At 37.6% G+C, this 576716-nt stretch overlaps 1 protein-coding gene, 2 non-coding genes and 2 pseudogenes across 4 annotated transcripts; 2 read left to right on the top strand and 3 right to left on the bottom strand.

Annotated features, from left to right (window-relative positions):
* Positions 1-67109: 67109 nt before the first annotated feature.
* Positions 67110-67633, top strand: LOC100408356 (c-myc binding protein pseudogene; annotated as a pseudogene).
* Positions 67634-196009: 128376 nt separating this feature from the next.
* On the bottom strand, positions 196010-196144 carry LOC118151758 (U4 spliceosomal RNA). The gene has a single exon (XR_004740171.2). It is a non-coding gene; the product is annotated as a U4 spliceosomal RNA (small nuclear RNA).
* Positions 196145-277084: 80940 nt separating this feature from the next.
* On the bottom strand, positions 277085-568334 carry EFNA5 (ephrin A5). Of its 2 annotated transcripts, XM_002744672.7 has the most exons (5): positions 566329-568334; positions 327415-327707; positions 288323-288388; positions 287848-287928; positions 277085-281541 (listed from the first exon to the last, which is right to left on the bottom strand). In XM_002744672.7, the coding sequence occupies exons 1-5, from the start codon at positions 566451-566453 to the stop codon at positions 281420-281422; spliced, it is 687 nt and encodes a 228-aa protein (XP_002744718.1). In that variant the 5' UTR covers positions 566454-568334; the 3' UTR covers positions 277085-281419. The 2 variants fall into 2 exon arrangements, with proteins under 2 accessions (XP_002744718.1, XP_008989968.1); XM_008991720.5 differs by lacking the exon at positions 287848-287928.
* On the bottom strand, positions 523698-523838 carry LOC118151735 (U4 spliceosomal RNA). Its single transcript, XR_004740152.1, has one exon. It is a non-coding gene; the product is annotated as a U4 spliceosomal RNA (small nuclear RNA).
* A 5438-nt stretch (positions 568335-573772) lies between the features above and the next one.
* Positions 573773-574555, top strand: LOC144581413 (actin, cytoplasmic 1 pseudogene; annotated as a pseudogene).
* Positions 574556-576716: the final 2161 nt, after the last annotated feature.

Genomic DNA, 576716 nt, shown 5'->3' with positions numbered 1-576716 from the left:
ATTATTTTCTCCATCTGTATTTAGCCAAGACCATTATATTTTGCTAATTACCAATTTGTCACACTATTTACATTTTTAAATATAGATTTTAATATTGAGTTTTAACTGGTTTCCTCAGTTCACACATCTCATGTCTTACTTGAAAGAAGTTACGTGAACTTTAGCTGAGGCGTTTCACATATTCTCATCTCAAGTGCAGTGTCTGCAGGGAATAATTTCCTGTGGGAAGTAATCGTAGGAGTATCTCTCTTTGCTGTTCTATGGAAAAGTAAGAACAGCTGCAAATTTTTAAAGAATAACCTATATAAAAATATGTCATACTAGGGGCATTTCTACCTTTCCCCTGAGTAAACACAGCCGTCGTTCTTTAAGCATTCACTAAAAGGGAATTTGTTAAGCCAACCAACGTCCAAAACCAGGCCAGATATCACTAAACACAAATTTAATAGTCTCTTTCTCAGGACTATGAAAAAAACAAACACCATTTATCATGTCTGAGTTAAAATAATTAATTAAACATATATTTCCTTTTTCTTTGCTTCTTTCTCTCTCTTTCCCTTCTCTCTTTAAGTCAATAATCACATACTGAAGTTACAATACCTTGCTGGTTTCTTGCACAGCAAAATTATGTGAAAAGAGATGTCCCACTGTGCTGAATAGAAACAATTTTTAATATGCTATAGATACATTCATATTATGGTTATTTTACATGTAAGGTTATAAATACATATTTATTTAATATACACATGTAATTCTTGAATTCTCATTTGATAGTTATTCATATGAAAATGAAAAAGGTAATTTGTTAAATATCTACCTAACTATAAAATTGTTTTTAAGACAACTTTTTAGTTCCTTTGTTCTTAACATTGAAACATGTGGTAGGGGCAATGTCTGTTTAGGCAAGAGTTGCTCTCTGCTTGGTAAATTGTCAACTAGCACCTAAATTATACTCCTGGGAATTTCTCAACTGTACTTAGAATTTTGAGTACTCTATTAGGAGAACATCTGATACATGTGCTCACTTGCAAACATATGGGTATGTTGCAATTCATACTGCTATTTCGATATGACCCCGGAATACTTTTTAAAAATCATTTTGAAATCAGACAGCATAGCAAGGATGTAAATGTCAAAATTAGACACAAATCGAGATGAAGTCATTACTTACACACTAACTTTTTTAAAAATGTATTTATTTTACTTTAGGTGCACACTATATCTGGCATTTCTCCCCAGGTTATCCCTCCCCACCCTCCACTCCCTCCCCAAACCCACGCCCCCACTCTCTCTCCCCTACCCCAGCAAATGCCCCCAGACACACTAACTTTTAAAAATTACTTTGGGTCCTTTTTGTTGGGGCCAGGTATATGATGTCATTTGCTTTTGAAATATGGAAAAACAGATTATTTTCAGTGTTGTGCTGTGTATTCACAGCGTTGTCAGAGGCAAGGCAAGAATTTCATTTCTACAGAATACGCTATAATGCTCCATATTTTCTCTGGAAAGAATAAAAAAGTGAAAAATTATGTCAATGTTATAGTAAGATTTAAAAGTCTTACATAATTTTAAAAACAAAATCTTAGGAAAATACCGGAAAATAATCTGAAAGACAGTGTATAATTCACTGATTTCTATCTGTCCACTTCACCATGTCTCTAACCTCAATGAACAAAGCAGAATCATTTCTTTTTGAAAGTAAACCACAAAAAGTTTATTAGACACATGAAGAAGATGCTATAGAAATTATTAAGTTTTGACTAGTATGTTTATAAAGAAGAAAAGAAACAATTGAAGGATGTCTGAAAATAACAAAAAAAAATTTGGAGAAACAACATATTCAAAGTTTAAATGTGAACACTGCACGTAATCAAAGAGAACAGCAATTAGGAAACTAAGTATTTATAGAAGAATCACAGTATATTAAAGGAGAGCCAAAATTTTGCCCCATTTTACTTGTGGAGAATGTCAAGAAAACTGGAGAAGTGATTGGAGCTTGTGACTGGTCACATAAAACTTCATTACAAACCCCACTGGAAGGGTTCTGTTGGTCTTCCTAGGACCTAAATTAAAGACTATCAGCAAATTAGTCCAAAGAAAGGGTTATTAATACCTTCAGTAGCCTAATGGTGCTACTTTTGCTATCACTAAACTGTGGATTAAATTTAGGAAACATGTATCAATGTCTTTTCTGGGTTCCTCATAGAACTTAGGGCTGGGCAAACAGAAGATACTCAAACACTTCTTGACTCACTGCTGTTCAACACATAGGAGTGCTTCAGACACAGAAAGAAAAGACCGAGTAGACTCTGGGTAAACATTCCATGATGTGATCACAAATTTGAAGCCAATATGACAATGTTTGGGAAAAAGCACCTCACAAAAAATAATTGTAATGGCAAAAAAGTAACTGAGAAGTTAATATCAAGATGGAAAATACCGTAAAATAGTTTACTATGCCTAGAAGAAATCTTTCACTTGAAAATTTTACTTGAATATTTGAGTGCTGTTGAAACTTCAAAATGGCATGTGTCTAAACTAAACTGAAAAATCTGTAACCAGGTACTAGGAATTTTAAACGGTATTTTACTGATAATAACTTATATAAAATATCTAACATTAAAGGAGAAATAAAAAAGATGAGGTGAAGTAGGACAAGAAAAAGAAAATAAATTGGTTCTGTATAATTTTTGAGAAAGATAATTCAAAGGAGGACCCTTTGTTTGTATCGGAAGTTTGATAATTTTTTGCTTCAACATTCTCATAACTGGTCATAATATTTTCTTTACATCTACCTAATAATTGAATAAATGTAGATCAATACTAATGCAAGGACTAATCTCTTTTTCATGTTTAAAGATAAGGTAAATGCTAGATGAGGCAAAGAAAAATATACTTGAGCAATATTGAATAAGTTATCTTTTTATCCAATCTTCATAAATGTAGTATACCTAAAATTATTTGCAATTGATAAAAAGATTTAGAAAATATTTTAAATAGAATTCACTAAAAAAGAACCATATTGATCCACTCAGAAACATTCTTGGCAAAAATCATTTCTCAAGAAATCCTCAGCTGTAGGGATATATTCAGAGCCCCCAACCAATGCTATTGAAGTTGTACTGTTTTCTTCATTAAAAAAAAAAGCTGCACAAAGAGAACTGGTGACTGCCAAATGATGAAATATTTTTTATTTCATGTGCTTAGTAAAACTTAAAAGTGTTTCATTCATAACCTCAAAACCTATACCATTACACGAGTACCCACAGAGTCAGGAAATAAAGCCATATAACTTTAAAGTATTTTAAAGAAAGTGCCAAAAAGGTTAATCCAATTCCACACTAAAGCATTCCCTCAGGTCTCCAAAGTAAAGTTTAAAATGTATAATCTAGTCTCCTGTGTCTGTTAATCCTTTGCACTTATGATCAGTTCCTGTTTATGTTAGCAAATAAAAAAGATTTAATGTAGGTCAAAGGTTCTCTGAGCTTGTTTCTTTTTAAAAAAAAAAATCAATATCTCAAGGAAACCTAACATAGCTTTTATAGGAACTGATTGTCTCATAATAATAATAATAATAACATAGCAAATTCCCTACTTGAATCAACTGGATTAGTCACAAACTCAAATAAAATCAAAGTTAGCAGCAGTTTGCAAGGGTTAAACAAATTAAGCTTTCTTTGAAATTTGAACCAGCATCTGAATCTAGTAACTAGGCCTCTTAATTGAAAATTAAGAACTGTCACTCAAGTGTGAGGAAAACAGTGATGATTATGTAATAGCTTTCTATTGAGATTATTCTTGGCTAACATATGGACTGTTTCACCTCACACTTCACAAGTTTTGATACTTCTGACATCTTAATCTAACGTAGATACTGTGTAAAATCCTGTGATCACTAAAGTGCTCTAAAATATGAGCTATTTAAATATGTATTTCCTGGCAATTAATGCTCACTGGTGACAGTGACCAAATGTTTTATTACACAATGGTAAATGAAAAGAAGCCGTAGCTGAAGAGGAACATATGAGCATTAACCTGGACATTTTTCCCCTATAACCTTTTATATTGTCACAGAATAAACAGATTTAACACAGTAGTACTTTAATCATCCTTAAAAGCATGATGATGGGAAATTCCCTATGTCAAAAATAAGGTTTTGAATATAGTTATTAATCAAATTAAATATACTATTTAGGAATTGCGTGAAAGATTGTCAAATTTACAGAAAAGAGGTCAAGGTAGCTTACATAGTGTGGGTAAATTACTTTCTCATCTGACTACATCATTTTTTTCGGCATGGATATTGCTTATGAAAACAGAACATTGAATCAGAAAGGATGAATCTTAACTCATTGGGTCTGGAAAGAAAAGTACTAATTCACTGAATTAAAGCTATGTGTATTTTAATTACTCAAAAAATAATAAGCTGGTAACAAACACAACATGTGCATACAGCAATATTACAACCACATAAACTAAGAATTTAAACTTGGAAAAATAAGAATAGAAGAAAATGCACCAAATCCTTAACTGTGTGTTTGAATAATGAAAATACCAGTGATTTTGATTCTCTTCCTTTGCTTTACTCCCCACTGTCTTAATAAATGTGAAGTGTTTTAAAGAACAAGTATTTTACTATAAGAACAAGTATTGATGTTTCTTACATACAATGTAATTCTAATTTTTACTGATACTTTTCAAGAAATGTGTGAAACATCTGAAGCTGATGTTCTGTTTCAATGGTTGTTTCTGCAGAAAAAAAAATGCAAGTGTTTAACAAGTGCAATTTAGTAGGATAGACAATTCTTCACAGATACTCCCTTAATTTAGGCGTTCTAAGGTTCAAATCACAAATTAAATAGCTTCCAGAAACATATTTAATATACACAAGATTAATTCGGTGTTTCAATTTACTTCTCCAAGTATGTTATCTTTTCAGTGGTAAATGTTGGCCTCTTTTCAGTAAACAGTGCATTTGGCAAGAACTGAAGCATTTTCTCTGCTATGCAAGTGATGATTAATGATTCAGTGCTCAGCAGCATCATAATCATTTTCATTGGTTCCCTGGTTGAAATTATACATATATATATAATTTAATTTAATTTATATATATATACACACACACATACATAGATAAAGCTTATATTTTTCTTCTGTAAATTCATATATATAAAAGAAAGATTCAGACTGCATCATACGGCATACAGTTACTGAATACATTTAAATGCAAATATCTCATCATCCAGAATCAACTCTACTTCTCCCACTCCCCTCAATTTGTGAAAAGTCCAATATTACATTAATATATTATAATGCATGGAAGTTCTTTAAGTAGCTAAAAAAATAAGAATAGGCCTTCCTTTGATATAAATGATGCTCATGTGCATACCCGTAGCAGCGATAATCTTCCATGACACCGACACATTCTAAGAAAGTGAACACGTGAGAATATGGAAATATATAAAATAATAACAGTTGCTATCATTTATTGAGTGGTTACCAAGTATTGGGAAATGGGCCAGGTACTTATAGATACAGTTCATTGAGGCTATTCTAAATCTCTGAGAATAGGAGTCACTGCACACTCACTTTATAGATGAAGAAACTGAGGCTCCAGAACTTTACAAATGTTACAGCTCCTCAGAAGTAGCACTGGGATTTGAAATGTATTCTGCTTGATTTCAGGCCCTGGCGATTTCTGCTAAGGCTATGCTGTGGTACAGCCTTCATGTTGCTGAAAGGGGCTACTCCTGGCCTGGATTAAGTGGCAGGCCATGAGAACCTTCGAACAACCTCATCATCATAACTGAGATGTTCATTTGTTCTATGGTGCAGCAAATCTGAAGAGAAAAATCTTCCAAACTAGAAGAAAATGAAATGCATGTCAGTGGGGAGAGGTAGAATAAATGAGTTATACCCTGCAGGTTGACTTACAGAGATTTCTTCAAGAGATTTTTAAGACAAAAAAGTAAATTTCCTCCCCTAGCTTTGATTTATCATAGGTTCTCTCTTCTGCAGGCTGAGCCATGTCAGGTAAGCCTCAGATCTAGGGAAAGGGAGTTAATGAGAATTATTTGGTCTTCTTTTTGTATTAAGATCAGCTTTTAGGAAAGAGCTTAAGATAGTATTGTTTAATTATTTCCCCCTCTCTGCCATTTAAAACATTTGACTTTCAAAGGAAAAATAGACCATTAAAGGGGGAAAACATGTTTGCAAAAGACATATTTCTCACAAGCACATATACATATTTTTTTTAATTGATTGCTTAATAGGGAGATTGGTTTAGTACTCTGGTGTTTGGTTTGTCAATAAATTGAAGATTTTTTTAAAAAGATTTTTGTTGAGGTAAAATACACATATATAATTTACTATCTTTACAATTTTTAAGCGTATAATTCACTAATAAAAATACATTTTTTTTCCTACTTCATCCTCTACCCTCTTTTCCACCCTCTGAGAATCTACTCTCTATCTTCATGAGATCCACATTTTTAGCTCCCACATATGAGTAAGAACATGTGATATTTGTCTTTCTGTGCTTGGCTTATTTCACTTAACAGATTGGAGATTTTTATTATCCCTAAGAGCCAGGAAGAAATTCATTTTAAGCATTTAGTTTTCACAATGATTACAGTTTGATTATTTTTTCTTGATATTTAAAAAAAATCAAATAGTATAAATGAGATAAGAAAGACAAATAATAAATAAGACTGAAAGAAAGTAAAACATACCTTGTAATTAATTCTACTAGTCCACAATAACCATCATTAACACTCTGGTGACTAAACTTACTTGCATTACTTTATGCATAAAAACAGATAAGTAGGAAGGTAGGCAGGTAGGTAGAGAGATGACAGAGAGACAGACAGAGTTTTACATAAATCAAATCATACAACATTCAGTAGTTTTGTTTTTATAATCAATATTTAGTTTTGTTAACTTCCCACTTACATTCACATACCTGCCACTCACAGCCACCTCTAGATAAGTCATATTAGAACTTATTTATCTTCTCCACATTGTTCCCATTCTTAGATATCATTTGCAATGATATATGGGGATTTTGCAATTGTTTGTTTCACAAGATTTAGATATTTCTTTTCCCCTTAAAAATACCTTGAGGAGGGCCAGGTGCAGCAGCTCACACTTGTAATCCCAGCACTTTGGTAGGCCGAGGCAAGTGGATCACCTGAGGTCGGGAGTTCGAGAGCAGCCTGACCAACATGGAGAAACTTCGCCTCTACTAAAACGACAAAATTAGTCTGGTGTGGTGGCAGATGCCTGTAATCCCAACTACTAGGGAGGCTGAGGCAGTAGACTCACTTGAACCCAGGAGGCAGAGGTTGCGGTGAGCCAAGATCCCACCATTGCACTCCAGCCTGAATGACAGAGCGAAACTCTGTCTCAGAAAAAAAAAATCTTGAGGGAACCTTTTCAAGTGAGTTGACTTAAACACAATTCATGTTTTTAATAACTGAATAATGTGCCATTTCATTAGAAGCATAATGTGTTATTTCCCAATGATGATCACTTCACGTATTTCTATATTTTACAAACAGAATTTAAAGAATATCCTTAGACATATATGTCTTAGATATATGAGGCCTTTCGTTTTTTTTAATATAAATCTTGTGTACATTTAAGGCATACAACATCATGTTATAAATGCATATATGTAGCAAAATGGTTACTACAATAAAATAAATTAACATAGCCATCATCTTACATAGTTACTCATTTCCCCCTGCCTCTGTGTTAAGATCTCTACCCATTTAGGAAATCACAAATACAATACAATTTATTATTAACTATAAATCCAACTGTTGTAGGTTGGATCTTTTGGTTTGTTCATCCTATCCATTGGCTACTTTGTATTCCTTGACCAACATGTCCCCATGTCCCCATTTTTCTACCCCAACCCCTGACCCTGATAACCACTATTTTATTCTACATCCTTATATGTTTGACTTTTAATTTTTTTAGATTCCACATATAAATGAGAACATGCCAATTTTTTTGCTGTGTCTGATTTATTTCACTGTGCATGTCCTCTAAGTTTATCCATGTTGTGACAACGTATACATACCACAGTTTATCCATTTGTCCATTGTTGGACACCTAGATTTTTTTCTGTATCTTCACTATTGTGAATAGTGCTGCAGTGAACATGGGAGCAAACATATCTTTATGAGGAGGTGATTTCATTTTCTTGAGATAATCTAGAAGAGAGATTGCTTTGGTCATAGTGTAGTTCTAATTTTAATATCTTTAGGAATTTCAAAACTATTTTCCATAACGGCTGCACCAATCTACATTCCCACCAACAATATATAAAGGTTTCCTTTTCTGTACACCTTGCCAACATTTATCATCTCTTGTCTCTTGATAATAATGATTCTAATAGGTATAAGGTGGTATCACATAATGACTTTTATTTGCCTTTTCCTGATGATTAGTGATGTTGAGTACCTTTTCATGTACCTGTAGGCCATTTTTATGTCATATATGGAAAAATATCATCTCAGCTCCTTTGGTCATTATGTTGACTTGGTCCTATTTATTTATTTTTGTTTCTATACCCTGAGATTTTGGTGTGATATCCAAAAAGTCATTGTCAAGATCAATGTCAAAGAGCTTTTCCCCTATGTTTTCTTCTAGGAATTTTACGGTTTGAGGTCTTACATTTAGGTCTTTCATTCAATTTGAGTTGATTTTTGTATAAGGTGTAAGGTAAGAGTTCAATTTCATTCTTTTACTTGTGGAAATCTAGTTTTCCCAATACCATTTATTGAAGAGACCATCCTTTTGCCATTATGACTTTTTGGTGCCCTTGCTAAAAACTGGTTGACCATATATGTTCGACTTTATCTCTGTGCTCTTTATTCTGTTTCACTGGTCTATATATTTTCATACCACTGACATCCTGTTTTGATTACTATAGCTTTGTAATATAATTTCAAATCAAGAATTGTTATGCCTCCACATTGTTTTGAATATTCCTTCCCCTAGGTCTTATTTTATGGGCTAGATCTTCAGATGTGGAGTACAAGGTCAAAACATATATGTATATGTTAATTAAACTACATACTACCAGATAGAATTTTTAAAGGCTGTAAGAAGCTCCATTTAACATGGATATGTTAAGTGACAATGAAATATATACTGTGTTTCTGTTATAGTAAGTAAGGGATATTTAAAATTTCTCTTTCATTCCTTCTTTTGTTCAATCATATATTTACTGAGCACCTAGATGCCAGGTACAAAGCCAGTCTATCCCTTTACTTAGAATAACCAGAAATTAAAATTAAAATAGCTAGATCTAAGAATCTTCCCCACAGTTTTAACTACTTTGCAATGACTCTCAAAAATTTCCCCCAGGGAAGCATTTGAGAATCACCTCTTTCATGTGGGATGGTTGTTTGACCACCCATTCAGTAGGCTGATTTTCAGTCTATCAACTTCTTAAACTCACAGAATCATCATTACCTTGAGCCCCTATTATTGATAGGAGTGCACTTTATTCTTTAGGTGTGTTACGTCCGAAAAAAAAGATTAAAAATTAACACTGTTGCCACTAACCTAACGAAATTCACTGCAAGTTATTATCTGATTGCAAAAGCTACAGAGCAGTTTTGTCCCCAAAATCACGTGAGTGGACTTTCTGTCTACCTGCATATACCATTATTTTAGAAATTTTTACTAAATTTAGCTAATCAGGTTGCTGAAATAAACCAATTTTTAAAAATTGATAAATTCCTTTAAAGCAAAAATGTATCATTTTAACTACACATAACAGATTCGATAAGGTACCTTAAATAGAAGCTAAAGATAGTTGCACCTCAGAATTCAACAAAGAAAAATTGTAGAATCCACATAACTTACACATGGCTTTGTGTCTGATCATATCATATAAAGCTATTTTGAATTTTATTTTTAACTGACACAGAGGAGAAAATGCTTTATTAATTGAGGAAATAAATCTTTGAGCAGGAATAGCATTGACTTTTAAATTATTGGCCTTATCTTGCTCTTTTATGTATGCTGAAAATAGTGACAGCATTTTCAACAGTGTTCCAAAAACCGTTTAGCTTACAAGGTGGAATTATTGTGATATAGAACACTTAATGCATTTCTTCTGCATAGCATCTTATTTCATAAAAATCAATTGGATTTTATGCCTTGCATAGAAGGGCTTTCTTCCACAATGAAGTCAAAGTTATGGGTAAGCTGGCCAGATATCATCAAATGCACTAGAACCTTTCTATAGTATTTATTGTTGTATAGAATGCAGTGTAAGGCACTCCACCACAGCACAATAAGTAGCACTTTCTCTAGCACATCCATTGTAGGAACTCTTTATAGGAAGCTATTAACATTAGAAAGGTAGGCAAGAATGTCTTGAAGTTTTTCAAAAGAGCACTTTACTAAAGTAACAGAAAAGCTGCCCTAATACAAGTTCACACACAGATTGTACCTAGCACAGTGCCTAGCCTATGGTAGGCATTCATGAGATAGTTGTTGAATAAATGAGTGAAAGCAGTTCTCTGGCATGCGCAGTGATGACCCATGTACAAGAGCAAGATGCCAATAGACACAAGTAAAGGACTCATGCTCCATTGACATAGATAAGAAAATAATACTGGACTTGCATACAGCTAAATAATCAGAGCAGGGGGACCAGGAGCATATTTTAAATTGAAGGACAAACTTCAGTGCTTTTTGGAACCCAGTTGTCAATAAGATCTCAGATTAAAATTTCATCTGGTTCTTCTGAAAGCTTGGTTTTTGTTGTTGTTGTTGTTGGTTTTGGTTTTCTTATATATATATTCTAAAGGGACTTATAATTTCCTGGCTTCTTTTAATTCTTGTAGAGACTCAGTCTATGTGCTTGCCTGCTTATCAACTGCCAATGGCTGGTAACAACCATATTGTATTACTGACCATTTACTGAATACAGGAATACAAGGAACTGTTCTTCAATTTATATCTCCAGTCATTAATAGTCCTGGGCTTCAAGACATTTTGAAGCTGATTCCTACATCATGAATCAGCAAAGTTTCAGTATATGCTCATTTCCTTTAAATATACATAAAAGTAAATACAATATTTTTAAAGACATTTCCTCCAAACCAATAATAAAAAATAAATGCAAGCATACTTTGGAGATATTGCAGATTTGGTTCTAGACCACCACAATAAAATGAATATAACAATAAAGGAAGTCACACAAATTTATATTCATACTGTAACATAGTATATTAAGTGTTACTATATTCTTCTTTTAGACATAATGAAATAACATCATCTCTTAAAAAATACACATAAAACTACTTTATTGGCTGGGCATGGTGGCTCACACCTGTAATCCTAGCACTTTGGGAGGCCGAAGCAGGTAGATCACTTGCATTCAAGAGTTCAAGACCAGCCTGACCTACATGGTAAAACCTAAGTCTGCTAAAATACAAAAATTTGCTGGATGTGGTGGCACACACCTATAATCCCAGCTACTTGGGAGGCTGAGGAAGGAGAATTGCTTGAACTTGAGAGGCAGAGGTTGCAGTGAGCTGAGATCACAACACTGCACTCCAGCCTGGACGACAAAAGCAAAACACATTCTTAAAAAAAAAAAAAAAAAACTAGGTTCTTGCTAAAAATTAATAACAATAATCTGAGCTTTCAGAGAGTCATAATCTTTTTGCTGAGGAGGGTCTTGCCTCAATGGCTGCTGTTGATGGCTTAATATAAGCCAACAATAAAGTTGGCCACATCGATTGACTCTTCATTTCACAAAAGATTTCACTGAAGTCTACAGTGCTGTTTGGGAGCATTTTACATGCTCTCAGTTGCACATTTTTCAAAATCAGAATCAATCTTCTCCAAATGTGCCACTGCTTCATCAACTAACTTTATATAGTATTCTTTGTTATCATGTCAACAACATTTATAGCATCTTTGCCAGGAGTAGATTCCATCTCAGGAAACCACATCCAGGAGAAGCAACAACTCATCTGTTCAAGATTTATCATGACATTGTAGCAATTCAGTCACATCTTCAGCCTTCACTTCTAACTCTAGTTCCCTTGCTATTTCTACCTCATCTGTAGTTACTTCCTCCACTATAGTCTTGAACCTCACAAAGTCATGCAGGAGGGATGGAATCAATATCTTCCAAACTCCTTAAAATGTGGATAGTTTTACCTCCTCCCATAAATCACAGATGTTCTTAATGACATTTAGAATGCTGAATTCTTGCCAGAGGGTTTTCAATTTTATCTGCAAGTCACTTTCTGACAGCTATAGTTTTAAAAAAATGTATTTTTTAAAGAGTAAGACTAGAAAGTTAAAATTACTCCTTTATCCACAGGCTTAAGAACAGATGTTGTGTTAGCAGGCATGAAAATGCATTAATCTCCTTGGGCATCTCCATCAGAGCTTTTCAATGATGTGGTGTATTGTCAAGGAGCAGTTATACTTTGAATCATGTCTTCTTTCTGAGTAGTAGGTCTCAACAGTGGGCTTAAAATATTCAGTAAACTATACTGTAAACAGATGTGCTGTCATGAAGGTTTTGTTATTCCACTTATACAGCACAGACAGAAGAGATTTAGCATAACTCTTAAGGGCCCTAAGATTTTTTGGAATGGTAAATGAGCATTGGCTTCAACTGAAAGTCACCAGCTGCATTAGCCCCTAGCAGGAGAGTCACCTTGTCCTTTGAAGCTTTCAAGCCAGGCGTTGACTTCTCTCTAGCTATTAAAGTCCTAAATGGCATCTTGTTAAAGAAAGACTATTTTGTCTACATTGCAAATCTGCTGTGTAGTCTTGCCACATTCATCATGATCTTAGCTAATTCTTCTGGATAACTTGCTGCAACTTCTACATCATCTTTTGCTGCTTCATCTTGCACTTTTATGTTATGGAAGTGATATAAACCTTAACCTTAAACCTACTGAACCAACCACTTCTAGCTTTAAACTTTTCTTCTGCAGCTTCCTTACCTTTGTCAGCCATAGAATTAAAAAGAATTAGGGCCTTGCTCTGAATTAGGCTTTGGCTTAAGAAAACGTTGTGGCTAATTTGATCTATCTAGATCACTAAAACTTTCTCCATATGAACAATAATGCTGTTTTGCTTTCTTATCATTTATGTATTCACTGAACTAGCATTTTCAATTTCCTTAAAAAATTTTCTTTTGCTTTTACAACGTGGCTTACTGTTTGGAGCGAGAGGCCTAGCCCTCAGCCTATCTTGGCTTTTTACATGTTTTCCTTATTGAACTTAATCATTTCCAGATTTTGATTTAAAGTGAGAGACATGCAACTCTTCCTTTCACTTGTACGCTTAGAGGTCATTGTAAAGTTATTAATTGGCTTAATTTCAATATTGTTGTTTCTCGGGGAATAAGAAGACCAGAGGAGAGTAAAAAGAAATGGGGGAAAGGCTGGATGCAGAGATTGTGGAGCAGTCAGAACACACACATTTATCAATTAAGTTCTCCCTCTGATATGAGGACAGTTTATGGTGCCCCAGCTGTGATATCACAGATCACTGTTACAGATAACATTGAAAAAGTTAGAAATATTGCAACAAATTACCAAAACGTGACACAGAGACATGAAGGGAGCATGTGTTCCTGGAAAAATTATACCAATAGACTTGCTCTATGCATGGTTGCCACAAACCTGCAATTTTTAAGAAAATGCAGTATCTATAAAGCACAAAACAGTGAAGTGCAGTAATAAAATTTATGCCTATATTGTATATCTATGTAGTTCTATATAGTCAGCAATATCCATCTTTCTTTTCAAAATTCCTTATTTTCTTATTTGGGTTAAAAGCTTTCCTTTCTTTTCCCCATATTTCTGAGACAAAATATTTTCCCTACATTTTTCACAAGGTTCTAATTGTTCTTTATATTTCATTATATTGAAGTTTTTACCCCAGATATAAGATGGTATAAGATGGAGATCCTACTTTATTTTATTGCCTTCCAGATAGATGGTAACTCAGCAAGAAATACCCTTTTTATCCTGAGTTGAAATGCCATTATGTCTTATTAAATTTTTATATACATTGGGATCTTTTTATGGATTCATTATTATTTTATAGAGCAAGTCTCTCTTTATTATTGTTTTCTGTCATAATTTTCTTGATTATCTTACAGCATCTCTTCTTCCATGTAAACTTTAATCTATCCAGTTTAAACAATCTTTTGAGATTATAATTTGTAATTTGTTAAATTTATTTTTTATATCAGATTATTTCCACCCAACTGAATAATCTCTTTATGGAGATATTCTGCATGTCCTGCATATTTCCAATATGATTTCATGGTTTTCCTCTTATAAGTCTAATTTCTTTTTTGTTAAATTATTTCCTAAGAGTTGTATGTTTTTCACATTGTTGTTAATAACATTTTGTTATATCCATTTCCAGGATCTTATTGCTAATATGGAAAACACTCATAATTTTTTTATATTTTTCTTTTATCCAAATAATTTACCACATATCCTCATTAATTCTATTGGGGTGTGTGTGTGTGTGTGTGTGTGTGTGTGTTTTACTAGAGTTTATTAAATGTATCAATGTTTATTTCTGCTTTAAATGCTTACATCAATTATTTAATTTTATTATCTTAAAGTTTTATCGAGAACTTTCAAGACCCTGATTAATATTATCAATGATGACCTCTTCTTAATTTTATTGCAATGGTTTTTGCCACTTTAAAACATATAGATTTTTATTTTTCATAAGTAGCCTTTGTTAAGTAGGTTTCCTTTATTATTCAATCCTAGAGGTTTTTAAAAAACTGACTGCCAAATTTAAGCAATTTTTAAAATTATTTTTTATTTCAAAGTTTTGGGGTACAAGTGATTTTCTGTTACATAAATGTGTTCTTTAGGGCGAATTCTGAGATTTTAGCACACCCATCATCTAAGCAGTGTGCACTGTGCCACCTCCCAAACTCCTCCCTTGAGTCCCCAAAGTCCATTACATCACTCTGCATGCCTTTGCATCCTCATAGCTTACCTCTCTTTTATAAGTGAGAACACATGATATTCATTTTTCCATTCCTGAGTCACTTCACTTAGAATAATGGCCTCCAGCTTCATCCAAGCTGCTACAAAAGACAGTATTTTATTCCATTTTATGGCCAAGTAGTATTCTATGGTATATATAAAACACACTTTCTTTATCCACTTGTTGGTCAGTGGGCACTTAGGTTGGTTCCATACCTTCACAATTGCAAATTGTGCTGCTATAAACGTGTGTGCATGTGTCTTTTTCATAAAACTTTTCCTTTACTCAGTAGTGGTGTTGCTGGATTAAATAGTAGATCAACTTTTAGTCCTTTAAGGAAACTCTATACTATTTTCCATAGTGTTTGTACTTTTACATTCCCACTAGCAGTGTAAAAGTGTTCCCTTTTTACCATATATTGTTTTATAACTTTTTAATTATGGCCATTCTTTCAGGAGTAAGATGTTCTCTAATTGTGGTTTTAATTTGCATTTCCATGACTAGGGATATTGAGCATTGTTTCATATGTTTGTTGGCCATCTGTATATCTTCTCTTGAGAATTGTCTAATCATGACTTTTGCCTATTTTTTGATGGGATTTTTTTTTTCTTTGCTGATTCATTTCAGATCCTTGTAGATTCTGGATACCAATTGGAGGCATGATTTGCAATTTTTTCCCCCATTTTGTGGGTTTTCTGTTTGCTGATTACTTCCTTTGCTGTGCAGAAGCTTTTTAGTTTAATTAGGTCCCATTTATTTATTTTTATTTTTGTTGCACTTGTTTTTGTGGTCTTCATCATGAATTCTTTGCCTAAGCCAATGTCCAGAAGAGTTTTTCCAGTGTTATCTTCTAATACTTTTTATGCTTTCAGGTCTTAACTTTAAGTTGTTGATCCATCTTCAATTGGTTTTTTATAAGGTGAAAGGTGGGGATCCAGTTTTATTTTTTTTTTTTCTTTTTTTTTTATTGCATTTTAGGTTTTGGGGTACATGTGCAGAGCATGCAATACAGTTGCATAGGTACACACAGGGCAGTGTGTTTTGTTTGCTTTCACCCCTTCACCCACATTTGGTATTTCTCCCCTGGCAATCCCTCCCCACCTCCCCCTCCCACTGGCCCTCCCCTTTTCCCCCTATAGACCCCAGTGTTTAGTACTCCCCTCTCTGTGTCCATGTGTCCTCATTTTTCATCACCCGCCTATGAGTGAGAATATGCAGTGTTTCATTTTCTGTTCTTGTGTCAGTTTGCTGAGAATGATGTTCTCCAGATTCATCCATGTCCCTATAAATGACACGAACTCATCATTTCTGATTGCTGCATAATATTCCATGGTGTATATGTGCCACATTTTCCCAATCCAGTCTATCATCGATGGGCATTTGGGTTGATTCCAGGTCTTTGCTATTGTAAACAGTGCTGCAATGAACATTCGTGTGCATGTGTCCTTGTAGTAGAACGATTTATAGTCCTTTGGATATATACCCAGTAATGGGATTGCTGGGTCAAATGGGATTTCTATTTCTAAGGCCTTGAGGAATCGCCACACCATCTTCCACAATGGTTGGACTAATTTACACTCCCACCAACAGTGTAAAAGTGTTCCTTTTTCTCCACATCCTCTCCAGCACCTGTTGTCTCCAGATTTTTTAATGATCGCCATTCTAACTGGCGTGAGATGGTATGTCAATGTGGTTTTGATTTGCATCTCTCTGATGACCAGTGACGATGAGCATTTTTTCATATGATTGTTGGCCTCATATATGTCTTCTTTCGTAAAGTGTCTGTTCATATCCTTTGACCACTTTTGAATGGGCTTGTTTGTTTTTTTCCTGTAAATCTGTTTGAGTTCTTTGTAAATTCTGGATATCAGCCCTTTGTCAGATGGGTAAACTGCAAAAATTTTTTCCCATTCTGTTGGTTGCCGATTCACACTGGAGACTGTTTCTTTTGCTGTGCAGAAGCTGTGGAGTTTGATTAGGTCCCATTTGTCTATTTTGGCTTTTGTTGCCAATGCTTTTGGTGTTTTGTTCATGAAGTCCTTGCCTACTCCTATGTCCTGGATGGTTTTGCCTAGATTTCCTTCTAGGGTTTTTATGGTGCCGGGTCTTATGTTTAAGTCTTTAATCCATCTGGAGTTAATTTTAGTGTAAGGTGTCAGGAAGGGGTCCAGTTTCCGCTTTCTACACATGGCTAGCCAGTTTTCCCAACACCATTTGTTGAACAGGGAGTCCTTTCCCCATTGCTTGTTTTTGTCAGGTTTATCAAAGATTGTATGGTTGTACATATGTTATGTTGCCTCTGATGCCTCTGTTTTGTTCCATTGGTCTACATCTCTGTTTTGGTACCAGTACCATGCTGTTTTGATTACTGTAGCCTTGTAGTATAGTTTGAAATCCGGTAGTGTGATGCCCCCCGCTGTGTTCTTTTTGCTTAGAATTGACTTGGCTATGCGGGCTCTCTTTTGGTTCCATATGAAGTTCATGGTGGTGTTTTCCAGTTCTGTGAAGAAAGTCAGTGGTAGCTTGATGGGGATAGCGTTGATTCTGTAAATTACTTTGGGCAGTATAGCCATTTTCACGATATTAATTCTTCCTAACCATGAACATGGAATGTTTCTCCATCTGTTTGTGTCCTCTCTGATTTCGTTGAGCAGTGGTTTGTAGTTTTCCCTGAAGAGGTCCCTTACGTTCCTTGTGAGTTGTATTCCAAGGTATTTTATTCTTTTTGTAGCAATTGTGAATGGCAGTTCATTCTTGATTTGGCTCTCTTTAAGTCTGTTATTGGTGTAGAGGAAGGCTTGTGATTTTTGCACATTGATTTTATATCCTGAGACTTTGCTGAAGTTGCTTATCAGTTTCAGGAGTTTTTGGGCTGAGGCGATGGGGTCTTCTAGGTATATTATCATGTCGTCTGCAAATAGAGACAATTTGGCTTCCACCTTTCCTATTTGAATACCCTTTATTTCTTTTTCTTGCCTGATTGCTCTGGCTAGAACTTCCAGTACTATATTGAATAGGAGTGGTGACAGAGGGCATCCTTGTCTAGTGCCGGATTTCAAAGGGAATGCTTCCAGTTTTTGCCCATTCAGTATGATATTGGCTGTTGGTTTGTCATAAATAGCTTTTATTACTTTGAGATACGTTCCATCGATACCGAGTTTATTGAGGGTTTTTAGCATAAAGGGCTGTTGAATTTTGTCAAATGCCTTCTCTGCGTCAATTGAGATAATCATGTGGTTTTTGTTTTTGGTTCTGTTTATGTGGTGAATTACGTTGATAGACTTGCGTATGTTGAACCAGCCTTGCATCCCTGGGATGAATCCTACTTGATCATGATGAATAAGTTTTTTGATTTGCTGTTGCAATCGGCTTGCCAATATTTTATTGAAGATTTTTGCATCTATGTTCATCATGGATATTGGCCAGAAGTTTTCTTTTCTTGTTGGGTCTCTGCCGAGTTTTGGTATAAGGATGATATTGGTCTCGTAGAATGATTTGGGTAGGATTCCTTCTTTTTGGATTATTTGGAATAGTTTCAGAAGAAATGGTACCAGCTCCTCTTTGTGTGTCTGGTAGAATTCAGCTGTGAACCCATCTGGACCTGGGCTTTTTTTGTGTGGTAGGCTCTTAATTGCTGCCTCGACTTCTGCCCTTGTTATTGGTCTATTCATAGTTTCAGCTTCCTCCTGGTTTAAGCTTGGGAGGACACAGGAGTCCAGGAATTTATCCATTTCTTCCAGGTTTACTAGTTTATGTGCATAGAGTTGTTTGTAATATTCTCTGATGATGGTTTGAATTTCTGTGGAATCTGTGGTGATTTCCCCTTTATCCCAGTTTTATTCTTCTACATGTGGCTTGCCAGTTTTCTCAGCACTATTTATTAAATAGACTATCCTTTCCTCAATTTATGTTTCGTATGCTTTGTTGAAGTTCAGTTGGCTGTAATTATTTGGCTTTGTTTCTGGGTCCTTTATTGTGTTCTCTCTTCAGATCTCAGTGCCTATTTTTATCCAAGTATCAAGCTGCTTTGGTTACTATAGCTTTGTAATATAATTTGAAGTCAGGTAACATGATGCCTCCAGATTTATTCCATTTTCTTAGTACTTAAGCACATTATATTTAATTTCTGTGATCATATTGTTTCATTTGCTGTTGTAAAATATTGTGCTGTTACATTCTAACAATTAATCACTTTTCATTTCTGGAACAAACTCTGTCCCATCTAGATGCATTATTCATTTTCCATTCTGGATTCTCTTTACCAATATTTAATTTAGCAAATGTATGTCTCCATTTTGAAGTGAGATTATTCTGTGTATTTTTTCCATATAATCTTTATCAAGTTTATTACTAAAGTTATACCAGCTCCAAAAAATTATTAAGAATGTTTTCTTCTTATTTTTAATGATATGAAACTGTCTAAATAGAATGAGAAAGTTAAATTGCTAAAGGTTAGACAGAATTCATCTACAAATCTTTCTGATACTGGTGTTTTTCAAAGATATCTCCATGATCTCCTACACAAGGTCTATTCAAGACCTATGTTAAGTAGTTGATCTCAATAGTCCTCTTAAATTGCTTTTACTAATTGGTATTTTTATAGAAAGACATTTGTTTACTATAAGTTTTCAAAGTTTTTATCAAAAATTGCAGTTCTTTCTATAATTATTTTCAACTTTCCTGTCATTCTATTAGTTTCCCACAGGGAATTTTGTTTGTTTTTCCTCCATTTCTTTTTTCTTTATCAGTTTCATATATGACACTTTTAGCTGATTTCTTCAATTATAAAACCACCTGTTTTGATGAATTTTATCACTACTAGTTTATTCAACAATTTTAAATTCATCTGTTTTCTCTCTACATCTTTTTCATGAAATTTTTATTCTTTTGCCAATTTCTTAAGATGAATACTGGTTTCTTTATTGTTGATGTTTATTATTATCATTTAAAAATGGATTTCATAAAGGATACACATTTTCTTGTATCATAGGCAGTGAGGTGAAGTTGTATACTCTCTGCTTTCTGGAGTAGTAATGTCAGTTTTAATTTCCTCTTTGGCATAAGAATAATCTAGGAATGTATTTCTTAACTCCCAAATAGTTAAATTGAGTTTTTGCATTTATTGTTGAACTAATTTGCACTCCCACCAACAGTGTAAAAGTGCTCCTATTTCTCCACATCCTCTCCAGCATCTGTTATCTCCAGATTTTTTAATGATCACCACTCTAACTGCTGTGAGATGGTATTTCAATGTGGTTTTGATTTCCATTTCTCTAATGACCAGTGATGATGAGCATTTTTTCATAGGTTTGTTGGCCTCATATATGTCTTCTTTTGTAAAGTGTCTGTTCATATCCTTCACCCACTTTTGGATGGGTTTGCTTGTTTTTTCTTGTAAATCTGTTTCAGTTTTTTGTAGATTCTGGATACTAGCCCTTTATCAGATGGGTAGATTGCAAAAAAATTTTTCCATTCTGTTGGTTGCTGGTTCATTCTAATGATTGTTTCCTTTGTTGTACAGAAGCTCTGAAGTTCAATTAAAACCCATTTGTCTATTTTGGCTTTTGTTGCCACTGCTTTTGGTGTTTTAGTCATGAAGTCCTTGCCTATGCCTATGTACTTAATGCTTTTGCCTAGGTTTTCTTCTAGGGTTTTTATGGTGTTAGGTCTTATGTTTAAATCTTTATTCCATCTGGAGTTAATTTTAGTGTAAGGTGTGCAGAAGGGTCCAGTTTCTGCTTTCTGCACATTACTAGCCAATTTTTCCAACAACGTTTCCCCATTGCTTGTTTTTATCAGGTTTGTCAAAGATCAGATGGTTTTAGATGTGTGGTGTTCCTTCTGAGGCCTCTGTTCTGTTCCATTGGTCTATGGCTCTGTTTTGGTACCAGTACCATGTTCTTTGATTAATGTAGCCTTGTAGTATAGTTTGAAGTCAGGCAGTATGATGCCTCCAGCTTTGTTCTTTTTGCTTAGGATTGTCTTGGCTATGCAGGCTCTCTTTTGGTTCCATATGAAGTCAATTTTAGATGTTTCCTCACTTCTCATGTGGGCATTTATTGCTATAAATTTCCCTCTAGACACTGCCTTGAATGTGTCCCAGAGATTCTGGTATGTTGTGTCCTCATTCTCACTGGTTTCAAAGAACATCTTTATTTCTGCCTTCATTTCATTGTTTATCCAGTCAACATTCAGGAGCCAGTTGTTCAATTTCCATGAAGTTATGTGGTTTTGAGTTAGTTCCTTAATCCTGAGTTCTAATTTGATTGCACTGTGGTCTGAGAGACTGTTTCCTATGATTTCTGTTCTTTTGCATTTCCTGAGAAGTAATGTACTTCCAATTATATGGTCAATTTTAGAGTAAGTACGATGTGGTGCTGAGAATAATGTATATTCTGTGGCTTTGGGGTGGAGAGTTTGTAGATGTTTATTAGGCCCACTTGTTCTAGGTCTGTGTTCAAGCTCTGGATATCCTTGTTGGTTTTCTGTCTCATTGATCTGTCTAATATTGACAGTGGTGTGTTAAAATCTCCCACTATTATTGTGCAGGAGTCTAAGTTTTTTGTAGATCATTAAGAACTTCCTTTATGTATCTGGTGCTCCTGTATTGGGTGCATATATATTTAGAATAGTTAGGTCTTCTTGCTGGATTGATCCTTTTACCATTATGTAATGCCCTTCGTCTCTTGTGATCTTCGTTGGTTTAAAGTCCATTTTATCCGAGACTAGGATTGCAAACCCAGCTTTTTTGCTCTCCAGTTGCTTGGTGGATCTTCTTCCATCCCTTTATCATGAGTCGATGTATGTCTGTGCATGTGAGATGGGTCTCCTGATTACAACACTCTGATTGGGTCTTGACTTTTTATCCAGTTTGCCAGTCTGTGCCTTTTGATTGGGGCATTTAGGTCATTTACATTTATGGTTAATATTGTTATGTCTGAATTTGATTCTGCCATTTTGTTATTGGTTGTTGGTTTTGCCTGTTGGTCGACACAGTTTCTTCATTACATCGTTGGTCTATACCATTTGGTTCGTGTTTGGAGTGGCTTGTACTGGTTGTTCCTTTCCGTGCTTAGTGCCTCCTTCAGGTTTGGTGGTGACAAAATCTCTCAGTGATTGCTTGTCCATAAAGTATTTAATTTCTCCTTCTCTTATGAAGCTTATTTTGGCTGGATATAAAATTCTGAGTTGAAAGTTCTTTTCCTTAAGGATGTTGAATACTGACCCCTACTCTCTTCTGGCTTGCAGGGTTTCTGCCAAGAGATCCGCTGTGAGTCTGATGTGCTTCCCTTTGTGGGTGACCTAAGCTTTCTCTCTGGCTGCCCTTAGCATTTTTTCCTTCATTTCAACCCTGGCAAATCTGACAATTAAGTGCCCTGGGGTTGCTCTTCATGAGGAATATCTTTGTGGTGTTCTCTGTATTTTCTGTATTTGAATGTTGGCCTGCTTTGCTAGGTTGGGGAAGTTTTCCTGGATAATATCCTGAAGAGTGTTTTCCAGTTTGTATTAATTCTCCCCATCCTCATCAGGTACACCTATCTAACATAGGTTAGGTCTTTTCATATATTCCCATATTCTTGGAGGCTTTGTTCTTTTCACTCTTTTTTCTCTTTTCTTGCCTTCTTGTTTTATTTCATTGAGTTGATCTTTGATCTCTGATATCCCTTCTTCTGCTTAATCATTTCGACTACTGAAACTTGTATATGCTTTGTGAAGTTCTTGTGCTGTGTTTTTCAGCTCTGTCAAGTCATTTATGTTCTTCTCTAAGCTGGTTATTCTAGTTAGCATTTCTTCTAAACATTTTTTAAGGTTCTTAGTTTCTTTGCATTGGGTTAGAACATGAACTTTTAGCTCAGAGAAGTTTGTTATTACCCACTTCTGAAGCCTGCTTCTCTTGGATTATTAAATTCATTCTCCAACCTGTTTTGTTCCCTTGCTGGTGAGGAGTTGTGATCTCTCACGGGAGGAGAGGCATTCTGGACTTTGAGATATTCATCCTTTTAGTACTGGTTTCTTCCCTTCTTTGTGGCTTTATCTATCTTTGATCTTTTGAAGTTGGTGATTTCGGATGGGATCTCTGAGTGGATGTCCTTTCTGTTAAAGTCGGGGTTATTTCACCTGTATGAAGCTTTATTTTTCAGACGGGGGTCAGTGTGCTGCTTAAGACAGTCTGTCTCTTGTCTGCCTGTGGAGGCGCTGCTGGGCTGCCTCAGTTTCAGTCAGGCTGCTGTTTATTCTTCCCCTGGTTTCTACTTATACAGGTGAGATTAGTCCCACCTACCCAATGGCAAGCATCTTTCCATCTGCTGAGCCCGCTTGTCCCAGATGGAGCTCAGTCTGATGTGTTAACTGTGAAACTCTCCCGTGAGAGGACTTCTGCTTGCTGGATCTTGTGGAGGTGAGGCCTGTCTAGCCATACCATCCAACTCCCTGCTTTCAACTCTCCCTCATTCTGTGGATGGGCAGTTCCATCTGCAAGCCTTCTTGGTGTTAGTCAAAGTCTCTGCCTAGGTCTGCACCAAGAACAAGTGACAGGAGGTCGGCGGCCGGGGCTGTCACATTAACAAATTGGAGTGGTTCTCAGCCAGGCGGCATTTTCCTGGACTGTGGACTGCAGAAGTCACAGAGTGAAGCACAGTATCTGAATCCAAGTACTGAGGGAGTGAGGCCCCCAATCTTCCATGCCAGATGCACTTCCCAGGTTTGGGAAAGCCCTGCCTTGCCTCAGCTTGCCTTCTTTGGGCTACTCTTGCTGCCTTTTTTTTTTTTTTTTTTTATGAGTTAATTCTTCTATTCATCTAGTCCCTTTGAAATGAACCTGGTACCTCGTTCGCAAACGCAGAGATCACTCTTGTTCTCTGCCTCATTAGCTGGGAGCTGCACTCCAGAAAAGCTCCCTTTTGTCCATCTTGTAGGAAGTCCCACAAATTCCCTATATCTTTCTATAGTTTTGTCTAATGTATCTGTTTAGTTTTGAAAGCAGTATTTTATTACATCATATCTATTCTTAGTCTATTTAAATTATAGTCCCTTAATTTTCAACTTATCACTTCTATATTGTTTTATGTATATTTGCATGGTATTTTTTAAAACATGTCTCTTTATTTTCTACCTTTATTTAATTATTTTAAGAGTTTTTCTTATGGGGCTTTCTTTTAAAACTAATATTAGAGTCACCACTTTTCATAAGAGCATTTAGATTTCACATTTAATAAAACAATAATTACACTTGATTTAATTCTACCTTTCAATACTTTAATTGTTATTTTTTTCTGGAATGTATGTTATAATGTGTATCTCCCCACTATTAAGAAAAAAGGAGATATGAATTATATTTCCTGCCAAATAATTCTATTTCTCTGTACAAATACTTTCCCTGATTGTCAAGAAGATGACCATAGAATACTCTTATTCTTGAATCAAAACAAATATCTCTTTTACTTCAAAAATTAAATGCTATTTTGGGTAGGTATAAGATCTTGAGAGTTAAAGTTCTTTGCTGCTATAGCAATGCCTATGAAGATTGTAATTTGAGGACATTACAGTAAGTGAAATAAGCCAGGAACAGAAATTTAAACACCAGGTGTTCTCACTCATATGTGGAAACTTTAAAAAACTCTATCTCATAAACGTAAGGACAAATGATACTGAAGGATGAGAAGGGTAGGAAGAAGGAAGAGAAAGATTTGTTAAAGGAAAAAAAGTTATAGTTAAATAGGAGGAAAACATTTTTAGTGTTTTACACCATTGTAGAATGACTATTGTTAACAATATATACAGTTCCAAATAGCAGGGAGGAGAATATTAAATGTTCCCAATCCAAAGACATAATAAATGCTTAAGACAGTAGATAAGCTAATTACCCTGATTTTATCACTGTACATATTTTTCAAAATATCTATGTACTCAATACATTTATACAATTATTACATGTCAACTTAAAAACTAGAATATAAAAAGCATATTTTGTTTAGCTTTTTTTTCAGACAACCTGTTTTTTATTTGAGGCAACTTAAAAATTATTTTTACTTTATTGCTAGATTTTGGACATTTTATTAGGATATACCTATATAAGTTTTTTCTCGTCAAATATTGCTGAAGCCAGTGTGCCTTTTCAACATGTGATCGCCTGTCCCTCTTTAGCCTTAAGAAAAGTCGTATGTTATTTATTATTATCTCTCTTGATTTCTTTGGACTTTCTAAGATTAACACATTAGATATTCAGTATGTATCCTCCAAATCTATTATCTCGTTTTCTTATGCTTTTATTTCTTTATATTTCTGTTCCATGCTTTAAAATATTTTTTATTTGTCATCTAGGTGATTAATTAAGGTCTCAGTAGTCACTAAATTTATCTTCAATTTATCTATTAACTTTCATTTTGATTTGAAAATGAGTCATTTTGGCTGGGCATGGTGGCTCACTCCTATCATCCCAACACTTTGGGAGGCCGAGGTGGGTGTGTCATGAGGTCAGCAGTTCAAGACAAGCCTGGCCAATATAGTGAAACCCCATCTCTACTACAAATACAAAAATTAGCCAGGCGTGGTGGCAGCACCTGTAGTCATAGCTACTTGGGAGGCTGAAGCAGGAGAATTGTTTGAACCCAGGAGGCAGAAGATGCAGTGAGCTGAGTCCATGCCATTGCACTCCAGACTGGGTGACAGAGTGAGACTCCATCTCAGAAAAAAAAAAAAAAAAAAAAAACGAAAGAAAAAAAAAGAAAATTAGTGCTTTCATTTCCAGAAAGTCTTTTATGCTGTATACACATCTTCATAAGTATTATCAATTTTTGTTGTGCAAGTGTTTTCCATTTGGTACTTCCTTTGCTTATCTTCTCTGGGATTTCTAGGCAGCATTTTCTAGCTCACACTGTGACTCAGGAATGGCTAGTTCATATTTTAAATCACAGCAATCCCAAAAGAAATGGAAGTAAACCATTATCTACCACCATGGGCAGGTTGGGGAACAGCAGGCTGGTTGTCATTCTTTCACTAAAGCTCTGGGATTACATCTCCTCCATCTCCAGTTTCCTCATGTATTTCTGTCTTCATAAATAGAGTGATAACAGCTTCACCACTCAGCAACTTGTCGGATTCTTGTTGACCAACAAGACCAGGCCAGCTCCTGTGGTCTGTTGAGTCTTCTGGACTCTCTGAAGGCCATGCTCTTCCCAGCATCTACTATATATCAGTTCTTGACTGGAGGCCTTCTCTTCTAGTCTCCAGGTTGTTGGCTGGCCACAGGAGTACAAGTTATGTTCTTCTCCTCCACACTGAGTCTCCTATGGCTGACTCATACTCAGTTGTACACTCCCAGGAAACACTTGTTTCAGGAGATACACACAGATTGGAACTGGGCAAGAAAGAGAGGTGAGATGTATTCAGGCAGCTATATTCCCAGACCCTTTTCAGTAGTCAACATAGAAAGTAGCTTTATTCTGTCTTGATTTCATCATATAATATTAGAAATAAATCATTAAGGCCAGGTGCGGTGGCTCACGCCTGTAATCCCAGCACTTTGGGAGGCCGAGGTGGGTGGATCACGAGGTCAAGAGATCGAGACCATCCTGGTCAACATGGTGAAACCCCATCTCTACTAAAAATACAAAAAATTAGCTGGGCATGGTGGCGCGTGCCTGTAATCCCAACTACTGAGGAGGCTGAGGTAGGAGAATTGCCTGAACCCAGGAGGCAGAGGTTGTGGTGAGCCAAGATCGCGCCATTGAACTCCATCCTGGGTAACAAGAGCGAAACTCTGTCTCAAAAAAAAAAAAAGAAAGAAATCATTAAAAATATGGTAATAAATCTTTCCTTCTTGTCTTTTCTACTTGGTAAAATTCTCTCAAAACAAATTCACCTGACTTCCTCTTCATTTTTCCTGAAATTCCTCATCACTCCTTTCTCAATACAACCATGAAATCCAGGAAACATCTCAATTTCTGTAGTATGTCTCATGTTATCATAATGAACTAGGCACATATCTGCCTTTGAGGAAGAGGAAAGTGTCATTCATCCCTAAATCCAAAGCAGTTACTGCAGCACTTATAGTAAGTGTACACACACAAAAAAAATCATTGAATTAGTTATATTTGCTATGAAGGATTCATTAAAATCTAGTTTTGAAAAATATTGTTTTATAAAGTTTACACTTTAGCTTTCAAAACTGTTCCATATTGTGTTAAAAAATCACATTTGAGATGGCAAGCACATTTTCTATAAAGAGACCACTCAATGTTATTACTCCATATCAAGAAGAACATATCAAGAACAGTACTTCGATTAATTTTTCCTTTATTTAGAGCAATGGCCTGGTTTAAATTACAAAACTTTGCTTTTTAAACAGATAGCTAATAAACTAAATCACCAATTTCAATGTGTGATTGGAAATGTTTTTCCAGAAATAGGATTCTTATATCCTCAACTTCATCACCAGGGTATGTATTCTTAAAACAAATGGTTACTGCCACGACCTCCACTATAGTCATAGGAAACGTTTTCCTGATAGACTTTGGAATCCCTCAGCAGAGGGCTCACATCTGATTTTTCCATTACTAGTAATGTGGATTTGAGAAAGTTATACAATTGTCTGAATTTCAGTTTCCTTATATATAAAATGAGATTCAGACTAACCACCGTACAAGGTTCTCATAAGAATTAAATGTGAAGTCAATTAAAGCATTTGATGCTGATTATTTATCTGTTGCTTGTTTTTACCCTAATACTAATATTATTGTATTAATTAACCAATATTCTATATGGGGTAAAAACCAATATGTAGAGCCAATAACTGTATTAGAAATAATTCCTAGATAGTAAAAAATAGCAATATGCTTTACTGAAACAGCATTTTAAATAAAACAACAGTAATCTATTGTGCTAAATTTTCATGACAAGCACACACAGATTTTACTAATTATTAAGGGAATTATCTGGAGAAAATGAGTCAGGGTATATTGTTTATATGTAATTAAGTGATCTAGGATCACCGATATATCTTAACGTTCACAGCTTTATAGAGATTAAAAAATTTCCACCACTTCTCTGACTGCATTTAAATCTCAATCAGACATTAAAGATTGCAACTATAACAAAAAAACCTGAATAGAATTTTTTATATCTGATGAAGGTTTTCTTCCTAAACACACAGACATTCTTACTCCATCAATTGCCTTCTCTAAAAAATAAGCTTGTCTATCTTCTCACAAAACTGAATAATTTTTAAAACACAAATAGTTGAAAATATGAAGAGAATCTTTTACAACTGTCCAACTCATTTGTAAAGTAGGTAATCAAGAAGAATAATTTAAATGCTGGAAAGCTATTCAATTCTATTTATTAAGTACCCACTTCATCTAAGCAGTGAAAAATGGTTCATGAACTATAAAACAAATCCTCAAATACGTTCACTTCAATGTTTTTCCAAGATGATATGATTTCAGTATTGTTCAAAGAAGTGTTATCCAAATATATTTACATTTGCTTTTGTAGCATACATTTTTAATAAGCTTATTACAAACACAAATGAAATATTATGTATATTTTTAAAGTATTATAAATATGTGTTTTAAAGGATGAAATAAAATAACTATAAATAAAACTAACATTTCCCTGTACTTCAATGATCCATCTTCTGTTCTCCAGGCTGTAGAAGCCAGATGTCTTGATAAAAGAAAAAAGACTAAGTGAACAGCTGGTATCCTTTCTGGTCAGAGGGTTCTAGGTATGTCCTTCTGCCTTTAAGAGCATTTGCCACAATTGTTTTAAGTTGTCATCTCCCAGTGATAGAATGCACCGACACTAAACATCACAGCAAAAAAGAAGCTTAATGTTCTATCCAGATTTTACAAGTCAAATGTAGTATATTAGCCAGTACTCTTATATGCTGGCAAATATGGTTGGTTATTACTTGATAGCAAATATGACGATACCAAAATTATAAAAATTATTCTAACATAACATACTTCAATGTAAATATCTTAAATAAATTATATGCCACCTGAAACATACTGTTAGTTCCTAAACGTAAAAGAATATGAGTTTTGTGAATTCTGCTTAACACTGACTATTTCTGTAGTGCTTAAAGTGAATGCTTTTAAAATATATAGAAGATACTAAATTACATTGCACAAAATGCAGCAAAGAATTATTTATAGTCTCTAAACCACTATGCTAGGCTTCAAGGTCAAGAGCTTTAGAACATATTTCAAGGTTCTGTGATTTTATTTTGTTTGTTTGTGTCATTTGAGCTGGCTGCAGGCTCAACCAGAGGATGAGATGTTCATCGGTTTGCAGCATAAAAGTTTATCTTCACAAGCAAAAGGACTTTAACTAAAACCTCTTACTGCCTTTAAGTGCAAGCTTAGGAAATACAGCAAAATCTGTGGATTGAAGCTGCATAAGATTTTGTAGATCTGTATTTCCCTATAGTCATAGATTTAGCATATACTATCATGAGACAGAGGTAGAATTTCTCCAACTTGGAATTTTCCATATCGATTCTCCAAAACACCTTTAAAACAGTGTATAAACATTTCTAGTTAGCAGTTAAAAATAGTCCAAAATAACTCTTGGAATCACATCTTAAGTGATTCCTACTCACCAAGATCAAAAGTCAGTGTTAATCAGACAGTGAGGAGAGGGCTTCCAGAGTAATTCTTTTCAGTCATTTGATAGAAAGAATGCTGACCAAAGAGAATCAAAAATGTTACTTATATATGTAATTTCTGAAGAAAAAAAAAACTGAAAGGGAAAACAGTTCTGCACTATTGTAGAAAGACTTCCCTCTCAACCAGAAGTTTGGAGAAAGAGCTACAGTCTGCAAGTGGGTGCTCCAGGAAAATTATTTCTCTAACAGATTTGACACATCTTGCAATGGATTCACACTGCCTTGGCAAGCAAATGGATTAGCTTTGATGGCGTTGCCAATAAAGCCACAGTCTTTTGTTGCTGCACAAACACATTTCTGTCTTTCTTTATATGGCCTCCAGCAAACTACACATGTTACTTTTGTTTGGGTAATTTACTGTCTTGGAAAAGGAAGTATGAAACTACTTTTCAGAGAAAACCATTGAAACTTCTTGGCTAGCAGCATCAGGATCACTGGCTTCAAATATATCACCACAAAGCTTTCTTCGATCAAATGGAAATACTTGGGGTGGGGGAAGGGGAAACTAACTTCTTAAGTCCAATCAGCAAAATCCCCCCAAAACCTTCCTTCGTAAAGCTTGATTTTTTACAATCCATCAGTTTCCAAACAGACTTTTTTGCCTTAAATATCTCTCCTCATGTTGCTTCCAACCATGTTCCCCATTATTTACTTACAAGATTAATAAAGATCCCTGAAATTAGGACATTAACTCACTTCATGGTCTTTTTAAAAATTATCTCTTCTTGTTTAAAAAAATAAAGTTAAAAAATTCCTACTTCTCTTTTTGTGGCATTTATTGATACTGAATTCAACTATTGCTTTCGTTAATATCATCATTTGCTTGTTTGATGGCTTGTTTGCCTTTGGTGTTCACATTTTCTTCACATTTTTGAGTACTTTTTTACCTAATGAAAATCTGCTGCTCACATAATTTGGAAATAGAATAGTAAACTAGCAATTCACCGGGTATAGAAAATATTTTTCCATAGTTTCAATCAAAGGAGCAGTTCTGATGCTTTTTTATACAGTAATTGTAATTAAACTTTTTAATTTAATATTCAGTTATTTTTAACAACATTCCTTTAAAACATAAACTAAATCAAATTAAAGGATTTTAAAAGAAAATTTAACTGTTTGACTCTAGTAAATTAATTTCTTTTCAGATGCTCAGCACCAATCATTAGGGAAATAAAAATCAAAACCGCAATGAGCTATCCCTTCACACCCATTAGAAGGATGTCTAGAAAGAAAGAGAGAGAGAGAGAGAAGGTGGGAGGGAAGGAAGAAGGGAGGTAGGGAGAAAATAACCAGATGGCCATATATGGAGACTGGAATCCTTGTGTATTGCTGGTGGGAATGTTCAATGGTACAGCCTCTATGGACTGCAGCCTCTATGTGGCAGTTCCCCAAAAAATTAAAGATAAAATTGCTATATGAATTACCATCTAATCAAGCAATTCCATTTCTGATTATATACACAAAAAGAATTGAAGGCAGGGACTTGAATAGATATTTGTGCATGAATGTTCATAATAACATTATTCCCAATAACCAAAAGGTGGAAATAGTTCAATGTCTATTGACAAATGAATAGTTAAACAAAATGTGGTATAGTCATACAAATATCATTATACAGCCCTAAAAAGCATGAAATTCTGACACGGGCTCTAACATGGATGAAACTTGAAAACAGTGCTCTAAGTGAAATTAGCCAGACACAAAAGGACAAATATTTTATGATTCTGTTTATATGAAGTACCTATAGTAGTCAAATTCATAGTAAGAGAAAGTAGAATCGTGGTTACCAGGGGCTGGGGAGAGGGAGAAATGACTTGTTTAATGAGTACAAAATTTCAGTTTGGGAAGATAAAACGTTCTGAGATGAACTGGTGGTGATGGTTGCACAAACACATGAATGTACTTGAGGCCACTGAAATGTACATTTTTAAAAATGGTTAAAATGGTAAATGTTATATATATTTTACCAGAATGATTTTTTTCAAAAAAAGATGTATTTCTTGTTGGTTTTTTTTTTTTTTTTTGAGATGGAGTTTCGCTCTTGTTACCCAGGCTGGAGTGCAATGGCGTGATCTCGGCTCACCACAACCTCCACCTCCTGGGTTCAGGCAATTCTCCTGCCTCAGCCTCCTGAGTAGCTGGGATTACAGGCACGCGCCACCATGCCCAGCTAATTTTTTGTATTTTTAGTAGAGACGGGGTTTCACCATGTTGACCAGGATGGTCTCCATCTCTTGACCTCATGATCCACCCACCTCGGCCTCCTAAAGTGCGGGGATTACAAAAAAGATGTATTTCTTAATAAAGACTGAGTTAAATGAAATCACATATTATCATTATTTTGAGATTAATTTTCCCATTTAACACAAGAAGTTTATTAACCTCATAATCTGGGATACTAACAAAATTCCATTGTTCTATTCTGGGCTTAAAAGCATCAATGGATATTTTGGACCTAATAAATCTGAACTTTATCTGATGCCTATGCCAGAGAAGCAATCTTTAAAGCCCTTAATGACTTAGTAACTCCAAAGACAGCTCAGAAAACCTGATATCAAAACTCCCTTTAGGATCTAGTATAATTATCTCCATCGAGGATAGATAAATAATATGCTTATCTTCATGTCTGGAGAAAGACTGGGGAATTATTGTTGACGCCTTGAGGGTCACTTACAGGGATTAGAGAAGAACTAAGGACTCTGTTATCCAGTGAAGTAGGCACCCCACCAAACTAAGCTATTTTAGAAACTTCTGTTGAATGTGCACGCAGCCTACTCCAATTTCCAGAATACATTTGTGTGACTGATGTGAACCACGTAACTCAGACACCAAATCATTACGCGTAGTTTATTTACTTCTCTTAACCACTTTTGATTCTCCTCTTTGTTTTTCTTTTATGCCTTTGTTTATGTTTGGTTTTCTTTTGCTTTGGTTGTTTTGCTTTGGTTGGGGAAGAATTTAGGAAACCGTAATATTAAGTGGATTTTAAAATGATCTCATAATAATAAGTTCTACCACTTCAAACCATGTTTAAACTTGTTTGAATGTTCAGGAGTTTTCAGTTATTCGTAATGAATTGATAGTCATCAGCCACAAAAATAAACAGTATCTAAGCTATTTTTAAATGACCACATGTTCCAGGGTGTTTTTTGGCTCTGTTTGTAGTGCTGATAAATTGCTGTTGTTAATATAAGAAAGAAATTCATTTTCATTACCACTAAATATTCCTTAGATTAACTATGTAAAAGAAGGAAAGGGAATTTTTTTTCTTACTTCATCTTCTTAGAATGTAAACAACTAAGAAACTTGAAATGTATATTGTGCACATTTTTTTCTAGAGAAATGTACAATAGAAGATAAATTTATAAGTGATGGGAAGGCAAATACCATGCAGACACCATTCTATTGTTTTTCAGTGCCTTGGGTAGCATTTTGTTAGGTACACAGACACACACACACACACGTATGCGCATATGCACTTTTGAATTTATTATCCTTGTTTTAAGCATTGTACATGTATCTTAAGAAAATCATCCTTGAATTCTGACAGTGCTGTGAAGTTTCAGTAAATCAAGAAATACACTTTTTCCCATATTTTGTTTTCACATATGTATGGCTATTCATTGCTGCGAATATTTTCTCTGTTCATAATGCTTGAACAGAGAAAATCCAGTTTTGTGGACTCAAATAACTCAATTACCAGATAGTTTTATATTTATCTGAATGACATATTTTCAATTCTTTTCTTATTTTTTCACTCTGTAATAACTCTATGAATTTTGGTTTCCTGATAATTAAGAACAATCAAGCTATAATTTTAATGTTATCTAGATATTTTCAAGGCTATCTCTTCTACAAATCCACCTGTAGGCACAATTTCATCAGAGCCATGCCAGGCAGATGTCTCTTTATTTCACTTGTAACCTGGTGAAAAGCCTTGTTTCTCTGGCCTGCAAAAGGCATTCTATATCAAATGCCATCTTCTGAGAGCTATGCTCACCACTTACTCAAGGGGAACCCCACCCAAGGATAGGACTGCTTCAAATTTTTACTCTGTTAAACTTGGGGCCATTCTTTTTGGTGACCATTTCAACAAGTTTCTGCTCTGAACAGTGTGGATTGTTCTAGGCTTTTGTTTGCAGACTGGGAGATTGTTTTGAAGTCTTCTGTATAGGTGCACAGTCCTCACTTCTACTGATTTTCACTGCCAATGTGAAATTTATTCATTATACTTTTCTGCTGCTATCACCCACATTTGATAGCCAGGTCTCATATGAATGTATTATTATTTTACTATGTCTTCTATCATTTTAACAGAATTCAGGGAAAGAGGAGAGAAGACATGAAGCCATTTTAAATAACAGCCTATATCAGTCAGTGTCCAGGCAAAAAAGAGAGGACAAGTTCAAACTGGGTGATCGAGGAAGGCTATTCACAAACAGGTGAACACAGGTAATGAGGGATGATTCAACACACTGGGGCTAGCAAGAGGACAGGCTGTCACCTCCCAGGCTGAAATGGTAAAGGAGAAAGAAGCTGTAGCTGAGAGATCTAAGAAAGGAGCCATGGCTTTCAGCAGAAGAACCCCGTCAATCAGCAACATCGCAACAGAAATGGAGTGGGGAAATAAATATCTTGACCTCATTCTTCTTAATCTTTCCCATCTCTAGTTGGTGTCTCCCTGCTGGCAAATCAGACCCAGAAGCCAGAAGGCAGTTTATGGGAAGTTTGTGCCACTGTAGAGGTCAGCCTCCTGGGGCACAGAGAGGACAGAAAGGGGTGCAGGAGGACGGAGAGGGTTCTTAGCGGGCAAGCATAAATTATTCAGCCTTTGGAGCTTCTCTTCTATATGCCTCATCCAATTTTGATAGTATTTTTATGAATGAGTGTGTTTGTGAGTGTGCCAAAAGACAAGGAGAGAACTGAGGTAGAGGCACACAACAAGCTTGTGTGGCAAGATGTATATCTGGTATGTTGCCAGGCATGGTTTGAAGTACTTTTAATATATCAACTCACTTGTTCCCCACAGCAACACCATGAGGCAGATATTATTATAATTTCATTTTCCAGATGAGAAAACTGAAGCACAGAGAGTTTAAGTAACTTGCCCAAACAGTAATCAGAAGAGAAGGGACATGCCACTACTGGTCAATCTATGGAGCCAGAGAGTTGCGTGTATGTGTCTGGCATGTGCATCACACAAAAAGAGATGTGTACATCTCAATTATTAATTCCAAACACGTGTGCTTCACCTACCCTACTTCCCTTATGTACATTACTTGTTTATACGTTCAAAGAAATGTGAATTTGAGACTAGAGACACTTGAATCTAATAGAAACAGTGGACTGAGCAAACCTAAGATGCATTGTTTCTCTCCTTAGCCAGGCCTTTTGCTGGACAAAACTTGTTGGGGGTTGTAGATTCTCCTCCCTCAGCAAATATCTCAAGTGCAACTATTCCATGCGGCAAATTTTAAATAAGACATGTCCCTTAGAAGATAGCTTAACTGCCTTGCAAAGTTCCTGACACAAAATATCTTACTTTTTCAGTCAGTTCAAAGGCAACTCAAGACAATGTTGGAATTGAGTCTTCTTAGCTACTTTTGTCTTCACCTGGCATCTCCTACTTCCAAAAAGAGCGCACTAAAGAGCAGGCCTATTTTCTGCATAGAAGAAACAGAGAATTGAGAAACTGGCTTCATGATATAAAAAGAATTGGAATTTCCTTCATATGTTTCTAAAAACAAGAAGGGAACTTCTATTTCAAACATATTCAGTTTATAGAGTTAAACTGAGCCAAAATAAAAAGAATTTTTAAATGTTGTAACCAACTTGCCCTCATCTATGAATTCCTGAAGGATCTGAAAAACAAAATATTATCTTTAGTTTTATGTAAGGAGTATGGATGGCCTTATGTTCCAATAATTTAAGTTAAGCCAAAGAAATAAAATTTCCTATTGTTTAGTTCTGTTGGTCCCATTTCTTTCCTTAATTTTGCATAGTATGTTTTGTTTGCCTTTAATATGTACTCTAGGGAGCTGAACAGTGGGTGGTACTTGGTTTTATACTGTATACAATATTATTGAGCATTAATAAATGTTTTATTATTTTCACATGAAGTAGTAAAAAATTATTTAAACCAAATGCACAGCAGAGTTGAAGATAACAATTCAGTTTTTCATAGGAAATTCCCACTGAAATAAATTATGTCTGGATTGTAATCCATCGCAGACATGAGGCAAAGTAACCACAGTGGAACAAGGTGGGTTATATGATAAATCAATTAGTATAATTGCTGGGGAAGGTAAGATAATGATATTAGAATTATAGATTTTTATTATTAGTATTATGAAACACACTGCCTCATAGAGTTGTTTTCCCTGTTGTGACTATTGAAAAAATTTAGGTATATTCCTAAACTTATCAAAAAGAAAGACTTTTATCAACATACAATCAAAATTTTAACTACCACCTGTTCTAGCTGAAACCATGTATTCCCTCCTATGATAGTCTATCATTACAGACACTTACTGAAAGCAATTGACAGCACAGTCGTAAGAAAACTATCTCCCATAGGGCTTCTACAAATCCACATAGGAAATCAATTTCTATAGAGACAGGAGAGAAAAACACAGACCTCCAGACTGGGAAACTATTCTGCTGTGGCTTTGCCTCATACATCTCAAGAGTGGTGTAAATATTAAAATGATAAATTTATTTTACAAACAATCTTATTATCAACCCAATGAGATGTATTCACCTCAAGGTAACAAGAAAATCAATTTGAATCCCTTTGGGGAAAAATTAAAAGCATAATAAAGAACAAGTTTATCCATTTGGGAGAAACATTTTTTATGGGATTAAGGTTGGAAGTTGCAATGTTAGGGTTTCGGGGAGGGAACAGAAATAAACGTAGCAAGACTAAAACAGTTTTCTTCTTCTTTTTTTAATGATGAGGGATATGGTTTTTAACCCATGATTCCTTTGTTTGTGCACCCACCCATGTAACATTGTACCTCGAGGGGAATTGCAAAGGCACAGATATTGATTTGCTCCCTTTAAAAGAAAGGATGATGTGCATCTTTGCATTTAGGCAAAAAGAGAAGGGAAATTATTGTAAATGTATTCTATTCTGCTCTAACATTTTTTAATTAAGCTACTTTTCCTTTTATGGTTACAGTACTTAGATTAATCAAGACTGAAACAGCTGCAGCAAAGAATCTATGGGTTCTTTATTCCAGCAGAAAAAGTAAGCCTCCAAAAATAGGAGACTATGTAACATGTTCTTTTAAGAAAAAGCCTTTGATAATTACTCTCAATAGTTAAACATTTCTTTCAACCTTTTACTCTATTAATCGGGATGTCATATTTCTACCTTTAATAATAATTTCGGTTACTCATTTGCAAGTGTACCTCCTCAGATTCAGATAATTCTTCATCCCTATTTGACTTATTACCGTCTGCTTCTTCCGCTAAAGATAGACCATGTTTAATGACAATATTATGTAAAATACCACCCGGCAGAAATTTCTTGCCTATTTTATGAGGGCAGAGATATAATGTTTCACCAGATTTGCCTAGACATCAAAACCTCAATTTCAGGATAATATCCAGAGTTATCTCAATAACCATTTTGGAAAAAAAGTATATATGTTCCTTTTTTTTTCAGTGACAGAGGTATTCAAAACAAAACTAAAAAGAAGCAGTAACCTGAAAACAAACAATCTGAAGCCCATAATCGTGTTTCAAGAAAAAAAAGTTAAAATTATAAACAGCATTTCATAGAATTACTCAAAAGCCAGATTCTTCCAATTTATAAAAAGCCTTGCATTTCTGAAGCAGTCTGTCTTAAGATGAATGAATCATGACATGATCCTGGGTACTTAGCTATGACATCTGTTAGGTGGTAAATTGCATCGCGCACCACATGCATAATGAAGGAGAGAACAGTTTTTAGTTCCTAGAGTGTTCCTCATGTGGAGATGTGCAAATTGAGGTAGCGAAAGTCAGGCCAGATGGAAGAGCAGTGATGCTGGAGACTGCGTTTAACTTACTGGTGGTGCTAGGTGTCTCTTAAAAAATGTATAACTTGATGAGGTCTCCAGGGAAATGTATTTATAAGCTACTCAATATTCCAAATGATGACAAACAAATGTATTTTGTGAGACATCTGCTGTTACCACGAAGAGTTGGTGTCAAAACATACAACACCCATGTCACCTTGTTAATGCATTATCTTTCATTATTTGCAATAAGAAAACATTTCACAGGTTAATATACAAATAATAAATATGCATCTGCATAGAATAATAAATTAATTAACATAGCAAACTGTTTGGAAGACTAAAGACATTGTATATTCTAAATGAGCAAGTACTGTATTTCCTAATTTGTTTAATTAATAGCTATTGAGAAATTTGATATGTTGGTGCAGGAAGTAACCCACCTCGTTCCACTATTTAACAAGTTAAATATAATCCTTAAACTTACTGTGTAGCATGCCTTACATGTCATCTATATGTGTACACATATGCATTTTTGTAACTAATATACATAGATTTATATGCTCATACACATTTCCATTTAGTTTATTGGTGAATCTCTATACTGACTCATGATTCAGGTCTGCTACAGTCTGTTCAAAGAGGCCAAGACTTTGATCTGCAGGGAGATCCTTTTCATAGATGACAAAAAGGTGTATTGGTAAATCTTTAGAAAGCACATCTACTCCTATCTTGAGCTGTTCCCAAGGGAAGTTTGCTGTCCGTCATACTGTCATCCACATTCCCAAATTTTAATTTGACTAACTCAGTGGTCATAAGATAGAAAAAATTTAAACACTTCAGTGTAACCCCGTAGTTTGAAAAATCTAAAAGACCTGAAAATCACTTAGTGGGAATTTTGAGTATCAATTTTCTCTTGACTACCCTATCCTACCCTACAGTGGGCAACTTATTTAACACCTCAATTTTCTTATCTGTTCCCTTCAATGGGGCACAGTACTTGGCAGTTTGCCAGCCTTAGTGATAGATTCTCTGCAAATTCAAAGCACTGAGCCTGATTTACAATCTCAAAAATGTGAAAAATGGAGGCGCTTACACAGTTTCAAGTGGCGTGGGTGGGGTTGTCACTGTTTGTTCTCAAACTTGGCACTTATACAATACAGACACAGAACAGAATTCATCTTTCTCAAATAGGATGGAGCGGAATGCTTTGAGGACTGTCTGGGCAATACTGAAAATCCTTTGGGGCAAAATTAATGACACAGAGACTACTTTTTCCAAGTACATAATTCTTCGCTCAACTAATGCGTGAATTCCTATCATATGGAACATAAAAAAAAGCCTAGAATCTCGAGGTTAAAATTCATTTCTCTAAAGCCATAAAAGAAGAAAAAAGGTGAATTTTTACTAGACAAAACAAAAAATTTTTCATTTCATGGAATTATAGTTTTAAAATATTTGTTTCACCACAAAAGTTGTACATTCTAACTAAAGAACATTTCAAATATATAGAAATATATATATTTAAAATAAATACCATGAGACTCACCAGCCAAACATAACCCCTATAAATATTTTGATATATTTCCTTTTCATAAAATCTACCAGTAAGTATTTCTCCCCAAAGCTCTAATCACAATGGTCATTGGAATTTTTACTTATTATATAATAATTATTTCCTTTTTATTACTTACTTCTCTTAAGCAATGCTAAATTCTGCATAATAATCTATCACATAAGTATATTCATGAGAATCTACATTTGTATTATTGAATATACAGGTAGTGTATAAAAGTTTGCATTCATAAATATTGTTGCAATTAATAATTTTAATGATTGAATTTTTATTTCATATATACACTATTTGGAGCAGTAATATAATTTATATGTGGATTAAAAGATAATAACATCTATAAATGTGGCATGTTTTACTATATTGCTTTCTAAAGTTGCTACCAGCGATATATAAAAATGTTCATTTCAGTCTTTGAAATGAACTATACAGTTTTCTCAGTATCTTTTGAAGGGTATTTTTCAGTTGATAGATTAAATGTGGTAAACCATTTTAATTTATTGTTTTTCTAGTAAAATTGAGCATTATTATGCTAGATATGTTTATGTCTCTTTAACCTAGTTTTTTATGCTTGGGTCCATTTTGTTAAGTCATAACAATGTTCTGTTTAGTTTAATAATACCATTTTTATTACATTAGTATATTTGATTTGATATGTTCTCACCAGTATTAACTTTTTTTATATTTCTCATATGCCTTCTCAAAGATTAAGTCTTTAACATTTGTTATTTTATGCAAAAATATTCATCTTTTCAAAAAGTTACCAGCTTTCTCTGCCTTTTGTACCTTTTGAAAGTTTTTTATTTTTAGGATTATAGTCAAGTGTTCATTTCTAGATTGGTTATTTTTGTTGCTGCTACTGCTGTGATAATATTCAGCCTTTTGATTGTTTGATTTTTACTATTTAACAGTCAAATTCATTTGAAGTTATTTTAAGTGATAATGGTGTATATATAAATTGGCCTTTGTCTAAACAGCTAATCAATTGCCATAGCTATATCATGCAATTAAATTCTAAATGCTTACATATAGGTTTGACTTATATTTATTTCAAAATGAAATTTCAGGGGTGGGGCCAAAATGGCAAGCCGTGGTGATTGGAGGCTCCCAGTGGATAAAAAGATAACAAGCATGTGAATCCTTCACTGGCAAGCAGGTTGTCTCATCAAAATTGACTAGAAGGGTTGGCATGTCTCAAGAAGAAAAGGAAGAACAGTGTGATGCAGTGCCCCACCTGAGAGCCACACAGGGAAAGGGAACTCCAGCCCAGCAAGGGAGGTGGTGAGTGAGCATGCTACCCAGCAAAGGAAACTGTGCTTTTTCCATGGAACTGTGCCACCCATGGATTGGAAGATCCCACTGGCAGACCCATGCCACCAGGGCCTTGTGTCCCAAGCCCAGAATGTGCAGATTTTTATGGCCTCACAGCTAGAATCTGCTTAAGCTTACTGAACTCCCAGGGAAAGGGGTGACCAGCACCTGCTGTCTGCTGTCTAAGCCATTTGAGCTCTTTGCAGGAGGGACAGCAGCCAACACTGGGACTGGTAACTGCCTAACATGCTAAGCTTTTTGGTGGGGGAGGGAGGCAGCACCCATTTCCATAGCTCTAGGATGTGCTTTTCCCCTGCTGGAACTAGAGAGGCTGGACGACTTGGTCCCCAAGACTTGTCCCTACAGCTCAACATACCAGCTGTGGCAGTCTATGGCCAGAGTGTCTCTTCAGGCCTAATTCCCATCCATCAGTGGGTAGGACTCCCCTACAGGATCTCCAATAACTCCAGCCAGAGGCTCAGGGACAGAATGCAGATCTCCCTGGGCCTGAGCCTCTGAGGGAGGGGGTTGCCAGTCTCTGCAGACCAGCAGACTTAGCCTCTCCTCCTGGTAGGTCTGAGTAATCCAGGCAGCCCAGATAAGTTGGTTTTCCCCCAGCAAAACATACCCTCTCCACCAAGGGAGAAAGTATTTCATTAAATGGGTCCTGTCCCCATGCCACCCAACTGGGTAAGATACTCCAACAGGAGTTGTCAGACACCCTATACAGGAATGGTTCTATTGGCATCAGGTTGGTACCCCTCAAGGTCAGAGGTTCCAGAACAAGGAACAAGCTATTCTGCAGCCTCCTTGAGTGACATCTCCAGGCATGGGAGTGAATCAGGTGAATAGGCCCTGAAGTGAACCCCCAGCAAACTGCAGCAGCCCTACAGAAGAGGGACCAAACTATTAAAAAAAAAAAAAAAAAAGCAGAAAGTGATGATAACAGCATTAACAACAACAACAAAAGTCTGCCACATTCAAGGGTCAGCAATCTCAAAGACCTAAACTAGACAAACTCATGAAGATAAGAAAGAGTCACTGAAAAAAACACTAAAAACCCAAAAGGCCACAGTGCCTCTTCTCCCCAGATGATCTCTCCATCAAGTGTACAGAACTGGGCAGAAGATAAGAGGAATTAATTGACAGAAGTAGGCTTCAGAAGATGGGTAATAAAAAACTCCTCTGAGCTAAAGGAGCATGTGCTAACCCAATGCAAAGAAGCTAAGAACCTTGATTCGAGGCTAGAAGAATTGTTAACTAGAATAACCAGTTTAGAGAGGAACATAAACAACCTGATGGAACTGAAAAACACAAGACGAGAACTTCATGAAGCATACAGAAGTATCAATAACTGAATTGACAAAGCAAAAGAAAGGATATCAGAGTTTGAAGACCACCTTACTAAAATAAGACATGGAGACAAGAATAGAGAAAAAAGAATGAATGCAAAGAAAAGGACAAAGCCTCCAAGAAATATGGAACTTCACAAAAAGACTGACTTTACGATTGATTGGAGTACCAAAAGGTGACAGGGAAAATGGAAACAAGCTGGAAAACACACTTCAGGATACTATCCAGAAGAACTTCCCCAACCTAGCAAGACAGGCCAATGTGCAAATTCAGGAAATACAGAGAACACAATTAAGATACTCCACAAGAAGATCAGCCCCAGGACACATAATCCTCAGAGTCTCCAAGGTTGAAATAAAGGAGAAACTGTTAAGGGCAACCAGAGAAAAAGGCCAGGTCACCTGCAAAGGGAAGCCCATCAGACTAACAGTGGACCTCTCAGCAGAAACTCTACACGCCAGAAAAGACTGGGGGCCAATATTCAATATTCTTAAAGAAAAGAATTTTCCACCCAAAACTTCATATCCAGCCAAACTAAGCTTCACAAGCGAAAGAGAAATAAAATCCTTTCCAGACAAGCAAATGTGGAGGGATTTCATAACCAACAGGCCTGCCCTGCAAGAGCTCCTAAAAGAAGCACTAAATATGGAAAGGAAAAACTGATACCAGCCACTACAAAACACAACAAAACATAAAGACCAATGACACTGTGAAGAAACTGCATCATCTAATGTGCAAAATGACCAAATAGCACCACGAGGACAGGATCAAATTCACACATAACAATACTAATCTTAAATCTAGTTGGGTTAAATGCCCCGATTAAAAGACACAGACTGGAAAATTGGATAAGGAATCAAGACTCATTGGTGTGCTGTATTCAGGAGACCCATCATACATGCAAAGACACACACAGGCTCAAAATAAAGAGATGGAGGAAAATTTACAAAGCAAATGGAAAGCAGAATTATATGTATATATAGCAGGGGTTGCAATCTCAGTCTCTCACAAAACATCTTTAAACCAACAAAGATCAAAACAGACAGAGAAGGGCATTACATAACAGTAAAGGGAACAATTCAACAAGAAGAGCTAACTATTCTAAATATATATGTACCCAATACAGGAACACCCAGATTCATAAAACAAGTTATTAGAGACCTGCAAAGACACTTAGACTCCCACACAATAATAGTGAGAGACTTTAACACTCCACTGTCAGCATTAGACAAGATCAATGAGACAGAAAATTAACCAGGATATCAAGACTTGAACTCAGCTCTGGATCAAGTGAACCTAGTAGATGTCTACAGAACTCTCTACTCTAAATCAACAGACTATACATTTTTCTCAGTGCTACATGGCACTTATTATACATTTGATCACATAATTGGAAGTAAAACACTCCTTGGCAGATGCAAAAGAACTGAAATAATAACAAACAGTCTCTCAGACCACAATGCAATCAAATTAGAGCTCAAGATTAAGAAACTCACTCAAAGCCACACAATTTCAGGTAAATTGAACAACCTCCTCCTGAACAACCTTCAGTGAAATTGAACAGCCTGCTCCTGGGTAAATCATGAAATTAAGGCAGAAATTAAGAACTTCTTTGAAACTAATGAGAACAAAGAGACAATGTACCAGAATCTCTGGGGCACAGCTAAAGCAGTGTTAAGAGAGAAATGTATAGCATGAAATGCCCACATCAGAAAGTTAGAAAGACCTCAAATTGACACCCTAGCATCACAATTAAAAATGCTATTGAGGCAAGAGCAAACTAATCCAAAAGTTAGCAGAAGACAAGAAATAACTAAGATCAGAAAAGAATTGATGGAGACAGAGACATGAAAAACCCTCCAAAAAATCAATGAATCCAAGGAGGTGGTTTTTTGAAAAAATTAATAAAATAGGTAGATTGCTAGCTAGACTAATAAAGTAGCAAGAGAAGAATCAAATGGATACAATAAAAAATGATAAAGGGGATATGACCATTGACCCCATAGAAATACAAACTACCATCATAGAATACTATAAACACCTCTAAGCAAATAAACTAGAAAATCTAGAATAAATGAGTAAACTCCAGATGCATACACCCTCCCAAGACTAAACCAGGAAGAAGTTAAATCCCTGCATAGACCAATAACAAGCTCTGAAATTGAGGCCATAATTGGTACCAACCAAAAAAAGCCCAAGACCAGATGGAGTCACAGCTGAATTCTACCAGAAATACAAAGAGGAGTTGGTACCACTCCTTCCAAAACTACTCCAAACAATTAAAAGGAGAGACTCCTCCCTAACTCATTTTATAAACCCAGCATCATCCTGATACCAAAACCGGGAAGAGACACAATAAAAAAAAAAAGGAAACTTCAGGTCAGTATCCCTGATGATCATTGATGGGAAAATCCTCAACAAATACTGGCAAACTGAATCCAGCAGCACATCACAAATCTTATCCATGACGATCAAGTTGGCTTCATCCCTGGGATGGGAAGCTGGTTCCAAATATGCAAATCAGTAAACATAATACATCACATAAACAAAACCAAAGACAAAAACCACATGATTATCTCAATAGATGCAAAAAAGACCTTTGATAAAATTCGACATCCTTTCATGTTAAAAACTCTCAATAAACTAGGTATTGATGGAACATATCTCAAAATAATAAGGGATTTTTATGACAAACCCACAGCCAATATCATATTAAATGGGCAAAAGCTAGAAGCATTCCCTTTGAAAACTGGTATAAGACAAGGATGCCTGCCCTCACCACTCTTATTCAACATAGTATTGGAAGTTCCAGCCACAGCCATCAGGCAAGAGAAAGAAAGAAAGGGTATTCAAATAGGAAGAGAGGAAGTCAAGTTGTCTCTGTTTGTAGAGGATATAATTTTATATTTAGAAAACCCCATTATCTCAGCCCAAAAAATTCTTGAACTGATAAGCAACTTCAGCAAAGTCTCTGAATACAAAATCAATGTACAAAAATTACAAGAATTTCTATATACCAACAGTAGACAAGCAGAGAGCCAAATCATGAATGAACTCCCATTCACAATTGCTACAAAGAGAATATAATACCTAGGAATACAGCTAACAGGGATGTGAAGAACCTCTTGGGGGAGAACTAAAAACCACTCCTCAAGGAAATAAGAGAGGACACAAACAGATGGAAAACATTCCATCCTCATGGATAGGAAGAATCAATATTGTGAAAATGGCCATACTGCTCAAAGTACTTTATAGATTCAATGCTATTCACATCAAATTACCATTGACATTCATCACAGAATTAGAAAGAAACTACTTTAAATTTCGTATGGAATGAAAGAAGACCCAGTGGAGTCAGACAATTCTAAGCAAAAAGAACAAAGCTGGAGGCATCATGCTACCTGACTTCAAACTGTACTACAAGACTACAGTAACCAAAACACCATGGTACTGATACCAGAATAGAGTTATAGACCAATGGAACAGAACAGAGGCCTCAGAAATAACACCACACATCTGATCTTTGACAAACCTGATAAAAACAAGCAATGGAGAAAGGATCTCCTATTCAGTAAATGGTGTTGGGAAAACTGGCTAGCCATATGCAGAAGACTGAGACTGGACCCCTTCCTTACACCTTATACTAAAAATAACTCAAGATGGATTAAAAACTTAAATGTAAAACCCAAAACCATAAAAACCCTAGAAGAAAACCTAAGCAATACCATTCACGACATAGACGTGAGCAAAGACTTCATGACAAAAATGCCAAAAGCAATTGCAACAAAAGCCAAAATTGACAAATTGGATCTAATTAAATTAAGAGTTTCTGTAAAGCAAAATAAACTATCACTAGAGTGAACAGGCAATCTACAGGAGAAAATTTTTGCAATCTATCCATCTGACAAAGGTCTAATATCTAGAATTTATAAGGAACTTAAACATATTTATAAGAAAAAAACAACCTCATCAAAAAGTAGACAAGGGATATTAAAAGACAATTCTCAAAAGAAGACATTTATGTGACCAACAAACATGAAAAAAAGCTCAACATCACTGATCATCAGTGAAATGCAAATCAAAACCACAATAAGATGCCATCTCATGCCAGTTAGAATGGCAATTATTGAAACATCAGGAAGCAAAAGATGCTGGCAAGGCTGTGGAGAAATAGGAAGGTTTTTACACTGTTGGTGGGAATGTAAACTAGTTCAACCATTGTGGAAGACAGTATGGCAATTCCTCAAGTATCTAGAACCAGAAATACTATTTAACCCATCAATCCTATTACTGGGTATATACCCAAAGGATTATCAATCATTCTACTATAAGAACATGTGCACACATATGTTTACTACACCACTGTTTACAATAGAAAAGACATGGAACCAACCCAAATGCCCATCAATAATAGACGGGTTAAAGAAAATGTGCCACACATACAAGCCATTGAATACTATGCAGCCATAAAAAGAAATGAGATCAGGTCCTTTGCAGGGACATAGATGAAGCTGGAAGCCATCATCCTCAGAAAACTAACACAGGAAGAGAAAACCAAACACCACATGTTCTCACTAACAAGTGGGAGGTGATCACTGAGAACACACGGACACAGAGAAGGGAACCACACACATCAGGCCTGTGGGGAGTAAGAACTTAGAGAATGGGTCAATAGGTGCAGCAAACCACCATGGCACATGTATACCTATGCAACAAACATGCACGTTCTGTAAATGTATCCTGTTTTTCATTGTTTTTAAGAAGTAAAAAAACAAAACAAAACAAAAAAAAGTATTTCAGATTGAAGAGTTTAACACATCACATATAAAGTTTCTGCCTTGATTTGGGCATTCATGGAGCCAGAACGTATAGTCACACAGGTATGCCTGGGCTTTGTGCCTATGAAGACTCCCCCAACCCAGTTCTGGCACCAATCAAAACTTAGTTCTCTCTGACTTGTGTCAGTCACTATTCTGATTTTACACAAATAAATCAGTTTACATAACAACCACTCAACTTAAGAGTAACCTTTAACAAAACTCATGTAGCATTAATAAGAAGGTAACTTTTGGCAAAGCATTTTGGTGATGTCTATTAAATGCAAGGATGCATATATTTTTGACCCAGAAATTCATCTGTTGAAATGCATCCTGTTGATGTCCATACATAAGAGTACACTGGGGGCTACCAGTCTGGCAGAGCTTGTTACCACTGTGGGAAAAACAAAAAAAAGAATACACTGGGCTTGGTGGGGGTAGCTCATGCCTATAAGCCTGACACTTTGGGAGGCAGAGGTGGGCAGATCACCTGAGGTCAGAAGTTTGAGACCAGCCTGGCCAACATGGTGAAACCCCATCTCTACTAAAAATACAAAATTTAGCTGGGTATGGTGGATTATGTGCCTGTAATCCCAGCTACATAGGAGGCTGAGGCAGGAAAATCACTTGAATATGTGAGGCAGAGGTTGCAGTGAGCCGAGATCATGCCACTGCACTCCAGCCTTGGAACTAGAGTAAAAAAACAAAAAAGTACACTAATGAAGAGACAAGGATATTCCCTGGAGCACTTTTGGTAATGACAATAATCAAAATAGAAATAAACTAGATGTCCATAACAATGGGAAAAAATCCATAAGGATTTTTTTTTTCCAAAAATTGAAGTGACAGTTGATCCTCAGGTTGTATAAGAATGTTTGTTCCTGTTCCCACATATAAGGGAAAAATACGGAGGTGTAAGGGTCTATCTCCTTGAGTCTGATTCCCATGTGCTCTAATGTACATCCATTTTCTAAGTCAGACCCCTCTGGACAAAATATTAACTTTTCCAGCCCAAAGCAATACATAAAACTAAGCATGAAGAAATAAAGAAAAAATCTGATTAAAATATCATCAGAACACTCAGGTGTTTAATCAATTTGTGTATAGACCCACGAGAAAGCCCATCAGAGTATTCTCTACTCTCTCTCTCTCTGTCACTCTCTCTCTGTCTTTCCCTCTCTCTCCCTTAGAGACAGACACTTATGCATATGTATTTTCTTCATGTACAAAACAGATGAGCTATGAACAACTTCTTAAAAAATGTCATCTCTTTCACATAAAGACCTACTGAACAGAAATAAATGTTACCAATAAGTAAAATCCCACCAATACCATCAAAATGAGTCTACTATTTTGGACCATTTAAACCACAAAGAGCAAGCTGGTTGTAGCAAGTAATTATGCAGGCAGCTGAAGTAGAAAGTCAGAAGGCGGGAGGATAGAAGAAGCATTTCCAGAATTCATTGAATTGAAGCTTCCAAAAACACCAAGTGGCCAGTTGAAGAACCCGGCAGCTGCATACCTATTAGCCATTTTCATGTAAATTATGAATCCAGCAAGCAAGTCAAAAATAGTGACAAACACTTAAGCTGGAGTTATAGTCACTAATCAAAGGCTTGCCTTCACCTGTGCTCAGTGGGAACTGGGCTTTATTCTTTTATTGGCCTTTACTTTCAAACTAACAGAACACAATTAACCAAGAAGAAGCGCAATTAACCAAGAAAAGTCATCCAACAATAAGTTATTCAGGAAAATGCCATGCCAATGTATTTCATTCTTGGCTTCCTCTATAGCAGATGATTTCATAGCCTTTTTATTAAAAAGAATAAGGATATACAACACTCCTCTTTCTTTCTCTCCACATTTCTGCCTCTCCTCATGCCGCTCTGAACCCTCTTTGAATTTCTTTTCTGATTTCTGTCCCTCTGCTAACCAATTAAATGTGGATAAAACTCAAGTATAGTCAGTGTGTCCCTTATGCATGTAGAATAAGATCTGAACTGCTCCTCCTAGTATTCAAAGTCTTTCACAAATCAGCCGCTTTGGGTCTCTTCACTAATCTCCCAACATCATGAATGGCTGCATGAAGATGAAATACTCAGGGAAATGTAGGGACAAACAAAAGGGTGTTTTCAAGTGAATAGTGGGGCAGGTCTTTCATGCATCCTGAATATACTATCAAAATATCAGAAAGTTGCTTCATGAAATCCCATGCATGAATTTTAACACCTTGTCATTTCAGCTACTAATTTTTAGCAGAAACATGATTAAGAAAAGCTTTAGGCAGCCTTAACTCCCAGGCCTTCAGGAAACAGCTATATTTCCTGCTCACCAGTATGACATTTGTAACAAAACAGAATATGTTGGAATCAAAAGCTCATCTTAAATCACTCTCTATTTGATTTAAAACATATTCTTCACCAAAGAACTCAAGCTTACTTCTTAATCTTCATCACTTTAAAAATACAAGATAACAGGTTTTCATCAGTAGCATTTATTTTATCTACATTCTTGTCATAGCTCCCCCCAAGATGTCTCAAATTTCTTTTATTAAGACCCTCCTAGGCCTTTCTGTAATATGCAATAAGGGTATATTTACTTCACACTCCCACTGCACAAATCAGTACAACATAAGTAAATTATTCCAAAAACTTTCTCAGAGTCTGGCTCCTTGGCTAAAAACCATGTGTATCACAGTTTTTACAAAAACACATACCACTTCCTCAATAGAATAGGGTGGCTCCATCTGTGTGATTCCATTCAACTATTGTACAGCATGGGAACACATATTTATGAATCATTTGTCCAACAGACCTCATTGGATCCCTAACACCTGCTGTGTAAAACATATCTTCAGGCATATGATAAAAATATTTCAAAACTCATGAGAAGCCAAAACAAAACAGCTCTTTCTAAGTTTGACATAGCAAAATAATAATAGTTAAAGTATATTTCTGAGTTAGACTTGAAAGAAGGTGAATACCACTTTTAAAAATGATGATGAAGAGACCTTAATAAGACTAAAAGGGGTAAATATGAGTGATACTCAGGCCCCAAAGCAATCCCAATCATCTGTCTGCTGCAAAGTAACCACTCTAGTCAAGCACCCTCTTTCTTCTGACATCTGCCTTCCCATTCATTTTCAAACCCATGCTTATACGTTTAAGGAATTCTTGCCTCTTTTGTCTTTGCCTTTTCACTCCCTTCAATTGACTGTTTATTCTAAAAGTGATTCAAAATGTATATAACAGTGAAGGGTGGTGCTGATACCAAAAAAACTGTTAAAATTCTAGTGTCATGCTATTTTTGTTATGAGTAGGTGGCTGGTCCAAATAGCGTCTCTCAACGCAACCGTCTTGTGACCTGAATTGCTTTGATTCATTCACATCTCCGCTTTTCTCTCTGCAGCATTACCCACTCAACACTGAAATAGCTAATCATTTCACAGACAGCTATCTGACTGATTTGTAGATAGTGTACTAAACAACTGGGCCTGCTACTTCCCCCTGCATTTTCCCCTGCATTGATCAAATAATCCTGAATCACTGTGCCGCAGCCTTCTTTCTCACCTATTGACTCCATACTCATTTTTCTTCTCTACAGACTCTATTTCATTTCCTCTTTATCTGACTTAGCCTCATTTTTACTTTATCATAGGTAGTAAGTCAATTTCTAGTCACTGGGTTATCAGTAAAGATGATCAGAATGGACATCTGTCCTTCACACGAAAAGAAAAACAGTGCTTGATGACTAGATAGATGTACAGAGAATTGCACACATGCACGCACGCATACACATGTGCAAGTGCACTCCCACCTAAACAAATCTGTCAGCTGTCATTCTGAGCCCTTGCTAGCATTTCACCTTGAATACTAAGTGGTCTCCAGGTCAAAGGGTACAAAGCAGAGAAACAGGGAAAAGTAATAAGTTCTTCTGACAAGGGAGTGTTTATCACCAACAGTAGTGTGGTCATTAAATACACAGAATAATCAAATCTTAATTCTTCTTACTCTACAGAAAGAACACTTTAAAACATTTAAACCTCTTAGGCAGAATATTGTATTTTCTTTGAAGGAAGATAAAGAAGAAAACAGAATTAGCTCACCCTTGTTATTTGGGATTTAAAGTAGTTTCAGACTGCTAAAGTTCTGTAAAGTGTTTACTGCTGATGTTTGAAATGGAAACAGAATGGCATGATACTCCAGTCTTGAAAATGGTAAATGTTTATATGTAGCCCATGACTACATTCCCATAATGATAAAAGTTCAGTGGTAAATGAAATGAGATCTTATGTTGCTATTTCCTGTACTTGGAATTAATGTTAATATCTCTATGAATTATCTAAAGGAGGCATTACAAATGAAATTCTCAGTTTGAAAATGAAACAGCTATTTTTAAAAGTAAAATCCCATGCAAATGGAGATAGTCTAATGGAGTGATTTTCATCTGGGGATAATTTTGCCCTCAGGAGATATTTGGCAATCTCTAGAGACATTTTGGTCATTACAATTTGGTGGATACTGCTAGTATCTTGTGGTGCCAGGGATGCTGCTGACTATTCCTGGCCCCACTTACCATGAACAAGACAGTCCCCATCCCTGGAACAAAAAATGACCAGCCCCAAATGTCAGTTGTGCCAAGATTGAAGAGCACCACTATACTAAGAAAGCACCCAAGGCCCAAGGAGGTGCCTTCGTTTAAAAATGAACAAAGGTAGTATGAGAAAATAAAAAGCCCACAAAACTATCTATAGTAAGATGAGTTCTGAGATACCAATTGTTATTTAGGAAAGAGCAATATCTTAGAACTTTAGAGCTGGAAGGAACAGGAAAGATTATTTAATCCAAACTTCATTTTTGAAAGCTTGGCACCAATGAGGAGGCACTATGTGCTTCCCTGCAGCCTGCAAACTCTTGGCTGACAGTGGAGCATAGGCAAGAAGTGGGTGGACTTGATTTTGTAGTGGTAGACACAGTCCTAGAATCTCATGGAGCCATTAAGAACTGGTTAAGAACCGTTAAGAAGCCATTAAGAACCTGTTGTCTGAAATGGTCAGTTTAATGAGATCAGGATGGTTCAATCTGGATGGCAAAGAGTAAGAAGGAATATCACTGAGGTTAATAGCATAATTAAGGAAAACAGGTCAACATATATCTCATGTTATTGTGTTACCAAAATACCAAGGATTTAATCTAGGCCCTGTTGCTCACCACACAGAAAGCCAATCACTGAGACAGCAAGTATTACCAGGGAAAAAGCCTTTATTCGTGTGGTACATCCAAAGAGACAGGAGATCAGTCTTCAATCCATCCCCTCAACTGACCAAAATTAGGAGTTTAATTATATAGTGGGGAAAAAAATGTAAATATATGTGGGAAAAATTATATAGCAGGGAAGAAATGTAAACATATGTGGATTAGGGAGGGTAGGGAAGAGGATTTGGTCAATAGGAAGCAGGTGGTCAATTAGGCAATAAGGAGAGGTAAGGGGTCTGGCATCTCATTGTTCAAATGTGGTGATCTGGTAAGTTTCAGTTCCTTGATACTATCTGGGAAGACTGCTGGTTGGTTTACTGAGAAAGGAACTCAGATAAGACAAATATAACTTTTCAAGTTTTAAGATTATTCAAAAGAAACCACAAACATTATTTCTATTGGACACTTGGGCCAGTTTCAACTGTATAAGAATTAAGATAAACCTTTGGAACCTGAAAGTAATAAATTTGTGGAAAAATAGCCCACATATCTTTTATACATTTGCTAAATTTATGAAATTTGACACTCTTGAGAGGAGGTTTAGATTTAAAAGATTAATAGCTTCCAAAGATGTTACACAAATTTATGGGCAAGAAAATCATAGCAAGATAAAAAAAATGCTATTTGGAAGTTGTATTGGACAGAGTTGTACTGGCTCTGGTTGTATAAGCCAAAATAGAGTCTAGTAAGAGGATGCTATGTGGTTCACAGAAATATTAAAAATAATAAAGAACCAGGCTAAAGACTATTCTGGAAAGAGCCCAAAACCATGCTGCAAGACTGAATGGATAAGATTGTTAGCCCAACACTGATCAGCTCTGTTGCCACTTTCACACTGAGGGCACTGCTGTGGTAGCCCAAGATAAGGCATGATGACTGAGATTGTTCACTTGCTTATAGGAGCAGCCCCTAGTGTAGTGGCATGTGCCAGAAGTCTCAGCACTTCAGGATGCCAAGGTGGGAGGATCACTTGAGGCCAGGAGGTCAAGACCACCCTCACAACATAGTGAGACCCTATGTTCACAGCTACTCAGGAGGCTGAGGCAGGAGGATCACTTGAAGCTAGGACTTCAAGACCACCCTGGGCAATATAGCAAGACTTCATATATTTTTTTTTTAAGTGGAGCAAAAGATGCTTCTCACTGACACCACTTGCTCACCACAGATTGCAGCCAACTCTGTGCTTTATTATCCCAACTCTGGGTCCCAGGCTAATAGAAGCCAGTATCTGGAATTTTACTGTTCACTGAGGCAGAAGGAAAAAGTTCCAAAGAAAAAAGTTCCAAAGAATCTCACACCAGTTATTGAACACTCTGAGCCAGAAATAACACCATCACTTTCACTCACTATGTATTAGTCAGGACTTCACCTGTCCCCACCCAAAAACAAGGAGGCCAGAAAGTATAATACTACTGTGTGTCTCAAAGGCAGAACACTAATGAACTCAACAACTATCCGTACTACCACTCTGATGTCCCTCTGCCTCTGGAAGCCCATTCAGCCTACACCATGTGAGTTCTCCCTCCATTTGTCTTATGACACTAACTCTCAGTCTGGCACAGGTGGGTCTGTTTGACAGAGTCCAGGTAAAATGCCTGTGCTGTAGCATTTTCAGCTCCCATAAGCTAAGGGGCTCCCTTAAAGTAGAGCCATTCCTAACCATAAGAATTCCGCAAAAATTTAGATGCTAGATGTCCAAAAATATAATGAATTTCAACCCAGGAAAGTAACTTTTGAGTCATTCATGTTCTCACCATATATGTCCCTTCAAGCTACTGCTTAAGTATTGTCTTGATAGGTCAGATCAATAAGTCTTAGCCTATTCTCCTTGATTTCCAATCAAAGATGCCCAGCACGGCAAAGATATGGAGAAAATAAAGTGCATTGGAAGGAAGCATTGGCTTAGAAAACACCAAGAAGAATACAGGAAAAGAGTGCCTAAACTGACTCTGTCAAATTGATATTGGGTCTCCTAAGAGCAGAGCACAAGAGAGAGGGCTCAGAGCAAAGATGAGAAAATTGTACAAGGCCAGTTTATATTTGTGGAAATGATCTCTGCAATAACCAGAGGCAATCTGCAACCAGCACCTTGGTGCTGGTCAGGAATATTGAAAGCTGCCCAGGGGCTGAACTAAATTGTACTCTTGACACACCCAGAAGCAGCCATTCCTGTCATCAATCTAGACAATTTTATTCTCTCTGACTACAGGTTTGGTTCCCCCCTCCCCTGTTTCTTTTCTTTACTTTATCCACTTTTGTAATAGGAAAGAGAATGCAAAAATGAGGAGATGAAAGCTGAAATTTTTAAAAGTCTATTAGATTAGCTCAAGAAATAAATTACATACGGTCAAATACTTCATATTACCTAAGTGAATGTATTTTGTCTTTGAAGTTTTTTGCTGAAAGTGGTTCTTCTAATTACAGAACTTCCTAACAGTAATAAGAAAGTTATATTTTATTTTATGAAACTTTCATAAGTATATATATTATAACTAACTGACATGACTGTAGTTCTCCCTCTTATTCAAATATGGAATTAATAGTCTTTTAAAACCATGAACTCCTTTCCATTGATATAACATTTATCTTATATACTCCAATATGTACATTAGAAAAATCTTACACACCTGGAATATTTTTAATTCACTTGGTTAGAGAATGTTTTGAGAGTCATTTGTTCTTTTAAAATAAAGTGTCTGCACTTATAAAAGAGGTGATTTAAGTTAGAAAAAAATTACTTGTTTCCTACCATGAAGACATGCTTTCTTTTCATTTTAAGCATATGTGTATATGTAGGCTTACAAATGTATATATGTATGTGTTTGCTTATGTGTATATATATGGAAGGATATATCATGTAGCCATATTGGATATAAATATATATGAATATATACATGTATAAATATTTGTAATTTTACCTCAGATGGATTATATTAGTCCATTTTCATGCTGCTGATAAAGACATACCCAAGATTGGACAATTTACAAAGGAAAGAGGTTTAATGGACTTACAGTTCCACATGGCTGGGAAAGCCTCAAAATCATGGCAGAAGGCAAAGAGGGACAAGTCACATCTTACATGGATGGCAGCAGGCAAAGAGAGAGATTCGGCAGAATAACTCCCTCTTATGATACCATCAGATCTCATGAGACTTACTCACTATCACAAGAACAGCACAGAAAAGACCTGCCCCTGTTATTTAATTACCTCCCACTGTGTCCCTCCCACAACACATGGGAATTCAAGATGCCAGCTGGGTGGGGACACAGCCAAACTATCTCACGGATTTACAATGCCTTATTTTTATATGAGATTGGGTAGCCATGTGCTACCCAGATCCCTCTTACAGGTCTGAGGCACTTATCTCCTCAAATCCTAGGGGAGATGGCAGGTAGTACCCTCACCTGAGGCACTCTCAGAGAACTGCTCCCAGACAAAGAGAGCTAGCTCTCCCCTTCCTCTCCTGTCACAACCCTTCACTGATGACTGTTTAAGACAAAGGTGTAAAGGTCCAGTCAGCTTACTTCAATTTAAGACAATTCTGAAGGATCAATCCAGCTCCAGAGCTCCATGCAGGGTCTGCTGAGACTTTCTTTGTAATCACATCACATATTAATCTTAAGTCTCCTCTCATCCCAACCCCTACTGCCTCTGTTTTCCCTCTTGTGTTGACCTCCAAGGCACCCATCTTACTCCAGATTTTCTAAATCCCTTTCCTGAGGAACCTGAACTAACACAAAATAAGTACTTTTGCATATCATTATACACTTTTCACTGGGCAAGTTACTCAACTTCTTGATGCTTTAGTTTTCTCACCTATAAAATGAAGAAAAATAAAAGTGCCTATCTCACTAAATTATTCTGATAATGAGGCGATAATACTAAAGATCTTGAAATAGCATGTAGCATGAAATAACAGTACTCGATAAAATATTAAACATTATTATTTTGATGGATAGTTAAACATCTTTCATATGAATGAGCCATATTATACTTTGTGAATAATCATTTTTCACATTTGAAGTCATTTTTAGAAAACACTTATAGAGGTAAAATTAATGGATTAAAGGTTATACATATTTTTAAATAATACCTATAATTATAAAGCCAATAAATGTCTATTATAGAAATGTTTTAACTTACAAAAAAGTGGGAATAAAGAAAAAACTGATATTCTATAGTTTTTTGATATTTAAATTGAAATATTTGGTACAGTGTACCTCTACATACTGATAAGATATGACCATCAACTTATTTTAAGTTTTGTATGATAGAAGCAAACTGGATAAAATTGTATATTGAGTATATAAGTGTCTGTATTTTTTAAGAGGTTACAGTATGCAGACTCAAGCTTGTATATACATAGAATATCTCTGGAATTATTCACAGGAAAGGGATAACCATGATTGCTTCTAAAGAAAGAGACCTACTTTTTACTATACACTCTATTAAATTATTTTTTGAAGTCAAAAAACAATTTTAAACCATTTTATGATGTTGGTTTCAGGGGAAAATTATGGTAAAACAGAAAATAAATTTTATGGATATTACATTGCAACCAAAAACTCATGGAAACACTAACATTTCTGAATTCTTACAAGCATCCAGTATTCATAAGTTATCAATATTTGCAAATTTTATAGGCAAAACAGTATTGTATTAATATTTTAATTATTTTTTAATAGTATAATTAAACTATTTTAAAAATACAGGCTAAGCAATTATATTTAACAAATTTTTTGACTAGGACTTCTGGCTATGGTAACATGAAGTAGTCAGTGAATTCTCCTCGCCAAAAAAAAATAAAATAAAATAAAACTGGGCAATGTTTTAGAAAACAACCTTTTTAGAAACTTCTGAAAAATGATCAACCAACCAAGAGATACTTATTCATCAATAATTGCTGAAACTGTATGTAAGAATAGTAGGCGTCTCTAACTGCTCCATTTCCCCCAGAAGATGTAGCCCATTGCAGAATTGAAATGACAAGAAAAATTCAGTGAACTTGAAGAAAAATCAATAGAAAGTACCCGATGTGAAGAAGAGAGAGAAGAAAGATTAAAGAAAAATGAACAGTTATTGAGAAAACTCTGGGCCAACATCAAGGATACCAACACATGAACAATAAACATCCCAGAAGGAGAGAGAGGAAAAGGCAAGGGAAAAAAATCATCAAAGAAATAATAATCTAAACATCCCAAATTTGATAAAGAACATTAAGAAACAGAATCAAGAAGCTTAAAAAACTCTAAGTAGGATAAACACAAAGAGGTCTATACCTAAATATACCACAGTTTAATTGCTAAAAGCCAAAAATTACATTTACTGTGAATGGATTAAGTACTTCAGTCAAAAGGCAGAAATTTTGACTGAAAGAGAGCAAGATCCAACTTTATGCTACCTACAAGTGACACATTTCAATTTCAAATGTACAAAATAGATAAAAGGAAAAAGATTTTAAAAATCTACTATGCAAACAGAAACCATAAAATAGCTGGTATAGTTACATTAATACCAGACAATAATGGACATTAAGGCCAAAAAATTATTAGAAATAAAGGGAGGCTGTGTACAGTAGGGCGAAGGTGGAGATGAACAGAGGTTGATTAATAAGTACAAATACACTTTTAGATAAAAGAAATAAGACCTGGTATTTGACAGATCAGTAGAGTGACCACAGTTAACATTAATAGATTGCACATTTCAAAATATCTAAAAGAGAGTATTTCAAATATACCTAGTAGAAAGAAAAAATAAGTACTTAAAATGATTGATATCCCAATTACCTGATTTGATTATATGAATACATCAAATTATCACGTTCTGCAAAAATATATTACATATCAATATAAATAAATAAGCTTTGAAAAGAGATGCTTTATGTCAAAGGGATCAATGAATCAGAAAGAAAAAATAATTATAAATGTAAACACATCTATAGAAAAGGTCCCCAGAAGTACATGAAGCCAAAACTGACAGAATTGAAAGGAAAATAGACAGTTCAACAATTATATTTGGATATTTCCATAGTACACACTCAGTCATTAATAAAACTACCAAATATAAAATCAGTAACACCTGAACAACTTGAACAGCCTAACCAATACTAAAAGCACCACATCTAACAACAGCAGAACATAGATTGTTTCTAATATACATAAAACATTTTCCAGGGCAGATTGTAAAACAATTCCCAATAAATTTGTTTGTGAATGATCTATTCATATCTTTGACCCATTTAGCAAATGTTATTATAGCATTTGCCAATTTAAGTAAACTCTTTTAATTTTTAATTTTTGTGGTTTATAGGAGGTATATATATAAGTAAATTCTTTATGTAATAAGTATACTATAGTTCTGACTTCTCATTTTTGTTGCATATGTTTTTCCAATTCGATTTGATTTTATATTTTGGTATGGGTTTTTTGTGTGTGCTTTTCAGACCTACTGATATTTTCTCTCACTAATTCTATCCTTTACATGCTTAGAAATTATCTCTTATTTTAGAGGGTTGATAAAATTAACTTCTATTATTTTCCAACTTTTTTCTTGAAAGACATGTTTTTATTATTTAAATATTTAATTTACCTGGAATACATGAACATTTGAAGTGAAGATCTAAGATTTTTCAAAGTTTTTTCTAAATTTTCTAATTAGTTTAATTCCAATAAGCCTATATTTATGCATTGATTTCAGAGATTTTTATTGGATACTATGTTCTTACAACATGTCAAATTATAAGACTATAAATTATTGATAATTATTATTTAATATATAAGCTTAATGCAAGTTCACTCATGAACCTTTTGTGATTTTTTTAAAGAAAACTTGACAAAATGATTATACATGTTCAAGAGATAAATAAATTTTGAAGGAAAAATTTTAAACGGTTTCAGGGGAGATATTCTCTTACATAATTGAATATATGTCTTTGATGTATAAAAATCAGAATAAATATTAAAGTTCAGTTGACTATACACATATATATCAAATGATACAGAGCATTTATGAGGAATTCTATTTGATAAACCAAACTATGACCACTAAAACCAGAGCAGCTCCAAAAAATGGGGTGAGAATTAAAGAGAATAAAACATAATAAAGATAAACTTTAAGCAGAAAAAGAGTAGATTTTTATATGTAGAGAGTTTTAAAAGTCATCAGCAGAATAATAGCCTGTCAAATAGTAAAACTAATTGATCTATCTTTGGGAATGCTTGAAGATCAAAGAAAGAATTACAGAATGTCTTCAGAGAATGACTACATCAGCTATTTTTCAAACATCAGATAAATGTTTTCAAATTCAGAGGCATACAAGGCACAAATTATTTACAAACTTGAATTCCAATTATATACTTGTCAGTAAAAGCAAAAATGCAACTATGACTATATGCTTGTTTTTTTCTTTTTTAATCCACATTAGGTAAGCAAGGAAATAAAGAGAGAAAATACTATACCTTGTGTGGTAATCACTCACTAGACATGACATTTAATTGAATGCAATCAATTCGCACATTCTACTTACTAGATTTAGAATTGAAAACTGTAAGTTTAGGTTCAGGGTGATAAATTTTTACTACTTAAAAATTACATTCTTCCAAGAATACCACATCAGACATGGTATAGCATTACAAAAGAAACCATTTGTGGGAAATCTTTTGAAGCATGTAGGTAATATCTTAGACTTTCAGATTCACATGTCTTATTTGAAACATAAAATGAAAACAAGAATCATTTCAATGCATAAAGAACGGTGTTAAAAGTAGGTCACTCCCCAGGAGGAAATGGAATAAAGATCCTGGCTGGCCTGCCAGTTTTATCACAGCTCTCATATGATGGACTGAATGCTTGTGTCCCCCAAAATTCATATGTTGGAATCCTAACTCCCAGTTTGATGGTATTAGAAGATAGGGGCTCCAAGAGGTAATTAGGTGATGAGAATGCCACTTTCATTAGTGCCCTTATAAAAGGGAACCCAGAGACCTCTTTGGCCCTCTTTGTACCATGTGAGAATACAGCAAGAAGTCAGCAGTCTGTAACCTGGGAGAGGGCCTTCACCAGAACCAAACTATGTTGGCACCCTGATCTTAAATCTGTAGATTCTACTTATTAGGTTTAGAATTGAAAACTGTAAGTTTAGGTTCAGGATGATAAATTTTTACTATCATCTTTTCTTGTTTGTAAGCCACCTACTCAAAATATTCTGTTATAATAGCCCTACTGACTAAGACACCTCACTTAGATCAACATCACTATAATCAAGATCCACATATGAATCTTTTATATTGACACTTTTCAAAGTTCAACTTCAAATAAATATTTCTTAAATGTGTCTTTGGACTTATCCTCTGGATAGAATGTTTTGTTAAAGCAGAAAAGAGTAAATATGCTTAGAACTATGTCAACTACACTACCATAAAAAATGACCCACAACTATGGGACAATAATGTCTTCTCCCATTACTCATTCTCTCTTCCTGCCATCATCCTGTCCAAAGCCTACTCTAGAGATCCATTCTGCTGTTCGTGCTCTGAGTATACAAGGACATTACTTCAGACTTTGTCATTATTGAATATTACTGCCATTTGTATACATTTAACAATATCCTTAAAAATAAATAATGAAAAATGGCTGGTGGGAACAGTATATTTAAACAGTGACATTATCATTAAGTAATTATAGCTATATATATTGAATTTGAAAAGTTTTAAAAGTATGTCGATTTTATATTACTAGATGCTGGAAAGATGCCTTTTCAAAGTTAATTAATACTTTACTCAGCTGGAAGTGTTTTCACATCTTCCTTTCCTCAGGGCACACTGAAATCATCCTGGCCAAGGAATTTATATTAAATTCTTCTAAAGTTAAACTGCACTGAGGAATAATATAACTGCAATAGTTGATATATCACAAAACATGCAAATGATTATTAAAGAAGAGAAAATATTTAAATGCATAAAACTGTTAGCTCAGACATGTTGATTTTTTTTATCGCCTTCAATTATTTTAAAGTCTATCTTGGACGATTCTGCCTAAGGAGTCAGTTGCAAACAAAGAACCCAAGTAAGTTTGTAAATTCTACAAGACATATTAAATGACCCCTTAACCCTTATGTGTGAATAGTTGTATTAGTTCATTCTTGCAATGCTATAAAGAAACACCTGAGACTGGCTACTCTATAAAGAAAAGAAGTTTAATCTGCTTCTGGGGCGGACTCAGGGAACTTTCACTCATGATGGAAGGCAAAGCAAGAAGAGGTGCCTTACATGGCAGGAGCAGAGGGAACAGGGGTGCTACACACTTTTAAACAACTAGATCTCATGACAACTCACTATTACCATGACAATATCAAGAGTGATGGTGTTAAACCAAGAGAATCCTCCCACATGATCCAATCACCTCCCACCAGGCCCCACCTCCAATACTAGGGATTATAATTCCACATGAGATTTGGGCAGGGACACAGAGCTAACCCATATCAATAGTGTAGCTATGACACTTACATAAGACTTCCCTACTACATTTAAACTACAGACATTAATGTGCTATTAAAATATCCTAACATCTAAGAAAGATTTCTCCAAGTTTAGGCCTAAAAACAAATTATTTACTGTAAATCCTGGCCCAGGATTCTCATGTCTTCTCCACCAGCTATGAAACTCTAGTAGACTATGTTGTTAGCTTGAAAGTATGATAAAATTTCAGTCTTCACAGGTCTTGCCATTTGCACAGTCAGAATTAAGTAACTAGAACAATTAACTTTAAAATTCTACTGAAAAGTATAAGTGCATGTATTAATCCATTTTCACATTGCTGACAAAGGCACACCTGAGACTGAAAAATTTACAAAAGAAAGATGTTTAATTGGACTTATAGTTCCACATGGCTGGGGAAGCCTCACAATCATGGTGGAAGGCAAGGAAGAGTAAATCACATCTTACATAGATGGCAGCAGGCAAAAAGAGAGAGCTTGTGCAGGGAAACTCCTCCTTTTAAAACCATCAGATGTTGTGAGACTATTCACTATCACAAGAACAGCACTAGAAAGACTTGTCCCCATGATTCAATTACTTCCCACTGGGTCCCTACCATAACACATGGGAATTCAACATGAGATCTGGGTGAAGACATGGCCAAATCATATCACTGCATTATAAAAAATTCTCATACTCTAGGTTTTTTGAATCCTAACTTTGCTCCAGTTTTAGGTTATTAGGACTAAGAGTGCTACAATGTAAGCATCATGGAGATGTAAGTCTTGATGCAGAACTAAACAAATTGACTTAAAATAATAGCTTCGCCATTTACAAGTTGCGTGATCTTGGGGAAATTACATTTTTACATCTCAGTTCTCTAAAATGCAAAACAGGGCTAGTAATCACCTTTTAAGGTAATTGTGAAGATTACAATCATGAAGGTAAAGTGCCTAGACCACAGTAACCATAAATAACTTTTCTCAACAAATATATGTTAAGCATCTTCTTCACTAGGCACTTCTCTGGGAATATATAAGTAAACATAAAACAAACCATCTGCCCTCATGAATCTGATAATTTGATTAAAAGTTGACAAAATAAACAAGATAAGTTAAACATAGTAACAATTGGTTATAATTATAAAAAGAATGTAATAATAATATTGAATAATAATAGTTAAGGAGGAAAAATAAAGAGGTGAGAGGATAGAAAGTGTTGCTGAGGTGAGAGGATAGAAAGTGTTGCTGAGGTGAGGTTGCAATTTCCAATAAGATGATCAGGATAGACTTTACTGAAATGGTGACTTTTGTGACAAGACCTAAGAGAAGTGAGCAAGAGAGACCTGTGGCTATCATGGGGAGAGTATTCTAGGCAAAAGAGTTTACTTGGAATATGGCTAGAACATTCAAGGGATAACAGGGAGATTTGTGATCACTGTAGCCAAGTGATAAAGTTAAGATATATTATTGAGGAATAATATAACTGCAATAGTTGATGCATCACGAAACTATAGTAAGAAGAAAAGAATAGTAATAAATGAGACCAAAGAGGAAAGAGAGGGCATGGAGGTCAGAGTATACTAGCTTTATAAGTCATACAAACAGTTTTGGTTTTTATTATCAGTGATCTGGGAAGCTATAGGAGTATTTTGGTAGACGAGTAACAAGAAGTGAAACATCTTTTAACATGATCACTCAGGCTGCAAGAGGGGAGAAAGGGTAGAAGCAAGGAGACCACTTAGGAGATTACTTCAATAATCTAGGCAAAAACTGATGCAATTTAGTCTATGGTGGTGACAGCAGGAAGGCTGGGTTCCAGACAGAAAGTAGAGTCAAGAGGATTTGTAATTGGTTGGACTTCGGATATAAGAGAAAGAGCTGTTAGTGCTGTTAATGTTTGAGAATACAAAGTGAAGAATACTGTAGGAAGTGCAGATTTGGGCAAGGGGGAATATGATGGGGAGTTCATTTTGGACATGTAAATTTTGAATATGTAAAGTTAGATATACATATGGGGTATACTGCGGAATATGTGAGTTTGGAGTTGAGGGCCAGTATTTTAATATTTAACTTGATAAGTTCTCATCGGTTGCTCAATATCATCTCAATTATGTAGTCATCTTGGAGTAATGGCCAGTATCAACCTCTTATTGACAGACACTGCCACAAAAGTTACTAGGTGCTAAAATATTATGTTTTAAATAAATGTAATGTGATTTGAAAAACTACCAGGTTATTTTAAGCTAGCTTCTCAAGGTGGCTGAACTTGGTTAAAGCCACTATAACCTGGAAATTGGTCATCAGTCTGGAAGTTTTGATAGACTTCCTAGGATAAATCAGACCATGTTGGCAACTGGATGAGATACTTCCTATGAAGACTGCACAAATAACTAATCGTGATTGTTTTTCTTAATCTTTTATTAAATCCAGTTTAAGGTATAAAAATTGTTTGACTTGTCTCTAAATTCTGGGAATCATCCAAGTACTATACTATGTAATTTAATAATTTCTGTTTCAAGAAACTTATAACAATGAGTTCAAAAATAATTATAATTTGTAGAAATCCCCATTACAGTAGGTTTCATTTACATTTTGCTATATTATTTAGCTGGTTGAATTTTCATTCAAATTTTAACACCTATAGAAGTTTTCTAAAGCTCAAAAACAAATGAAATCTATATTTATATATCAAATGTATATATCAAAAAGTTTAAATTGTGGAAAAAAGCAAGATTTAGGTATGGACTAGGGAAGATAAATGCAATGACTAAAACAGAGCTACAAGGAAATGGATAGCATGCATAGGTGGCTAAAACTTTAAGACTATTCACCATAAAACAAAAACCCATTGATCATCTATCACATGTTCAATGTAACCAATAATCTCATGAGTTATTCCAAAATTAAATGTTTCCTAAATCTTCTGAACAATAGGGACAATTAGGTATATAAAATCCTTCCCAAGCTCAAATTCTCCTTATATGAAAATCAAACAAGTATATGTGAATCATGAGTCATTTTTCCTGGAGAGAATTTGAAAGGGAGGGAACGGGGTGGAGGAGAAAAGTAGGATGTAAAAATGAGTGGAAGATCATGCTGAATATAGGAAAAGCTGTTCCCAGCTCTGGCAATAATGAGTCACTCCAGCTTCCTGAGGCCACAGGTGACTTGAACAAGGAGTCAGTCAGCCTTGGCCATAGTCATAAAGGTCGATAAGCCATTTGCATGAAGCTTTAAACATAAAAAGAAACACTCCTAGTGTGCATATTAACAGGAATAGAGGAATACACAATTACAAATGATCTGTTTAAAGAAGAGAAGGAGTGACTGTACTGTTTTTAGCAAACAAATTATTTATGAATATTAATGGTACAGGACATCTGTTGGTACGATACAAGAAAACATGACATCTTTATTGCTTTACTTTGGTAAAAAGTAAAAAAAAAAAAAAAAAATCATGTGAGCCTTCATAGTTTCACTCAAAACATATGACTCTCAAAGTTTACCATGACCTGAGGAATAAGGCCTGAAGAATTTCTACTGGATCTCCAGTAGAAAGGCCTGAAGAATTTCTACTGGATCTCTAGCCACAGAGATTTTTGGAATCATAAGTCTCAAGGCTGGGGGAGGGGGATTGGTTCAGCAGATAATTTCACAAGACACAGAAATAGAAAGATATTTTTTTAAAGGGAGATGCCAAGTAACATATTTAACCTAAAGGCAAAACTTTTTCATGTATAATACTAGGCAAAAGAAAAGAGACTTTGTACTCTCCATTATGTATCAAACACAATAAGAAGAAAATATGTGGAAACATTTTGAAGGAATGGAGTGTGTGAGGGGAAAAAAACCCAGAAACTTTAGGAGTGGCAGCTAAAGAAGAACAGAACTCTTGAATCTGTAGGATTACCAAAAGAGGATGGGACACAGCTGCTTCAGTGTTCACTTGAGATCAAATGAGGAAACATGGGCTTTGTTATTTTCAAAAATAGCCACTGTGATCCATGCCAATTCCTTTGTAAAATTCTATGTTTAACACATGTCTATTTCTCTTTGTTAATTATACACCTACTACTATGAAATATATTTAGCATTGAAAGTCTCCAATTAGGTAATACTAAATCTAAAAGTTAGAAACTCACAAAAGAAAAAAAGAAAATTTTAAATTCTCATATTAATTTGAACAAATACTTTCAACTATTATTCATACTGTGAAATGTGATATGTTTTAAAGTCTAGTAATTTTTGGTTATATCACATGACAATATTAGCTGTTTTTAAGTCTCCTATTATATGTTGAAATATATGTTATTTTATTCCATGTAGTTTTTAACCCTTAATGTTTTCATAAAAAGAAAAACAATTAAAATTACAGATTTGTGATTTGATTGTAGCTCCTCACTGCTGCATTTTGTATTTACATCCTATAGCCAACAAAATGAGACAATAGATATCAAGTTGAGGACCAGTTTTGAGGAAAATACATATCCATGGTGCCAAAATAGAAGATATGCTATTTCTCCTTGTACCTTTATCTGAGGAAAGTGAAGTGTCATTATTTAGTTGTTTTAAGGGCTGCAACACTGATGAGCAACATATATGATGTTGTACATCCCCTTGTATAAGGTTGGAATCACAACATTTCAGTTCTGGATTTCACAGAATGGGAGGGTATTCTCTTTTTATAAATAAAACAGTGTGGACTTCCACTTTCAAATATGAAGGACTAACCTCTATTGATCTGCCCATATATGATAAACAACTATAAATTTGCACAAAATATATGTATGACTATTAACTGTCACGGGACAATTGGTAGTATAGGACAGTTATCTCTGAATGAAGGGAAACACAAGAGGTGAGTTTCATCACCTAGGCTTTCTACCTATAGGTGATTTCTTAATGCAGTATATGGAATTGGAGACCAGTAGAAACAAGGCAGACCCACTTAGCTGAGAAAGCAAAGTCCACAGTTTAGAGCTGCAGAAATTTAAAGAATGAGATTTTAGAGAGAATAGAGCTTAGAAGAAGAGTGGTCTCAAAAATCTTGGTAGAGTCATTGGATCCAGGGCTGTACTGTACATATGGTGATAAGAAATATGCTATATTATGAGATATAACAGAGAATGGTGCTTGCGGGATTGAGACTGAAACAAAAAATTACAGAAGTTTCATAGTAGGGGGAGACACTTAACTAAAACACTAGAAAATCTGTATCTCAGGCGTATGGAATATGCCTTAGCAAACACTAAGCCAAACCTTGATAGGATATAGGAGCATCTTGGCAACTCACTAAATCGCCAAAGCAAAATGCTGTTTAAGAGAGATTATAGCCAGGAGCGGTGGCTCACGCCTGTAATCCCAGCACTTTGGGAGGCTGAGGCGGGTGGATCACGAGGTCAAGAGATCGAGACCATCCTGGTCAACATGATGAAACCCCGTCTCTACTAAAAATACAAAAATTAGCTGGGCGTGGTGGTGCGTGCCTGTAATCCCAGCTACTCAGGAGGCTGAGGCAGGAGAATTGCTTGAACCCAGGAGGCAGAGGTTGCAGTGAGCCGAGATCGTGCCATTGCACTCTAGCCTGGGTAACAACAGCGAAACTCCATCTGAAAAAAAAAAGAGAGAGATTGAGTCGCGGTCTCCGGCGCCAGCTACGCCGTTGCCGCTGTCACTATGGCCCATTACAAAGCCGCCGACTCAAAGCGTGAGCAGTTCCGGAGGTACTTGGAGAAGTCTGGGGTGCTGGACACACTGACCAAGGTGTTGGTAGCCTTATATGAAGAACCAGAGAAACCTAACAGTGCTTTGGATTTTTTAAAGCATCACTTAGGAGCTGCTACCCCAGAAAATCCAGAAATAGAGCTGCTTCGCCTAGAACTGGCTGAAATGAAAGAGAAATATGAAGCTATTATAGAAGAAAATAAAAAACTGAAAGCAAAGCTTGCTCAGTATGAACCACCTCAGGAGGAGAAGCGTGCTGAATAGGATTCTTCTCAGTTGAAAGACAATGAAAAATGGTTTTGTATGACTTGAATAGTTTGTATAGTATATAATCTTTTCTGAACAGATGCTATAGAACTCTTTTAATATGTTTAATTCACCTGTCACATTCTGTTAAAAACACATAGAATCATCAATAAAAACTCAATATAACTTTCAAAAAAAAAAAAAAGAGAGAGATTATATAACCCATATTACTTATGATATCACCCACAGTGGTCCAAAATTAATCCAAATGTTTTTAAATGTATAAATAGAAGAATATGTTCCATCATATAGCAATAAAGCAGTGAATGAAAAAAAAAAACTCCAGGATGATCCAAATATTAGATATAACAGATAACGACTTTACAATATCTGGTACAAAGGTATTTAAAGACTTAAAAGAAAATACAGTCATAATGAGTGAAGATATAGGAAAACTCAGAAGAGAAAGGAAATGAAGACAGCATCTAGTACAAAGACGTTCAAAGACTTAAAACAAAATAGTCATGAGTGGGCCAGGTGTGGTGTAATCCCAGCACTTTGGGAGTCTCAGATGGGTAAATAATCTGAGGTCTGAAGTTTCAGACCAGACTGACCAACATGATGAAACCCTGTCTCTACTAAAAAATACAAAAAATTAGCCAGGCATGGTGGCAGGTACCTTTAATCCCAGCTACTGAGGAGGCTGAGGCAGGAGAATTGCTTAAACATGGCAGGTGGTTCAAGTAAGTCAAGATTGTACCATTGCACTTCAGCCTGAGTGAAAAAGCAGGATTCCATCTCAAATGTGTGTGTGTGTGTGTGTGTGTGTGTGTGTGCACGTGCGCGCACAGTCATGAGTGAAGATATGGGAAAATTTAGAAGAGAAAGAAAATAAAGAAGACTCAGTAGGAGGAGGAGGAGGAGGAGGAAGAGTAAAGGAGAGAAGGAGCATCAAACTGAAATCTGGAATTTAAAAGTACAATGAAAATCTCACTTTCATGAGTTTGACAGCAGATTGGAGATTGTAGAAGAAAGGGTCAGTAAATTTGATTAGAGTTTGATTGAAATAAACCAATCTGAGTAACAGAGGAAAAAACAGAAGAAAAATGAACAGTCTTTAACAACCTATGGGGAAACATCAACTAGTCAAATATATCTACAGGTAGAGTCCTAGAAAAAGAGGAGAGATATAAAATGTCATGAAATACATATTTGAATATATAATGGTAGAAGTATTTCCAGTTTGATGGGGAAAAAAATGTCGAAATACAGATACAAGAAGCTTCTTAAACCCAGAATAAATACAAAAAAAAACTTAGAAATAAATATATCATAGTAAAACTGTTGTAAACCAAAGATAAAGATGGCAGACAAATAGAACAATACATGGTAAATAGAGGACAAAAAATACAAATAATAACTGACTTCTCATCAGAAAATACTGGAGCCAGAAGACACTAAATATGTGAATAAATATAAATCATTACTTCCTTTTCCTTTTCTCTTATTTCTCTTAAAAAGTAAGCAAATCATTAAAGCAAAAGTAATAAAATTGTAAAGTCCTTTTTAACCAATATAAAATTGGTAATGTATTCACTAACATAAAATATTTGATAAATTGGCACAAAGACAAAGATAATAAATGTACTATTGTAAGAGTCCTATATTTGTGGTATGTAATATACAAATTGTGGATGATAAAATATTATTTCTAAGTAGACTATAAAAAGTGCAAGGTAGACAGTATATTCAGTATAGCAATAACTAAAAAGAATAACATGAATACAGCTAAAAAAACTATGAGAGAAAAACAAATGAAGCACTTAAAATATTTAACTAAACCAAAGTAGACATCAAAACACAAAGAAAAAAACAAATGATACAAACAAAAAGCTGGGTTGCGAAAACAGACTTAAATCAAACTGTGTCAGTAATTTTACATTGAAAGTACATGACCTGAACACTCAAATTAAAAGGTAGATATTGTATGATTGGTTCTAAAAAGCAAAATCTAACTATATGCTCTCAAAAATACACACGCATTAAAAATAGACACAAAGGCATTAAAAGTAAAAAGTCAGAAAATATATACCATGCAAGTAGTAAGACTAAAAGAAACTGGCATGGCTGTGTTAACATGAGACAAGCTATTACGCAAGACGAGTATTATGAAAAATACAGGGAAGCATTGTAATAATAATAAAAGGGTCAATTCAGCAGAATACCTAACAAGCTAAAATATGCACTCAACAAAAAGGCAGTGAAATACAGAAAGCAAAATCTGAGGAAACTTAAGAGAGAAACAGACAAATCCACCATCGTAACTTGAGAGTTTAATATCCTTTTCATAATTACTGATAAAACAAGTTTCCAAAATATATAAATACAGAAGATGTGAAAAATATTATCAGCCATTCTGATCTAACTGACATTAACACAAGACTAAAAAAATTATATTTTTGTCAAGCCAAATGGTACATTCACCAAGATGAAGCATTACTGGACCATAAAATAAATCTTAATATATTTCAAAAAAATTGAAATCTTATACAGTATGTTCTCTGACCACAAAAATATCAATTAGGTATTAAATTTTTAAAGGTTTTTAGAAAATTCTAAAATATTTTGAAATTAAAACAACATATTTCTAAATAATCAATGGTTAGAAAAAATGACAAAGGAGTTTTGAACTGAATAATACTGTAAGCAAATCATGTCAAAATGTGTAGGCTACAGCTAAAAGAGTTCTCAGAGGGAAATTTGTAGCTTTCAATGCCCATATCAGAAAAGAATAAAAACATCAAATGAATTAACTTTTCAGCTTAAAAAAGTTTGAAAAAGAGCAATTACATCCAAAGCACGGAGCAAAAAGCAACAAAATGTAGAAATCTATGATTAACCAAGAGAAAATTAGCAAATCCAAAAGTTGACTTTTAAAAGATTAATAAGACTGACTCCTTACAAAAATTGATAAGAAAAAAATAAAATTAGCAATAGCAGGAATGAAATAGTGGCTGTTATTGCAGGACATTCAGACAATAAAGGAATATTATAAATGACTTAATGCTAGTAAACTAAATGTTTTTTAAAGAAAATTGACAATAGAAAAATCTGGAAAGCTTTGCATGTATTGTTTTTAAAACTTAATTTATAATAAAAAAAATCTTTCCAATAAAATACAGGCTTATATAGTTCAACTGGTAATTTCTACCAAGTATTTGAGAAAGACAAAATATCGCTCTTATACAAAATACTGCAGGAAAAAGAGAGGAAGGCACACTTACCAATTTATTTTGTGAGAATAATCTAGCCCTGATACTAAAGTGTAACAAGGATATCATAAAGATAGAAAACTCGAATTTCTAGTTTCACCTCAAACAGGAAAGAGCTTGAAAGTCCTCACTTCTATCCTTAACCAACAACAAAAAGTTGAACAAACTGAAAATTAATATATTATCTTGGACTCATCAGAGAAGTGAGGTAACGAATTGCCATCCCACTATCTGCAAAGAGGACAAATGCAGAGTCACAGCTGAAGTCAGTTTACATAGAGCAGAAGCCACTGGAGCCCAAAGTGGTAGAAACACTTAAATGATAATTTTGACAAATCTCTGGAGCCTGAGGAGGGAGTAGTTTGAGAAACTCCTTGGAGTCGCAGCCTTAGGAAAGGGCCTCAAACTTTTATTCCAGGAAACCCACCAGATTTTTGTTGTCAAGAGCCCAGAAATGTATCCTCTTGGCTCTGGCAGGGGATAGGGATAAAGTAATAATTGTGAAATGTGCCTAAGGTGTTCTCTATAACAAATGCTTACTCTCTCGTAGAAAATATTTTCCAGAAACTTATTACACATAAGGAAAAGACGTTTATTTGACTCTAGCACTGAGATGAGAAGTCTAAGAAACAATCAAAAAGAAATGCTAGAAATCAAAAGCTCTGTAACTGAAATAAAAAATGCCTTTGACTGACTCATGAGTAGACTAGGCACAGTTACGAAAATAAATCAATAAAACTCCCCAAACCAAGTACAAAGAAAACGCAGAATTTAAAAAAGAGGGAGAAACCAGAATAGAACATCCAAGAACTATGGAAGAATTAAAATGATGTAGGCTTTGTAGATTTCAAATACCAAAAAAAAGAAGAATGAAGCAGAAGAAATATTTTACTTTTGGCCAGAAGTTTTCCCAAAATAATAAAATATACCAAATCATATACTCAGGAAGCTCAGAGATATTAAAGCAGGATAAACACCAGAAAATCTGTAGTTAGGCACATCATATTCAAATTACAGGAAATTAAAGACAGACCATCTTGAAAGAAGTCAGAGGGTGAAAAATCATCTGTCCTATTAAAATATATAAATAAATAAGAAATACAGCAGACTTCTCATCAGAAAGCATGCAAGCAGCAAGGGAGAGGAGAGAGAGAAAGTGTTGAAGAAAAACGGTAACTAATTATCCTTGAAAGGATAATTTTGTTCTTAGATGAACAAAATGAAGGAATTCATTCTCAGCAGACACACCCTGCAAGAAATGTTAAAAGTTATTCCAGAAGAACAAAACTTACATAGGTCAGAAATGTGGATCTACGTTTAAAAAGAAAGAGCATCAGAGAAGAAAACATGAGGGCAAAATAAAATATTTGATGTTTTCTTATTCTCAAGTATTCTAAAAGACAACAATTTATTTAAAGTAATGCAATGTATTGCATGATTAAAGCATATGGATAAATGAAATGAATGACAGCAATGTCACAAGGCATGGAATGGGGGAATTGAAAATATTCTATTATAAGATATCTGCATTACTTGTAAACTGGCATAGTGGTATTTGCTTGTAGACCTGCAAACTCTAGGGCAACTAAATTTTTAAAGTAGAATTATTATGCAGAAAGAAGAGATGAAATAAAATAAAATGCTCAATAAAAACAAGAAAAGGCAGATAAACAAAAAACCATGACAGAACAATATCTTTCATAAAAATAGACTCAAATTTTAACAAAATTATGGTAAATAATATCCAACAATATATAAAACAATAATCTGTCATAATTAACTGAGGTTTATTTAAAAACTAAACACTGTTTCAACATCTGAAAATTAATCAATTTACCAAATTAACAACATAAAAAAAGTCATATAATCTCTCGTTAGGTGCAGAAAAAAGCATGTGACAAATTTAAACAGCTATTCATAATAAAAATTCATAGCAAATAGGAACTTCTTTAATAAGTGCATCTACCAAAAAATACTATATATTTCCTCAAGCTAAACAATGATATATGAAATGCTTTCTTTCTAAGAGTGTCAAGAGGCAAAGGTTTCTGCCCTCACCAGTTTATTCAATATTGTACTAGGTGGAGCAGGGCATGGTGGCTCACACGTATAATCCCAGCACAGGTGTGAGCCACCTCACAGGCATGAGAGGCTGAGGCAGGTGGATCACAAGGTCAGGAGATTGAGACCATCCTGGCTAACATGGTGAAACCCTGTTTCTACTAAAAATACAGAAATTAGCTAGGGGTGATGGTGCGCACCTGTAGTCCCAGCTACTCAGGAGTCTGAGGCAGGGTAATTGCTTGAACCCAGGAGCTGGAGGTTGCAGTGAGCCAAGATCATGCAACTGCACTCCAGCCTGGGCAACAGGGTGAGATTCCATTTCAAAAAAAAATAAAGAAAAAAGTATAGAAAATAAAATATATTTATATATACAATAAGCTATTAAAAATTAAAATGAGTACTGAATTATACCATTCACAAAAATTCAAAATGGATCATAAACATAAAAGCAAAAGCTAAGACTATAAATCGTCTAGAAGAAAGGAAGGGGCAAACTTTTATGACCTTGGGTTAGGCAAAGGATTTACAAACAAAACAGGAAAACACAAAGCATAAAGTGAAGTATTGTTAAACTGCATTTTATCAACATTAAAACCTATTCTTCAAAACCCCCTTTAAGAAAATGAGAAGTCAAGCCATAGATTAGGAGAAAACATTTGTAATACATGTATCTGATAAAAGACTGATTCTGAATATTTAAAGGACTCTTAGAACTCAGCAAGAAAATTAAAAATATATGCTTTTTAAAAAATAGTAAAAGATTTAGACACATAAAACAAGATATACTTACAGACACTAAGCATAAGGAAAGATACTAAATTTATTAATCACCATGGAAATTCAAATTAAAATCACAATGTAGTGCTACTTTATTCCAACAAGAATGGCTAATATCAAAGAACAGGTAAAAGCAAGTGTTGATGAGGATGTAGAGTAAGAGGAACTCAGCAGTATTGCTACTGTGGACGTCATATGGTACAACAAATTTGGAGTATAATTGGGCATTTCTTATAAAGTTAAACATACATATAACTCAGCAATTCCACTCCTAGATAGTTATGTAAGAAAACTGAAAATATTTTTTTAGAAAAAGAAAGATGTGTACATGAATATTCAGAGCAGCTTTAGTCATAATAGGCCAAAATAGCTCAAATGTCCACAAGCAGCTAAGTGGATAAATTGTGGTACAGTCTCATAATGGGATACTGAAAGAAACTTTCTGAGACATACAACGAAGGTGAATTATGTCAAGTAAAACAAGGCAGAAACAGAAGGATGTTGGAACACTTTCTGAGTCCATTTATATGAGATTCCAAGAGACAAAACTAGTCAATGGGTTATAAGTCAGATCTTCAGCTGTCTGATGGAGGCAGTGTGGAGATAAACTGCAGACAAGCAGGAGAGAACTTTCTAGAGTGACAGAAATGTTATATGCATTTATTTGAGGGTAAGTCATATGTATGTACATATTTGTGACCTTTACTAGAATTTCTTTTAAAACCTGTAAATTTTTTGTTTAAAATTGTATCTTAATAAGATTGACTTTTAAAAAACACTCATATTATAAATTATCAGTAAATTCAAGATATTTGTACAAACATGTATTGAGTGTACATGAAAAGAAGTAGAAATCAAATCTTCAGTAAAGACATTTGAAACACAAATACAAATAAATAAGTGATGACAAAAAATGCATACATCAATATCTAAAATGGAAATTCACATATCAACAAGACAACTGAAAAGTCTTTTTTAGTTATTAACTATAAATTGTTAAAAAAAAAAAACAAATAACAAAATGAAGAAGTAAACACAGCCTTCATATCTGCTTTCATTCTTAAGTCCAGTCTGATTCAAGAGAAAATTAAGCCAAGCAACATCTCAATACAATTGGAGTGGATTTATAACCCATGTGTATTTTCTGCCTTCCTTTATAAGTTTACTATAAAAACTGAAATTATATTAAAAATACTATCTAAGTTGTAAAAGTAAAAATAGTAATACTAAAACTATCAGAAATGATAGAAGTATTACAACTGGGGAGAAAGTGAATATTTCCTGATTCTTCCATGACTTACAGATTAAATTATGAATTATTATTAAATGCAATGGAATATCCTGGGAATAGAGTGAAATCACAAATTCTCCTCTTATATTTGCACCAATTTATTTCATTTATTTGGGTAAATCATATAACTTTTAGGCTTCTTGATCTAATTCATGCAAAGAATTTTTCTAATCATGCAGACTTAACAGAAAAGATCTAACACTATTAACTATGTACTGGGCCTGCAATATAAAAGCTTATTTTCCAAGATTTTAAAAAATGGTAGTAAGCTTTATTACTCTATGTCACGTAAATGACTAGGCTTCATATAGACTATAAACTTAGAGGGCTTAAGGATGCTCCATAAGATCATGAAACACTGAACTCTAGTTTTGAACTGGTTTAAATTAAGATACTTTTGACATACTTTATGCCATTTGGCACTTTGTGTATTTCAAAATACCTCACCTTTAAGTTTCAGAAGACTTTAACATGAAAGTCTTCTAGAAAGCTAGGCTTTATAAAAATAATTCCCAGCATATCGATTTGGAATCAACAAAAATAGTTTACAAATAACTTCACTTCAAGGCCAACCCAGTTTATAGATTCTTCCTATCTGAGAGCTGTTGAAGCAAAAATGAATTCTGAACTATGATGCTGTCATGGAACTGTGTGCAAAGGCTAGTTCATAGTCTCTATTCTATAACTGGTATTTATAAATTAAATAATTGTAACAACATTAAATAGTCTGTATTATAAGGTAAAATAAGTTCCTCTAATATATTCACTAACTACTCTGGTTAAGTTAACTTTATTTTCCAAAGCTAATTAACAAAGCTCAAATGACTAACTCAGCTCAGGTTATGTAAATGCATGCCTTGGTATAGTTTGCATACATTAAAAACAGCGGGACATTGTTTCCTCACTAAATTTAGAAAAAACTTAAACTATGTAAAATAAAGACAGGTAATCTGATTTGACATATCTTGAGAAACCTGGAGGCTACAGGAACCCTGCTGGGCCGATAGATGATTAGTTAATAAAGGGAAAGCAGCCTGACACCAAGGTAAGCAATAATTAAACCTGTAGTGAAATTCTCTGATAGAATTCAATAAAGTGGCACATTGTTAGCAGAACAATGTTTCTTTAAATGGCATTGATGGGTAAGCCTGAAAGTGAGCAGAGATTCTGTTTGAGAAAAACTGCAGACACTCATTTTATGAATTTACTGCTCCCTGGATCATGTTCTTACAGATAATGTAAAGTACACTCAGTGTATTGGACTTCTACTACTTCCCACAATTGGTGCAAAGAGGCGCTGGGGATTGTGTTTTTAACTCATTCATTTATTTATTTCAATAGTCTGTTGTTTGGTTTTGTTTGAGGCATAAAGTGCTTAAAAGCTAGAAATCCAAGGATAAATAAAACAAAAGGGCTGCCATGAAGGAATCTGTAGTGTCATAGGCAAGCCAATAGTATAAAGAGGTAAATGCATATCAAAGTGTAAAGGACGGCAGGCAGAAAATCCTAACTCAGCCTGAGAGAGTCAAGAACATATAGAAGAGATGACATTGAGGAGGAATCTTGGAGGATTACTAGATTTTTGTCAAATGAGGAAAGATTTCAGAAAGAAAGAACTTACTGTAAAAACATATGGTTATGAAAATGACTAACAATTCGTGATGTCATAAGACCAGTAGCTTGGCCTTTGGGCAGTGGTATATAAGGGAAATGATAAGTCAACTAGAGAGGTAAGTAAGGATTAAATTGGGAATAACTTTGACTGTTGATGTAGACTTTTCCCTGTGGACAATAAAAGCATTATTCTTCCACTGAGCAGAAAGGACATGACAGGGTTTTATGGCTCCTAGGAGGCAGTGAACTACGTTTTTCAGACTCACACATATTTCCAAGCTGCCTAAACACCAGTAGAGAGAGTAAAATATATGTCAATATTCCATAATCTCAAAATATAGACATTATTACTGTGCTCTATGTTAAGTATAATGGTCCTTCTCCCCAACAAGAGGGAGAGGAAAGCACCAGAAATATTTATATAAATGCTGAAGACAGAGACGTGGGGTGAGACGAGAAGCTGAGAAACCAGATAAAACTGCCCAATCTAGTTGAGATCAAATAAAGGCCAGCGCAAGCAAAGGCGGTAAAAACAGAGCAAAAAGGAGTGGAGAGATTTGCAATGGAACCAACACATGCTGGTGATAAATTCGAGGGAGAAGGGGAAGAGGTAATCATCGAGGATGGCAGCTAGGGGAGAAATGTGTCATGGTGTTATCAGGCATTCCTGAGAATATAAAAGGAAGAGCAGCATTGCACTGAGGGAGTGCACAGAGGAGAAGTCTGGACAGAAGCTTCCCAGAAGCCATTCTTAAAAGGAAAGAGAGCCCCTTCCTCCTGATTGTTTTGTCTTGTTTTGTTTTATTTCACTAGTCATCTATTTCCAGATAGCACTCGACAATTTCCTTCAGGAATTCTCTTGGTCATCCATCTCCTCTTCTTCCAAATATATCCATCTATTTTCCCAGAATTCATATCTTTCGATAACTTTACATTGACTTTACTAGAATAGAAAGCAGGGAAAGTTAAACAAGCTTGTTCGCTATGATCATCCATTACAGCCAGCAGTAAAATACCAAAATTGGCATGAGATTACTGAGTTACTTTACCCTCAAAAAAGAGAGAAAAAAAAAAAGATATACCCTCACGCTCTCATGTTTTCAGGAAGTGTGGGCTCAAAGAGTTGCAAGATTATCCTCTGAAGTGGAAATAAATTCGGAGGCATTCCACCCTGGAAGCCCCAGGTGAAACCAGAGACAGTTTCTGCCTCCCAAGAGGCTCTTCTCCAATGCTAACAGGTGTTGGAATAGGAGGTAGGGGATAGTATGACCCAGGGGTGTGCTCTGCTGCCCTCTAGAGAAAGTTCTGTTATGCACCCTCACACCTACCCTCCATGCCTCTCAAGCATTATGAAGGTACAGAATCTATTTGGAAAGGCTTCTTATTTTGACTGAATTAAAGGGCTCAATCTTAATTGCAATGTAAGAGTGAAAGTATATACTTGGCCCTATGATGTTTTTTTCATGTGCTGATATAATGACAATGATGTAAGATCATCTGGAATAAAGACAAAAGTTACATCAAGCTTGAAAATTATATTCCTAAACCATACTTAGGATAACAGGTTCAAGCAAGTTCTTAATTCTCATTAGCAGTGCTTGAGCTAATAAGGATTCTTAGGCGTGTCAGCAAACGCCATGCGTCTTACTAAGTAGCTCACTCCCATTCCTATGCTCAGGCCCCAGGCTCTCACACAGAGGATTCCTAATGGCCTGCAGCCCAATCTTAAACTCACCACATCGCTGCAGTATGTCATATTCCATCAGGAGCTACTGTGCAAATAACATATTTCCATTTTTAAAGTCTGAAAAATGTCACAAAAAGCTTTTGGCATTTACATGACTCAGACTTACACCCTCTAATTCTCTCTGCAGCTAATTTCTTATGTTCGATACATATCCACCACAGGAAACCAGGAATAACGATTACAGGAAAAGCTGAAGTTCGACAGCCTGGCCATTAGCATTCACAAGTCTAAAGAGTAGCGATTTAAATGGCACTATCGACAGTTATTTCTTACATAACAAAAATCAGGACTGTCAACATGTGAGACATTAAAAAATATTCAGTAGTTTTAGTTATAGCCTGTAGGGTTTTTTAATGCATTCCTGAGAACTAGCAAAAATCTACAAAGATGGGCACCAAGAGGGCCTAATAGATCAGAAGAGTGAAGTTATATTCAATGTGGGTAAAACAGCTTGCTGTATGCTCTCCAACTACTGATCTTATCTCTCATAATCATGCCCCATGCTTCGTTTAATGTTGGACCACACTCACTATGAGAGGAAATTCACGCTTGCATTTTATGAGCCTCAGCATGCAAAATCCACATGCTATGTTTCCATTTCTTCTGTCTCACTTTACATAGATTGGGCTTTTATCTTTCTGCTGAATAACATTTGTTGTTTTATTTTCCACTGCTTAATATAAAAGGGCTTACCAACAGAAATGGAAAGACCAGGGACAGGTCTATCATAGCCCCAGGAAAAGATTCAAGTACACTGTGAAAATCTGTTCATTTAAATTTAGTTGAATTGTATGCCTCAAATGGGGAAGATGTGCGTGATTCATAACTGCTCATGTCTGAAGTGTCCAATGTGAGGCAAAATGGCACAAAGTCCCAAATAATATAATATGGTATGTATGCAACACACTAACAGAAACTAAGTAACAAATAACATTTATTTTCCTTTTAAAAGAACAGCAGTGGTCACAGCTGTCTGCAAACTTAGATCCCTAATTCATTGGCTGATTTTCACACAACTGATTAGCTAATTAATTATTATCAAAATGTGCAAGTGAATCAACAATTTGGCCTGCATCTTTTGATTTTTGTCTCCAAACTATTTAGCTAACTGAACTCATCTACAGAACAATTAGCCAGTCTTCTGCTGATGATATTCTTGTAAAACTAAAGAGCTGGTCATGAGCACAGCAGATGTCTATTCCAGAGGAAGTAAATTTATATGCCCTGTTTGGTCAACTAAGACGGAGTTCTTGGGTCACACATTACACCAGATGGTTAATTTAACCATTACCTTATTTCCAAATTAATTCAGTTTCCTAGTTAGCATCAGGTTCTTGTAAAGTAGTTTTCTAGAAGACTCAGGACAGGACTCAGGTAGAAAAATTTCCCTAACATAATGAATGGATTAGACATTTTCAATATAAATAAAAGTATTTTAAATAACTGTATGTGCATTTATAAAAATATCAGTTGGATAGAGTACTGCAAGATGGCTTATATATTCAAATTTATACTGACTTTTTTTCTGAAAAAAATTACTTTATAACCACTAGACCTTGTATAAGGTATTGCCCCAATAGTATCTACTCAATTGTGACATCGAAGCTTTTACAAAGTTGTTTAAATCAGAAGAAGCTCTTAGAGAAATGTTCAAAGCATCAGGAAAAGCAATGAATACACTTCTATCACATATATACACCCACACAATACAAAATATATATTTGATAATTTTATTTTAATTTTATCTGTATATTTAATAATTTTTATTAATTTTAATTGAATTTTAGGCTCAGAGAGAATTTAAGGACCAATTTTATCCCAGTGAGAAATGACTTAAAGAGGATAGGCTCTGAGAACGTTCTATTTGCCCTTTCCTAACTCTTCAAAGAGTAACTCCCCCTCATTGGTTGACATTCATTTCCCATTTAATAAATATGCACCAAACATCTTTCATCTTCACATCCCTTGCTAGGAGAAGAGTGGTTTGTAAGGATACTTAAGGCTTCATTAAGAATACCATTTTCATAGTCATTCACTTATCCATTCATGCATTCAGCAAACATTTATTATGTTTGAGGTACATAGTATGTGATGCTGATAAAGTAATAAAAAGAAGACTCTCCCATATGGACTGCACATTGTAACTTAGGAGACCAACATACAAATATTTAGTACACACTATAAAAGTGCTAATTATGCCATTTGCCAGATGCCTGTGCAACATAAAACGAAAATGGATTCTCGCACAAGGAAAGGAAGTAGTGGAGAAATCGCTTGGAAGGGGAGAAAGGGCCTAGGAAACTTTAGAGAGAGGGTGACATTTAAACAAGGCCATCAAAAGTGAGCAGTTCTTAAGGTGGAGAAGTCACTACGGGTACCCAGAGAAAATGAAACATCACAAAGAAGGGCTGAGTGTTGGACATGCATTTTGAGGAGTGTGGGTGCTCCAGTTTCTTGAACTTGGTGGTAAAAATATGTGAATTATATTCATTACAACTTCTTTCCTTCAGTTCAAAGTAGAGGTCACAAACTTATGTCCCTTGGAACATTTTTGGCCCTGGACATGTCCTTAATATAGGTGATGTTTGAATTCATGGACAATATTTCAACATGGGAACAATTTACAAAAATTCAGATTTCAAGCTGCTTTTGGAAAAATCAGCGTTTAGCAGATCTGGGCCAGAATGTATATGCAAAATAATTTCCTGGAGACAAGCAATGATTGCCCATTTCTAGCAGCCTGAACTTTGTGTTTTACTACAATCTTCACTTGGCCACCTTTACTTATTAATGTTACCTGACAGGCCCAAGATGGTATTTTATTGAGATGCTGATTTAAACTTTTAATGCTTCTGAAGAGGCAATCAACTCTGGAAGGAAAAAAAGTGGAATGTAGCTCTGAACTGTTCATCAGTCATTTGTCATTAATACTTCAGGTGTGAATGAAAGACTGGAGAGCAACATGGACTCGAGGAATGGAAAACAGAGCACAAGGTCATTAAGAACTAGGGTGTTTGTTTTTGTGGAGAATGTGGCAGACTTGGAAAGAAAAAAAAATAAAAGAAGCATAACTTCACAATTTTATGTTTTTACCAAGATCAATCAAAAATAAATATTCACACCAAACTAAAAACCCACTGTAACTCAAACATGGAACTAAAACACTGACCTTTTCTGAATTATTGATTATGTTGATTAAGTTCTTCTTTCCAGGTTTGCAAGCATGTGAGTTTAGTGGTTCGTTCTAGCCTACTCTCAGGGTTCTCCTGAAAACTTATTGGCCCTATGCCCACTCACTGAATTCTAACCATGGACATTATCCCCAGGTAATTAAAATGTTCACTTAAAAAAAAAAAGCCAACTATCACATAGCATTGTTAACCTTCTTCTCAAATAACGTACGAGATGTCAGAATTATCTGTAATGCCTTGGGGCTTTTCTGAAGAGTGAATATCTTTGCACACACTGTCAGCATACACCATGTAGGAATAATTATCATCATTAACCTGAGTCTTATTAAGCTTCCTGCTTATTAATATGTATTGCCATTCACTATAAGTGCTAAGTTGTGGCAGGAAAACAAAGAGGTAGCTGAATAAAGATTGCATACCAGGCTTCAGTAACATTATTAAAATATTTAGAAAATGAAGCTAATGAATTCACCTTTCTTCTCAAAACATATACATCCCAAATGCTCCTAACCTTTGAAAAGAACATGTCAGCTAAATAAGATTATTATATATAAAAGGAAGGAAGAGGGATATTTGAAAAAGAGCCAGACATCATGCATTGTTCATTCACAGAAGACAATGGATAAAATTAATGATTTGATGAAAATGCTTGCGAATGACTGAATTCCATTTTTCCAAATGTTACATTTGGAAACCATGTGCTCAGAACTCACAAACCAAAAGCAGATGAAATGTCTGCAATAGCTTTCTAGCAGATCTTTAAAGAGTTTCCCAAGCTCTAGGGGGCAAATCTTACAGAAGAAAGTGCTGGGCCTTAACAACTGTGGGGGATTACAGCTAAAAATTAGAACCAACCACGGAGCTGGACCTTGGAAGGGAAGGCTGGCATCATCAGTGGGTTGAGCAGCATGAGTACGGGTCCTGAGTGTTGCGAGTTCTGAGCCATGGAAGAATCAAGACTCTACAAGACAGTAAGAAACATAAACCTGCTCCAATAAAGAATATAGAAAATTAACAAAAATTCTCCAAAACTAAAAATGTTTTATGGCAAATTGAGGCATATTTCAAAGAGCCAGATTTCAAAGGAAAAAGTTACACTTGGCCTCTATGAACTACACTGGCTTCCATTTATTGGCTTTCAGATGCATTTGGAGGTACCAACTCTCATCACAAAGCTGTGCATGGACCTCATATTTTCACTGTATCTCCTGAGAAAGAGTGGATAACCACAGCAAAATGAACTGATGAAGACATAGCTTCCCCTCATCGTGACCCTCTCACTCCTTACACTTTGCACCCCTAATCCCGGCCTATGCACATCTATACTTCTAAATTCAGTTACGATGGTGGAGTCAGGTTTTGTGTAGCCTCAACTGTGTATAATTTGGGGAGTTTTCTTTCAGGAAAACGTTACAACATAATGAATACAATATTAGGAATGAATGTGAATATTTGCTTGGGATGAGAAGAGAAATCACAACAAAATCAAATCTAAAAGAGCTGAAAAAATCGCAAATATGATAAAATCCAGAAAAGTAATATATAAGAACTCAATGTTACTTAATAAACTCTGACCCACTCCTATAATACTTTTCCTCCATTTTGGCTATATTTTTTTTCATTACTTTTCTTATGACAACAATTTTGTAATGTGATTTTTTTATAAAAAGAATACAAAGATAATACAACTGTCCAAGATAGTTGTTACTGTTTGTTTTTATTAATTGCAGTTCAGATGCAGAAAACATAAAACTTCAACACAGACATAATCACTATTTGCAGAAACATTAGAAGTTTGTGTACTATAACAAAAATTCTCATAAATTCTATTTTGCAAATTTTCCATCAAAAATAAAAATTATGTAGAATATATCTTGAGTGTTATAAGATACATTGCTGAGTATATTCATGATAGGTGAGAAATTCCATTTTCACTGTATATTGATATCAATTGAATCTTCCACTTATAATTTAAACAGCTGATGACTGGAAGTATTTTCTACAAACTGGCTTCTGCATTTATATTCTTCAAGCCTTGTTTCTCATCCTCTAACCATGTATTTCTGGTACTTAATGGTGTAAGATACATTTATATTGTGCTTGATAAGGCCTCTGGGCCTACACACCTGGGTGAATTGGCCCAACGGGTACCTGGAGTATTCCACCTATACTTGGATAGCTAGTAACTTAACAGAAGATTGAAACCATGTAAACATCCACCACTAAACCCAAGTTTAGGGTATCAACAACTCAGCTTCCCCTGGCTTGATCTAAGACAGGCCCCGTTCCACTCCAGGGCTATCTAACCAAAAAAAAAAAAAGAAGAAGAAGACGAAGTTGTAAATGAAGAGAAGTGATAGTGCATAGACATATCAATATTAACCTATTGCAATTAAAATGTATTACTTTAGCAAACAGTATGACTGACCCTGTGGATATGTTGCTGCGGCCTTTCATATTACCTTAGATGTATCTAGAGTTTCATTAGCTTCAAGGTACAGTCCTAAGTCAAAATACCTAGTTAATTGTGTGAGTGACCTAAAGGTGAGTGAAGCTATCTATTTATTTTTTTTTTTTTTTTTTTTTTTTTTTTGAGACGGAGTTTCGCTCTTGTTACCCAGGCTGGAGTGCAATGGCACGATCTCGGCTCACCGCAATTTCCACCTCCTGGGTTCAGGCAATTCTCCTTCCTCAGCCTCCCGAGCAGCTGGGATTACAGGCACGCACCACCGTGCCCAGCTAATTTTTTGTAATTTTGGTAGAGACGGGGTTTCACCATGTTGACCAAGATGGTCTCGATCTGTTGACCTTGTGATCCACCCGCCTCGGCCTCCCAAAGTGCTGGGATTACAGGCTTGAGCGAAGCTATCTATTTATAACAACTAAAAACTATTGCAGTTGATCACCTTATCCAAATAATACAATATTATTACCAAGCCAAAAGAAATATTTAAAAAGCTAAAAATCTCAGGAGATTATTTAATTCAACACAACATAACCAATATTGGTGTTAAAACCTCTGTGACCTAGGTTTAGAAGACATTTATTTATTTTTCATTAATTCACTTGTTAGACATATCTTATTCACATTTTATTTATTTATTTATTTTTTTTTTTTTTTTTTTTTTTTTTTTTTTTTTTTGAGATGGAGTTTCGCTGTTGTTACCCAGACTGGAGTGCAATGGCGTGATCTCAGCTCACAGCAACCTCCACATCCTGGGTTCAGGCAATTCTCCTACCTCAGCCTCCTGAGTAGCTGGGACTACAGGCACGCGCCACCATGCCCAGATAATTTTTTTATATTTTTAGTAGAGACGGGGTTTCACCTTGTTGACCAGGATGGTCTTGATCTCTTGACCTCGTGATCCACCCGCCTCGGCCTCCCAAAGTGCTGGGATTACAGGCATGAGCCACCGCAACCGGCCCACATTTTATTTATTTACTCAACCTGTTTAGGCACATATTTATTAAATGCCTACTATATAGCCAGCATTGCTCTAGGAGATAACTGAATTATCTAAGTGAACAAAACTAACAAAATTCTTTGCCCTCATTTCTACATTATACCTAAACATCCTAGGTGTATCATGAAAATTTTACATTTAAAAACAGGAAGCTGTTGGACATCAAGTCATTTGTTTAATCAGATATTAGATGCAAAAAACCTTAATGCTTATGTCTGGCAAATCTATGTAAACAATGTATGGACAACCAATGTAAAGGAAGCAAAATGCATTACTTTTTTAAGGCCAATAAAAGATTTTCATGAGTAATTTTGACAATAAGCAATTTTCCAATTCTTCTGTTAGTGGTTGACTTAAGTACCCTTTGGGAAATATTACACTCTCCTGTAACTTGGGTACTAGAAACAAGGAATTAAGTTTACAAGCTCTTCCAAAATAGAGTTACTTAGGCATTGAGCAAATAGCTCTCATTGTTTTGAAGAATCAATATGCTATTTACCGAGTACTAAACGTGTAGGGCAAGATTTAATTCCAGAATTGATACTAAAGGACATTCACAAGGTGACATCTATGATTCTGAATCATATTAATTTAGATTATCTATTTTAATAAGTATTTATATATGTTAAAAACTCCCAAAATTCTATTGTATAGTTTGCATATCACCTAAGTAGCTTTGATAACAACTACTCATAATTAGACTAGATACATTATGAATTTTACATTTAAACTGATCTTTATTTTAATATACTCCAAAATAAAATTTATGATTACTCTGTAATAAATACCTTATATTATTATTCATATCCAAAATTCAAAGAATGTTAGTAGCTAAAATTCAACAGTCGTTCAAGTAGTGGAAAATTAGATTTATTTCATTTTCTTAATATTTTAAACAAATCAACCACTGAAGTTTTCTAAAGCCAAGCTTAGAGGGCAGTTTTCAAAATTCTTATTTTTAAAAATTCCTAACAAACATTATTTGTGTAATGTTGAATATTAGCAAGAGTCCTAGGAAATTCTTACAGAAACATAAATCCAGGTGTATAAGCTCATGAAGTATACATTAGATTTAATCATTTACCCAGGATTATTAAGGGCTTCATTTGATATTAATGAAGCCATAATATCTTCCTGCTCTGTTACTTCATCTAGAAAAGGACTAAAATTTTACCTACCTCCAAGAAATTGGCATTGATAAGTGAGAAAACCACCCAAGCCTCCCATGGAAAGCATTATACCCTGGAAATAAATTAAGCACATCTGGAAGCAACGTTAAAACTCTTTCAGGCCACTGGGGTAAAGCTGCAATCATTTGTTAGTAAACGATACTCTAGCAGCATGGATGAATGCACATTTAAGAACCCATTTTACTCCCAAAGAGAAACTGAAACCTTGGGAGATTCCCACTGAATATGTAAAATATAATGAGATTTAAATCACATTTGAAACAGTCCTTTCTTTTCTCACTTTCTGGTTCCATATTGATACATTGATTTTTTTTGTGCCTCAGCTCAACTTGGATTGTCTTCAGAAATCAGGAAATTATTCTCTATGTTCATGCCCTTTAACACCCAACATCAGAAGCTGTATGATCTCTCACTATTTGCTATTCCTGTTGGTTTTATGGTAATTATAAATTCAGATAGTCTGAGCCATTTTCAGATTCCTCAAAAAATTTTTTAGATTGTTTGCACTGCTAATATTTCAGTCTCTCCATTTGAAGCCAGAGGATGCCCACTTAATTTGTCACAATTTTAAACATAATAACTGGAAAGTCAAAGGAGTCACATCATTTAAATTATTTTCATTACATTGACAAATGGACTACTAAAGGAACTGAGAAGATGTCTGGGCAGTTTCCTGTTCCTGTTGTGTTCTGTAGCAGCAACAGTCCTGGGTGTCTATGAAATCTACCAGTAAAGAAAGTGAGTGGGGAGTCCGGTAGATCCCATTTCAGAACACTGATACCTTGAAATGCTTCAAGCTTACCCTTAGGTATTCCTCCATTTTTTAAAGTCTGATCACAATACCAAAGATAAAGTAGGTAAAAAGACAAAAAATAATCCCAGGAAAGATATTCCAACTGTAGAGAAGACAATGACCCAGTTACAACATTTTCTTTTTTTAGTAAGAGGTAGTCAAGTTATTTGGTAGTTATGGCATGCCACTTCTTACAAGCACACCTTATTAAAGCATATATTATTCTGTATGTTTTTGACAATGTTGCATTTAGAAAAAATAATGACAATTAGCTGCAGAAAATTATCACCTGTTCGAGAGTACCCATTGCCATTGTTGATTTTGCCTGTCACTGGACTTTTAACTGAAAACATATCATGCCCTGTGAATGACAGGTTTTAAATTAACAACACCTTCATGTTATTCAGAAAAGAGTGTAGGAAGAGAAACACACCAGCATGCTTCTCACTGGGAAGCTGGATCATGTTTTCATTCAAGAGAGAGAACTATGTAACTTGCATGCCCTGCAGGCCTCAAGAAATATGCCATTTTTCACTTTCTGAGCCTTCATTGCTATAACTCATAAACTAACGCAAGACACTCACAGGCTTCTACACATGAAATCTGGCACGATTGCCTAAAATATTGGGTTTGTCTATTTTGTGCTGTCAACCTGCTGAAGACCAAAATACCTCTCAGAGCCCAAAATATAAAGAGTATCAATATATTTTTCTTTAACTCTCATGACTTTGGCCTCTGACAGAACCTTAATTTATTATAACTACTACAAGGAGCTACATTTTAACATCAAGTACTGAAGTCAGCTCCAGACACACAAGCCTGCCAACTCTAATTTATTTGAAATGAGGTGAGATTCGATCATTTATTTTCCCACTGAGAAGATTTGTGCTGCCTTTTAAAGTGAAAGAACTTGGTATACCTTCAAAAGCTATTTAGGGCTTGTTGAAATTTTGTTAATAATCATGTTTTGAGGAATAAGTGAATATGGCATAAGCTATAATCAGATATAGCCAAAACAGACCCAAAAGCATCTTTTATTCCTTTGGTAAGTACCTTAATGACTCACTCAATGACCTAGAAAAGATGACCATTAAAAGAGTCCAACCAAAATGTCCTGGGAGAGGGGAGAAGGTGCTGGGGAGGTAGAGTTGTTTCCAAGTAAAAGACGAAATGAAAAATACAATTTTTAAGAATGATGGTGAAAAGATATTTTGAATTTTCCCAGAATACTTACATTACCAAATTAAGCATTATTTAATGGTAACATTTTTATTAATAAAAGTCAATCAAAACCTAAATATCTATTGAGTTTCTTAAAAATGTAAAACAAAGCTCTGTACTAACAAATTTGAGTAAAAGAGTTTATAATATATTTGTTGAAGACATGAGAAGCACAAAATAACACTCCAAACAATAATAGAAAACATTAAAATTATGTATAAATAATAAATGAATTCAATAGTTAATAATTGTAGGAGAGACTAAGGAAGGAAAGAAAGCTATAAAATATAAGAAGGAAAAACAGCTTTAGAATTTAAAGAAAAGCAAAAATAATTATATATATATATATATATATATATATATATATATGTAAAGTTTAGGTGAATACCTTTTAAAAAAAAAAGTGTTTCCAAAGTTCGAAGACCACAACTTTTACCATATTTCTCCTTATTTTATTTATTTTATGTATTTATCTATTTTTGAGACACAATTTCACTCTTGTCACCCAGGCTGGAGTGCAATGGCTTGATCTCATCTCACTGCAAACTCCATCTCCATGTTCAAGCAATTCTCCTGCCTCAGCCTCCCAAGTAGCTGGGATTACAGGTGCCCACCACCACACCCAGCTAATTTTTGTATTTTTAGTAGAGGCGGGGTTTCACCATGTTGGTCAGGCTAGTCTTGAACTCCTGGCCTTAGGTGATCCACCTTCCTCAGCCTCCCAAAGTGCTGGGATAACAGGCATGAACCACCTCACCTGACCACATCTTTCCGTTTATGAAGTATTAAAAAGTAATCTACAGAAGATACTTTTTTATTGGATCAAGTTCATAGAGATCAGATTGCTAGCAAAATAAAGTGGAAACAATCACTGGTAAACATAGATGCAAAAATCTAACACAAAATTTTAGCAAAATAAATCCTTCAGAGTTTGAAAAACCATAGGTTATGCCTACTCTGGTTTATTTCAGGAATTCAGAGATGTTTTAACATAGGAAACTGTATCAGTAAAATTTATACATGCTCACAATTTATATCTGAAAATCATGTCTTCATCTTATACTTGATCTTAGCCAAACGGCCAAGAAGCAATCAACCATGTGTTCATCTTAAATGATGCAGAAAATTATTTCATAAAATTCAACAGTGATTCATTTAAAAAAACCTCCTATTAATGGAGCATCCAATAGGACAAAATGTAGCTAACAAAAATGTGCAGCAAATATCATAATTAATTGTAAAACGTTAGCAAAATTTTTATTAAATTTAAGAATGAGGCAAGAATGCCCTTTATCAGTATTTCAATTTAACACTGTATTTAGAGGGCATAATCAGGAAATATGACAAGAGAAAAAGTAGAAGGACAAGGGCTCAGAAGGGAGAAATTAATGTTCAATATTCAGATATTACATGATTATCATTTAGACTGTGTCAAGTTTAATAAAACAATTTATTAATTGTTGAATGTATTAGATCACTGGATATAAGGTTAATAAACAAAAAGTTAATTCTTCCATACTAGCTTCAAACAGAAAGTGTAATTTTTTTTAAGGTACTACTTATAATTGCCACAAAAAAATAAAGATGTATAGGACTAAATCTGACAAAATACATGTCTCCAGTTTATGGAATAAGTTATGAAACTATTTAAATAAAGTAGAAAAGAAATTAATAAATCAAAAGACAGATTGATAAAATTATCATAGATAGCAATAATAAGATATCATTAAGGTGACAAATTCTTCACAAATTGACCAATAAATTTAATGTGATTCCAATCAAAATCCCAAAATCTTTTTTTGGAACTTAAAAGTGTAATTATACAATATGTATGTATAAATAAAAGTTCAAGAGTAGCCAGAACAGAGTTAGTGATTGCCTTTCTAGGTATCTAGGCATATTAGGAAGCTATAGAAATTAAGACACTCCAGTTTTTTATGCAGAAATAGGGCAAAAAAAAGGATAGAAAATATAAAAACAGATTTTTAAGCCTGCAGAAACTCAAAATACAACAGAGATGATATTTTGCATCAGTGGCAAGAAAAAAAAATTAATACATAGTGCTGAGAGAATTGGTTATCCATATGTAATTTTTAATAGTAGATCTACTTAAAAACATGCATGGTCAAAATTAACAAAGAGACAGGTAAAAGGAAAACTTGAAAAAATGTACAATAAGTAGAAAAATAGGGCATAAGGTAGTATCCTTTTACCAAGATGCATATATAAATGGACAAAGAAAATATTATAAAGTCTTCCATTTATCAAAGGATACTATTAAATATATTTTGGTCAATTGATTTTTGATAATAGTGTCACAACAATTCAATAGAGAAAAAAGTCTTTTCCATAAACAGTGTTGGGACATCTGGATATCCACATGCCACAGAATTACTTTAGACCCCTATGTGACATCTTATACAAAAATTACTGAAAATGGATCAAAGGCAAAAATGTACGAGGTACAACTATAAAACTCTTAGAAGAAAACGTAGGCATAAATCTGTGAATTAGATATAGCTTCTTAGATATGAGAAAAAAATAGGTAAATGGTATGTCAAAATGATTCTTTGAAAGACATCATGAAGAAAATGAAAAAAGAACCCATACAATGAGATTAACAACAAGCTTCTGTCCACCATATCCCCAGTCAGGAACTTTTATTGAAGCTATATGATGAACACCTAAAACTCAACAATAAGAAGACCAACAACCCAACTAAAAATTGACCAAAAGATCTGAATAAATTTTTATCTAAAGACAATAATACAAATTGGCCAAAAGGCACATATGAATATGCTAAACAATATTAATAAACAGAGAGATGCAATTCAAAACCACTAGGAGACACCACTTTATACCCACTAAGATGGCTATAATCAAGAAGACAGAAAATAGCAAGTACTGGCAAGAATGTGGAGAAACTGCAACCCTCATACATGGCAGACAGGGATGTCAAATGGTACAGTGACTATGGAAAACAGTTTTTACAGTTTCTCCAAAAGTTAAACATAGAGTTACCATATAATCTAATGATTCCACTCCCAACCATACATGCAAGATAACCAAATACATACATTTACACAAAAAAATTGTACATAATGGAAAAAAGTGGAAAGAACCCAAATGTTCATACAAATATAGTATGTGTATACAATAGAATATTAGCCACACAAAGGAATTAAGTACAAGTTCCAACGTAAACTTTAAAAATATTATGCTAAGTGAAAAAAAAACAGACACAAAGGCCACATCTCATATAATTTCTTTTATATAAAATGTCCAGAACAGGCAAATCCAGAGACAGAAAGTAGATAGATTAGTGGTTGTCAGGGGCTAAAGGATGGGGGAGCTGGAGTGTGGCTGCTAATGGTCTGGAGATTTACTTCAAGGTGATAAATTTTTCTGGAGTTAAATAGTGGTGATGGTTGTATGACTTTGTTGATACATTGAAAACCACTAAATTGTACTCTACTTTTAATCTTTTTAATTAACAGATAAAATTGTCTTAAATAGTACACTTTAAAATGGTGACTTTTCTATATATCAATTCAATCTCAATTATAAAAAATTAAACTCACATGCAAATAGACATAGCAATCTCACTTTTGAGAATTTATTAATTTTCAGAAATAACAGTAACAGAAATCAATGATCTGTATGTGAGAATGCCTGAGGCAACACTATTAGCATTATCAAAAAACCGGAGAACCACCTTAAGAGAAAAAGAAGGGCCAAATAAGTATGATGTGTCTTTACAAAGAAATGTAATGCTTTCTTTTAATTAAAAAGATTATATTCTTCTTTCTATAATCAAACAGTATATGTTTATAGTATAGAATTAGGAAATACAAATAAGATTTTTAGAGAAACAATTGTTAATTCCAGCACTCAGAGATATCATTTTAGTGTATATCATGTCAAGTGTTTTATTCTGTATGTGTGTGTATGAATGCACACCTGCATGCATACATATGTGTGTGAATACACACATACTTGTTTTGTATATATATATATATATATATACTTGTATATAAACATACATACACTTGTTCTTCAACTAAAAAGGGATTTATTTTTAAAAATAGCATTAAAATCTTGAAATAATGAGACACAGATTAGGAGAGGATACAGGCAACACATATAACAAGTGATTAGCATCTGTAAGTTTAAAAACATTTTACTCGTCAACTTACGGAGTACTAGTGTCATTTTGTTACATGTATTGATCGCATAGTTGTTGAGTCGGGGCTTTTAGGGTACTGGTCACCTGAATAATGCACACCATACACATTGTTTTTCATCATTTTATAAATTAATAGGAAAAATATAAATACCACAAAGAAAAATGAGCAAAAAGTATGACATATCCAATTCACCTAAAAGGAAATATAAATAATCATTACATTAAAATAAATCAGTACATAAAGAATAGGCTTATTCTATTATGGAATGTTGGAAATACCGCTTAGATCATCAGTGAAATCTCACTTCACACTAATCAGATTGAGGAAAAAAATCTTACAATATTAAAAGTTGGTAAGGATATAGAAAAGTGGCAACTCGTTCACAGCTAAAAAGGATGTAAATCAATACAATCAATTTGTAAAACAATTTGACAAAGTTGAAGGTGGAAAAACTTATCGCTCAGTAATTCCACTTCTAATTATATATCCTAGAAAAAAAATTGTGAATGATAAAGGGTACTAACCAAAGACTGCTTATGACAGCATTTTTTACCATACTGAAAAGTTAAAATAGTGTATATTGATATGCAGAAGAGATGAATGATAGCACATTTATCCAATGCACCGCAAATGAATAAAGTACAGTTACATATACCAACATAGATACATTTCAAACATTTATATGAAGACAGGGAAGCAATGAGCAGAAGTATACATCCGATTCATACACATAAAACTTAAGCCATATTTACGATGTAAAATTTTAGAGAAGTACATGGAAATTTTAAATACGAATTTAGAAGAGTGGTTCCTCAGATAAAAATCGAGGTTGAGGTAAGTGGAATCAGTGGGAAAACTTTGTAACTTTAATTGTTTAGATAATGCATTATTTCTTAAATTGTATGGTAGGTGCACTGAGTATACTGATTTTTATTTATGTATGAATGTCTTAAATGTTTTAAATAAAATAAAATACATAGAAGTGGGTTCTTCTGATTTTGATATAAATCTCAAATCTAGAGATTCAGACTCCTTAGCCACACCATTTTCTATGGTGTATGTAAAAATAATTTTAGAATAGGATTAAAATCTCTTAGCATTTGACTGCAGTACAATCAGATGGCAAATTGGAAATTTTATTGTGTTATTGTAAACACATTTTTATTGTTGTTATAAACATGGCATCACGTTATGATCATTATTCAATATAATCACTGTTTTGTGCAGTTCTCCCTGGTTGAAAAATTCTTATTCAAATTCTTCAGTAGACCAAAGACATTTAGAGAAATGCTACTAAGACCTTGAAGCTCCTAGTCAGAGTTAAATATCCTATGAATAAAGAATAGAGACTAAAAGAACTTAGGTATAATGGGCAGAGGATTTTCAACTGAACTATTGAGCTAATATCTGTTATTAACATAGAATAATAAGAGGTCCTTAACACTCCCATGCCTTAAATGCACAGACTGAGGTCATCACTATTCAAGGTTCTAGCCATCATCCTTATTACCAAGTTCTCAAGTTTCTTTAGAAATATGAGAGTGTTACCACACTAAATTTCTCCACTAAAAAATGTTAAATAAATCACTGTTTTTGTTTACCCTTTGAGTACATTCATGTGCATGATATGGTCAAGAACATAACATAACAGTATTCTGATATCAGAAGACAAAATCTTATGGAAGGACACAAAAAATAATTTAAAAAACAGGTTTCTAGTAAAAACAAAAGAGCTGAGCAGAAGGTTCTAGTAATCTGTTAGTAGAAAAGACAGATTCACAAACCATGTTTATACATGGCCACTGGGTTGTCTGAATATCTTAATGCATTTTCAAAAAATACTTTATATTAGTTTGATGACATAAGACATTTGGGGGTTATAGAAATTGACAAAGAAATATATACAGCAATTCCACTTGTATGTAAAATTAAAAAATAGATCATTGCTTTTGTAAATCATGTCCATAGTCCTTTCATCAATCCTTAATTATCTTTTTTCTGACATAATATTGCATAGAACCTAGGCTAAACTATCTCATATAGTTAGAATCAGAGTCAGATGAATGGCAGAACAATGGCAGGGAACTTTTCCATTCAATCTGTTCATGAAATTGTTCATTGTGCCTGGAAGAGTTACACGGTGTGCCAAATCAGGATTAAAGTACTGTTAGAATTTCTCTGCCTGTAGTATGCATATTTTTTTCAATTGCCCTGCCTCTTCTCCAGGGACAGAAAGAGACACATTTACATAACTTCTATTTTTCTGTCCACTCCCAGGACAGATATTATTTATGTGCAAATCAGCTGAAAGGCATGATCAGCTTTACACATTCTTATTTTCCTTTGAACAAAATTTGGATGAATTATGTCTCAACAAAACTGAGTACTGAGTCTTTAAGAACACACACGCAACACACACACACACACACACACACACACACACACACACACATATACCTAAAGACACAAGCCTTTTCCAGTTCCATTTCATCAAGTTTGCTGACATCCAGGCTGAACACTTGAAAAGGGGGTAACCACCTTATACTGTTGTCAAAGATTTCTCTACCATTCATAAAGTTATGTGGAAATATTTTTATTTTAATCTTCTTGGCAGCTGAATAAAGTATCACTCTTTAGTTAGTGAGTGTGATCTTTACACCTCATTACTCTTACTCCAATATAATTTTTGTACAATAATGAGTAAATGACTCATATGCTCAATATTTCAAGTAAATGCAACCATTTTTGAATCTCACAAAGAACTACCTTATTGGTTATTGACATTAAGCACTCATGACAATTCATTAGAAATAGAAATATACCCAAGAAATCTTCACAACGTTAGTGACTCACAGCCCTGATCCATTTGAAATTTTAAAGTAACTGGTTTTAATTTTTCCTGAAGTATCAACATCACAGATTTTTGTTGTTTCCATTTTTGACCCTTATCATAATATGTCACCAATCATTTTTCCCCAAATATATTTTTTCTACATAAGGAAATTAAAGTGGAAAACTGAGATAATTATCCAAGTCATTCAAGCCAAAAATTGCTTTTGCATAAAATATACACGAATACCAAAATAACGGACTCTAGATCTATAATTATGTATCATCCAGCTATTAGAGGCCAGACTGCCTAATATCGGTCATGTCTCTCTCACCTTTTTCATTGAAATAATCATTTACTAACCAGAGGGGCTTTGCTCTAAATCACTTGATCCATGTCCCAGGTTTCAAGCTAGAGCATACACAAAAAAAGTTATTAAATGCAGAGGTCAAAGAGACTAGTTGAAGTAGTAAATTGATAAACAGATTTTAGCATTAATTATCCCAACAGTCTACACGTAGAAGCCTGGGCACTCATGGGCAAACTGACACTGCCAATTCATACCCTGAATTTTTTTCTTTCACTCACAAGAGAGAAATAATTCTTAAAATAAGTAAATTAATTAAAAGGTGCAATCACACTAAAAGAGATAAGCGGCCAGGCGCGGTGGCTCAAGCCTGTAATCCCAGCACTTTGGGAGGCCGAGGCGGGTGGATCATGAGGTCAAGAGATCGAGACCATCCTGGCCAATATGGTGAAACCCCGTCTCTACTAAAAATATTTTAAAAATTAGCTGGGCATGATGGCGTGTGCCTGTAATCCAAGCTACGCGGGAGGCTGAGGCAGGAGAATTGCCTGAACCCAGGAGGCGGAGGTTGCGGTGAGCCGAGATCGCGCCATTGCACTCCAGCCTGGGTAACAAGAGCAAAACTCCGTCTCAAAAAAAAAAAAAAAAAAGAGATAAGCATTCATGCACCAAAAACAGGTTCAGAAGAAGAAGCTGAATCTATCAGACTGCTCAGTTTCAAGTAGAGAAACAAGGAGATGCATCATTAAGCTGGGATGCTGGCCAGTGAAGGATGCTGACAGAGAGATCCATTGCCTGAGGCTACACTTCAATAAAGCTGTGAACTTCCAGAGGTTGGAAGACCAAAGGACTTCTCCCGGTCAGCACCTGGGTTGTGCTGCTCACCAGCTTCGTGTTGGCATCTGGGTCAACATCCCAGGGCAGGGAAAGCTACCAGCTCTATACTAATGCAGGATGACTGTAGTTAGCAATTATATCTTACATAGTTTGAAATAGCTAGAAGGATGATATTGAACATTCCCAGAACGAAGAAATTATAAATGTTTGAGATGATGGTATGATAATTACCCTGATCTGATCACTATACATTACATATATTGAAACATCACTATGTACTCCAGGAATATGTAAAATTCTTACTTGTTCATTTTTAAAAAACAACATTTTTTAAAAAGCAGCATGTGCAGTAATAAGTGTCAAGAGGAAGGGAAGGTAGGCAGGCAGGATAATTGCTCAAGATAAATTTAGGAAGGATCATTCCAAAGCCCCTAAGAATCAGCACTATGAAAGAGAGCAGCATTGTTGAGAGACTCATTCACTACCAAAAAAATAATGTTTTAAAAAAACGAAATTAATATAAGAAAAGCATTTGAGCTCCTTACAAAAATAGTTCTAGCCTTAAAAAGTAAAAAGCTTTTTAAACCAAAATAGAAGCAAATCAAGAACAGATAAATTTAAAAATAGAACCAATTAAAAATGTAAGAGAAACTATATATTTACTAAATTTTTAAACCTCCATATTAATACAAACAAACAGGAATTCAATAAATTAGAAGACAGGACTAACCAATCCATGCAGAACACAGCAGTAGATTAATATGGTCTGCCAGTTGGGAATGGAAGATATGAAAAGACAATAGCTGAGAAAATTCCAGGATTTGAAATACAAAAAATGTATACACAAAAATAGTTCCAACCAAGACACAGTATAGTGAAATGGTCAAAACAACTAGGATAAAGAGAAATCTTAACAGCTCAACAAGAAAAGACATACTTTTTAAAAAGAATTCTCAGCAAACTGACACAAGAACAGAAAACCAAACACCACATGTTCTCACTCATAAGTGGGTGTTGAACATTGAGAACACATGGACACGTTGTGCAGGAACATCACACACTGGGGCCTGTTGGGGGTTGGTGTGGTAGGGGAGGGATAGCAAGGGGTGGAAGGGATAACATTAAGAGAAATACCTAATGTAGATGACGGAGGGATGGATGCAGCAAACCACCATGGCATATGTATATCGATGTAACAATCTTACACGATCTGCACATGTCCCCCAGAACTTAAAGTATAATTTTAAAAATTAACATACACCTTACTTGAACAAGTATTTAGATATTTAAATATTCATTTCAGTTTTTCTGGTTAATTTTTATGCATCCTTCAGACAATTGATATGTTAATAAAGCTAGTTTTGTTTCTACTTTATAACCAATAATCATAAGTAAGAATAGCTTGGTATTTTTACAGAAATTAATAACCAAAAATCAAGATGTCAGCTTAGGAAAAAATTAACAACGAACATTTTACAACAGCTGTAATAAGTTAGTGTTGAATAAAGAATGTTAAATACATTTCATCAGGGTTAGTAATATTTTAAATCTATACCTGGCCTCTACGGTCATTACACTCAAAATACACAAAATGCAACTCTCAAAATACAACAGCCTGTAAGGTACAGTAGTCTGCAGATGAGCTTCTGTGATACAAAGTTAATAATCTTTTTGTTAACTGTGAGCCAGTGCTTTACTAATACAAGCCCAGCCATGGACTTATACTACAGTCTAGTAACAGCATAGTTAGAAATGAGAAAACATTTACAATCAAAGCCTGAATATACAGATGTGTATAATATTTATATGAAAACCTGTTCTGTTTTAAAGTTTCCTTTGAAAAAACATATCTTTCTTCTTCAGTTCTAGACCCTGTAACTATGAACAACCATATTCTTCAATAGATAATAAATGCTTCATAATTTTTCCCTAGGATAGGATAACCATGATTAAATTTCTTCTTTTGAAAAAAACCACTATGCAGCAAATAATTAATAGTTTTTTAATATGATTATTATTAAAGTAACTTTATAGGGGAGAAGAAAAAGGATTTATTGTTTAATGGATACAAAGTTTCAGGTTGAAGTGATGAAAGAAGTTCTGGAGATAGTTGACAATGATGGTTGTACAACAATGTGAATCTCCTTAAACTGTTAAAATGGCCAATTTTATGCTATGTGTATTACAACAAAATTAATATGCATATTTTTAAAATAATTTTTAACTCTAGGTAAAAAAGTAATTTTATAATTTTTTTTTTTCTTTTGAGATGGAGTCTCCCTGTGTCCCTCAGGCTGGAGTGCAATGGCAGGATCTCAGCTCACTGCAACCTCTGCCTTCCAGGTTCAAACAATTCTCCTGCCTCAGCCTTCTAAGTAGCTGGGATTAAAGGTGCATACCACCACGACTGGCTAATTTTTGTATTTTTAGTAGAGACAGGGTTTCACCATGTAGGTCAGGCTGGTCTCAAACACCTGACCTCATGATCCGCTTACCTCAGCCTCCCAAAGTGCTGGGATTACAGGTGTGAGCCACTGCACCTGGTCTTATAAATGTTTCTAAAGCAAAAGGTAATCTGTGGTTTCTATTGTATTCAAAGAAATGACTGTTCATCCTCGTTCATGAAATTTAGGATGAGACACTGTCTTACAATTTCCTGGTTTCTGACTATCCTGATTGATGCTTTCAGTCATGCCTCTTTTTCACAGTCCACGTGGCACTTCTGCAACAAGAAATTTACCTCAGATCAGTTCATGTCACCAGTCCTCCTGTAGCTCTAGCTTCTCTGCTCCAATTTAACTGAAAACTGCCCTGTCATTTCTTTTAACCTTTGAGTTTGAGGCAATTCTGAGAACTTCTCTCCCAGCAATTGCTTGTTCCTCCTGGGCATCCTGCTATAACTAGGTTTAATCATAGAATTCTAGGGTTGAGGAACCTTGAAAAGCACTGTGACCTCTCCAACACTGGCCGTAGCCACTCACAAACCATCCTCACAAACTGTAGAGGTTGTGTTGCCTTTTAAAGCTCCCTCTCAGAATTCTATGCTTCAGGATTTTCTCCTCCTAAAAACACCAACTACAAATCTAAACCTATCAATCTTTGTGCTAAGGCACACTTCCCCTTGTTCTTGCTAAAGTGGACTAGGGCAGAAAATTGATCACTTTCTGTACTAACTTTTTACATCCATTTTTTGAAGGCCATTACTAAATCCAAGTCAGATCTCAGCTGTCTCCTTCAGAGCAAAATAACCCTTATTCCTGAAACTTCCCCACATAAGGTTAGCTTTCCATTCTTTTAATAAAGTTTGTGACCATTTTTTTATTCTCTGTTAAGCTCCTTACATTTCCCTTGAGTTATGGAGTGCAGAATATTCAAATAAGGTATTTTATTAACTTTTGCAAATTTTTACATTCTAGAACCATGCTATCTTTTTTATGAAAGATTCTGCTATAGACAAATTAAAATTCAATGTGTCTCTAAGATTACCCTACTGTGTTTATTGTAAATATTTACATTTCTCAGTTAGAATAGTTTGGTTTGTTTTACCCCTCCAAATCTCATGTTGAAATTTGATTCCTAGTGTTGGAGGTAAGGCAAGAATGGGAGGTGTTCTTGTCATGGGGCAGAACCCTCATGAATGAATGGTTCGGTGCCATCCTCACAGTGATGAGTGAGTTCTCTCTCTAATAGTTTCCATGACAGCTGATGGTTAAAAGGAGCTAGGGAAGTCTCTCCTCTTTCTCTCTTGCCTCCTCTCTCACCATGTAATCTGGACATGTCTGCTCCCCTTAGCCTTCCACCACAAGTAGAAGCAGCCAGGGGCCCTCACACCAGAAGCAGATGCTGGTGCTAGGCATCTTGTACAGCCTGCAGAACTGTGAGCCACTTAAACCTTTTTTTATAATTACCCAGCTTTAGGTATTCCTTTACAGCAACACAAATGGACTAAGACATCAGTCATTCCTCCTATTTGTATTAATTATATTCAGCCTAATTTCCCTGAGTTTACCTTTTAGAAGTATCTTTTTCCAGCTAATACCAACAAATGTAAATATAACACTGATCTCAAAGAAGCTGTTATCAGTAACAATTATTAAACACACATCCATGTCAGGGTAGCTTTTTAAAAAAGAAAAATGCTGATCCTTTAAATAACTTTTAAAAGCAACACACTGCCAGTAATTATCCAAAATAATGTATACTTTCAATATATGTTTTTCTGCATATCAACTTGCTGCTCATATTTTAAAAATCAGTTTACTAAGTAAAGATACTTTGGGTATGTATTATACATAAAGATATTACTATAGTTCAAAGATATTACTATGGTTCAACATCTATTATATTAAGCCCCTTTACTTCCTTAAGAGGAAAAAGTTATGCAGGCGTCGAAACTCCCATTATGCAAGTAGTGTGAAATGCACCCTATAGTTCCATCAAATTATAGAGGATCAGTCGTGTGCATCCAGGAGTAGGAATGGTTTGCTGAGGCATTCAGGCCCAGCTAAAGGGGGCAAAGCATGATGATCATCATAATAGTGACAATTTTAATAGTGGAAATGCTTTTAAAATTGGTGTTTTACAGCAGGCACAACCTGCAGCTCCACAACCTGCAGCTTATACATAATCTCTGACCTGTTCTGGGCTCCAGACACCCTCAGTTAGGAACAGCACACAGTGCCAAGCAAGACCGACAAGATTCCTAAGCTATGATAAATGCAAGGAAAGGAGAGAATAGGGCACCCTTGCCATGGCAAACCTGTTCTTCCCAGTCCCCCAAGGTGATGAAATGTGTGACTGTCACAAGACTCAGTAATACTGTTATAATTGGGATGTACAGGGAATGGATGCCAGCTGCAGAAACAGTATGTGCTTTGACAAGGAGTGTGTTGGAAGCGACTGCCAGCCTGTGCCTGCTGCCAACTCTACTCAGCTACAAATAGAAATGACGATGCACAGTGGGCCACAGCTCTCATAGTAGCCTTCACCAACCACTGCTTCAGGACCAAGCAGGATCTAGAATTTGAAGTGGTCATCGCAGTCTTCAAATTAGTTACACATCACAGAGCGGTACTATTCAAAGGATAGCCACAGTACAACTGCACTGACATCAACAAAAAAGCTTGTTAAAAAAATGCAGCTTCATCCTCTACCAAGACCTATTGAATCAGAATCTCTAAAGGTGAGGCTCAGGAATCTGCATGTTTAAATTTCCTCTGGTGTCTCTTAGGAATGTAGGTTTGAGAGCTAATGTCAAGCAAGCCAACTAAGAGATGCCAAAATGAAAAACACAAAACTATGTAAAGTTGGGGAAAGTAATATTATCTTACATGTTTATCATGCTTTGCAATTTACCAAGTCCTCTTATATGTAACCTCATTTCTGCACAACTATATTTTATAGAAAATACAATACCTAGGATATCTGAGTTAGAAATATACTTTTTTTTTTTTTGAGACAGAGTTTCACTCTTGTTACCCAGGCTGGAGTGCAATGGTGCGATCTCGGCTCACCTCAACCTCCGCCTCCTGGGTTCGGGCAATTCTCCTGCCTCAGCCTCCTGAGTAGCTGGGATTACAGGCACGTGCCACCATGCCCAGCTAAATTTTTTGTATCTTTAGTAGAGACGGGGTTTCACCATGTTGACCAGGATGGTCTCGATCTCTTGACCTCATGATCCACCCGCCTTGGCCTCCCAAAGTGCTGGGATTACAGGCTTGAGCCACCACGCCTGGCCAGAAATATACTTTTAATACTTAAAAGCATATATATATACTTAAGTATTAAAAGTATATATATATATATATATATGCAGCTTCATCCTCTACCAAGGATATATATATATATCAGGAATAGAGCAAAGGTAGTTTAATGATGTCTAGAGCTCTTTCCACTCTATTGTTATGACTCACAGTCATAATCATTATGACATGAATAACAATAAAAGGAATAAAAATGATAGCAGCCCTTCCTATGTTCCAAACATTGTACTAACAGTTCACATTTGTTACCACTTTTAATCTGTGTAACAATACATAAGATATTATACCTCCAGTTTTACAATTGAGGGAATTAAGATGCCAAGAAATTAGATTGCCTAAGATCATAGAACAAGTAATTATTTGTGCCCAGATCCAAACATGTTCTGCCTGACTCTGAAGCACATACATAACCTCTCTTTTTTACAGCCTCCTTAGTGTGATTCATTCAAGCTACATACAAAGTTACAGCATTGTTCAAAGATTAAATGTGGCCTCGCTTTCTCACAATAAGCAGCATGGTCAGATGATGAAGTAAATGAATTTCTCAATGACTCCTTCACTGCTGGTTCCCCATATGTTCTTTCATCATCAATGTATTGACTACCCATTCAATGTCATGCATTGTGCTTGGTGATTGGAATATAAGAATGAATGAAATGAAGTTGCAGTTTCTGCCTTCATGGAATTTACACTGTGGTATAAATCTAGGATTATGCCATTTTACACCAGGTCCTATTTTCCCTGACCGGCACCCTGACCTAGAGATGTTCCCATTTCCCTGTCTTTCTAAAATATAGTGATTCTCCTATTTTCTTGGCCTTGGCCAATCTCACTCCTGCTGAATTTTAGCAAACCAGATCCCTACATTGCTTATAGCACCTAGTGGGATCAGGTACGACATTTGCAATGGACTAAGATAATTACATCAGTCAGGATTTTGTCCACAGCATTACATTTGGGCTTGGCTCAGATATGCACTCTATAGTAGTGTGACTTTGGAAAAGTTATTTAACTTTTTTGTAAAATAGAGATGGTAAAACAGAACTATCTCCTAAAGTTGTAATGAGAATTAAGTGAGCACAGTGGAAGGGAACACTTAGCCTAGTGGCTGCCCCGTAATTGGTATGACGAACTATTATAAGTATTTGAGAAGCATTCTTGGTAGTACTTAGCAAACAACTTTGTAGTAGACTTGTTTGGAGCAACCACTGAATTATGCCAAAAATTAGAGTTTGCCTTCTATTATGATTATCCAAATACTTTTCTTAATATTTCTTCTATGTGGTAAGAACTTAAGGTCAGAAAAAGCATCCATTTCTGTATCTTCCACCACACAGAAGCTAGCATTCTGTAAATTATCTGTTAATTTACATTTTAAAAAGTTTCTTTACAATAAACAGAGTGAAGAGACACCTGTAGAATGGAAGAAAATATTTGCAAACTGTTGATTATGACTAACATCCAGAAAATAAAAAGAACTCAAACAATTCAACAGCAAAAATACAAATAATCCCATTAAATAGTGGGCAAAGGATCTGAATACATGCCTCAGAAAAAGACATAAAAATGGCTGATAAATATATAAAAAAACAATGCTCAACATCACTAATCGACAGGAAAATGCAAATCAAAATTACAGTGAGATATAATCTCACCCTGGTTAGAATAGCTATGTCAAAAAGACAAAAATGACAACTGCTAGTGAGGATGAAAAGAAAAGAGAACTCATATGCTATTTGTGGAAATGTAAATGAGAACAGCCACTATGGAAGACGGTGTAAATTTTCTCAAAAACTAAAAATAGAACTACCATACAATCTAGTAATCTCACTACTGTCTTTTTATCCAAAGGAAAGGAAATCATCACACCAAAGGCATACCTGCACTTCTATGTTTATCACAGCACTATTCACAGTAGCAAAGATATGGAATCAAGCTAAATGTCTACCAAAAGATGAATGAAAAAAGAAAATGTGGTATATATGCATTATGAAATATCAGTCAGCCTTAGGAAAAAATGAAATCCCCTCATTCATGGCAACATGAATGAGCCTGGAGAACATTATGTTAAACAAAATAAGTCAAGTACAAAAAGATAAATATGTGTTCTCACATGTGAAAGCTAAAAACAAAAATCTGAGTTTATGGAAGTAGTTAATTGGTTAATGGATATAAAAATTATAGCTAGATAGAAAATAATTAATTGGTTAATGGATACAAAACTACAGCAACATAGAAAAAATGAGTTCTGGTGTTGTATGGGACTGGAGGTAGATATGGTTAACTATAATATACTGTATAAACAAAAAGCAGGAGTTGCAATTCTCACATTTGATAAAATAGATTTCAAAGCAACAAAGATACAGTGGTAAAAGGATCAATGCAACAATAAGAGATCTTAATGCCCAGATACATAAGACCCATAACGAGACAGAAAATTAATAAGGATATCCAGGACTTCAACTCAGATCTGGAACAAGTAAACTCAATAAATATTTATAGAGTTCTCCATTTTAAATACACAAAATATTGATCGGCCATTATTAATACCCATTTTTAGAATGAAGCAATATTCCTGTTCTCTCTCCCTTTCTTCCTCTTTCTTCCTCTCCTTCTCTCCTTTTTTTACTTTTCAACATCCTAGTTCCTCACCTCTACTCAATACATTCCTCTGAACACCTGATTCCTTGTGATGCTCCCATCCCACTGAAACCTCCAATCCATTAAAAAAAAAAAAAAAAGAAGAAGAAGAAGTGCCTGGCATGTCCTTCCCTCTCTCTTCTCTCTCTTACCATGTGATGCCTGCCATTTTGCCTTCCACCACGAGTGGAGCTCCCTGAATCCCTCACCAAAAGCAGATGCTGGCACCATGCTTGTACAGCCTGCAGGAACATGAGCCAAATAAACCTCTTTTCTTTATAAATTAAAAAAAAAATGCAGTTCCTCATTCACTCAAGCCACATTATAGTGCTCAGTAGCCACATGTGGCTCATGGTTACTGTATTGGGCAGAACAGATAAATAACATTTTTATCATCACACAAAGCTGTATTGGAAAAAAAAACTATAATATATTGTCTATTACTAAAATCTAGAAGAGATGATTTTGTTTCTTTCGTTTGTTGGTTGGTTTGCCTTTTTTATTATACTTTAAGTTCTGGGATACATGTGCAGAATGTGCAGGTTTGTTACATAGGTATACATGTGCCATGGTGGTTTGCTGCATCCATCAACTCAACATCTACAATAGGTATTTGTCCTAATGCTGTCCCTTCCCTATCCCCCACCCAACAATGGGCTCCAAGGTATGATGATCCCCTCCCTGCATCCATGTGTTCTCATCCTTCAACTTCCACTTATGAGTGAGAACATCTGGTGTTTGGTTTTCTGTTCCTTTGTTAGTTTGCTGAAAATGATTGTTTCTAGCTTTATCCATGTCACTGCAAAGAACATGAACTCATCCATTTTTATGGCTGCAGAGTATTCTATGGTGTATATGTGCCATATTTTCTTTATCAAGTCTATCATTCATGGGCATGTGAGTTGATTCCAAGTCGTTGCTATTGTGAATAGTGCTGCAAAAAACATACATGTGCATGTGTCTTTACATTAGAATGATTTGTAATCCTCTGGGTATATATCCAGTAATGGGATTACTGGGTCAAATGGTATTTCTGGTTCTAGATCCTTGAGGAATCACCACATTGTCTTCCACAATGGTTGAACTAATTTACACTCCCACCAACAGTGTAAAAGTGTTTCTATTTCTCCACATCCTCCCCAGTATCTGTTGTTTCTTGACTTTTAAATAATTGCCATTTGAAATGGCATCAGATGGTATCTCATTGTGGTTTTGATTTGCATTTCTCTAATGACCAGTAATGATGAGCCTATTTTCATGTTTTGTGGTTGCATAAATGTCTTTTCTTGAGAAGTGACTGTTCCTATCCTTTGCCCCATTTTGATGGTGTTGTTTGTTTCTTCTTGTTAATTTGTTTAAGTTTCTCATAGATTCTGGATATTAGCCCTTTGTCAGATAGATTGCAAAAGTTTTTTCTCATTCTGTAGGTGGCCTTTTCACTGATGATACTTTCTATTGCTGTGCAGAAACTCTTTAGTTTAATTAGGTCCCATTTGTCAATTTTGGCTTTTGTTGCAATTGCTTTTGGTGTTTTAGACATGAAGTCTTTGCTCATGACTATGTCCTGAATGTTTATTGTGTAGGTTTTCTTCTAGGGTTTTTATGGTTTTTGGTCTTATGTTTAAATCTTTTATCTATCTTGAGTTAATTTTTGGATAAGGTGTAAGGAAAGGGCGCAGTTTCAGTTTTCTTCGCATGGCTAGTCAGCTTTCCCAACATCATTTATTAAATAGGGAATCCTTTCTCCATTGCTTGTTCTTGTGAGGTTTGTCAAAGATCAGATGATTGTAGATGTGTGGTGTTATTTCTGAGGTTTCTGTCCTGTTCCATTGGTTTATATATCTGTTTTGGTAACAGTAACACACTATGTAGCCTTGTAGTGTAGTATGAAGTCAGGTAGCGTGAGGCCTCCAGCTTTGTTCTTTTTGCTTAGGATTGTCTTGGCTATACAGGCTCTTTTTTGGTTCCATATGAAATTTAAAGTAGTTTTTTCTAATTTTGTGAAGAAAGTCAATGGTAGCTTGATGGGAATAGCATTGAATCTATAAATTACTTTGAGCAGTATTTTCACAACATTGATCTTTCCTATACATGAGCATGGAATGTTTTTCCATCTTTTGTGTCCTCTCTTATTTCCTTGAGCAGTGGTTTGTAGTTCTCCTTGAAGAGGTCCTTCACATCCCTTGCAAGTTGTATTCCTAGGTATTTTATCCCCTTTGTAGCAATTGTGAATGGAAGTTCACTCATGATTTGGCTCTCTGTGTGTCAATTATTGCTATATAGAAATGCTTATGATTTTTTAACATTGATTTTGTATGCTGACACTTTACTGAAGTTGCCTTAACAGCTTAAGGAGATTTGGGACTGAGATGATGGGGTCTTCTAAATATACAATCATGTTGTCTGCAATCAGAGACTGTTTGACTTCCTGTTTTCCTATTTGAATACCTTTATTTCTTTCTCTTGCCTGATTACCCTGGCCTTAACTTCCAATACTATGTTGAAAAGGAGTGGTGAGAGCAGGCATCCTTGTCTTGTGCCATTTTTGAAAGGGAATGATTCCAGCTTTTGCCCAGTCAGTATGATATTGGCTGTGGGTTTCTTATTATTTTGAGATACATTCCACAGTACCTAGTTTATTGAGAGTTTTTAGCATAAAGCGCTGTTGAATTTTATCAAAGGCCTTTTTTGCATCTATTGAGATAATCATGTGGCCTTTGTCATTGGTTCTGTTTATGTGGATTATGTCTATTGATTTGCATATGGTGAACCAGCCTTGCATCCCAGGGATGAAACCAACTTGATCATGATGGATAAGCGTTTTGATGTAATGCTGGATTTGGTTTGCCAGTATTTTATTGAGGATTTTTGCATAGATGTTCATCAGGGATATGGGCCTGAAATTTTCTTTTTTAAGAAAAATCAGTGTCTCTGCCAGACTTTGGTATGTGGATAATGTTGGCCTCATAAAATGCATCAGGGAGAATGCCCTCTTTTTGTACTGTTTGGAATAGTTTCAGAAGTAATGGTCCCAGTTCCTCTTTGTACCTTTGGTAGAAATCAGCTATAAGTCCATCTAGTCCAGGGCATTTTTTGTTGGTAGGCTATTAATCACTGCCTGAATTTCAGAATTTGTTATCAATCTATACAGGGATTCTACTTCTTCCTGGCTTAGTCTTGCAAGGGTATGTGTCCAGGAATATCCATTTCATCTAGATTTTCTAGTTTATTTGCACAGAGCTGTTTATAGTATTCTTTGATGGTAGTTTGTATATATGTGGGATCATGGGTGATCTCCCCTTTATCATTTTTTATTGGATCTATTTGATTCCTCTCTCTTTTCTTCATTAGTCTGGTAGTGGCCTATCTATTTTGTTAATTTTCTCAAAAAACCAGCTCCTGGGTTCATTGATTTTTTTAAGGGTTTTCATGTCTCTATCTCCTTCAGTTCTGCTCTGATCTTAGTTATTTCTTGTCTTCTACTAGCTTTTGAATTTGTTTGCTCTTGCTTCTCTAGTTCTTTTAATTGTGATGTTAGGGTACTAATTTTAGATCTTTCCCAATTCTTCCTGTGGGCATTAAGTGCTATAAATTTCCCTCTAAACACTGCTTTAGCTGTGTCCCAGAGATCTGGTACATCGTGTCTTTATTTTAATTGGTTTCAAAGAACTTATTTATTTCTTACTTAACTGTGTTATTTACCCAGTTGTCATTCAGGAGCAGGTTGTTCAGTTTCCCTGTAGTTATGTGGTTTTGAGTGAGTTTATTAATCCTGAGCTCTAATTTGATGGCACTGTGGTCTGGGAGACTGTTTGTTATGATTTCCATTCTTTTGCATTTGCTGAGGAGTGTTTTACTTCCAATTATGTGGTCAATTTTAGAATAAGTGTGATGTGGGGAAAGGGGCGGCTGTGTGCACAGCTTCGGCAGACTTAAACGTTTCTGCCTGCCAGCTCTGAAGAGAGCAGCAAATCTCCCAGCACCACACTCAAGCTCTGCTAAGGGACAGACTGCCTATGCAAGTGGATTCCTGACCCCTGTGCCTCCTGAATGGGAGACACCTTCCACAGGGGTCGACAGACACCTAATAAAGGAGAGTGGGTGCCCTTTTGGGACAAAGCTTAAAGAGGAAAGAACGAGCAGAAATCTTTGCTGTTCTGCGTCCTCCACTGGTGATACCCAGGCAATCAGGGTTTGGAATGGACCTCCGGCAAACACCAGCAGACCTGCAAAAGAAGGGCCTCACTGTTAGAAGGGAAACTAACAAACAGAAAGGAGTAGCATCAACATCAACAAAAAGGATGTCCACATAGAAACCCCATGTGAAGGTCACTAACATCAAAGAACATAGATAGATAAATCCATGAAGATGAGGAAAACCCAGCACAAAAAGTCTGAAAATTCCAAAAACCAAATGCCTCTTTTCCTCCAAAGCATTACAACTCCTCTCCAGCAAGGGAACAAAACTGGATCGAGTTTGATGAATTGACAGAAGTATGTTTCAGAAGGTGGGTAATAAAAAACTCCTCTGAGCTAAAGGAGTATGTTCTTCTCAAATGCAAGAATGCTAAGAAGCTTGAAAAAGGTTGGAGGAATTGCTAACTAAAATAATCGGATTAGAAAAGAATATAAATGACCTGATGGAGCTGAAAAACACAGCACGAGAACTTCGTGAAGCATACATCAGTATCAGTATCAATAGCCAAATCAATCAAGCAGAAGAAAGGATATCAGAGATTCAAGATCAACTTAATGAAATAAAGCATGAAGACAAGATTAGAGAAAAAAGCAATAAAATGAAATGAACAAAGCCTCCAGAAATATGGGATTGTGTGAAAAGACCAAACCTACATTGGATTGGTGTACCTGAAAATGATGGGGAGAATAGAACCAAGTTGGAAAACACTCTTCAGGATATTATCCCTGAGAACTTCCCCAACCTAGCAGGCCAGTTCAACATTCAAATTCAGGAAATACAGAGAACATCACCAAGGTACTCCTCGAGAAGAGCAAACCCAAGACACATAATCGTCAGATTCACCAAGGTTGAAATGAAGGAAAAGAAATGTTAAGGCCAGCCAGAGAGAAAGGTAGGGTTGCCCACAAAGGGAAGCCCATCAGACTAACAGCAGATCTCTCTGTAGAAATCCTACAAGCCAGAAGATAGTGGTGGGAATAAATATTCAACATTCTTAAAGAAAAAAATTTTCAACCCAGAATTTCATATCCAGCCAAACTAAGCTTCATAAGTAAAGAAGAAATAAAATCCTTTCCAGACAAACAAATGCTGAGAGATTTGCCACTACCAGGCCTACCTTACAAGAGCTCCTGAAGGGAGCACTAAATATGGAAAGAAAAAACTGCTATCAGCCACGGCAAAAACATACCAAATTATAAAGACCATCTACACTATGAAGAAACTGCACCAACTAACAGGCAAAATGACCAGCTAGCATCATAATGACAAAATCAAAGTCACACATAACAATATTAACCTTAAATGTAAATGGCCTAAATGCCTCAATTAAAAGACACAGACTTGCAAATTGGATAGAGTCAGGACTCATTCGCGTGCTGTATTCAGTGACCCATCTCATGTGCAAAGACACACATAGGCTCAAAATAAAGGGTTGGAGGAATATTGGCCAAGCAAATGGAAAGCAAAAAAAAAAAAGCAAGGGTTGCAATTTTAGTCTCTGATAAAACAGACTTTAAACCAACAAAGATCAAAAACACAAAGAGGGGAGTTACATAACAGTAAAGGGTTCAATGCAACATAAAGAGCTAACTATTGTAAATATATAACTATAATAAATATGTATGTACCCAATACAGGAGCACCCAGATTCGTAAAGCAAGTTCTTAGAGACCTACAAAGAGACTTAAACCTCCACACAATAATAGTGGGGACTTTAACTCTCCACTGTCAATATTAGGCAGATAAACAAGACAGAAAATTAACAAGGATATTCAGACTTGAACTCAGCTCTAGACCCAAGCAGACCTAATCGACATTCACAGAACTCTTCACCCCAAATCAACAGAATATACATTCTTCTCAGAAGAGATCATTTTGAATGTTCACAACACAAAGCAATGATAAAAATTTGAGGTGGTGGGTGTGCTAATTATGCTGATTTTAGCATTACACATTGTATACATATATAGAAATACCACTCTGAATTCCATAAATAAAAACAATCATGCACCAACTAAAAAGAAAAGAAAAATATTTCAATTCAATTTTTGCTGTTGAATGAATGAATAAATAAGTAAATATATTAAAATGGGCAAATGAACTCATACCAAATTGTCTTTCCTTCTGGTTCCCTACATTTTCTGGACAAAAAAATTAATTAATATAAAAGAACTACCCCTCACTGCTATGAATAGATTTCCAAATGTTATTTCTAGAAAACACAAAGCTTTACTTCTAAAAAAAAATAATTGATTGATGGAATTTCAAGAACAAGGACAATCAGGAAAAGGAAATATTCTGGATCAGTGAACACTCTTGGCTGCCCTAAAATCAGCCAGCATAATTTGTCTTTTCACATGAGCAAACTCAGAGACCACTCCTGAGTTTGCTCTTCAAAGCACCCTTTAAGCAAAACTTGATGCCTGTGAGTACTTGATTCCCCTCAAATCCCACCATACTGGCTAACTACTACAGCACATATGCTTAGGGGCAGCTCTTGTCTCTATTAGACAGCTTTCTACATTTACCTCCAAAACTGTACAAATGGGAATGAAAATAGTTTTCTAGAATAACATCTGAGGTACCATGTGATTAGTGACATGCTGCAGAATGGCCACAGATGACCACCTGGGGACAACCATACGACTGCATAGACTTCTGCAGTGAGCAATATGTGCAGGCTAGTGGAGCCAAAGTTTCCATCTATGTTCCCACCCTGGAGCCGCATAACTTGTGGCACTGCCAGAGCTTCCTGAGGAGGGAGGAGATTGAGCAGGTGTCCATTTTCAAAATGTTCCTCCCCTTCTATGACAAAGAGATTAAGACCTAGCTCCACGCAACAACAGCTATGTGAGGCTCTCTCATCATTTCAACACAGCACTGCAGGGAAATCTTTCCTCCAGTCTCTGTGATTTTCTGTCTACTACCATATACCCTCTGTGCTTAACAGGTTAATGGAGTTTCATTCCTTGCAATGCCATAAGAAATACAATGTTATCATAATAAATTTCACCAAAAGGCACATTCTAGCTTGGGTTCTTAGAAATCATTCCCTTAATAGAGTTTACTGAAGGATTGATCATAAGCTTGATGCCTTGGAAACCTGAACCTCTGGGAGGGTCAGTCCCTGTCTATGGAGTCACAGCTAGATCTTGCTCCCATAAAATGAGTGCAGACATTGCAAAGTTTACAAAATTGTTTTAAATATGTTTGTGTTGTCAAAATACATATAAAATTAGTAATCATACACCTCCTCACAAGTTTTCTTTTCTGTGTCATCAAATATCTTTTCAATATTCTAGACACTATGAGTAAATATTTTTATCTACTTTCTTGTTTCTGGTACTGATTATTTAAAAATTAATGCTCTTAAACTGTATTTATTGTAACATTTAATTCTCTTTTTTTTAATTCATTTTTTAAAAAATCTATTTCCAGCTTAAGTTTACAGTATATCTGGGATATTTACCTAGATGGAATGATAATTTCTCAATTTGCCTTGATTAGATGAATAAAATACGTCATGATTTTTGTTCATCAAATTTATCTGTATTATCACCTGTTGAATTCTTAAAATATTAAGAAAACAAAAATAATTATATATATAATATTAAGGTATCTTTAAAGCACTATTATTTTTAACTAGCTTTACAGTTTTCAAAAGCAAAAATTATTCAAGATCTTTTCTCTTTAATATTCATTTTATATGCTGGCTGTTTAAAGGCTGTAGGAAACCTGAAAGTATACTTCTTGACATTTTAAGCTATCTGAATAGAGTCAGATGGATAACGTTTAACCTCATATTTTTATGAGGGTTACCAGTCACCTAACACCAAGCCATAATTTCAGGTTTAAAATGCAATTCTGAAATACTTTTTAACAATTCCTTTATGCATTAAAGCCACAATTTCTATAGGTAGGTGTAACACAATTTATATGCAGAAAGGGAAGATAATATTTATCCATTGGAATTTCAGGGCATTCCTTGGATATTTCTTTAATAATGTTAGATTTATCCCAAGGAATAAAATGCAAAATAATGACACATAATTTGCTTTTGAAGTACCGATGTGAATCACAAAGATTCCCATGTTAATTGGAGTGTGCTTGTTCAGCACCTTATATGCCAATGCAGCTTCTCTGAGTTCATTACATTGTTGCATAAGTTTTGAAAGCATTATTAATATTACACAAGTCAACTCTTGTCCAACAGTGATGACAACTATAGAAAAAACATACCAAGAAGAGATTGCTCCATTGGGCATGGTATACCTATTATGTCACATCAATTAAGTCATTTCTGAAACACGAGGTATTTGAACTAAAATGGGTGTTATTCTTAATTGGCCCTGTGAGTTCTGAACCTGAATGTTGCAGTGAGCAATTTCTTACAATAGCTAAAAGGATGGAAAAGTGTTTGTGTGTCACTAGAGAATCTGTGCCTGGTACTATTATAAAAAGTCTCTTCTTACAAAGTTTAGAGTGCTTTAAGGGAGGGCTACTTCAAACTGTTTATCTTAAGCCATCACTTGTGTTCAGGTCTATTTTAATGCATATATCCTATTTCATTGCGGAAATTAAAAGAAAACTAACAATATTATCACAGCAATATAAACTATGCATATTTTAAAAGTGAAAAGGAAGAAACAAAAGTGTATCATGACCACAGTTATTATAGTTGATTTACTTTTCTTGTTTTACTTTTTAAATTTCTAGTAATATGAAAATTAGAATTTAGAATTTTTTAAATATAGGAAAGAATTCAGAACAAAAAGTTAATGGGGAACTACCATTGCAATAAAAAATAAAATAGGAGTTCTGACATCCAATTAATAGTGTCTAGTGAAAAGGAAAATATCACCCATGACATACTCAAATTTAGTGGTTCTTATAACAAAACATAGCAAAAATAACACCTCATTATTTTTGATGGCATCTATAGTTTGGTAGCACTGAAAGCAAATCAATTGAAAAAGAATATATTAAACTCAATTTAAAGAAAAATATTCATCAAAAACCAAGCATTCAGTGTACACTACTATATTTTGTCTGTCTTTCCTTTAAAATGTTTCAGAAAGTAATAGCATTTACAAAATTATCTTCAAGGACAATTTACAGTCCTATTCTAATTTTATATAGTGTTAAACTAGTATTTGGAATTTGAAATTTGAGTGATAAAGTACCTATCATGTATTCCAGCTAAACATATTTCACACAGGGTAGTGATTGAAGTATAAAAAGAGGAAAAGAAAAAGAAAGAAATAGCTCAAGGAAAAATTGTATAATAAAATCCTTCCCCCAAATAATTGTCATCTAGTTAGACAAATTCACAAAGGTGAGTTGGAGATAACTAGTCTCCAGTGCTTCCTGCCCTTCATTTACCCCTTCTGGCAAACACACCAATTATTATAATGACAGAGGACTTCTGGTACTCTAATCTTAGTTCCTGAAGCTTTCCTGACTGCCTACTGTTCTGTTTATAAATCTGCTTAATGTCACTCATAACAACTTAGTCACTTACTAGCTTTATGCCACTTAAAAGCTGCTTAACTTGCTCTTTGTTGGTTTTCTCATTTATAAGATAGGCATAATAATAGTGTCATCTCAGGGCTGTTGTGAGATCTAAATGAATTGCTATAGTGGCTGGACAGGTAAATGTGCAATTGATATCAGCTACTATTATTTTTATCTATAAGGATGGTGGATAGCATGTCATTCCTAGATAAATTTTGAAATAATCAAAACTTCTCTAAAACTTTTCAACTTTTCTATTTATTTCTTTTCTTCAAATTTCATGCCTTACCTTCCATGCTATGTGCCCGACCAGAGTTGGCAATGGACTCTATTCCACGAAACCAGAGACTCAGGTTGGGAAATGTAGGCAAGCAGATGTAATATTGGGAGCATCAATATGCTTGCCACAGTCTGCATTCTGAGCTCCAAACAGTCCTTGCTCCCATCTTTCCACACATTCATTCCATACAAGCCCTTCTCAAGGGAAAATATCAAAAGCCCATCTGCTTGTCATCCTTATCAAAGCCTATTATCCATGAGGGATGCAGAACTGTCTCTAAATCACTTGCAAACATGAATCCATCTGCCCTAAACTCACTCAATGCACAGTAATGGAACAGTGGCTACAGTAAAAGTCCTACTGAAAATATGATGGCTACATATTAGACTTTTGTCAGATGCACACTTTCCAAATATTTTCTCCCATTCTGTAGGTTGCCTGTGTACTCCATTGATAGTATCTTTTGCTGCACAGAAGCTCTTTCATCCCATTTGTCAATTTTTGCTTTTCTTGCAATTGCTCTTGGGGTCTTTGTCATGAAATCTTTACCCATTTCTATGTCCAGAATGGTATGGCCTAAGTTGTCTTCCAGGGTTTTTTATAGTTTTGGGTTGAATTTTAAGTCCTTAATCCATCTTGGGTTGATTTTTGTATATGGTATAAGGAAGGGGTACAGTTTCTATCTTCTGTACATGGCTAACCAGTTATCCCAGCACCACATATTGAATAGGAGTCTTTTCCCTATTCATTGGTTTTGGCAGTTTTATCAAAGATCAGATGATTTTAAGTGTGGGTCCTTATTTCTAGTCTCTTTGTTCTGTTTCATTGGTCTATGTGCCTGTTTTTGTACCAGTGCCATGCTGTTTTGGTTACTGTAGCTTTGTAGTATAGTTTGAGGTCAGGTAATGTGATGCCTTCAGCTGTGGTCTTTTCACCTTGGCTTTCAGGCTCTTTTTTGGCTCCATATGAATTTTAAAATAGTTTTTTCTAGATCTGTGAAGAATATTGTTGATAGTTTGATAGAAATAGCACTGAATCTGTAAATTTCTTTGGACAGTATGGTCATTTTAATGATATTGGTTCTTCCTATCCATGAGCATGAGATGTTTTTCCATTTGTTTTTGTCTTCTCTAACTGCTTTGATCAGGGTTTTATAACTCGCACTGCAGAGATCTTTCACTTCCCTGATTAGCTATATTCCTACGTATTTTATTCTTTTTGTGGCAATTGTGAATGGGATCATGTTTCTAATTTGGCTCTTGGCTTGGCTATGATTGGTGTATAGGAACACTAGTAATTTTTATATACTGATTTTGTATTCTGAGACTTTGTTGAAGTTGTTTATCAGCTGAAGGAGTTTTGGGCCAAGACCATGGGGTTTTCTAGATATAGAATCATGTCTTCTGTACACAGGGCCAGTTTGACTTCTTCTCTTTCTATTTTGATGCCTTTATTTCTTTATCTTGCTGAATTGCTCTGGCTAGGACTTTTAATACTATGTTGAGTAAGGGAGGGTATCCTTGTCTTATGTCAGTTTTCAAGAGTAGCTAAATGGTGAGAACCCACAAACACAAAGATGGAAACAACAGACACTGAGGCCAACTTGAGGGTGGAGGGTGGAAGGAGAGAGAAGAGCAGAAAAAAAAATAACTCTTGGGAACTAGGTTTAGTACCTGGGTGATAAAATAATCTGTACAACAAACTCCAAACCCCTGTGACTTAAGTTTACCTAAATAAAAAACTTGCTCATGCATCCCCAAACATCAAACGTCAAAAAAAGAAAAAGAAAATAGAATAGTTAGAAGACACATAAAACCCACTGGCTTATAATCATTCTGAAATCCCGCTGGGAAGACATTATGAGGTGTTCAAGTCATGGGTATGGGATATTTCCTGATTAGGCCCTAATTCCACACTCAAGGGAGATCTTCCTAGCTCCATCCTCTAAGATATTTTTTTTCATTCTTTGTATCCTCTTTTGCGGCAACTGAAGTGATCATTAGAAAAGTCCCACAGGAGTTGCACAGATTTCTCATACACCGCCACATGAGAAGAATGGAGTCTCAAGATTTGTTTTAAATCTTGAGCAATCACAGGCCTTCAGTACAGGTTCATGAATTTATTTAAAAAAAAAAAGACTGATAGGTTTCTTTGATGAAATGCCCACAGTTCATTTCAAGACACAGTCTCCAATTGCTTTTCTCCTTTTTTCTTCTCAACTCCCTGCCTGTACTCACCCTCCCTGCCTGTACTCTCTGCCTGTACTCATTCCCTACAACTCCCTGCCTGTACTCACCCTCCCCAGTCATGCCCCATCACACATGCCATATTTCTCTTCCAATTTAAGGGACACTCCTTGAGACTTCCAACCACATACCTGGTCTGATATTCTCTCAGAGGCAGTTTAATCAGTTGAAAGATTTTATTGGGAATTTGCTCATTGTAGGCTGGATGGAGAGTATTCTCATATCCCATTGGATTATGGATCCAGAAGATAACAGATCTTTGAATCATCATATGGGAAAAAGCTGTCTGTGTATCAGAAAGACCTGCATCAAGCTTTTCTATGAGTAAGAATTAATTCCTTTTATATTTAGTCATTGAAATGTAGGGGTTTATCTCTTACTGCAGTTAGCAATTCCTCAACTTATACAATAAATTATTCAGGAACAATCTAGAAATATTATTTTATTGATATAACAAGCAAAACTATTTTCATGTGTATAAAGTGCAATTGACAGCAACTGAGGTAGTATTTTTGCAGACTATATATAAGGCATTCACTAATGAACGAAATGAAAAATAATTATATGTGGGCTTGCCAAGATATGAAATGTATTTGCTGTTCACTTAATTTTCTGTTGATCAAATAAAAAATGGAATCATAATAGACATTCCCAAAATAAAGCAAATTTGATAGTACATAACATATAAAATTTAATTGCTAAAATTGGTTTAAACCGTATACAAAACAAAAAACGTCACATAAAGGAAATATCAATGTATGCTTTCCAAGTTTGACTGATCAGTATGTAAAGACTGAACATAATGATTTTTTAAAATAGCAATGATTTCCACTAGGCTCTGTTTGTAGCCTTTGAATTACTGATGACACAGGGGTCTGGATATACAGCATTTTGTGTGTGTGTGTGTGTGTGTGTGTGTGTGTGTGTGTGTTACCAACTCGTTGAGTATAGATGTAACAATTTATTGCTAGATGTGAACTTAAAAGGAAGAAATTCAAATTAGCTTTTAACTGCAGTATATAACAATCAATATTGATAGATTCTAGGTTTACCACTAGGAAAATGATAGGAAAAGTTGTTTTCCCTTATTTCCTATTTAACTCATTTTCAAATTGCTAAACAAAATTTCCAGTTTTGTTTTATTTAGTTATAAATAGTTTGTGCAAATGTTGCTATATGGATCTTTGTATTCTTATACATGCATAGAAAGCTGTCTGGAAACATATCTTGAAATATTTTAAAAAGTGTTAGCCCTGGGACATTAGATACAAACAAATGATAAGATGAGGAGAAGTCTTTATTTTCTACTTTTTGTAACAGCACATTGTGCAATTTTTGGAACTCTGTGAATGATTCACTCTTGTAAATGTATTTAATAGAAAAAGTTGTGAGAACTGAATGATAGAATCTGGAATGGCTTCATTTGCATTAAGTGCCTAGAACAGTACCCTGCCTGAGGTAGGCTCTTAGTAAACAGTCATTACAGGAAAAAATCAAGCTATTACATTCAGAACATATTAGCACATCGATGAGGGAGGAGTTACTAATGTTGGATTTCACCCACAAATAGTGACAGCTGACAGTTGCTTTCCAGGAACAAATCATAAGAAAGCTTTGTTCGTATTGTTCTTGAAAAGCTAATAATAAAATTAAATTAGCTATTACCAAAATAGGTTTAATTATATATTTAATCATTGGGGAGGGATTTTTTTCATTCCTTTAAAAACATTAAAAGTCTTAAGGTTTTAAAATGGAGAATATGCAGCCCCATTCCATTTGACATATAAAAGGTTTGAATCTACCATTTTGTTCTTAATATCTTTGAAATAAATTGTCAAAGAAAAAGCAGTGTGCTGCTAAACAAAAAAGCTTCTTGTGATTATCGTCACTGTGAAGAACAAGATCCTATGTTATGTTGGAAATGCATGTTGGTGGCGTTCATATATAGCACAAGGTAAGAGTCACATTCCAGACACCTTAGGTAGAATTTTAATAAAGATTTTTTAAAACCATATAAAACATTCAGCAATCATAAAATGAGCCCATGGAGTATTGAAATGAGCTCCAACTTCACGTCCTATCAATTTTTACTTTAACAAAGTCTTTTCTAGAAACTATCAACACTTGGAAATGTTAAGAATCAGAAAACAATATCCTAAAATGAAGGCCTCAAAAACAGCTCTCTGACCTTCTCCTGCCCTTCTGTCTCTGGCACTGCATTCTTCCCTGAGGCTAGGCATAGAAACTAGAATCCCTCTTTCCCAAGGCAGTTCATAGAAACCAGAAACCATTTTTCCCAAAGCCAGCCATAAAACTTAAAAATAATACTCCAAAAATATTTTTCCCCACCTTTCTGTGTAAACCGGCCATAAAGAAGTTATTGGGCCAAACTTGTTTAATTGTAGGCGATAAGACCCCCATTCCAGAGAGGGTCCTGTCCCATACCAGAATGTTGCACAGAGAGAACAAGAAGAATCTGAACAGACAGGACTTGTTGGGTTTCCCCGACTCAGCCTCTTAGCATTACATCATATCCTTTTTGTCCAGTCAAATGTCTACATGACTACCCATACTTCGTTAAATCTAACCATAAAAATGAACGGTTTCCTTTGTACCTTTTGGTCTTCATTCTAAAGATTCCCATATCACATAAAATTGTAAATAAATTAATTTTTATGTCTTTTATCCTATTAATTTGCCTTTTGTCAGTTGATTTGCAGCAATCCTTTGTAGGGGGAAGAAGTTTTCTTCTTCTGCCCCCTACAGAAACAAATTATTTGAAAAGTAAATACCCATTTTAGGCCTACCAATGATGTGTCCACTCAGGAAACATAAATTTTGGAGAATAAGCAGTATCAAGTAAGAAATACATGTTCAATTCATGTCAATAAATACTAACACTACTCACAGTCCCTTCTTGTGAACCTAGTTATCATCTTCCTTACCCATTAGTTACATACACAGGCGTATACATCCTCGTATATCCATTGTTCCTAATGGAGAATCTTAGAAGTTGTAATCTCTCAGAAGTTTTCTTGCTGTTTAATTTGATTATGTACATCTTAATTGGTAATATACTGAATTTCAATTGTATTTAACAAATCTTTTGGGCTTGTTTTTACTTGTTTCTAAGCTCTAGCCCTTTATTTATCAGCATGAAACTACCTCTATGCCAGTGTCTCTCAAAGTGCATTTTACCAACCATCTGCAGTCAGCAGCTTGTTCAAAATGCAAATTCCTGCAACCCAGTTAGGCCTGCAGAATCATTCCTTCTGGAAGGTGAACCCTAGCAATCTGTATTTTGAAAAAGATGCCTCAGGTACACTTAAGCCTAAGAAGCACTGCATTTGTAGTGGTGCATATGCAAAGGAATCTTAGCTCAGGGGATCAGGGAGAACTAGGAGAGAGGGAAAAGCAGTGGAAAAGAGGGAAATTGGAGCACTTATTCTGCCCTCAGGCAAGCCTTGGGAGCATAGAAATTTTTTCCACCACACCCTCTTTGTAGCAGGACTCCTTCTTTCACATTTGAAGTCACTGGAAGCACAAGCTGCTAGGTGCAGTCTCTTCTGCCCCAGCCTGATGTGGGTGCAGTGTGAGAAAGCTAGCAGGCCAGATCAGAAGCTAGGTGTCAGCCAGTGGAAAGAAAAGACCAGAAATCAGCTTTACAATACCAAAATGTTAGGCCTTTCCTCTGGAAATTTAAGTATCCCATTTTACAACCCACCGGCAAGTGAATGAAGTTTAGTTTTGCCCCCAGTGTCTCACAGACTTGAAAACAATAATCACTAGGATTTTGAAATATTTGGGCCTCTTTGAAAAATGTATAAATTTTCTCTTTTGTTTTCATAAGCCTAGAATAACTCATAATAAATTGTAAATCATTAAAAAATTACCCTATGTTGGTGAAAGAATAGACAAATAAATCAATGCACCAGAATAGAGAGCCCAGAAATAAACCTATATATATATAATCAACTGATTCTTTAAAAAGGAGCAAAGATGGCGGGGGGCGGTGACTCACGCCTGTAATCCCAGCAATTTGGGAGGCCGAGGCGGGTGGATCACGAGGTCAAGAGATGGAGACCATCCTGGTCAACATGGTGAAACCCCGTCTCTACTAAAAATACAAAAAATTAGCTGGGCATGGTGGCACGTGCCTGTAATCCCAGCTACTCCGGAGGCTGAGGCAGGAGAATTACCTGAACCCAGGAGGCAGAGGTTGCGGTGAGCCGAGATCGCGCCATTGCACTCCAGCCTGGGTAACAAGAGTGAAACTCCGTCTCAAAAAAAAATAAAGGGAGCAAAGGAAATACAATGAAGAAAGACAGTCTTCTCAATAAATGGTGTTAGAACAACTGAACATCCACATGCAAAAAAATGAATCTAGACACAAACTTTATGCCCTTCACAAAAATTCACTCAAAATGGATCATAGACCTAACTGTGTAACCCAAAATCATAAAACTCCTAGAAGATAATATAGGAGTAAAATCTACATGACCTTGGGTATGGCAAAAATAACTGATAAGCTAGACTTTATTAAAATTTAAAATTTCTGCTCTGTGAAAAACTATGTGAAGAGAATGAGAAGACAAGCCAAGCCATGGAATGGAAGAAAATATTTATAAAAGGACATATCCGATAAAGGACTGTTATGCAAAATATGCAAAAACTCAACAATAAGAAAGCAAAAAAGCCAATTAAAAACTGGGCAAAAGACCTGAACAAGCACCTTATCAAAAAAGATATACAGATGAAAAATAATCATTTGAAAAGATGTTCAATATATGTCATCAGGGAATTGCAAATTAAAACAATGACTTACACCACACACCTATTAAAATGGCCAAAATCCAAAGCACTAACATCAAATGCTTGGAAAAATGTGGAGCAAGAACACTCATACATTGTTAATAGCAATGCAAAATGCTACAGCCACTTTAAGGAACAGTTTGGTGGTTTTTTAGAAAGTTAAACATACTCTTACCATACAATCCAGCAACCATTCTCCTTGGTATTTACCAAGAAACTGAAAATGTATGTCCACACCAAAACTAGCACACAGATGTTTATACCAGGTTTATTCATAATTTCCAAAACCTGGAAGCAACCAAAATATCCTTCAGTAGGCACTTGGCTAAATAAACTGAGGTACACCCAGACAATGGAATGTCATTCAGCACTAACAAGAAATAAGCTAGCAAATCATGAAAAGACATGGAGGAAACTTAAATACATACTGTTAAGTGAAAGACGTCAATCTGAAAACCCTACATACTGTGATTCTAAGTATATGACATTCTAGAAAAGATAAAACTATGGAAACAGTAAGAAGGTTAGTGGTTGTCAGGGCATAGATGAATTCTCAGGGCACATTAGATTTTTGGTGACAGTGAAACTATTCTGTATGATACTACAGTGGTAAATATATATCATTATACATTTGTCCAAACCCACAGAAGGTGCAACACGAAGAGTGAACCCTAATGCCAACTATTGGATTTGGGTGATAATGCTGTGTCAATGGAGGTTCAGCAATCATAACAAATGCAATTCTAGTGGGAGATATGAATAGTAGCAGAGGCTGTGTGTGTTGGGGGACCAGGAGTATATGGAAAATCTCTATACTCAGCTCAATTTTGCTGTGAGCCTAAAACTTCTCTAAAAACTAAAGTCTATTTTAAAAAATGGATGGAGGTTTAAACTAGGGACTGATTATGTGAAGAAAAAAACAGAATCCTCTTTAAATATTTTCTGAAACCCTTAAAATAAGGCACTTGAGTCATTCAAACACAGGACTTTCTAAGTATTTGGATTAACATGGATTAATCAGTTAGCTCTTTCTCAGCTTAGACTAAATTCCTATTATCAAATCGACAGAAACCAGATTAGAAGGGACCTAAATCAAGTGATTAAAACATTATTTTTACTCAAAAGAAAATTCCATTCTTCCTTCTCAGGAGTTAAAGTTTGGCTCCATTAAAACGTTTTCAAGCTTCACCTAAATCAGCCTGACAGGATTGTATAAAAACTATTCGGCCATTCTTAAATTCAAATTTCCTCACTGAGGATCCCACCCCCCAACAATTTTTCTTCGTCTAAACTCTGATGGTGCTTATGTTAGCTAAAACATAATTAAATGCTATCAAGTACAACACTTTGGGGTAAGAATTCCGGGGAACTCATGCTTTCTATTCTGAGACAAAGAAGGGTCTCCGTTAGCTAAGGACTGAGTTCACTGTCTGTTACTACAGAAATCCAATAGGCCCTCAGGGAGTTGCCACACGTGTTTGTTATACAGGCTGAGTTCAGCACAGCAACCTCCTGGTACTTTCATTCATTTGCTAAGTAGAATGTACTTGGTATGTTTTAATGGGTCTCAGACATTCTAGCATGATGAGCTGAGAGATTTTTATCAAGTGTAAAATAGCTTTTGGAGGTTTGTAAAAAGCAGAATACCTTTGTAAACTTAATTATATTTAAGAGGAAATTGTTACAAAAAATGGTAGATTGTAACTGTATTTTAAAGTATTTTTCTATTCACTTCATTAATATCTATCCATTTTCAATTCCAGAATTAAGCATTTATAATCTGTGTAATTTTGTACGAAGAAGTGGAGAAGTGAAAGAAACTCCAAAGATGGTACTAACTCTATTTTTAACTTGCCGATGACTTTTTCTTGAAAAGCCAATTATGCATTCAGTTCTTTTTTCTTTTTAGTTCCCACTTACTGCAAAGGACATTGTAATCATTCAGATTCTCTTCATCACACAGTACTTTAACTTCCTTGGAAGAAAATCCCTACCAATATAAAGTTTTAGTTTTAATTACAGTATAGTTTATGTTTTCCATCTTTGTAGAGAACCATTAAAAATAGTTGTCATTTTAAGAAATTAGAATAAAATATGAAATTTCTCCCATTTGCTTTCTCAATTTGAGGATTGAAAGCCACTCTGTTAAAATTCCCCCACTACCTTCACCCCACAAACATCTCTCCCCTATTGAAACACTAACCATCCCACCGCAAAACAGTTCCCGACAAAACTTTCTGGATAGGCCCCAACCAGATGTGCTCTCACCCTTCCTTGAACCCCATGGTACTTTTTACTTTTTCTATGGCACTTCTCTTGTTCTGTCTCATATTAACACTGTTGCCATATTGCCTATTCCTTGTAATAAGACCTTCCTTGAAAGCTAGGGCACACTTACATCTAGGGCCATCTTTTGCTTCATTTGCCTAGTGCTTTGTAAATATTAAGTATACATCAAATATGTATTCGGCCAATTTGATCTTTTAGGTTTTGTGGGGAGGAGCCATTTAAATATAATAGTCTTGAAATACTTCAAACTCTTAATGATATGCATCAAAATTTTTCTGTTTTTCATTATCTTGTCAACCATGGCACAGTACATGATACTTCTCCCTGGAAGAGACATTCATTTCTGATGACCCCAGCTACTAGATATAAACCGGTTACTTCCAAATCTTTAATTTTGACCTCTAATGGCTGCCTTGCAACTACCTATTGAATAAATGTATCAGAGAAAAGTTAATTTGCATTCATATTCATCTTTAAGAGAAATATTAATGAAATATAGATACACACACACACACACACACACACACACATTAAAACATTTCATTGTTTTTCCTAGAAAAAATTCTAGACTTTCTGGAAGAAATGAGTTGATTAACAGATAATAAGCCTAAAATAGAATTGAGAAAACTAGAATTTAGCTCTGTCACAGCTCTTTTTATGAGACCCTGTATGAGTTATTTAATTGTCTACAAACCTCCTCTCCAAATAGGAATTGTTGTCCTCCCTTCTGCTTTACAGCACTGAGAGGCTGAAATGAGATCAAGTGTGCAGCAGTGTGGCAGAGACTGTACAGTACTGGGCAAAACAAAAGGTGAGTGGTTAGGGGCAGAGGCCCTGGGATCAGACTTCCTGGGTTTGACTACTCCTTGCTACCTGTGAGTGCCTGTCCCTAAGAACTCATCTGTAAAACGGGAAGCTCATAGACCATATCTCAAGCTCTTTGGAGGAGCAAATGAGAAAACCATTGAAAGGCAGTATGTCTATTATTACTCTAACAATGTGGTTTCAATAATGAATTTGTTAAGATCTTTTAATTTCTCAAAGAACTTTAAGCTATTTCACATGGTTCAGGCAAACAATTAATATATGCATTTTCTGGAAGGACATAAATACTTAACACTTTTATAGAAAAAGCTTTTTCTGTGTATATTTAACTGTTACCTAATATGCCCACAATCGCTTCAAATAATGTTAAATGTGAAAAAAGTATAACTATCCTCAATACTCAAACATAATATATGCCATTCAAAAACAAATATGATTTCCAGCCCCATGAGTGGAACTTGACTTTCAACCTATTTCTGTGTTCCAATTTATAAAACAACTACCCTCTAGATCCCCAATCCATTGATTTCAAAGAGGGCTTAACTTTCTTATCACATGTTAATTGCTCAGCCTCTGTGTACATTTACCAAGAGAGAACAGCCTGGATATATAATGCAAAGCACTGTACATTTTTGGTTAGAAAACTCCAGAGGAAAAAAAATCTTCTGGTAGCCTATTTTGACAATTCTTATAATTTGCGGTGATGTTTTCATTACAGTGTGTCACACAGGAAGCCACAAAAGGATTAGATATAGACCAACTCATCCACATTTCTTCCAGCCAGTAATCACATTGCTGCCCGCCAACGTTCTTAACTTCCTTAGTGCCAACTCTTTCATTTACAGTATAGAATGGCCCCTAAATTCGTTAAGAAATAGATGCACCACATAGGCAAAAATGCCATTATCTGCATTTTATTAGGCTCTGTGATCTGTCAGAAGTATCTGAGCCCACAACATGATGAATGTCAGGTATGACAAAAATATGCAAGGGGATTTTAAAAACCACAGAGATTCTACAGGAAATATTAGTAAAGAAGAGGGCAAGAAAACAGTGACCTAGGGAAAAAAGATAGATTCTATAAAATTGGATCCATGTTACACCTTCCTTATGGTCTTATAGGGTATATTTTAAATACAGAAATCATGTGCACTTTGTGCAACCCTGAATTTAAAAAAAAAACCTAGCTTTATTGGACTAATAAAAACCAGGTAATATGCCTGCTAACACAATGGAAAGGCCACATTGGAAACTTTATACTTGATGTTTTTTCCTCCTTTAGTTCCTGAATTACTTTTTTGTACGTATAGAGGTACCAAATACTCTTTAGGTTAACAAATCCATTTTAAAACTTTGAGTCCTCTCACTAATTAAAGAGGCTATTTGCAACATTTCCTTTTATTAACAACATCTTGTATTTCAGTCATTTTATGTAATGTTATGAAGCATTTGACAGAGCTGAAAATTTTTTTCTTAAAATTTTCCTTTCTTGACATTCAAAATGGGTGTTCCGGTTCAAGTCCAGACTCCCTAGATATTTTTCCACCATTTCCCTGTCCCAGGCTTCTCTTCCTCCACATACCCTTTAATGGAAAATTTCATTTTACCCTCTTCTTGCTGTATACTCTGAGCAATCTCATTCATTTCCATGGCTTTAGCTATCACCTCTAAAATGCTACTTTTTAGTCCTAACCTCTATTCTGAATCACAAATTCAAATTTTTAACTGTTGCACTTATAAAAATCTACAAAGATGCCACATCATTCATTAATTCAGTTGTCAATTTAACATACACGTTCATTAATTCAGCTGTCAATTTTGTGAACAAACACATATGCATATAATAATTTATTATCTTTAATATATCTTTAATTCATATTGTCTTTCACTAATCAAATTTTATATGCATAACATGTAATAACAAAATAAAACCACACATATATACAAATGCATAATAACATGAATATTGCTTTTTCCCCTCACATGCTGGTTTTTCAAAGCAATATCCTATATCTTGCAAATAGGCTTCTATAATTGGATATTTTCTGCTCTTTGCTTTCCACAGCACTTTTTGTATAACTCTACCATATTTTTATACAGTAAAGCAATTATTCATCTACCTGTCTGTGTCCCCATTACAAAGATCATTTTAAGTGCAATGAGCATTTTTAAAAATTAATCTTGCATCACTACATCCAGAAGAGTGCCTAGTACAAAGGAAGAATTCAATGAATATTGACAAATGGATGACTCAATCAGGTAATTCATAAGACTGATTTTATTATCTTCACCCTTTTCACTGTTACAATTCTTTAGTTCAAAAGGTACACAAGTATAGGCTGGGTATGGTGGCTCACACCTATAATCCTAACACTGTGGGAGGCCGAGGCAAGCAGATCACCTGAGGTCAAAGTTTCAAGACCAGTCTGGCCAACATGGTGAAACCGCATCTCTACTAAAAATACAAAAATTAGCTGAGCATGTTGGTGTATACCTATAATCCAAGCTACTTGGGAGACTGAAGCAGAAGAATCACTTGAACCTGGTAGTGGAGGTTGCAGTGAGCCAAGAACGTGACACTGCACTCCAGCCTGGGTGACAGTGAGACTCCATCTCAAGATAAATCATAAAAATTAAAAATGTGACATTTAGATGAAGGTCTGAACAATGTAAGGGAGTAAACTATGCAGATATCTAAATGAGTATTCTCAACCAAGAGAAAAGCAAGTGCAAAGGACCAGAGATGTATGCCTGGTGTATTCTAGGAAATGCATGGAAGCCAATGAAGCTGGAGCTAAAAGAGACAGGTGGCAGATGATGGAGTTGGATTCGGGTAGATGGGTGAGGAAAACAGGGGGCATGACAGATTGAGTAGTCTCTTGTTGGTTGTGTGAGAGTTTTGGCTTTACTCTGAGAAAGTTGGAAAGCTATCAAAAGATACTCAGAAAAGGAGAGGCTTTTCCTTATGTTTTAGCAGAAAAATGTTGGCTGCTGCATTGCAAATTGATTACAGAAAGGTAATGTGGAAGCAGGAAAACTAGAGGGCATTGAAATAATCCAGGCAAGAGAGGCCAGTGGCTTGGTCTAGAGTCATAGAGAGGAAGGGATGAGAAGCAGTTGGGTTTGGGGTATTCCTTAAGGGTAAAGGCAATTTTTTCCCCAGATTAAATGCCATGTATAATAGTCTGGATATATAAAACCAAACCCCATACCCAAACATCTACAATGATATAATCAATTTCAAGCAGCATTTTTGAAGCTTTCTTAAAGCTCCCACTCATTTCTACAACATTCAACATTTTCCAATTCTAAAACATTTCCAGATCTGCTCCTTCCTCACATGATGACCACTCTACTTAATGACCCTCATTATTTCTTCCCTGACAATTGTTATAGTTTTTTAATGGGTTTCTGGTTTCCAGTTTCTCCCATCTCTAATCCATCCTCCTCTAGCCTATCAGACTGCATTGCCAAATCACAGACCTACCTGTGTCCCTCCTTTGTTTATATCTTCATTGAAGTTGCACGGCTACAGAACAAGTTCCATAGCTCTACCTCGTCAGTCTCAGCACCCAGAAACCCAAGCACATCTATCCCACAAATCTTCCACATCCAAGTATGTGTTTGCCTTTGCTTATTCTGTACCCTTATTTGAATTCATTTTGCTTTCATATCTCTGTCTCCCTAACCCATCCACTCAGGCCTGAAAAAAAAAACTGTTAAATCTAGCCCTATAGCCTCATGACACCATTATAAGCACATTGGGCAGCTATGACTCTATATTATAGATAGAGGTCTGATATGGCTTGGCTGTGATCCCACCCAAGTCACATACTGAACTGTAGTTCTCATCATCTTCATGTGTTGCGGGAGGGTCCCAGAGGGAGATAATTAAATCATGGGGACAGTTCCCCCATGCTGTTCTCGTGATAGTGAGGGAGTTCTCATGAGATCTGATGGTTTTATGAGGGTCTTTTTCCCGTTTTCTTCAGCACTTCTCTTTGCTGCTGGCATGTGAAGAAGGGAATGTTTGCTTCCCCTTCGGCCATGATTGATAGTAAGTTTCCTGAGGCCTCCTCAGCCATGCTGAACTGTGAGTCAATTAAACCTCTTTCCTTTATGAATTATATAGTCTTGGGCACGTCTTTATTAGCAGTGTAAGAATGGACCAATACAGGAAATTGGCACTGGTAAAGTGGGATGCTGCTATAAAGATACCCAAAATGTAAAAGCGACTTTGAAACTGAGTAATAGGCAGAAGCTGGAACAGTTTGGAGGGCTTAGAAGAAGACAGGGAAATGTGGGAATGTTTGGAACTTTCTAGAGACTTAGAGGGCTCAGAAGACTTGTTGAATGGCTTTGACTAGAACGCTGATATGGACAATGAAGTCCATGATAATGTGGTCTCAGAAGGAGATGAAGAATTTCTTGGGAACTGGAGCAAAGGTGACTCTTGCTATGCAAAGAAACTGGTGGCATGTTACCCTGCCCTAGAGATCTATGGAACTTTAAACTTGAGAGAGACAATTTAGGTTATCTGGCAGAAGAAATTTCTAAGTGGCAAATCATCCAAGAGGAAAGAGAGCATAAAAATTTGGAAAATTTGCAGCCTGATGATGTGATAGAAAAGAAACCCCGTTTTCTGGGGAGAAATTCAAGCTGTCTATAAAAATTTGCATAAGCAATGGGAAGCTGAATGCTAATTACCAAAACAATGGGAAAAATGTCTCCAGGGCATGTCAGAGACCTTGGTGGCAGCCCCTCCCATCACAGGCCCAGAGGCCTAGAAGGAAAAATAGTTTCTTAGGCTGGACCCAGGGCCCTCCTGCTGTGTACAGCCCCTAGGGACTTGGTGCCCTGAGTCCCAGCTATTCCAGCCATGGTTAAAAAGGGCCAAGTTACAGCTCAGGCCATTGCTTCAAAGGGTGCAAGCTCCAAGCCTTGGCAGCTCCTACATGGTGTTGAGCCTATGGGTCCACAGAAGTCAAGAATTGAGATTTGGGAACCTCTGCCTAGATTTCAGAGGACATATGAAAATTACTGGATGTCTAGACAGAATTCTGCTGCAGGGGCAGAGCCCTCATGGAGAACCTCTGCTAGGGCAGAGCAGGAGAGAGATATGGGCTCAGGGTCTCCATGCAGAGTCCCAACTGGGGCCCTGCCTAGAGGAGCTATGAGAGGATGGCCACTGTCTTTTAGACTCCAGAATGGAAGATCCACCAATGGGTTGCCCTGTGTGCCTGGAAAAGCTGCAGGCACTCACTGCTAACCCAGAAGCAGTCAGGAGTGGGGCTGTAACCTGCAATGCTGCAGGAGTGGAGCTGCCCAAGGCTGTGGTAGTCCACATCTTGTATCAGTGTGCCCTGGATGTAAGACATGGAGTCAAAGGAGATTCATTTTAAAACTTTAAGGTTTAATGACTGCCTTATTGGATTTCAGACTTTCCTGGGGCCTGTGGCCCCTTTGTTTTGGCCAATTTCTCCCATTTGAAGCAGGTGTATTTGCCCAATGCCTGTACTCCCCATTATACCTAGGAAGTAACTAACTTGCTTTTGATTTTGCAGGTTCATTGGCAGAAGGAACTTACCTTGTCTCACATGAGACCTTGGACTTGGATTTTTGGGTTAATGCAGGAATAAGTTGACACTTTGGGGACTGTTGGAAAGGCATTATTGTGTTTTGAAATGTGAGGACATGAGATTTGGGAGGGGCCAAGAGTGGAATAATATGGTTTGGCTGTGTGTCCCTATTCAAATCTCATATTGAATTGTAGTTCACATAATACCTGGGAGGGGACCCGCTAGGAGGTAATTAAATCATGGGGGGCAGTTTCCCACATGCTATTCTCATGATAGTGAGTGAGTTCTCATGAGATCTGATGGTTTTATAAGGGGCTTTTTTCCCTTTTGCTCAGCACTTCTCCTTGATGCTGTCATGTGAAGAAGGTTGTGTTTGTTTCCCCTTCTGCCATGATTGCAAGTTTCCTGAGGTCTCCCCAGCCATGCTGAACTGTGAGTCAATTGAACCTCTTCCCTTTATAAATTACCTAGTCTCAGGTATGTCTTTATGAGAAGTGTGAGAACAGACTAATATGTGGTCTGACCATCTCCCATTCTGTTCACTGTAGATAATGCCTGGTACGGAAAAAATGCTTCAACAAATATGACAGAGTCAAAACCTATGGTAAATACAAAATGTGTCTTATACTTTTCCAAGCTTCCTTTGTCCTGGGCTTACACTAGAGCAGCCCAATGACAACCCCTTACAAATTATATTATAGCAATATCTACCTATAAAAATCTACTACAGAGAGATTCCCCCAGGAAGAAGCCTAAAATTGACTAAACAAATAGCGTTTTCTCATTCCTCACCATTTGGGATAATGTGAATTATTTGTCAGTCTTAAACAAATTACTTAACGAACTCCATTCTCTAGACTGCCTCCATATTTTTATTTCTTTTTGTCTAGTGGTTATTTTTCTGCCTTCTTTGCTAATTCCTATTTTTCTCTCAATATTAGAATCCTCATACATGTTTCATCATACTTTTCATCTGCCACTATTATTGGTTTCTTTGCAGATGTTAATTACTCATAAACCTGAAGCTATACCCTGACCTTTCACCTAATCTCCCATCCTGCATTTCCAGATTCCTATATTGCTCAGATGCCAAACAACACTCCCTGCATCTTCATTACCCACTTCAGGTCTTCTCTCCAATTATCCCTTTTTGTCTCAGGTAACTACTATTTCAATTTCTCAGCTTAAAATATTGAGATTATTTTTGTATCTTTTAATTTATGCTATATATGTTCATTCACATGTAATCTAAATAAGTATTTTTTCAAAATTTTTTGTGTTCTTTATTGTGTCAATTCTGGACTCAGCTGTCATTAGTTTATCTGTGCAAGAGCAGCTCAACTGGCCCTATCCACTGTAGAATTTTCCTTTTCCTCTTCCTCTTGCTGATGCCTGAAAGACTAATTAGGTATATAATATAAGTTGTTGTCTGCAGGTTAATTCTAAAATCACAATGGCTTAACACAACCACACACACCCAGGTTATACTTCAGTGCAGGTGTTTCTAGTCATGCAGTCTCCATTCAGCAATTCAAGATCTTTCTACCTTGAGGATCCACCTACCTCTAGGTCCTCCAAATGCCTCCATTCAGCCATCAAGTAGGGAGGACATGCCCTCTTCTTAACCACTTCGGCAGTGAGGTGACACACGTACATCCCTTCCACCCACTTTCACTGGCCAAAACCCAATCACATAGCCTCACATAACGAAAATAAAGACTGGGACGTTAGTCATGTTCTCAGGAAGAACAGAAAATGAATATTAATAAATGCAAAGCAGTCTCTCTCTGCCACATCCATCTTTCTAAATCAGGACCCAGACCCTTTCCCAATGACAAAGTTTTAAAAGAATTAAGTCCAAGGCCCAGTCTCAATGTCAAGGCCTTCATAATATGATGCCGCTGGTGTCTGGGAGGAGGATACATTACCTGGAGTCTTACACAGTTATGCAGTGAAGAGAGATGACTTTTCTATCTATTTTTAAATTGAACTCTGAAGAATGACATGTTAGTCCATTTGTATTGCTATAAAGGAATACCCAAGGCTAGGTAATTTATAAAGAAAAGAGATTTATTTGATTTATGGTTCTGCAGGCTATACATAAAGCATGGCACTGACATCTGCTTCTAGTGAGAACCTCAGGAGGCTTACTATCATGGTGGATGGCAAAGGGGAACCAGTATGTGTCACATGGCAAGAGAAGGAATGAGAGAGAGAGAGAGAGAGAGAGAGAGAGAGAGGGAGAGAGGCTCTTTTAAACAACCAGATCTCATGTGATCTCATAGAGTAAGAACTCACTCATTACTACAAGGATAGCACCCAGCCATTCATGAGGGATCTGTTACCCATAACCCAAACACCTGTCACCAGGCCCCACCTTCAACATTGGGGATCACACTGCAACATGAGGGAATGATGTGAGCAAACATTTGAAGGCAAAGAAATATCCAAACCATATCAAATAAGTCTTTCTAATTTTAAGAGATTGCTAAACTAACAAAAGCAGCTATACTACTATCTGGGTCTGTGGCAATGTAGATATTTCACTTAACATCACAGGAAACTTGAGAAAAAATGCGCTCAAGCCTGTAATCCCAGCACTTTGGGAGGCTGAGGCAGTTGGATCACGAGGTCAAGAGATCGAGACCTTCCTGGTCAACATGGTGAAACCCTGTCTACTAAAAATACAAAAAATTACCTGGGCATGGTGGTGCATGCCTGTAATCCCAGCTACTCAGGAGGCTGAGGCAGAAGAATTGCCTGAACACAGAAGGCGGAGATTGCGGTGAGCCAAGATCGCGCCATTGCACTCCAGCCTGGGTAACAAGAGCGAAACGCCGTCTCAGAAAAAAAAAAAGCCATGCAAAATGCCGCTAAGGAAAAGAGCAGTTCATTGACTATTACCTGTGGCCAATTAACCAGACCACCTCATTTCCAAGCTCATCATTGTGGCAGTCTCGACACTCAGTAACATTAAATGAGACCAACTGCTGCCACATCAGCCATGCATCCATGTTATCTGCACTCTGTAAGATAACAGAGGCAATCAGGTTAGCACAGTCATAGTTTTATTATTTCCATTCAACTAGTTAATGTAAGGAATATTATTAAAGACTTTTAAGACTAGATGAATCCTGCTCAGACAGACTTCATGAGACTACTTTTCCTTTTATAGAAGAACAAAAGCACAAATTCCAACTACCTGTCACTTATTTATAAAAAAGAAAAGAAAGAGGAATTATATCACTATTAGCCAAAGATACATACAGTGCAGCAGGAGATGTGCCCCAGCTGGCAGATGCTTCAACTGTCAGTGCTCTCTACCTCACCCTACCCTCTCCTTGCAGCATCAACTTTAGAATGCAGCCAAAGCAATAGAAGTTGAGAGAAAAAGTATTCTGAAGGTTGAGTGACATACGGCCACACAATCATTCAATTGAATAAACAATGTTACAGTTTTTGCAAACCGGAAGGCTGTCACTCAGAGTGACACCTGGCCTTTTGCTCATTGGACAGTCCATGCATGTAATATAATAGCTCCTCCTTGTTAGCAAGAAAAGAGAAGGTGGTGATGGCTGCTATTGCCTGAATTCCAACTAGCAGAAGTATTTCAGTGCTGAGTTCTGTGGTCTGCAGTGCTAGGGGTGTCACAAGTGAAAAGGAAAAGAAAACAATTACAATTACCAAAGAGAAGAAAAACAAATGCATTTCAACTTCTTACCTTTGTTGAGGCATTCGCCATTATTTTTTGGTTGAAGGTGGGAGATAAGAACCAAATTTATTTCCCTAACTACACATCCCAGAAGGAAATGTTACCCTGAACATTTAGGATGACAGAGGCCAAGATCCAGGTAGGTAATGTATACACTTACACATTCCAAATATTTGAAAGTAGCCTGGCAAATGCACTGACATTCATTCACAGCTTGCAGTCATACCTATTAACTAAAGCTCCCCAAGACTGTAGTAAATGAGGAAAGTACCAAAAGCACTAACTCTAACTCATAAAGAATAAATCATTTATTCACCAAGTGCTTACTGTATGTCCATCACATCAGTCAGGGGCAGTTTTTACCATTTACCCAACCAGGTACTGTTCTAGCACAAGAAAGATAGCAGTGGTCATAACAGCAAGATTGCTGTCCTAATGGAGCTTAAATACTCAAGTTGTGGAAGCAGACAATAGACAGAATATATAAAATATAGCATGTATTAATAAATGATAATTACTCTGCAGAAACATAATTCCTTCAAATTAGTCCAGCTCAACTCAATGTAGGAAGAGAGTATAAAGGGTTACAGTTATAAAAAGGATGTTCGAATACTTTAAAGTGAAGGGTGAATGTTATGAATATTTAAAAGCAAAGTCATCCAGGAAGAGAGAAAAGCCAGTGCAAATGTCCTGAGAAATGAGTATGCCTGATATACTCAAGGAAAAGCCAAGAAGGCAGTGAAATGGAGAAAGAGTGAGCAACGAGAGAAATCAAAAAGTATGGGGCTAGGCATGGTGGCTCATGCCTGTAATCCTAGCACTTTGGGAGGCCGAGGCTGGTGTATCACCTGAAGTCAGTAGTTTGAGACCAGCCTGGCCAACATGATGAAACCCTGTCTCTACTAAAAATATAAAAATTAGCCAGGTGTGGTGGCATGTGCTTGTAACCCCAGCTATGTGGGAGACTGAGGCAGGAGAATTGCTTGAACCAGGAGGCAGAGGTTGCAGCTAGCTGAGATCGCTCCACTGCATTCCAGCCTGAGCAACAAAGCAAGACTACATCTCAAAAAATAAAAAAGGTATGGGGGAAAGTGGTCAAGATTGTGCAGAGTTTTGTAGGCAATTTTTTTTTAATTGGCTTTGGTCCAAGTGAGATGGGGGCCACTGGATGTGAACAGAGGTGTGACAGGATCTAAGTTATGTTTTAAGTGGATCAGCCTGAGTGCTGTGTTGAGAATAGACTGAAGGGGGCAAAAGTGGGGGTAGTAACACCAGTTAGGAAGCAGTTGCAAGAATGAAGATGAGAGATGATGTTAGGTTGGACCAGGATGGTATCGGAGGAAGCAGGCAGGAGTGATAACATTCTGGGAATACACTGAAGATGAAACGAACAGGATTTTCCAATGGAAAGGATGTGGCAAACAAGGAAAAAGAAGAAACAAGAATGATTTCAGGTTTTCCAGCAGTTTTTTTGTTACTTGTTTTGGTTTTTCTTTTTGCTTTGGGGTAATTGAAAATAGGGAAGATTGTGGGTAGAGAAAGTTTTAGAAGAAAAAAATAACTGCTCAGTTTTTAGCATAATTTGTTCATATGTCTATTAGGCATCTAAGTGGAAGTGTTAATAGGCAATTGAATATATGGATCTACAATTGAGCTCTGGTTTGGAGATATATATTTGGGAGTGGTCAATGTAAATGTCCACTAATATTGGTGGGCATTTAATATTGGATATTGATATCCCAAGAGAGTGAGTACAGATAAAGAAGACGAGAGTTCCAAGAACTATGCCTTGGGATGCTTCAGTAGTAAGAGCATGAAAAGATGAATAGACATTAGAAATAAATATAAACAGAAATGGCCAGTAATGTAGGAGGAATATTGGAATCCAGGAGAAAAACTTATTTCTAAAAAGGAGAGTTATCTATAAGTCCAATACAGTTAATAGCTATTAATAATATGCTACTATGGTCAAATTACTTTGTATCCAGTCTAACTTGATGTATTGTGGATTCAGAGTAAAGCTGATATTAGCAACCAGAAAATAGAAGTGCTAATAAAAATACCAATAACAGTATGTCACATTATATTCTTATTATGTGCCAGGCATTTATCAAGCATTTCAAAGTCATCTCATTTAATACTCTCAAAAACCCTAGTAAATAAAGATTTTCCCTTTCTTATAGAAGATATTCTGAGGCTCAGGATTCTTGTGAATTCCCTGAGTTAGCACAACTCTTAAGATGAGGAACTCACCAAAACAGCTTAACACCACAGCCTGTGCTTTAATCACTACACCATAGTCAAGACATCTCACCGTACCGTAGTCTTCATTATTCTGAATTTCCAACATTTAAAGAGTGTTAGTAACTTTGAGGAAAGATCTTATGTAAAAGTCAAGAAAAAATAACAAATGCATAGCTAATAATAACATTTATTCAAAATTATACCACCTATCGTAACCAAATATAACTGTTCGCCCTCATGAACCATTTTTGACACAGTGTTGAATTCAAAGATATAAAAGTTTCGGGGATCCCAAGATGGCCGAAAAAGAGACAGCTCCGGAAAGCAGCTCCGAGCAAGAGACACACAAAAGCCCAGTGGTCTCCACAATTCCAAACAAGGTACCAGGTTCATTTTGTGGACCTGGTTGGACAGTGGGTATAAACCAAATAGGGCAAGTTGAGGCAAGGCAGGGCACTGCCCCATCGAGGAGGTGCATGCAACCAACCGGAGGACTAGGGGATCTCCCACTCTGGGACTTCGGTTCAGACACAGTGCTCCAGCCAAGCTCTCTACAACCCACAGAACAGGAGACCTCTGCTGGGATGAAAAGCCTCAGCCAGCTGCCTGAACAGGGCAGAAGAGCAACTTCGGCGGGAGCAGGGGCTGTCAGCATAGATCCAGGTGGAAGCACTGGCTGACATCGAGAAAACCAAAAAGTTGGCTGGACGTAGCTACCCGCCCCCAAGTAAGAAGAGGAACGGAACGCAGGGAAACAGCCCAAATGGCAGGATGGGTCCTCCCCAACCCCTACACAAAACCCAGCAGGCCAAAAAACTCTCACTCCGGAGTTACACACCCAGAATATTAGTTAGAGAGAGGGAAGTCGCCATTGCAGAAACTAGACTAATTTTCCTGAGTAAATAAAAGACGCAGCAGCTGCACTTAATCTGTGGCAGCCCAGCAGCACCTCCGCAGGCAGACAGAGGAAAGGCTGCCTCCCCAAGCAGCTACCTGAGATCAAAACTACATAAATCCAAGAGATTGGAAGAAACCAGCACAAGAAGAATGAAACCATCCAAAACTAGAATGTCTCTCCCCAACCACGAGATCACAACTCCTCACCAATAAGGGAACAAAGCAGGACGGAGAACAAATTTGATGAACTGACAGAAGCAGGCTTCAGAAGGTGGGTAATAACAAACTTCCCTGAGTTAAAGGAACATGTTCTATCCCAATGCAAAGAAACTAAAAACCTTGAAAAAAGGTTAGATGAAATGCTAACTAGAATAACCAGCTTAGAGAAGAACATAAACGACTCAATGGAGCTGAAAAACACAGTGCAAGAACTTCATGAAGCATACACAAGTTTGAATAGCAGAATAGATCAAGCAGAAGAAAGGCTATCAGAGACTGAAGATCAAATCAATGAAATAAAATGAAAAGGCAAGAAAAGAGAACAAAGAGTGAGAATAAATGAACAAAGCCTTCAAGAAATCTGGGATTATGTGAAAAGACCTAATCTACACCTCATCGGTGTATCAGAAGATGACAGGGAGAATGAATCCAAGCTGGAAAACACTCTTCAGGATATTATCTAAGAGAACTTCCCCAGCCTAGCAAGGCAGGCCAACATTCAAATACAAGAAATGCAGAGAACACAACAATGATACTCCTCTAGAAGAGCAACCCTAAGGCATAATCATCAGGTTCACCAGGGTTGAAACAAAGGAAAAAATACTAAGGGCAGCCAGAAAGAAAGGTCGGGTTACCCACAAAGGGAAGCAATCAGACTCACAGCAGATCTCTTGGCAGAAACCCTACAAGCTAGAAGAGAGTGGGGCCAATATTCAACATCCTTAAAGAAAAGAACTTTCAACCCAGAATTTCATATCCAGCCAAACTAAGATTCATACGTGAGGAGAAATGAATCCTTTATGGTGATGGAGAATGAAATCCTTTATGGACAAGCAATTGCTGAGAGATTTTGTCACTACCAGACCTGCCCTGTAAGAGCTCCTGAAGGAAGAACTAAACACAGAAAGGAAAAACCAGTGCCAGCCACTGCAAAAAAAGAACCAAATGGTAAAGACCAATGATGCAATGAAGAAATTATGTCAACAAAAGGGCAAAACAACCAACAAGTAATAAAATGGCAGGATCAAATTCACACATAACAATATTAACATTAGATGTTAACCGTCTAAATGCCCCAGTCAAAAGACATAGACTGGCAAATTGGATAAAAGCCAAGAACCATCAGTGTGCTGTATTCAGGAGACCCATCTCATGTGCAAAGACACAGATAGACTCAAAATAAAGGGATGGAGGAATATTTGCCAAGCAAATGGAGAGCAAAAAAGCAGGGGTGGCATTCCTAGTCTCTGATAAAATGGACTTTAAACCAACAAAAATCAAAAGAAACAAAGAAGGGCATTACATAATGGTAAAAGGATCAAGGCAATACAAGGAGCTAACTATTCTAAATATATGTGCACCTAATATAGGAGCACCCAGAGACATAAAGCAAGTTCTTAACAACCTGCAAAGAGACTTGGACTCCCACACAATAATAGTGGGAGACTTTAACACTCCACTGTCAATATGAGACAGAAAATCGACAAGGAAATCCAGGACTTGAATGCAGATCTGGACCAAGCAAACTTAATAGACATTTACAGAACACTTAACCACAAATCAACAGAAAATACATTCTTCTCAGCACCACATCACACTTACTCTAAAATTGACCACATAATTGGAAGTAACTCACTCCTCAGCAAATGCAAAAGAACGGAAATCATAGCAAACAGTCTTTCAGACCACAGTGCGATCAAATTAGACCTCAGGATTAAGAAACTAACTCAAAACCACACAACTTCATGGAAAATGAACAACTGGCTCCTGAATGTAGTCTGGATAAAATATAAAATGAAGGCAGAAATAAAGAAGTTCTTCAAAACCATGGAGAATGAAGACACAACGTACCAGAATCTCTGGGACACATTTAAAGCAGTGTCTAGGAAGAAATTCATAGCAATAAGTGCCCACATGAGAAGTAAGGAAAGGTCTAAAATCAACACCCTATCATCAAAATTGAGAGAGTTAGAGGAGCAAGACCAAAAATACTCAAAAGCTACCAGAAGACAAGAAATAACTAAGATCAGAGCAGAAATGAAGGAAATAGAGACACAAAAAAAACCTTCAAAAAATCAACAAATCCAGGAGCTGGTTTTTTGAAAAGATCAACAAAATAGATAGACTATTAGCCAGACTAATGAAAAAGAAAAGAGAGAAGAATCAAACAGATTCAATAAAAAAGGGTAAAGGGGACATCACCACTGGTTCCACAGAAATACAAACTACCATCAGAGATTACTACAAACAACTCTATGCACACAAACCAGTAAATCTGGAAGAAATGAATATATTCCCGGACACTTGCACTCTCCCAAGACTAAACCAGGAAGAAGTTGAATCCCTGAATAAACCAATAACAAGGGCTGAAGTTGAGGCAGCAATTAATAGCCTACCAACTAAAGAAAGCCCAGGTCCAGACAGGTTTACAGCCGAATTCTACCAGACATACAAAGAGGAGCTGGTACCATTCCTTCTGAAACTATTCCAAACAATACAAAAAGAAGGAATCTTCCACAACTCATTTTATGAGACCAACATCCTGATACCTGGCAGAGATGCAATTACAAAAGAAAACTTCAGGTCAATATCCATGATGAACATTAACACAAAAATCTTCAATAAAATACTTGCAAACAGAATTCAACAGCAATCAAAAAGCTTATTCATCATGATCAAGTAGGATTAATCCTGGAGATGCAAGGCTGGTTCAACACACACAAGTCTATAAATGTAATCCATCACATAAACAGAACCAAATACAAAAACCACATGATTATCTTAATAGATGCAGAAAAGACCTTCAACAAAATTCAACAGCGCTTTATGCTAAAAACCCTCAATAAACTAGGTATCAATGGTATGTATCACAAAATAATAAAAGCTATTTACGACAAACACTCAGCCAATATCATACTGAATGGACAAAAACTGGAAGCATTCCCTTTGAAATATGGCACAAAACAAGGATGTCCTCTCTCACCACTCCTATTCAATATACTATTGGAAGTTCCAGCCAGATAATTCAGGCAAGAAAAAGAAATAAACTGTATTCAATTAGGAAAAGAGGAAGCCAAATTGTCCCTATTTGCAGATGACATGATTGTATATTTAGAAGCCCCCATCATCTCAGCCCAAAATCTCCTGAAACTGATAAGCAACTTTAGCAGTCTCAGGATACAAAATCAATGTGCAGAAATCACAAACATTTCTATACACCAATAACAGACAAATGGAGAGCCGAATCAAAATTGAACTCCCATTCACAATTGCTCCAAAGAGAATAAAATACCTAGGAATACAATTAACAAAGGATGTAAAGGACTTCTTCAAGGGGAACCACAAACCACTGCTCAGTGAAATAAGAGAGGACACAAACAGATGGAAAAAGATTCCATGTTCATGGCTGGGAAAAATCAACATCGTGAAAATGGCCATACTGCCCAAAGTAATGTGTAGATTCAATGCTATCCCCATCAAGCTTCCAATGAACTTCTTCACATAACTGGAAAAAATCACTTCAAACTTCATATGGAACCAAAAGAGAGCCCAAATAGTCAAAATAATCCTAAGCAAAAAGAACAAAGCTGGAGGCATCATGCCGTGTAATTTCAAACTATACTATAAGGTCACAGTAATCAAACAGCATGGTACTGGTACCAAAACAGAGACATAGACCAATGGAACAGAACAGAGGCCTCAGAAGGAATGCCACACATCTACAATCATCTGATCTTTGACAAATTTGAGGAAAACAAGCAATGGGGAAAGGATTCCCTGTTTGATAAATGGTGTTGGGAAAACCAGCTAGCCATGTGTAGAAAGCAGAAACTGGACCCCTTCCTGACATCTTACACTAAAATTAACTCCAGATGGATTAAAGATCTAAACATAAAACCTAACACCATAAAAACCCTAGAAGAAAATTTAGGTAAAACCATTCAGGACATAGGCATAGGCAAGGACTTTATGACTAAAACATCAAAAGCAATGGCAACAAGAGCCAAAGTAGACAAATGGGAACTAATTAAACTCCAGAGCTTCTGCACAGCAAAAGAAACAGTCATTAGAGTGAACCAGCAACCAACAGAATGGGAAAAAACTTCTGCAATCTACCCATCTGACAAAGGGCTAATATCCAGAATCTACAAAGAACTCAAACAGATTTACAAGAAAAAAACAAACAAACCCATTCAAAAGTGGGTGAAGGATATGAACAAACACTTTACAAAAGAAGACATACATGAGGCCAACAAACATATGAAAAAATGCTCATCATCACTGGTCATTAGAGAGATGCAAATCAAAACTACATTGAGATACCATCCCACACCAGTTAGAATGGCGATCATTAAAAAATCTAGAGACAACAGATGCTGGAAAGGATGTGGAGAAATAGGAACACTTTTACATTGTTGGTGGGAGTGTGAATTAGTTCAACCATTGTGGAAGACTGTGTGGCTATTCCTTGAGGATCTAGAACCAGAAATACCATTTGACCCAGCAATCCCATTACTGAGTATACCCGAAGAATTATAAATTGTTTTATTATAAAGACACATTCACACATATGTTCATTGCGGCACTGTTTACAATAGCAAAGACTTGGAATCAACCCAAATGCCTATCAGTGATAGACTGGATAAAGAAAATGTAGCACATATACACCATGGAATACTACACAGCCATAAAAAATGATGAATATGGTCCTTCATAGGGACATGGATGAATCTGGAAACCATCTTTCTCAGCAAACTGACACAAGAACAGAAAACCAAACACTGCATGTTATCACTCACAGGCGGGTGTTGAACAATTAGAACACAGGGACACAGGGAGGGGAGCAACACATACTGGGGTCAGTGGGGGGGTTGCTAGAGGAGGGACAGCAAGGGGTGGGGAGGGTGGGGAGAGATAACGAAGTGAGAAATATCAGATATAGGTGATGGGAGAGATGAAGGCAGCAAACCACCTGGCCATGTATGTAGCTATGCAAGAATCCTGCATGATCTGTACATGTACCCCAGAACCTAAAGTACAATTTTAAAAAAAAGATATAAAAGTTCAACTCCAGAAATCTTGAAGAACAATATAGATCTTTACTTATAATTTCTTAAAAATAAAGTATGCATTGTCAGGGACAAGGAATACACAGCATTTAACAAAAAATACTTTCTAAATATTTGATACGATGGATTTCCCTTATCCCCAAATTTATGACTGCGTTTCTCATAATTATTATATCTGGTACTCTGTCCCCTAAAACCCTGCTGAATAAAATCATCTGCTTCATTTGTGAAGCAGAATAGCACAGATAAAATTAAAACTCAGTGCCAAGCTGTGTTACCCAGCCCTACCATGGGACTCCAACCACTTGGAGCTTCTGTTTTCTCACTTATAAAATGCAATAATGATAATATCTCACTCTGAGATTATTGTATGGATTAAATAAATCATTCTATTTAGGCATTGAGTACAATGCCTGATACATGGCAGGTGCAAAGTAAGTGTTAGCTATTCTGTATGGTGACAGTATCTTGGTAATATTCCACAAAGACTAGCACATCTCTGTATATGCTTCCCATGCACTGCTCCTACTCACACTATGGTATCTCACACTCAGTTTTCTTCCCATCCTTGCTGAGCTGAGGATGATTCCTCTCAGTCACTATGACTCTTGAAGCTCCCCTTGGAAAGTCCTGGAGCGAAGTCATCATATTTCTGACATGATACTAGTCTCTGTCTCTGATGATATCAGTGAAAGGGGGCATTCACTTAATTCTTTCCCTCAAGGGGCTGACAACCACTAGAAATCCCTTGCTAAAACAACTAAAACAAATGTGGGTTTATCTCTTATCCCCCACAAATTCCTGAGCAGCCTAGTGTCCTAAGGTCTGCAAAACATGGAGAAATGGCGAGGGGCGGGGGACACAGAATCAAAGCAACTTTGCTTATGATTGGCGAGCCACTTTAAAAAAAAATAATAAAGCAAAATCTCCAACTTGATTATAACCAGGCTCTTCAAGGGTTTGCAACCTGGAGACCTTATTTATTGAGGGTTCAGATTCCGTGAAACTGAAGCATACTCAAATCACTGGAGCCGCCGAAATCATGCCATTATCTCAGGCTTTAGTGGTTTGTGTGCCTGAAGGTTTGTTAGGCTTGTCTCTTCTTCCTCTCCCAAAAATCATGGTGGTTTCTTGGTTTGGAAATAAAATCCAAAACGTTGCCTATAAATAGTAAATCGGCTCTAAGTTCTGATTGACCATGCTTCAATCTACTGCCCCCTAGTGGATGGACCACAGTTGGAACTGCACCTCTCAATTCACAGTTGCCAATTCAAAGCTATAAGCTATTCTCCATGGCAGTTCCTGATGACTTAGAATCCATGAATGACCTGAATCCCTGTAGACCCTCACTTCGTTGGTGGCATTTCCCTGCTCTGAGGCTATTTATCTTTGTTCCATTTCAGTGGCATTTCTAACTGCTTTTAGAAACCTTTATTCCAGTCCCTGACATAAAATGTCCTACTAATTTCTCCAGTTTCTAGGCAAGCTGGCTTCTACCCTTGGGCTCAAAGCCTGCTTAATTCCAGTCCCACAGTTGCAGCCAAGTCCCCAGAGATGTGTTCTCATCCAGTGAAATAAAGCAAAACCACTGAACAAGCCTAAACATGGCTGTCACTGACCTCTTCTCCCTTTCCAAGAACAACTCCAATTTCCTCAGTAAATGGGTGTCCATGGAGTCTATTAAAAATCAATTTTCAACCCATTTGTTCACAAGGGAATTTTTAAGCCTTCCTCTGTTGACCCTCGGCCATTAATCTCAAACAAACCAACATTATTCTACAGAATACAAACTGATAAGATGAGATCTACCCAACCAGAGAACTGTTCCCTAGCAAGTCAGATGCAGCTACTATCTCCCTATAGTAAGAAATTATTGCCATCACAAGGACTACCTTAGCTCTATCTCACCTGAGAGCCTTGTCTTTAGAAGCAAACCTTAACTATTTATACTCTGGTCAAGGACCAGTGGCACAAGGGGTGATCTGACTTATACACAATGCAATGAAATGGTTTTTTCTGTCTCCCTCCCATGTCTCATCTTCAGTTGTCCACCAGCAACTCATTGCTCTATCCTCATGACCTTAACTCCTTCTGACTTATCATTTTCTTATTGATGTCTCATGACCTTCTTACTATGATAGGTGATATCATCCAGAGGCTTGATTTTGTAGGAGAAAAAAGATTGAGTCCATTTAGTCAGCTCCTCTTCTTGGCTAATCAACCATCTAATGGTTGACTCTAAGTTCTGCCTCTACATTGTTTGTGAACATTGATACTGATCATTTCTTCCTGATTTTGATTTGGTTCTAGAATTATATGGCTTACCCGTAAATCTCTGCTAAATTTCTACACCTATTCTTCCCTACTGTAGATACATCCTATGGATACATTCATATATAATACAGGGAACACTCCTCTATGTTTATATTTTATAAAATTACAGAATATTCTGTTTCTTCAGTTTAAATAACCATGCAGTATAAACTTCATAATACTAATTTTATATAATTCCAAAACATAGATGATCATAGCAAAGGTACACTTTTAGTTTAGGTCTAGGGTCATAATTCGAACCCAAAATCCCACATGTGCTTCCCCACACTTATTCCAAATATAGCTGACTCTCACTTGGACCAGTCTTTATACAACATTGCATTCAACTAAACAGCAGTCTAACCACAGAAGGCCTGAAATATTATGTATGTCTTGTGATTGTGAATTGCTTTTAATGGATAATATGGAGAATTTACACAAAGCATCACAGAAATCTTTCTAAAAATTATTTCTGACCATTTCTCATTCATCCCAGTTCTCTCTCTCATAGATGCTGCCTCTTACTGTCTCCATGCTGACTTCCTGCCTTGTTTCTCTGTCTCCCTTTCCATCTGGTGTGGCTTCCACACCCAGAGCTACTGACAGTGTGACAGGTGAATCTGCACGCCATCTGCAGCCCTCAAAGGAGCAGAGTTTGTCTTCTGCTCAGAATGCTTTTCTCAAAACAATCAGCTCTCAAAGGAATTCGGTTGAACACAAATACAAATTCTCCACCTTGTTAAACTTCACATATTTAAAGTATACAATAATTCACCTACCACACAACCACTGAAATTGTTCTGCAAATAGAAATTATTTTCAATGACTTCCTCTGGACATCTCTTTATGATTTCAAGCTACAAAATCAATTTAAGATGGCCCTAAATGGGGGGAAATCATAACAAATAGTTGGTAACAAGAATATTTATATCATTGGAAATATAAATGAATGCAAAAGCTATTTTAGATGCATAGACAATATTGGAGGATGATAAGTATAACTTGCGTAGGGCATATGTGTGTGTGAGTATTTTACCAGTGTGGATATTCTCTTGCTTTATTGGTATCCGTATTACTATTTGTCCACTTACATCTACAGATTTGGGAATACCTATACCTGGTGCTGCATTCCTGAGTTTCTAGAAGACTTCATGGCCCTAAGGGCCAATTTTCAGAGACCAATACATCTTGTTGGACTAGGTCTGAGAGATTTGGGTCTGAGAAGAATACTAAGGACTTTGACGGATTATCACTAAAACTGAACTTTGCTGAAAAGTTATAAATCATCAGCTTTCTTCAGGCTTAGATGGGACTGATACTAGAAAGATCATTAAAGTCACCAAGCTGTCCTCAGGCCTAAAAAGTACATTAAAAAGGATATAGTCTACTAAAAATGTAAACGAGTGTAATACACATTCCAGACATTTGAAGTTCAGGCACTAATCACCTCAAATAAATGATAAACAAATGATGAGTTACGTGTACATCAACAGTGTTGTCAAAACATTGCCCTTGTAATCCCAGATAAATGATGAAGTTTATAAAAGGAGATTTCTGGGGGTCATGGAAGATTGTTTAAACATACATGGAGAGTGGTTTAAGTGCTAATCCATTGCCATTTATGTAAACTGCATTTCTATCATTGGTCTTTGCTGCATAAAATTGCCTCATCATTTTATAAATCCATAGACCTAGTTGAAACTAGTCCCTGCTGGAAACAAATTTTTCACATTAAGCTTGAAAGTTTTAAACTCTCCTCTACATACACAGTTTTGAAAACCTCCGCTTGAGACGTGACAAAGTTTAAAGCGCTTCACAACTTTCATGGAGTGTCACTTTCTATCCAATTCTAAAAGATCTAACGATACAGAAATGCTTCCACATCAAGATGTTTCAAAAGGTACTTTATAAATGAATCTGGATTCTACTGAAAGCTGTTACACATCTGCTTTGCTTTACCAATGAAGAACACAAACATGTTGATGGTTTCAGTCCAAACCCTTTTTGCAAGCAAGAAGGAAATGCAGAATGTTCAGCTAATTGCTAAGAGGAAATCCATATGTGTTATTTGATTTCCATGAAAGGACAGGTCCTCTTGCTATTTAATTGATGAAATGTTGTATACAAAACTGACAGTGATTAATACCATTCTAAGATGCCATTTTAAGAGCTGTAAGTGTAATACTTTGCAATATATTCTTTGACATTTACATTGCTATTTGCTAGGTAAAAAATCTAGTTCTTGCCTTAAGCATTTATATTGGGGGGAAAATGTTAAGTAATTTCAAATGGCAATATCTTCCCGGGGAGCCAATCATTAAAAAGCCAGGAACCGATTACTTGTGCCCCAGATTTCCTTGTTCAAAACAAACAAACAGTGTGCTACAAATTCATCTAGAAATATTTATTAAGCACTCAGAGGCTATTTTGTGTGGTTTCCCCTTGATGTGCCTCTTCACACAAAGAGACTAGATGGGCATAGAATGCTCCCAAATTCGAGGCACACATAGTAAAATGAATGAATTCTTAGCCAGATCTTCCATCCATGGTCCTATTCCCACAAACTCACAGAGAACTCAGCTGGGAAGTCTGTCCTCCAGCGAGCTCCAAGACAACACATAATGGCTCTTACACTTCCTTCTTTGATGCAGTCTCAAAAGGCGGTAGGGTTCAAGCCTGAGTTTTCTTTTGTAATTTCCAACACAGGGACGGATATAAAGAGCGTGTTTTCTTCTTCAAAGAATTCACAGTTCATTATACTTAAGCTTTCCACAGCCCTGTGACCGCTCAGACTCTCCCCCAACGCTCATGTATTATTGCCACTGGAATCACTTATGTCTAACAGAAAAAACAAAGTTTCTCTTTTGCATCTACCATAGTCATTATTCCTGACACCACAAGTATTCAGACACCAGAATTTTACATAAACAAACCACACAAAATAAATCCAGCAGGCCCTATTGCCTGAGTTCCTCGATGAGAGAACAATCTGGCTTTCTGACTGACATTCCTGTACTTCACATAGAATTGCAGGCTGGCAACACAAATGCAAACATCCTAAGGCATCAGGCAGGTAACTACAATGGGCGAAGGAAGCAAGATGGCATGGGCACAATGTTAATGGTTCCTAAGGCTGCTATTAAGAAAGCAAACTTGCAAATATGATGAGTGGCAACTGACACTGGGCTCAGTGCCTTGGAGCCTGTGGTGAACTTGCCCTATCTAAAAGCACCGGTAGTTAGTAAGCCCCATGCATGCGTTTGCATGCACAAATAAAAGTCCTGAATTGCCAGGCCTTACAAATTCTTTAAGAGCTGGAAACCGAGATTTTCATGGGATTCTCCTGACATTTAAGTTTTTAAGTGATAGCAATTAAGTCATCTGAAACAAAAAGCTAGCCATTTGGTGGGCTATGTGCATTCAGGATGAACAAAACCCAATCTGTGGACCAGATCAGAGCCAAAGGTTGACAGTTCGCACCTTTAGTCTTGGCAATGCTCATTAGAGGTGTGTCTTATTTTTCTGATTTTAATTTAAGCACAAGCTGAGAAGTTTCAGGAAGCTAAATCTGGAGTTCTGCTATTCAAGCCTTCTCTGACATCTCTTGTCAAAGCCAGACCCCATACAAGTCTAAAGGAAGCAAATTCTCTTGACAGGCCTCATTTATCCTGAACACTGGAGGACGGAGTCCATGATACCCAATGTAAATATCAATAACCAGCTGCAGATTAATGAATGCAGCTGCCATCCATTCATCTCTTCAATCATCAGGAGGTTCTTCAAAACAGAGAACAAACCATAAAGAAAAATGAAAGATAGTTGAGTTGCAATTATAATAAAAATTTTAAATGGTATTAAAGGCCTAGTAAGTACTTTGAACACTGGAGGAACAGAAGGATTAATTTAGGGGCAATGAAAAGCAGTGATATGGTGGCAATTTAAGCAGTTGAACAAGTGCATAGCATGTATGGAATTCCAGTGCTTTTATGGGCCACCAACCAACAGAAACTTCCTCCTCCTCTTGATGGTGAGGCATATATGACTCTGTTTATGAACCACAGCATGTTTGTGTTTCCTACTCTAGCCTGCTTTACTGCCCTGGAGTCCCTGGTGCCAACATATACACACACTCTGAGTTCAGGGACTGAGCAATCAGCCTTTCAAAAGCCATCAGAAGTATTCTACGCCAGTCTCGGTTCTTCTCTGAAGATGCTGACCAGGGGAAAAAATAAAATCCTCCATTCGAATTCTATCCTTGCTAATAGGAGGGCCATGGGTTGCCAGCTGTCTTGTGCCAGCCCCTTTATGGTTTTTCTCTGACAGATCAGTATCAAACCAAATAGCTATAGGCCAACCAATTTAAAAAAAAAAAAAAAAAAAAAACAGAAACCAAAAGACTCATGCCTGCTGGTGAAAACTTAAGCAGGCATGTGGGTAACATGAGTAGGACAAGTTGGCAGCCCACAGTCTTTTTGAAGTGAAGAGCAAACAAGTTGAGGATTTTTATAATGGAGGCTTTGTCCAGTAATTCAGTCAGAAGCTTTACTAATACAGCTGCTTCCAAAAACTAAAACACATGGGGCCGAAAGCATTGCAACTTAAAGCAAACAAGATTCACAGCCAGGACCAGCATTCCCAACAGCTGAAGAATAGACACGCTCTGCCACTAAAAATAAAGTGGTGGACCAATTCCGAATGTCTCCCAGACAGACCAAAAGTAAATGATGTTGGACAATTATAAGCTGTAAAAAGACCAACTTTTTAGAGACTACGATCAGTGTTTGAAGCTAAAGCTACAAAGAGCTGTCTTTTGGGATGGAATGCCAGAGTCAGAAAAGGAAGCTGGGTAAGAGATGTCAGTTACGAAAATACTGCTCAAAAGAAAATAATAAAGAGCTTACAATCATTTTCCTGTGAAATATGTAGCACCTATTACCCTTTATCCTTATCCTCCAAATTAGGGTGTGTGTGTGTGTGTGTGTGCGTGTGTGTGTAGCTCTTCACACATTTCTCTCTCCAGCCGCTTTTCAACAGGTCACATGCCCTCATTGCATATCATGCTTCAGCCCAACTGAATTTAAACCTTCAGTGACACAAGCAGCAAAAGCAGCCCTATCGTTTCCGTTGAAGAGAATATGTTCCTGTCATAACACTAGATCACAAACATCACAAATACATAAATCAACACATTCTCAAATGTTATGTTGTGATTATCCAAAGCCCAAAATACTAGAGAAAACTAGGCGAAGAGACTACTTGATCTCCTCCTGCAAAACAGATCAGTATTCTTTCTCATCAAAAGGAGAAACTCCTCACTTTTGAGCTTTCAACAGGTGGCCCGAAAAAGCCTTCACTCTACTGGGCAACTAATGGCGCATGCTAAAGGGGTAGGTAGATGAGGAGGGTGTGAGGGGCTATTTCAGCCCCGAGTACATTCTTCCAGCTGGGGCTGTTATTTATGTTCCTACATCTATATGATAGATTCCCTGTTACAGTAATTATTATGAATTATAGATAAGCACTCTGTGTGTAATGTTCTGCTCTCCATTTCCTACAAATCAAATTACTGAGGGTTATATTGGATTGTGGACATATTTAGAAAATCCTTTTACTGTTGTTTGTTAACTTTCCTTCTGCCAAAAGGCTCCAATCTCTGCTTTGACCAGATGGCCCTAGAGCTCCTGTCTTGTAAAGGAGTATGTATGACTGAGGGGGCTGGCACAGGGCAGGGCACTGACAGAGCCCTGGAGTCACCATGCAGACCAGGAAAGGCCAATGAAGCCAAGCTGGCCAAGAAATGGTTGAGGCACCCAAAGCTTGGGCACATGGTATGTGTTTGGGAATGATCTACTGAATTCCACACTGGTATGATCCCAAGGAGGAGAAAAATAACTTCTACAGCTAGGCTTCTAAGCTGGACCCTAGACTGTTATAACTTCCTGACTCAGGTGCTTGATAACAGGGATAATGGTACCATTTTGGGTAGAGGAGAGGGATGGATCTATAAATTAGGTTATATCTAAACACTGTTCCTATTATGAAGAATTAATCTCTAAATATTTTGACTCTTTGATCAGCTTCTCAAACCTGAGTCTGGGTATCTTCTAGACCCTGTAGGCCAAAAAGATGGGTTGGGTGCATGAGTGAAGGTTGGAAGACTGCCCATAATGTGTAAAATCTTCAAGTCTAAGGAGTTGCAAAGACCAAAGAGAAAACTCTAGGCTCCTACCCACCATTCCCTACCTTCCCTATAAACTCTGTACTTTAGATATAAGTTACCCCCATCAAAAATTCCCTTCTCCCAGGACTATTCCATAGGTGGGAGCTAGTTGTCACATGAAATAAATCTTGCTATAATGTTAATGACTAGCAAAGATGCCCTACAATTTTTAAGAAGCTAGCACTTACTAAACACTTACTCTGTGCCAGGGACTGCTGTACATGTGTTATTTCATCTTCTCAACAACCCAATGAGGTAAGTAGTACTATGTATCATTCCAATCTGACAAGTATGGAAATTCAGGCAGGGAGACTGAATACCAACCTTCTCTAATTTGCCCTTAAGAAGTATGTACAAATCCTTAACCACCTTCTACATAACAACTGACACAGTGTTGTCTATAAACAGACACCATCTGCATTGTTCTCTAAATATCCTTATCTTGGGACACTGGCTCTTGGATTCTTCATGTCCCTCATCTGTAAAACTAAGGGGTTAAATGCCCTCAGTGGTCTTCAAGATTTGTCAAGCTCTGTTTGACCTGTTTGGTGTAGAAGTAGAGGATGAGAGTAGCAAGGCTCTGTGTATTCACCCCAATTTCAACCCCAATACTTCTGCTTCTGTCCTCATATGTGTTCTATTTAGGCATTGAATTTCTTTTGCAGGAAGTTTCTGAATCTTTGAACATTTTGAAATCTACTGATCGAGATCAGATCGTAAAGTGCTGACCCGTGGTCCGAACACAGCCTGTGGATGTTTTTTGGTTTGGCCCCAAGGAGTTTTTTGTTTTGTTTTGCTTTGCTTTAATTTGATTACACACCAATATTTAAAATTGAGAATCATTTACATAAAAATTGAGCCCCTTTTTAAAAATTAGCTATGTAAGCACTGGGCAGGCCTTCCCACATAGCAACCATTGTGTGAGTAGTTCTCTAGATGGCCCATGCATTCTGCAGCTCACCAGCGCAGCTACCCAGCCCACTTCATTCAGCACTCACCTTGCCTGAGCCTTGTAGATATTTGAGTTTGCAATCCCTGGTCTAGATTATCTTTAAAGCCCTTCTTAGTCTTGGCCAGGCATAGTGGCTACCACATGTGATCTCAACACTTTGGGAAACCCAAGCAGGAGGATTGCTTGAGGCAAGAAGTTTGAAGCCAGCTGGGGCAACATAGTGAGACCCTCTCTCTACAGAAAAAAAAAAGTTTAAAAATTACGGCCAGTTGCAGCATCTCACGCCTGTAATCCCAGCACTTTGGGAGGCCAAGGCAGGCAGATCACAAGGTCAGGAGTTTGAGACCAGCCTGGCCAATGTAATGAAACTCCAGCTCTACTAAAAAATACAAAAACATTAGGTGGATATGATGGTGCATGCTTATAGTCCCAGCTACTTGGGATGCTGGGGCAGGAGAATTCCTTCAACCCAGGAGGTGGAGGTTGCAGTGAGCCAAGATTGTACCACTGAACTCCAGCTTGGGAGACAGAGCGAGATTCTGTCTCAAAATAAAAAACAAAAAATTAGCTAGGTACAATGGCACATGCCTATAGTCTAAGCTACTTAGGAGACTGTGGCAGGAAGATTGCTTGGACCCATGAGTTTGAAGCTGCAGTGAGCTATGATGATACCACTGCATTCCAGCCTGGCTAGCAGACCAAGAACCTGTATCTCAAAAATATATATATGTATTTTTTCCTAGTCCCAAATATACCCCCAACTGAAGTGTAAACTTCTAAAGACTTTGCTTTAACATATTCAACATTCCTCAGAGCTTCCTACGTTTTCCCCCATCATCTCTACCCCATCCTAGCATGTCCACACACACACACACACACATAGACACACACGAAAAATGTTCAATACATAAAGAGGTTCAATAGCTGCTCTTTATGTTGGAAAATGGCTTTCTGCATCACACCACTTACATTATTTACATTTTATTGAAAAACCTTGAGCCCCCAGTTTCTCGGCCCAAAAGAATGCATTTCTAAGGATATGTTTCATCTTGCAATGTGTCAAGCAAGCCTGGGAGAAATTTGAGAGTAGAAGGATTCTGTTAGTAAAACAATCTGTTCTCAATAAATAAAGACTCACTCTAGTTCCCTTGATTAATTAGAGCTTATTATGAGGATATTCAAGAACAAAAGAAACAGGAGTGCCATGGGACACCTTTTACCCCTCAGAGACTTGTATATTTGGGAATAAGAAAAATCCACCACGGCGCCAGTGACCACTAACCTTATGGGCATGTTATTAGGAGGACTCCGTTGATCTCTTGCCTTTATAGTGAGTGAGCTCCTCTCTGATTGCATCTATTCCTCCCACTAGATCCAGTAGCCACCTTACCCTCTGCTCGCTGCCATTCCATTTCTGTTTCAGTTTCTTCTTATCATAAAGCCTGTTTACTTATCCAGTTTATTCATCTTTCTTGCTGCCACAAGGCCTCCCCTTGTGGTTCTTTTGAACTTATACTCTTTCCCAAAACCAACTAATTGATCCCTCTCCAGTTGCCCTAGTTCTAATTCCTGAGTGAGAACATCTGACCCAGCTAATCACCATTTTACCTGTTTGGGAAGTTTTTCATGCCAAACCATCTCATAGGACACTGGCCAGTCTAGAGATCGGTTAGGGATAGGACCACCCCAGTCCAGTGAGATAGGTCTGGAAGAAAGGGACTCATGGCCACCAAGGGAAGCTCCCACAGCTCACATATGGGTAGGCACTTTCCCTAATATAGAGACTTCTGGCGTGGCAGGAGATGTGATGGACCTGCCCAATAGGATCCTCAGACTTCAGTTCAAATCATGTCAGTGTCTCTGTCTTTCAGGATCATATCTCTCTGAAACGTTCATGTGGGCCTCTAAGCAGGAGACATCAAAGGACCTCTGTGGTTTTTTCATGACCTTGAATTACAATTTACTCTAATTCAGTTTACTCTAATCCTTCATATACCTGGATCTCAATTGTTTTAGGGACATCTGAACCAAACATTTTTATACATTGTTACCTAGGCATAAGTTCCAATAAATTATACAGACCCCCAACCTCTTCATCAATTTATTCTCATGACTTCAAAAACAACATGTTGGCCAGGTGCAGTGGCTCATGCCTGTAATCCTAGCACTTTAGGAGTCTGAGGCAGGCAGATCACCTGTGGTCAGGAGGTTGAGACTAGCCTGGCCAACATGACAAAACCCCATCTCTACTAAAAACATAGATATTAACTGGACATGGTGGCATGCCTGTTGTCCCAGCCACCTGGGAGGCTGAGGCACAAGAATCACTTGAACCCAGGAGGTGGAGGTTGTGATAAGCCTAAATTGTGCCACTACACTCGATCTTAAAAAAAAAAATACCATATGTTAAGGAATTTCAACAGCATAAACTCAGCCCAGCTCTTTTTCTCCTGAGTTCCATGTCCATATTACCCACCTTCACCTAAGTATCCCATAATCATTTTATATGACTTCTATGTCACCAAAATTCTGTATTAGTCTGTTTTCACACTACTATAGAGATACTACTCAAACCTCGGTAATTTATAAAGGAAAGAGTTTCATTGACTCACAGTTCCACATGGCTGGGGAGGCCTCAGAAAACTTACAATCATGGTGGAAGGGGAAGCAGGCACATCTTACATGGTGGCAGGCAAGACAGAGTGAAACTGCCATTTATAAAACCATCAGATCTCATGAGAACTCCATCACTATGATGAGAACAACATGGCAGAAATGGTCCCCATGATCCAGTCACCTCACATCAGGTCTCTCCCTCAATACCTGGGGATTACAATTCAAGATGAGATTTGGGTGGAGACACAAAGCATAACCATGTCATTTTGCCCTGGCCCCTCCCATCTTTTAGGTCCTCACATTTCAAAACTAATCATGCCTACCCAACAGCCCCCCAAAACCTTAACTCATTTCAGTATTAACTGAAAAGTCCAAGTCCAAAGACTCATCTGAGACAAGGCAAGCCCCTTCCACCTAGGAACCTATAAATTCAAAAGCAAGTTAGTTGCTTCCAAGATACAATGGAAATACAGGTATGAGATAAATAGTCCAATTCCAAATGGGAGAAATTGGCCAAAACAAAGAAGCTACAGGCCCCATGTAAGTCCAAAATCCAAAAAGGCATTCATTAAATCTTAAAGCTTCAAAATGATCTCCTTTAATTCCATGTCTCATATCCAAGTCACTTTGATGCAAGAGGTGGGCTCCCATGATCTTGGGCAGCTCTGCCCTTATGTCTTTGCAGGATGCAGTCCTCCTCCTGGCTGCTTTCATGGGCTGGCATTGAGTATCTGCAGTTTTTTCAGGTGCATGGTGTAAGCTGTTGGTGGATCTACCATTTATAGAATCTGGAAGATGGTGGTCCTCTTCTCACAGCTCCAATAGGTAGTGCCCCAGTGAGGACTATGTGGCAGGGGGTGGGCTCCAACTCCATATTTACCTTCTGCACTGCTCTAGCAAAGGTTTTCCAGCAGACTTCTGCCTGGACTTCCAGGCATTTCCATACATCCTCTGAAATCCAGGTGGAAGTTTTCAAACCTCAGTTCTTGACTTCTGTGCACTTGCATCCCAAAACCACATAGAACCTGCCAAGGCTTGGGGCTTGCACCCTCCAAAGCAATAGCCCATGCTGTACCTTGGCTTAGCCACAACTGGAGCTGGAGCAGCTAGGACACAGGGCACCATGTCCTGAGGCTGGACAGGTATTCAGGGAAACCTGGGCCCAGCCATGAAACTATTTTTCCTCCAAGGCTTCTGGGCCTGTGACAGGAGGGGTTGCTGCCAAGATCTCTGACATGCCCTGAAGACATTGTCCCCATTGTCTTGGTCATTAACAATTCAGCTCCTCATGACTTACGCAAATTTCTGCAGCTTCAGCAAGCTTGAATTTTTCCCTAGAAAATGGGTTTTTCTTTTCTATCATATTATTAGGCTACAAATTTTCAAAACTTGTATGCTGTGCTTCTGTTCTAAACATAAGTTCTAATTTCAAACCATCTCTTTGTGAATGCATAATACTGAATGCTTTCAGAATAATCCAGGCCATGTCTTGAATGCTTTGCTGCTTAGAAATGTCTTCTGCCAGATAAACTAAATCATCTCTCTCTCAAATTCAAAGTTTCACAAATCTCCATGGCAGGGGCAAAATGCCATCAGTCTCTTTGCTAAAGCATAGCAAACGTGACCTTTACTCCAGTTCCCAACAAGTTCCTGTCTTTACGAGAAACCACCTCAACCTGAACTTCATTGTTCACATCACTATCAGCATGTTGGTGAAAACCATTCAATAAGTCTCTAGGAAGCTCCAAACGTTTTCCGCCTGTCTTCTTCTGAGTCCTCCAAACTCTTCCAACCTCTGCCTATTACTCCATTCCAAAGTCACTTCCACATTGTTTAGTATCTTTATGGCAGTACCTCACTCTATCAGTACCACTTTCCTGCATAGTCCCATTTTCACACTGCTATAAAGATCCTACCTGAGACTGGGTAATTTATAAACAAAAGAGGCTTAATTGACTCACAGTTCCATATAGTTGAGGAAGCCTCAGGAAACTTACAATTATGGTAGAAAGGGAAGCAGGCACAACTTACATGGAGGAAGGTGAGAGAGTGAAAAGTCCAAGGGAAGCTGCCACCTATAAAGCCAACAGATTTCATGAGAACTCCCTTACTATCAGGAGAACAACATGGGAGAAATGGCCCCCATAATCCAATCACCTCCCACCAGGTCTCCCCCTCAACACCTGGGGGATTACAATTCAAGACGAGATTTGATTTGAGACACAAGCTTGACTATATCCATGTCCAAACTACTTTACCTGCCTTCTCCCAGTTAACTAACTGTTCCCCAACCACCCATTTGCTCAAATAATAAATTTGGGAGTAGCCCTTTACTTTGACCTCTCCAAGGCTCATATCCAATCAAAAATTGCCATTCCTATTGAATATAATTTCTCAAGTAACTCTTAACTTTGTCTCTATTGCTCCATCTCCATTGTCAGAGTGAATTATTATTAATTCCTATCAGTTATCTCTGGTCTTTTATATAACAAAGCCATTCCCTCAGACTAAAACTTCTGTTCATAAGCCCCTGTTCAAACTCTAAATGCCTTTTGTCTGGCTATTTCCTATGCATCCCTCAAGTCTCACATTAGGGCCACTTCCATGACCCAACAATTCTGTGGCAGGTACTCCTTCTATGTGTCTCAACTCTTCCATCCTATCTTTTACCCTGTGGTGTTGTAATTGCCTGTTTGCTTCTCTGTATCCCCCACTGAACTATTTGCTCCCTGTGACAGGAACCACATCTTCCTTGTTTAAATCTGTGTTTCGTGTGCCCAACACAGTAACTTACACATAGCAGTTACTTGACAAATATTTGTTAAAGAAATAAATGCCTTACTCTGCAAGACCTATACACTTTTCATATATTTTTCTTTAAAACACACCCAGAGAATAAAGTTGTGATTCTGATAAAATTTTAAAAACAATTGGAAAAGGGCAAAGACATGCATAACCCCAAATACAAAACCTAATGAAAAACATACAAATTAAATAAAAAGATGCAAAACAAAAGGCTCACTCCTGTAATCCCAACACTTTGGGAGGTAACAGTGGGCAGATCACTTGAGATCAGGAGTTCAAGACAGGCTGGCCAACATGGTGAAACCCCGCCTCTACCAAAAATACAAAATTAGTCAGGCATGGTGGCAGGCACCTGTAATCTCAGCTACTCAGAAGGCTAGGCAGGAGAATCACTTGAACCTGGCAGGTGGAGGTTGCAGTGAGCCAAGATGACGGCACTGCACTCCCGCCTGGGTGACAGAGTGAGACACCATCTCAAAAGCAAAACAAAACAAAACAAAAAAAAAACACACTAAATGAAGATGCAAGTCACAGAGTCATGTAAATCACTAATATAAGCAGAATATAAATTCTACACTTACATGTGTTTCCCAACTCATGTTTCTAAGGACAGTAGCACACCATGCCCTGAGAATTACAGCATATCTTTTTTTCTATTGTTCATACACTAATTCATACTTCTGAAACTCAGATATTCAGATAACAAATAACCAAGTATTGGAAGGAAAGTTACAAATTATAGTCATATGTCACAGTCTGAGCAAATGGCAGCCACATTTTCCTGTATAAATTGCAGAATTCTCTGATGATTTCACAAGATGTATTGAAAAGAAAAACACTAAAAAGAAAAATTCATTTTTTACTCAGCTAATATAGTATATGGGTAAAGCTTCATGTTTAAACTGTTACAGATGAGTGAGTTTTTCCAGAAATGCAATTTTAACAAAGCATAATGCCACTGAGATATTAAAACTAAATTTAAATTTTTTTAAATTAGGTTAACACCCTCAGAGCAAATCATGCTAATATCAGATGGCTTAAATAATGTTTCTTAGCTAGTAACAAGAAAACAGATTTCAAAAGAAGACAATGGAAGAATAGTACCTGTCAAAGGAATCTTTAAAACCAAAATGAGTTTTAATTACTAGACCTATAAACTAATACTAAAGTATTGTGTGGGTGTTTTGGATGATTTTGTTGTGATGACTATTACTGTTAATTATCAGTGAATTTGAAGTTATCACTTGGAGAGTGAGACACAACAGTGAACCCATGCTGTTCAGGTCAGACTGATACATTTTATTGCTGAGGATGCATATAATATTCAAGGTCAAAACTGTGTTTATTTTAAAAGTGACAATTAATTATTGCTAATGTTCATCATCCTTAGAACATTTTTACTTAAGAGAACACTCAAAGTCAAATGCTGATGGGGACCTGCTCAAAGGCAAGATAGAGCTAAAAATCTGCAGCCTGAGGCTTCTCTGAAAGAGGAGTAGGTAAACAAGACAGTTTTGCCTTTGGCCAATTCAAGGGTAATTATTTGTCAGTAGGTGAGGTTTGGGACTTTCTTTTCACCCCCTCTCTCTACCCTGGCCCTCTTCCCCCAGGGCAGGTACAGCCTCTGGCGCTGACGCAATCTAAGTCCCAAGCACCCAATTTCTCAGCCTCTTAACAAACAAATCCTCCAGTAGCTCCTACTTAACTGCTACATGTATTCTGATCATTCAAGGATGTGGGTTTTGTCATTTGCATATGGTTTTGCCCTGATCTCAAGTTCAAAAAAATAAAGCGTATTTTGCCGCAGCCTGATGTAGAAACTCTAAACGCTCCCAGAATAAAAATAAACTTGTTCTGGAGAGGCCATTTGGGGATTATTAGTTGGCATCTTTTGGCTGTAGTCAGAAATAAGCAAGCATCCATTTGTAGCGATTCTTATAACATTATCTCTGTTTGGATTGTTATTATGCTTATAAGTGCTTTTGGAATCCATGCTAGTCTTTTTTTAAGAGATCTAGGGTCTCTTTTTACTTATTTTTTTTTTTCCTAAATCAAGGAAATCAAAATTTCAAAAGCAATATGTTTCCATAGACTATATGAGAGACATGAAAAAAAATTCAAGTATAAGTCCTGGGAAATGTATTTGTGATCAGTGGAATTAGACCTCTTCCTAGTGTTCTAGTGACTGTCAAAACAGATGTGCGATATCTGCGTCTGTCAGGTACCTTTTTAAAACCTTACGTGGTTGGCTTGTCCTTGCTCAGCTCAGAGTCATTTAAAAAATACTTTGAGAGCTAGCCATGAGAATTACAAATCATTTTTCAAAGGTATGTACAGCTCTGCAAATTACAATGAGTTTACAGGTGCAGTCTTATTCTGTGTAACCTACAGATGAAAGAGTTATCAAGGACACTGATGTTCATTGCTGCATCGATGAAATCTTCATGAATTCAAAAATTGTAGCAATAATCTCTTTTATGGAAATAGATCTATGAGGTTGTCAAGCGGATGGCATCTGATTTCCTTCTAAGTGAGGAGGCCTTGTAAAGTAGTATAAAGGTTCCAAAAGCAGTGGTCAGTAGGAGCAGAAAACAGAGGCAAAGATCTTCACCCTCTTGGTGACCTGCTGGAACTCAGAGTAATAAAATGTGGCAGACACTCTGCTGGTAACTTCCTCATACATTGGCTCATTGAAAGCACACAGCCACCTAAGAAGACACCATTTTTCTTCCTCTAACTTAAAGCTAAGGATGCTTCAATACAGAAAGATTAAGGGACTTGACCAAGATCACCAAGCTCACAAAGGTCATAGTAAAAATGAACTAAGAATGAAGAGGTGCTTACCACAACTGTCACAAATCTCTCTCTTTCTCTCTCTCCCCCTCTCCCTCTCATACACACACATACACACACACACACACACACACACACACACTCTTCAATCATATACAGTTAGCACGTTAGCAGGGCTCAAAGTCTTATTATCAGCCCATTCTTTCCATCTGCCTGCACTTTTAAGCCCACATGCTATCCTATTTTGGTAACTGCCATTGTTTTTTTAACTGTTCGAAGCTTTCCTAAATGTTCATATGAACTGAATTTTCCCATTAAACAATTGCCCTGCATTAGTTAGTGGTTTTCCAGAGCTGACCCTGGTAGAGGACAGTAGGCTTGTGTTGTGTTTCTCGTTCTCTTTAACTCCTTCCTCCTTCAACTTCTCCTTTCTCTTGCAAGCATCATTGTCCACACTTCTTCTACCCCATGCTGATGCAGCTAAGCACTGTTAATGAAAATCCAGGAACCCAGCTGACCTGGTCTAATAAATTCTGTATTGTCACACCGCTCTGCTTACTGCAAAGCAACGTAACTACTCCTCCCTGACCACAGATGCTCTCAGATCAATATCTCAGGTCTTGACCCCTCAGCCTCTTTCTAATGACATATTTCAAGCTGTCTACAAAATAACTCTCCTTGGTGATCTGCCAAGATCTAAAACTAATTATGATGACACTGAGCCCAGTGTCCTCTCCCTCAAACCCTTGCCCCATTTCAACTTGTCTACTCTGGTCAGAGGCACTGCTATCCATCTGAGCACCCAGCAATACAACTGTGGGGTCATCTGCAGTCCCTCCTCCTCACCCATGCCCAAGGTCCAACACCACTTCTACTAGTTCATCTTTCCTCATTTGGGGTCCATGTGTTCACATATCCTCTTTGTTCCTGCAACTAAACCACACTGACCAACAGTAATAGTGGAAGTATACAAATAAATGCCTCTCTTTCCAGATTCTCCTGATGTCATACCCACAGAACTACTGCTTTCCTAAACAACCGCTACATCCTCATACACAAAATCTTCAGTATGATCAAGAGACCCTTCATTTTCTGGCCCCGCCTACTTCTCCAGACTCAACTCATGCCACTCATCCATTAATTCACTATCTGTTTTTTTTCCTTTTCCTTGATCTTTCTTTTTTTTTTTTTTTGGAGAGAAGGAAAGAAAGAAAAAAAGGAGTTTTTTTTTCCTTTTATATCTGCTTACTTGGCATGCTCTTTCTACCTCATAGCCTTTGAATATTTAGTCACTTTTCCTGGAATATTCTCTATGCCACACTGGCTAATACCAACTCAGCAGCTTCCTCCAGCCTTCATTTTAGTAAAATTCCCTTATTGCACCCTGCACTTTTCCTTCATCTACCAGGACAGCTTTCCACTGAAACCACTGGATTCCAGTTCATTTTTTCGTACTTCCCATGAGCAGATAGATATAAAAGTTCTTGATCAGAGTTCCACATTGCCCAATCACTAATTAATGAACCTTTCTATCTGACTGGCACATAGAGGTTGTCAAAAAATATTTGTTGGCAAAGAATGATATTAATAGGAACTGACCATGTGTTTGGGCCTTTTAAAACAACCACACCAGGATTCTTTTTTCTTCAGCTAATGATGAAATTTGAATTCAGAGAAAGTCAAAGAAGTTGGTTAACCTGCTCGAGTCATATAGCTAGGAAGTAACAAAGTGAGAATTTGAAAACAAATCAGAAATTAAACTCCAAGCAAGATTTTCAGTATTGGCAAAGTGAGCTTATTGCTCCAACACATTAAGGAAATACACTGAACAAAAGAACATCAAAGTTTAGAAAGATAGAAGCCTCTCATACTCCCATTTTTTAGCTACTCAGCATCCATCAATGTAGCCACAGATAACGTCAGAGTTTTCATGCAACCTACATTACACTATAGAAATAATTCCTCTAAGCCCCTTCCCTCCACAGAAGTTGTTCTATACAAGTATACATGAAGCTAACCAGTTAAATAAAACTGTAAAGTCAGCCCAGATCAGTGAATCAGATTTCAATTTTCCATCTGTTTCAAGTGAGTCACATCCTACAGATTCAGGGTCAACCTTATGGGAGTGCACAGTAAGCAATTTCCTATCCTAGATGGCTTTAATTAAAAACGAACATCATAAAAATATCTTCCGCCATCAGTTCTACTGAGTGCTCCATGCCCAGGTAGTCTTTCAAGGCAAAACATCTTCATAGAGGAACTATTTCATTAAGTTTCTAATCAGTTAAAATACATATGTTTTACCAAGTTACTTTCCTATGAGTTAAAGGAGGGACACAGCAGCATCCACCATGTGGATTATGGTGTCTTGATTCACAAAAACATGTCCTGGTTAAGAAAGTTGACTTGCTAGACAGGCCATTCAACTGCCACTTTACTGCCTACCAGTGCTGAGAACTTTGTAAGTTACTTAATCTCTGTGAACTTCAATTTTCTCACTTGTACAATTAGCAAAATACTAAACTTCTATTTCATATGAATTGGTGATAATTATTATTTCATCATAACTTATGGCAAAATCTATTTATACTTCCCCATATGCACAGTGAAAAGTGAAATGCATTTCATAATGATATTTGATGTTTATTTTTAAGAAAGAAAATATCTACAAAAGTAGAAAACACTGATATAAAAAGACAGAAAAAAAAGGAAACATAGCTTTCTCTCAGCAAATAAGTGGTACTTTTTATGTGTGTCAGTGATGAGTACAACAAGATAGAGATATATATTCTGAATTAGCAGTGTCAGGATTTTATACATATAACACTTCCGTTTTTAATGTTATGAGCCCTCTTACAGGTTGTCAAAAAATTCACTACCAAAATACTAGTCTTCCAGAATGCAGAAACTTTTAAAGAAGACTTTAATACCAAAATCTTTACCTCATATTAATTTCCGAGGGCTGCCATAATGAATTACCACAAACCATGAGCCTTAAAATAACAGAAATGTATTCTCTTGCAGCTCCTGAGGCCAACAGTACAACGGCCAGGTGCCAGTGGAGCCACGCTCCTGCTGCAGCCTCTAGAGGAGAATCCTCCTTTGCTTCCACCTTCGGGTGGTTTTTGCCATTCCTCGTGGCTGCATCACCCCAGTCTCTGCCTCCATTTTCACATGGCCTTTCCTCTGTCTGTCAGTCTTTTCGTCTGTCTCAAAAATTTGTCTTTGGGCTTAGGACAATCTGCACAATCCAGGAAATGTTATTTCAAGTGTCCTAGTTACATCTGCAAAGACCCTTATTTCAAATAGTCAAATTCATAAGTTCTGAGAGTTAGGCCATGGACATATGTCTTTGGATACCACCATGCAACTCACTGCGACCACTAACAAATCATTCTATAATCTTTTAATTTTAATAATAAAAAATATTTAAAAGTAACAGCTCTTTTCTATTAAGTCTATATTCATTCTTTCAACTATTTAGTAGTGACCAAATGCCCTCTTCAAGCAGAAAATGTTAGGGAATGGACATACCATGGTGAATCAGGCAGCCATGGTTCTACCTTCACAGAAGTACTTTGTACTCGGAAAAAAAAAATCTCTTGTCTTATTTTTAATAAGCACTGAATTTCAAAATCCAGAAGCAAAAACTGTAAAGCTTCCATTCTTTAGCAAATTAAGCCATTTAATTTGTTGGCTCCAGCTATAGCATGCATTTATATTTTTATTAAAATTTTTAATGAGTATAAATACTTCTCTCCCAGAGAATTTTAAAAATTAATGTTTATATTATGCTTCAGAATCATTAGACAAAAGGTGCTGCATAAATGCAATGCATTATTATTACGTGTTATTAAAGTAAATTGAATGCAATGCATGTAATAAAAATTTCCCTGTGACAAAAGTCTGAGGTCTGTATATGGTTCCACAGTGCTTAGACCATATTTAACTGTGAAAGTACCAACATTAACATGAAATGTTTTTGCTGCAGTTTGGAAGCAACAATGAATATGTGCTGTTGGCATTCCGTTTTTAATTACATATTTCATACTAGATGTTGAAATTACACGCCACAAAATTTTATATTACTTAATAGGTGCCAACATTACAAAAATTAAAATTTTTTATTTCATAGAACTCATGTGGCTGAAGTTTCATTTGCTAACGGTAATATTAAGGACATATTGATGGAAATGAAATTTTTAAATTTTAAACAACCATGAAACTTCCAGGTCTACCCTTGTATTTTCAATCAGTTCCTAGTTATTAACATTAGAAGTACGTAATAGAAAGCATCTGTCAGCCTGGGTCTCAGGTATTTCAAATTACAACAATCAAGAGATTAGTTAGTGAGATACAAGTCAGAGGAAAAAGGAGGGTATCCCTAGAGATTATATCTGTCTAAATAATAGAGAGGATAGGGAGGGAAGAGGAAAAAGCCAAAGTGAAGGTGAGGAGGGAGTTTAGAATTTATGATGTGAAATGTTCAATAACAACTTTAGGAAGAACTGGAGAATTTAGGAAGGACTTGTGAGAAACCTAACCCAGAAACTCCCTTTAATGCACTATGAAGGAGGTAGGTAGACATTAGAATTCACTTTTAATTGTATTTGCTGGCTGAACACTTTTTTCTTTTTTGAATATAATTCTCTCTGGAAATTGTTCTACCTGCAGCTCTAAGATTCATTTGGGTTACAAAGGAATGTAATTAACCAAAAAACAAATGAGTTATAAGCTTTTTACTTTGTCAACTATAGGTCCTTTCCTTTTTGCTATACAAGTCAAGGGTAAATAGCCTCCTGTTTTGAAAGCTTGAATCTAACATTAGCGTACAAAACCATATTGCCAAATTGAATTAATTGTTAGAATTAATCAACATTGGGGAAAACATAGATGCAGTTAGGCAGCCATTTTTTGAATCATGTGATTTATCCCTTAAGCTGTAAAAAAATCCTTCAATAATGCATGTTTCTTTAGTGTTTTTTAATTCCTCAAATATAGTTAATATTTTTTTAAAAATCAGTAAAACAATATAAATTATATATACACCAGAAGTCAATTTCAAAAAGGAGCAAATTAATTGTCTTAAAACGTGATGAGGTTAAGACAGGGATTTTAAACTTTGTTATATGTTAGAATCATCTGGATCCCTTATTGCAAATGTAGATTCCAGGATTCAGTACAACCATGAAAAGTCTAATTCAGAAGGTCTGACATGGAACCCAGTCATCTGGCAAAGTGATTCTAAAGCAGAAGATTCATAAACCACAGTTTGAGAAAAGTTGAATTAAAGTTTGATTCCAAATAGCTGGAGAAAGTTTGGGGTGCACAAAGCTATATATGATATTTATCAGCAATTTCTTACTATATCCTAAAAGATTAGTCATTGCAAGCCTGTCCCTAAATCCACATACATGATTCAGAACCACTCAAAATTTCAATGCAAACTTTGTCCAGCCCATTCTTAAACTTGGCTCTGCATTTTTTAACTGCAGAAGCCAATGTCCATGTGAACTGTTTTTATAGCACATTTTTATTATAGCAAATTACTGGCATAGCATTGAATAATAAAACTGAGTTTATGAGACAAAAAAGTAGTTATTTACATTAGAAGAGTTGAAACTCATTTTCCCCTGCCTCTTCAACATTTTCTCACTGGTTTGTTTGCATGAATTAAACGAATGAAAATTTATGTAATTATTCTGTGAATCTGAGTAATGGACCCTTGAGTCTGAGTAAGTAAACCTCAGATTTACTTTAACAACGTCTTTTCCCTCTAAATTGTCGGGATAATTTCCTTGATTCTCCAATTTATGTGACCTAAATGCAAACAACCATTATGTTGTTTATTGCTTACTAAACTCCTGTGTCAGAGAAAAATAAGACCAGAATTATAAATTTCTGTTAAAAAAAAATGACCACAAATGTGGTTTAACTGCAATTCAAAAATTTAAATCTCAAAGCACTTAATAAGCATTTTTATACAAAACATTACATAGGTTGCTCTTTTATTAATTGGTTCAAATGTTTGGTCTTATCTCAACTGGAAAACCAAGCTCTGAGTACCACTTACCCTGGAATCTGGTCCTATATATTGCTGAATCCCAGTGCCTAGAATAATTCTGACAAGTAGTAGGAGTTCAACATGTATTTATAGAAGAAAGCACTATTTTGGTAAAAATCTGTAGATCAAGGTCAAAGATCATGTACTGTTTGGGAAAGTCAAGTGGATTTCTTCATCTATGTGCAAAGGTATGCCAATCAGTGGTTCATCAACAGATGATGGCAAATAATAATGTCAAGATATTATGTAATATCACGGCCAGGCATGGTGGCTCACACCTGTAATCCCAGCACTTTGGGAGACCAAGGTGAGTGGATCACAAGGTCAGGAGTTTGAGACCAGCCTGGCCAACACAGTGAAACCCCATTTCTACTAAAGATACAAAAATTAGCTGGATGTGGTGGCATGTGTCTGTAGTCCCAGCTACTCAGGAGGCTGATCAAGGAGAATTGCTTGAACCTGGGAGGCTGAGGTTGCAGTGAGCTGAGATTGCACCACTGAACTCCAGCCTGGGCAACAGAGCAAGATCCTGTCTAAAAAAAAAAAAAGATATGTAATATTATGGTCACTCATCTTTGGGCTTTCATTGCATAGGTGACATAAAGCAGATTAATAATAAGTTGAAGTCTTCATCAAAGCGTAACAGCAAACTATACGACAGTCAAATCTATGAACAAAAGCCTCTTTGTAGGTTACTCATAAGGAATGTAGGAGTTTCACATCTTGTTGACTTAGTGTACATATAACCTCCACAGGATTTTAGAATTTAAAACATTTCTGTCTCTCTCATCCTCCCAGGTTCAGACATTGGATAAAGCCATGGAAGCCAAAACACATTATTACTTTCCAATATGTTCCCTTAAGGAAGGTGTGAGTCAGACCGTGGATGAGCTTAGCAAGAGATACGGTGAGCTCCAGATGCTACGAATCAGTCAGAACCAATCCAGCATCTCTCTTGAGCATGGAATCAGTAACAAGAAAGACGTTGGCAAGTGATAAAACAAGACGGGAAGTTGGGAACTTTCCAAATCAGATTTCAGAATGTGGTTGGTTTTTTCTTTTTTTTCAATCATTTGAATGGAAATAGTTTAAACTCCCCAACATGTCAAATGCCTGGATTAAATAAAGAAGTAGAGCAAAACAAAATGTAAATGATTTGCAATTTACTATCTTTGTCAATGTTCCCCTTGATTAGCATAAATAATTCAGACTTTTAAAAACTATTTGTACTCCAATTGTTCAGATTGAAAAATAATTGAATACATTATGTGGCTATGCTTGAATTTTCTTCTTTTTGTTGTACTATGTATTTAAGTAAACCAGATATACATCTGGAAGAACACTGTTTGACTGGAGTTAGTCTCTTGTGTTTATTAGTACACATATTAGTTTGCTAGGATGTCAAAATACACTTCTACTCATAGACTTGATCACATTTATACATCCTGTAAAAGTTTAGTATCAGCAAAAATTCTGCTGTTCTTTTTAAAAAATCATCTTGGGAAATTCACTAAAATGGCACTGTTAAGTCATACATGAACAACACTTTGCCAATCCAAACACATAAAAATAATAGATAAAATATTAAAAACAGACTTAAAATGATAATATAAAATAGAAGGTTTAAAAATTTAGGCTCAGCTCATCACAAGGTAATCATCTCTCTGGACTAGAAGCACAAACAATTCTGTGGGGTACAGGCAGCAGTCTTGCTGGGTTCTATGTCTAGAAGTAGGCAGAGGCAACCAGGAGTTTGATACCCACACAATAATGGGGACTAACTTTATATGTGTAGGGGCAAAAGCTCGCTCACTGCTTGAAAACAGGGTCAGGATAGCATTCCTTAACCATGAAAAATAGCTGAAAGGAGCTGCAATTAAACATTTTCTAAGGTTACAGCTTATAGGACACTTAATGCCTGTGGTGGGCTGAATGCATCCCCCCTAAATTCAACCCCCTCTAAATGTTGAAGTCCTACCCCCGGTACAGAATGTTTTTTGGAGATCAGGTCTTTAAGAGGTAATGAAGGTTAAATTGAGGACCTTTGCATGGTCCTAATCCAAATTACTGGTGTCCCTACAAGAAGAGGAGATTAGGACACAGATAAACACTCACAGAAGGAAGACTATGTAAAAACACTTAGAGAAGATGGCCATTTACAAGCCAAGGAGAGAGACCTTTGGAAGACTTCCAGCCCTGCCAATACCTTCATCTTGAAGTTCCAGCTTCTACAACTATGAGGAAATAAGTCTCTGTTGCTTATGCCACCCACTTTGTGGTACTTTTTTATGACAGCCTTAGCAAATTAATACAATGCCTATAGAGGCAAAATGATGCAAACATAGCCACACTGTCAGGCCCTGAGTCAAGCTGCCCATTAGTCAGTCACTTAAACATATACTATTCCTAATATTTCCATGGAACCAGAACCCCAAGGTGAAACTCTAAGATGAGGTTCTTAGCTGGGGTGAAAGTTTTCCTAGGAAGCTAGTTGGATACAACCAGGAAATCATAAAACAGGAAAAGGAATGTCCAGGGAGAAAAGGGAGAAGGGGGAAATTCCACTCTGGATGAGTCTGCATACTAAATTTGCAAAACACATAACAAAAACTGATACCAAAAAAGAAAGCTAATCAAATAACCAATTGGATGAGGAATTCAGTCAATAGCAGACTAAAACAATAGGGCAATCTGAAAATAATCTTAAAAATGCTTTAAAATCCCAAAGAGATGAAGGAACACTCCTCCCAAAAAAAATAATAAGAAATTATGAAAAAGGACAAATGGATATTTAAAAAACAAATAAAAGTTCCTGGAAATGAAAATTTATAGTTATAAGAAATTCAATAGACTAGATATATTCTAGAATGGATAGTGTCAAAAACCAAGTGAATTCCAAAAGAGTACTGAGGAATTCACCCAGAATGTAGCAAAACAAGAAAAAGAGCAGTTAAGAGCTATGGAGAAAAAGTTGAAAATCTAAAAATCATCTGATGCAAGTTCTATAGGATAAGAAGAGAGAGCATGATGAAAAAGCAGCATTCAAAAATAGAATAACTAAAAATTTTCCTTATTTAAATCAATCTGGAGCCCATTAAAAGCATCAGTTTTTAAAATACGAATTATGAAAATTTCTTTCCAAGGGCAAAAAGCAGAACTGCATGCTTTTTCACTGTGAATCTTAATAAACAAGTTAAACTCTAAAGAAAGCACAGACTTTAGAAAACACACTAACATCAAACAATCATACCTCGGTAGATGGGAGATTCCCCTTAAGCAAATGGATACACCTACCCTGGCAACCATCCTAAGATTACAATTAATCCTAGGTCAGTAAACAGGGCAGGCCATGGGGCTGGGGGAAAAAGAGATTTCTTCCTATCTTGGGCTCTAGATGCCAAGGAATAGAACTCTAACAGTACTAGTGATAGCAGCAGCAAAGAGTCATTTTGTGAATTAAGCCTCTAAATAAGTTCGAATCCTATTGGTATCCTGAACATAGATGGTCTGTGTTCCCACCCTAAGAACCAAGGGCATGTCAGGAGCAGGCATAACTGATGTCTAGTGCTAAATGCTCACATAGGAGATAGAAACATGAAAAACCCTTCAAAAAAATCAGTGAATCCAGGAGCTGGGTCTTTAAAAAGATTAATAAAAGAGATAGACTGCTAGCCAGACTAATAAAGAATAAAAGAGAGAAGACTCAAATAGACATGATAAAAAAATGAGAAAGGGGATATTACCACTGATCCCACAGAAATACAAACTACCATCAGAAAATACTATAAACACTTCTATACAAGTAAACTAGAAAATCTAGAAGAAATAGATAAATTATTGGACACATACACCCTCCCAAGACTAAACCAAAAAGAAGTCAAATCCCTAAATAGGCCAATAACAAGTTCTCGAATGGAGGCAGTAGTTAATAGCCTACCAACCAAAAAAAGTCCAGGACCAGATGAATTCACAGCCGAATTCTACCAGAGGTATAAAAAGGAACTGGTACCAATCTTTATGAAACTATGCCAAACAATAGAAAAAGAGAGACTCCTCCCTAATTCATTTTATGAACCCAGCATCACCCTGATATCAAAATCTGGCAGAGACACAATGAAAAAAGAAAATTTTAGGTCAATATCCCTGATGAACATCAATGTGAGAATCCTCAATACTGGCAAACCAAATCCAGCAGCACATCAAAAAGCTTATCCACCATGATCAAATCAGCTTGATCCCTGGGATACAAGGCTGGTTCCACATAGGCAAATCAATAAACATAATCCATCACATAAACAGAACCAAAGGCAAAAACCACATGATTAAATAGATGCAGAAAAGTCCTTTAATAAAATTCAACACGCCTACATGCTAAAAACTCTCAATAAACTAGGTGTCGATGCAACATTATCTCAAAATAATATGACAAACCCACAGCCAATATCATACTGAATGGGCAAAAGCTGGAAGCATTCCCTTTGAAAACAGGCACAAGACAAGGATGTCTTCTCTCACTACTCCTATTCAACATAGTATTGGAAGTTCTGCCCAGGGCAGTCAGGCAGGAGAAAGAAATAAAGAGCATTTAAATAGGAAGAGAGGAGGTCAAATTGTCTCTGTTGGCAGATGATATGATTGCGTATCTAGAAAACCCCATCGTCTCAGGCCAAAATCTCCTTAAGCTGATAAGCAACTTCAGCAAAGTCTCAGGATACAAAATCAATGTGCAAAAATCACAAGCATTCCTATACACTAATAACAGACTAATAGAGAGCCAAATCATGAGTGAACCTCCATTCATAATAGCCACTAAGGGAATAAAATACCTACTAATACAACATACAAGGGATGTGAAGAACTTCTTCAAGGAGAACTACAAACCACTGCTCAAGAAAATAAGAGAGGACACCAACAAATGGGAAAACATTCCATGCTCGTGGATAGGAAGAATCAATATCATGAAAATGGCCGTACTGTCCAAAGTAATTTATAGATTTAATGCTATTCCCATCAAGCTGTCATTGACTTTCTTTACAGAATTATAAAAAAACTACTTTAAATTTCATATGGAAACAAAATAGAGCCTGTATAGCCAAGACAATCCTAAGCAAAAAGAACAAAGCTGGAGACATCTTGCTACCTGACTTCAAACTATACAAGTCTACAGTAACCAAAGCAGCATGGTACCAAAGCCGAGATAGAGACCAATGGAACAGAACAGAAGCTTCAGAAATAACACCACACACCTACAACCATCTGAACTTTGACAAACCTGATAGAAACAAGTGATGGGGAAAGGATTCCCTATTCAATAAATAGTGTTGGGAAAACTAGCTGGCCATATGCAGAAAACTGAAATGGGATCCCTTCCTTACATCTTATTAAAAAAATTAACTCAAGATGGATTAAAGACTTAAACATAAGACCTAAACCCATAAAAGCCCTTAAAGAAAACCTAGGCAACCCCATTCAGGACATAAGCATGAGCAAAGACTTCATGACTAAAGCACCAAAAGCAATGGTAACAAAAGCCAAAATTGACAAATGGGATCTAATTAAACTAAAGAACTTCTGCACAGCAAAAGAAGTTATCATCAGGGTGAACAGGTAACCTACAAAATGAGCGAAAATTTTTCCAATCTACCATCTGACAAAAGTCTAATATCCCGAATCTACAAAGAACTTAAACAAATTGACACACTTCTCAAAAGAAGACATTTATGTGGCCAACAAACATATGAAAAAAGGCTCATCATCACTGGTCATTAGAAAAATACAAATCAGAACCACAATGAGATATCATCTCATGCCAGTTGGAAGGGCAATCATTAAAAAATCAGGAGACAACAGATGCTAAAGAGGATGCGGAGAAATAGGAACACTTTTACACTGTTGGTGGGAGTGTAAATTAGTTCAACCATTGTGAAAGACAGTGTGGCAATTCCTCAAGGATCTAGAATCAGAAATACCATTTGACCCAGCAATCTCATTACTGGGTATATACCCAGAGGAGTATAAATCATTCTAGTATAAAGACAAATGCACAAGTATGTTTATTGCAGCACTGTTCACAATAGCAAGACTTGGAAGCAACCCAAATGCCCATCAATGATAGACTGGATAGAGAAAATGTGGCACATATACACTACAGAATACTTTACAGCCATAAAAATGGATGAGTTCATGTTCATTGCAGGGACATGGATAAATCTAGAAACCATCATTCCCAGCAAAGTAGCAGGAACAGAAAATCAAACACTGCATGTTCTCACTCATAAGTGGGAGTTGAACAATGAGAACACATGGAGGGGAACATCACACACTGGGACCTGTGAGGGGTTGGGGGTTAGGGGAGGGATAGCATTAGGAGAAATACCTAATGCAGATGACAGGTTGATGGACGCAGCAAACCACCATGGCATGTGTATACCTATGTAACAACCTGCAGTTCTGCATGTGTATCCCAGAACTTAAATTATAATTTATTTTAAAAAGCTTTCATATGTACCTTGCAAAATTTATTTACCTGCGTGAAGTAAAATAGCTAACAGTAAAACTGTAACACTCAGGGCCTAGTGTTTTCTACCCAAAGACAACGTAGTACACCTCTTTATTCCTGTAGGTGCCATCAAACCCTTGGTGAATTGGCCCACATTGGCATCCAAGCTGATGGAGGCATAAAGATACAGATGTATTTGTTTGGTAGGACTGCCATAACAAAGTACCATAGACTGCAGAGCTTAAACACTACAAATGTATTTCCTTACAACTCTCAGGGCTAGAAGTCAAAGATCTAGGTCTCAGTAGGGTTGGCTTTGTTCTGAGGTCTTTCTTCTTGGCTTGCAGACGGCCATCTTCTCCCTTTGTCTTCACATAGTCTTCCTTTGTGTAAGTCTGTGTCCTAATCCCCTCTTCTCATGAGAACATGAGTCATTTCGGATTAGGGCCCACCCATATCATCTCATTTTGCTTTATTAATCTCTTTAAAGGTCCTATCTCCAAATATAGTCACATTCTCAGGGTTAGAAGAGTAATGGGAGTTAAAGCTTCAACAAATGAATTTGGGGAAACACAGCCCATAATACCAGGTTTTTCTTTAAATGTCAGACCATCAAAGACCAAGTCCTAGCAATGACAACAGGACTTTCTTGTAGTGACAGCAGCAAGGAGGTTCTGGAAAAGACAGACAAGAGTAGAGAACAGGCTGTTCAACATTCAGCAGCTGCAGAAATCTGACCCTACTGCATGGAATAAAGGCATGGAGCCCTTACTCACGGACTTGTTTAAGCTGCTCTTGAGAAAACTTTGGGAAGATGATTACAAGAGAAACTTTTGATTTCCTGCTAACTAGAGCAGATGGAAGCTCAAAGTGAATACCAAAGAAAATGACACTTTTTACCCCGAGAGGAGAAAGTGAGGCATTCCAATCATCATCTCAGAAGATGAGTGAAGCTTGTATTGCTAGAGGGGAAAAAAAAGTGAGAATGAGAGGTGGTGAATCTGAGAGGGCAAGAAAAATGAGGTTTAAGCAATGTGGGTCTGCTGCTCGCTGGACACCGCTTAGCAACTTTGTGCTGCAGATTCCACTTATGTCTGAAGGTAACCTACTAAATGCAGTACACGAGAGGAATGTTAAAAACAAATATTTGTTTTAATGCACTACCCATATTTTGGTTTTTAAATCCCATATAATATTTAAGAATTTAAAAATAAATCTAAGCAAAAGGAACATGAAAAAGTTCTACTTACGACCTTCCTTCTGAGATACATTTAACCATGGGGAGACTGCCATCACTCACAGAGCTGCTGCCCGATAACTGATCAGCACTCTAAGTCAAGGGTTCAAACACAGCCAACGAGGAAGTGTCAAACATTTGTCTGTTCATTCAGCAAATACCAATAAAAATAATAGGAAATGACTGAGATGAGGTCCCTACTCTCACACTGTTTCCATTTATACCAAATAAGAATAATCTAAGAACGGTTTGATAAAGGACTACTTACAAAATCACAGTCAAAATGAAAACAAGCTACAACATACAGTGCAACACAGGGGCTGAACTATCATAAGCCTGAAAGAGGAAGAAAAGGGGCAGTTACAGGAACCAGGAAGAAGAGTCATGTGGAGAGGGCCATCTTAACAGAAGCTGTGACTCAGTCAAGAACGGCTAGCCAAAGTGTACTGTTAGGAAGGAAACTAGAAGAATTAAAACCCCAATTCTCTCACACCTCCCTCCCTGTGTCTCCTGCCAGGGGATACTACGGACCAAATTCAACCTGGGCCAGAATGAGGGAGCCCTCAACTGCAGCCCATGCAGGTCAGCTGCCAGGGCTGAGAGCAGGGTAACCAATTGTGATATCCTGTTCCAGATGGGAGAAAGGAAGATGCCTGGCCTGCACCCCTATCACTCCATTCCATCTCCTTGAGTCCAGTGCACAGAGCAGCTTGCTCTCTTTCACAAACACGATGTTGGACCCGCCTCAATAAACGGCCTTTCCAAATATTTGATGTTTTATAGTAATGGCAAAGAACTTCACCCTCAAAGAATTTGGACTCTTATGAGATCAACACTTACAAATTTCAAAGCATTTGCTTAAAACATTCCCAAAGGGTTGGTGATAGAGCATGAAAGGCTGGGAGTTCTTTCTGGCAAGGGTTGGTGATAATAGCAGCTTAGTAAGTGGTGGCTCCCACAGCCTGTGCCTGGGTAAGAAGATTTCAAAAACCTATATTCTGAGTTGAAACGTGGCTCCCACAAGAAGAGAAAGCCCTTAAAAATTATCAGGGGCAGTAAAATGAGCTAATATAAACTGGTTTTGTGTTGTTTCTCCAAGCATCTATGGAAAACACGGCAACATCATCATCCCCCGAACCACCATCTCCTTTCTTCTTGATTGTCTCAATATTGTATCTCCTTGTTTTGAGCCAATTATTGAAATGTTTTCAAGAATATCCCTCCCTCCCCTTCATGTATTTTAAATGTTTTGAAAACCCTTTTATCCATAGGTCTCCAATCATTTTATAAACATTAATTTTTCCCAATGAATATATATGAGGTCAAAACATAAATATCCCTTTCTTCCCATTTGTTTAAATACAAGATACACAGAAACAATAAGAAATCATATCACTGGTCTCAGAACGATCCATTGCAGACTAGAATTCAACTCCCCACTTCCTAGCAATCTTCTCAGCCCTTGTATCACTAGAAAAAAATACTTCAGTCTTTTGTTTTTTTATTATCCTATTCTAATAATTGAGGAGACTCTTAAGGAAATAGATGATTGTTGAGCACCTAATATGTGTCAGACACTGTGCTTTTTTTCCAACTTTTATTTTAGGCTTGGGGGTACACTGGGTGTCATGGGGGGATTGGTGTACAGATTATTTTGTCACCCGGGTTATAAGTATAGTACCCAACAAGAAATTTTTTGATTCTCATCCTCTTCCCACCCTCTATCCTCAAGTAGTCCCCACTGTTTATTGATCCTATTCTCATGTTTATGGGTAGTCAGTGTTTAGCTCCCACTTATAAGTAAAAATATGCAATATTTGGTTTTACGTTTCCACATTAATTCACTTAGGATAATGGCCTCCAGCTCCATCCACGTTGCTGCAAAGGACATGATCTCAATCTTTTTATGGTTGTGTGGTATTCCATGGTGTATATGTGCCACATTTTCTATATCTAGTCCACCATTAATGGGCATTGACATTTACTCCATGTCTTTGCTATTGTGAATAGTACTGTAATGAACACACAGGTGCATGTGTCTTTATGGTAGAATGATTGATATTCCTTTGAGAATATACCCAGTAATGAGATTGCTGGGCCAAATGGTAGTACAAAGTTCTTTGAGAAATCTCCAAACTAATAATTTATATTCCCACCAGAACCATATAAGCAATCTTTTGTCTGCACACCTCTTCAGCATGTTATTTTTTGATTTTGTAAGAATAGCCCTTCTGGTTGGTGTGAGATGGTATTGCATAGTGGTTTTGATTTGCATTTCTCTAACTATTAGTGATATTGAGCATTTTTTCATATGTTTGTTAGCTGTGTGTATATCTTCTTTTGAGAGGTGTCTGTTCATGTCCTTTGCCCATTTTTTAATAGGGCTGGTTGGTTTTGCTAATTTTTTTGTTGAAGTTCCTTACAGATTCTGGATATTAGACTTTTGTTGGTTCAATGCACAGTTTGCAAATATTTTCTCCCATTCTGTAGGCTGTTCACTCTGTTGACAGTTTCTTTGGCTGAGACACTGTGCTTTAAAACAGTGACTCTCAAACTTCACAGCACATTCAAAGTATCTAGAAAACTTAAAAAGAAATCATCATGCCCAGGATACACCCCATGCCAATTAAATCAGGAGCCCAGATGTGGGGCACAGGAACCAGTATTTTTTAAAACTCCTCAGACAATTTTAATGTGTGGTCAAATTTTGAACCAGTGTTTGAAATTCTCGTCACTCAAGTGTGATATACAGACCAATAGCATCAACATCATCTAGGAGTTTCTGGAACATGCAGAATTTCATATACCACACAAGATCCACTGAGACAATATTCATTTTAATAAGCTCCCAAGTGATTAATATGCACACTGAAGTTTGAGAAACTGCTTTAAATAATCCAATGATCAAATGAGACCAGTGGCACTATCCTCACTTTAAAAATAAAGAAACACGTTCAGAAAAGTAATACTCAGAGATTCTAACATGGGACTGATTGACTTAAAAGTTCATGCTCTTCTGACCACATCAGTTATAAAACTGAAGGAAGTGATTCACAGATTCTTTTGGAAAGCTGAGCAGAAGCCTTTAAAATCTTGCTTAAGAATTAATGCAAATATGCCCCAAATTTTGAATGTACTTTGAAGGATTTATTATCCCAGAAGACCTCCATACAAACCTCCAGGCCCAAGGACCTCAGGTTGTCGATACTCCAACCCCCTTTTTCCTGTAACTACTCCATGACCTACATATGAAGATTTAATTTTTTTGTTATAAAATGAGATATATTAAGAAAATAAACAGGCTGAGCACAGTGGCTCATGCCTATAATCCCAACGCTTTGGGAGGCCGAGGCAAGCAAATCATATGAGGCCAGGAGTTTAAGCCCAGCCTACAATATGACAAAACCCCATCTCTACTAAAAAATAATAAAAAATAAAAAATTAGGCAGACATGGTGGTGAATGTCTGTAATCCCAGCCACTCAAGTAGCTGAGGCACAAGAATTGCTTGAACCTGGGAGGCAGAGGTTGCAGTGAGACAAGATAGTGCCACTGCACCCCAGCCTGGGCAATAGAGTGAGACCCTGTCTCAAAGACACGAGAAAATAAACTTTACCTCGGATGGATATATTTTGTATGGAGATATATATATATATATGGGTATGGGGTGGGCACACACACACACACACACACACACACAATTTTCTTCAAATACTACAAATGCCTTGGGAATTCTACAACCAAAAGTCCTTTCAGAATACACAAGGTAATATTGGCAAAAGGTAATATTTCACGTGGGCTCTTCTCCACACCTGTTAGCAATTGAACCTAATTGTTCAGCAGCTGGGACTGATTTGGGATTCTTTCACTATACCTCATTATTCCTTTTTCACGATTTTTTTTCTGGTTTGGAGCTGCTGCTGCTGCTGCTGCTGCTGCTTCTGCAGGATGTATATATTTTTGAAACTAAAAAGACATACTTTGAAATGTCTCTGGAGAGAGACATTAAAGTAATTTTTTATATACCATTTTGCAGTTGAATTTATTTAAACTGATGGTGGTGATTATTAGGTGTGGAAAATCTAAGGGTAAGAAAAATTTTAACTAGTTGGCCATTTTTCATTGTCTTAGATCTCTTTCTGTTCTTTAGGTAGTTTGGCTAAACTCATAAAGGATTGTGATTTGCACATACATGTGAACTGGATGCCAAGGAATATTGTCATTTACAGGTAGAGAAAGAAAGCTGGAAACCATCTGGAGCAGAAGAACACATGAACAGAGCATTAGCTGAATTGCATCATGGAACCAAGGTGCCCTTGATGAAACATTGGATGGAATAAACCATTTTCAAAAGAAACATGAGGAAGATAATAAAGGCAAGGATTTAAGATGCATAGAAAAAGAGTAGTAGTTGCACACATATACATACACATATACATAGGAAAATACAAAAATGCATGTAAGATGATCATGTATCAAGTGACTATTTAAGAGTGTTTACTTGCAAGTCCAGTGTGTCCTTCTCTGAATGTGCTTATCCAGCATTTAGAACAATGGCTACCTAGATGATACAGTACTTTTCCCCTTACTCTCGTGATTTGGGAAAAAAATATTAATTCTTTGAGTCAGATAGTGCAATAAAACATGTATTTGAAATCAACACTTCAAGCCAGGGTGCTCACATCTGTAATCCCAGGAGTTTGGGAGGCTGAGGTGGGTGGATTGCTTGAGCCCAGGAGTTCAAGACCACCTGGGCAACATAGTGATACCCTGACTCTACAAAAAAATTTTTTTTTATTAGCTGGGCCTGGTGGCATGTACCTGTGGTCTCAGCTACTCAATAGGCTAAGGCAGGAAGATTACTTTAGCCTGGGATGTCGAGACTGCAGTTAGCCATGATTACGCCAGAATCCTCTAGCCTGGGAGGCAGAATAAAACCTTGCCTCTGAAAATATATACAAAAATAAACAAACACCTCACAGCCTAACTGTGGCACTGGAGTTAAGTAAAAATCAGACTTGTATTCATCTCCATCTAAATTAATTTTGATATTTAAGGACCACAGAGACCTAATAATGAGGCAATCTTATTTATCAAACAGGATCTCCAAGGAGAGCTATAAAGTAGAGACATTAGTGGGAAAAAATACTTTGTAATGATTTAGATTCCTTAAATCATTGAATGGCAAAGTTCACTAAGATCACATACTTTTATTGCATTGACTCACATTCACTTCCACCTACATAGAATTCCTTCTCCCTTCAGACCTGTACAGAATGTTAATTAATCATGCTGCCATGATACATTTTTTCGGTTTCTCCATGCCTGAACTATTATCCAGTATTAAGTTTTAATCTCCTTCACTCTTCACCAAACGACCTGTGCTCCTCAGATCCCAGCAGATAGTCTTACAAGTACTACTCAGGCTGATGAAGAAGACTATGGGTCAATGGCATTGAAAGTTGTTGAAAAATATTTAAACCCTCTGTCCTTAAATCTCTAGTTGGTAGTACACATTTCTTCTTAGAAAATGAGAGCAGATGTGTTGCTAGAGTTTATATGTTTAACCGAAATCAGAATATTCACCCTGTTGATAGTTTGCTTTCTGTCATCAAGTCAACATATACATCATGTTCTTTTGTACACATATTTAGGACATGCAGAGTCTGTATTCATTATAACAGACAATTTGCATGAATATTTATAACCCTGAGTTGAATAGTTAGAATTACACTAATTTGCATCACTATTGATGGAGTTAGGTTTGGATTTACCTATTAATGTTCTTATAAATCTCATTAATAGATGTAATAGAGGTCCTCTTACCAATGTGCCCTCAGTAATTCTGCAACCATAGCAATAGAAAGCATTAAAGTGTCTTGAGACAATTTTCTTTAAAATAGTGTCTCTGTGGCTTGCCAGATATTTACTGCAACACAGTGTTTTATGTCTTTATCTTTCTTAATGCAGAATTAGCATTGATATTGGCTTGGGAAGGGAGTTACTGTTCAGAAAGAATGCCTAAATGATAAAGAAAGAACATATTTACGCTTATTAAGGTAAGTTGTACATTTGTAATGACTTCACAGAGTAAATATATGCTGACTTGAAGATTATGATCTTCAGTAGAATTAGGTAAACACTAACTACAAGTTTATAAAATTGTATTTTTGGTGGACTCAAGCTGTTGCTAGTTCAGAGGAGCATATATTTTCAAAGATTGGATGCAAACAAAAGATCAATGGCATAAACTATAAATTCAAATTCATACTTCCTTAATTCATCAGTTACAGCACTTTCTTCTCTCAAATCAAATATTTGAATGATGATTAACTTGACCCCAACAACGAGTTAGCAAAGTGTAGTGGGAACAGTTTGGCTGGGTGTGGTGGCTCATGCCTATAATCCCAGCACTTTGGGAGGATAAGGCAGGTGGATTGCCTGAGGTCAGGAGTTGAGACCAGCCTGGTCAACATGGTGAAACCCTGTCTCTACTGAAAATACAAAAATTAGACTGGCATGGTGGTATGTGCCTGTAATCCCAGCTACTCAGGAGGCTGAGGCAGGAGAATCACTTGAACCCTGGAGATGGAGGTTGCATTGAGCCAGGATAGCACTACTGTACTCCAGCCTGGGTGATAGGAGCAAAACTCCATTACACACACACACACACACACACACACACACACACACACACAGAAAAGAAACAGTTTGAGTCAGACTAGATTTGGGGTTCTGATCCTGCCTCTGCCACAATCTAGTTGTATAACCTTGGACAGGAAACTTAGCATTTGGGGAATTCTGTTTCCTTAGAGGAAATATGGCTTGCAGAACAAGATGATCTTTTCAGTCCCTTCCAGCTCTGTCCTTCAAGACATCAGCAGTTTTGGAAAGTATTAAGATAAAAGAACCAGGCAATAGCCATTCTGCTCTGCTTCTCACCTCATCAGTTATTGCATAGTTCGTGTGACGCAAGATATGTTAAAATTCTTGGAAATGAAAGAGTATGAAGCAAAACAATGGGAGAGGAAGGCAGGGGTGGCATTCCATAGTGAATCGTCTCTCACCTACCACATTTAAGTCTTAGTGTCCTGCTCCTTTTAATTTGCATTTTTTCCCATATTTTACTTATCTTTACTGCATTGACCCACACTCAGAGAGTCTCAACCTCAACCCAAAGGTTTTCACTTCTAATTTTATAAAAGTTAAACCCTTTTTAACTTTATAAAATTTCAAGGGATAGCACATTATGTTTGTAATCTCTCAATCTTTTGGTTTACAATACCACCTTAATCAGCATTTAACAAACCTTCTTCTAGTACCCAGGAATTAATGGAATAAAAACAGATTCACAGAACCTACATTCTAGTGGGGAAAAATATGTAATAAAATAATTACACAGGCCAAAGTAAAATGTGAAATGGCAAAGAGACACAATGAATTTAGCAACTTTAATTAGGTTTGTATTTTAGTAATCACAACAGCTCCTATACACATTAAAAACTAATAGCATATCCTTTGTTCAGACTACGCTTGATGTATTATTGTAGGCCCTTTACAATACCACAAATCCATACCCAACATGTTAGGAATTTCTATGTTGTATGGCCATTGTGCCCTTAGCTAGAATTTATGTTAATTGAAGGCAAAGATCTTGCTTATTAATTAAATTGTCATTAAATATATTAACATAAATAACTGTTAGCTTCTGTCTCAGAAAAACCCCAGATTTATTTCTCACTTCTGATACTTTCACAATGCCAAATGCTGATTAAAGGCAGGGTAAAGAAGGAAAGAAAATGTGTTCCACAGAAGTCAAACTAACAGACTCTCTACCTCCTTACAGTTGCACTCCCTAGAATACATAGCTTCTGAGGCTGCCAGATAAGGACAGCACAGATGTGAAGGAAGTATTCCAGTGTTAACTACCTCAACCCAGAACTTTACCACCACAAAATGATGTAATTACTCCATGGCACAGTCTTCCCTACCACCTAGGACTGTATCACTAATGCCTTGTATAGTGCCCCCTCAATGAGAGTTTATTGAGTGAAATAATGTAATGTGAAATAAAATGTTCTCTACCATCAAGCATTGCAAAATGATTTTTTTTACCCCTTTCTACCATGACACAACAGAATCTATAGCCCTGGCACAAAAGAAAAAGAAACATTTGGTATCAGCCATCACCTGCAAAAATTGCAAACATGACTCAGAACTTCACATCAGTTGTCTGTGAAGTGTTCCCATGACTCTGCAGGAATGAGAGATCGCTGGTAGGGATCCAGTGGCTGCTGCCTCGTTGTGTCCATCACACTGAGCCTCTCTAATAAAATTCAGTCCTGTTCTTGCTTCTTTGAAGGGATAAGAGAGGCTGGCTACTTCCCACCAGCACTGAGCTTATCTCCTGCCAGTTTCAAAGCAAGGGTAACAGAAGTGCTTTCCACAGAGTAAAATATGCACACAAACTCCCAACACCCACCAAAGAAGGAAACACTAATTTCTGTAAGATAAATATTTCTGTTACTGGTCAAAATTCTAGGTTTTTAAATATAAAAACTGCCTTATTCTCAGAGGTCTTTGAGTTCTTAAAGCAGTTTTGCATTAGCAATCTCATTTGATCCTCAAAATAACATTATGCCATAGGTAGGGAAGGAGCTTTTGTCACTATTTTAAAGGTGTGGAAATATCTATAGGATTCGGTGGCCTGCCCAAAGGTCACACGGGGGAGGAAAAGCTGGCACTAGGCACAGACCCAGGCCCTCTGACTCCCGACACAGTACTCTTTGAACATCACATCATGACTCATCTCCAAATGGATGATGATCCCTTTGACCGTGGGTTGTGGTTTTGGCAGTCACGCCCACCTTTGTGATTGCTGCCAAACTTGGCTGTCTCAGATGCTTGCTATTCAAAATGACCACAGAAGGTTAAATCCAAAGGGTAGCAGTTAATAAAGAAACAGCTGAGACACCTCTAGGTCTCTAGGTTGCCTCCAGTGAAGTCAAAAGTAATGTCAGACAGCACTCAGATGTCTAGCCCTTTCAAGATGCAATAATAAGCCCCTTATAAAACAAACAACCTGATCAGTTTTCGGGGAAAACAATTTCTTTCTACATTTTCTGTTTTTTTTAAAGATAGAGTCTCACGTCTCACTCTGCTGCCCAGGCTGGAGTGCAGTAATTCCATCTCAGCTCACTGCAACCTCCACTTCCCGTGTTCAAGGGATTCTTCTGTCTCAGCCTCCCCAGTAGCTGAGATTACAGGCACCTGCCACCATGCGTGGCTAATTTTTGAATTTTTAGTAAAGATAGGGTTTCACCATATTGGCCAGGCTGGTCTCGAACTCCTGACCTCAAGAGATCCATCTTCCTTGGCCTCCCAAAGTGCTGGTATTACAAGAGTGAGCCACCATGCCTGGCCTCTACATTACATTTTCTAAACTTTTTATCTACCACATGGCTATTCTGAAGATGGTCTTAATTTTCAATGTTTATTTTACAAAAACTTAAGCTTACTTACCCTGCTTCTTTTCATACCAAAACATTTACATAAAACTCAAGAAATCCGTAACTCAGCATAATTAGTACATGGCATTCTCCCTGTTCTTCCTAAAATGACTGTCCGTACATGATAGAACCATAAAATATTTTGGTTTTATTTTTTCAGTTCCTGTGAAAAGAACTTACAATTATAAATGGTTAACAGAAATTAATCGCATTTGCCTTGCATTTAAATCAAGCTGTTTATGCATACTCGTTATGCACCAGCACAGCTCATTGCTTATATAGGTGTTCAATAAATATTTGTTAAATGATTGACGGAATGAATGATGCAATGGCCTACGAAAATACAATGTCTTTGTCCTGCTGTATAAATTTTGCTAGAAAATTAAAGTAGAGAGTTAAAAAGAAGAGAAAGCAAGGCCTTTGAAGACAAAGATCCTAGTCATTAATACTAAATAACTAAATGACTTAGGACAAACTATGTGAGTCACCAGGCCTTTAGGTTTCTTAACAATGGAATAAGAGTATGGATAAGAATTGAGATGGTCTCTAAGACTTTCAGCCACAAGTATTTTGTAATTCTAGATTGAAAAGTATCAGCCAGAGAAAAATATCACTCTCACCAGAAAATAAGTATGAATGAAGGGTGATCCCAGACCAAGGCCTAGCTTTTCAAGTTTAAACGTGCCTGGGGGGTTTTAAGATTCTTAAAGAGTCTAATTGAAGACAATGAGGACTTCCCAAAGTCTAATAGAGATTGCTTTTAGCACATTATCGTCTATTACAAGCCCTATAAAGGGACTGCAGTCGAGGGAGTATAGAAGCGGGCTCTGAGGAAAAAGGAAGGGCACTGACGAAAGCTAAAGTTTCTTCTCCTATTATTTTTTCTTTAACAAAGCAGATGAGGGAAAGCAAATACCTGTCATGAACTGCTCTGAAGTCCCTGAACATGAGGAATTATTATTAAAAGTCTCTTGGAGTACAAAAGGAAAGAAACTTAGAGGAAATAGAATTTATGGAAACAGAACCCAGAGCAAAACTCCTAATTTCTGAAGAAACTGGCGGCTCAAAACAGAGTTTCAACCAGACACCGAAAAGGGGTTGATCTGCCAATGGCAGCTGAAAAAAAGTACCTCAGCCTCTGAGGAGAGGACAGGAGCCACGTGAGCATTGCTGACAGGAACCCTAACCAGGAGGGGCTTGGAAGAGGAAGCAGTGACCACCTCAGAGGAACTAAACCTATAGTCCATGCCAGGTGAGGCTTCATCTGCCTCAGTCAATAATCCTGACAGCCCAGAAGTTTCTTCTTCTATCGTACAACACTTGAAACAACAAGGCAACTGTGTGTGTATGTGTGAGAATTCTGCTGGCCAGGCTATGGCGGGAGAATACGAAGCAGGGAAGAGTGTGACTCCAAACTAAGACCTTTAAGGGAGAAATTATCTTTCTTCCCCCTCCTCCCACCACAATGCTTCTCCTTTCTTTGCTTCCTCAAGGATAGCAGAGCAAATTTCACCCAATATAACCTAACACACAGGCTAGAGACCACTTAGGCCTGCCAGCAAACCCCTCAGCTCTGCCTCTGGACGGGGGTATCATATCAACCAATAAAGTTGCCCATAAGGAAAAGCATAGACCCCTCCAGAACACTGACTATGCACCCATTATATGTAAAGCCGGGTTTTTCAGAAAGTAAAAAGAAAGGCAAGACACTGTAGCTGCTCTAAAAGGCTTCCAATCCAGTGGGGGAAATAAAATACTGAAAACCAAGACAAAGTAAACAATGTGCCAAATGTGAAGCTGAAACAAAAACCTAGTGTTGGAAGAGTCAGGATCACTTCCGGCATGGCTAATAGGGTTGGTTCGCAAGGAAAAGCTTCAGAGACGAGCCTGGAAGGACCATCTGTTTCTCTCTGTCCTCTTCCACCACCCTCTTCTAAGCTATACTCTTATCTTCTCTTGCCTGGAATACTAAAGATGCCCCACTTTTATTTCTACCTCCTCTTACCAATTCTCTACTCAGGGACAGAGTGACTAATTGAAAAAGCAAACCTTGGACAGGCACAGTGGCTCATGCCTATAATCCCAGCACTTTGGGAGGCCCAGGCGGGTGGATCACAAGGTCAAGAGATCGAGACCATCCTGGTCAACATGATGAAACCCCGTCTCTACTAAAAATACAAAAATTCGCTGGGCATGGTGGCTCATGCCTGTAGTCCCAGCTACTCAGGATGCTGAGGCAGGAGAATTGCTTGAACACAAGAGGTGGAGGTTGCTGTGAGACAATATCGCGCCATTGCACTCCAGCTTGGGTAATAAGAGTGAAACACCGTCTAAAAAAAGAAAAAAAAAAAAAGCAAACCTCATGCCACTCCACTATTTTCAAATCCTTTAACTGTACTTATAATACAGATTAAGGTTAAAGGTTTCACCTAATCTGGCCTCCCTCTACATCTGTAGCATCATCTTAAGCCTCCCTTTCCCAGTGCAGTTTCTCCCAACGTTGTTGGTCTTCATTCATTTCTTTTCATACACTTCTTTGGGGTATTTATATTGGCCATTTCCTCTGCCCTAAATGCTCCTCTCTCTCCTCCCCTTTGCTTAATTAACTTTTGCACTATGCCTCCTCCCTCCCCATATCCCTCTCCCTTGTTCCCACTAGGTTAGTATCTCTGTTGTCTGTTCCTGTGGCCCTCTGTGCTTCTCTTTCACAGCAGTTGTAACAGTTGATAAATGTGTTATTTGTGGAATTCTTCATTGACAGTTGACACTCCCATATATTGTAAGCTCCAGTCAGAGACCGTGTTTATATTCTCACCCTTGCATCCACAACATCTAGCTCACAGCCACAAAAAGGAGGCACTCATTAGCTACTTCTTCAATGACTAATGGATATTAGAGATCAATCATCAGCTCTTTTTCAAAAGAGGGAACTGAGGCTCAGAAAGGCAAACAGACTTACTCAACACCCCAGGTTGCTGAACCTGAAAAAATATTCTTGTCTCCAGACTTTGAATCCCATAGTTCTCATCCAGTTCTACCACGTGGCCTGAAAGCTTGTTCATAGGCCAAGTCACAGGTTCTAACTCTATTGCTGGGACAAAAGGTGATTGAGAGGAGAGACAAAAGGAATTATTCATTGGGTCATATGAGCAGTTGAACATAAGTGAGAAACTGAGAAATGAAAGACTGAAACTCACACGAAACGTTGATGAGTGGGTGGTGTGGTTAAGGTATTGACACACAGATGAGAGATTGATCTGGTTGACTGATCTGAGACGTACACACATACAGCACAGGCGACCAGACTCCACAAAGACAGCACATATACCTAGCCAGCACCCAATTAAGAGAAAAGTTCAGTGGAACATGTGAGTGTTCTGGAAAATACAACAGGATCAGTTGTGTTCAATTGATTCTGGATCATAAATTCCTCCTGGGGGATGGAGAGGTGGGGGTGTTATGCGGATGGGGATGTGGGTGAATGTAGAAAATAGGCAATCTATTGATGTTTTTATATTTGAGGAATTGTACTTTTTAAGCAATATGTATACTATTGAGTCTAAAAATGCCAAGTTCAAAAAAATAATAATAATGGAAGTAATGAAAGCCAAAGAAATGGTCTGATGAAGTGATGGGGGTTAGACATGAGAGAGGGGCTCCATGCTGGCACCACACCCTTCTGTTCAGCCAGATCACATCTTGGCGATGATCCTTCCTTTCAACCAGTGCCAGTCACAAGGAGGAGGTGTGAATCCAGGGCCAAGGCTGAAGCACAAGGTTGATGAGCCACAAAGGGTAGGGCTGCCTCAGCCTAGGCTGAGAAGGCAAGGGCTCTTTTATATTTCCTCTGAAAGCAGCATGTTTTAACTCAAACCTGGAGGGCTATTAGTTTCCAGATTTCACCACCCGAAAAAAAAGGTCTCAAATGTGGGATTCCACATAATAGGACTGCTTTTGAACTCCCCAGCCCTCAACATCTGCAGCCATTTCTATCCTCCAAGCGTTGCCAATTTCTGCTTTCAGGACTGGTATCTCCACACACACATGGGTTCTGGCAGACTCTGTTCAGAACAACGGGCTGCGGGAAGCCAAGTCAGCAAGGAAAAGGGTGAGAGATTCTTTGCACATGGCTCTAACTTTAGTTCGTCACTAAATCTCTGCCTACAGAAAAACTTCAGAATATACAAAGTGCATTGAGGCACTTGTGTGAAAATGCCTCCAGGCTTATAAAAGGGTAATTAAATATATATACATACACTCTCAGAGTATCCAGGTAATATACTTTCAGATTTTAGAATGGTGATATTACATTTTTAAATTAATTTTTACACAGAGAAGATGCCTCAGTATGGCATAGTGGAAAGATTGCAGGCTTTGGACTCACGCCAGGTTTTGAATCCTTAAGCATGAAAAAGTGCTAACCCTCTCTGTGGCTCAGTTTTCCTACTTTTCCCACTATAAAAGAACTGTAGCAACCACTTTGGAGTTCTGGGGAAGAATTGGAGATAATATCTGAAACCACACATGCAAAGCCTGGAATGTTAACAGGCGCTCATTAAATGGCAGGCAGCTACATTCACACATAATGATGAAAGAAAACAAGGCAGTATTTTTCTTTGTTGGTGTTTTTAACAGTCATTAATGAGATTGTGAAACTTGAGTTGGTAAAAATCAACTCAGCTCCAGTATACTGAGTGAGTCACTGACAGGCCGTTCTTTATCAGGTTTCTGATTGTAATTATCAACTAATTGTTCAATATGCTTTCATTCATACAGGGGCAGTGAGGAGGGGCTTCCTATTCTTAAAAAAACATGAGAGGTTGTCTATGGTACAATTTTGGTCACAGCATAGGTAAGCATTCCTTAAAACTTTTGCATCACCACTTGACTTCCTTAGCCTACCTGCTTGCATTTACAGTTGCTTAAAAATCTAATGCAAGAGAAGAACATATTAATAGTGCAAGCCTTCCAATCCAGTTTAAGTACCAACTGTTGCATATCATTAGCTATCACTTCTCTGAAGAGTCCCCAAACTGCATCTCCCTCCAACGTGGTGCCACCGCATAGCTTTAGCATCCCAAAAGACAGCCCTTTCAGCCCACCTTGTAGGCTTTTAGCCTTATACAACTAATGGAAAATTACAAAGTACTTAGAAACTATATAATTCCATGGATAGTCTACAGTGCCTGGGTGTCCAATCTTTTGGCTTCCCTGAGCCACAGTGGAAAAGGAAGAATTGTCTTGGGCCACACATAAAATACACTAACACTAATGATAGCTGATGCACTTTTTAAAAAATGCAAAAAACAACTCAATATTTTTAGAAAGTTTACAAATTTAAAAATCTCACAATGTTTTAAGAAAGTGTACAGATTTGTGTTGAGTCACATCCAAAGGTATCCTGGGCTGCATGCAGCCCGTGGGCTGCGGGTTGGACAAGCTTGACCTACACATTGCTGTGATTTTACTAAAGAGTGTCCAGTACACCACTCCAGTCACAGATTTACTCATTTTTGGTGAACACATGGTGATCATCCCTCCTTGTAACTTTCCCCATGGGCTTCCAATTCAAATGCTTTTACTTATCCTTTCTCTACATCAATCCTTAAACCTCAACTGACACCCAGAGTCAGTTCCATTTACAGTGGCCTCCAAGACTTTGCTGCTACTCCAACCCCACTGTGAACTCATTCAAAAGTATTTCTTGAATACCTCCAATATGCCAGGCCAGGCCCACAGCATTCACTCTCATTTGACATTTAATTATCTACCGTACTGCTTTGGAACAGTTCTGTCATTATTTACCTCCAGTTATCTAAAGGGTCATTGTGTCTCTTGTCAGTTTGTTAAATTTTAAATATACTTCCATTTCCCATAATTCCAGAATAGTTTAGTATTACAGAAAAGATCCTTATTAAGATTTTGAATAGGCCAGGTGCGGTGGTTCATGCCTGTAATCCCAATTCTTCGGGAGGCCGTGGTCAGGAGATCAAGACCATCCTGGTTAATGTAGTGAAACCCAGTCTCTATGAAAACCATAAAAAATTAGCTGGGCATGGTGGCGTGCATCTGTAGTCCTAGGTACTTGAAAGACTGAGGCAGGAGAATTGCTAGAACCCAGGAGGCAGAGGTTGCAGTGAGCCAAGATTGTACCACTGCACTCCAGCCTGGGCAACACAGTGAGACTCAATCTCAGGAAGAAAAGAAAAAAAGATTTTGAATTAAAAAAAAAAAATGAACTTACCAGCAGATACTGCTGCAATAAGTCATTGTTTATTCTTTTGCACTAAGTTTTGCATACTTTAATCAATATGATTTTCACCAGGCAGCGTAAAAGATTCAGAACTAGAGTGGTTGTAATGCATTGGATCATGAAAATGTGGTACATATACACCATGGAATACTACTCAGCCATAAAAAAGAACAAGATTATATCTTTTGCAGCAACATGGATGCAACTGGAGGCCATAATCCTAAGTGAATTAATGCAAAAACAAAAAACCAAGTATCACATGTTCTCACTTATAAGTGAGATTGGGTACTCACAGGCGTAAAGATGAGAACAATAGACAGTGTGGACTACTAGAGGGAGGAGTGAGGGTGTGTGGGTTTAAAAATTACCTATTGGGTACTATGCCCACTATCTGGGTGATGGGCTCCATACCCCAAACCTAAGCACCACACAATATACCCATGTAACAAACTTGCACATGTACCCTCTGTATCTAAAATAAAAGGTGAAACCATTTTAAAACGTGAAATGTTTAAATTTTTTTAAAAAGAAAAGAGAACAAGAGTAGCTGGAAGCTGAATACTTCTCTTTGCCTATCCTCACTCTGGCTCATGACGATGCTGGCTCCATCTTCCCATCCCCTCAGCCAGGTGAGCCTCACATTTGTCATGTATGTCAAGTTCCTTTCACTTGAGAAATTTCTACAGTCTGTTCTCTACTCTTGCAAATGTTTAAAGCAATTTAAAGTATTTATGCTCTCCTCTTATTCCAACTTAACGGAGGTTTTGTATTAAAGCTAGAGATATAATTTGAGACTCTATATAAATAAAATTGGAATCTTTCCACATAGACACAGGGGAAACAGAATGTCTGTGGAGTGAACAACATAAAGCCGTGAGCAAGGAGGTTGGGGTCTCACAAACAGGAAGATAATTGTGAAGGAGCTTCATATAAACATCTTCACATGCTTATGAAGGTAAACCAAGAGGCAACTTGGCTCCTCTTCTTTTCAAAAAAAAGTTTATAAAAAAGAGAGTTGTTTATAGTCATTCAAAACTCCGTGTCCATAAAACAGGATAAGGAATGTCTCAACACTGTAGATAAAAGTCATTTGGAGAGAGAACACTCCCTTTAATCCAAGGAATGCATGCTGATTAGATGAAGAGGGTGAACAAGAGCCATCCAACACCTATTATTAGTAATAATAAAATGACTTTGAACTTCTCCAGCCCCTTTCATCTAGGAATTTCAATTTGCTTATTAAACCTCACTTTTACTTTATCACCCCTTGTAAGGAAATAAAACTGTAATACTTAGACTTTATACATTCTGTTGTAGTTTTAAATACTTTATAATCATTCATTTGTTGTTCAAGGCTATAACTTACTGAGTAAGCTAGGGTAATTACCCCCTTTTATACAGATAGGGAAACTGAGACATAACAACCTCTTGCCAAGACCACACAGTGAGGCCGCTGCAGAGCCAGAATCAAGGCTAACACTTGAATTTATGCAGGGCTTCTTGGTGGGAAAACTAAATCAGTTCCCACGCTTCTTCCTGAATGCACAGGTAGCCTTAGAAGAAGGAACTTCAGAATTTTAAAAAATCAACTCAGAAGAAGCAGAATGTTAAATATTCTACACACTTCAAACTTAGAAGGACTAAAGAAAGGCTAACTGACAACTCAGAATAGAATAGTAAGAGAAAAAGAGGAAGTGGGCAAAATTCATTGCTTTTCCAAAGATTCATCCCTAACTTTCACAATGGGTAACTGAAGACGCTAAATAACAACATATAACTTGCACTTATGTATGCATTGGCATTATTTGATTGCAGCTCAAATTGCCTTTAACCCACTATTCTCTGCCCACCCTCCAAGCACTGGGGAAGAGGCTGGCAATATCCTAAATGTATTACATTTCAAATCCTCCCTTCAGTTGCAGTGACAGCAACATTGGTGACAACTCTTAGACAGTACGGAGCATTTTTAGCCCTTAGAACCTACTCATTTGAAGTTAGTGAACTTCTGAAGAATAATTGCCTTAAATATCATATTTTAAAATTCAAATATTATGCTGAAAAAAAGCAAATACTTCATCAGGCATTTGTGGTCACTTGACCTTTTCCAAACCTAGAATGTTAGCCTTATTAAAATCCACAGCTTTTCTGCCTCTTTCCATTGGGAAAGGGAGGAGGGAAAGACCTAACCCTTACACAAGTATGTTATTTAACTTCAGAGGCCACCGAAGTATTTTATTTCCTTTGTGAACTTTCCAAGTGCCTTCTGCCCTAGGCAACAAGCAAAGAGTGAATGTAAGGAGTGGTGAAACCAAAAGTGGCTTGGCTGCTCCTGTCAAAAAATAAAAATCAACAACATGTCCAGCAATTGAGATAAATACCCTCCAAACGTGCATCTTGTACATGAAACAGGGTCAGATCAGGCCGGGCCAGGTCATTGTCCCCAGTGGTAGTTATCGATGGAAAACAATGTCACAGGCAAAGAACCATGGACCAAAGAATTCCCCCTACCTCCCATATCCCCATACCCTAAAGACAGATCATGCACTTTGGCCATGTATAGAAAAGCAAAAGTAAATAAAACATCCCTTGATTACTAATCTCAAACTTCAGGCAATGTGTGAATGAGATGACCTGGAGTACAAGCAGAACTCCACATTCCTCAGCAGAAACCTAGCACCATGCGTATTTTCGTCAATGTAATACATTAGATTGCATTTAATTCAGAAGCCAGACTCTGATTTTCTGTAAAGTATTTTCTATTCTTCCATTAGCCCACCCTGTAAAACAACAACAATTAAAAAACAGAAAAAAGAACCTCTAGACCTTTCATTTTGTTTTCCAGAAATATTGCCAATTTTGCCAGGTTAAAGCCAAGATTCACCACCGCCTGTTCCCCACCAACCACACCAAAATCTGAGCAAAACTATAGTTTCAGACGTGACAAACACATTGCAAGAAGAGTCAGAACAAGCAAGTTATGGAAACAGGAAAGTATTTAAAACCTTGAATAAAATATCCTTGAAGCACTTAAAACACACACACACACACACAAATTTCCAAGTCAAAGGGCACATCAGAAGTCCTCTTAAGGAAATATAATTTGACAACGGACTGCCCAGTAGAAATTTACACATTTATACCATTGGTAAAAGCTGTTCACTAGGTGCAGAACAGCTAGACTCCAAGTTCATGGAAGAAACCACCTCTTCAAATCTCAATAGAAGGTTAGAAGGCAGTTGCCTGTAGGCTTGGCTTTAAATCTGCCAAGCTGGCTTGAAGGGCAGCTCATTTTTTTTATACAAGTCTTCATTCAAATACAAAATGAGACCCAACTGTCCCTTGCAATTACATTTCAGTGGCTTGAGCTGGGTGTTTGTGTTTTTTCTAGGTGATTAATAGTGCTCACATTTAAATGGTCACAGTCAGCCTCAGCAGTCATTAACACCCCATTAAGATGGATGAGAAGAACTTTGCACCTTTTGTTTCAGTCTGCTGGGCCCTGGACTTAACAAAACAGCGAGGCACTGATTTAGGAAGGGAAGATTATCTGTATAACCAGACAAGCTAAAACTTCCTTTAAAAACAAACAAATTTTCAAAATCCCTTATAAAACCTTATTTTTGGAAACACTCCTCAAATATCATCTTAAGACCATTAAGCCCAAAGTTTCCCTGTACCTGAATTTATGCATATATTTGGCATGGTTCTTCGGTAATGTTTACAGAGCTCTGGGTTTCTTCATGACTGTTGCCTTTGCTCAAAGCCTGTAATTATGATCGGGAGACTTCTGTTTCTAAGGAAAAGCAATAGTAACATGAGTATCAAGTTGCCTTTGAGGAAAAATACATTAGTGAAACTCTATGTGTGACAATCAAAACACTGGCTCCATTCCTCCCAAATGGTAGTAGGAACCTCTTGTATTTGGAAAATTGAAGTAAGAGTTAATTGGTTCTATTTAAAGGAAAACAATGAAGAAGCTAAAAGTCTACAGCAGTATGCTGCCCAAGATTTTGTTTAACCACCAGAGTGGTCACTGACACTTGGTATTTTTAATTTCTCCTCAAAAAGCATTCTCTCACGTGCATCCAGTATGGTGACAGTGGTGAATTTGTAGCAAAACCACTTGTTCACAAACTTGCAACACAGAGTACTTCACCTTTTTGTGTTGAAGTCCTCACAGAGACAGTACGATATGCCTTTAATTGATAGGTCTGTTCTTGAACAGGTGGTCAGTCAATCAACATGGTATAACCATTGTTACCATTTTGACTTATCAATTAAGAAAGTTAATTTATTGGACTAAAAGTTATTTATGCTATTGCCTGTTATCTTCCATTGAAGCAGGTATTTTTCAAATCATACAGAAAAGTATATTTTTAAAGCAATGACAGCATGCATATCTTAACCCAGTCACATAAAAGTTCAGAATCCATGTGCATCTCACATCCTTCACCTGAGTATTACACATACACACACGCCTGATATTTTCTTGTTATACTTTTATGTATTATAGGAAAAGTTTTTCCCAAGGAGCAAATGTAGCAGTGTAACTTCAACATTTTAACAAGTTATTTACACCCAATTTCTACAGAAGGCAAAAGTTCTTTCTTCTAGCCATTTGAAGATCCCAATAGTTTTAAAAATTATTAAATTCCGATTCATCCCAACTTTTAAAATTATAGTTAACCATTTTTTTCTTCTCTCGTATTTGAAGGACTGTCCTGCTATCAAGGACCAATCCCTCTACTAATGTTGTAAAATTCATCCTCCTCATCCTCTCTAGGATTTCATACCCTTTTTACTGCATCATCAATTTCTTTCTCTCGATTGGATCTTTCCCATCAGTACACAAGCCTGCTGTAGCAAGAATGCCCTCACCAGATATCAGATCTGCTGGCACCTTAATCTTGGACTTCCCAGCCTCCAAAACTGTAAGAAATAAATGTGTGTTACTTAAACCCATTTATGGTGTTCTGTTCTGGCAGTCTGAATTAAGACAGATCTCATATCGCCCACCAATTGTCACTCCATTTCTCTGCTGCAATTCACAGGAAAAATTTTCAAAATAAATTCTCACATTCTAATCTGCCATTTTTATTTCTCCTCCCTCCAGCCCCATTTGTTTTCTGTCCCCACCACTGCACTGATATTGTCATTGTCACAGCACAACCAGTAAGCTCCATATTATTAGTTCTCTAATTTCTTCTGTGACCTCATCCTAACTGGGTTCTCAGTAGTGTTTCACATGCTGTCTAATTTTCTGTTTCTGGAAACACTCCCTGCTCTCCACCCTGTGTGATTTTCCTACTTCCCTGGTCAGTACTTCTCAGACTCCTTTATTGGTTCTTCAACATCCACCTGACATCTCATTTTACAAAGGTCCAAGGCTTAGCCCTGTGCTTTTTATCATCTTTTAGATGGAATGATAGATAATAATACTTGAGGTGAACAAGGAAAATCTTCCTTGAGAAAGAAACCATTCTGCTCATTCTCCATCTTCTTTGGCTGAGGAACCAAACACAGAAGCCAAGGTAGCTTACTGTGGCAGGAAGAAAATCTGTAGGGTATGGTATTTAGAAAGTGGACGTGAGCAACAGTGCTAAATGCAACCAGCAATGAAGTAAAATGAGCATTGAGGTGTGTCAATTGAATTTTTCAACATGGATTATTAACAACCTTAGAGAGAATTCTTTGGGGCAATGGGACAGAAGGCAGCTGAGAGTGGATAGAGCTGCAAGTGAGAACAGAGCAGAAATAAGGATAAGAGACAATTGTTCAATGACTAAGTAGTCACATGCTTTAAAATTCTTTGGAATAAGCAGTATGATTCATATGTGTATGTAAGTTAACTTTAATCAGACCTCAGTAGGAGGTTAGTTAGCACTTAGAGGAATATCATCAGGAATCCAGTCTTACGGAGGCACTAAGACAAGTGCTTCAAATACTATCTCAATCAACCCCAGATAGTTAATTACCTTAATGGATGTTGGAAATAAATTTTCTTTTGTGAAATGTTCATGATATTTGGGAACAGAAGAGATTGTGTGGGTTCTAACTTCTCCATCTGAAAGAAATTAAAGAACCTAGCAAATCTAAGAGCCTAACACCTTCTAACCACAGCCTAGGTCTGCAACCCCTGTGTCCTCCACACATACGGGGCTCTGATGCCCCATCCAGTTAGAAGTCCCACAGAATATCAGATGTCACTTTAGAGTAATTATTTTATGCAAATCCCAAAGGACAGCAATTAAAGTCTTCATTGATTTTATAGGAACTGGTTTTATACATTTTGTGTCTATTTTCTATTAGCAATAATCGCACCTCGGATAAACCTCATTGGCTACAATACTGCCACTGTGCAAAGCTATTTTTGTGTCTATTTTCTAACAGATATTGGTATAAGTAGCAGATTTCAAACTGAGACTTGCATCCATTGTAACACACTACCTGAAAGCACAATTACAAGGAGGAGCCATAAATCCTTCTCTACCTCTAAGGATCAGAAAATACCAATGTTTACCAAAATACCCTGTTTTCGAACTGCAAATTTAGCTTGAGGTCATGTGGTAGCAACTCTTTAGAAAAGTGTAGCTGTGAAAGGAAAAAGAAAGGCAGGTAGTAGATAGATGAAGGGAGAGCCAACTAGAATAAAGAAAGTGGTTTTGGAGGGCACAGTGGCTCAGGCCTGTAATCCCAGCACTTTGGTAGTCCAAGGTGGGAGGATCACTTGAACCCAGGAGTTTGAGGCCAGCCTGGGCAACAAAGTGATACCCCTTCTCAAAAAATAAATAAATAAATAAAAGGAAGAAAGAAAATATCAGCCAGCGGTGGTCCCAGCACACCCTGTGGTCGCAGCTACTCAGTAGGTGGGAAGATCCTTGTGCCCAGAAGTTCAAGACGGCAGTGAGCCACTAGACTCCTGCATGTGCTATAGGACAGGGCAAGCCCCTGTCTCAAAAAAAAAGAAGAGGAGGAAAGAAAAAGGCTTTTGTGTTCATTTTTGTTTAGTTGTTGTGTTTCTAAATGGAAGAAAAGGAAGAGAAGATCAGAGACTTAAGACACAGGAATAAAATGAGAAAGAATAGTGAGTGGCAGCCAAGAAGCAGAGGAAGAAGGGACTTAAACAGAGGGAATGATAGGCTTTAGAAACATCAGGCTCCCTCCCACAGTAAACAGAGGGAAGGAAATGAGGACAAGGCAGTGGTGGGTAGCTTTGCAGATTTTATAGCAGAGATTTGAAGATCTTACCTATTTCTCCCTGAGGTGAAATACAGGTAAAATCATTCTTTGAGGATAAGTGGAGAGGTAGATAATCTACAGATTTTAAATTCTCCAAATATAGAATTGATCAATGGAACTCAAGTTTAATATCTAGAGTTTATGGTGCCGGTTATTCTGAAGCTATCAAGATTGTGCTTGTATAAGAATATAAAGGCCAAAAAAAATCTGAATTCACCGTGAAATTTTATTTTGCTTTTTCCTAGAGTTTCCTTATTTCCAGTGCTCAAAATGGAGAAGGTGATTTAATCAGTTCATCTGAGAACTGGATCACTGCCTAGTAAAAGGGAGTATGATGTCCATTACAACATAAATACCTCAGTAAAAGGCTGTAGTCACTCCTGTAGCCGCATCCGTATTTCAAGGGAGTTAGGGGAAAGAAGGTTGATATAAAGAGTATTAAACTCAACTTTTTTCTTTTTGCTTTGCTTGCCTTATTTCTTAAGTAAAGTAATTTGGGAACAGGGACCTGCTTTCATTTACCTGGTTTTGCATTTGTTTCAAACCAGCTTTTGGGTTATTGTTTGTTTTGCAGCTGTCATTCTAACTTCTCTTATTCCATTTCAAAACCAACATTTTAAGTCATTATCTTTTAGATGCCAGTCTTATGGGAAAGTACCTGCTATAAATTGCCAGAGAGCAAAATTTTAGTTTCTATACTACTATTTTCATATTAAATGGAAATACTGGTTAGTATACCAAAAAAAATTCTTTTTCTGTTTTCTTCTTAACTTTGTATTCTATATGAAGCTCCAGAAAACCAGTGTTTGACAGAGAGGTTATACACAAAATGCAAAGGTTAGAAAGTATGTGGATTCCCACTACATATGGTCTGGGGTTTGGGTATTATTGAGACTTAGAAATCTGGAGTATTTCGTCTTGATCCTAAAGTCCCGTGGAATGCTTTGGGTGTCTCACCACATGGTGGAAGAGATGGGAGAAAACTGGCAGAGGCGCTCCCTTCTCCCCAGTTTAACTGATTGAGACAGGGCAATTTTGCTGGAAGAGTCTGTTGGCAATCTGTAGGTCTCAGCTTGCTCCTCTATGCCTTGCTGCGAGAAAGAGCTGTTGGAAGAGAATCAAGGCATGAAACTTTTGCTGCTCTGGTTTAAAGCTTATGAAAGCAAATGATCTCCAGGGCACTAATCCTTTCACCTTAGTAAACATGCAACAAATCTACACGAAAGGAAAGCTGAAAGACATCCCATTTCTCCTCCTGCAGCAACTCAGGCTCCAGACTGACTAATAGGTGTCTCATGAGTCTCTGCAGGAGGAGAAACGTCGTAAGAAAACAAAAAAGACAGAAGTTGGAGGGTAAAAAAAAATCACGAATTCCCATAAAGCCCAAAGTTGCTCTGACTAGAAGCCATGTGTTATTCCTCCTTGTCCTTACTGCACAGATAAAGATAGTTTGACAGAAATCAACATGGGTTGCTAATAGTCATTTTGCTTTATTTTTAAACTCACAACAGGATGTCAGGTTTTGTGTTGTTTTACTTTTTAATCAACCCCATTCTTTCCTATTTACTGGCACAAACTCCCTCGGCAACTTGCTGTGTCAGGGAATGACTTTGAGAGGCAATCTATTAAACTCAAACTGAAGGATTTTTTTCCCCTGTAGATCTGTTTACCAATTTTAATTATTGATTGAAAATTGTTTGCAATGGATAAAAATACACACTGAAGGTAGGGGGTGAAAACAAAAACACACACCCAAACCCAAAGATATTTTTCCCCTTAGTCATACATTTCTTTTAAAATATTGGTATAGATTGTCAGTGTATTTGAGGACATTTGGCAATCCCTACCAGTGCTTTCATCTCCGGAAATTGAATATCAGGTCAAACTAGTGGTTTTATCAGGCCCTTATCAGCAAACAAGAGGATGAAAAATAGCATTTGATATATAGTCCCTAGAGAAAGTGGTAAGGCAACCTGGTACCAAATTACAGGAAAACTCCAATTATGGATGTTATACCAAGATTTTAATCAATAAAGCTGTGACTTTTCCCCACCAGGGACACATTACTTGGTGAAATACCTGAGCTTGCTTTAAAACTGGTCTCTGGGCAGTGTGAGAGGAAGAGACGGGAGGAATGAAGAGGGTCACACTACATCTAATCCAAACACCTTTAAAGAGAAGAAGAGAAATCCATGTTAGAACAAATCTAGGCAACCATCAAATGAAGATGTCCTTCCTGAATAATAGAAAGGAAAGTCGCCCCACCCCAGCATGGGGATTTTGCCAAAGAGCAAATCACGGATTTATGTTCCTCTTTCAGTCTCTTCCCTCCAGTGTAATGATGAGAAATTCTGTGAAAATTTCAGCTATCACCCATTATAAACCATTAACAGAGGTCTTACAATGACTGGGGATTTTCAGCCATCTGCCAATGAGACAAACACAGCTGGAGAACTGAAATTTTCCCCTTGCTGGTCCAGAGACAGACTGGGACACTGAGGGCCCCAGATTGAGAACATCAAGAAGTCTTTTTTTTTGAGTCAGAGTTTCGCTCTTGTTACCCAGGCTGGAGTGCAATGGCACGATCTCGGCTCACCGCAGCCTCCACCTTCTGGGTTCAAGCAATTCTCCTGCCTCAGCCTCCCGAGTAGCTGGGACTACAGGCGCGCACCACCATGCCCAGCTAATTTTTGTACTTTTAGTAGAGACAGGGTTTCACCTTGTTGACCAGGATGGTCTCGATCTCTTGACCTCGTGATCCACTTGCCTCGGCCTCCCAAAGTGCTGGGATTACAGGCTTAAGCCACCGCGCCCAGCCCATCAAGAAGTCATTAGAGGTCATCATTTCAAAGCCATAGGAATGGGTCTTTATATTACAGAAGGGAAGGGAGTGAGGATAGGGAGAAAGATGAGATCTGAAGTCAGACCAAACTTTATAGCTACAGTGTATGATTGCCTGAACCTGGTGGTGCGACCAGCATACACGCACCCATCATACATATATCCACCACGACATACAGGGTGGATATAAAGCACCTGACTTTACCAAAAGACCAAAAGAGAGGTGAGTTTGCAAACTGACTGCATCAATAAGATGATCTCTATGAGGGACCATAGGAAATATTAAACATTAGCTGCAAATTTCCCCTTACTGCGTGGTCACTGCCTTAAGTGAACCCAGCCCATCTTAATATCAGTTATATCTACTCCTTGAGTGGCAATGCTGAAGGAACAAATGGACAGGATAGTTAAGGGACCTGTAGCCTTCCATAGCCAGGCTCTGTTGGCCAAGAGTAGGATACATGTCATCTGCTGTTAGCCACAGTTTCACCTGCCTGGTTTCAGTTACCTGTAATCAACCATGGTCCAAACATATTAAATGAAACAGCAGATAATCCTCACTTCATAAGGTCTATTAACCTAACTCTTCATCACAATGCCTGCATTATTCATCTCATCATGTAGGCGTTTTATCCTCTCATGTCATCAGAGGAAACAGCACGATAAAATATTTTAAGAAATGGACCACATTCACATAACTTTATGACAATATATTGTTATTCTATTATCTGCTTTTGTTGTTAATTACTTACTTGCCTCACTTATAAATAAGACTTCATCATACTATGTAAGTACACAAAAACCAGTATACATAGGGTTTAGGGCCACCTGAGATTTCGGGCCTCCACTGGGGTTCTTAGAATGTGTCTTCCGTTCATGTCATCATTCAGCCATGTTGCAGAAGTTCAAGAGGATGACTGCAGCAAAGGAAAGAGGAGTGACAGAGAGCTGCCTATGGTGCTGGGGAGGAGAACAGTGAGCTACAAGGCAAAACCACCATTTCCCCATTATATGTAAATATGTGATCATGGAAGGGAATGCTGGGAGGCAGGTGCTTGGGTTGCCTGCACTGTATTTTGTCTTATCCGGTTACCTAAAAATCAGAGATGTCTTCACTACAGACTTTTGATAGAATCTTCCAAGTTACTTGGTTTCTAACCAAAATGTTTATTCCTGGAGGTTTTCTAACATAGTGATTCAGCCAGTGGTATAAGTGCCATCAGTGGAAACCCCCCAAAAAAAGCCTAACATTGAAAAACACTTCCCTCACCAAAACCTGGGTATTTCTCCCGTTCCTTCTCACTGCTCATCCGTTTAACAAATACTTCTAACAAGACTGGAATGCAGCAAAATCATTATTTCAAATATTTATGTTTTCCTTTCTGAACTTCCTGTGACATCCCCCCTAGTCAGCCAGAGGCAAGCACATAGCCTTGAGGAGAAGTCAATTTGGGATATTTGTTTTTAATTTCTAAAACAGTCTCTAGAGAATCAAAAGAGAAGGCCTGAGGGGAGCAAATGGTCAAGTTCAGGTCATAAAAATAGAGCAGGTAAAAAAACAGAGGAACAGACAAATGTGCAGGGAAAGGCTGAGGGTGGTCGGGGCTAGGAGCCTCAGAAAGGAGAGGTCACAGTGGACGGTGGAGAGTGGGGGGTCTCAGGGGAAGGAATCCACCTCTCAGGACTCCAGGAGCAGAGCCCAGAGGGGTGAAGAAACACCTCAGGAAACATTTTCTGTGATGCGGAGAGAGAGGGGCCTTCTATTCCAGAGGCCTATGCATAGCCCTGAATCCTCTGCAGAGAGAATTCCCATCCCCAGGGAACTTTTTAGGCTCATCTGAGATGATTTGAATGAATTACTCTCCTCCCTCTTTACTGAAACTCCTAACAATCAGAAGCCCTCAAAATATAAAGCAGGGCATCAGCACTCAGGCAGCAGTGGTGGCTTCAACGTCCTGTGGAGAGGACAACTGCAGAGGGACACAGAGAAGGAGGCGCTACAACTTCACGCAGCGTTTGTGCCAGGCCCTTTGCTACCCAGGACTCAAATAATGTAAGATGGAGTCACAGCTGTCAGGCAGAATGTAAGAGGTTTGAAAGAGGAGGAGGAGGAAAAGGAGGAAGGGAGGAAGGGAAGGAAGGAGAGAGAGAGAGAGGAGAAAGGAGAGAGGACAGAGGAGAGAGGAAGGGGAGAGAGAGGGGAGAGGAGAGAGGGAGAGAAGGAGAAAGTGAGAGAGAGAACATAGATATCCATAGTAAAATAAAAAGAATACTGAGTTCACCATAGGAACATGGAAAAGAATCTCTTAAACCAGAATCGTTTCAGCTGAGTATTAAATGATTAATGGCATTTAGCCACAGGGAAGGTGTATTAGTTTCCTATTGCTGCTGTATAAAATTACCGCAAATTTAGTGGCGTAAAACAGGAAACATTCATTATTTTACATTTCTGGGGGTTAGAAAGCTGAAATGGGTTTTACCAGGCTAAAATCAAGGTGCCAGCTGAGCAGCATTCTTTCTGGAGGTACTAAGGGAGATGCTGTTTCTTCTAGAAGTTGCAGCATTCCTTGGTTTGTGGCCCACCTCAAGCAATGACATCACTCTGACCATCACTTCTAACAATCTCAGTGCATCACCTTCTCTGATTCTGACCCTTCCTCCTATAAGGACCCTGTGGTTATGTAATAATAGATCATCTGATTCTGACCCTTCCTCCTATAAGGACCCTGTGGTTATGTAATAATAGATAATCTAGGTTAATCTCTGCATCTCTATACCCTTAGCTTAATCACATCTGTAAGGTCACTTTTGCCATTTAAGGTAACATATTTCGGGAATTAGCACACAGCCATCTCAGGAGAAGGGAAGGGCATTGTCCTACCTATCACAAGAAAGTTTCAAGCAAAGGCAACAACTAACATATATCCCAGAAGTCAGAGAGAGTAGCACATGTGAGTAAAACCCCAGGTCAATAAAGCTGAAAAAAAAATGAGGTGGGAGACTAGGCAGGAGTGAGGAGAGAGTATTTAGCAGCATGGGCAGGGACTCGGTCAGGAAGAGCTCTGTGTTCCAGTTTAAGAGACTGGATTTTATGAGGACAGCAATAAATAGCCATTTGTAAATTATAAACAGGGGCCTAACATCATCATATTTACACCCTAGAAAAATCATTCCGGCTCATATTTAGTATAGTGTACAAAAGCCCAGGGAAGCCCAGGGAAGGGTTGGAAGGGAAGGAAACAAAGGGGGAGGCCATTTTTATGATCCAGGCAAAAAGTGAGTAGAGCCTGAGCTAAGGCAGAGTGTCCATCTGCAGGATGCGGTCACAGGCTCCAATAGGAAATCAAGAAGAGTCACGGGGATAACCAGGCTTTTGTGTCAGGTGACAGCATACACGGTGATGCCTCTTCTTAGTACCTTTCACTGAGCTCACAAATAAGGGGGCATGGATCAAGTTTCAGAGGGACATGGATACAATAATCAATTTCATTTCAGTCCCAATACCCTGTTCCTTCATTCCTGCATTCAGATCTCAACATCTACCCATAAGATGCCCAATTACTGGGATTATCAGAATGCTCAATAATCTCCCAAATTCAAAATGCTACTTGTTTGTATATTATTTTGGCTTCAACCAGTCCAGTTTATGTGTGTGTGTCTTACTTATTTTTTTCAGATGGTGAATTTTCCTGGGAAAATTTACATGATTTGGAGTTGGTGTAATGGATCTTTGGTGTACCACCAAGACCCTGCACTCAAGAGTTAGGCACTAGCTCCCCCAGCTACCTGGAGGGTTGCTTAATGAACTCATAGCTTAGCTCCATGTCAGGAATTGCCCTGAGCATGAGGAAACTGCCTCTCCCAAGGTTACCTCCACTCCTCAGAGGCATCGCACACCCAGTCAAGAATACAGAGGCCCAGCCCTCTGACTTCATTTTGAGACAGCTCTAAAGATCCATACTAGCTGCACAGCTTCCTGTGGGGTGTGCTGAAGGCTCTGTTACAGCTGAGTCACATTTCAAAGGTTCCCTCTACCCAACCCTGCTTTCCATATCCACTTAGAGATCATCTAGCACTGTTACACCAGTCCTGTGGCTGCATGGGGGATTGAGTGTACCCTTATGACCCACTGATGAAGGAGAAAATCATGGATAGTTTAGACTGATATGAAAATACAAAACAAAAATGAGCTACTGCACGCTTTTAGGGTAGCTCTGAAAAACACCAGTGAGGAAATCCTCCCAAAGGAGCTTCAGGTGGTGTTCCTAGTCATCTACTCAGTGTAGAAAAATAAGTGACCTGAGCCCTATTACAGGCAGTAACAAATGGCTTGCTTTGTTGGTCAGGAGCTTGAATGGAGAAAGATTGAAAGATCAAGGACAATAAGGCAAAGAGATGTGTGAATATGGGACTGGACACAAAGTCTGAAGATCTTTGTATCATCTATTAATGCCCACTAGAGATCATCCAGCAGCCAAGAATAGGTACTAATTAACAAAGTAGACCAGATGACTTGGATAGAAGACACTACACAGCCTAAGTCATCAGCCACCCCAATGCTAAAAAGAGTAGCCACATTGGCAGGGATGGAGAGAGGATATGTTGGGCCAAACAGGACGGCTCTCCACTCACTAAAGCTTAGATGGCTATTCTGCTCATGAATGGACAATATGGTAGCAACAATGACCAAAACCAAGCCCCGTGTGGCATATCTCTTATACAGATCAAACATCACAAGGTGGCAAGTCAATTCCATTGGAGCCCTTCAATACTGGAAGAGGTAATACAACAGAGTTGACTCCAGGATATTAGAAGTCCAATGTAATGGACTTGCCACTGAAGAATATTTTGTCTTCTCAAGGGATGGTGCCATACCAGGAGTGCAGTGTTGGTCTCTGTTGCTGGTAGCAATTCATCTTGCGCAAAACTGACTGAAATAGAATGTCTCCACGAATGGAGATAGAAAGATACTGCATAATCACTTTGGGCTCCTTGAACCAAGTGACCAGCTTGTAAGGAAAAGCATCATTTATCTTAATGATGCAGGCCTTCATTTGAAAATTAATGGGCAAGTGTACCAGCTATGACCTGAGAAGAGCATGGAGACCCCTTAGGGGTAATCTGTGAGTGATCCTACCAGGCAAGCCTCCTAGACTAACAGAGGTACCAGTTGAGGCTAAGGGGAATCTAGAAGGGATCGTACGTAAATAATGAGATATCAGTTGCAGCCTTAAGATCAAGAGCCATGGCGGGGGCTGTAGTTCCTCCGCAAACCTTACTGTAGTAGTTGGAATCCTGAAGGAATCATGTTCAGATCGAATGAAGCTATTATACAAGGCAGTGGATCTGAGCAACACCCCCTTTCAGGACTAAGGCACTCACTTACCAGCTGGTGAGGATGTTTTCTGATGACAGCCCAAGGATGGAGCTCTACTGCAAGAAGCTGTTTTACCCAAAATTAAATCACTAGTCAGAGAGGGCTTACAAAATCCTGGACCCCTTGCCTCAGTTAAAGACATCTCAAAAAGGCCATCCCAGCTTGAGACCTCCACAGGGGAATGGCTGAGGGCCCTGTTGCAAATACACTGAAGCTCAACATTTGCTCTACAAAATCTGGCTTCCTTCCCTCTTCCCATTAAAAGTGTCATCTTCTTAGTCCACTTCCAATAAACCACCCACACACAAATCTCAATTGCAAACTCTGCTTTACATGGAACCCAAATGATTACAACTGGCTTCTTTTGTAGTTTTGCGCACTTGAATCTATTATACAGCTTGCTTTATCTCATTTCTATCACCACTGAGATCTCTGCTTAAATGTGTCACAGGATTTTCTCAAAGCTATCACAGTGAACACAGAAGTCTTGACTTCTCTTCCCCTCTGCCAACAAAGTGATTCTTCTTCAATCTCAGAAAGTAGCATCACCATTCACCTTGTTGATGAAGTCAAACCTCTATCTGATAATTTCTCTTTTCCCCACTCCAAAAATCCATCAGCAAGTTCTGGCACCTTTTTCTCCAAATAAAATTGTATATTTTTAAAAAAAGCTCCATTTGTATAATATGAATACTTCATACTTCTGGTATTGTTAACAAGATTGGATTACTCAGCCGTGTGGTTATTATTCCTAAGGAAGTCTAAATCTACTTACATACTAACATATATAATATGCCTGCAAAAACTAAAAAGATTATGGTATATTCTGTCTGCCTAATATGCTTCAGAAATAACTTATGTGCATCCTGTATTCTTGCAAATATTCGCCAAGGTAGAATCTATTTAAATTTGTGTCCATCATTCTTTCCCTATCTTGGATTCAGTGCTTGAAATACCCTTTGGTCTGCAGACAGTAGCTCAAATGCTATTATTACAGAAAGGAATCTTTTTCTCTGTAAGTTTCTACTGGTATGTTATAAACATTTCTTAAAATCCATCTTTAAAATGTGTCTTACTATATAATGCTCCACAGTGGAGAATGATATTCCTGATTGAACTATTATTAAAGAAAAGAATTGAAAGACCAGATACGGTAGTTTTCCAGAATCCACTTGCTAAATAATTCTGAGTCTCAATAACCTGTTTCTTCATTTTAAATACCTCATATTCTCAAAGTTACCTAAAACTAACATTTTCATGTTATCAGCTTGCTTTATCTTGTTTCTGTCACTACTGAGATCTCTGTTTAAATGTGTCATAGGATTTTCTCAAAGCTATCACAGTGAACACAAAAGTCTTGATTTCTCTTCCCCTCTGCCAACAAAGTGATTCTTCCTCAATCTCAGAAAGTAACATCACCATTCACCTTGTTGATGAAGTCAAACCTCTATTTGATCATTTCTCTTTTCTCCACTCCATAAAACAATCTTGATAGATTGGTTCGGCACCTCTTTCTCCAGTACATAACCTGAATCTGCCCATTGCTACCCATCATCACTGCTCTCACCCTTGGCAAGCCATGCTTGGCAAGTTCTTCTATCCTGCAATAACCGCCTCACTGGTCTTCCCACCTCCATTCCTACCACCTTCAGGACACACACATAACAACAGAAAAATACGGTTTAATGTAAAGCAAAATGCATTATGATCCTGCTTAGTCTCTAATGCTTTCCATTGATCACAGAGTTAGATAGAAACTCCTTACTGTAGCCCAGAAAGCCCTTACCATCTCTACCCTTCCTACCTACTGAGCTTATGGCGTGTCACCTCCTCTTCATTGTTTACCTCCAGACACTTTGGCTTTAGTTGTTATTGTATGATTGTGCAAATATGCCAATTTTGTTTCCACTTAGGGACCCCTGTTCTGTTTCTTCCCTCTTTTTATTTATTTTTGAGACAGAATCTCACTGTCACCCAGGCTGGGGTGTAGTACTGCAATCATACCTCACTGCAGCCTTGACCTCCTGGCCTCAGGCAATCCTCCTACATCAGCCTCCTGAGAAGCTGGGACTACAGGCATGCACCACCATACCTGGAAATTTTTTTTTATCTATTGTACAGATAGCGTCTCACTATATTACCCAGGCTAATTTCAAATTCCTGGGCTCAAGTGATTCTTCTGCCTCAGCCACCTAAAATGCTGAGATTACAGGCATGAGCCAGAGTGCCCTGCCTCTCTGTTCCACCTTCCTGGAACATTCTGCCCCATGGTTTCATGTTGCTTGCTGCATCTCATCACCAGGGTCTTAGCTCAACTGTAGCCTTCTCAGAAGTTTCCCTCATCAACTCTAAAATAGACTACTCATATTCTGAGACATTCATGAACAGATTGCCCTGTTCTACTTTTGTGACCTTTTTCACTATCATTAATTTTAATTTTATATTTCCTGTTTCTCCCTTACTGGTACATGAAAACTAGAAATTTACCTGACTTCTTGCTGTTGAATATTTTTACCACACCTAGACAGTACTTGGGGCTCAGCAGATACTTGTTGAATGAATATATAAGTGATATAAATAAATAACATAAATGTATATCTTATGTAGTAACTATATAAATATATTTGTAAAAATACATTACGTACAATATATACAAATAATATGATAAATATATAAATGAATATTTCAGTACATAAAACAATTTATTCTCATACAGATCTAATAAAATATGTATTAAATTGAAGATGAAAATATGCTTAATATCACCAATCACCAAGGAAATGCAAATCAAAATTACATTCTAACCTCACACCTGTCAGAACAACTACTATAAAAAAGACAAAATACAACAAGTGATGGTGAGGATGTAAACGGGTACAGCCACTATGGAAAACTGTATGAAGCTTCCTCAAAAAATTAAAAATAAAATTACTGTATCATCCAGTAAACTCACTTCTGAGTTTATATCCAAAGGAAATAAGAGCAGTATTCCCAAGAGATACCTGCACTCCCATTCTCATTGCAACATTATTCACAGTAGCTAAGATATGAAATCCACCTAAGTGTTCATTGACACAAAAACAAGGTGTGGTGTACACACACCACACACACGTGCACACGTATGCACAATGGAGTATTATTCAGCCTTAAAAAAAGGAAGTTCTATCATTTGCAACATCATAGATGATGGGGGACATTATACTAAGTGAAAGAAACCAGGCTTCAAAATACTAATACTGCATGATCTCACTTGCATGTGAAATTTAAAAAATTTACACCTGATCATGGTTGCCAGAGCTGCGGGTGTGGGGGAAATAGAAAGATATGGTCAAAGGGTACAAAGTTTCAGTTATATGGGATACACTCTGGAGACCTAATATACAGCATGCCATGCTGACTATAGTTAATAATAGTGTATTGTAGATCTTAAATTTGCTGAGAGTAGATCTTAATATTCTCACCTTATAAAAATGATAAGTGAGGTAATGGATATATTAAATAGCTTGATTTAATCATTTTACAACATATACATATATCAAAACATCGCTTTGTATACCTTAAATACATACAACTTTCATTCATCAATTATGTCTCAATACAGCTTAAAAAGATGTCAACATCAAAGGCACGAAGTCATGCTTCTGCTCGTTTGTTCATAGTGGTAAGGTGTTAAACCTCAAACCATATCTCCTAATTCTAAGACAAACATCTTTTTTCACATGTTCAAGTTCCTATACATATTGTAATCCATGGGTTTTGAATTCATAATGTTTGTTCTATTCTTAATATTAAAGTGATGGTGAATTCTATCATCAATCATGTCTTAAAGAAATAATAGTAATACAAGTTTAATAAATACTGTTGAATAGAATGCAAGATGTAATCCCCTACCTCATAAACAAGTGAACATGAGTACGTGACGGAAAACTAGAGTCACTGTAGAGTGTGGTATTGAAGAAAAGGCTTCGCTGCATTTATCTGACTGTGACAGGAAGACAAGGGACTAACCCCTAACTACAATCTCATTAATGCCAAGTTCCAACCAACCGATTTAAATGATACCTGGATCAAAAAGAGAAAAATAGGTGACAGCAACTTCAACATTTAAAATGAAAAATCTCACCAAATTGTAAAGAGCGTTAAGACTTACAAATAATTATAGCTTTCTCCTGTGAATGTTGGGATAATCTTACCAGTGTCTCTGAAATTTGCTGTATATACATAATTTATTTTGTTCTATTTTAAAAAAAATAAGAGGAACCACTAGTGCTTAATTTTCATATTTACATAATCTTACATAATGTTAACACCTAAGGAGTTTAGAGTGAAGGCAAGTTCACATCTCTTTGCTGCTATTAGGTGAAGAATATTTAATTAAAGCAGTAATATTTAATAATTTCTAATAGTTCTCTTATCTGTGCTCTGAACAAACCTTACCCTCTGAAACATAAAACTAAGACCCATTGTATGAGAAGAAATCAGAAAAAGATTTCTTGTTTCCCTGATCCTCCTCACTTCTGAGTGGCCACTGGAAGATAGGAACAGATAAGTCTCCAGATGAACACAGAAAAGAAAGAAATTTCATACGTTCATATGTTCATACAAGAACCAATACATTCCCTGGATCTTAGAAGAGTGATGGGTTTTTCCTTGCATGCATACCCTGATTGGTGTTATCATCCTGCAACACTGGTTTGAGAAGGATTTCTAAAATCCAGCCAGGTTTAGGAAGAGCATTATCATCAATCAACAAATAGAAGCAAGGTACTTGGACTATAGTGATCAGAACTGCAAAATTCCAGGCATAATTAAACTCAATATTTAACTATGATGTTATGTACTTAGAGATGTGGGGATAAAGAATAAAGCAGAAAAGTTGACTCTCTAATTTCTGTCATTAATATAATCTTTTTAAAGAAGTTCACTTTCAATGCTTTAATCAACATTAGTTTTTGAGTTTCAAAAATGAGCCCAATACAGTTCTAGGTACTAAGAACTGGTCGGTAAACAACAGTGAAATGCTGTCCTCTTGGAGCTTATATTCTAATGAAAAAATAGAAAATCAAAACACCAAATATTTATGTAGTGCTTCTCATGTGCCAGCGTGTTCTACGTGAATTATACACACGTTAGCTCAGTTACTATTCACAAGACCCCTTACCACATGGACCCTGTAGTTTCCCCAGATCATGCAGGTGACAGGACTGACACCTCAGGTTGCTGAGCTCCAGAGGCTGCTGCTCTACAGAACTGCTACAATGTGCTGCTTCTTTTAAGCACTGGGCTACAATGGTAATAAGCCAGAAAATGTTCCTGTGCTCACCAAACTCACATTCTGCAGGAAAGAGACTGACTATAAACAAATAATAAAATAATTTGAGCTACACATCAGCCAGAGTGGCTGCAGAGGAGGGTGCTATTATATAGAACAATCAGGAGAACTGAATGACAGAAGGAATTAGGGGGAAGTCATTTGGAACAGTGGGAGCAGTAAGCGCAAAAGGCCTTGAGGTAAGGAATCAGTTCAGACTATCTGTGGAAGGCCAGTGTGCTGGAAGCCAGAGAGAATGGGGAAGGACAGCATGAGATCAGATCAGAGAGGACACTGGTCTGTTCTCTGATGTGACCCATGGCCAGATCATGGAGAACTTCACAGATCATAAGAAGAGATGCAGATTTCATTCTCCAAGGAACGGAAAGGCACTAGAGGGTTTTCTATCATTAAAGACACAATTTAAGTGTTTTGAAGATTCTAGGTGAAAGGAAAAAAAATGGAAATTCCTAACCCAGGATATTTGGCATTTTCCATAATTTGCTCATTAATTAATTTTCATTTTCTCATGTTTACATCTTCCAAAATAAGCTTAAAAGTGAGCGGGTTGTTATCATTGTACCCACACATTTCCTGAATATGCTCATTAGCAGAAATGCTCCACCATGGAATTTTAGAGCAATTGCTGTAAATCCTATGAAGGAATATAAACAGAACCAGTTCCAAAAGTGGAGGAGGGAAGAAATGAGGAAGGATAAACTACATCACATCCAACACTGAAACTGTTCTTGAAGAAGCATGGGGATCTGAAGGCCACCTGGTTTCATGCAGCGAGTGGGGGTCATTTTCATCCATTTTGACTGCGGTCATTGTCCTGAGAATTTGGGGTTTTGGTCTTCAACTAATGTGCTGAAATGGCATTTCACTAGCTCTCTGTCAGGGTGACATTCAAAAAATTCCAGAACCAGAAGCATACAGCCACCAGCCAATCAGAACAGATACTATCTACGGTGCTGGAGCAAAGACTTGGGTCTCTGACAGGAATTACCCCTTGAGTTGTTGACCTTAGAGAGGGTTAGGGGTCAGGAAGGAGTGACGATGGCCAGGGGCTGTGGGTGAGGAAGGCTACTCAGGACTCTGGCTATTTATCAACTGGTACAGAAGTAACTCTATAATTTAACAACACTTATAGCCATACTGATATTCCTGTCTGCATTACCCTTTCTCCCAAACCCTCTATAATTTAGCCAAGTGCATTCTGAACCCAGTGAGTCCAGCAGAAACAGGGAGGAGCTGGTTTCATATAAAGTTATGTCAGTTCTCCCATTCTTATTCTTGGGCTGTTTACACAAGAACAATGAAATGCATTGGCTAGAAAATTCCCCTCACTGTGAAAGAACAGACTGATTCCCATAACACAGTTTTGTTGGAATAGCTGGCAGGGCCAAACCAGCTCTGTTAGGAAAACACCACCCACCTCAGTCTGGTCTGGTCTGGTCAACCCTGAACCAGACTGTTGTCCTCATGCAGACACCAGGTTATTGTACAATAGAGGGTAGTTTGCCAGTGAATGTCAGTTTGTTGGCCAACGATTTAGTAATAAGGGCATTGTATTAGACATACTCATGATTATTATTCTTGAACGTCGAGCAGCATAGCATCACCTTGCATAGCACATGAGAAGAACATTTCTTTCTCTCAAGGAGAGATATTTATTTTTATAAATATCCACACCCCCATTGAAAATAGTTGTAACCAAATTTTTGATAAAAGTCAAAGACATCTTGATTTGTGAAATCCTTCAACCTTATAACTTTACAATTGGCCTTAACTGGTTACCTTATAACTCATATAAACAGACATATAAAAATACAGGGAAACATGTAGATCCATAGAACAGAAAGTAGATTGGTGCATTATTAACTCATTTTCATGATGTATTTGAACACATGTTTGCTGGAAATGCTCCATACATCAGTGCAATATCTAGCTCTGGGGTTTCTTCAAAGAATTTTTTTTTCGCTCCAAAATGCTTTTTTTTTTTTTTTTTTTTGCAAAGGAAGAACTGGGAAAAGCCATTTACATTAGCCTAATGTTAAGAATTTTTAAGACAGTTTATCTGCTACCTAATACTTTTACATTAAGGATATTTTTCTCTCTAAGGAAAAGGAATATAGTAAAACCCAATTTGTTTTTGAATAGTGTAGAAAATTTGGCACCATATATTCTTTCTTTGTATTCATTATATTTTATGTAAATGTAAGTGTAGTTACTTTTAAAATTATAATTTAAAAAATCTATAGCCACTAAAGTCAGTTTCCATAAGGATTGCAGCCATAAAAATATGTCTACAGTTTTTGTTTTTATTTAAATCATGATTCCTTTTTTAGCTTTCAAGCCCAGTTTTTAATGCAATTTAATTATCTGCCTCTTATGACTTTAACACTATAGCACAACTTTAAAAATAAAAACATGGTAAAAGATCAAAGTCAATTTTAATGTCTTAATGACTTCAAAAATGATTTTAAACATTTCAAGATATATTTAAATGAAAAGTACAATTAGCAAACCAGTTGCTTTTCAGGCAAGAAGCATTCATAGAAGCTCATCTAAATTAGCCTTTCAATTTTGTGACTAGCTTCAATCCAAATTTTGAAATGAAAGACAAGCTGGCCATATCATAGCCATTGCCTTATTCAAACAAACGTAAAGCCATCTCAAGCTTAAACACCTGAAAATTAAGAAAGAGTATAGCTGTATTAACTCAAGGTACATCATATCCTAGCACTTGCCAAGAATAAAATCTGTCTTTCCATTCCATATAACTTCCTTTTACTTAGCTCAACATATAATCACGGCAAAGGTATTTTAGGCAATTGTACGAGATGCATTAACCTTGCATGGGTTTTTGGTATTTGCCTTGCCTCAAATTTCATTTGGACTTGTACCCCTCCCTCAATCTCTAAACCGCTTTAAGACAGTCAGCCCAACATCCTTCCCTGGCCACAAGGATTGGTTCAAGGGTGAGATGTGAGCAGAAGTCCCAAATCACTGAATTTTAGACCTGGTGTGGGAGGTACTAGATAGAGCTCACTCTTTATTACTGCCTTTATCTCAGAGGTTGGAGACCCCGGAGTTAGTGCAGGCTTTTTCAGCCACCAGGACTGAAAAAAGAGGCAGAATTGAAAAAAGCAGAGCCAGGAGAGGGGAAGAAACTGCTGGCATGATTTGAGCTCAAGTCTGTCATTTGCCCCTGTGCAAGCTGGTTTCAGTTGGTTCTGTCCCACTTGCAACAGAAAATGCCCTACTGACACAGTCTGTTTAAATCACTCTATATTTCTGACTGATCAGAAACTAATAAGATTCACAAATTAAGTATGAATCTTTTTAAAATGTCTCTTAGGGCCAGGAGTGGTGGCTCACACCTTTAATCTCACCACTTTGGGAAGCTGAGGTGGGTGGATCACCTGAGGTCAGGAGTTTGAGACCAGCCTGGACAACATGGTGAAAACCGGTCTCTACTAATAATACAAAAAAATTAGCAGGGCCTGATGGCACACGCCTATAATCCCAGCTACTTGGGAGGCTGAGGCGGGAGAATCACTTGAACTGGGAAGGTGATGGTTGCAGGAACCTGAGATCACACTATTGCACACCAGCCTGGGCAACAAGAGTGAAACTCCATCGCCAAAAAAATAGAAAGTATCTCTGAAAACCCTATAATTGTCATTAAATCTGAGGCCTTGGGATCACCGCCACCATGTGACCAACTAGTTACTCCTTCTCTCTTTGTACTCTCCAGTTAACCTAAGCCTCAATCTCCTAATTTGTCAAAATGCCAAGTAGTGCTTGAAGCCAATTAGTGGATTTCAGCACAAAATAAGCAGTTCTATCATAAACTAGGGGCTTTCCATCTCAGCCCACAATATTCTTGTAATTTTTAAAGCAATCATTTATTTGTGCTTCAATCCCTTAATCCCTCACCACAGTGATTATATGAAACATTTTTGGACTTTTCTCAGGCTCCCGCTCATCACCATCACCCTCATCCTGATCCAACCCTATGTGAACCTCTTCAGGTTCCTTCTTCCATGCCCCTGATCTACAAATCTACAAACTTGTACAGCTACCTATATGTACTCTGGGTGTGTGTGTGTGTGTGTGTGTGTAACTATAGTTATGCTATATATATATAAATTCACGTCCTGTGTATCTGGAACTAATTTCATCCTTTTCTAAATATTATATATTTCAAGCATTCATTGGGGTGACCTAGATGGCAGACTTTATGGTAATCATCATAACAATCTCAGTTTACATTTATTGAGTGTTTACTATGTGCTAGGCATTATCCCAACTGCTTCATGTTTATTAACTCGTATAATTCTCTTAACAACATAGGAAGTAATACTATTATCCTTACTTTACGGGTAAGGAAACAGAGGTACGCAGAGGTCAAGGTAACATCTCAGTAGGTGGTAGAGCTGAGATTTAAGCTGAGATTCAAGAATCAGTCTGACTCAGAACCCATGCCAATAAATGCTATGCTGTAGTGTCTCTCAAAGGCTCCAGGGAGATATTGTCCAGAAATAAATTATTACATTTGTGTATATAACATCACGGTGTACAAACTGCTTTCATGTTAAAATGCCCTATTAAATTAATGGTTAAGTTACTCTTATTCATATTTTACAAATGCAGAAAAATTCAAAGATTAATGAGCTTATTTATCCAAGGTCATTAAACTAATGAATGGTGAATCCACATCTCCTTCCACGCAAAGGAAATTTAGATCAGAAAATTGCTTTACCATGGGCTATTTCTATAGAGATAAATGTTTGAAACTTTGATAAAAATAGCTGGTCAAACTTGTTCTCTGTAACTTTATAACACTGAATGGAAGCCTCTGGGCTACCTGGGGGACATCACCATTAATGATCAATTAATATTATAATTTATTTTATTTTCACTCCTTAAATTGATACCATTGCCTCTTCGGAAATTGTTTCCTTCTTCTTTAAATGTACTTTGACTTTCAATATTATTGCTTCTGAGTCTGACTCTACAATCAGATGAGTGAGAATAAGAGAAGGTTACCGTGCAATGAAAAGGTCAAGATGGAAAGTGCATCCCAGTTTCTCAACTAAACTCTACATTTCCTTTTCAAATAACAACTAATGGAGAAATAAAGCTAGTCTTGACTGCTTTTATCTGGGAAAACAAAAGTCTGGCTTTACTTGACTCTTGATTCTATAAAATTGATATCCTCTCCCAAAATAAACAAATAAAACAAAATACCTCCCTGTTATAGGTTTTACTGTGTCTCCCCAAAAGATGTATGGAAGTCCTAATCCCTAGTATCTCAGAATGTGACTGTATTTGGAAAATAGAGCAGTTGCAGATGCAATTCGTTAGATTAAGATGAGGTCAGATTGGCATAGCATGGGTCCTTAATCTAATCTAACTCCTGTCTGTATAAAGAGGAGGAGAGACACAAAAAGGAAGATGGCCATGTGAAGACTGAGGCAGAGACTGGATTATGCCACCACAAACCCAGGAACACCTGGGGCTTACAAGAATCTAGAAGAGGCAGGGATGGAGGGATCTTTCCTAAAAGCTTCAAAATGAACATGGGGCTGAGTGTAGGGGCTCACACCTCACATCTGTAATCCCAGCACTTTGGGAGACCAAGGGGGAGAACTGTTTGAGCCCAGGAATTTGAGACCAGCCTGAGCAACATAGTGAGACCCCATCTCTACAAGAAACAAACAAACAAAAATAATTCGCTAGATGTGGTGGTAGATGCCTATGGTCTTAGCTAATTAGGAGACTGAGATGGGAGGATCGCTCAAGCCCAGGAAGTCAAGGCTACAGTGAGCTGTGATGGCACCACTGCCCTCCAGCCTGAGTGTGAGTGAGACCCTGTCAGAAAGAAAGAGAGAAAAGAAAAGAAAGGCAGAAAGGAAGAAAAGAGAGAGAGAGAGAGAGAGACAGGAAGGAAGGAAGGAAGGAAGGAAGGAAGGAAGGAAGGAAGGAAGGAAGGAAGGAAGAAAGGAAGGAAGGAGAAAAGAAAAAAAAGAGAAAAGGGAAGGAGAGGGGAGGGAGGGAAGTGGAGGGGAGGGGAGAAAGGAAGCATGTCTCTGCCATTACCTGGATTTCAGACTTCTAGCCTCTAGAACTGTGAAAGAACACATTTTTACTATTTAAAGCTATCCAACTTGAAGTACTTTGTTATGGCAGCTCTAGGAAACTAACGCACTCATCTTTCCTTGTCTTTCCTTCTCTCATTTCCACATTCAAATTTTTTTCAGTATATAGTATATAAGTATATAAAATAAATATAAATGTTTAGGTAGTATATAAATTTCACATTTTATAAAAATATATATAAGATTTTGTTGAGAAAATGAAATCAGGCATAGAGAAAAAAATAAAGATGTGGAGACATGGTTATTTATAACTTGACTTTCGACAGAATTAATAGAAGCATAAATCTTTATTTAAATTCACACAACTGTCTCTATGTTTTATATAATTGATGGACCTCCCCAGATGGAAGCCAAGGACAGTATCCAAGACAAAGCATTTGATAAATTCCTAAAAGACTCCACTTCTGTCCCCAAACTATTCTCAGTTCTTTCTTTTGTTGTTGTTGTTGTTGTTGAGAGAGTTTTTTTGCTCTGTCATCCAGGCTGGAGTGTAGTGTTACAATCTTGGCTCACTGCAATCTCTGCCTTCCAGGTTCAAGCGATTCTCCTGCCTCAGCCTCCCAAGTAACTGGGTGCACACCACCACGCATGGCTAATATTTGTATTTTTAGTAGAACTGGGGTTTTGCCATGTTGGCCAGGCTGGTCTTGAACTCCTGACCTTAGGTGATCCATCTGCCTCAGAATTGTCAACTTTTACAAATGGACACTTCGTATATTCTGAATTTCAACTGCTTGACTTCTTGGACATGCTTTATAAACTCTAAGCTGCAAGTTAATTTCCAGTGCTATTATTCAGTTTTCAACTTGCAATATCTTAACCCAGTCCTCCTGTTGATCACCCATCCCCCTTCAGACTATAGAACAAACCAACCCACGACTACAACATATGGTACAGCTATTCAAGAAACAAGCTGTATTCCCTCTTGCTATAGCAAACAGAATGCCAAATATCCTTCTTTACAGTCGCCAAACAGTTGAATATTCTCTGACAATAAAACAAATAAAGGTCTTAAGCATTGGACTCATCAGTTCATAAATTCAAAGAGATCACTTGATCTCATTTCCATCAAAATTGGTAACATCTGGTAGTCTTCCACTAACATTTAAATGGACATTTTAAAATAATACTATTCAACAGATTTAGGTATGGCATGTGTATTTTGCAGCTAACGCTTCTTGGCAGGGCTATCAGACGCATTTTTACTTTCTACAGGTAGCATAAACATTTCTCTGGCTAATTCAAAAAGAGTATGCTCTATGGTTGCAATAGGTAGGCACTAGGAAGAAGTGGAGAACAGATTTGCCCTATCTTCAAGCGTTATAGCTGCCCATTATAGCTGTCTGGTTGGGTGAGAACACAAGTTGAGCTTTCATAACAGAACAATTGTGTCTCATTCCCATCTATCAGTTTGTGGTTCAGAATAGTATCCCAAAGTTGACAATAATCCGGGCCTGCTTAAAGCAACTAGAATTTGAGAGAGACTGTCTAGGAGTATTGAAAGCACTTCCTTCTTCTGGATTCTCCCAGTTCTATCCCTGTATTAAGCCAGATCTTCAACAAGTAGAATACCTAGACTTTTATAATCCAAGCACTTCTAAGGGTTGCTTTTACTGAGTTATGGTTTAATATCATATCCTCAACCTTCAAAGAGGACTGATTCAAAAAGGGTCCATTTGAACAATCTTTCTATAAGACAAAGCTGGCATTGAAAACACTGTCTGCTTTGTTATTAAAAGTCCCTTATCCAAGGATCCACATTAAAAATTTCTCTTTGAATTTACATTCTGAAATAAGTTGTTCTCCACTAACACATATAATTGCTTTCAGGTTAGACAATGAAGATTGTGTAACCAGTGTATTTCCCGTTTGCCGTAGGTGCCAAAAATTTCAAGTCAATCCAGTTCAGTGACCAACTAAATAATTTGCTTATCTACCATACCCAGTGACATAATATCCCTGTTCCTTTTGATATGTGTTTTATATAGCTGTTTATATTTGCCTTATCATATGTTATGATTCCATTTCACTCATATTATGGGTCCATTTTAGGGACTTCAAACATTTTGGATGTGGAATAGTAATTACTCCTAAAAACTAAAATGCTTCTATATAATTTTATTTTTTTCCTCAAAAAGAAGTTCAAAAAAACCCTTCAAGGGACACAAGTAATAGTCTTTCTTTGAAGTACAATGACAATGCAGAACAAAAATTATAACACTACCTATTACACTAGCAAAATAACAATGATCAGACCTAATATCCCACCTTTTAAAAAAAATTTACTTTTTTGGTTTTGTTGATTCCCAGAAGTATACAAAATTCAAAACAAAAACTGAAGATAAATGCATGCTTTTGCTCTCTTCCACAGAGAATTAATAGCTTTTAGAATTGGAATTGTTTTATTAACTTGATTAGGCTGAAGGAAAAATCCAGGACTCTTATGAATAATTCAGGTTTCTGTCAGATCCTAGAAAGCCTTATGGAAACTACTGTTATACCTCAAAATGCCCTCACAGTAGACCAGACATTTAATTTCCAATAACGTTGATTTATAGTTTTATAAAGAAAAATAATAAATATAATGAATTACCCCCATATTTCCTGTTCTCAGTCACTATAAAATAACTGCTGTAGTTTTACATTTCCAGTGTGAAATATTAAATGCATAAATCAAAACAAAATTATTTTTCATCTAGAGAGAGAGACAGGTTCCCGAGACTGACAAATTCATTTTATTTTAAAATTAATGTTTTAAGAAAAAAATTCATTGAATCCCTATCAGCTTAAAAAAAAAAAAAGAGTTTGCACTGTAAAATTTTGCCTATAATGTCTACTAAACATATACTGTTTGTAAAATTATTAAGAGCCCAAAAACTCCAAACTTACTGGGAGTCAAATTATAATTCCTGCCACGAATCATTTTCCCTTCCCACTTCCTTTCTCATGGCATCTCCTTTTTACATAATTGTTTTACCTTCAGTTGCCACCCAAAGATAAGCTTTGCCCACAATATATTTCTCGAATGCCGCCAGACTGGCATTGTTGTAATTCAAATATTCTCTTACAGCTACAACTAAGTAATCACGTAATGAGAACATTATCAAATAAGAACAATTCAAGAGAGATACAGATTTTCAAATAGGCAGAAACAGATGCATTTACTTTTATATTTTCTCAGCTTCATCTCCTAAATTTCATTGAGAACAAGAAAGAGTATTTTGCATCCTTGATTAAAAAGAGTAAATCTAATTATAAGAATTCATTTTCACATTTAAATACCTCTCAGCTTTTGTGAGTGTTCAACATTCAACCACAAGAATCTTTCAGAAGGAGTGATGAAGGCTGAATACTAAAATGTGTCAAACCCTTGAACAAATGGGTAACTCTGAGTTAATAGACCAAGAAAAAAAAATTAAATCACCTAACAACCGTGATATTGGAAACCTGGAAACAACCATGAGTTCAATATTGTCTCTAAGACTCAGTTATATGCTAAAAACAGATGAATTTAAAGTAGTTTTTTTTTTCTTTTAAAGATTAAGGGCTTACATGACTTCTAAAATTATCACATGCATTTTTATCAATTACAAATACATTAATTCATAATTATTATGAATCATTACTTATAAAACCAAATAAGCTTATAGGCAAATATTTTAATAAAAAAATTCTGTTTGTCACGTGGCTAAACACAAACTAACTTCTATTAGAAAAGAATTAATGTGAATAAGACAAAGAATCAGTACCTTTATTTTAATATTTACAATAACTCAGTATAGTTTTAAGGTGGTGTGTTTTCTGGAAGACTTTCATAAAGAAAAGGAAGAATCTCTGGAGCCCTGAAATAACCGTCTGGTGAAGATCTGCACAGGCCTCTCTAAAAATAACAATGGACTGTAGACTTCATAAACATTTTTAGAAATTAAATAGCTGCTAACTTGTTCCATATGGAAGCAAATTCACAGAGTCCAACATGTTGTTCATTGAGATCATCATAACACATATACCAAAGAAAGAGGCAAAGTCATCCACAAAGTCATTCACGAGAAGCCAGAGGAAACAGATGATCTTGAAACCTCCTAAAAAAATAAAACATGCAAAGCAAAGAGCTCTGAAAACCACATGATACTCTTGCTCTAAGATTCCCTGGGGCTCTTTAGGTCAAGTAACCTTTGAAGATCCCCAAATAGTAATAATTACTTATTAAATAAGGGCAATAACAAAATTATTAAAAAATGATGGACAATTGTTATAAAGGCCAAATTATAAATTAATTTAAATTTTTTAGTTTGTTCAAAAGGACAGTATTTCATAAATCTACTTCCATCGTACACTTAAAACATAAAGAAGCATAGAGATTTTTATATTTTAGAAATGCTGACTTATATATTCAGTTATTCAAAATGGCCCAGCTGTCCATTTACTCAGAACTTTAAGTAGTCCCAAGCAATTGTCCCAACCTCTGTTTTTTTGTTTTTGTTTTTGTTTTTCTATTCTCCTCATATAATAAAAGAGAATGAGAAGGCAGACAACTCACAGCACCCTCTCCCATCTGTTAGTCTGTTTACCAACGTTTCAATGTCAGCTCATTCACACCGCGGGTTTATGCAGCCCAACTTTATGTATGTTAGTAAATTGGAGAAATTGGTTTCCTCTGGTAAAAAACACTTCTACTTCAAAGTATTTTCCCTATACTCATACTTCTGATTTTCTTTTTTTGATCTCTACATCTGCTGTTGGATAGATTCAAAAGCCCTGAAATTCGTACCTCCCCTCTGACAATCCCAAACACATGGTTACTATTTGACATCCAGAAGTTCATTTTTATTTTTTAATACTTACAATTTTGAATGAAACTGTCACAAGAAATGAACTTTAAAGAAAAGATAATATCAAATACATCTCTAAGACAAATGTATTCAGGATTTTATAATTCAAATCAAATTGATTTTTCTAAATAAAAGGGGGGTGTTAAACTTTTGGGAGCTGTTGCCATAGAGAAAAGTAAGAGGAAAATCTGCAGGAAAGAAGCTGAGGAAGGGTGCAGCTGCTTGCATTCACACTGGTGAAACACAGCAGGGCTGTGGTATTATTACCTGTGTATTCACTATTGCATGTTTGTTCTTGCATACCAGCAAAAGGATAGGAAATTTGAGAAGGGATAAGATAAATACGTAAACCTTTGTCACAAAGATTACAATTTCTCGGAATTAAAATCTGCTATGAGTTAATAGTTGGATGTTTCTCTCAGCAACTAAGAGTTTTAAGTTAACCTATTTTAATCTGATACTATGGATATCAAATGATTGGTCTTCAGTTGGGGAGGGCAGAATTGCAAAACTTCTCAATGTTTATTTCTAAATTTCAGGATCATTTTATAAATAGCTGAAATAGATGGCCATTTATAGTCTGTCACTTGAAGAAAATATTATCTGTCTTAAAATTTTATTTCCCCATCAGCTGTTAGTACTTAAAATTTAATCATTAAAGATTACATTTACATAAGAGCCTAGTAAAAGTGGCTAGATGGAGGAGGTAAAGGAGGTGATACAGAATATAAACAAATTCTCCCCAGTGTGTATTATTTTTGTTTGAACCATGTGACTGTATTACCATGTACTGCTTATTAAAAATACAAATTTTGAGGTAAAAAAAGATTTTCTTGAAATTTTAGAGCTCCTCTGGATGTTCCTATTGAAATGCAAATGAAATATAAATGCTTCTGGAAAAAATAAGCATATTTTTGCAAGAATTAGCTGTTAGCCAGCTGGGAATGAGTGCAACCCTTGACCAAGAATGATCTTTCCCTTGACTAGCCAGCCCAATTCATCAAAGCAACCCTGGCTATCCTTAGAATTATGGATGTCACAAATAGCTCAACTTTGAATGTGAAAAAAGAAAGGATCAGTAGCAGCAGAAAGGAAGGAGAAGAAGGGGTCACTGCAAGGCGAGCCATACAGTAGAAGGCTGCCTGCTCTACTGCACCACATATGGCTGGCACCACCTGTGTCCTCCTCATGTATACAGATACTGTGGGGACACCTACATGCACACACACTGAAATCGCTTATATAGTACTATAGAATCCAGTTCAGAACCAAGAGTCACTTCCAGGAAGAAATATATGGTCTCTTTTCAACACTCTCTGATTTATTTCAGAAGTAACAACCCCCACCCCCTGCTAATGCTCACTGATGCCCATCATGATCTAGCCACCTCCATCAAAAGACAGTCTAAGCAGACCTTTGATAGAATAGAAGAATGAATATAATAATACATATGTTTCTATGCATCTTCATGAGTTATGCTAGCAGCTATAACAAATAATTCCAAAATCTCAGTGGCTTCAAAACTTCAAGGTTTATGTGTTGTTCACACCACAGTCCAAAAAGGTTAGGGACCTTCCCTTGGCAGGTGTCCTCCAAAGTAGTGGCTCCAGAATCACAGTTCCTTCCATCTTTGCTATGTCACCCTATTCCACAGATGGCATCCATTTCACCAAGGAAAGGGAAGAGAAGACATGGATGATAATACAGAAGATGCTATGGCCAGAGTTAGGAGTTATGGACATCATTCATGCCCACTTTTGATGGCCCCTTAATAACTGCAAGGGAGGTTTCAAATGTATTTTTCTTTTGAGCACAGGACAATGAAACAGGATGAATGACCATATAATCAGTCTTTTATACAATTCCCCCTTCTGGCCATCAAATACTCATTTTAATCTTCCTTTCACAATATCTTCTGGTCACTGCATCAAGTTCAAAATCCTGTATCTCTGGGAAAGCACAGTTGTAGCCCCGCACACGCTGAATATGACTCATCTAGTTCCTCCCACAGGTGTACTGAAAAGACATGTTTTCTGTCCCCACATGCATATTCCCTATACATTGGTGGAATAGAGGCAGAATAACTGCAATAAACACTCCCATTTAGAAAGAGGAAGAATATGGCTCACACAATAAACAATGGTCTGTTCCAATTCTGAAGTTCTATTAGATAGATGGAGGCAATTCTTTATTTGACTTTTATTCTACTCTCTGGAAGGGGCTCCCTGTCAACTGTTCTCCACGGCCCCTGGCTCTACCTCTGTATGCTCTTTGCCAATTATCCTCATGAGTCATATCTGTTGGAGATGTTTCAGAGCATGGCCTTCTTGGAGGCTGCAGAGCATTTGAAGCCCCGCCTGCTGTTCATGGAAGGTAGCAACCTGTCTTAGTACATGTTCCCTAAAAATCAGATTCTTGTACAAAGACTCAGGTGCAAGAACTTTATCTGGGAAGCGATCTCAAGAAGCACTATGAACAGTGGAGAAGTAATACATGGGAAGCAGGAAACCCAGTAAGGGTTTCATGAATAGGTTATCACTTAGAGAAACTGGAGTTGAAAACCTCTGGAGATGCTCCAGGATACTATATGAAAAATGATTTCCCTGAGAAGATACAGAAGCCAAGGTATTAATATACCCAAAATCTCCTGTCTCTTACTAGTTTAAAGTCACTCCTGGGATACTAGCTCCGAGTTAGTCCTGTAGCCAGCAAAGTCTACCAGAGCAGAGACATAGACATGTGTCTGTTGAATCCTAGGATAGGCAGCAGAATATAGATGGCGCAATGACATCTGCTACAAGGCCCAAGAGTTACTTAAGATCAAAAGTCAAAGACTGCTTTAGTCTGGATTTAGTGTTTCTTTGGCAACAGAATTCCCTCAGTGACTTAATAGACTTCCAATATATTTGCTATGAGCTGGTAAATACTTCCAACTTTCTGAGATATATTTCTTAAATCAGCTTTATTACTTTGCTTTCTCACCCCATACCTCTCTGGCAATTTAACATAGAGAATAGGGAAATCTTCCTTATCAATAAACAATCAGCATGAATTAGGTAATGGTCAGCTAAGGAAAGATGACACTTAATCTAATCTTTCCCCTGAGCTACTGTACTTACTAACAATTTTTTAAACACAACTGTTGCTGATTAGGATTACAAAACAGCTTACCAAAGAAACATTTCTGTACTCCATCGATTCCCTTTCATTTATGCTTATAAATCAGCCAATTCTTTCCTGAGCCCACCTCTTTAGGTAGTACCTTGAAAAATACAGCCTGTAATAGTCAACACTAATGCTCTAATTCATTTCAACCATCTCTTCTTGGAGCTGCAGGCTGAAGAGGGACCAGTTCTGACCACCAGTTTATTGAAGGTGACAGTGTTACTATTTGCCACTGGATTACATGGACAGCCCATTTTTTCTGACTCTAATGTCAGTCTTCTCACTACTACTTAACCTTTCAACAGTTAAGTCAACATTGCCCAATTTAGATTTTTAATCGCAGTGCTCCCCTTCTGATATAAATGCCTGCATTAGTACAGATAACTTTAGCTACTCTAACAAACAACTGTGAAATCCCAAATGTTTAACACTAAAAAGTATGTGTGTCATTTATACATAGTCTATTGTGAATGCGCAGCTCTCCTTGGGGGCTCTACTTTCAGTGAGGACTCAAGGATTCAAATCCCTTCCCTTGTGTGATGGTGCTGTCTCTAACATAACTTTTTCAACTCCAAGGTTAAAAAAAAAAAAAACAGAACTTGGAAGACCAAGCAAGAGAGTTTAAGTCCAGGCCTGGAAGTGGTATGTATTCTTCCACTGACATTTCCTTAGCCTCACTCTAACACAACAGAGGTTGCTAATGTAATTTACATGTACCCAGAAAGGAGAAACAAGGGTTTATCCAATTTGACTCCAGCATTATGACTGTTGATTCTAATTTGTTACCACTCCCAAGGAGGACCAGCTTTGAAACAAAGAAATTAATGCCTTACAATAATTCCACACTGAATGAGACTAGATATGGAGGGCAAGGGTTTCCTTGGTATTCTCTGAATCACATCACTTGGCTTCTCACTCCATATTTAAGACTGCTCCTATATTAACTGTATTTCCCTGGGAAGTAAACAACCCAGAAGAACTGAGCAGAGATGCTCACTCATTTTGGCAATCTATCTTGAAGTGACGGCAGATATTGCTTTGTTTCACTAATCTCCTAACATGGAAACCTTGCCAGTCGCCTTAGTAAAAGACATGTATACAAGAATGTCTTTTTTTACTTTCCTACAGGCACCTTTGTTAAAACTGATACACAACTGTATATAATATTGAAAACCTTGGAGAACAAAGTATCCACCTCTGACATAACCTTTTAACAAATACCTTTCTCCTAAAAACAAATGTTAGTCTTTATGTGTCAATATGTATGAGAAAGTATGTGGGCTAAGGAAAAATAGTAGAACATGCACCCCAGAAAATAAGAGCCCAGGACCCAACCAGGATTTTAAGAAACACATAATAGATGCATTTAACTTAAGTGAATTTAATGATTCATGTTCGACATTCGGTTTAGAATATTACAAAATGCTGTAAAATTATATTTTGCATATGTACTATTTTAATATACTATTTAATGTTTTCTTATATTAGGCATATGCCACATGGTGCTGTACGCACAAAACCATCTATATTATACTTCGTGAGGAATAAGAGATTGTTTAAGCATCATTTTGATGATGCAATTTTTGCCAGTGCTATCTTGTGAATCAAATATCCTAGTAGATATTAATAAAACCTTGTAGTAATCTCATTTCTGCACATGACCCATCATCTGACTCAGCCTCCCTGCATTCTGAGCACATTTCCTCTTTGCTGGTTCATATTCTGTCACGATCCTTCTGCCTCTTGGTAACAAGCATCACTTTTTGGATAATCCTTTTGTTTGACAGCCTGGTTTTGACTTCTGTAAAACAATATACTAGCAGACACTTGAACTTTGCCAAATGTTTTCTAAGACAGCAATTTCCTATGAAATAAGATCTCATTTAAGCAGAGATCTTGATTTGCACACCAGACACAGTTCCAGAATTCATAAGCAATCATGACAATCAGCTCAGCCCAGTACTGATAGAAGCGCAACCATTCCTTTGCTACTGCTACACAGTTTTCCTCAGCCACTCAGCTCGCATCCATTTTGGTTGCTGCCACAATGTTGTATGTCCCCAGGATATCTTAACACAACCTTCCCTTGCTAGAAGTAGCCTGTTTCTCAGCAATAATGCATTTGACCCAAGAATTTCAGCTCCAGTTACAGCTTCACTGGGGAGTTTGAAGGGCTTGTCCTTTTTGAATCAAGAAATACTCACAATCATGATAACAATAGCCACCATTTATTGAGTGATTACTATGTGCCAGACACTATGCTGAGCTTCTTGTATATTAACTCACTTAATCATCACAACAATCCCATTAATGTATTGTTGTATTGTATTGTTGAGGTAAGTATTATTATTATTATCTCTATTTTATGAAGGGGACATCAAAGAAGTTCAATAATTTGCCCAAGGACGTGTTCGCTGTAGGAGCGAAGCTGGGATTTGAACCCAAACAGTTTGGCTCCAGAGCCTGTTTTCTTACACATTTCCTCCCTTATAGAAGATTCTAATTTTATCTGTCAATAAACAATGTCTTGTTTGTAGTAGCCATAGGATTGCTGTCAGCAATGACAAAATAGAAGGAAATCAGCATTTTACCTGGAAAAAAAACACCTTTTTTTCAAGATTGATACTTTCTACATTTTTAGACCTGAATAAGTCCTAGGATGTTTTCACATTGATTAACTGAGGATGATCACTTAGTCCAGCATTATTATTTCAAAAATTACTTACAGCTATTTACTCTGGCAGAAAATCAGTAGGAGTTGTCATTACTTAAATCTTGTTGCTGGAGCACTGCACTCACGGAGCTGTTTCCTGAGTGGGTGCTCAATGAGAGAAGACAGCTATTCAATCACCTGGACCCCAGAAAACAGAAGTGAAAAATGCAAAGTTGTGTAAGACTAGGTCACAATAGATATGCAATTAACTTTGGACATCAATCCCTTGAATTACTTTGTGTCTGTACAATGCCAGAAAAAAAATCTGTTAATTTTCTCATTGAAATCAGTCAAAAACTCAAAGTATAAAATTACTGACATGTGATTTATTTAGTAGCATATAAATATAATACCATGTGCATATATATTGTGTGTATATATATATATACACACACGCTCAACAAAAATGTTTATTAACTAGACTTTGCAACCATTTATTGGGATGTTTGATGAGCTAAAGAATTCTAGCATAAATTGCAATAGGCAGCTTCATGTGTCATTGTTACATCTATGCATGCATGGGTCTCTTCATTCACATCATTTGTTGGTAGACGGAAACATCTCACAAACCAGAAGTTTTATAAAAAGAAGTATCAAATTATGGAGAAAGTAAAGTCAAAACAACACAAGGACCATGACCTGACTTTAAGCTCTTACTATTTAGGAGGCAATTATGAGGGTATACTGTATTTAGGCATCTGGTCTCCTCTTCCTGAAACCTGCCCTTGGGACAGTATTGGAACTCCCACCAGCAGGATTCAAAGTCAGGGAACAGTAGGCGGTTGGCTGTGTAATAGAACCTGAAGGATATGACAGGTGCACTTGCCCCAAGATATCTGCCCTACTTTTCACCCCAACCCTCCTTATCATGTAATTTCCACTTCTTGCCTTCTTTTTTCTTTTTGTAGTCAAAGTCATGACTGAAGATGGACTCTATTAAAATAAATGTGTTACTTGTAAGACATTACATTTTAACTCAGTAATGGTCACTTACACAGTGACCCACTATTTCCTTAGCAGACCAGCTAACAAGTTTCCTGGTACAGCTCAGGGCTCTGAGGGAATGCAACAATAGGCAGGTCTATTTTACTAGGGAGAGGAGGGGAGAAAGAACAGAGCAGGTGATAGGAGTCATCCCGAATGTACAATGCTGAGCATGGGCATTGCTGTGGAAAGAGGGTAGTGAGGATTTAGAAGACAGCTCCAAACAGAGCCATTGGAAGCCACTCAGCTAATTAGGGAGGGGTGAGGGAGGATCTTGCTTCTGTCTGCCAAATCACAGAGGAAGAAAGAAGAAAACATGAATCAATATATAATTTGTGAAACTAATTTAAAAGCTTTATTGGGAAAGAGATCACAATATAAAAGCCAAAAATGGTCAAAATTCATTATCTTCAGATCCTCTATTATTTTCATCTTCATGAATGTATTCGTTTCCTAGGGCTGCCATAAAAAATTACCACAAATTGAGTGTCTTAAAACAACAGACATTTATTCTCACAGTCCTGGAGGACAAAGGTCCAAAATCAAGATGTCAGGAGATTAATATTTTCTCTGGGGAACAATCTGTTCCATGCCTTTCTCTTACCTTTTGGTGTTGCAATCCTTGGCATTCCTTGGCTTGCAGTCCAATTATGTACTCCAATCTCCACGTCCATCATCACATGACATTCTTCTTGTGTGTTCCTCTCTCTGTCTCTTCTCTCCTTATGAAGACACTAGTCATTAGAATAGGGCTCACCCTAATCCAGTACTACAACATCTTCACTTGATTATATCTTTACAGACGCTGTTTTCATATAAGGTCACATTCACAGGTACTGAGGGTTAGGACATCAACACATCTTTTTGGAAGACATAACCCACAACAATACTGTTTTTGCACAGAGAAACAAGACTTCAAGCTTAGTGCTCATTCTTCTCAGGGCCTTCCCACAGTTCAACCGGGATCATTCCCTGAAGGAATGGTGACCGCTCAACAGAAGGAGGCAAGTGAGGAAAGCTCTATCACTGCGACTAGGAGACTAAGCAGCTCCTAAAAATTTAAGATCATATTCTTATTACATTCTTCCACTTGGAGCTTTACCAGCATCAGCATTTCCATGAAGTTTTCAGAGTTTCGCCCTTGGCAACAGTCCAATATATGAGCACAACACTAAGGCATTGGCAATAGGAAATAAAGGACTATTGTTAGGATGCGGAGTAACAGCTCAGGAATAAGGAGGAAAGAGAGGAGCTAATCTCAGGGGCAAAGTAAATTGCACACAAAATCAGTGATATCCGTAATACTAAACAACGAGAGGCTTAAAAGACGGGTTATTGATTTTTGTTTTTCTTTATAAAAAGACAGGTCTGAACAGGATCACAACCTGGGATAGCAACTAGATATAATTAATATGTAAACATAGTTTTGATTCTGTAATTTGTCCTGTCTCCAGCATTTACTACACACACACCCAAATTCCAAGCAAGGCAAGGAAGCTAATTAATAGACCCATCACTGAATAAATGAAACTCAAGTTATCCATGGCATCCACTGAAAATGGGCCAGCACTCATACATCCACGTATCCAAGCCAACCACAATTAGCAGAGATGAATCAGAGTCTCCCATCCCCCAACGTTTAGGATATCAGCTATTAATAATGGAAGTTTCAGGATAATGCGCTTAAATGAAACTGAGACACTATTAAAATCAAGATTGGCTGTTAACAATGCAGTTTCATCACACCCAAATTAGAATATTTGAGAAACTTCAGAGGTCTTAGGACTAAGAATAGTCTCTCAACTCTAAAATTGAATAGAAAATGACTTGGGGCTTTAATATCTGAAACTATATTAAATGATAATACTGCATAAATTTGTACTGGTCCCTCACTTTCAATAAAGCTGACCTTGAAACTTTTTATTTACAAATTCATCTAAGCTAAGACCACGGGAATTAAGTCTTGATCTGTTTTTTATAATGGCATTGTCAAAAAGACAGCAAAAGGTATTAAATAGCTACTACAGGCCACACAGTGTTCTAGAAGCTGGTGATTCAAAAGGAAAGAAGGCAATGTCCGCACTCCATGGAGATTACAAAGTAGCAGGGACAGACAGACCAGTGCTCCTCCGTTCAGAAACAGGTGTCTAGTGGGTATAAAGAGATTTTGGGGTTTTGGCTTTTTTTCTACTACATAAGTATTTTAATATAACAGCTACTTTTAGTAACTAGGACGTTTTTCTGCATTTAAGCATCCTTTTATAGACACCATAGAGATAAGTATAAAGATGTTACAATGTATTTTACAAACTATCCTGGAAGGCCTGAAAACTTTTCTTGTGATAAGGTAATATATTTTGAGATGTATTTTCCAAAATTTATTATTTACTTTATTTATTTATTTTTCAAACAAAATCTTGCTTATTGCCCAGGCTCCAGTGGTGCGATCTTGGCTCACTGCAACCTCTGCCGCCCGGGTTCAGGCAATTCTCCTGCCTCAGCTTCCTGAGTAGCTGGGATTACAGGCACCAGCCACCACGCCTGGCTAATTTTTGTATTTTTAGTAGAGACAGGGTTTCATCATGTTGGCCAGGCTGGTCTTGAACTCCTGATCTCGTGATCTATCCGTCTTGGCCTCCCAAAGTGCTGGGATTACAGGAGTGAGCCACTGTACCCAGCCTATTTACTTTATTTAATAAGAAAAAAATTAGCAGTGTGCAAAGTGGGGAGAGTCATAAGCTATGAGAAAAAGCAGACCTGTGGATAGCCCTAGACCCTCCTAGAGCTTTCCAAGTTCTGTCACTTGGCTTTATTTTAATAATCTGTGACATTGGGCATTAATTTTATCTATCATTTTTAATGCATTATTCAGATATTACTGAATTCCTCTGAGTAGCTTTGTATCTTCCAAAAGTTTAGTTGAAATTTTAATTTTTTAAATAATTTTAAAACTATTTTTAAAATATAATAAAGCAAAAACCACAGTCAAATGATATAGCCCATTGGAAAGTACCAACAGAATAATTTATGCATGTAGGTTAACATATATTTGCACAGGCCTCTTAATGATCTCTGGGCGCATATTTGAGTTTCTCGAAATTGGATTATTGATAAGAAAGGTTGTACCTCTGACCTGTCCTTTCAATAAATTTGTTACTGCCTATATGCACTTTGTGAAGAATGATTTGAGGACATTCAATTACTTCAACTATGCAGTTTGAGGAAGTTCAGCTACTTTAACACAGGCTGCTGGGCTTTATTAATGGCAGCTTAGACTTAGCCAGGTCCATTTAGTGTGTATTCTATTCAAAATCAGTATAACAGTCAGCTATGCAGTAACAAATAAGCCTAACACATTTTATGATACCATAATGTAAATGGTTTTAACATTTTTCTCTACCTTTTGAAAGTTTATTGACTTCCTTTTATGTCCATGATGAAGAATGCAGATATGTTAAGAGATTTATAAGAATTCAAATTTTTAAAGAAAATTAACCGTTGTTTCACTTTCAAGTTTCTAGGTCAGTTTATTTGAAGAAAATCCTGAGGTTTCAAGATGAGCTGTTAAAATCATTTACCATTTGCACCTATTTATTGGTGTGAATTAGGATTTTTTTCAATATCATGCAAGCAATGCAAAACACAAAAATATAACTGAAGATTGAGACTGCATTTATCATCAATAACCCAGAGTTCACATTTTTGTACTCATTAAAACAGTGTCATTTTTCTCATTAATTCAGCTTTAGAGAAAGTAAATGTTACAAATATGAACTACTAAAATGTTACAAATATAAACTTCTAAAACAGTTACACTGTTCTCATCTCTTTTATATAAAGAGTTTTTGCAATATTGATTTAGAAAGAAGTTGGTCCTTTTATGAAAATGTTTTACAATTCTTCTTGTCAGGGGTTGTTTCTTTTCAAGAAAAAAACCTACCCAAGCTAGCTCAAAGTAAATTTTCACAATTTTCAGACTAATATTGGAAAACAAAAGCAATTCACTTGCTGAAAATGTCCTTAGCACAACCTTCAAGGCCCTACCTAATATCCCCACTACATCTCTCTCTGACCTGAAGTTTCACCAAGCTCCTCCTGGCTTCCGTTTTTGTTTGTTTGTTTGTTTGTTTTAATGGAGCCTAGCTCTTGTCGCCCAGGCTAGAGTACAGTGGCATGATCTCAGCTCATTGCAACCTCCACCTCCCGGGTTCAAGCAATTCTCTTGCCTCAGCCTCCCAAATTGCTGGCATTACAGGTGCCCGCCACTGTGCCCAGCTAATTTTTGTGTTTTTAGTAGAGATGGGGTTTCACCATGTTGACCAGGCTGGTCTCAAATTCCTGACTTTGTGATCCACCTGCCTCAGCTTCCCAAAGAGCTAGAATTACAGGCATGAGCCACAGCGCCGGGCCTCCTTCCAGCTTCTTGTGCACTAGCCACAGTGATCTTCTTGCTGTACCACGGCACCACCCTTGTTTCTCTTGGCATTTCCTGTTGTCTTTACTTGGAACTCTCCTTCTCCAACTATCACAGTAGCCCATCTCCTCACTGCCTTCAACTGCCAACTACCAACTTACAGACACAAACCTTGACGAGCCAATAAGAACCCACCACTCTCACATACATTTCTTGGCCACTCTCTAACTTTTTAGCCTTCTGTAGTTTTCTTCAAACCACTTCTAATATTCTCTCTCTCCCTTTCTCTCCATATATTACTTTATTTTTCCTTACTTCTTCTCTATTTTCCTTTCTTCTTTATGTCATTTTCCTCTTCCAAATTATAAGCTCCATGACAGAGGCAGGAACTTTACCACAGTATCTACAGAACCTAGAATAGTGTTGACACAGAGTAGTAACTCAGTGATTGTTTTCTGAATGAACAAATAAATGAATGAATAAATGGAGAGCTAGGACACTCCAAGTTACAGAATAAACAGAAAGTCAGAAACTTAAATGACTTCTTTCATCTATTGTAAGGTCTAAGTCTCTCCCCCTACCTCTCCTCACTTCTCACCTCTCTCACTTCTCTCTCTTCTTTCTCTCTCTCAGCTTGTCAACTGAAGTTTCCTGTTTCCTTCTCCAGGCTTGCCTTTTCTGTTAGTCAATGTGCACACCACTGAAAATTACCACTAGATTCAGCATGACCTGCAGTTCAAGTGATCATCTTTTTCTTGCTATAATTTTGTCTTCTAGTTCAAATTCTCAAATGAGATAAAGCATGTGGCTCAGCTCAACCCTAGATTGACTGACTCTTTGTTGCAGGGACTTGATATCACATGAAACCAATATAGCCTTCTAGGCCCACCACTTCAGCAGGTGCTGTAAAAGATATTGACAACTCAAAAGGAGTGGAGGAAGCTTCTGCTAGACTCAAATAGTGTCTCCTTAGAAAACAAAACAAAAAACACTGAGCAAGGTGAAAAATGATTTCAGATAGTCCCATCTCACTTTAGTATCTGCATATCATGATAGAGAAGTTAAATATATAAGAAGTTTATCACTTTGTTTCCTTTTTACTTTTTATTTTTAGGATTCTTTGAATTGCAAGTCACTGAAACTCCAATCCAAATTTTATTTAAGAAAAATAAAATCTACTGACTCACACAAACAAGACAGAGATATTTTGGATTCAAGCAAGAATTGATACAGAACTTATATGATTTTACCCAAGAGTTTCTGGTTTTGTTTTATTTTTGTCCTTACCATTTCTCAACTGGATGTCCTCAGTGTTTTCATGGTCTCAGACTGGCTGCCAGATCCAAGTAGTCCTCAAAAGTGCTGATTGACTTGGCTCACATTGAATTAACTACAGGTGTTCAAGGAACGTGGCATGTTGATTGGTGTAGGATTGGTCACATGTTCTACCCCTAGAATTAGGAATACAATCAACTCTACGAAGTTTACATGAGCAAAGATGAAGAAAGGAGATTCTACCCCCAGAAAACCTGGAGGCTAAACACCACAACCAATTCCTACCATCCTTGATGTAGTACTCAACTTAGTGAGACTGGAAATAATTTCACACATGGTGAAAGCTTTTTTCTTCAATTTTAATTTAATTTCCATTTTATCTCTGCTAACTTTACGTAAATAGATATGGATTTTTAAACCCAAATCATTTTTTCAATAGTCTGTAGATAAAACATCATTACACTTCATATTTATGCTATATTCTTTACTTTTGGGTGAACGGCCAATTCTACCAATCTACCCTCAGTAAAGTACCCACAAGGCCCTATTCTCTAGACACATACATCAGGAGGGGAAGTGAACATTTAATCAATTAATATTTGCTGGCTAATGCCTTGACATTTACAAAGTCTGGGGCACATCTGCCTGAAACTCTAAAATAAAATTGGGAAAGTGATTAAGTATAAGATAATGAAAAGAAGCCAATAGGATTTAAGAAATATATGCATTTCTTAGCCATTATGAGATTTGAAATGATGGTTGTTGTCTTCTCAGTTAGGAAAAACATTTTGTCAGGTCATTCTATCCACCATCAACAAAACAGACAGATGCACTTCATGGATTCAAGATCAAGTGACTGGTGAAATAGTTCAAAGTTCAATAGATTGCCTAGGCTTTTTGTGCAACTATGCCTAAACAAATCAAAAATTCGAACTCCAACTTATTTTGTGTTATGACTATTTTTAAATTTAAATAGCTCTTTTCCAAGAGCAGTCAGCAATTGTTATGTACAGGGAAAATATGCCATAAAAGTTGAAAACTTGGGCTCTGGTGTCAGACTACCTGAGTTCAAGTCTTAAATCTGTACTTATTATTATCCCTCAATTTCTTTATCAGAAAAAGATAAAAATACTGCTATTAGCTAATAAGGGCTTTCGTAAGGATTAATGAGTCAATCCATATGAAGCCTTTAGAAGTTTCTGGAAAGCAAAGTCCAAGGAGTGCTAGTTATTATTGCTATTCTCCACTTTTTCCCTCTCTCTTTTTTTCTCTCTCTCTCTTCACACTTTCCTTTCTTCATCACATTAATAAATGCTATTAAATTATTTTATGGATATCTCATTTCTCTATAATGCAGATCACAAACTGGTCCAGCCGTGATTGAGATATAATCACCAAAGAAATGCCTGTGACAGAGATGGAGTAGCTGACAAGCTGCTAAACACAATGTTAAATTGTTTGTTATTGTTGAGGAGTGGAAAGCTTCTCTTTTAAAAGACTCCCAAGTTTAAAGCCAACATGATTAATATTCAGAGCAGACAGACTAGTTTATATAGCCAGAGACACTGAGGTCAGCCTGGATAATGGAAGAGCATGCTCATTCCTGAGCCTGTAGTGACACATACTTACATCCCTACCGAGTCCAGACACCTCAGGCTTGTCAAAAAGAGGTGTGTCCATAAGGTTGTAAAGATTTGAACCTTACAAATGAGTATCATGTAGTCATAAGAATTTGGATGAGTCACAGATTATTTTATGGGTGTAGCTCATCTTCAAAGGAAGATTGAACTGACCATAAACATCAGATCATGGAACATAAGCTTTTCCAAAGACTCCTCATAAAAAATACAATAAAAATAAATACAGCCATTGCCCAAAATTCAAAGTCTCACACAGATTTATTGTTAATCGGACGCATCATTGCTCATCTTCTTTTTTTCGGATGATATCTATACTACTGAACTGAGTTTCTTTCCAAAATGTTGATAAAGCTATTTGTGTTAATGTATATAATCGGTTACAGAAGACAACCTCAATACAGCATGGAATAGGAGACAATTTGAAAACATCTGCATTTTAACTGTCTTCTAGTTTTCGTCAGGAATCTTGTTGGCCCCGCAACATGTAATCTGACATGACCTAAATAATACCCACATTTGGAGTGGCCAAAATGCTAAAAGATTTCAAGATATTACAAAAACAAAAATATCCAAAGTTCAAATATATTTTTTACATGTGTGGTCCACAACCCTAAATTTTCTGAAACTAAACATGAAGATCATCTTCGTGAAAATAATAAATTATGTTTTTGCTAGCTTCCATTTATATGAAATCAGTTAACACATACTATTTTAGCATACCAGTTACTTTTCCAGCACAATCTTGGTTCTGCAGGAAATTTAGAACAAACACAAGAGCCAGTTTCTGCACTCTTACATTTCAGCAGGAAGATTATATTGTGTACACGTAACATCAAACATCATAAGGCAGGCAACAATTTAGGGGTGTCTTTTGGTAGAAATCAACCATTGTTGAAGGTTAGAGAAGAGGAATAGCAAGGTCATAAATCTGGCAAAATTGCATGAAAAAATGTCTTGAACTGAACCTGAACATATTAATAAAACCCAGAGTAAAGGTGAACGATGAATTAAGTCAAATAACAATAATATAATCAAAAGATGAGTAAAGAATAACAAGTCAGTTCTTAGACAAAATCCAGGTTTCATTAGTAAAACAGATGTATAAGTCACAGGTAGCTCCAGAATTTCAAACTTGGGAAACCTAGAGAAGATCTTTATCAAAGACGAGAAACTTAAAAAAAAACAGAGCTCAAAGGCAAGAGAAATTTTATTTAAGAGATATGACAGTCGAAGTAACAGTAAGATTTCTCATTATGGATGTCTGGTACACAATAGGGGGTAATACTGGAGAGTAGAGTTTGGGAGAGAGATCTGGGGTTGAAGGGTAAAAATTTTAATATCACTTAAATTTTCCCTAAGCGGTTTATTCAATAGTATCTAATATCTTGTTCCCCTAGCACAAAATTACAGGGCCCCTTTATTGTGAGATTCATCCTACTCTGGCATCATTACCCTATTGTCTACATCAAAAATTATTCAACTCAAATGGCTCATAGCCAGTTGCGCGATATTTTCTAAATGATCCTTCATCCCAGTACCCATGGAGTTAACCAGTATTATGCAGATATGCCAGATTTTATTTTATTTTTTTCGGTAATGTGGGGAATACTGCTAGGTCAGGCTGACCTAGTGTGAGTTTAAAAGCATTAATATTTTACATACACTATTATTCCATGTAAATGCATTAAAGCATAAGAAAGTCCTAATGGTTGTAGATTTTTTTCCTTTATCTAAGTCTTAGTAGTTACGCTATGCTATTTTATAACACCCTTGTTATGAAAGTCTTGAAAGTATTTTGTGTTTTCCAATGCTTATTTGGTCTTTCATTAGCTGTCCACAAGAATAAGAGATTGATGCCCTAAGTGAATAAAAGCAAGAGTTGGAGATTTAATGGATGAGCAGCAAGGAATAAGAGGAAGACTGTTTTATATGTGAACTATAAGTTAAGCATTTTGGCTTAACTCCCCACACACTTTATGGTGGATCCTCAGACCTCTGAATTGAAGGGTACCTTAGAGCTCCTCTAGGCTCACATTTCTTAGGAACGATTAGGGCTGGGGCAGACGCAGAAGGATTTTGAGTGGACTCTCTTGCACTGTTCTGCTCCCACTTAGGGCAGAAATTTGGGCTTTGTATTTGAGTATTTGTTAAAGATAATATTTTGAAATGACCATAAGTGACCTGGTCACTAAGCTTGACCCCTCTTTTCCCTAAAGAAACTCTGAAGGATTTTTTTTTTTTTTTTTTTTGAGATGGAGTCTTGCTCTGTCACCAGGCTGGAGTGCAGTGGTGCAGTCTCAGCTCACTGCAACCTCTGCCTCCCGGGTTCAAGTGATTCTTCCGCCTCAGCCTCCCAAGTAGCTGGGACCACAAGCGCGTGCCAGCATGCCCAGCTAATTTTTTTGTACTTTTAGTAGAGACGGGGTTTCGCCGTGTTGGCCAGGATGGTCTCGATCTCATGACCTCGTGATCCACCCGCCTCGGCCTCCCAAAGTGCTGGGATTACAGGTGTGAGCCACCGCGCCCAGCCATGGATTTTTTTTTTTAATAACAAAACTAACAACAGAATCCTAACATCATTTTTACCTTTTATGCTAATACTCCTAGATGGCCTTTGAAGGTCTCTAGTTATAAATCGATAAATGGAGGCCAGCTCCATCTCTAACGATCTACCAGCTTAACCTCACTAGGCCTATCTCCCTTTCTGTTGAGTTAGATGACCTTAAATTCATTTATTTCCAGCCCCATTAATCTGTAATTCCACACATATTCTGAGATAGTCTCATGAAGCCTATCCAAAGGGTCCATGATGGCAGATTCCTAATTCAACTTGCAACCAAGATTACCATTTGGTAATTTTATAGGAATGTGAGTTATTGTTAATGGCTTGATGATAACTCTCCTTAGAGAAACTGCTATGCAAAGTGTTTATTTAACATTCGGTTTATTTAACATTTGGTTAATACAACAATCCATGAGAACAATGTGAACATTAATTTTTCAGAGTGAAAAAATAAAGTAGGAAAAAGTGAAGTGTATTTATTAACCTACAAATTTGATCGATAGTGTAGACCTAGAAGAAACTTTTAAAAATGTATTTTAATTTAACCCTAGATTAAGCAATTTGCTTCGATAATCCATGACCATGTTACTTACTATAGCTTCCAGGTTTCCAGGCTATTTGTTTGCATTTATGAAAGAAACAAAACTGGGAACATATACAATATACAGTTTCAAAAAGATTTTTTTCAGAGCTAAAAACATGTTGTAATCATTAAATAAATCCCTTTCTCCCTTGATTTATACAATATTTACATATTGTTGGAAAATTATAGACATGATTCTTAATATGTCTTTAGACACATTAATATGTTTTTAAACATATTAAATAATCTTTAGAGGTTTTGTTTACTTTATTACTTAAGAAACCAGATTGCCAAATTAGAGCATGGAAATGTATTCTTATCTGTGTCAGACCAAATCAACCTCTGAAAACGAGACTGTATTTTCCTCTCATTGATGGTCCCTAATGGCAAAGATCCCATCTCCAGCTTTTGATCATTTTTCATTTCAATGGAGCATGCTGGGTGGCAGCTAAGCCTGTGGAAATGGCCATGAGTTATGGGAGTAAGGGAAGCCCTGTGTCAGCACATGCTGAAAGCAGCAGCTGAAGTCCTGTCCACACTGGTAACAAGACTAACTGCTGGAAACGTGTTTTGCCACACCCTGAGAGTTGCCCTGCTCTTAAGTGATGTGGTCAGTTTCTGCCTGTTTATACTCTAACCCACAAGGCATGCTGCATCCAAGTTGCTGTTTCCTTCTTGATGAATTCCCCTTGGATTCTGAAGGACTCCTTGGATTCTGCAGCACATCTTCACTAGGATAGTTCAAAAAGGCTGCAAGTACCATCCTTCCAAATCAGATTTTAGTTAAGTTCAGGAAGTCACTTTCCACATCTTTAGGACTGCTTTCTTTTCACTTACTGAGGTTTTTCAATTATTAAGATCCTTTATCTATCCACATCTAAGTTAGGAACGGTGGGTTTAAATGATGAGCATTTCCCCAACAAAATAATCTTTTAATGTTGAGCAAGAACTTGAAAAGTGGATGGCACATTCAGGCTCGGAACCAATGTCTGACAAGGACAAGCTTGCTCCAGCTTGGCCTGAATGATGATAAACTTGGTCTTCAACATTTCAGACTTGTGAATCTGGGAAACAACTCAGTGGAAATTTATATACGGTACGTAATGTGAGGCTTGGCTAAAAGCAAAGCTGCCCTTGGAAGAAGATAGATGGTTTTAAACGAGGCTAATTTAAAAACCTGAATCAAAGATAAATCAGCTTTCTGAACTTAGAGGGGCAGCCTCCACAGCAGAGGTCCCACTCAGCCCACCCAGCGGAGGAGTCTCCCTCCCGCCCTGCCAAGAACAGAGGCCTGGGGCTGCAGGAAGAATCCCTTTGTGAGCCCTCTCTAGATGGGGAAAAGCAGGCTGGGGCCCTTGAAAAAGGCATTAATCACATTTGGTTCCTCGTACCTGAGAAAAAATAGCTATCTATGGGATCTGATTTTTTTGTGTTTCAAACTGGAGCAAGCTTTTATGATGTCTCTTGATGAAATATAACCACCCTCTCATTCTAAGCAGCCTTTAAATTCTCAAATGTGTGTAAATGGAAAACATGCTGTGGGTCTTTATTCCACTGAGCAGCAAGAAATAAATCAGAACTCTCCCTCCACACCCCCCATTCTGCCTCTCCCCTGATACCTCACAGATGTGCAGCGTTAGAGGGAAGAGCAGAAATGCTTTATAAAATTAATATGTGGAAGCTGCTTTATTTACCATAAATGCCTAGCCCGGGGCTTTCGCTACAGTGCCCCGTCAAGATATTAAGCTGAGTTCTTGCCTTCTGCCTACCAAAAAGTCCTCTTTCATTTCTGTCAGATGGGAGGATCTCCATTTTCTGCACAGGAGAGGCAGTTGGCGGTGGCGTGGTATTTACCGTCAAAAGTGAGATGACTGCACGTTAGTGGTAAACAAAACATTTTATCCGTAATGTATAAAATGTGTAAATCACTTTAGGATCCTGCTGGGTTCAGAGTCCTATATAAATATCCTTCATTAATATAATTGATATTAAACTGGATGCTAGAGAACCCAATAGATGAATACAAATGCTAGAACTCGCCTCTGTAGCTCATTCATATCTAAAAATATGTAGAAGATAGACCACAGAGCTCATGAAAGACTTTTAACTGATTTTAATAGCAGTCATTACATTAGAAAATGAGACTTCCCCTTGTAAGAGAGATGAACTGGGAAGAAACAAAGGAGGAGAGGTAACTAGTGCAGCGCCCCAGTGCCCTGCCAGAATTACTGCTCATCATTCTTGCTTTCAGCAGTTAGCCGGCTCCTTTTGTCAAAGACTACCACCATCTAATGAAACAATTAGGGCTTGACAGTTTAAATATGCTATTTTGTTCTTTTCAAGCGTAAGTGCCAGCCACTAAGACAAACTATACCCACTACCTTCCTATCAGCAGAGCCATTGTTATCCCAGATAGAATGCCCTAAAAATAAAATCCATTTTGTATGTGAAGCTTCATCAAGTCAGGTCATGTCTGCTCCTCAGGGCAGACTGCAGTGTACTAATTTCATTATGCTATTTTTAAATGTGGCCTCCTTGGATCTTTTAGTATGTCCTACATAGCTCAACAAGGCCCTGAGTTAATGTTCAGGGCTTTCTTGCTAATCACCTCTGCCCACCCTGCCCTCCACCCTAACCTCCACAACCTCTCCAAGGCCTGGATAGTTAACAGGAAATAAGCACACTAATGATAGGTGTGTTCACACGTAGATGAACATCACCTACCGGGCATTGGCCAACGCATGAGCTATGAGAAGACCAAATTGGCATCAGTTTCTTGAATTCATCATTAAAGTTACTCCAGTTTTAAAAACAAAAATCCCCAAAAAGAGAGAATGCCTTTCTAAGATATCATCTTGAATTATTTTTGAGTCTCTGTACCTATTTCTGTTTTGTCTCTTGTAGATAGTTTTTTTTAGTTATAAAATGAACACAGACTCATAGGTAAATAAAAATTGTAGAGAAAATATCATTATTCATTCCTCTTTCACTGTGACTAACAGAAACCCAACTCAGATTTGATATGCAAAAAGGGACATATTGTTCATTTAATCAGAATTGGATTAGCATTGGTCACAGAGGGATTCACAGGCTTAAATAATGCCGTTGGGACAAGGTTTCTGTCTCTTGATCTCTCAGTTCTATTTTTTCCTATGTTATCCTCCATTTCAGGGGCTCACTCCTCCTGGTAGCCCACAACACCCTCAGCATTACATCTTACCTTAGTAACCCTGATGAATGTCATCTCCTAGGGGTAGGGAGGATGAGGAGATGATGGCCAAAGCGTAGAAAATCGCATAGAGAAGGAATAATATTTTTTACTTTGGAGACCTGTTACACAGTGTAGTGTCTGTAGTTAATAATAGTACATTTCAAATATGCTGAGAGTAAATTTCACATGTTCTTACCACAAAAAGAGTATTTGAGGCTATGAATAGATTAATTAGCTTTATTTAATTATTTCACATTGTATTTATAAATCATAACATCACTTTGTACCCAATAAATACATATAACTATAAATTTTCCATTTACAATAATTTTTCTTAATAAAAGAAATGTTTTCTTCTTCAAAATTATTCTAACCACGCTCCCTAAATTGAGTCTCATCAGTATGGCATGGGTTATTGTTCATCCCTTAACCTATCAGTATGGACAGAGTAATGAGTATCTCTGACTGAGTCCATTTGTGTCATATGCTCACATAGAGTCAGAAGTTTAGATCAGTCCCGGATAAGCCACATGGACTGAGAAGAAGGAAGGCATGGTTTCCCAAAATGTCACCAAGGTATACCATCTTGCAAAGAAGGAATAGATGTAGAGAAAGCAAAAGCAGCAGATGTCCAACAAAGATGTTTATTCTTTGAAAACTTTTATCTCATTTATTCAGATGAGAATCAAAGATATATATTTAATCCTAGAGGAGATGAAAGGTTCAAAACTATTTTAGAAAATTTTGATGAATCTGTTCTAATTGGAAGAGTAAAATATTTTCCTCTCCAAGATTCAGAAACTGTCAGGAGATACCAATGTGGGGAATAATGAGGAAATTGGATAGGATAAAGAGAGAAAAACAATAAGTGTCAGGAAGTAATTGGAGAATCATGTTCACAAAGTCCAGTCCCCAGTTGCACACTCACATTTTCAATACATTGTCCTGCTGCCTTCTTACCTCTGTTGTTTCTGATGAGAAGTTAACTCTTTATCTTACTGGAATTCCCTTGTGCATTATGAGTCATTTTTTGTTACTGCTTTCAAGCTTTTCTATTTGTTTTTGGCTTTCAACCTTCTGATTATGACATGTCTATAGATTTGTGTTTGCCCTACTTGGAGTTGGTTGAGCTTCCTGAGTGTATAGATTAATGGGTATCATTAAATTTGGATGTTTTCAGGCATTATTTTTTTTCTTTTTTTGAGGCAGAGTCTTGCCCTGTTACCCAGACTGGAGTACAGTGGTACCATCTTGGCTCACTGCAACCACTGCCTCACAGGTTCAAGCAATTCTCCTGCCTCAGCCTCCCCAATAACTGAGACCACAGATGCTCACCACCACACCCAGCTAATGTTTTCATTTTTAGCATTTTTAGTAGAGATGGGGTTTCACCATGTTTGCCAGGCTGTTCTTGAACTTCTGACCTTAAGTGATTCACTCACCTCCGCCTCCCAAAGTGCTGAGATTACAGACATGAGCCACCGCATCTGGCCAATTTCCTCAAATACTTTTCTTGCTTCTTTTTTTCTCTCTTCTCTTTTGGGTACTCCCACTATACATATGTTCCTTGGTTAATGGTGTAGCACTGTTTCTCTGGGATACTGGTGTTTGGGCTTTTTTGTTGTTGTTGTTCTTTTTTTCTCCGTGCTGTTAATCTCAGAGGAGATGGAAGGTCCTCTCTATTGAACCAATTTTAAGTTTACTGATTCTTCTCCCAGCTCATTTTGAGCACCTCTAGTGAATTTTTCATTTTAGTTATAGTACTTTTCAACTTCATAATTTCCATTTGGTTATTCTTTTTAAGCCTTTCTATCTCTCCATTGATATTCTCTATTTGATAAAACATTGTCATCAGGATTTCCTTTAATCCTTTAGATATTATTTTCTTTAGTTCTTTGTACATATTTTTAATAAATCCTTTGAAGTCTCTGTCTACTATATCCAACATATTGGTCCCTTAAAGGCAGTTTCTATTGCCTACTGTTTTTCCTGTGTATGTCATTCTTTTCTGCTTCTGTGCATGTCTCACAATTTTTTTGTTGAAAACTGGACATTTCAGACAATATATTGAAGGAAACTGGGATACGAATATTCCCTGGAGGAAGGATGTCATTGTTTGCCTGATCATTTGTTTCGTGATTTGGCTGAACTAATTCTGTGAGGCCTATTTTCCCTGTAATGTGTAACCTCTCATGTTTCAGCTCAGATTATTTTCCCCTTGGTTTTTACCTTTTAGCCTGATCTCCTAGGGGTTGCCTCTGAGTCAGCATAAGCTACTTATTGGTCAAAAGCAGCTACTAATTAGTCAAAATTAAGCTCTATTACACTTTTACCCTTCACATTGGATGTATTTGTGTGTAGTTTAGGAGAGGCTATTACAATTCAGAGGGGTGGTAGTTTTGCCCACAATCAGCCCAGCGACTAGTAGCTTTGAAGTTCTTGCCTCTGATTGCCCCTGAGCGGGCACCACCTTGGATATGCACACTATCTTCCAAACTGCCAGGGATGCATGTACTTTTATTTTTAACCTTGAATTCCTGGGAATTATTTTTTGGCCAGAGTAGCTTATTGCTTAGCCAGTGTTCAGGAAGAAGTGTGCTTAAACCCCTTGTGCCAGTAATCATCTGCTCTATGTTGATGATAGATATGTGTGTGATTTGAGGAGTGATTTCAAGTCTGTTCAAGTCCTCTTCTGATTGCTTCTGAGTAGGTCCCTAACACTTATGCACAGCCTTTCTGAACATAGAGTTGACTGTGAATCCAGAGAAGTATTCTTGGCTGTTTTTTTCTATGGTTCTTTCTATTAGACTTCTGGATGTTTTGCTTTTTAACTTCTTGCTACCAGTATCGTGGAGCTACCAATATACTCATAATTGCTCTCCACCAAGATTTCCATTGTTTTCAACTCCCTTAGACATGGAATTCCCATTTTCTGTTCCAGATAAATTCAGTTCTCTCCAGCTGAGCTGTTTACAGCCTGCCTCTCCCACTTTGTACAATCTCAGAGCCTAGGAGCTGGGAGCAGGGATGGTAGTTTACCTCTCCTGGATTGACACACTTGCCCTACAGGTGGGTGCTGGAATAGAAGGTGGTAGCCTCTGATCTCAGCTTACCCATCTAAGCACAGAACTTCCACATTGCTAGGGCATGAGCAATAGGGGCACATATATTCTCAGCCTGCCCCACATATATTCTCAGCCTGCCCCACCTGGATAAGAGCGTCTGCCCTGGGAGTAGGGGCTGGTGGTGGATGGGAGCCTTAGTCCTTTCAGCCACTCATGCCCTGATTAGCACTTTTGCAACAAAGGGCCCAGAGGGTGGGCAGGGTGAAAATATAGCCCTGGACTGGGAGCCTAGGTATGAGGGACCCCTTCTCCTATCTACTGTCACTTTTCCTTCATCTCGTTGTCTACACCTGCACAGAGTAGGACGCCCAGAAAGAGTTTCCTAAACACAAAGCTGGGCTAGAGGCAAAGGTTATGACTCAAATGGCAGACTCACTGTTCTTACTGCTCAACAGATTTTCTTAAATATTTCTCCATTTGCTGGGTGACCTTATGGCAATTTCCAGAGATTTTTAAATGGCTTTTTAAAATAATTTTTATCAGTTAAATAGTTGTTTTACTGAGAAGAGAGTTCTCTGGCTTCTCACTCACCATTTGGGAAGTCCCTCTACACTCATATTTAACTTTCATTCTGTAAGTTACAAATCCATGAGTCATAAGCCATTCAAGAGCTTAAAGAGTTATCTAGTCTATTCCATCTGCCTTTGGGTAGGATAATACCTTAGCCAGCCCAGATAGATGAAAATCTATACTGGCTTTGAAAACCTTCAGAGAAAAAAAATTCACAGCCTTTCTTAATAACCTAAATCAATGCTTAACAACTCTCACTGCCAGGAATTCTTCTTTGCTCATAACCTAAAACCCACATGCTACAGTTCCCTTTAAAAGCCTTTCCTCTTCATCTGTCCTGGAGGAGATAAAGAACAGCTGGTTACCATACAACATACTTCCTCGCTGTGAGGAACCATTGCCAACATCTTTAAAAAAAAAAATCCTCTTTTGACCCTGTCATTAGAATAAATAATCTTGTTGTTTCCTCATTCTTGTTTAATTTTAATTTTTGTGGGTACACAATAGTATCTGTATGGGATACATGAGATATTTTGATACAGGCCACAAGGCGTAACAATCGCATCAGAGTGAATGGAGAATCCACCACCTCAAGCATTTATCCTTTCTTTGTGTTACAAAAATATCCAATTTTATTCTTTTAGTTATCTTAAAAGATACAGTAATTATTGTTGACTGTAGAAACCCTGCTGTGCTATCAAATACTAGATCTTATTCAATCTGTCTATATTTTTGTGCTTTTTTTTTTTTTTTTTTTGAAACAGAATTTTGCTCTTGTTGCCCAGGCTGGAGTGCAATGGTGCGATCTCGGCTCACTGCAACCTCTGCCTCCTGGGTTCAAGTGATTCTCCTGCCTCCGCCTCCCAAGTAGCTGGGTTACAGGCATGCACCACCATGCCTGGCTGATTTTGTATTTTTAGTAGAGATGGAATTTCTCCATGTTGGTCAGGCTGGTCTCGAACTCCTGACCTCAGGTGATCTGCCTGCCTTGGCCTCCCAAATAGCTGGGATTACAGGAGATAGCCACTGTGCCCAGCCTATTTTTGTACTCATTAACCAGCCCCACCTCCCCCCTAACCCCACTACCTTTCCCAGCCTGCAGTAACCATCATTCTACTCTATCTCTGCAAATTCAAATGTTTTAACTTTTTAGCTCCCACAAATAAGTGAAAAGTGGTAAAATTTGCCTCTCTGTGCCTGGTTTATTTCACATAACATAATCACCTCCAGTTCTATCCATGTTGTTGTATGACAATATCTCATTCATTTCTATGGCTGATAGTACTCCATTGTATATGTGTATCATATTTTTTGTATCCATTCATCTATTGATGGACACTTAGGTTGTTTCCAAATCTTGGCTATCATGAATAGTGCTGGAATAAACATGAAAGTGCAGCTATCTCTTCAATATACTGAGATTTCCTTTCTTTTGGGGTATATACCTAGCCGTTGGAATTGCTGAATCCCCTAGTCATTCATTTTCTGCTTTTTGAGGAACCTCCAAACTGTTTTCCATGGTGGTTGTACTAATTTACATTCCTACCAACAGAAGAGTTCCCTTTTCTCCACATCCTCACCAGCATTTGTTGTTGCCTTTCTCTTGGATACAAGTAATTTTAAATGGGGTAAGAAGATATTTCATTGGAGTTTTAATTTGGATTTCTCTGATTATCAGTGATGTTGAACACCTTTTCATATACCTGTTTGACATTTACATGTCTTCTTTTAAGAAATGTCTTCAGATCTTTTGCCCATTTTAAAATCAAATTAGTAAACTTTTTTTCTATTGAATTGTTTGAGCATTTTTATTATTCAGGTTATAAATTGCTTGTCAAATGGATAGTGTGCAGATATTTTCTCCCATTCTATCGGTTGTCTTTTCACTTTGTTGATTGTTTCTATTGTTGTGCAAAAGCTTTTTAACTTGATGTGATCTCATTTGTCTTATTTTTGCTTTGGTTGCCTGTGATGGGGTATTACTCAAGAAATCTTTGCCCAGTCAAATGTCCTAGAGTTTCCCCAATGTTCTCTGTTAGTTTCATAGTTTTAAGTTTTAGATTTAAGTCTTTAATCCATTTTTATTTGATTTTTGTATCTAGAGAGATTGGGATCTAGTTTCATTCTTCTACATCATATAAATATCCAGTTTTCCAAGTATAATTTACTAAAGGCACTGTTGTTTCCCAAATATATGTTCTTGGATCTTTGTCAAAATGAGTTCATTAAAGATGTATGGATTTATTTCTGGGTTATCTATTCTGTTTCATTGGTCTATGTGTCTGTTTTTATGCCAGTACCATGTTGTTTTGGTTACTATTTCTCTGTGGTATAATTTGAATTCCAGTAATGTGATTTCCCCAGTTTTGTTCTCTTTGTTCAGAATAGCTTTGGCTATTCTGGGTCTTTTCTGGTTCCATATAAGTTTTGGATTTTTTTTCTAATTCTGTGAAGAATGTCATTGATATTTGGAGAAAGATTGCATTGAATCTGTAGGTCGCTTTGGACAGTATGCACATTTTAACAATATTGATTCTTCTAATCCATGAACATGGAATATCTTTCCATTTGTTTTGTGTCTTCTTTAATTTCTTGTATCAAAGTTTTATAGTTCTCATCTTAGAGATCTTTCACTTCTTCAGTTAAGATTACTCCTAGGTAGTTTATTTTCTTTGCAGCTATTGTAAACAGGATTGTTTTTTGAATTTCAAGGCAATTCTATAGATGTTGTAAGAATATTTCACTCTTTTCTATCCTTTTTTTCTTTTGTTTCCTCTGACTGTGTATTTTCAAATAGGCTGTCTTCAAGTTTACTAATTCTTTCCTCTGCTTATCAATTCTGCTGTTAGGAGACTGATACATTCTTCAGTATGTGAACTGCATTTTTCAGCTCCAAAATTTCTGCTTGATTATTTTAAATTATTTCAATTTCTTTGTTAAGGGCAACTGATAGGATTCTGAATTCCTTGGGGTAAGTTGAATTTCATTGAGCTTCCTCAAAACAGCTATTTAGAATTCTCTGTCTGAAAGATCACATATCTTTGTCTCTCCAGGATTAGTTACTGGTACATTATTTAGTTTATTTGGTGAGGTCATGTTTTCCTGGATGGTCCTGATAATTGTGGATGTTCATCAATTTCTGGGCATTGAAGAGTTAACTATTTATTGTAGACTTTTCATTCTAAGCTTGTTTGTGCCCAACCTTCTTAGGAGGGCTTTCCAGGTATTCCTTTCCAGGAATTCTACGTTTTTGGTCTCTATAGCCCCATCCGCTTTAGATGGTACCCCATGCCCAGTAATGCTTTGGCTCTTGCAGATTCATAGAGATACCCACCTTTGTGATCTTAGGTGAGATCCAGAAAAAGTCCCTGGATTACCAGGCAGAGACTCTTGTTCTCTTCCCTTACATTCCCCCAAACAAATGGAGTCTCTCTCTATGTGCTGAGCCACCTGGAGCTGGGGGAGGGGTGACAGAAGCACCACTGTCACCACTACCACTGGAACTGTGCTGGGTCAGACCTGAAGCCAGCACAGCAATGGCCTGTAGTGACCACTGCCTGGCTGCCACCAGTGTTCACTCAAGGCCCAAGGACCTGTGTCTTTCCCTTCAGAGTGGCAAGTTCCCCCCAACCCCTGGTGGCTTTGGAGATCCTGTCCATGAGCCAAGGCCTGGAGTTGAAATCCTTATGAATCCACCAGGTACTCTATTCTACTGTGGCTGAGCTGGCATCCAAGCAGCAAGACAAAGTCCTTTCTGTGCTTCTCACCCCTTTCCTCAAGCAGAGTCTCTCCCCATGTCACCACCACCCCAGGCCAGTGGCAAGTTCTGCCTGGCTACTGCCAATGTTCACTCCAGGCCCAAGGACTCTTCAGTAAACTTGTGATGAATGCTGCCAGGCCTGAGTCTCTCCCTTTAGGGTAGTGAGATCTTCTCTGGGCCAGGTCAGGTCCAAAAATACTATCAAGGAGCCAAGGCCTAGATCTGGGAACCACTCAAGACTGCTTGTTGCTCTACCCTATTGTGGCTGAGCTGGTACCTAAGCTTCAAGATAGTCTCTTTACTCTTCCCTCTATTTTTCTTAAGCAAAAGGATTCTCTCCTCATAGCCACCATAGCTGCCAATGTGCTGGGTCACACCTGAAGCTAGCACAGCTCTGAGTTTCAACCAAGGCTGTACCACTGCTGATTATTCAGAGCCTAAGGGCTCTTTAGTCAGCAAGCGATAAATCCTGCCAGGACTGGGTCCTTTCCTTCAAGATAGCAGGTTCCCTTCCTCTCCTTTCCTTCAAGGTAGCAGGTTCCCTTCCAGTTTAGAAATGTTATCCGGGAGCTGGGGCTTGGAATGGGGAGCCTCAGAATTCTGCCTGATGCCCTGTTCAGCTGTGGCTAAGTTGGTATACAGGTTGTGAGACAAATTCCTCTTTACTCTCCCCTCTCCTCTCCTCAAGCAGAGGAAAGGAGTCTCTTCCAGAGCTACAAGCTAAGCTGCCTGGATTTGGGAGAGGGAGGACACAAGCACTTCCTTGGCTGTTCCACCTGGTATTTCACAGGTTGTGTGCATCCCAAATCCACTGGCTTGAAGCGCAGCACAGCACCAAGATCCACCCAGGAATTCCTGTCTTTGTGACCTAGACTGCCTTTCACGTTTATTTAGGACCCCAGAACTCTTTAGAGCAAGGTAGCAGGGCTTGCCAGAATGGATGATTCCCCTCTGGCTAAGGCTGATCTAGGTGCTCCTTCTTGGGTGCCAGCTGAGGGAGTCCCATGTTGCTTTCTGCTGTGACAGGGAGGCACTGAGTTCCAGTGCAAAGTCCCACAGTCACTGAGCTCTCCCTTCCCAAAACACATAGATTCTCTCTCCATGCCATGCAGCCACTGCCAGGGATAGGGAAGGAGTGGTGATTGGAGGTGATTGGAGACTGCCTTTCTTACCCTCTTCAGCACCTCTTTACTTAATATGAAGTGATAACCAGCTACTGTGATCATTCACCTGATTTTTGGTTTTTTGAAGGTGCTTTTGGTGTGGATAGTTGTTTGGCACTTCCATAGCAGGGAAACAATCAATGGAGGCTTCTGTATTCAGCCATCTTGTTCAGGCTCCCTCCCTTCATACTATTTTTCAATTCCTGAGCAACATTTGCGCTCTCTTCCAAAATCTTTTCACTGTTGCGATTAACCTCTTAAGATTTGAAATGTTTCTCAAGGCAAGGTCCAACAACTTTATGCATGATTCTCTTAAAGTGCCTGTTAAATACACAGATTCCTGTGACCAGCTCTGGACTTAGTGACTCATAATCCTGGTTATAAATCTGGGAATCAGCATGCCTAACAAATTCACCAGGTGCTTCTGATGCACTGATGTATAAGATCCTCTAGGCTAGACTGTAGTCTGTTTTTGCTGGATTATAGATGGCAACACCTTGCCTGCATAATAAAATTACATGGGAATTTTTATAAATTCTGAAATCCAGGCTGCACCCCAGTCTAATTAAATCAGAGTCTCTGGGGGTGACATTAGGGTCAGCAGACTTTTTAAAGCTCCCCAGGTGAATTATAAGTAAATCCATTGGAGACAGCCGGTTCTCCAAGGCAAGAAGATATAAGCATTTGTATCTCAGCACCTATCAGCAAAAAGCCTAATACAGAGAATGTTAGTGCCCAATTAGGTGACTAAGTAAATTAGACTTAAGTTTTATTTCTAGGTCCATGTTCATTGGATGTCCCATTTTCTTTTAGCTATATCATGGGATATTTAGTATAGTTGTAAGAGTGAACTGTTCTTCCTCACAATAAAGATAAGTCTTTTTGTTACTATTTGTTGTTTTAGAGGAGAGTTGACTTTGAGGAGCAGAAGGCAAATATTTCAGTTCAGAAACACTGAAGACTGAAGATGCTGAGTGATCTCTCAGTGAAGAAACATTAAGATTGGAGATGCTGTGTAAAGATTTCTCATAGGCTTTGTTAAGGCTAGAAATATGGATAACGAGTGTTGAAACCTTCACACTGAATGATGTCAGGACTCCTTTCATGTACCACCTCAGACACACTTCATCTATTATGACTCTTGCTCTGTCATCCCACTGGGGGACAACCTGCAAGTTCTGCGGGCACCACCTGACACTATCACTTTATGCCTACTCCATATCCACTTTTCTCCCTCTGACACTTCCCTAGTGACACAAAGAAAAGGAATAAGGCAGACTCCCAAGGTGCTCACAAATGGGCAACCCCAAAGTGTGAGGAAGTTAATACTCCAAGGAGCAAATCAATGGAAGATAACAGTTGGTAGATAAATTTGTTGCCCTTTCTCTATAAATTCTGAAGCTCCACCATGTATTGTCCTGAAACATAGACTATAAAATTTCTAAGGGAGAGTTCTAAAGGATCTGGCAGGCATTTGCAACTTGGTGTTGGCCAACTGAATGAGATTCTTTGGCTTGCTCTCCCTCCTTCCCCAGTTCGCTGCCCTATGTTTCTCATTTCTAATCCCAGGGATCACAAATAAGAATGGCATATAAGACACATAAGCCCTTTGCCTCAGACATCGATTTCTGGGGGAACCCAAATTAAGCAGATGGTGTTAGGGGCATGTCACTCATCTTCTTATCCTTACATGTCAATCACAGTGCCTGGCACAAATGAAGTGCCCAGTAAACATATACTGACTGAAATAGAGGAGAAAGTTGAGTAGAGGAAGGATTGTCTCAATACACAATACAATACATGATGAGAGAATGTTTTGGTGAGAAAATAGCCAAAAGATTGTGACTTAGTCCCATTTATTAGTCATGAGACAATGAACAAACCAGCAACCTCTTGGATACTCAACTTCTTTACCTTATAAAATGAGATTCCAAACTACGTCGGAACCTCTTGAGACTCAAATGAGACAATATGTATGGCAGTGTTCTAAAAATTATAAACCAAAGTGTGAAGTTATTGTTTGACATCATAAACTTATATGACAGCTCTTTTTCTTCCATTTAGATTGTGAGGGTAGTTGACTATATTAGCAATTAACACATTTCTGAAAGAATTTCTCATAGCTGTGTGAGAATAGGATAACCATAATTAAGAATTGAGTGTGATCATCTGAGATAAACATTTTTATTTCTGTTTTATATAGATAAGTGTTTTATGATATATATTATATAATATATACTATAATATATAAACATTATCTATTACATAATATATATTTATATAACATCAATACATATATCTATATTATTTATATGTATTCATGTTTATACATATATATACACACGTCTATATGTATATATTAGAAAAAAGAAATGCCTAACAAAACAATTTGAGGGTATGCAAAATTTTTTCTCTTTTTTTCTTCTTATTCTAAAAATTATAATCTTAAAATATTAGGTACAAAGGAGTCCTCCACTGGATTAGACACTTAAATGGCTAGGACTGTATCTCTGCAATCGTATCAGATAGCAAGGTGCTTCCCTTAGTTCAAACTTCTTATGTGTCTGCCGAAAATGGAAATAAATAGTTTCAATAATTATTTTCTGGTTCTGACTGAACATTTCTCACCATCAAGGACATTTCATTAAGTACCCATGCTAAAGAATGGAAAGCGTTTGCGTCAGAAGGGTGCAGAAAAGCAGCCAGTGATGGCACCAACCTCTATTTACTGTTTCCAAGAGTTTGGAACCCATATTCCAACTACCATTAGAGAGAATTCTAAATGCTGGAGAGCACTGCCTTTAAATAACTTCGAATTCCATATGAAGAATTTATTTCCCTTTCAAAGGTCCTTCAAGCTTTAAAAACAACCCAACTGGTGCTTAAATGTCTTCACCAAACTTCTCTCACTGGTTCTCTCCTTGTCTTTTTATCAGAGAACAAGGCCAGGGGTCAGAGCGTTTGACAAGCAAAATTGCCTAGCTAGAATTTACTAATATTGCTTTATTTTCATTTTGTTTATTTTTATAGTTATCTCAGGACAAGTGCAGTACCTTGCCCTTTACAGCAGTAACAAATTTTCTTTTTTTAAAAAAATTACATTTAAGTTATTCTTTGAAAATATGAGACACTTAATGGAAAACATTAACAAATAATACAGGTAGTATGCAAATTTCTTAAGAAAAATTGTGAAATTCTAGGACTGAATTTTGAGAATTATTTCCCAGCTTCTGCAAATCTCATAAGATCTCTTATTCTCTGGCCTAGAAAATAAGTGAATGTAGTCTTTCTTGTTTTGTATGGGTACTTAAAATTTTAATACTGTATAACAGTAACAGAAGAAAAGCCTAGTTTTTAGCATTCACTGATAAAGTTATATTTTCTCCTCAAATCAGTCCTCCAGGGCTTTCAGGTAGAGCTGCCTCTTCATGGGGTGTTACTATTAAGAAGAAAAACTACTGATCAATGCTCATTAGAGAAAATTCAGAACAGAAATTCAGCGAGCATCCTAGGCTTAATTGAAGGAGGACCTCAGTGATATCTTATGCATTTAATATTGTGTTTCTAATACACGCACCTAAATTCATATTCTTTGTTCTTTCTGCACAGTATGTCTTAGTTGCACTCTGAGGGTTTATGTATGGAGACCTGCAGAGGCTAACACGAAGTAATCTTCAAGAGAAAGTCTAGCAAACTGCAAAGCTGATTACAGAAAAATGTGTCCGAGATAGGAGATTAATTCAAATGTATACATTTTCCAGACCACTAGTGAAATAGCTATGTGCAAGATGTACATATAAAATAAAAACTTGTGTTCTAAACCATATATACATTTTCGTTTTATTACCTTATCTCCTTTTTTTTTCCACTTCTGGCTTCATATCTATATTAACTACTTATTTGTCATGTGTTTCTATCTGCTCATTTAAATGTGTCAGATGCCTTTAAATAAACCAGAATACATGGAAATAAAGCTTTCATATAGCAAAAAATTGTACAAACAGATTCTCATAAAGTGCAAAATTTCTCTGGACAGTTTGGTCCATGTTAACTAACCTCACCTCAAAAAGGGAAAGAATGAAAGATAGGCTGATTATTTGGAAAACGAAAGTGTACCATTGAAGTAGTTATCTAAGAGTTGAGACAAAATAAAATAACAGAAAACTGCTGTTACTTAGAACCAGATGGAGGTGGTGTGGGAATGAGATTGGGGCCTGATTATTGTGATCAATTGTTCACATTGACCCACACTTTTCAGGTACAGATATAATCACAAGTTCTCAAAGAAACTCTGAGTAAGAAAGAAGGTAGAAATGTGCATTGAACCAAGATTGACTTGACTGCTACTACAAATGGTTTCCACAATCCTCTTTACTATAAATATTGTGAGATTAGCATTCTGAGTTAAATGATTCTACTTGATATCCCACAAGGCCTTTGTTTGAAATTATGGAATTGTGCTAGGGAGAGAACCAAGGAAGCAGTTCTTTTGCTGAGCTAAATCACATTTATACCAACCTGGAGAGTCAGAATAAGGACTGCCATGAGCTCCTGGATCACCCTTATGCTAAGTGGAAAAGACACTTTGTCCTTTGGGCTTATGCAGCTCTAGGTAGGCAAATGGAGTGCAGGCTGAACTTCAGTTCCCAGTTTGTCCTTCCCTTAGCCAGTAACCTGCACTGCTGTATAGAGCAGCTCTGAACAGGATCAAAGATTTCTGAAGCACCACCAAGAATATATCTTTGTATACTTTTTCGTAGTAACTCATTTGAATGTTTAACAACCAATAATGTCAGTAAGTCTTTTTTAATAGTTAACCAACTACCCTGACAAACTATGTCACTTACCCCTATGTAATAATAACCCTTCTAATACTTTTACAAGTAAACTACTGTTGGTCTCATTCGTGGAGAAGAAACACCCTGTTATAACAATGATCACTAAAATTTTCCTCCAGGAAAGCATTGATTCAGGACTTGCAATGATTTCATCATTGACCCAGCGGCCCTGAGAGCAAAAAGCCTCAGATAAGAGTAGAGCTTATGTGACAATTCAATTTCTATCAGGTGGAATTATACCATAAATCCAAAAGACAATAATGGTTAGATCCGTTGAATTAACATCTGTGACAATAAATACAATAAAAACACCTTTTAATGCAATTTGCTCCACCAGCTCAGAATCCAAATTTGATTGATTTTAAACTTGAAATCTGACTTCAAAAATGTTTTGGAGATTAAATTCCATAGTCCCTTGAAAACAAAGTGGGGAAAAATACATTGAAAATACTTTAAGCTGGTTTAGATGTCATCAGATATATAATGGGTATAATTTTCTTTGCTCCAAGTCATTAGGAGTCTCAAAAACTTTTTTCCTTAAACAAAGGAAAAAAACAGAATCAGGAAAGGAGGTGACCTTTAGTTTAAGAAGGCTAGAATTATCATATCATGTGGTATATTAAACTTGCAAAAATGCAATGTCTTCATCTGGCTTGCTTTGGGGAACCTAGTAATCTATAAATTTGACATTATTTGTATAAAATATATTAAAACAAAAAAATGCAAGCTGAATTGTTATTAAATTTGTGCAAATGCAGTCACTAAATTATAACAGTAAAGCATTATTATGCAAATTGGAGCTAATTTTACAATATCCCTATCTAATTGTTTACAGTACAGTAGAATTATGGCACTGTTAAACAGGACAGGATGTTGTGTGAAGGAGAGTGTTTTTAACTGAACCATTTTTACTTCCTGGGATTTTTTTTTGAGTTATAGTAAGCATGGAAAAGGGATTTAGCATGGAGAAAACAAGGGCAGATGTCTCCTGCATTGTGTACTCAAGGACTTAGCTAATTAATAGTTTCCATGTGCTTCAGACGCAGAGATAAGATGGGCACTCTTTGGAGATACACAAAGCTTCCTCTTTTCAGTCTTTATGAGATGTCACAAATAGATCAGTCTACAAAGATACGCTCCAAGGAATATTTTTAAGAGATTTGTTTTGAGATGAAGGGCTACTTTAGTGTGAGGCTTCCTAAGTGGTCCTGAGCCTGCAGCTGTGTTCTTTAGCAGAGGGGTTAGAGAAGGCAGCTCACAACAGGACTGCACAGAATTATGTTTGAAATGGCACTTGCAGAAAGGTTTGGGGAAGAAGGCAAGACCACTCTCCATCCAGTGGAGAAATCACATTGAATAAACAGTTTTAGCAAGACGTCAATGAAGGCTACTTCAAAAGAAAGACCCTTCAGCTTCTTAGATAAGCAAAATCAGTCTCTGGGATTCATTTAAGGAGGGCATTGCACTTCCTGTTCCCCTTAAAATCCTTATTTGATCCTTCCTATTACTCAGCAATTTCATATAAGCTAAACTGTCAACATATGAGAAACCTCTCTGCCAATGAGATGACTTTTTTTTTCCTAGAAAACCTTGCCAAGTTTATGAGCCAAGAAATAGCTGAATTATAATGGCTGGAAATTCAAAGAGAAAGAAGAGTGAAAGGTATTAAAATATTTTTGGAAGAATCCTTGACTCTTAAAACCAGCAGGGGCTGATCGATATGAGAATAACATAGTAAAATTTAAGGATGTGACAGGGAGGGGTTGAATATCTGGTTATAAGAAGGTGCCCCCAGGTGGAGCCTTCTTACCTAGTTATTCTCCACTGCTGGAGGGAAAAATATGACTATAGAATTGAGGGAAGATGCATGTCAGATGAACAGGACCTCATTTCTTTCCCCTTGGCTTAGCACAGGTTGCCAACATAATACACTTTTTGTTTTCAGGTGCTTTGGAATCTTCTGAAAATCTCAATGTAAAATCTTTATGACTCCACCATTTATATTAAAATGAGCTGATATTTAATGATTTTTTTACTTGTTTATGGAACGCACCCTCTATGCCAACTCTGAGAAATCTTTTCTTCACTCTGAAGTCTTCTCTTTCCACCTTTGCTCTTTTTGGCAAAACCTGCTCCACAGGAATGACCTTAAACTCAGGATGTTATTTCTCCCAGGGGATTCTGCACTCTTTGAAGATCAAAACTTAAGACCAACAAGAGCCACTGCTTTTTCAATTTAGACAGTGCTGAGTATTTTACTACAGGTATCAGTTAGGAATTTGTGTTTACTAGTAACAGAAACTTGAAATAAGAACTACTTAAATAAATGGGTTTCTCACACATTAAAGAAGGTCCAGTGATAAGCAGCCAGGGTTTTAGGATCTCTATGGTCATCAGGGATACAAGCTCCTTCCATTTTTCTGCCTCTTTATCCTTAAAGCACAACTTTCATCGTGAAGTTTGCCCCCGGTCTAACGTGAGTGCTATCATCCAGTGCACATCCAAATAGGAAAGAAAGTGCATATGAAAAGGCCCTAGCTGGGCCGGGCGCGATGGCCCAAACCTGTAATCCCAGCACTTTGGGAGGCCGAGGCGGGTGGATCACGAGGTCAAGAGATTGAGACCGTCCTGGTCAACAAGGTGAAACCCCGTCTCTACTAAAAATATAAAAAAATTAGCTGGGCATGGTGGCGCGTGCCTGTAATCCCAGCTACTCAGGAAGCTGAGGCAGGAGAATTGCCTGAACCCAGGAGGCGGAGGTTGTGGTGAGCTGAGAGATCGTGCCATTGCACTCCATCCTGGGTAACAAGAGCGAAACTCCGTCTCAAAAAAAAAAAGAAAGAAAGAAAAGGCCCTAGCTGATTGTTACTCTTTTACGGTATTTACTCAGCTCGCCAAACATTTTTTGTTTGCATCTTATTGACCATAATTTCTGGGTTAAAAATATCTCTGCTCCAGATAAATTCAAGGACTTTAATTTTTTTTTTTTTTTTTTTTTTTTGAGATGGAGTTTTGCTCTTGTCACCCAGGCTGGATTGTAATGGTGCAATCCGGCTTGCTGCAATCTCCCCCTCCCGGGTTCAAGCGATTCTTCTGCCCCAGTTTCCCGAGTAGCTGGGATTAGAGGCCTGCACCACCATGCCTGGCTAATTTTTATATTTTTAGTAGAGATAGTGTTTCACCATGTTGGCCAGGCTGGTCTCAAACTCCTGACCTTAAGTAATCTGCCTACCTTGGCTTCCCCAAAGTGCTGGGATTACAGGCATGAGCCACCGCACCTGGCCAGGGATTTTGATATTATTTTTAAAAGTTGAAAATGTTTATCATATAGATAACTAAGCATTGTTTTTTTTTCCCTCATAAATTCAACCAAGTGTTGGTGACTAGAAGTTCCTGCTTTGCCTTCTAAAATGCAAACTTCGTCACATTTACCCACCGACTTCAATTATATCCAAGCTCTGTCCTCTTCGTTAGCCTATTTTATCACTTTTTAAGAAGATAAATATATGGTCATTTCAAGGGCCCGAATTATAAATAATATATGGAAAGAAACACAATAATCAATAATGTCATTCATTCTTTATTCTCAGCTATATTGAGAATGACCAATTAATCATGTGTATTGTTACTCATTAGTCTTTCTTGATGAGGCAACCCTTAATTTTTTATTGTAATGGAATCCCAGATTATTAGGGATGACAACAAACAGAGGAAGCTGGTGAGATGCTCAAATTAAACACCGATTTTCAGAGTTTAAAAAAAATCTCCTCTTTGTCAGTTGAGTTTCACACATGTGAAAGTAAATGAAGAAACCAAATACTTTTCCAAATAATCTCAAATTCTTTGCTTGTAGACAAACCCACACACAGAAAAATATTATAGTTCATATAAGTGAAAAAGACAGAAGAAATTCTTCTTGTTGTTTAAGGGAAGTTGTCAAGAAAAATGTCTTAATATTTTAGAGTGTTGAGTGAGAATTATATAGCATTTAATTCTATATAAATGCTATACAATTGAGGTAATGTCTTTTTAGGTTTCTTCTTTTGCCTTTCCCTGCTTGACCTAATAGAGTGGGTTAATGATGTCAATTCTGAAGAAAGCCAGAGTTAAGGCTAACAGAAAGCACATGGATAATGCAGCCTGAAGGAGCGCAGGAGGGGATTTTGAGTCCACCAAATGCATCACCCACAGTCATGAAATTTGCCAATTGGTTATGTAATACTGAAGCGTCTTCCTTTTGTTCAGTTCAGATCTTTCCAGAGTTCAGTTCATGACTGTTGCTCAACCCAGCTTGAGTTACGAGGGCCTTTTGGTCTGGACTTGTATTCACACACAGCTAGCTTCAAGTCCTTGCCCTATTGCTTAGGTGACAAGCAGCTTTAGGCAAAGGACTCACACTTTCTGGAGCTTTTCTTTACCACTGAAGTGTTATTACAAAGACGGGTGACATCTTATGTGTTTCACATAAGGAACACACCTACTACATCATGGTGGCTCAGAAATTGGTTAGGTGATGACAGAGAAGGGGAGAACTATATGCCAGCTGGAGGCTTTGAGACAATGTTCTTGGTCCTTTATGGTTGCTGGTGGGATGGGATGGTTCATCAAGCATGTGCCGTGATAGTAATTTGCTGGACATACTGTGCATGAATCATCAATATAAATTAGCAAGTTTGTAAAAATATAATCATAATGAAATACTTTCAACACCACAACTATAAAGAACATCATTTTGGCTGGGCACAGAGGCTCATGATTGTAATCTCAACACTTTGAGAGGCCGAGGTGAGCAGATCACTTGAAGACAGGAGCTTGAGATCAGCCTGGCCAATAAGGTGAAACCCCAAAAAGCCAGATGTGGTGGTGGGTGCCTGTAATCACAGCTACTTGGGAGGTTGAGGCAGGAGAATCACTTGAACCCAAGAGGCAGATGTTGCCATGAGCTAAGATGGCACCACTGCACTCCAGTCTGGATGACAGAGTGAGACTCCATCTCAAAAAAAAAAAGAACACTGTACGCAAAGGATTATAAGTCAATCTATTGTAAAGACACATGCACACACATGTTTATTGCAGCACTGTTCACAATAGCAAAGACCTGGAACCAACCCAAATGCCCATCGATGATAGACTGGACAAGGAAAATGTGGCACATATACACCATGGAATACTATGCAACCATAAAAAATGATGAGTTCCATGTCCTTTATAGGGACATGGATGAATCTGGAAACCATCATTCTCAGTAAACTGACACAGGAACAGAAAATCAAACACCGCATGTTCTCACTCATAAGCAGATGTTGAACAATGAGAACACATGGACACAGGGAGAGGAGCATCACACATTGGGGGCTGTTGTGCGTGGCTAGGGGAGGGACAGTGGGGGATGGGGAGGTTGAGGAGAGATAATATGGGGAGACATGCCAGATATAGGTGATGGGGGGATGGAGGCAGCAAACCACCTTGCCATGTATGCACCTATGCAACAATCCTGCATGATCTGCACATGCACCCCAGAACCTAAAGTACAATAAAACAAAACAACAAAAAAAAGAAAACTGTTTGTCTTTTGATGGTTCATGAAGTATTTTACTATCTTTACAAGCTTGCAATCAATGTAATTCTAGGAGCTGTTCACTACACTACCAAAAAATTCAGGTTAACAAATGTTTCTTTAATAGGATACCCAGGAACAGAAGTTTGCTGTACTCAACACCATGTACCTTCACATGCCTTGCAAGTAATGTTAACCGCTTTTATGACCAAGAGGTTTCCATAAGGCAATAAGCACTTTTTCACACAACATATAAAATATACATCTCAAGCTGATGAAAATAAGAAGTCTGATCCACTCCACAGCAAATGTTTCTAATTGCTAAATTTTTCACACATTTTTTATTACTTGGTTATTATGGATGTGAGAAATGTCACCATCCCTGGGTCTATCAGGAGTGACATAAAATGATGAATGCTGACTCTGTGTGTGTATATTTTAACCAGACATAAAGGGATTTAAACAGTCAAAATAGATGTCCTTCAAATAAGTAATTTTAGAAACTAATGTCGATTCTAGAAATACTGAATTTATTCAAATATCACTGGACTTTCCTTCTGACATGTTTAAAATCCATGCCAGAAAGGCATATTCATGATTTACAAATTACATCTTATTTTTGCATAAAAACAGTACTATCCAAATAGGTCACACTCCATACTGATCAGATTTGCTTTCAAGGACTTTTGACTACTTCTCAAAATTAAATGCACCCTCACAGCACAAACATTTATCATCACTGGACATTAAAAATATTCTGAATGCAATTACAAAAGGGGAATGTTTTAAACAAAGGTAACGACATTGAGAATATGTATATGGCCTCCCAGAGGAGTGTTCTAAAGCAAGACTCTCATTTGGGGGATACATCGGTTGGGTTTCTTTTTATAAAGAGGTCATCTGTTGAGTCTTGTTTATGTGTTAGACAAAAACATTTTCATCATTGCATCATTTCCTCCATTTTAGGAAGTATGACAAGCATTAGAGACTAGGATATAAGTCAGGAGAAGTTGAGAAAGCTATACATTTACATTTCAAGTTAAGAAAAAAGAAAGGTAAGAAAGAGAAGACAGGAAAAGACAAGCACTAAAAGCAAAGTAGGCCAGAGGAGTTCCTATGTTTAAATATTTTCCAGGTATTCCTTCAGTTGTTCTTATTGGTGACAATTATTAGGGCATTTACCCTCAACCAGTCACCGTGCTTGTAACCTGACAAGCTCTATCTCATCGAATCTTTCCAATGAGCCCATCTAAGCCAGCTCTTCTTCCCAGTCCTTTATGGATGAAGAGGTGGAAAAATCTGTATATAAATAAATGGCCTAGACAAGATTTAAATTCAATGTTTCTCTGATTCCAAAGCCAGTATTCTCTCAAACCATACCAAGAAGCTAACAGAAACCAGCACCTCATGTAATTTTTAAGAAGGCAGCAAGTTCAGATACAACTCAGACACTTCTACAGGGAATTTGGACAATCTGTTTGTCACTCTGAGCCTGTGTCATATGATTTCTGTTGATTCCATCAGGTGCGTTTTTTTATTTTCTTGTAAGTCTTGGCCCATCTCTTAAGATCTCAAAAAATATGCCTGGGAGCAAAGGAACCACCGGCTCATTTAGGTTGAAACCAGTTAGCCATTGTAGTACTATTTGGTGCTGTTTTATTTAATTGATTAACTTCCCTTGTGAAATGTGTATGTTTTTTCTACATAGGTTTTGGTTCATATTTGTTTTTCTCATGATCTTAATGCTTCCTATGTCATGATGGTCACCATTAGAAATTAACTGCATACCTGATGATTGAAATAGTCAACATAGATGATCACTGATGTTTCTCCACAGGTTATAATTGCCTTAGGTTTTCAAGTCCTGGTTTTCCCCCCTCTCATCCCATGCATCCCTTCCCATGCTTCCTTTGTGAATTAAGATAAAAGAAACAAGAAACCAGGAAGTCTTCCTTCCACCTGACTTCTGACTACACAAAACTATACAAACAGCCTATTTTGATTAGTTTTCCTCCAGTCTCCATCATTGATGTTTGATCTGTGGTTTAGATAACAAGTCCTCGATAGTAGAACTCATGTTTAGCTAAGCATAACACATAGCTCTTGATGCAATGCAAGGACTTCCAACTGACCAAGTGTAACCACGACACACTGGTCAGAAGCAAGTCAGACTCAGTTTCCTGCTCTTGGTCCTAGCATTGTGATGATTCTTTTCATTCTATTGGCTATTACTGGATATGTGCAAAAATATATTGTTTGAGGTGCTGGGAATATTGGAATTAGAATGTACCTATATGATCTCAGCTTTGGGTGGTATTAAATCTTTTTGCTTTTTATGATAAACAATAGGAGGCTGCTCATTTCCTCTAAGAGACTTTTTTGAGGTCTTTCTACCAGTAAGGTGGCACAGGCAGGGAACTTCCTTCCAAATCCACTTCTCAGCCTATGTTCTATGAGTTTTCCTCATCTTCATTCCTCTCTTCTGCCTCCTTTTCTTCTGGCTGTCCCTCATCTAGCTCAGTTTCTAATTCCTTGGGGAGGTACTCCAGGGTCTATCCTGTAGGAATCCAATTTCCAATGACTTTTTGCTCTATGAAACACCTGTTATCGGTTCCTCATATTTGCATACCTAGACAGATGTACATGCTCTCTTAAGGGAGAAGTACTGTGGCATGCAGAGTGTGGTGCGTCAAGCCTAATCTTCTATTCTTTGGATGTTGGTGCTCAGTTGCTAGTCTTGGTTGATTGGGCAATTCCCATGTAGCTTTTGCTTAATGTCTGAATAATTGGAAGGAGAGGGACTTTGATCTGTCTTTCTCCTTTTGTGACTTCCTCTTTTTGCAATTTATCTGAGATTACGTGTGAGTGTGATTTCAGATGAGAAACACTTAACAGTGAGTCAGGGAGATGAAATTTCACTGAGATGCGGAACACAGGAAGAGAAAACGTGTGAAAAATCACGTTGACGGGGTTGTCTTGGTAGCTAGTAAAGCAGAGAAAGGAAATTCCCGCACAGCAGGCTTTAATAAAGTTGGCAGGCAGGAATGTCACACTGTGTGAGAATATTGGTGAGGAATCTAGGGATGGAGAGCAAGTAAAGGAATCATAAGTGCCTTCTCATATTGGGCATTCTTTCTTTGCACCTAATTTACTCTAAATGAGTTTCCAGATGAGAATTGGTTTCTTGTGAATTTGCATCAATAGATTTAAGAACATGGATGTGGACATCACAGCACAAGGTGTCAACCAAATATTAGGCAATATTATGCTTTATTAAAGATTTTTAATCCAAGGATAGTTTACGAAGAGTGGAGACTTCTGTGTATAACAAGCAGTAAATGGAAATTCAGATTCCCAGTGGAGATAAAACAAGACATGGCCATTATTTAACAAAAGGATTCACTGTGTAATTCTGTATAAGACAAAGGCACTCACACATTCTTTAAGGGCTTTAAAAATATCCTTTGATTTTCCTAAAACTTTTCTGGACTTTTTATATCTACCACATAAAGCAAGCCTGTTACCAAGATAAATGTGGAAGTTCTATGTTCCTGTTGCCTGGGTCACTTTACCAATGAGTTTTATTATATATACTTACTCGTTTTAATATATATATATATATATACTCTGTCTTAAATCTATTGATGCAAATTCATGGGAAAACATTTCTTATCTGAAAACTCATTTAGAATAAATTAGGTGCAGAGAAGGCATGTCCAGCATCGGAAGGCCTTTATGATTCTTTTACTCTCTCCATTGCTAGATTCCTCACCAATATTCTCACACAGGCCGACTTCCCTGCCTACCAATTTCATTAAAGCCTGCTGTGCAGGAAACCTACCAATGTGTAAGATTCTTGAGAGCAGATCATTGTCTGTTTTGTTCATGTATGTATCATGAATATTTAGAACACTTTGTGGCACATAGTAGGTACTCCATAAATATTTACTGAATGAATGAATGAATGATCTTGAGAGGTCAGGGAATGTTTGCCTCACTTGACGAGTAAACCTCCAGAGCCAAAGGTGGCAGCTAATCTAGAACTCCTCCACTTAACCCCCTTTATGTCAACGGCTCTTCTTGAAGTCACTGCCAGGTTTTGCGTGTAAGAAGACAGAATGCTCCCAGGGCAGGCTGCTGGGGACCAGGCACTGTGACATACAGAGCATCCTGAAGTGCCAGAGACCAGCAAGGTCACACTGGGAATTACTAGGCTTCAATACATAAAGTATTGGTGGGGATAGCAACTTTAACATTTGCCTTTTAGAAAATTCTGATGAAGGCCCTCCCCAAGTTGAAGCTGGTGGCCTGGGAGATAGTCAGAAACTTCCAGAGAGCAGGCCCAGCGGAGATTGATCCAAGATGGCTGATTGCTAGCAGCTTGAGATTGTAGCTCCCAGTGAAAGCTCAGAGAACGAGAGGATGCCACACTTTCAGACGAATTTTCGTCGCTCACGGACCAGAAGAGTCCCAGTGGAGGAGCCCCACGGGTCGCCAGCACGATCCTTGTGGACAGTGCAGTGGTGTTGCCGGTGCCTCAGCATGGCAGCTCTTTGTGCAGAGTAAACGGGAGGAGTTTCCCGGGCAGAAGAGCACCATCAGTCTTAACACCGCTGTTTTGTCCGGCGCAGTGGGTTGCTCAGATTCCAGTGCTGGGAATCAATAAACTGGACGTCCACTCAGAAACCCAACTAGAAAGGTGGTAATCGTAAAGATGACAGATGGATAAATTTATAACAAAGGGAAGAAACCAGCCTAAAAAGGCTGAGAATACCCAAAATCAGAACCCCTCTCCCTCTACAGGGGATTACAGTTCCTCATCAGCAATGGAACAAGCCTGATGGAAAAGGACTGTGTGCCATTAACAGAAGTAGGCTTCAGAAGGTGGATGATAAGAAACTTCTGGGAGTTAAAAGAACTTGTTCTAACCCAATGTAAAGAAACTAAGAACTTTGAAAAAAGGTTTGATGAAATGCTAACAAGAATAGACAATATAGAGAGGAATATAAATGAACTAACGGAGTTGAAAAACACAACACGAAAACTTAGCGAAATATGCACAAGTTTGAACAGCCAAATTGATCAAGCAGAAGAAAGGATATCAGAGGTCGAAGACCTACTTAATGAAATAAAGCAAGAAGACAAGAATAGAGTAAAAAGGATAAAAAGGAATGAGCAAAGTCTCCAAGAAATATGGGACTATGTGAAAAGACCTAATTTACTTTTGATAGGTGTACCTGAATACGACGAAGAGAATGAATCCAAGCTGGAAATTATTCTTCAGGATATTATTCAGGAAAATTTTCCCAATCTAGCAAAGCAGGACAATATTCAACCCCAGGTAATACAGAGAACACCACAAAGATATTCCTCAGGAAGAGCAACCCCAAGGCACATAATCATTAGATTCACCAGGGTTGAAAGAAAGGAGAAAATACTAAGGGCAGCCAGAGAGAAAGGTCAGGTTACCCACAAAGAGAAGCCTATCAGACTTAGAGCAGATCTCTCAGCAGAAACTCTACAAACCAGAAGAGAGTGGGGGCCGATATTCAACATCCTTAAAGAACAGAACTTTCAGCCCAGAATTTCATATCCTGCCAAACTAAGCTTCACAATTGAAGGAAAAATAAAATCTTATATGAACAAGCAAGTATTCAGAGATTTTATTACCACCAGGCCTGCTTTACAAGAACTTCTGAAAGAAGCATTACACACAGAAAGGAACAACCAGTATGAGCCTTTCTAAAAATATACCAAAAAGTAAAGAGCATCAACATAAAGAAGAATTTACATCAACAAATGGATAAAATAGCCAGTTAACATCAAATGGCAGTAACCCTAAATTTAAGTCGACTAAATCCCCCAATCAAAAGATACCGCCAAAACCTTATGGTATGCTACATCCAGACCCATTTCACATGCAAGGATACACAAAGCTCAAATCAAAGGGATGGAGAAAGATTTACCAACCAAATGAAGAGCAAAAATAAATAAATACATAAAAAGCAGGAGTTGCAATTCTCGCATTCGATAAAATAGATTTCAAAGCAACAAAGATATAGTGGTAAAAGGATTGATGCAACAATAAGAGCTAACGATCCTAACACCCAGATACATAAGACCCATAAAGAGATTTAGACTCAACGAGACAGAAAATTAATAAGGATATCCAGGACTTGAACTCAGATCCGGAACAAGTAAACTCAATAAATATTTATAGAGCTCTCCATTTTAAATGCACAAAATATACATTCTCCACCTTAAATAAACAAAATATTGATCGGCCATTATTAATATCTATTTTTAGAATAAAGCTACATTCCCGTTCTCTCTCCCTTTTTTCTTCCTCTTTCACTCTCCTTTTTCCTTCTTCCTTTTTCTTCTCCCTCACTCCTTTTTTTTTCTAAAAAAAAAAAAAAAGAAAGAAAAGAGAGGGCCCAGAAACTTTTTCCTCCACCAAGTGTTCTTTAATTAGCAGTTGGCTCAGAAAAGGTAAAGCAGCAAATTCTGCTGGAGACCCAAGGCTGAAATAAATACCGCTGTTAGAAGTGGAAGGTCACTTTACAATGGTGTTGTCGATCACTCTGAGCTTCCTGCACCTCCAGGGGAGGTCATGAGCTTAGGCACAAAGTGTGGATAAATGCCTGCTTTAGCTGAAGGTATAGATTAAAAGAGGAGGAGAAAAGCACCTACACCCTGTGCCCCCTTTTATGCTTAGTCGTGGTGGAGATGACGGGGAGGTGGTCAGCTCCTGCTGTTCTCAGTGGGCTCCCTCAAGAGCAGTCCTCCTATTACCCACTTCACTGTTTTGTCCCCATCTCATTATCTGTTCTTGTTAAAATCTTTATTATTCATGGATGCAAAAAATCCCATCATTAAACCATCATAAATATTCATAACACTTTGCAATTGTGTGCATTTCATTTAGCCACTTGGCAAAACTTCTCTGAAGTACCAGAGTTTTAAGAAAATCTGGCTAATGAGACCAGAGCCCAGGAAATGCAGGGTAGCTTTTCCACTTTATTTTATTTTAACCTGAAAACAAATGCAAAATATAAATAATAATTATAAGAGAAAAGTAGGGAAGGCATTCACTTGCAAAGAAGAGCCACGCATTCCTTGGCTTTGTCTTGATTGTGCTTTTATGTCAAGCAGAAGATAGGGTAAACACCGTGCTACAAGAGGGGGAGCCCTGAGGTTGCAATGCTAATGGATTTATCCAGGAGCCTACAAAGGCCAGATAAACCCCCTGCTTTGGTTAAGAGGGACCTCTCTTCTTATGTTCTGTATAATTACTGGCATCAGGTTGGAGTTGAGATAAGCATTGCCCTTTTCTTGGACTTATTATAGCAGGCAGCCATGCCATTTTTAGTGTCTAAGAAAGAATTATATCCATCTATTTCTCTTCTAATCCAGTTTATCTAAACTGTGCACTCTCCCATCAGGGCTGAGAGCTTTTTCTCGGAGTAAAAGAGAACCGGGCAAACTGACGCAGCAACCAAGTGGAATTGGAATAACGTGCCTTCCCACTGCCACCCCCTCCCATCCAGGGAGCACAGATTTAAACCAGCGAGATGTCTTTTGTTTTGCACCACACATTATTGCCTTGAAACACTTTTTTCCTGCCTTGTCGATTCTCCATACTGAAAAGGAACTTCTTTTTTTTTTGGGACGGAGTCTCACTCTGTCATCCAGGCTGGAGTACAGTGGTGTGATCTTGGCTCACTGCAACCTCCGCCTCCCAGGTTCAAGTGATTCTCCTGCCTCAGCCTTCTGAGTACCTGGGATTACAGGCGCATGCCACCGTGCCCAGGTAATTTTTGTATTTTTAGTAGAGACAAGGTTTCAACATCTTGGCCAGGCTGAGTCTCGAACTCCTGACCTTGTGATCCACCCGCCTCTGCCTCCCAAAGTGCTGGGATTACAGGCTTGAGCCACCATGCCTGGCAAAAAAGGAACTTTTAAACGGTATGAACTTGTGGAAGAAAATATTTAGACCAATAGAAGTCGTTGCCCCTGGCCTGTACTTGCTTAGGACTCCTCCCTGCCATTGCTGACAGCATTTATGATTGATAATGACTTGCCGTCTCTGCATAACGGTTAACAGGTTCGGGAAAATACTGGTAAGGTTCAAGACTGCTCAGCAAGTTCTGATTTCCCTGAGGGTTTATAGTAGAAACAAGTTACCACCAATCCAAGCATTAGACCAGCTGATGTGTACATCACTTCGTTAGGAAATGTCACATGTTAATGGGAGAGCATGCTAGGTTCCCCAGCAGAGGACCAATTAAGGAAAGTTCTCTGTGGGCTGCTCCTGTGGACTTAGAACTTAGAAAGGGTCCTCTTTTTTTCCCATTATTGATCCTTGAGCTCATTTATGGCATGTTTGGCATTCGTCTCACCATTTGCTAGCCTTTCTCAGTGACTCTTTAATCGGAGTCTTAGTTTTGTAACTCCTCCCTGTGCCGACTGAAATGAGGTCTCAGTAGAAATATTTATTTTATTTTGTATTCAATACCATCAAATTAAGAAAAAAGTCTACATGTTCAAGAAAATCAAGTGAACTATTTTATATAATTATTTTGTCAATTTAGATGTGACCTTTGAAATACGGCAAATGTCTTCAGTAGAGTAATATATTGAAATTCAAAAATCAGGTTCTTCAATTCTAGTAGTATTAATTACTCCCTCTGTGCTTTCATCACACCTTCTTCCCAGCCCTCTTCTCCTATCATATTTGTTTAATAGACTTTTTTGCTTTCAAAGAATTGTGATTCACACAGGGTAGCTCAAATAACGAGGGCTTATTTTAAGGATGCCTATGCTAATAATGGAATCAGAATATTATGAAACTCTCAAAATAGAAGGCGAATAATGACCAGGCATTACAGTGACCAGAACTAGGAGGTTGTTCTGGGCTTAAGGAAGCAGCTCTATGGAACTGCACAATTGAAGTTAGGGCTTTGCTGGAAGAAATGATACTAGTCACATTCTACATCTTCTCTCTCTTTTGTTTATCTTCCTTTCTTCTGACTTATTCTATTTACATTACCTTTCAAGCAGTGTATTCTAGTTATCCTGGGTAATTACTAAGTAACAAGTAAGGGCAGAAATATTTCTCTCCTCCCCAGAATATATATAGGACATTGACTAGCCCGAGGGTTGGCTGCCTTTGGGTCAGTTGCTCACTCCCTGTCCAGTCATCAGTGTGATGACTTGGCATCTTATACGACAGCCAGTGACTGCCTCCTTTCTTTCCTTACCAGGGACTCTGGCCTCATGAGCTTCCTCATTGGTGTGTACATAAAGCCCCATAATGACTGGGAGATTTAACCCCGTGGGGCCAGTCTCCTTTTAAAAATATCCATAGTGCTGAGCACGAGTTCTAGCATATAGTAGATCCTCCATAAATTGTGACTAAATGAATAAGCAAATTTTTATACTCTTATTTCCTGAGGCTAGTTTTGGGTGAAGTGAAGTAACTTGCATTTGCATGTGATTTGATATCACTTACTTGTCAATGGCAGGAGATTGCAGAGCGTTCTGGATTCCAATACTGATGTATTTCACTTTTCCCCTGCCCTTTTTGGAAAAAAAATTCCTTGATCTATGAGAATCAAGCCATTGTAGTAGAGTCAGCAAGTCAATGTGATATGACATGAAGTCCAAACCTCATTTTAAGATGAGAAACGTGCTATAACTCCAGTCATTCTCTTTAATACCATGGAGTCACTCTTCCTAAGAAACTAGAATAAACTCCTGCTAGCTACCACAGAAACAAGTGATTTTGAAGACTAAACATTTGTATTCTGGTTTCAACGTGGGGGCAGCTAGAGTTTATTTCTTTAGAGAGGAGGCTGGAGAGCCTCCCTCTGAATGAGAACTCCCTCTAAACTGTGAACTCCTCAAGGCCATGGACAGACATCAAGAATGATGGGGTCTATGGGAAGGCATAGGTCAGCATTGCCTGCCCCCCCTCACCCCCCGCCCCATCACTATGCTTCAGTCCCTTACATAAATTTCCCAGTGGGATTGTCCCCAGATGAAAACTGCACCAAGACTCTGTAACCACAGTGGGCAATGTAGGCATGTAGCACCAAGAAGAGATTTGTGCTGGACAAAGGCCTATCCCTCCCTGGACTGCTTCTCTTTACACAGTCATCAATTGTTCCTGTCTGTCCATCCACAAACTTCATCAGGGCAGAGGATGGATTTAGAAGCAAAGGAAATATTGTAGTGATTACAAAATCAATCTTCCTTTTTGCAAATCTCCCACTGAAAAAAATGAATTTCAGTTCCTTTGGTGTAGGTCCTTTCTGTATTTCTGGAAAGAAAAACTTTCTTGTGTTTGGGTGGCTGCTTCTGGAAGATTGGGTATACCTGTTGTGTACAATAATAAGGGGCCTGATGAAAATTACGTTTGCTTCCTTCTATGTTCTCTTTTTGGCTTTCTCGGAGCATTCTGGGGAGTTCTGGTCAATATCTGTGGAACCCACTTTTTCTCTTTCCTCTCAATGGAGTTGTAAAAGTTTGGACCAGAGCACTAGGGTGTGTTTTTGTCTGCTGTGAACAGCTTAGCAAAGGAAGCTGGCATCCTCAGTAGACAGACTAGGTAATAAGTTTTGTGGGCAGAATCAATGACAAAAGGAAGGGGAAGAAAGCAGGACTGAGAGATGAGGACAGCCAAACTGATTTCAGCTAAAACTGATTCGGCTTGCTAATGAATCCACCAGCTACTACTGAATTCTTGATACTGTCCTCACTTCTCAAATCAAGTTAAAAAAATTGATTCCATGCCAGTTACAAGAGGCAGAGCTGTCACTTACTAGGGAGATTAACTTGCTTTGTTGAATACTGACAGGGACCAGAGAAGGGCAGGACCCACAGAGAATGCAGGGCACTCTAATTTGTGGTAACCTCAAAACCTGAAATAGTAGTAAATTGAGGGTTTGTAATGTGTGCCAACATCCAGTCCAGACTAAGGTAAGCCTAGAGAATGAATTTAAGGAAGCCCTAAACCTACATGATTTTGTGTCACTTTTGTGAATCCAAGTGCCCAGACTGGTCAGAGCTTTACAGGTACAAATCCTAGTCCTCTTTTTTCCTTAATTTTTGTTTTTTACTGATACATACTAATAACAATGATTGTACATGTTTATGGGGGTAGATCCTAGATCTTCTGCTCAAAGTCTGCACACTCTCACATTTAGTCAGCTAAACCCATTAAGAAAGTTTGGGGCTCAAATATTGGCACAGTGATGACTGCCCAGCCTGTGAATATTGGAGAACCCTGTAGGTGCGAAAGTCAGCTGAGTCAAGGGGAAAACAGCAAGGATCCAAAATGCCAAAGCTTGCTCCCTGACAGAGTAGATGGTTTTCCGTTTCCTGCTGGGGCTTTGGGAAATTCTCATTGTGGTCAGATATGTGAATATCACGGCACCTGGTTGGCCACCCCTGGTGTGATTTAACCATCACAGTTTTGCCCTTTGGTTTCAGGCTGGTGTTTAAATGTGACTGAAGTGACCCTCAGTGTCCTTTCAAATACCACACTGCTTAGTACAGACAATGCCAAAAGAAAAAGGCTGTGGATTCATCAAATTAGAGAAAATGTAAAAAGAGTGTGTGACTGTATGTATGTGAGGAAGGGAAACTCCTTTTGAAAAGTAACAATACAAATTATTATTCTTTTCTATTCCTAATTTTTACAGTAAGTTTGACTATGCGCAGAAGGCGGAAGACACCTTAAGAAATTATAGAAGACAGTTGCATTTGAAAAGCTCACTTTTATGATGAAGCCGCAGGACTCAGAAGAAACATTTGGAAGTTGCCAGTGCCCCTCTCCCAATCACACTGCATTTGAAACTTCCTAAAGGGATAACGTGTCATTTGTTTTTCCTTCAGCTGGAGTTCTTAAGTTCTCAGGAATGAAGAGTAACAAACCGGGGTCCTCTGTCTAAATCCTGGATCGACTTGACTCTCGTTCTTTCCCTGGGCTACCTGAGTTAAGTAGCTTTCTTCTCCCTGTTTCTCCATGAAAAAATGATAACAATCCTCCTTTCCAGTTAATTCTTCCCAAGCTTGTTGGAAAGAGTCATTAGTTTATGTTTTATTCTTTAGGCCTGTAAGATCTTAAGATGAAATACTCTCTATAAACCACAAAGCCTATTACTATTTTAAGTACCTGCATCTTCCAAGAGAAGGAACATGCTGGCTCCCTGCAGGAGAAATAAATGGAGTCAGCTTTCTGGCTGGCACACTGTCTTTAAGAAAAAAATAAAAAAGACACAGATCATCTTGTTCTGTCTACTGAAGCAAATGTGCTCAGATTTAGTAAAGCTGAGCACAAATTTTAGAGGAGTTACTTGTTCTATCCTCTCTGCTACACAAATCATGGTGGGGGGCGGGGGTTGTTTTGTTTCAGTTTGGTTATTTTTTGGTCCAAAAGAACAAGCTCTGAACACAAAATGGAGAGGATACCGGAGTGGTGATAAAATGTTTTAGGATGTATGTGGGAAGAAACATGTTCTTTCTCTTATTTTAGCGTCTTGTTTCATGGTTGTGAAGGAAAGAAAATGACTTTGGCTACCTGAATTTCAAATCGTACGTGCGGTTTAAGGGAGCAGCCAGCACTTGGAAGAAAACAGCATGCAAAAATATTTTGTTCTATTTTCCCATTGTAATCTCTCTTTAAGATTCTTTTGGTCCTTCCCTTTGTGTTCTTGTCAAGATCGACAAGCATCTATGTGTTACCAAGTGACATAAAGTTCTTGCTTGAATAATGATGACTAAAATCCAGGGTATTTTAAAGCGCATTATTGACTTGGAGAGCCACCCACTAGATTGAATTCTTCTGAATTAGCAAAGACCGACAGCCTCAGCAAGGTAAGTTTACCCTAAACAGCCGGGGACTTCCAGGTTCCTCCCATAGCCCTGGTGCTGGCCTCTTCATCCCACGGCTGTCATGATGAGGGTTATGTAGCTAGAAAGGATTTCTCATTAATATTACAGAAAACTACATGTTTATGAATTAAACTGAATTAAAAAAGCAGATGACAAGAAGAGGAACTGAAACTTCTCTTTATTTAAAGTGAGTAGCACTGCCTTGTTGACCTGCTGTCAGCATGAACACCAACTAATGCCATCCTGGGAGGGAGATGGCAGAACTCATGGGACACTTAGAGAGAAAGAGGGGGCCATTTTTAATGAAAAGTAGTGAAATCATGTTTTACTCTCAGCATGTACTGAGGCTCTTGGGAAGGGAGTGTGGCAATCTCTGAAGAAAACTGTTGAAAGGGTCACTATGTTGGAATATGCTGAACATGAGGCCTTGACTCCTTTTCCTTTCTCCAGTGCTAAAAGTGGCACCGGAAACTTTGTATAAAAGGGCTTAGAAAGTGCATTCTGTTTGGAAAGGAGGACATGGGAAAGGAACTTACCTGGAAGCAGTATTTCTCAGCAAGCCCACTGTTTTTAATTAGATACTATTTATTTAAAGAGTGGCTTGGTTAATCACCTCCTCCCTCAAACCAAATGAACCCTTGGTGATGCCCTTGACTAATTGTGTGGGCAATGAAATTTCCTTTAAAAAAAAAAATCTTACACACTTATCATCTATATAAAACAAAGACACACGAGTGATACAAATTTACTGCTCATAGGGTCCAGCAGTTACAACTCCATTTAAAAAATAGACCCTCATATATATCTATTCACTGAACAACTTAATACAGCAGAATGTATCAAAATAAAAACCGATGGAAAATATTGGCCTGATTAATTATTTCTAATGATTTTTGGAAATACTTGTTTTCCAAAGGGAATGTGCAAAAATCATAATGCTTTTCATAGCATTTTTTTCCAGTGCTTTCCTGAAGGATAGTTATCAGCTAAATACAAAACTAATATTTGCAAACAATGTCTAAGAAATTGTTTTGCAAACACCTCAAGTAACTGTTAGAATGGTCAATGAGCAATTCATCAGGACTATATTGAACTTTTAAGATGCCACCTAGATTATACACATTCCAATAAGGCATTCAAATACATACATGTGTGTTTTAGTCACCACATGCATGGACATCTAGACTCCAACCTTTTTCCCGGCATTCTTTTTACACACCACCTTAGATGACTTGAGCATTCCAAATGCTTTGTTACCAGATTAACATTTGCAACACTGCTCGTAGTCCCATCTCTGGTCCAGTCGGCTTTCCATTAGAGTGTGCGACAGTTTGCGTGTTCTGTATTTTATCCCATTTCTTTCACCTGTGTGTGCGGGTGTGTGTCCAGCTTTCCCGTTCGAAGGGGTTCTAGACAACTCACAATTAGGTACACATACAATCTGTTTCAGGAGCAGCTACCTGGTTATTATATAAAGCAGAATCTGAAATTGTCTTCTATTTCTCACTTCCCTACTTCCTTAGGGGAAGAAATGCATGATTTCTCTGGACCAATATACTCCTATAATTTGCTTCAGTGACATTCTGATGGTGTTTTGGGTTTTTATATTTTCACAGTAGCCTCTGTGGCTAATATGAAAATTTATGCCGTGCATTTCTGCACTCTCTTAAAGCCTACAATTCTTTTAACTCAAATTTTCTATTTTGTAAGAAGTCCCTAACTCCATCTTGATTATTTTTAAATGTAATTTCCTTAAACTCAATTTTACTAATCTTATAATCCCAAACTTTTCCCCATTCATTCATTGTTTTAAAAAAGTATTTCTCTCTCCTATTTTTTATGTATAATATAAATGCTTGAATTTTATTTCTTCTCTATAAATCACTACTATGTCATGCTTACCTGTAATGTCTGCCTTATGGTGTAAGCTTTGGAAGTACGGACTGTAAACATTAACTTAATTTTGCACAGCACTGAGCATAATGTCATGATCATTTAAATGCTTTTGATGATGATGGTGAAGATGATAATGATAACGTAATGCTGTTCTGGTTTGAAAATGTCATGTAAGTAGTCCAGTACATATTTTTTAATGTGAGTTGTTTCCCATTCTATAAAGCTGTCATTCTTCATTAACAAAAAAAGGTTACAGTAAGTTATAATTAGTGTTTAGTGCCCTGTCAAATAATTAAGTATAATAAAAAGCTTTCAATGAGTTTAATGTTAACATGGGGTAATTAAAGCCACGTCTTGAAATGCATTAGGTGTCTATTATGTCAGATATTTGGTGCTTTTTTTTCTTCTACACATGAAATTGTCAAATTGTGCTTATAGCAATGTCATCATCAAAGACAAAAACACACTCACATTGCATAGATGTAAAATGGGCTTTGCAGTGCCCCAAATGGTAGAATTTAGAAAACTGAAGAAATCTCTTATACAGCCCTGTTATTGACACATAAGGAAACTGAGTCCCAAAGATATCGTGTGACTTGCCTCAGGTAACGCAGTTGTAAGTTAATTCTTCCTTCATAGTGAGAATTGAGGCATTGGGCAGTAGAAGCGATTATTTTACTTTATTTTATTTAGATGGGGTTTCACCATGATGGCCAGGCTGGTCTTGAACTCCTGAACTCAGGTGATCTACCCACCTTCACCTCCCAAAGTGCTAGGATTACAGGTGTGAGCCACCGCGCCTGGCCAGAAGCGATTATTATCATTTTTACGGTCATTATTTCTTTCCTTCTTCCAGTATATTTGCTGGGAAAATGCTTGTTTGGTCTTTTTTTTGATGGGGTGAAAAAACTACGTGCAAAGCAAAAGAATATAATTTGTATTTAGCTCCTGTTGTATTTAACAGTCGTTTTAGGATGCAGGGCTTGTCATAGTGCCTATTTTAAGGCTCAGATACAGAGACTAGGCTGAAATCTCACTATTCTCTCATCAGAATAACTGGAATGCGCCCAGATACTTGGCCATTTCTAACTCTGCATTCTTTGAGCTTCCCAGGCCTTCTCTTATGCATGTTGTATTATCTTTTCTGTCCACAAAGATTTTGAAAAATCAGCAGAGTACAAGTAGCCCCTGAAATAAAGGCGTCATTCAAGAAACAAAGAAGTAGAAGGAGGGATCCAATTAAAATGATGAAAATCTTTAATTTTTATTTAGGTATAATTGTACGGACACGTGTATATACAAATACAGATCGTATGGGTTTGTTTGTGTGTGGGTTTTTTTTTTTTTACATTTTCTTTTACGTTTATATAATGTCAGCATTTCAAAACAGCACTCGATGAGTAAGTGCAAAGGAACTGCAAAGCAGGGCAGTACAAGCACAGGACCACACGGAGCTGGACTTCACACCCAGACGCACAAACAATGAGTGGCTTCAATGGGGTGTCAAGAGTAAGCATGGAAAGCGGATTTTGACTCATGGGTAACCTCCGACATGCCAGCATCTATTAAACTATACAGACAATGGGAGCAAGCCCATTGTAGGGAGATTTGTCTCACATCCTAGCAGCCCTGGGGCCAATGCATGGGAAAAACTCAGTGATGCCAAACCAGAGACAGACCTGCCCATTCACGGCTCTGAGAAGAAATAAAACGTGGAAGGAAGAGGGGAGACAAAAAAATAAACTTACAAAGTAAAGAGGGGGGCGGTGCAGGCAAACGGGGGGATGGGGGGCGTGTTGGTGGAGGTGGTTTTTAAAAGAAAAGTCAGTGACCACAACTCTGAGAGCAATGAATGGAAAGGAGGAGTTGAAAACTGTTTTTCTAATTATTTGAAACTAATACAAGTGGCTGCTGCCGTTGCTAAGGCACCGGAGAAAAACAGAGTCCCTGAAAATCCACAGGTACTGTGTGACTCTTCCTTTCACAACGACACAGAGAGGGAAACAGCCCCATTTAACCTTCCTACACTGACTGGTTTGCAACCATTTCCATGAGTGAGCTGCATGTGATTATTGATAACGACTCTTCCTGGGAAAAAATAAAACAGTCCATGAAAACCATCACAAACTGAAAACCAAACCAAACCGAAGTACAGAACTGTTATTGAATTCCCTATCCTTTTCAAACCAACATGCTGGTAGGGAAGGGAGGGTGGACCACAGGGCTCCAACATCAGACCTTGAAAACACTGAGGACAAAACAGTGATCAAAAAAGTCATGTTGTTCCAGGTCCCAAGATGATGGAGTTATAAGATTGGGTGGGCAATGACCACACATGAATCCTGTATGGAGCAGTGTCTCGGCCACTTGTGACTTTTTTTTCAGCCACGGTACACATTGGATGTTTTAAAGCCTCAATGCATGTTTTGTATCCTGAAAGTCTATTGTTCTCACTTACAAAAGACATAAAAATCAAATTAATACTTTATTATCAAACACTATATACAACAGAGGTTGCTAATAATACAGAATTTAAAGAACGCGGTTTTTTTTTTTTTAATGTTTTACTTTTCTTTCCTCTGCCACCCAAGAAAGTACAGTACAAAACAATAGTCTAAACTAACACGAACTGTTACCTGGTCTATTAAAGGATACACGGTATCCACTAAACAGACAGATCCTTATTTCCCTGCTTCATGTTGCAAAGCCCTTGGCAACCAGGGGCAAAGGTCACTGGGGTTTTTGACTGACTGGGGCCGAGTGGCAGCTATGACTGCTCTCCAGACTTTTGAGTTGTTTTGAAATTAAAAGCTGCTACAAAGTTGCATCAACATCCTCCTAAGCCCCCAGAGGATTGTAACAACACCACAAAAGGCCACCAACACTTTTTAAACAAAATGAAAACTGTCTGACACCAATCATCTTGAAAACTCCATGGCAAGTGCATTAGCTATGATTACATCACTTACAGGTAGAGAAGCATACTGTCTACTGGTGTGGATAGTCTTGCTATTTTTGTTTTACTTAATTTCCAGTGGTAGAGTGGTGAAGTAAAGGGGTCTAATTTCACTGTGAAAAAATGAAAGACAATGGCAGAGAGGGCCATGAGTAATTATTTCATCATTTGTTAAGAGACAAATGCTAGGAAAACCACAGAAGTCACCATTTCTAAAATGAAATTAACACTGCTAACGTAGTTATGACTAGCTGGAATCATTACAGGATCGTTTGATTTCCTTGTGGGTATAGAACATGCAGTATTATTTTGGTCCTATTGATCCATTTTGGAAGGTATCTTTCTCCCCCTACCCAAATCTCACTGGACCAACAAGCTTATAACTACTCATTTAAAAAAAAAAAGTATTTCTGGATAATACTGAGAGTACTGAGTATATAAATAGTTACAGGAAAAAGGAATTGAATGCTGTGAACTTTTGTTTCCGTGAAATGGTGGCTGCCTTCTGTGATAAGACTCTACCACTCTAGAGGAGTTCCTGATGTCACGGGGGAATAGGATTGATTGTATCTGCAAGGCTGGCAAACCCACGCACATGGTTCCATGTGAGAACAGATTCAGCAGCGACATCCACTCCAAATGGATCAGGTAAGCCCAGATTACATTTCAACATGTGTACAACTCTCCAGGGTGCAATACGTTTACAGCTGCCTTTCATTCACATATTTTTCTAATTCAGAACTACTCACAATTCTAAGCAAATTCTCATTCATGGAGGCTGTCCATAAAGCGACCCTCTCTTTTTTATATGTATACATCTTAAAAAACAAATATATAAAAAATCCGTATTTTACTGGAATGCTTTCAATTTTTCACATTTTACATTATTGTCACATTTATTATTTTGAAAGGCATGGTTTCTGTTGACATGTCGTGCAATAGCAAAAAAGAAGAAAAAGGCTGGATTGTTTTTCCATTGGTCTAACACTTTTCCCTGTCTAGGCTTTGGATTTTTAAGTTCATGACGGACCCACCACCAGTAGAAACCCCAAGGCTTGCATTTCCTGGTAATTGACTGGAAAGTCCCCTGTTGGCCATGCTAAGATTCCTTGAACAGGGTCATCCTGCATTTATTCTCCTTCTGCCCCACCCCCACAATGAAACAAGATAGCCCCCATATTTCTAAATGTATCAAGGGATACCACTTTTTCTCACAAGTTTAAATAGGACAAGCATATATACTCACTCTCAGCATAAAGTATATCTAAATAATGTATTTTCTATTCTAGTGGATTTTTAAAAAAATATTTTGTTAAAGTCTTTGGGACTCCATCTTGTTTATCTCCCACAGATAAACACATGTTCCCCCTACGCTTTAGGCTGTGTCAGAAAGGGAAAGAATATAAAATCAACACTTGAATTTTTTTTACTCCAAACTTTGGAATTTTATTTCCAAATTTCCCTTTAGCCCTCCCAAGTAGTGCTGATTGACTCTCCTGGTGACAGGGGTTTGTGTCCCAGCCCCTGCAGTCATGGAGTGTGGAGCAAAACATGGGTACTAGGGTGGGAGGTGGGGAAAGGCCACAGCACACTGGCGCTCCAGCAAAGCCAAATCACGTCTCCTCTGGCCACTTCGGTCCTCTCCTTGGTACACATCATCCCCCAGAGGAGCATCCAAAGCTATTCCACTATGCACTCATCAACCCTGGCTTGTCAGCCTTGGGGAAGGTCACTTTATTCATAAAAATGCCTCTTTGAGTTTCTAAAAAAAAAAAAAAGTTGTAGCACCATGGTGATCTGTATTTAAAAAAAAAAAAATATCTGGTGTGCACTGCCCAGTCACCAAAAAAATTAGAGGCACTCACACATACACACCCCCAGCAAACCTGTAGTTTTCTGTTTTCACACCTGCTCTGTATTAGCATTCTACACCCAACCTGCCTCCTAGAAAAAAAAAGGCTTCTTTTAGCGAGCACAAGTTTTGCTGTCAAGAATGCTTTAAGACAGTCATATTAAAAAAAAAACCCAGTGTCTCAACCTTTTAGAAGCCTGTTCATTTATACACTCCTATAGGAAATGGTGTAATATTGTATCTATTCTTAATACCTCCCCTCTAGACCTGACATGGTGACATGATGCCCTGCGAGATCATGTTACAGTTCTGAATGAGAAGGCATAAATATTGTATAGGAGAGCGAAACCCTCCCGGGCCTAGCCAGCGCTGGCTGCATCTGCCACTATTCTTCCTTGTCCATAGACCGCTGACACAGTGCGCTAACGGAGGTGAGCTCTTAGAGAATGCACAGGAGCTGACGAACCACTGGTGTCACTACGACAATTTGGCATTTTCATCTGGAGTCCATTTAATTTGGGAGGGGTGAGAGAAGTCAAGGGCCAGGGCTTGGGTTGGGGTGGGTGAAGGAGGCAGGAACAAGTTGAGATCCCTAGCCCCAAGTTGTTGCTTAGAATTCAGGCTAAAAGAAAAAAAAAAAAAAAAAAAAAATCTGACATCTGCCAAAACCCAATAACAAGTCCCTTCTTAGGATGAGCAGTTAGGTGGATCTCTGGTGTTCCAAGACCCTGATGTTTTCTGTGACAAGTGACGGGAGGAGACTGTGCTATAATGTCAAAAGCATCGCCAGGAGGAACAGTAGGATTGCCAAAAGGCGGCTGGGTATCCTTGGTGTTTGTGCCGCGTTCTCGCCGCGGGATGGCTCGGCTGACTCATGTACGGTGTCATCTGTTCAAATAGAAAGCACACATTCCAATGAGATTTCACATCCTTAATAACTCTCTTGCAGCAGCCTGCTGTTAACAGACCTTGCCACCCTCTGCAAAGTAGGGTAATGAACCTTGTGCCACCATTGACTTTCATGTCTGCATAATCACTCATTATTTACAGCAAACAAAGAAGAGGCAGAGAAAATTGGACTTTCTCAGCAATATTAATACTTTCCTTAAGAATTGTGGGGGAAAATTATGCATACACTGTAACCTTTGGCATGTGAGCTGCTTTGGTTAGCCAGTAGTCAGACACGCCCTGCACAAATTTCAGATATCTAAATGCACCTTTGAAACCTAAGAGGACACAGGCAGGCAAGTAACCTGGTGGGGGAAGGGGGAAGGGGTGGTTAGGTTGGCACAGTAGTGGTTAACCAGAATGCGCTGCCCATTTCCCTTCTCTTAGCTGCTTCATAGGATTAGTGTTGAATGCCTGGTTGTTGGATGCCTAGACGAATTTTCAAACATGACAAATGAAATGCCAAAACAACAGCATTCTGGATACACTATACATCATGCCCTGTAAACTTCAATAAACCTATGCCCACTAGTTTGCCTACAATTAGGTGTCAATTATGGTGCTATTTCTATTACAAACCCTGTACTTCTAAGATTAAATTACTTGAACTTGACTATTTTTATTTTTATCGGGCTGAAGCTTGGCACATAAATTATCAGCGTGGATGCAAATTTTCCTCTAAATAAAATGGATTAAGTGAGTTAAGCTTCTTTTATTTAGCTATAAAGTGTTCTATGAGGCTGCCTCTGACTTTGGATAGCCTTCCTGATCTGCATGATTAACAGGCTTAACTTCAAAATGAGAACTCTGCAGCAATTAGTAGCAAAGAGAGGTTGGAGGCTTGCCTAGGAGCCACGCTCTGCCCGCAGCTGCCTGTCTTCTTCTTTCCACCTGGCCTAACTCATGCTTTTATTTTTAAAATTAAATTAAATTAATTAACTTATTTTTTGGAGCTAAGGTCTTGCTCTGTTGCTTAGGCTGGAGGGCAGTGGCACAATCATAGCTCACTGTAGCCTTGATCTCCTGGGCTTAAGCAATCCTCCTGCCTCAACTTCCCGAGAAGCTGGAACCACAGGTGTGCACCACCATGTCTGCCTCATTTAAAAATTTTTTGATAGAGAGGGTCTTGCTTTGCTTCTCAGGCTGGTCTCAAACTCTTAGCCTCAACCAACCTCCTCCCTTGGTCTCCCAAAGAGTTGGGATTATAGACATGCACCACCATAACTGGCCACTCGAGCTTTTAGACTAGGGATCTCTGAATAACACATTTTGGGTGCCAATAGTGAGCCCTTTTGCAGATTTTATCTCAGCATAAGAGAAACTTCCTGTAGGTGTTTAGCAGTTGCCATCTGGGAATTGCTCAAGGGTCAGAGAATGGTAACAAGGCTCTAGTGGTTGTTCTCAATTACACTGGCCTCAAAGGATAATCCCTAAATACCCCCGGATGACCATCTCAAACCCCTTAATGAGTTAACTAACCAATATTTTGAACTCATTTATATTTTCCTACCACACACGTTACAATAAGGGTGTTTTTACTTCACTGGGTAGAATCACATTCCCTAATATTTGTCCTAAAGTAACCACTTTTCAGCCTGACCCCTGCTTTAGATATGTTCACTTGGGAATTTTCTATCACATCCATTCCCAATGAGGTAAGTCTTCTCAGTGTTGAGTCTCCTTCCCTGGAGTGCTCTTATTATTTTAGCCTGCTCTCCAATAAAAGCTGCTGCATCCCCTTGTCAAATCTGCTCCTTTCCTGGACCTTAGCGAACCTACGGTGAGTGGTTTTAGCTTAGGAGACTAGAAAAGGTTAGGAAGAAAGATGGTAAGATAAATGAGTGCAGAAAAAAATACATATAAAGTCCCGTACAATGTAGCCAAATACCTTCAGACTCTCCTCTATTCTCTGCTCTTTTTCAGCCCTGCAAGTGTATTAATTAAATCTGTAGTTAACAGGAAGTAGAAGTAAAGGCCCTTAATAGCCCTGAAATTAAAATCCAAATCACTTTCTTAAGAGCACCAATATGTTGTCAATGAAAACAATGGAGCATTTTAGGCTTCATTGTGAAATAACCATAAACCCTGAGGATTGCAGAGTTCATTTAACAATATCACATATTTAAATACCTGAAATTGCATCAGCTATTGGATTCCTCTCCATCTTACTTTTACTAGCATATTGCCCAATCCTTCTCCTGTACAGTTTGGAAGTGTACTGTTAGAGGTGCCCAGCTAGCACTTAGATCCTCGGTGTGAACCCCTTCATCACCACCTCAGTCCCTTCTAGGTGCTCTGTGAGGGCTATCCATTATTCCAGGTCCACTCAGCACAAGACACAGGGAATAGATCTTACAGGATAATGGAGAAGAAGGGTTTTGTTTTTCATCTAAGTGAAATATGAGGCTAAGTGTGCCTTTCAGTCCCTTAATCATATACAATCTTTGGAATTAACCTTTTATAAGCACTCAACGAATATACATCTTCCTGCCCCCCAAAAGGATGCCATTAGGGCATCATGATTCTTCTCTTTTTCCTGCAACATGCTGTTCCTCGTTCAGGATTCCACAAAGCTTCCTTTGATTAGAACTGGGCCTCAATGTTGGGAGATTCTACAGCCCCCAAAAGTGAAATGAGAAACTGGCTGTCATTTGGGTAAATCTGAGCAATTTTAGAATTCAAAGGAGGAATTCACAGGCAAAATCTATCCCAATGGAAACTACACCTAAATATGAGAGAATTTCTAGCACTTGTAACATGGGATTGGAAGAAGAAAATGTTCCTCTTCAGAAGCCAAATCAAGTCCTGCCTCCTGGCTACAGGATTCCACAACACGAGGGTTTCAACGGTAACGGAGAGAACACTAGCAATACTTTGGAGCATGTTATGTGGCATATGTCTGCCCTGAGATCATCCTGCATCCCTGATGATAGGAAACTGGCAGGCAGAGTGTGCAAGCAAACAAAAAAGACAAATACATTCCAAAGACAGGTGAATTAGTACACATCACTGAGATCATGCAATGGAATCCTTTCAGACCTCCTGGGTTCATAAATACTGGGTCTACACCCAGAGCTGGGTAAAGGTGAATACGCTTTCACTTAGAGGTTCGACACAGTGGTGAAGAACTGCAAAGTTAACTGGACTTTTCTTTCTTTCATTCCTTCCTTCCTTCCTTGCTGTCCTCCTTCCTTCCTCCCTCCTGTCCTCCATCCCTCCTTCCCTTCCCCCCCTTCCTTCCTTCCTTCCTTCCTTTCTTCCTTCCTTCCTTCCTCTCTCTCTCTCTCTCTCTGTCTCTCACTTCTTAGGGACAGAGTCTTTCTGTGTCACCCAGGATGGAGTACAGTGACCTGATCATAGCTCACTGTAGCCTCGAACTCCTGGGCTTAAACAATCCTCCCACCTCACTATCCCAAGTAGCTGAGACTACAGGCACACACACCACTTTTTCTTTTTAATAGAGACAAGGTCTCACGGTGTTGTCGAGGTTGGTCTCAAAGTCTTAGCCTCAAGCAATCCACCCATCTCTGACTCTCAAATTGCTGGGATTACAGGTGTGAGACGCAGTGCCTCACACCTATAATCCCAGAATTTCTTTAATTCGGAAATTAAAATATTTCAGAATATGGCAAAACAAATTTCTTACTGTTTTCTTATTGCCAGGAATTGTGGATCAACCTTGCTTCACTTTGTTAGTGAAGATGCTCACCAGCAAGCCCTTAAAGTATAGCTCTGACTGACTCAAAAGAGCTTTTCCTGCATGTGTACCTATGCTCCACTCCCCAGCATACGTGTGCACACACTTAACTACATTCTGCTAAATTTTTGCAAACTTCCAGCAGTTATATGTCTATCAATTTTGGGCCATTGTGCATTTTAAATGCTCAGTGAAAAAGCCTTGTTTCCCCAAATACAGTGACATATGTTCATGTATGAAAGCATCTTAATATCTTGCATTGTATGGTTAGTGGAATTCAAAGGTGATTTTCCTAATGGCAGAATAGTTCTCCATGTGCCTCTTTATTGCCAGAGAAAAATATGCAATCTGTTAGGTGTCTAAGCAGCCTCCCATGCTGCAGACAGGCTGTGGAGATTACCTGGAAAAAAAGCCATGGGAAAGATATGCCTATATTCTGCACAACGTGTATCAAGAGATCATAATCCTGGGTAACTTTTGTTTAGAACATGCTGGTCATCCTTCTTGTGGCTTATTAACAAAGCCAAGAGACCTAAGTTCTCTTTATGAACATACCTCTAGCAGTGGTGAGACTACTACTTTGATACTAATATTGGAACAGGAGTCAGGAGATCTGAGTATTAAATCTGGATCTATCTAACCAGCAGTGTGGCAATGGGCAAGTCTCCTCAGCCATAGACGGAAGAGTGTAGACTTGGGGATCTTTAAGGGAGATACCGACCAACTTGCAGATCCTGTGATGGCCCACGTTCTCAAGCTTGTGAAGACTCTGGAACCTTAAAAAGCCCAAGTCATGGCTCCAAATTTCCAGGACACAATTAAAACGTTTTCATGTCAGCATCCATTCCTTAAAACTTTCTAAAGCAGCTAACTGATCCCTGGGGAGCCTCTGAGACCTCGGAGAGCTCATTGTGCAGACCTCTCATTTGCGCTCTGGGTGAGATGCCTGCCTTAGAAAAACAAGAATGCTTCGGGGGAAAAAACCCTAAGTCTTTCTGTCAGTTATAACAGGAAAGCTATTGTATGTCCTGAGGCACAGCATTTACTCAGGGTAAGGTTCCCTAAGGCTCATTGACTGTGCAGTCTTGATAATATTATTGGAGGAAAACGTGGGCCTCACTACCCGTTACTTTCCAGGACCATAAGGAAGAGAAATTCTACTGCTACTAATAGAAAAAAAAAATCTCTATTTACATAAAGGGGCTCAAATCTCTTGGTGAAGAGGAAATAATTTTATTTCCCTTAAGCATTGAGATGGTCAAGAGGGATGGGCAAGGAAACCAGTGAAGATCTGCAGTGGGTGGGGGAGAAGAGGATGCCACAGAGGAAGGGGAACACAGGGCCTCCAGGTACACTCCTCCATAAGCAGTTAGCAGAGGGTGATCACTCCTCCTAGTTAATCTGGTTTCATTAAGTGGCCAGACTGAATTGATAGCCAAATGGATAGTTTACAGGGTTTTTTGTTGTTTTTGAGACGGACTCTCACTCTGTCGTCCAGGCTGGAGTGCAGTAGCACAATCTTGGCTCTGTACTATCTCTGCCTCCCAGGTTCAAGCGATTCTCCTGCCTCAGCCTCCTAAGTACCTGGGACTACAGGTGTGTGCCACCACACACGGATAAGTTTTTGTATTCTTAGTAGAGATGGGGTTTCATTGTGTTAGCCAGGATGGTCTGAATCTCCTGACCTCGTGATCCACCTGCCTCGGCCTCCCAAAGTGCTGGGATTATAGCTGTGAGCCATCACGCTCAGCCAAAAGGTTTTTATTATCCATGGTATATGACAGACTAAATGTCTCAGTAAGTGCTTTTGTGGGTTTCATTTTTCTTTAGTTATGGGAAACGTTGGGAGTGTGGAAGTCAATAGCAGAAATATTTTATTTATCCTTCAAACTAATTTTGCCTCAGTAAGCAAGGATCACATTTGGCTCGACAGGCTACTGGTACATCTGTGGCAGCAAGAGACGTGTGAATTTGTGGTGGCAATGTGATTATACTTCTCCAGACCAATGACTGTTGACAATAGCAAAAATAATATTGAAATAAAATAAAGTTCCTTGGGTCAGTTCAATGATGCATGTAAATTTCTAGAGAAAACTAAATATGTTGAATTAGTTTCTATTTTGTGCACTAGTCTTATTACTTTTATCTACAGATTTGGAGATAAAAAAGAAAATTTTATAAACATACACAATAGAAATGTTATCTGTCTTATATGAAAATAGATTCTTTAATATTCAGAGTGATTCACCAGCATGCTCTGAGGATGTGGTAAAAGGCAGTGAGATTTTAGCATTCTGATGGGGCTTCTATATTAGGATACCGCATTAGCTCAAACCCATTCCAAAAAAGAAAAGTTTTATTTTATCTAACATGCATTACACAAAGATACTGGAGGAATGAGGTAGAATATAAGTCATTTCAGCATCACTAGCAATGAGCAAAAGCAGAACTATAACATGCAAACATGCAGAGAGGAAGAAAGGAAAATAATACTGAAGCACCAGAGAAATAGATGCACTTGTTAAAAGAGATTCTCTAAGCATACTAACCTGCTGGTTCTAATGAATTTTCTACTTTGTCGTTAACATCGAAAACACGATCATGAACACCTATAGTTTTCATACAGCTATCTATAACAAAAATAGAGATAACAGCCAAATATGTTAGTGAAGACACCCTTAAACTCCCATTGCTTTCTTTTTTTCTTTCTCTCCTTTTTTTTCTTTTATTTATGTAGAGATTGTTTTACAATCAATGGCATGTTCCAAATGCCAATATTGTTCCCATTTGTTCTGCATGTACAACAGTCTAAGAAACAACAAGTTAGCAACTGCTGTGTACTTAAGTAAAAGCATCATGAAGAATGAGAAAAAATATGATGAAAACTAAAATATGAATGTTGATATACAAAACAGATACCACACAAGATTTAACAGTAAAAAAAGTTTTACCGCTGTGAACCAGACCACACAATAAAGCATGCGCAGTGAAGCCACCCTCTGAAGCTCATTCTAGGGGACTTACTTGTTGGTCTCACAAAGACTTTGAGCTTTAGACAGGACCTTCTTCCATTATCTGGGATTGCAGAGGCTGTGGATAACACAGAGAGAGAGCAGGAGAGAAAGAAGAAAACAACCACATATTACTCTTCATTTTCACATAGAAATGGTCGACAATATATTCTTTTCTGACTTGAACAATTAGGAACGTTCTCTAATTCTTTCCCCCAATTAAAACAAACAGTACATTTCAGGTCTCACTGCTATAGAAAAGCTACTTTCACATCCTGACCTTCTCTTTTGAATGGAATAAAAGAATCATGCAAGAATGTGAGTAATCTGTGAAGAAATACTTTGGATTTTTATTTCAAAGCCTCTTCCGTTTAACTTGATCTGTTATCAATTTTCTCTAAATCGAGAGGCTAATGTGTGAGCTCTCCTGCTTTCACAGAGCGACACTCCTCCTCTACTGCAGGAAAACGGGCCCAATGGAGGCTCAAGGTGAAAGTGCCGGCCCAAAGGAGTAACAGAGGGTTACAAGGCAGACTTAAAGGTGATCTACTTCTGCTGCGGAAAGCAGAGCTTTGTCGGTCCTGAAAGCTTGTCTGTCAGTGCTTTTGCAGGTAATTCAATTAGAGGTTTTACTCAGAACTTGGCTCCACATTCTATATGACTAACCCAAGCCCAGTAACTTCCATCATGCTATTATAAGTACAATGTGCTATTGAGAAAGTACTGTGTTGCAATGGTACATTTTTTTTTAATTTGCCACAGAGAAGGATGGAATTAATAAAGTGGGCTTACCAAAACATGACAGCATGTTTCAAGTTATAAATCACTTGAGGAAGAAACTTTCTTCTCCTCTTCAAGATAATAAGACTGTAAACTTTCCCTACGGTTGAAAGATTATCTCCCCTCTGTATCCACAGCAAAATGTCAAAGGAATTTCCAAGGGCACTAAGACCCTTAAAAACCACATGTATTTACTAATGCATTCTAGAAATGACAAAAATTACAGAAACAAGCGTCGCATACTTTCCTCCCTATGTGTTTGCTTCAAGTGGTGTCTTTGTTCAGAAAAAGCAGATGACATCAATCAAATCACATATGGCTCACAACTAGTTTGGCAATACCCAAAGTGACAAAGAGAGGGACCAGCATTTAATGTGCTGTCTCTCTCCTTTAATTTTTAAATTATTCCTCATGGGAAGTTCAGAACACAAAAATGCTTCTTTTGCAGGTGAGAGGATTCAATATACAACTTCAAAACAAATTTTACAAAATCTCCTTATGTAATTCTGGATCCAAGTAACCCTTCTGGAGGAGAGTTTCTAAATTCGCTAACTAAATAATGTCAAGGAGTATAGGGTCCCTAGTGTCCCTATTCAACACCTGTTGAAAAGTACTTTAATTTTAAAACAAAAGTATAGAGAAAAAGTGTTTTTGGTCCTCTCTATCTCCCCTGGTTGCTCTGACAAGCAGTTAAGAAGTGCTAACAGCTGGCTTTGCTGTAGGCTTTCATTAAATCAAAGTCAGAAAAACTCCCTCTACTGACATTTACAGTAACTAGTGTGTTATTTAGGGCACAATATTTGCACTCTGTGGTTTGATCCAGGAAATGGTGTCCTTCCTGTGGACCTCAACTGCAAATGTGCATGTCACAAATACAGTACTCACAGGTGACTCCAATTCATTAGGAAAACCATGGGTTCTTGAGGGAGTATCTGTCTTATTCATGAGAGTTGGTGTGAAAAAAAGTGACACATGGAAGTTCACACTGCTGTTCTATGAATTTCTAAGCTGAGATGAACTCACTTCAAGCTTCGTGAATTTGATTTGCTACATGCAAATAACTGACTTTACAGATGATACTGCTAAATAAACAGGCTGAAGACAGAATCAAATGCTTAACTGTTTTAGTGAGGAGCTTCTTGGATTTAGTACAGGTCTTTCAGATTTTTACTTAGGAGAAATAAATCCAGGACATGAACATCATTGTAGAGAACATGGGAATAACTAAACAGCAAATGATAAGCCATCCAGGAAAAAACCTGAGAGTTCGCTCACGAGCTCTCAAGAAGGAACTATAACCTTAGCTACTGGGTGTGCTACATGCTTCTGTGAATTAAAAATATCAATGTATTTGTATTTACATGACACATAAAATAAAAACCTCTCTTCCCTAACAACCTGCCCTATTACTTCCTCATCTGCTATCATCAAGAAATGTGACTGATGCTTTGTGATACTGTTTGACTATTACACTCTAATCTTTAGAAAAATTTATGAACAAAGAATATTAGAATAAAAATTTATGAACAAAGAATACCATGTGATATGTGAAGACACAACACAGATTGCATGTCATGGACTGACACTGTCATCTCTGGCCTGAGCTCAAGGAGTAGACTCCTTAGTGCTAACCTAAGATGTGCACCTTACTAGATCAGTATAACCTGGGTTTCTTATTTATCACTTTGAAAAACAAAAACAAAATCCAAAAAGATAAAAACCTTTTCCATATAGTAGCAAAACTCCCTCTTTTAAATGAAAGGTTTAATAAAGTGAGAGTGTGGATTTCCTCTATGTTATGCTCAACATTCTTTCACTCCACACTTCTTGGCTGACAAATGTAAGATGCCTTTACACCAACTTAAAAACACAGACGATTAATTATTAGTAATATTTTAATATATACGGTAATATAAAAGTGCATTACTAATCACAAGTAAACAAAAGGCAGAACTAAGCACTAAAAACAAAACATAACAGAGGAAATGAAACATATAATATTCCCACTAATAAACTTACAAAGAAAAACCTCAGGATCAATTTATGAGCAATAGACAAAGCTGAGGATGGAAATGAGGGAGTAAAATCTTGAAACATGCCTAGCTTTTGTCAGGAGGTACTTAGTATTAATCCTTATGGTTTGAGAGATACATCACTTTATCATGACCAACTTTATATTAGTTACAAATAAATATGTAACTATTTTTATATACATAAATTATATTCTCTCTATATATAACTTTTTGCACCGTTTTCCAAAACAGTCAACATTGAAAGTTGATAGTGAATCATTATAAAAATCCATTACATATTACTGCAGCTTTTTTTTTCTTTTTTGAGACGGAGTTTTGCTCTTGTTACCCAGCCTGGAGTGCAATGGCACGATCTTGGCTCACCTCAACCTTCGCCTCCTGGGTTCAGGCAATTCTCCTGCCTCAGCCTCCTGAGTAGCTGGGATTACAGGCACACGCCACCACGCCCAGCTAATTTGTTTTGTATTCTTAGTAGAGACGGGTTTCACCATGTTGACCAGGATGGTCCCGATCTCTTGACCTCGTGATCCACCCGCCTCAGCCTCCCAAAGTGCTGGGATTACAGGCTTGAGCCACCGCACCCGGCCCTACTGGAGCTTAATGTATGATTTCAAATGCTTTTAAAATGCCTACTATGGGCTGGGTGCAGTGGTTCATGCCAGTAATCCCAACACTGTGGGAGGCTGAGGCTGGTAGATCACTTGAGTGAGGCTAGGAGTTCGAGTCCAGCCTGGCCAACTTGGCAAAAACCCCGTCTCTACTAAAAATACAAAAATTAGTCAGACACGGTGGTGCACACTTGTAATCCCAGCTACTCGAGAGGCTGAGGCATGAGAATTTCTTGAGCCCAGGAGGCAGACGTTGCAGTGAGCTGAGACTGAGCCACTGAACTCCAGCTTAACCACAGAGCTAGGCTTTGTATCAAAAATAAATAAATACAATAAAACGTCTATTATGCACCAGCTTCTTTATTAGATGGTATGTATGCAAAGAAGATATATACGATTTCGAACTGTCCCTGCCTTTGTGGCGTGCTTCTTCAAGCTGGGACACAAATATGAACCGCAGTTCAGGGTAGCTGGAGGGACACATGTAACAACCAAGGTTTATGTGAAGAGCCAGCACAGCAGGGAGTAAGAGTGTGCCCCATACATGTTTATTGGAGGCTTCACAGGTCCTCCAGACGCTAACCAGCAGCAACTGGGACAGAAGACATTTTCTCCCTAAATTTCCAAATCAGAGCTTTGGCACCAAAAAGATGCACTGACTTGCAAACAGCTGAGAAAAATCTAGACCTGAAATCTTCCTCTAAAGATACATGGATTTTCTAATAGAATTTTTCTACTTGAAATGAGAAATGTCTTAAAGAGTTGCCACAGAATCCAAACTCACATCCATTTACACAGTTCACTGCTTAAACTGTCAGAAAGTTGGGAGTAGGGACATGGGGACAATTAAAAGAAGCACAACCTCCCATTCAATTATCTTAATATCAACTTTACAAATCAATCCATAGAGTCCCTTCCCCCAAAAGAGCTGCAAAGTACCAATCAAAACCTTATAACACATAATGAAATATAAGGTGGAGACTCTTTGGTTCTCTGTGTTTACGGTACCATGCTAATAGGGCCATGAGGGCCTCTTCCTTTTCTCTGTTTCATGACTTCAGACAGGGGCTCTAACTTCAGCCTTCCCAAAATCTTGGTCTCCTGGGGCTCAGGTGAGTATGACTCAGCACTTAGCCAATTTGGTAGAGAAAGGTGACCATATTCAGTGCCTCCAAATCAGTACTTTTGAAAGTTATATTTAGTATTACAAATATATGTAACATTCACACCACAATTCACCATAGGTCTATCATTCAAACATAGCAGAGAACACATCCCTTCAGGTACTGCCATCATGCTTGTGGCAGGCAGCTTCTGACATGGCGCCCAACGATCCCCACTTTCCTGTAGGCAGGCCTTTGTATAATCCCCTCCCCTTGAGAGGGGGCTTGTTTCTAATGAGTAGAACACGGCAAAAGTGATGGGATGTCATTTTGATCATGTTACAAAAGACTGCGCCTTACCTCTAGTGAACACACTCTCTCTCTTTTGCTTACGAAGCAAGGTACCATACTGTGAGATTTCCCGTGGAGAGAAATATGTAGCAAGAAACTAAGGGAGACATCCAGCCAAGAGATACAAGGAACTGATATAGTTCAACAATCCGCAAGGAACTCAATCGGCTAACAGTCGGATGAGTGAGCTGGAAAGTGAATCCTTTCACTGAGCCTTGAGATGACCATTGCCTTGGGAGAGACTCAAAGGATCCGGCTAAGCTGCAGCTGGATTCCTGATCCACAGAAACTGTGGAATCATTAACGTTGTATTAGTCACAAAATGTGGGGGTAATTTCTTAATCAAGAGTTAACCAATACAATGCTGTGCACTAACAAATCTGTGTAATGAAAGGTTTAAAGCCGACTTTTGACTGAAGGACTAAGACACTGCAGCATGCTCTGCTAATGGACAGCATGGCCTTGCTCCCACAGAGCAGCGCACTCCTGATTCCGCTGCCACGCCTCAACAACTGGGTCCCTTACTAGTTTACATTTCAAGCTACTGTTACAAGTCCACTTAAAATACACCTTGAAGAGAGGTAATTATAAGCTGCTCTTGAAGAAATACAACAAGACATATCAATTTAAATGTTCTCATTCCAGCATTTAGAAAGTGATTTTCATTTTCCTTCCCATGCAACTTAGTTTGCTCTTGCTAACGCAGTCAACCTGTGCTGTTCTTTGCAATTAGCATGATGTCTCATTTTAACTCTAAACTGCTGGGTAAACCGAAATGAGTTGATACAAATGTGAACTTAATTCTTAAGGAGAATGCCTTTCTTCAAATAGGAGAAATAGAATGGAAAGGTGGTATTTAAAAATACCTGAAATGAAAGGATTTTAAAATAAGTTAAAAGTTCTTTTACCATCAAAAAACTCCTATTAGTTAACTTCTACACAGACCATCAAGTTAAATACAAAGATTATGAGACTTCAAACAACTCAAAAGTTCCCTGATCATCAAGGTCACAACCATTTTTCTTTAGGAAGAACCAAAGGTTTAGCAGAAAAGGAGTAAAATATTATATTTCTTTCGCATTTTCAGGTCCAACACTGTACTCATCAGTCAACCTTAACATCTCTGCCTAACCTGATTCAGCTTCAAATCTTTATTCTGAAAGCCAAAATCCTTCTCCTTTTCTGTGTCCCATTCCAATCTGGGTACTTTGGGAAGTTTCATTTTAAAGAATATTCAGCCACTTTCTTCTTTTTAAAGAAATGAGTGTGTGAGCATTAAAAATGCAGTTTTCCATTATGTTTGCCACAGGCAATATTTCTCAATCTGTGCAAGTCAAAAGAAAAGATAGGCTATTAACTGTTAGCACAGCCATTTTTTCTCCTGTAGGTTTTTCATATGGTTCAACACACAACACAAATATGTGCAAATTAGGTAGGTGAAGGTGGAATTAAGCATTAATATTCCTTCACAATAAATGCTGAAAAAGTAAAGCCCATTTAAATACATGGTACCACTGGAAATATCTCCTAGAATTTGATGAATCAATAAAATCCGTTTTGTGCATATGAGTGGAGCAGGGAAACAGAAGTGGTGGGAAGAGAATAGAGATTAACCAAAGCCATATGGACTTGGAAAATGGTTACCAGACCCACCAAAAACTTCTTAAAACAAAAGTTAGCCCTCTTCTTAGGGAAGAATACTAGAGTAACAATTTGCAACTGGCTATGATCCCTTTTTTAAAAGCACCATGCAATACTTAATTTTCATATAGAGAATAACATCATGTGTTATGATGAACTACATCTCACCCATTCTAACTTTTGGGATTTAAAAGTCACGTGTTTTAATGACTTGCTCATGGCCCTAGTTTACCAAGTTTGCATCCATTGTGCAACCCCAGGAGCTGCTAAATTTGCCAACACGTTTCTTCCCTTGCAGCCCACTGAGTCTTAAGACTTAAATCATTGGCAGGTTAAGGGCAGAGCCCAAGACATAAAATTTGGAAAGGAGGTCACTAAGTAAAGATAGAGGCCTTGGAGAAATTAAGAATATCATGTAAATATTAGAAACATTGATATGATTCTGGGGATGTTTCTTTTAAAAACTAGAAAAAGAAAAGAGATGTGTTTCCCACCACATAACAAGAGGGGTAGAAAAACATATTCTGCAAGTTAAAACTTGGTTTTAACACCAGGGAACTGTAACAGGGAACAAATAATTAAAGTTCGGGACAAGGGAGGTGAAATCAGTTCCAGCTGTGCAGCCACAGACAAAAGAGAAATGGGAAGCACCACCCATCCTACCCAGTTTCCCTCCCCTCCCATCTTTCTGTCCCCTTAAGGCAAAGTTCTCACTGCTAATAAGTATTATTTAAATTCTAGCAGGTAAGTCTCAGTAGATCAATTACTTTTTCTTAGCGACCTCAAGTTAATGGCTGAGGACAAGTTTCCACTCATTTCTAGAAATACTAAGACATTATTATGCGTTTTGTATATATTTATCTGAAGTATGGGCACACTTTTACTTGCTTTTAAAAGCTCAGTGACAACAAACTTTATTTCTAATGCTTATAAGAGGATGATTTGCCTCATACAGTTTGATATCTATTCAGGTATGAGCCAAAAACAACCTGGATTTTGGAGAATGATTTTAAAATATCCCCTTATAAAAAACATTTCTAGTTCTTTTTTTTTTTTTTTTTTTTGAGACAGCATCTCACTCTGTCCCTCAGCCTGGAGTGCAGTGGTGCCATCTTGACTCACTGCAACCTTCACCTACCAGGTTCAAGTGATTCTCCTGTCTCAGCCTCTCAAATAGCTGGGATTACAAGTGCGTGCCTGCACGCCTGGCTAATTTTTGTATTTTTAGTGGAAACAGGGTTTCACCATGTTGGTCGGGCTGGTCTCGAACTCCATACCTCAAGTGATCCCCCCGCCTCAGCCTTCCAAAGTGCTGGATTACAGGTGTGACCCACTGTGCCTGGCCCATTTCTAGTTCTTTCTGAGGAAAATTGAAGATGGTTTTAAATAAATCTCACAATCCGAATGCAAACTTTGCCTCCGTCAGTTATGTGAATAGGGAAATCTAGTCTACATAGGCACACAAAGCAAGGTAACATTTAGATGTCATTGTAATTGTCTAAGAAACGCCTTAACATGAAGAAATACAGTTCAGTTTCTTATTATATATATATATTATATATGTGAAATATATATATTATATAGTTCTCATACCTGTTATATAGTTCTTTCTTTCTTGTTTGTGGTTATTTTGGTGAACCTACTGTACTAGAGAGGTATCATCTGACAAATAAAACAAGACAAAACAACAACAAACCAGCTAGGCAGAATTAATCACTTAGAAAACCTCTTCTTCAGATGGAAGCCTCATAATAACCATAATAACAACAGAAACAAAAACTCCAACAAAAGGCAGAATTCCTAGAATCCCACAAGAAGAACTGTATTATTTCTTCTCCACAGGCTCCTTTTGCCCCTCTGTGGTACCCTCTGAGGGTGGCAGTTAACTGGTAGGCAATGAAAGCAAAGCCACAAATCCCATTCCTCAATCATACTATATTAACTGAAACAATGTTGCTATCAGACAGCACTAATGTAGCATGACAGTAAATTACTAATAAATCATCAAGTTAATACAATTCAAAGAAGCTCCTAGAAAAAAGTTAATATTTCTGTGAGCCTTTCAAAACCCCTTTCATTATTATTCTCTTTTGTGAGGGTTCTTTTAAGGAACATGGCTTAGCAGCTTGAGTGTATGCATAATGATTCTCTTTCTCCCTGGTTCACTCTTTTTGATTTATTTTGTGGTTTTGAGCCAGCTGCTTAAACTGCCTATGCCTCAGTTTCTTCATTAGCTTCATTTTCTCTAAAACAAATTTTATAACCTGTTTTAGAGGGCGGTACCATTTTACAGTGCACTGAGAAACTCAGGTGATCCTTACAGATGTAGAATGTTGTTTCACTACTCTGCAGATTGATAGCATCAGCTCTGTGCTTACTGGGGCCTCTGCATGGGGATGTGCCTAAGCAGGGGGCACCCAGCAGGGACTTCTGAGGTCGTGAGTTCTGAGTATAACCATGAGGAAGGAGGGCTCAGGTGTGGATAGTGGTGATTAAAAGTTACTTAAGAGTCATAAGAAAAACAAGGGAAATTAAGTGTGATCCCTTTTAGCCTAAGTTTTAAAAACCAGATTCTACCACAGTTTGATTTGCTGTTCTCTGTGTGTTGGAGGGTGAGGGTGGTGATGAAGATATTTATGTGAGGATATGCACTGAGGATGAGAGAATTTAGAAAATTAGAAAGGGCACTGGAAGATCCCGTTCCCTCTGAAAATATGTTAAGATCTCTGAGTTCTTTTTTCAATCCATGTTAAGAATGCGAGCATGCTGTTAAATTAGAGGGACAGTAGACTAGAGACAAGGATGTAAATCTTGCAGAGAGGAAATCAGGCTGGGTAGAGACTGGTTTTGCAACTGTATACCCAGACATGACAGTGATAAAACTAAAAACCAGCCCAGAGGTGGCTATAGACCCCGCATCATGCCCATACCAGTTCATAGATATTGTGCTGCTATATATAAATGTTCTCATTCCACTCTTTAATATTATTTTGTATATTATTTGCGTTAGCTAGGTGCAATGCCTACAGTCCCAACTGAGAAGGATCACCTGAGCCCACGACTGAGGCTGCAGCGAGCTATGATTGTGACACTGCACTCCAACCCGGGCAACAGGGTGAGACACTTTCTCTAATAAGAAAAAAAACAAAACAAAGGCATAAAAACTATTTACACAAATCATTAATTTCTTTGGTTATATTTCTTACCAGTAGGCCATGTTCTCCTCGATGCCTATCATTTCTAGTGGTGGCACAAGTATCTAGACAGAAAAATCCATTCATTTAGGCTGCAGGCTCCACATGGAATCCTAGAGGCCTGAACAAATTAACGTTCTCTCTGTAGAAGGTGAAATTTTATCAAGGAGGGAGTTGTTTAGGTACCAGGATTGTACATTTTGTTTCACACTCAAGATGCCTTCCTTGAAAAGGCTTTTATGTTGATAGTGTGGAGAAAAGGAAAGCCAATCTCAGGGACTAAATTCTAGTTTACTTCAATTGTGTCTGAGTCAGATTACTTCCAGAAAAGTTAATGGCTGTGTATTTGTATTCATCATACCACAGAATAGCAGCCAGGGTTACCTTTTCCATAATCTGGTCCAAACCTTGTTCTCCTTCACTTTTTTTTGTTTATTTGTTTGTTTTTGAGACAAGGTCTTTCTCAGTGGCCCAGGCTGGGATGCAGTGGTGTAAACAGGGCTCACTGCAGTCCGACCTCCCCGGGTCCCTCTTTATCTCTCTCGTTTCCCTTCTTCGGCATACACTGATAGCTTGTACCAACAATATTCCCTCCTAGAATCTCCTGGAAAGCTCACTTTTTCTCATATGTCCTTTCCTTTGCCTTTCAAAATCCCTGCTCCCTCTGGTCACTTGAGGTGTGTCCCCATTTCTCCAACACAATAACCCTCTTCTAGGTTTCCACAGAGATCTGTTTCTGTCTCCTTACTAGCACTTAACCCATTCTATTTTGTTGTAGAGCTGGTTAATACATCTTATCTCTGCTACTAGAGTTGCAAGCCCCCACAAAGGCAGGAGCCATGCCAAGTTGTTGCGTTCCTGGGTTCTTGGTTCTGGGGAATCTATTGCTTTGTTCCTAACAGGTGTTCAATAAAGATTTGAAGAATTATTATAGAGATTTAAAAAAAAAATCTGTTGAGGCCAGGCGCAGTGGCTCACATCTGTAATCCCAGCACTCTGGGACATTGAGGCAGGAGGATTGCTTGAGCCTGAGAGTTCAAGAGCAGCCTAGGCAATGTGGTGAGACTGTGTCTACAAAAATAAGGATAAAAAAAATTGGCCAGGGATGGTGATGGGTACCTGTGTTCCCAGCAACTTGGAAGGCTGAAGCAGGAGGATGGCTTGAGCTCAGGAGGTCAAAGGTGTAGTGAGCTGTGTTTGTACCAGCTCCAGCCTGGGTGACAGAGTGAGACCCTGCCTCAAAAAAAAAAAAAAAAAAAATCGTCTAGTTGCAAGGTGATTTGTTGACCAAATGTGCACCAAAATTTAGGATTAGGACACAAAAGTGAAGACACGGGTAGTGATAAATGTGAAAGAAATTAAGAAAACACAGAAGGTCCTTGTCCTAGAACTAGAGGTCGCCCTTGCCCACACTGCTGACTCCTTCCTGTAGAATGATCTTGGAAACAGATCTAATAATCAGGCAAAGCCAGGGACATATGAAGTTCAAGAAGGTAGCATTTCAATATCTGTAAGAGTGTGGGGTCCCAAGAAGTAAGAGATAAGTGAAAGGAATGTGGGCATCTTTAGATTCAAAGATATGTAGAATTTAATCAAATGATAGCTTGGGTGCAGGTTGCAGACCCCTCCCAGCGAACAGAGAATAAAAGCGTGGTGAAGTTAGAAACCAGGTGACCATGGGCGTCTTCAAGTAATGATAAGAGGTGGCTCTGAACAATCTTGATCGAAGGAGAGGGTGATATCATCCTTGCTGAATTCCTCTAATCATAAAGATTAGAGAAATCTCTCTGCAAGTTAAAGCACCTCAGATGTTACATGAGAACATAACCCCCACAACTATGCTGAGGGATATAACTATCCTTCAACCACAGCAGAGCTTAAAAACTAAGTATAGACATTTTTTAAAGAATCAAAACCATAGAACAAGTATTTCTTCTGTGTTAATAAATGCTGCCATGCGTGGTGGCTCACGTCTGTAATCCCAGCACTTTGGAAGCCTGAGGCAGTGGATCACCTGAGGTCAGGAGTTTAAGACCAGCCTGGCCAACTTGGCAAAACTCTGTCTCTACTAAAAAATACAAAAAATTAGCCGGGCATGGTGGTGGGTGCCTGTAATCCCAGTGACTCAAGAGGCTGAAGCATGAGAATCACTTGAACCCAGGAGATGGAGGTTGCAGTGAGCCGAGATGGTGCCACTGCACTCCAGCCTGGCTCCTGGCCACAGAGCAAGACTCTGTCTCAAAAAAAGAAAAAAACAAGTCATCGTGGATGTGGTACTTTAATACTTTTAAACTGTGGGATAACTTTGGCCAACCTGAGTAACAGGTCAGACAAGCAATTCTAATTTTAAATATATAATGGAAACATTGACTTAGATTTGTGACTACGTGAAATTTTAGCAGTGATAAAATCTATAATTTATGTGTACAGTTTTAGAACATTTGAGAGAACTAAAGGTTCATCATATTTTAAAATTTAATTTAATAGAGTAAGAATTAGTAGGTTTTAAATTAAACCAAATATTTACATTTGCTTGCCTTATATATAGACTAAGATATATAAGCTAATCTGAATAGGCTAAATTTCAAATTTTTAGAAAGATTTAAAAAAATTGTAACTTCAATAAGTCAAATATCAAATTTTAAATGTAAAATTTAAATAAATGTATTTTACAGTAAAACCCACCCTTCTGTGTACCAAAAAGTCATCTTGATGTTTCAGGTCCCGGCTCAAATGCTGTCTCCTCAGAGAAGCCTCCTATGATCACCTGATCAAAAGCTATCTCCATGTTTCTCTGGCATTGCATCTAGCTCCCTACTAGTGTAACTGGCAGTTATAGATTTGTTTCCTGGTTTCTGTTTAATTTACTGATTAAGCCATAAGCTCCAGAAGCAGGAACCATTTTTTAATGTTTCACAGTGTTTCTAAAATCTAACACAGTGCTTAGCACAAAGTAGGTACCCAGGAAATATTTTGGTAGGAGTGAATAAATGAATGAATTGAAAACTGAATGAGCCAGAAATATTCAGGGCCATATATTACAACAAATAACCAAAGGGAACAAGGTGTTCCAGAAACCTAAGATCTTCACAGATGGATTTGCTATGTTTTTCACTCTCCGGGAATATTAGCTTTTATATTTCCTCTTGCTAATGCACAGAGAAATCTCATAGCTAGCTAGATGAAAACTTCACCCACTTTATTGTTGCTGCAAACTTATTGAGATATTTGTTTACTATTTGATTTGCCAGAAACCTTAGTTTAGCAATCAGATAATGCACAGATGGATAATAAAAGATTGATAAATTACAATTATAACTTTAACATGAAGTATAGTAAATAAATCAATGATGCATTTTTAGGAGCTTCTAGAATTTGAAAAGCTTGAAGAATGGAGAAAAGGACAACCATCCTTTAACATTTTGTTTCTAGTTTTTAAGAAATTTCTGCAGCTAACATATAAAAACAGGTATTCTATCCATTAGCCATAATAGTAATACTAATGTGCTACTTAAGTTTTATGGAATCATTTATATTTCTATGCTGACTCTACATGTCATACAAATAGGAAGATTTATTGTATTACTTGGCATTTTGAGGAAAAATTCATTCTATTTTGCCGCTGCTTAGTGGAAGAAAACTCTTGGGTCAACTTGTCTTTTTAATCTAAGAGGTCTCAACTGAAATTGGCTTTGAAGTTTGCTAATTACAAAACTCAACAGGGGTTTTCCCTTATTTGGTGTAACTCATATTTCTATTCATTAACCCCAGTTTTAAAAAGATTAAAAAGTCTGAATAGAAACAACTTAAAAGTCTGAAGAACAGCCTTTCCCCTGTGATACCTCTATAGATACTTCAAGTGCAAACTTCCCCCATACTATCAAATTCTATTTAATTACAAATCTTCTGTGGTTGCAGGTGGGGAAGGTAAAACACATACATTTTGAACTTTCCAACCACATAGGGCTGTAGGAGGATGAGAAATCAGTAAATTCTTTTCACTCTATAAATTGGGGAAATTTATGTCAACCTGAGTTATAAGGAAATCAAGATTCTGAAGGGCAATCCTGCTAGCTGCCTTTGCAGGGCCAAGCCACTGGGTTCAGATGCTTTCATTCGGGTGAAAAGATCATTACCAGGCGGCTCCGGGGAAGTTGGCCCTCCTGTAAGTGTGCTCCTTTGTTATGAATATGGAACAGATGGAGCCAAATCTATCTGCTCTGTAGGAACAAAAACACTTACAACTCAGCTCTCTCTATTAAAGACTCTACTTAGCTCCTTTATACCATCGGCTTTCTGTGCACTGCTGTGAGGTTTTGACTTTATAGAAAAAGGCACTTCATAAAAGCAACAGTTCTTACTCTTAAACCAAAGTGGCCTAAGAACTAAAGATGAATACATGGTTTCACCTACAGGACTCCTTGGAGATATGTAGATATTCAATTAGGGGTGTGTGTGTGTGTGTGTGTGTGTGTGTGTGTGTGTGTCTGTAGGAGGAAGACTGTATTCAATTCTGGTGAATGTCTGCATTAAAACAACAGGAAAATATAGAAGAGAGCGATGAAGATGTCATGTTTCTCATTACAAGGATGCCATCTAATTGCTCTAGCATAATAAAATGGCAAGATTTAATTTTGTATATATGTCTGTAAGGCTAGCGAGGGCTGTCTTGAGCAAAAAATAATGACTATGCACAACAAAATCATGCGGGTAAATATGATTAGTAATTAGGGCCACACCACAAAACAAAGGCTATATGATGCTTCTTCACTATGAAAAACAGTATTAATTACTTTCAGCCTCATGCCAATTTGCTCTTACAGCCTAAAAGACGTAAACACTGAGGTAAAACCAATGCATGCATTTATTTATCATGCCACAAGAAATCTAACGCCATCGCTACAATGTGCTCTTGCCAAGATATATGTGCTGACAGTTAGCAAGGTAAGTTTCACAGGCCACTGGGTGTGGATACACAACTGTATACCCACCTTGCATTGATAGCAACAGGGGAAAGGAGTGTCTGCCTTATTTCATTACATTTATTATACCGATACATTTAAAGTCTGGCTGCCTCTTCGGAGATAATTGAAAAAAGCAATTCTGTGGCAGGATGCTTTGATTCTGACTAAATCAAGTCTTCGGGCAAATTTCCTCCTGCCAGTGGAAGCACAGCTTGCCTGAAGTCGTAACCTTTGTTGGAGAAAAGGAACTGGCCTTGAAGCAGATCATGAAGCAGATGTTTTATGCCAAATCAGAGTCTGGGGATACGTAGGCTACTGCAAATAAAACTCTTCTTCTGTCTGTTCAATCATTTCAATTCCCTGCAGTGTGAAATATGAACTTGCCAACAAATGGCCAGCGTGCTGTGCCTCGCAGCAGGGGGGGAAGTGCCACAGCTGTGCCAGAGACTGGAAAACTCAAGACGCGCATGACATGTTCATTAGTTCCCCTGTATAGCCAGGGCCTGAACCAGGCCAGTCTCCAGAACCATCCACAGGGAAGCAGAAGGAGTGTTTACTATACCCAAAAGAGTTAAAGACACGATTTCCACCAAAATGGGTTGCATAACTTGTAGTGATCCCTTTGATGACTCAAGAAAGTTAGTCTTTAAAACAAGAACACATCTCTGGACAGGAGTAGACAGAAAATACTCTGTCTGCCAATGATTACAGTTTTTTTTTTTCTGACTTTATTAGCAGCCTGCTCTGTGAGCAATAAAAAATGAAACAATGAAAAATACTTTCAGTCTCAAAGCATCTATGAGAGATGGAAAGAATTTAGATGTTTCTTTATCAGAAAGACAGATTGGTGGAAAATGCCTGGCTCACCTGTTGCAGGCAAATGTAACGCTGGTTCTTCCTAGTGTACTAGCTTTCTACTGCATTCTACATCGGTTTCACAATAATAAAATAGTGGTTTGTCTAAATTAAAGAAAAGTAACATTAGACGAACAAATTTCAATTTGATGTCCTTTGTGGCATATTGAACATACATATTCACACATAGCTTTATAGCTGTAATCCTAGATTATAAATATCCCATGTTCAGTTCTATTGTGAGATTTCTCAAAGGTTATTCACATGCTTTCTAGTGCCACATTCTTTCAAATTTTAATCATGAGCTTCCTAAATAGCAGTCATTTGCATCTGTAAACATTCTCTTGCAGCAGTATTTAGCAGTGTATTCTCTTTGTGCAGAGCTATTTTAAAAGGAAAATAAACCTTAATATGTAACAACAATCAAGCATGAGCATTAAAAAGGTGAATTAGAGGCTTGAGAAACCCTGTAAACCCTTTATGTAATTTCTGAAAAATGTCTGAAGTTTCTCAATCTTAAAATAGCCCAGAATCATATAGCTTATTTCAGACGATGGATTACAGGGATACTACTCATGTAATCCAACTCATGACCTAAATCATAAGAACATATTCAAGAAATGAAATGAGTGTGAGATAATTTATTATTCTGAAATGAGGCCAAATAAGTACACATGGTTCAAGCTCGAAATGATAGACCATGATCACAACTGATGGCCGGTTCTCCTTAGTTTAGCATTTCTAAATCAATGTTGTAGTCAATAAATATGTTGCAGAACGGTTACACATCATTGTTTTAAGGAATTAATAACAAGACATATATTTTTGTTTTAGGGTTCTTTTGGCACCAATTACCCTAGAATATTATTTCTTCATAATGTTTCTTTTTCTCTATTTAACTTGACCAAATACAAATTAGAAACATAAAATTATTTCTTAATTGACATGGAGCTTGGTGGAAGCGAACATCATCTCAGGATGCACAATCCTAATAATATTTTTATAACAGCTATCAATTATCTGCTATTTCCATGCACCAGGAACTGTGCCAGGTTTATTAAGTTTAATCCTCAGCACAGTTCTTTGAGGCAGGTATTATTATCCTCATTTTAGAGATGAGGAAACCAAGGCTTAGGGAGGATAAGCAGTTAGACGATGTCATACATAGCTAGTGTAGGGTGGAACAGATATTCAATTCCAAGTTTTTCTGATGCCAAAACTATACAACCTCAGTTTACACTATAAATCATACTTTTCTTCCTGACTGCCCTACTTCAAATATTTGTTTCATAATTTCCCAGAAGCTCTTAGAGGTCCTTCCAAAAAAGTATGGGGGAGGTTGAAACTTGGTAGAACTTGACTGTGTAATCTCAAGCATGTGCAATAGATTTCAATAAAACGCTGCATGGAGAGTTTGCTCGCAGAAACATGCCCTATGCATATTTTCTAATCAGGTGCATGTCAAGAAAAAGCCTTTTCATATTACATTACTGTAACTGTTGTACTCCTTTTTTTAAAATTTTAATTGTTCAAGCTGTGAGTAGGACTTATGATGTATTGCTAAGCACCCACACAGGCTATGGCAGGAGGAAACGGAAACAAACATAGGAACTCAATGTTCCAAAAAGAAAACTGGAAGAATTGGCAGTGTCCTTAGTATACCCTTGCCATGAAAGAAGAGATTTCCCAGCCTGGTCTTGCCATCTCTGACCTCACAGCATGTCCTCTGAGATTTCAGCAGCCCTTGCCTGCTCTGACCCCTGTGGTGCCTTGGTTCTGGCCAGAAGGAGAAGGAAACTAGATGATGACATTGTTCCACAAGCACCAAAAGTAACATATAACTCGGAAGGTTCTCTTATCCAAACTCAACTGAGAAGGCTCTGTCTCCGGGTGGGGCCTGCCCATTTACATATAGACAGTCCAGGGGCTTTCTGGATGCCTCAGAGAAGTCACAGATGCAGCAGATTCACTCATTTTTACCTTAAAATCAATAAGGATATGGTTATTGATAAGGTACACCAAAGATGACTTTGTGTGTATTTTTTTCCTTCTGTAATGCAGGTATTTGATCAATTAATGTCCTATTTAATGGCATGTTTAACATTTTTCTATACCATCTGTTTGCCGAAAATTATTTATCTTACCAAACCGAACTCACAGAATCTCAGTAAGCCTGAGAAGCAAAAAGGATTCTGCTATACTTGGGGCAAATGGGCAACAGTCCAGAGTGATCCTAGTGGAAACTAAGTCGGATCATGTTACTTTTCTATTCTAAACTCTCCAATGGCTCCCATCTGACTCAGTGAAATCCCAGCTCCTTTCCATGGTCTATGATGAATCTCCCCTACACTCCATAGCACCAATTTATATTTGTATACATTCTAATGTTTACAAATATTAATTGTGGTTTTTGCCACTACTTTTAAATGGCAAAAGACTGCTATTACATTTGCATCAACCTAATACATACTCTGCACATGTCTACAGTGCTCTCACTCTGTTCAGCCTACTTGAGCCATGCAGGCCTTCTTGGTGCTTCTCCAGGCCCACAATCTCTGCAGGCTCTGGATGTTTTCCGTTCTCTCCACTGGTAAAACTCTCCAGAAAGGTAGACACAGGGATTGCTTCCTCACTTCCTTTAGGTCCCTCCTCCAATGTTAACCATTAGAAAGGACTTTCGTGACCACTATTTTATACATACACACACCTATACACATACAATATGTATGTTATATATATGTATGTAAAATCCTCATTTCCCCACCTTCACATTCTCTGTTCTTCTTATTTTATTTTTTCCATCATAGTACTTACCACCTACTTGACATATTTTATATTTATTTATTTGCTTATTTAGTCCCTCCCAGCCTCTTGTCCCCAGTAGAGTGTAGCTTCTATTAAAGCAGGGCCTTTGCCTATTTTTTTTCTCTATTGTATTCACAAAGTCTAAAATACTATCTGGCTGGAAGAATGTACTCAATAAATACCTGTTGAATGAAGTAAGAAAGAAAAGAATCAGTGAATGAAAGACAACATCACCCCAAGAAAAACACTTGTTTTCTCATTGATCTACTCTAGATGCTCACAAAATCACAAGTGTAAAGTAGAAAAAAGTAAAACAAAAAGTCTAATCGTTGAGTAGGCATATGAGTTTCATGCAATTAAAGTAAGTTTTTAAGTTGGCTATAAAGATGAATAAGTAGCTTATTTTTCAATATTTAGCTAGGTTTTCTTCACATTTGTACAAAGCAAAATTAGTTTAAAAGTACCTTTGAAAAAACTTCTACTAATAACTTGGTGGTTATTTTCAAGGCATTCATGCATTCATGCAAAGAGTGAAGGCAGGTGATGGCAAACTATCAACCAAGCATGGAGTCTAACATAGGCCCTAGGTGGTTCTTGTCAACTTTTTTTGCAATAATGCTGAGCAGTAGCAGCAGCCCTGATTAGCCTGAAAACATCTAAGGAGTGACATAGACCTGGAAGACATTCTCATCATCACCAACATCAATGACCACTCTCGTGTCCTCAGACCAAGTGGAAAGCTAAAGTCAAGGAATCAGAAAACCCAAGTGTGTGAGTATCATCTAATTTATTCTCCTCATTTTACAAATTTAAGAAACTGAGCTTTAGCTTTTCAGAGAGACCAAGTGGCTTGCCAAAGTTCATCTTACTTCGGAAAAGAATACTGAACAAGCTGATATGGGCCAAGGATATGTATCAAAAGAAAACAGAAGTGTTCACTCAAACTACCTGGGACAGAACTACAGCAAAGAAATTGCACCCAAAGCTCCTCTTAAATACTAAGAACCCAATTATTAGGAATTAAATCTTTAATGAATTTACATTATAGCTAGTTCTGCAAAAATGTACGAAATACTTCAGTTGAACTTTTTATTTGCTGAACATATCCTTTACAGTGCATGTAAAATCAATGTGTATAATACGTTTATGTCTCTTTTATAGAAAAGAGTATAATTTTACTATTTTAAAAAACTATGAAAGGTTATGGCTATTCCATCTTTGCCTCTGACATAGGATTGGTCATAGTTATGATTTATTTTTTCTCAAATATATGGTCAGAGACACAGTCTCAATTAAGATATTACTCCTGAAGGAAAATGGGAGGCATTTTACAACTCTCTGCTTTATGATTCTATTTCCAGAAAGCACAGGGGTGAAAAGTGGGAGCTGTCTGTGATACTAATTTGAAAAACTAATGAAGTAATAGAACTGTTATTTCTCCTAAGTGGCTACCAGGCCTTATTCTCTGCATAGTGCAATATTGTATTTATACATGTATGGCTTAAGGCCACAGCTACCACCACAATGTGCCCTCAGCAAAACACACACACACACACACACACACCCCACCATCACAGCTACCACCACATCTTACTAAGGAAGAGGTTTATAAAATTTTTGTCTCAATTCTCAGGCACCAAGAATTTGATTCCAATCTCAAAGAAATGTTCTTTACATTTCCTCACAGCTATCTTTTCAAAATTTTCAACTATTGCTCCTTACAACCAGTTTGATCCTGAAAAGAATATGTAAACTGGATTTTTAGAAATCAAGCCATTTTAAAGAATGCTCTAGGGCTATTGAAAAGAATTTCATTTTTGTAAATGGAATAATCACTCTGCAATTTATCTTTTGTAAAATCCTAATTGTCATACATTGTTCTTGTTTAAAATGATATAGACCTGTTCAGAATTCCTGAAGGGGATAAAATCAACATTAATTATTTCTTTCTACTCCATTTCAATTGAAAACTTCCTCTAGAATAACAAACAGAATTTTACTAATACTTGGCCACATCCGCCTTGTCATTCTCTTTAAATCTGCACGGATCCATTCATTCTAGAAAGCAAGACTTCTCCTGTCAAGGCCTTGCTGAGCTCTGACCCTTACCCAAATGTTGAGTAAGAAAACCCTGGCCGCCCACATAGACAGACCAAACCATCCTTTATCAATTCCTCCTTCCCTTCCTTGTGCCCCTGTCTATAGTAAGAAAGAAGATATGCTATCCTTGCTCTCGGGACCTTATATTTTAAAGGGTAATATACAAAATTTGAAAATGTCATTGTTTTGAAGAAAGAAGCAAAAGGCTTGAAGGTTCTGTATGGAATGGAATGGTAACACCAACTTTGAACCAAAGGCCCAGTCCAAGGTGATGAAATTTGAACACAAAGACATTAAAATCTTCCAAGGGTTCAGGTTCAGTTAGGGCCCTCTGGCAATCTGGATTAATTTGCTAATCTGAAGGGAGTACCAGATGCAAGACAGTTCAAAAAGCATTGACTGAATACTTACACCACCCCAGGAACTGAACTCATAAAGACAGGCGTATACCTCATCTTTCCTCTTTGGATCACCAGTGCTGGAAGCACCTATATTTCCACATCCAGAGTAGCTTCAGAAAACGTTGTTTGGGGAACCTTTTGGACTCAGTAGTCAGAACCGAACCATTAAAAGCACCAAGGGCATCCCCAAACATCAGGCCTCTGAGAGATCAGAGGATATATAGGATGCAGCAGGAACAATGCCCTGGTGAAACTATGTGGGTAACATGATGCCTTTTGTAGGACAGTGAGATACCAGATGAAAAACTACTGAGTATTCTTAGGGATTGCAAAACTGGCTAGTTATTCATTGCAAAAACAGGATTCTCAATGTTCAGAACCAACTTGGAAGGCATATGTATTAGTGAGTGCCTGTTCTTTTCTAGCCCCCAGTTTAGGTCATAATTGAGGTATTACTTAATACTGAATTTTCATCAAAGAATGTAAAATGGATTTAAGAATAGGTTTATAAGTAAAATCATTTGGATGTGGTAACTAGTTATTAAAGCCAACTAGTTAAATTGTTTATTAAAGATAGTTAAGAGCATGCTGTGAGTCAAAAGCATAGAGCCTATCACATGCACAGAAGAGCCACTTACCAGGTACAAGTATATCTCAAGAAAAACAAAACCTACAGCAGACTGCAAATTGAATGTGAATTATACTGATCTACTCATCAAATCTAATCAAAAGTTTTGTTCTCACATTTTGGATCTGCATTTAAAATGTGACCCCAGAAAGATGGCAAAAGTTATTTAAAAGACTTTAAACAGGTCTTGTAGGAACAGTCGGAGGAATTTAAGTGACAAGATTCTTAACAAAGGCATGAGTCTTTGAAGGAAGAGAACACTAGTCTGTATATGTTGCTCATCTGAAAAGAAGACTAGAGGCAAGGATGTGTTTTTAACTATACAGCAGTGACCAGATAGAAAGGACTGGATAATGAATGGTATTAAAATGGATTTTATGACCAGGAGAACTCTATACTTAGTATACTTTAAATTTAAATGGGATTTTACAAATAATCTAACCTAATCCATGGAAGTCAGTTCCCTCAACATGCTCTATAAAAAAAGGGTTCCCAGGTCTAATAAATTTGGTGAACACTGCGCATTGTACCACTGGCTTTGAAGAGTTAACAATGCCCAGTATCATATTAAGGCATCAGAAAGTTTTTCAGGAAAAAAAATTAAAATTAATTTTAACAAAAGTTAGCAAACAAATTATATGTTGTTATAAGATGTTGTAAGAAATTATAACATCTTAATAATTTCCTTGTTCCTTGAAACTGTCTTTGGATCCTCACTTTAGCCTAACACCCTCTCCTACATTTGAGGAAACAGACTCACATGACTGGCTCAAAATCTGATTAGAGTTGGACAGTGGCAGAAATGAGACGTAACACAGTCTATTGCATGTCTTATATTCTGCTGATGCCAATGAAATAAAGCTGAAATTCAGAAACAGTATGTTTTCCATTCCTTGTCTTGGAGTCTTTGATTTTTTATGATACTCATTAGAAGAAAGAAAAGTAATTAAATGTGAGAGAAAACTGAAAAATATAAACCATATGCTTTAATTTGTTGACCACAGTTAAGTGTGCAAAAGTACTAGAAAAATATAAGAGTACTAGATAAAATATTACTGTACAACACACTAGAAATATAAATGGTGGCTGAGCATGGTGGCTCATGCCTGTAACCCCAGCACTTTGGGAGGCCGAGGTAGGCAGATCACCTGAGGTCAGGAGTTGAAGACCAGTCTGACCTACATGAGAAACTCTGCCTCTACTAAAAATACAAAATTATCCAGGTGTGGTGATACATGCCTATGATCCCAGCTACTTGGGAGGCTGAGGCAGGAGAGCCGCTTGAACCCGGGAGGTGGTGGTTGCAGTGAGCCGAGATCGCATCATTGCACTCCAGCCTGGGCAACAAGAGTGAAACTCCGTCTCAAGAAAAAAAAAAGGAAATATAAATGGTAAATGACCTCTGTCCCTGTTGCACTTAAATTTTCTCTTTGTTTTGAACCATTCCACATATTGGACAGTACTGTTCATCAATAAAATACACCCTGGTTTTGGCCAGTGGTTGTTTCTGCCTAATTCTGCTTCACTACCTAACTTTCTTAGGTGAAAACACAAACCAACACCACCACCACCAACAACAACAATAACTCTGAAGACCTCCTCTTTCCTAATCTCATGTAGTCTTAAAGCGTCGGTCAAAGTACTCTCTATTCTTTCCAAAGCATAGGCATATAAACCAATCAAATTCCTTTTCCCAGGAACTGGAATCCTGGGTAGGGTGACATAAGGAATTGAGAAGTGTTAGAGCTAAGAAAATTGTATGGCTGAGTCTTGATGAGACTAACCACTTGTTGCTATATTTGAGATCCCCAGCACTGTCTTGGTTGCTGTCCATCCGGAGGTCTTCAGTTAAAATAACCAAACTCTGAGGAAACAGTCCATCTCTTTTTGTTTATTGGTATTTGACACAGGGTCTCACTGTGTTGCCCAGGCTGTAGTGCAGTCGTGCAATCATGGATCTCACTGACATACAGGCATTGCCAAAATGCCTGGCTATTTTTAAATTTTTTTCCCAGATAGGGTCTTACTTTGTTGCCCAGCCTGGGCTCAAGCGACTCTCCTGCCTTGGCCTCCTAAAGTACTAGGATTACAGGTTTGAGTCAATGAACTTGTGTCTTTTTAAGTTAGCTGAAGTTGGTAAACATTGTTTACAAATGGAGAACCTTAATGAATATAATACTCATCTGTGGTGTACTTTACAAATGGATGGGATATTACCAAATGTTCATAATTATTACAGAGGTCATACATTTGGCAATGAATTATTCCAGACTGTAGACATAGAAATGAAAAGTAATATTAATTTAGTTATGATGGGTAAAAAAAAAAAAGCTCTTAAATATCAGGATTACACAGAATTCTGCTTATTCACTTTACAAACAAGGCTTGCCAAAATTTTTTAAATATAGATTGGGTGATACTAACTTTGGGTGACTTATTGATTAACCTGTTTCTGATGATAGAAAGAATTATTCTATGTTGTGTCTCCGTGGTATAATTTTATCAGTGAAGTGAAAAACCATGCTTTCTAGTGATGCCTTCAACTGACTTGGAATGTACAGTAAAATACAGGTTTCCTCAAATGAATTGCCAAAATCATTAATCTTTATCTAAAGACCCATAATAGTTTGTTCTCAGTAGCAGGTGGGGGAGACAGAGAAAACGTCTTCCAGAAAGCACTTTGGCAGTCAATCTGGTTGATAATAAAACTTGATGAAACATCTGTGATTAATATTAATTCTGATTCTCTCTTTAATGGATAATTGTGAAAAAGATAATTTATCCCATTTCATTTAGACTACAGCTGAATTTTTCAATTTAGAAAAAGAACATTTCTCCATGTTTCTCAGGTATGAGACTATAGGGAAAAAAACCAGGTACACAAAACCAGCCAGCAGACAGGCAATTCTCTAGTTAGCCCTTGAAAATATTTTGTACATATTCAACTGACCACTGCAAATTTGGATGAGACCCAAAAATGGTTCTCTAAGTGAGTAGACTGATCATTTCTTCATCTTCATCACTGTAGAACACTCTAAATGAACCACAGTGAACAGAATTAATACCTTTTGAACTCAATTAATATATTTTGGCCATATTTGATTCTGCAAAGATGATAAGAAAAATGCCTTTGTGAGTAAATGACAGTTAGCTATTTCTGACCACCAGTGTATTTCAAACTAGTTGATGATAGAAACTATTTTTGACACATGCAAATGTATAATTCAAAGTACCCATAAAAATTTGTCATGGAAGCTACCATTAATTTTGACAGAAATGAGGAAAGTAACTAATTGCCTTTCAAATATCAGTATTAAGAATACCATTTATTAAACTAGCACTTCAACTCATTTCCATATGGAAAACTTGAAACATTGGTTGAAGTCTCCTGCCCAACTCTCCACACCTAATAAATGTTGGAGCCAAGAACTAGACCTCCTCATTCTCATCTCATCTATCTTTCTAAACTTAATTAAAAGAAACCTATGAAATAATAGACTTATTTTCTAAGAATAAGGGCGCATTTTATGGTTAAAAAAATGACTGTTGTCCAACCAAATATAGAAGTGGTAAATAGTGATTAGGTACAGATCACTGTTGACCTTTAATCATAACCAAATCATTGCTCCGTTCAAATTGACTCCATTTTCATCAGACTCTAACTGACATCAGGGAGAGCAAAACAAACTGGCAAGCACAAAAGGTCACAGACTATAGGCACTGACTTCTTCAGTGTACCTTCCAAAAACCTCATGCTATATAAATGGAATATTACAGGAACTATTCATTATTCTTCTCTTTCTCTCCAGGTACACATTTTTCTTCTAAACTGTTGGTCCAAAATGAATATTTCTTGTCACTTGATATCTTGCCTGTTTTCTGTTTTTATGTGGCTTTCTGATTCTTATCCTAACACAGCCTATCACCTTGAAAAAGAAATTTATTTTATGATAAAAAATTGTTTAATTGTATAAGAAATACAAAAACCCTAAAGGGTTTTATGGTTTTTGATTACATCAGCAAGGTCAAATTGTGTATGATTTATAGGCAAAGCAATGAGACAATTTACTTGATGAGGCATCACGAAGGATTTGTTATGACCATTGTGAATTAGATGACTCCCAGAATCTTAGTCTATTTTAGTCTTTATCTTAGACTGTCTTAATCTCTCCTTAACCAGAGCTCCCTGGATTATACCAACATTCACATCACAAAGACTGCCTTTTCTCAAGACTGACAGTACTGTTGACACAACCCTTCCACTTAATCAAATCCTCTAGTACCCACTTCTTTCAAGTCTTGAATTCAGACTCATCCATTCCTACTTTAAGCCAATGTTCCTTAAGTGTGGTACCACTTGCAGGAAAAACAGCTAGAGGACTTATTAAAAATAGATTCCTATATTGCAACCTCATAATATTGAATGACTCAAACTTTATGAAAGTAGATTCCAAGAATCTGTCTTTTCACCTACCCTCTGCAGGCAGATCACTAAATTTGGGATAGCATTTTAAGCCCTGAGACTTAAATTCCACCTTGTCCCTCAAATCAATATATTACTACATCTTTAACTAATCCTTTCCTCCTGAAACAATCTTATCTCTCTTTTATGGAAAGTAATCTTAAAATTCACTTTATTTCTATTTTTTTCTGTTATTTTTTATGTGTTTCTATTTATTTCTGTTATTTTCATGAATGTGTTTTCCCACACTGGATTGTGAGCTCCTAGAGGACAAAGATCATATTGAATACTTTCTCCACATTGTTGCCTACACTGGCCCTCTAGGTAAACATAGCTCAGTAAGCACTGAGAACTGCTTGACTAATGAGAAAATAATATGTAATACTGAAGTGTGTCCTTCTGTAGCCACTGTAGATTTTCTACAAATATAATGATGCACAAGTACCAACAGCCTCAAGTAGAGTTTAATAAATGGCTTTTATAGCATTTTGAGTATAAATATTTCACAAAATTGCCACAATAAATCTTCTAAAATGTACTTTATAATAAGCTAACACATTGTAACTAAAGGTCAGAAATTCTGCTATTTGATTAAACTAATCTAGCAAATGTTATTGATTTAGAAATTCCACTTCAGGCCGGGCGCGGTGGCTCAAGCCTGTAATCCCAGCACTTTGGGAGGCCGAGGCGGGTGGATCACGAGGTCCAGAGATCGAGACCATCCTGGTCAACATGGTGAAACCCCGTCTCTACTAAAGATACAAAAAATTAGCTGGGCATGGTGGCGTGTGCCTGTAATCCCAGCTACTCAGGAGGCTGAGGCAGGAGAATTGCCTGAGCCCAGGAGGCGGAGGTTGCAGTGAGCCGAGATCGCGCCATTGCACTCCAGCCTGGGTAACAAGAGTGAAACTCCGTCTCAAAAAAAATAAAAATAAAAATAAATTCCACTTAATATAAATATCATAAAAACCTATGCAAAAATCTCTACACCTATGGCAAAGGAACTAAAGTAAATAAAAAAAAAAAAAAGAAACTCAAGGATATTAATACCTCTGGGATTAGAATCATTTCTGCATTAAGTACCAGCACTATTTATAGAATACGTTTTTGAACATTGCTTTTCACACATGGATAAGAGCTAAGAGCATGAACTTTGAAGTCAGAATGCCTTTGCTCAAATCTGGACTCAACTGCACATGAACAGTGTGATTCTAAAGAAGTGATTTGACCTCTTTGCATTTCAGTTTTTCTCATCTATAAAATGGGAACAATAACAATACCTAACACTTGCCTGTGATAAAGTATGGATGAGGTAATATATACAAACATATGGAATGGATAAGAGCTTACTATATGCTAGCTATTAATATATACCCAGCAAGCACCAACCATAAAACAAATGATTTCAATGTATTTTTATGATAAGCCTCAAATCAGTTTCCTCTTTAAGAACATACTACTACTCCCTATTGCCTGTTACGTATATTCCAAACTCTTCAGACCAGAATTAATGGCCTTCCGTAATCTGACCCAATCTATCCAGCTTTTATTTTCCAAATACTCTCCATTCTATCCAGATCTGTCTTTTCGTTGATACCTGAGTTTATGCCGCTCTGATTCCTTATCAGGAGAGGGGAGGCCAGTAAGAGAAGAAATCCACAAGAACTGTGTGAAGCTTGTTTTTTGGAGGGCTGCTGGGTGGTCTCCCTGACTCTGGCAATCACCCTTATGAACCAGTGCCAAGACCCCCTCTGTGTAAAATCTGGGTGCTGCATATGGCTGCTACAATTCCTGAACTTCATTAGAAAGGATTTCAAATGTTACACATTTTCAAAGTGCCCTTCCCTTATGGAAGCTCTACTCATCTTTAAGATGTACAGTAACTGCAAGTCTGTGAAAAACTGGTGGATTTTAAATAACAACAATAGCAACAGCAAGTATAACTAATTACAATAAGTGAAACAATAATTTGCAGCTGCTGTGCTGCTTAAGGCTAGATAAGGTAAGGCAATCCCCGGCATGGCACATCATGTTAACAAGCTGCAATGTTGAGACAGTGGTTTACTAGACTTTGCAATATATCTACCAATGCCTACACTGTGCTATTGATTCTGTTAATGAAATTTAACCTCTGAAAAATGACTTCAGGGCGCTGAGGAGGCATATACTTTCAATACTCTTGCTAATCATTAAATGCCTTCATCACAATTGAAGTAGGAATGGTAAATGACACATTTCATTTTGTCATCATGTCTGACCCCAAACCATTCAGTAGTGCTTTGCTTTGTTCTAAAAACCCATTTACTTCCTAGTATGCGAATTTCAGGAAGAAGTTGACATGATATTTCTCTACATATTTCACATTAGCTATCTTTAGAACAGGGTCTGCCTAAGTTCCAAGGTGAAGGCAGAACTTAGCTAATGACTTGCCAATGATGCTTGAAATCTTGGTCTCCTTTTAACTTCTTTTACAGTATTTATTATGAAATAAGTGAATTAAGACTCTAGGCTTGGGGTCAAACTGCATGGGTTCAAATCCTGATTCCAGTACTAGCTACATGATCTCAGGCAAGTCACTTAACCTCTCGGAGCCTCAGTTTCCTAATCTATACAATAGATAATGATAGTACTGGCCTCACAGATGAGGATTCAACAGTTTAAAACAGATAAAGTGCTGGATACAGGGCCTGCCACATAGTACGTGAAATATATGCTAAATCCCTCTAATTACAACTATCAGAACAAGTGTTATGGGAGGAGTTATGAGTCAAAGCATGAGCAAACCTTCAGCAAAAGGCTGAACTAAACTTCATTTAAATCCCTGTAATATTCATCATATTGCTTCAAAACCGACTGAACTGCCCCCATTTTATATAGTAATACCTTTAAGCAATATATTAAAAGTAAAAAATTTGCCTGTTCACATTTAGCCTCTAATTTACTCTCCTTGCTTACTTAGATTTGTCCCTTAAAGAAAGATTCCACCTAAGATGAAGCAAGTACTTCTGAAATCAAGGTTAAGGACCACCTGAAACAGTTAAAGCAAAACATACAGTAAAACCTGATCAATTCAGATTTTAGTCAGACTTTGTAACAATTTACTGTAGGAGAAAATGAACTTTTAAAAATGTCTGTTAAAAAAAAAAATCAAGCAAAGCAAATTTACATTCAAAGCCTGATATTGGAAGTACTAAAAATTGGGCAAGTTTAAGTTCAAAACAATATACATTCTTCTTAAAAATGATTCAAAGCACACGTTATTTGTTTTTATGGGTTTACATGCAAAAGAGAATGCTAACTAAAAACTAAAACTTAGCTAACATTAATGTAGATAAAGCTAGTTGGAAATACAGTATATCTCTGAAAATAGTAAAATAGAGAGACATTATCATTCCAATTTCCAACAACAGACTAGCTGGCTGTTCTCCAATTCATAATATTTTACTTTAGAGGCTCAGAATGAATTAATTTTTTGTGAAGCTTTAAACTTTAAAACGAAACTTGTATATAGCATATATATTAAAGTTTTGTTCCCAATGTGGATTTTATACAATCTGACTTAAAATATTTGATGGAAAAGAAGCCTGTTGCCAAAGTCCACATATTTCCCCTATTAAACAGAGGTAAGCCATATCCCCAGAAACCATATTTCAAGCCCACACGATACTCATGAACTAAAATAATGAACGATAATGCCTTGTTCTCTGCATTAATATTAAAGAAAAGAGAAAATAGAAAACTTTATAGCCACTATCAGCTCTCTGGACCATAAATCTCAAGTTTTGAGAACTGCTTCCCAAAAGGGTAGGGAGCAAGGATGAGTTGTGAGAGCTTCGGAGCCTAGAGATATTTTTTAGCAAGCCAGCAAAGCACTGACACGAATTTCTACATATCTCTGGCTGTGAAAAGTCTCATTTGTGGTGATTTATATTTCCTCATAAAGAACTCTGTAGATAATATAAGTCTGCTGTGAGGCTGTATGACAACTTTCAAACCAAGAGTTACACGACCATTCAGTGAAAACACAGCAAGAATAGATGAGTGGGAAAGTCTGTAGAAATAGTATTTCTTCTGATGAAAGGCCCAAATGCTGTTCTTCCAGCGTGCATGAGGTTCAGAGAGTAACCTTTCACTCTGTGTGTATATCTTGTGGATAATACTTTGGTCGTCTATTCTAGAAAGTACTATTTTTTTCCCCAAAGATTGACTGTGCATTTGGTGTGTGCATGCTTGTGTAATTTACAAGAAATACACTCAGACATCATCACACTGAAATTCAGTTGCCTTAATAAGTAACTAAGGGAAACACAGAGAATAGCATGCTGACAACCCAAAGTCAATGAAGTATAAACACTGTTATTCCAAGTGTCACTGGTGTGTTAGTTCCTTTTTTCCTGGCATCTGCTCTATGTAACACTGTACATACACATGATACAGCAGCTCATTAAACTGTTTCAGTTAACTCTGAAACCAAATTAGTACATTACATGTTTATAAGGCTGAGAATTACTGCTTTCCTGTGAAATTACACAATTAATCAGGTGCATTATTCTTTAGGAGATGCAGCCACTTTTGACATTTAGGGATAAAAAGAACAATCCTTTATTTTGTTTCCATTTCAGCATTTGGTCTCAGTGGGGTAAAGGAAGCAAAAGGTGACATAATTCCTCCTTTTCCCTGAGGAGGTCAGAACTCTACATGCTTATTCTGTCTCATAATAGCATTCTGAATTCTTAAAAGGAGTACAAATAAAAATTATTTTGGTTTTGAACTTCTTATCTGAGTGTCACAGCCTTTGAAAAATTCAGACAATGGGGAGGGCACTTAGGAATCTTCAGTTTCTTATGGCTTTATACCGTGAATTTCCATCAAGTCCCGATTATTCACTAGCTTTTAAGGCTCCCTTTGCAAACTTTCAAAATGGTCCCAATGTCAAAATCTATTAAGCAGTGGTATTTGCTACACTTTCCTTTTTCACAATCCTGGCATTCATTTCTCTTTTAAACAGTAAAGTAGACTCATCCTTCAGTCACTTAAAGGGCATGCATTTCCTTCTAAAATCCATGCTACTTGATCAAATGATATTGCCAAAAAATTAAAAATACTTTTCAATATCCTGTGTTCCTATTAATTGCCTCCTCTACCTTTGATTTCACTCAAACAATGTGAAGTGTACTGGATGAAGTTGCTACCAGAAGGCAGAGGTACAGGTCTAGCTCCAGCAGCACCTGAGTTGATGCTGCACATGCTTGTTTGGAAGGTTAAGAGGGCACCTGGCTGTAAACAACTGTTTTCATAAGAGGAAATTACAATTAACAGAATAATTTCCACAAGTCCCAAAATATCCTCCTTCATGTTCTTTATTTAACCTTCATTTAAGAGCCCTTGAAATCCATTCATGCTTTCCCAAAAAATGACTAGAGACAACTTGAAACAGACACAATTCCCTAAACTCATTCTTTAAATAAAAAGGTGCATTACTGCAGCTTCACTAAAGACCTGTGGGAGTATACAAAGCGAATAGAAGGACTATTTTCAAATAGAGACCTGCTATAATCCTTTAAAAAATGCTAGCTTTCAAGTGGAGAAAAATCGTTCCATTCTATTTTCAAAATAAAACAAAACTTAAAAAGAAAAACCAAACAGTTTTTGGTGACTAAGATGTACTCTGAATCTGTATCTGGGTACTTACTATTTGATTTTTGTGCCACATTCATTCTTTTCCATTTTAGAAAATGTTAAAATTTGTCAGTTTCCCAACACTGTCCTTCCACTCTTCTGTATTAATGCAAGCGTGTCTTAAACCACCATGTGCTAGTACACATACCTGAAACACTGGAGGAGGCGCGCTAGTATTTGACCACAATCCTACAGAACATTTCAGCTATAAACCTCTTCAATCTTAGTGAAGTTGATGCTACAGTAAATAATGCTAAAATAAGACCTCAGTAATCAAAATCATTTTTCAATAACAAATGTAAAATGCCCCCACACACTGAAGCAAATATTGAGTTGTTCATGGTAAGCAAGTACATTGTAATTACAGGTCATTTCCCTGCAAGAATAAAAGACAATGAACAGTGAAAAAGATTACCTCCTGCTTTGATAATTGCGCCACTTTGAAACTCTTCTATTTCAGTAAGAAAAACTATGTAAAAAAAGGTGATTGGTGTGAACTGTCCAGAGCAAAACAGTTCTTAATGTAGATTACTAAAGTAAGCCACTGAAAAATCAGACATCAAGAGGAATGAAGAATTCCTTAGGCATAGTAATCCTAGCATAATGCTCCTTAAGAATACAGGAAATGGTCTTAAATTTTTTTTTTTTTTATTTTTTTGAGACGGAGTTTCGCTCTTGTTACCCAGGCTGGAGTGCAATGGTGCGATCTCGGCTTACTGCAAACTTTGCCTCCTGGGTTCAGGCAATTGTCCTGCCTCAGCCTCCAAGTAGCTGGGATTACAGGCACGCGCCACCATGCCCAGCAATTTTTTTGTATTTTTAGTAGAGACGGGGTTTCACCATGTTGACCAGGATGGTCTCGATCTCTTGACCTCGTGATCCATCTGCCTCGGCCTCCCAAAGTGCTGGGATTACAGGGGTGAGCCACCGCACCCGGCCAATGTTCTTAAAATTTAATCTTTAAGCATTTATGAAATTTTTTACTGAACTAAAATATCAATCTGGGATATGCAAGTTGCCTTAACAAGGAATGCGGAACTTTTTGGACTTGGATTACTGAAGTTATCCTTTTGGCAGTCAACTTGTTCCTTAAAAAATACTTCATCAATTGAGACTCAAAAATCAGAAAAGACTTGTGATTATTATACCCATTTTACAGATGAAGGAAGTGAAGCTCAGTGAGATTAAGTAAACTGCCCAAGTTCACACAGCTAGTAAGAGCACAGAAAGAGCTTTTGGACTCAAAGCCACACTTACCAGAGTCTGTGCTTTTTAAAAAACAACAACAACAAAAACCCATGTTCCACTCTCTGCTTTGATGTTACGTATTCCAAGCATATGATTTTTTTCAGCTAAAAAACTAGGAACTGCTGCAGAGGGTGCAGTGCCCTATAATTTACCTGCTTTTCTTAAAAAAATTAGAAATTTTAAAAATAAATTTTTTTGGCCATATGTGGTTTACTATGGCATTTATCCATGCAATACATATTTACTGAGCAACTTTTCCAGATGCTGTTTTCTACACTTTTTCATTGAAATATACAGCTTTTCATCAATGTTATGACTAAGCAGATTCTCCATATTATGGAAAACCTGCACTTCTATGAAAAACTATATTCTAAGCTCTAAATAACTCACCTGCAAATAAGATTTTGAAACACATCAAATTGGTAAGTGAAGGACTTTTTTTCAGATTAGCATTTTCTAATTTTACTGAATATTCTTATACTTTTAAAAGTTAGTCAATAACTGTATTGTACAATCAAATAATTTCTGAAGCTGATCTAGATCATTTTCATAAGATGGCTCTTCGGAATTCAGGTTACTTAGTTTTAAAAATTATACAGTGCATATTAAAATTGCCTATGGCTTAAGATAAGACTATAAACTTTTAATATAAATACATAAAGCTGAGAATTAACCACATACAGTTAACCACATACATTAAAGCAGCTATATACCATAGATTTAAAAATGATGCCCAAGGTAACACAGAATATCCCAGTGATAACTCAGATATAACAAATGTCAGAAATATTCTCTGCTTTTTAGTATCATTTTCACAAAATGACGTTTGTCCTCTTTATTATAGATCTCTCATTAAAATGTACTAAATCCTGAATCAAGTATACAATCGTGATTCCGTCTGGATGGTGAATATTCAGGACATTTAAGAGGAATTTCTTAGAAAATGCAATCTTTCTGCTTTCTGAAGTTATCTGAGTCAAAAAGGTCAACTCTCTGGGAAGATACAATTGAAATATCTTCTGGAGATGGAAAAGTATCCTTTAGAGAGGTGAAAATGCAGAAATATGTTTAAAATTTATCTTCCTACCATCTGATTTGGGGTCTCTAGGAAGTGTTTATAAAGAAGAATTCTCTAAACAGCAGATGCCAAAGTGAGTGCCATTTGTTTCTAATCATTTAAAAAATATATAAAGTGTATTTTTTCAAGTATATTAGACCCAGGACTTTATCTCTTTACTTCCTTTAGTTGCTACTCAGTTAACTTCCTCCCAGATCAGCTAGTTCTTATCTGTGCGAACCTTTTTCAAGTTACCTGACTTTTCTGTGCCTCAGTTTGTCCATCTGTAAATAGGAAAAAAGAACAGTTCTTCATAGTGCTGTTTTGGGATAGTGCCTGGAATGGAGTACAAGCTATATAAATTCCAGTTACCCTTACTTATTAAACATCTGCATGTGCCAAGCAATATAATACAAGGCAGAAAGCAGGAACAGCTGTGAACAACCTACCATAAATATATAATGTCAGGGGTGATAAGTGCCTAAGGAAGAATAAAGCAGAGTAAAAGTTTAGAGAACACAGAGAACAAGGTGTTATTTTTATATAGGGAGGTCAGAGTAGCCTCTCATATAAAAACATGTTTTTGAGTGCAGACCTAAAGAAAGTGAGAGCAAGGGACCTGGATGCCTAGGGCAATGGGAAGCCCATGCAGAGCGACAATAGAGTCCCCAGGCCCTGGTGTAGGGGTGTGCTGGATAGGAGAGGAAGGAGGGAGGGCGGCTGAGCAGACAGAATCAGGCAGAGGGTGGTAGCAGAGGAAGTCCGAGGTGGAGAGAATTGGGGTGAGACCTTGCTGGCCAGGTTAGAGACTGCGGACTTCTGTCTGGGTGAGACAGGAAGTCCCTGGAGGGCTCCGACCAAGCAGTGCCATGAGTGGGGAAAACAGGAATCTGGTATACTGGTAGAGACCACAGATTATGGTGACTTGGACAAAGTAGCTGGGAGAGAACTAGTTCCATGATGCTAATGTGCCTCTCCACTCTGCATTTTCCCTAAAAATGTACCTTTAACGGCTGGGCACAGTGGCTCAAGCCTGTAATCCCAGCACTTTGGGAGGCCGAGGCGGGTGGATCATGAGGTCCAGAGATCGAGACCATCCTGGTCGACATGGTGAAACCCCGTCTCTACTAAAAATACAAAAAATTAGCTGGGCATGGTGGCGCGTGCCTGTAATCTCAGCTACTTAGGAGGCTGAGGCAGGAGAATTGCCTGAACCCAGGAGGAGGAGGTTGAGGTGAGCCGAGATCGCGCCATTGCACTCCAGCCTGGGTAACAAGAGTGAAACTCCGTCTCAAAAAAAAGTACCTTTAACTAGGATTTATTGAACACCTACTAGGCAAGGTGTTGGCCTGGGCCACTGTACAGATGTTATCTATTACTCTAATGCTGCAGACTCTCAGATAAAATATAATAAAATTAGGATATTAAAGCTCTAATTATTCCTGAAGTCAATTATAATGACATTATTTTATAGATGTAGAGTTCAAACTCCAGAGAGATAAAATGATTTGCTCAAGCTCATACAGCTAGTTAGGTCAAGAAAAGGACCTGGGACTCAGTTTTCCTTACTTTATAAAAGGGTATAGTCAAATCAGTGTTTCATGGAATTACAAAGATAACTTACTTAAAGGATTTCCCTTTACCTGTTCTGATGTAAAAATAACAGCAAAACTTCTTTCAAACATGTCCTTATTAAGTTAATATCTAAGAGTATCATTTCTAAAGTGAGTATTCTTCAAGTTTCAAATGAGTATTAAAAAAAAAGAAGAACAGAGTTTTGCTATGTTGCCCAGGCTGGATTCGATTTATTGACTCTTGCAATCCTCCTACCTCAGCCTCCCAAATAGCTGGGCATGTACCACCATACCTTGCTAAAATGAGTATTTTTGAAGTTTCTAAAATTACTATTTCCTTTAGGAAGTCTACAGAAACAACTATTGCCTTAATCAATTGACTGGCAGTTCTTCAAATCTATCGTTGATATAAATACCACCAACTTTCTGTAATTACTTCAGTATGCCAATTTCTTCCCAAAATAACTCCTGTAAATTAAAAACAGTATTTGTCAGATTCAGAGATAGCCCCAGTCTACCATAGCAATAATCAGCAATTATAACAACTTAATATACTGTCTGTTCCCAAGGAAAGGAGAATATAGCATAGAGTTATTCTGGGGAGTTAAAATAAAGGGACTAGAACTGCAAAGGATGTTTTATTTTTAAAGTAAATTGGAAACTTCATTTAAGATATTTTCAACTATCGCCTTTTCTTAATTTTATAAAACTCAAAGACATTAAGAAAGGAAATCTGGTTGAGCATAAGGCAAATCTTGATAAGAATTCTCTGACTTGCGTCCTCTCTAAGTAATGAGGTGAATAGCGTGTTATGAAATGCTTGCCTTCCCTTCCTCCAAATCTGTGTTTGTATCTGAATTTTGGCACTCCTCAGTCTCCACTGAAGTGAAGCCTGCACCTAGCACCATAAAGCAGGATGGCCAAAAAGCTATAGCTTTCTTTTTTTCTAGGAAAAGTTAGAAGAGATTTTAAGGCCACGAGGAGCTGAAATGTATCCCTGTCCTAGCAAGAACATTCTGTAAAATTGACTGGTGGGCAGTGAAGCTTGTTCCTGAGATCAGCAATAGAGCTTCTTGTAACGTGGTAAGTGTGAAAATAGTTATTTCCCAATCATCTTGTTCATTCCACGCACATTAGGGAAGAGAAGAATTCAACTGAGGGCCAATTCTCCCCTAAGAATCCTTTAGTTTAATTATGACCACAGTACATTAAACGTCTGTAAGACATCCATGTTAGCTCTGCTGCTCCTGACTGCAGCAGTGGAAGAGTGAAAACCCTTTCATTATTGAAGAGACAGGGAAGGATGCCTTTGCGGGTCGAAAACATGGTTGAAAATTCAATTTAACTGAACACCAGGCCACTGTGCTTCTTGTAAATGAACATCTTTTTGCTGCTAATTTTGTGCTATTTTACCTTTCATTAAAAAAAGTAATTCAAGTTAAACTCAGCTGAACAGCAAAAAGCTCTTCATATTTTGAAGCATTTTGGAACAATTACTTTGACGGGAGCTCTTGACAGTTAAATGACTCCGTTAAATGAATGTTATAGAAGTCACATAATGATTTTTAGTGAAATATTGAATTTAACCACAAATGAGGAAAAACCAGTCATAAGCGCTATGGGTATACTTGAATAATAACATCTTGCTTATGAAGCTGAATGAATTGTATAATTTCTAATAATCAGGCAATCAACTGGTTAGCTCATGGGTATGTTCCCCATCTTGGTGCTATTTATTTTTGATTTTTGTTTTTGTTGTTGTTTTTTTAATCTGAGAAGCCAGTAAGGTAATTTCAAAACTAGCAAGGATTTTCTCTTACGTTGATACAGTATTTTGCAGTTAGACAATTAATGAGATGCTATCCCACAAGGGAAGTCCTCCTCTTTCCTTTCTCTCATCTGCTGAATGAGATTCTTTCACAAAGTGAAAAAGCAACAAAAGTCAAGAACATGCTGCCTGAGAAGTGTGAATTCACTGTATGCCAGTGCTTCCTGCATCTGTGGGACTCAATATTCCTTTTCTTATTGTATGGATCAAATGTGAGATAGTATCAAGGCTTTTGCATGTTTTCTCATGACTAATGACTGAAATAATAAAACTGGTACTATTCAATTTCCTTTTTAAATTCAATTCCAATATAAGTGAGAGTAACCATTGTGATGGTGAAATCTGACTTATTATAAAATTCTGTTTTCTGGAGAAAGAGAGGAGCTAGAAATCCCTGTAGACTCAAACCGTGTGAGTTATGAGTGGGTAGGGACATTTGGACTGAAGAAATGCGTCAGAAAAAGGAATGTTCCTGTTTGTCTTGCAAGCTGGGGTGAAAGTCGACGCTAAGCATACTGGGTGGTATAACTTGGATCTCTACCCACCGTGTGGGGTTGCAGTTCCTGATTCTTCCAAACAGATGAGGCACAACTTTTCTTCATGTTCTCACTACTCCCTGCATTTACCTTCATCATCAGCAATTGTCGATTTATACTTTAATTGCCTATTTACAAGTCTTCTCCCCAGTAAAATGTCACTCTCTAAGAACAGGGAATATCTTTTCCTCTTGCATCCCCCAACATTTCTCAGCCCAGATTAAGCTGTCCAATAAAAGTATTTTTTAACAAGTAAACTTTTAACCTCTTCAGTTGACAGTGAAAATATACAGGAAAGGCCAGATATTTTAAATATAAAGACTAAAGTCCAAATACACAATAAGCTGCTTAAAGTAGCTATTACCTATAACCTTGCTACTCAAAATGTGGTCCACAGATCAGCAGCAGCAACCACAGCAGCAGCATCTGGGAGCTTCATACATCCAGAATTTCAGGCTCTGCCTTAGACCTCCTCAGTCAGAATGCATTACAACAAGATCCCCAGATAACACTATGCACGGTGAAGTTTGAGAAGCATTTACCTACAACATATTATAGTAGGATGTCTGAAGAAATGATGGGTACATAATGGAGAAAAAACAAGGTCAGGCATTCTAATTAATACCGAAGTCCACTGAAAAAGTTTTAGAGCTCTCCTAGGGCAGTCACTCAATGCTCACAGGTGGGAAATGCACTTATACCAGTTCCCTTGGAACCCCTTCTAGAAAATTCTTCACAAGTCTTTTCTATTTAAAGACAAAGCTGCTCTTAATAATTATCTTTTCTCCTTGGTGCAAAGAGAGTATTTATCTCAGCATGCTGACATTTCCAGGAGTTTTGGCTTCCTCCACTGAAAATGTGGATGATTGAAAGGATATTGCTGACACCTGAATAAGAAATCCAATGACTCCAAGCTATGTAAATTTAATTATTTCCTTTAATTTTTTTTCAGGAGTCTTTTTTTCTTTTCCTGAGCTTTGGAGAAGTCCTGGCAATTTTCATTTAAAAGAAATACAAGTCAGCAGTGGTTCACTGAACAGGCTGACACGTAATTTCATAGGGGGAGAGGCGCTCTGTCTTTAATCTAATTTGTGCTCTCAATTCCCAGCTAATGTATCTAGGGATCCTGATGTATGCATTTACAAGGAGACATCTGTAGTGCAGAGTCCAGCTCTCTGCAATTCTCTGAAACATGGGTAAAAAATTAGCCTGGGCTCTTGCAGCTGCCCTACAACACGATAAATCTCTATATACTCACAGATGTAGAAATATTCTCTGCCTGGCCTGAATTCAAATCCTAGAGAAAAGGGAGTGAAGAGCTGGAATTTTTCAGAGAACTTCAGCGGTCCATTTGGAGAGTGAGGCCGGTTACATTCCCATCTCTTGAACCCTTTGGAAGTGTGGTCGCAGGCACTGTAGCCATCAAAGTTCACCATGTAGAGGACATAGCGCTCAGTCTTATCTTCTGGGACGGAGTCCTCATAGTGAGGGCAGAAGACATCCAGGTAGTCATTGATACAGACATCAATGTGGTAGTCACCCCTCTGGAATCTGTTAGAAAAAGGAAAAAAAATAATAATTCATAGAGAAAGGGCTTTCTGCTTGGAATGAGTGGTTAAGCTATTTATTAATTCTGGGGCTAAAGGATCTAGTATAGTAAGTACTTACTGAATGAATGTCATTATGATTTGGGGCATGCTTTGAAATGTTGCAATTCCCAAATTAAGCCACAAAAAGCCATTTTAAAGAGGAATTCCATTATATTTGTTTCAAAATATCCTAAAAACTAAGTGCTTTGCTTTAATTTTAAGTATTATAATAAACATCACTCTTTCAAACTGAGTATAGAGGTACTAATGTGCTGTTTTCCATTTGTCCTTTCATTCTTAAAAATCATATATTTAAACAAATTTTTATATTTTTATAATAGTGTTTCACTTAATAAATGTTTTTGAATAAATGAATGAGGAAATTAAAGAACAAATAAATGACTGAATTTTTTTTGTTACAAGTGAGGCCATTTTCCACTTTCTATGCAAATGAGAATTAGAGCCATAAACTTGGGAGAATTAGAATCACAACATTTTACAGTTGGAAAGAAAATTCCTAAAACACTTCCACTTTAGAGAAAGATAAAAAGGCATAAAGATGAAGCGGGGAGTAATTGAGCCAAACCTAGTATGGAGAGTTCGTATCCTAGCTCAGTGTTTTTCTTAGATCTGCTACGTCAGAAACTTATTTTAGTGCATCTCTCTTTTGATGCAGCATCTTTTTCATATTGAGAAAACAACCCATCTAAATCAAAGGACTTTTCCCCTCATTTCTTTTACTTCTACAGGTCATGTTCTAGAGCTGGGCTGGTGAGCAATAAAAGTAACAAGCCAAATGAAAATAGCCAAAACCATGGCAAATTCATCCTAGTTAAAAATGTACACACATGAATACACACACACCCCACCATAAACACCTCACTGTCTGCTTCAATTCTCATCTACCAAAGGTTTTGCTTATCTGTTTTAACTTATGTGTCTTTCCCCATTAGTTGGACAGTATTTCCCAAGACACAATGATGTGTGAAACAGGAACTGCTATGGATACAACTTTCTCAGTCTAAAATCATGGTGGAAAAGTGCAAAACTCTTTTGTTTTCAGCTGGTGAGGAAATTCTTTTCTGAGCCCTTAGAAGTTTCATCATAAAATTGTGTTATTGCTGAAATAGAGCGCTCATAAAGTCATATAATCCCTGAGCTGGACAGTCTGAGCGTGAAGGCTTCCCAGTGGCAGTGAGACAGTCTATTCCATTTTTTGACATCTCTAAATGTTAGAAAGCTTCTTCTTATATTCAGCATAAATCCACTTCTGTATAATTTCTACCCAGTGATCCTGCTTCTGCTGCCTGGAATTACAAAGAACAAATCAAATTCCTCTTCTGCAAGGGAGTCCATAAAACATTTGGAGATGTCAGCTATGTCTCTACATCTTCCTTTCTGTGACATCTGAAAATCCTGATTTCTTTGGTTCTTTCTAGTATAATTCCAAGGCTCTTCATCATTCTAGATTCTTGACCTTCTTCTTGTTCTCCAATTTCCCAGTATATTCCCCTTAAAATGCAACACCTGAACATAAACATAATAACAACCTCTGACAGCTTGTGACCAATGTCCACCACAGTAGAAATACAGTATTGTCTAGCTGGGCACAGTGGCTCATGCCTGTAATCCCAGCACTTTGGGAGGCCAAGGCAGGTGGATCACTTGAGGCCAGGAGTTTGAGACCAGCCTGGCCAACATAGCTAAACCCCATTTCTACTAAAAATACAAAAAATATTACCCAGGTATGGTGGCACATGCCTGTAATCCCAGCTACTTGGAAGGCTGAGGCATGAGAATTGCATGAACCCGGAAGGCAGAGGTTGCAGTGAGCCAAGATGACGCCACTACACTCCAGCCTGGCTGACAGAGCAATACTCGGTCTTAAAAAAGAAAAAAGAAAGAAATATACCATCTTCACTCTGGATGCTAAATATTCATTGTTAAGCTGAGATTCTCTTCTGAGAGACACTGTGAAAAAGTAAAGACACCATTTGTTTTGACTGAGTAAACCTAGATTTAAGGACTGGATCTGCTGTTAGTTGAGTGGGAGAGTCATAAATCATTCCGAGCCTCAGTTTCCTCCTATGTAAGTTGGAATAAGTATGAGAGCCTGCCTTGCTGGCCTCTGGTGGCTGCTTTAAGCCTTAGATAAGGAAATGTATGTAAAGTACTGTGTGGATGTAAACCACTGTTACCAAAGCATATTACAATGAGTAAATAAAATATTAACTTTAAAATAATAGCAGTAAGAACATACAACAGAGATAATAATATTTGTGTTTCTCTTTTTAAAAATCCAATAGGAAAATCATATAGAAATGTTAAATTCTGTCCTTAAATGTTAAATGATCCATAAAAACTCCACTTGATCCTTGCTCTTGAAAAGCAGCATGCTGATTTATGCAAGAGAAATAAGGAAAACTTATCAGAATATTCACTTTTCAGCTAGAGGATCCCAAAATACATAACCATTTTTTAATAAACCAGAAACACTTGAAAGTATTTATATTTACAATGATCATGGGTTTACTTTTTCTTTATTACTAGCAGACAGCGATTTGTCAAGATGCAAGGAAAGCCTGTGTTGCTTTTAAAAGATTTTTGAACATCAAGGTACCATCACTGCTAAAGTAAAGAGAAAAGACACTGCAAGATTCCGATAAAAGGGTGCTGGGATATGAAGCATCAGCACTCAGAGTAGCCTGACAGTTTTGGATAAGAGCCAGACAAGAACTGCAGCAGAAGGCAATGCCCAGATGCACTTTATATTATTATATTATTATTATAGATTTTAAAGAGATTCAAGGGGGAAGTTTTTTCTTTCCCTAAGTGTCATTCATTTTAGCTTCTACTAGCATTTTGCACTGCTCAAAGTGAAAGTAAAAATTAAAACTGCCATTGTCTGAACCCATTCTGTTACTCCTTTATTCTACAATTCTTTTATTCCACCACTGAAAAAAAAAAAGTCAGTTTCCTGATGCCTAAAAATTTGCTCTCCTTCCCTAACTTTTATCCAGCTTAATGTTGCTAAATTTTTACTAAGGCAAATAGTGGGGTTGAAGACCCATTCTACTTTGTGTTGACCAGCTATCGCTTCTGATGACATTTTATTTTGCATGGAGCGTTAAGTGAATTACCGTGGTACCAATTTTAAACATGCAATTGCCTCAGCAATTACTGTTTCTTTTCCTTCCTTCCTTCCTTCCTTCCTTCCTTCCTTCCTTCCTTCCTTCCTTCCTTCCTTCCTTCCTTTCTTTCTTTTCTTTCTTTCTTTCTTTTCTAGACAGAGTCTTACTGTTACCAGGCTGGAGTGCAGTGGCGCAATCTTGGCTCACTGCAATCTCCGCCTCCTGGGTTCAAGCAATTCTCATGCCTCAGCCTCCCAAGTAGTTGGGATTAAAGGCACATGCCACCACACCCACCTAATTTTTGTACTTTTTTAGTAGAGATGGGATTTCACCATGTTGGCCAGGATGGTCTCAATCTCCCAGCCTTGTGATTCACCTGCCTCGGTCTCCCAAAGTGCTGGGATTCCAGGTGTGAGCCACTGCGGCCAACCACAATTAGTATTTCTACCCTTCTAGCCATACGATGAAGAAAAGATGATGCTTCACTGCAGAATCAATTTACACTTTTGTTTCAGATCTTTAATTTGTATAGTTTACTAATGTAAATTTCAAAGAGTAGACAATATAAATATAAAAACAATAACAACTTGGAACTCATAAAAGGCATCTATCATAATATACTCAAGTATAATCCAAAGAAAAGTTTAGGATTATCTATGCTAATGCTATTAGGTTGGTGCAAAAGTAATTGTGGTTTTGCCTTAATATATCAAATCATGTTCTCTGGGTATAAAGGGGAACGGAACCATTCTTTTCTGGCCATACTGTGAAGGAGAACATAAGTATGACTAATGTTAGAGTGCTTATTATGTTACACTCATTATTTCAACTTAATCTCTATTACAATGTCACAGAATAGTCACTGTTATTAGTACACTCATTTAAAGATGAGGAAATTGAGATTAAGAAGTCCAGCAATATGCCCAATATTACACAACTAGTAAAGAAAAGGGGGAGGCAGAATTCAAACCCAGTTTAACCTCGGAACCAAAGCTCTTCACTTTTCCAATTTGTGAGAGATTAAACTGTTAGAGCCAGGTCCTTAGGTCAGCTCTGTATTCCTCCAGAGGGACTCATTTTCATTCCTGATGAGGTTTCAGTTCTCTCCTTCATTCATTGATGCAACAAACATTTGCTGCATCCAGGATCTGCTATGTGCTTTACATGTGTTATCCTATGAAATGCTCCAAACAACCTTATTGGGCAGTTTTAATCAGTTTCACTTTGCCAATGAGGAAAGGACATTAAGAGAGGGCATTGTCCAACTTTGTATAGCAAATGGATAACAGAATTAGGATCTGAACTCAAGTCTCACATGGTTCTGAAGCCTACTCTTGTCCTCCTACCCACAATGGTTCCAAAGATTCACCAGCTGTAGAAATGACCCTCTTAAGAGTTTGGGTTACCTTTTATATTTACACTGATTGCAGCAAGGTGTCCCAGTCCTACTGTCTTCTCTACAAGGTTTGTCTCAAACTCCTAAACTGGAAGCTAAGGGGTGTGTCAACATTTAAAATAAGTCTCAGATTGCAGGGTTAGCTCCTGACTCATCCTTTCACAGAATAACATGTTAGCCTCAGCAGCCATTCACATAAAGAGATCTTTTTTCCATCAGGAAACAGCTTTCATGAGCTCTAGCTCATATTAAAAAAGGAAACTGACATCTAGGAAGACTGATTCTGCATGCCAATATTTACAAATGCCATGGGTAACAGCCACTGCTTTAACACATTTGTAAATTTCTTGGAAATTTTCCTGTAAATGTCTTCTCTTTATGCCTTATCGTTAATTCCATCCATTGTATCAACAGTTCTATACCTCTCTCTGAGATCACCACATAATTTTAACTATAAGAATATCTGGCTCTATACCAACAAGTCAGCAATAATTACAATGCAATCTCTACTAAATTATCATATTGCTTCACAATGTAAAAGCATGCTCAGTTACCACACTTAGAAAAGCGATTGTGTTTGAGTAAAACAATTACTGCCCTGCCTGTTTTCACAGTGCAAGTCTCAAGAGTCAAGAAACATCTCATATGCACAAAAAGATGGTCCCTGCTCCCCACCCAGGCAGCACGGCCACTTAGGTCAATGTTCTGTGCAACATAAACAGTCGACCCTTGAGCAACACGGGTTTGAACTGCATGGATCCACTAACATATGGACTTGCTTCTACCTGTGCCACCCCTGACAGAGCAAGACCAATCCTTCCTCGTCCTCAATCCACTCACTCAATGTGAAGACAAGAATGAAGACCTTTAAGATGATACACTTCCACTTAAAAAGAGTAAATATATTTTCTCTTCCTTATGATTTTATTAATAACATTTTCTTTTCTCTAGCTTACTTGCTTATAAGAATATGGTATATAATATGTTTAACATACAAAATATGTATTAATTGACTGTTTATGTTAATGGCAAGGCTTCCAAGCAACAGTAGGTTATTAGTAGCTAAGGTTTTCAGAAATCAAAAGTTACACCTGGATTTTCAACTACATGGGGGGGCCAGTGACCTTAACCTCCCCTATTGTTCAAGGATAAGCTTCATATTATATGCACTCTATTATGGCAAGAATACATTTTACACATTTATCAAAATTTGGCAGTGGACTGGTTCAGAATCAATGTCATATATATATTATGAAAGGGTCATTTTAGTTAATTAGGAGGATAGAATTTAGCATGGCAACTAGTCCTTTGCAATCATCTCAAATACCAAAAATGAATTATGTACTTTATGGTAGTTCTTGATGAACCAAGGGCCACCTGGATCACTGGATAAAAAGCACATTTCCAGGGCTATTGACAATAAAAGTAACAACTGAAGCTGGGATTAGAGTTAGAAAGTGTGGTTCTGGAAAGTGTGTTTCTCAGTGTCTACCTGATAAAATTCCATTGTATGCTGAATAAATTTTAATTTTCAATTTAAAGCCACTGTTAATATCTCTCCCTTGCTGGGCGTGGTGGCTGACACCTGTAATCCCAAGACTTTGGGAAGCTGAGGTGGGAGGATCACTTGAGCCCAGGAATTTGAGACCAGCCTGGGCAATATAGTGAGACTCTATCTTTATAAAACATTTTTTAAAAAAATTAGCCAGGCATGGTGGTGTGTGTCCATAGTCCCAGCTACTTGGGAGGCTGAGGCAGGAAGATTGTTTGAGCCTTGGAGGCAAAGGTTATAGTGAACTGGGATTCTGCCACTGCACTCCAGCCTGGGCAACAGAGCAAGACCATGCCTAAAAAAAGAAAAAAAAATTGCTCCCTGTACTGAACCTGACTGCAAGAAGTGAATCATTACTTCAGTATCAGAATTCAGATGAAATAAAGACAAGCGAGGTAACCGTTCACAACTACCATTTCATTTAGATCTCACCAGTGTGCCCTCAACTTTCTAGGGAGTAAGGAAGCAAAGCACTGTTTGATGACATCAGGTAGCCTAAACCATATGAGCTTTGTCCTCCTAAGTACTTAATTTTCAAACTCGGGTAGCTGAAAAAGGTACATCTACTATTCGAATAGTCTAGGTCCTTTACTAGTCTCAAATGTAAGTTCTCAATGTACTCTGACCCTGTCACTTGGTTCCTGTTTGCTAAGGCAAGTAGGTATCACCTCACTTTTCTTCCTTATGATTTTCATGATGCCTACCTGACTTTCTACTCGACCCCACACTCTTGTGTTGCAGATATTGACAGCTGGGGAGGCCACAGTGAAAGGACACATGGGCAGTGCCCTGGGCTTCAGGCTGTAGAGGAGCAGCACCATAATCCTCCTTCTCTGAGTTCATCTTTAGCCACTTTGCCCTGCAGTGTTCCTCCTTTCATTCTGTCTTCATTTGCTAAAGCCAAAATGCATTTCATTTTAGTAGCTGGAAAAGGAAGGGTATGGTGCATATTTAAAATGTTCTAAATTGGCCTTTAGCATATGTTGCTGGCACAGCAGAGAGCCTGCTTCCAGGGAAATATGTACTGAGGTATTTTATCAAGCAGCTCCTGAGTGAAGTTTCTTCACTCCATAAATATAGAAACAGCATTACTGAAAGGAGACAGTGTTATTAGAGGTTAGGAAGCTGTGAGGCACTTTTATCCCCCTTCACAGAATGTCTTAAGGAATTCAATAATGAAAATGTTATTTCTCATGAACTGGATAGTTGATTATTACATTTTAAATGTATTTTAATCTGTCAAAGAGGTGATTGTTTTAATATTCCTACTTGAACAGAAATCCAATGTCACTTCTTTAATTACAAGGCAACCTAATGTATTACATTCTGAAATTGAAATGTAAAAGAAGGATATGATTTATGGTCAAAGATTAAGCAAATTTATCAGCTTAGGGTTCCTCCAAAATTTTAAACTAATTCTAGAGTGAATAGATCTTGGGAGCACTGTCTTCAAACTCTACTATTACTGATTTAAAGGCCAATTTCAGAATAAGATGTCTGTTTTTAACTAGGAGAATTTTTCATCTGTCCCAAAAGAGTCCAATGGGTCCTGCAACAGACCTGGGTTTGGTTTATAAATACGTTTCTGTGAGGAGACGGGCAGGACGGCAGTCTCTGCTGCATAACATGCTGCCTCTTGCCTCCTTCTGTTACTCCTTTCAGCACAGAATGCAAGCCTTATGGCTTTCCTATTCTAAATCTGAAGATGCTCTTTTTCTTTGTTTTCCTGCAGAGGTTGAAGCATGGAATACAAACAACAAATCAAAGTTAGGGTAGATAAATAATCCTAGCATCACTGAAGGCTGAACAAATTTTTTTTTGCTAATTTTAAATTTCTCTTCTCTCTCATGGATTGAAACATGTCTACCTTTCAGATGTATTGGTAATCAACCGCTATTTGCAGCTCTGAGAGAACAGGAGTCATGGATAGTTTCACTGTTACCACACCAGGTGTTAAGGCTGAATGAGATATTACATGATGACCAAAACACATGATTTCAGGCCAATCCAGCTCTTCTGGGCTTTAAAATATGCCTAAAACAACAAAACCCCCAGAGAAGTGAAGATTTACAAGTTAAAAAATACTCAAGGATAAATTTCAAAGATGTTTCCTACTTATTTTGTAGCAGAAATGCAGTGTGCTACTACATATACTGACAAAATGTCTGGAACCCAGAGTTGGTGCTGTGTTCATCCATTAATGAAAGTTCCAACAGAGTTCTTGCACGTGCATGTTCTGGTAATTATAAATTCTGCAGCATGAGAGTTGTACCTTGAGTTCAGTAACTGTTTGTGATGATAATAAGACATCATTTCCTTGAACAAAGATTTAGAATTCAGCAGCAGCTTATTATACTATCCTGTCACTTTTTCCCTATATGTATGTGTGTGTATTTTAAAAGCAAAACATTTTAAAGTCCCCCAATTAATACTAATTACCCATATCAAATAGATGGATAAAACTCACATAGTCTGTTCTTTTTGACTACAAGTCATGTCAGTCTGAATAGCTTTTAAAAACTCTCTCCCAGGAGTGGCAGCTGTTCATATACCCGGCCCACAAAATATTCTCTCCTCCAGTGTTTTAACTCATTTGGAGTTTGTTTTATTAGCTTGACAGAGGAGCTTCAAAGAAAACAAAGCATGAAATTGGCAGAGCCTAAACAAGACTTTCCTTCAGGAAGGGGCTGGAAGCTTTGGGTGACAGTCTAATTGCTTTTAAGCCCCCAAAGAGGCCTCAGGCATGGAGTAAGAGTGTGTCAACATCAACAGGCCAAGTCAGCCAAAGAATTAACCAGGCAAAGTTCTAAAGACCCAACACATCACAGATCACTTCAAATGGTTTTCAAAAGGAAATTAAAAAAATAATAATGTCTGGCAGTCAGTATAGTCCTAACAGAGGTCACTCCCACAATGCAAAACAGGCTCTTCCTTCACTCCTGCTGGCCAGGAGCTTCCTAACAGAGCTGTACTTCAGGTCTTAAGCCATGCTGAGTTTCACACTCCACCCCTTCAAGCACACAGAGCAGAGCACCTGCCACATACACACAGACCCAGCAAAGGGAGACACAGGAAATCACCAGATAGGCTATCTAGCCACTGTCCTAGGAGAACAGGGTTAAACAAACTGACTCTGTTCAGGGGATGTGGGAGACATTCCAACAAATAAGCCACCTGTCAAACTGCTTACTTCCATGTAGCCCTTTTGTATCTTTTAGATACAAAAGGGGAGAGAGTTACCCAACAGAATTTCATGCTATTCACAGTTTCAAAAATAATAATAACAAAAGGGTAATAGTAAATCTCCTTTCTATTGACTAACTCAATGACAAATTTTTGGACAACAGTGATTTAATAGTTCTTAAGTACTTGGTGTGCAAAGAGTGAACTAAATATTTGTATTATGGGTTGATGATAACTTACTGGAATCATTACAATCTAAATCTGAAATTTAGCTAAGACTTTTAAAAAATGGAATATCTGAGAATTAATCTGTTAATTAATTATTAAACAAACAAACAATAAATTGAAAGAAAGAAAATACATGTATTTTATGGCTTTCTTTTATATTTTATCTTCATCAGACAAGGGGAAGCATATATTTGATAATGCTAGGGCATGATAATAATAATAATAATGTTTTCATACAAAACTGTAGACAATAAAGTGGAAATTGTTGCTGTTTCTATGGAAATTGGCATGTGCAACGTAATTACTTCTGTTTGGCCGATTAGGACCTTGTGAGCCATTGGATACAAATCTGGGACTGGGAATGAGGCTAGTACAAAGAAAAGAGCTCTGCAGTCATTAGAAGTGAGGTGGCAGTCATAGTCATAAAGAGTACTGAATTCATCCAAGCTCAATGTATAGATTTGGAAGAAAACTGGGACTGTGCTGAACGCAAATTGCTGTAATTATTACTATACTATTTTTATAGAGACTTTTTTTTAACGTATAGATCTCCTTGAAGATAGTGATGGTGTTTACTTGTCTCTGTATTCCCAACACTTAGCACCGTGTTTGCACATACTAGTAACTACATAGATGTCAGATGAAGAGGAATTGTAGCTGAAAGATACCAGAAGTGATACTTAAAAACAGAAAAACGGTGTAAAGTGTCTAATAGTCTCTTCCTGTGTTCTGGGTCCCAGGATAAAATTTTGAGAGAAGCTAAATATTATAAACAAAGGTCAAGTTCAGGAAACAAAATAATGGCAGGCTGCAAAAAGGAAAATGATAATCAGGACTGTTGTTCAAGCAATGCTAGAAAATTATGCCTAGCCGAGTAGACGACTTAAACACCTAAGGCAGAATGAAAGTTTCTCTCTTGTCATTAAGTCCTCTATTCAATTACCATTTATCGGGGTAATTAAACACTGGAAAGTGATGCCAGGCTAATTGTTAGATTATGATAATTACACGTCTTTGCTATGCTACAGCTGATCAAAATAAGATGTGGTCCCTTGCACTTAGCCAAAGCTGCTCTGTAATCGTCAGACTTTCGTAAAGCGCTAGGACATTTATTACTAATTCATTACAAATCAGGCGGAGAAGCTTATTATTTGTAATGCTTCTTCCCCCCCACACCCCACAGCCTCCTGAAACAAGACTCACAAAAGGTTAAGCACAAACTTCTGCCTCTCATTGGCCCATTTCCATCCCAATTACACAGCTGAGCGGCATTAGGTGCCTCTATTTGAGAGGGTTCATCAGGCTGCTTCACAAAATCCTGCAACCACCTATCACATTGGCAGAAATATCCAAGACTCCTTTTCAGCCCCTGCCAACGGCTGTTCTGCTCTCAGTTGTGTCCCAGCAACCATGAGTTGGAAATCCAGAGGCCCTTTTGGTTTTGGGGCTCCCTCCTGCTCAGATCAGGCCCCAACCAGGCTGAGATATGCCCAGGGGTTTGCTCCAGTTAGCAGCAGTGATGGGCAATACAGACTGTTCTCCACCTACATGACATCCAGTCTCTGTTCCTCAAGCCGGGGTCAGGAGAGGAAACCAATGTTCTCAGGAACCCTCCAGAGTCACCTCAAAGCTATCAAATAAACTCAAATCTTCGTAGAGAAATACTAGAACCAATGCATTGTTCTTGGGCTTTACAAGGCCAGAGTACCTGGAATATCTGGGGGTTAGAAATCTCTCCTTCAACCCTTATACTAACTGCTCCAGGCCACTGTTGGTAGGCAGGAAGGCAAACCAGGCATTTTATATTCTTCATTTGTCTTTATCCTGGGACTTTTGTGGTTCTTCCTGCACCCATCATCAGAATATGTTAGCATGAGCCACTGCAAGGTGGAGGATGCACAGAGCATCAGGTTAAAAGTTTAGTAACTGCTACAACATGCATGTCATCATATGACTTTCTATTTTAGGAATTTTTTTCTCTTATTATTTGAGCAGTGTTATAGACTGAATGTTTATCTCCCCAACTCCAATTCATGTTTAAGCCCCAAACCCCAATGTGACTGCAGACACATTTTTTGGAAGTAATTAAGGTTAAATGAGGTCACAAGGGTGGGGCCCTAATCCAAGAGGATTAGTGTCCTTACATGAATAGACAGCAGAGAGCTCGCTCTCTTTCTGCCATGTGAGGACTCAGTGAGAAGGTGGCTGTCCCCAGGAGAGCCCTGACCAGAAACCAACTCCTGCTGGACCTTAGTCTGGGACATTTAGCCTCCAGAACCGTGAGAAAATAAATCTCTACTGTTTAAGCCACCAGGTCTGTCGTAGTGTTACAGAAGTCTGAGCAGACTAATATAAGCGGTTTAACATTAACTTAGGGATACAGTGGGGAATGGGATGGTTTTGAATTACATTGCTCCCAGTGACTTAAGATGGATATAAACATCAATAAAAAAACAGCTAAATCAAAATGGCCAGAAAGGAAGGGAGTAAGGGAGAAGAAAGATGGCAGAGTTATGCCATTACCAGCACTTCTCATGATACCCTGCACATGGGAGAGACTAAATATCCACTTGCTGCTTTGAGCAAATGGCTGCTCTGAGGCAAGAAGGCATGCTATTTTCCTAAGTAAGGATAGTTTCACCTCTGAAATTAACTCATGGCACTACGAAAACGACTGTATTATCACCTGGCAACTGTGTTATCTCACTGTTTCAGCAAGGCTTTCGCCCAGAGATAGAATGAAGGGTGTTACAGAAAAGTCACATATTCCATTTTACCCTTCCTTGACCCTGGAAATTAAAACAGAATATGCCACCACCCTTCAACAATTGTATTAAGTGCATTCTGGGGGTAAAAGAAACCATGAGGTACTTTGTTAACACCAGAATACATGAAACTGTCATTTCATGCACACATTTATTGGTGGCCTGTGGTTTAGCCTGGGGAGCTGGGGAACAAAGGTACTTCAGTTCATCACATAAAAATGGTTTTGCACTACTTAGTATTATTATTTCCTCCCCACACTCATTAAAAGGATATCCATTCATACAGCTGGATCCTCTATTTACTTTTATAGCCTGGACCACAGAAAGATATATGCAAGAATAATGCAATCATAAAAAATAAGAAACTAATTGCTCTATCCCAAGGAAACATAAGGGGGAGAAAGAAATAATTCACCGTTTATTTCTCAGAAATAAATCTAAGCACTTTAGAGGATTCTCAAGTACTACAATATTTCTACCTACTTAAATGCTTGTCTATCTCAATGATGGAGAATATAGTTGCTTTTCTTTTTCCACCTTTCATCTTAATAATCTCTACTTTCAAAATGTCTACCTTGTAAAAGAACTATAGTTCAACGCAAGTGCACATGATCTTCCTATTGAACTTTCAGAATTTTTGGTATTGCTAGAATCTCAAAATGAGCCACTTGTGTGGACTGTGCGGTTTCAGAGAGAAGGGTAATGCCAAGACACAAGAGGATGAAATAAACAGACGATAATGGGCACTCCATGCCCACGAGAACTCAGCACTGTGAGCTTTGAGAGGGTCACAACTCACTTTCCTCAGTACTCAGTAGTGCAATCCCAGATCCCAAAGTTTCACAATGTACACATTAACATTTTATTGCTGTTCACACTGTTCAAAGCAGACAGAGACAATGTGAGCTATTTTTGGTCACAAACTCAGTGTTGATGAGCTGGGCTAAAAAACAACACAGGGTTTACAAAACCTATGGGAGATATTACATGAGCCTGGGACTAAGAACAGAATCTGTGTGCAATGTGAGGGTAAATGTTACTCTAATATAGCACATGAATTGATTTATTTACAGAATAGGGTAATTTTACTTGCTGATGTTTTAATTCGACATCTGGGTATCTACCTTGTGCATGCCAAATATTTATCAAAATCATACCCCATTTTGCATGCTAAAGAAGGACTTGGATTTTTTTTTTCAATTCTACAAATATGAAGTATTTCTTTCAACTCTGTCTCTGGGAGGCATAGGGCAAACAAGGATTTCATCTTGGTATATCTCAGATTTCTGGCTCAGGACACTCTGTATCTGAGAAAAATTCACAATAGCCAAAATCCACTCAAGGATATTTTCAAATCCAGTCATTAACTAAAAACTGTAAGTCATATCACTAAAAGTGCTGGTTCCTATGGTTCTATAAACATGACTAGGGAAAATAACATGATATGTGCTGGCCAGGTGAGCAGACTAGAAGCACAATCTACTAGGCTAATATTTTGTATACCCACTCTTGGTGGTGGTAAGCCTGCCCTGAAGCATGCACTAACATTCAGGGCTGGAGCAAGGGAGGATAGCGTCCTATCTGCAGAAACACCTTTTCCTTCCTTGTGTAGGTGGTGAAGCTGGGCTGGAATTGCATTTCCCACCATATGACTAAGACGTGATCTGAAGTTTGCATATACTTCAGTTTAGGGTTCTGAATCCTAAGAAGTTACAAATTATTCTAACTCACTAGAGGAAATGAAATGAAAATTAGGAGCTGTGGGAGGTGGTTTTTGTTTTTTTGTTTTAGTTTAAATATGAATTTCTGGCTAAAAGCTGAAGAAATATACTTCCATATGCATAGCACTTTCTGGTGGAGCATTAAATTTGGTTTATTTTCTAAATAAGGGTTGTGGCTTCTGGATATAATTAATATCTCTAAAGATGTCAGAGATGTTTGCAAGTATATGGAAACATGAAATACTGCAATTCTTTGACAATTAGGGCATTTAAAAATTCATATCACATATGAGAAAATTGTATTGATTCTAATGATGAAAAAAACTTATAGGACAACTTAAAATTAGACATATCACTCCTGATATTCTTTGAATCCCACATAAACCTTTTGATAATAGGTTTTGACTCAACAACAGTTACAACCATCATAAGAGCAACAAAATCCTAACTCACCACTTCTTGAAAACACCAGGTTATTTGCCTTCATATTCTAGACTAATAACCTGGCTTTGTATTCTAGACATTACTGATGTTCACTAGTCTTAACCTACAGTAGCCATATAAATATACACAGCATGCATCAGCTTGCAAAGAGATGGCCTGTTTTTTTTCTTTGATACTTGGTTTTAGTAATTTCATAAGAACCCTACTTCTGAATCAAGACTATAGAGAGATACATTAGTAAAATAAAGTTTGAGCCATCATTTTATCCCTCTGTTTCCTTTTAGAAATCTTAACTATCTAGTTTCTTTTTTGAAAATCTCCAGGGGAGAATTTCGGTCTAAAATAGTAGCTCTTTCCCAGGACCTATGAATGTCATTCAAAATTCAGTGCATAAAGAAATTATCTTTTCAAGGGCATCCACCTTTTTAGTGTAGTTCAGAGCAATCCCCTCAACCCTGCCCTATAAGAAGCTTTGATAGAAAAGTATAGAAAATTTAGCTATGTTTTCCTAGTAAAGTTGAGCTGATTGTATTATCGACTGTCTATTGCATTAGCAATTTCCAACTGAATTACAAACTGTTTCCCTGCATTATATTGCTATTGTTCAATACAATTTTCATTGCCCTAATGAAACAAAGCTATATAATATAACCATAAAGTACTGATTACAGTTAACCATAATGAAAGAGAGCTAAGGAAAGCCCCATTTTAAAAATAAGCAAAGAAAATGAAGAAATGCTAACACTCAGAAGACATTTTTTTTTTACTCTTTTTGATTTTCTGGATTAGGATCAAAATAACACTGACAAATTAATTTTTCTTTCTCTTCCAAACAATACAGATGATAGAATTTCTAGAAGACTTCCCAAAGGCAAAAGTTCCCCAGGTACTTAAAAAAACAAAACAAAACTGTGAATTACGTGTAGGTCTTAAAAAGCGGCTACCTTAAACCAGAATATTCTCTTCATATGAAAGAAGATATCCAAATTTTCCCTGGGGTACAGGTTTCTCCCTGTCTGTAGGTGATCTCTTTGGAGAAGTACCGTTATGAAACCGCTAGGGGCATTGCTTATTGGCCTATATTAAATCAACCAGCAACACAAATGTTTAGGGTGCTATGCTGGGCAGGAGGCTGCCCAAATAAGATGGCTAATCTATAGCTGAGGTTTCTGACTTTTAGCAGAGGCAATGAAGATGACTTGGCAGTCCCTTATATACCCAGCTCCTTTCCATAGATAGAAGCAGTAAACAAAGAGGTGGAAGAAACAAGACAAAGAGAAATTTTTTGGGTGTTGCTATTTATATGATGGCTACAAGCTACAGTATCAGGCACTTGCATGCCTGGTACTGTGTCCTCTGACATGCATGCCAGATCCACTATACCCCTTCAAGAACAGAGCATAATTAGAGTAGGGGGGAACAGAGTATTCCCCAAGCATTTCTTTTTTTTTTTTCAACCCTATTGATGTACTACCATCCATAGTAAGTAAGCAATGTGTCTAGTTTGACTGTATATATGAAGAAAATATCTGAACAAACATATTACTGTGCCTTCAATTATTTGCTAAAACCTTTTATTGTTTATTTATTTTTATTTTTGAAAGAAAAAAAAGGAGAGAAGGAGAGGAAGAAAGAGGAAGAAAAAGAGGGAGAGAGAACAGGAATATTGCTTTATTCTAAAAATGGGTATTAATAATGGCCGATCAATATTTTGTGTATTTAAAGTGGAGAATGTATATTTTGTGTATTTAAAGTGGAGAGCTCTATAAATATTTATTAAGTTTACTTGTTCCAGATCTGAGTTCAAGTCTTGGATATCCTTATTAATTTTCTGTCTCGTTGAGTCTAAATCTCTTTATGGGTCTTATGTATCTGGGTGTTAGGATCGTTCACTCTTATTGTTGCATTGATCCTTTTACCACTATATCTTTGTTGCTTTGAAATCTATTTTATCAAATGCGAGAATTGCAACTCCTGCTTTTTGTTTATTTATTTATTTTTGCTCTCCATTTGGTTGGTAAATCTTTCTCCAACCCTCTGTTTTGAGTCTTTGTGTATCTTTGGATATAAAATGGGTCTGGATGTAGCATACCGTTAGGTTTTGGCTGTATCTTTTGATTGGGGGATTTAGTCGATTTAAATTTAGGGTTACTGCCATTTGATGTTAACTAGCTATTTTATCCATTCATTGATGTAAATTCTTCTTTATGTTGATGCTCTTTGCTTTTTGGTATATTTTTAGAAAGGCTAATACTGGTTGTTCCTTTCTGTGTGTAATGCTTTCAGAAGTTCTTGTAAAGCAGGCCTAGTGGTAATAAAATCTCTGAGTGCTTGCTTGTTCATAAAAGATTTTATTTTTCCTTCAATTGTGAAGCTTAGCATTTCTTGAGTTGAACGGAAGATGGTTAATGAAACTACTGTACAGTGCTGTGGTGGCAGCTGATCTGTGACTGCCCTTGCTCTAGGTGTTTAAACATTTAACATCTGAAAAATTATTTTTGCCACTTCTTCAGTAGATATGATGTAAATGCCACATGTTCTCAGTCATAAGTGAGAGCTGAACAATGAGAACACATGGACACTGGGAGGGGAACATCACACACTGGGGCCTGTTGGGGAATGGGGAGACCAGGCGAAAAAGAGCATTAGGATAAATACCTAATGGATGCGGGGCTTAAAACGTAGATGTCGGGTTGATAGGTGCAGCAAACCACCACAGCACATGTATACCTATGTAACAAACCTGCACATTAAGCACATGTATCTCAGAACTTAAAATAAAATAAATTTTTTAAAGATACAGTGTAAATGTAAAGTACACTGGAAATGCCTGAATGTCAAGATCTGAGACTAGCTCCTCCAAGACGAACTCTGGTTATGGAACAATCCTTCTTCGGAGATCGCTGGTGAGTATTCACGTATCTATGAGAACCTGGATAATAATACCATGTGGACACAACATGCTGAGTGCTACATACTATATTTGATGCATTGATTTGATGCCAGTGGCTCAGAACAGTTTCCTCAATGCTTAATTTACTTGCATTTTCTCATTTCAGAACCCCTGAAAAAAGCTAAAAATAAATCAGGGTGGTATCTGTTAGACCTCTTTCAATAATGTGTATTGCTTGAAAGATGAAAGAGAACATGCATTTATCTTTTCCTATTAACGTGCTAATTTATGCAAGTTCATTTGCCTTTTGCATCTATTGATTGGATTCTTGTTGTCTCATCCTCCGTACTCCATTAGAATCCTCGCCGACTTAACAATAATGCAAAGGCAGACAAAATTTGTACAGATTTTTACATGCTTTTGCATCTATAGCCTATTTAAAAGTTTGCATAAGCAAGACAGTGTTAAGTAGAAATTATGGGCAACATGAAAAAGTATTTCACATCATTGCATCAGAAAGAAAATCTCAGAGAAGATGAGAATACTTAATGGTTGAACTTCTCTTTTCAATTTTAAATAGTCATGGCTGAACATTTGAAAAGAATCTTGTGCTTCAGGCATGCCGAAATTAAAATAGAAGCGCAATTTGAGATTACAGTTTATAAAACCAGTAAGCACAGCTGCTACATGCAGGACAGGAATGGCCCTCCTTTTCCAAATCCATTTGTGTAAGTCAAACTTCGAAGTAAAATTTTTTTTTTACTATGAAAACTGGCAATACGACATAGCCCTGGGAGAAGAATTTTCCGACATGGTTTACTGTTTATTTGCTCCCAGACTCAAAGAATGCTTGATTTCCTGCTTCATTGGGAATATATACATATTAATTGGTTTAAATGCTTTCTGTTTATGGGGTCAAGCAAACAAGTCTAATTTGAGTTTCAGGAACAACGATTAAAAAACTTATTTAAATATTAAGTGACATAAATGCTGTTAATTATAGGACAAGAATACAAAGACTGCCATTAAAAAATTTTTTCGAGATAGAGTCTCACTTTGTCAACTAGGCTACAGTACAGTGGTGTGATCTCAGCTCACTGAAACCTCTGCCTTCCATGTTCAAGTGATTTTCATGCTTCAGCCTCCCGAGTAGCTGGGATTACAGGTGCCCACTGTTATACCTGGCTAATTTTTGTATTTTTAGTAGATACAGGGTTTTGCTATGTTGGCCAGGCTGGTCTTGAACTCCTGACCCCAAGTGATCTGCCTTCCTGGGTCTGCCAAAGTGCTGGGATTACAGGCGTGAACCACTGCACCTGGACTCAAAGATTGCCATTTGAGATGTAACTTTAAACCCCAAAGAGTATTTTAATCCACTTTGTACAGGGCACACATGTGCTCTATGGAAAGGTTTATAACTCTTCCTTCTTGTCTTCATTTCACTAATATATCTATACCCAAAAGAAGAGGGAAAATGTGCAAGTCCAGTGAGAATCTGGCCTCATCCTCCAGGTAATTACTGGCATCAGATATTTGACAATGGAGAAATCAAAAGATGCTCATGAGTCCACAAAAATGGAGGCTTCTCTGCTTATTGAGGATTCTAGAGTTGTTCAGGCAGGGATGTTCAACAGAGGCAGACGGACACCTGGCAGGTGTGGAGTTCAGCCACCCAGACCTCTCTAAGGATGGCTGCAAATAGCACAAGATGTCCACGAACACTAATAGGCGTCCTCTGAACCACTTGGGAGGTGTCACTAATAAAAAGCGGAAATCAGAATGGAAAGAAAATTTCACCTCTAATCCTTCTTGTGGCACCTGGCTTTTTCAGCACATATGGTACATAAAGTTTGCTAATGTCTGGTGGTTATCAAGCATATCAGAGTTGATTAAAGATGTTTCAACTTTATCTTCATTTTTCAGACTTTATAGACATCCATCAGATAACTGAGAATAAACAACTATCTTAATGGTTGTGGCAGGCAGCGCAGGAAAGAGAAAGGAATACACAGTCGTCTACCTATCTTTGAATCTGGGCTCCGCCGCTACTAACTGTGTAACCCTGGCACGTTCCATGACCTCTCCACATCTCGGGTTCCTCACCTGTAACATCAGAACATAACACCTCTCTCCTAGGACATGTTAGGATTAAATGTGTAAACTAAATGAAAAAATAAATGAAGACTAAAAGTACAGTGCCTAGTACAGTGCTTGGCAAATGCTAAGTGCTCAGTACATATTAAAACAAGGTAACAAGGTCAGAGAAGTATATTCAATTGTATTATTTGTGTAACTAAAAAGGGTATTTTTTAACCACTAAAAGAAATTTTAATTCTTTGAAAAGCATCTTGAGAATCTCAAAGATCCTGCAAAATGAAAATTTCAACAGTCATTATAACATATCTTGAGTAGGTGGAGTGTAATTTTTGTTTATGAAGTGAGGAAAAGTGATTTCTAAAACTTTAGAGAGGCTGGACGTGGTGGCTCACACCTGTAATCCCAGCACTTTGGGAGGCTGAGACGGACAGATCACAGGTCAGGAGATCAAGACCATCCTAGCTAACATGTGAAACCCCATCTCTACTAAAAATACAAAAAATTAGCCGAGCCTGGTGGCACACACCTCTGGTCTTAGCTACTTGGGAGGCTGAGGCAGGAGAATCGCTTGAACCCAGGAGGCAGAGGTTGCAGTGAGCCAAGATCTCGAGACAGAGCGAGACTCTGTCTCAAAACAACAACAACAACAACAACAGAACAAAGCTTTAGAGAATGGAGAAGACGCTGATTTTCTCAAGGGGACTGTGTATGCACTCACAAAGAAAACTCAGGCACCTTCTAGTAGTGTGCAGGATACATAAATACACAGAGGAATGGCAGGCAATTGCCTCTGTGAGGTGATTCTGGGACACAAAGACAATCTTTAAACAAAACTGACTTTCCAAAAGTGAATGTCAATCCTTAAATATGTGTAAAATGTTATTTTGCTTGGGAGGAAAATCATACTTGCCAGCTAATGCATTAAGATATTTTCATCTCTCTGACCCATTAATACCTGTCACCCAGCAGAGTTAAGACCCCTGAGAGACTGGTGAACACAGTGGGTAAGTTTTTATGAGCAGGGAGCCTCAGGAAAGGGGAGCCAGACTGAAGAATGACAGAGGGACAGGGTGACAACAGAGGAACACTGAGACTGCAATTCTGCTGAGGTCAGCTCAACAGACTAAGTGTCTTCACACTGCATTAGACTAAATAATGTTTCTTGACAAGAAGGCCTGTTTTAACTTAAACTTTAAAATTACACTGCATTTGGGCAATATGATATTCGAGTGACCTTCTATTCTTTCCTAATTTGATTGACTTTTCACATATTTGAGTCCTATCTCTCTTGTGAGTTAATTCATTCAAGACAAGTACATTGATTGCCTCTTTTGGCTCAGGCTTTGTACTTACAGGTGGAGAAACAGAAATGAACCAAGACATAGTCCTGCCCTAGAGAAGCTGACAGTCTAATGGGGTAGGCAGTCATACAAATAAATCACTCCAATAAAGTGCTATAAATGTAAGAGAAACGTGTGCCAAATGATGTAGAACACAGAAACAGCAAAAGACTTCAAAAGAGTTCAGAAATACAGAAGAGCCAGGATTTGCAGGATGAACGAAGGGGAGGGGGACTTCTCAGGCAAGGCAAAATGTACAAACACAAAGAAATGTGAAAGCAAGGACTGTGTTGAGAGCAAAGGAGACCACCAAAGGAGGTTAAAACCTTATTTTGAAAAAGGATTTTGACAGGCAATTAAGAACAAGGGAAAATTTTTAAGAAGGTGCAGAACATGATTGGATTTGTATGTTAAAGTGGTCCTGTTAGTACAGAAGAGGACAGACCGGTTGGAGAGAAAGCTCAGAGTAGGAAGATCATTAAAAAATCTACTGCACTAGACCAGGCAAACAAACACACAGACCTTAGCTTCGGATGAGAATTCCTTACTCCTTGGCACCTGCCAATAAACTATTCACTTATTCATCCATTCAGCGACTATTTGTAGAGGCCCTATTGTATGCTAGATACTGGCACTGTGGACAGCTACAAAATAAGTTACACATCAAAGCTTCACTTCAGCTTCTTATGATTACATAGACATGACAAGAGTTTGAAATAGATTATTTGTGGGCTTAAGGAAAAGGAGATGGACAAGAGAAAGGTTACACAGAGGCAGGAACATCAAGAGAAGGTTAAAAATAATACCCAGGGTGGGGGTGCATGGCTCATGCCTGTAATTGCAGCACTTTGGGAGGCCGAGGTGGGTGGAGCACAAGGTCAGGAGTTTGAGACCAGCCAGGCCAACATAGTGAAGCCCTGTCTCTACAAAAATACAAAAAATTAGCTGGTTGTAGTGGCAGATGCCTGTAATCCCAGCTACTTGGGAGGCTGAGGCAAGAGAATCACTTGAATTTAGGAGGTGGAGGTTGCAGCGAGCTGAGATCACACCACTGTACTCCAACCCAGGGGACAGTGCAACACTCCATCTAAAAATAAATAAATAAATGAATAAATGAAATGAAGTGAAAAATAATTCCCAACATTGGTTCATTATTTTACAGCTCTTACATATTACCATGAAGGTCACTGTGGGGTAGAGGGAGGGGGTGAGGGTCTGAAAGAGTAGTGCATGTGAGGTGAAAGATCTGGGTTTAAATATTTTCCCAGTATATCAGTTTTTAAAAAAAATAAATGAAAACTAGTTGTCCTAAAGGTTCTATAGCACTTTCAGTTTTGCACATGGAACACACACAATAGTCAGCACATATCTGGTGACTGAATTATTTTAGAAGCCAAATGATACGATTTAGTGGAATACTAAGACTACGGTTAATTCTGTGCCTGGATTTCCATTCATCACATCCACATCAGCAAGTGAAGAGCAGCTATAACCAAATGGCAAAAGCTGGCAGAGTGTCCAATGCCTAGGGGCACAAAGGGGCCATAAGAATTGAAAGCGTAGTGACTGGTTGGAAGGGTGAGGCCAAAAACATGGCTAAAACCAATTAAAGAAAGGATTCCACTCTTTCCTCATGGAAAGTGGCAGAACTAGGGACAATTTAGGCGATGACAACTAATAGAAATGTCACCAGATGAAAAGCTGCAAGAGAAGATGTAGCTTATCACATCATCCCTCCTCGCCCCCCCACCTACACCAGCTCTGAACCCTTCCAGGAGCTAAAGCATCACAACAGGAAATGACAAGTATAATGATGAGAAAAACCAGTAAGGTCATCATTTAATAATTTTCCCCAAGTATTTTCTGCACTGTTTCATGGAGTATTGTAACACCTAAAGTCCTTAAAAAGCTCTCTAGGTTCCAACATTCCTGACAGAGGAATATAAATAAATAATGTACACTTAATCAACATTGTTTTACACCTGCTACCTCCTACTAAAAATGATAGAAAACATCTGCATTACTGTCTCAGGACAAGTAAACTTCTCCTCTTCCAAAGTCTTTCGAAGGGTAATGAGATGCCTTAAGTACAGGGAAAATTTAAGATTTTGTCCATCTCTGAAACTGTTGACAATACGTTAAGCAGATGGAGGTCATTCCTTTGTTTCTCTAACTTTCCCTTTTGGCTCCGATGAAGGAGATGCTGACATAAATGTTTTTGTTATTTTGCACGGCAGATGGACTTGCAGAGCTCAAAGGTGAAGCAAATCATCTCCTTGCAAATGATGGGTTATTTTTGCCAATAAATTTGTATTCACTATGACAAAAAGCTGTGAAATATTTATGTGCCTTGACTTCCGCATGAGGAGGAAGGAGGGGAGTTGTCAGACAGGGAGTGGCTCTGCCACACAAAAATTTTTTGGTCATTTTGATTCATTGAAACAAAATGGTTTAAGCACGCTGGGACTTCCTTGTGTTTGTTTAGGGTTCCAAAGGCAAAGTTCTTCCCTCCTCTAGATGACAGCAGAACCTTTATTTCTTTGAAAACCAGTGGCATCAGCCTCATTGTGACAAGATTTAAGTAAAGTCGCAGAACTGGAATTATGAGATGCCTCCTGCCATGCTCCCTCTCTGGTCTCCTTTTTTGTTGACTTAATATTTTCTCCTCCTAGTGTCCTTAAGCATGCTCAAAGCATTAATTCACACATAACATTCAAGAGCACCTAATGCCTCAAAGTATTGCTCAGTAACTCCAGTGTTTTTCTACTTTTGCTCCTCAAATTGTGCCTATAATTGATACAAGCATGAAACACTGAGCAATTAGAGGGCTAAGGGTGAAAGCCAGGGCACTGGATTTATGTTGTTCATCTACTAAATACGCCAACAAAGTATCCATTATTTCACATGAACCAGACTCTGTTTTGTAAGATACACTGGGAGTGTTTCGAATTCTAAAATTATATGGTATTCGTGAGGTCAGTCAGAGACCACTCAAACCAATGAGGATACAAGAGTTATGCTTACATGTGCCAATTCAAATGTAATATTAAGAAGTCATAATGCTTTATCATTTATCCCATTTCTTAAGAGAACAAAGGTAATGATTCTGGAGGCTTTTCATTGTCTTTAGACAACTGCAAGAAATTGAGATCTATGTGGTCTTGGTATTTGATCTTGAACGTTAATCCCTCAGGAAGTCAGAGAACAATGTCTAGAAGAACATAGTATTCTATAGCATAAGAGCTGGAGGTCTTACCAAGATGGAAAACGTTAAATAGAGTTTGTTAGACTATTAAAAGTTTATGACATCACTTCCCTATTCTCTGGTATTCATCAATAAGCCCCCATTGATCTCTATAGGAATCTGAATGTAGCCTCCTGTGCTGTAATACATATGTGCTCAAGCTTCAAAGATCCTACTTCTCATGTGTAATTTGCCCACTTATTCCTGCAGAGATAATACCCTTGGTTTAATTGCCCATAGAGTAACTGGAAAAATCAACTATGTTGGTTTGTATTAGCTGTCTATGCATATGCGTTAAGCAAAAAAAAAAGCAAGATTGTTCAAGTCATTAGCTGCAAAAACTAGAATAAAAATTTTTTCCTGGCTGGGCATGGTGGCTCATACCTGTAATCCCAGCACTTTGGGAGGCCAAGGCAGGTGAATCACAAGGTCAGGAATTTGAGACCAGCATGGCCAATATGGTGAAACCTCGTCTTTACCAAAAATACAAAAATTAGTTGGGCACAGTGGCGGGTATTTCTAGTTCCCAGCTACTCAGAATGCTGAGGAGGAGAATTGCTTGAACCTGGGAGGCTATGGAGGTTGCAGTGAGCTGAGATCACACCACTGCACTCCTGCCTGGGCAACAGAAAGAGACTCCATCTCAAAAGAAAAAAAATTTTTTTTTTCCTATGAACCATAAATAGACCCAACCAGTATTTCTAAATTTTACAAAATGAAAAAAAATCCTTTAAAAATACACTTGGATATATCAACTGCTTCATTGTTTTGGAGGCAGAGAATAAATAATCTCAACAGACAGACAGATAGGTTGATCGATTTATCTCCAAAGAGAAAATGATGGTGAATGGATGAATGATTGAATGGGTGAATAAATAAGTAAAAGCCTAAATGAATGAGTGAACGAATGTGCAGAAAAAGGCATATAAATTATATAAACCTGAATTCACTTAAGAAATGTCAGACTTATCAGGAAACAATAGATATTGGAGAGGCTGTGGAGAAACAGGAATGTTTTTACAATGTTGGTTGGAATGTAAATTAGTTCAACCATTGTGGAATATAGTATGGTAATTCCTCAAGAATCTAGAACCAGAAATTCCATTTGACCCAGAAATCCCATTACTGCATATATATCCAAAGGAATATAAATCATTCTACTATAAAGACACATGCACACACATGTTTATTGGTTGGAATGTAAATTAGTTCAACCATTGTGGAATATAGTATGGTAATTCCTCAAGAATCTAGAACCAGAAATTCCATTTGACCCAGAAATCCCATTACTGCATATATATCCAAAGGAATATAAATCATTCTACTATAAAGACACATGCACACACATGTTTATTGGTTGGAATGTAAATTAGTTCAACCATTGTGGAATATAGTATGGTAATTCCTCAAGAATCTAGAACCAGAAATTCCATTTGACCCAGAAATCCCATTACTGCATATATATCCAAAGGAATATAAATCATTCTACTATAAAGACACATGCACACACATGTTTATTGGTTGGAATGTAAATTAGTTCAACCATTGTGGAATATAGTATGGTAATTCCTCAAGAATCTAGAACCAGAAATTCCATTTGACCCAGAAATCCCATTACTGCATATATATCCGAAGGAATATAAATCATTCTACTATAAAGACACATGCACACACATGTTTATTGCAGCACTATTTACAATAGCAAAGACATGTAACCAACCCAATTGCTCATCGATGATAGACTGGATGAAGAAAATGTGGTACATATATACCATGGAATACTATGCAGCCATAAAAATGAATGAGATCATGTAACTCAGAGACATGGATAAAGCTGGAAGTCATCATCCTCAGCAAACTAAGACAGGAACAGAAAAATAAACACTGCCTGTTCTCACTCATAAGTAGGAATTGAACATTGAGAACACATGGACATAGAGAGGGCCTGTTGGGGGATGGGGGATGTGAGGGGAAGAAACTTAGAGGACAGGTCAATAGGTGCAGCAAACCACCATGGCACATGTATACCTATGTAACAAACCTGCACGTTCTGCACATGTATCCCATTGTTTTTTCTTTTAGAAGAAATAAAGAAAAAAAAAGAAATGTCAGACTTATACAGCTGACATTACTTTATAAAAATTCTAGTCTATTTTCACTTAATGGTCAGTGCTATGATAAAAGAAAAATATCTTTCCAGGCTGAGCACAATGGCTCATGCCTGTAGTCCCAGCACTTTGGGAAGCTGAGACAGGTGGATCACTTGAGCCCAGAAATTTGAGACCAAACTAAGCAACACAGCAAAACCCCATATCTACAAAAAATTTTTAAAAATTAGCCAGGTTGGTGGTACGTATCTGTAGTCCCAGCTATTTGGGAGAGCTGAGGCAGGAAAACTGGTTGAGCCCAGGAGGTCAAAGCTGCAGTGAATTGTGATCGAGCCATTGTACTTACTCCAGCCTGGGCTTAGAATGAGACCCCGTCTCAGAAAAAATTTTGAAAACTCTTGTATACAACAAATTATTATCTTATATGTTTTAAACCTTTAAAGAATCATTTTCTAATTGAGCTTCCAGTTATTACATTACATACCTAGGAAAACTTATATATGTACAGACATGCATACACACAGAGGCCTAACTCCAAAACATAAACTATTTCAGTAAAACACCTTAATCCTTCAAATAAGTGAAAAGAAAACTTGCCTGGTCTGATTTCTCTCTTCTTTTTAAAAAACTTATATGAATGTTGTATACATATGAGAATATATGAATGTTGTATACATATAAGAATAAAACCTACATTGTTTTAAATAAATCTGATCTTCTGGCTTCTTTCTAAAGACACTTTACTTCTCAGTAACCATACACTATTAAACTGGATATTGAAATACATAATGTATATTTGATTATAAAACCCTAGAACATAGTCTAGAACATTCTAGACAGAGTTCTAAAATTGACAGAATGTTCAGACAGAAAAATGTGAAGGCTATTTAGACATATTAGATATTAAAGGAATTGATAAAACTATTGCTTTTTTATTTTAAAACTTTCAATAGGTGGTAAAGTCAGACAATGACCACCAGAGTAATAAAATAAATAAATCTTATATTCAGAACAAAATTTATTTCATCTGAAAAATATGAAAATGTATTATTGCTAAATGGGTCTTATGTCATTCTGATTTAAGTATAGCTTAAAATATGCTGAGCCTATTATACATGGGACTCTTATGCACTGTATATATATTTTACATGGGAATTAAACTCTATAAATTGAATTCTATACATGCATAAGTAAAGAAACAAATAGAAATCTATTTATAGGTAATTGATTTCATGATTTTTGGAGTTGACTAGGTATTTTTAAGTAGCACTAGCAATAGTTCTGCCAAGTTTCTACTTTTGAACATTTCTATACCTTGTGGTCTCAATTTAAAATAAACGAGAAATCACAAATTTCAGCAATGCTAGAGATGAAAGGCAGACCTCGGCAGCAGCAGGTGGAGCAGAGGAGGTATTACTGAAATACTTGTTGATATGATTCAAGAGTGCTCAAGGCCATCTGATGCTAAGGGCCACAAGCAAAATCAGCAGAGGCCTAACCTGACTAATTGTCTCCCCTGATTGTGACGGTTTTCATTAGAAGAATAATCAGCTCTCAGCAGCCTGTAGGCAAAAATGCCAACCAAAGGGGGTGGGGGGGGAGAGAGAGAGAGAGAGAGAATGTGTGTGTGTGTGTGTGTGTGTGTGTGTGTGTGTGTGTAAGATGCACAGCAGAATGAGTGCCAGATCAATATTAACCCACTCTTAAAACATTAAAGGGGTCCCAATATGAACAAAAGCCAATAATTCCCTTCATAACTAGCATGAACATTTTTCCTTCTGTCACTTTATAATTGCTTTTATACAGTGTAAGTCAAATGCTGATATACAGGCTATCTGAAAGTCCAAATGCATTCATATTTTGTCACTGTCAATTGAAGTCATACAATTCTACAAGTTATTTTTGAGTCGTTACTTTAAAACACTTTATATTAAACTCAAAAAGATATTGTTTTAAGATAAATAAGTAAAATTTTTCCTTAAAGCCTTTTCTACTATTTCATAAATATGTTAATGAAAATGTGTAAAAATTATAACCTTTTCTTGAAAATAAAGATTGAGAATATTTAATCATCCAAAGGGTTACATTAAAATCAGCCATAGTCATCACCTGAAGCTTTACCTTGTGATCCTCTGCTTTTTTCAGATGACCAGTCTCTCAGTTTTGTGTAAAGAATCTTAGACTAAATGGCAATTTACTTCAATTACTATTCTTATGTTAGAAATTTTTAAATCTCAAGATTTAGAAATATTAAATACCCTGAGGTTATTAAGCTCTTAAAGGTGAAAATTAGGGGAAATTTTATAATATGCAAATACTAACATTTTTTAGTGCCCATAAAAAAGCCACGGTCATTTGGTTCATGGAGAATGTAAAATGTATACTTTATTTGCTTACGAATTTATCACACTTAGTATATTTAGATAAAGGCAGGGACAGAATGAGGCAGAACACAATTCAGAAAAAAATGTATAAATCTTCTGTAAATTTTAGTTTTACTTCCGCTGTGGCTATGAGACAGTGAGAAGGAACAAGAGCAAGAATAAGTAGAGAGGCAGAGAAGGTTTTAGGTCTGAAAAGCTGAAACTGGATTATTTTAAGCTCCATTCCATGAACAGAGGTGATTTTATCTTCAGCTAAGTGTTTAAAGGCATGTGATACCACTAAATGCAGATTTCCATCTACCTGCTGGACTCAACAAAATCTCAAACCCTCAACTAGTACCTCCAAATGTAACTGTCAGTCAGCTGATGTCAAAACCTAATGTCTTTTCCATGACCTTACACATCTGGTCCCTGTCAGTGTCAACGAGGTTTGTTGGATGTGGTGTCATGGCAGGCAAATGATTTATATACACAGACCCAAAGATCTCAGAGCTCCTTCAGAGGATGCATTTCATCTGGTGTACTTGCCATCAACAAATGATTGACTGAAATTAAACAAAATCTTACATCCTGAAATGTGAGCATTCTCTACTCCCACTCTTCAGTTGGATCATGAATATATTTAGTTAGCCAGGGAGTTCACAAAAAACCCATGTCAACAGTCTATTAGTGAGACAGAAAAAAATGCACATTAAACACCTCCATGCTTTAGCCTCTGACCTCCTTAAGCTGGCACATTTTTAAAATTCTTTGTGGGATAAGGAATTACTAAGCAGCCATTCTGGAAACTCATGAGTAGCTGGTGATCAAGTCCACCCAGCATTTTCCTTTGCAAATCTTCGATTAAGGGAAGAAGACCTTCAGAAGTGAGTGTTGCCTTTATCAAATAAATTATCTAAACTGCATCAGATTAGAAGAAAAAAAAATCCTCATTCTTGTCTTTCACCTCTTTTATTTCATCTCCTTAGGATGATGCACAGACATATGAGGCACCCAAAATGTCTTTTTCTTTGCTGTTAAAGTTTATTGTTGCAATCTGGTTATGGATAATTCTTTCCACTTTTCTCAGTGTGAATTATTCTTTTTCACAGGCCTCATAATGAGCTGTCAAACTAACACTATGGTCCAGTAGCATTAGCATATGTTAAGAACAACTTTAATGCACAGCTGCCCTGATTGGGTAGAGCCAAACTTTTGATTTTGAGTGCTTCCTCAAGGAAAATGCCATCCACTGTCTAGAAATGCTTCAGACTCTGCTGTTGTTTGATTAACACAGTTTTAGCTTTGACAGACATAGTACAATGTTAAAGACACTAATTGTCTCTTAAACTTAGAACTCTTAATTGAAAAAGAATTAGGAACCTGGTGAATGGTTACAGGTCCATATTCCACATGGAGAGGGCTAATTAAGAGCTCTGGGGTGATGGGGTGGTGGTTTAGCTCCTAAAAGGAGGTGTCCATATATATCAATCTAAAGTTAATTTAACCTAAGCTAACTAGGGTGTGATTTATATTTTTATCCCAGAGCTCTAGGCCATTTCCCACAGCTCTCTCTTTTAACATGTTGAAACTTGCTTAAACACTGAAGGAAGAAAAAAAGTAAGTAATGATTGTTTAGGTAATGTCAGGGTGGTGCAGATCAGCTCTTGAAGAAGCCAGCTGTTCATGCACTGTCATCTATCCAAGCAGGCTTGTTCAAACATGTAAAGCAGTGAGCTACAGTGCTTTCCATCTATCTAGGTAAAGGTGTAAAAAGTGGCATGTGTAGCAGCCAGCAAACAGGAGCAAAATCTTTTCAGATCTTGCTAATAAGCCTCTAGAGAACTGAAAAACATTCCATTTTAAGAGAGATGTTTTGAAACCAAGTGCTGTTGCAACTGTGCCAATGGTTGGGGCATGTGTCTATCTTAGTTGAACAAACCACGCTTGTCCCAGCAAATCAATCTGGCTCTGCTACTGTTTGGATGGAGCTGATCTACACCATTCTGCATCCCTCAATGCTCACCTCCTGTCCAGATGAGCTCTCCGGTTTAGCTTACCCCCTTGTTCAATATGGCCAGGCAAGAAATTTGGGGGAGAAAATTGAATGTGTGGGCTCTTTAAGTCTACTTCTTTTATAAATGCTATGCTGTTTATCTAGTCAAAAAGCATCCCAGGAATCTGCACAACCCTGAATGTTCATTCTGACCCTTGTCACAGTCGCCGCTAGCGCACACTGCTTCGTTTCACGCTCACTGTTGTTTTCTTAGTGGGGAGTCTCTTCTTGCAGGTCAAACTCTCTGTACCTCTTTCCTCTTTGTCCAAGGTTGGCTGAGCCCACAGGGTCACAGGCCCTCCAATCAACTGGTCCAGTGAACAGCCTCAGTGGTCCACTTAATTCTAATGAAAGGCCTCTTTGGTCATTTTTAACAGATTTAAAGCGTGTGAATTTAAAATTCCAGATGATGTTGATAGACAGCTCTCATGTTTTATGCTTTAATGTTCACTGCTAACCTGTTATGATCCAAAGTTCTTCAAAAGAAACTTTGTTTTAATACTGCACTCCACTGAGGTGGTAGGAATAGTCTCCAGCCTGATGAAGGCACTCTAGATCCTTGGCTCAGACTCTGAGATCCCAGGACCTCCCACAGATACCAACATCCATGGATGCTTAAGTCCCTGATATAAAAAGACATCGCATTTGCATATAACCTATGCACATTCTCCTGTATGCTTTAATCATCTCTAGATTCCTTATGAGACCTAATACAATGTAAAAATATGTAAACCATTGTTATACTGTATTGTTTAGAGAATAATGGCAAGAAAAAACGTCTGTACATGCTTAGTTCAGACACTTTTTATTTCAAATATTTTCAATTCAAGGTTGGTTGAGTCTATGGATGTGGCACCCATGTATAAGAAGGGCTGACTGTATTTACTTTACCATGTCATTTCAATGAGTTACCTAGTTAAAAAAAACAGCGAATAATAAGGGAAAGTGTAAGCAGGAGAGAGAATATGGTAATGCTCTGTAGTATCTGCTCGATTTCTAAAAAGACACAGCTGTTCTAAAAAGTAGGGCCGGGCGCAGTGGCTCATGCCTGTAATCCCAGCACTTTGGGAGGCTGAGGCGGGAGGATCATGAGGTCAAGAGATCGAGACCATCCTGGTCAACATGGTGAAACCCCGTCTCTACTAAAAATACAAAAAAAATTAGCTGGGCATGGTGGCGCGTGCCTGTAATCCCAGCTACTCAGGAGGCTGAGGCAGGGAATTGCCTGAACCCAGGAGGCGGAGGTTGAGGTGAGCCGAGATGGCGCCATTGCACTCCAGCCTGGGTAACAAGAGCGAAACTCCATCTCAAAAGAAAAAAAAAAAAGTAAAGCCTACTAATTTAAAACAAAACAACAACAACAACAACAACAACAAAACATAGTGATACTCTGAATTGCTTCAAATAAGAGCAGCAACTACGTTCACTTCACATGTATTAATTCATTTGCTCTGTAAAACAACTCGAAGAAGTGGGTGTTGTTATTCTCATTTTGCAGGTGTAGTAACAGATGAAGAGAGGTTTTAGAACGTGTTCAAGGTTCCTAGTCAGTAATGGCACCAAGATTCAAGTCCCCTTATCTCCTCTTCCAAATCCCATGCTGTTCCCTCTAGACCACACTGTTTTCTACTATTTATGTTGACCCTATTATATTTATTGTTGGGCTTGGCTACCAGTCGAGCTAAATGTAATGCTCAATGAAAGTAAGATACTACTTTTGATATGTTTGTTTTCCCTCACCTCTTTATAGTTTTTACAATATTTTATAATTAGTTGAACAGTTTCATCTGATATACCTTCTATCAGTCACTCAAACATCTTCCCTGAGCTTTAACTATGTGCTATGCATCATGTTGGACAGTGAGGTAAAAGGATGAATAGAAAATAATTCCTGTGCTCAAAGAACTCAGCCTAGTCAAGGGGATAGACCCATAAACTTGTAATTACATTTTGAGATGTAAAGATGGGATCCCAAATATAGCCTTGGATATAAGAAAAGGCTTACCTGAGTCAAACTGTGAGCAGGAGTTATCTATAGCTAGCAGAGGCTCTCTAGATAGGGTGAGTAGCATGAGGAAACCAAAAGGTACAAAGGTGTGAAACAAGACCTGGAACATGGAGTGCTAAAGTCTTTTTCGAAGTGAAGAGACAATAAGCCACAGTTTTAAACTAATACATCATTATAAAAAACTGTGATATAGAAAATAGAGTGCTGAAAACTTTAGTATGGGTATCCTGAATTACTTGTTAAAATCATAAGGGAAACTATGCATTGAACCACTGTCTCTACCTTACAACACCATTTAAAACAATTGTTAAGTGACCAAATCACTTTGGTGGTTTTTAAAGAAGTATTTTCTTATTGTGTACAACAGAAACTTTAATCATTCATTGTACATTAGGGAAGAAACAGAATAGTTTTAGCCTTTTTTTTTAATTGAAAACTTCAGTGTATTGCTGATGTTTTAATAAAAACAGTCTAGATCTTTTTTGTTTGTTTGATTCTCTATAGAAGCACAAATTTTTATTTTTGTACCTTGGCACCAAATTCTAGGCACAAATTTTGATTTTTGTACCTTGACACCAAAATAGACTTTTTCATGCATGTATATCTGACAATTCTTTGTTTTTTGACTTAAGGAGCATTTCTTCCTTAATATTTACTTTTAAATTAACAGTGCTTTATTTTGGGACCTCAAAATATCAACTGGAGGCTGGGTACAGTGGCTCATGCCTATAATCCCAGCACTTTGGGAGGCTGAGGTAGGTGGATCACCTGAGGTCAGAAGTTCGAGATCAGGAATTGCTTGAACTGAGGAGGAAGAGGTTGTAGTGAGTTCAGATCAGACCACTGCACTCCAGCCTGGGTGACAGAGTAAGACTCCATGTTAAAAAAAAAAAACACAATTGGAACACATTTTAAAAAATGAAATGTAGATCAACAAAGCAGAACATAGGCTAGAACTACTGACAAATAGAAGGTTAAAGTGAGGAGGGCCTTGAAGATCATTTATCCTGTACATGTTTTAGAGTTGAGTAACTGACACCCAGAAAGTAGTCACATTGTCAAGTTCATTAATGGCAGAGCTCAGAGTAGAGTGAATTCCTGAATTCCAGGACAGGGCTGCAAAAATTATCTCCTGGAGTTCTGTAAATGTAAAAAAATTGAAGATCCTATGAGGGTTGAGATTTTCTTCCTCTGCTCCACAAGAATAGAAGGAAAGTGGTCAGAATTGAGTCATCAAGCAACGGCATAGCAGAAGAAAGTTCCTAGCTTCAAGCATCATGAATGAGTTTATACTGTCTCCGTGGGGCCGCACCACCTGGAATCTAACGTGAGGAAACATCAGATGAAAAGGGCGGCTTCACTGGAGTCAGCTTTAATAGCCTGAACTTTGTCTCCAGTTGCCAACAAACAGCAGGGCCAGTTAGACAGCAGCAGCCACAGGTGGCCATCACCATTTCATCTCTCTTCCACCCCTGTATGCCTCAAATGCTTAGCCTTAGGAACTGTTTAACCACTGCAGAGGTAACATTTTTTAGCACATTTTGGCTTTTCTAGTTTTCAATCAGGAAAGGCTACTGTTATACAGAAGACTACTGTAGCCAATAAAGAATTCCATGCAGGAATGGCCTACTCTGCTAATCAAGAGGTAGAGACCTTTTCTGCGCCCTCATTTAAGAATTGGTATTGGAATAAAAGCGGAACATATGTAAAGGCTTGGAAAGTATCTGCTTTTTGATTTTGCTGATGCCATCCTCATATTGATGAAATGAGAATTTTTTTTAAAGACACTAAAAATGAATTTAAGACATGGATCCAGCACCATGGAGCAAAGAATTATGGGCCCTAACCATTTCTGCTCCATGTCTTCTATTATTGCCTGCTGACTATTTCTGCTCATAAGGGACCGTGAACTATCCATGAGTGCAAAATGGATACAGCACAAATTGATTCAGTAACATCACACAGACATGTATGAATAATGAGGCTCAGTTGCAGTCTGTCACACAGCAAGCATATCAGTGTAGCCGATTTATCAAAAACTTGAATGAGTAAAGCCTCGCTCTTAAGAGAAGGTACAGCTGTTTCTTTACTTTTTTGGTAAAAAATAAATTTGAGCAAACTAAGATGTTTTGTAATTTAAAATGCGAAAAAAGAACCTGAGAATAGCTTTCAGTATAACTGACCTACTTCTGATATTTTAACCAAAAAAAAAGAAGGTAGTAAGAAGATAAATGGTACCAACATTATCATAAACTTTAAAGGTTCATCAGAGATGCTAATCAATTTCGGACTCCCTAAAGAAAGCTGTGTCTTTGCACAGGCATCTATAACTGCTAGAAGAATATACCTAAGTCATTAAAACAAGGGAAAATAAGCTTGTTATTAGCACCCCTTCCCTTTAGAAAAATATCCTAGGATATTCAATGAGAAAAACAAAAGCACACTGTATTCATCCACATCTATCGTGCAAATATGGTGGGTGTAGCTATCAAAACCAAACAGAACAATCACAATCTCAGGCACAACAGTCCAGCATCTCTGAAACTTGCTCTGTATTTTTTTGTGTTTTCAAAGTAGGGAAATTTCAAATTCTACCACCTGTGCATTTAAGTAAAAGAGGTAGGAATCAGACTAGATGATGACCCCTCTGATCTCTTCTAATTCCCAGTTTCCAGGAGAATTTGAAATTCAAAAACGAAAAAGCAAAAGAACAAAGAAGATTAAGATTTTCCTAAAAAAGAAAGAGAGACTGCAGTAGAAACATGGGTTAAAAAATCCATAATCACAACATCTACACAGGTTTTAGGATGAAGCAAGGAAAATACATGTAGAGACAGAACTTGCCTAACAGTAGAGAAAAAGCTATTCAGTAGAATTCTCTAAGGGTAACAAGGTACCACTTAGTAAGTCACTGAGTTCAAGCCCCAAACAGCATCTTTGGGAATCTAGCCAATATACCCCTAAAGAGAGGCCCAATGTGTCAGACATTAAATACAGAGGGGAAAAAAAGACAAGAGCGGACAGGGGAGAAAGAATGTAATTTAAGCAAGAGAGAACAGGGGAAAACTAGCCCTCAACTAAATGAACCTACATCAGCTTATAGATGCGACATTGCTTCTGTATGTCAAAAGTGTTTAATTTTATATGAGAATAACAAAAGATCCCATTATTACCTCTTTAAACAAGGCATTGTTTTTAAAAGTGGGGAAAATTAAGCAAATCCAGCAATAACTTGATTAACCTATTTAGTCATGTTGGTTCATAAAGAATCAATTATTTAATATAGGCATCGAGTACATTTTTTTAAAAAAGCATCTGTAATTTATTCACTGGCCCCAGGGATATCTTTGGAATCAAAGACAGCTTAACTGAGTTCTGAAGTTCTCACCAAATACTTGTACATGTTTTCAAAGGTCCTTGAAAGCCGCCAGGCACTTTCAGCTTCAGGCTACACATTAACTAAATTCCAATGTGCCCTGCACAGAGCAACCTCTTCATCAATTATTTCCTGCAACTCTTCAGAATGTTCTTTTTGCGGCATGTGTAGTTAGACCCTGGGATCACTGTAGAAATCCAGAAAATGCCAGGACGCAGACGGATGGACACACACGCACCCCACGCAAAAATTCTGAGGTCCTAAAACTGCATGAAGTTGTCATCTTCATTGCAGAGTGAAGAAGTGAGAACGACCAGAAGAGCTAAGGAGGATACAGTGTGCTGGGGAGGAGGTCTGCAGAAAAAAAGAATCAGAGAGCAAGAGAGAAAGGAAAGAAAAGGGAAGAGATAGGCAAAAAAGAGAAAATCAAAGATCATCTTTTGTTTATATAAATAGCTTCTGGATTATGACTTTCATTTGATGTTGACAAATGAACAAACAAGACAAATGCTGTATTGCTGAAATGATAGCTGCATGTTAAATAGAAACTCTGCTTCAGAATAAACACCACAAGGCAGAAAGTTCCTTAGTAAACAGCTATGGTGGGTTCACACTATGAATTAGACCTAAAGCATCACACACAGCATGGCCCGTATAGCGCTAATATGCTCTTTTATTCCCAGAATTAAGTCACTAGTTCAATGGAAACACTACTCCTACCAAACTCCCAGAGACTTTGTGATAATCAAAACATAAGATTAGAGATGAAAACACCTGGTAAAATGTAAAGCTGCATCCTGTTATGTTGGATAGTGCTACTCAGAATGCCTGCTCCTTAAATGGAAAAGCATCTCATCTGTCTAATAAGCAACTCAGTGGCCTCAGCTAAATCAAGTTTGGTTCTCCTCTTCTTCCTGACACTCCTGAATCCATTGTATGAATGGTTCACACCTTTATCCTTGTGCTAAGATTCAAAGGTTCATGAATCTGAAGTTCATTCATGGGAATAAAGAGAAATACCATGCAAAGATTTGTACTGGAAAGAAATCGTAGCTTGCTAGGAGGCATGAGACATGGGTTCTGGTCCCCATTCTGTCACTGGCTTCCATCGTGATGCTGCATATGTCATATATTATCAAGGGTTCAATTTTCTCATCTATGAAGGGAGGAGGCTGAGATTAGATTGAAAGTCAAGGCAGGTCCAGTTCTATATTCTTTATTTTTATTTATTTATTTATTGAGACAGAGTTTCACTCTTGTTACCCAGGCTGGAGTGCAATGGCGCGATCTCGGCTCACCTCAACCTCCGCCTCCTGGGTTAAGGCAATTCTCCTGCCTCAGCCTCCTGAGTAGCTGGGATTACAGGCACACGCCACCATGCCCAGCTAATTTTTTATATTTTTAGTAGAGACGGGGTTTCACCATGTTGACCATGGTCTCACTCTCTTGACCTTGTGATCCACCCACCTCAGCCTCCCAAAATGCTGAGATTACAGGCTTGAGCCACCGCGCTCAGCCTATGTTCTTTAATTCTAAGGTAATCTACTCTTATTTTTGCTCTAAAATCTAACCACAACCATTCTCCAAAGATTTTAAGGTAATAAGGTTTGATCATTTCTCCAGTAAAATAAATATTGTATCACTAAATAAAAAAGCAGACTACAATAAAATATATAGTAATTCTAATCATGTTAATACATTCACACACATATATCTCAGACTTTATATGTAATATATTCTGGATGGTGGCATTATGAACAAAGCTCATTTTCATCATTGTAGTTTAAAATACATATATTTCTAATATTCTTCAATGATAATACATTGACTTTATAATCAGAAAAATAATATTAAAGTTAAAGAGCTAAACTACCATTTCTAATTATTTTCAGGACTGTCTTCCAATATTCTTCCAATAAAAACTAGACATAGATACATTTTCATGTATGTGTACATGTAATTTATAAAACACTCAGATTCAGTAAGGAATTGTGATACTTGGTAAAAACAATTGATCCAAACAATTTAGAGAGCAAAGAAAGAGGAATTCATAAGAATTCTGATAATCAATGCAAATTCAGGGCACAAAATAATTAAAACTTGCTTAAATTAACTCAGGGATGCTATAGCTATAAGAATTTTCTTATAATCAATATAAAATTCATTAAGAGTGAGTGAGCTTTCTATATTATCCCACAAATGCAATATGCAGTTTGGTTCCTTGTGAGTGGGGATGATTTGAAGTTACTAAAGTTGACTCCAATGGCCGAAGTCACACCCACCCAGCTGCATCTAAGTACCTAACTGGGAGAACATTCCACGTGGCATCAAGTACCTCATATTAGATCAAGTTTAATCTGTATGAGAGCAGCATGGAAAGTGGGTTGAGAATATAAAGAAAATAATTTCAAAGACCAGAACAGCTTTTGGGAAGTTTTACTATCAATCTCTGAACCAGAAGCAATGACTACAGTGAGGGGACAATAGGAATTTTATGGCGATTCAAAAAGAGGCAGGGAAATAAGTGAGGCACACACTGCCCCTAACCTCTAAACCTCTGGAGTCTGGGCTGGTTGGAATTCAGCCCCAGGGCCAGCAGCACTTCAGCAATTTAACACCAAAATGAAGCTTTGGTCCACTCTTGTCCTCCAGGGGCATGTGTCTCAGAACATCCCTCCAATCTTCATTACCCTTGTCACAACCAAGACCCAGGGATACCTTCTGATGAAGATGACAAGCATCACACCTGCCCCTGCCCCAGAATAAATGAAAGACAGCAAGACTGTACTTTAGCAAAGGTGGGGCGAGACATGGAGGTGATGCTGCTGCTTCAAAATCGATTGTGTGTATATCCTCGGGGAGCAAAGGAGAGCAACTCTGCACTTAATTATCCAGAGAAACAAAGCATCACAGAGGATTCTGAGCCCAGACCCTCTCCTTCTCTGCTGCACCACTCCTTCTCTAAGGTGAGCAGTTTCATTTCCTGCCTGAGCTTTCTACAATGAACTCCAATAACTCAGCTCTCTGCTGTCCTGACAGTTTAGTTAAACCCACAGAGCAAAACGTTACAAATACAATTCCAGGCAAGAGGGGAGTTGCCCATAGGCTCAAATTAACTACCAGTCCCCAAGTAGCTAAACTTCACTTATCACACAGAAAGAATTCTGAAGCAAAACCAAATCCATGAGCAAAATTCATCATGCCAGGAAAGAGGAGAGGGGAAAATAAACACCTCAAGTCCACAACTAATGTTTCCAACTCTCACTCTGTGTTCCCAGCCATCCCTCTGCCTGGAGAGATAAATCTGTTTTTAAAGCAAAACTCCTTTTTTCTCTCTCTTTTTTGTCCTTGAGACCAGCACTGAGCTCAATGAGGAAGCACGGCCTAAGGGTTTACACCTGTGACCCAAACTTTCTATTCTGTGTGAGATTTTTTTTTTTAAAGAAAACAATTCAAGGGAGGTTTCTGAACCACTGCTTTTCCTTAGGCCAATGGTTACCAACAGTGACAGCAAAGCTTTTTATTTTCAAGTGTGACCCAAATTATGACTTACATTGCACCAGATTTCACCTTCACTTCTTTCCAAGGCCCCACGAAGGCCATCTTTTCTTGCATACCAGAAAGAGTGAGCATCAACATTTTATGCCTTTAAAGATAATGGTTGATGGTTACCTAACATGACAACCCAATGTCATTTCTCCCTATTTCCTAGATCTTGTTCTGTCACAACTTATGTAGAACATTAGAAGAATGAATATGGACAGGTGAGTCCTAAAAATGAGTCCTGGACAGCTCATAATAAGACAGAACAACAACATTTTACTGCTTTACTCCAGACACCACCTAAATGTGGCTTTGCCTCATAAAGTGTGAGCCACTATGACACCAAAGCCGACATGGCAATCATGAAGTGATGGCAGTTAGCTTCTGAGAACTTAGGTCCAACATAACTGAAAATCAAATAAATAGGTAGTTAAATAACTACCAGAGGTTTTATTCTCATGCAAATCCATCACAGCAGCATAAGAAATCTAGGGATACAATCACAGTGACAGTCTTTTTTCAATCTCCGGCTAGACCAGATTGCTTGCAGAGATGTTCGCTTATTTTAAATGGACCTCCACGGTGTCTTAGTATTTCACGGGGGAAGAAAAGGCTCCTCACAAATATACACACATGATCCAAGCAGGATAAAGCCTGAGCTCCTCATTGAAAAACAAAGAAAAAGGGAATGAACTCAGGTTTCAAGACTGCAGGTACCAGACATACGGTGTGCTCTGCATCCACCCGCCTTGCCCACTACACCAGCCACACTGTGAAATCAAACTGCTGTCTCATTATCAGCTCTCACTCATAGGAGAAAGCCAGGGGCAGGAGGAGGCAGACTAACTCACATCAAGTCACCTTGCTCCTACGCACAGAGCTAAGACCCAACACCTGGTGCTTGTGACTCCAAAGCACTTTTCATTACACCATGATTCCAAAGATGGTGCTTGAGTTATTTAGAGACGCAGCCCTTTGCTAATATAATCTGCCCCTGCACTGCCAAAGCTTCTGTCATGATACCAAAGTACCATTGTAGATTTAGAGACAATAGACAGCTCATAAGTTCTGTTAAGTCATAATCTGTTTCAAAAGTGCAGGTATTAAATGCTGAGTCACTGCTATGCTTTGCAGAGATAATACTTCATCCTCCCTGTCCAGTCATCTAGGCTTGGAGAAAGATAGCTCAAGCAGAGCTGGGCACCAGAGCTGAAGTGCTGGAAAAGGTTTTTCTTTCCCAGATTCCTTTCTTCACTCCCACACCTCAGCAAGGCTTAGTGTCTGCCTGTTTTAATGACTCATACACAGGAAAACAAGGCTGATGTCACCGGGCCAAATCTGGGTGGATGGAATGCTACCCTTCCCAGCTGTGTTACATGAAGAATGTTCTTGCGAGATCGGCTTAGAGAAACTTGCTCTGAGAGATCTGCCTTTCCCACTTTCTGTCACAGGTAATGAAGTCAGAACTCCTGTTTGCACACAACTCACTCGGTGTCTACGAGAGGAGATAAGGCGAGCTCACAGATCCCTAGTCTGTAATTTAGTGTGGTGAGTCTGGTAGGTGAGATGCATGAAGGCTTCAGCGTTTGGGGTGGGCCATCAGGAAAGAGTTCCAGAAGCAATGGCATTCGACTCCAGTGTGTGGAGCTGGGGCAAATGGAAGATGCTATACAGGTCTAAAAGAAACACTGAAGAACAAACAACAAGCCTAAGTTAATTGGGAAGAGTGTTAGGTTTGGCTAAAGTATTTCATTCTTCCACAGTCCAGATTTCAAGCCTCTCTTCCTTGATGGAGTCTTAGTCTCAATAATAAGGAAAACCAATCTTTAGAAGATTACTAAGAGGTTACAGAGTAATTTACATTTAAATAGGTAATTACTGAACAAAATCGAAATATAAATCTAAAGGAATGATTGTAATGGTGGAATTTTAGACAACATGACAAGTGGAGGGGCCCTCTCAGCATCTATCAAATCTCATCACTCAGGGCAGTACTTTTAAAGCGAATGTCTAGACCTTTAGCAGTGTGATGAGAACTATAGGTGATATGTGGATATGGCATTAACACACAATGAATGATGTAATGAGAAAAGTACATCTTTATGAATCCTCTCAAGGAGTCAAGAAAAAAAAGTCTCAGTATAGTGCTAATAGGTCTTTAACGCCTCTCTAACACTAGCTGATCTTTTCAATAGAGATAGAGCAGGCTTCAGGATCTTAGACTTGTTGGCTTACTTATGACAATAATATGTATATTCATAGCAAAGGGACATTTAGAAAGAGGCTATAAAGTTTCCATGAAAAAATAGGTAAAATATATTAGTATCAATTTGAAAGAAAAATATTAAGTAAATTCTGGCATAGGTGACGTGCACATGGCAAAAACTGTGAAGGTGGCACATGGGTAACCAAAGTTTGAGAAATCTGGTCTCAGAGCCTGTTCATCAGGCAGCTTTACCTTTGGGCTTTATTGACCTAGAAGTAAAATGTAAGAGTAAGAGTCAGCAGGAAAAGCCAGCTCTGAGTGCTAATGGCAGCAGACTCAGAGGCAGGGCATGGAAATGTTACCAGGCTGTCTTTCCCAGGCAGAAGCAGGAAAGGGACCAGTGACCCACTGTCCAAGGTCCTTTCCTTTGCACAGCAAATAAAAAATAATCAGAAAAAGGTAACAAACATAGGCTACATACTTGTGGACATCAAAATCAGGCTTAGGGGTTTTCATGGGAAATTCATAATCTATTATAGCTATAGGGATGAAGCATTTGAAGCCAAACTTTCAAATGTAACACAGCATTTTGTTCTGTTTTCATGAGTTTAATGCTCAATACCACTGACATCTTTGTAGAACTGATAACATACAAAGCCGTATGCCATTCTTTTTAAAAGCAGAGTTATGCAACATGTGCTTTAAAACATGAGTAAAGAAATGCAAAATCACAGTTTTTAAAACGGGAAGAAATTTGGACTGTCCTTTGTTTTGTCAGAAGGAAAGTTTATCGCCTAATAAAAAAGAAATTATACTTATAGCTCTAAATAGACAAGACTCACATTGTCAAAATGCACATATTTTCTTGAAAATAGTCACCCTTAGGCAGGAAGAACAAAATTGCTTTTAATGACAGAACTTTTTAGATTGTGCTTGGAAGGGAAGAGTGTTTATGAGAAATAAAGCTAATGAGTCACAGAGCAAAATAAAATGCATGGTGCAGTTCCTCACTTGTCAGGACATAACTTGATAAGAAATCAAGCTCTGCTAGCAGGAATCTTTGAAAGGTCCATTCTGAACTGAATGGTGCCAGGTGACCTTCCTTAGAAGGAGGCATTCCTAGCCTGGAGGTGCCTTTGAAATCTCCCAGGTCTCAAGAATCACACCCTTAGAAATTAAGGAATGTGCTCCTGGGTGTGCAAGTGTCAAAACCTCACCATTTTTGGCACTCTACCAGCTTTCACAGTTCTTTTGGTTGAAAGCATACATTAAAACTCATGAAACTAAAATCATTAATTAATTTTTTTTATTTTCTTAAAGAGACCTATCAGCTACATGTGATATAAACAATTGAAAAGGAAAAAAAAAATAGGCCACACAGGTTATTTGGCATCATGTAAGCATTAAGGAAATAGAGCTGCTTCACTAAATGCCATGTTTGAAAAAGAACAAGTCTGAAATGTTGCTGTCAAACCAGTTTATGTGTTGATAGGGGCACAGAATTTAATTACGTATGGGTGATGGAGGAGAATATTGATTGTAGCACACCTGGTGAAATTTAAACCACACTCTGCTACAACTACCAATGAATGCTTAGCAGGACCAACTAAGTGCCAAGCAGAATTTGCAGGATCCGGTGCAAAATAAAAATGCAGGGGGGCCCTTTGTTTAAACATTATTAAAAATTTCAAGACAGTAGCAGCACAACATTAAACCAAATAGCAGGCCCTTTTGAACACTGAGTCCCATGTGACTGCCCGGGCTCAGCATCCATGAAGCTGTTCCCTGAGGTCTTCAATTGCAATTATACTTTCCGGCCCCTAAGAAAGTTCCAAACCAGGGGTACAGACTTGCGCATCCTACATTCGAAATAAAATAGATCCTCAAATGCCTTAAACAATATTCCCCTTAGCAGATTCAAAGATTGATATAATTTTGGTATTTCCTCTTTCTTTTTTCTTTTCTTTTTTTTTTTTTTTTTTTTTTACAAGCCTGAATAAAGACTTCTCAAAATATTTCAGTTTCCTGCTGTGGAGCTAAGCCAAGGAATGGCTTGGTTGTTAACAACAGGCAGTGCAGTATATTGTAAAGGAAGAAGTTAACAATCATCTGAAAGTCAAGGCCTGTAGTCCACCACCTTCTGGCTGACCTTGCCACAGTGGTGTCTTTCTTTTCTTGTTAATGTGTCTTTCAACACTCAAACAGGATGTCAGCTATGAGAGAAAGTTACTGTCCCCTCCCCATTTTTTTTTTTTTAACCATGAGCCCAAGAGCTGTTTCCACACCACAGGAATCCCTGTTACTTTCCACTGAACGATTGTGCATTGTGGCTTAACCTCAAAAGGAAGTAGACTTAAAATACCTTAAAGAAAACAAACACGCACACACAAATATCAGAAATAATTTCACCTCTGAATTCTAGCAACATTTCTTGTTTCTCCATTTGGAAGCTTAAATTATTCTCTTTAACAACTCTTTCTAGCAATGAAATATGAAGAGGTGATGATTTCCTCCAAATTAGGAGGACATTAACAATTAAGTGTTAATGCGAACACCGTTAACAGTAATGCAATTATAACTGTATTCCACAAAGGGCAATAGGAAATAATTACTCTGATTCTCAAGTGATAGTTCCAGGAGAATGAGATTCTCAGTCTAAAATTCATTAGGAGGGGCTCTGAAACTCACATGCACACCTACAGCTGGAGAGCCGCTCCTTTGCTGTAATGATAACCCTGTAAGTGCCAAACCTGGCACTCTCTCGCCGTCTGCTTTACTCCTGAAAACGGCTACAGTGGGGGTCCTGGGAACACTAACTTACTGCTTCTCAGGCTACCATACAGCACTCAGATCCTGATAGGGTTTATCTGAATAGCCAGAGATGCTATTTTAAGCCTCCAAGCTGGACCCAAAGCAAATGACACCCAATCATCATTGTATGGCTTCTGAGGATGATGAAGTATATCTAAGGAAATGACTAATCTCCAATTATCATATGTCAGCATTAAGACTTGAACAGAGAATGGTATAACATCGGATCAACCATTAATGCCTGTGTCAGTCTTATTTGATTGGAATTGGAGGACTAATCAGAGAAGCTGATAGAATCACTCAATTGCTAAAGTTTTATCCTAATGATGCATAGATGGAAGTTTAAAAATGTGCCTCTAAATTCTGTATCAACTCTTAATTTCAGCAGCCTTTCAACAATCCATAAATTCTTCTCCCCTTTAATATTTTAAAGATTAATATTGCTGATAATGGATAAACTAAACTTTTAAAAATTTCACTTCTCTATTCCATACTCTCTGGTGGACATGTCCACAAGAACGATGAAATGAAATCAGGACAAGGTGGAGGCAGGAGAATCACTTGAGTCCAGGAGTTTGAGACCAGCCAGGCAATATAGCAAGACCTTATCTCTCCAAAAAATAAAATAAAATAAAATACATGAAATCAGAGAAAGATGTCTTTTTAAATCTCTTTTCTTAAGAGAAACCCATTTACTAACAAGTTATGATGATTTCTTTCTTGATATCCTTCTCAGGTCTCTCAGAACCCATTCTAAAACCACAGGCTCATGCAGGACTATTGGCACCCATGTGGATTAGTATAATTACCTTCTAGCTGGTCTCCTTTATCCCCTCCCAATTCATCAGGCTTTTCCCAGTTAGGAACCCCAATGATCTCTATTCTGTAAAATCAATTCTAATTTGTGCTTGGTCCTTCATACCCTCTATATTTTGGTACCAAGAAACCTATCCAGCCTCAATTCAAAGGACTATTCTGTAACCTGGTCTTCTCACCTGCTGTGTAAACTCCTACTTTCAGGCCTCTGTTGATTCCCCCTTTGCCTCTAATTCTCTCATGCCTCCCCTGGGCTTTCTTCAATGGTTAAGTTCTGATAAGCTTTCATTACCTTCATAGCCTACCAAGATCACTTCCCTTTCTAATATCGCACAGGACTGAAGATATTATTACACTTGAAGTGTGCAGTTATAGAGACTATCTTTTCTAAATCTGGGACATGGTCCCAATAACATTTTATATTCATTGGCATTGATAAGGATCATTTCACCATCTTCTCTTTATCCTTCATTTTGGGGCACATGGTCTACAAATTCATGGTAGTCAGTTAAGTTTCCAACTGGATGAGGTAGCATGGATAACTGATAATGAACTACTTCTACAAATAGGTGAATCCACTTGCAAATTATGAGCAGGGCAGGGCCATGTTGCTTAGTGATGCTAGACCATAGATGGTGATTATTTACAACTGCCGAAAAGATGTATTTGGTGATCCATACACATGTAAATGGTAACTAATGAAAAATGAATTTAAACATCAAAGAATGTAGTATTCTCCTTCATAGCTAGGTGTTACAGCTATAGGGCTAATAAAGGCAGTGATATTACATATATAGTAGTTCTTATATGTAGTTGAAGACTTATCTATTGTTTCTTTTAACATTTGGTAATTATATCCATGTCCATATGTTTTAGAAACAACTGCTATATTGCTTCAAAGAATGCAAATAAATGGCCTTAAGTCTGCAGTGATACAAAAAAGTTCTGAAAAACTATAGATATTCATAGAAAACACATGCACAAAACCATACACACCAAATATAAAGTTTGATTGAATAATTTATTATTGCAGAAAAACAAGCATAAATGTGGATATTAAAGGAAACAAAAACAAATTCATTCTTTACAATGCTTGGGGGCTAATTTAACCTACAGTAATTAGACATCTGGCAGATCTCACAAGTAGTCAAACCAGTACTTCCAAACACTTCTTTTATTACAAGTTTTGTCACTAGGTTACGACGGAGTCATCAAATATTTTTTATTGTAAGTGTCTATACTTGCAGTGAGTCAAGACCATGTTTCTCTCAGCTACTGCAAATAATAATGTTAATAGTATTAGTGATGATAAAAGTTGTAACACTTTGGATGTTAAAAACACTAGAAGTTGTTAGTAAAGGTCTCTGGAGATTTCTACTCAGAAATTAAATGAGAACTTGAGATAATTCTTATATTCCTGGCTGCAAATTAGCAACCATCACTCCACAGCTTTCATATTAAAACTATGGGCACTTGAAGTCTTTAGTCATTAATAAACTTTGCCCAAAGGACGTTAGCAAAAGGCACGCATCAGGTGATGTGATAGTGCCTCCCAGGACAGTGGGACTTGTCAGACTGTGCAACAGGATCCCATGGACCTGTCTCAATCAAGTTAATTAGAGACATCTGCAGCACAGAGATCAAGCCAAGCCAGCTCTGGCAGCTTATTTGCACCAAAAAGGTATGACTCACGTGGGAGGTAAGAGAGCTAGAATGACAAACAGATAGAGATCAGTAACGTGAGCTGGCTCAGTCATCTGAGCATACTCACTGCTGAAATAAAGCTGGTAGGACCAAGGGATGCAAATGTCAAGCTGATGAAAAGGCTGAAGGATATTTGAACAAACCTTTGATATTCTTAGCCCTTGCAGGAATCTGAACACTGTAAATGGAGCCCCCATTTACAGTCTCGCTCCCCCCGCCCCCACCGCCCAGCACCTGCTTGAACTCTTCATTCACCTATACCTTACCTCCAGGGGTTGCTCTCACTCATTCCAGGGACCCCAACCACTGTTTTTCTGCAAACAACTCTGCCCTCTTCCAAGATGTTGTTACTGATGGAGATCTGATGTTGGAAGTTGTAGCCTTTGTACAATTGACATTGTTTGAACCTTTGCCTCTGAAACTTACACTCTATTTAATTCAAATATTGACTCTAAAAAGCCACGCCAGGCCTGTTTTTTTTTTTTTTTTTTTTTTTTTTTTAGTCTGGGTCTACTGATTTTAGTGGAGTTTAGGTCTTTAAATATTTCTTTTATTCATTCTCCTTGCTGATATCATTCTTGAAATCCCTAAACATGATAGCAGACAGCTTCTAATGAATTCCACTGATTCTAGTTTGCATACACATACCAAGTAGAGCCAGGTGTCTTCACCAGTCACAAATAAGCTCTTTTCTCTAGATTCTTACTAGAAATTCTGTCTTGTCTAAATGTTAACTGCAGGTCACTGGGGAGGCGAACAGAACTATGCCCAAAGTCACGATGTGACTACGACAGATTCAATTCTCAGAGCAGAAGGAATCTGAAAATACAGGTAGCCTAACACTCTGCAATTTGGTGTGGAACAGATGCTATACCATGACACATTCTTCCAGCTCTAGAACATGTTAGGATCTGATGTTCTAATTCACTAACAATTGGATTTTCATTTGGCTTTAACATCCACATAGCAAATACACCACGATTATGCTTTTGACATAGATCTCCATAAAAGACAGATTGTAAACTGATGGCCTGTGAATCAATTTCAACCCTGTACACTTGAGTTTTACCCAGTAAAATGTTTTCAGAATCATTTGAACCAATATTTAGAAATCAGAGATTTCAAATAAAGTACATATTTCTACCTTCCCTTGAAAAATTGGAAGACCAGATGCCATTGGCTCCACATTCTTCTTACACAGAAATATTCTGCTGGAGTGGATGACCAAGCACCCCTTTCAGCAAGGTTGTTATTCACCCAGTTTGCGCACCAGGCCTGATTTTCTCACTTAGGTACCTGCCTGGCTGCATTAGCCATGAAAGTTTGCATCCCTTTCCAAAGAACCCATGTCTTTGTCACTTTTTAGTCTGCCAAGTCATCAACAATATTTTACAGATTGTTTTCCACTTTAAGAAATAGTCATCAGCACTGAACAGCCACAATGGAGTCTTCAGAGATTTCAGACAGTCTGAATTCAAACTTAGCATGTAAAAATTTCCTAGAGGATCAGAAACCCTTGAGTTTTCCTCCAAGCATGACTAATATAATATAGTGAGGTGTTAACATGCAACCCTGTGTCTCTGCATTACCTACAAGGAATGGTTTAATTGCAATTCACCTACCTATAGCATCCTGGGATGGCTTTATCCTGTTGAAGAGTATATCTTTAGGCCACTAACTTTGTTAAAAGATGTCAGGCCTGTTGGTATCTAATATTAGCTAATACAAGAAACACTACCTCAATGTTGTTAAATCTTTTTAGGAATAGAACACCATGTTCCAGAATGATGCTGGCTGACCTGCCAGAGGCAAGGAGAAAGGAGAAGAGATAGCATGGGGAGCAATGCCAGATATGGTGATGGGGAGGAAGGCAGCAAATCACACTGCCATGTGGGTACCAATGCAACAGTCTTGCATGTCCTTCACATGTACCCCAAAACCTAAAATGCAATAAAAAATAAATAAAATTTTTTAAAAATTAAATTAAATTAAAAAGAAGAAGTCCTGAAGATATAACATAATGTAAATGAATGACTATTCAAAGCCAGTCTAAGGGAAGGGATGAAATATGTTGACTCATAACTCTCTAGGCTCCTACCATTCAAGGCTTATACAATTTACATAAAGATCACTGTCATTAGAACAGTTTCTGTCCCACTGTTAAGACTGTGTTTGAGCAATGTGGGGTTACTTCCTGCTTCCACAATATGATTGTGCCTCACTAAATAAACTTCTGGGCTAAGATGTTTACTTGGCTGGGAAATGACTACTAATAAGCTGTTAAAGGATGTATCCTCAAGTTACTACTTGTGGCATTTGTAACACACTCCCTGTTGAACAAAGGTGTCACAGTAGCACTGTGAATAAACAATCCTTTTTTCTCCCTGTAAGTTATACAGTATTAAATGTTAATAATTAATTTGTCTTTGTGGATTAACACACAAGAGCTTTGCAAACAGGCACCAGTGGAACTCCACCCTTGTGAGATGGCTAATCATTTCATACACTTCACACTTACCCAGCTATCAGTATCACTGACCTCCGCTAGCTAAGTGTGAAACGGCAGATGGTTTGCAGTGTTCAGTAATGCCCTATGAAAATGTAGCACAGAAAACTGTAAAGGGTTTTGGGAGAGAATGATGGTTCATATGAACTTTCCAAGAAACTCAAGAGAAACAAAATGCCACTGCTGTCCACGTCAAAGGATCTGGTGAGGATCCTGGGAGAAAAATGTCAAGAGATTCTAAGGCTTTCAGTAGCACAATATTTTCAAAGTGCTTCAGAAGTTATTTCAATCTGCTGCATTGCTAAAGGGGAACAGAGCTTGAAAAGCCAGTATAATTTTGAAGGCTGTTCAAGGACTATGTCAGCAACATTCTTATCTTGCATAAGGCTTATACATCTTAAGAGAGAAGATTTGTCTAGGGTATCCACAATCTGATTACATATTTTTCATGAGAACCACCCCAAAGTGCAAACCCTTTGGATTGTTCTGTCTCAGATGACACTACTTCAGCCTCAAAATATCCAGTTTCTGGAGCAATGAGATATTGTTAATTAATATCAACACTTCCCAGATCCTTTAAAAATCCCTAATGTCAAAATATTTTACAACAATGAATTTCAAACTGTTTTCATGTTTTTCACAGCATGGCACCTGTTTGAAACAGTACAGTTTGAACATCTATAAAACACGAGATGGAAGATACCAAGGTGGCTTGAGAGTTTTTGAAGAACTATATTCCTTCTTCTTTTTTTTTTTTTTGAGACAGAGTCTCACTCTTGTTGCTCAGGCTGGCGTGCAATGGTATGATCACAGCTCACTGCAACCTCCCACTCCTGAGTTCAAGGAATTCTCCTGTCTCAGCCTCCTGAGTAGCTGGGATTACAGGCACGCAACACCATGCCTAGCTAATTTTTTGTATTTTTAATAGAGACGGGATTTCACAATGTTGGAGAGGCTGGTCTCAAACTCCTGACTTCAGATGATCCACCTGCCTTGGCCTCCCAAAGTGCTGGGATTACAGGTGTGAGCCACCGCACGCGCTAAGAACAATATTCTTGAGAGCAAAATGGAGTACATTAGACCTAGAATGGAAATATGAAAACGTTTACATGTCTGTAGTTTCAAAATAAGGACCCAGAGCTGTTTCAGTGATAAAGTCATCAGGTGGCTTGTTTAGAGATTCAAAACAGACCCTTCTATTCCTGCTGTTTCTCTCTCTGGTTTCGTTAACTATAAAATAAACAAAAATGACCAGTTCAATGAGGGTATCTGATAGAATTTTGGGAGAAACATTTCATTACCTTTCTATGAAGTCCAATTCCTACAATTTTATGTATCAGAAGTCCCTACAGAAATGCTTTATTCTTAGTCCATTTAGCTGGCTTTAAAATGTTTAATTTTGCTCTTTCTCTTTCTCTTTCACACAGAGGAACATCCAAATATGTTGTCACAGTGTATAAAACAGAGGCATATTTCTTTCAGGTTTACTATACCCTGACTCCTTGATGAAATGATTTGATGTGGTTCACAAATCAGAATCAGACAGATGAAATCATTACACCTTATATAGCTTAAAAGCAAACAAACAAAAAGCCAGACATAAAGAGGATGGGAAATCACTTATAATGAAAAAATTTTTCAAGTCACACATTTGCTGATTTAGTGTCTATTTGCTGAGCATTTGTAGCACTATGTGCTAGGTGCTGCTGGGTCTGTGACAGTGAACAGGACATGCTGTGTGACAACTCAACACAAAAGCCGGCTGAGCCCCCTAGTAACCAAAACATCACACAGTTTAAAAAGGGAGGTTACTGGCTTATCAAGAGAGAAAAAAAATTTGCTTGGTAAGAAGCTACGGAGAGATGTAAGGAATAGGTACATGTGTAGATAAGAGATACTAATCATAATAAGAATATTAACATATGATTGTATATGTACCTATTTAAGACTTTCTCTTCCACTAAAACAGATGAAGTAATTTATAATCTTGAATTAAGCAATCAATAGAATAATATAATTTATAATCTTGAATTAAGCAATCAATAGAATAATATCTACAGAAACTCTTATCTTTCTGGATAGTTTAAAGGTACAAATCTAGACCTAAAGTTGCATATGTGATTTAAAACAAGCAGAAAGTACATATGGGAAAAGGGATTTCTAACAGGAGGTATTACTGCTCTAGAAAATTGTCTCTATTGTAACTGTAAAAGGATCTCTGGCAATTACATTTATCCTATTCCCTTATTTTTCAGATGTCTTCTGGGGATACATGTTATTAATTTTTTAAAAAATTTCTCTATATAATCCTTCTTTCTTTTGGGTAGACCTAAAAGTAATAACTAAGCCACAGGTGAAAGGTTTCTCAAGGTGTGGCTATTGTGCTCTCTTCACTAATTTCTACCTGCACTGTTTCCTTTTTACAGGGTGGCTCTTATGTGACTAATCTAGGCCACAATATATGATTTTTTTTTAAAGTTAGGTAAATGTCTCCAGACCTTTAACTATATAGTACTTTATTTGCTAAATTATGCAAATCAATATACCCTAAATCAAATACATACCTACTCTAAAGAGAGATCCCCCTGGTTTTAAAACTCACTTTAACAAGCTATCAATCAGAGGCTGGTATTTAGAGGTAGCATAACTGATTGGTAGCAGTGGGATTTCTGGCCAATTTTAGTGATAACCACTGAAATACATGAGCAGGGTTTTCAAGCCCTAGGAAGGAAAATGTCTGCCCGAAAACCCTGACACATATATAATTCCATGACAGAAATACTACTCATTATGTCATACCTAATAATCCACATGTGCCTCATTACACAGCTGTTGTGTTATACCCTGTTGCCAAAGAAAGCTCCCTGCTTCTCCTCCTGATCCAACAATTAATATGCACATCAAGCACAGTGGCCGGACATCTATGGAGAAAGAAGAGGCAGGCAGGAGATCCATAGTCATAAAGACCTAGGTGAGTAATATTCTCAGCATTATTCAGGAATGTTTAGTTGCTTGCTCAAATTTATCATTAACAAAGGGCCTATTTCCCAAAGGTTTCCTCTGTGTAATTAGCAGCAATAAACACTGCCCCTGCTCAGGTTAACCTATGGGATTAGTTACAAAGGTTTTGTAAATTTCAGAAGATACCTACACAGATATCGGGAGAGCACACACACAAACACACAGTGCAGCATAATGGATGCAGCCATAGCCATTAAGTAATTTAGGATTTGTGAGACTCAGACAACCAATACATTTTATGGGGGAAGTCATAAAAGTCAGATAGGAAAAAATATATAGCATGAAAGTTGCAAACTTCTAGACAGCATGTAAAAAATACGGAGAAGTAGCAGGGGTAAAGGAAGAAACATACCAAGCAGAGCTCATTGGTCTTAATAAATAGGACAAGGTCACCTGAGTTTACTTCTGGAACCAATAGAAATCCCTTAGTATTTAATTATTTTTGTAAAATGATTGAATTATTTTCATGCTCCTATTTATTGTTGTCATTAGATTGGTTCATACTTCATTAGTCTGCTTTCTAAAATGAAACTTTTTGTTTTATTTATGGAACTTTTTATATACTTCTCTAAGCCTGCTCCAAAAACGTTCAATTAAGCACTGCTAATCAACAGATCAGGAAGGTTTACTATACTAAAAGAGATGCAAAGGCATGCTGACCATTCACGCTGATTGAAAGGGTTCAATTTAAGAAAGTAATTTTAATTTAGATGAAAAAATAATTTGAAAATGACAGAGTCTGGAATGACATTACGAATAAAATTTAACGCTAATGACCTCATCTTAACCATAAATTACTCTAGTTTTTAAGATTTGTTCACACTTGATAAACAGCACTGTTCATTTCTTACGATGGTTATTCATGTTTAAATAAGGTGGCAATTTTCAATTCAGAAGTCAAAATACTGTCTTAGTTGCCAACAAAAATAATTAATAAAACACTTCTAACCCCAGGGTAAATATGTAAGCAAGTGCATGGTAATAGATAATAAAAATAGCACTTCCTCTTACATCTGGTGCTAATTAAAATCTGATCAGGGTAATAATTGAGCAGTGCCAGGCTACCCTTGATTTTTCTTGTCAGGTTTCAATTGTTCGACACAAATGCACTGACCTCAATAAATGAAAACACATTTTAAAAACTCCTAAATTACAGCTATCCTTATTCAGGCCAACAAATGATTTACTGTCGCTATAGGTTTTGAGGTTACTCAAGACACGAAAGTTTTCTAGGGAGTCACTCACTGCCACTGCTGTTCATGAACAAGAAGGAACCAGAAAGTCCATGAGACTCATTCAGACGCTTCTCCCACCCAATACACAACTCCCTCCCTATACAATCCCAATTAAAACAAAAGAATACTATATTACCTAACAAGGCTTTGAATGAGTGTGTGCCAGGCACTTTGCTAAGAGTTGTTCAGGTATTATCTCAAATCTTCACAATGTCCTGATGAAGAGGAATCATTATTTGTTCTGTCACACTGACGAAGAAACTGGGTCTCAGACTCTGACTCCAGAGCTAATGTTCTTAATTTGCTACACTACCTTAAAGTAATGGAAAAAATGCATACCAGTATATTTTTAAAAACAAGAAAAAGGAAAGATTCCGAGTACAATACTTGTTCTCTCCTAAATCACTCTTTTTCAAAAAGAAAGATTAAATACCAAAATTCAGGTGAAATGGTACTGATTTAATTGTACAATGTGATGGATAGCTAAAACCTCTAAGTACCTACTGATATAAGTTAAAAAAAAAGTCATATTCACAAAGCTCTAGTTAAAATGGCAAAAGCCAACATATTACTTTTTAATATGAACATTTAATGAAATATGCACTAATACTCAAATTAAAATTTTCCATAAATCAATGTATTGCTATATACTAATGAAATATATACTAATACTCAAATTCAATGTTTCCATAAGTCACTGTATTGCTAAAACGGTCTATAGTTTTATCCATTCAATAGTCATTACTTTTACTTAAAATGAAATATCTAACTACAACTTCTTGCCCTGTGAAGAGGTACAAAGATGTATCAAAGATGCTCTCTGCTTCTAAGAAATTGTTTATTAACTGGCACAAGAAATAGCATCAACTATAATATCTGGTAGAGTGTAAAAGAGGGTAGAGTTCAAGTTCCTAAAAACATAATGCGCCAGGCTATATAGAAGGCGCTGGCTTAGGCACTACATGGATATCAAGACTAAAGACACAGGTGCAGTCCTCGGAAGCATCCTGGTGAAAGAGGAGAGGTATCCAATACACCCATTATGTGAATACCAATGACAGAAGTCTGAACAAAGAGCCTTAAATGAGAGAATAAATAAGAAGTAGGTTAGGTAAGTCACTGACTTGTGGAGTATGAGGACCTGGCAGGGGACATTCATGGATTTAATTAATTCAGCATAGATTTACTGAGCTCTGTTACACAGCAGGCACTGTTCTAGGATCCAGAGGTACAACAGTGAACAAAACAAACTAAGAGGCATGCAGCAAGCAACAGGGAGTTAGACTCGCCTGCTAAGAGGCAAAAGCCAGAAATACAGACTGAGAATTGTCAACTGCAAATGAGAAAATCTCTCAGTTCTCCTGTATTTGGGAGAGTGTCGAGAGAGAAGAGAGGCTACAGCACTGAACACAGGACTGGGTTGGGGAGACAGTCTGGCTGGATGAGAATCAAACTCAGTGGATTTGATATTTCTGTGACTGCTGAGACGGCCTTCTCCATCGGGTTGGGCCAGGATCCAGCAAAAGCAGATCATAGCAAGTGTGCCTTTAAGAAGTTTCTTATTAAAACGAAATAAAGGATGGTTATTTTGAAACCTAGTTATATGAGAATACAGAGAAAGTAGTGATTCATTCTGACCAGGAGATCTGGGAATGCTGATGGTTGGAAGTGAGGATGTCCTCTGTTTTTGAACAATAATTGCAGGAAAAGAAACTGAAAAGAAGGCCAGGTGCAGTGGCTCACGCCTGTAATCCCAGCACTTTTGGAGGCCAAGGTGCATGAATCACAAGGTCAGGAGTTCACGACCAGCATGGCCAACATGGTGAAAACCTGTCTCTACTAAAAATACAAAAATTAGCTGGACATGGTGGCAGGCGCCTAGGAGGCTGAGGCAGGAGAATTGCTTGAACCTGGGAGGTGGAGGTTGCAGTGAGCTAAGATTGTGCCATTGCATCCTATCCTGGGCAGCAGAGTGAGACTCTTTCTCAAAAAAAAAAAAAAAAAAGAAACAGAAAAGAGATAGAAAGTCAGGGTTACAATAAGTTCTCATTATAATACAGCTCTAAACATCAGAAAACACACACTGCCTTGTGTAATAATATACTTCTAAGTTAAAGGCATTTCTTTTTGAACAAGATAAAATGTGCTACATAAAAATAAATGCTGGACACAATGGCTCATGCCTGTAATCCCAGCCCTTTGGGAGGCCAAGGCAGATGGATTGCTTGAGGTCAGGAGTTTAAGATCAGCCTGGGTAAGACAAGGAAATGCCGTCTCTACTAAAAATACAAAAAAAAAAAAAAAAAAAAAAAAGCTGGGTGTGGTGGCAAGTGCCAGTGGTCCCAGTTTTTGGAGAGGCTAAGGTGGGAAGATCACTTGAGCCTGGGAGAGAAAGGGTACAGTGAGCTGAGCTCATGCCACTGCTCTCCAGCCTGGGTGACAATGAGTTGACCCCCTCAAAAAAAAAAAGGGCTCTTTTTGTTTAAATTAGGCAAATATACTTATCTGTTATTTTAAGTCTAAAAACCGAATTGGCTGGTTTTCTACCTAGAAAATAGTCCATTTTAAGACAAGGAAACAGTAAATCTCTTGTTTGTTTGAACTAGAGAATGAGAAGTCTGCTAGGCACATGGTCCCACCCTTGCTCCAAGTCCTTCTCGCCTATTCTCAGATAAGACCCAGATCTTGGGAAGCAAATTAAGGACGCATCTGCTGGATTGGACGTAGATGCGTTGGGAGCTGCCAGAGTGCTCTGAGCAGCATCAGGAATTCCTCTGGGCCTTGTCATGACATCATTTGCGCAATGTAGCCTGTGATGGCGAAAATGAAGCTGGTATTTATACTGGGTATTAGAGAAGGACCTTCCCCACACCAGGCTTAAAATGACAAAGTCAGCCTCAGTTATCCCACAGGCTTTGGTATCTCTCTGTAACCCCTTTCTTTTTGACTGTTCTTCATACACACACACACACACACACACACACACACACACACATATGACATAACAGAAAAATAAATTGAAAAGAGCACTGAGGCAGAGTGTATTTCACGCACTGGTGCCAATGTTTCATATCTCATGAACCTCGGGAAAACAATTCGTAGAACTAATTAGTTTACAGTGTTTAAGCAGCTTGTTCCTCGTCCTTAATCTTCTTTACGTAATACTGTGAACAAAGCCATATTATCTTCTGATTTTTTTATACAGTTTAACAAATATAATCTCCCTTTTCTTTCCAGAGATTACTTCATTTAGACATCAAACTATGTTGTTGTTGTTTTTTCCCTTGGGGAGAGGGGATATAAATGAATTGACATCTATTCACATAGGTCTCAATGGTCTACCAGATCCACCCAGGCCCTAATCCTCTTTGTTGTCATGGAATCCACCTGGCTTAATTATATTTACAGTTTTCGACGACACCACACGGCATGCAGGTTTTTCCTGAACTCTGCACATCTTCCCGAATCCTAGCTGTAAGTCACACTCCAGCTGCTGTCTCCGTCTCAGATTCTGATGATGACAAGGCACGCTTGCCTGAAACTCAGCATCAGGTCCTCGAAGCACAGAACCCCAATAAATCTCCCCTCCGGTATTTGTACAGCCTACTAAAAGAACATGATTTAAGAGTACTCGTGACCTAAACCCAGGTGAACGGAAATAGATATATATGTATACAAATTAGTGGGGTGGTCAGGGAGTAAAGAAGAACAGGATACTTGATCTACAAAAGTTTTATCTTAAAAATACCACTCCCAAGTATGACTTTTCAGAGAAATTGAACTTTTTGTGCTTTCTGATTCTAGAAGGGTTTTTAGTTGCTAAGCTGCTAGGATGCTATGAGATACCCACTGGGTGGAGTCAAACTGAAATCCAAGAACTGGTTAAGGCTGGTGTTGAAGTAATTATTATTCATCTGGTGGGTGACGCTGCACACACATAGCTACTTGCACTGCTAAGGATTTGGAGCAGAGTTACTCCCTGAGAGAGACATTTTTCATATGGCAGAAACCTACCTCAGACTTATTTATACATTTGAATCCACATTATTAAAGAAATTTTATAGTCTTGGTAAAACACAGGACTTGGTGCAAACTTTCATTTTGCTTGTTTGAGAACTGTTTGCTGTCCCATGGTACTAATCTGCCTTAAAGTTCACTCCGTCCTTAATTGTCAAACAGATTCATGGTAAATCCTAGTTAGTGCAAAACAGGTAACACAGCTGCAACTCTGCAACTGCTGAACACCTTTAGCATCTAGATCAAGCTGAGCTCAGGAGCCCTCTCTGCTCTCTCCCAAGGTTAATGGTTTCGAGTCTTCTGAGAATTATGGAGTAGGTGCCCACAGTGAGAGAAGGCGCCTGGTTCTCCAAACCGCTGCACCTATTACTAATGGAGTCAGCACAAGAAGCAGCCAGTTTCCAGCAACCATAACAATGGACAAATTTCTTTCTTACTGCACAGCTGCCAAATCACTTTGAAGATCTGATTCAGAACTAACATGGAAGATTTAAATGGATCCATTGCAACAGACGTTTTGCATGTTGGCACACTGGAATTAGAGGAATAATCAGAGCCAGAGTGGCACCAGATGGTCTCTTGAGAATTCTTCTGAGTTTAAGACATGTGAGCCAATGAGACAAACTGTATAACTGCCCAAGATTTTACTATAAAAGCACTGGCACTGTTAGTAAGACCACTAGGAAACAGCTCTGCCACTTTCCAGCTGTAGGACCTCAGGCAAATTAACTAAATAGGATGGTGGTGAAGAATTAAGTGAGATACTGTATCTAGGCAGGGCACAAGGAAGATGAGGAGCTGTTAATTGAGTTAGTTATGATTTTGTATTTTTTTTTGAGATTTCTGAGTTGAGGAATGTTTGCAAGCAGGTATGGTAATGACCCAATTGAGGCATTTATAAAAAAAAAAAAAAAGACATACATCTTAAAAATGAAGGTACCACAATGAAACAAGAATTAGAAAAATGGAAGACGGGAGAGATGAAAGAAAAATGAAATTTCAGAGAAAAATCGAAAAACCAAGAGAATTTTTTAAAAAGGAAAAAAAGGCAGGAAATAGAAATCTAAGAGGAGGGTTTGAATTCCCAATCCTGTTCTTTTTCCTTGCACTTCTATTCAAATCCCTTTTCTGCATCTCAACTCTTGTCTGCACTATATGGTCCAATTTAAGCCAGACTTCAAGTTGCAGCAGTCCCAAGGTAGAAATGACTAGAAAAAAGAAAGTTCCCTCTTAGCTATGAAGAATGAAAAACGTGAAAATGCAAATTCAATGTAAAAAAGAAAGCAAGACTAGACACACATTTCACAGTAGCAAATTCTCAGGCAGAAGTGGAAGCCAGCAAGTAACCCCCTGAGGTGTGCTAGTGTAAGTGCTTCAAGTTTTCGGGATGACAAACAGCACATCCTGTTACTACTGAATTCATCTCTCTCTCTCTCCTCTCTCCCCTCTTCCTTCCTCCCTCCCTCCCCCCCTCCCCACCCCTTCTCTCTCTCTCTCTCTCTCTCTCTCTCTCTCTCTCTCTCTCTCTCTCACACAGCAGAAAATGTTTGTGGTAGAATTGGTCCTTGAGAAAGAGTGAATTGATCTGTTAGCTTTCTGTGCTGGACCAGAAATAATTATTGTCAAACCTACTTCCTATGGATTATGTTCAAAAGCTAGAGATACTCACTTATTCTGTCTTTATACTATGGGGAACTAATCGGAACTGGGGTTTGCTTCGCTGACTCTCTCTTATTTTAAAAGTCAGGCTTAGTAGGAAAGAAAAAGTCAAAGAGATTGACCAAAAAAGGATGAAATGTTCACTCTGAGTAAACAAACACTGTCTCAGATAAAGTTCTCCATGGGTCTCGACCTCACCTTCTACTGTGTATGAATTCCTTTTGCAATGTTCGTTTTTTAAGCTAGATCTTTGTGTGCTTATTTTCAACAGGGGATGACAATTGATTTGTTTTCTATTGAACCTCACTAACTGGATACTGAAGCAAGCATGGCATATTTAGATGCCCTTAAACTTTCAGATTCACCTTTAAAATGTGCCAAGCAATGTCATATTGAGGGTAAATGTGCAATTTTCACTAGGCTGAGACGAGAAATGAGGGTCTCACAGGCAAAATGACATTAAAGGCGTTACAGTAAAACAGAGCCCAATCCTTATTGATTCATTTTAACTCAAATAAAATTCCAGTCACTTGATGGACATGAAATAGCAAACAAAAGAAAAAAACAAATCAGATGATTCCTGAGTGCGTGTGAAAGAGCACCCAGGCCCTTCTAGAAAAAAAGCCACACTGCCAAATTCAACCCTATGTATATTCACAGCGCTTAGTTAACCTGCTGGCTTCTCCTTCAGGATTAGGACTGGTGAGGGACTTTAAAAGCTAAAAGATAAGGAAGATACAACCCAATCAGGTTCAGGTAGCTACAGAAACAAGACACAACCATAAGAAAGAACTTATGATGCTAATTCTAAAAAAATTGCATAACTAAATAGTAAGAGTAGTTCAGGTAATTTATGGAAGTCCTGAGGCTATAAAAGAAGAAAGAAAGACATCCGTTTATGAGATGCTAGGGATTTCTAGAGTTCACCCGTATCTAACTTCCTTCTCCTTCTGGGCATATGGTGAGTATTATACCTCTCTACTACCTTAGAGTTAGGCAGAGCTGTGGGCAGAAGGAACATGAGTCACTTAGAGGCTGAAGCAAGACTCGTCAGTGTTCTCTTATGTGGTGGTTTGTGTTGAGATGACAAAACCACAAGACTGAAGAGGCCTCTATCATGGAGCCACCCACAGGTAATAGTTACCTGCTTGATAACCTGTCAAATAATAACCCCGGAGATCCTGGGGCTGTTTGTTACTGCAGCTCAATATATTCTGTCCTGACAAATGTAGATATCAAGGCAGGGAGAACCTAGACAAAGTTACTCTTTAAAGAATTTTAGGATCTCCTCAATGTATTTATACTTTAGTTTCCTTCCCCCTTTGGCTGAGAATATTCCAACACTCTGACTTGTCTGCCTTCACTATCTCTCAATCAAATACTCCACACTGCCGCCAGAGCATTCTAAGACCTGCATCTGTTCACATCTCTTTTTGAACTTCAGATGGATTTTCCTGGTACAAAAAGATAAAGAACAACCTCCTTAGCACAGGGTCAAGGCCCACGGTATCTGGCTCTGTTTCCCAGTGTTATTTTTGCTCACTAGCTCCCGTTCTGTACTACTGCCGCCAGCACTCTGAGCCACATTCTGCTCTGCCTTCAAGAACTGCCAATGAGCTGCTCTGCCTGTAATGGCCCCCACTCCCTCTTCTCCCCATGAAAACCTAATCAACTTCTGGCAAGATTCACTTTCTCTGTGAGGCCTCCAGCTCCTCTCCCCTCCCTCAGCACTTCGTGCATTGTTACAAAACACAGTTCGCTTGAAAACTTTGTTTATCCCCTTCCAATGGATAGCAAGTTGCTCAAGGCAGTGAGTGATTCACTTTTGTTTCCCCCAGAGTACCTAGTACAGTATCTGACAAGCAGTATGCGCAGAAATAATGAATGAATAAAGGAAAGAAGGAATATGTGGATGGATGGATGTGTTCATGAACGTATAAGGAGACGACAGGAGCAGAGTAGAGGATTGCTGGATAGAAGCAAAATGTAAATGTAAACAGTTAGCATGATGTCAAATTACAAAGCGGGAGAATTTTTCATTTAATCCAAAAGGTGATAGGGAATCATGATAACTTCATGAGCAGCAAAATGAAAATAATTTTGTTCAAGCCCTGTAGCACCTTATGCCTTGAATGTCAGCTATGTTTGTGCCAATCTTATTCCCCCTTGGACTGTAAAGCTCCTTGAAAACAGGGGTTGTGTCCTAATCATATTTGTGTCCCCTATAGCAACAAGCACAGTGTTTGTATAACAGGTGCCAACAAATATTTGCTGAATTTTATAAAGAGTACTCCCTATACAATGAGGCTGGATAGACCAGCTAGCAGTCTACTGTATTATATCCAACATTATATGGGAAATGGATTTAAAGGCAGGGGGGCGGTATTGCCTATGGAAATGTGGAAATAGAAATCTAAGACAGTCTAATAGTTCAGTCAGCAGCCTTTAGGGTCTCTAATATAAATTAATGTTTTGAGCCTGGGGTCCTAGAAAAATGGTGGTATATTTAAAACACAAATGTTTTGAGGAAGATTTGCTTTTCTCAGGGAGTAGATGAGTCCTGTGTGGTAGATAACAACAAAAAAATATACTAGAGCTATAAGCAGCTAGAAATACTAACTGCTGTATACAAATTGTATTCCCCATCTTGTGGCTTAGTTAAATTTTTACTGTTTGATTGATTCACTCACTTACTCATTGATTTTATTTTTGTAAATTTCTTACATTGTACAAGGCAATGTTTCCAAAGTTTATTCAAATCTATTTAGATTTTTTTCTGTTTCACATTAATCCCCAAAGTCAAAGATGGTGAGTAAAGTGAGGAAACGATGTGCTGAACTTCTGCTTTGAGTTTCCTAGATAGCTCCAATTCTTCTCTATCAGAAAGGATTTTCAGGGTCTTCCTCTTGTTCAAGTACCCTTTTTAATGCTCCAGCTGTCAGCATGGAATCCTACAGGCATCCAATTATTTTACAAATCCCAAGTTAAAAAGAGCACTCCATTCAGCAGCTATACCAGGACTTTATCATGACTCATTTCTTGAGAACCCCATCCCCCGCCCAACACACATGCATTAGGGAAATCATACCCATAAAAGAAACATTAAGAATGAAAAACAACAACAACAAAAAACTTATTTTTTTTTTCTTTTTCAAGATGAAGTCTTGCTCTGCAGCCCAGGCTCTAGTGCAATGGTGCCATCTCGGCTCACTGCAATCTCTGCCTCCTGGGTTCAAGGGATTCTCCTGCCTCAGCCTCCTGAGTAGCTGGGATTACAGATATGCACCACTACTCCTGGCTAATTTTTTGTATTTTTAGTAGCGATGGGGTTTCACCATGTTGGCCAGGCTGGTCTCGATCTCCTGACCTCATGATCCATCCACCTCTGCCTCCCAAAGTGCTGGGATTAAAGCATGAGCCACCGCACCCGGCCACAAAAATATCTCTTTTACGATATTGTCAAAAGCCTGAACCTGAGGGATTCAGTGTTACATCTCCTAAAATTACATATGGATTTGAAATTCAAGGTATATATAATAGGTTATCAATAACTTAATGATGACCATCATTACAATATGCCATTTAATCTATTGCAAACGCATGTACTGGACTAGACAAATTTATTTATTTATTTAAACAGAGTCTTGCTTTGTTGCCCAGGCTGGAGTACAGTGGAGCAATCTTGGCTCAGTGCAACCTCTGCCTTCTGGGTTCAAGCGATTCTCCTGTCTCAGCCTCTCGAGTAGCTGGGACTACAGGCATGTGCCACCACAACTTGCCAATTTTTGTATTTTTAGTAGAGTCAGGGTTTCACCAAGTTGGCCAGGCTGGTCTCAAACTCCTGGCCTCAGGTGATCTGCCTGCTTTGGCCTCCCAAAGTGCTGGGATTACAGGTGTGAGTCACTGCACCGGGACTGGACCAGACAAAATTTAAACAGAACTTAACAAATTTAAATTTTCTGTGGGTTAATGTTAAAATCATACCTAGAAAAGTATTATTCCAATACTGTTAAGTACTAGAGGTACCTAGAACCTCAGGTGCCTTCATTGGACCCTAAAGCTTCTGAGCATTTCATGGTTGATTTGATCCCACCTACCCCATACCAAAATCTAACACTGATGTTTCATTCCTGCCATTGAACATTATCAGTTTTTCATGTCGTTTATTTGTGTCAAAGTGAGAAAAAGAACATAGTAAGGATTATGTACAGGAAAGTTCTCTGGGTGGCCTTGCACTGACTTAGTTATGCCCTTTCTTGCTTGTAGCTCTCAAGAATAACTGTACAATGTACTAGGAATGCAACATCCTGAGATAAGAGGGGACCTGGCTGGAATAGCTGGACTTATTTCCAGTCTCCCCAGAAGAGGATGTCCTTCAACACTTTAGCCCAGCAGATCTCATGACTCAGGGTATAAAACCCAGGGTGGGTAGTTCTCCAGGGTCCCTCAGCTGGAGTACAAATGGGGCATGCAGGGACAAGATTCCATCCTCCCTGGGCAGCTTTCTTGAACCATGGGGGACCAGCTAGCTAGCAATTAATCCTAGGATTATGTTATTCCTTGATGCCTATCTATAGATAACAAACCTACTTTGTGTAACTTGTATTCTTTGGTGTTCTGTCTCACTAGACTCAGACAAATTGGTTACTAGTGCATAGTAAACCTGCTTCACACTATGCCATTTATTTATTTATTTATTTATTTATTTATTTATTTATTTATTTATTTAAAAGATCTGATCTTCCTATGGTGCTCAGGTTAGACTCCAACTCCCGAGCTCAAGGGATCCTCCTGCCTCAGCCTCCCAAGTAGCTGAGACTACAGGTGCATGTCACCATGCCTAGCTATTGCTTTTAACCCATTCCACCCACACTTTCAGTTAAACAATTATTCTATCTCCCTGAATTGCATGACTTTTTCCAAAAAAGAACCATCAAATCAATCATTTCAAAAGAAGTCAAGCATCTCTTGCATCCTCACCCTGCAGCACTTAGATGCAGACCTGCCAGTGAGGTGGTGAAATCTTCACCCTTACCTTTCAGGGCAGTACAGGGCAGTCCACCACCTGCACTTCAAAATTTATCTGATATGGGAGTTCCTTTGGCAGGGAATACTAACCGCTGATTTATGCTTGTCACTGCATAGGTAAAGAACACCTATGTAGTTAAAGATGTCTCCATGTGCACTGTCAGGACCAATGCCTTACAGTGGCTACTCAGATTCCTCTTTAGTTGCTGTGTCACCATCCAGTGGGGAAAGCACCTCAGTATCAATCCTAGTTACACAAACTCTAACCGGACATGATCTTAACCATTAGGGCAGTATTAATTATGGTATCTTGCAGAGATGCTACTCATTATACATTTAAAAACAGGATGAATTTTCATTAGACTCTTTTACTTTCAATAATCTTGAAACCCAGCTCCCAGACAGCAAACTGGGCTCCAAAGTTGCTTAAGGCTTAAGAACACATTTTACATTTATTCTCATTCAAGCTACATTGTGACATGAAGTGATTTATGAATTAGTGAGCACATGTGTTATCAGAATTTTATAATAAAATGTTCAGAGACTCTTGGCTTTGTCACCACTGGGGACAAGACACAGGCTGGTTTTTCCATGGTCTGGCCAAACAGCCTCCAAGGTAATGGATAAAGGACAAGTTTGCACCTCTGGGCATTTTAAAAATTATAACATGGTGTATGCTTCAGGCAGCAGAACTCTTAATTCTAGCATTTTCTCAATGGCAATATAGAGGGCTCCCACAGTGTTCTTTTTTCTTGGTGACTGGAATAGGGAAAGTCCGCAATTTTTATGACTTTATAGATATACCCACAAAATCTATGTGCAAAGATTGCCTCTTAAAGGGAAACTGAATAGTTAGAAAATAGGAGTGAGAAGAAGACATGTTTTTTACTGTATACCCTTTTATAGCTTTTGAGTTTTGTATCATGTACATGTATTATACACTCAAATGCTAAAATTTTAATTTAATTTAACTTATTTATTTTTTGAGACAGAGTCTCACTCTGTGACCCAGGGTAGAGTGCAGTAGTGCAATCTCAGCTCACTCAACCTCCACCTCCAGGGATCAAGGGATTCTTGTATCCCAGCCTCCTGAGTAGCTAGGATTATAGGTGCATGCCACTATGCCTGACTAATTTTGTATTTTTTTTTTGAGACAGGGTTTTGCCATGTTGGCCAGACTGGACTCGAACTCCTGGCCTCAAGTGATCTACTCACCTCTGCCTCCCAAAGTGTTGGACTTACAGGCATGAGCCACTGTGCCTGGCCTAAAAATGTAATTTTAAAAGAACAAATAAAAGCAAAACACCTAAAATATTCCTAAACCATGTTTTAAAAAATTACTCAGGCTTATAAAGTTACAAATACTTTAAAAAAATCCAACCCTTAAAAAAAAAACCAATATTCACGATAGATTTTGGAAAAATGCTTCAAAGATTTTATATCTAAAACACTGCACCTAGACACTGTTAAGAAACAGTTATATGTCATCCTTCTATTATAATTATTATTCAGCTAGAAAGATCATTAACCACTTTGACACTATAAAAGTTAGTGAGTTTAAAAAATAATGTGTTTTTAAAGGAAACCATGTTATTTTTCCAGGGTATACTTGACAAATATTCAGCATTTAAGTAAACAGACATGATTTCATTTATCTGTTGTGACCATCTCATTCTCTTTAGTATGACTTAAGCTTCAGGAATGTTTTTTTTTTCTCACCTCAGTCACTCTCACAGGCAGAGAAAGAAGCCACTAGAACCTTAACAAACTTAAGGATACCTTAGGCCTCTCAATTTCACTCTGAAAGAAAATCATCCTTGGCCAGGCACGGCACAGTGGATCACACCTGTAATCCCAGCACTTTGGGAGGCTGAGGCCAGTGGATCACCTAAGGTCAGGAGTTCAACACCAGCTTGGCCAACATCTCTACTAAAAATACAAAAATTAGCTGGTGGGCACCTGTAATCTCAGCTACTCTGGAGGCTGAGGTAGGAGAATCGTTTAACCTAGCGGAGGTTGCAGTGAGCAGAGATCATGCCAACGTACTCCAGCCTGGGGGACAGAGTGAGACTGTGTCTCAAAAAAAAAAAAAAAGTCATCCTTAAGGTCCGTTCTTCTAAGATATTTTCAACAAGAGAGGCAAAAATGCTTAAAAAGTAAATTATTATTTTATTATTATTTGAAGCCACCACCTAGGGAAAAGGAAGTATATGCTATTTGTTACATAATGCTGCTCTGGAATAATTCCTTTCATTTGTTCATTTTCTAGAGCAAATGCCATAGTTATTTTTTAATCTTTTACAACCAAATATTTTTTAGTAAATAGGAGATAGAGACCAATAAAACCTTTGTTCTCCCTCCCTTTAGCCAACCCTAAGGTGTATTTTATCTCCAGAGTTGTTATCTGAGTGAATTACTGATAAGAAAAGTTAAAGGACCCAGACTGCTGAACTGCGAGGTAATCGCAGTGTTTCCCACACCTTGCTTCTCTTTAGCTAGGCTCTACCAAAGTCACTGTTCCTGCCAGCCTGTTTTTGCAGAAAAGAAAAAGTTGCCAAAATACCACGGCTCCAACGCTCCTGGAAAATCAAAGTCCAACATTTACACTGTACTTACTTAGATTTGTAAACTCGAAGTGGCAGGAGAATATTAACATGCACTTTTAAGGAACTTTCATGGGCAAACAGGTTAACTTCAGTAACTACCTGCACAAGGTTTATAAAGAGCTGCAGGCCCTTTTTTCTAACTTTCTTGGCCACAACTGATACACTTTGCCTTCAGAGTATTATCAATAGAGTATATGTATTGAACATTGACATAGTCCATCATTTATTATTCACGAGAACCCTATTGGTTTATACAGTTATTATCCACATGTCACAGATGAGGAAACAGGCACAGGCACTTACCCAAGTGTACACTGCTTGTTAGTGTCTGTGTGGAGGCTGAAACGGAGGTAGGCTGTCTCCAGAGTCTACATCCTGAACCTACTTTGCAATGAGTTTAATTCTCCTAAAATGAGCAGAAATCAAATATAAAATAACTTCTACAGTTTTTACCCCAACATTTTTTATTGTGTCACTGGCTCAGGCAGCAACCATCCATGAATTCCTTAATTTCTAACATTATTCATTTTTAGTAAATATCTACTGAATTCACAGAATATGCAAATTCTAGTGTAAGATATTTGAGGGGGACCTGAAGAAGAATGAAAATTAACGCCATGTCCTCAAGCAATTTGAAACTCCTTGGCACCTCCTCTCTGCCAAAAAAGGAGTAAAAAAACAAATTTAACAGCATTAAAAATACATTTCCAAGCATCCCTGGAAGTCAGGATCTTCTAATACCCATGGCCTATGAGATAAAATGGTTATAGGCCTGGTGTTGCCTGGATTGCTGGGCCTAGTTTGCCTGGAAGTGGACTCCCGAACAGCCTGTCAGGAACAGGTAGTTTCTGTAGTCAAAAGCAGGAGGAAAGCTTTAGCCACCACCTGTACTGGTCTCAGATGAAATCTAGAAATCCACCTCCTCATTGCTTGTCCAGGTCTCTTTGTTCTGTCCTTCCTCTAACGTCAACCCAATTTCCCCAAAATTACTTAAAGTAGTTCAAGCGTGGTGGCTCCTGCCTGTAATCCCAGAACTTTGGGAGGCCGAGGTAGGTGGATCACCTGAGGTCAGGAGTTTGAGACCAGCTTGGCCAACATGGTGAAACCCTGTCTCTACTAAAAAACTAGAAAAATTAGCTGGTTGTGGTGGCCAGTGCCTGTACTCCCAGCTACTCAGGAGGCCAAGGCAGAAGTGCTTGAATGCAGGAGGCAGGTACAGTGAGCTGAGATCACACCATTGTACTTCAGCCTGGGCAACAAGAGTGAAACTGTCTCAAAAAAAAAAAAAGAAGAAGCAAAACAAAACAGCTACCCAGCATCTCTTTGCTACAGACAAGATCAGAAGGTCTGGTTCATCCCATGTTTCTGAGAGGTAATGTCTAGTTACTCCAGTTCAGGGTGCTTGTGTTTCTGCAGAGGATGATAAGCATTTGGCCTTTAGGAGGGATTGTGAAGTGCCTTATCACAACCCTACCTACATGTTGAGTAGGTTCTAGCCCTCTCCTCCTTTCTGCTTTCACTGACACAGGTTTGTAGCAGAATACGCAAAGGTGCCTTTTGTGGGAAAATGTTGCCAACTCTACCCCAGACAACAACTGACGCTATCTGTTGGGGCTGGCTAAGCAGTAAAGTGCACTTAAAGAATAAGTGCAACTTCCATTAGCGGATGAGCCGTTCCTAGGGAGGAACATGCTGAAGAAACGTGGGTCAGCAAACCTACAACTAAACCCAGATGCAGCAGGGCTTTTGGCTTCTCCTCCTTCGGACTAGGCCATGATCTCCTTGAATGAGACAAAGTGTTTTAAAGAAAATATCAAGTAGACAGTTCATGTGTTGGGTTCCTAGGAGAAAGTCATATCCCATTTAGAGTCTTGGCTTTATGCTAATGGGGACAATGTCCCCTGGACTCCTTCGGCATAGCTCACCACCTGCCCTCCTCCCGACAAGCATTCCCATTGTCCCAAAGTAGGCACCTGTAGTTTCAGAACCAGCTCCCTGAGGTTGCTTCCATTTATTAAGATAATATGGTCCTAGAAGCTGGTTAGTAAGTTGCCATGGTTTCATAAGCAAAACATGAGTTTACTTTGCTTTGCTATCTGTAGTAGTAGGTGACCTTTTATAAAAAATTACTGATGTTCATGAGGACAAATAAATCAACACGCTTACATCTCCTAACTCATTTGTAGCAACAGATTCATATTCTGCTGAAAACAAAAAATTAGGAGAGGGTCAGAGGCAGAGGCCTGGGAAGGGAGGCCATTTTATGTAACTGTATTGGTATAAAATTACTCCTTTTGCTAACCACATCTAGAAGGTAAAAGGACCCTCATACGGAGAAATAATACTGGAGAAATATAGTCATGAAAAGATAGGCTGCCTAAGACATAAAGGCTAGGAAAGGTTCTTTGAATAGGTAGAAACTTTGAAATGTGGTGGGATCTGATTACGTGTGAGCCTGTCTGGTTTGCATCAGCTAAAGCTCTAAAGAAAGCACGCGACTACCTAGGGAGCATTGGGAAATCTGAGTAACCTCTTCAGTTTGTTCCAGATAATTCTGAGGCTATAGACCACCTCTGCCGGGCCCATTACATTAACATGCAAGGCACGGTGCAAAATGACAATGTAGGACTTCTTGCTCAAAAAGCAAGAGAAAAACAGTGCCATTAAGAACACTAAAATATAAAGCTTTTTCCTTTCTTCCATGATCTCTCAATTTCTCATGATATTTTTATTTGCTATTTAATGTCATTCTGAACAAAGAAAAGAAAAACTAAAACATTTAATTATTAGCATGAAGGTTACCATTTATCTTTATTTTTATTTTATTTTATTTTATTTTGTTGCCCAGGCTGGAGTGCAGTGTTATGATCTCAGCTCACTGCAGCCTCTGCCTCTCAAGTTCAAGCGATTCTCCTGCCTCAGACTCCCGAGCAGCTGGGATTACAGGCATATGCCCAGCTAATTTTTGTATTTTTAGTAGAGAGGGGGTTTCACCATGTTGGCCAAGCTGTGATCTGCCTGTCTTAGCCTCCCTAAGTGCTGGGATTACAGGCATGAGCCAACAAGCCTGCTACCATTTATCTTTATATGGTACGATGACAGTTTATATGCATATATAAGAGCATTTAACTTATATGTGGAATAACGTGACACAACCTTGTTTTCATAGCTCATACAGGTATATCTATTTCATTCTTACCAGGGCAGTGGAAACACTGCACAAAACTAACTCAACTTACAAATTTTACTTTTTGATCCATGCATATTATACCAACACACCACAGGAACAGACAGCTTCCATAATGCACTACTTTCTACCCCCCTGGAGCCTCTCTGGACCCAAGCACATCATAGTCTACCACAATTCTGTATTTGTGGAACACCATGAATGTGATATGCAGATAGTGCCACAATGGACAAACAAACATATCACACTGCTTATGCAGATGCTCCATTGATAAAACACTAGTTCAAAGATAAAATTAAGAATTTTGAGACAGTGACAGCAGAGCCTTAAGCCACATATAGGGCCCTTCTGAGTTCAGGGCTCTGTATGACAGTACAGGTTAAATGCCACAAAGGTGGCCCTGCACCTCAGACTTCTGGCTAATATTGTTAGAGGGACTATTCCTGAATACTAATGAGACCTTTCAAGGAGGTAGGTTTGATTCCAACGTACACACTGTGATAAGGCTGCAGGGGATAGACTACATATGGTAATTACCCTGTACATTACCTGTTCATACAGTTTCCTCAGGTTGTATCATTGAGGCCTGTGATTTTGTGTGTGTGTGTGTGTGTGTGTGTGTGTGTGTGTGTGTATGTACATCAGCCAAAAAAAGGCTTTGATTGCTTTTACTATGAGATCCACTTTTTCACTGGAAACAGATACCTGCTTTGCTCTCTTCCCCTTTTTCAATATACCATAATCAAATAGCAAGCACATAGATTATGGTTAGTCCTTCTAAATCAAAAAAGACACAAATTCATATAGGAAGAAATCAAAATAACAGAAGAAAGATGTACATTTAAAAAAAAAATCACCTGGAATCAACCCAAATGCCCATTGATAATAGACTGGATTGGAAAAATGTGGCACATATACACCATGGAATATTATGCAGCAATCAGAAATGATGAGTTCGTGTCGTTTGTAGGGACATGGATGAATCTGGAAAACATCATCCTCAGCAAACTGACACAAGAACAGAAAATGAAACACCGCATATTCTCACTCATAGGTGGGTGATGAAAAATGAGAACACATGGACACAGAAAGGGGAGTACTAAACACTGGGGTCTATTGGGGGGAAAAGGGGAGGGCCAGTGGGAGGGGGAGGTGGGGAGGGATAGCCTGGGGAGAAATGCCAAATGTGGGTGAAGGGGAGAAGAAAAGCAAAGCACACTGCCATGTGTGTACCTACGCAACTGTCTTGCATGCTCTGCTCATGTACCCCAAAACCTATAATCCAATAAAAAATTAAAAAAAAAAAAAAATCAATAGAAAGTAAAACATACCTTCAATACTTAAATCTCTCACAATGCACAACAAAGCTGCCCTAATATGGGCCTGTCAGGGACATACTCCTCTCCCTTTCTGTCTTTGAGTAACAACAGGTTGCAACTAGTTAGAATTAAAGAGCCTGCATCTGCAGCCAACAGCTGGAATTCAGCAACTGTTGTTAATCCACCTTAATTGCTTATTATTCTATTAGTTCTTGTTTGTGCTTTTGTTATTCAAAGTAATTTTCTCTACATGCACATACTACCAAGCATGGTTTTTGCAAGCTGTGGCCAAAGAATTCTTGTGTTTCCACCCTAGAGCTGTTACTGTTTTGTTTTGAAACAAAAACACATTGACACTGAATTTTTTTAGAGTTAGCAAGTTAGCAGTGATGCCCACAGATGGACTAGCATTGGCCTATATGTGCACAGAGATACAGGTATTAGCCAACCTCTAAACAGGAACAAGTCTTCCTTTGGTGTTTTAATTAGAGCCGCAGTTAGCAGGGTTGCTATTTTCCCTTAACAATTCTTCCTCTCCTTGCTTTAGGGAGGGATTTTCACTCCACCACTTTATTGCACTAGTGAATAAATGAGATCCCAGGGTTCCAGGGAGAAAAAAAAAATCACCCATATAAATGCATCAGGTGCAAATTACCAAGGTAAATAGGCCCATGGAGACTGTAAAGCTAGCAACACCAACTGGAATATCTGAGAGGGGCCAGCAAGAGAAAGCCCATGGGTCCTGGTCTCAGTTCTGCAGTGTATGGTGTGTGTTTCAACCAGGATCGTTCATCCTGCAGCCTGCAGAAAGGAATTCACAGCACAAAGCAGTTGTGATTTGGTGTTGACAGTATTCTAACTATTGCTTCAGTTAGAGCTTTTCTATTCCCCAGTCTTTTTATTCACCAAAATGCCACTCTTTGGTAGTGTCATTCAAAGCAGATCCTTCATCATGAGAGACCACTACAATATAATATCTCCAACTATAAATTCATCATTAGTAATTATTTGTTTTCCGGAATGATTTATAATCTATAATAAGGAAAAGCTGCCACAAACATCAATATTAACTGTGGTCTGTAGGGCATAAAGGCTGATCTTTTATGTTTTCCCTACAATGTATACATATATCACCTAAAGAAAGTATTTGTAACTCTGCGTTACTTCTTTCCATTGTTCTTTATTGCAAAGTCTTGCTTGTTCTGTAATAATTTTGCCAGGGTAAGCCGAGTCCCACTGTAAGCTTCGCATAAAGCAAAGACCTATCATATACTTATCTCTCCCACAGTGCAGCACTATTTACTAATCTGAGTTCAATTTTTTTCTAGAAGAGAGCAGGCAAGTCTCTCCATTAGCCTGGGCTTGTTTCCACCCAGCACTATCCTCATATGGTGTGGCTGTGTCACCTCTTACCTTCTTATACATTTAGCCTGAATGCACACTTGTTAGTCTTATTTATTACCCTATTTGTGTACTGGAGCGCATGTCCCTTAAAAATAGCCTGCTCTGCCCTGACTGGAACATGAAATTCTACAGGCATCTGCGCATACGTTCAAATACGATAAAAGGGCTATATAAGGTCTTTAAGGGATATTTGCCTGGCCCTTAAATCACCTTGACTTTGTTTCTTCAAATAGCAAGTACCTAAAAAATATTCCTTAAAAAAAAAGTTTCCTGTGAACATTTCAGCCAGGATTGTTCATCCTGAAGCCTGCAGGAAGAAACTTGTGAACCAGTGAGTGGGAGAATTCACAGTGGAGTCAGCTCCAGCTCCTAACTCTTACTATTTATTCATACCTGGTGCTGTCTTGGTTTTATGCTTCCTGTTTTAGAGCATGCATCAAGCTAGATAAGGACATATTGTGTGCATGGTATAAACTAATAAAAGAACAACTTCTACAAGCCTTCTACAGCATACACATCAAGTATCATTCTTAAGGCAACGAGCCCTTGTTAAAACAATTTATTTGCATGGATTAAGCCTCATTTATAGGGAGTGACTCAACTATAGATTTTGTAAGTATTTAAAAAATATATTCTCTCTCTTACTCAGGATATTTCTTACCTCCTGCACAACACAATACCAACCATACAATCAATAAAATAGTTTTTAGTTACAAATTAAGCTTCTTATTCTATATGTGTAATAATCATTATGTGGTTTAATGATGATCTGCAGTCTTAAATACATTATATCCTGTTATATCAGAGATGACATAAAAACACAAATATTATAGCTTATTAAGTCAGTCCCTCCTTCATCAGTTTGGTAGCAATAAACCAAATTGCCCTGATTTAGCAAAGAAATTCCCAGAAACTATTTTTCTCATTCAACATTTGTGATTTTAATTCTTTAAAAAAATATTTCAGTGTCTTATTTTGCACAACCATTCACTATGTTTGGAAAACTTTATAATATTATTTTAATACAGTCATTATAAACTAAAATTTAAAATACATACTATAAGCTATATTTCTATTGTGGTATTTTAAGACTCACTTTGTGGAAACTGCAATTATTTTCATAACCTGAATCAACAAATGCTGATTTTGTATGTGAAAGAATAAAGGGAAATGTCATACTTTAATTCACTCAATTAAACAAACAAAAAATGGCCATAAAGTCAAAATAATGGAATTAGGTGAAAAAAGTAGTGGATCTAGCATCCTGTGAGATTTTTCTCTGATTTAAACTGTTTCTTGCCTTAAAGAAAAGTACAGCAGCTGTGATACAATTCTGAGCCCTTCTCCCTTTAAAAGCTGATATTAATGAGGAATACCCCATCTGATGGGTTTCTAAAATGTACACCGAGCATTTCCTATAGAAGTTAGTTAATTACATCAACCTGCAGCTGTTAGCACTGAGCACTGCTCCTCTTCACCCAATGTAGGGCGGAACCAATCCTCTCACTTCATTGATCTAATTCCAGTTTTCAGGCAAGCTGGCCATCCACTGCCTCCTTCCCTTTCCAACTCTTAGAAAATGGGATGGAGTTAATTTATGTTCATTTTATCCATTTACCCTCATGCCTCACTGCAATAGGAAACTGCCATCTCTGTTGTGTTTAGACCAGTCTTGTCTTAGCCACGAGCTAATAATATCATCATTTAGAAAGATCCCTCATCATGCTGCAGTCAACATCAAACCGTTCCTCGACATTCCGAATTTATCTAGCACATCTTCTCTATCTGATGCAAATGAACCAGCAATCATTTTAGAAAGCAGTGCCTTAAAGAATTGTGATCCTGACACTGTGGTGGTTTACACATTACATTACGAAGCACAGCTGTATCCTGTTGTTTCATCTGTGGATCTTTTGACAGCACATGAGTATAGCTGCTGAAAAGCATGTACAAGGGGTTGATATATATACACACACACATACATACATACATACATACATACTCAGGATGTGCAAGGGAGAATGTGGCTGTGCTCTAAGTATATCAAACTATGACTTCTAAATTCCTTTCCATCAAATGCCAGTAGAAGCACTTGATAAATGGGCCCTAGGAGAGCACTTCTCATTGCCTCAGGATGGAACGACTCGCAGGCATACGACACTCCATCAATACAGAGAGCTGGCAGATTGAAAGGCGGGAAGGACTATCTCTGATACGGTGCATCTGCTTACTAATAGCGGCAGCACTCCAACCTTCTTCCCATTCATCGCCTACAGAAACCACTCCTCAGAGAGACACGCCAGTCAACAGATGGTCTCTGGCTAAGGTGTAATCAGAAGCAGCTTGCTAAATTTACCCAAAACAAATAGAATTACAGGCTTTTGCCCGAGTCTGAAATTGAATTGAGAACTTGGGTGCTGGATAATGGAAGCTAAAATGGAAGAGCTCAAAATGTCTCACAGCATGTTGGGAAAGGGCCGGCACAGGGTACAGTCTCAGTTGTGAACTCCACTATTTACTACCAGGTCATCTATTACCAATAAACTTGTCTACTACGCAGGATCATTTTCCCTCAAGATCAACGTTTCCAAAAATGGTAAAACTGTCACTAGTTAATGAAGTCATCTCTGTTTGGTGCTTAGTGAACAGTGAACAAAATACTATCTGATATTTTGAATAGGTTTTGCCCAGTTGCAATGCCTTCACGGTAAAATGTCAACAGTTTTAACCATTCTACTTTTATTAGGAGTTTTTATGTCCACTAAAAATCTGTCATTCAAAAGGTAAGAATTATTAAGGATTCCGAATAATGTGATCTTCTAAGAACAGGTGTTCTGATGGCTATCTCCACAATTCCTCGTGTTCTGATGTCTATCTCCAGAATTCCTCACTGTTTTGACTCATGCATTGCTCAGAATCCAGGCAACATAAAGCCTTAGCAATTGCCTGAAAAAAATCAGCATAAAATTAAGAGTAAATCATTTAACCCATGGCTTTGTTTCACTACTTACATATTAAGAACTGTGCCACCCACACAAATCACTGTATCAGGAAGCTGTAAGAGTAAATGAAGCAAAATATGTAAAAGCACTTAAGTTATAAACAGATAAGGTCTTAAGGACAAGGCTATTTGTAATCCAAGCTATCAGCAATCACTTTAAAATTATTATATTCATAAACATCAATATTTTTTATTACTAGAGAAAATTGTTTACCTATTAAAAAGGCCACTTAAAAAGCTAAAAACTTCAGTTTCTAATATTTTAGTGTTTTCTAATCTTCTTTGGAAAAAGAAGATATATATTTTGTGAGCATTTTCCATCATTCAGTATTTGCAATGCAGAGCTTTTAAAATGTATTATGGCATGCATTGAATTAGCTACCTTTAAACTAATAATCAGGCAATTCTCCTCATTCTTCATGACCCAAAATCCCATTATGGAAAATTTCATTTTTATACATCAGTCAGTCTAACATTTTCAAACATCAGTTATATGAGAAGTATCTGGAGTACCTTCTATTTTTTTCAAGCATTTTTGTTGTAAGGAATTCTGCCATGCAGAGAAGGAATCCCAAAAGAAAGGTCTTTTTTGTTCAGGATATAAGTATTTAGAGAGAGGATTTTTTAAAAATTAACTTAAAAAAAGAGCTTCATTCTTAAGGTATGAATTACGGACTGACAAGGGATAAAATATCTTTTAATGTAATTATTTTTAAAAAATAACTGAGTTGAAATGAAACTAGATTTTTCTTAAATGGATGTTGTTAATTAAGTAAAACAAAATGTGGCCGTACACTCAAAGAGGACACATTTTTAGTTATATGTCATATATATAAAAAAGAACTAGATGCTAAAGCTACCTTACTAAAATATGTATCTTCTCTATAAGAAGCTTTATCTGCTATTCTCTCTTCTTATACAGAAATAGAAAATGCATTATTAATGTACAAATAATATGCATGCTTATAGGAATAAACATTTTGAGCAGCAGAATAAGCTAATGAAAAGAGCACAGATACAGATATCTAATTACTACATTACCCTGGGCAAATCATTTAACTGCTCTGTGATTCAGTCTGCCCATCTGTAAAATCAGAACAGCTTCTCTACCTATCCCCAAGATATTTGGTAAGAGTACATGAAAAAGTATTGTCGAAGTCTATTTAGGCACCAAGCTCAAAAGGTCTGGCACATAGTTGTGAAAGTACAATTATAATGATTTTCATTACTATTCTAGTAGACTCTGAATTTTAAACTTTAGGCATAACCCTCATTACTTTATTTTAAAATTTTTCAAAAATACAGCTATAACAAAAACCTATCATATAACTACTGCAAAATTTTGGCCTTATAATATGGTCATATTTATTATTCACTTATTGCTTCAATAAACTACTGTATGTATAAAAGGTAGCCTTTGTTTTTTTGTATCTTTAATGCAATTTGTTATGAAAAACTACCGTGACATTAATTATAAAGGACAAGCTCTGTAAAGAAAAAGCACTTAAACGAGAACTTGGCAATCATCTCCATTCAAAGCAAAAATGCTATGAATTTTAAGATGAGGGACCTGTTATATGTTAAGTAAAAGTATTCATAGTTTATAATTTATGAAGCAGTAAGCATTGCATAACTCTGAGAAAAAAATGCTGTTCATTATATGAATGGCAATTTCAAATAATATCAAATGATTTAAGTTCAAAGGACTTAGGAAAGCTTCATGGCATCCTATGTTATTAGTTTCACAAAAATTTCATTAGAAAAGAAACTGAGTCCTACACGAAATATATGAAGCTACAAGGTGCACTGTGAACTGATTCTCCATGCAACAAATCTGCAAGCATTGCCTAGAGCATGCTGTATGGGAAATCTGGACAGCTGGAAATCACAGCAGACAGGGAGATTTAGGTCATTGATCTCAAGATTGGAAAATTTCCCCTAGTGAGCCAATATGAATCTGGCACATATCATTGATACACACACATACACCCCTCCTATATTCTCAAAAACGTAGCATATCACTGAGAAATATCATTAGAAAATGAATGCAGTAACAGCAAAGGGTGTGAATCTATAACTTGATTAGTGAAAATTTTCAATATTCAGTAAATATTCTGTGGGTACCTCTTATGTACACAACACTGTGAGAATCAGTAGTAAGAGATATAATTAACATTTATTAAGTACTTGCCATTCTAAATTCTTTACCTAACTCATTATTTCTCCCTTCTCATCTCTCTCTTTTTCTCTCCCCTTTCTCTCTCAGAGATAAACAATAATTATGATCATCAACATCAGCATCATCTCTATTTTCTATTTGAAAAAACTGAAGCCTACCTGAAGGAACTTGCCCAAGGTGATATAGCTAGTAAGTGACAGAGCCAAGATATGAACCCTGGCAGTCTGATCCAGTCTACACAGTCAACCACTATGCTATATTGCTCTAAAGCAGAACCATAGGGAGGCACAGAAAACACTCCAAGGTCTTTAGCATTTATGCGTTATTTGTGTAGCTCCCACTGCTTGAAATGACTCCTAGCTTAGGACTCATCAGCCCCATAAACCCTTCCCAGATTTCCCTCAGGAACAGTTGTCTACTCCCTCCTCTGGCCACCATCAAGATATCTTGTACATATTCCAATTTCTGTACTTATCAGAATTATATTATAACTATTTATCTGCATGTTTGCTCTTTTTATATCTGAGGCTTGAGCTAGAGTCCAGCACATAGTAAACACCCAGTAGAGTGAATGATTAACCTATCCTTGAACCATTACAATTTAGTTGAAGAAGTAGTTGGAATTCTACTGGTGTAAATGTTTGTGCTTGATAATGGTAAATAAGAATAAAGGTTATCTTAGTAAAGATTGCTAAATTATGGACTGGCGTGAAGATAGGGCTCAAAGCTGACTCTGATGGACCTGAAAGGATGGAAATGAGTCAGATGACTGGAGAAAAGAAGAGGCAATCTGGGGTCAGATGAGCAGGAGCAGGGGCTTCCAGAAAGGAGTGCCTGAGGCAGGTGTGGAGGGTGGGCAGCCCCTTTAATGGCAAGCTAAAGAGCCACAAATGTATTCTTAGGGCGCTGGAGAGTCTTGAGCACGGAAATAACATGATCAGAAGAGCAAGGCAGGAAAAACACTTTTGGTTGCAGGAAAGACAAAGGTGAATAAGAAGTATATAATATCTAGATTTGGAGGGTGAAGCCTACTCAGAATCCTTCCTTAGTAAGGAAAAAACCAGATGCAACATTCACCACCTGCTCAAAAAGCCTTATGTCTCCAATAAGCAAACTATTACTAATAGTTTTTAATATAAGTAAAAATTCATTTAACATTTATTGCTACTTTATTATCCTAGGGGCTAAGATTACAGAAATAATGCATGATCTCCAGAGATATTCTAAATTTTTGAAAACTAAATACAGAATATAGATTAGAGAAGAAACATAAAATGATCAAAAGTTTGTGAAGGTCAGAATGAGAGAGCTATTATTCTTATATAATATGATCTGTCAAAATAAAAAAAAAATCTTTTGTTCAAAAACAAATGATACAATCAGAAAATGAGAAAGGACACTAGAAGTAATCTAATCCCATAGCATTTTAGAGAGGAGAATGGGAGGACCAGGTAAGTTAAATAACCAGCTACAGGTCACACAGAAAGTTGTCAGTAAAATACGGATTATAAATCTAGTCTCCTAACTATGGTCAACTGCTTTGCCTCTGCTGTTTTTTATAAAGCTACAAATATGACTACACTAGAAAGATAATCCTGGTATATTTTGGCATAAAACAAATTTTAAGTCTTTAATAAAATCCACGTAAGCTTTAAAAGATTAAAAAGAGCCGATGAAAATGGATTATTCATTCATTTAGAAGTCTATATTAATTAAGAACCTAGCCAGGGAATGCAGGAATAGATGAAGGGTTTGGATATAAATAATGGAAGATGGCAAGGCGTGGTTACTCGCACATGTAATCCCAACACTTTGGGAGGCCGAGGAAGGAGGCGTGCTTGAGCCCAGGAGTTTGAGACCAGCCTGGGCAACATGGCAAAACCCCATTTCTACCAAAAAAAATTTTTATATACATAAAAAATTTAGATATATTTAATATAAATTAAATTTAAATTATAAATATATATATATAAATAAATTAGCTGGGCATGGTAGCCCACCTGTAGTTCCAGCTACTCAGGAAGCTGAGGTGGGAGGTCACTTGAACCCAGGAGGTCATATTTTGGATATGCTGAATTAAATATAAAATTAATCTCACCAGCATTTTAAATTTACTTGTAAAAATGTAGCTATTAGAAAACTGAAAATTATATACATGGCTCACATATTTCTGTTGGACAATGCCGCTCTGGAGAATGAGCAGAGATTAACCAGTTATGGGCTGGTGCCTGCCTACGAAGGCCAGGAAAGAGGACAAGGTGGGATCTAACCATTAAAAGGATAAGAATCTGAAGATTTTTTAAAAAGACTAATTTTCAGGGAATTGTAGGGGGGAAAATCTCACAGAAAAAAATGTGGGTAGTTACCCATGAAAAAAATTTCTCCCATCATCTTTGGAACTTTGGACAAATCAGGTGATGCCTTGGGCAAATCAGGTCTCCTTCCTCCTGCCACTGAACTAAACTTGCAGTTTATCATTCTATTTGTTCTCTGTGGAACTGTGAGCCAAGTGAAGTGCAGATGGATGGCTTCTTAGAATAGAACTGAAAGCATGCCAGTACTTACGTTAGAATAGCATCCACCTTCAGTGACCACAGTTATTATGTGAACACTGTTGGTCCTCACACGTGAGGTCACCATATTATTGAAGCAGCTCACTGGATAACTATTCACACACACAAACACACACACAGATGAATGTCATAAGAGTTCTTTGGTGTAAAACACTATTTCCATGCATGTCTTCTGCTGCAGTTTCTTTAATTCCCCTATATGTCTTTTAAATAAAAATGTGAGCCTCACCTCATCTATATTATACCAAACTCAGAGATATGAATTGTAAACAAATTTTCAGAATAAGTTCATGGCTATCAAACTGGCTATAATTGAAATATCAAGATCAATTCTGCCATTTTTGAATTATATTTGGCCATGGGGATATAACAATAATTTTAAATAACTAGACTTTGCAAAACTAGGTGTAAGTCAAGCTTGAACCATCGCTGTTTTCAGAGTATACTAAACAGCTAGTAACACAATTATAAGCAATAAATTATTCCTGTTTTTACAATAAAAAGAAATAAGTTCTAGAAGTTAATTTACTTAAAGGTGTTTTAATAATTAATAATTTAACTTTTCTCATGTCAAATGTTAAGCAATTAGGTGTATTCATCACTTAAAACATTTCATTTAATCATTCATTTATTTACTTATTGCCGTGTTTATTGCATTGCAATTAATTGTTCTGATACTTTATAGTTCCTCAATTAAATGGATATTTTAGGTATTCTGATTTTAATTACCTAGGAGCAAAGTTCAGATTTTTAAATTGCATTTGGACAAAGTGCTGTTCTTATAAACTTGTTTATAAAACCTGGGTCCAAATTCTTCCAGGTGTTCCTCTGGAAGATCAGCCTGTTAAAGACACAATCCCAGATGCCTTCAGAAGTGGCAGGAAGACTCCAGCCAGCTGCAGTAAATTTATTTATAGGATGGCTTTGCTCTTGAGTTAATCAGAATTTGTGTCACATAACTATGGTGACCTATGTGACATGTTAGTATTCTCTAATGCAATTTTGCTAAAAATGTTCTTATAACCCATTAATACATAAGAGCAGATGTCTTTAGATACCCCTTTACAGACTTTTTAAGATGACTATTTCTACTTTTCATCTAAAAGAACCAACACAAAAGAGCAAAAATGATTGTCAACTCTTTCTACACCCCTTAAAAACATTCTCACATACAGATGAATGGTTATAAATGATTTAAAAATGTAGACGAGAAACACTAGAATATGGTCTTCATGAGGGCAGAAATTTTTGCCTATTATATTCATTAGTATATTCTTAGAACCCAGAAGAGTCCTTGATCTTGGCAGATGCTCAGTAAATATCTGTGCATTGAATAGTACATAATGGGCACTCAGAATATAAATGTTTAATGACTAAATTATTCATAGAAATGATTAGACCATTAGTTAATAACAATATGCTACATGATCATCATTTCACTGTATGCTATTGTCAGAGGTGTTCAAACCAGTGCAACTCCATCTTGAATAGGGGCTGGATAACATGAGGCTGGGAGCTACTGAGGTGCATTCCCAGGAGGTTAAGGCATTCTTAGTCACAGGATGAGACAGGAGGTCAGAAAAGGTACAGGTCATCAAGACCTTGCTGATAAAACATCTTGTGGTAAAGAAGCCAACCAAAATCTACCAAAACCTACCAAATCTACCAAAATCTACCAAGATGGCGACAAAAGTAACCTCTGGTCATCCTCACTGCTAATCACAATGCATTAGCATGCTAAAATACACTCCCACCGGTGCCATGAAAGTTTATAAATGCCATGGCAATTTCAGAAAGTTACCCTATATGGTCTGAAAGGGAGAAGAACCTGCAGTTCCAGGAACTGCTCACCCCTTTCCTGGAAAACAAAAAAAAAAAATCCACTCCCTCTTTTGCATATAATCCAGAAATAACTGTAAGTATCCTTAGTCCAGCAGCTCAAGCTGCTGCTCTGCCTATGGAGTAACCATTCTTTTTTTTTTTTTGAGGAGTCTCGCTCTGTTGCCCAAGTTAGAGTGTACTGGCATGATCTCAGCTCACTACAACCTCTGCCTCCCGGGTTCAAGGGATTCTTCTGCCTCAGCCTCTCAAGTAGCTGGGACTACAGGTGTGCACCACCATGCCCAGCCAATTTTTTATTTTTAGTAGACATGGGGATTCACCATATTGGCCAGGCTGGTCTTGAATTCCTGACCCCGTGATTGGCCTGCCTCAGCCTCCCATAGTGCTGGGATTCCAGTTGTGAGCCACCGCGCCTGGCCGCCATTCTTTTATTCCTTTACTTTACTAATAAAACTTGCTCTCACTTTACTCTGGGGACTTGCACCAACTTCTTTCTTGCAAGATCCAAGAACCCTCTCTTGGGGTCTGGATCTGGACCCTTTTCCCGTAACGCTACAATGTGAATACTTTAAATGGTGGTTACCAGGAAGTCTTAAATGTTTATGACAAATAGGTGCTTAGTAAGTTTCTTGAATAAGTGAGTGAAAAAATAAACTAGAAAGACTGGGTCACGATTTAGAAAGTAAGTCATGAGGTGCTGAAGACCAAAATTGCCCAATCTTTTTTTTATAAACCTCCTGGGTGCAAGTTTTAACACAGTCTCAAAAAAAGTTGTGATCAGTTTCTCCAAAGTTACATACTAAGATTAGGATGACAATGAGCTACCCAGTCAGGATTTTGCAAGGACCAGAAATCTTTTCTTATTTTATAATACTCTCAAATACAAAATATTTTAAACTACACGGTAAATTCAATTGTGGGCTAGGGTGGTCATCAAAATGATTATATAATTGTTTCAACATAGTTGCATTTCTAAATACAAAATCCTCACAAAGTTTGAAAAGATGATGAGATCAGGGACATTGAACACATTTTTAAAAGTAAATAAATGCAAGGAACATCATGATAAGATATAGTAGCAGTGGTAGTCAAGCATGAAACTGGTAGAAAAACAAAAATATACATGTAAAATAAACTCAGTATTTTAATAATAAAATAAACGGTATCCTGAAAAATACAGATTTTTAAAGTATACTATCTTTTGCTGTTGTGACTTTCTATGCATATCCATTTGTAGTGTTACATTCCAACCTGAGACTTTTTTTTTAAAGTACAACATTCCTTGTAGTTTCAACTTTAATCTGTAAATTAAGTGCCCTAAATCATTAATAGCATAGCTCTAAATTCATCCTTACCACCACTGCCTATTTAACATCCATTAAAAAAATACATAGTTCTTGTCTATCAATGCATACATATATTACTTTTCTTAAAAACTGACTAATAATATGGCACCATGAACATGTTATATGCAGACATGGTTTGTTCAAAGGGAAAAGAAACAATTATAGCCCTGCCAAAGCATTCCCCCAAATTTTCATTAGCTTACATCACAGTAAGACTTCACAAAAATTTTCATTTGAAAAGACCCACTTTCCATAAGATCTTGCTCACAAAACACTCAAAAGGTGCATTTTGAGAAAATGAAGAAAATGCCATGATGCTATCTATGGCTCCCGCAACACTTGTTTTACTTCTTTTTGAAAGAAATGGAAAGTCAAAGGAGACTTCAAATGGTGGGCAGATGTAAATGGCATTTGCCTGAAAAGACATAAAGCAGCATTCAACAGGGAAGTCCCACCCCACTGAGTCTGTATAAACGCTCACTCCATCTCTGTTGTAGTTGAAGACAGCTGCTGTCAATCAATCCTGGCTCAGTGGTTAAAGAACCCCACATAGGCTCCTCAGTAGGGTGTAAATGGCTCCAATCCCCTGGGTATAAGCAGCTGATTTGCAAGGTGAGGGGTAAAACAAAACAACAACCGAAAAAACACCCAAAAAAAACCCCCACCTTGTTTCTTTCTCACACAACCTGAAATCAATACTGTAGTCGGTTTTTTACCTTCTAAGAGGTTTACAGTTCTTGTAGGCCATCATTCCAGAGAGTCACAGAAGGCACAAAACAAGCATGTCACCAGGTTGAGAAGCTGAAGACTTTATCCTGATTTTCAGTGATTATTGCCATTAGACTAGAGCAACGAGATAAAGTTTTGCCAGAGCCAAACACACACCATGGTTTTTGCACAAGTATATAAGAGAACTTAACTCCAAGATGACAGCTCCATCATGCAGCTACTTCCCAGAATGCTGTTCTGAATTCAAAAGCAACTCTTCTAACCACTCTTTCTGAGTAAATCACTTAACCTCTTTATACCCTCAGGTAGTTCATTGTGCACTCCCTCACCACAGGTTGCTAACCAAGAAAATTTAATAAAAATAAAAATCAACTGTATATTTAAGTCTGTGCTCCTTGGTGAAGAAGTCTTCAAGTGAGCTAGTTTTGATAAGGTCTCTTTTGATGGTTTGGACTGTACTGCTTTTAGTAGAAAGAGGCTCTGCCCCTTCCTAAATGGATACTTATGTACTCAGTTGCCAGGAGAACTGGAGTCAGGGACAGGGCTGGGGGTCTCACCCACCAGGCATGAGAAGTAATTTGTGCTTCCCTGGCTGCCTTGGCACCATGCCTCTGTAGCTCAGGTGCCTTTGCTTTGGGGATGACATGCTCCATCGCAGGCTGCTGTGCTTAAGACCTACTGTAGTCAGAGATTTGGAGCTGGGAAAAGAGGGGCAGCGTTGCACCCTCCTGAGCCAAGACTAGAGAAGGAAGGGCGGGGGTGGGGGGAGGCACCTGTCGAGATTTACAAGGAAACACTCACTTGGGAGCTCAATTAATAATAAAATGTGATAAGCATGTTGATTCTGTGGGTTCTGCTTCCAATACACTTTCACGTCATTTGCTACCTGTCCCACTGCAGAGCAAGTCAGGAATGGGTACTCGCCCATTGCAAAGATGGGGAAATGAGTCAAAGTGTCCCCTTGTGTAGCAAGTAGAAACCAGATGTTGAAGCTGTATGCTGGGCAGATGTTAGCATTTTAAATTGAGAACTACCTGAATGGTCCCAGCTGAAAACATGGTATTCTAAAAATAGGACACTAACACCCCAATGAAATCAACTCTTCATTTATTTATTCTACATGACGGGTGCTGTGGGGCACCAGCTTCTTGCCAGCCTGCAAAGCCACTTGCGATTCATAAGATGTTTCTGAACAGAAACAGGCTGGTGGTACCCGTCCATTAAAAACAGGCTCATCACTGAGATGCGGGGCTGTATGTTGTCTTTCCTTTAATTCCAAGAACTCAGAGGGAGGGACAGAAATGCTCAGTGGATAGCTATGGATGGATGAGCAGAGGGGAGAGGAAATAAGTGTGACATGTAAGCTGATCTGTGTGATACAGTAAGAGAGGAGGATGTTGCCAGGTAGGCCTAGGTCAGCGCTGCACAGGTGTTGGCGCTGGAATCCATTTCCTGAACATCTGTGCTGAACACAAAAATAGCCAGGACCATGGGGGGATAAATAACAAATTTCACATTGCCTTAACAAAAACAACAAAATAAAGCACTATTCCTGTTTTCTGCTGTTTCTGTCATGCTAAATGACATCCCTGCCCCCAGATTTAGCTACATATTTTGCCACCTCATAAAACCCCAATCAATCTTCCCTTCTCTCCTGGCACCAAGTTATGAAGCATCCCTGATCTCCCAGACCTAAAGAAAACAGCAGAGACACGGGGCCCCTCATCAGGTAGAGGTTTTCTTTTTTGTCAGAATTTGAGACTAAATACAGATTGGAGTATTAGCATGGGAATTCAACAGAGATTCATCTTAAGGAATATTCCAAATACACAATCAGAAAGAAAGCATTTGTGTGTTTTTCTGCTCCTAGGAAAATGTAGAGAGAAAGAAAAGGTTACTGTTTCATATGAAGTGATTTCTCCACTCTCTGTGGTAGGCAGAGAACACATCATCCCACCTGGAACGTGAGTCATTTGTGAAATGCTTGTTTTTAATTCAAACTTCTCCACAACCTGACGAGTGTGTGGGAGACCCAAGAAAGCTGACATACAAGGGCAGATTTATTTTTCCACCAGAAGGAAACCATCAACACAAAGGCCAATGGTAACCCTAAAAATGGAAATGTAGTAACCCTTTTTATTGTCAAGCAAATAAAAAAAATATTCTTCAAAGAAGGAGAAACAAATGCTCAGACTCTCTAGTGGCTTTCTGACTCATTCAGAGTAAAAGCCCAAGTCTCTACAATGATTCTGTGAGGGTCCTACCGGACCTGCCTCCCATCTCCTCTTTCCTTACTTCTCTAACTTAATCTCCTACTTCTCCTTATGATATAGGACTTAAGAAGGAATTAGGAAGATAGCAAAGGCATGGGAGCCCCAAATCATTTTCTAACAAAGAGCAGCCCTCAAGCTAGGAGCTTGCATGGGTGGATGCCGGCAGGAACTAAGGACTAGACACTTTCAAGATGGCCCCTCCATCTTCCCTTCTCCGCCAGCCATGTGTACTGTAAAGGAGCAGGCAAGATGGTTCCAATCAACTAGAAAGTTCACTTGCACTGCAACCTCCACCTTCCGGGTTCAAGCGATTCTCCTGCTTCGGCCTCCTCCCAAGTAGCTTGGATTACAGGCACATACCATTACACCTGGCTAATTTTTATATTTTTAGCAGAGATAGGGTTTCACCATGTTGGCCAGGCTGGTCTTAACTCCTGATGTTCAGTGATCTGCCTGCCTCGGCCTCCCAAAGTACTGGGAATACAGCCGAGAGCCACTGTGCCTGGCATCAAGACACGGCTTTTAAAATGCTCTGCTTTATTGACTTAAGGCCTGGACTCCACAAATCAAATCAATGTGTTATAATATAGAACTCTGGGTACTTCCTAATCTTATAACCTCTTCTTACTCATGCTCATGCCCCAAAGGATATCTATCTATGAGATATGTTGTACGCAGGAGAATCCAAGTCCAAGAAACTAAAAATCATCCAGAAGTAGTTTAAAAATGAACACAGTTGATTTTACTGTAGACCTTGTCACATCAACCATTTGTTGAATTATCTTTACGTTGGGTTACTTATCCTTACAATTCAAATGACCTATAGTCCTAGATACTAGAATTTTATTACATATTTGAGAGACAGTCTCACTCTGTCGTCCACGCTGAAGAGCAGTGGTGTAATCGTGGATCACTGCAGCCTCAACTAACCGGGCTCAAGTGATCCTCCTGCCTCAGCCTCCTAAGTAGCTGGGACCAAAAATCGGCACCACCATGCCTGGCTAGTGTGTGTGTGTGTGTGTGTGTGTGTGTGTGTGTGTGTATGTGTGTTTAAATTTTGGAAAGATGGATTTTTGCTATGTTGCCTAGGCCAGTGGCAAACCCTGGCCTCAAGCAATCCTTCCTGCCTCAACCTTCCAAAGTGCTAGGATTATAGGCCTGAGCCACTATACCTGGTTGGATTTTATTTTTTTTAAGCAGCCAGGATATACAGGAATCAAGAGAACTTAATCCTCAAAAGTCATAAAGAAAAACCTCTATGAAAGGAAATGACTTGGGCTTGTGTCTATATAGTCCCCAAAACAATTTGTTGGTCTGCTAATCTGTTAATCAAGTAACTGTTTTAACTATATTTTGAGAAATAACCACTTCAAATTATTTTTCTTTTTATAGAATTGACAACTCCTGTTCCTCCCAAACTGCTTCTTTGACACGCTACACATATGGCTATAAAATGAAAGGATGTTTTAAATACCATGAAGCCCACATCTAACTACCTAATTATCTGGGAAGCTTATGATGATGGTGATGATGTTTTCCCTCAATGGTAAATCTAAACCATGTGTGACAGCTGCAAACCACAGCATTTGGTTAGTAAAGCCAGAATTCCCTTGCTTCTCTGTAGGCTTAGAAGATATTTCAGTGATGTCTGAAAAATAATAAAATATTTTACATAAAAGTCCAATATCTAGAACCTCAAAATATTATATTCAGTGACAGAAGTCAGACATACAAGAACAAATATTGTATGATTCCATTTGCATAAAATATCCCAAAAAAGGCAAGTATATAGAGACAGAAAGTAGATACAGGCTGTCTATGGCTGGGGGTAGGCATAGGGGATGACTGTAAATAGGCATAAACCTTTCTAGGATACACATGTCATAAAATTATATTGTGATGAGGCTTGGATGGCTCTGTATATATACTAAAATTCATTGATTATGCCTTTACACCTCATGAATTTTATGGTATGTAAATCACATCTCAATAATGCTGTATTAAGAAAAGTGAAAGACAGAAAAAAGTCCAATATCTATAAAAGCTTAGAGGTTACAGGGTGCAGGGAGTAGAAACTAGAAGACAATGATGATATCTCACACTATTCATCATGCAAATTATGGTTTCTGTTCTTCTCTCCACTCCTATACCGTCAGGGTGACTCAGGAGAGGGTTATACGTGTGTCAAACAAAGCACAGTGGTTAAAATACTGAACTCCAGGCCAGACTGCCTAGGTTGACCACTTACTAGCTCTGTGACTTCGGGACAAGTTACTTGGTGCTTCTTGTACTTTAGTTTCCTCATCTGTAAACAACAATAATAGTACTGACCTCAGAGGGTTGTTGTGAATATTAAATTCAATATATGAAAAATATTTAAAAGTTTAAGTTATTTTAAACATTATTATCCCTTTAGCATCTCCTGTATACCCAACAAAGATTTTAGTTTTCTGTATATGCCAAGATATAAAAATAACCGGGAAGCACTGTCAAACCAAATGCACTGCATTATGTCTGAATCATGTTCTGTGACAAGTCATCTTATAAGTGGTACTATTATACTATGCTATGTATGTGATAATGTGTGAGAAAAAAACTAAGTAGGCTACATAAAAGAATTTTTCAAATATAAGGTTGGACATCACTTAGAAACACATTCTTATGGATCTATTAAACTCATATTTTCATTATAATCTGCTAAGTATGAACACTATAAAACCGTTTTGTCTACTCAATTGTCAGGGTCAAAGTAGTATTGGGTTGGGTTGGTTGGTATATCTTTTAAAAATACTGTATTTTTCTTATGCAATGAAGTGTACCCAGCAGGGATCCAAACTATATATGCAACAACAAAACACGATTAAAAGCTTTTTAATGAAGGCACTGTAAACAGCGTTTTCCTTCTGCTTTAGAATATTTCAAATACAAAATTAGCAAGCCCCAGAGACTGGAATTTCTGCTACAGGAGAGATGAAAGGTTAACTGTCTAAAAAGGAAAGACTATGTCTGACATACTCTATTTAGAAAATAAAAGGGTTTCCTAATAAAAGCAGAGGCCCACTTGATGCGCCTAATGCTCCTTCAGTGTTTGCATACACAACTGAGTAATTAGAAAGCCCCACTCAGGAAAAAAAAAAAAAAGTGAATAAAAAGCCATTGCAGACATTGGTCCCTTGTTTACCAGACTTGCTGGAGGCCCTGGCGGTCACTGTGATTGACAGGATTTTGGTGTTGGTAGGAGAGTTGATAATGCACACTCATCTCTGGAGAGAAGAGCTCCGGAGTCCTGATCATGCTTAATAGAAGGGCAGTCACTGTGGAGAACAATGGAACAGGCAAAGCGGCGGAAGGACGCTCAAGGACTGCAAATGACATTCCCAGTCAATTAGTACCCATTGGGAAGCTGAGGTACACCATACCAAAAAAACCAAACCAAACAAAACACCTAAAAAAATTCCCAGGGCAAGAATCTTCCTTTGCCTAAGACAAGGCACCCCTCTAGCCATTTCCATTAGGTACACTTCAGTAACCTCAGCTCCCCCAACGCACCCTTATGAGCTGCTGAAGATCGAGTCATTTTAGAAAAGCAACACCAGTTCCTACAGCGTATGGCAGTGTTTTCATTAGGCATGGCTGAAAGGCAAAAACCACAGCTTTGAATCACAAAGCCACCTGAACTTTATCTTTTTGTGAGATTGGAATTCCTAGAAACTCAATGAAAAGTATTTTCCTTATATCCAGTCACTGAGAGGAACCATGTTAATTGTTCCCAAGGTTCCTCCTTTTGAAGATCTCTGTGACCCAAATTTAAAAACAAGATCCAACCTTTTTATTTGATATAATGATATTTGAGATGTGTGGTTACAGAGAATACATCTATCTCTCTAATATGTTAGTTATTACATTAGTTTAATGAATATGCCTTTAGCCAATGAAGATATTCCTCTTCCAGAAACACAAAGGTAGTTGCCACAAGAACTTGGATTACTTTGTCATTATGCTTCATTTCCACTTATTAATGAGACCACATATCAGCTGCTGCCCATGCAAAGTTTTAACCATCGAAATATCCTAATTCTAAAAGTTGGAACCTAGTGAACAGAATCACGGTCCAATTGCTGATTCTGCTTCATAGAACATCAGTTATAGAACTGTAGGAGTACATATGCTGAAATATAGACTTTTACAAAATGGGCTATTTACCTTTTCATAACTTCTTTACTCAAAAACACAGGACCATTTATTGAGGCAAAGGAATAAAAATAATCTTGTCTTGACAAGGTCACACCAGGTTTTCCTAGCTTAATCCTTTTGGAAAACTTTTTCTCACTTAATCCATTTCATCCTGTAGAAAGCCCTGTTCAGAATTTCTATATGATACTGAAACAATAAACAGACATGTAGTGTGTCAAAGTTCTAAGGGAAAAATATACAGAGGTCTTTAAAAGAGTGTCTTCCAAAATAGAACACTGAGAAAATGACTGTTGTTTCTTTGGGGCAGTAAGTGTAGAGATCCCCTTGGAAATCACACACTGCAGAAAATGTAAAATTAGACATCTACTCGAACACCATGACTTAGTCTAAAAAAGCATGCAACTGTGCTTAAGTGAATTTATTTGAATATTTTTACTCTAAAAATAAAGTAATTTTAAGAAAAGGGGAGCAGTTACTGCATTTTCATTCTGAGAGCCTCAAATCATATCAAAATCTTCACAGAAAGTTTCCTCTTTGAACTGTAAGCATCACTCTGGCTGGGCCAGGTGGGATGAAGTGGAGCAGCAGTGACAAAGCACAGTGACTTACTTTCCCATTCCATCCTGATTTCTCATTCATAGCTGTGTTTCCTTTCTTTAAAGGGGGAAAACATCCCTCCATTCATTTGCTACAAGGTCCACAGAACCATCTCAGGGCTTACGGGGACAGTGTGTCACCAGGGCAACTGAAATAAACACGAAAGACAGATGTGAAGGCTGGAATTCTTCAAAGGCAAGAGGGTTTGACACTTCATAAATCACTGTGTCACTCTGCTATAACAAAAACTGGTCTCATGTACTGTACCCGAGGCTTTCTCTCGCTGTACTTGCTGGTGGAGTCTGTTTGCATACCACATCTGGTTTGTCACTAAAAGCTTTATAAAGGCAGTGAATCAATAAGAGCTAGAAAAGGGTGGGGACTTTACTCTCAACACAATAATGTCCTCTTAAGAAAGAATTCAAGAAACCAGTTACTAAGAAAATAAAAAACTGAAATGGTCTCAAGTAAGAAATGAAAATGCTTTCAAATGTGAACACATAAAAAAAGCATGATCTTAGTTATCTGCCTACTTTCAGTTGGCTATGCTATTCTCAAGCTCACAGGCACAAAATATTGAGCATCTATTTGTATCTGGGTCTGGGTTAGTTCAAATCAACTATTCTGTCTTTCATCTGGTAGGCAAGGGGGAACTCCTAGTTGAGTTCAGTTTATTTTTAAACATAATAAATATTTGTTACATTGAACTGAAAAAGTCTGCCATCTTAACGATTTTCTTCTGAAGAGGCTACAAGAAGAGCTGGCCTTCAAACTATAATTAGCAAGTTTTCCACGATGTGTGAGAATGTTTCTGACTGCTTGGTACCAGTCAGATCTGCCTAAAGCAGGGTGAATGGACAGTAATCACTGTGGATCAAGATGTATTTGCCGTTTCTTTTACTAAATTATCTTAACAGTGATAGCTCAGGGTATTTAGCAGTCATTCATACCCTGGTCATGTAGTCATACATATTTAACATGTGTATCATGTTGAAGAAAACACTGTTCCTATTTTCCAAATTTCCATTCTCTTACATTTAGTCCATACATATAATTATCATATAAATGTAATAAGATTTGAAATCTAAGTTGAAAATAAGCATGTGCCATTTCACCATTAGACCTGTACAGATGCTCCTTGATTTATGATTGGCTTACTTCCTGATAAATGAATTCACTGTGGTTTGAAAATTATTTTATGTATAAAGTGCATTTAATACATGTAACCTATCAAACATCATTACAACATTTAAGGTAGGCCTAGCCGACCTTAAACGTGCTCAGAACACTTACATTAGCCTATGGTCGGGCAAAATCATCTGGCAACACAATAAAGTTTAGAGTATGTATGTATGTATTTATTTTTTTGAGACAGGGTTTCATCTTGCTCTGTCACCCAGGCTGGGGTGCAGTGGCACCATCATGGCTTGCTGCAGCACGGATCTCCTGGGGCTCAAATGATCTTCCTATCTCTCAGCCTCCTTAGTAGCTGGGACCACAGGCATGTGCCACCACACCTGGCTATTTTTTTTTCTTTTTTATAGAGGCAGGGACTCCATACATTGCCCAGGCTGGTCTCAAACTTCTGGGCTCAAACAATCCTCTCACCTCAGCCTACCAAAGCGCTGGGATTCCAGGCATAAGCCACCAAGTACTGGTAGTTTACCCTATGATCATGTGGCTTACTGGGAGCTACGACTCACTGCTGCTGCCCAGCCTCTTGAGAGAGTACTGTACCGCATATTGCCAGCCTGGGAAAATATAAAAATCCAGTATTCAAAGTATTGCTTCAACTGAATGTGTGTCCCTTTCATACCATTGTAAAGTGCATATACTATAAGTTGAAGACTGTCTGTATATTGTTTTATATTATGTTATGCCTTTTTTTTCTTTTTTAGTCAGAGTCCTGCTATGTTTTCCAGGCTAGAGTGGGCAGTCTTCACAGGATCAGTGATCATTGCACATTACAGCCTCCAACTCCTGGCCTCAGGCAATCTGCCTCAGTCTCTAGATTAGTTAGGACTACAGGTACACTATCACCTGGCCAGGCATTTTATGCTTTCTTATTCTGTTACAAGAGTGGACAAATCATCCTCACGCACCTAACAATATTACATAGCAGTGGTCTGTAGTGTTTTCAAGAATGAAAACCCCTCCATGAAGCAGCTGTAATTTCTCTTATCTGAACACCAAAAAGTACAAAATGACAAAAAGTACTCTATCACAGTAACCTTTTATATAAATCTGTACTCACTATATGCATATTTTGGGGGAAATAGTGCTACATGTATTCTAAGGCACATCTGCACGTTTTACTAGTCACGCATCACAGTTTGTGATACAAGGTGATGGGAGGACTTCTTTGAAATATCCATGGGGTCACCAGGACTTTATGCCTCACAGAGCCAGTAACACCTATGTCTCCTGGGTCTTTCTCTCTCTCTTTTCTTCTTTTCTTTTTCTTTTTTAAAGACACAAGATCTCCTTTGTTTCCCAGGCTGGAATGCAGTGGTATAATTATAGCTCACTGCAGTCTGGAACTCCAGGGCTCAAGTGGTCCTCACACTTCAGCCTCCCAAGTAGCTAGGATTATAGGCACGTGCCACCGCACGCAGCTAATTTTTAAAATAACTAATATTTTTTAGATAGGATCTCACTTGAGGTCGACCTGACATCAAGTGATCCTCCCTATTTTGGTTTCCCAAAGTGCTGATATTATAGGTGTGAATTACTATGCTTGGCCTCCTTCTAATTGTTCTGGTCTGAGTCCAAATACTATTGCACATTGGAGTCATCTTCATTGACTACCCAAGCCACTTCTGTAACTTTCTTCCACCCACTACGCTCTGTCGCATTTCCGGTTCTTATGAAATGTATTTCTTATTGGAACTCATCATATTCTCCAATTCTTTCGTTTATTCGTTTACTTGAAAGCTGTCTGCATCCCCCAGTCACCAAGTCATGGGTGGGACCTTGCCTTGTTAACAAATAGATGGGTATTTCCAATACCTAAACAGGGCTCATCAAACTTAAAGACCATTTAATTTCCATTGATATAGATTCCAAGACAGATCAAGAGACAAACTGGCTTAATTTAATATCACTAAGCTCAATTACTACTGTTTATTGGTTTGTTTGTTTTCATCAACTATGGCCAATCTTCACACAGACCAGACAATATTGCTCCTCTTTTAGTGTGCTCTTACCTTTGCTTTTGAAAGATTTTACATATGCCAGACACCTCTGGAAGGGCGGGTATCTTAGTATTTATTATCCAGAGTTGGGAAACAGCCATGACATCAATCAGTTATGAAAACTAGAAATGTGTGCTTTTTTTTTTTTAAGAAATAGTCTCAGATATTCAACTTGTTTATCTTAGATTTGCTTAAACTCCAAACAATCTAAGATGTATTTAATGTTTTTGGTGTTCCACTGCTTTGCAAGCAGATATACTACTTGCAAATATGCCAGTCCTTTGTGCAAACAACCAACAGACTACATCAGACCCAAAAGTTCTGGTTCACAAAGGGGCCAGCAGGAGTAGAACAGAAGAATCAGACGTGAGTTTATGACTTTCTGTCTGCTAAGAAGGAATACAGTGACATAAAAAGAGGATTATGGTTCCAGGCACAACTTTAGTCTGTCCAAGAGGCTCTATCATTAACAGAATACAGAGATTACATTCAGTTACCCGAATTCTACAAGCTTGAGGTAATGCTCAAAAGGTTAAGTGCACTTATCTGTCATCCCTTCACTTTCCTTATTGAAATTAACCCCTTTGTAATAACACATCTGGCTTTCCTTCTTCTCTTTATGCAGATGAGCAATGCATGGGTGCTTTTATATTTGGTTGGTGGGGAAGAATGACAACAGGTAGCAGAAGCAGACTGTAGATTATCACTTGCAATTAACAATAGGAGATATATCGTCCTTCTTACCTTCCAATTCCTTTCTCTCTGCTAATAGAAAATAATTAAACTGCACAGCAATTTAAAGTGTCAGGTTGGGTTCTGAATATCTTTAAGGTGGTTCAGGATAGCCCTTAATAGACTCTTTTTTAGTGCTAGTTGTTTAGATCTTAATAATCAACCTGTTGGGTTCTTCTGTTTTGTAATTCATATAGTTAGTCAACCAAAATAATACTATTTAACCTCTTTCCACCCATGCCAATCTGTATTGTAGATGAAGTCACTGAGCCATGCACATTCTAACTTGAAATTACCACGAGTGATGCTCTAACTTGAAGTTGCTCACCTATGTTCCTGGCAGTCCAGATTTGTGAGCAGAAAATTCACTGGAAGTAACATAAAGCCATTCTTGGAACCAGCCTACCAGTAGGAACAATTACTCAGTTGGAGGGAGGGATATTAATAATGGCAAAACATTGTTGTTTGCCTGGTCACAGAAAATGTGAGTGAGCCTGACTCACTTACAGGTTGAGTGGTCACAGCTGATCAAAAAGTACCTCAAAATAGGAAAATGTCTAAGCATGTTAAAAATGCACCAACAGCTTCAGGAAGGTGAAAAACAATAGGCAAGCAATACTGTTCATACATCATTTACTATTCACTCCACTAATGCAAACACATTTTTTACTACTGGCAAACAGAGAATAAGAAAGTTAACTACATACAGGTCTAATGATGACAGCTATACTGAATACAGAAGAAAACTGTGAAGTTATTTGCTTCACTAAAAGCCAAACTGGGCTTTTACATATTAAGTATAGTCAAACCTCATAATTAAATCCAAGGAGAGGTAACCTTCCTTGATATCCCCTCAGGCCTCCAAAGAACCAGTAGAAAACCCAAAAGTGCAGAAGGGATGTCCTTTTTACAGCATCTATCCACCTTTGCCTATAGTGATACCACTTTTGCAATTATAGTAACTTTCTGGATCATTGCTTCATACTCAGAGTCATCCTAGAAATTTCAATAGTAGTAAATATTATAACAACTAGTAGCATGCAAGCTCACAGCTTTAATTCAACTCATACTGTTAAGCAGATTAGGCATACATGTTTGTATCACACACAAATTGTACTTCTGAATTACATTTATTAACCTTAGCGTAATAGGAAAGTTTAAGGGAAAAGAACACAAGCTTGATGTCCTAAAGGGATTTTACTTTCACATCCAGCATTGCCTGAGAGACTTTTGACAGAAAATTTAACCTCTCTGGGCACCTCTGTTTCTTATATAAAAATGAAGACAATTATATTACAACTTGCAAGGATTATGAGATTAAAAAGATTGTGAGATTAATGAGTTAACAACTGATGAAAGTACAGTCCTTGGCACACAGTGGCTATGTGCACAGTGGATACACAGTGTGTATAGATATGTGTGTGTGTGTATATAATGTATATATATGTATGTATATATATATCCAATACATGTTGCTGTCTCGTCTTTTTTCCCTAATTCATATGTTAATGTAAATGGTTCAAATACAATTTATTTAAAGTAATGAGCACCTTACATTTGACCAAACCTCATGCAGTTGAAAATCCATGTATAACTTCTTATTTCTTAAACCTTAAGTACTAATAGCCTACTGGGGACCAGAAGTTTTACAGATAACATAAACAGGCAACTAACGTATTTTATATGTTTGTTAATATATTATATACTATATTGTTAATATAAGCTAGAGAAAAGAAAACATTATTAGGAAAATCATAAGAGGAAATATATTTGCTATTCAATAGGTGAAAGTGGATTATCATAAAAGTGTTCATCCTTATCATCTTCATCATGATGAGTAGGCTGAGAAGAAGGAGAAAGAGGAGGTATTGGCCTTGCTGTCTCAGAGAGGGCAGAGGCAGAAGAGGTGGAAAAGGCAGAAGGGGAGGCAGGAGAGGCAAGCGCACACACTCTAACTTTTGTTGAAAAAAAATCCATGTGTAAGTGAATTCACATGATTCAATCCCATGTTGTTTAAGTGTCAATTTTACTAAAATTTGAAGCAATAGGAGGTCTCTGATATTCTTAAAACCTAATTCTAAATTTTCTATCAAAGCTTTTATTTAGTTAGAAATCAAATTTATACTGTACTATAGAAGATATTTATGACGGACATGGAAATGAATCAGAATTGCCCCCAAAGGTCAACCAAAAGAAGACATGATGTCATTTTGCTTATAGCTAGCAAATATAGAATTATAGAAATCAACAGAAATTTATCTATTATTTTGTTTATCCAAGGAGATAAAGGAATCCAGGAAGTGTGTACTGGCTCACTATAGGCCTTGGGTTATGATTCTAGAATCTAGATTCCAGATTTTAGATTCTAGATTTTATAATGAGAACACTGCTTCTTGCAATAACTGTAGGATTTCACTTAGAAGACACAAAGACTTCAATGGGAAGAGAAGCCTGATCCCAGTTCTAGCTCTGTAGGTCTACAGTCAGAGTTGTGATTCCTCTGCATCAGTTCATTCCAGTGTAATGTTTGTCTGAAAACATTCTTCCTGAAACCAGGGCTGGTTCATACATGTGGTTTCTGCTCACTCTGACAGGAGAAAGCAAACAGCCCAGACTTGATTGGGTCTGAACACGGCCACCCTCTGTGACTCTGTCATATTTCACAAGGTAAAACGTATATGAGTTCTGCCTTTCTAGAAATCATCTTTATATGTGCTTTTCTATTCAGTCATGGATTATAAATAGATTCTCTGATTAGTTTCCCAAGGGAAAAGTATATAGAAAAGAATAGAACAGGATTTACTTCTGAACGTGAGAGTACATTATTTTATTCTAACAACTAAATCAGTAGAGCAGCAAGTTATCCCAAGGAGATCAGAAGGAGAGCAAATTCCTAAATAATAAGGTCATGCAGTAAAAATGGAAGTATGAAGACAAAATGTAAGTACAATGGGAAATTCTAGCTTCTTCAATTATAGTAATAAAATAGCTTACACTGCCAGGAAAATACCGTAAAACCATTAGAAAAGCCTACACGTTATGACAAGACGGCTTAAAGTAGAAAAAATAAGGCCTTCACCTGTGCTGTTCTTTTAATATAATGACTATAGGTACCACATGTACTTAATATTTTTTGATACAGAATAACCAACCATATTAGCCACAAAATGCCAGATTTTTACTTTATTTTCTCCTGGGTAAATCAGGAAAAAATACCTTTATGTTGGAAAAAATTATTTGTGCTTTTCTCCCCCTAAGTTTCTGGTCATAAATATGACCTGACATTTTGTCTGTGAGCCAGAAAACCAAAACATCCCGTGTTCTTGTTTTGTTTCATGCATGAAATCTGAACTGCAAAGGGTATAATATAATCATAAACATAGACATATAAATGGGTTATTCAGATAAACTTTATTTTCTTTTCAAACAACTACTTAAGGTTCATCCAGATTGGGGTGTGTGTTGAGGGAATGGGGTGAGAGAAAATCATCACCACAATCCAAAAATCATTCTACTGCTAAAACTAATTTTCCTTTTCAGAGTAGCCTCATGCACATTATTTTATTTCAGATGCCTAACACCCCTATGTGGCAGGTAGGGGAGTTTCAAAATAACCTCATTTAACAGATAGGAAAACCAAGATAGGAACACGTAAAAGGATATGAGGGAGGTCAGGGCATGACTGACAACAACTGCATCAGGGAGACAGCTCTGACTCCTGGGGCTTCTCCTTTCCTTCAGAACACGAAAAATGTCACAACTTTCTCCCCCAGAAATAGAAGTTGTCCCAAACATTCTCCTCAAACATACTTCAGAAACCAGCAAATTAAATGACTTTCAGGAACCAAAGCTTGGCAAATAGATGGACAGGAGGAAACAGTGTCAAGTCAATGTTAGCACAAAATTGCATCTCTACATTGGCATGGAGCTGGTAATTGACAGAAAGTATAACAGGAGTTACCCTTAAGCTCTGTCATCTGTAAAATGGGAACGATAGTACTTACCCCGCTCGCCTCACCAGGCTGCTGTGACGACTGACTGTGATAACAAGAGAAAGCATCCTTCTTCATCCCTAGAGCTTGATATCGAAACAACTAAGCCAGAAACAAGACCTCTGGTCCTTACCTAATAGGACACTCATTATTATACGAGAAATAATAATGTCTTTTACGATCTACAGACACAGCTTATTTCTGATAAAAAGTTTTGTTTTTTAGCTAATTGACATTAATTTAATTTATTCAGAAAGTACACTAATAACTTCATAATATTCAAAAAAGGTAAAATTCAGAATTGAATAAAAATGGAAGGGTAAAATGTGCTTGATCACATTTCAGTTAAACCATTACAGTCTTACATGGGTACTGTGAGTTTAAAGCAACAGTCTCAAAAACATGGAACCACCTAGCTCACTTCCATACACCTCTATTCTTAATTGTATTGAGTTTATTAATTTTCTCTCTGCATTTTCCCACAGCTAGAATGTTCTTCCTAAACACAACAACAAAAACCATTTGAAGAATAATGTTTAGCATTTTTCTCAGGGATGTCATTATGGTCAAAAGTAATATAAATTGAAATTCAATATTTTAATTATGTAATAAGCATTGATTTAGGTATGGGGTTATATTATATTAATAAATTGTTACTGATAGATCTATAGATAATACATTCTAGGCTTTTCAAACTGTGTATCCTGACATTAGTGGCTAGAAGCTTTATCTGTGTAGAATACAAGTGAAAAAATACATCAGAGTTACTTACATATTATAAGGAAGTATTACTTTCATGAAATTCTTGTTTCAATTATGTATATGTGTTTGTTTACATGTATTTTCTTGGCCATTACAAAAGTAATTTCTTACTATGGGTCACTGTAAAAAATAAGTGTTTAAGAAACACTACTTAGTTTATACATTAGGTTATAGGTTGTTTCCTTTTAAGATTGTTTGAGTTTATTTCCATTTTCTCAATAATTAAATTAGCCTGCTTATTATTTCAATACTGGTAGAGAAATGGTTGCTATGATTTGAAAAACTAGTTTGAAACATTGGGATGTTAGAATTAATAGTGTCTTTCAAATCACTGAGTCCAGTGTATTCTGTTCACAGGTCACAGAGGTCCTGAGTATCGAAGTCTACCCTACCCAAGGTTTGTTTATGCACCAGGCCAGGCAAACTCTAGCTGCTGCCACAGCCCCAAAAAACCTATTAGATAAGTATAGCTCGCCATGCTGGCACACTGTCCAAACTGGATTCTCAGAGGATCTGGCTTTCCCAGAAGCTGCCTGGACACTCCAGGCAGCACAATCTGGAAAGGCACAGGATTTTGATCATTGAGAGACTGGAAAAGGCAAGGAGGCAATAGATGAATTGCTTGAGTTTCTTCTCTGCACCAAGGCAGAATGGTTCTGAAATATAGCCTCTTTGGTGCTATTCTACATGACCAAGTGACCACTTTTGTTTTGTGCTGCAGCTACGGCTGCCTTAGTAACACACCACCTTGTGTTGTTCTCCTACTTTCCTTACTTCAGTTCATTTTTCTCCTCATTCTTGCTTCCCTGGAACTGCATGACCAACCCCCTTCCCTCCATGACAAAGTTTTGCTTTATAAGACATTGATTCATGCTGTGCTTTCTAGGGAGCCTAGGCTAAGACAGTGTCCTACATACAAATACAAATTCCACTGTGTGTTAATAACTTAGATCATGAGAAAATAGAGGTTTCAGGTATTAGTTATACATGTCATTGCCTTATATACTTTAATCTCAAGAAAGTTTTTAGGTAAGTGCAAATTTTCTATCTTTTGGTCTTAAACAAGGGTTAGGATTTATTACAGATATCTTACCCATGCTCTAGCTTTATTAAGCTAGTTGGAATAGTTAGGATAGGTTAGATTACGAAGCAGTAACAACCAACTTCCAAATTTCAGTGGCCTAAAATAATAAAAATTTATTTCTCGCTCACACTATACGTCCACTGTTAAGTCAGCCAGGGGCTCTGCTCATTGTAGTTACTCAGGGACTAGGGTTGACAGACAACTGCTATCTTGAAAGTTGTAGGTGGTCATGCCTGAGAGGGAGAAAGAATGGTGAAGCACACACTGTTTCTTAAAGCTCCTGCCTAGAAGTGAAATGGGTCACCTTCACTCACGTTTGGTTGACCACAGCTAATCACATAGTCAAGCCAAATTTCAAGAGGGTGGGGAATTGTAATTCAACTGTACGCCTGGAAGGTAAGGGAACCAAAACCTCTGTAAAAAGTCCAAATGGTTACCACAAATGGTATTTGGGGTAAGTTATCTCCATTACAGAAATATTTTGCTCTTGGTCTCTAATCCAAGAGTTGTAATTTCAAATGGCCTACAGAAAATATTGAAGAATTTGGAAATTTATTTTAAAGACCAAAGGAATATACCAAATCTACACCAGCATAAAGGCAGAGTGAAAAGAAGGACAGAGTGTGAGATCTGGGCTCAGAGCCTGGATATGCTGCTTACTAGTGTCATGGCCTCAGGTAAGTCACTTAATGACTCCCAGTCATAAGGTTCCCACACCTATAAAAGGGGAAGCAACAATTCCCACCTTGTAGATTTTGTGTAAGAATAAGAAATAATGGGTGATACTGTTTCATGCTATGACTGACATAGAGTAGGCACCTGATAAAGGGCAGCTAGTACTGATGGGTGTTTACCTGAGTATTGCCTCTCCTATAAAGAAGCACCCAAGTATATCATTATTTATTTTTGCCATATTTATATACTTTGCTAGTATAGATGCACTACTTTGTACAGAGAATTTTGTGAATTAAATTTGCAATAAATCAAAGGGCAGAAGATGACAGATTTAGAATTCACTAAAAATGGTCTTTAATGAAGTTTTTTTTTTTAAATTCTAGACTCAGGTTCAAAAAAAGTCAACTACACAAGAGTCAAAAGAGGGATAAGTCTTTAACTTACTGAAAGTTTACCCACGTTAATCTGCAGGATTCTGGTTAACTGTAATCTCACCCTGGATCAGTGACACACAGCTGCCTCTCAAGCCCTAGGTAGACTTGTTACTTTAATTAAAACTTACAATCCATTTGAAGGGGCATAACCAATGCTGTACATTTTATTTTGTATAGCCAGACCACGTACTTATTGCAGTGCTCAGAGTGCCACCTTCTAAACCTCTACTGACAAATGAAGGGGGCAGACAGGACAGTGAGGCTGCAGAAAGCATGACAGATGAGGAATGCCTGAAAAAACTGGAGACATTTAGGCTGGAAGAGAATGTTTTGGGAAACGTGATACCTATCCTCCAATACCTGAAAGGCTGTCGTGCAGAATAGATCTTTCTCTGTGCTGCTCTAGAGAACAGGAGGAGGAAGAAGAGGTAAGAATTAGCCTTTGACTGCTGGTGAGCTCAAGGCCAAGCAGAGTCTGGCTGCTGACCTCTGGGGATACACCAGTGATTCCAAGTAGGAAGGACTGGGGCTTTGGACCTCTAATGTGTTTTTTCCCCAACCTTACAAATCCATCAGCATTTGGGCGTGCAGTACTTGTTCTAAATAGGCATTCTCCCCTTGCCTTTTTAATAAAGACATTATAGAAATAATAACGTAATGTGCAGGAATTCATTTACACTGCTTATGCTACAGAAATCTTGATTTAGTAGATATCCCTTCAGGTTACAATTTCTGCTGCTGGCTGCAATATAATAAAGATGCTGACAGTTGTGAATTACTTTACTGAGTTCTACAAATTATCAACTGCAATGGTAAATAGGAGAGAAATAAAAGGTAAAGTAGGTGGCTAGGTCACCAGGGGTAATGCCTTCCTTTCTGCATAATTTAAGACCTCCTGAAAATAACGGCAAATAGATGCCCCTTGCTGAGGAATAAGAGAAAGTATATTGGGCTCTAAGGTTCAGGACACAGATGTTAATGGAAAATGGGAAGGGCTTTGTTTTATGGGACCCACTGAAGATGGATGACCAGGGAGATGGGCAGGAGGAATTATTTCTTATCTAGAAGCTGGGGTTAAGAGATGAGGCAATGGCGTGTGAATGTTGCATGGAACAATTATTAGTGGAGAGCTTTGACTAAAGGTGAATGGCCTGCTGGGAGATGGGAGACATCTGATAGGTAAAGGCAGTCTGGCCCTGAGGCCATGACCTCATTAATAGTTAAACAACAGCACTGAAAATTAATGACCCACACCTGACTGCCCAGTGAAACTGCACTCCTCTTCACAACTGTCCGGAAATCCTCACACACATTCCAGCAGGGAGTCTGGCTGCCACTGGTTACAGCAATCGCTTTGGGAATTAGCCGGGTTAAATGAGTAGTGGCAAGACAGATGAAGAAATAGACTCTATCCGGCCTCCACAGTCCAACATGGGACAGAAGAATCATGGAGTTTCTAAGAAGTACAGACTGGCCATATTGAAGGTATTACCATGAACCGGTTCTCTGTCAGAATTGGACGTGTGGACCGAATGTCACTAATCTGAGTAAGAAAGGCTGGGCACCCCAGTGACCTCTACCCCATCCGCCATATGGCTGTCTGACAAAAGCGATTCGTCAAGCATCCTCGTTGCCAAATATGCTGGCTTTAAATCACCACGTGGAGCAGAGGATATTAAAAAAGAACAGTGTAAACAGCTTCATAATTTTAAGTCTGAATACTTTTGTCTATGCCAAGCACAAGGTTACCTAAGGTGTTCACACCACTGTTAAGGTCTGAGGAAACAAAGACTATTCCCCCTGGTCTCCAAGTTGTCTTTCTGCTTTGTGCACAGATTTTTGAAAATAGAGTACAATAAATTCCATGCACAACAGCTCACTGCAGCTAAAGATGGAGCTCCTGAGATTACCTTTTTTATTTATTGGGGTTGGGGAAGGGAGGTGGTAATGTTTCCTGTATTGGATGCCTTATACTTTGCAGACCTTTGGGGACTCATCTCTGCTGAATTCTTTAACAGCTGAGATGACAGGGATGTCCATTACCCAAATGGACAGCACTTGCTATTGATCAGGGCTCCACTTAGCGATCTCATTTGTCATCCTATTGTCTCTCATCTTCACTGCTCTCGATATGAAGGGGGGCATCTTTTTTTCAGGTGTTAGAGAGTTAATCTACATTCCAAGCACAACTGAGCAATTAAAACATGTAATGAGCAGAACACTTTAGTGCTTCACCTACAGAGAAGTCTGAATTGGGCTTCTTTCTATCTCACCCATACAGGCCACAGGAAGTTAAAGAGGTAATCCACTCCTGAAAAAGCCCAGAAGAATAACTATAATACTCTTCAAACCTTAGCTGTGTCAAGTGCTTGCTTTGCTTCCATTTCTGCTTTCAGAAACTCATTTTAAAAGATAAAAAGGAATATTACAGGAAGAAAGCCCAAATCCCAACAAAACAAAGGAAGGTCTACCTAATCTTGCCAGTTAATCATTTGGGGAAAGTCCTGCTCTGCATCTAATTAGATACATGCAGTTAAACATCCATCAAAAATTCTCCTATAAAAGGTATGCTTTATGTAGTTCTCACATACGGATTAAATTGGGCATGTGGAAAGCAATATTGATCCATTTTATGGACTCCCCAAAAATATATATCAGCATCCTTGTCATGGAGCTAGACAGCTTCTTTATCCTTTCGCCATAATGCAATAACAAAAATAATTAAACATCTCTCAGACCTGAACTGCATAGTCATTAGGCAACAGTCAATGACTGGAACTGCCACGAGAGCCCGAACCACACTTTACCTTGGCTTTCCTAGAATTTTCTATTCAGAAAGTTTCCACATCTGGATTTCCCCTGAGAACTATTTTATGATGCTATAAAGACTGTCAACCAGAGGCAGGAGCTCCCTAGCACCTGAGCCACATACAGAACTATCAAATAACATTTAATTGCTGGATGACACTATGTGTCTGAGCTTGAATTCTGATCTCCAAATATTATCCATGTAACTGTCTGCGGAGATAAGGTTGTTATGATAACAGGAGATAAAACCAATTAAACCTAGGAGCAGCAAACACTTCAAGATGTTGGCTTTCACAGTAAATAGAGTTTGAGGATGTATAAACTATAAGGGGTCTGATGCTATCTTCCTTCTGTAAGGAACATTACTTGAGGCCTCTTTCCTTTTGTGTATGTGGGGATCTGTTTCCATATAAACACATGAGCTAAGAGAAAGCAACATATGCAAACTTCAATGAGCTAGTAATTAGTCTTATGTCTAGTCCTGGAGAGCAAACGATGATAAAGAGCCTGAATCTAGGTCATCTTTAAATACATAACACTAGTTGTGGTTGTAATAGACTCAAACATGCTATCATAAATACACTCAGCACAATTTTCCCCTTTTCACATTTCAGAGGCTTTTCTGCTTTTTAGCTGACAAGATTCTACTAGTGTCTCTAGCTGTTTGTACACATATTATGTCTGCTTTGTGATAGGTTTTGCAGCTCCAAAGCCAAAACACCAAGCAGAAGTGCCAAACCTTAACCTCAAGTTACTTCTGGTAGACCGCAGATAAGGAGAACAGCACTGAATTGGGGTGAAATGAACAGTGTATGTGAGCTCCCCAGAAAGCTTATCAAAATGTGACAGCCAAACAGGATACTAGGAAATTTATCAACCAAATGATGTTGTAAAGGAAAACAAAATTGATAGAAAAGAAAATGGTATATCTTCAAAGGGAGCCTGATTCGATAAAGCCTGAATTTCTTTCATGAAAAATAAATAAAAGCATAATGAAAGTTTGTCACGAAGGAAAATATTCCATTTTCTTTGTAAAAGTGACTTTCTATACTTTTTCTGTGAAAAATAATATGATGTACCTTCCCCCACGTATGCCTTTTTGAGTAAAAGTGGAAAAAAGTCTTAGTAGCTATTTCATTTAGCTATCTCTCACACCTGGGGTATAAATAGAGGATAATAGCCTGTATTGTAAAGAGAGGAGGGTAAATGGCAAAGTGGCATTCAACAGTGGTGGGTACCTAGGCAGGTAGATAGAGGACTGCAGACCTAGAAAGGAAGAATAAATGTCACATATACTAGCTGAACAATGACTATTTGTAGATTCGGGAGAAAAGAGATTGGAGGCCTAATGACCTGAACCTAACAAATAATACAGTGTGTGGTTTAAAAAGGAGGCAATTTACCAATAGTAGCAGATGATAAATAATACTGAAGAACTCCCAAGTAATCTCCCTATAATATATGGGCCTGATTACACCTTTACTAAGACTATGATGATGTTAAGAAAAATCAGAAAAAATAGAGCAAAAAATGAAACAGAGATTTTTAAAGAATGGAAAATAAAACTGATTAATCCAATGATAAAGTTTGAAAAAATATATTTACCCTCACTGCATGACACATTATTTTTACAGAGAACAGAAACTATACATTCTCAAATTTAAAATGGAAGATAGAGTCTTCTCATTGTAGCAGAAATAATTTTTATTAACTACAAGAAGTTTCTAGATTTAGAAAAGTCAGGCAAAGACTGTAGTGTCAAATTCATTTTCTTACTCAATGACAGTTGTATCTTGAGGTCATTACAGACACAATTTTAATTCATTAATTAATTTTAGTTATGAAAATCATTACTATCATTACTCCCAGTTAATAATGATGGAACCATCAATGCTGTGTGCAGGGTTTAGAGGAAATATTAACATGGTTTGTTTTATAAACAGCCAGAATTCCTCAATGTCTAGTCTACACTTGTCTATCTGGGAAGCTCATTCTTCTCTTACCCTTTTAAGGCACAGTGCACCCTCTCTCCCTGCTGATTCTCTGAAATCCTTTATATCCCTCTCCCCACTAGCAAAGCGCTCATCAGTGCCAGGAACCATTGCTTGAGCAGGTCTGCATACTTCTTGCACAGTGTACCTGACTGATATGAGGGAGGCATTCACTGAACTTCTAATAAGACTCAGATGACACTATACAATTACTCCTTGTTCCATTCCTTTTCAACATTCTCACTGCCAGAGAAGCAGCTAAGTTTAATAATGAGACATTAATGGCACCATGTGGAAATCTTTAAATAATCTGCTTGTTTCATACCGTTCACCTGTAGCAACAGGCTGACCCTCTACACAAAGAAGAAATCCTAATTTAATAGGGGCAGAGCCCAGGCATCTGATTTTTTTTTTTCTTTAGCAACTCAGGTCATTAATATGTAAGTAGGGCAGAAAATTACTGATATAATGAATTAAAAGTTCTTTCGATTCCGTTATTTGCTACCATAAATCACTCAATTGTATCTTTATACTACTTGTGGTAATGTACATTGTTGTTATAATTATTCTATACTTTTGTTTCTTAAATTCCATGCCAGCACATACAGGATACTGTTTATAATCTTATTTCTAAAGGATGGTCAACATATCACCCTTAAAGACAGACATAGTATGTCCAAATTCTTAAGGCAGAAAGTATTTTTTTAAAATATATCAAATGGAAGTTCAAAAGTCTTGCAATCAACCCGCCAACATAGCAATCAAAAAATATGTTTCAGCACTGACAATAACTTAAAGCCCAATTATGGTTTGGAGATACAGAGAACACTGGGCACCCTCAGGAAACATACTCAATAGGATAAGAAGTAGATTTCTCAAAATTAATCAACAAATAGCAACGACAACAACAACAATTTCTCTCATTAGTATGCTGGTTTACAAGCTAAAAACACTTGTCTAGGTCAGGAGCAGTGGCACACACCCGTAGTCTCAACACTTTGGGAGGCCAAGGTGGGTAGCTCACTTGAGATCAGGAGTTCAAGAGCAGCCTGACCAACATAGTGAAACCAGTTCTCTACTAAAAATACAAAATTATCCGGGCATGGTAGCAGGCACCTGTAATCTCAGCTACTTGGGAGAATGAGGCAGCAGAACTCCTTGAACACAGGAGGTGGCAGTTGCAGTGAGCCGAGATGCGCCATTGCACTACAGCCTGGGCAACAAGAGTGAAACTCTGTCTCAAAAAAAAAGCAAAAACAAAAACATTTGCTCATTCATAATCTTATTTAATCTTCAGGATGATTCCATGAGAGACCATATTTTACTAATGACAAAACTAAAATTCAAAAAGGTAGAGGAATTTGTTTAGCTCACACAGTTATTAGGTAACAGAGCCATCCAAACCAAATTTCGGAATGCTTTAACCTACATCCAGGGACAAACATCATGCTAATTAGTGTGCAGTATTCAAAAGAATTAAACTATGGTCATGAGACTTCAGAGGAGGCTGTAAGCTAGTTATGGAAAGAAGCCAAATACAAATGATTAGCATATAATACACTGTAGTATTGGCAAATATGAAATGATGGAGGTGAGTTAGCTATCCTCCAGGACTGAAGAGAATGGGTAGATTGAGATTAGAAAGGTAGGGAAGGCTTTTTAATAGGGTGTACCTTCGGGCTGAGTCTTAAAAGTTTGGTAAAGCCAGATAAGCAGGAAGAGGGGAAATAGAAGCCCCACAGATAATGTGTCAGGCTAAGAAAAATTCCACAATGGGTACATCTCCAATTTTCATTTAGTACATAGTTTGAGGCCAAGAGGAGTTCACTACAGCTGAGTTTACTCAACACAGAGGAGCACCTGGATTCTTCTCTCAGATTTATCCATCAAAATTTGTTTTCTTACAGGAAAAATAACAATTTAATTATTGGGGTACTTACTGATGTTTACTGAGTACTTACTGAGCCTCTATTATGTCCAAAGTATGATGCTTGCCATTCTGAAAAGTACAAAGCACAGTTTATACTCTCTAATCTCACTGGGCACAGACACAAAAATTTAGATACCCAAATTAAATATCCCATTACTGCTAAGAATGGTCTGAGCAGTAAGTACAATGAATGTACAGAAGGGAAATAGGATTTAGATGAGCTGGATACTGACATAGTAGTCTTGGGCACTTAACAGTATGAGCAAAGCTGACAAGGGGGTGATGAGTAAAATGGATTCAGCAAACTCATCTGACAGTTTGTGTAGTGTCTACTCTGTGGTAGGGTGGTGTAAGCCATTGGAGATACAAATTTCACCAGGAATGTAAAGCAGGCATAGAGGATTCAAGAAGACATAAAGGGGTTACTCCACGCTATGTTCATAATTTTGCATTCCATCAGTAAAGTCCAAATTCAGCTGCAATGATGTCATGTGAACATCTGGGTCCTGGGTGTAGGGGTTGTAGGAGAATGTGTACCTTTCTAAGCAGTCGTTCCTTTGAGGCATTCAGCTTTTCTCTTTTGTTAAGGCTGCCTTGCTTTGATATGGTTTCTGTATTTCTGGATTACACAATTAACAACTGCACACATGAGAACAAAAGCCACTGTCACAACATTCACACTTGCAAGGCATAATACACAGAGTATGCACTGGTACACTAATGAAAAGGCAGACTTTAAAATCCCATTCATACCCCAGAAAGTTCACAGTACATTGACATGTCCTTGGGAGCTGCCTGGAGACACTGGGTTCTTTGAATGTGCTCCTGATCATTTTCTCAGAAAGATAATCATGCCCTACATGCCTAGACTATTTAAAGCCACATGTGCTAATTTAATTTATGATGCTAAAAAGAGCTGCACCATTTGCGAAGGCAGTGGAATGCAAAGGGCTGCTCCCAGCCTTATACCTGCAAGGGATCCCCCAGATCCTCTGACACTGGGGAAGAGAGAGCAATGGAAAACGCTAGCTGTGGCATGGTTTTGGGTAATAGTGCTTAATCATGACCATTACAGGCATGGAGATCATACTTGGAAGGGAAGTGAGATTTAAGCAGGGGAGGGAGAATCACCGACTTGGAAAACTGTTTTTTTTTTTTTTTTTTTTTTTTTGAGACAGAGTCTTGCTCTGTCACTTAGGCTGTAGTGCAGTGGCGCAATCTCAGCTCACTGTAACCTCCGCCTCCCAGTTCAAGCAACTCTTCTGTCTCAGCCTCTGAGTAACTGGGACTACAGGCACGTACCATCATGCCCCACTAATTTTTGTATTTTTAGTAGAGATGGGGTTTTGCCATGTTGGCCAGGCTGGTCTCAAACTCCTGACCTCGTGATCCACCTGCCTAAGCCTCCCAAAGTGCTGGGGTTACAAGAGTGAGCCACCACCCCCAGCCGGAAAACTCTTAAATGGATTCAAACCAGTCAACATACCATTGGTGGAACTTTATGGTTAAAAGGAGAAAGTAGGGGAGGGGAACCATGGGAAGAATCATTCGTGCCACAGCTAGCGGTCAGAACAGGCTTTTCAATGTGGCTTTTGAAGTCACACCTTAGCTGGTAGCTTCCTGCCTCACACTACATGTAGGGATCCATAAGGTGGAACGTCAGCCTTTCATACAGAAATGCTCATCAGTTTTTACTTAGCCATGGACTATTTGTTCTGAAGGATTCTAAGAGTGTGAAGGAATGCTAACTCCTCAGACAGATGATCTGACAGATGGACTCAAGGGAGGCGAGGCTCTATCCTGGGGGTAAAGGGGAGGGGGCAAGAGTCAAAAAGCAGACAAGGAAAACACAAAGGGCATAACACTCTCAAGCTTTATGAACGTGCATAATTATGCCCATAACTAAAATCCAAAGTCAAGACAGAGGAAGCACAAAATAGTTATTCTAATGTATAATCTAAAACCAGATTGAGAATGCATGACAAAACCTGTTTATGTAAGTTTGCTAAGGCTGTAAAAGAATGCAATATAAAAAGAATCCTATTTATTCTTGCATACATTTAAAAAGGGAAAAAAGTCTCATTGAAATGAAAATTATCTCACTGAACAAAAGCTGATTATCCACTAACTTTCTGCCCTAATTTTATAAACAATATTGCAAAAATATGAGCAGATTGAAGAAATAATGCAATTGTATCATACATATTGAAATGCTCCCCCAATCAATGAGGTAATCAAAGATACAGAAAGTCAATCACTTTTGCTACAAATTATTAAAGCTAATGAAAAGATCACTCGATACTCTCAGATGCTTCAGGAGTAAAAATTTGTAAGAATTTATCAAAAGCATTATTCAATATACCTATACATTAAAAATCTTCAAAATGTTCATAGATTTTAAGTGATAAAGCCTAATTCTGGGAATCTACCCTGAGGAAATAATCAGAATATGAATAAAGGTTTCTATTTAAAAATTTTAATCAAGAAAAAAATTAAGGCCGGTTGCAGTGGCCCATGCTTGTAATCCAGCACTTTGGGATGCCGAGGCCAGTGGATCACTTGAGGTCAGGAGTTCAAGACCAGCCTTGCCAACATGGTGAAACCCTGCCTCTATTAAAAGAACAAAAATTAGCCGGACATGGTGGCCTGTGCCTATCATCTCAGCTACTTGAGAGGCTGAGACAGGAGAATCAGTGGAACCCAGGAGGCGGAGGATGCAGTGAGCCAAGATTGTGCCACTGCACTCCAATGTGGGCAACACAGCGGGACTCCATTTCAAAAAAAAAAAATTAAATGAAAAATTAACTTTATAAAGATTTCAATGGGATGTAAAAATAATTATAAGTGTAAAATTAAGTTACATAATTATATTCACAGTATGATTACAGCAAGGTAGAAAGAATAAACAACAAATGAAAACTTTCATATGTATACTGAAAGGTAATGTACCAGAATGCCAACAGCAATTATCTGTGTTCTTATTTTACTTTTAACTCACTTGAATTTTATAAATAATGTTATACATGATAAATGTTATAATCCGAAAAATGTAATCGAAGTCTAACTCTAGCAATAGCAATAAAAATCACAACAAAGTTACTTCATGAATTATTTAGGAAGAAATAATATAAAATAGGTTAGTGCTGATATGGTCAGTTTTCTCTAATATAACATTGATCTGAAACGTGTACTGGTTACACATTGCACTGAAAGGGCCAGGTGGTTTTGTCTAGCAGGCAACTTCTGCGTATGCACATACACAAATCCCAGATTGGGACAGGCACACTGCAACTTCAAGCTCCGTAAACTGCAGTGAGGAAAAAAAATTTTTCTTGAAGTAGCCCAAAGCTTAACTTATAGATTTTATACTTGATAAGAGGATAGGGAAGAAATTAGAACCATCCTTCGGGAACTTGACTCAGTCACATGTCAGAAATCTTCATGGCTAATCTGTAGAAATGGGCCAGCCACCATTTTAATTAGTCTCTCTGTTCTACTATCTTCAAACATCTAAATTATTTTTGTATTGTAAATATTTGGCAAATAGACTACAGTTTTGTTTTTATATTTATGTTGCTGAAGAATAAAAGTGAACATCCTTCAAAGTCACAAATTGAAGCAAATGGTATAGAAAAAAAATTTAACACTAAAAATTCTTCAAGAAAAACCAACTTTCCCAAGACAAATCATGACATTTTGTTAAGATCAGATTATATTTAACTCTTCTATATCCCATATGCTCAAAGAATTCACATGAGACAATGGGGCCACGCTTTAAGGGGGAAAATAATATGTCTTCTTAAATCTTTCTAATTTTAAAGTTCTTCGGATCATAAGATTGTTTAAAGAAAGTTAAAATCTTGAAAAATAAGAAACAAGAGGCTCCTGCCTCCTATACTGTACTGAAAGGAAACTGCCAAAGAATAAAAAGTCAACTCTGCTAAGAGTTCCATTTTCTCTGGTCCTAGAGGCACAGTGAGAATTTCCTGTGGAAAAGACAAGTACAGCTAGTGTCAAATTAGTAAAAGATGGCGATGAAAGGATATAGTTATTCAGGGTCTGTTGCCTGAACATGAAAATGATGACCTCTGATTTCTAAGTTCCATAAGTAGAGTCTGCCACCTGCATGCAGGCTGCTCATAAACTTCCCACTTTCCTTTTTCTATCTGTGTGATTGTGGTGTAAGGGTGGAGCAGGGGTGTGGGGGGTAGGTGTGGGAAGTACAAAAGGTCATGCCTCTCTGCCGCAAATATGATTAATATGTGTACTGGGAGGAGAAAAACACCACTCACCTGGCTATCAGCCAGCCTGACTCATGCCTCCTAGCATCTTAGAATACCAAATACCCTGCAACTCTGGCTGGTGTCTAGAGAGATGTCTATCAACTTTAACAATTTCTGGGTTAGGAAGGTGCTTTGAATCTTGTTCGTAACAAATATTAGTTCAATTGTTAGAAGTGTTTTTAATCGCCCAAAAAGAAGTAAACAGGCATGCCTCACAACCTCAACAGGCAGTGTATGTGTGACTTCTTTCTATATGGAATCACTCGGCTCAAATGCTCAGAGGGAACAAAGATGGTCATATGTTGAAATAAAAGTGATGACCTCACCCAGGCCCACTTACCACACAATTCATACTATTGCCACACAGCCTGGCAGCACCAGAAGCCTGTGCTCCCAAGAACTGGAATAGGCCAGCAGGGAAGCACCCATGTGTCTGCTCCAAGCCCTTCCTAGGCAGGGCTTCCCGGCAGCGTTACACAACATCTGATACATCTGTTCACACTCATAGAGCCTCCACTCCAATAGGAGCAAAATTAATCTATTAGTGAGAAAACAAAGTAGAAGGGAAAAAAAGCTGGGGCCTCCGGGTTAAAAAACAACAACAAAAAAAGATTTTCAAAGCAACTTCTTCAAAGGCCCTTTTATATTTATTTTTAAGAAGACATTTCAATTTAAGTGACATTGTCGATCATTTTCTTTTTCAAATATGACAATGCTATTCTACCCCTACTCCTTTCACATGGCTTGATGGAAATGAGAGGGAAGTTATCTTCCTTACCCAAAAATCACACAAAGAACATCTTGGCAAGGGCAAATAACTCAAATGTTTTGTTTTCAGTGTTCTTAATTTAGCTTTTTTCCACTAACTTACTATTGACAGAAAAGTGCTCTGACTAAACAAACTTTATGTAGAGTGTATTAAATACTTTTCTGAAGTTACTGTTTGGGAATACAGCAGACTAAAAGAAAGGAAGAAGATGGAGTGCTGAGAAAGAAACAAAGCAGTAAACATGCCAAAGTATAATTTTAAAAAACCTTTTTTCACAGGAATGAAAACCATTTAATAAACCATTAAGCCAAAATGTAAGCTACAACTCTAACTTTTATACCATAAGTATTAGTCTTGGTGAAATGATCGTGTATATATTTTCACATTTAATATGCTGTAAAATGAGATTACAAATACCAAACCTACAAGCATCTCATACATTCCACAGATTCTGAAGATTAAAACCAAAATCAAAAGGTGCAGAGCAGCAGCTCTGGCTCCCTAACTCCATAAGGGGACAGGAAATCAGGGTGTAGTATGTACTGGACAGTCCAGGTATTTGAAAGAGAAGCAGCTTGTCAGGTGGGCCCTGAAGGGAAGCCCATTATATCTGTGGGGATCCTGACATTTGGGGTAATCTAAACCTTGTTACTTGCGAATCGCCCCTGGTGGGAGGGAGATATAGAATGGATGCTCCTGAGCCAAGCAATTAGATCATTTAGGAAGCAGAGAAAATGGGCAATAAGGATTCCCTCCTAGAGTGCACTTGCTGGTGTTCAATCAGACAGTTCTGACAACAGAAGATGTGGCATTTGCTGAATAAAACAGCAAATGCTGGGGCTCAGCCCTACAGAGGACTTTGAAAATCTCCTAATGTGCATGGCACAGAGCGTCACAAAGCTATCACCTAGCATCCATAGTGTCCTTGAACACCTGCAAACCAGGCAGAACAAGAATGCTTTTTGTGTGTGTGTGAGTAACCTCAGCGGGTACCAAATGCAAGGGCTCCTTACAGACCAGGAGCAAGGTTGTTCTTGGAGAGAGGTTGTGTTCTGTAAATGGATACAAAACTCTGGACTTCAAACTACACAAAAGTAGCACTTGGAAAAAGCAAATAATGAATCCTTGTAAGCTCTAGAAATTATCTTCGGAGCCAACATAAACAATCTGATGGGGTAAGACCAGTTCAGGGCCTGGTCCTGAAGAATTAACCACTCCCTCCTCAGTGCTCTTAGAATATTCCTGTTATGGCACTTGTCATCCCATACCAGAATTATTTCTTTACTTGCCACTCTCCCTGAGTGCCTGGAGAACACAGAATGTCTTATTCAAATCTCAACCCAAATATTTAGCACAATGCCTGGCATATTTTAATTGCTATTTAAATATAAGCTGAAAAAAATTAAATAACTTTCTCAGATATGTGATAAACTCCAAAAGACTACCGTCATCTCTGATGATTCTTCAACTCCTACAATGTCTACGCTGTCATTTTAGTTATCACTATCCACGTCTTCATCCTTGAGGCTGATTTGAAGCCATATGACTTGTTAAAAAAACCACTAATGACAAACATAACTGACAAAATCTAAAAGGTGAATGACAAGCAGAAACATATGCTCTCTACCTTCCAAATCCTGTCTACATCTCAGCTAATTGAGGAAATAAAAGTCACACATCGAACCTTTACTTGCCTTAAAGATATGTGTGAAAGCCACATCTTTCACAAACATTACCTGCCTGTCACAGTATCAGGGCTTGGCTGAAGGCCTTAGTGTTGTTGGTTCAGTAATATCGGCTGTAAGCCAGATGTCTCCAGAGCTATGGGCCACATTTTCAAAAACACATTCAGTATTTCTAATGACCTTATATGTTGGGTATATTGAGTATGAAATTGTTTTTCTACTAATCTGATTAAAAAGGAATCACCCGAAGGAAAATATTCACTGGAGACTGCAGGAGTGAAACAGAGGCCACAGAAGCACAATGAAAACACTGCAGTTCCACGTGGGTTTTAGCAAGTAAGCCCTAACCCTGTTTCCTGAGGTAAGCTATCTCTGTTTGTGTACTTGCATCCATTCATTAATTAAGGATGAGGATGTATTTATTTTTCTGGATGCCCTTAGAGGATGATATATATGTGTGGCTCCTAGATGGTTAACTACTTAAGCCAAGGTCAAGAACCTGCGGTGGGAAAGCCACATGGAGCTCCTCAGCAGCTTGTATTTGGCTCTTCAATCTGCTGGCATCAAAGGGAAATTTTCAACAGCATACAAGTGCAAGGGAGTTTTGTTGGCAAGAAGGGCCTTTGATGGCTCTGTAATCTACTCAGCTTCAACAGGCCTTTTGCACAGACCAGAAGCAAATGAAACTTTTGGAAAGCCATTCTTTTTTTTCCTAATCGAAACACTGTCTCTTGCCTCCTAATGTCCTGTTGGAAATGATTTCTATGAACCAAGAGAAAATTTTGTCCATAGCAGTTTGAAAACAGAGAAAATGACACTTCTCCAAGCCTGACATTAGTGTTTTGTTTTTAATTGAAATCCAACATCAAATAACATGCCTGCAATCAGAAGAAAGAGAGTGGACCTTTGGAAAAATGGGGTTTCAGTGGATTTCCCTGCCCAGAGATATTGGGGCTGTTTTCTATTTCCCTTAAGTAATGCCAAAGTGACATTCTTTTCAAATACAGAAGTGAGAAGCAGAAAAAGGCAGCCTTCCTTCTCTTCCTGAAGTATAGAAAAGAACTAGTAGACAATGGTCTCAAAAGATAATACAATTTGTAGGGGCTGCCCTCCTAGCACTAGTGCGGCTGCTCTGCTCATCCTCACAGATCAATCTGGTCATCTCCAGCACATCTGCTCAGGAGCTGGCAAATGATGAATTCCACCTCGGAATCCATAAGCAGAAAGAGGCTGGCTGATAAACAGCTATGAACGGAAATGTATGCACCTTTCATAAGCAAGACAAATCACTCATTCTCACCAAATGCTTCCAACAGGAACACTAATTCTGTATTTATTTGCACAGCATATGTACTGCGTCCGAGCAGTGCATTAAAAAAGATCTCAGGCAGCCAATTGCTTTGATTACTTTATTCATCGTAGTATTACAAGGGCTCAATGGCAGAGCAATGAAATAGGAAGCTAGTGAAGACTGAAACACCTCATCAATGGCTTGTCAGGCTTGGAGGTTTTTTTCTGGTGCATAAAACACACACACACACACACACACACACACACACACACTCATCCCTAATGTAGGAAAGAATTTTTTTTTAAACAAAATACTGTGGCCATGAATCTTAAATCTGCCATATGCCTTTCCTGTCAACCAGCAGTTATTTTTATTAATAACTCCAAGAATATATCATGGAATTCTTTTTTGTTTTGAGATCCGGTCATGTGACTCCTTCAACACCAGGGAACACTGGGTAAATTGTAATGTTCTAATACGCCAATGAATGGTCTCTTTTAGAGCCAAGTTGGTGATGAATTGATATTTGCTAAGGCCTAAGCAAGCACAGGGCACTATATATATTCCTCCTTCTGGCCTCTCTGCAATGATGGATGGAAGTAAGGAGCAGAAAAAGAAGTCACACAGACAAGCTCAAGCTGACAACCAAGCAACCACCAGTGGATTGTTTCAATCAAGCTGCAAAAGAAGTGGCTTTTTGTATTACTTACTGTAGCTTCATTCTCCTACTGTACACATGGGTCTTGCATACACTGTACCACTGACCTGTCTGAAAATTGGAATGCAGTAGAAAAAGCAGAAAAGATACAACTTCCTTCAGGCCCCTAGAGAAAGGTCTTTTAAGCAAGGCATTTTACCTTAGATGCCAGTACTGGAAATTCATACTCCCATCTTCATGAGAAATCTGACTTTTGAGAGGAGAATCAAGAAGGGTTTGCTGTTTTATTTTAATGACACTTGTACCTCCCAACAACAGAAACCTCTGGGACCACAACACAGGTGTGATGGTGTCAAGCAGCATCCTCCAAGCTTTGTTCTAATAACAAAGCTCTCTTGGTCAGGAGTTTTAGGTTCATAGTTTAAAATGTTAGGGTATGACACTGATGTTGTTAAAAAAAAAAATACAAAAAAAAAAAAAACAAAACCAAGCGTACCTCCTGAAACCAATGCCTGCTGTGCAAATACAGACAGAATGAGTATTTACCCTTGGCAGGACATTTTTCGTTGAGTTGGCTACAGCGCATTAAAAAAGACATTGACTAGATTATACATTTACATGAAGTCTCTTGTTATTTTTAACCATAAAAAAGCATTTTTCTTTTTGATGATATATATACTAATTGGGAATGATTACACGGGTGACTATGTGAGACAGTGCAATTGTATTTTTTTCCTCCCAGAAATTTCATGGTAATGTAACTTTGGTAAAATAGCTTAACTAAGAATCTGTTATTAAAATAAGTGCTTTTGGCTTAAATGGAATCACTACTTTTTGAACAAATAAACAAAAATCACACCCTAAAACAGCATTCAATTTCAGAGAAGGTGGTTTATTCTTTATGTGGTAGGCTCAAGTTCCTAAGATCTAAATAAAATTCTATAAACCCTGTCTAAGTTAAAACTAATTGTGAAGAGTAAACTACCTTTAGAAAATTCTAGAAGAAGCCATAAAAATCAAGTGATTTGAGTCTTCATTTTCAAATGATGAAAATGAGGTCCAGAGAGGCAAACTAACCAACTCAAGGAAACACAGCTAGCATAATTGAAACTAAACTGAAAGTTAAACTTTAAAATCCAATTCATTATTTCAGCTAAGGTGGAATAAGGAAAGACTAGCCACACTTTAAAAACATTTTTTTTGAAGTTTAGAACCAACATAAATTTTATTAAACAATGGACTTTTAAAACAGTCTTTCCCTTTTTCATACCGGAACAGGATGGGAAAATTGGATATTGCATATGCAATGCTACCATTGATGGATTCAAAATATTTTTCCTGCAGTTTTGCTTCACATTTAATATGATTATTTTTATAACAGCAATAACTAAAAATAAAGGAATGTTGTAGATATACCTTATGATAGTTTTTTTGCAAGGTGAGTAAGTTTCTAAAAAGATTAACAGGTAAAGCTTGAAATTTGGGAAATACTTGCTTGAATTCCGGTTGTACAACGGGCTACAAGGAACTGTCAAATAACCCAGCACTGAAATGTACAGCTGATGCGAGCTGTTAGTAGGAGCAGTGTCTAACAGAAGTAAAGAGGCTGATGCTGAGTAGCTGTTGAATCAGTCCTTTGGTTTAGAATGAGATGTGCAAAATGTGAAACCAACTGTCAGTTTTCTCCTCCGTAGGAGGCAGTCTTTCAAAGGTGTGTGTGGCTTTGGTGGATTATGGTGGTAGGAACAGTACTCCATCAAGTTCAACACCGGAAAGTGGAAGAAGTCTAGCCAAGCAAGTCTTTGAGAGGATTTGCTCCAGACGAGATTAAGGTTCCCCAAACCCTCCAGTGTCTGAATTAAGTAAAATGACACAATTCTCACACTGAGTAAGGAAACATATACACTTACACATTACAATTACAATTAGAATTGTGCAATTGATTTACCCAATCGTTTTTCCAGAATGCTTTACTTTGCAGGCTGAATATTTCTTTTCTATGCAATCAAGCTCGAGTAAAGTAAAAATTCATTCAAAGTATGCCAAGAACGTTGTTTCCTAAAATAGTGGTCCTGACATATTTTAGAGTAAGAAAAAAAAAAAGAGCCCAAATTGTAATTGATTTACACAACAGTTTTTCCAGAATGCTTTATTTTTCTTTTGGATTAACAATTAATAGTGGTCAAAAATACTAAGGCTTTTAAATATATAGGCACCTCACCAATTTGTCTGGTAATTAATCAGGAAAGAATTATAATGCTGTAATCCCTTAACTAACGGAAAACAGACATTATTTCATTTGATCCCCATAAAATCTCTAAAACAAGCAAGGCAAGAATTATCCTCATTTTACAGGTAAGGAAATGGATGCTCATAATTTGCCATACTCATATTGCTAATAAGCAGCAGCTTGTCAGTCCCCTTGAGCAGATGCAGAGTAAGAGAGAAGTATCCAGTCCCTAAGAGTAAACTGGGATTTTGTGAACAGATGGGCCTGGACCATTGTATTGTGTGTTTATCCATACTGAGCACCCACATCTTTCCGTATCTCACAGGTACTACATTCAATCTCTTCCGCTCTCATTTCAAGCCTGTTGGATCCCAGGCTTCTACAGTGGTAAGAGGGAAGGGTGAAGTGCCAGCCCTCTGGTGTAGGATGCCTCTGTGTAGGGATGTCCCTGTGTGAGTCCAGGCAGTGGCCTGGGCCTTGTCCTGGATCAGCCATGCTGCCCTGAGTTTTGACTCTGGCTATGAGGAATGAACAGCCACCTTCCCAGACCTCCCATATTGTCCATATTCTCAGCACCCACAGGTTGCCTGGCCCACGCAGAAACAGCACCTCTCTAATGTAAAAAGGGATTGGTTAGTACCTACGGCTGTCTGGAAATGGAAGTCATTCTGTATAAGGTATTTGTCTACCTTTCAACTTTTAAGTTTTTAACTTGGAACACATTTTTAGGATGGCAGTCTGTACTCAAGTAGGGGACTGCTAATTACAGGGTCTTCATAGAGCGGGGAGACATTAACAAAGAGAAGTCTAAAATAGCTCTCATCATGGGCGAAGTGCCCTCACATGGTTCCACTAAATGCAGAGATGCATTTAGATGTGCTCAGATTTCTGATGGGTACACAAAACTGCAGTCTGAAACATGGGGAACAACTCTTGTCAGTAATATTCTAAGATGTCAAATGTCAATTTAAATGGAAATATTATAACAAGTCAATAATTTAGAAGTTCTATTTTAATAAAATTGAATTATATTTCATTAAATATAATATCTATGGCACTTAACAAATGATAGTATACTATACAAATACTGATAGTAAATTGCCATTGATATAATCAATAAGTGTTTCCTCATCTTTATATGTATGTGAGACAGTGTTAGGACTTGAACACTGAATTTATTCATCATTGACAGTATTGTAGAGGAGAATGATTTTGTACTTAGCACCTATATTATAGGCAAATTGTCTAATCTTTCTGATTAACTTCCCCATTTTAATTCTGATTAACTTTCTGTCTAAACCTCCCCATTTTTCAAATGAGAAGAAAAACACATACTTTGCAGTACTGGTATAAGGGCTAAATGATACGATATATGTACTGTGCTTTAATTAAAGGCAGTTATAATTTTTATTCCTACTTTCTACATTGAAATAAAATGAATGTGAGCAGATATTTCTACTCACAAAGAATATCAAACTTTGTAGTTTCATTTCAATTTGGCCATCATCATAATGGAGCCTAGTCTCAGCAGAAGTCACCTCAAATACCACTACTTGATAATCTGCAATATGACTTGTACAGGTTCTTAGAATACTTTCAGGTCCTACCAGTATTTTGGTATTCTAGATAGACTACAGTAGTATTCTAGGTAGTATTCCTGCTAGGAACAATGAAATGAAAAGCAATCAGTTTCTATAACTATCAATTTAGTAACTTTAGAAAGCTTTAGTATACAAATATCAAATGTTATAAAATCAAAATGCTTAAAAATTATTTAATCCAATAATACCCAACATTAATAAGGTGTTTTTATAATATCGTGTAAACCTTTTGTGGCACATAACAAATGCCAGGTGATGCCCTCAGAGCTCTTTACGGTATAATTATGTGTCCTCATTTCATAGTCTTAGCTACCCTATGGCATTGGTACCATCATCATCTTTTTTTCAAGAGATAAAAAGATAGAGATCAAGGTTAATTAACCAGCCCCAAGGTCACACAGCAGTAGATGCAGAGCCAGGACTCAAACCCAGGCCAACTGGCATTAGAATCCATGCTCTAAGTCAGGGGTCTGCCAGTATTTGTTTGAAGGCCAGAGAGTAAATATTTCAGGCTTTGTGGGCTCCACCATCTCTGCCATAGACAATCTGTAACATGTAGTTTGCCAACTCCTGCTTGAAATCATGACATTCTTCTGCTTCAGAAATGCTTTATATTTTTCAGAGTAGTTTTACACATAACTCATTTGATTCTCACAATAACCTTTTGTAGTAATGACATGTTTTTTATTCCCTTCTGGTCAGCAAGAAAACAGAAGCACAATGAGTATCCCCCTTAAATACCCAGCAGCAGAGACTAGAGACCCATGTGCCTGGAGTCCAGATTGAGGGATCTATATGACAATGTTTTCTGATCTACTTTAGCAACTCACTACCAATCTCCATATTCTTCCCTACCAAACAGAACACTTAGGAAACAAAATTATCAAAGTGGAAGTTATGACACTGATTTTACTCCTCTTTGCAGTATCGATTCATTCTGTCTTTTTCCTGTCCCATCAGAAGAACTGACATCTGTGAACATTTACTTTAAAATTTCCCTACAAAATTTTAATATAAAAGCATGTTCTGAAAAAATCTCCTAGGACATGATAATTCTTTTAAGTCTAAGAAGGAACTATAAGCAAAATATGCAAGCTTTAAAAAAAAAGGCTGTTAAAGATTTCACAAAGCTGAAAAAAAATCCCCACTACTGTCTCCATATGACCAACACTTTCAGCTAAAAATGTGCTTTTATAACAATCTCTCCCTCTCTTCTCTCTCTTTCTATTGAGACTCGGGGTTTTGTTTTGTTCTTTTAATATTGCCAAATGCATACACTATGGAAAGTGACTTTAGAAAATTCTGGCTTTAGCAGAGTTATGCAAACCTGGCCATTCACTGTGGCCCAAACACCACAACATGACCAGGGCTCTAATTGTCTCTGGTAACTTCTTCTGGGAAAAGTGGGAAAATGCCTAAGATTCTTTCACTTACTAGCTTTATGGTAAATAGGAATAGCAAAAGTGTAAAAAATTACAGTGCCAGTAACAACAATAAAAATGATAGTAACAACTGCCAATATTAACGGTGGGCTGATTATATGCTTGGCACCATGCTCACAATGTATTAACTTACTTGATCCCCACTGACCCATGAGAGAAGTGCTCTTATCATCCCCATATAATAAATGAGGAAACCGAGGCACAGAAACTGTATGTAACTCAAGGGAGAGAAGAAAGCTGGGAAGTGACAGACTCAGCTATAACAGTAGGCTCCAAAGTCTCTGTTAACCATTCTCACTATTCCATTAGTGAGTGACATCTGGTGTCTACTTAGAGCAGGGTACTATGAAAAATGTAATTGATATGTAAAGTAACTGATAACTTTTATAGAATCAGTCTGAAATCAGTTTATATGAATCAGCTTCATCTCATCAGGGAGCTCTGTTTATTAATGGAGCTCTCCATTTTACAAGCCAAGGGAATAAAGATTTTTAAAATCCAAAGAATGTTTTGATGTTGTCAGATGTACCAGATATTGCAAACAGCTATCTATGGCACGGTGAAGTGGAAAAGACTAGCCCATGTAATAGAATATGATTTCTGGGTCCAGTTCCTGGCTCTGACATTTTGAACAATAATTTTTACAAGCTGTAACATGTGGACAATAGTAATTTACCTGTGAGGGTTAGTTTTAGAGGTAAACAAGACAATATGAGGGTACTTTGTAAGCTGTAAAAGGATAAATAAATGCAAGTTGCTATTTTATTATTACAGCCCTCCTCTAAGGAATTAGCTTTAGATATAAATTTCCCTCCAGAGGAAAAATCCCAACCACAAGGCAATATAAATACACCAAGAAAGAAAGAGTGATGAAGAGAGAAAAAGAACTGCCCTGATCCTGTTCAACGAAACACCCCAGAACTTATATTTATTTGAGTTTCCCCAGGGACCTTATTAAACTGTGGGCAGGCAGTGGCCACAACTGACAATGGGAGGAGCACTCACTGCCTGCTCTGCAATCCCCAGTGACCCTGCCATGGTTGGGCTGTGGAAATGTTAGGGAAGAGGAATATGTGACACAGGGAGGGGAAAGATGGGAGCCAGGAAAGAAAAGATCTCGGCCCCACCCCACCACCACTCCACCACCTGCTACTTTCAAAGCCTGGTGAGAGTAATCCATATCATGGGGTCAAGGCCACAGTGACCCAAGGGAAGGTAAGCCCATCCATTAGATTTTATATCTCTAAAGGGGAGAGACCATCTCCATTTTACGTCTCCCCGAGGTGTAGTTGTTTTAATATCGGAGGAGACCTTGACCTTGAACAGAAGCTCTTACTGGACTAACACAGCCTGCCTTCTCCTAGTGGTAGAGCAATTACCTGGCAGGACCCTCTACTTTGTGGCCATTGCTATAGACATTAATGTATCTTCTTCCATATCCAATGGGAATTTTACAGAATTCTCTAAATAGATAGTAGAGATGAGATGTTGATTCCTTTTACAATCTTCTTTCTGCCAAATGAAACATATTAAATATTGACATTTTTGGTCTAAATTATATACACATTATAATTATTCTGAGGTATTAATTCTTCATAGAGTCAGTTAAAAAAATTGAATGATTTTTTATTGTTAAGAGAAAAAAAGTAACCCCATACCTAGTGAGTTCTTCCTTACATCATATTTTCTTTCTTTGCAGTTATTTCTGGATTATTATTTAGCCTAGGATGTGAAAATATCTGATGCTTTATAAAAGGAAATTAATACCCAGAATTCAGAAGTAATTCCTTTGAAAAACAGAATAATTTTATGATAAAAATTCTATATGCAGAATAAAAAGAGTTTCTTCAAAGAAGAGGCAAGCTGTAACGTATGTCCAGAAAGCTAGCTGATCACCCTATAATTTGTTAGCACTGCTTAAAATGATACTGAATAATACAGTTCATTCACTGAGGCATTTTATTTTTTTCCTATATTTCAAGGCTGACAAATTACAAAAGAGAGAGATTAATTACACTAGAATATAAACAGATGTATATTAAAGCACACATCTCATTTGTATCAGAAACAAAAATAATTAAAGCTTTGAGCACCTTTTCTAGAATCTTCCCATTCTGACGTTCCAGTTGAATCCTGTACCTCAAATAGAAGAAGTATTACTGTTGATGATTCTTCTATGTCACTGATATGGGAACAATTAATACTTGCATAATACATGTAAGAGCCTAATAAAACAAAAACATACCAATAATAAGTAATTGTGAGGTTTCTCTATTTATCCTCATAGAAACATGTAAGTGAAAGGGAAACAATTATAATCATTTCAGAGTTAAAAAGGAGGTAGGAAGAAACTGATAACCAGAGAGAAATATCAGTGATGTATATAGAGTCCTCAATTTATTTAATCCTTTGATTACATCTAACACATATCATCTGCCAAATACTGTGAGATCAACCTCAGTATCACTAATAGCCCTATGTGTTAGGCACTATTTTCTATACTTTGCAGACAGAAAAACCGAGTCTTAAAAAGGCTATCTATGTACCTTAGCCAAGGTCAAAGTGCTACTAACTGCCTGAGCCAAGATGCAAATGCCTACACCCTACACCTCTTTGGAGGGACGTTGACTATTACATTCTGCAACAGCAGCTTCTGCCAGCCAGGAGGAAGAGAGGTTACCATGCTGTCTGTCTGGCAGCTGTGCATTTCTCTAGCTGAGCTCTGAACAACTGAGAAATATTCAACTCTATCTGGAGCTGTGCCTCAGCAATTCTCTGTAACCTGGGCATTCTCATGGGTTCCCCACCTTTTGCTCTATGCAGGACGCTTTGTCTAACATATCCGGCAGAGACAGATGTAGAGAGTTGAGCAGCTTAAAAAATAATGAGTCTTGGCAAACTCCTGGCTTATTAGCCCCCACACCAGTTCACATATGACTGGAATCCTCAAATCAGATTACCTGACAGGCAATTTCATTATCTTGCTCTGGTACACCTTCAGAACCCTGAGATAGCCAGATATACATCACCCATTAATCTATTTGGTCGGCCAACATGCAGCTTTGTAATCCTGTTTGTGCAGCTACCCATGTTCAACCTTTTCTCAGTGCTTTTGTGTCCACTGTTATATGCCATTTTGTGTATAGGAGGAGGGGAATGGAGATTTTATTTGTATTACATATTTAATTTCATCATTATTTTATTCTACAATAATTGAGTCTTGCAGTCATCAATGTAAAGAGATTTTTATCCCATTACTTTTCATCTAGTCATCTTAAACTGTATGTTAAACACTCCGCCATGTAGAGTAAGCACTGACCACAACATGGGTTTAATTAACCTATGACAGAAGAAAGGAATGCAAAGAATGGATAATAGCTAAAAGTTAGATGTAAGATATACACATTCTTCTATAATAGGAGTGTATATAGCTAATCAGATTTTACTACAACTGTTCATTAAATCTCAAGCCAAAAATAATGGAAAGGGACTTCTTTATTAAATACCAACTTGCTGCAAATCTCCATTTCAAGAATATAGTAAAAATAGTACTCTTTCTACTTCTTTCTCATCTGTGAACCAGAAGGCTGAAAAAGCAGGGTAAACTTCCCTTAGGGTACAGAGTAAAACACACCGGTCCCTTCAAAACATCTCTATCCAACTCACCAGCTAATAGTCCTCCTATAAAGATCAGGCATTCCATGCAAATTGTATGACTCAGTCTACATTGTTGGACACATTCATGTTTTCCCTTCTTCACACCTTGTGCCCCTCCAAGATATACCTACCTAGAGCCCTTATACCACTTACTATTTGGTCAGTAAGTCAACTCCATTGCACGTCTTTGGCACGTAAGTATGCTAAACTGCCTTCATGGATAAATATCCTACCCCCATCAAGGCTGTCCAGACCTGACACACAATTTTTTATCCACCTTGGTCTCTCCCACATTAAATAGTAACCAAGAGAACTACATTTAATCTGCACTTCCTATGAGTCAGGCACCAATTGGGCTGTTATAGTACACATCCTTACTTAATCTTCACAAGAGTCCTATTAGATTTTACAACCACCACCTAAAACCTGCATAAGTTATTTGGTGAAAAAGTGCAAAGTAAAACTCAAATTTTCTATCCTTCAAGCTGGAACTCTGTTCTCTTATCCATCACAGTCTTCTTAATAAATACTATCTCAGCTGGGCGTGATGGCTCATATCTGTAATCCCAGCACTTTGGGAGGTCAGGGCGGGCAGATCACTTGAGTTCAGGAGTTCGAGACCAGCCTGGCCAACATGGTGAAACCCTGTCTTTACTAAAAATACAAAAACTAGCTGGGCGTGGTGGTGGGCACCTGTAATCCCAGCTACTTGGGAGGCTGAGGCTGGAGAATTGCTTGAACCTGGGAGGCGGAGGTTGCAGTAAGCTGACATTGCACCGTTGCACTCCAGCCTGGGTGAAAGGAGCAATATTCCATCTCAAAATAAATAAATAAAAATAAAAATAAAATAAATAAATATCTCAAATCCAGTGGTCTGTGGCAAGAGGAAGTTACCTGAACCAATACCCTCATGAAGCCAATTCGTCACTCCATTTCTCGTTCCACTAATAAAAAGACACAGGTAGACTTCTTTTATCTGAATTTTGATCTCATTCAGATGGCTCCAGAACATCTGTCTTCCCTAAATTACCTAATATGTGGAAGACTAGTCATACCAAAGTTGGAATACTTAGGAAGAAATTAAATGACTGCTTGAGCCCAGACCTTAAGGCTCCTGTTCCAAATCCCTCTCCTGAAACCACCTACATCTCCTTCATCTCCCACTGCATGTCTACCATTGTATGCCCCTTTGTGTAATTATTTCCTTAACGCCCAGCTCCCCACTGAACTGTAAGCTACACAGAGCATAGGTCATGTCTGTGACTGTAAACATATTTGCCTTGGTCCCCAGCACAGTGCCTGGTATGTGGGAGGTGCTTAGGAAACATTTGTTAAAGAAGGGATGAGAGAGAGGGAAAGCTGGAGGTCAGGTGGCAGGCATCCTAGCTTGAGTTTCAGCCACATGATTCTCGGCAATCATGCAGCCCAGTGGCAGAGTTGAGGGTTGACAGGAATTCCGAGACTGCAGTGCCTGGGGCAATGTGGTAAAAGCTATTTTTGTTTCCTCATGTCTAAATAATGACATTTGTCCACGGACAGATATAGAAGTGAATTCAGTCCTTGTTAGTATGGTATTCTACACTTCTCTGTGTGTGTGCTACAGTTCTCATCTGTACAATGGGGATTTAAAAAGAGGCTCTCTACTGCTAATGTCAGAGATTTTGCTCAATAACTAAAATTATAGGTGATCTTTTTCAGAGTTCCTTTAGCAAAGTTTTGTTACTATTATATGTATTTAGAAGTGTTTTTACTTTTGAATAATCTAAATAGTTGGCCTCTGATAATGATGATGTAAATAATGAGGCAGTCAAATGGAGCGGTTCATACCATAAACTATCTGAGTTCAGACAATTTCTCAAAAATGTTATGCAAGATAAAACAAGCACAAAATTGCAATCATATGATAGTATCTACCCCCATGGTGTAGGTGGGAGAATTAAGTAATTAAATATAAAAGGTTTAGAATAGTGCCTGGCACATGGTAAATATAAATGCTTGCTGTTATTATTTTATATTTTTAAAAAAGTCTGAGTTGGGGAGGGGCATAAAAATAAACCTAAAAAAGAAAAAGAAAATCTGGGCCCCAAAAAGATTATGCGACTTGCCCAAGCTTACACGGAAAGATTCAAAGTTAAGCCTAAAACTCAAGCTTCAACCCCAACTCCCAGTGATTCTATTACATCATGCCACATGGATTATACTGTTTTGTTTTATTTTTTTTTTTAATGTTAACTGGCTTTTTTTCCTTTGTCTTTTGCATTTTACACTGAACAATAATTTTCTAGCTTTCAGGAAATAAGAATTTTTAAATGCTTACCACCTGATTATATTCATTAAAGATTTCCAAAATAGTCCCTAGTCTAGCAAAGTAGAAATCACACCATGATTATATCATTTCAGAGCTGAAGAAAGAGAATATATTTCTCTTCCAAAACTTTTATGAGAGTCAATATATTTCCCATTATACTTTCTCTGCTATTTTATTATCCCTCCTTTATTAGAGATTTAGATTTGAAGCCGCTCAAGAAAAAGGATAGGAATGGAAAGAGATTTAAATTGTTCTTTGTCCATATTAAGGCCAAAGCTTTAGCAGATAAGGGCAAAGGGAAGGTTAAGGCACAATGGTCAAATGCTGTGACCTAATTATGTCTGGACTTACTTATTTTCCTATCCTTTCATTAATGAGAATCATCTAATTTAGACCCAGTTATCATGTAACAATAAAAGCCATATATGTTTAAACACAAAGCTTTGCATTGATGTAATTACTTTCTAAATGGGAAATATTTATGGAGCAGAAGAATCCTGGCTGAATCTAAGGAAACAGAACAAAAGAAAGTTGGTTTACACGAGGTTTTTGTTGTGTTTTTCTTTCCTTATATATGTTCTAGCACTTTTATGTTTAAGCCAAAAACTGGAGGCAGAAATGAAGATAATTCTACACCCAGCTGAGTGCTTAGATGACAGAACGGCAAGAAGGGATGTTAGAGATAATCTTATGTTTCAGGGTGACGCAGTTTTGTAAATCACCAAGATGGTGAATGGCCAGGGCTGGGGCCAGATGCCCATGCAACATTCCTTCCTCTACCCTGGCCTCTCCCACCACCACTGCTTCTCCCACCACTCAGCACCAGTGCAGCCCTGCTCAGTCCCATTGCCTCCAAAACCATTCTTCATGCTAACTTCTGCTGTCTGGGTCTTTATTGTCTGATCATTCATTGTGACTCTTATTCTTAACCTGTCATTTAACTCTTTCACATGTATCTATCTAAAGAAAAAGAAAAAAAAATATGTGTGTGTATTTATTTATTTCTTTATTTGCAACCCTCTTAGGATATAGTATAGCAGCAGGCCCATAATGAACACTGAGTATTTACTGACAGGATGAGGGAATGAATGAATTCCTCTTGACAATCATGATGTTTGCAGGGAGCACTCCCTAAGAGTTCTCTCATAATTTTTCTTCAACACAATATAATTCATAATGGAATGATAATTTTACATTTTATCAAAAACCCAATTACATCTGTTTATGTTCACTTCACACATACATAAAGTTTTAAGTAATATGCACAATCAAAAGAATATTTATATTCTCTCTCAAGGAAAATATGGTCTCAAATAGAGCTGTTTAAAAGTCATTCATCTCATCTCTGGAAGAAGTCCTCCTATAGCCATCCTGGTGCTAGGAATGAAATTGCTGAAAGAAAATAGAAATGTACCCTACTGCAAAGATAAATATTAAAATATACATTGATGCCTCTAGAAGAGCAATTACCCTTTGGGGAGTTTATTTGCTTTAAAAAATACTTCTTGCTGAATGCTTTTCCCCCCACATCTGAACGTATGAATATACTTTGAAACAAGGAGTGGGCATAGATATTGCTTTCCTTAATATGTGTTCTGAAATTGACTAAAGGAACAGGCTAGCTGTGAGGATAATATATTCATATTGCATCCTATCTCAAACTTGTTACTGTAAAACACTTGGTATTCTAAGAGTATTAGGGTAGTTATATAAAACTAGATTTACTCTATTTTCTCAAATGCTCCAACACTGAAGAGTCAAGCTTCTTATGCTGAGTTTATTTTTGAGAGATTGCTTTTACATTAAAGAGCTAAAGAATGAATTACTTTCAACTTCAAATTTTACATAATGCTTATCAACCAATATATGACAATTTCAATTTTTACTTAAAATATTGACTATATTATTAAAAGCAACAGTCCAAATAAGGCCTTTGAAATAATATAAAGTACAGAGGGAGAAGAAAAGTTACCTGATTCCTTAAATGAGGTAACAAAGTAACTAGTTGACACATGAAATTTCCTCTCCTAGTTAGGTATCATGTAGTCTCAACCATAAAGAGCAGGTGAATTTGGCTGTGTTAAAATCTAAGTAAAAATACCCTGTTCTCATGTATCAAATATTCACCTTTAATATTACCCACTTGACCTTCTTTCCATTGAGCTACTTGAGTCATCCTCCCCCTGATGCTGTAAAAAGTGGGCTCATATTTTAGCTGGCCACTAATGTTAAGTCAAGCTCTTAAATGTCTGTTCTAGTGTCACATATGCTACTACCTAGATGTGTAGCAAGGACAAGTGGCTTAACATCGTGATTATCAAATTATTTACCTCTCAAAAAGGGGATGGATTAGACTTGGGTTCCTCTCCTTGCTCCCATCCCTAACTACCCTCCATGTCGGACTGTGGGAACAGACCTCAACCATCATAACAGTGGCTTGCTTAGACAATACATGGAGTGAGGCTCCCCGAGATCAGAATCCCAAAGGTGAGGCAGAGCCAGGAATGGCTGCATGGCCCCAGCACTAAGGATCCAGAACTAAGCCCTGTAGTTCTGTAATGTGAGTTTACATCAGCTTCTAAAGACAATGCTCTTTTTTCAACCAACAGGCAACAACTGCTTTAAACTCCCATGAGACTTTAACCAATTAATTAACTACTTCTATTAAGAACAGGTGAAGCATTAGATAGCTGACACATGCAGTATAAGGGATACAATCCCTGTTCACTTCTCTAGATTCCCCAAACTCTACCCCTTTACAGACCTGATGATAAAATTAGGCACACCTGGACAATTTCAGTGCACAAGACAACTGCAACCTCTATTTCCTGCTGAAATGCCTTCTATAAATTAACAATTCAAAGCCATGATTTTGGTCTTTACAGGGTCATTAGTAAGAAATAGCTATAAAATGCAATTTATAAAATTTAAATAAACTCTGCTATGCTACCTGGCACCACTTGCGTTAAGAGCGATGTGACAAATACCTCTTAGCCATTAAATACCAGGAAGAAGTACACTTTTTTTTTTTTTGAGATGGACTCTCACTCTGTCACCCAGGCTGGAGTACAATGGTGCTATCTAGGCTCACTGCAAACTCCATCTCCGGGGTTCAAGTGATTCTCCTGCCTCAGCCTCCTGAATAGCTGGGATTACAGGAGCGCACCACCGCACCCTGCTAATTTTTAGTAGAAATGGAGTTTCACCATTCTGGCCACTCTGGTCTCGAACTCCTGATCTCATCATCTGCCCACCTCGGCCTCCCAAAGTGCTGGCATTACAGGCGTGAGCCAATGCACCCGGCCTAAAAAAATATACTTTCATGAGAAAATTACAACTATATGAATAACCAGATTTCCCTTTCTCCATAGCTAACAGGAGACTAAATGCCAAATATAATGCTTAAACAGATAGTGGACACTAAGTTCTCTATAAAATATTTTTATCTAAAGTATTTCTGATTTCTTTCATAATTTTTATTACAACTGACTTTTTCAAATGTATTTTTTCATTTACCACTTTAAACATACTCAAAATAGGGAAATATACAGATATATACAGACCAGGACACTGTTATAGGGAAACGCAAGGAACCAAGCACAGTGTTGACTACACAGCTTCCTCCCGCTGGGGGGTGGGGCGCACCCTGCCACCCTCGGCAGTTGAGGCCAGGCTGCTCATGAGGAAAGGAAACGGTCATGTGGATTCACTGGTGAATTACATTAACCACACCAGCACTTCAACCCAACTATATTCATCTAGGAGTTTCCTTTGAACTCATCAATGTTGTTTCTTGATCCCTTGACAAAATTAATGATGTAGCAATTCATTACTGACAGGGCAAAAAATTTTTCCGCAATGTTTACAAGCTCTAATAAATTATGGATAATTTACTAAATTAATACCAGTGAAATGAAGCCCACCTTTTTAGATTTTCATTTATCATTCTGCCTAGCTCTTTGCCCCGCTCCGGCCCTCGTCTCTCTCTCCATCTCCCTCTCACATACAAGCAGATAGCGTCATTAAGCTTATATTTTTTTCTAACACCTTTTTAGATTTTCATTTATCATTCTGCCTAGCTCTTTGCCCCGCTCCGGCCCTCGTCTCTCTCTCCATCTCCCTCTCACATACAAGCAGATAGCATCATTAAGCTTATATTTTTTTCTAAGTCAACATTCTAGGTCACTTTTTGTGAAATAAGTTTGGAAATAGTTACTAGGTTGCTTACACCCACATCAACAATATTTCTGTAGCAGATTTGGACTTAAGAATCAAAGTTTGAATATAGTATAATTGGTAAGTTCTAGCTTGGTCCCTTGGCACATTTAAAAAATATGGAATTAGATGTAAAGTAATGAAGGATCCTATAAAAGTAGGTGAGCATCATTTAAAAAAAAAATTCCTGATATGTAGTAAACTCACCATTGTGAGTACCAAACTGTGTTGAGTACCCACTGTGTAGAAGACAGACTCCTCCATCAAGAAAATTTTAAATCTAGTGCAAAAATTAAAATAGAAAAGAGAGTTTCCCTTTATGTATTTCTTCAATGTTTGGTTTTGGAAACATATTGGTGTATGAGCTTATAAAGCTAAATTATTCTTAGCATTCAGATAATTTCTTATGGTAATAATGGGAAATTATATTCATAATGTGATATTTATACTGGAAGAGCCAGCATTAAATTACTGGGCTGTTCGTGTTACAAAATGTTAAAGGAAAGGTCTCATTTTCAGAGGATTCACAAACCAGCATGAAAGTCACTAGGGTACAGAAGTAATCACTCACCAGCTCTGCAACCCTTATGAGGAACATAAGAGGAGCACATTAGTTTTCTCAAAACCATACCCAACTCTAGGGGAAAAAAACTCAAACTCCTTTGTAAAGAGCAGGGCTTAGTTAAAAGTCCATATTCTTTAAGGATCAAACCTTTAAAGAGAGATCACTCTTATTTGCTATTTTTGAATAATTCCAAACTAACAGCTCATCCCCAGCTGCCTGTCTTGGGTAACACCTGACTTTTCCCAAGCTCCCCACTTTCCTGCCCCATCATTAATACCTGGGCATCATCTCACCACCTGCTCCTTTTGTGTTCCCTCCTGTGGTCAGTTGCTTTCTCATCCGAGTTCTTCAGACACCTACTTTATTTTTAAAGTTTATTATTATTGTTGTTGTTATTATTTCAAGACAGATTCTCATTCTTTTGTCTGGGCTTGAGTGCAGTGCAGAGCTATGGCTCACTGCAGCCTCCACTTCCTGGGCTCAAGTGATCCTTCTGCCTCTGCCTCCCAAGTAGCTGAGACAACAGGAGTAAGCCACTATGTCTGGCTAATTTTCATTTCTTTGCAGAAACAGGGTCTCACTATGCTTTACAGGCTTAAGCTGGCCTCCAGCTTCTGGCCTTCCTCCCACTTCAGCCTCCCAAAGTGCTGGGATAACAAGCATGAGCCACTGCACCCAGCCACGCTTTCTTTTCCTTTCCTTGAGTCTCCTTGTATCCAAACTCACATCCCTCTTGCTTGCACAGTGGCAGCTGCCACCTCATCGGACTTTCAGTCTCCAGTCTCACCTAACCTTAAGATTAGTCTTTCTAAAGTGCAATTCTCAACTCTTCGCATCTTGTTCACAAGTCTTCAGAACCCTCCCTCTACCTTCCTGGTACTAACAACTTCTCAGTTTCTCATTTGAAAACGTCCTCTTTGGGGTCACTGTTTGCTTCCCAGCCTCCCCCAGTCAGAGCAGTCTCAACTTTGTGCTCCAAAAGGACTATGCTTGCAGAGGGCTACTTTCCTCCTCAGCCTACCAAGGGCTCTTTTCCCCCTCAGCCTGCGGAGGGGACAGGCAGGGGCTGAACAGGTGCTGGGGAGGCTGTGGGGTGGGGGAGAGACACTCTGCAGGGCTGTTGCTTCCCAGCCTCCAGCAGCTGGGTCTATTTACCCAAGTGTCCAGCATAAATCATTTTCTGGAAGATGCTCCAGGCAAGGTGGCTTGACAAATTACTGTTAAAGGCAGAACTTCTTGTCTCTCTGTCTTGGCTCCTAGCCTTCCCTCCATTCTGCATTTTCAAAATCCTGCCATTTCACACCTTTCTCTCCTAAGAAATCCTTCCTGACCTTCTCATCAACATGGGGCTTCCACTTTCACACATATACAGCATTTGGTATATGCTTGATGGTATTAGTTGTATTTGCCCTGCGATTAGCGGACAGACTAATTGTCCTGTGTCTGTTACTAGGATGTAAACAGCATTGTATTTCCCTAACTGATACTACAGGTACCTAATGAATGTCTGTCAAGAACCAAGACATTGAAGAAGAAGAAATGGCTGAAACCACAGTTAGAATATTTTATTTTGTTTTGCTCTGTTGTTGTTGTTTTGATCTGATACTCTTCATTAGTCAACAGTGCAATCTGCATCTCCCAACAGCCCCATCAGTAATGACCCCTACAGGGTCTTTCACCTAGTCCCTGTCCTCTGCTAGTTTTCTGGATGGTCCTTCTTAAATTTAAAATTATTAATTTGTTAAGGATACATGGTAATAAATGTCGAACATTAAATTACTATCACTGTCTGAGCTAAGAAGTCTTTAACTAGCTGGATGGGTTCCATAAATTCTGACTCTAAGAACTGAACATGAAGAGCTCCAACTTTTCATTCGTAGTCATTTTACCCCACACCGCTCACTCAGCCTGTGTGCTTGCCCAGTGAGTGAGTTGTATGTGACCTTTTCAGGGATTTGTGCTAAAAGATGGAAAACTGGAAGTATTCTAGCAAACGTGAAGACCAATAAATATGATATCATTCCAAAAGAAAGCCACAAAGAAAGCCCAAGCTGGAACTAACTGGCACCAACCAGGAAGTGTGATACAATACTTTCCTTTCCATCGAAAAACCTTCTGTGGTTTCAGGGTGAGGATGAAGAGAATGAAGAAAAATAAACACAATATGAAATTCAAACCACACCAGGAACAAAAAAAAATACGGGCTGAAAGACCACAGAGTAGTATTTTTACGGTTAACTTTCAATTTTATCAAGATAGAATTAGGAAAATAGTGTGCACATAGCTATGCTATGTGACCTAAATGCCAAGTTTTCATTTTGTTTTACATTAATATTAGGGCTTCTCATATTTCATCTCTGTTTATGTTTATATAAATTACATTATATCAAATCCAGATTTGAAGCATCTCAGAATAAATACTTGAGTAGTTCTTATTAATATTTTCATAGTTCAACTTTTGAGTTTTAATGTTAGTCTGGGAAATAATGTCTGTGTGTATAAATTTAATTCAACCACATTACAGAGCTGCTACGTTGTGTTTTCATCATTTGCACAACAAAACTTGCTGTTTATCTAATATATATCTCTATGTTTTATGTCCATCTAGAAATATGTATTTTCCTTGTTTTATAACAGCCAAATAATGCTATGTATATATATTAAACCCAAAAGCCCACAAGAAAACTTTTTCCTTAATAATATTCATATTTATGTGCTAAAGGGGGCATAAGTTTATATTTTAACTTATATGGCTAAATGATCAAAGTTCTATAAATCACAAAATAACTAAGTGAAAACAAAAAAGAATAGAGCTGTATCAATTTTCCACTCTAAGAAAGAAGATGGAGTAGAAAATGTTAATTTTACATGATGCTGCATAATTTTAATTTAACTATTGTTTCATTCAGTGTCTAAACACATTGTTTTAGAATATCCTTTTGTCCTATGTACAGAAAGGCTTTGCTATTGTCCTTCAGGAAGGCTGGCAGCTGGCCCTGCACTTTGACCCCCAACCCTGTCTCAGCAAGGGGCTCATTGATATTCCCAGAACTTCTCTCAATGGAAGAAGATCATTTAAAAAAGGAAAACTCCACCTCATGGGCTGGTGGTCCCTTGCTCCCACCCTCTGCTCCTGCCCTGCTTTAAGTGATGGCACGCAGGTCTGGTCAAGCCCAACAATCCCTGGGCCTTCATAAACTCACTATTTTTCATGTATATTTGATGGGTCCTTTCCCTCTTATTCAAAGCAGCTTTCACAGTCGTGTTAGTGGGTGAGAGCCTTCTATTCTGGACTTACATTTGATTAATTTGTGGCATTCATGTGTCTAATTCTCTACACACAAAGGGAATGAACTAGCTTGGACTCTATCGACAAGCCATTTTTGCCAGGAAAGTTCAAATGTAAAGGAAAAGGCTGTGTCAGTGGAGATGGTTTCCAGCCTGCTTAAAAGGAGCTTAGAATAAAACACAATAAAACAGTCTAGCTTAAAAAAACACAAAACACTGCCCTCATTTCCAATGCTTTTGTTAATGATATTTTAAAACACATAAGCAAATACCTAAATGCTACATTCCTTGCCATGCATATACAGATCTTCACAAGAGGGAGCAACCAAAATTACTGCAGCTTCACATACACCACACACTTAAAAAAAAGACTCCTGGCTTCCTTTCAAATTCCATTAGTCAACTTTTATCAACCATAGGAGAAGCAGAAGATGATAAACACTGCTTGCAAAATTGTTTGGGTTTTAGATTTTGGGTTTCTTCCAGTTATGTTTGCAAAAGTGTGAAAGTACTAAAGAACAGAATATTGTTCCTCATTCTTCCTACACAACAAATACTTCTAAATATGTCCCTAACTGCAATCCTTTGTGATTCCCTTAATTAATCTTGACTAATCCTTAAAAGAATAATGATAGCAAAAAACGTAGTGTCTACCATAACCTTACTACAGTTTGCCTTTTTAAGTTCTCATTTGAATTTGATAAGTTAATATTTACTTTTTAAAAATCCACAACATTTCTATTAACAACACTTGAACTTTTACAAAATGTTTCAAAGAAATTAAAGCGGCCAGGCACGGTGGCTCAAGCCTGTAATCCCAGCATTTTGGGAGGCCGAGGCGGGTGGATCATGAGGTCAAGATATCGAAAGCATCCTGGTCAACATAGTGAAACCCCGTCTCTACTAAAAATACAAAAAATTAGCTGGGCGTGGTGGCGCATGCCTGTAATCCCAGCTACTCAGGAGGCTGAGGCAGGAGAATTGCCTGAACCCAGGAGGTGGAGGTTGCGGTGAGCCGAGATCGCGCCATTGCACTCCAGCCTGCGTAACAAGAGCGAAACTCCGTCTCAAAAGAAAAAAGAAAAAAAGAAATTAAAGCTAGATACGAATGACTGGAAATAAGCAGAACAAGAAAGAGTTGTCCTGTGTATATGTAGCACCAACTCCCTGTGTCCTTTAATAAAAAGTAGAACTCTGGTCATTCCATGGTATCACTGGTATTCTGCACAAAAGAAGTCTCCACAGATCAGATTCCACTTCCTTTCAATAAAGCTAAAGATGAAATAAATCTTTAAAATGCAGGGGAGAGAGAAAAACGTATATAAGTTCTTCCAGAAAATATGAGTGGGTTTGCAAGGAATAAGGCACAGAATCAACAACCCTAGCTTCCAGTTTTGCTGACTTACTTCAGTGACCTTGGGCTTACCCTTGTGCTAGAGGTGGAATGTGTGTGGGGACATGTACCGTGCATACCTTCAAGCTCTGACACCTGAACGAGTCATTTCTCTACTCTGGAGAGGTGAGAGAATACCATGACAGACAAATGAAGATTGAGACACAGCACCCCATCCACCCACCCTTGCCCCAGGTTGGGATGTCTGAAACTAAAACACCCAAGCCTCCCAAGAAAGGGAAGACAAAGGGCAGACGTTCACACACAGGGTTCTAGCAGCCTCATTCTCTCTGCTCTCACGAGAGTATCAGGACATTAACTTTAAAATAACAATAGCCAGGTTCCCTGAAGGCTGCAGATAGAGAAAACCCAGTTTATATAACATTTCTAGGGTACGCCAGGAAATTAAGGGGTACAGCATTGGACACTGGACATATAAGGCTAGGTAGTGTGTGGCTTGGAATGAAGAGTGTGTTTCTAATATTTACATTCGAGGTTTTTTTGGTTGTTGTTGTTTATTTTCTTATAGTTGGGATCTCACAGTCACCCAGGCTGGAGTGCAATGGCTAGCTAGATCATGGCTCACTGCAGCCTCAACCTCCTGGGCTCAAATGATCTTCCCACCTCAGCAGAGGAAGAATAAAGATCGTGGGGAGAGAACAACCCATGGGAAAGTCAGAAAGGAGAACTGAGAGACAGTTAGACCAGGGAGAAGCCTCAGAGGTGCTACAGAAGGGACATGCTGAGGCAGATAGCAAAGGGGAAGGAATGGCGAAATCAGGCCAGCAGCAGCACTGCATTAACACTTAAGTGATAAAACAATGAAAGGGTAAAGCCGGAAGGTAAGAAACTGACAGCTGCAGTCCCTAACTGCCCTAACTTAGAGACACGGCTCATTCTTCCATTGGCCATCCTCAAACCTCGGCCAGGAACGTGCAGAAGTGCCTCCCAATGAGGCGAGACATAGACTTTCTGGACAGAGAACATACAAATAATTGTGGGACATTACAGAATCAGAAATGCCACCATAAATAAAACTTCAGAAGTTAGTAGTGGCTTGAGCCTTGTGATGAAATCAGCTACTTGAAAAATAGTTTTTTTAAAATATGATACAGAATATCTTACACATAAAATACATAAAACCTCAGTTTTATAAAACTATTATAAGCCCTCCACATTTTTACAAATCCTTCTCAATTTTCAGATTCAGAAATAGTATATCTATGATAGGAACTCGTTCTGAAAGTTCTTAAAAATAGCAATGTCAGGACAGCTAAATATATGTCTTAGAAAAATCACTACTTCTTCCCACCCTGATTCTTTTGAGCTTAGTGGCCAAGTCCTTTTCCTGAGCTTACAATAAACACATGCCTGTAGGTACACATATTCGAAGTTAAATCTATGCTTAGCATATTAACCCCAGACGAGCATAAAGACACATGCTACCAGAAACAAGAATCTGGGTTTGGGGGCTTTCTGTACTGGAGGTGAATGCTCAACTTCCCACAAGAGTCTCACAATAGTGGCTCTCCCAGCCCTCTAGGGAGGGGCTTCCTTAAAAAAGCAGCATCTCCAAACACTCATACACTGTGAAGTAACTCAATACTTTCAAGTAAAAGGTATTAAATGTATTACCCTTTTAAATATACATATATAAAATCCCAGCACTTTGAGAGGCTGAGGTGGGAGGATTACCTGAGGTCATGAGTTCAAGACCAGCCTGGCCAACATGGTGAAACCCCATCTCTACTAAAAATACAAAAAAATTAGCCAGGCATGATGGCATGTGCCTGTAATCCCAGCTACTTGGGAGGGTGAGGCAGGAGAATCACTTGAACCCTGGAGGCAGAGGCTGCAGTCAGCCAAGATTGTGCCACCACACTTCAGCCTGGGTGACAACAACAAAAAACAAACAAGCAAACAAACAATACACATAAAGGAAATGGTCTTCCGCAAAAGGACACTGAACTATTCAATTCCACTCCCTAAGCAAGTAGACACCAGCTTTTACTTTGAATTCAAATATTAGAAGATCACTGACAGGGGAAAAAAAGTAGGCCAGAATTATCTGGATTATTGTCCTAACTCTGGAAAGCTGACATAGCATGATCAAGGCCTACTTAAAAGCTGGCTATATCTATTTAACACCAGACTCTGAGGAGAGACCTACCTCCTAATGGTGAAAGAAACTGTTTCCACATTTTGAGAGGCAAGACCCATAAAGGAAGGGCCTCTAATTTCCAGTAATTACCTTGGTACCTTAAAGTCCGTAATTACATAGAGAATCATGCCCTGAACTGGCCTTCAGTTTGTTCCAAACCCATTGCATGTAATTAGCCTTGATTAATATCCCACATTTCACATCAACAGACACAGTGAATCCAAATGATCCCCATGTTCTGCTGCCTCGGGAAACCTCACTGTTCAAATTCTGTGCCTTTATCAAGGGGACATGCTGAGCAAATGGGATCAAATGATGCCTTGGCACCCACCTTGGTCTAACTATTCAGAGGGAAGCAGCAATGCCTTTCATGTAATCATCTTAATCCCTTGTATCAACTAATTAATACACAGAGAAAGCTTTTACTTGCATGTGAGCAATTATAGCAACTTCCTGGTCGGTGTCCAAATGGATTCACAATATAATTCATGAACAATGAGGCTCTGGGAAAGACAGCTACTACAGATCACTTTTAAAATGAAAAAGGGTGTGGGGGGGCAGACATTAATGATTCTGTTAATAGTAGAAAAAGAAGAACCCCAGTTTCTGAAAAAAAATTAGCCTTGGAACCCTATTGTGCACACGATTGTCTTGTTTAAACAGACCCATTTTTGTGAGCAAAATCTGAACCGATAGATGCCAGAGAGGTTGGATTCTATATCCTTATACAGCTGAAATGCCACAGAGTTAACTTCCAACGGGCTTAAAAACAAAGAAACCTGTTGCCATTAAATAATGGGCTTCTGCCAAAAACAAACCAAAGTAAACCTGCTCCACACAGACTTCTGAAAGTCATCTAAGATTTGAGCTCAGTGATTTCACATTCCTCCATGGGGTGTACCTGTTGCAGTTGCATGGGTTCTCTCTCTCTCTCTCTCTCTCTCTCTCTCTCTCTCTCTCTCTCTCTCTCTCTCTCAACAGGAGGTAGCACATCAGTATTTGCAGCTGCCTGAGAACTAATCCAAGAATGGGGGCCCAGGGTGGCAGGGATTGGGAACTGTGAGTGAGTGGGGAAGAAGGTTCAGGAGCCTGCAGAAAAACATATCTGAAGCATCAGTACCTGCTGTGAGTTTTCTGCTTCCGCTTCTGCCCCAGCCAGAGTGGGAATTGCTCCAGCATTGGGGCAACTTGTAATCCAACCTGGGGCAGAGAACATAGGAACCTAGTGGCTCAGCCGTTCAAGAAGAGGATCTCAGTCATAAAGCACCACATTGTGGTAACAAGCCCCGGGTGTGCACTGTGAACTTTTCCTGCGCAGATGGCTCGCTGTCTGGGGAAAGCATTACCCAGCAAAGCCCAGTCAACGAGTTCACTGAATCCAAGTTTCAAAAAACAAAACGCATCCTCAATCACGCCCTCCTGCCAGACTATGCTGAAGCGGCTTAAAAATTGCCAAGGGTCATCCTCTTTTTTTTTTTTTAAAAGAATAAAGTGCTAATGGCATAGGTTTGGGCTCTCCGAATTAAATACTGTACTGAGCCACCCTGGGAACCAGACACTATCCTCCGGCTAGAAGGCTAAAGAATGAGCAATTGCTAGCCGTGGAATCTTCATGATCCAGTTTCCCCACCTTCCTGTCGCATACCCACTGGCAGGAACCAAAGGGCTGTCACCCTGACGAGAGAAAACAAAGCTCTGCACTGCGTTATGAAACAGGTTTTTCCCTTCTCATAGAGACATTCCTTTATGACGAGGTCATGTAAAACAGCAAAATGCTCAATGAACACACTTGGTCCTGTTCCCTGCAGGTGACTGTACACTTCAACTTGACCTGTGATACAGGGAGAGGGAAAGAAAACCACTCTCCAATTTCTAAGTAAAAGGTGATCACACGTCAGGGATGGCAAAGCAGAGCCTACTGTTAACAACAAAAAGAAACTGAAAACAGTAGCGTGGACGGAAGTCATACAGGTGTGGGCCGGGACCTGAGAGGACAAAATAAAATGCTTTTGGGGTCGAATCTTGAGCCAAATTGACTAAAAAGGACAGTCTGGCAGAGAACGTGATGCGAGTTACTCTGGCACCGAGAAACCTGTTCTTATCTGGCAAGTACGCCGCCTGCTGGCCACGGTGCTGAACTCCGCCTCTTGGTACCGCGCCAGACAGTCCTCGGAGCTCTCCAAATTAGACCCGCGGAGGAAAAAGGAGCTCTGGCAGACGGAGTCCCTTGTAACGCACACAATGGGAGCATAGGGTGCTGTCATAGCAGTGACCGCCCAAACCACAATCTTCGTCCAGTCACGGTTCTCTGCAGTCAGATAAAATCCAAGCTGGCTGAAAAGAATGAATACAAACCTGACTGCTGCTTTGCAAGTGAGAAGTTTACAAAGCTAGGGAGGAGGGGGCCACCAAAGGGAACCTGCCATAAAAAGATTCTTAAGTCACTCGCATATACTTGACCACTGTAGAAAACCTGGACTAACTACCCTTTTAAAAGTTAGAGTTTACTATAACGTACTTAATAGTAATTACTTAAATCCTTAGGACACGGACACTGCAGCTTAGGATCAAAATGCATTCAAACAACAGGGTGGAATTTATTGCCAACAAAATATAATACAAAAATCAGTTTTGCACTTCCATTGTTTCTTTCATGTATATATGTCTTCACACGGACATCTTCGTGTTCCTTCCCAAGTTTTTGCCTTCCTTTTCACCTAATTCTTTGTCTTTGTTATTGCTGTTGGGCTCCTTAGTAAGCATGCTAATGTTTTGTAATATCAGCCCACTGTCCCTTATGACGATTCCCTTCAGAATTGTTGCATTCAGTGTATTTGGCAGAAAATCCTATGTAATACTGGTTTCTGTGTAAGCTCATTCCCATCATCATCAATTGGAGACGGTTACTTAAGGAAAACCGCCAAGACATTCAGCTAGGCGCCATCCGTTAAGACAACCAAAAAGAAACCTGTTTGTAAAGGCGCAGTGGGTCTTTCCCCTACTGGCACAAATGTCATAAGTGAGTATCTTTAGTTCACGTTATCTGCCCCTAGTCTCAGTAAGTTCACCAGTTCAAGCTGAACTTGGCTTCTCCCTGGGACCTCAATCTCATATCTGTTCCCAGCTCTCAACTTCAAACACAGAGGACAGAGAAGGCAAGGCATCTAGGCGTGAGCAGAGATATATAATGGGCAAAACAAACATGCTTCATCTCCTTTGGGTCATTGGGTCTGGTTTTCATTTTCTGGTTTACATATGAAACCAGGGGGGTATAGGCCCCAAGCAGAATATAGGCCCCAAGGGCAAATGCTCTCATTTCAGAATTTAAAAGAATTTTCAAAAGCTTGATATTTCAGTGCTTCTTAATCCTGTTTGTTGAAATTTTTAGGTTTTGTGTCTTCACATTCCTTATGCAAGCTCAAGACTGTTCAGGTAGAAACGAGAGTTCATAGTCATTCTTTTGTTTATTTGTTCAAGAAATATTTATTGAATGTTAGACCTGTTTTTGCCAAAATATCCTATGTGCATAGTACAGAATAAAACAGTGCCTTTTATTCACCACTTCTTTTAGCTTGTACTGTATATGTCTAGCCCCAGGAATAACATGATTACTTGGGTTTCCATGCTGTGGTTTAGAGAGTTCAACCTTTACCTATCAAAAGCTCTGGGAATGAGTGTGTGGGTCTATTTTTATTTATAAGAGGGGGAGAGCAGAACAGTTTTAGAATGAACAAAATCAATCTGCACCAGTTTGGGGAATAAGCTTCTGCTGTGAATAGAGCTGTCAAGACATTTGCAATCTGTTTGGCCCTGTGTCCACAAGAGGCTAAAGGTTTCATAATCAAAAAGTAAGGATTTTTATTCTTTACCACTCAGATAGCAGGAGTCTCGTAAGACTTGGGGTGATTTTAGCTGTTCTATCACACCCTAAAGCACCAAAATGCACATCTATATTTATACTCACATGCACATATGTGCAAAATAATCTGTAAGAAAAACAGAATCTTAGGCTCACTACTATTTTATTTCAAGTATGGGGATAAGTATGATAATTATCAACTGGTTTCCTTATTGAATTTAAGATGTATTCATACTTCCTTCAATAAAGTCAGATGGAAAGAGTTATTTGGAAGAACACAGAGGATTTTTACTTATGGCTTCAAGCATTACTAAATGGTGCAAAGTGGATGGTGCAAAGTGGGAGTAAAAGGAAGACTTTTATGAATCAAATGGTTGATTTTTGGGAGTACTCAGTGTCTTTCTCTCATATTGTAAGAATACTAGAAGCCCTCCTTGGCAAAAAAAAAAAAAAAAAATCAATCAATAAGCTCTGACCGATACAGAACCCTCTCAGATTAAACTCAATATGCCATTAATATGAAAAGAATTTGACAGTTTACATAAGGGATGTGACCTGGTGCCAACAACCTCTGGCTTCTCCATTCTCCAGATGGTAGCAGATTAGTAGGCAGCCTTTATTCTCATAAGAAGATTTTTTTCCCCCCATGGAAAAACTATAAAGGCCAGTTCTGTTCCAAACTTCAAGTCTCCTTCACAAATGTCTACTCAATTCTGGGCCTTAACTAATGCCTATTAAAAGAAGCCCTTGGGCTTGAAGCTATGGAAAGGGGGAAAAAAGGCTAAGGCAAACTTAACTCTAATGCCTGTCTTTAAAAGATCTATTGACAGAAGCAGTGGGGAGAGTTTGAACTAATGTTAACTTAAAGAAAAAGGGTGGTGAGATTCAATTGTGGATGTGAATGCTTGCTTGAGTTTGATCTTGACGGGGCTTAAGATAAGGGAGATAAAAACCTAAGCCTACTTACATATTAAAAAATGCAGTAGCACTAAATTCACTACATACCACTGTTCTCAATTTGATTTATGCCCATCATCAGCAAAGATGCTGAAGGACATCCCTGTCTAATATGGTAAAAAGCCACAGCAGAGGGCACTTGCTCTGCTTTGCTGATGCTAACATGAAAAATCATTTCCTGACAATGCACAACGTTCGTTCTTTCACATTAATTCTTCAAATGTAACAAAGAATAAAAGTGGAAATTTTCTTTGGTCCTGTTCTGAGGTATAAATATAACAAGCAGTTAATCAAAGAGATCCAAGAGGTGAAAAGCAGCTTTTAGTCTGTAAGAAATTCTTCTAGCAACACATAGGAAGTGGTCTTTAAGTAATCAGGAAAAATACCATATTTTGTAAACAGATTGACCTAAGTAACACTCTTAAGAATTTTCAGGTGCACTTTAAATCCAGAAACCTAAGCAGACAACTTCCCAAAATGTTTGGCTTGTTCTGTGGTCATCAGGACACATGCCATGTATCCGAAAGGAGAAAATTATGTTCTCTGAAGAGAACCCACGAAGACTGGTTTTCATACCAATTAGTTCAGAAAATGTGTTAGAGATACTTTTCATGCAGTTTTTAATGTTTTTATTAACATTTTCTCAAGTTGGTAAAAATGTGGTAGATGTTGCTTGGATTTGGATTTTTTTTTCCAGACAAGTCAGTCATGATCTCTGAGATCCTGAAAACTATAAACTCATCTATTGCAGACCTACTGAGCTCAGTGAAAACACATAGTACATATAGCACGTGGTCCTTACCCTTGAGGAGTTTACATTCTACTATGAAAATTGGGCCACAGAATAAAAGATTTTGTAAAAATTCAAGATATCGAAAAGAAAGAGATTAGAAAGAATAAAGACAGCATCTAGGATTCTACCTGTTTAGCATGACCCATTTCTACCAGTTTCCAAAATCAAGAAAACATCAGCATTTGCCAATAGCAAATATACTTAGAGGTCCCAAGAAATAAAAGTTTTCATGGAAATCTCAAAGGCAATAAAAGGAAAGGCAGGATTTATTTAATTTCTTTTCTGCAAACTACCTCATTTCCTAAAGGAGGAAATGCCAGGCAAACAGTAACTTAAATGGTTGTATTAAACACTCACCCAAGGATGCCATTAATTATAACTGTCCAGAACTTGTTTAAGTTAAATGTCTAGTTCTCCAAATGCAGGGTACAAAATGGATTGTTGTAAATGGATGTTTTCTAGTCTTCTGCTCTTCCTACAGTGTTCTCACAGAAACCACCATTTCCATCATCATTATCATACTCTTTTTAAGTGAGAAAAGTTACATCCAGTAGAGGAACTATCCCCAATCCAATAACTGGGACCATCACGGCAATCAGATAAGAAGTTTAGGAAACGGCTTAAGGAAATGAGCTAATAACATGACTGCTCACAAGCAGATTATCTCTGATTGCTACAAAGAATGCTATTAGGGGGCACCATGTTTCCAAGTGATCATTTTTCCAGCCTGTTACAGAAAGGTTAATCTGCTGTCCTATTCATAAAATCAATTTTGAATTATGCCAAATGCAAAATAATTACATGAGAAAAATCCATCATCAGGAACTATGCCGACATTTCTTTCAATTGTCTTGGACGAGACTAAATCAGATATTTTCCTGACCATAAATTTACCCATGAAAATAAAGGCTGTATATATGACTTTATCAATTACCACTGTTTACCCAGCACATTGGAACAGACTCATGTGAGAGGAAAACACAGTGGCTGTTTATAAAGGTTCTTACAAAGCTGCTAACACCCAAATTCTTTACTACATGAGGATGGGGGAACACATCAGAGAAGCTTGCCATACTGTTATTTAACTGCAAAAATACTAAGCCTCCTCCCTTTAGAATCTCAGAACAACTGATGAAGTTGTACAATACTAAGGTATGATGAAATCCCTTCTCTAATCCACATTCTGACAGTCACATTGTTGCACACATAAACCCCTCCACCCCATGAAGGTTAGCATTCCAGGGTTATTTCCAGTCCGAAACATGGAAATCTGTTTCAACTTGCCCACCTAGCTCAGCTTTAGTCAGAGAATTTTGCCTGAATTATTAAGAATCTATATTTCACTCTTAGTTTAGAAAGATCTAGTGGCCAACTGCATCAGTTTTTCGCCCTTGCCTTGCAGCAGATCAGATTGTGAAATATAAATCAGAATGCCTTTCACCTGCAAAATCACTAACATAATTGCCAACACAAATTTCCTCAGGCCCTGAGGGGGTTTTCAGAGGCACTCTGGCCACCTGGTCACTCTGAAACAAGTCAATTGTGAACATAAAACTCAAATCTTGCTTGGGAATGTAGCCTGGGAAAATGGGAAATTTGCCATTCCCAGATGAAGTCAGTTTCTGTGAATAGCATTTCATAGTTTCTATGAAATCTAAATATTAGATATTATTGTAGGTTAAAACAAAAAGGAAGAGCTGTATGCCCTTTCAGACGCAGAAAACCCAGTGAAGTTTCAGCAGTAAGGGTTAGATCCTAAAGGCAGGCCAAAACGGGAAATTTAAGGATGCCCCACTCCAGATGGATTACATCCAAGTCCCACTTATCTGAAATGGAATTAGACCAAATGTCAAGAGGAAAGAATGGCCAGGCTTACCCCTTCGTGTTTTGGGAAGAGCTAGTCTTAATGTTTTGCTGACATTTTAAGTATAAAAGGGTCTTATTGTAAACTCTGGACCCCCAGAAGGCCTGCTTCTAGGGAACTGTGAAAGGAGAGATTAGTTGGGGGAGCCTCACCATCGGATTCTACCCTTCAATCACGTTAGACACAGAGCTTTAGCCACTTTTTTGCTTAAAGTTATGCATGTGGTCAAAAGTTTAATTATATCACCGGCTGCATCAGCAAGCATATTGTCTGCCATCCACAGGAGGGATAAACCTTTTCTGGAGCGTGGGGGTTTAGACTTTGCTGGGGAAGACTTCCTGAAATCTTGGGTTATGCCTGACAGTTGGCATTTTTTTCCTTAACTGATCAAAGAACATGGCCTAGACCCTTATAAGATTATAAAAGGTTTCTCTCAAATTCTCAGCTTTTGGTGAGGCCCCTACTCTCTGGCCAAACAGCTGAGTTTTTAATGGATTGAGTCTCAAGACAATCAAATTGGCACCTTTGACATAACTGACGGTTCTTTGCTAGTCATTCCTCCATTCGATCAACAAGAATTTATTAAACGCTTAGGTGTTGAGAAGATGCAAAAGTGTGCCTCTCCTAGAAAAGTTTGCAATTTAAGCAAAGCACTGAGTAATTAAACTAGTTATGAGTCAATCCAACTGGTTATGCATGTAAAGCAGGCCAAAACCCATGAAGTCTGAGGTAACTACAAGTTTCATTCTGGAAGTTGAGAAAGGTTGATTATAATCAGTTTTGGGTTGTGGATTTCAGGGGTGCCAAGCAAGGAGTAACTGCCCTAGAAACCACCCCAGGGAGGCCCAAGACTGAGCCACGTAAGGCCAAAACCAGTTGCCAGTTCTAATCAGTAGAGGAAAAAAAAAAAAGTGAAAAATTATTCTAGACTTTTAAAATACATAACTTTCAGTTTGAATCTGAGTGTTCTAAAAGTTGTAGTACAGTCAAAGATGACCAGGAAAAAAAACGATAAATAGCATATCTCAGACTTATCAAGCAAGAGGCACCCTTAATAAGCATCCACTGTTAAGAGCATCTGTCCAGTTAATACTGATGGTGACAGAGTTTTGTTCTCCCAAACACACACACTCACACCCATGTACATCTGCTGAGCAGAATCCTTTTTGCAGTAAAAAGGACATAATGGCAACATGATTCGCCAAAGAAAATAGCACTGCTCTGAAGCTAGAAGGGAGCCTGTGATGATATGGATTTGGCTTCTATGTTGCTTATAGTAGGCCCAGTGCCTGAGACCCCTGCAATGTTTTAATATATTTTCAAAAAAAAATAAAATAAAATCAAGCCTTGATCCCATTTGCCTTTATACCAATCCAGTCATAAAACAGAATTTTAATTTTTTTTTAATGGAAGGACCCCTAAAGACAAAAGTGCATAAATGGGGTCTACATGAAGCAAACTGTAGCCCTGATCAACTCTGCCACTTTCTGCATGCCCACTGCATGCCTTGAACTCTATTCTTCCCAACAACTCTGGAAGTTAAGCGTTAACACTGTCCTCATTTTATATAGGACATTATAGCACAAAAAGCTTCAGTAATCATGATGCAGAAGAAAGACCACAGCTTTCGGACACGAACACAGCTGGATTAGAATTCTGGCTCCTCCATTAACCAACTGTGTGACATGGATCAAAGTACAACTTTCCAGGGCTAAGAGAATGAAGTAAAATATACACAAAGGGCTAGTACAGAATAAGCAAAAATAGTGGCCATTACTATAATCATTACTATTGTCTAAGGTTGAACGGCTAGTGGCTGAACCAGCATTCTAACTCAGGTCTGCTGCTGAAGTCTTTTCTTTATGCCACAGTGTTTCTCTTTAGAATTGCATGACAGGCAAGAGGCTCCAAGAAACCTATAGCTGTGTGACCCAGTCTATTAAAAAAAAAAAAGAAAAGAAAAGAAAAAGACCATCCTTGAATAAAATAAGTCCATTCAGAATAAAAAAAAATAAAAAGCCACAGTTAATAGTGCGATAGTCCTTTTCTTTCTTTCTCTGTCTTAATAATAGAAATGAGCAACATGACTTGGTAATTTCAGTTCAAAAAAAGCACAGGGTGAATTCATCATTTAGTTGAAATGTTTTCATCTACCAAAGAGGCTGCACCCCAAATTCACTTTTAGCACAACTTCCATATGCCCCACCTTGCTGCATGAATGGCACTTCTGACCTTTGCGTCCTTCAGAGATTTCACTTTTTAGCCAATAGATCTCTCTCCGGTTCTTTGCAATATTTTAACTATGTAAGAAAGAGACAGAATGTTTAATCAACTACAACTCAGAATATTTATAATAGAACTCTTTATCCATAAATCTCTTAACAGTTTATAGTCATCCACAGCATTTCCTGGACTTTCAAGGCTGATTTTATACGCTTTGGGTGAGAATTTCAACAATAATTCAGCACCTCAGAAAGGTCTATTAGTGACTATATAATCACACTTTTAAAGGTGCCTGACAAGTCTATATAGCTGCACACAAATTACAATTTAAAGAGTTCTTTTCAGTGACCAACTCCCAGTGCAACTGAAGATACTTCATATTAAAAGTTAAATATCTGACAAGACCTTATGAACACTGTGAATGTTCCATTTAGAGAACATTTTTATAATATACAGAATTCTACATCTAAATTTAAAAATTAGGAACATTTGCATGAGAACAGGGTCTATATTTTAATCAACTCATTTTCTCCAGCTATTTATTTCCTCTTGCAAGGATCTTCTGCTCTTTATGATCATCTGAAATTATGATAAACTAGGGTGAGCAAGTGCCTAGCACAATACTCATACCCTTTCACAGGAAAAAAAGAAAAACAACCAAACACCACACACAAAAAAAAACACACACCCACATTGTGTTGTACTACTCTATTAGCTGTGTCCACACAAAAGTTTGGCTGTTTTGGTCAATTTGTTGTTCTCCAAATTATAGAAATCATGGATCTTAAAATCAGCATGTTCCCAAAAAAATGAGCTTAGAGAATTTGCTGATCTCAGCATGGAGCCAGTATGTTGAGAATTTTTTTTTTTTTTTACCGTAAATTTTTGCTTTGGAGGCAACTGGAAGATGACTTTGAACAAGAAATTTTTAAGAGGTGTGTGTATAAAATATACGGTTGTAGCAAGACCTCATTAAAGTTGAGCAATTCAGGCTGTGAACAACATTGCCAGCCAGGCTGTTTAATTCAGATCTAGTTCCCTCCTCCCCAGCATGCTCATCTGCCAAAACTGCATTAATAACTTCCAGAAACATCATGTTTTTCACCTTGGAACAAATGAATACAGGTTAAACTGTTTCATAAACACAGTACTGAAAGAGACCTCAGAAATAATTTAGTCTACCTCTTTCCCCACTTGCTAAACTTTCATTCCCCTTGTGATATGATCCTGAGAGATAATTCATTATCATGGCCCTTTACCCCAGAGACATATGAAGGAATAACAAAGAGCAACAGAGACACGCTGTGCCTTGAGGGATGTTAACAGCCAAAAACAGCAAAAAATTCCACTAGTCTACAGCACCTCAAATATCTGATTGAGCTGTAGGCCAGAATTATGCTTCGGATTCAATGAAAACTGTTTAAAATCAGTTCCAAAGCCGTCTACACTGGTGACCAAGTGCTGCTAGAGCCTTCACTGCCTGGCTCAAGGCTGGGATTGAATTTCCCCAGACAGTTCACTACTGCAGACAATAACAGTTGCCACATTCAAGTTTCATATGTTATAACACCCTGTGATTTAGACTCAAGTTCCACTTGTACAGCTGCCTGCTTAGTGTGTAAATGGGAACAGGGAGTAGAGTCTAGGTCCCCAGCGCAAGGAAAACAGATCCTTTTATATCTTAAGAGACAAACTCACTGTCCTGAAGCCTCATGAGAACCAAAAACTCCTATATCATTTTAGCAGCAAAAATGTCTCTGCTCAATATTCAGATGATTTTAGCTATATGTTGCAGGTTTTTCTCAGATCACCAACTTCAAACGCAAACAAGTAAAAGAAAATCAGAGACAGAACGCACCTCAGAATTTATCTCTGCCAAGAAAGGAAGAAAAGGAACTGTTTTCCATACATACCTGGGCAACAAATCCTGGTGCCTAAAGCCTTATTCTAAGTATATAAGTCTAAATCAATGGTATCTAAGTGAAAGATGAGTGTAACGAAAGAGACTGAAGACTTCTACAAAAATAGTAACTCTAATAGAGAAATCCGATATTACTTACAAGTCCATTTTCACTTCAACTAGTATAGTGTTAAATGTTTTTGATATGCTAAAGCATTTACCAAGTACCAGACTGGAATATAACAGGTACTCAAAAAATATGGGTAGAATGAACAGATATTTTTAAACTACTTGCATTCATGAATAGTTAAACATATCTACATAGGAAATTAAGTTCATTTGGGGCTGAGATGATGCTTTGTTCCTTTTAGCAAATATAAGACTGAATACTACAAATAGTAAGTGATTCAATAAATGTTTAGAGAACAAAATATGGGCCTCCCGAAGATTCTACAGACCCGTAAATTACCATCTTGAGTCAGTTTAGGAAGCTAAGCAAGAAATGTGGTATTACTCCATCTAGGCAATCAGAAACCGTTTTCCACTGAATTCCACAGGCCCCAGAATGGAATATTTTGGAACATAAAAGTGATGCTTCCATTATTGTCCAGATGATATTCGTTCAAGCTAATGTTTAAATGTTATTTTTATTTTGATCAAGTCTCAAAAGTAAATGATTTAAAGTAAAACTAAACATAATTTCAACGGAATTTATAAAGATCTTTTACCAAAAAAATAATAATAATAATGTGACCTCACTCTCTTTTTTCCCTTTTTCTGTTCCTTTCCTCTTCTGCTCTTGCCAGATTAATGTCAATAATTCCACATTCCATTTCAAACAACAGATGAATAGATAGAAGATTAGCTTTTCAGAGAAACAGCTGTAAATAACTATAATCTAGTTAGTAGGATTCCTTTATGGCTTGAAAGGTTATAACAACAGGAGTCCTAAATTTCCCTGATCAAAAACTTTAATTCCCTCCTATAGGGAAACAACAGGACATCTTCTAAAGTTCAACAACAAGGTCATGTATACAACATTTATATATACGAACTAGTCATAAGGAAGCAGAGTAAAGAATTTTAATCCTATAAAATTTAGGTACACAAAGATCCAAGAATCTCATAACTAAATATTTTCTAACAAAAAGTGACAGGAAAGGTAGCTTAACATCAATCACTCCTCAATGTCCTAAGAGTGACCCTGTCTTCTTAAAAAATACAGCATCCTAAGACAATGTCCAAATAAGTCTGGCTAAATTTAAAACAACTCAAAGTGAAGTGGGAATAATTTATTCAACAAAATATTCTCGTTCAGACTGAAGTACCTGGAAAAAGAAAATATGAAAATATCAGGTTTAATGGCACAATAATAATTTGGATATAAAAATATTAATGGTGTACTACTATGTATCAAGCATTGGCAAGGCAATAGGAATACAATGGGCATAATTTCCCTACTCTTTTATGTGAATTTGCTTTTTTAGACATCTTCCCAATGAATGAGTTTTTATAGAAATGCTTCTTGCTTCATAAGAAGCAAGAGGGCAGTCTGAAGAACTAGGCCCATCCCTTCGGATCTGAGTGGGTTACACTATGGCTAGGGAGCAAAGTCAGAGTGGACACAGGGGAGAAAAAGAGTCTGTATTATGGGACATCAGCACTACTAGGTAAAATTGCTTTATACCTCAGTAGACAGACATGAAAATTGCTTACTTATAACAAGTACTTTATATGAAATGAGATAGCTCTTACTCATTAGAATGATCAATCTTTTATTTGATCATTCCATGAGGCACAGACAAACTGAATATTTTCATTCTCCTGACAACCAACTGTGGAAAACACCCACAGCCAACCAGATGTCATAGATGCAGGCCAAACCCAGGCAGGTTTTCTGATGACCACTGACCTGCACACTTAATCTACACCTCAGAGCAAAGATAAGGGCCCTACTTCTAGTTCATGGGTCCAGAAGAGTCCATTGTGGATCTACGCAGGCTTGATGTCCATGGGGCTTTATACATCTCTAGAGAAAGGTCACATGCAAACATGCCCAAAGGCCTAATTAGCTCTAGGGGATACCAATGAGGTCCAGGCTACTCTGGGAATATCAAGAATTTCTCCATAGGACCAATCAGAATCCCCCTTAGGAAATCTACAAAACACAACTTTGTCCTCAAGAGATGGATGAATTGGGCAACAAACCAAGACCAGTGCTTGAGTTATTCTCTGAAGCAATGTCAAACTTTCATGATGACTGGGATCTATCTAGTATTGGCCACATTAGCCTAAATTAGTTACCTCTAAACACAAAGGAGGCAGACTCACTGAAGATGAATCCCATTTTGCTGTCCACACAGCCCAAAATTCAGTCATTTCAGAAAAAGGAGTAGAGCCAAGGCACAGTCCAGGTAGCTGGCTGCAGCATTTCCTCTGAGATTTATATATTCCCTAAATTTATTATTTAAGCATACGTAATCTTTAAATTCAGTAACTGGACATTTCTCTCTCAAATATTATTTTGGATAGTCATTATCTTCAGAATCTTGCCAATGTCTCTTATGTTGTGTAAAACTCAACCATTAAAAAATTTAATGGGTATAATTAATGTCTCAGATTTGTTTTCCTTCCCAGGTGACAGCATTCACTGATAGTTATTGCTGATAAGTAACTTGCTATCAGCTTTCATAGTTGCTCCTGCTTGTCAGCCATAGGACTTTGTGAGAATCTTTATATATGCTATATAGCAGGCACTCATTAAGTGTTTGTGGAACAAATGAATGAATGAATCCAGCTACTGCTAAAATACTGTGAGGCTCCATATAAAGAATGTAAGAGGTCTGACCCATTGCAGGCACTCAGTAATTGAGGCAAGGACAGAAGTGGCAGTGATGGTGGACAAGGTAGTCAGAGTGGTCATAATAGTAGCAAGTCTTCTTCTGGTTATTCTAACGTAGGGAAAATACGCACATCAGATGGAGAATATTCCCTGGTCAGTAGGGAAAGTCAATTGCTGATATTATGGGACCAGTGAGGATCATGATTACAGATGGGTAGTCCCCATGGGCTACAAATGGTATGAAAATCTACCCTGCAAATAAATCCCTAATATTCCTGCAATGGATGGGAATAAAAGCAGAATAGGATTTGAACAACACAGTTTCATGCAATATCAATAGCATAAGTGATACAATTTTCTGCTTTTCACTTATAATAAGAGCTACTGGATGGAAACTCTAAGCTAACTTCTAGAAAATGCCAAGCCCCAGGACCCTCTCATAGGCACCCAGCAGCTGGCTTCTTCCTGCTGCAACTACATCAATGGCACAAAGGAGTTTTTCCTCACATCCTAAATTTCTTTCCATTTCTGATGGCAGCAACAGCTGGTTCAAGGAAAGCGGGACAGCAGTTTGGGGATCTGGAAAGATAAATTCTTCTTAAAAAGAGGATGATAGCTCAGTGACAGTACTGATAAATTCTAAATAATATTAGGCCATATACAGAAATAGAAAAACCTGTAAATAGCATCTATTTCTTACCTAAAAACTACAAGTAAGAAAAGAGTTTTCAGAAGGAATCTGGATGAGACAAACAATTAGGACAGACACTATACCCACTATCCAACAGGTAAAGGTTAACTACAAGAAAAGGGGGTGGGAGGGTAGGGATTTTATTGAATTAGTAAGTCCTTTAAAATCAAGTCAATCCTCAAATATGGAAAAGATAATTCACTTTCCATGAGAGAAGTTGAAACGGTGCCATAACAGAAATTAGCCCTAAATGTTTTAAAACTGTGGTTAGAAGTTAAGTTACATAAGAACATCTGGATGGTGATAAATCAGTGGAAGATATTATATGGTATAAAATAAAATTACATTTTGGGGACAGTTTAGTTCACTGGTATGTTTAATGCTTTGAATAGCACAGTGAGTAAAACTGCTGAAATGAAGACTACCATGCAAAGCAGATCACTCAAAGAGAAAAATCAGACTGACATCAAAATCCCCACCAAACTAATGCTAGAGTGGATGCGATTTTTTTAATGACTTATCTTGCCACTGGTCTGAAAAATATTGTGTTTATCATGTTTTCCTTTGTTTCTGAACTCTGTGGTCAACTCTTGAGATTGCTCAAATTCAGGTATTTTTGTTGTACTCAATCATGCTCAATTAAGAATAGAGACTGCCTAAGTAAAACTCATGAGGTAAAGATCTATAATTGTAATAATTGCAGTAATGTTTTTTTTAAAGATACCACATATCTAGAAATCAGGAAAAGTAAGCTGGTCTTTCCTATAAAAAAGACTAGACCAAAGAGAGAAAAAGATGGTAAACAAATCTCTAGCCCTAACTAGGGCTATCGAGTACACAATTGAAATAGCCAACCTCATAAATACACCTTTAGAAAGAACAGCTAAAAGCAAGAGATTGAAGGAGGATGTAGAACCATGAATAGAAGGTATAAATGTAGGACAAGTCTCGTCCAGGCATCTGGACCCGAGAAAATGGACCCTGTGCTACTGTATTCCAGGCATCCCTAGAGTGCTTTTACTGGATGACTGTTTTTATTACCCCTCTATTCAAAATAATTATTATCCATTAATGTGTACATTTAAAATGAAAGGAGTGGTTTAAATGTGGTTCAATTTTATGAGAAAATAGCTCCAATAGCCTTGTATTTATAGAAATATACCAATCTTAAAGGAACATAGCCACTCAACAAAGCAAAGTATATCTGTTCAGAAGGAAACCAAGAATGCTCCTTCAAAATGGGTTATTTTAAGGAAATAATTTAGGCTAAAAATTAGAGATAATTTTGTCTTCAGAAGTTTTCAGCTGTTAAGCATATCAGTGCCTTACCAAAGAATACTGCAGAGTCTCTATTTCTGGAAAAATAATTGTAAGAGTTAACAACTGCCATTCAGATATGAATGGGATAATCGTACATGGACACAGAAGGATCAACTAGATTATTTCTTATGGAATCTTCCCAGACCCATGAATCACTGTACACTAAATGGATGTATCAAATCTGTTATAGATTGCATTTATTTTCACCTATGTCTCAGCGAAATGTAGAAAGCAGGGAATATTAGGGAATGTGAGTTAATTTTCTATCTAAAATCTTAATAGCATCCAAAACCCACTTAAATGATTAACATTCATGACATAGAAAAGTTCTTGATAACATGCTAAACTAAATCATGCCATTTCTCTTCCCCTTCTCCCCCTCCTGTCCTTGTCTCCTTCTTTGATGGAAAATTAGGGAAGTAGTAAAAGTGGAAGCCTCTAGGCCTCTAAAGAAACCTGAAAGTTATTTCAGGACTCTCAGAAGACTTCTTGACCTACTTGTATGCTGGGAAAAAAATGGGAAGAAAAGTAGCAGAAAATATGTACAGTTTTTAAAATTATGAAAAATTAAGCATTTATATTTGAAACTGTATATGTGTAACAGTTATCATGCTCTAAGACAATGGCATCAGTTTTCTCCTTGTCTTTGTCACCTATAGTTTTAATGATGACTGTTCCTGTCTTCTGGCGTTGCCACTCCCTTATATCTAGGAGAGCAATCCAGGTAGCAGGAAATGTGGAGAAGACAAGTGGACCCACAGCATGCTAAAGCAACAACTACAGGCCCTATGGTGCCAGGCACCAGCCTGCAAACCAACGTGTACAAAAGAAACTTACCAAACACAGACAAATGGGGAAGGCTACATAATGTAACCTGTGCAGAGACAAAGCTAAACACCCGCCATGACTCTCTCCCTTGGCTGATGTAATAACTCATTCAAAAATGTAGGTTGGCAGGAAATTAATCAAACCAACCCATTATCTGAAAAGAGTGTTCAGATTCTACTTGCTGTTTATGTTGTCTGAATTAGTCTTAAAAATAACCAGATTTTATTTTGGGTTAAAAAAAATAAGCAACAGAGATAGACGCCAGGTATTGTTCCACATTTAGAGTATACAAGTAGGAGGCCCATTCTAGTCACCCCATTTGTATCCTTCCATCCTGGAAGAGGATCTTCTCATGATTTTTCTTTTCTTCAAGTGATGTTCATCGCCTATTTATCCTAGTCTTTCTGCACTGACACTAATCTGCCTTGAAATTGGCTGATTCCGCTCGAGCCTTGTTTACAGGGAAGTGAGTTTCATCAGGCCGTCTTGTTCATAGACCAGTTTATGGTCCACAGCAGAGAGATTATTAAAAACTATATATTACGTGCATATACTTTAAAATGACTTGGGAAAGATAACTGTATCATATCTGCATTTCATTGCCTGGGTTGTAGAAAGGGGCCAGGTAGCATTACAATCTTGAATGGAAATTGTTTCCTAAATATATTATCCTCTATAAGAAACATTTAGCAACTGTTAGTGCCCAGGAGACAAAGGCTAAGGGGAAACAATGAGTGTAATAGAATGTAGAGAGGGCTGGGAAGAGAGAGGAAAAAGACTCATTTAAATTATCAAGCTGAGCATTAACCACAAGGAGAGAAAAACAAATGTTCTATGTTTTGCACAAACATCAATTACGTCTAGTAATTTAGCTGATTCCTCTCACTGAACAGGTGTTCTGGCTGCAGTGCAAAGTGAAAAGCGTGCACACCACTCTGGCTTCTATAAAAGGTACCAAGGGTCCTCAACTTGCTCTAAAAATGGTTTCCAACATTTCCTGGCACTGCCATTATTGACAGTTTAAGCTGAGCTCCTACCTGCTATGTTGCAGTGTGAGAGTGAAACCCAGCCTAGAGACCTGCCATTTCAAGAGGCTGCAAATGGGGGGCAAAGAGAATAAATTCAAAGAGAAATTATGCAGATGGACATGGACTTAGTTATGTAAAGCCAACTGAATTATGCTTGACGAGGAAAAGCAGGATGACTGAATTAAGATAACTACCAACGCTAAGCATAAGCAATGTATTTAACTTGCTTGTAAGACCAAACCCAAAATTGCTTGAAGAACCAGAATCAGTCATTTGAGTTGCATTCCAAAATCCTTTTCTATTCAGATCCTAAGAAAAGAAAGTAACTGAAAGACCTAAAGCAAGTAGGGGGAAAAAGATATAATCAAGACCCCTGCCAATATGGAAGTGAATTAAGCAGCTTCCAAAAAACTGTAAACTGACTATAAACACACACACACACACACACACACATCCAACAAAGGAGTAAGTTACTCTTTGCCATAGTTAGCATTTAAAAACTGTAGAATGAAGTTGAAATGCATGAAGTTTCTTCTGCAGAGGTACAATGCTAGTAAATGAAGTATCCACCAACTTGTTTCTCTGCAGCTCCCACAATGCAGAGTCAAAGAGGCCATTTACCTGTTTCTTTGTTATTTTATCACATCATAAAAAAGAAAAAGAAGGCCAGAAGAGAGCATGCTTTTACACTCCTTGTTTACTTTCTACTTTTATTATAGATGTTGATTCTGGCAGAGGACAGGGGTTTCTGTGAAAACAATGGTCTCAGGTACTAAAAGCATCTGATCCACTGAGCTTTACCCCTGTACTAAGTAAACTTAAATGACTTGGGCTTTTCTTCTTTTGTTTGTAGTTAAAATTCCAAAATATCTCCTTCCAGAAACCCTGTCAGAAGTGCTCCTGTCTTTTCTCAAGAATGAATAGCTATATTCCTTGTCTTATGTAAACACATGAATAGCGGGGTATTTACACAGGACCAGAGATACAGCCATTCGTCTTCCCTAACTCACTTTGTAGATGGTGGTTTGGATAGACAAGTCATACTTCCATACCTTGGTTTCCTCATCTGTATAAAGAGTAGCATAGTCATGTTGAGCCATCTACCAAAGCAGATAAGAGGATGAAAGAAATGACTATTGAGGCTTTCAAGACATTTATAAATGTCTTTTTTTTTATTTGTTCCAGAGTCATAAGGTTGGACCAAACTCACTGCAACCACAACTGCTTTCAGAAATTGATTTGAGAAATCATGTGAACATAACTCCTTTGGTCATTTGGATAGACTATGTGCATATACTTATGAGCATTTTCCACACCAATAATCACAGACACTTGTAAACAGTTTGGTTCTTAATGCAAAAATTTTAACAGTTGTGTGGGTGGGTCAAGAGGGGTGTCTATGTGTGAAGTGAAGCTATCACTGTACATATTTTACCACCATCTGTTGTTTCAATAATTTTTAATTACTTAACATGGAATTCTCAGTGCTGAGAATATATTTTAAAGTAAGCTACCCTGATCAAATGTTTTCCATGTGTTTGGGGTACGGTGGGATTCCAGGGAAGAGAGCTACAAAGGTCAAAGGTTACAAAGAGTACTTGGCCAACATACATATTTTACTCGGCCGGCACGTGATTTTTTTTTTTTAAACTTGAGCCAACATTTAAAAGTCAATGCAGAGATGACCTAAAAATTTAGGCAACTAGCTTCTGATAAACCATGATAACATCTGGCAACACTGTCCATATTAATATTTATGCCCAGCCATAGAGCTGAACAGCAGGCACCCCTGGAGGTAGGAGCTGTACTCTCTAGCTGACCACAGTCCCCATCTCTCCCTATTCTTTCCAAGCATCCTATTTTCTTTCTTTATTTGTGTTACCTGCTTAGCCTTTATTAGCATGTGTGAGACCCCCTCATATAGATCAAGGAGTTTAACCCATGGTAGATGCTTAATAAAAATGTATTGAAGCTGAGTGCAGTGGCTCATGCCGGTAATCCTTGCACTTTGGGAGACCAAGGTAGGCAGATCACTTGACATCAGGAGTTTGAGACCAGCCTGGTCAATATGGTGAAACCCCATCTCTACTAAAAATACAAAAATTAGCTGGGTGTGGTAGCGGGCCCCTGTAATCCCAGCTACTCAGGAGGCTGAGGCAGGAGAATCACTTGACCCCAGGAGGCAGAGGTTGCTGTAAGCCGGGACTGTACCACCATGCTCCAGCCTGGGCACAAAGGGAGACTCCATCTCAGAAAAAATAAAAGTATTGAATAAATGAGTCAATGAAGAATAAAACATTAAATATCATTAGCATAGGCAAGCCCAAAATATATTCCAGCTTATTTCTTAAAGCAGTTACATTTTGTACCATAACTTTTATAAATGTATTCAGGTATACTTTCAAATACATTTCCAACATTTAAAAACAAGTTTGTATAAACTCCAATTATACCAGTGATCAATCGCCACTAAATCACAGTACACATCTGGTATATAAATTTGACCAAGAAGTCAACTGGAGGATGCAAATACAGCCCTCATTCTTCGGCTAAGCAAAGCAAAATATCACATGATTATCGGCAACATGGACATGCTTTAAATATTCTATGAATACTCTCATTTTTAAATATGAAAAAATGACCTCTCTCAAACCAGGCTTTTAAAATTACTTAAAAACTGATCTCAATGTAGAGGAAATGAGGCAGACCAACAATATGTTATCTCTTAGATAGCTTCACATTTATTCTATGCAGGTTAGAGGAGCACCTGGCCCCAGTCAGACCATAACTACCAAAGAGATGCAGGGACAGGCTCTTCAGAAAAGGAGGACCCTGGAGCTGGAATAGGGCCTTTTCAGGGAGAGCGAATTGGCAACTGTGAGCAGTACTCGCAGAGGCGCTGTACACAGACAGGGAGGTGAAGTGAAATCTGTAACTGGGAGTAAGCCATCATACTTCCTAATGTCTCTACCCAAATGACAAGCCAGAGAGCCCACTGCCATTCTTTTCTGTGAAGGAATTCAGCTCACCAGCCACAGTGGAGACAGGAAAAGCCAAGCTTCTTTTGACTAATTTTTCAAAATAGCCATGAGAAAGCAGTGATGAAGCAAAATCTGTCAAATTTAATGTTTCACAAAAGTAGCAGTGCAAAATATTAAAAGAGATGTGAGAAACTAACCTCCAGAAGGGATTGTGGCATATGATCTCTGCTCATGCTCCTAGTTAGCAGTTCTTATGTAATTCTTTGCAGTGTCCATGGCTATACATCAGCACCTGTTTTGAAACAGCTCTGAGAGCAGCTGAGTGAACCCATGACTGGAAGAAGATACGAATCAGATACAGAGACTCGGCCCTTATGTGCACTCCTCATCGTCAATCATCCATATGGGACTGTCAAAACAAGGCCAGTCTGTTTCCAGGAGCAGCGTCTTCCCAGCACAGGACTGGACTTCAGTATCCAGGCATTCTGTGGCTTTGCACCAGAAGAACAAATCTGTTCTTTCTGGAAGGAGAGGAGATTTTCAGCCAAACTGTTTGATGATGCTACCATGGTCAATAATGCCAAGACTACAACAGGAAACAGCACTGCTTCTGACTTAAAGTCCAACCTGCTTATGGTTCCTAAGACATGTCCAGTTTTGTCAGAGATGTTCAAACCTCGATAGCAGAGGTGTCCACTCTGGCCGCACATCATATTCACCTAGGGAGCTTTCAAAATCAATAGTCTGGCCTCACCTGACTCTAATTAAATGGGGCTCTCTAGGCATAGGGTCCTAGCATCACCCTCACCCAAGGGGATTCTAAGTGTGCAGCCAGCATTGAACTATGGGTCCAGAAAGATTAAAGTGAAAAAGGAAACAGAACCAGAAGAAAAAGACAGAGTAAAAGACAGAATGTTGCTATAAAAGGATGCCACCACCACTATCAAATAATTACAAACTTACCCTAGATCTCCCATGATAGCTCAGTTCTAATTCCTTTCCTGACCCAGCCATCATCCTCTTTCCACCTGAAAATCCTTCTGTTATTTATAATCCTTTTATTTTTAAGCTACGAAACTAGAATCACATTCTGCCTACTGGAGAATACTTGCTTCTCATAAAATAATTATTCAATTAGCAAAAACGGTAAGAGAAGGCAAGGTATGTGTGTATTCTCTCATTCCTTTTCATGACTGGCTCTTCAAATAATTAAACTCGAATGGAAAACAAAAGGCATCTTGTTTCAAATAATACTGTAACCTGGGTATATCCAACTCATCAATACAACCTGCTTCATCTGTGCTAAAAATGCCACATCCATGATAGTGTTAAAAATTGTAAGGCTCTTTTATCAAAGACCAGTTGGGAAGGTAAGATGGGTTGTTAAAGATTACATACAGACATTCATTTATAATCACCTTTTAAGAAATGTTGTAATTGGATGAGACGCTAAAGCTACCCCAGGCTCATAATGAGGAGTAAAAAGAAGGGCTGGTGGTGGTACTGAGAGGCACAGAGAAAGGAAAAGGAAGACAGAAAGGTCTTCCAAGGCAGGGGGCAGGAGGAGAGAAGAGAGGAAAAACTGAGCCAGGTCACTGCGGGGTGTGGCAGTGAGGGGTTTGGATAAGTGTGCCAGCTGCTGTAAATCACCACCATCCACAAGCCAAACCCTTACACATAAGCTCAGAGATTCAACTTTTTTCAAAAGTTAATTTTTTAAAGCAAAACCCAAGTTAATAAAATGTTCCAGTAATCCCTATCATCAAATTTTACTCAATTTGTGGTGTGGAACTTCATTTATTCATATTTTTAGCTACAGAGTCAGGGCCTGCTTTCTTCCAACTATTTTCTAATCCTTCCCCTTCACACAGCACTACCCTGACAGGCCCTATAGGCCTGGGGAAATGAAAGCCCACCTGCACCGGTGAAATTACAACACCAAAGAATGCAATACAGATCATTATTCCCAAATACAGATGACATTTAGGCCTTTCCATTGCTCAATTGTTCATTTTCATGACCTGAATACCAAAGTAGACTTCTGGCCAAAACAGCGGCTAACTGGGTGTGCCATTTCTTTTATTACTGTATCTCATATCAGATAGTTTAATTTTGTGTAATTTGTGGCATATGGCTGGATGACAAGAAAAAACAAAATGGAATCAAAGAAAATATAGCAGAAGGAGGAAGTGGAGTCATTGGTCCCCCCTTTAGTAGCCAAAGAAGTACACTATAAAAACCAAGATTGAACCTTTGGTTTAAATTTTTTTTTAAAACTTTGATTACACAGTTGGGTTGGTTTGTGAATATGGTAATAAGTGTAACCTTTAGAATGGAAGGCAGGATGAGCAGATGGAACCTAATTAATAGTGAAATATTATTAATCTGTCTCCCTTAAAGGAAGAAAAGTCAGTCATACTTTACAAAGGAATTTCTCTGTACAAATTAATAAAATAGAACAGGGGGCTCATTATGCAGTGAATATGTGTGATATAAACCTGTACCAAACCCCGATAATTAAAATCCCTTCTCCCTATCATATAAAGCTTAAATATACCATTAATATGAAGCTCAGTTGTTATATATCACCACATTTTTTATATTCATAATTTAATAAATATTCTTTACAGAAAAAGAAGCAATAACTCATTTTTGGGAAGCTAGGAAAGAGAAAGATAAAATTAATTTACTATGAGCTCAACTTTATAATTTCCCCGAAATCATAAAACTTATTTAGAGAACTGTTCACATCTGGGTAGCTTCCCTGCAATGCCAGGGGTAACATCCATTCCCCTCAGTGTCCATGAGGGATTAGAAGCCCAAGATTCAGAATCAGACAAACCCAGATTTCTTTCTCATTTTCCTACTGCTAGCTGTGTGCCACAGGCAAGTTAGTTAAGTCTTTCAGTCTTCAATTTACTGATCTCTAAACTGGGGATAAGATATATACTTCAACACGTCAGGCATCTACATACCCAATAAATGACACCTATTCAGAGAAAAAGATACATAAACCTTAAAAAGTAAAAATGAAAAAGAACACATATCCATAGCTGGCAATAAGCAAAAGGCTTACATTTTTAGAAAGTAATAATCCAAAGACTCCAAATATTGTTTTAAATTGCCTCAGAATAAATATTCCCTCCCTCCTACTATTTCTTGTCAAAACAAGATTGAAAAATAAAATTCAGTGGTAGGCAGTACAGCTAAAATTTTATTAAAACTATTTGTTAGAGAAAAATTTAATTTTCTTTCATTATTATTTATTATGGCAAAAACATAAAAGTTATCATTTTAGCCATTTTTTAAGTGTGCAGTACAGTAGTGTTAACTAAATGCACATTGTTGTACAACATATCTCTGAAATATTTTCATCATGCAAAACTGAAACTATGCCCATTGAACATAAATTCCCCATTTCCCCCTTCCCTAATCCCTGGCAGCCATAGTTCCAGAGCTTGACTACTTTAGATAGCTCATATAAGTAGAATAATTTTTCTTTCTATGTCTGGCTTATTTCACTCAGCATAATTTCCTGAAGGTTCATCTGAGGTGTAGCATATGACAGGATTTTTTTTTTCTTTCTTTCTTTCTTTTATTTATTTATTTTTGGTTTTAAGGAGCAGGGAGTTTAATAGGCAAGAAAGAAGGCAGAAGAAAGAAACTCTCCTGTACAGAGACAGAGGGAAGTGGACTCCAACGCCAATAAAGAGGTTCCCCTGGATTTTTTTGAGACTGAATAATATTCTATGGTATATAAATATATGCCACATTTTCTTTATCCATTCATCCATGGATGGCCACCTAGGTTGCTTCTATCTCTTGGTTTTTGTGAATAATGCTGTAATGAACATGGTTGTGCTGTTTCTTTTAGAAAGTGTTAAATGTCTTTCCTTCTTAAAAATAATTTATTAACAATAATTTGGAAATTTGATCTTCGGCCTCCAAATGTATCAAAGTAATTTAACTTATAAAATTAAAATTTCTCTATCTCCCAACAAAAAGAGGTAGATGGAATTAGCAGGTTTTGACGACACTCCTCCATTCTCCCCTGTCCAAAGTAGAAATGAGAAAAAAAAATATTGAAGGTTCTATTTTTGTCACCACTGAGACTTTTGAGACTTTACATTCTGAGAGAATCAACAAACTATAACAGTCCTAAAGTGAAATCTCACTGGAACTTCACTAAACAAAACAAAGTTGACAAAATTGAATTAGGTGGATCAGGACCCCAGGACCCAAGATCCAACATTTATTTAGCTCTGGCACCTAATAACTGTGTGGCTTTGAGCAAGTTACTTACCTTCTCTGAGCTTATTTCATCATCTGTAAATTGAGGTTTAAAACACTCACTTCTTTCAGGACTGTTACAGTGATAACAACCACGCACATAAAAACTGTTTTAAGAAATATCTCATTATTTTAAATTCGATTATAATATTTTAAAAAGATCCCTAAAAAAATCAGCAAAGGGAATAAAAGCTACAATTTAAAATCATCTTAAAGCTTAAAATTAGCTATCAAAGTGAAATTATGTCCTATATATCTACATACCATAAGGTATACATGAGTAGGCAAAGACAGATAACATACACAGCCTCATCTTGGTCAAATTTGGTTTCCATCAGACAACCGAACAAATTCCAATGTAAGCTTCCACTCAGCCAACATTACTTGGAAACGGATTCATCTTCCGCAAAATTATTTCCTTCCACTGGCACTGACCCATCACCACAAACATCATCTAGTTTTTTCAGAGCACTGAATTAGTAGCTGGATGCAAGAGCTGAAGAACGTCTTGAAACATGGCCATATTGTATCACACAGAATATAGCTTGGAAAAATATTACTTTTCACAAACAAAAAACTTGGCTAGAGAAAGGGGGGAGAGAAGATTAAAACAAAATATCTCCAAGAAAAAAGTGTAGAAAAGGAATTGAAACAAAAACACTGAAAATTAAGTGTACTCAAGCCTTGTGTATTGTTGCTGCTTCCAGGAGATGCATTCTGAATATAACAAGATGAATTTCAACAGACCATGAACCAGAGATTTTCAACATGATAAAGGGGAAACGATATATATTCAATTTTTACAAGCACTGAGTGAGCAGAAAACTGAAAATTCTTCAGCTGCTGATAATGTGCTGATAGAAGTGCATCCCCCGACAGAATTCCTAATGAACTGCCAGAAAAATGGAGAAGCATTAAACAAATGGAGAGACCTAATAATTATCTGTAAGCACACTAACAACTTCTACAGATCTCTAACAACTTCTATAGTCATTTTCCTATTTTTGAATGAGATAATCATTGAAGATCATTAGAATAATTTATTCAACCATTAACGATAACTTTAAGAGTCCTCAAAGATAACAGAAAATCATAAAGTAATATAGGTAGGAGATAATGTAAAATACCTACTATTTATTGAGGTCCTACCACACGTCAGATACCATGCTAGGTAATTCATATTCCTTGTCACTACCCCTCTCTCAGTAACAAAGAGGAAAAGACACAGTGTTATTATTCACATTTTACAGGTCAGGAATCAGAGGGGTTAAATAATTTTCCTTACTGTAGTCCTGCCCTGGGTCCCACAAAATTTTTAACATCTTATCCATAACCACTGGCTCTGACACCAATAGAGTGGAATAGTAAATACTCCAAAAGTACAGAGGATAAGCAAAAAACTAAATTTATCTATGAATGGAGGAAATTAAATTATAGGAAAAGACTAGTTATGCTTAATATAGAAAAATCAAGGTTCATAGTGGACCACAGACTCTGTGCAAAACCAGATGTGATGAGAAATAAGAAAAAAAAGAAAGACTGGAGAATAAAACAGAATTATTTACTTGAAAAGTTTATAGTCTTTCCTTTGGAAGGCTATGTACCCACAAAGCAACTTCTGAACTCATAAATACAAACAGATCAACACATAAGTGGTCTTATGAAGGTCAGAATTCAAATCAGAATTATGAACTCAGATCAGTATACTACGACACTTTGTTGCTCATAGCTAGTTACATTAAATTATCTACTCTTAAATCTCAATACAACATTTGTCATGCGCTTTTTCTCTAATTTGCCCAATGATCTAAATGAAATTTTAATATTTCACTATATGGCAAGATTCCACAATGTTTAACTCTTTACATCTGACTGTGAACTATTTCTTTTGAATTACATTCATTCTCTCTTAGCTTAATTCACTGAGTTTCTGATGCTCAATTAGGCCAGGACTGAGTCAAATGAAACACTAGATGCCAGGATTGGGGGCCACCTATAGTTCAAGCATGTCTTCCCTAGTCAGGAAGTCACTGTGGATATATTAAGAGAGATAAAACATGCATATTTGGTTTTTCTGTGACTTAAGGGGTGTATGAGGAAACGGGCAAGGGAACCAGAAGATAAAGAGCAGTAGGCATGTATTTGAAATGATGTGTGTACAAGGTTATTCATTACAGCATTGTTTATACAGCAAAATACTGCAAACAATCCAAGGGTCCATCAGTAGGGAGCTCCTACATAAACTGTAGCACATCTGTACAATAAAGTGGTAGGAAGTTGTAAAGAATAATGAAGAAGGTCTCTTTATCCTGGCATGGAAAGACCTCCAATTTAAAAAGCAAGATATAGAACAGAGGATACAAAATGTTCTAAGTATGATATCCTTTGAGTAAGAAAGTAGGGATTATAAAATATATATTTGCATGGCCTTGCACAAAAATAGAATACTCAAGAAACTAGTAAAAGTGGCTTCATATATGGGACAGAGGAGAATAGGATAATGGATACAGGGACAGAAAGCAAGACTTCTCCCTCTGTATCTTTTTCTGTCATGTTGATGTTTGAACCTCCTGAATGTATTAGCTACTAAAAAGTGAAATAAATAGATCTACACCCAATTAGAAATTGATAGAAAACTTTTGATAATATGTAGCAGTCATAAATGTCACTGTAGTCTAGAAAGATTTGTTAAATATTTTATGAAAAGTAGCTACCTTTAGAGCCTGGAACAAAACTTCAGGAATTTGATGAGAAAAAAAGAATAATTGCCAAAGTATGCTTCTAGTAAAATCCTACTGTAGTGCCATTGCTATGAAGACTCTAGTGAGTTGCTCTTATTTTCAGAAATGCAGCTCTGAGGGTGTGCCTTGCAGACACACAATGGCAGCTGCCTTTAGGAAGGTAGCTGGAAAAACCTGAAAGTACCTGCTATCGTCCAAAGCAGCAGCTTCCCTTCAGGATTCTCCTCAATCTCATGAATGCCTTCCAAACTCAGTAAAAAGGAATGTAAAATAGACAGATTCAAGAAATGAAAATTACAACAAAATCCAGAATGACAGAAGAACATGGATACTAAAGTTCCTCTGATGTCATCTGGATGTTGAATATGACTGATCAGTGTCATTTGGGGTTAATCACAGGCTACTTCCCAGAGGAAGTAAATTTCAGCCAAAGTTTGAAGGTGACAGAAGGAAAATGAATGCCAAATTAACAGAAGATGAATTGCAGTAAGATTTCACAGAGCTATGTGAATAGATAGAACAGTGGCACAGAAGCTGAAATGTGGGCAACTGTAATGGAATGCATTTAAGGGAAATGAATATAATTACACTTGGAGGATGATCAATTGGCTACAAGATGTCAGTTGCAACCTAAGAAGAGGAACTACTGGCCACTGATGACTATTCACTAATGAGTAAAACCTAATACACTGTGGTAGCCAGAGGCCAACAATACACTGAAAGTAATTAGCTAAGTTTATAAAAATGTTTCTCTTTTTTTCAATTTTATTTTTTTGAGACAGATTCTCACTCTGTCCCCCAGGTGGAGTACAGTGGTGCAATCTTGGCTCATTGCAACCTCCACCTCCTAGGTTCAAGGTTCTCATGCCTCAAACTCCCAAGTAGCTGGGATTACAGACATGTGCCACCATGCCCCATCATTTTTTTCTATTTTTAGTAGAGACAGGATTTCAGCATGTTGGCCAGGCTGGTCTCACCATCCTGACCCTCAAGTGATCCACCTGCCTTGGCCTCCCCCAAAGTGCTGGGATTAGAGATGTGAGCCACCAGACCCAGCCAAAAATATTTCTCTTTTAATATATAATTCTGAAGTATGTTTCCATTTGCTATCCCACCTTAAATCTGGACCTCACCCCATGAAAAGCAGAAGACAGGTTAGAGAGGAGAGAAACTAAATTGATTAAGATACGGAAAAGCCCAGAAGACCTATAAAGATTATAAGCCCTTTGTCTAAAATAATGAAAGCTGAGACAAGCAATGATCAAGTTCTTGCTACCTTCAAACCTGGTAAATGTGAGAAATTAAAGCTAGCAGTCCCTAGCCAAACTTAGAGAACTCATCATCCCTAGACGAGACACAGGCTGAATTTAAAAGTAACTTTGAACGAGGTTTAGTTTCATAGGAAAAGCATTCATAACATATGATTATTAGAAATAAAGACCATTTGTACTATGTTCCAAGGGAGGGGATCGTTGACTGGCCACAATGTTTTGGCCACAATGACAAGCGAAGAACCCATGATGCAGTCTTACCTCTATCTCAGCTCCTATGTCAGCTGGCAGGGCTGACAAGGGGACATTTCAAAGGAAGATAATGTAACCCCTAAATCAGAGCATTAGGGAAGCACAAAGTAATTCACTACCAGTCTCTGCCCATCACTGCTTTGGGCTGCACCATCTTCTCAGGACTGGAGAAATAAATGCAACTCTGAGAAAAAAAACAAAATGAATCAAGTATACAAAATCAAATGAGGTCAGGAAATCTACATAATCTTAAGAAGGGAGCAAAATAAGATGAAAATTTCTCAGTTGATTAGGTAGATAAGGTAATGACCATCTAAATAAAAGTCCATAAGACTTAAAATAAGAAAGAATTGCCTACAACTGACATTAATAACACTTGCTAAGGGGAAGTGCATTAACTGAGCACTTCTTAGTGGCTAGACATTGTGCCAGGTGCTCCAAATTCTTTAACTCATGTTTTTTCCTTTTCCTTTTGAGGGTTACCTTTACAGAAACAAAACAAACAAAAACACCTAGATAATTTATGGAAGTAACCTGGAGTTCTGTGAATTTGACTTCATAATGATGACTCGTTGAGACAATGAACTATGTATGCCAGAATATTCACTAAACATGTAAGATGTTTTTTCAAAAACCTGTGTTTTTGGAGTCATTCACAGCTTTCTAGGAATTATTTTCCCCTTTCCAGCCTTACTGCATGTATTTAAACTATCCTTAATTTACTGAATATGAACAATGAGCATTACTCTGAATTTAACACTGGTTAATTTTAGGAAAGAGATGTGAGCTCACAGAGGAGGCAAAGAAGAAATGGTAATTCATGATCACAGAAAATGTACACATTATTAATGGGACTCAGAGCAAAAACATATTCCATATGAGGAGCTGTTTTCAGTATCCATTTAATGCAGGAGTTAAATTTGGAAAATCCACAGGCACCTCACTTAACTAGCTGGCTTTTCATAAAATGTTTGTAACTCTGAATACTGAGAGAATATATTTATGAGGCAGAATTTAGGACTTCATTACCTCAAAACAGGCCTGGTAATGTATGTGGATGTAGCATCCCAACAAATAACCATTCCAATAAAGAAAAAAGTCACAATGACTATGGGGTAAAGATAGAAATCAGAGCCTATTAAGCCTGCCATTAGAAGGGAAAGTGGAATTGCTTCTCATTTTTTGGTCAACACTTAGGAAACCCAGAACATCAGGAACAAAACAAAGGAACATTCAAGCTAAATGAAAACAGCAGTTTCAAAGCCCATAGACTTTGTCAGCAGAACAGAGGTAGAGTGAGCAGCGCATTTCTCCCTCCATCCCCCAAACACCTCACTGTATGGGAACAGGACTAATAATCTGACTTAATTACATGGTAATACTTATCTGGATTCAACTAGAAATCCTCAAACTGTTCCTAGGTTACAAACGGAGAAAGGAAAGGAAAGCCGATTTGGGATTCTGGAAGTCGAAGCAGGTTCCCAGTGGTTAGACGTGGCAGAGGAGAATAGAAATCATCACAAAGGAGGAAAAAGAAAGAAAGAAAAAAATACTAATTAGAAGAGCACAGTGACTAAAGGCCACGGGCTTTGGGATAAAAAGCTCTAGATATTGGCAGGAGGCAGGAGACGCAGCCATCTGGGAAAAATCATAAAAAAATCAGGCTAAACCTACAGACCTCAAAGCTCCCGAGTGCATTCTGGTATTACCAAAGAGTTCAATAAATGGTGTTCTTAATGAGGGTCCTGGTTCATTGAGAAAATTCACCATACTTTGTCAAACCACATCTTGTAATGACTGTGACATTTTAGAACATTAGCAATGAGAGCAGTTATAAGTGTTCCATTGTTTAAAGGATTAAGCAGATTTAAGCAGAACTCCTCCTTCCTGGACACTCTAGATGAATTAGCTACTATAAGGAAGGTTGTAGTTCAAGGTGCCTCAAAGAGTCACTACTCCTTTTAATGGAATTTTTCCCCATTCCATTCTTAGCTTATAAAGGAAAGAATTAACTGTAGTTTCTCAAGAAAATATCATGGCAATTTTTATCCCTCGCTTTCATATAAATTTAGAGGCTTTTCTAAGTGACAGGATAAATCACTGTCTCTGATACATGAGGATTTACACTTAACTGAGATGAATAGGCCATACCTCAGGAGAACAGCATTCTCATTCTGAACAATACACATGAACTAAGGGAAAGGTTCCATTTTAGTCATTCACTTCCATAAAATGCAAGTTCATTTCAATTACTACTGTGGCTCACCTACTAACTACTGGCCCCAACAACATCAAAAATATTAAATTACCAAATTTGTCATCAGTGTTTTACACGTGTTTCCCATGCTTGGTAAAGTACATTTACTGAAAGCAAAGAATGTTAGAAGTGGAAGCAAGCTACAAACACTACACTCTAACCATGAGGAGTTGTGACTTATGTTAGCAAGTGAAAACTGGTAGGCATGAAATTTCTTTTACAAGAGCAAACCAAAATATAAAATGATAGCAGAAATTTACTTTATATGTATAGTTTTACAGAGCGGCAGTGTGGTTCCTGCTTATAGAACAAAGTGAGTTAATCTGCTTTGCAAGAGACAATGACCTTTCAAAGCAAGCTGTGATAGGTTTATTCCTTATCTTACAAAAAGAGTTATCAGTTCTTTGGCAAAACCATAAGGACAAGGTAATTTTGTAAGGACTAATTCAGGTACTTTTTTTTTTCCAAGGTGAAGTACACACATTTCTCAAATCTTCAGGGACACGAACCAGTATTATTCTGCAATATGCATTTAAAATTCAGATAATCTTAAAAGATAAATTATTAGAGAGCTAAGCATCTATAAGAGAATGGCTAGTCCCAGTAACTAATATTAATCCCTTTTTTTTGGTAAGAGACAGGGTCTTGCTCTGTCACCTAGATTGGAATGCAGTGGTGCTATAGTGGCTCACTGCTATCCTGGGCTCAAGCAATCGTCCTACCTCGGCCTCCCGAGTAGTTGGGACTATGGGCTTGCACCTGGCTCTGATTTTTTTTTTAAACCGGACCCAATTTCCTATCTTGAAAGTCACAAGAAGAGCACATTCACTGTATGGCTTTCATGTCTTACTTCTCAGCAACATTAAGAAATAAACAGGAGCTGGAAGAGAGAAACAGAACACTAGTCTCAGTGAAGGAAATAACTTAATTCAGTACACTCCTAACGTGGAAGAAGGAATAGAGACATGAGTAACACATATAAGAAAAAATAATTAGAACTTAAAAAAATAAATATCATAATGCAAGTTGCAACCCACTTGCCATGCAGATATGTTGGAACACTGATCTGTTCTGTCTATATTCATCACTGTCAGACTTAATAAAAGAGAGGCAGAATGTCAGTAGCAGGAGTTGGCATGTGTACGAAATGTTTAAGCGCCCTACGTGATTCTGATCTGCCGCACTAGGCCAAACACCACTCACCTATTCACATCACGGTAGTTCACTCAGTGGTTCATCGTCTCACTTAGTTGACTGACTAATTCCATAGAGTGCTTACTTGTGGGATGTTTTCATAGGTCCACTGGCACCTAAACAGGTTGAGACTGAGTTCTAAGTCGCTCCCAATCTACAAATGGTTATCTCCTGACTATTCATTCATGGGCACCTGCACACCAGCAGCCTAATGACAGTGGCATAAACTAGTTAAACTAGTTGATTCTTCGTAACTGTTTGCTTTTGATCAAAAAGGGCAGCAAAAAAAGGGCCAGTGGTTCCACTGGGAGGAAAGCCATGTGGGACAAATTAGGTGCCGCTGTAAGATTTAAAAGCTGGGGGATGGAATGGAGGGAAGCAGAGCTAACTAGAGGCAGCTGTTAGGATGTGGTTTCTGTGTTTATATTCTTCTCCTTCCCCCCTAATGCCTCTTATGGGTATTAGGAAGGAAAGCATATGTATGACCCAGCAGAGAGGATCAGCTCTCTTGACTGTACATGATGCTGAGACCATAACTCAGCACATTAGACAAAAGTTACCTGCCAGGAGAATGAGGTAAACCTTTATTTGGTAATTTTTTTTGCAATCTTCTTTTATCTAAACACATGAATACAGAAGAAAATTGCACTGTTAGCAGATGGCCATCATGATAACAGTGAGAAACCCTATAGGAGCAATAAACCTGAGCTACCTAGAGATTTAAAGCTGACCTACCAGTCTGCAAATGGTACATCCTGTTGCTGTTATGACCTTTACCCCACCAAACCCATCACCTCGACAATTCCAGCTTCAAACTCTCAACCCGAAATTTCGATATGGCTCATTGCCAGCACCTTTCTCTTTTTTGGGGGTGCAAAAGTGGTGCCGTTGATCCAAACATATTTCAACAGGCTTTGACTGAGATTTAAAGTCACATAATATTTAAATAACACAGAGAATTCATTGTTCTTGTAAGAACCTCCCTTTTCCCTGCCTGCCCCAACCTCTCTTCCCTTCAATATTGTCCTCAATAACAGGCTTTCTTCCCTCCTTTTAAAGCCCATAGAGGGCACTGGGAGGAAGTAGGGGGAAGACAAGTATTTCTATTGCTCTTGGCACTGAATAAAATGGTTTTCTAGGGGATGGAGTATCACTCTCATTTTAATAAAACTCCTGTTTCCTGTATAATATCGCTTAGGTCACTTCAAGGTGAGAAGGTGATCAAAAACAGACAAGAGCAGTGGACTACACTTGTGCATAGCACTCAACAGGGCGCACCTGCTCCAAATCAATGCAGCATGACCAAGTCCTCTGCCCAATCATCCAGCTACTCAAGTATGGCAAATCTTAAGAATTATGTGCTCAGACAAATCGCTATTGCAAATATTTAATGCAATGAAGCCACTTTTTACTTGACTTTAAAAAAAAGCTGTTCCCAAACTGTGGCATAATGAACATTAAAATTGATTTTCACCAACTCATATGATTTGCCTACACACACAGCTTTAATGCAGAGTAAGAACAGATTAGAACAGCATTGGCCTTAGCTTTTAAAATAGGTTTTATCTTCCTACTGGGTGAATGAGTATAAGAAGCCACTTGATTCACACAGGGAAACCTAAATCCTTCCTCTCTCTGCCGTCTATCCATCTACCTATTTTGTATTATTTTTAATTGCTTTGATGCCTCACTCTTGCTACTCTACCAAATCACAGACACACATATGCATGTACAAAACAGAGAGCGAGAGAGAGAGAGAGAGAGAGAGAGAGAGAAACTAGTAATGTGGTATGGAAGAATTTTTACCTGAACCGCATATTAGCTTCATGACTTTGGAAGGTTACATAATATCTCTAAAACTTCAATTTCCTCTTCCATAAAATCAAGATGATAATTCCTGCTTCATAGGGCTACAAAATATCACAGCTGTAGTAGGCATTCTATAAATATTAGTTTCCATCCTTTCCCCTCGCTTCATGAACAATGCACTCTGATATCCTTCAAATACAGACTTTACAGATCAATGAATAGAAAAGGCTTTCTCCTGGAGTTTGCTGATGCCAGGAATAGTCCTAACTTTTTCCTCTCCATTGTTAATTTCTTATTTTAATACTTCTTACCCCTGCTTCCACAAATCTGTATTCTCCAATCCTAAATGGATTGATGTTTTGTTTCTCTAACCAATCTTTCTCAAAGGTACAGAGATCAAATATAACTATGTTAATAATAAGTACCTAATTGAAAGAAAAACATGAATATAGTCACTCTGCCATTAGCCTTGAGTTTCGAAGTTGTGTTTAAAATGCTAAAAATCTGCCACTGCAGTGAAAGCCAATATGAAGCGTATATCCTCAAAGAGATTGTCTGCATATACAAACGAAACATTTCTGAACCAGACTGCTATGACTAACTTCAATACATTAGAATGGAAAATGATGGAGGTTTATGAGCATTCTCCCACCCTTGGGTGGGAAGCACACTCACACAAACTTAAACAAAACGGTGAGCAGGCTAACTTGCTGCCTTCTGGAGAGGACACTGCACACATTTCTTTTCCTTGTCCAAACATTTGCAGTAGAGTTTGAGACCAGTTAATCAATACCTTAAAAAAACTGTTTTAAGACAACACTGTCTATTTTGCTTTCTGGCCATGTCAGGTAAAAAAACCTTCAAAATGAATTCTATTTTTTCACAGATTTCAGATTTTACTAACCTATACTACAAATGATTCTTTTTTTGAGATGGAGTTTCGCTCTTTTCACCCAGGCTGGAGTGCAATGGCGCAATCTCGACTCACCACAACCTCCGACTCCTGGGTTCAAGCAATTCTCCTGCTTCAGCCTCCTGAGTAGCTGGGATTACAGGCACGTGCCACCATGCCCAGCTAATTTTTTGTATTTTTAATAGAGACGGGGTTTCACCATGTTGACCAGAATGGTCTCGAACTCTTGACCTCGTGATCCACCTGCCTCAGCCTCCCAAAGTGCTGGAATTACAGGCTTGAGCCACCGCGCCCGGCCACAAATGATTTTAAAAAATCTGTTGCTACAGTTTAAATCAATACTCATCATGTCAGAGACTATGATATTTGGTAGCCAAACTTTTATCTTTTTAGCTAAAAATTCAAAGTTGGTCTTCTTTTTCTCCTTCACATGTCAACAAAGTTTCTCCCAAACTTGCTATGGGAAATGCAAGGGGAGAGGAAAGAGGGAGTATGTGACTACAGGACAGAGGAAAGCAAAAAACAAATAAATCTTCAGTGTCACAAAGGGTCTCGACTTGCTTACTGTGCATGACCCACATCTATAAAAAGACCTGGACCAGACAAACCTATTATATCCTTCAGCATTTCCTCCTCCCCCTAACACTTCTCTCATAACCTTTCAAAGCTGCCACCTTCACAATAAAATGCAGATAAGCTGTCAGAGCCTGGTAGTCCAAGCGATCTACTCTCCATCTGCTCACAAATTTCATGGAATTTTTTAAAATTCAGCACCATATGAGGAAAACAACGTTCAGCAACGTCAAAACGAACACAGAGTGAGTTCTTCTCTGAAGAGGGCTGGCAATGTTACATCACTGCTGCTGCAATTAATTCTGAAGCATGAGTTGCACTTATCACATAGAAACGTGTAACTTTCCCTGAAGCAAAGGCTTCAAAAACTGAATGACAGATGCCTGCCTCTAGGTGTCTTGCTTGCTGCTCAGAATGCTTGCTTCTCAGTTCAGTCCCCAAATGGCTCCGCCATTCTGTGATTCACATTGTACCTCCTCTTGAGCAACTGTGTTAGGAGACTTGATGTAGCCATCGATGCAACAAAACGAAGACAGATTCCCATGCTGTGGCCCACAGTCTCATACACAACTTAAAATGTTAAGCCTCATTCATCATAAAAATTCACTGTTCAAACTCTAGCTTTCCTTCTCATTCATGCAGACACTTTCAAATCTTATGTCCCATGTAGACAGACCTTTCTGCCTGCCTATCTCAGCTGAATATCTTCTTTTTGTCCCCTGCATGTCATGGTGCCAGGAGGCCACAAGCAGCAGGGTCCTGAGCTCCTAAGAAAGGGGCCCCTTAAAGCAGGAGACGGAGGCACCAAGTCAACTATAACTTCAGGGCTGTGCTTTATCTCGCTGCTATGCAAGACACATCCATGACTTCACAGCTGGGCTCACCTTTCACAAAGTGTCAGCAGAGCTGCATGTGGCCACAGCCTTCGCCCTTTATCCACAATGGCATTAATGATGGCCCCAAGCAGGCTGGTTCCGAGACTCGGTTTATTCCAGAAATTGAACGAAGAGATCGGTTTCTGGGAATGTCCAAATACCTAGTCAACAGAACACTTTACTAGAATTGAGAGGGCTCTAGGCTTTTTCATTAAACACTAAATAGTGGCTTTCTAATTGTGACATATTCAGTAAATGAAGCACTACAAAACTTCCTGGTTGCTATCTTCATACACTGAATTTTGAGTGTTTTACTTCTTCCTGCAAAATATGGGCTTTGCATATTCCATATGCATATGTATACAGCTATAATAATTTATAAAAGAAAAAATCTCAAATAATCAAGTGGCTGTTAAATTAAGAAGGAAATTGGAAGAAGACCAACTAACATTACACAATGTAATTAAAAGGGTATCCCCTCTACATTTCTAATAAGATGCACTTGGTTGTTATCATGTATGGCTGGGTACAGTTTCTCCCCCAGCATCCAAATTCACACAAAGAAACAAAAACAATGAGAATTTACTATCAATAATTTCCATTCACTTAAACAACAACTGAAATCTGTCATTACTAAAATTACCTGTAAGACTGGTAATTAAAGCTAACTGCCATGCCAGCCCTCCTCCCGTCTTCCCGTGACTTGGCTTCCTTTGATCTTTCTCCCCTGGTTATTAACATTAGTGGCAGGAGTAGTAGATCCACGTTGAAATCAGAAAAATAATTCCTAAGCAGAAGAGGGCTTAAAACACAGCAAGTGCCCCCAGTGCTGATCCATGCAAAAACGGGGAAGAAAAATTACCAGAGCCCATGCAAGAGCTGGAGGGTGTATCCCAGAAGTCGCCTCGCCCAATGTCCACCACAGTGTTACGCAGAGAAAACGGGTCTATGCTAAAATTGTTTCTCCTTAAATTTACCTGCATCACATGTGCCCTGCTTCCCAAGGCCACAGGCCTCCAGACACACAGTCCTTGTGCCTTCCACCTTAGCGTTCCTCCAGCCACCGTGCTCCTGCCTGCTGCCGACTAGAATAAGATGACTGAATGGTGCCTCTTGAAAGGTCGTGATAACAAATCCAATTTATGATTCTCAAAGGGACAAAACCAAAAGGTGGAAGAGTCTGAATCAGTGAAAAATTATATTATCATTTAATTGTATTCATCAACAAGATCACCTCTCATTTAAGAAGCTAGGACAGATAGCAATGTTCAATGGAAAAGGAAGGGGGAAAATTGCAGGGTGGGAATGGGAGGGAATCCCACCTGTCCTTCAAAATGTAACCCCGAGTTAAATTCTCTTCTATTATTTCCGTCCTTAAAATAGTCAGATAGCAAGATGTTCAAAGGAACACAAAGCAGTATAGTAGAGCTGCCTTCTTTCAAAGGGGCCAGAGGAGCCCTTCGAAGAGTTATTCAGGTCACAGAGAAATTACACTTCTTTATGCATCTATAAAGAATTCAGAGTTTTCCATTTTTATTAGCATTATTATAATATTGAAGGTTTTCAGGCATATCATGAGAGGAGCATTTACAGAGAAATGCTGAGCAGACCAGCCTCACGGCACACCCGCCCTGCTTGAAGAGGTTCCACAGCCTCGCAGACATTTTGTAAAGCCTAATAAACACATAGCACTTCGACTGTAAGATCTTGTTAATTTATATATTCATACAGTCAATCACTTTACGTGAAAAAGCCAAGATTCAGTTGTTTTTGTCAACTATTAAGACTCAAAATGATACCCTGTAGACTGTTTGGGGCCACTCTATTCCTTTGATAAAACTGTCATGCTATCATTGAATCATCACAAAACACCATCTCTTTTTTTACTCCTTTCTTAATTTTTGCCATTGAAAAACTAGAATTACCTTTTGATTATTTTTCAATGCATACGGTGTCAAAGTCACAAGTTTCTGATATAAATTCCATGAATATCTGAAAAATTAATACAACTGTGTCCCCAATTGTTCATTTTATTCACATCTCTTCTTGTCTTCTCCCTGGCACTTTTTCTAGCAGCCCTGAGCCTTCCATAGCAGCACCGAGGCATAGGCACATATTCAAAGGTAGAAGACCGAAAAGGTCATATAGCAAGCAGAGAATTTTCTAGCAATGCAGGTTTCGATCTTTGCTATTTCAGTGTTATTCCCGCTGAGCCTCGCGTGCCAAGAATACCACTGGCGCTGTTCAGAGACACTCATGATGACTCAATGGAGAATCAGGCGACCTGGGCATTTAACTATGCGCCTATTCCCAATGATATTCTGTCTCAAATCATTTCCATCCTCATAGAAACATGAAAGTGGGGCAATGACAGATATGAAGCCCAGCATGAACTGCCTGGAAGAACTCTGCCTAGCAACACAGCTTTATCACTCCACCGCGCATATGAAGCCAGAGCCCATCGACAAAAATAATGACATAAAAACCAAGCTGGAAATGCCATAGTTTAAGAAAAGCTACAAAAATTGTATCACAAAAGAGACTGTTTAAAATCGTTTTACATTCAACTGGTAAGTACAAATGAAACATTAGTTGATATTTTAACCTACAATTAACCAAATACTGTTCCAGCCTACACCTTTTTGCAATGTAAAATCACATATTTCCAACAAAAACCTATGTTTGTAAAATTCCACAGAAAACAGGGTAAAACCATTTGCTCAAGTCTTGGCTTAGCGTGTTCCTTAATATAGCAAAAGGGGGCTGGGATTATTTTGATGATCCTTCAAATTCTGTAGGTAAATATATTAGGTTTTCTTTTTTCTATTTCAGTGACACAAACACATACATCCAGAAGGTTATTTCCTTTATTTTTCTCTTTAAGGATGCTGGGTTCTAATCGTGAATATGTGAATATGACAGGACACAGAGCATGAGCTTATAATTATTTAAATAGGTAATCTAAGTTTGTGCTACTGTAGTCACACTGATCTTTCAACTAGTTCCAAAGATAAATGTTGGAAGGAGCAGGCCAGGGCTGGATGGGCAATTTTAGTATTGAAAAGGAATTAAATTAGCTAGTTGAATGCAGCATGAACCCAAGTCCTATGACTTGATTAGTAATGAAAAGCACACTGGTAGCAGTGAATGAAGGAATGAATCCAGAAGGAGTAGTTATTTCAAATCATTTTCTCTGTTGGTTTTCATTTACGGAAACTAAATGGGTAACTGCTTCTGTTCCTATCTATACAGTAATTTTCACAACATATTAATATAACATTAACATAGGATGCAAAGTAGGCATTAGCAACAATTAATGAATATCTTTCAAATGTATCTACTTTCTTCAGAAGTTAACAATGGGTTTGAACATAAGTTTACCATTTCTCAAATATCATCATTCAATAGAAAGCATCTGCATGAAAATTATCTTGGGTTGTTTTACCAGTACTACATTTATTTCTCTTATTCATTTCTGTTGTTTCTTGGGAGGCAAATTTTACTGATAAATACATAAAGTTGACTAATTATACCTTCTATATCATTTATAATGAGTTGCATTATAACAACATAATAAAATTGTATAGAATTTGGAAATACATGAATTATTGAGGAATGTCAAGTAAGACATCTTATATGGCCTCCTCCAAATTCTTAAAACCAGACAGGTTACAACCAGGAAAGCCTCTTTGTTACTAGAAACTGCAAACATCAATAGCCCAAGCAAGCAAAAAACTGGTCAAGTAAAAATTATTTTTAAAATATAATTTGAAATACAATTTTTGTTTTAAAAAAAGCTCATCCAAAATATCTACCTTGATTAGACAGTCAACATAATTGGTAACTGTCAAAGCCCATACAGAATTAGGACTAAAAAGTTATCAATGAGAGTATGCTCTTTGTTTAATCAGGATACAGAAGCACACAGAAGCAAATCACTGCAATGCACAGTGAAGAACTGGAACAAAGCTGTGAGCAGCTCTCCAACATAAAGACCGAGGTTGTGATATTCCCGTCAGTCACTGTATTAATACAGGGAAAGCCTACTTAATGAACTGCTGAGAATGGAAGAGAGTCACTATGAGAATACATTTTGTGTTTACCAGACTGTAAAATCTGCAATAAGATCCCAGAATCCTCTTAGATGAATAAAAGTTAAAGGAAATAACCTTCTAGATATACAAACTCAGTAGCAAGACAGGGAATAAAATAAATAGTTTCCAAATAAAATTTCTAAAAGACTCATTGCATTGGCAAAAGCCACAAAATTTGCTTCATCATCTATAAACAGTGATAAAGTAAGACAAACAACTGAAGATAATTTCCTAAAAGACTTGAAACTCTATAACTTTAACAATTTTCTTTTGCAATAAAGAAAAAAATGATGAAGGAAAACCTAGGGAAAGGCTGTGATTTTGTACATTTTATTAACCAAGCAATATAAACTTGAATTATATCACTAAGTTTATTTGCTAGTTACTCATTTCTAAGTGTCTTATACTAATAAAAATAAAATCTCAAGTGTTTTATAAAAGTAACAGGCCTAGAAGAATTGCTGAGGGTATTTTTTAATATCATCTAAGTTTCTTTATTTTTATGCCTGTGGGGTTAAAGAAATGATATGCAAGTTATTAACTGTAATATGGCCAGTATAATTACTACCAGCAAATTAAAATAATCTTCAAGATATTTAAATATCCTAAAATGGATGAAAACACCAAAAAACCTGTTAAAAACTGATGCTTGGATGGCATAGCATGACCCTTGCTATATGAACTTCTGTTCTCTCTCCATTTCCTCCTGACAGATCATGCTTCTAGAGTGAAATAAATTAAAAACAATTTTCAACTGATTGATAGCTTTTTAAACACAGTGCACCTTGAAGGAAATCATTTACATAAAGTATTTCAAGAGTTACATTGCTAAGTTAAAAATCAAAGTAAATGACCCCAATAAGAGATTCCTGAATCACTAAGTAATTTCAAATAAATGAAAAGAGAATGAAAGGCATTTTTCTCACTGGATGATAGACTCCTGATTAAATCTTCTTCTGACACTAAAGCAGGCCTTGTAGTTCTAACAGTTCTTCATTTCAACTAAGGTCATCATGAAAAGAATGATTAGCAGATAAACCCAATCAGAAATTACTCAAAAGTTTTCAGAGTCTCCAATTCCATATGATTTCTAGGCATCCTGATTGACAGTCTTGTAAAACATAAGGATAATTAAACTGACATGAAAATCACTACCCTGCATAAATCCTAAAAGCAGTTTATCTAACCTTTCGATTCTCAGAGAACTCAGTGGTCCTAGCACCTGTTCCTACTCACCATCTAATGAACCTTCATAAACAGATTAACACACAACTATCACACACTGTACAGTTTACACACATAATCCACATCCCCACAATATCACTGCTGGACTAATTACACAGATAATGGTTTTTGCTGGAAGTGATTCATGGCAACGTCAATCTCTTCCCCAGGCATAAGACAAAACTGGATGGATCTTCCAGAAGAAAGCTTTGTGATACTGACAAAAAAATTAAAATTTTACTTTTAAACCATAAACCAACTGAATATTTGAGATATTAACATAGTGTTGACAATGTTTAAATTTCAAGTGGTTTCATAACATCAGGTAGTATTTTAGAGAATGTCAAATCATATACAAAGTATTACCTTATATAAAATGTGCAATTTATTTTTAAATTATCATTAAAATATACTGTTAAAAAATAAGTCATATAAGAAAACACTCAGCTTTAGATTGTATTCTCACACATGAAGGTGTTCAGACTATTTGTCATGTGTCTATTTATCACTCTGCCCATTTTGAAGGCAAAACACACATACCATCTTCGAGTACCTGCAGCTGCCTCTACAGAAAAGTCTTTTCTCCAAGACTAATTGTTATCTTAGCTTTCAGGATAGCTATGCCAAGACATTCACCGGAATTTCCTCTAAGACTCCTGGTTGTGTAACATTTTCTCTCAAAAATCTGGAAGGAACTTTTGAATATTTGTGCCATGTTAAAACAAGAAAGGCAAAGATCCAAGTAATATAATAAACAGATCTTATTGAGAAGTTATGATAATATAGTGAGCACTATATAGAAATGTTTAATTCTTTAACAACTATCTTTTAAAAGTGATACCAAAAAACTATGACATATGTATAGCAAGCTCAGCTTTTATTGCCATTTCCTTTTCAGACATGGGATTTTACTTTATCTTATTTTATTTTAAACACATTATTTAGGAGCCACAAATGTTTTGATGTTGGAAAATACCTGTTAACTGCCAAAAGAAAATTAGATTATCTATTAGATTTTCATGCAAAAAAAGCATTGAGAGAAACGGCCAAGTTCTGCTTCTAAAAAGAAATTACCACTAACCTCGTTTCTCTTCCACCTTAAAAAAAATCTTTAAAATGACAAGGTAATCACAAATTGGAGTTTTAAGGGGCACCTGACTGGCTCGTCAGACTAATAAAGTAGCATATTAACTACACTCATTGTGGCACCATGGAAGCCTCAGTTTTTATCATTTTGATATCCCCTGCATGGTTTCAATCTTCTCTCCTGGAGCTCAATCATGCTCTGTGATGCTCTGTTCCATCATGAGGATGCGAGAGAATTTCTATTTAAAAATACATTCGGGTGGGGGGAGTGGTATCAGGCACTACTGATTGAGAAGGCATTCCATGATGATCCCTATTTTCAGTTAAAATGTGCGCTTACAGTTTTGGATTTAACACCCCTGTCTTTGCAGTCAGACAGTCATTTAGCTGGAGTCAATCAAGCGTATGATTAGAAATAATAACTCACAAGCAATGAATTCAAAAAGATTAGATCTTTGCCGAAATGCACAAGTACAGCATCCCATTATGCATACTTTCCTCTCTGGTTTCTAGAGAGCAGACCAAAAAACAAACAAACAAAAAAATTCTTTTGCACTCTAAAAGCTTGCTTCACTCGAAGTCTGACTAATCACTCCTTTATCCCATGACCAGAAACCTCAGTCAGGTGGAGATATAATCAACACAAAGGGAGGGGTTGTTCTTCCATCTTATCCTCTCTCTAGTTATGGCAAAAGCTGTATTTTACACTGAATGAATGGGTCAGAAGTTAGACACACCTTGTTTACATTAAACAAGAAATATACAAAGACTATGGTTAAAATCTAAAGATACTTAATATACAAAACAAAAAAGAATAATTTTGCATTTATAAATTATTCTTCAAATAATATTTCAAGATCTAGTATTGTATTTTAAACAGGGAGTTAGAGAGATAGAAAAATTATGTTTGGATTTAATAACTATTATATTGAAATCAGTAACCCAAGTTCAGTCAAACCTTTCCATGTAGCACCTTTGATCAAGTCAAAAGGATTTAATTTCACTAAAGAAGTTTGGATAATTAAAGTAAATTTATAAAATTTTATTTTATGTGGTACTTTAATCAGAGCACATGTAATTCATAGTCAACTGTGCTAACAATGGGTAGAATGATTCTAAATGGGAAAAGATTGACAAAAATGATAAATATTTTGCTTTAGGATATAATATAGAAGGGATGGGTTGATTTGCCTTCCCAGCTATGCTTGGTTTAGGCTGCACTACCACAGCATACACTGATGACACTAACATAATTCATACAAATGATGATAGCAGAGCAGCCCAGGACTTGAAAAATTTCTGCAGATAAATCCCAAGGCTGAATAATCCACATGTGGGTAACTGAGAGCTGACGCAGTATAGGAAGTATACATGAATAACGTCCATGCACAATCTTTTTAGGAAATATATAAATAAAAATAAAGCTCCAGAGCTTCTCAAATGTATATATATATATATATATATACACACACACACACACACATATATATACACACACATATTTTTGTGTATGTATATATTTTTATACACACATGTACATAAATGTATACATAAATAAAATACATACATACATATTTATTTATACATACATACATATGTATTTATACATACATAGTATATGTATGTATATATACATACATACTTTTTTTTTAGAAAAAGGAAGAAAGAAAACAGCCACATTTCAGTTGCTATTAGAAAGTATCCTGTCAATTATAAAAAATATCTGAACAGTAGCTACATCTGGGATGTTAAATGCATCAGTAAATACTCATTACAAGTTGTAATCTTACAAAATGACACTGTGAAAACTTTTGGGAGCCAATGCTTTTTATTCAACAAACAAAAATCACGTTTTTATACATTTAAATAATAATTTGAATGGTCAAATTTTAAATAATTTGACAGGTCCTTTTGATTACATGTGAAAATAGCTAGACCTAACATTCATTTTCTTCCAGGAGCCAATCAGAGGATCAGTTTCTACTCCTTGCCTGTTCTTTATGTCTAAGGACAGAGAACACATCAGCAGCTTTGTGGAGGAAACTCAGACCCACCCTTAATGTATTTTTATGGAAGGATCACCAAGAACCAAATCTAAAGGCTTTTGCCCACTGCGTATCTTCAGCTTTAACACAGAAAATATTAACCTTGATTCAGAAGATACCACTACTCTTATTCTACCTTACCATGAAATTTAAACACATAAAAAAACTAAACATTACACACACACACACACACACACACACACATACACACACACACAGTCTCCAAATACAGGAGAAAATGGAACTGGAGCAGTATTTCCTACTCAATCATTAATTCTAGGAACATTAGTTCTGTACCAACCAGATGCTGATCACTGTACTGGAAATCTGGAGAGATACCAAAATTGATAGAACAGATTTCTGCCTGTTCTTGGGAAGCTTGCTTTCTAATCAGAGAAGCAGGTAAAGAGCCACTGCCAGCATCACCACCCAAAGCTCACAATCGCTTTCCGCACTGCCATTATCTGCAACTTCAGACCTGACAATGAAGCAGGAAAGGAAGTAAAATAGGAAGAAAAGAAAATGTGTTCTGAGAGGCAAGTTTGTCCCAAAGAGTTTGCACTTGTTCAAAGGTAAATGGGAAGAATTATAAACTACTAATAAAATAAGTACTACTCTTCTTTTCTACCTTCTAGTGGGAGAACTGTGAGAATGGGCAATGCTGGATGTGGACTAAAGTTCTCTGTTGGTGCTAGAGAAATTCAAATAGACGTGGAAACAAAATGTAGTTTAATTTTTTGCCTTACAGGAGGACATCCACTTAAAGTAAGTGAACCTATAAAAAACTCAGATTCAAAATAACACATTTCAAGATGTGTGCAGTGGTGTGTACCTATTATAACAGCTACTCAGGAAGCTGAGGTGGGGAAGACTGCCCAGGAGCAAGATCCCATCTCTGTTTTAAAAAAATAAATAAATCATGAACAACATAGCAAAACCCCATTTCTATTTTAAAATAAATTAATTAATTAATAAATCATGGATTTTAAAAAAAAAAAGACCCAGTACACAACCTACAATCTTTCATTCATTCATTACACAAAGATTTTCTGAGTTCCTACTATGTACCAAGCCCATTTTTGGCACAATATCTCTTTATGTGGGTAATATATATGCAATCCAAAATATTCAGCTTGATCAGTAATTCTCCTCTGTTTCTTTTGAACAACTAAGGCCAAAGGAGAGAATTTGAGTATTTCACTGCTAATTTGATAATAAAATCTTGATGTATTTCAGTTACTTGATAGTAGTAAAAAAAAAAAAAAGAGCATGAAATTCATTTTAAACAAAATTCATTATATGAACTTGTGACATTCTCATGCACTGGGTTTTTTTCTTCCATTTCCAAACACTAATTGACAGCAGTTGAAAACAGTGATTCAGCTTCCACATGTCATATGATTCCCAGGGACTGTAGCTATATTCCTCAGGCCAGTAGACTGACAAATCAAAAGATAAGAAGTACCTCTCAGCTTGAATCAACTGAAATGTGTCAGAAAATACATTTGGCATAATCTTCAGAAATGTCAGATTTGGCGATGACAGGATAGGCACAGTTTTCCTGACAGTTTTAGCACACCAAAGTTTCAGAGTCCAGATTAGAATGAGAAGGAAAATAACTACTTTTGTCTGCTATTTTGGAGAAAACTTACACGAAACAAGAGGAAATGTATGACATGCCACTTGAGTCTCTGACTAAGATGTCAAAATGCCTGACTGCCTAATTTATGGAATGCACAACTTGGGATAATGTCCACTAAGATTAAAAAAGAATGATGTATCTTTTCACATTTTTGCTTAGAAAATCCTTCTACCTTTTTCTCAAGGGATATGCCCAGAATCGTACCTCTTCATGTTCTCAGTGTGCCTATGCCAGTTGTATACTCTTATAAATGTGTGTTTAATGAGTGGAGTAACCAACGGCATTGAGCAAAACTGTTGAGAAACCAAAATTTAGCTGAATATATTACACAGCACACCTCCACTTGACCTTGCATGTCCTCCACGCAGGTCTTGGCTAATAAATATTTTTTAAAAATCAAAGCAAATCAAAATGCAAGAATGTAAATTCTAATCTAAATCATGATCCTTTCTGAATCCTACAACAGCTGGACCTTCTTCTGTCTTTCAGTAGCATCACCATCCTTAACCCCCCCCACACATTCATATTCCATTAATTATGAATAACAGAAAAAAAACAGCTTACTTATTTCTCTAAGAAACAAGCTTCTACCTCTGGCTACAAAACTGTGACTCCTCCAATCTTTCATTTGTAAATAGATCTCCAAAAGAAATCAGCCCGAGGGCACCAAATAGCTATAGATCTCTGCAGAAGCACTGTAGGCTGACAATAGCAAACCTCAATGAACTTCTCAGATAGGAGATGCAGAGTGCCATATTCAGACACTTCCCTCCAAGCCCTTTAACAACTCCAGCTCTGTCAACCTTCATCTGATTTTCATTTATAAATGAAGTTGCACAAATCTGCAACAATAAAGAATATTGACAAAATCTTTGTTAACATTTGGCATTTCTCATTTTCTAAAAAACAAAAACAACATTCCCATTTGGGCAACTCCTAATTGTGCTGGCCATGTTTCATTTACTTTCACCACCAATTCAGCAGCAATCTGTCAATATTTGTACCATAAATTACCAAATACCCTAAATTACTTATTCAAACTGATTGTGCATTTATGTATTTATAAACAGTATACATAGAAAGTTAAAAATCATTTCTCTATTGCCTAAGTCTATACATACAGTCACCCAAATGAGAGAGGTACCAAGTCAACTAAAAGAGATGGTAAAAGAATACATTTTTTCTGACTTAATAATGGGTTCTGCATTTTCAATACTGCTTCCTTTTCAAGAGTGCAAAGTCAAATTATTTTTCACTATATTTGGCAAATGCAATATAATATTAGATAACACTGCAAAAGAGCCTTATTCGACATATTCCAAGAGTTAATCATTTCAAGATATGTACTCTTTAGTGAATATTTATTAAGTATGAGCTAAGTGTCCCCTACCATGTATAATTAAGGAAACAGGATGGGGTAAAAGACAGTTGAAAAGGCCCTCCTATTAACTTATAGGCTAAAGGAAAAAATACAGGCAAATAATTACAATATAAAATCCTTACTGCAATAATGAAGTTTTATGTGCAAAACTTTAGGTGCAAAGAAACGGGGATAACTCATGTGACCTGAGACTTGAAGAATAAACAGGAACCAATAAGGTGGAACGGAGGAGTAAGAAAAATCCACATTTGGGTCACCACGTGTAAGAGGGTGAGAAAGAATGGAACATCAGGGAAGGGAAAGTAATTTGTTATGTCTAGAAAATAGTGGGTGGGAGGACAATGGTAAATATTAATATGAGAAGTTGGGGCTAGAAGGTAAAGAATCATCCTTTAGGAAATGTAGAGCAATCCAAGAATTTTAAGCAAAAGAAAGATGTGATCGGATTTACATTTCTGAAGATAACTGTGGCAGACAGACTTTAGCAGAAACATCTAGGAGAAAACAAATTGGGGGTGTGGAATAAGGGAGGACAACAAAGCACAAAGAAGCTACCAGGCAGGCCCAGGGTTAGAAAGCTGGCTTTTGCTTCCAGCCCTCAGTGCTGCAAGGATCCTTGCAACAGTAAGTGACATCGGGACACTCTCTGCCCAAGAGTGGTCATTCTTTACAGTAAGGATGGGTCCCTGATTCAAGGACAAAAGAAAAATAAATGCTGAGACTTTCAATGTTAGTGTTCTCAACCAAACGAATCCCCTTAAAACAATGTGGCCTACTTAAGGTCCAGTCAACAAAATTTCCTAACTGATTATGTGAGGGAAACCATGGAACACAAAGCTGGAGAGAACGCATCTTGAGACGGACAAATCGTGAATCCATCTCCTGGATTCACCTCTCTGAGGAGCTGATCATGAAAGAGCTACTTTCCAACCTATTATTATGTGTAAAATAGGACTAACACCTAATTCACAGGTTTATTATAAGGATTAACTTTGCATTAAACTAAAAAACATGTAATTAATTATCACTATGAAATAACGATGGATAAAATAATGAGGGGTAAAAGAGTGGCAGGAAAAGAGGATGTCGCAGGTACTGTTTTGGTAAATTTATAGTTGCTATTAACATAGAAGAAACAAGATGTGAGTTTGGTTTTAGATAAGCTGTTTTTTAAGGTGAAAAGAGATTGGTGTTGAAGACATATGTGTTTAAACACTAGATAATATTGTCCTCCTCTACTTGACTTTGCCTTGATTTGATCATTTGCAAAACTGTAATGTAACCCTGTATCTTTCTCCGAATTTTTAACTGAATGCATGGCTGCCTTTAAAAAAAAAAGACCCTAGTTTATAGATTATTCCCCTAGCAAGTAGGTGATCAAGTATTTACCAATGTGACAAGTCTAAAAATGAGACCTACTAGGAGGGAACATGTTCCTCTTAATTCTTTTTTCTATCCTGCTGCCTAGAAGGTAAGTCTGATGTCTGGAGCCCTAGCATCCATTATGAGCAATATGGATAAACTGCATCCTAAGGAATGGCAGAGTAGCGAGATTCTCAGGTGTCTTGCTACTGTTAGCTGCGCAGAATCACCCAGAAAGCTTTTAATAAAATGCTCATGTCTCACCCTCAAACATCCTGACTGAATAGTTGGGTTGGGATCAACATATGGATATTTGAGTATGGGTATTAAAAGCTTTCCAGGTGAAAATATGAAGCTATGGTTGAAAAATTACTGATTTAAACACGTAGCTGTTATATTATGTTTAGTATCTTATTCTATCAAGACTTCTGATAGAATGGCATAACTAGTACTAAAACGATAATAATGGTTACCACTTACTGAATACCTCTATTATGCCACTATACTAAACTCTTAGCAAATCAGTTTCCCTGCATTCTCTAAGTCAAGCCTTACAACAATGTCCTGATGTCAATATTATTATTTTTATTTTACTTCTTAGAAAATTCAGGTGGATTGAGTTTGAGTAATAGACTTAGAGTCTCAGAAGTAGAGCACTCACAAGTATTCAAGCCCAGAACTGACTAAATGCAAGGCAATCCTAACCATGGCACAGTGCTGCCTCCCCAGATGGGTTCTACTTCCCTTTATTTCATCTAGAGGTGCCAGTGAAGACGCTAATGAGCAATGAAATGTTAGGGCAAGGAGAAGGAAGAGGACACGTAATCGTTAAGATTCATCTCTCTGAATAATCAGTAGTTAATCTGACTTCTAAGTAAGAGTTTGCATTTGTTTTCATGCAAATTTATCTCTGCTTCAGATCCAGAAAAGTACCAAATTCAGATTAAATTCCAATATATGAGCAGAAGCACCAAATCCTTACCTATTTTCAGCTTCCTGGGTTATAAATTTAAATAAATCATGTGAAATACATAGAAAAACTTCTCTTTCTCAATGTTTAATGATAATTTATAGCCCTAGAACATTTGTAAATTTAACAGCCCATCAAAGTGTCTGAGAGCACACCAGTTCTAAGGACTCATTAAGTGACATTAAACATAACTTTCCATGAAGTACTGTACAGCCTGAATGGGTGTGCAGGCTGGTGAACAGCCATCACTACAATAATTTATTGTTTGTAATTTTGCCTTATTACTTCCAAAAACATTTTTTAAAAGAGGAGGGGAACAGTCCAAAAAAAAAAATACCACTTTGCTAATACTATAAATCACAAAGGCAGAAAGAGCTTTTATGGTCCTAAGGATGTGCTAATTCTTTCTCCAATCACCCAAAAAATGACAAGAAAGAAGTGTTGTGGTAAAGGCTTATAGGATTTTAAAAATTCATTTCTTTGAATAGGGATGTATTGTTTCTAAGTCACCTCCTCCCCAAATTCCAAAGATTATCAGCAAAATGAAACTAAAGAAAGGTAGAATTTTTTTTCAACATACAAGTGGGAGAGTCGCCTACTTCATCCAATTCACATCCTTAAAATAGAATTTATTTTGCTTTAGAAATATGCAAAGTTAAGACCCGAAATAGGCCTTAATCTAGTATATCTGGATTTTACAAAATCACTAAGTGCCACCCTAATTTTGTCAGGGCATTCATCCTCAATCTGTAATTAAAAGGTAATATTAACTCAAAGGCAAAAGTGACCCACAGATTAAGTTATAGTGACAAAAGTCAATGGCTAAAATTTAGCCTTCCCACCTGCATAAGAAACATCCTTTACCTGTTTTCTTGAAAACAGCCCAATCAGTGAGGAACATTACACAGCTTTCATGGTTTTCATTCTTTCACTACCTGATGGCAGATATAACAGAATTCAAACGTTTTAACTATCAGTGCATTAAGCATAATATAATAATTATGCTGATGGCACAATTTTTACTATAAAGTAGATCACTTATTTGGTTTAGGATTAGCCTAAAAGATTGGGTTTTTTCCTCTTTTTCTAGACATGTAGTCCAGCACAGGTGTCTACATTCCTTTGCCAAAGGTTGCTTTTATTAATTTTGTTGACTAAAAATATTCTCTCCATAAACTTCAACAACTTGGTAGTCAAAATCTGCAGTAGAAATAGTTTTCCTGTATAAAATTTAAGTCATGGATTAATTCCACCTCCAAAGAGCAGCCATTTTGAAAATGAACCAATCAAAGTCACAAATAACCTAATTTTCCCTTCAGTGTTCTTACGCCTAAGTAACAATATATGTAATAGTCCCAACAAAATTAGTGTCTGCTATATATAAGGTACTTGTTGTTTACCTTTAAAACCTCCTTTCTGAATAACAATATTTAAGAGGAAAAATATGGTTTTCACAAAGATTATATTTTATATATGTATTTTATATAGAAACATTCAATTACCAACTACTTAATACAATTTCAGACAAACAAAAAAAGCTTCAGTAATTTGTATTGGGTTAATGTTAACATTCCTGTAGCTTCCTGTGTTTTAATCCAGCATGCATGCCCAATGCTGGCCCTAATGAAATTTAAAATGTGAACATGTAAATATGTCTGAGAGATTTATTAATTGAAAGTAGTACACTCACCAGAATAACTTCCAAACTTATGCTCTAGCAACTAATTTTTGAAATACTATGCAGAGCTAATAAAGAAGGAAGCTTTTTAAAGTTACTATTTCTGAATGGCCATTTGTTGGACTCAACTGAGAAAATTTAGTAAGCTGTTTTCTCAGCCAGCTGGTGTATACTCCAATTCACAGGTGAGGTTTTTGAGATTGTCTATGCATTTCTATATGTAGCAACCACCAATAAGTTAGAATGATTATTAAATTCACAATTACCAATGTCTCCCAACATATATATATACAAAGCAGAACAAAGACAAATGAAAATAAATCACCATCAGGCAGCATGCCTTGTTGATTCTTTTCCCATCACTAATAACAATTTATATAAACTACATAACATGTTATAATTTGAAGCAATTTATTCATATCTAAAATTATTACTCTAATTCCTTATTAATTAGTGTTAAGTAAGAATTACTAGACTATTCAAAAGCTAATATTGCATAATAGCAAGCAGAAAAAGGTTGAGCAGTCGACTAAAATTAGCTTATTTACTGTAAAATAAAGATTGAATGTTAAGGTATAAAATTATTCTAAATCCCCAAACACACCAGAACCAATTGTGAAATTAAATGTGACACTTTCCATAATTCAAACTACTGTACTTGATTTTCATCTTTCTCCTTAGCTACCCCTAAATTAAATCAGTCTTATTGATCATAACTCAGAAATCCCTGTTTTATTACCATGATTTTCAAATTTTAGTGAAATGTGCAACCTAGTTGAACATAGTTAAGTTGCTTTTCTTAAACTACAATATAGAATATTAAGTATAAGCTCAACAAATATCTCAATACTATAGCTACAGACACAGTGAAAATCAATTCCTTTGCTTGCTTAACACAAAACCTGTTTTCAAGTCGATCATGACAGATGATCACTCACTGAAGTAAGATCTTATGAACTGATTATCAGTGTTATTTAATGAAGCACTGACTGTACCCAGATACTGAAGTGAAATAGAAGTCCTAGTCCAATTAAAACGTGGTACTGTATGCAAATGGTTGTTAATAACTTTAGTAAAAACAGAATCATTAAATTAAAATTCACAAGTCATCATCCTAGAAAACAGAATAGTACACAGTATGTTTTCTTTCCTTTTCTTATTATTTCTTTGAGACAAGGTCTCACTCTGGCTCTGTCGCCCTGACTGGAATGCAGTAGTGTGATCATAGTTCACCGTTAACTTCAAACTCCTGGGTTCAAAGGATTTTCTTGCCTTGGCCTCCCAAGTAGCTAGGACTTTAGGTATACACCACCACACCTGCCTAATTAATTTTTAAAACAATTTTTTTAGAGATGGTATCTCCCCATATTGCCCAGGCTGGTCTCAAACTCCTGGCCTCCAGCAATCTTCCCATCTCACCTCCCAAAGCCCTTGGATTACAAGCATGAGCCACCACACCCAGATATATTTTCTATAAATTGCTAATGAGAATGAGACATCTATGCTGTGGACAGCAGCCTTATTGGACCCAGAGCCACACTGGGTGCTTTGCTTTGACAAAACATACCACTGATACTACATATATAATTAACAGCCTCAAAAAACATGTTTATTTATTAAAATCAGACTGTTTCAGCATTACTTGCAATATACTTAGATTTAGATTTGGTTTTGATGTTTTTTTAATTTAAGAGAGAAGTATTTCTTTCTTATCAGCATTTCTTTGACATTCACAGTTGGTAGTCCCCTGAGCAAAAATGAATGGATCTCCCAGACCATTCCTCCTTCCTCCACAATCCAAAGCTGTGGAACTAACCCTCAAGCTGTCTTATTTGTAAACATTGCCTGTATTCATGGCTAATAGTATAAGATTTTCTATATAGTATCTTCAAATATAATGATTTTTAATAGGAACTATTTATTAAGTATTGCTTTATTTCTATTAAAAATAGGTATATGCCACCTTTTCAATCTTCTCATATTATTTGAGTGATTTATTTCCATTTTGAATCTTTCTGTTTGTTAACTTTGATGAAATTAATGTACTATCACTAAAGAATCACACTAGAGCAACTGGATGAAGGACCTGAGCTCTCAGCTCTCTTCATTCCAACAAATGGGGATGAAACATTCATTTTCCTTTTTTTCTTTTTAAATCAGTCTCCGTAGAAACTGTCAAAAATTGCCAGTGTTGACTTTATTGCAAGTCGTCACGGCGGGGTATTAGGAAAAGTTTTCAATTAGCAATAATCACGCCTCGGATAAACCTCGTTGGCTATGATACTGCCACTGCGCAAAGCTGAAACATACATTTTCTTCACATAGATATAATGGACATTATCAGTCACTTTCCCACCTGAAGAACTGTTACTGAGGGAGCGTTGAGCATACAAATTCCCACATCAGAACTACCTTCTTTCTTAACAAAATGCAAGCCAAGGCTTCATTAAATACTGCCTGGTCATTCACAATACACACCAAAAATAAATGAGGATACTATTTAAGATGAGAATACAATAATGTTTAAAGAGTATTAAGGCACATCAGATGTGATGGCATATGCCTATAGTCCTAGCTACTCAGGAGGCTGAGGCTGGAGGATGGTTTGAGCCCAGGAATTAGAGGCTGCAGTGAGCTATGATCGTGCCATTGCACTCCAGCCTGAGTCACAGATCAGGACCCCATCTCAAAAAAAAAAAAAAAGGAAAAGGAGTATTAAGCCATTGTCAGAAGTCACCAATTCTCAACTGTAAATACACTTAAATATATTTTAAGTGTATAAGTGTAATCTTTCATTTGTGTAAGTGAATCATATACTTTATATTCGATGAATTTCCATTTCAATTACCAAAATTATGTTTACACAAGCTGCAAACATTTGTTTTTACTAGAAGAGACTAAGTCCTATTCATTAGCACTGCTCATTGTCAATTATGAAATACATTTATTATCTCCATCAGAGCTATACGATACTTAGTTTCAAAATACATGTCATTACTCAATGAGAATGAATTAAAATAAAGCATCAAGATTAACAAGGCTACATCTATAGTAATATATCATTCAAATAATAAAAATTAATGCTTATTAATTTCTTACTACATGCCATGCACAGTACTAAGCACTTCACGTATATTAACTCAATGGCATCCATAAAATAACACTGTGAGGCAGGTACTGTTATCATATCTATTTTACAGATAGAAATAACAATGCACCAAGAAATTAAAGAATTTGCCTAAGACTACACAGCTAGTGAAAGATAACTGCTTGTAGAGCTTACGCTCTAAATTCTAAAATAAGCCAGTTATGTCATGATGCCTCTTAAGAATTCTCATATGAATCAAATGCTCTATATTACCAGCACCTCGAGAACTTTAATTTTAAAAATAAACAGGCTTATTAAGTTACACATATTGTAATATTTTAGATAGTTCCTGTTAGACATAGCCTTAAAAATATATTAGAGCATAAAAAATGAAACTCAAAACAAAAAGTACTTAAAATAAGTATTTTGCTCCACTTTCCCCAATCCATTCATTATGACAATTCACCACTAGGTGTATAGAATATTGGAAGTAGATTTTTTGTTACTGTTTCCTATTTAGACTATAAGCTAGACATAGTCTAGAAAAGTAGCTAATCTATACATTACTGAAAATACCACAACATATTGTACCAGGGGAACCTTGGATAAACACTAAATATTACATTGACAATGAGTAACGGTGGCTGAAAACAAAACTACAATGTAACTCAAAGATGAAATATGAAGCCGAAATAAATGGACATGAGTCCCATGCAAGCTGTCCCTTAGCCTTTTGAAGGCTGTGAAAAGAGAAGGCCTTATTTAGGATGAAGAAAGGTAGTACTTTTGAGATATGGGGAAGATGCTGATATCACTTCTGATTATTATTACAATACTATAAACAAGTCATAAGGATACGAAGAAGAAAGGATGGACAAACTATCTCATATAATCACTGTATTTTCTGCAAAGAACATAAATGGTAAGGGGCTATTTTGTCTGAAACTGTAGTTTCTTTGGCATCCTAAATGATTTTTCCTAAAGTGTCATTTATTTGTCTCTAGTGAAAAGAAGGAAATAATATTCAAAGGTATCAAATGTTAGGTGTTAGAATGTTTTCATTCTATACCTTTGAACTGCCATCATATTGTTTAAAAATTACTATGTGTATGTATTACCTATTATTTTTAAAAAACTAACATTTTAAGTGTCAGTCTATACACACACAAATTTAGCTAAATTAAAGTTATTTTAAATATCAATAAATGATTACTAAATGATTCTAAATATTCTACATTTAATGCAATTAGCCAAAAATAAAAATATAAAACTGTATTTAAAAAATGCAACACATTGCAGTATTTTGGGGGCAATGAAACTACTCTGTATGATAGTGGAATACATGTCATCATACATTTATTTAAATCCATACAATGTACCATACCAGCAGTGAACCCCAATGTAAACTGTAGATTTTGGGTAACAGTGATATGTCAATGTAAGTTCATCAATCATAACAAACGTACCACTCTGGTGGGGGATGTTGATACTGGGAGAAGCTGTGGCAGTAGGGAGTATATGGGAAATCTCTTTACCTTCTGTTCGATTTTGCTGCAAATCTAAAAATGCTCTAAACCAAGTTTGTCCAACCTATGGCCCACAGGTCACATGCAGCCCAGCATGGCTTTGAATACAGCCCAACACAAATTCGTAAACTTTCTTAAAACATTCTGAGATTTGGCCAGGCACAGTTGGCTCATGTATGTAATCGCAGCATTTTGGGAGGGTGAGGCAGGCGGATCATTTGAGGTGAGGAGTTCGAGACCTGCCTGGCCAACATGGTGATATCCCGTTTCTACTAAAAATACAAAAATTAGCCAGGCATGGTGATGCATGCCTGTAATCTTAGCTACTAAGGAGGCTGAGGCAGAATAATTTCTTGAACCTGGGAGGCAGAGGTTACAGTGAGCCGAGATCATGACACTGCACTCCAGCCTGAGCAACAGAGCAAGACTCCATCTCAAAAAAAAAAGAAAAAAAATTATGAGATTGTTTCACAATTTTTTTTAAAGCTCATCAGCTATCATTAATGTTAGTCTATTTTATGAGTCACCCAAGACAATTCTTCTTCCAATGTGGCCCAGGGAAGCCAAAATATGGGACACCCCTACTCTAAAAGTCTATTTAACATACAGTCATGTGTCATTTAATGAAGGGGAAATGGTCTAAGAAATCCAGGGTTAGGTGATTTTACCACTCGATGAACATCGCAGAGTGAACTTACACAGACCTAGATGGTGTAGCCTACTGCACACCCAGGCTATAGTATAGTCTATTGCTTCTAAGCTACAAACCTGTATAGCAAATTTCTATTCTAACAGTAAATATTTGTGTATCTAAATGTATCTAAACATAGAAAAAGCACAGTAAAATTATGTTACAAAAGATTAAAAAATGATATACATCCATTATCATGGATGGAGCTTGCGGAACTGGAAGTTGCTCTGGGTGAGTCAGGGAGTGAGCGGTGAGTGAATATGAAAGCCCGGTACCATACACTTCTGTACACTTTACAAACACTGGATGCTGAAGCTACACTAAATTTATTAAAGATACTTTTTCTTCAATAATGATTAACCTTAGCTCACTGTAACTATAAACTTTTCATTTAAGGTTTGATTCTTTAGCTTGAAACACAAACACATTGTACAACTGTGCAAAGAACTTTCTTTAAATTCTTATTTATCAGCTTTTTATTAAAATTTATTTTTTTACTTTTTAGATTTTGTCAAAAACTAAGACATAAACTCAGACATCAGCCTAGCCTTCCACAGGGTCAGAAATATCACTATCACTGTCTTCCACCTCCATATCTTGTCCTGCTGAAAAGTCTTCACGAGCAATAATACACACAGAACTGTCATCTCCTATGATAATAATGTCTTCTTCTGGAATACCTCCTCAAGGACCTGCCCGAGACAGTTTTGCAGTTAACTTTTTCATATGTAAGTACAAGGATTATACTAAGAAATAATGATAAAAAGTACAGTATAGTAAGTACTAGGCAACAGGCATTTTTCAGCTCCATCATAATCTTATAGGGCCATCATTATAAATGTAGCCCATTGTTAACTAAAAACATTGTCATGTACGGCCTGACTACACACACACACACACGTACATACATATGCTCTATCCTTTTCATATATATGGAATATTTCTTCGTATATATGTACATTTTATACATATGTACATATATGTATATATATGTCTTTCATATATATGTATGTATATATAGCCCATCTATGTATATGTATGTATATTTAGCCCATGTATATGTATGTATATGTATGTATATATAGCCCATGTATGTATATGTATGTATATATAGCCCATGTATATGTATGTATATATAGCCCATGGTAAAACTAAGAGGGTATACTTGCAGACACTCATTGAGCAAACAGTTTTTCTGGACACCAAAAATTATTGTTTTACATGAAAATACAAGAACAATTCCCCCATAAAACACTGATGGATATAAAATAAGTAATTTTTTTAATATGCTTGAAGTATAATTTTGAGATGTAGACATGTTTATTTTCCTACTAAAAAAAGATAAATATTTATACCTTCTTAAATAATCTCTATAGCATAAAATATTCTGATCATTTTCAATTTTAAAAGGCATTGACATAAAGTATTAATTTTCTCCTAGGAAGAAAATGGGAGGGAGGGAAATAAAGTTATCAGAATAGTTGATATGCAATTTATTAGGTTTCAATTTGATTTTCTTCACTGCCACATCACCAGATGGTTGCTGGTTTCAAAAGGAAGTAAGTGGGCCAGCCACCCAAAAAGAAGCCCTCATAGTACCTCCCAGGAGATGCTTGCAAGAGATAGATGCTGGCCACACTTTACCGCCTTCCAGCCACCAGCTGCCTAGCACGTGGCTGAGAGGGAAAAACAAGCAGGTAATGGAAGGCACAGCATTTTATAAACTGCTGGTTCTCTAACTCCTTCTCATCTCTCCCTTTTCCCTCTCCTTACCTCTCTCCCATCTCCTTTTCTTTTTTTCTTCTTAACCGCCTTGCATTTCCCCCCATCTTTATTTCACTATTCTTGGTTCATTTTATTCCTTTCTTCTTTTCTTCCTTACTCACTCTCCGCGGCTCCCTTCTCCAGTCTTTTTTCCTCTCCTCCAACATATTTTAATTGTAAATTGCATCAATCTACAAAATACTTGATATACATACAAGAACATGTAAAAAATTATAACACTTTAGCAAAATTCCAGCAAGGAAAAGTATAGATTCCACATCAGGTAAGCAAGACTCGCAAATACTAGACCTTTCATCATTCCCTTTACCATGCCTCTAATCGCCCATCTTGTCAACTATTTACTTTTTTTCTCTTTAACACACTGTTCTCTACCTTCTCGTCTATTCTCCCCTCTGGCATCCTATCCTGTCCCCATCTTCCTTGTTCTTCTTCATCTTTATTACTCTAATTCAAGAACATGCTTTCAATAACCAAGTACTCCACAACCTGTCCCTTCAAATGTACACAAAAATCTCACCAAATTTTATCCAGAGAAATTTGTTTTTTCCCATCTCCTCACCTCTCCTTAGCAAACCTATAATAGAAAATTCAGACACTGTGTCTCAAACATTCTCCTAGCATAGATATAATAATGTACATATCAAACTTTTTAATCCATTATAGGAGATATCCAATATAATTGTTGAGGATATTCTTTGAAAATATTTTCCTAATCGACTAAGCACCCCAAAATATTTGTTTTAAAATTATCCTTTTGAAATAACTCCACCAAGATTACACTGTAGAATTCACCTTATAATTCAGTATTTTGCTTTTCTTTCTATGCCTTTAATTTGCATTGGTTATAAGTGCACTTTTGTGTACAATGCAGAAAATTTTTATTTCTTGCTTTCCAATGACTGAAACACAGAGGTATAACAAGAGGGATATCCTTCAGAAGTCTACATTGAGGTCATTTTTTTAAAGCACATTCTACTTTTTAAAAATTTTTTCTTGCTTTCATTATTTGTGTGTTATTTGTTATTCTTAATGCCAGTGCGCCCAAGACTCACGGTCCTTTTCTGAAGTGAACTACTCCTCCAAAAACGTTATGAATGTGTTTTTCATGATGAATTATAAGTAAACCAGCTAGTTCTACCCAAGAGCCAGGATGAGACATGCAATTAGGTTGTAAAAACCTGATGTGCTCTTTCCACCTTTCCTGTCCCTTTCAGCATAGACAAAGCAAGAAGGAAAAATCTCCTGACAAGACACCAAGTAAGCCTTGGCTCTTGTGAGGCATCCTGGCGGAGGCCAGCAGCAGCCCCTCTCTGCCCTGCTCCCACTGCCGGGGCCCCGTGCCTCATGGCACTGCTGTGTCACATTACTTCCGCTTTTCTAACTTTTCCACTTCTGAGCACCATCAATTATGCACTAGAATAACAGGGGCTGGCCAGGCAGTGTAACATAAAGGCCAATTATGATGATAAATAATTTAAACACCTGTGTGCCATGTTCCTTTTATCAGTGATAGGAGGCCAGGAGAATGTGATGCACAATGAATGTCCCAACATACCAGAATGACCAATTTGGGGACAGCAGGGAGCACATTCACCCATGAACGTCCTGTTCACTGCCCACAAGGAGAAAACGGGCAAATGAATGAACTGCTCACAAACATATTCACACTTGAAAAAACTAGCTAAGAATCACAGACCACAGATCCAAAGAACTTTTCTTTCTTTCCTTTATTTGTGGCCCTAGATTTAGCCCAGGAAGTACAGGGAACAATATTTTAGCAGTGGTTGGCATCTTATATCTTCCAGAAAAAAGGAAATAATTCCATATAAAAAGATTTTAAAAGAAAAGATATAGTTTCACATAGTTATTCAGATTTTAACAAAATTCAGACTTGGTGATCTCTTTACCACACAGTGTGTTTAATGATAAAGTATAATTGGGAGCTGGCAGGGGATGACAGATACAGTAGAGGTGACTGGTCTAACCCCCTTTTAAATGACACCTCACCATCTCACAACTGTGATTCAGAAACTCTTCAAGTCTTTTTATTAGTATCCTATTTTTTATTGTGATTTGAAAATTTGCAATGATGGCTGACTCCTATAATCCTAGCACTTTGGAAGGCCAAGCTGGGAGGATTGCATGGAGGCTAGGAGTTCAAGACCAACCCATGCAACACAGAGAGACCTTGTCTCCACAAAAGATTAGAAAAGTAGCTGGCATGGTGGTATGCACCTGTAGTCCTAGTTACTCAATGCTAAGGTGGAGTATCACTTGAGCACAAGACTTAAAGGCTGCAGTTAGCTATGATAGCACCACTACAGTCTAGCCTGGACAACAAGTGAGATCCTCTCTCAAAAAATTAGAAAGAAAATTCACAACAAAGAGGAAATTTTCATACGTTCAAAAACTTCCAAGAAAATAGGCACCCTCCCAGCAATGCCCTGGGAAGTTCAAAACTCAGTAACACTAGCAGTATCTGATGCCAGGTGAATGCTCTTTGTCCATATAGGTAGACTGTTTTAACCTGAGTCCTTAACAGTGTACACCCACGCCAAAAATAAAGACAATATTTCAAATGGGAAAAGTTCAGATAACAGTCTCAAGTCTATAGATGTCATGGAGATAATTTCCAAGATATAATGTAACATTTCTATTGTTTAAAAAAGGTAGAACAATCCCAATAGCATATACAAAAGTGAAAGGGAAAGGAATAAAACTAGATACTAGTAGGGATGTTGACTAACCTTAAAATATATGAAATTCAAAAGAAACACATTTAACTTATATCAAATGATACTCAACTTCACTTTTGGAATGAGACTTCCATTATCTAGAAATATTCCAAAATTAATCCTTAGTCTACATGAGAGCTAATATTACATTTTTGAATGCAAATTGATGAAAACTCTAGGGGGAAAAACCATTTTGAACTGTGGTTTCCAGAAGGCTCCAGGTTTAGTCATGTCAAATTAAAGGGGAGCAAAGCTTCTTAAAATAACATTCTTCTTAAATCGCATCCATATGATTTAGCAAATTGATACGGCCAAAGTCAATAACTCATGATACAGGGTTTTTACTTTAATGTATAACTGCTTTTATTTTATTTTTTGCTTTGGGCCAACTCCTTATAATTTTTAGCACAAAGTTAGATGTATATTCTTTTCTAGGCAAAACAAGCTATTTCTCACATAACAGGTTCCTGGTTTTCAATGTCAAACCACCAAGAGTGAAGGAAATCATCCCCCAACAGTTCCGCAGGGCACAGAGCGGGCTGCCTCTGGTTGCACCAACATGCAACCCATTAACTGCCTTTCAGTTGGCAGTATTTGAATTTGTAGATTTTTCACCACTTTTCAATGTGTAAGTGCTTCTTTTTTCTTAACCCCAGGGATTTCATTTTGTGCTGACACATACCCAAGAAGCAATCTCCATGAAACTATCCTTTTAAGGCAAGCATTTTGTGCACTCCTTAATGATGGGTGTTTAAGAGAAATGGTAATTATGATAGATTTTGAGCCTTAGGTAACAGACAGCCTCACAGTTAGAGGGTTCACTACATTTAAGACCAAACTCCTCATTAAGAAGTGGAGATGTATCAATTCAGCTCTGTGCAGACACACTGACAGTGAAGTCCAGGTCAGTAAAAGCATTCGTCCTTAGGATGGATGGTCTCAGGAGTGAGCCAACACTCAGCAAGGTCATGCTAGTTTGCCCAGATTGTGAGCAAATGAAACTTCTCAGGGACAATTAAACCTAAGGGACAGGGATTGAAAACACTGTTAAAGTATCAATGCTTAAAATATCATTTTCTTCTTTCTTATCCTTTTTATGACTTTAAAATATTTTTGTTTAAATAAGTCACTTAAGCTACCACATTAGATATTCTGCATGCTATAAATGATGCTGAAATCAGAGTTTCAGACAAAAGCCATCTAAAGTTCTTAACTAATGCTAGTAATAAAACTACCATGAAAACATATTTTATATAAGTGTGTGTACATAAATGTTTTGCATATAGATGTGTGACTTGTAAGACCCTCCTCAAAATGTATTCCAGATAAACATCACTGTTAAATGAGAAAAAAAAGTCCTTGACTCAAGACGCCATGACTTCAATCCCTTCCCCACACACTGCATGTGCGTGCAAAAGTTTTTCTGCCCAGCTTGCCTGCAAGGCTGGCAAGCAGAATTTAATATTTAATGGAGCCCAAAGCACAAAGCATACTTAAATTCAATACAAGAAAAATGCTGTATCATATCCTTTATAGATTAATAATCCAAAACAATGAGAAACTTCAGGAAGCCATGACCAGTTTTAACCAAATAACATGTAAGTTTCTTCTGGACACCCTCAAGCTATTAATGAAACAGAAAATCTGAAAGAAAAGATTTATTTGATTTATCTGTTTAAGATATGTGTTTCCATCAGAGTTACCATATCCCACTATATTATTTATTATAGCTAACATAACTTGGAATATCTTATCCAATTTTTCTTCAAAAAGATCTGATCATGATCTTGAATGTGGATGGCACAAGCCACGTATCTTGCATAACAACACTTCCTCTATTCCATGAAAACTGTCTAAAGGGAAAGAGTGAAATATGGGCAAACACGGTCACATCATAACCAGCTGTGAAGGTGATAAGGTTCTGGCAGGGTAGTGGTGTGATGACCCAGGGCAGTAATCTGTAAACCTTCAGAAAAGAGCATGAAAAGTATTTATTGTTTTACAAGTATTTCAGAGCAAAGCAAGCTTTTCTGGTTTAAATCAACCAGATTTAAGCTTTCTCGTTTTATAAGATCATCCTACTATAAATCTTTCTAAAATTTGCCTGCTTTTTCTTTGTTTAATTTTATTCAGGCCAGTAATGACCACAACAAATACCTAAATGCTGAACTAAGCAAGAATTCTAACCCTAAATTTTGTGTGGGAAGCTTAAATTTCTTTTATAAAGCCAATGACAGTAAATGAGTTCATTATTGGTCTTTTGATAAACCATAACCAAAAATAAAATCGTAATAGAATTGTAAGAGAAATCAAAAGTCCAGAAAAAACAAGACTACAGTCATATCTTCTCAAATCTTTAATCCACTCCCAAAAATGACTTTTGGTTAAAATAAGTCCGTTCAATCTATGATATTTAGAATGACAACAGAAGTCCTTTGACTCTAGTCTGCTTCCAGCATCTGTCAAGAAAATCACAAACCTACTCTCAATTCATGGGAGAATGCTAACAGGAGATGAAGAAGGCTTCAGAAAGAGAAAGCATATTATTAGAAAGGTTCAAGACCAAATATTCCTAGCAAGGCACTAGTGTGTGTGTGTGTGTGTGTGTGTGTGTGTGTGTGTGTGTTTACTTTTCAAGTATGGTACTGAATTTTTTAAATATACAGATTAAGTTATTTTTAGTTGAAAATTTTCAAAATAGAACATATATATATAGTGTATGTGTGTGTGTGTGTATGTGTATATATATATATACATATAAACTGATTATATATATATATAATCAGCTTAAATTTAAAAGCCCCTACAGAGAAAAGAAAACTAAGCTAAACAGTTTACTTTTTTAGGCCACTTTTGCGTTTCAACTACTTTTAATCATAGATAATCTGAGTGCTCTTGCTTTCTAATCCACACAAGAAATTTTATCAAAAGATACAATACCACATGATCTCACTTATACGCAGAGGCTAAAAAAGTAGAACTCAGAGAAAGAGAGTAAAATGATGGTTTCCAGAGACTGAGGTGGGTGTTTGAGGAAAGTAGAGAGATTTTAGTCAAAGAACACAAAATTTCAGTTAAGTGAAGTAAGTTCGAGACATCTATTATACAACATGGTAGCTACAGCTAATAACAATATATCACATACAATTGACCCACTGCAACCACAAATTCAAAGAGGCATGGACCGAAAATATTCAAAAAAAGATAATACAATACAAAAACACAAAATTTAAAATATAGTATGACAACTATTTACATAGCATCTATGTTATATTAGGTATTATAAGCAACCTAGGGATGATCTAGATCATACAGGAGGATGTGCATATGTTATATGCAAACACGATACCATCTCCATTTTATATAAGGGACTTGACCATCCAAGGATTTTGATATCCACTGGGTTTGTGGAAACAATCCTCCATAGATACTGAGGGATGAATGTACTTGAAAATTGCTAACAGAATAGATCTTAAGCATTCTCACCACACAAAGACACACACACACACACACACACACATACACATACAAATAAGTATGTGAACTAATGCATATATTAAATAGCTTGCTTTAGCCATTCCACAATGTATACATACATCAAAACATGCTGTACACCATAAATATATATAATTTTCACTTGTCAATTAAAATAATGAATTTAATAAAATAGAAAAAGATACATGTGGTATGTTACAGAATACTGTGGAAACATATAGAAAGCACTTCGGGTGGTAAGAATTCAGCCTTCAGCTATGAAAATGTTTCATTCAAAACACAACATATTACTTTGGTGATTTACCACTCTCCCATTTTTTTCCATCCCATACCCTCACCGCACACAGAAGAATAAACCTACAGAAATTGGGATTTTAAACAGGGGGTAATCATTTACATTTTCTAGAATATTACTAGTTTGGAAAAAGTCAGAGGAGCAGCAGTAAAATGGCAGCATTCATTTTGTAAATTCAATAAGACGACATATACCTGCTTAAACAATGATACTAGCAGCAGCAGCTCGGTGAAGTGGCTAAGAGCACAGACTCCGGAACCAAATTCCATGGTTCATAATTCCAGTTGTGTCACTTACTAAAGGTGTAACTTTCATCTAATAATCTCTCTATGCTTTAGTATCCCTAATGCAGAATGAAAATGGCTGTAATAGTACCTACCTCATAGGATCATTAAGCAAATTATATTACTTAACATATGCACAGTGCTTGAAAAGAGACTGGCACATGGAAAGCACTATGTAATTTTTCTTTTTTTATCTTAAGGCAATTGTACAGACTATAAATGTATTAAGTGCTCAGTGCAGGACCCAACTCAGCAGGGTAGTAGCTGGTAGTAGTATTTTTTAATAAGGTTAATAAGAGCAAGCATTACCAATTATGTGTCTTTGTAAACACTAAACAAATAAACCTCTATTTCATTATCAAAGAAATGTGTATTAAACACATTTCTTGTTTCTTAAAAAAAGGCCCAGTGCTAGTAAAAGTGTAATGAAACTATAATCTGACAATATTACTAAGATTTATACAATGTTAATAGTTTGATCCCATAATCCTAATACTGTACCCTAGAGATATACCAAAATATAAGAAAAGCTGTAAGCCAAAAAGAAAATGTTTAAGTTATTTATGTATCACTTATGAAAAACTGAAAGCAACACAGGTGCCTAACAATAAGGTAGAGTAAATCAGTATTTGAAAATAGTCAGGAGGTTTGGGACATGCCTCATATAACTAGATTTCTCTATCCTGACCTGTCAGCAGTTATTAATATATTAAAGGCACTGAGAGGCTAAGACTTAATGCCATTTCTTTAATCTGCATTTCCCAAACACCCTGGGTAACAGAAACTTTGGGGGAGGGTGGTTTCCCATTGAACTAAAGTGCCCATAAACAAGACGGCTAATCTTGATGATAATATATACAGCCATTGACAAGGATAGTTTTCAGTATTATTCAGCCTGCTTCCAGCAATATGAGAAAAATACTCATTATATCATGTTAAAGAGAAAAAAAGGCTAGACTCAATCAATTAATTAATAGCTAAGCATATGAGAAATGCTCAAATCCCAAAATGAGTTGTAGAATTATGTATAAATGTTATTTTAATGTGATGCTACTTCTATATTGAAAACAAGTTCATAATCGTAATATTATAAAACCAATGTGATTTAGCGACAGCAAGTCCTGTCTTCTGTCTTCTTGATTTGGAAGTACAGTTTGTTTATCTGGTTACTTTAATAAGGCCTGAGGGGAGAATCCTTACTGAAAGTGACCAGTAACAGGAACATAGAAAACAAACAGAGCGATCAGTCAGCTTCACCAGAGGAATACATGGAGGCAGCCAGCCCTGTCAATTTGGAAGAGGCTAATGAAACATTATCTGCAGGTGAGCGGACTGTCTTGCAGTATTACAGCTCTAAGCTACAAATGCTTTCCTAACCACAGAGGTAACCGCTAATGATATAACTTTTAAGACAAATAAGAATGCTGCCACATGCAAGCTCAATCACGAACATCCCAAACAATCTGGGTGTCTCTCCTTCCCCAGAAGATGAGGACCTAGGGAGTCAGTGGGCATACCCAAGCAGGCCATACCAGGTCACTTCTCTTATATTTCTGAGTTTGAATTTTAGCAACCTGGTAGGTAGGTAGGTAGGTAGGTAGGTAGGTAGGTAGGTAGGTAGACAGACAGACAGACAGACAGACAGACAGACAGACAAATAGAATGTATGTAGAAATAGGCTGGGCACACTGGCTTACACCTGTAATCCCAGCACTTTGGAAGGCCAAAGCAGGTGGATTGCTTGAAGTCAGGAGTTCAAGACCAGCCTGGGCAACATGGTGAAACTCCATATCTACTAAAAATACAAAAAATTAGCAGGGTATGGTGGCATGTGCCTGTAGTCCTAGCTACTTGAGAAGCTAAGACACAAGAATTGCTTGAACCCGAAAGGTGAAGGTTGCAGTGAGCCAAGACTGTACCACCGCACTCCAGCCTGAACAACAGAGTGAGACTCTGTCTCAAAGAAAAAGAAAGTATGTAGAAATAAAGCTCACACACATTTTGAAAACCGCTTTTCCTTGTGTTGGAGAAAATGAATAACCATCAATTTCCAATGCTTATAATTGTCTGATTAAGGTTACTATGGTTTCAGAAAATCACTGTATGCACAAGAGCATGGTAGACTGTGGACTACCATGAGGGGCAAAAAATAAAAAACCTAGTCAATAATGGACAGTTCACTTTTATCTAGGAAGTTTATTAATACATCAACTCCCAAGGTATACTGGTACAATGATTTTATTTGATGCAATACATTCTATTTAAGGATTTTTTTTCTTTTTATGACCTAATGATGCATTTAATTTTTAATTACATTTCATTTTAAAGTATAAAGAGTACGTATAAAAACCAAAGCAAGTGTGCAGCATCTGTTCATTGCATCTGTACTCACTACCACAAAAATTAACCTTAATCTAAAGAGGCACAAATGGGTTTTTATGCCATCAGGAGGCCCAAGTATTTAAAAATCAATGACTGTCCACCCAGACAAAGCACAGCTGTTTCCTATGTTCCAGCTCCACATCAAGCCCATGCTCAACCCAATGACTAGCCTAAAACTGCCCATACTCTCGTTTTCCCCAGTCAAAACTGTCAAAAAAAGGACAGCATCTAAGAGCCATGAGCTGGATTAAGTGGAAACAAAGCAAAGAAGGCCTTGCCCAAACAGATGGCATTTTAAGAGGCACCTTCTATCACCATCATTTAATGACGGAGTAAAACCATAATCAAGCTTATTTCCTGTGTCCCAAAACCTACCTAATGAGACACTTCACTTTTGTTTAAAAGGGGATTGTAGGGACTGAAAAGATGTTGGTCAAAGGACACAAACTTTTCCTTAAACAGAAGGAATAAGTTCAAGAGATCTATTGTGCATTATGGTGGCTATAGTTAATAACAATATATTGTATACTTGAAAATTGCTGAGAGAGATTTCAAGGGTTCGCACCACAAAATATGTAAAGTAATGCATACATTAAATAGCTTGATTTAGTCATTCCACAATGTATACATATATCAAAATATTATTTTGTAGACCATATATATATATATATATATATACAATTTTTGTCAACTAAAAAAAAAACGCCACGGAATGTTGAGAGTGAACTGATTCTCAACCTTCCAAAATAAGACTTCTTTCCCTGGAATGCACATGAGTTCTAAAATATGTCATAGACTGGAGAATATCACCACTAATCACCATTTAATTGGGCAGTTATAACATTCTCTAAAATATGTGTGTTTTTACTTTCCTGAAGGACATGAAGCCAAGATGGTAGAAGAAGGTATGAAGAGAAGAAAAAGTAAAATGTTTGCAAAATGGAGAGAAAGAAAGGATACGGGAAGTGGTCATGGTTTTTAAAAGAAGCTCTTTGGCACTAGGATTTTCCAGTAAGTCTTTTAGGGACCACTTTAAACAGAGTTCCATGGGAGAGAATGAGAAGAAGAGACACCTTAGAAATTATAGATGAGAAGACAAGCTTGTGTTTTGTGTGACATCTAAAATGTCATTTTCTCCATCTTCCTCTCCTGAAAAAAAAACCTAATCAAGATGATCTTGAAGACCCTATGCAGTACCATCTTTATATAGTTTACCTGATTCAGTCTCAGAACTAAATTTTAAAAGGCACATATTGAAACAAGTTACTAGATAACATAAGAAATCCATCAGGAGGTCCAAAAAAAAACACGAGACAATAGTACATTTCTCTTCTAACATTGATGCCCCTGCACCAGGTGGCTTAGTCCTTTAAATAATACCTCAGTAGATCTAACAGATGAAATCAGCATCTTGCCTTCTACTGCCCCCACTGTGCAGGGGTGCGGGTCCCATCATAGGGGTTCTGATAAGCACTGGACTGTATGGACTTTAGTGGTGGCAATTCTAGCTGGTCACAGATTCAAACCCAACCATATACAGGAAGATTTGTGGGTTGTGAGTCAAGTGGGTTGAGAAGTAATAGGAAGCACCTCTATTGACTGCACAGAAACCCATCCCTCTATTAATGGCTTCCTGATCTATGGTTCAGGCCCATGGACACCCTGCTTCAGTGATCTGACATCTGCAGCACATCCTGGGATGCTGTCCAGATACAACCATCTGGGCCCCCAAAAGGGTCCCATGGTCCCAGCCTCAATGGTGATTGTCTCCAGAAGGGCCTTCACTGTTTCAAGCATCAGGGCTTATTAAAACCCCGAAGGGAAGTAATCCCTGAATGCCACTAAAAGATCTCCAGCTGCTACCGTTTATGAAGAAGGCTTGACAAGTGAGGGGGAGTGAATGGGGGAGTGGGGACAGGAAGCACCAGAAGACAGAAGAATTTAGACAAGGGCAAGTTATCCAAACACAGCCCCCATCAAAAAAGAGTCATGTTTTATCAGCTTAAGCTTTCCTGCCTTCTTTCCCAAAGTTATTTCCCCCCTCAACTCTCATTATTTCTTCTTTATAGCTGTCTACTTTCTTTAAAAATAATAATAATAAAGGCAGCACATGGCTAGAGAAAGTCTGTGTGTGAAAATTAGAAAGACTTGCCGGATGAATTACCTGGAAACAACTGAATATATCTTCCCTAGAAAATCAGGGAGGAAAATGTTTTTTTCATGGAAAAGAATTAGAGTAGCTCTCAGTATCTGTCTCTCCCTTCTCCATTCTTTTGAAAAGGTCTTTTCATCTCATTAAGTTAAGCTGATTAATAAAAATTCAGCAGTTTGCCCATGGATCCTTTAGAAGTGGTGATACAAGCTGAAAGATGCAGGCGGAAGGTTTTTGTGCTGGAGACAATACAGGGGATGACTTCCTAAATCCATCGTTGTCATCCTCCATTACAGATAAATAGTCACCTTGGCTCAGATTCGTCAGACAAACACTATATTGCTACTTGTTATCTTCTCGTAACCTTCAGAAAAACTTTAGTGCTTTCTTAAAATAAGAAAGAAGAGAAAAAGAATATTTAGAAAAAAAATACAAGAACGTTTTGTTGCATTTCAAAAATTATTCAAATTAGTGAATAAAACATGGTCTGTCAAAATAGGTTCATTAAACAGAAAAAATAATTGTATCCAAAGAAATCTCATATGTAAATAGAAACTTGTACTTTTCACTGTAACAAGCAGACAAATCCAGTTATTTTTCTGAATGTTTGTCATAAAAAAATACCTTTGTTAATTATCTAGTTAGTAACTGACACATAATAGATGCTCAATCAAGAGTTTAAGAATTAAATTTCCTCAACAAATTTTAAATGACTGTTCACTTTTAATTTTCATTATTTGGGTTTTGGTGGGGTTTTTTGTTTTGTTTTATTTTTTTGAGATGGCATTCCACTCTTGTTGCCCAGGCTGGGGTGCAGTAATGCGATCGTGGCTCACTGCACCCTCTGCCTCTCGGGTTCAAGCAATTCTCCTGCCTCGGTCTTTCAAGTATCTGGAATTACAGTGCCACCAGGCCCAGCTAATTTTATATTTTTGGGAGAGACAGGTTTTCTCCATGTTGGTCAGGCTGGTCCTGAACTCTAGACCTCAGGTGATCCGCCTGACTCAGCTTCCCAAAGTGCTGGGATTACAGGTGTGAGCCACCGTGCTCGGTCTGTTTTATTTTTTTCAATTTTGAGTTCTGGGATACATGAATAGGATATGCAGGTTTGTTACAACGGTAAACATGTGCCATGGTGGTTTGCCACTCCTATCAACCTATCACCTAGGTATTAAGCCCCACATGCATTTGTTATTTATAGTCAATTATATAATTCTATGACTTACAAATGTCTTCAACTATTCAGACATAGGTTAAATATATCCAGGAAAAAATATATATTATGTGAAAAGCTCCAAACAAGGGGACATAAATATCAGTAAATCTGCCTTGTAGAAGTTGAAGTAATTTCCTAGCTTCCTTTAAACTTACGTAACACTAAACTGTTCATCTCTATTTTATCGAAAGTATTTTTCCCAGCTGACCAAATTAAATTCATACTACCCTTCATGATATTTTGTTTAAAAGTCCTTGTAAGTGGCATTCACTATTCACATGTTAATAACTCTGCCAAATTTTTATCTAGCAAATCTTGGTGTGTATAAGAGTTTTTAGTGCCATTTAAACCAATTTGTCCACACTATACTGAATCAAGTTTTACAGTCCATCTAGTCATTCAATTTACCCTAAAACACCAGACCAAATAAATATTTTTGTCTGACTCTCTCTTCAGAAAGATTGGGCAGAGGGTAGTTCTTTGCATTCACATCTTACGGATATTCCATATAATTAAAGTCATGAATTCTTTACAGAACAGCCCCCAAATGTTTAAAAGTATTAGGCATTTTTAAAGATGCAACTCTAGATTTAAAGATTTCTAAAACAAAAACGACAATAAAAGGCTCATGCTAAGCCTTGATCAAATTAGATATTTAGCTATTATTGTTTTCTCCAGATAAATATGGACTCAGTACCATTAAAAGAGCCAAACTCATTTGACCACATATTCCCTGTGGCCTGAAGCTATCACCTGTTTTGCCGACAATCTATCTTTTCAAATACCTAAGAGGCTGAGACCAATGCAGCTGAGAGAAACAATGAATGAGGATCTATTTACATGTCTACTGTGAAGAATAATCATAGGTTAGCTGTGGCTTCCAATTAGCAAATAAAAAATTGGTTAACTAAAGCATAGTTCCTTTTCTATAAAATGATAGGTGAGCAGAATCTGACACTATATGCTTAGTACCTAGTATCTAAGGTACAGGCAAAGAGTACACAGTTGCAGTCTACAGATGGAATGTACAGCATGATGACTATAGTTAGTAATAATGTATCATATACTGAAAGTATGCTAAATAGTAGATTGGACATACCGATTTCCTTAAATATAGTAATCATTTCACTCCGTATATCAAAACATAATATACATACATCATGGTGTACATGTTGTATATCTTATATACAAAATATTTTTGAAAAATTTAAAGATATTATATGCTTAAAGGCATTATCATGCTCACATTTTAAAAATTCTACAACATGCCTACTGTGTGCCAAGCACTATGGTTTGTGTTACTGTAAACACAAAGAAATCAGGTATATTATAAGTACCTGGTATTAATGTCCAGTGAGGTGAGGTAAATATTGCTGAGGGATATTAAAGGGTAATACTGATTAAACATGTTAGTGCTAGTTCTTCCCTTTACAAAAACTTGAGTTCCTGGATCACACATATTGACTCATTTTGTGCCTATCTTATTCAAAGGGGCAGCTGTTGAGAGAACATTCAACTGCTTCTGATAAAAATATTTCCATGGTGAGGAGGATATTTCTACTTATTATCAGTGGGTACTATCACTGAAAGTGGTTCTTAATATAGAATGTCCTTGATTACAAAGAAATTTTTTTAAAGCTTATTTAAGAAGCTTCACTGTATGGGATTTTCTTGTATATATAAAGACAAGACATTTGGGATCAGTTCTCTAAGTTTCTCCAGAAATACTATTTTATTATACATATTCCACTGAAACTGAGACTTTTGAACATGATTATCAGCACATTATAGGCAACTATTAAGCAGATTTTAAATAAAATATCATATCAAAGATAGTTGTGAGATGCATAAAGCCCCTATAATGCAATTTTGTTCAAAAATAGCATCTTTGTGATGTTATCACCCTGTCAACATTATAAAACCCAAGCAAATGAAATATAGTTAAGATTATGTAAAATGCAGTATATGTAGGTATTTAAGTAATTTATTTTGCAACTTAACAAGATATCACCATATTTCTATCTTATTCAATTCTGTAAATTTAAGAGCCAGACAATCAAACTTTTGGTCTAAATATGTAGCGACTATATACACTTTCTTCAGCATCTCACAATGTATCATGGATATAACTGTCTATAATAAATTAACAGTAACTCAGTATTTATAAAAGAGAAACACAGTTCAAAAATCATAGCCCCATAATTGGCATTTCAATTATAACGAGCTCTTATTTTATGAATGTCTTTCAATTAAAGTAACTATATTGGTAACTGGAAATAATTATTAGTAAAAAAAGACCTCCTTTACCGCTCATTCTGATAATCAAAAAATGTAAGATTACAGAATTATAAAATAAGGAGAGGGAATAAATCGATTCCACAAAAGTTCAACTTGGATTCTTAAGTTTAGTCGAACTGCTTTTATTAGATAACAAGGAACTGAAAAACTAAGTTCATGTCCAACAAATTACTAAATGCAGAAACACCAGCAAGCACACATTCTACCGTCGGTAATGTCTGCTGCTCACAAATCAATCTACTTGGATGGGAACAAGACTAACCTCTAAGAGGATACATCATTGTGCTCTGTGACTGTGATTAGTCCACTGAAAACTAACACTGTCACAGGAAATGGGGTGAATCCAGTCCAATTTACCCATGAAACTGATTAGGAATAATTTGACTAGAAACTGCAGGGAAAACAGACCCTGAGTGGGCCAGGCACCTCCAATAAATGAGCTCTATATGCAAGGGTGTCCAATGCAAGAAGGACATTAAACAGGGGGATTAGATAATATTTAGGCATTTCTATTTATATACCTATTTCTATACTTACTACGATGTTGATGCAAATGCAGTTAATAACTTACTTAAAAGTTTCGCTGAAAAAAAATTTACTGATTTTCTGGCTAAATCATTCTTTCTTTCAACGAGAACCAGCATCTTGGAACTTACTTTAAAGAATCAGCATGTCTTATTCACTTTGGTTCTCACTGATTATTACAGCAAGTTTTGAAAAGTTCATTTCGTATTATAAAGTTTACGATGACATTATTTACATATTTTCAATAATTGCATGAAAGTTATGTGTAAAATTAGTTGAGCTTTATCAAAACATGGAATAAAAGGATGTGACAATGGGGTCATATTTATATAACTATGATAAATGCTTATATTGCATGATTGTTTGCTGAACTACAATCCTTACACAATTAACCAATTTTTAAAAATTCTTATTCTACTTCTTATTTCCTTCCAAAGGCAAAGGGAAAACAAATGAAAACCAAATAGTTTCAACTTGTGGTATATTTTATAGCTGTGAACTGAAAATAATTTATTCTAGGCTCTTCTTTTTCTTCTTTTGAAGCACTTAGATTTTTTTTAACCCATTTTTAATTCTTAGAATTAATCTAAATTAAAAGTTTAAACAGTTACAATGTAGTTGCGATCTCTCTGCATCAAATTTCAGGATCCAACTCATCAACTCTGATGAGAGACGTACACACATTATTTTTATTACTAATTATAACTTCAGTGTTGTTTTCCAGATATAAATACTTAAAGTCATGTCTGAAAATAAAACATTAAAAAATCCTTTTAATAAAATACTTAGAGTCACGTTTGAAAGTAAAAAAAAAAAAATCTCTGTGTTTTCTTCAAAAGTTTATACACTGTAAATATATATGTATTAGTTTCTCTTAACTTAAAAAAAAATTGAGGGGTTGGGAGAAGTAAATTGTAAGTTTTAAACAAAGTTTTAAAGGCCGATAGATTCATGAAGTCGAAAATGACCTCCCAGAAGATAACAATCCCCTCATTTCACAGATGAGGAAACACAACTTGACCAAGGTTAAGTGACTTGCCCAAGGTCAAACAGTTAAATCGTGTCAAGGCCTTGCCACATCTCGGATCTTCTAAGTGAGATGCTCTCACCAAAGAGATCGACTAATTCAATCACCTTGTAAAGATGAAAAACAGAGTCCCAAAGCAATCGATGACTTGCTTAAGGTAAACATCTAGTCGGTAGAAAATAAAAAACCTGACTCCAGGCCTTGGTATTTGTTTTTAAAGATATTTTTTCATCTTTCAATATCAAAAAGAATAATTTTCTCACGAATCAATATATGAATTGATTAAGTTATCAAAACATCTGGCAACAGGCAGCCAATAAACTGAAATGAAGAGAGGCATACTATGGGCAGACAACATAACTTACAGGCTAATCCTCAAATGATTAATTCTCCATGTTAGTGACTCAGAATTATACAAATGAATAATACCTAGATTTCACTGATCAAATGTTATATACCAGGCATTTTACATGCATTTGCTTTCTCACTAAATCAACACAATCTTGCAAATTATACATCCTTCCTATTTTACATAAGTGAAAACTGAGGGCTGGAGAAAAGAGGCAGCATTTCATCCCGTCACCCTGACTCCAAAGTTAGACTATGCTCTCTCTTTGACATATCTCTATTATTATATGGTATTTGTGTATAATAATACAGAAAATCATTTAAAAGTATTAATAGCTAAAATTTACTGACCATATACTATGTGCCAGGCATTCTTCTGTGCTTTATGTTTAATAATACATCATCTAATCATCACAGTAACTCTATCAGACAATTATATTAGTATTCCCATATATAAATGAGGAAGATGAAACATGAAAAGATCAAGTAACTTGTCTAGGACCACAGCAAGTAGTCAGTGGAGAAGAAGAGAAAAGTACCCAGAACCAACCCACCTCAAGTTCTTAACCATCATGGGCCAGCCCTTGGGTATGATGTTTTTGCATGACACAATCTCTGACTTCAAGAATCTTAGAATCTAGTAATGGGAACAGAACACATACAAAAATGCAGATAACATATATAAACTACAGTATAACTCATATACTAATATTATCCATATAAACAACTAAATTAGAAGATGGGGTAACAACTTCCACTGCAGAGGTACAAAGGGCTGTGCTAAGGAATGAATTGCCTAACATTGCCAGGCACACAATTCAACAAAAAGACCTGGGTTAGTCTGGCAAAGCAGAGAGGTACATAATGGATAAAGTGCCAAACCCTTTCTTCCCCTTACATGTTGTCTCTCTGGCGATTAGGTGAGAATCTCCAGAGATTCTCACTCACTCACTCACTATCAGTAGACTTTTGTCTTTGAAACAAATCAGGAAGAATTTACTGGCTGTTAAGCTCTATGGCAAAAACTCCTGTGAAGGAATGAAAGAAAAGGAAGGGAAACAAAGATGAGGGTGAAGGATTCTAGACACAAAAAAATGCAGAGTCTAGAAAATACAAGCATATATGTATTATCTCCTATAGCTTAAAATACGATTATTTCTTGCTCAAAATGTGCTTTAATACAGAAAGTAAAATCTGCATTTAAAATTCTTAAGTAAATGTATATTGTTACAATATAAGCCAAAATTGGCTTTAAGTGGAAGAATTTAGGTTGAATATAGAGGAAATTTTCCTGAATTGTAGGAGTGCTAAATTCTGAAACTTTTACTTAAGAATATCCAGAATTTCTTCTGAAAGTCTTCAAAAATAGCTCTATACCTTCGCCAGTCTTTAGGAGTTGAGCTTACCTGCATGAAGGAAGAAGGGCCAGTAGGCATGTGAATTCCTAGCAATCTGGTTGTATGTACAGGTTGTATATACACATGGCCTCACAATTAGCTCCAAAGAAACAGTCCATGAAACATTTAACCTCCAGTTATACTAGTTATTTGCAGTGGACACCAAGTTATGGCTGGCTACCTCAGTCCATTAAATGCTCAACGAGGAATAAAAATGTGCATTTTTAATGTTATTTTCATATTAGCACATAGTCCCTATCATTCTCCTCCACTGCACCCCCTCGGAAATTCTGTCCCAAGGTCACTCTTCAACATTTCATGGAGTTCTGTTATCACTCCACATAGCCCAGCTGAGTACAAAAGGCCATTTACTGGCCAAGTGACTTTTGGCTAGTGTAAAGTGTGTAAAAATCACTTTTCTCATCAGTAAAAAAGAGTCATTATAATGCTTCCCTCATAAGAGCTTTTGTCAAGATTTTTTTAAATCATGATTGTTTAGTCTGTAAAGGACTATGCTCATATACAGTAAGTGCTCAATAAACGGGAGCTATTCAAGTCGATTCCTAGAGGGGCACAGAGGTACTTCTGTAGCCTATAAAAGCAAAAATGAATCTCTTCCATAGCATTGCTTCTATTCACCCCTAAGCAAATGCCAAGGTCTGTGTTCTAACTAGAAAGGTTTTGAAAACATGATTCAAAGAGCTATAGGGGGTTCACAGGCCTCTCCAAGAAGCCTGGGAACAGAGCACAGCCCACCTCCAGTCTCTCCAAGCTTGATGTTTGCTTGGTGGTTTGAGGTTTGTTTTTCTGCTTTACACATCAGATTTTTGTTAATTATTTTTGTGAACAATTTTTTTTGGCTAAAAAAAGAAGGTTTGAAAACAACTGCTTAATCCATATGTCAGAGAAACAGTTCAGATATAATAGAGCACCCTAAGTTTCATCTGAAAATATTAAAATTGCTCTGATTTTTATCATCCCACCACTTAACCACATATAAATTAAACCTAATTTGAAGATCTTCAACATTTACCAGTATTTAGTTATATTTATAAAGCAATTAAACAGTGGCTAAGTTATACAATTGTTCAGAACAATTATAATATATATTAGGGCCCTGTTAATCCATATATTATAAAGAATAATACATTGTAATGGTCCTTCTTATACTAAAAATGCAGCCTCATGTATGTGTGGCAGGAGGTATATGGGATATCTTTGTACCATACTCTCAATATTGCTGTGAACCTAAAACTGCTCTAAATAAAAAAAGTCTTTAAAAAAAAAAGTCAAAAATCAAAACCATAGCCTTAAACCGACACTTTACAATTTGGCCAACCTACCTCTTCAGCCCATGCTACAGGTACTCTTACTAGATCCCCTACAGCCTGAATAAACTACTTTCTATTTATTCTTCAAATCCATCTACAAGGTTGCAGTCAGCAGGCCTTTGCTCCTGTTGCTAAGGATCCCTGGAATATTCTTCAGTTACTTGCCCCATTTCTTTTAAAATCATATCCATCGTTCAAGGTCTAGACTAAATTATTCCTCTCCAGAAAGTAGTTGCTGATACCCCTGAACAGATGTGCTTTCTTTCTCTCTATCCATCGCATTTCACGCTTTATTGTGACACTATTGTTCTAATATATTAGTGGCCTGAGTGAAGCAGAACAGTTTGATGATTGCCTTGGCAATTAAAGAATTTTCTAATTGTCCTGGTATTTCCCTGCATGTGGTCTTTAGCACTGATATGTTCACATCAAATATCACAGAAGACTGCAAAATTAAAAGCATGCTTACAGTATCCGTAGAAATGTATTAACAATCCAAATACACTATTGGTTTTAGTATGTATTTATTAACAATTATTTTGTAGTCAAGATGCACAAGAATTTCTTCTTAAGAATGTTTACTTTTCTAGTTAGTAAACGTACGGATGGTTTTGACTAAAACATAAGTCAGCCAGCTGTTTGTTTGGGTTCTTAAACTGAATGGTAAAAATACAGGCAGCTTTTTCTGAAAGTACTCCACTTTAAACAAGGGAATCTGTTCCATATTTAAATGATTTAATTTTCTTTTTCTAAAAAAAAAAAAGTTTAAATTTTTCATATAATAAGAACATCTCCTCTTCAGAACTTTCATTTCAGATGGCATATGGTTCTCCCTAACCCATCTGATACCCCAGGGATGCCAAAGCACTTAGGAGACCCAAGAGAGTGTGTAATCCGACATGACAGCTGAAGGAGGGAAAGCTGACAGAGGCATCAGAACAGGTACCAGAGAGGGAGAAGCATCATTCTGGAATCTGAGGGTTTACCCCTTTTCTTTCTTCCAAGTTCACTAAAATGCAATTCACATCTTGAGAAGACAGCATCACTGGCACAAAGATTTTGTTCAGAGATGGGCTGAACCCACCAAGACAAGCAGCTTTGTGTACCTTAAACTTCTCTGAAGCAGACAGGCCGGCCAGCGTTTCTGTACTTCGGTCTCCTAAATTCTCCATAACCCAGCGTAAGCTCCAGCTGGCTTTGTAGTCGGCTTCCCTTTCCTCTATATGGTGCATTTATGAGTTCAGCTGTGGGCCCTGTTAATTTCCCTCCACAGCCTTTCTTCTCTTCCTAACATATGCATGCTTGAGCCCGCTCTGGAGTGCTGACTAAGGAGGAACAATAGGAGGCTTTGAGCAGGGCTCAGCCCCAGACCCAGTCAATATTTACTTCAGTTTGGAGGCACTGTTTTAAAGCTCCTTCCAAGCAGAACTCAACGGGGGAGTCCCCAGAGGTTTCTAGATTTTATTTTAACTAGAGGGAAGAGGGGTATAGAGATAAATAGATTACTGTCCAAACCACTTTCTTACAGAAAGTAAGAGTGGCTGTTCAACAAAACAGGTTAAAATTTCAATACTAATTAGCAATTTATAACAAGAAAAACCAATTGTCTTCCAAAACTGATTATTGCAGTCTTAAAACTCCATATTCAGGCTGCAGTGCAAATCTACTTAATGTGACCCGTGTATATCTTGTGAGCAGGGTCCTGATCTTATCAACTACTCAGAGCATGCCAATGTTTGCCCACTCTGCCCAGAATGGCAATGCGAGAGCTCTAGGTGAAGTTAACCCAAACTCCATGACTGACTTCCAAATCAGGTCTTATGTATACTACCAATTCAACTGTGATTACAAAATGAAGTTGTGATTACCAAACCCAGTCAATTAAGAGCATGCTATGATAAATACTAGTAAGTATGCCTGCTATCTTTGCAATACATTAGAAAGGTTAATCTATGACTATGATGAGACTGAACAGGGAAAAAAAAAAGTCACAAATACCCTCTTCCCGCCAGTAAAAGAGGCTTATTATGGGACAGCAGGTGGGAGGTAAGATGGGTAGTTCGTTCTAATACCATATGAGAGCCAATAAAGCTTCCCTGTGGGTTTACATTGCCTTCTGTTGCCATAAATGTAGGCAGACCCTCTATAATAAATATGAAAGTACTTAACTGTAAGGATTTTTGTATTTGCCAGTTGGTTTAAACTTTTTTTTAAGGTCAATTGTCACAGAACTAACCCAAAGTGACAGTTGGGAAATTTTACTAAAATGATTAAGGCCATATAAAATTACTGAAGATTTGTTAGATACCTGAGGAAAGGAATTCATAGTTGTCTGCCATAACCAATTATAATGCTCATTATTCCATTCAAATCATTAATTAGACTTTGTTCCTTTTGCTTAAAGACTTAGCTGTACATTCCATTCACATTTTGCAACATTTCCATAAGAACAGAGCCAAATGATCTAAAAACTTTAAAAAGAGAAACTGAAGAAAACTTATAGCTGTTCAAAGTTAAAAATTCTAGTTTATGACAATCTTAGCACACAAGAGCATCTTCTGTATTTTAAACATGTAAAATACACTGACATAACTCAGTCTTTCACAAAGAGAAATAAAGATAATTCAAGCCATCCCTCCCTCCAGAAAAATAATGAAGTAAAAGGTGATACAGTAGGATTAGCAAGCTCAACTGTCTAAATTCATCACATATACTGGAATCTGTTCAACTCTAGCCTTTAGTACATTATTTACCATATTAATAAAAGCTAAATAATTAAGCTGCAACTCAATCCAATCATTTCAACATGTTAAGGAATTACTGCATTGCTATACACACTCAATCCAATCAATCAACATCTCTCATGGAAAGAAAATACTGAGTAAGCCTGGATGAGATGTAGTCTTTGGCTGATATTTTTTAACTGATGTACAAGAATATAAGGAATTAGTATTTTAATAATACAAAATGTCAGTAAATAAGTTAACAAATTTAAACTTCTTGACTACCCTTTTGCCAAGAAAGAAAGCCTGGAGCAAGGAAGGGACTGTAACTATTAACATTCATCAGACATGGAATCCAAGTAACGTAAAATTACTAAGCTTTAAACTTGAAATAAACTCATAGCAAGCTTATCCCCTCGACAAATTTTAACTTCCAATTTAGCAGGAAAAAGGGAACCTGCTTTTGTACAAAATGATACAAGAGCAACAAAGGTAAATCTAGCTTTCCTATGAACATAGCAAATGTAAATATTAAAACGCTGTACTTCTAAGAGTAATCTGTAACACAAAGTTCTCAGTGTTCTTTCAAATAATATTGGTGTATGGCTTATGTTAGACCCAGTATTTTTATTACTAGCAGCCAAGTTCTGCCCTTCGACATCACTAAATTTCTGGGTACAGCACATAAGGATCATTAATAATTTCTCTTATGAATTATCTTTTTCTGGCATAAATGAGGTTTGTACCTTCGGGAGTAAAACAACATTACAAAATGATTATGTAAGTATGTAATGGCAATTTTTTTTAAAGTAACAGGCACATTTGCTATCCACCTAAATAACTAGAGACATAGGAAGTAAAACTGGCTTTGAATAACTACTGGACAATTCTATAGGAAAGCAGCCCTGTGGCAGTAATGTATTACTCAGGTTTCAATGTATTAAAATATGTGTTCCTTGACTAAGTCCTGTTTCCTGTCTCAGCTAGAAGTTGTTATGATCTATTTATGCCTCTAATATCAATGTGTGTATAATACGTATTAAGTTTAAAGTCAATAGCAAGAGTTCTCAAGCAGAGCATCAAGAGGCTAAACCCTGCTTTTCTGGCAGCAGAATTCAGAAAAATCCAAGGATCCCAGGGACAGCCCAGCTGCCCGTAAGGAGCAGGCCTAGACAGAAATTGATTTGTTTCAACAAGCTCCTCGTTGGAAATACAAGCATTCTCCAAGAGGATGTCGGTATTCATTAATTTCTCCTTTGAGATGGAGATATCTCATTATAACTATGAAGTCCAAAGCAGAATATCAGGGTTTTAGAAGTCAAAAAAGAAACAATATAGTAGAGACAAACCGAGAAGGGAAGAGAGGGCTTTAAAAATAAACCTGGCCAATTTTACAAAGGAGATTCAAAATTTCTTTCCAGGGAAGAAGGTCCTGGAAGACTTGCCTCTCAAGAGTCACTCTTTATACATTATTGCTCTTTTAGAAATCACAAGATAAAACCTAAAATGTGAATTCCTTTAAAGAAAATCCAATGTAAATATATAAATCACCTCTCAGGAACAACATATTTTATAAAATTATACAATTTGGTCTATCTTCTAAAAAGTCAACTCTTCTGTGATGTTTTTAAAATAGGTTTTATTTATAAGAATGTATTTTCTATGCAACTTACAAGAATATATATAAAGTGAGATTCACCTGTACAAAGTGAAGTAACTCCCCTTAAATCTCTATTCTCACAATGTGTCGAAGTATGATTGACTTTATTCTTTTTATAAGTTTTATATCAGTTTTTAAAGTCCTGTCACATATACACATTTTCCTTTAAATTTTCACAACTCTGAGGGAGATCTTTTTATTATACCCACTTACGTATTAGGGTGAAGAAACTGAGGCCTAGATTCACCATTAGAAATGTCATACTCACAACTCAAACAGAGTTGAAATTTAATTAGCTCTGAAATATAATTAAAAAATGTTAACAGACAATTAACAAATCTAATCTGATGTAGGTTTTTTAATATCTTACTTTCTGAGTCCTTGTCTATCCAACACCCAAACAAATTTGAAGTTTGATCTGTAACACTTGCTATTAAAAAATTCAAAACAAAAAAAGTACATAAACACAATGCTTTTACTATATGCAGTTAAACAATCTATATATGAACACATTATACTGAAGAACCTGGTTACAACCTATTACTGAAGAACTTGTTACAACCTATTAATATGAGAAATCACTGTTAATAACCTTGAGTTAACTAAAAACCATTTAATGTGGTTATTTTCCTTTTTTAAAAATGGAGGTGAAAAACAGCATTAAGAACTACTAAGCATCTTCTATTTCATCCAAAACACAAATCTTAGGTATATCAACTCTATTTTCAACAAAGCCATTTATTAGAGATATAAAAATTACCTCATTTTAATCAATGACTATATCCTATTCCTAAATTTAACAATCTTTTAAGCAGATAGTGTACTTCTTTTTTAGGAGCCACTTAAGTTCACACACAATCACAAAACATTCTTGCATTTCAGGATCTATGAGAGTCATAAAACTGGAAACGCTAAGTGCTCATCACCCCCAAACTCACTGTTTGAGAACCCTTGTTTACACCACACTGAACATAAACATAAATGTACAAACAAAATAGTACTGTCTTGATTTACTATTCTTAATAACATTCAGTTATTATGAAATAGTACCCAAAGTTCTAATTAAATCCATCATTCTATTGAGAGTTTTAAAAGAAAAATATTTGCTTCTATTTTTAAAATTATTGAAAAGTGTTGGTAAACATTTGTTTTAAAAATAAAAGAATACTTAAATTGAGTGGTCACTGTCCTGTTCATCTGTTTCCTTTCATAAAAATACACCTGACTTCAAGTACAAACAGTTTTATCTTTTTTTTAATAATCATTCCATACAGGTATATTTCGATTAAGTCAGTCTACTTAACTGATGCTTTCAAAGACTTTCAAATTTACGTAAATTGGTAACATTGCATTTCTATACACAGAGTGAAGACCAGTAAAAACAAAGAATGCAGAGTAATCTTCTGAATTTAACTAGTTCCATTGCTTACTTGTTAAAACAAAGATTTGCTTTGAAAAAGCAAATAATATATATGCTGTAAGAAAAGCAGAAGCATATTTACAGATCTTACATATTGCTTAGACTCTAGAGAAGCAAAAGTTTCTCACTAAGTCCACTAGAATCATAGAACTTTACAGAAAGAAGGCATTTTGTCCCAAGTCTTTTAAAACTCCATTGGAATTACGGGCTCCTGAAAGCCACCCACAAGAAACCCAGACATTGAAACTGGAAGATTTGTTAGTCATCTTTTATGCTGAATGTGAAATGAACATTTGGGGTTAATTTGACCATATGGATTTAAATTGGAAAGTGTTAAATCGCTGTTTCTGAGGTGTAATTCTGGCATTGCCACATAAAATACATCTTGGGAGGGTTTGCAAATAAATATCCTTAGGCATTTGTGACAAAGTTTAAGGAGGATCCCCTCCTTAAACTTTTTAGACCAGGGCGATATTTTTACTCCAGTGAAATTTGTCTACAGAGACCAAATCTTACAATTAAATCCCTGTCCTACTACCTTTGTTAGTGGTATATTTTCAATGAAGCATAAACCTTAATGTAAAAGTCTGTTTTAATTGTCTGAGTTTTTCAGGAAAGTGGTTAGAAAAGAACAATCTGGGCTTTTTAAATGGCAAATAATTTTCCTTCACATAAATATGGAACCATTTTGGAAACTGCAGAACTCCATGAAAACTTCAGGACAAATACAACCAGGAATCCCTGAGGAAGGGCCAGAAGTAATCTCTCTCCCACTTAATTTTATCTAGAACCCTGCGGTTCAAACCACGGTTCATGGGCCAACAGCATCAATGTCATCCGGAGCTTGTTAGAAATGCACACTGCCAGGGCCCTACGTAGCCCAGACCTACTAAATTAAAATGTGCATTTAACTAAATACCCAGGTCTGTGTTCACCTTCCATGTGAGAAACAGTGACCTAGAAATCATTAACAGAATGCTTCATGATGACAGGGATACTGTATATATGCTGTTTACTACAGTATCTTCAGTACTGAGTATTGGCCCACAGTGAACACTTGACATAAATATCTGTCAAATACATCTACAGGTACAGATTTGTATACTATTTCATATTCCATAATATAATTAGATGCATAAAATTATTATATCTGCACAATGCTCTTACGTTCCTTACAGGTGCAGACATTATCTTATCCCTGAATCCTCTGTATGTCTCCCAGTGTTCTCTACATTGTATCACTCAACAGTTTGTCAATGATAGCTTTTAGGTATTCAATATAGAAATACAGAATTTCTTCAGTGTGAAAACTTTGGAAAAATAAGTTCAAATCAACATGTAATTGCTGAATCCATCTATTTGGCTATGGTTTTAGATACAGCTAGGAGTGCTCACACTAGGAATGAAAATAGTAATGGAAAACATTATATAGGGCCAAGTTCTGATTCTATGTGGCACCAGAGAACAGGGATGGTGTGGATGACTGAAAACCAAAATTGATTCCAAAACCTCATGTTACTCAATAGTTTTAAGATCTTCTCTTACCAAATCTTCTATCCAAGATGCTAAACATTTGAGTCTTGGGGGGTTATTTACTTATTTTTTTAGTTTTCTTTTCGTTCTCATATCTATCCATAGGTCTACAGGCCCAGAGACAATAAAATGGCCAAAAGCCATCGAAAGAGAAAAATAGCAATAGAGAGATTTACATAATAAATGAATTAAGTGAATAGCTCTCAAAAAACAAGATGTCAAGGAAAAATCTAGAGCTAAGTAAAAGAATAATAATTTGCAAGAGGTAACAATAGTCAGCTATGTTAATATATGTATTGATAACAAGACTACTCCAAAATAATATTCAAAATAACAGATATCCAGACTCATAGATATTACTGGTTCTTTCAGTTCATATTATAAAGGAAGAATGCCGAAATAGAGATCCCCTTCCTAACAAAGAACTGCATTGTTTCAATTTAATTAACTAAATTAGATAGTCCTTTCTACTTTTCTTTTTTTACTTTAGAGAACAGAAGATAATCGTAAACCATTAGGTATGTCTGCCCCTAGGTGTACATATTCTTTTGGAATATACTGTATACATATACCCACGCCCACCACACACACCACCTCTGCCATGTTGTCTCCCCAAGAGTATAGTTGACCACGGTGACAGCAGAGTGTGTAATTAGTCTTCATTGTTCCCCTGACAGCTGTAGTTCCATACAAGACCCTTTGCTTTTGATGCTGCAAATGCTATGGAAAAAATACACTAATAACAGGCATTTAATTATGGTTCCAGCAACCATAGTGGGAACACTGCCAGAAAAGACTGGAATTTCTGGGATGGCAAAAACATATATATTTGGTGGGGGAAGGGGGTTCTGTACTTCAGTTAGAGTAATTTTCAAAATATTAATGACAGGCATATGATGGGAAAATTTTAAAATTTTTCCTTGAATCTTTGTTGACAATAAAGTATGTATACAATGCTATACCAATACTGAAACCAAGAAGAACACTATCATGTCTGTACTAAAATATTAATAAGAATAAAGATATTGCTTATTAATAAGGGAAATACTCTTTAGAATAGCTTTATGTTTTAATACCATTAGTAAATGGTAAAAAGATTTCATTTCAAATTTTGTTTTTTGCCTGGTTTTTCACACTTTTAAACAATTATCACTTGTGATACAAAATATCTGGGTGCTAAATTCTCTGAGGTTTCCCTTAATTTGTTTTATACTGTATTTAAACTAAAGCAGCCAAAGTTGCTGCCATGGCAGACACCAGATCTGTCACTGAGGTCCCTTCTCTCCTGATTAATTAGTAATTGGGAGACACATTTTGGCAGCTTTCGTTTCCCTATTATTTTCTGTAGTTTGACACAAAACCCTGTCAGAAGCACCACTATTTGAACTGTACCCCTCTTAGTGCTGGGTCACTAAATTTTAATAAATGGAGCTCCTGCCAGAAAACTACCAAAATAGGCGTAAAAGTTTATTGAAGCAGTAACAGTAAACAAATATATGAAGAAAGCACCGAATGCCACAGTATCTAAAACATTAATGGTCTGTCTGAACCCAGAGGTTATTGGCGAGATTGCAGCACAGAGGCTAAAAGAAAAGGCCTTTAACAAAACCACTGCTTTCATCTGTCTGTAAAAAAAAAAAAAAAAAAAAAAAGAAGAAGAAAAAGTATTAGCTAAATAAAGCAGGCAGGCAAACACTTTGCTGCAGCAGAACCGTACATCTGAGCTTCCCTTAGCCTCCATCATCCTAACACGATGAATAAAATTATTGGGAGGCAAAGATTTATAGTGACTATATAGATACAGAAGCTATCAGCAAGCCACAAAAGCTTTCTCTGAGCCAAAGAAACATTTTCATAAATGGTAAGGTGAGAAACTTAAAATGAGAATTAAAAAGACCAATACTTTGGAGGGATACAAATAGCTACAGAATCAGTTTCAGGATCTCCATCTCAAAGTGTCAGTCACTTCAAAAAAGCATCCTGCTACGATGGTGGCTCAGGACACTTGTGTGTCAGGGCAGTGGCCATGCTGTGCAAGTCAGAGGTCACAGCTTCCACATTCCGACATCTGTCTGTATTTTCTTGCCCTGAAACAATGAGCCTAGAAGGGGAACTAGGCTCATTTGCTCCCACTTTGTTTAACCTAATTGTTAGACACAAAAGATAATTTCCCATATTTAGAGTTATTTTTTCTTTTCCCCCATTCTCATTTGCCTCCATAAAATTAAATACTATTAAAAATGTAGCCAGAAAGTAAAGCTCCCTATACATTATTGAGTTCAGTAAACGTGACAAAGTTGTATATCCCACTGACATCTACAAAATATGAAATATCAAGTATCACGTCTGCCATCATCATAACCTAAATAACAATTTGCACTATAATTATCCGACCTAACTATGCCATAGCCTGATTTAATTCAAACCACAACACTGCATGTTTCATATAAAAATACTTTCATTTACTTTTATAATTTTCAGGGAAAGAGGCAAGAGTTAATTCTTAATTATAGCTTTTACATATATAAATCATTAATAAATCTTAAAATGGAAACTCTGACAGCTTGGAAACAGCAAGATAAAAAACAAAAGGTTAACAAATACCTTCATTTAAAAACAAAAGGTCACTCTGACCACTCAGTTATTTTAGTCTTCTCCACTAGCCAGTCAAAGCAAAAGCTAGACATCAGAGGAAAGTCTTCTGTGCAAAAATGACCAACTCATACTTGGACCATACCATGATACATGTATCTGTTATTAAAACATGCATTTTATTTATTGCCTTTACACTACACAACTACAACCACCTAAAATCCTACCTCTAATGAACTGAAGTTTTTCATAAGTGACATTAGTATTTATCTGTGCCCAGCTTAATCAGACTAAGTGATGTTACTTTTGAAATTGATCTTACGGAAGCTCTGCTTTTACTGCAGTACATAAGAAAAATCTTTCCAGCCATCATTAAACACATGTAGTAGTAAGGAGTATGTATAAATTTTTGGTAAAGTTTATTAGGACACATGATTTTCCAAATGTATCCAGAAATACAAAACATGATAGAAAATATAGCTGACTCAGCTGACATACTCCCATAATTTTTAGTAACAAATATGAATTTACTTGTAAAATAATCTATGAGAACCCACAAGAAAGATTTGGTCTAATGAGATAGGAAGAGCCTGTATTTCAGAGACAAAAAGGCTCTGAATTATTATAATACATCTTAACCCCAACTGCTTCATTTTTAGAGGTATCTATACTCTTATCAGTACCTTTTGCTGGAGAAAGATTCCTGCTAGACTTGAGAATTTAAAAAAAAAAAGCCAACCAACAAATAAAAAGAACTACTTAGCATAGTCAGAAAAAGGAAATAGTATTTGGGGCTGGAGGTGACAACAGGGGATATTAATATATTACTTTGAAATTAGCCATAAAGTAAAAGCTTCAAGAAAAAAATGTATGGAAACATGGTACAGCCCAACATTTAACATTAATATATAATATGCCTGGGTTTAAGCATATTATTGCTAAGTTAAAACATCCTTTTCTGTCAACTATGAGAAAGATAGCATTTTAGTAAGTTTGCAGACAACTTAAGATAGAGCTTTAACTGTAGAGAGCCCTGCCAAAATGATTATAAAGTGGTTTAGTCCTTTTCTGTCGTCCATATTCATTTCCGGACCAACTTCACGAAAGAAATAAAAATCGGTCTTAAAACAAGATGGCTGCTTCTGGGGGGAAAAAACACGCTGATTTAACTGAAAGCCAAAAAACTAGCTTTTCTAAATTAGGAAATAAGCACTTAATCATATTTTTCCTAATCTCTAAGTAGGCATTTATGTACTTCCACATGGTAATCCATATATTATACCATGCAGTTATTTTAAATCATTAATAGCAAAGTGATTTTTAAACAGATCTAATGGATGCATACTAATAACCTGATTGTCCAAGCCATATACGTATCTGCTATGCTAAAACTCCCACTTTTAGTTCATATCAGAATTGTGATAATCAGTCATGAAAATCAGGTCACTTGATAAGTAATAATAGAAAGAATATTTATATCTCCTAAGAATCCCATCATAAAGCATGCGGTAATATTCTATTACAATCAAATCAACTGTACTTGACTTTCTAAAAGTAAAAATGATAGGAACTTTACTGTTCAGACAATCTCTCCTTGAACTACACTTTGCTGACCCTCCCTAAAGCAACTCAAAGATCAATTCTGATATGAATATAAAAATTAAGAGCATTTTTCTTCATCTTGAAATAATTTTTAAATAAATTTTTAAAAATCATTCAAACCTATTTTTATTCCTCACTTGAGTGGAAAATAAGACCTGACAGTAACATTTTCTTCAACCTGTCAACTGTCAATTGTATGAAGGATGTTTCTAAAGATGACAAAGGTTTATTTTTCCTTATTGAAAATGATAGAATTCTACCTGAATGAAAGCTGAGCTAACCATCACTGTGGTACACTACTGTCTCTCAGCAACTAGCTAGCTTAAATAGGAGTTTTCAATATTTTAAAATAATGTTTTCATTGAACTATATAGTCTATGGTTTGAAAATTATATTAAGAAGCCTCAAAAGAAGAATTTGCATCCACTCAAATTTTCAATTAGAAAACAGCACACGGATTTCAGTAGTTTACAATAAATCCTTCAGAGAGTACAATAGGAAGTACTATCAAGACTACGACGATATTAGGAATTATTTTACTCAAGATCATGCAAAATAGTTGTAGTCAGAAAAAACCTGATTAATTTTTCATTTTAAGCTAAGTTGTCCTGTGTCATTGTGCTCATTTAGCTCCATAATGACTAAATTTTGAAAAATAAATGCAGACAAATTTAAGAGGAAATAGATCTCCTAGAAGTGAGTAATATCCTATTCAGAAGCACTGGAAGTTCACATTAATCACAAGAAACTTTTCTACAAAACAGCTCAGGACATAGGTTGAAAAGCAGACTAAAATATAAATTTGATAATATAAATCAGGCCCTTAAAAGAGACAGTAATTTATTGATGTTTGGCTGTCTAAGACCACCATCACAAGACAAATTATTAAAAGTGAATATTAATACCTCATTTCTTATACTCCTCTTTGAGGTTTTTATACCTAAAAATGAAGGTGTTATCCATCACAAATGATCAAAGGGCATTTTTTTTTACTCAGTTCAGAAGGCTGATCTGACTGAGTTGTCCTGGATAAGAGGCAAGGACCTTCCTCACTGTGCTTAGGGAAATAGAGGCTTCCTTTTCAACATGGATATTCTAATCAGGAATGCTACTCTAACAGTTTGTATACTGCTTCTGAAAAGAAAATTGATAATACAGAATCATCAATATAGAGTCATTCATTATTTCTAACAAAACATCACAGCTTCTTAAGTCTTTAATGCTATAGAAGTTATTCAACAAATACACAAAAATGAAGAGGGCTGAGTGGTATCTTACAAAAAATTTTTAAATTGATGTATGTCAAAAAAAAAAAAACACCACTAAGTGCTAGACCAAATGCTACCCAACATGTAAAATTCTATTCTTAACATATTCTTATATTTTATTCATTTTTATTTTAATGCTTTTTCTCTCTTAAAGGTAAATTCTCTGGCATATACTTATCCCAAGCTAGCAAAGGCCAGAACTCCCGAAGGACTAATTGTATTCATTCATTTTCTTGGCCCAGCATGAAGCTGGTAGCTTGCTTGGTTCATAGCAACAGGGGAGAAAAGGAGGCACTCATCTTTATCTGTCCTTATCCAACAGGAAACCAGGCCAGTGGACAGAATGCAATGAAATGCCTGTTCAGAAGGCATTCTGCAAGATTAAATGGCAAGAAATTCACAACGTTAATTTGCACCCAAGTAACTAAGCGTTCCCTCCAAACCTGATCCTCAGCCTTCAAAGGTAGAAGTCTGTGAAGCTATTGATTATTGGCCACAACACACATAACAAGATATTAGTTCAGCGAGCTGATGGTTTAGTTACTACCACTAAAATCACCTGACAGAGAGTAATAAACTACTGAAGACTCATACTTTTAATCACAAGTAGTTTACTGACCTTGGTCTTACACTGAAAATGCCAAATTAGACTGTATAGCCAAATCTGCTCTAAATAGCTCTAATGTTCCTGTCATCTGAAAAACAGACAGTTAAGTATACCTGATAGTTTATCATAAATATATAAAATAATGAATAAAATAGGTAGAACATATCTCAGTTGCTAACTCTGCTTTTCAAAATTATGTGGAAAACTGGCCAAAAAACAAGAAGCATATTTCTCTTTTACAAATTCATACATTAAAAAAGGTGGGGGGGCAATTCAGGTCCCTCATATACATATAAGCATAAAAATATGGGTTATAAATCTCAGTCATACTGCCTCATTTTTATCCTGGTGCTTGCATAAATTCTGATATAATTTTCAGAATTAACAAAAATTACTACCAATATATCTAATAAAAAGCCACATTACATTGAGGCTTAAAGTTAATGCCTTTTAGTTGAAGAACATTTATGTTTCTAACATATAAAACATTACTTAAAATATTTAAAATTTCAAAAATAAAGATAATCTTTTATAAGTTTCATGACAAAACTCATTCAAAACCAAGATAAATTTTCAATCTTTACTCACAACAAATTCTTAGATTGAAACCATGCTGATTTCATTTATTTGTCAGTGAAAAGGGCACAGTGCCGGTATACTGGTATACATATATCAAAATGATGATGGCTCAGATTTTTAAAATAGAGCAATCAAATTTTGAAAGAAGAAAAATACTCTTGGGAATATGATTAGGAAAAAAAATGTCACTACTTCTCTCTTCTTAACCACATACATTTGACCTGGACTGTCAGAAGATTTGGGAGTATTGACCTAGAATTCATATTACTTTCACAACTCCAAGATTACATGTTAACAAAACAAAAAGGTGTCAATTATCTGCTACTCTAATATGAAATGTTTAACTTACAGGTACCTACAAGAATTGAAAAAGTCCAAAGAAACCATGAATAGGTTAAAGTTTAGTAAATCCTTAATGAATTACAGAGATATTTTCCTCTTAAGAATATGTAAGGTTTTAAATTGATGACACTCAAACCTTAACAGAAGCAGTACACCAGGTTGAAGAGAATCGGTATTCCTAAAAGTGTGTTGGTCATATTTGCTGCGTATTATTTGGTTATTGAATCAATAATGACAACTGGTAGGAGATATGTTTAATTACCCTAATATCATTTTGGTAAATAGTCAAAAGAATCCAAGAGGAACTTTCAATATGCACACGATGTTTAAAAGCATATTCTCATTAGAATCACCAAATGGTTTATGGTATACTTCAGATGAAGAGGCATGTTCTTAATATTATGGCTCTCTTTATAAGCATAGCTACTAAATGAGAATGAAAGCAAAGTTTTATTACTGGAAGTCTTTTTAACATTACTTAAAGCTTTTTACAACTTAAATTAAGGACAAATAGTTATATACTTCTTGATGTCTATTTTCATTACTCAAAGTTACTCAGTGACATTCCAGTTTAGAATTCAGCATAATATTAAAAGGATCATTTGATTATTTACACTTTTAGGTAAAACTTACACAAGTTTTCAAATTTTGGAAATACAGAAGATGCATTTAGGCAAATGTTATCATATATTTCTATTCAAACTGATAGTTCTCAGCTGCTATTTCACAGAATTGTGCCAATTCAACACATAAAATCAGTTTGGTCCCCTATCCAATAAATACTAGCAACCAAAAAGTTATCAGCATTTGAAAACTCAGTATCCACTTCTCAGAAGTCAATACTTGGGTACGTAGATTCTAATGGTAAAACTATTCTGACAGCAAATAAATTTAATATTTCTTCCTGTGAAACTACATCTATAGATGCTCATGGTACGAATGGACAGGCTGTAATGAAACTCCATGTAGAAGATAAACTCCTATTAGATACTCAGCTTACACAGTAAGATAGTGTACTTAATCCTGTGATCACAATACATTTAATTCAGACTTTACCTAAACATAATTTCAAATTGAATCTGTTAATATTAGCTAAAGTAGATGTACTGCATTTAGACACAGTATCCATTATCATCAGTTTAATGTGCCCACTGAACTTTATTTGTTGAGAGAAAAATAAAAAATTTTCTTTAAGTTGCAATTAAAGTCCTCAATGTTTTTTCCCAAAAGATCGAAGTCTTACTAGTTTAGCAAAATATAAAGACACAGGGTATGGCCAGCTTACTTTACAAAATAACACATATGAAAAGGAACTGTAAACTGAATTTATAAAATTTAGTAAACCCATGGAAATTTTCTGAAATATTTTCTCACTGTTTTTTGGTGACAAACTTTTTAGTTTTGAAATACTTATTCTGCATGTGGCCTCTTTAAAATTATATCCAAGTTCACTTTTCTTAATGCATCAAAAAAGCAACATTTTATTCAACACTTAAGAGATAAAACTGCCTACTTTTAAAATATTGCTTTGAAGTTTTTAATTGTCATAACATACCAAGATAAATGCATCCATAAACTCCTAAAAATAATAAGTGTTAGGGCTGAATCTCCTGGGGTTGAGAGGGTTACATCATTCTTTCTTTTTGACATTATCAGACTGATAATGATCAAATAGAAAGGTATTTCCACAAACCTGAAATTAGAATACCGAGTTAGAAATACTCTTGGCATTTTAAAATTCTGCATATTAACTTTGTCTGGGCAGGTTCAAAGCCTCCATGGCATCCTGAGCAGAAGAGTTTTCTGCAGGCAGGGCAGATCTATTAAAAAACATGACCTGTGACAAAAATCAATGTGCTAATCTCAAACCAAACAACAGTATCAAAAGCATAAAACAGAGATAACCTAAGATAAAATGTCCTCAAACTAACTCAGACTAGCTTGACAGGTTAAGAAAGGGGGTTAGAGTAGGGGTGTTGCTGGTTTTTTCCGTTTTAACCCAGGAAGACTGGAACACCCAAGTATCCAAATAAATGAATGCCATGAGAAAAAGATCACACTGTGGAGTCTGGAGTGGGAAAGAAAAGACAACCAAAAGCAAAATATTCCAAACTCAACGAAACTATTTCAGTGTTGCTTTTAGTAAGGTGCTAAAGTTCAGAGATCCAATTTCTGTTTCGTATATGCTGCCTAATAAAGCGCAAACGGGGGGAAAAAACCAACCAACATAATGAGACTTGCTTTTAACACCATCACAACTGGAAAGCTTGCACTATTTGTCTTGTCAGCTTTAATAAAAGGCATCTCCTCTGGCAGGATGGCTTCTTTTTCTCTTTTCCTAACAGTGGTAAGTGGCGTATCAAAGAAGAAATCGCTCCCCATTCCACCAGCCACCTCCAGGAGACCCTTGCTTTTTGAACCAAACTTTCAGGAATATCTGCACTCCTGTTCAGCGGGGCATTTAGGACTCGGGCTACCTGAGTAAAACTATCCTGGATTAGCGGGATTGGGGGAACTCCCTTTCAATTCTGTAACCCGCGGAGTGCGAGTGGGAAAATCTCCCATCTTCATCAGTGCTGACATTACTCAAGCAGGGAATCCCTCTCTTGCCTTCGTGCCGAGAGGAGGCTGGAGGCAGGCGGAGAGGGCCCACTGGAAAAATTAGAGGTACCCACCGACCCACTCTCTCCTGGAACTCAGGGAGCACAGCAACTCTAGGCTAACCCCTCGGCCTCCCACCTCTCTCTTCCCAACTTCCTCTCCAGCCCAGGGGAAAACCTGTGATTTTAATAAATAGTACCTAGGAGGGCACTGTGACCAGGACACAGCTGGAAGCTGGCCTCTGTCCCGGAGAAAGCAGTGCGGTATGGGCCCAGCGGGGCCGACTTCTCTGTACAGGCCGGGAAACAATAAAGGTTCGGAACTGCTCCACACCTGGAGGATCCCGCCGGGCACTCTGGATAACCTCCCCACTCCACTTTCAGGGTCCGAAAACACCGGACGTCGGCGGCTGGCTGGTGTCCAGCACGCGCGCTAGGATGGCCCCAGGCGGCCACCTCTGGTCTCCCGCGTACCCGGCGGGCTTCGGGGACGCCAGCAAAACAGTTCCAGGTAACCGCGTGTTCCTCCTGCTGCACATCGCCAGGCCATGGCAAAGGGCTCCCACCTCCTGGTTGGGCCAACTCTGGCAGCTTGTTCCGCACACATGACGTAACCCGGTATTAGATCAAACTTTCTGGCACCTTGAACCCACTGGGATGGGTGGAGGGATGGAGAATGTGGAAGAATCCTCTCCACTGCCAAGCGCGCCGGGCCCAGACTGACTCAGGGGCCGAATGATTTCCTCGCAGTTAAAGGAAAATAAAAACCTAAAGCTTCCGCTTCCCAGCCCCCCTCACTTCCCCTAGCCCGTGCGCTCACTCTGCGCGCACCGGGAAAAGAGAAGGAAATTTTTAAATAAAAAAAAAAAAAACTTTGGGGGATGTTTGGCGGGTTCTCTCCGCAGTCCCTGCGGACCCACGCTCCAGGCAGGAGCTCCCAGCGGGGTACACTGGGGGCTCCCCGCGCCGGGATCCGGATGCCTGCCAGCCTGCCGGGGCTGTGAAGCGAAGTCCCTACTCCCCAGCTCCCGCCCTTTGCCGAGTCTCCCCGCGCTTGGCAGAAGCAGTTGGTCTGGGCAGCCCCAGGGACTCCCAGGGGCACCTGGCCTTAACAAAGAGGGGCGCGACGCGAGCGTTTCCCGCCGACGCCTCAAGCCATCAGCGCCCGGGCGACGCAGGCTCCGAGGGCGCGCGCCGCCAGCGGCTAGTGCGCGCCGTTCCCCGCCGCGGCTCCTTCCGCAGGGCCCAGAGGCCCGACTAGCCCCGGCTCTCCGCCCCTTACCGGCTTACCTGGGGTTGCTGCTGTTCCAGTAGACAGCGTAGCGGTCGGCGACGGCCTTGGAGCCCGGGTCCTGGCTGAGCACACACATCCAGAGCACCAGAAACACCAGCGTCAACATCTCCACGTGCAACATCACGCCTGGCCAGCAGCGGAGCCCCCGACGCGCCACTCCGGGGAGAGAGCGGGGATCCGTAGGGAGGGCGGAAAGGGACAGAGAGAAAGCGGGCGCCAAATAAATATGAATAAATAAAAATGAAGGTGGGTGAAAAAGGAAAGAGGCGCCCACCAAGCTGGGGAGGGGTAGGAGAGCGAGAAGAAAAGGCGATGGGCTAGGGGGGATAAAGACAAACTCGCACCCCCACTGGAGGGTTCAGGAGGAAAAAGGAATCACAAGATGGAGAGAAGCGTGCGTGTGTGTGGTGGCGGCGGCGAGGGCGGGGGAAGGGGTGCCAAGCTGTGTCTCGGGCGGCGGCGGCAGGCCGGTCACCCCGGGAGAGGGAGGTGCGCGCCGGGCCGGGCGGCTGCAGCGCGGGTCGGGGCAGGCGGCGGCGCGCGCTGCACAGTCACCGGGAGTTGCGCGCCGCAGCCGCGGGGAGACATACACCGGCCCGCCGGGCCCGGCTCAGCGTCGGCGCTGCGGGCTAAGCACGGCTCCGCCGCCGCCCGGGGCCCTCGCACTGCGCCCCGCTTCGCTTCAAGTTACTTTGGAGGCCGGTGGGAAACTGCAGGAGGGCGACGTGCAGATGGGGGCTGCGCGCTGTGGTCCCGGGAGTCTTAGAGCCCCTTTCCCCAGCCTCCTCTGTGCCTCAGCCGGGCGACCCCCGGAAATCTCAGAGGAGTCGTAGGTGCTGCGGTACCGGGCGGTGCGCTGAGAAGGGTGGGGATCCGGAGCCGCAAACCCAGATCTGCCGGTGTCCTGGAACTGGTTAAGCTGCAGCTGCGCTGGCGAGAAGCGGTCTTGCCTCGAAAACCTCAAAGAAAAGTTTGGCTCTTCACGTCTCCGGCAGGTCCCTCGGCGGAGTCGGACCGCGGCGGTAGCAGAAGAGGGCACCCCGGGTGCCGGCAGAGCCTCGGGGATTTCTCGCGCGTGCTTTCTTTGACTGGATGTGGGTGCACCAGAGTGAATGAAGAGCAGAGGTTAAGAACCAGCCAGCCTGGCGGTGCTGGGATGCCCAAACCTGCAAGACGACGCCAACCCCACAGTTCGGCTGGAGAGCTGGAGGGGAAACAATCACTTTCCAAATGGATCCCTCCAACTCCTGGATGGGCTGATGTCAGTCTCTGATCGCCTTCCGGGAGGGAGACTGAGCCCCCACACGCGCTGCCAAGAGCCCGGGTGAGCTCTCAGAAGTGTCCCTGCGACTCCGGAGGGTCCAAGCCTAGCAACTTGTAGAGACGCATCAATCAGTTTGAAATGGGAAAAGAGAAAAAAAGAGAGAGAGCGCACAAGCGAGTGGCACCTCCCCAATGACTACATCAGAAAACCTTCCCGATCCTCCCGCAGCTGCTCCTCTCTCCCTCCTTAGACACAGCAGCAACAGAGGTGAAAACCACCAACTGAATCCTAAAACCCCTACCCAGGCGGGAAAATAAATAAACTTGAGTGCAGCAGCAGCAGCACGAGCAGCCCTGGAGGGATTGAAACGACTGGCAAGAAGTGGAAAGGGTTTTGTAAAAGTCAGTTTTGCAAAAGAGGGGGAAAAAAAGGGAGAGAAAAAATGCTTTATGGGAAAAATCTCCTCGGGCACGCCCCCTCGTTAATGACTTGCGTGTAAAGCCGACAGCGGCAGCGACCCAGCAGCAGCAGCCTCAGTAGAGCGCGAGGCCGCGCGCGTGAACGTGGACGTGGGCGGGGGATGGGGCTCCGCCCGGGCGTGTTGCGCGGGGCGCGGGGAGCGGGGCTGGCGGGCGGGCGGCGCGAGCGCGGGTGTGAGCTCCGACCGGAGCAGGGGGAGGCGCCGCCAGCCTGCGCCCAGCCAGCGCTGCTGCCGCGGCGACCCGGGTCATGTGGACTGCCTTCTTTTTTTTTTTTTTTTTCTTCCATGCAGTTTACTTGGGAAAGGTGGGGGGGGGGCAGCTGGAGCAGCCAGTCAGGGAACAGCCTGCTGTTTGCTTACAGATTGGGGGTTTTTCCTCTCTTTACTCCAACCGGATTGGTTTGCTCCACGAGAAAGAGGCGTTTTCCTAATCTCCTCCCTTCCCCACGCCTCCTATCCCCTCCCCCCCGCCCCACCTTCCAGAAACCTGACTAATTGAATTACTGGGAGTGCCAAGGCGCCCTCTCCTGCGCCCGAGCCCAGCAGTCACGTGTAACCCTTTGGGTGCTGAATTCCGTCTGAGTTAAGAAATGATTTGACATCTTTTTACCTGGGAGTAGGGTCTTTCGATTTTAAAGAAACCGGTGCCCACCATTTGGGTGGAGAGCCGGCGTCTGTCTCTGGGGCCCCTCAGGTAGCGAATGGGCTGGAACGGAGCCTCAGGGAGTGCGCGTTCCTGTCAATCTCCCTCCGCTCTCCTCGCCGCACGCTGCCGGGCGCTGGGTGATCTGGGAATCTGAGCACCCCCTCCTGTGCCTTTCGGCTCTCCACTCCCTTCTTGGGATTTAAAGATTCTTGGGCAGGAAGCAAGTTTTCTTTAAAGTGATGCTCTGAAAACACGTTTTTAAAAATCAGGCACATCACAGTTTAAAGTGATTACAATTCAGTGCGAACCTTCCACAGAGAGGAAATGAATGCGGCAGACGAGCCCTTCAGAAATACCTCACACCTCTTCCATTTCAACCTGGAGGGTGATTTGCTGCCCACTCCCCAAAGAATAAACGCCTTTAACGAATCCGGCGCGGAAAGAAACGGAGGCCGGGGGAGGGGGATGAGAGAGGGAAAGCAGTTCCTTTATTGTTGGAAAAGGCCCCTTGGTCCTAAACTTCAAGGGCAGGTTGCACTCCTGAGTCTTCAGCCGCCACCGAAGCGCGATCTCCTGGCAGCGAGACTGTCCCAGCGCCTCGGAATGCGTCCCCTTGAGGTCCAGCGCCCGGGGAGCGAGCACGACGCCTGCTCTGCGGGGCCACAGGCCCCCGAGACCCGCCCTTGCGGGGTCCGCGGGCTCGGGAGCAGTGGTATTTTTCTCATGTTCTCTAGGGAATTTGCTGCATTAGTGGGAAGGGCAAATCCCCAGGAGAAAAAAAAAGGCAGTTTAGTTTTGCTCCCACACCTGCCTGCTCTCCTTTTTACTTATTAGCCCAATAAAATCAAATCTCACGTTCTGCCTCCTGCGCTTTCCATTCTTCAGACTCGGGATTTCCAGGCGCTTCAGAGCTGTTTGGAAGCGTCCAGACGCCCTCCAGTGGTCGGCCTGCAGTCCGCACCCAGTAGGGGCATCGCCTGCAGCTCACTCCGGATTGAATTTGATGAAAAATCTAGGGCTACGACCAATAAAGACTTGAGAGGAAAAGAAACAGTTCACAGAGGCACGGATTTACCAAGATGTTACAGGCTTTTGGCTAAAAGTTGGGTCGTTTTTCAATTACGGTAATATTTTCTATCTGAAGAGATCCCGAAATCGTCCTAGGAAAGTAACTTACGTTTTGTGACTAGATAACAAATTGCAATCTGTACAATAATGGACTCTACCACAAACCAACCATCTGCCTAATTATTAAAAATTGAAATTCATAATGTCAACAGGAATGCTCCTCCGTCATCTGTATGTTTCACAAAGTTCCAGCAGTGAGAAAGAAGTGGGAAAAGTTAAGTAAGAGAACCAACGGATAAGCTTTTATTTTTCAAATCAAATTTTCAGTTAAAATGTTACTTACTTCTTTCCCTGGTCTGTAATCTTGCTGATGTTCAAGTTCTTGGCTCATTTTAGGGTGTGTCTGCTTTTTCTGTTGCAGGAAAGATGAATTTCTTTCCTTAGCTTTTCTGCTAGTGGTTCTAATAGGTGCTCATATGACAGACGCAGTTTTGCAGGAAATATTCTGGACCCTTTTAAGAGATATGTGTATCTTTAGAAAAAAAATTCATGACTCCTGTCTTGGGTAAAATGCTGATCCTCACTGAAGAGTCATTTTAGTCAGGAAACTATCAGGTAACGGGGAGCTAGCAAGCTGGCTTCCTGTGGCATTAAAGCCAAAAAAAAAGGTGAAGAAAAAGAAATGGTATACACTCATTTCCCATTTGAAATACATACAACCAAATAGGAAAATTCAATACATCAGAAAAATACAGATGTCCTAATATTTTAAATATCTCTATTGTTCAAAGTTTGAATAGCCCATATTAAACAGAAAAACAAAAAAGTATACATTGTGATCTTCCTTAAAGTGATTCATAAGATTGGAATAACATGTTGAAATTTGCAGCTGTTCATAACGTAACTCGAATGTCTACATGAAACAATTCATAAACCTAAATCAAATTATTCTGGGATTATGTGCCTAAGTCATTATTGGTATTGAAATTACTAGGTGGCTGGATGATAGATATAGTAAGTCCTTACTTAATGCCAGGAATAGGTTCTTGGAAATTGTGGCTTTAAATGAAGTGGCATATATAAGGAAACCAATTTCACGATAGGCTACTTGATATAAACAAGAGTTAAATTCTTGTGCATATCTCGGTCACAAAAACATCACCAAACTTCCAAATAAAGGCCAAAACACTTCTAATGTTAAACATTGAAATAAAAGTGAGCTAGATATACACTTGAGAAAGATTAATAAAAACAAGTAAAATCATCTAACCAATTTTTCCAGTTCAGGATTGCGGGTGGCCAGAGCTCAGGGCTCAAGGAGGGAAGTAACCTTGGACAGGATACCCTTCTATCTCAGGATGCACTCACACTCACACCCACACTCACTCATACTGGGAATATTTAGACATGTGCACAGCTTAGACACAACCTAGCAAGCACAGCTGTGGGATGTGGGAGGAAACCAGAGTACCCGGAGAAAACCCACACAGACCGTGGGGAGAATGTGCAAACTCCACACAGACAGTGGCCATGGCCTGGAATTGATTTTTTTTCTCATCACCATTATGACAGAGTGACGTTGAACCAAACGGCGTTGAGGACCTGCTGTACTTGAATAGAGTTTGAAGAGCCCGATTATTAACTGTACACTTCCGTTAGATAATGTGACTTTGTCTCTTCAGGAAAACATTCATGTGATTTAAATTTATACAAATCAGCATTATATGAAATGATTTTATTATAATTCTCCCAGTGTCACAGAAGCAATGACTTTTAAATACCTTTAAATGGCCATTAGAATACAAGTATTTTGCCAGATATAGAAGAAGGTGAATGTATAACAGAAAGAAAACAGCAAGAACCTAACAACATGGAGTCAAGAAAATGCAGAGAGTGTTCAAATACTTTGAGTTTGACAAGACAGTGTTGTAGGGAGCTGAGATCTGAAAAAACAGGTTGGTAATGGACTATAAAAGGGCTTATCTGCAATTCTAACAATGTTTCCATTTAAAGCTATAGGCCACTGGGTGCATTGGTGGTTTTAAAGCAAGTACCATTGAAGCAACAATTTATATGCCTCAAAGCACAAATAGGAATTTATGTATTTAATTTTTTGAACTACCTTGATCAGTGTTCTAACCTTGGCTACAAATGAGAATCACCTACAGAGCGTTAAAAACAAACAACAAAACACACACACACACACACACACACACACACACACACACACAATCCCAGGGCTCCAATCCCTGTTTTAGTTGGTTATAACGGAGGGGGACTTGGGATCTACAATTCTTAAAAGCTCTCCAGAGAATACTAATAAGCATAGAGGATTAAGAACCACTGATCCAGGTAATTTATTTTTACTTACTACTTTAATATTTCAGGCAAAAGTAAGTTCTGTACTTATTTATCTGGAGTACTAGCCCAACTCACAATTAGGCCAGAATATTGATACCTTAGACAATTTCATGATCTCTATTAATGTGAAGTGATACTGATACTTTTAAATAATTTTTACGTGGCACAAAATTGTCTGTGAGTGCCATCTCCAAGATGTGGTTGCAGGGCAAAGCTTAAATATGGATTAATCTTCTTTCTTAGACTAGTTTTTAATTTGAATTAGCTGCCACCAGGTAGAATTAGAGTTCTGTTGCCTCAGGTGTCTGGACAAATAAATGAAATAAGCTGGCAAATCAAATTCCTCAGTCCATAGACTAAGCAACTCTTAGTATGGCAGTTAAATTAGAGCTAGTATCTAGAAGAGATAATAAAGGAAATAAACTGGAGAGCAACAATTAAATAAATAATAATTAAACATAAAGCTTTCTAACAGAAGACTAACATAATGGTATTTAAGCTAACCCTGCTATTTTCCTAGAACATTTAGAATAAATTCTGAAGCTCCAAGAAGCTCAGATCCCATCACCAAAATATGACTCAGCTGTCCTGCCCACAGACTGAAGTTACCAATAAAGCACTCTCCCCTCCCTACCTTTTTTTATAACAAGTTCCTAAGAATCTTCAGAAATAACTCTTTTCTGGCTTTTCTCTCCTCAGAGACTTTAAGAAAAGCTCCTTTTCTATTCCTGATCTAGTTATCTCTTCTGTGTACAATCTGAAAAAAAAAGTCTATAGAGTACTACATCTCTCCTTTCAGTCCTGTGACCTTCGACTTCCATCATGAATTTTCTCCCTCTTCCTCATTCTCCCTTTCCTTTTCTGGGATTTACTGAAATTCATTTCCTTAAATCCACAGAGAAACAGAAGCAGTTTTGCAAGTTGCTGCAATATCCTGAAAGAGGCATTTTAAAATGCTTTTATTTATGAACTCAGTCTATTTGTTGTTTTGCTTGTTTTAAAACATATTTTAAATAAAACCAACATAGAAAATTTCTTAAACACACAGAATTTTCAGCAGTCATTTTGGTAAACAACATAAACCATATAATTTGGCACGTATGTAAATATATGTTATGCTTCTATGTATTACAAATGCGTATGCGCTCATATGTAATTTTTTAAAAAAAGCAAGCAAGGACTGGTTGATGTAACCAATTTCCACATCACTTTTCATTATCTAGATTTCAGGATATATACCATACGTACAGTTAGGTGACCAGTTTTCAACCATAAAGCTTAAATTGGTAAGTAATTTTATTCCCATAAGCCATTTTCAGGTTGTCTTTTACTATCAAAATGTGCATATACATTCTACTTCTCTCTATTTCCCTGTTCAGATTTTTTAATTAAAATTACCAAATAAAGTTTATCTGTATTTTACAAACCTAAAAGATCCATCAGAACAAAGTACATTGTCCTGGTTGAGTGTGGTGGCTCAAGCCTGTAATCCCAGCACTTTGGGAAGCCAAGGATCACTTGAAGCTAGAAGTTCAAGACCAGTTGGGGTAACATAGCAAGATCTTGTCTCAGAAAATATTCTTAAAAGTAGCCAGGTGTTGGCATTGTGATGTACTCCAGTGATGGGGTCACCCACATTGTGCCCATCTATGAGGGGTATGCCCTCCCCCACACCATCCTGCATCTGGACCTGGCTGGCTGGGACCTTACTACTTCATGAAGATCCTCACCAAGCTACTGCTTCACCACCATGGCTGAGCGGGAAATCATGTGTGACGTCAAGGAGAAGCTATGCTACCTTGCCCTGGATTTCAAGCAGGAGATGGCCATGGCAGCCTCCAGCTACTCCCTGGAGAAGAGCTATGAGCTGCCCCATGGCCAGGTCATCACCATTTGCAACAAGCAGTTCCACTGCCCTGAGGCACTCTTCCTGCCTTCCTTCCTAGACATGGAATCTTGTGAATCTCTGCATCCATGAAACAACCTTCAACTCCATCATGAAGTGTGATGTGGACATCCGCAAAGACCTGTATGCCAACACAGTGCTGTCTAGTGGTACCATCATATACCCTGGCATCACCAAAATCATGCAAAAAGAGATCATCGCCCTGGTGCCCAGCACAACGAAGATCAAGATCATTGCTCCTCTGAGCGCAAGTACTCCGTGTGGATGGGCGGCTTCATCCTGGCCTCGCTGTCCCCATTCCAGCAGATGTGGATCAGCAAGCAGGAGTACCACGAGTCCAGCCCCTCTGTCATCTACTGCAAATGCTTCTAGGCAGACTGTGATTTAGTTGCGTTACACCCTTTCTTGACGAAACCTAACTTGGGAAGAAAACGAGATTGGCGTGGCTTTATTTGTTTTTTGGTTGTTTGGGGTTTTTGTTTTTGTTTTTGGGTTGACTCAGGATTTAAAAACTGGGACGGTAAAGGTGACAGCAGTCACTTGGAGCAAGCATCCCTCAGAGTTCTATGATGAGGCCCAGGACTTTGATTGTACATTGTTCTTTTTTAAAATAGTCATTCCAAATACCGCGAGATGCATTGTTACAGGAAGTCCCTTGCCCTTCCAAAAGCCACCCCACTTCTCTCTAAGGAGAATGGCCCAGTCCTCTCCCAAGGCCACACAGGGGAGGTAATAGCATCGCTGTTGTGTAAATTATGTAATGAAAAATTTTTTAAATTATGCCTTAATACTTTATTTTGTTTTATTTGGAAAGATTTTAGCCTCTGTGGCTACCCCTTTTTTATCCCTCAACTTGAGATGTATGAAGGCTTTTGGTTTCCCTGGGAGTGGGTGGAGGCAGCCAGGGCTTACCTGTACACTGGCTTGAATAGTTGAATAAAAGTGAACACTAGTTGAATAAAAGTACATACCTTAAAAATGAAAAAAAAAAATAGCCAGGTGTTGGTGGCACATACTTGTAGTCCCAGCTACTCAGCTGAGGTGTGAGGATCTCTAGAGCCCAGTCATTCAAGGCTGTAGTGAGTTATGGTCACACCACTCCAGCCTGTATGATACAGCAAGGCCCTGTCTCTAAAAAATGAAAATATATACATTATGTTTTAAAAAATATACTCTCCTGAATTGTTCTTTGCAAATTCTTAAATAGCATACTATATTACTTGCTTTAAATAATACATATTACCATGAATGTATATTACCAAAGAAAATAAACATTTGTACTTAGGTTTAACTACAATGGTAATCATAGACATCTACAGCATTATTTTTTTTTAGAGCAGGATTCTAAATAGAATATTCAGAAACAAAGTTAATTTGTACTTGTTTTCTGCATTCAAAATAATAATTAGGATATGTTTCTCCCAACAGGGTAAAAAAAAAAGCATGTAACTATGCATTTTTGTATTCTTTTGCTTGCTTAGAACCTTCCAAAAGGCTAATAATATTTTTTTTAATTTTGTTGATACACACACACAGCATATCTGTAAGGAGCATATAAACAGACAGAGAGCATACGAGAGAGAAAGAACTTATTTTTCAATCAATTTTCACCAAATATTTTCATCAACTTCTGTGGGAATTCTACTTAAAGATGAACAGAAGATATAACCCTTAGTCAGTAAGCATGATTATATGAGATAGGAAATGCTGTTTCTATGCCCCGTTTTAGCTTTGGCTTTACTTTTTTCCTCCCTCCAGATCTAAACTGGTTAAGCAAAGTAAAGTGCAGAATTATGGCAAACTAAGCTCTTGTTTCCTTATATTATGTGTATTTTTTTTTTTAGATAAAAGACTTACTTAGGGGGATTTTGATGTTAGTAGTTTTTGAGTCTGGGAAAAATTGTTCTCCTACTGCAGATTTATAACTCTAGTCTGAGACTTCTAAATGCCTTATGCCAACATTGTAAATTTTATTGTGATGCTGTTACGTTACAGTTTAAGGCATAATTTTTTTAAAAGCATTTCATCTTGTAGTTTGGGATAATAGTTATAAAGCTAGTCTCTATAGAAACCATTTTAACTTATGATCTTAGAACGTCGGGTAATAATGCAGAGGATTATTGGCCCAAACTTTTTTTAAATGAGAAATATTTTACTGAATTGACTCTTTCTAAACACAAGTCTGGAGAGGAACGTGTGCTCTTAAGATGACTACCTTTTAATCAGAGATTATCACTTTCCATTTCCATTAGTCTCTCTTTCTTTGGCATGTGATGTATGCTAAATTAAATAGGATTTATTGGTTCAGCTAGATTCTGAATTACCCTCTTTTCCTGTGGATTAGGAGAGTGCATTTTTAGCCCTTTTCCTTGAAATCCATCAGGATCTTTTATGTGGACTATCTAGTATTCTGCACGCTTCCAATGCTTAATAAATATTACATTACAATATTAGCATAATAATAAATCATCTTAAAGTACTACATGGGCTATTGAGATCCCATTCAGTTTGAGCCGAGACATCAAAAAGTTTTATTTTCTCTATATGCATGCAAAATAATTTAAAACTTCCCTTCCATGAAATGTCCTTGCATCCATAAGTCTACATGTTACAAAGTGAAGTGGTAAAGTGTGTATCTTCCAGTTATGTATTTAACTT

Source organism: Callithrix jacchus, chromosome 2, assembly GCF_049354715.1.
Source record: "Callithrix jacchus isolate 240 chromosome 2, calJac240_pri, whole genome shotgun sequence".
Lineage (NCBI taxonomy): Eukaryota > Metazoa > Chordata > Mammalia > Primates > Cebidae > Callithrix > Callithrix jacchus.
The sequence above is the reverse complement of the archived record's forward strand: the minus strand, read 5'-3'. Positions and strand labels throughout refer to the sequence as shown.

What these genes read in the sequence shown, in the direction of transcription:
- EFNA5 (XM_002744672.7), bottom strand. Translation starts at nt 566,453, where the DNA reads ATGTTGCACGTGGAGATGTTGACGCTGGTGTTTCTGGTGCTCTGGATG. An exon ending in TGGAACAGCAGCAACCCCAG is followed by an intron (nt 327,708 to 566,328) that starts GTAAGCCGGTAA and finishes TTTTTCTAACAG; the next exon opens with ATTCCAGAGGGGTGACTACC. An exon ending in AAATTCATTAGAACCAGCAG is followed by an intron (nt 281,542 to 287,847) that starts GTTAGTATGCTT and finishes CTATTTGAACAG; the next exon opens with ATGACACCGTACATGAGTCA.